General features: G+C 47.4%; 2 protein-coding genes and 2 non-coding genes across 5 annotated transcripts; all 4 read left to right on the top strand.

Annotated features, from left to right (window-relative positions):
* The first annotated feature begins 356 nt into the window (after positions 1–356).
* On the top strand, positions 357–57,017 carry LOC109557088 (selection and upkeep of intraepithelial T-cells protein 1-like). The gene is given in 8 exon segments (XM_070781870.1): positions 357–603; positions 30,363–30,443; positions 39,828–40,175; positions 43,948–44,226; positions 46,918–47,028; positions 49,320–49,427; positions 53,159–53,281; positions 56,935–57,017. Coding segments are annotated over 8 exon segments (1,380 nt in total).
* On the top strand, positions 39,531–39,602 carry TRNAR-ACG (transfer RNA arginine (anticodon ACG)). The gene has a single exon. It is a non-coding gene; the product is annotated as a tRNA-Arg (tRNA).
* A 169,764-nt stretch (positions 57,018–226,781) lies between the features above and the next one.
* Positions 226,782–226,888, top strand: LOC139182439 (U6 spliceosomal RNA). Its single transcript, XR_011566095.1, has one exon. It is a non-coding gene; the product is annotated as a U6 spliceosomal RNA (small nuclear RNA).
* A 13,951-nt stretch (positions 226,889–240,839) lies between these two features.
* Positions 240,840–462,328, top strand: TRABD2B (TraB domain containing 2B). Of its 2 annotated transcripts, XM_019957513.2 has the most exons (7): positions 240,844–241,457; positions 243,502–244,062; positions 424,042–424,188; positions 430,777–430,951; positions 444,080–444,170; positions 447,721–447,990; positions 456,999–462,328. In XM_019957513.2, the coding sequence occupies exons 1-7, from the start codon at positions 241,356–241,358 to the stop codon at positions 457,216–457,218; spliced, it is 1,566 nt and encodes a 521-aa protein (XP_019813072.2). In that variant the 5' UTR covers positions 240,844–241,355; the 3' UTR covers positions 457,219–462,328. The 2 variants fall into 2 exon arrangements, with proteins under 2 accessions (XP_070642683.1, XP_019813072.2); XM_070786582.1 differs by lacking the exon at positions 430,777–430,951 and having other exon boundaries at positions 240,840–241,457.
* Positions 462,329–576,716: the final 114,388 nt, after the last annotated feature.

The raw sequence follows: 576,716 nt of genomic DNA on the forward strand, positions 1-576,716 counted from the left end.
TTAAAATAATGAACTTCTTCTGGTATTTTTATTCTTGTATATTTCATAGCTTTTTGCCTCTCATTTCCTTCATTACATACTTCTTCTGTGTCTAGTTGATTTTTTTGTAGTGAGATGTTTAGAAAGGGATATAGTCATAGCTGGACATTTAGAATGGCCAGGTCAGATGATAAGAACTCAGTGTCTCCTACAATGTGTAGCAACGAAGAAGTTGTTGGCCTCACGTGTATCCTGGTTTTCTACCTTCTTCCACAGAAAACTGGACAGTAACCATTCCCGCGAGACACTTGGTGGCTACAGTAGGAGGACACGCTGAGCTCAGCTGCCAGTTGTCCCCACCACAAAGTGCAGAGCGCATGGAGGTGCGCTGGTTCAGAGGGGACAATTCCAAACTTGTTCACCTATACAGGGATGGCCATGAAGTGAATGGAGAAGCTGCCCCAGAATATGTGAACCGCACAGAGTTTGTGAATGAGGCCATTAGACAGGGCAAGGTGATGCTCAGACTTCATAATATCAGTGTTTCTGATGATGGATCATATCAGCGTTCATTTAAAGGTAGTGGCATTAATAATGTGGCCAGCATGAATCTGAGCATAGCAGGTAAGTTTCATGGTGGAATGTTGCATACCAATGCCCTTGTGACCCTGTAAGCTGAAATATATGAAAATGAATCAATGTTTCTTTTTATTTTTTCACACTTTCAAACATGTTTCAAATACTATAATAAGCAAAATCTATTTATCTAATGCAAGAATATACTATGTAGTGGACAGACAATGCAGAGTGATCAGAATTTGCCTAACTTTAATTTGGATGTGAATTTGAGTATTGCCTCTTCTTCTGTTGAAGATCACGATGTTAATGAGACTCTTTTCAGATTTCCAATCCAACCTCAAAGCAACAACTGTCTTGATCTTTCTGTCCCATTTCCCCCAGCATTAGGCTTGGAAACACAAATCCATGTTCAGGCTCCTGGCATTGAGGGACTCACGGTGGATTATAACTCAGGAGGGTGGTTCCCAAAGCCCCAGATGGAGTGCAGAGACAGCAGAGGAGAGATAGTTCCACATTCATCAAAATCCTATTCACAGGATGGAGCCAGATTGTTTCACATGAAGATGACTCTTGTCCTTAGGAACCAGTCATGGGGCAACATGACTTGCTACATTCACAATCCTCTAACAGGTGAAGAGAAACGAACAAATATTATCCTGGCTGGTGAGTGTTTGTCAGAGTTTCGTTGTCAATATATCAACATAAAGAAAAATTAATAGGATAATTTGAGTCATGAAAAAATGTTTTCATCTCCTGAGATGGGGAAGTTTGTGAAATGAGCCTATCTTAGAGATAAGACTTGCAAGGGAAATATCAACTGGGAGTTAGTTAGTGAGTTTAAAGTTCTATGGAGGAGACCAGGCTTGAAACATATGTGAATGTCTTTAAGAAGAATATTTAAAACAATGGAATTGGACAAGATACAAAGTGAATAAGGATAGGAAAAATAAAAAAAAAAACAGGTTCCTAGAACTGAATTTTGGAGCATTCACCTTTTAGATGTCCTTTAGAGGACTAAGAGAAATCTGCAAATTATCTGAGTAGGAATAGGGAGACAAATAGGAGGAAAACACATAAACACAGCAGGCAAAATTGAATATTTAGAAGCATTTGTTTTGATCTCTTTTATCAATGGTAAAGAAGAATTTTCTTCAGAACCTGTTTTAAATCTTTCAAATGTTTCTTATTGTTTCACTAAAGATAGTTGTTTCTTATTCAAATTAGAAGCATTATATAGATATATTTGGGCTTTCCAGGTGGCACAGTGGTAAGAATCCACCTGCCAATGCAGGAGATGCAGGAGATGTGTGTTTGATCCCTGGGTCAGGAACATTCCCTAGAGTAGGAAATGGCAACTCACTCAAGTATTCTTGCCTGGGAAATCCCAAGGACAGAGGAGCCTGGTGGGCTACAGTTCCTGGGGTAACAAAGAGTCAGACACGACTGAACATGCATGCACACATGCATGTATATTCAATTATTAGTTTCAGATAGGATTCAAATTGGAATAGGCTATAACATAAACATAATATGTGAGGAAAAACTGTATCATAAGCAATTAAATTAGTATTTAAAGTTGAATCATGTAATAATAATTTTGAAAAAAATGGCTTTCATAGGCTGTGTGAACAATATTGTTACAACTTTTCGCATCCCATATAAAAAGCTCTCAGACTTTTATCCAATTCACACATATTCATACAGATTAAAAATTAAATATAAAATAAATATGAAATCTACAAAAACACTGCCAGGTAAGCTTTATTTTCCCTGAAAAACTAGCCTCTCAAATGCAGTTGCTAATATTAAAAAATATCAAGTATGTGGTAAATATGCAACCCAAAGGTGTATATTTATGGATGATGAATTTCCTTAATTGGGAACTAGAACAAGGACTAATAATAAGAAACTCAATCCCAAGGAAAATCTGGAAAAAGTGACATGTGCTTAACATTAGCCGCAAAATTTCATCACAAGGTAAATACAGGACTATGAAATATAGCACATATTCTGCCTAAAAGACCTCAAAAAAAGATAAATATTTGTGGAGAAATAGTCAGTTTTTAACAAGAATATTCACCTCCTTGAAGACAAAAATAAACCAAAATTATTATAATTATTTATTTAAAGACATTCCAGATAGAAATCTCTTGGAAGTCTTTAAAAATATGTTGGATAAGGTAAGTTTGAAGTTAGTATGGAAAAATGAATATCTGTAAATTTAGCAATAATAATTTTAAAAATGAGGAAGAATTTCCTTTATCAGATTAAAAACTGACTGACTATAATAAAGTAATTGTGAATAAATGTTAAACAGTTTGTGGTTATTTCCAACCATAGAACATTATGTACCATCACAGGAGTAGGCCATTGTATCAATGCTAAAAACTAAGAAGGGCAGAAAGAGATTCAAATCATAAAAAAAACAGTATAACAAATTATGAAGTATAAAGTTTAGTGCATCGAAAAAAATGAAAAAGTTCCTATAAGATGTTGGAATAATTGTCTATATTTCTGGAAGAAAAAACATACATAGAATTATATACAGAAATAAATTACATATAGGTTAGAAGTCAAAGGTTAAAAGTGAAACAATAAACATTTTTAAGGGATATACCAGATAATCCTAATATTAAAGAGACCTTATCAAGAAGGGCTTCCCTGGTGGCTCAGATGATAAAGCGTCTGCCTGAAATGCGGGAGACCTGGGTTTGATCCCTGGGTTGGGAAGATCCCCTGGAGAAGGAAATGGCAACCCACTCCAGTATTCTTGCCTGGAAAATTCCATGGACTGAGGAGCCTGGTAGGCTATAGTCCATGGGGTCGCAAAGAGTCAGACACGACTGAGCAACCTCACTTTATCAAGAAGTGCAGATCATAAAAGTAAAGAAATATCTATTTGTCTCCATTATCTTTACACCCTAAGAACTCACTAGAGACAGTTTTGAGGCTGTCTTATAGCCACTGAGCTTCTCAACCACAAGCAGGGTGTACAGGATTCTGCTTGTTTCCTTTATAATTAGGAAGCATTTGCACTGGGATTGTTAATAAGAAACGAGAGCGAGAGTGAGGCTGGGGGAGAGAGAAAGAGACTTCCTTCTATCAACTATAGCCTCAAGTTAAATTCTACCCCCCGAACAAACTCAATTCCAGGCTCTGTATTGCCACTAAAACAGCTCCAGTGAACTTTAGCCCCAACCCACATACAAAAACAGTGAAGAAAAACAGGACCTGAAAGAGAATCTTGCTTTATCAGCAGTAAAATTCCCAATCCAATGGTGCTCCATGTTGTGGGTTTATTGATCTTCAAATGGCTCTGCCCTTTCTTTCAGATGACCTGTTTTACCCAGATCACATTTGGATGACATTCTCTGTATTGCTTCTGTTCGTGATGTTGTTTTTGGCTATTGTGCTCCTTTGTTGTCAGTGTTTCACAAATGGAGATAACTGCTGCAACCAGTGTGGAGTCACTAAGAGAATCTGTCTTAAAGTGATGTGTAAGTCACATGGGGTGTTTTAGGCAAAGCTGTACAACATTTGTCAATGAATGCCAATCATAGGAAGATTTAGGGCTTGTTTCTCACTTTAGAAATGAACTTCACATCTCTTAATTAGGAACTTCTCAGGACAATGCTGTTTTAGGAACGAGGTCAGTATAGATGTTTCCTGAGTGGTTCAGACCCACAGTTAGTTCTATGCCCTCAAGGTAAGTGCTTTCTGTCTTAAGTAAATATTCAGTCAACATGAAGTGAATCCAGTGTCTGCCTCACTCAAAATCACTTTGTGATGGGTGAATCCTATGAGTCTTGCTCTAGAATACACTTAATTTGATGATAGTCTTTTTGCTTATATAGATTCTCATTAACTTTCAAGATACCACCTCCCTCTTAGAACTTAAATAATGTCAACATGAAAAAGAAATAGGTCTCGAAACCAACAAGTCCTTTACAACCAGACTCTTCCATCTGGTTTTGTGGTTAAACTGAATGAATGTATCATCCTTCTGAGTGAACATATCACTGAATGATAGTGACCTATTAGGTAAAAAGACATAGAACAATTTTAAAGACAATTCTTTTCCCAACTTCTGTCCAGGCAAAATAGATTCTATATAGTTGTGTAAGCTGCTAGATGGTGGATGTGAATCTAGCAATTGACTCTAGACAATTTTAAAGGAGATGAGTCAAGGGAGAAGATATAATCTGTTGGACCCGTTTCCCTACCTAGTCCATAAAACCCTGTACCACATTTATTGGGTGCCTACCTTATGCTAGGCATTGTATCAATAATATTCATTTTACCAAAGTCACCTAAATTAATCCTAAAGACTTGCTTTTATTGTCACCATTTTATAGATGAAAATGTCACAAATCAGAGCTCATAAGTGATAGAGCCAAGCCTGGAAGGCAGATGTCTCTGGTTCCAATCCTCATGCTCCAGTCATTATGCTTATTTGCAGTAACTGGTTTCAGGTTTCTGTTTGCACACCTTAATGATTGAGGAGGTTATAAACTCAGGAAACATGCCTATTCCATAGTTACCAGGGGAATTTTCTTCTTTTTGGAAATAAAATCTATTGATCCATGATTTCTACCAATTACATCACAATGAGTGGCTCTTCTCTGTCTTCCCCAGGAAAGTCTTTTAAAGGCTTGAGGTCATAATTTTACTTCAACTGAGCTTCTTTGAGGAGTATCTCATTATTTCTGGTTATTTTCTTCTGAAAGTTGATAGAGATCAAAGAATAACTATTTTAGTAATATATGGTAAAACAGTTTAATTATTTCTGTTAAACTTGTAGAAATAAGCCCCTTGACAGGGAAATTAACGCTGAGGGGTTTAAAGTGTGTTTTCTTCTTTCAGTCACCTCAGTGTCACCACTGCTCCATCTGTCTAATCTCACAACCCTCAGAACTCCCAGAAATCTAATGAAGACCCCAGGGCATCTGTCCGGTTCCCCGAGACTAATTCAGTGTTAGATTAGGTGGTGAGAATTAGGGGAAAAAACTCCTCTTAGTTCTGCTGTGTCCATAAGTCCAGTTTTACTAGGGTCAGCCACCACCCACAAAGTAAACTCGCATCCTAGCCCTACCTAGGTTGAGTGGGCATGAACCAATGACTGTACTTTTTCTTATAATGGTTCTTGGGTCAGTGGTAACCCATATTCCTGCGTTCCTCTTTCATTAATACGAACTCTCTGTTCTAGTGTTCCCATATGACTTTCTCGGTTGGTTGAGCTCAAGCATCACTCAATTACCATGTCTTTTGGCCTTTTCTGGAATGCTCATTATATATCTGAAGTTCCGGAAACGAGGTAAATGGGGTTAATCGTGGTGACTACTACTAAGAGCTTAACAAATCTCCTTTCCCTAGATATCTGTTTTCTTGGTGTTGTTTAGCAAGAGCTGTATGACTTTTTCCTCATAACCAGGAAGATCAACAGTTTAGGTGACGTCTCAGAGGACCAAATTCTGACACTGATTATTGTGGGTGTCAAAGATTGAAGCTGCTTTGACTGCCACCAGTGTTTTCAACTGCGCTTAAGGACATAACTCCTTCTGCCATAAGGAATAAGAAACATTCTGGCTTCAGAAAACATGACTGGGTCCGGCCACTGATTTACTATGCTGTTGTTGGTGTACATTCATGACTCTAGGTCAATGTTTCTTATCTCTTTAAGGCTTAGAGTCTACTTTGAAAATATAATGTTAACATGAATCCAATTGCAGTGCTCACATATACCTCTTAAATCTACATGCAGTCTCAGGAAGCTTATGATTCTTTCCTTGGGCTTCTCTGGTAGCTCAGTTGGTAAAGAATCCACCTGCAATGCAGGAGACCCCGGTTCAATTTCTGGGTTGGGAAGATCCCCTGGATAAGGGAAAGGTTATCCACTCCAGTATTCTGGCCTGGAGAATTCCATGGACTGTGTAGTCTATGGGGTCTCAAAGAGCAGACACAACTGAGTGACTTTCACTTTCTTTCCTTGGACTATTACGAAATATGGTCATCATTTAGAGGCGAAATTGATTAATAAAATGGTACTCAAAAAATGATTTTAGCACTTGGCAGTTCATAATTTAGAGATTTCTAACGAATATGTATGTACGAGACAATTGCCATCTAATCAAGGCAAAGAAACCCTTTATTTTACTTGAGGCATTCATGTCAAACCACAGAAGAAAATTTTAGAGAATTAGGATGGTCACTAGTAGAACTTTCTCGGTTCCCTCTCCTCCCTTCCTCATGCTAGGCAGCCTTGAACCACAACATGCACAGTCCTATATTTCTAATCTGTCCACTGAAAATTGCAAACCTTGCCTCAGAAGTTACCAAATCAGTGGATGGAAAGACCCTACTTTCTATTACCAAGAGGAAAATTAATGTTTGTATAAACAAACCAAGCACTTGAATATGATGTTTGAGAAAAATAGTCGACCTAAGCCAAAATTCCTCTGGACTTCTTAATTTGAACTAAGTCAAAACACTCCTGAGGATTCTGTAGAAGTAGACGTGAGGAGCCAACAGACCAAGGTATAGACCAACTGAGTCTTTACAAGAGCTGCCCAAGGAAATATAAATTATTTCTGATTGTAAAGGTTTTTCCCCCCTCAGGTTTAATGATCACCTAGCTGTGGTCAGCAATTTCTTTTAAATAAATGCTTAGGAATTAAACCAGATCATATGCTGTTGTTTAGTTGCTCAGTCATGTCCTACTCTTTTGTGCTCCATGGACTCTAGCCCAGCAGGCCCCTCTCTCAATGGGATTTTCCAGGCAAAACTACTGGAGTGGGTTGCCATCTCTTCCCCACCCAGGGATTGAATCCATGTCTGCTGCTTTGGCAGGCAGATTGTTTACTACTGAGCAACCATGGAATCATGCGTTAGGTGAATTTTTTAACTTTATAAGAAACCACTAAACTGTGTGTATTGTTTCACACATCACCTGCAATGGATAAGAGAATATTTATTCCTCATGTTTTCCACTTTGGGTTTCCCTCCATCTTTCTAATTTTAGCTAGTGTGTTCAGTGGTATCTCATCTCAGTTTTAATTTGCTCTTCCTGAGCATTTCATATAAGTGGAATCAAATGATACTTACTCATTTTTGACTGACTTCTTTCATTTAGCATATGTTTTAAATGTCTATTCATATTTTAATATGTATCAAATCTTCATTCCTTTCTATTGCTGAATAATATTCCATCATATAAATATAGAACATTTTGTTCATTCACTCATCAGTCAATAATGTTTCTTGGTTTGTTTCCAATTTTGATTATTGTTAATAATTCCATTATGAATATTCAATTATAATATTTTGAGTGGATATATGTCTTCATTTCTCTTAGATATACACCTAGGAATGCAATTGCTGGATCACATTAATTCTATGTTTCACATTTTTTTATACCTGCTAAAATATTTTCCAAATTGGCCTTACTATTTGAAATTCTCACCAGCACTGTGTGAGGGTTACACTTCTACATATTCTCACCACTTATTATTGTATATCTTTCACTGTTAGCCATATGGTATGTCATTCTTTTGCTGAGCTCAAGCATTGCTCTATGTGATTTTTTATTTTCAATTCTCTAATAAGCAAAGACATTGAAGAGATTTTCTTGTACTTATCAGCTATTTGCATGTTTTCTTTGGATAAATGTCTAAATCATTTGCCAATTTTTAAATTGTGTTACTTGACTTTTAACTGTTGGGTTGTATTTCTTTATATATTCTGGATACATAGTCTTTATCAGATACATGACTTGCCTCTGCGCTCCACATTCTGTAGGTTATCCTTTTGCTTCCCAATAGTGTTCTTTCCCCTTTTTTTCTTTTTCTATTTTTTTTTTTTTTTTTTTTTTTGGTGTCTGGTTATACTGCACAGATTGTGGGATCTTAGTTCCCTGAAAAGGGATTGAACCTGGCCTCACAGCAGGGACAGCACCAAGTCCTAACCACTAAACCACCAGGGAATTCCCCCTGATGATGTTATTTGAAGCACAAAAGTTTTTCCGGTGGCCACTGTACCAACTTACCACAGATTTAGTATCTTAAAGCAACATACATTTATTATCTTACAGTTCTGGAGGTCAAAAGTCTACAGTGGATTTCACTGGGCTAAATCCAATATGTCACAAAACCTGCAATCTCTTCAGAACGTCTAGGGAGAATCCATTTTCTTGCCTTTTACAGTTTCTAGAGCTGCATTCCTTGCATTTCTTGGTTAATGGATTATTTCTTACATTTTCAAAGACAGTAGAAATACATTAAAAAAACTCTCTCAGCTGTATCTTCACATTGTCTTCTCCTCTGTGTATAAAGTAAATTTCTGCGCCCCTCTCAGAGTACTTGTGATTGAATTGGGCCCACCCAGATAATCCAGGATAATATGCTACCTTGAGATTCATAACTTAATGACATCTCTACTCTTTTATCACATAAGGTACCAGGCATGAGTTCCACGGGTTATTGTTGTTCAGTTGCTAAATTGTGTCCAACTCTGTGACCCCATGGACTGCAGCAAGCCAGACTTCCCTGCCCTTCACTAACTTCCAGAGTTTGCTGAAACACATATCCATTGAGTTGGTGATGCCATCAAACCATTTCATCCTCTGACATCCCTTTTTCCACTTGCCCTCAATATTTCTCACCATCAGGGTCTTTTCCAGTGAGTTGGCTCTTCCCATCAGGTGGCCAAAGGACTGGAGCTTCAACTTTAGCATCACTCCTTTAGTGGATATTTAGGACTGATTTCCTTTAGGATTGACTGGTTTGATCTCCTTGTCCACAGGACTCTCAAGACTCTTATCTAACACCACAGTTCAAAAGCATCAATTCTTTGCTGCTCAGCCTTCTTTATGGTCCAACTCTCACATCCATACATGACTACTGGAAAAACCATAAGCTTTGACTTATGACTTATGGACCTTTGTCTGCAAAGAGATGTCTCTGCTTTTTAATATGCTGTCTAGGTTTGTCATAGCTTTTATTCCAAGGAGCAAGCATCTTTTAATTTTGTGGCTGCAGATACCATCTGAGTGATTTTGAAATGCAAGAAAATAAAATCTCTCATTGTTTCCACTTTTTCCCCATCTATTTGCCATGAAGTGATGGGACTGGATGCCATAATCTTAGTTTTTGAATGTTGAGTTTTAAGCAGGCTTTTTCACTCATCAAGAGGTTCTTTAGCTCTTCTTTCCTTTCTGCCATTAGAGTGGTATCATCTGCATATCTGAGGTTGTTGATATTTCATCTGGCAACCTTTATTCCAGCCTGTAATTAGATATTGAATATCTTTGGGATCATTTTTCAGTGTAGGGAATCCCATGGACAGAGGAGCCAGGCAGGCTATAGTCCATGGGGTCACAATAGTCAGACATGACTTAGCAACTAAACCACCCCCACACGTGCCCTTCATGAAGGAAAAATGTCTCCAAAAACAAAGCTATAAGCCTAGAGGCTAGAGTCATGAGTCATACGTGTTTATCCTCAGGACTTGAAACCTAATGGGGTTTTCCCAGTTGACCTTTGAAATTACTTGGGAGCAGTGACTACTTTTTCCTTCTCATTTTCTTCACAATTCAATGAGAGTGACTACAATATTCTCCTATGCCTGTGGCACCATTATATGTTAGGAGTAAATAATTGGTTTTCTAGTTCCATGGTCCCAAGGATGAAAGGCTTCCCTTGTGGCTCAGCTGGTAAAGAATCCACCTGCAATGAGGGAGAGCTGGGTTTGATCCCTGGGTTGGAAAGATCCCCTGGAGAAAGGAAAGCTACCCACTCCAGTATTCTGGCCTGGAGAATTCCATGGACTGTATATCCGTGGGGTCTCAAAGAGTCGGACATGACTGAGAGACTTGCACTTTTACTTTTCAAAGATGAAGAGGAATTTTGCCACAGTGTGGGTTATACTTATAGAGAGCCTCACTCCCAAATTTATTTAGATTGTCGGCCAATTTTTGTTCCTTAAAGTTGTGGGACTGAGGTCCCTTTTCCTTATCAACTGTCAGCCCGAGGACTGCAGCCTGCCTGGATTTCTTCACATGCTTTCCATGTGGCTCTGCCAGCAATGGTGGGTCAAGTCCATTTCATCATTTGACTCTTTCTAACCTTGCATTCTGCTACATCTCTCTGACTTCAGTCTTAAAAAGTCTCTGATTTAAGGACTCATATAACTATATTGGATCTGCATGAATAAACTTGAATAATCTCCCTATGTTAAGGTTCATAACCTTAATTACCTCTGCAAAGTCTCTATTTCCATGGAATGTAACATATTCACAAGTTCCAGGTTTGGGGACACAGATACTTTTAGGGGCCTATTCTGTCTACAATAGTCTAGCTCCCAAAGATTCACATTCCTCCCAAATACAAAAGCCATTCTGTTCATCCAAAGGTTTCATCTTATAAATTCAACTCAAAGTTGATAAGAAAAAAGATTATCACAAAAGAGCATTAATGAATCTATTTTATATAGTTAATATAAGGATTAATGGAATTAATCCATTTTAAGTGGTAGAACAATGACTTCTAAAGAATAAATTCTCAGTATAAGTAATATTAAATGTTATTTCTTTAATATTCTCTCCCCCTAATTGACAACTCAACTAAATTTTTTTTCAGTCTCTATTTCAGATCCTTTGTTTCCCTTATATAATGACTGGATGTGGGATATGGCAATGGTTTTAGCTGGTTCGATGGCATTTTTCAGTCTATTAATCACTGTTTTAGGCATGACGCTAAGAGGTAAGTGGGTGGGGAGAGTCTTGACTCTGAGGCTATCATTTTGCCAGCATTTATTTATTTTCCATTCCCTGAAAAGGCCCACTTCCCACCTGGCTATCAGCCCAAGGTTCATCCTGTTTCCAGAGAAAAGACAAAGGCCCAAATCTATGTTTTGTCAAGTTATACATTAACATACTATGGTTACTTAATAACTAAGGTTAAGTTACAGCCCTTCAAGTGTGGAACCAAAGAGTGACTCAAGCTTCTTTTGCCCTTTCTTTTGGCTAGTAACACACGGAATCATAGCTGTGCTCCTCAGGCTTATTACCCTTCTCCTGTAATATGTGGGCAATTTTTTTGTTGACATCTCTATCTCCAGCACCCAAAAAAAACCACAATACATGTCTCTCCAAGCACATCTTGTGACATTGCTTTCCACATAGGTCAGTTTAACCTGCTCTTATACATTATTCCATTCACTGAAAGTTACTAAGACTTGATACTACTTGAACATTAACTCTATTCACCCTGTTTTCTTGAACAAATCTCACCATTTCTCCATCTTTGTTCACCCAAGAATCCCAAGTAATAGGTATTAAGTTAGAGATGTATCTGATTTTGTTGTGAAAATTTTGTTTCTGTTATAATTGAAGGCCAAGAAACCTCAGATAATGATCTTCCCTTCAAATTTTCCTGTAATCAGATTGCAATTCAAAAGCCATGAGTAATCATCATTGCTTTCTTAGTATAATTTCTTTCATAATATTAAATGAACATTGACACCCAACATGTATCACTAGATGTCAGAAGAAACAGTAACGTATATAGAATTCTGAGGGCAAAATGAGCTTTGAACCTACAATTTTGCCCATTTCAAATAATTTCTCATAAGCAAAAATGAAAACTAGTCAAGGACTTACAGAATGTACCATTACTGTAGACTCTATGAAAATTATCTAAGAAAAAAATTTTCCCAAATGGAAATGACAATGTCTAAAATATTAGATGAATGATAAATAAGAAATATGAAAAAAATAATAAAATACTAATTTAACAATAAATAGTTATATTATGGTTGCAAAATAATGACTACTTAAATAAAGTAATTTGAAAATATATTAATAACCTAGTTGCTGAACATCAGTGGTTGCTAATATCACAGAAAGAGAAACCACCAGAGATTATATTATTCTGCATGTTAAGAACAAAATACTACCTATGATGTGTGTTCTTGGCAGGAAAAAAAAAGGAAGCAAAAGAAACCTGAATCAGATTAAACCTCCCTTTTAACCTCCAATTTACAGGACATAAAGAACAAGAAGGATATACTATACAAAGTGACAGAGATACAATCCACCAACTGTAGAAATGAAAACCACAACAGAACAAATGAGAAAAATTCTTCAATAATTATGTTGCAAGCATATACAGCTTCAGTGTAATCCCTGCCAATGTCTCAATGAAAGTTTCTATAGAAATAAAAAATCTGTCAATGCTTCCACCTTTCCCCCTTGTATTTGCCATGAAATGATGGAGCCAGGTGCCATGAGCTTAGTTTTTTTTTTTTTTTTTTTTTTTTATATTTAGCTTTAAGTGAGCATTTTCACTCTCCTCCTTCACCCTCATCAAGAGGTTTTTTAGTTCCTCTTCATTTTCTGCCATTAGAGTGATATCATCCACATATCTGAGGTTGTTGATATTTCTCCTGGCAATCTTGATTCCAGCTTGTAACTCATCCAACCCGGCATTTCTCATGATGTGCTCTGCATATAAGTTAAATAAACATGGTGACTATAAACAGCCTTGTCAAACTCTTTTCTCAATCCTGAACCAGTCAGTTGTCCCATACATGGTTCTAACTGTTACTTCTTGATTGGCATACACATACGAGAAGATACTGAGCATCATAAATTATGAGGGAATTGTAAGTGAAAACAATGAGATAACACTATGCACTATTAAGAGGGGATAATGTCCAAAACTGGCTTTTCAAAACTGGCTCAGTGGTAAACAATCAGCCTGCAAACACAAGAGATTCAGGAGGCATGGGTTCAATCCCTGGGTTGGGAAGATCCCCTGGAGAAGGAAATGGTAACCCATTCCAGTTATCTTGCTTGAAAAATTCCATGGACAGAAGAGTCCAGTGGGCTATAGTCCATGGGATCATAAAGAGTTGGACATGACTGAGCGACTGAGCATGCAATATCCGAAACACTAACAACACCAAATGTGGTGAGCCTGGGAAACAAAAGGAATTCTCATTTACTGCTGGAGAGAAATGCAAAAAGGCACAGCCACTTTGGACAGTTGAGTGGTTTCTCACAAAAATAGAATACTCTTACCATACGATATAGACAAAGCTATGGTTTTTCCAGTAGTTATGTATGGATGTGAGAATTGAACCATAAAAAAAGCTGAGCACTGAAGAATTGATGCTTTTGAACTGTGGTGTTGGATAGGACTCTTGAGAATCCCTTGGACTGCAAGGAGATCAAGCCAGTAAATCCTAAGGGAAATCAATTCTGAATATTCACTGGAGGGATTGATGCTGAAGCTGAAGCTCCAATACTTTGGCCACCTGATGGGAAAAGCCAACTCATTGGAAAAAGACCTTGATGCTGGAAAAGTTGAAGGCAGGAGGCAAAGGGGATGACAGAGAACGAGATGGTTAGATGACATCACTGACTCAATGGACAGGAGCTCCACCCTCTAACTCCTAACAAATGATCAGTTCTCCATCATGATAACTTTGTGTTTTTGAGAAAGTCACAGAATGAAATCATGAAGTATGTAATCTTTTAAGACTAACTTCCTCCACTCAATATAAAGTTTTTGAGATTCATCAATATTGTGTATAACAATGGTACATTTCTTTAACCCTATAAACAGTATGAAAAGGCAAAAAGATATGACACTGAAAGATGAACTTCCCAAGTCAGAAGGTGCCCAATATGCTACTGGAGAAATAGCTCCAGAAAGAATGAAGAGACTGAGCCAAAGTGAAAACAGCATCCAGTTGTGGATGTGACTAGTGATGGAAGTAAAGTCCAATGCTATAAAGAACAGTATTGCATAGGAACGTGAAATGTTAGGTCCACGAATCAAGGTAAATTGGAAGTGGTCAAACAGGAGATGGCAAGAGTGAACATCTACATTTTAGGAATCAGTGAATTAAAATGGGCCAGAATGGGTGAATTTAATTCAGATGACCATTGTATCTACTACTGTGGACAAGAATCCCTTTAGAAGAAATAATGTCATAGTTAATAAAAGACTCTGAAATGCAGTACTTGGGTGCAATCTCAAACATGACAGAATGACCTCTCTGTGTTTCCAAAGCAGACCATTAAATATCACAGTAATCCAAGTCTATGCCCCAATCACTAATGCTGAAGAAGTTGAAACTGAACAGTTCTATGAAGACCTATGAAACCTTCCAGAACTAACACCAAAAAAAGAAAAAAAGGATGTCCTTTCATTATAGCAGACTGGAATGCAAAAGTAGGAAATCAAGAGATGCCTGGAGTAACAGGTAAGTTTGGCCTTGGAGCACAAAATGAAGCAGGGCAAAGGCTAAAAATGTTTTGCCAAGAGAGCGCACAGGTCATAGCAAACACCTTCTTCCAACCACACAAGAGACAACTCTACACATGGCCATCACCAGATGGTCAATATAATATATTCAAATTGATTATACTCTTGGCAGCCGAAAAAGGAGAAGCTCTACACAGTCAGCGAAAAAGACCAGGAGCTAACTGTGGCTCAGATCATGAATTCCATATTGTCAAATTCAGACTTAAATTGAAGAAAGTAGGGAAAACCACTAGACCATTCAGGTATGACCTAAATCAAATCCCTTGAAGTGACAAATAGATTCAAGAGATTAGATCTGATAGAGAGAGTGCCTGAAAACTATGGACAGAAGTTTATAACATTGTAAGGAGGCAGTGATCAAAACCATACCCAAGAAGAAGAAACACAAAAAGGCAAAATGGTTGTCTGAGGCAACCTTACAAATACCTGTGAAAAGAAAAGAAGCTAAAGGCAAAGGAGAAAGGGAAAGATATATCCATGTGAATATAAAGTTCCATAGAATAGCAAGGAGAGATAAGAAAGCCTTCCTCAGTGTTCAGTGCAAAGAAATAGAGGAAAACAATAGAAAGGGAAAGACTAGAGATCTCTTCAAGAAAATTAGAGATACCAAGGGAACATTTCATGCAAAGTTGGGCTCAATACAGAACAGAAATGGTATGAGCCTGACAGAAGCAGAAGATATTAAGAAGAGGTGACAAGAATACACAGAACTGTACAAAAAAGATCTTCAGTTCAGTTGCTCAGTCGTGTCCAACTCTTCACAACCCCATGAATCGCAGCATGCCAGGCCTCCCTGTCCATCACCAGCTCCTGGAGATTACCCAAACTCATGTCCATTGAGTCGGTGATGCCATCCAGCCATCTCATCCTCTGTCATCCCCTTCTCCTCCTGTCCCCAATCCCTCCCAGCATCAGAGTCTTTTCCAATGAGTCAACTCTTCGCATGAGGTGGCCAAAGTATTGGAGTGTCAGCTTTTAACTGTGTGGATCACCACAAACTGGAAAATTCTCCAAGAGATGGGAATACCAGATCACCTTCCTCCTGAGAAATCTGTATGCAGGTCAAGAAGCAACAGTTAGAACCGGACATGGAACAATGGACTGGTTTTAAATTGGGAAAGAAGTGCGTCAAGGCTGTATACTGTCACCCTGCTTGCTAAACATACATGCCGAATGAAAGTGAAAGTGAAGTCGCTCAGTCATGTCTGACTCTTTGCGACCCCATGGACTGTAGCCGACCAGGCTCCTCTGTCCATGGGATTTTCCAGGCAAGGATTCTGCAGTGGGTTGCCATTCCCTTCTCCAGGGAATCTTCCCAACCCAGGGATCGAACCTGGGTCTCCCACATTGTAGGCAGATGCTTTACCATCTGAGCCACCATCATGTTAAATGCCAGGCTGGATGAAGAACAGGCTGGAATCAAGATTGCCAGGAGAAGTATCAATAACCTCAGATATATGGATAACACCACCTTTGTGGCAGAAAGCAAAAAGGAATTAAGAGCCTTTTGATGAGGTGAAAGAGGAGAGTGAAAAAGCCTGCTTAAAACTCAACATTCAAAAAACAAAGATTATGGCATCAGGTCTCATCACTTTATGGCAAATAGATGGGGAAACAGTGGAAACTGTGACAGACTTAATTTTCTTGAACTCCAAAATCACTGCAGATGGTGACTGCAGCCATGAAATTAAAAGACACTTGCTCCTTGGAAGAAAAGCTATAACCAACCTAGACAGCATATTAAAAAGTAGAGACATTACTTTACTGACAATGGTCCACTTAGTCAAAGTTATGGTTTTTCAAGTAGTCATGTATGGATGTGAGTGTTGGACCATAAAGAAAGCTGAGTGCCAAAGAATTGATGCTTTTGAACTGTGGTGTTGGAGAAGACTTTTGAGAGTCCCTTAGACTGCAAGGAGATCAACCAGTCAATCCTAAAGGAAATCAGTCCTGAATATTCATCGGGAGGACAGATGCTGAAGCTGAAACTCCAATACTTTGGACACCCAATGAGAAGGACTGACTCATTTGAAAAGATCCTGATTCTGGGAAAGATTGGAGGCAGAAGGAGAAGGGTACAACAGAGGATGAAATGGTTGTATGGCATCACCAACTCGATGGACATGAGTTTGAGAAAGCTCCAGGAGTTGGTGATGGATAGGGAAGCCTGGCATGCTGCAGTCCATTGGGTCACAAAGAGTTGGACATGACTGAGAGTTTGAACTGACTGAAGGATTGTGAAATGATTACCACAATCAAGCTAATTAACATATCCATTACTTCATATATTTGCAATTGTGTTGACAACACTTAAGATTAACTCCCTTGGAAAATGTCAAATACACAATGCAATATCATTAAGTTCCCTCATGGCTCAGTGGTAAAGAATCTGCCAGCAATGCAGGAGTCAATGGGTTCGATCCCTGGGGCAAGAAGATCCCCTGGAGAAGGAAATAGCAACCCATTCCAGTATTCTTGCCTGGGAAATTCCATGGACAGAGGAGCCTGGTAGGCTTCAGTGCAGTCCACGGGGTTGAAAAGAGTCAGAGATGACTTAGCGACTGAACAGCAACAACAATCATTAACTATACTCAGCATTCTGTGCATTAGGGCTCCAGGATTTTTTTATCCTGCATTTTTGAACCCTTGTACCCTTTAACTGACATCATTCCACTTTCCCTGCACTGCTGGCCCCTAGCAACAACCATTCTACTCTCTACTTTTATGAGTTTGACTTTTTTTGATTCCACATAAATGTGAGATAATACAGTTTTTATCTTTTTGTATCTGATTTATTTCACTTAGCATAATGTCCCTCAGGTTATCCATGTTGTAAAATTTAGGATTTTGCTGGTAGTATTGTTTGTGTTAATTGCTAGAATTTGAAAAGCTATTTGGTAATAACTATTCAAAGTGAACATACGTATACCATATGAGGCAGTAATTTATTTCTAGGTCCTTGAACGGCAAAGAGATCAGTCAATCCTAAAGGCAATCGACCCTAAATATTTATTGGAAGGACTGATGCTGAAGCTGAAGCTCCAATACTTTTGCCTTCTGATGCGAAGGGCTGACTCATTGGAAAAGACCCTGATGCTGGGCAAGATTGAGTGCAAGAGGAGAAGGGGATAACAGAAGATGAGATGATTGATAGCATCACTGACTCACTGGACATGAGTTTGAGCAAACTCAGGGAGATGTTGAATGACAGGGAAGCCTGACATGCTGCAATCCATGGGGTCGCAAAGAGTCGGACATGACTTAGTGATTGAATAACAACAGGTATTAGTGATCTTTTCTGTCGAAAGACACATACAAGAATAAGAACATACAGATATATCAGATGTATCATATATTGGGATATATGATAATGTGTGCATGCATGTTCGGTTGTGTCTGGCTCTTTGTGACCCCACAGACTATAGTCTGCCAGGATCTTCTGTCCATGGAATTTTCCAGGCAAGAATACTGGATTGGGTTGCCATTTCCTATTCCAGGGGATCTTCCCAAGTCAGGGATAGAATCTATGTTTCCTGCATTGGCAGGCAGATTCTTTACCACAGCACCATCCAGGAAGCCCATGATAATGTATACATATATTTACATATGTATGATATGTATACATGTATGTAGGTGTATATGTATATATTCAATTTCATAGACAGAAAATCTTGGTGGGCTACAGTCCACAGGGGTGCAAAGAATCAGACACCACTGAGCAACTAAGCATAGTTAAATATATATATTAGATTATATCATCTTAACTTTTCTTTGTCATTCTTGATCTTGATGTACTTGTCCTTGGGAGTGGGGAACTGGTTTGTTAGAGGTGTTTTCTTAAGGTTATTGTCCTACCCCAAGTGTTAGTCACTCAGCTATGTCCAATTCTTTGTGATCCCATGGTCTGTCTATGGGATTCTCCAGGCAAGAATACTGGAGTGGGTTGCCATTTCCTTCTCCAGGGAAATCTTCCTGGCCCAGGCATTGAACCCAGGTCTCCTGGATTGCAGGCAGACTCTTTCCCATCTGAGCTACCATGGAAACCAGAGTAGGCTTTCCTTGCGAGCCTGTGTATCAGAAGTCTGTGCTCCCATCCTTCCCTTAATAGGAATCTGCTAATGTTTGTCACTCAGTGCTTGCTAGCCTTGTGTAGGGCTTTGGGGGTGTGTTCTCTGTTATCCTAGTTTAGCTCCAACTTAGGCAGGTCCCATGTGCCTGGGTCTTGGATAGGAGGATTTCTCAGTCATCCTGGTTTCTGACATTGGGAGTTGTCTCAATAGTCTAATCACAGTAGTTTCTTGCCCCTCCTTTAAGGCTAGAGAACTTTTTCTGTTTTATTTTGATATAACAACAGGTCTGCACCTATGCCCTGCAGGTGATAGAGTTTGCTGTCCTTCTGCCAAACTTTTTTTCTTTTTTTTAAGAATTTTTTTATGTGGATCATTCTTAAATTCTTTATTGAATTTGTTACAATATTACTTCTGCTTTACGTTTGATTTTTTGGCTGTGAGGCATGAGATCTTAGCTCCTCAACCAAGGATCGAACCCATATCCTCCTCACTAGAAGGAAAAGTCTTAACCACTGGACTGCCAGGGAAGTCCCTATGATTGCACTTAATGCTCTTGTTCCAGGGAAGGTGATCTGGGTGTAGCTTCTTCCTTTCCCAGAGTAGGCGGCTGCCCTCTCCTGGTTTGCATCATAAGATGGCTTTCTCTAGTCTCTAAACCTGCCTCCAGTCATTCTCAGGAACACCCACTGGGGGACACAGTGGTGATCCCGCAGGCAGGTGCAAACCTCTTTCTTGTTTGCCCCTCCTAGGGATCTCTACGCTCATAAAAGCCCTCACTTGGCGTTTATCTATTCACCACCATTTTAGTCAAGTTTTCACACCAGTTTCTACAGTAGTTCCTCTTTTTTCCATGCTCTGCTCAGCTAAGTCAGTGCTTGTGTCTCTTCCATTCATGGAAATTTCAGGTTCACTCTAAATTCCATTGAGGTTTTCCCTGCAAATTCAGCAGAAATCAAGAAAATTTTATGATTTTGCTGATTATCCAGCCTTTCTTTTTTGTTGGGATTCCAGCTTTGTGAATCCCAAGTAGAAGTCAGAAATCCTTCATGTTGTATTTGCCTGTGAGAAAATTTTAAATTTTGATGAGATTTTACTGTTTTCTTCTTTTATGATGATTACCTGTGTGATCAATGGAAGAAAATATTTAAGGTCATATAAACCATCCTCCTTGGTTTAGAGCAGAGTTTTCCCATCAACCACCTTGAAACTCTGACTCTATCAGATCAGATCAGATCAGTCGCTCAGTCGTGTCCGGCTCTTTGCGACCCCATGAATCGCAGCATGCCAGGCTTCCCTGTCCATCACCAACTCCCAGAGTTCACTGAGACTCACGTCCATCGAGTCAGCGATGCCATCCAGCCGTCTCATCCTCTGTCGTCCCCTTCTCCCCCTGCCCCCAATCCCTCCCAGCATCAGAGTCTTTTCCAATGAGTCAACTCTTCGCATGAGGTGGCCAAAGTACTGGAGTTTCAGCTTTAGCATCATTCCTTCCAAAGAAATCCCAGGGCTGATCTCCTGCAGAATGGACTGGTTGAATCTCCTTGAACAAGCGTTCTTGTTATGTTATACAATAGATGGAAATAAGAGTGAAATCTCTTGTCAGTTAGAAGATGAAGCTTGTTTTTCCATAACACAGTAATCCCACCCTCAGCAAAGAGAATAAAAATAGTCACTCAACATCAGAGCTAATAGGACTTGGGATTCACTTCCAATACCTTCGACTGAGAAAACTCCATTATCCTACCTCTCAGAAAGGTCTTTTTGTCACAGCCCCCCAAAATTTTAAAGCTAAGCCAGAAATCTCCTTTAGCTATAGAGGCATAGTTTTCAACCTAGGTGGCACCCCACTCCAGTACTCTTGCCTGGAAAATCCCATGGATGGAGGAGCCTGGTAGGCTGCAGTCCATGGGGTCGCTAAGAGTCGGACACGACTGAGCGACTTCACTTTCACTTTTCAGTTTCATGCATTGGAGGAGGAAATGGCAACCCACTCATGTTCTTGCCTGGAGAATCCCATGGACAGAGGAGCCTGGTGGGCTGCTGTCTATGGGGTCGCAGAGAGTCGGACACGACTGAAGCGACTTAGCAGCAGTAGCAGCAGCAGCATACTGTAATCATCTGGGGAACTTAAAAATGCCAATGACATCTAAAAAACCAAACATGTGGAAACAGAGAATGGTGGTTACTAGGGGCTGGGGGTTGGGGGAACTGGGGAGATGTTGTTTAATGGTAACAAACTTGCCATCAGTAGATAAGTTCTGAAGATCAAATGCATTTCATAGCAATTATAGGCAACATTACTGTGTCATAAACTTCAAAGCGTCTAAGAGATTATCTGAATTGTTCTCACCACAAAAAAAGAAATGATAAAATTATTGGACATGTTAAAGGTGTTAGCTAATGCTATGGTGATAATCACATTTCACCATATCAAATCAATACATCATATACCTTAAACTTAAATGTTAATTATATCTTGGTTTTTAGAAAAGTAGTTTACTATCATGAGGAAGGCAGAGTTCAAGAAAATAAAAATGATTAAAACTGAATAGTCTGTAAACTAGTTTTTCTTGGTTATGAAAAAAGTGTATATCCATAATTAAAGTACTATCGACCTATGAAAAGGAATATCTGCTACAATATGGATGGACTTTGAAAGTGTTTTGCTGAGTGAAAAAACAGCCAGTCACAAAAGGACCCATATCATATAATTCCACTTATATGAGTTGCCCAGAATAAGAAAATTCATAGAGACAGAGAGTAGATCAGTGATTGCCAAGGGATTAAGGGAGGGGAATTGGGAGGCACAGAGCTCCTTTTTGTTGTGATGAAAATATTCTGGAATTAGATGGTGATAATGGTTATACAACATTGTGAATATACTGAAAATCATTGAATTGTATACTTCTATATGGGATAAATTTTATGTTATGTGAATTAATTTTCAATTAAAATAGACAAAATTGTAGTTAATTGATTAATTAAGCCAATGGGATTCCTCACCCCAAAGTATAAATAGTCCCCAGATGATTCAAATGTGTAGGCTGGCTGGATGGGTGGAATCTGATACAGAGGGCTATTGATAGTGTGGGGTGGATGCTTGCGTGAGGCAGGGAAAGAGTTATAGGGCAGAAGAATTTCACAAGAGAAATAACCTTGTTAATGCTAACAAATGTTTTTATTGGGGTTAATTTCACTCCAGGAATTACATCACCTGAACAACAGAAAACTTTGGAATTCTGTCTCCAGATATTTCACTGCATATTTGTTACAATCACAGATGATGGAGTTTCACATTGTTTGTGCTTCACAATCTCTTCAGATTCTCTGCACATGTCTTAGCACCTGTTCTGCTCAGCTCTGTGCTGGAAGCTAGCTCAGATACAATCACAGGCCTTGAGCCCAACCAGGGCTTCACCAGAAGGATCTGGAGAAGAGAAGAACACCAGATCCGGGCACATGAGTGAGTGGTCAGGTTTAACAGTTTGCCTTGGCTAGAACCCCTCCTGGGGCCAAGGAGGTGGTCCTGGAGGAGTGTGTATAGCTTTCCTTGGGGTTTTTCTCAGCTTTCTCTTTCTTATTCAAGTATCTAGTCCTGTGAGGCTCTCAGACTGATTTCTGAGAGGTCCCAACATAGGTTATAATCACCTAGGTAGATATTTCTGCTTTGCATACAGAGGATAACCATAGAGGAAGGGACCAGGAAAAAGAAGGCTAATGGTCTTCTGCTCATCCCATGTGTAACAGATGAAATGGCAGAGTTCTGCCAGGGACCCCATACTCTTCTTGGAGTATATCGAGCTATATAGGCCAGGGATCTGTTTTTCAAGCATCTTTTAATATTTTAGAATTATTTGCATCTCCACCTACATTACTTCATTAACCTTCTAAGTTTTCTAAATGGATGATACCACTCTAATGGCAAGAAGCAAAGAGGAACTAAAGAACATCTTGATGAAGGTGAAAAAGGAGAGTGAAAATGCTGACTTTAAATATTAAAGAAACTAAAATCTGGCCCCATTACTTCATGGCAAATAGAATGGGAAAATGTGGAAGCAGTGACAGATTTCCTCTTCTTGGGCTTTAAAAACACTGCAGATGGTGACTGCAGCCATGAAATCAGATGATTACTTCTTGGCAAGAAAGCGATGGCAAATCTAAACAGAGTGTTGACAAGCAGAGACATCACCCTGCTGACAAAAGTCCATATAGTCGAGGCTATGGTTTTCCCAGTGGTCATGTATGGTTGTGAGAGCCAGACCATAAAGAAGGCAGAGCGCCAAAGAATTGATGCCTTTAAACTGTGGTGCTGAAGAAGACTTCAGAGAGTCCTTTGGACAGCAAAGAGATCAAACTAGTCAATCCTAAAGGAAATCAGTCCTGAATATTCATTGCAAGGACTGATGCTGAAGCAGAAGCTGCAGTAATTTGGTCACCTGATGCGAACAGCCATCTCACTGGAAAAGTCCCTGATGCTGGAAAGATTGAGGGCAGAAGGAGAAGAGGGCGTCAGAGGATGAGACGGCTGGATTGCATCATCGATGCAATGGACGTGGACCTGAGAAATTCCAGGAAATGGTAAGAGACAGGGAGGTCTGGCGTGCTGTAGTCCATGGGGTCACAAAGAGTCAGACACAACTGGGTGACTGAACAACAACAAAGTTGCTCTAAAAGAACCGACAGCAACATGCTTAAAAGAGAGGCCAGTTGCCTTATTTGGGGTGCATCAAGGAGGAAGAGTTCTGAGGGTCGGACAGCAATGCAGAGTGTGGCTGGGGACAGCTAAAGGGAACAGCGGGGCAGCTTTCGGCCTGGGGGCCTGCAGGAAAGGAGAAGGCCTTGAGGAGGCTTCCTGAGGACTTCACAGTGAAAAGGCCAGTAGCTCCCATCACTGCAGCTCTCAAAGAGGAGAACAAAGATAAAGCATGAGCTCTAGACCCAAAACAACCAAGTGCTTCTTGAACATAACCTTAAGACTCCAAAAGTGGAGTGAAAGTCTCTCAGTTCAGTTCAGTTCAGGGGCTCAGTTGTGTCCGACTCTTTGCGACCCCATGAATCGCAGCACGCCAGGCCTCCCTGTCCATCACCAACTCCCAGAGTTCATGCAGACTCACGTCCATGGAGTCAGTGATGCCATCCAGCCATCTCATCCTCTGTCGTCCCCTTCTCCTCCTGCCCCCAATCCCTCCCAGCATCAGAGTCTTTTCCAATGAGTCAACTCTTCGCATGAGGTGGCCAAAGTACTGGAGTTTCAGCTTTAACATCATTCCTTCCAAAGAACACCCAGGGCTGATCTCCTTCAGAATGGACTGGTTGGATCTCCTTGCAGTCCAAGGGACTCTCAAGAGTCTTCTCCAACACCACAGTTCAAAAGCATCAATTCTTCGGTGCTCAGCCTTCTTCACAGTCCAACTCTCACATCCATACATGACCACAGGAAAAACCATAGCTTTGACTAGACGGACCTTTGTTGGCAAAGTAATGTCTCTGCGTTTGAACATGCTATCTAGGTTGGTCATAACTTTCCTTCCAAGGACTAAGCGTCTTTTAATTTCATGGCTGCAATCACCATCTGCAGTGATTTTGGAGCCCAATCTAATCACACTAGGACCACAGCCTTGTCTAACTCAATGAAACTAAGCCATGCCTGTGGGGCAACCCAAGATGGGCGGGTCATGGTGGAGAGATCTGACAGAATGTGGTACACTGGAGAAGGGAATGGCAAACCACTTCAGTATTCTTGCCTTGAGAACCCCATGAACAGAACAGTATGAAAGTCTCTCAGTCGTGTCCAACTTTTTGCGACCCCATGGACTATACAGTCCATGGAATTCTCCAGGCCAGAACACTGGAGTGAGTAGCCTATCCTTTTTCCAGTGGATCTTCCTGACCCAGGAATCATGGGTGTCCTGAATTGCAGGCGGATTCCTTATCAACTAAGCTAAAAGGCACATTAAAATCCATCTATCCCAAATCAAACTCACTCATCCCAATCACCATATTTTGCCCTTTTGTTTAAAAATGTTCTTTCACTCAGCTACACCTCAAATAATATTCTCTCCATTCATCTGGTCAGTGGAATGCTGAAATCTGGGAGACATCCTGAAAGTTTTCAATTTCCCCAGTTTCGATCAATCCACCCTATCAATCCTGTATGCTAAATAGATCTCAAATGTTCCCAATTATGCATTGTCTCCTCAGATACTACTTTAAATTCTCATTACCCTCTTCCTGATCTCATGTACATATCATTTATATTTTTATATTAACATATATACATAAGTCTATGTGTTTGTGCATAAATATAGTCACATAGATTTAGTCATATGTGCATATATCATCACTCACACATACACATGTACAGATATGCATCATTAGGATATGCATGCATATGTAAGTGTATTTATATGTCTATAAGCATATATTCTCAAATATGTGTAATAAAGAATAAATATATCCATATATTTGTGCACAAATGTATGTGTTAAGTCATTTTTTGGTCATATCTAACTTTTTGTGACCCCATGGACTGTAGCCCACCAGGCTCCTCTGTCCATAGGATTCTCCAGGCAAGAATACTGGAGTGCGTAGCCATTTCCTTCTCCAGGGGATCTTTCCAACCCAAGGATTGAACCTATGTCTCCCACATTTCAGGCAGAGTCTTTACCATCTGAGTCACCAGGGCAGCACACATGTATATGTTTATGTATATAGCTATGTATTATAATACCTAAATATGTGTGTTTCCTATATTATATGAGATTTAAGTATATATATGTGTGTGTATATACACTTAAGTATGTATTATAGATATTTCTTAAAATGACAACCTTTATAATTTTACCTTTGTTTCTCTCTACAGTTCATTTCCCATCATTTTCACATCATATCTCCCATTATGGCCACAGCAAACCACTTCAAGTTTTCTGAATTTACCATTTCTGCTGCTCCCTCAGCCTGGAAAACCTGCTCTGCTCCTTTTTTTCACATGGCTAACTGTCCATCTTGTTTCAAGAATCTTCTCTGAACCTTTGTCAGCTCACTGAAGCTTCCCCAATGCCTAATCTGAATTTTGTGTCTCTTACTTGCACTTCCACAGCTCCCTTCCTTTCCCCTCTGGGTGCAGGTACAGCATTCAGAATAAATGTCTCTATCATGGCCATTTTACTCAGCACGAATTACTGCTGCTGCTGCTGCTGCTGCTGCTAAGTCGCTTCAGTCGTGTCCGACTCTGTGCGACCCCATAGATGGCAGTCCACCAGGCTCCCCCGTCCCTGGGATTCTCCAGGCAAGAACACTGGAGTGGGTTGCCATTTCCTTCTCCAATGCATGAAAGTGAAAAGCGAAAGTGAAGTCGCTCAGTCGTGTCCGACTCTTAGTGACCCCGTGGACTGCAGCCCACCAGGCTCCTCCATCCATGGGATTTTCCAGGCACGAATTACTGGGAATGTCTAAATCAGATCATGCGTTGCCTCCTTTCAGAGCGAGGCAGGTCATGTTAGTACTTGCAATGCTAGCACAGTGATGCCAGGTGCAGTCACGGAATGTGAACAAAGACTGCTACCCACAGAGGGAGGTAGCCAGGGTCCTCGGAATTTCCCTTGGAAAGGAACGTAAGGATCAGGCTGACAGCATCAGGTGCTGGGAGTGGGATGGGCACAGCGAGAAGGGACTTTGGTAGGTAGTTTGCCTGGTGCCCATCAGCCTCCACACTGGGGGAAGCCCAGGTGGTGACCCGGAACTTTCTCTAAGGACAACGAAGGGCTGACTCAGGATCTCCAGGCTCAAGTAAGTGGAAGATTCAGGGACAAGGTCCTCTCTTCACAGATGGTTATCACTTCTTCCATCTCTTCTTCTTCCTTGTGCTTTTTGGCAAGTCTCCGGTCCCTGCATTTCTAAAGTCTTGACAGACCTATATTTGAAGACTATGAGATTTTGGGCTTCTAAAGGATGAGGTGAACTGAGACGTCTCAGTCACCTCTAGGGAAAATCTTTTTTCAGTTTTTAAAAGTCACCATAAATATTCCACAGTGAGGTATTTTTGTTTGTCTCTATTTTCCCTTAATTGTGTGTGTGTGTGTGTGTGTGTGTGTGTGTGTGTGTGTGTGTGTGTGTGTGTTCGCGCACGCGCGCGCATGCGCCACAGCAAATGCTGGGCTCAATTGCTGTCTGTTTTGATCAGGAGCAAATAAAATATTATTCTTACGCATGTCATTTCTTAGTCATACAGTAGTAGTGTGAGCAGTCCCCATTGCATAGTATTCTTTGCAACTAGGATTCCTCTTCTCTAATGTTACTAGTTAGGATGAAGAAAAATAAAGATAAACAGAAATACCTCACTACGGAATATTTATGGTAACTTTAAAAAAATTATATCTGCAGAATTATTGGCTTACAAAATGTAACAGGAATGACCTTCATAAAAACATTTTCACTCAGTCACCCTAAACAGGTAAGGAACATATATCAGAAACACTTGATATAGCTTAAAAAAAAAAAACTAGCAGAACAGGGGTGAATTTTACTGCTTCTATTATATAGGAAATTTTCCTGTGATCCCTCTGGCTTAAAGATCTCTTTTTCTGTGATCTGATTCACTTTCCTGGCAGGTTAAACATGATTTGTGTTAGATTTTATAGTCTTCTGTTGGCCTATTTGCTTTTTGTTTGAACATTTAAAAATATTTTTATGTTAGTAAACTATTACATAACATAACCTTGACCATTTTAGTCATTTTTAAGTGCACATTCAGCGTGCACTTAAAGGATTGATTGTCTTGGCAAGGGTCTCCAGTCTGGCATATGGAGCAACAAGCTCTCCTGGTTGACCATTCAAAAGTGTTAAAACCTGAGACAGTACTTCAGTGCACCTGGCTGAGGTGGTTTTACCTGCTAGACATTTAATCTGTTGCTTTAATATTCCATTTTTTCCTTTTACTAACCCTACTGTTTGTGGGGTTTAGGGAAGGTGGAATCTCCATTCAGTGTTATGGACTTTTGCCTAGTCTTGTACATCATGACATCTGAAACATGATCCCTGATCACTGTTTGTTCAATAAGGGTATCCTGCATGGTACTGTTTTCATAATGCCCTAATGGTGACAGCCTGGCTTGCACAGGGACAGAGGAAAGCTTGGGTTAGGCCAAATACAGTAGCTGCACATACCAGGGCAAACTTAGAACCCTCATCTGGAGGGTGGGAGCCAATATAATCAATTTACCAAGCTCTTACCAGTTGGAAAGTCTGCTGGAATACCCCAGACTCCTTGGCAGTTGCGTTGGATATTATTTAGAATATACAGGATATAAAATCACTACATTAACAATGTCACTGTATTTCAAGGGAAATCCACCATTTTTGGCAATGTGCCATCCCACCTGACCACTCCTTCTGTGCACCCAATCTGCTATATTTACTGAAAGATCAGTTGCCAGGTCACATACCCAAGCTAGGGCATCAGCTGCTTGTTGCCAAGGGGTGTCAGCATGTTATAGGCAGGGACATGGAAGACAGTGAGGACTACCTCAGGCTCTGGAAAGTAAATCCAAATATCTTTCTACCAATCCTGACCCCACGAAGGCTTATTCATGACCGTCAGCTCCTTGGCTTCTCGTTGTCCAAGCCAAGGGGTTCATCCCTTCAGAGGAGTCCAACTGTCAGTGCAAAGGGTGAACAGCCCAGGGTCATCCTGAGTGATCACCAACCAAACTGCCCTGAATTCAGCCTACTGTCTTCTGTGGCTCCTTTCTATTTCCAGACATCTGTATATCAGGCGCAGAGCATGGCATTTTCATGTTATTATAGCCATTCACTGTCCATTTTACCATAATCTCCTAGCACTTAACAAACCTCTTTTTTTTTTTTTTTTTTTGAGGGCATAAAAGATGACTATCACATTTGTGTGCTGAGTCAAAAGCCAAATCATTATAGAACTGGCAAAAAGCTTTCATGATTGGCTAAGAAAGACCATTTCAGTCTTCCGTTGCTTTTACTGGCCATCAGATCAGATCAGATCAGTCGCTCAGTCGTGTCCGACTCTTTGCAACCCCATGAATCGCAGCACGCCACGCCTCCCTGTCCATCACGAACTCCCGGAGTTCATGCAGACTCACGTCCATCGAGTCAGCGATGCCATCCAGCAATCTCATCCTCTGTCGTCCCCTTCTCCTCCTGCCCCCAATCCCTCCCAGCATCAGAGTCTTTTCCAATGAGTCAACTCTTCGCATGAGGTGGCCGAAGTACTGGAGTTTCAGCTTTAGCATCATTCCTTCCAAAGAAATCCCAGGGTTGATCTCCTTCAGAATGGACTGGTTGGATCTCCTTGCAGTCCAAGGGACTCTCAAGAGTCTTCTCCAACACCACAGTTCAAAAGCATCAATTCTTCGGCGCTCAGCCTTCTTCACAGTCCAACTCTCACATCCATATATGACCACAGGAAAAACCATAGCTTTGACTAGACGGACCTTTGTTGGCAAAGTAATGTCTCTGCGTTTGAATATGCTATCTAGGTTGGTCATAACTTTCCTTCCTAGGAGTAAGCGTCTTTTAATTTCATGGCTGCAATCACCAGGTCCACAAATCTGTCTCTAATTGTGAGTCCTCCAGGAGCAGAAAATTCAGAGGGATTGTGCCAACTAAAGAGAAGAAAGTCAGATTCCCTTCTAAAATGGCTACTTGGTTCATCCCTCCAGATAGGTTAAATCTCTGTCTTTAGATTTTCCCTTATAACTAAATGTAACTGACTGTGTCTATGTTTAGAACACTGGGACCTTCAAGATTAGGACCTATTCCCTAAACAGGCAACCACTTTCCCTGCTTCCTTGGTGGCTCAGACAGTAAAGAATCCACTTGCATTTCAGGAGACCTGGAATCGATCCCTGGGTCAAGAAGATCTCCTGGAGAAGGGAATGGCTACCCACTCCAGTATTCTTTCCTGGAAAATCCCATAGACAGAGGAGGCTGGTGGGCTGTAGTCCTTAGGGTCACAAAGCGTCAGTCATGACTGAGGGACTAACACACTTTCCCTGCGGAAGTAGTTCACCAAATGGAGTTTACAAACCAGAAGACAAATGACATCTAACCTGAGTGAAAGAAACCTTTTAATGGGAAAGGAGCCAGTGGCTGGACTTGGTGATTACAATGGCCATTCTTAAGAGCAAGGTTACCAGATTTAGTAAATAAAAATTACAGGATGCCAAATGTTGTACCAAAAGTATGTATACTAAAAAGCTGTCACTGTTTTATTAAAATCACTGTTGATATTAAAATAAGACTGGAAGTCTTACATTTGTCTGGCAACACTATTTGGCAGTCCATTACTGCAGAAAAAAAGATGTGGAGATATGTGATTTCTGCAACTTCTTGCTTCTGTTAACACTGTCTCTAAACGGGCCTCATTTCTTATCAGGTGTAATGGAAATGACAGGACAATCTTTCTCTAGATACTTTGTTGCCACGCTCCTCCTGCAGATGATAACGCCAAGTTCAGGTATGAAGTTTTCTCCTACTCTTCTGAGCCACACCAGTATCAAGTAGGTTAGGGAAAACAAGAACCAAACAAAAGGGACCATTGTTTCTAGATTTAATATGTAGTTATGTTATGATGATGTGTACTATAAGATCCAGTTTATGGTTAGAAAAACAAAATATTTCTAATCAGCAAGTCTTCTTTATCATGTACCCAGGTTTTTGTTAGGTTCCATGGAGAAGAGGCAAATAAAGACCTAATACTTGCCCTTGAGAACCAATATTCATATTTAGGAGACAGATTTAAGTACTATTTATACCTTGAGGAAGTGGTCTAGGTCACAGATCCATACTGGAATCCATGTGAATTATTAGTAAAAAAAAGGATGGGATAGGCTGGTGGAAACTTGACAGGTGATGAAAATCCACATTTGTAAAGGGATCTATGCAAAGCAGAAATAATAGTACATTTAGAGATAGGTAATAAAAATTCTGTCAATTCTTTGGCACAATGCCAAAGAATTGATGCCTTTGAACTGTGGTGCTGAGAAGACTCCTGAAAGTCCCTTGGACATCAAGGAGATCAAACCAGCCAGTCATAAGGGAAATCAGCCCTGAATATTCACTGGAAGGACTGACTCTGAAGCTGAAGCTCCAGAATTTTGGTCATCTGATGCGAACAGATGACTCCCTGAAAAAGTCTCTGATGCTGGAAAAGATTGAGGGCAGAAGGAGAAGAGGGTGTCAGAGGATGAGATGGCTGGGCGGCATCACCAATGCAATGAGCATGAACTTGGGCAAACTCTGGGAGATGGTGAGGGACAGGGAGGCCTGCCCACTGCAGTCAGTGGAATCACAAAGAGCTGGACACAACTGCGTGACTGAACAACAAAAATAGAAAGCCCGAGACATCAAATGGAGCATAAGATTTAAACATTTCTAGCAAAAAGCTGCTTATTAAATGACAGAAATCTAAGTGATGCACATTCAGGTGGGATCCAGCCTTTGGCTAATAAAATAGCGCTGCTACCAATGCCTTTATACATATGTTTTTGAGCATACCTGTGAGTACAAAGGTAGAAAATATTCCAATGAATAGACCTGCTTGTCAAAGGTTATGTGTTTTTTTATTATGGTATTGAATATGTCATTCTGAAATCGTTACTAGTCTACATTTCCACCAACAGGTAATATCACTATTTCAGATATTACAGGTACCAGAGCTGTTTATCTTTTCCAAACTTACAGATGAAAAATAAATTCTCATAGTGATTGCATTTTACCTTTTTGTTAATAAGTGAGACTTAATATCTTTCAGACAAAAATTGTTTCATTTTCTCTGAACTGCCTGCATAGGTCTTTACTCCACATCTTCTTTGTACTGTTGGTTTTCCTTCATTGCTGTTTAAGAACTCTTAAATATTGGGAATTTTTTATCTGTTGTACCTATCCCACTTATTTCTTACCAGTTTATAATTGTCCATTGATTTATTAATTATATTTTGAATATGCAGAGAGCTTTTTTGCTTTGGATTTTTATTTTATTTTGTAAATTATGATGTTTCCAAAATCCCCCTTTATCTTGTCCTACTTTTTATCCTCATTGACTTTTTAAATTTTACTACTTTATTTTCTAAAGCAGTTTTATCTTTACAGAAAAATTGTGTAGGAACCACACAGAGGGATTTTCCTGGTGGTGCAGGGGCTAGAACTCCATGCTCCCAATGAAGGAGACCCAGCTTTGATCCCTGGTCAGGGAACTAGAACCCATATGCTGCAACTAAGACTTGGCACAGCCAAATAAATAAATATTTGTTGAAAAGAAATTACATAGCATTTCCATAAAACCCCATTCTCCCTTCTTCTCCCTGCCCTTCCAAAGTTTCCCGTACTACAAACATCTATAGTACAGTATCAATACATTTACTGAAATTGATGAACCAATATTGATAATTATTAATATTATTAAATCAGGTTCACATTAGGGTTTGTACTTGGTGTTATAAAATTCCCTGGGTGTTAACAAATTATTACATAAATGAATGCAAGTGGCCTCTGCATACTGGCCCTACACTGCTTACTTCTGTAAGGCTGAGACCCTCTCACTCAAAAGCTTGCCATTGTCAAGCTCAAATTTTTACATATCCAATTGTTTTAAATATATTAAAAAATGAGCATACTTTTAACTATGTAATGCCTTTATGCTTTCCATGTCCCTTGGAATTGCACCCAACATCTGCTAGCCATAGGTAAGATAAGCCCTGTACCTAGAGAGACCCCAAGCCACTATTGTCCTGCAGAGCCCTGCCTCTTCACTGTGCTGTGGGGTGACACTGCTAGACACATAAAACTTCTCCCTGACTTGTCTCTCCCCTGGGAGCTCCCTTGCCCTTCTCGCCCTTTGCATGGTGCTCCCTGTGCCTCTAAATGGTCTCTCATACTGTGGGGACTGTCACCAACGCCTCTGTCAAACTGCTTCTCAAATACAGGTGCTACTGCCACCTTGCGGTCATACCTTTTTCGTTGCTCAGCTCTTAAATCCTCAAATGTGCTATATTAATACATGCATAATGCCATGTGTCTACCATTACAGTATCAAACAGAACCATTTTACCCCGTATTAAAAATATCCTATGTTCCTTGTGTTCATCACTCCCTCCTGCTGAAGTCCTAGTAACCACTGCTGTTTTCACTCTTCCCCTAGTTTTGCCTTTTTCCAGAATGTCATGTACTTGGGATCATACAGTACATACATAGCCTTTCATAATGACCCCCTTACTTAGCAGTAAGCATTTACGTTTCCTCCATGCATCTTCAGGATTTGACGGCTCAGTTCTTTTACCACTGAATAATATTACACTGTCTGGATGTACCAGAGTTTGTTTATTCATTCACTTATTGAAGGTTATATTGTTTGCTTCTAATTTGAGGGCAATTATGAATAAAAATGCTAGGAGCATTGATGTGAGTTTTTGTGTGGATGTAGTTTTGTGTGGATGCAACCCCATTTGGGTTGCATATCTAGAAGGCGGAGAGCTAGAACATATAGTGATTACACATTGAGCTTTGTAAGGAATTGCCAAACTCTTCTGTTAAGTGGCTATAACATTTTGCATTCCTACCAACAATGAGAGTTTCTTTTGCTCCACATCTTTGTCAGCATTTGATGTTGTCAGTGTTTGAATTTCAGCCATTTTAATAGGTTTTTGGTAGTATCTGATTGCTTTAATTTATAGTTACTAATGACACATGATATTAAGCTTCTTTTCATATGTTTGTTTCAGTTCAGTTCAGTTCTCAGTTGTGTCCGACTCTTTGCAACTCCATGGACTGCAGCATGCCAGGGCTCACTGTCTATCACCAACTCCCAGAGTTTACTCTAGCTCATGTCCATTGAGTCAATGATGCCGTCCAACCATCTCATCCTCTGTTATCCCCTTCTCGTCCCGCCTTCAGTCTTTCCCAGTATCAGGGTCTTTTCAAATGAGTCAGTTCTTCACATCAGGTGGCCAAAGTGTTGGAGTTTCACCTTCAGCATCAGTCCTTCCAAGGAATATTCGGGACCGATTTCCTTTAGGATGGACTGGATGGAGCTCCTTGCAGTCCAAGGGACTCTCAGGAGTTTTCTCAAAAACCACAATTCAAAAACATCAATTCTTTGGCTCTCAGCTCTCTTTATAGTCCAATTCTCACATCCATACATGACTACTGGAAAAACCATAGCTTTGACTAGACAGACCTTTGGTGGCAAAGTAATGTCTCTGCTTTTTAATATACTCTCTAGGTTGGTCGTAACTTTCCTTCCAAGGAGTAAGCATCTTTTAATTACATGGCTGCAGTCACCATCTGCAGTGATTTTGGAGTCCAAAGAAATAAAGCCTGTCACTGTTTCTACTGTTTCCCCATCTATTTGGCATGAAGTGATGGGACCAGATGCCATGATCTTAGTTTTCTGAATGTTGAGCTTTAAGCCAACTTTTTCACTCTCCTCTTTGACCTTCATCTAGAGGCTCTTTAGTTTGTATTCACATTCAGTCATAAGGGTGGTGTCATCTGCATATCTCAGGTTACTGATTTCTCCTGGCAATCTTGATTCCAGCTTGTGCTTCATCTAGCCCAGCGTTTCTCATGATGTGCTCTGCATGCAAGTTAAATAAGCAGGGTGACAATATACAGCCTTGATGTACTCCTTTCCTTATTTGGAAACAGTCTGTTGTTCCATGTCTGGTTCTAACTGTTGGTTCCTGACCTGTATATAGAGTTCTCAAGAGGCAGGTCAGGTAGTCTGGTATTCCTATCTCTTTCAGAATTTTCCACAGTTTGTGGTGATCCACACAGTCAAGGGTTTGGCATAGTCAATAAAACAGAAATAGATATTTTTCTGGAATTCTCTTGCTTTTTCAATGATCTTATGGATGTTGGCAATTTGATCTCTGGTTTTTCTGCCTTTTCTAAATCCAGCTTGAACATCTGGAAGTTCACAGTTCATGTACTGTTGAAGCCTGGCTTGGAGAATTTGGAGCATTACTTTGGTAACGTGTGAGATGAGTGCAGTTGTGTGGTAGTTTGAGCATTCTTTGGCATTGTCTTTCTTTGGGATTGGAATGAAAATGGACCTTTTCCAGTCCTGTGGCCACTGCTGAGTTTTCCAAATTTGCTGGCATATTGAGTGCAGCACTTTCACAGCATCATCTTTAGGATTTGAAATAACTCCTTTGAAGGGAAGTTATGACCAACCTAGACAGCATATTAAAAAGCAGAGACATTACTTTGTCAACAAAGGTCCGTCTAGTCAGTTCAGTTCAGTTCAGTTCAGGGGCTCAGTCGTGTCCGACTCTTTGCGACCCCATGAATCGCAGCACGCCAGGCTTCCCTGTCCATCACCAACTCCTGGAGTTCATGCAGACTCACGTCCATCGAGTCAGTGATGCCATCCAGCCATCTCATCCTCTGTCATCCCCTTCTCCTCCTTCCCTCAATCCCTCCCAACATCAGAGTCTTTTCCAATAAGTCAACTCTTCGCATGAGGTGGCCGAAGTACTGGACTTTCAGCTTTAGCATCATTCCTTTCAAAGAAATCCCAGGGCTGATCTCCTTCAGAATGGACTGGTTGGATCTCCTTGCAGTCCAAGGGACTCTCAAGAGTCTTCTCCAACACCACAGTTCAAAAGCATCAATTCTTCGGCTCTCAGCCTTCTTCACAGTCCAACTCTCACATCCATACATGACCACTGGAAAAACCATAGCCTGACTAGACGGACCTTTGTTGGCAAAATAATGTCTCTGCTTTTCAATATGCTATCTAGGTTGGTCATAACTTTCCTTCCAAGGAGTAAGCGTCTTTTAATTTCCTGGCTGCAATCACCATCTGCAGTGATTTTGGAGCCCCAAAAAATAAAGTCTGACACTGTTTCCACTGCTTTCCCATCTATTTCCCATGAAGTGATGGGACCGGATGCCATGATCTTCATTTTCTGAATGTTGAGCTTTAAGCCAACTTTTTCACTCTCCTCTTTCACTTTCATCAAGAGGCTTTTGAGTTCCTCTTCACTTTCTGCCATAAGGGTGGTGTCATCTGCATATCTGAGGTTATTGATATTTCTCCTGGCAATCTTGATTCCAGCTTGTGCTTCTTCCAGCCCAGCAATTCTCATGATGTACTCTGCATATAAGTTAAATAAGCAGGGTGACAATATACAGCTTTGATGTACTCCTTTCCCATTTGGAACCAGTCTGTTGTTCCATGTCCAGTTCTAACTATTGCTTCCTGACCTGCATACAAATTTCTCAAGTGGCAGATCAGGTGGTCTGGTATTCCCATCTCTTTCAGAATTTTCCACAATTTATGTGATCCACACAGTCAAAGGCTTTGGCATAGTCAATAAAGCAGAAATAGATGTTTTTCTGGAACTCTCTTGCTTTTTCCATCTAGTCAAGGCTATGGTTTTTCCAGTAGTTATGTATAGATATGAGAATTGGACTATAAAGAAAGCTGAGCGCCAAAGAATTGATGCTTTTGAACTGTGGTGTTTGAGGAGACTCTTGAGAGTCTCTTGGACTGGATCCAAGCAGTCCATCCTAAAGGAGATCAGTCCTGGGTGTTCATTGGAAGGACTGATGTTGAAGCTGAAACTCCAGTACTTTGGCCACCTGATGTGACGAGCTGACTCATTTGAAAAGACCTTCATGCTGGGAAAGATTGAGGGCAGGAGGAGAAGAGGATGACAGAGGATGAGATGGTTGGATGGTATCACTGACTCAACAGACATGAGTTTGAGTAAACTCTGGGAGTTGGTGATGGACAGGGAGGCCTGGCGTACTGCAGTTCATGGGGTTACAAAGAGTCGGACATAACTGAGAGACTGAACTGAACTGAACTGAATTGGAATTCCATCACCTCCACTAGCTTTGTTCGTAGTGATTCTTCCTAAAGCCCACTTGACTTCACATTCCAGATGTCTAGCTCTAGGTGAGTGATCATACCATCGTGATTATCTGGGCTTTGGACATCTTTTTTGTACAGTTCTTCTGTGTATTCTTACCACTTCTTCTTAATATCTTCTTCTTCTGTTAGGGCCATACCATTTCTGTCCTTTATTGAGCCCATCTTTGCATGAAATGTTCCGTTGGTATCTCTAATTTTCTTGAAGAGATTTCTAGTCTTTCCCATTTTGTTGCTTTCCTCTATTTCTTTGCACTGATCACTGAGGAAGGCTTTCTTATCTCTCCTTGCTATTCTTTGGAACTCTGCATTCAGATGGGTATATCTTTCCTTTCCTCCCTTGCTTTTTGCTCCTCTTCTTTTCACAGCTATTTGTAAGGCCTCCTCAGACAGCCATTTTGCTTTTTTGCATTTCTTTTTGTTGGTATTGGGCTTGATCCCTGTCTCCTGTACAATGTCATGAACCTCCATCCATAGTTCATCAGGCACTCTGTCTTTCAGATCTAGTCCCTTGAATCTGTTTCTCACTTACACTGTGTAATCATAAGGTATTTGATTTAGGTCATACCTGAATTTTTTGGTGGTTTTCCCTACTTTCTTCAATTTAAGTCTGAATTTGGCATTGAGGAGTTCATGATCTGAGCCACAGTTAGCTCCTGGCCTTGTTTTTGCTGACTGTATAAAGCTTCTCCTTCTTTGCCTGCAAAGAATATGATCAATCTGATTTTGGTATTGACCGTCTGGTGATGTCCCTGTGTAGAGTCTTCTCTTGTGTTGTTGGAAAAGGGTATTTGCTATGCCTTGTGCGTTCTCTTGGCAAAACTCTGTTAGCCTTTGCCCTACTTCATTGTGTACTCCAAGGCTAAATTTGCCTATTACTCCAGGTGCTTCTTGACTTCCTGATTTTGCATTCCAGTCCTCTATAATGAAAAGGATATCTTTTTGCGTGTTAGTTCTAGAAGGTCTTGTAGGTTTTCATAGAACCGTTCAACTTCAGCTTCTTCAACATTACTGGGTGAGGCATAGACGGATTACTGTGATATTGAATGGTTTTCCTTGGAAATGAACAGAGATCATTCTGTCGTTTTTGAGATTGCATCCAAGTACTGTATTTCAGACTCTTTTGTTGACTATGATGGCTACTCCATTTCTTCTAAGGAATTCTTGCCCACAGTAGTAGGTATAATGGTCATCTGAGTTAAATTCACCCATTCCAGTCCATTTTAGTTCACTGATTCCTAAAATGTCGATGTTCACTCTTGCCATCTCCTGTTTGACCACGTTTAATTTGCCTTGATTCATGGACCTAACATTCCAGGTTCCTATACAATATTGCTCTTTATAGCATAGGACTTTGCTTCTATCACCAGTCACATCCACAACTGAGTTTTGTTTTTGCTTTGGCTCTGTCTCTTCATTCTTTCTGGAGTTATTTCTCCACTGACCTCCAGTAGCATATTGGGCACCTACTGACCTAAAGATAGGGAGTTCATCTTTCAGTGTCCTATCTTTTTGCCTTTTCATACTGTTCATAGGGTTCTCAAGGCAAGAATAATGAAGTGGTTTGCCATTCCCTTCTCCAATGGACCACATTTTGTCAGAACTCTCCACCATGACCTGTCTGTCTTGGGTGGCCCTACATGGCATGCATACTTTCATTGAGTTAGACAAGGCTGTGGTCCGTGTGATCATATTGGTTAGTTTTCTGTGACTGTGGTTTTCAGTCTGTTTGCCCTCTGACAGAGAAGGATAAGAGGCTTATGGAAGCTTCCTGATGGGATAGAACTAACATATGTTCTGGCAATCCCACACCTGGATATATATCCAGAGAAACCATAATTCAAAAAGATACATTCACCCAATATTCATTGCAGCACTATTTACAATAGTCAAGACATGGAAACAAACTAAGTAGCTATTGATGAATGGATAAAGAAGATATGGTACTTATATACAAGGGACTATTACTCAGCCATAAAAGTTGAAATGATGCCATTTGCAGCAACATAAATGGACCTGCAGAATGTGGCCCTGAGTGAAGTAAGTCAGACATAAAGACAAATATCAAATGATATTGCTTATATGTGGACTCTAAAAAATGGTAAAACTTATTTTTTAATCTAAAACTTATTTACAAAACAGTCACAGATATAGAAAACAAGCTTGTGGTTACCAGGGAGGAAAGGATGTGCAGGATAAACTGGAAGATTGGGATTGACGTATACACACTATTATATATGAAATAGGGGCTTCTCTGCTGGTTCGGGTGGTAAAGAATCCACCTGCAATTCAGGAGACTCAGGTTCGATTTCTGGGTCAGAAAGATCCCCTACAGAAGGAAATGGCAACCTATTCCAGTATTCTTGCTTCAGAAATCCCATGGACAGAGGCTACAGTTCATGGAGTCACAAGGGTCTGACATGACTAGTGACTAAACCACCACCACGTGTATGAAATAGATAAATAGTAAGGACCTGTTGTATAGCACAGGGAACTCTTCTCAATACTGTACCATTATTACGTACCTAGCCTGGTGGACTTTTAGCTGGTCTCTGCTTTTCTATTTCCTTGAAATGTATGTCTCGATCTTATTCAAAGGGAAAATTTGGGAGTATCTAGAAAGACACTAAAAAATTAAGGCAGTCGTATAGGTGGTATTTGTGGACTTCCCTGGTGGCTCAGATGGTAAAGCATCTGCCTACGATGCAGGAGACCCAGGTTCGATCCCTGGGTTGGGAAGATCCTCTGGAGAAGGAAATGGCAACCCACTCCAGTACTCCTGCCTGGATAATCCCACGGACGGAGGAGCGTTGTAAGCTACAGTCCATGGGGTTGCAAAGAGTGGGACACTAAAAGCCCATTGATACCTAGAAAGCTAGGAACTCAGGAGGTACATATATGAACCAAGTAAATGCTGTGCCCTGGCTCATACTCTCACCCTGTGGTTACTGTCTCCCTTCCCAGAGCAGTTCACAGTGAATGGTATAGAGGGGCCAATCTTGGCTCCACTGGGTGGAAAAGTTGAGCTCAGTTGCCAGCTGTCCCCACCACAGACTGCAGAACACATGGAGATACGCTGGTTCCGGAACCACTACAAAAGACCTGTTCACCTGTACAAGGATGGTAAAGACTTGTATGGAGAAACCATCTCTAATTATGTGGAGTGGACAGAGCTCCTCACAGACGCTATTGGAGAGGGTAAGGTGACCCTCAGAATCTTTAGTGTGAATGCTGATGATGACGGGACGTACCACTGTTTCTTCAAAGATGGTGATTTCTATGAGGAGGCCATCACAGAGGTAAAGGTCACAGGTAAGGATGGATCCCTCTGAGACTTCTATGCATCCATGATTCTCAGTCCATCTGAGGCTGAGTATTAAGAATATTCTCAATATTTCTGACCATTTCATAGTCAGGGTTTAGTTAGCAAGTTCAGATTCATATATTTAGTCTTTAAATGGGGAAAAGTGGAGAATTAAGAATGCAAATTTTATCTCTGCACACATTACCTTTATCAGCAAGAACTGTCTGTTTTCCCACATCCATATGCACTGTTAGATCTGTAAAGTGTCAACAGAATCCATTCAGGATTTATTACTATTTTTTTCAATTATTTCTTGGCAACACTTTAGTAAAACCTGACTCTAGAAGTGACCTAAATCTTTACAATTGTCTTTTTAATAATCATTCTTATTCCCATTTCTCCTTGACTCAATTTACTGACTACTTAGTTCTAAATCAAACTAAGGAAAAGGAAAGGCAAAAAGGAAAGATATACCCATCTGAATGCAGAGTTCCAAAGAATACCAAGGAGAGATAAGAAAGCCTTCCTCAGCGATCAATGCAAAGAAATAGAGGAAAACAACAGAATGGGAAAGACTAGAGATCTCTTCAAGGAAAATAGAGATACCAAGGGAACATTTCATGCAAAGATGGGCTCAATAAAGGACAGAAATGGTATGGACCTAACAAAAGCAGAAGATATTAAGAAGAAGTGACAAGAATACACAGAAGAACTGTACAAAAAAGATCTTCATGACCCAGATAATCACAATGGTGTGATCACTCACCTAGAGCCAGACATCCTGGAATGTGAAGTTAAGTGGGCCTTAGGAAGCATCAGTACGAACAAAGCTGGTGGAGGTGATGGAATTCCAGTTGAGCTATTTCAAATTCTAAAAGATGATGCTGTGAAAGTGCTGCACTCAATATGCCAGCAAATTTGGAAAACTCAGCAGTGGCCACAGGACTGGAAAAGGTCAGTTTTCATTCCAATCCCAAAGGAAGGCAATGCCAAAGAATGCTCAAACTACCACACAATTGCACTCATCTCACACGCTAGTAAAGTAATGCTCAAAATCCTCCAAGCCAGGCTTCGGCAATACGTGAACCATGAACTTCCAGATGTTCAAGCTGGTTTTAGAAAAGGCAGAAAAACCAGAGATCAAGTTGCCAATATCCGCTGGATCATCGATCCAAGAGAGTTCAGAAAAGCATCTATTTCTGCTTTATTGACTATGCGAAAGCCTTTGACTGTGTGAGTCAATATAAATTGTGGAAAATTCTGAAAGAGATGGGAATACCAGACCACCTGACCTGCCTCTTGAGAAATCTATATGCAGGTCAGGAAGCAACAGTTAGAACTGGACATGAAACAACAGACTGGTTCCAGATAGGAAAAGGAGTACATCAGGGCTATATATTGTCACCCTGCTTATTTAACTTATATGCAGAGTACATCATGAGAAACGCTGGGCTGGATGAAGCACAAGCTGGAATCAAGATTGCCAGGAGAAATATCAGTAACCTGAGATATGTAGATGACACCACCCTTATGGCAGAAAGTGAAGAGGAACTCAAAAGCCTCTTGATGAAAGTGAAAGAGGAGAGTGAAAAAGTTGGCTTAAAGCTCAACATTCAGAAAACGAAGATCATGGCATGTGGTCCCATAACTTCATGGCAAACAGATGGGGAAACAGTGGCTGACTTTATTTTGGGGGGCTCCAAAATCACTGCAGATGGTGACTGCAGCCATGAAATTAGAAGACACTTACTCCTTGGAAGGAAAGTTATGACCAACCAAAAGCAGAGACATTACTTTGCCAACAAAGGTCCATCTAGTCAAGGCTATGGTTTTTCCAGTGGTCGTGTATGGATGTGAGAGTTGGACCATAAAGAAAGCTGATCACAGAAGAATTGATGCTTTTGAACTATGGTGTTGGAGAAGACTCTTGAGAGTCCCTTGGACTGCAAGGAGATCCAGCCAGTCCATCCTAAAGGAAATCAGTCCTGAGTGTTCATTGGAAGGACTAATACTGAAGCTGAAACTCCAACACTTTGGCCACCTGATGTGAAGAACTGACTCATTTGAAAATAAGACCCTAATGCTGGGAAAGATTGAAGGCAGGAGAAGGGGACAACAGAGTATGAGATGGTTGGACGACATCACCAACTCAATGGAGATGAGTTTCAGTAGACTCCGGGAGTTGGTGATGGACAGGGGGGCCTGGTGTACCATGATCCATGGGGTCACCAAGAGTCAGACACGACTAAGCAACTGAACTGAACTGAACTCGTTCTAAATCTAGTTCAAAAAGCCTTATCCAGAATCTTCCATGTCCTCCAAAATTACCTCAGTCTTCAAGTTTTCTGAATAGCACAGAAATGGTGGGGAAATGGAAGACTCAAAGTTAATTGAAGGGGTTCCCAAATGTGAGGGCATAAGGGTAGGGTCCAAGGCCCATTCACACATAACATTTTCATTGGCTATTGTGACACTCATCTGTATTGCCTAGAACTAACCTATCCAATGTGATAGCCACTAGCCACATGTGGCTACTTCAATTTTTATTTAATAAAATTAAAAGTAAAAAATAAAATTGAAAATTTAGTTCTTTAATCTCATTGATTACATTTTAGGTGCTAAAGTCTCATGTAGCAAACACTACAGATTGGACCACAGATATATGGAATACTTCCATCACTGCAGAAATTTTAACAGACATTAATTTAAAGTAACTTTAATGTAAAGTAAAATGGAGTAATTTTTTAAACCTCTGCTCATTCTTTGTTCACAGTTTAGGCAAGTCTGACATCCCCAGCAACATACTGAAATTTTTTCAAAAACTTGTTTATTTTCTCTAAACAGATACGTAAGAATTTGTTTTGATAATATTGGGTTAGCCAAAGAGCACATAAATTAAAGTTTCAATTAAAGCTGCAAACTAGACTTTATACTATTTACTATTTAATAATACATTATAGTAACTTCATGGGAAGAGTTGACTCACTGGAAAAGACCCTAATGCTGGGAAGGATCGGGGGCAGGAGGAGAAGGGGACGACAGAGGATGAGATGGCTGGATGGCATCACCGACTTGATGGACATGGGTTTGGGTAGACTCCGGGAGTTGATGATGGACAGGGAGGCCTGGCGTGCTGTGATTCATGGGGTTGCAAAGAGTCGGACATGACTGAGCGGCTGAACTGAACTGATGAGATTAATGGTGAAAATATAAGAAAAATGTTACACTATAAATTCTATGAGGACTGAGATCTTGATTGTTTTTGTTCATCCATGACCTAACTCAGTCTCCTAGGTTTAGAAAATAATCAATAAATATTTTTGACTGTCTAAATGAATAGATCAAACAAATGCACTGTCCTGATTTTTTAGGACTGGGGTGTTAAGTTTGTATACCACAACACTTCAGTCTGGCTTAGCCTGTTTCCCTTTTGATTAGCTCGTAGGAACAATCAGAACCTTACAGTGCTTAGCTGTCAGTATACCTACAGGCATAAGATTTACAGTGGATGCACGATGCTGGATGCTTGGGGCTGGTGCACTAGGACAGCCCAGAGGGATGGTATGGGGAGGGAGGAGGGAGGAGGGTTCGGGATGGGGAACACATGTATACCTGTGGCGGATTCATTTTGATATTTGGCAAAACTAATACAATTATGTAAAGTTTAAAAATAAAATAAAAACAAAAAACAAAAAGATTTACAGTGGAAAGGGGCTTTTCCTACTCTCATATTTCCCCAACCCACCACCTGAATCTTGTTTTCCCTTTTCTTTCCAACAGCTACAAGCCTAGAAACACAGATTCTGGTGCATCCTCCTAATACCAAAGGTCTTTTAGTGGAGTGTAATTCAGGAGGTTGGTTTCCACAGCCTCAAATGGAATGGAGAGACAGCAGAGAAGAGATCATCCCACCTTCCTCAAAATCCCATTCACAAGATACAGACAAATTGTTCAACATGAAGATGACCCTTCTAATACAGAGCACCCATGGAAATGTCACCTGCTACCTTCGAAACCCTGTAACTGGTCAAGAGGAGAAGATAAGCATTGTACTATCAAGTGAGATCTGTGTGTTTGTTCTCCAAATGATGGCCATTGTCATCAAATTTATTAACTGAAGAGAAAAATAAATATACTCTCTTCACTTGGTTTTTAGGATACTATATGGACAGGGAGGCCTGGTGTGCTGCGATTCATGGGGTCGCAAAGAGTCGGACACGACTGAGCGACTGATCTGATCTGATCTGATCTGATTCTCTTGGCTTTGTTCACCTACCTGCTTGTTTTCTTCCTTATTCTCTTCTGCTACTTCATCTTTTTCACTCTGACTTCTTGATAATACAAGTTTCCCAAGGCATAGTCTTTGAGTCTTCTTTTTTCCCCCTCTTCTGTGGACTTCCCTGATAGCTCAGTTGGTAAAGAACCCGCCTGCAATACAGGAGCTGCTGCTGCTGCTAAGTCACTTCAGTTGTGTCTGACTCTGTGTGACCCCATAGATGGCAGCCCACCAGGCTCTGCCATCCCTGGGATTCTCCAGGCAAGAATACTGGAGTGGGTTGCCATGTCCTTCTCCAATGCATGAAAGTGAAAAGTGAAAGTGAAATCGCTCAGTCATGTCTGACTCTTAGCGACCCCATGGACTGCAGCCCCCCAGGCTCCTCCATCCATGGGATTGTCCAGGCAAGAGTACTGGAGTGGGGTGCCATTGCCTTCTCCCGAAATACAGGAGACACCAATTCAATTCCCGGGTCAGGAAGATCTGCTGGAGAAGGGATAGGCTACCCTCTCCAATATTCTTGGGCTTCCTTTGTGGCTCAGCTGGTAAATAATCCACCTGCAATGTGGGAGACCTGGGTCCAATCCCTGGGTTGGGAAGATCCCCTGGAGAAAGGAAAGGCTACCCACTCCAGTATTCTGCCCTGGAGAATTCCATGGACTGTATAGACCATGGGGTCGCTAAGAGTCAGACATGACTGAGCGACTTTCACTTTTCTCTAATGTGACTTAATTCCATCTCATAGTTTAACACAAAATCATAATAATTCCTCAAATGATATCGTTTATCCAGACCTCTCTCCCAAACCCTAATTTCATCTTTAAACACAAAATCTCAATACTGACATCTAGTATGTATTATGAATGAAACAGATCTATAATTAAACTCTTAATTACCTGTTAACTTGTGTGATTTATTGCCTTCCCAGTCACACTTCATATTTTTAGTTTCTTAGAAAAAAATCCTTGAAGTCATCCTTGACTCCCATTTTTCTCTTATATTCGATATCACATGTGTCAAGAGATAATACTAGTTTTACTTATAAAATATACCCAGAGTCTCACCACTTCTTACGACCTTTGCTGCTATCTAAGTCAAAGACACTATTGTCCATGGTCTGAATACTGGCAATAGCACCTATAAAGTTCTCCCTACTTCTTCTCCTGTTCACAATAGTGTAGTCTCCTCTTTTGGATATCAGGACACATTTAAAACGTGAAACATATGTGACCCTTTGTTTAAAACCCTGCAATGATTCCCCATTGTATTCTGAGTGGAATGACCCACGACACCCTGCACTACCTGTGCTCCTGTTCTACCTGACCTACCCCTTAATGTTCCCTCGTGCCTCCTCTAGTCCAATCACACGGGCCTCCTTGCTGTTCCCCAACTAAGACAGAACTGCCCCTGCTTTGGGGTCTTTGCTCCAGTTGTTCCCTCTTGCCAGAATGCTATAATTCCAATAAATTACCTGTCTCCTTCAAGTCTGTACTCATCTCACCTTTGAAATAAAGACCACTTTGACAAACCAATTTTTTAAAAAACGCAACTTGTACCACTCCCTCTTCCTGGGATTTCCTATCACCTTACCCTCTTTTAATTTTTCTCTTTTATATAGCATTATCACCTTTTAACCTACTATATAGATTATTTATTATTTTTTTTTTTGTCAGAGGTAGAGATCTTGGTTGTATTTGATATACCCCAGCCTCTTCAAATATTTCATGGCACACAGTTGATAAGCAAAAAAATAATAGATACTTGAAAGATTGAAATAAAACAAAATGAGTGCCTTGGAAACTGCTAAGTAACTGTACATGTATTAGTATTTGTATATGTCTGTGAAATTAATATTGGAGCCAAATACTGCGAGGGATAATCTCAATTCAAGAGAATTGAAGTTGAATAATCCCAATTCAAGATTATTATAATAGGAATAAGTCCCCAACAGGTTTAGCAACTTACTACTTTTAGAATACTTTGTGTTTATTTCTCTGGGGAGAAAAATATCAGATTCCCAGTGAAATGACAGGTATCTATGTACAGTATGTGCAAATCAGCAAACAAAAGCAGATGTTTGTTCATCTGAATAGGAGAGGAGGAAAGTTTACATAATCTTTAAATGTATTCAAGAAGAAAAATGCCAGACCCAGGAACACATTGGAGAACTCAGGACTACACATATACTGGTTGCTTAAACAAAAGGACTAAAGAACTGAGTTGGTCTGAGGCTTAGTGGGAAGAAACCAGCCCTACTTCAAGGGGAACATGAGATAGAATGGATGGGAAGAATTGGAATGAGCAGTCTTCACTCACCTTTGCTCCAGTCTCAAACTAAATCACTTTTGGCTTAGTCCTACTTCAGACTCTTGGTCGCTTTCTGCTCACCCAATTATAACCGCCTCCCCAGACTAGCTTAGGTCCAATATCTCAGCATTGTGGGATCCTCAATGGTTTGAATGAATCTATTTCAGATAAACCGTTTCTATGGAATACAGTTTGAAAGTTGATTCTGGGCTTAATTCTGGCTCTACCACTGACCTTTACCATGGCATCCAGTATTGCTCTACATCATAGATTGCAAAGTAAGTGGGTTTGAAGGATGGGAGATGTAAAGGGGAAGGGGGAGCTAAAGCTGCATGACCCCTGATTTCCAAGCCTGTGTGCCTCAGAAAGTTCCGAATTCTTAGGTTGTTACTAGATGCTCACCATTCCTTGACCTTCTGACAATGCTGTGTGTCTGAAAGCCTGGGCTTTCTTGTACCTCAATCAAATTCAAATTATTATTTTTTTCCTATGGTGATAGCTTTCCCAACAAACTGGGAGAGCTTTTAAACATTTAGCATTTAACACTTAACACAGTTTACACGTATCTCTCACTTGACTGCTTAAATAGTACAGTGACTCCATCAGGGCAGGAAATAAAGTCCTGAATGCACAGGGCAGAAACAGCTGCATAGTCACTTAAATAGTACCCAATATCAGGAAAATAGAGCATACAGGGAGAGGTACTCCAGGTAGCTTACCTTTCCCAAGGGGAAAGTTTCGTCCATCTCAACCAAGCTGCTTCAGGGGAAATGGACTTGGAGGATTTAGGGGGAAATTTTAAGACACACAAAAAATAGCTGTTCATGACTCGAAGGTGTACTGTTTTAAAACCTTCAAATTCAACATGTCCATTATCATATGTAAAATAGATGACCAGGGCAAGTTTGATGCATGAAGCTGGGCACCCAAAGCCAGTGCTCTGGGACAACCCAGAGGGATAGGGTGGGAAGGGAGGTGGGCGGGGGGTTCAGGATGGGGGGGACACATGTATACCTGTGGCCCATTCATGCTGATGTATGGCAAAAACCACCACAATATTGTAATTATCCTCCAATTAAAATAAATAATTTAATGAATTAAACCTTCAAATTCACAGATCCTTTCTGGTATAGCTCTATCTTTCAAGACTACATTCTTCTGAGGTCTCTTTCTAGCTGAAAACCTGGACTTCCACAAAGCCTCTCTCTTTAGTAGCTCAGTGTTCTGCATGTTCTCTAGGAGCACAGATAAGAGGAGCCAGAAGCAGTTTACAATCTCCACTATGTTTGAGAGCCTGTACTGGGTACTGTCTTCCTGTTACCCGACACACAGGTGAGCAGAACTCTTTCCAGGTCCCTTGGTGTATGGTTGTGTGTCTTGTAGAGGTACTTCTCTTTATGGACAGATGCCCCATTTTTGATGTTGATGGGGAGACAAAAATGAGAGCCATCTATGCCACCATGATGCTCATGAATCTTTGCATCCCAGATTTTAAACATTAAGTTAGACTGTGCATGTGTGTCTGCTAAGTTGCTTCAGTCATGTCCAACTCTTTGTGACCCTATGGACTGTAGCTCACCAGTCTTATCTGTCCATGGGATTCTCCAGGCAATAATACTGGAGTGGGTTGCCTTGCCCTCCTCCAGGGGATCTTCCCAATCCAGGGATCAAACCCACATCTCCTGCAATGGCAGACAGGTTCTTTACCCAGTGAGCCATCTGGGAAACCCTAGACTATGCATAATACTCCACAATGGAGGAATGGACACCACTTGTGTTGTTAAAAGAAAAAGTGAAGTCTCTCAGTCATGTCTGACTCTTTGCGACCCCATGGACTATAGCCTACCAGGCTCCTCTGTCCATGGAATTCACCAGGCAAGAGTACTGGAGTGGGTTGCCATTTCCTTCTCCAGGGGATCTTCCCAACCCAGGGATCGAACCTGGGTCTCCCTCACTGCAGGCAGACACTTTACCATCTGAGCCACCCCCCTCCCCCCATGTAATAGAATATTTTCATGGAAAGACTAGAGAGCCAAATGACACCACAGTGATGTGTGCTAAATAAGATTTTAAGCAGTATGTTGTCTAACAACCTTTCATGAGATTCTTACTTTCAGAGCTCTTATGATCTCTTAGGCAGTTCAGAGGTCTCCAGACCTATCCTACTCTGGCCTATTTTGAATCTAGATATAATAAGGACTAGTGCTTATATCTCTCCCTAATGCAGCACACTGATTGATGGGCTAGAGGAAGAAAAAGAAAAATGAGTTACTTTCTTCTGGGTCTGTTTAGCCTCAGCCCCAAACCACTCCCATCCTAGAAACAGCTCTGCTTTTGTCCCAGTGACCAACAGCTTTAGACCTAAGCCTTTAGATACTCGGGATCGGCTAGTCCTAAGCCTTAGCCCTATATTTCCTGCCCCTCCACCCTTAGTCCTGTTCTAAATATATACAAAGGGATGGCATTAAACTATAAATCTTGTTTTTCTGGTGCATTTCCCCCAATCTGAAGTATCTCCACACCAATAACTGATGGTGAGCTCCCTGTATTTTTTTTTTTTTTTTTTCAGGTTGCTCCTGCAATGCACTACCTCCTTGGTTAGTGGGCATACTAATATTCTTGACTTCATTCAGTATGATTGTCTCCCTCATTTTCTATTTGCATTACAGAAAAAGAGGTATGTGGGACCAAAAAGATGAAAACTTTGTGAAAATTATCTCCAAGTGCTCAGTATCTGGTAAAACACTTAGCCAAAGAAAAGTAACAATGCTGTTTATCTGAAAGCTTGATTTCTTCTTGTACCTCAAATATTTGTTTGAATTCCATGAACAATAAATTTTTGGACCTCATGTCACTGGGTTTGGATTCCAGCCTCCAGAATTTTGTGAGTTTAATGATACAAACTGCTGATATCTCTTCTCCTTAGCAAAAGAAAATATTTTCTTCAGTAAAATAACTATATTCTGCCAAAAATCCAGCCAATTCTTCCTGTACTTTTAGCTTAGCTTAGACGAGATAATAATTCAGTATATCTTAAACGTTGGGGGTTATAGATTATTCTAAGAGACTGATACAAAGTAAAAAGTCTTCTTCTCAAAATGATTTATATGTCCACAGATATTTTGCTTAAGTTTATGGTTTGTTCTCAGGTTTCCCTGGTGGCTCAGATGGTAAAGAATCTGCCTGCAATGCAGGAAACCTGGGTTTGATCCCTGGGTCAGGAAAATCCCCTGGAGAAAGGAATGGCTACCCACTCCAGTATTCTTCCCTGGTGAATTCCATGGACAGAGGAGCCTGGCAGGCTACAGTCCATGGGGTCACCAAGAGCCAGATTAACACTACTACTACTCATGGTCTGTATGGACAACTGAAACTGATCCTTCCCTTTGGCTCTCTTTGACTCTCTTTGAAGGTGAAGTGGAAAGGGCAATTGTAAAAGTTTGGGGATAGCTGAACCCAGCATATTTTAAAATGGGTCCTCAGCTCTATCTTTGAGGTCCCCATGCACAAAGTGGGGCTGAACTATTCAGAGGATTTTATTTATTAATTTTCTCCTATGCAATAAAGACCAAATAGTCTTAAATAATACTAGACTGGAAACTGCTTTTATATTTCACTTTAAGAAAAGCCATACCTGAATCTTGCTTTGCATGTTAGCAAACTAAATACTCTCTCCATTTGTGCTAGAGGAAAGGAGAAAGATACTATGGTAATAGCTAGTACATATTAAATATTTATTATGTGCTGTATGGATTTTATAATATTAATACATTTACTCTTCAGTGAACTAGATTTTATATGTGATAAAATCTGGAATATAAAGAAGTTGAATAGCTATTCACACAGCTAAGTAATGGCAATGCCCGGACCCCAACCATGAACTTAAACCTCTGTTTCAATAACTGTAGTGTACTGATCCTCTGTGGAAAGACTAAAAATAAAATTAAAAAGAAAGAGATATTTAGTCAGCAGTCTTGTGAAAAGGAATTGGTCATTACAGGGAAATATTGCCTGGGTACTTAGTGATTTATGAGGCTTCCATTGGATAAAACAGAAAACCCCAAGAATAGTTTGCAGGTCACTGTCATTGTCGAAGCAGATCTGGAATCCTTAATAGTGAATCTGGAAATTAAAATTTTATTTTTGCTTACTCTAACTTGAAGACCTAAAACTAAGTCATTGATCACAGAGGCCTTCACCCACAGTGCTCACAACTCCTGGTAATTAGGCAAGGAACACCCATCCACTAATCTCTTTTCTAATTGCTACTGAACTTTCTTCTCCTTACTTAAAATGGACTTTCCTCCATGGATATTGGTTCCTCTGTAACTATCTCATTTAGAGGCCTCATTCCTTATTTAGGCAACTTTCTGTTTGTCGTGACTTTCTGGACTGATTTCCTTCTTGATGTTTATCTATTCAGAAAGCACTTGTCAATTCATTTAACAGATATGAATTTCCAGGAAATTCCACAAACATTGTATATTTTAATTCTTAACATCTTTATGCAGTGTTTATTATTATCTGCACTTTGGAACTTCAGATACAGCAGAATGTAAAATTTGATCAACTTACATCAGTTGACCCAGGAAATAATAAAATTATTACTGGGGTTCAAATCATGTGTCCCTTGTTCTGAATATTTTACAATAAATCAGATTGCCTTTCTAAATGCAGGTAAATGTTTCTTCTCAAGAAATAGCCAGCATTTGAGTCTCCAACAGACATATTCTGCTCTTCCTGCTTTCTGTGGAGGTCATGCACAGAGAAACCTGCAAGAGATGTATACTATTTATTCCCAAGAATCAGTGCCAGAGTAGAGTCAGACTTTCTTGGCTATACCACTAACTGTGTGAACTTGAGGGACTTATTTAAAGTCTCTGAACTGTAGTTTCTTCATCCTTAAAATATTGATGATAATGCCTATTTCATAAGGTTATTTTAGGTTAAATTAGTCAATATATTGAAGTCATTTAGTCTGGGTTCACACATAGTGCAAACCACACTAATGTTTGATATTATTATTACTATCATTATTATTAGCATTATCTATGGATTCTGTCACAATTCCCTGTCTGGGGTCTCAGCTGGTGGGAAGATTGGGTTACATGTGTTTGCCATCATTCTTCTTCCCTTTTCTCCTAAGCTCATGGCATGTCTTTCTTCACTCACACCCCACCATGACCTTAACTTTCCTTCGAAGCATGGACATCCCTAGCCAAGTAGGAAGGAAAGAAAACCAAAAAGTCAGCATAGATTTAAACACACACACACACAATTTTCTGGTACTCTTAGCACCCTAGAGCTATTTTATCTCCAAGCTTTTCTTTCAATTTTATTTTAAATTTTGTTCTACCCCTTAGGAGAAGAGCTTTGAAGTTCTCCTTAATGTTAATCTGAGAAAAATAGAGATGTGTGACCAAGAGAGAGACTTGTTGACTACACTCTCTGATCATTTTGCACATGCCCCCAGAGCAATTTTTCTATTTAAAAAAAATTCAAGCTATCACCCTTATAAAGGGACCTCCGATTTAGTCAAGGGCTGAGAATTTATATCAAATTATAGGGTAAAGTAGATATTTATTAGGGAAACAGTTTACCCTCCATTTGTACAGTCTACGACCATATGGAATATATTGTGAGGGCAACAATTTTGGTGACTTTTGAGTTTTCTCTTCTCCAAGAAGAATATTGTCAGTTGTTTCAACCATTATTTCAAGGACATGGATTTAAGACTCCTGACTCCTGTTTCCCCATCCTTACTGTCTTGGTTGTCCTTCTCTACAAGATAGAATGAATCAGTGAACAATCATGTCAGTGAAACAAACTAGAGTTAACATAGGAAAGTAATTTTGTATAGGCATAGCTGACCAGCAATGAAACAGATACCCTAACTGTTGGTAATGGTGCTTCCATCACAAGACATATTAATCAGTATTATGAGGTGGGAATATTCTCCACTTTTATAATCACCCTGAAAACATACTTTCCAGAACCTGTCTGCTATAGGTAAGAGGATAACTTTTGAGAATTATAATATCTTTTTCATCTCATAGATTCTGCTCATTCCAGATTATTTTATTTCATCATATTTCTCAAGAGGTCTAGAGTTCTTGAGGGCCTGCAGCACCTCGTGAAGTAGACAAGGGTATAATGGCCAACCAGAGCAAGTGTCATGATGCTTGGGTGGAAGAAACGATATCTGCCTCTTCACAGCCTTCTTCCACACTTAGCCCAAATGTGCTCATCTCCAGGATCATCTACACAACCCAGCCTACTTTTCCTTCACCCTCATACAAGCCCAGAAGTATGGAGCAATAGGAATGTGAAAAGCGAAACTATTGTTAGTCTGTAATCCAGTCCTCCTTTCCCTGCTGTGACTCTTCTAACACTTGCATCTCTCTACAGTCCCCATTTCAGATCCACATTTCGAGTTGGATGTCATGTGGCTGGAGGATATGACTGTGATCCTGTGTGTTCTGATGGTCTTCATCACCATGATCATTTCCTCTGCTTACTTTAGACTCAGAGGTAAATGGAATGGGAAGGGTGGTAACTCAGAAGGCATCATTCTTCTAACTGATCTCCAGATATAGTCTCTGACTGTAGCTTCTTGAGTCTCCTGGGGTTTCTACAAAAGTGACCTTTCCAGTCCTTGAGCATTAATAGCTGGGGGGAAAACAAAGACCTGTGCATTTTCTTTTGATCTGTTAGTGTACGAAGCTCTCAGTGAATTTGATATAAGAATAATACTTTAGAGATTTTCTTGCCAGAATTTATACCTTTCTAACATGATGTGTTTGGTACATGTAGTGAAACTACACGTTCATTGAAGCTGCCCAAGCAAGATAGTAATAGGATAACTCAGGATAACTGTAATAGTAATAGGATAACTCAGGATAAGTCAGGATAACTCAGGATAACTCTAAACTCAACTAAATAGAATTTGGAATAAAGAAAAAAGACGTGAGGGGAGTACCCTGTTTAATAAACAAAAGTGGCGGGGACGGGGGCAGAAAGAAGGTAATTTTGAGACAAGGTTATACTCAGGCTAGAGAAGGATGGTTGCTTAATGAAAAGAACACAGTTTTTTTAATCCAATAACCTTGGGTTTTATCCTGGGTTAACCATGCTGACTGACCTTGGGTAAATGGCTTTTCTCTGCTGATCTAATTTATTTCCTCCACAAAATGGGGAAGATAAGTCATACCTTATGAGATTATTCAGCTGAGGAATTTTGATGTCAAGATCTAACATTGTGTACTCAAATAAATATCACATGCACACACGTGCATATACCTGCTCATACACGCACATCAGAGAGGCAACCAGAGGGGAGGAAGACCAGAAGCGGTCAGATTCTACCCCAGTGAAGTCTGTCTTCTCCTCTCTGCTTCTACATCTCTTGAAACATCTACCACTACTACCTCTCACTGTCTCTGCCTGTTCGCTCAAAATCTTACAGAGGTATCAGCTGATATCACTGAAAAGAAATGAACACAATATAGTCTCTTCACAAAAAAAGGGAAGAAAGAAAGAAAAGGAGGACAGAAGGAAGAGAGGAAAGAAAGAAGGAAGGAATGTCAGAGGGAAAGGAGGAAGACTGTGCCCTGTATAAGGGCTCTCTGATTGTAGCCATCTTGAGGCTCGCCGGGGTTTCTATAAGGGCAATGTTAGTGCCTCAGATTCCAATGACAGTCTCAGTTCTGACTTCACACTTGTGATAATTCTAGTAGAACCGGAAGGTCCAAGTGTTTCATCCAGAAACATTCAATGCTCTGCATTTTCTTCTATTTTGATCTCAAAGACAGAATTAAAAATGTAATATTATAGTTGATAATTGAACATTATAGAAACTTGTAGGCATCTACAAAGGCTGAACCAGGAACATTTCTGAAGCTATGTTCAGACTAGAGTGTGTATTTTTGAAATTCCGTAACATCCAACATTGAAAGTCCTGGCTTTATGTGCAAAATATAATCTGCTTATGAAATCAATGGAAGGAAATGTAAAACTAGTCATGTGAGAAGAAACATTTTAATACTTCATTCTTGTGTTCCACCAGTAACCTACAATCCTGAAATGTTCCATTAAAAATGAATGCAGGGTTATGAAAATGTATACTCTTAATTACTAGCAGGCTCTTTCCTCTAAATACAGTGCAAATCTATCATGAGTTATTATGGACAATACATACAAGCTTTTTACTTAAGCTTAAAAAGGCCTAGAGCCACAAAGAATGGGTACTTTGCTCTCTCATCTTTGCAGGCATTGACTCTTAGGTCTCTCTGGACTACCTGTCGAGAGCCACTAGATATTGAAGTGGCCAATTAGGATGACAAGAGAAACTAAAGGCAACAGTCATGCTTTTATCCCCTTATTGTGGGTGTGTAAGAGGCCACAAAGGAAAATAGTCTGGCTCCTCATAGTTCCAGTGCTGGACAAGGGTCAGGTGACCTGCAGCACAGGCTGGGGAAATGGTGTCTCACTATGAAGAACACTAGGGCTTCCCTTGTAGCTCTGGAGATAAAGAAACCGCCTGCAATGCAGGAGACCCCAGTTTAATTCCTGGGTCAGGAAGATGCCCTGGAGAAGGGATAGGCTACCCACTCCAGTATTCTTGGGTTTCCTGGTGGCTCAGTCAGTAAAGAATGCACCTGCAATGTGGGAGACCTGGGTTTGAAATAGTGTCTCACTATAAAGAACACTGCACAAAAGACTCCTGCCATTTTATTAACTTGGGGAGAATGGGAGGGAAGGAGAAACAGAAAATTAGAATGGAACAATCCTGAGTCAAAGTGGAGAAGAATAATTTAATCAAGATGCCTTCCCCAATAAAAGGTCTCAGCAGAGGGTACTAAAAATAAAAAAAGCATTTTAGCTGAGGACACTCAGCTAAAGTAAGGAAGCCTCCAAAAAGAGGTAGCTGGGCTAGGAATGCAGGTATGCATATGAACATGGCTGCTGGGAGTGAAGGGCCTAGTCCTGGACTGCACCTCCCTCCAGAAACTGCAAGGTGCTGGCTGTGCACCAAGTCTGGTGTGAGGAGCCTGCAGGGCAAATCCTTTGTCATGTCCTATGGTCTGACATAAGGAATCACGAATAGTAACCTGGACTGGAGTCAGACCCTTCCTTACCTCTCCAATGTTGAGAAACATTCCACCCTTTGAGATTAAACAATTGCAAGGACAAATGTGTGCTTCCCACAGTACAGATTTATGCTTCTCAGGCCTGGTTTCTACCACTGAGGAAAGCAACTCAATCACTATCCTTGCATCCTATGAGGCACAGATTAGTGATAGCGGAGAGCAGGAAGGAGCCCGTAGCCAGTATTCATCCACTCAAAAGCAAGGCTTACCAGCTGACCAAGTGGGATTAAAAGAAGAGTTAGAATCAAGGAGAGGTTTTATTGTCTTTCACACTGGAGACCAGCGTTATTGAAAAATGAATCCTGTTTTCAACCACGTGGTATCATAAGGCCATTTCTCAGCACTGCTCCTCTTTGTCCCATGGAGACCAATGAAGGAGTTGCTTCAGCCACTCAAAGATTTTGTCAGTTACCTTTTTTGCTTTCCCAGATGTTTATGAATAAATCAAGAAAATATATTAATTGATTTGAAAGAGAGATTGTGCAATGTAGTTGACTGAAAAGACCCAATTCATTCTACTTATCACCATTGACAGTCTATTAATACAACCAGTTCATTCTAAAGGAAATCAGCTCTGTGTGTTCTTTGGAAGGAATGATGCTAACGCTGAAACTCCAGTACTTTGGCCACCTCAGGCGAAGTGTTGACTCATTGGAAAAGACCCTGATGCTGGGAGGGATTCGGGGCAAGAGGAGAAGGGGACGACAGAGGATGAGATGGCTGGATGGCATCACCAACTCAATGGACATGAGTTTGAGTGAACTCCGGGAGATGGTGATGGACGGGGAGGCCTGGAGTGCTGCAATTCATGGGGTCGCAAAGAGTCGGAGACGACTGAACGACTGAACTGAACTGAATATTAATATATCTCACGTTGCTAATATTATAGAATCTATAGCAGCAACTTCACAATAGGCCAAAATTGGACAAGATCAAACTTGACCATAAATTGAAATGCTCTACATTAGCTACTAGATTTTTAAATTTTTAAAAATCGGTAATTCTAGTGGTGAGGACTCCACACTTCCACCGCAGGGTGGCTGAAGTTCGATCGCTGCTCTGAGGAGCCAAGATCCTGCATCCCGTGGGGTGTGGCCAAAAAAAGAAAAGAAAATTAGCCATTTCTCATAATCAAGTCAATTTTGTTTTACAAATAAAAAATAATTGCCCCAAATACTTTTTCAGCAATTTTTCTTAATGTTTTCTCCAGTTCTACCAAGTTTGTATTAGGGTTTAGGATGAATCTCATTGCTTTTTCAGTAACAACTTTCTCTGCTCCCTTTCACTGAATGAGTTAGCTCTTCTCTTATCTGAAAACTTAATTATTCCAATTCTGTCTCTTATGTTTCACAACTTTTCAAGTTCCAGAAGGTTAAAAGAATACATAAAGAATATTTAGAAAAATTTAAAAAGCAAATCCACAGATTCACTGTAGTTTCTGATGTGCCTTGTGATATTAAGCATCAGATGATATTGTGCAATGATAGCCTTTTCCAAGCAAATTCCCACAACATAGAGTGATTTACTGCTGTTTGAGTTATGAGAGTGAAGGAGAATAGAGAAAAAGAGAAAAAAGACAGGAAGAGATAATGTATGTGTGTGAATATATATTATTGATTATAGTTTCACCAGCGTATCCATTTACTTCAGTTGCTAAGAGATACTGTGCAAATTAAATCGGACTCCTTTCTAGAATACCTTTATTCCTTACACACATCCTCCCAGCAGAGATTTTCCTCTCATTGATTTAAGCCAGAGAAGTCAAGTTAATGACTTCTAAATAAAAGTTGTTTCCTCATGGCTTTTCCAAAGATGACTTTGGCATCTTGGAAGAGATCAATATGTTCTCAAATGTGTTTTTATTTCAACTAGTTGCCTTTAGTAAAATGTGAATTCACAATAGCTTGAATACATTTTATTTCCTCAACAGGTTTCCTACAAAATTAAGGGATTAAAAGAGCACCGAACGTTTCATCTGGAACAATGGATAGACTACGGAAGATCAGTAGGCTAAGATCTCCAAGAAAAGTAGCTATGCCCTCACAGTTTAATTTTTCCCTTGCAATTTTATATAAAGTCAAATAATTGCCAGGTGGAGAGCAAATAAAATATACACTCAAATTTGCATTTCATTTGTAGCTCTTGTACAAACTATGTTAAAGTTAAAATGGATAGAAAAGTAATCAGAAGACAGAAGATAACAAATTAGGGTAATGACTGAAGTAAAGTCAATAATATACATGGGAAAATGAGAGTAACTCTGAAAGTAGAAATAAATCTATACTTATCAGAATTAAATGTCATATCTATCAGCAATTAAACATATCTGGGACATCAATCAGGGAAATGCATCAGAAGGCTCTTAGCACGAGAGTCCATAATAAAAATTAAATAAACAGATAACACATCTTCTGTACATAGGGCTAAAAGAATGATTTTGTACATTAAATTAAATGTAAGAGGGATAAAGTTTTCAAGTGAAGCCAGAATGCTTACTCTGATAAGGGACACAAGGAAAATTTTAGTATATAAATTTATTTCAGGATTGGCTTTCATAATGACTGAAGTAACAAAGGCCATGGGGGTAGAAACAAGTTCAAGTTATAATCTAGAAGAAACTTGGAAAAAATTTCCATTCAGTGGGTAACCCACATGGTAGGTATCAGGAAGATGTGTGTGTGTGCTAAGACACTTCAGTCACGTCCAACACTTTGTGACCCTATGGACTGCAGCCCGCCAGGGTCCTCTGTCCATGGGATTCTCCAGGCAAAATACTGGAGTAGGAACCTGTGTCTAACCTCTCCTGCATTGGTAGGTGGGTTCTTTACCACCAGCACTACCTGGGAAGCTCATCAGGGTAATAACCTTTCTGAAAAACTAGAAACCTTCCAGTAAAGACACTGACTTACAGAAATACGGGCACTGACTGTGGTTTTCATGCCAGGATATAATGCTTTCCTGATGGCTCAGTGGTAAAGAATCCACCTGCCAAAGCAGGAGACTCAGATTTGATCCCTGGGTCAGGAAGATCCCCTGGAGAAGGAAATGGCAACCCACTTCAGTATTCTTACCTGGGAAATCCCATGGATAGAGGAGGCTGGAGGGCTATGGTCCATGTGGTTGCAAAGAGCTGGACGTGACTGAGCGACTAAACAACAAAAAAATAGACATATAACCTTGTTTAATTTGATTTAAGAACCAAGAGATTTGGTTGCTATAAACTTCTCTTTAAAAAAGTAGAATAATTCTCCAAGGCCTCTATGGAATCATCTTTATTTAACCTGCATTTTTAAAGGATAGTTTTATCTGGAACAAAATCCTGGTTGAAACTTATTTCCTTCCAACGTGTCAAGTAAATCATTCCATTATTTTCTGCCTTTTGTATTACCTGTTGAAAAGTCAACTATTTGTCTTATTGTTGCTTCTTTGAAGACAATGTGTCTCTTATTCTCTGATTGCTTTAAACAGATTTGCTTCAATTTGGTTTTCATAGCTTGACTACAATGTGTTTGATATGGTTTAATTTATATTGATACTGCTTGAGGTTAATGTACCTCCATTAATACATGGGTTTAAAAATAACATTCCAAAAAAATGATAATGTTTCAGTCATTGTTTCTTCAAATATGTCTTCTGCTTTTGGGTGTCTAGTTATATGTCTGTTAGATCCTTCACTGTGTCTCTCATGTCCCTATGCTTTTTTCTTTATTTTATATTCTTTTTCTTCTCTGTTTTTCAGTTTGGATATTTACCATTAAATAGTCTCCCAATTCACTAATCCCATGTTATTTCAGCTGAATAAGCTGCTAAACTCTTTTTAATGAGTTTTTATTTCAGAAGTTATATTTCTCCTTCTGGGAAGCCCAAGTATTTTCCTACTATAGACTCCACTTCTATGGTAATGCTATCTATTAAATATCTTTTCCTTGACATGCCAGGACAAATCAATTAAAGTTATTTTAAGCTTATCAGCTAATTTCACTATCTCAGGCAGCTTTGGTCTATTCGGTCTGTTTCTCCTGTCCATTTCTCCCATTGGTTTATGTTCAGATGATTCTGTCCTTTCTCATATGTAAAAATAAATATTGATTTAAGGACATTGTGATGGTATCATTAAATGTGTGTCAACTTGACTATATTTTTCAGAAAGTCCTTTCTTTTGTGTTTCCAGTTAGGGTAGGCCATAAGGAAAATTCTTGGGGGATGGAGAGTGAAAAGGAAGCAGCAGCCATTGCAGCTTTTATTATATATGTTGCTGCTGATCTGCTGATTCCTTTCATTGGCATGATGCAGAAGCTAGATCTGAAACTGCTCTACTTTCCCATGAATCCTTCTTTGACTTCTCTGAGCCCTAAGTCAAATGTATATGTCAACTCTGATGAAGGGCTCTAGCTTCTGCAATATATTTTCTTCAACAAGTTGTTGTTGTTCAGTTGTTAAGTCATGTCTGACTCTGTGACCACACGGAATGCAGCACCAAACTCCCTTGTCCTTCACTATCTCTTGGAGTTTGCTCAAATTCATGTCCATTGAGTCAATGATGCTATCTAACCATCTCAACCTCTGCGACCCCCTTTTCCTTTGGCCTTCAATCCTTCCTAGCATCAGTGTCATTTCAAAGAAGTCAGCTCTGTATCACCTGGCCAAAGTATTCTCCAGGCAAGAATACTGGAGTAGGTTGCCCTTTCCCCCTCCAGGGGATCTTCCTGACTCAGAGATCAACCCATGTCTCCTGCATCTCCTGCATCGGCAGACAGATTCTTTAACACTGAGCCACCTGGGGGGGTCCTCTTCAACAAGATCAGAAATAATAATACATAGTTCTGCTTCACTGACTATGCTAAAGCCTTTTACTATGTGTATCACAATGAACTGTAGAAAATTCTTAAGAGATGGAAATATCAGACCACCTTACCTGCCTCCTGAGAAACATGTATGCAGGTCAAGAAGCAACAGTTAGAACCAGACATGGAACAATGGACTGGTTTAAAATTGGGAAAGGAGTACATCAAGGCTGTATTTTGTCACCCTGCTTATCTAACTTCTATGCAGAGTACATCATGTGAAATGCCATGTTGGGTGAATCACAAGCTGGAATCAAGATGTCAGGAGAAATATCAATAATCTCAGATATGCAGATGACACCACCCTTATGGAAGAAAGTGAAAAAGAACTAAAGAGTCTCTTGATGAAGATGAAAGAGGAGAGTGAAAAAGCTGGCTTAAAATACAACATTTGAGGAGAACAAGATGGCAGAGGAGTAAGTGGATGTGGAGTACATCTCTCTCCATGGATACATCAGGAATACACCTTTAGACACAAAAGTTCATGAAGAACACCAGCTGAGAGCAGACAGGAGTACCTGACCAGCAGAAAAGAATATATATAACCACTCAAAACTTGATAGGACAAAGGAACTAGAGGGAAAAACAGGAGTGTTAGTCGGACTGGACCTGCCCACACTGGGGCAATTGTCTGAGTCAGAGGAGATATATTTAAGGCTAGGAGTGAAACAGCTGATCTGTGGCAGCCTAAATGGAATCAGAATCAAACAGTCCTTGCCACAGCCATACATACCCTGGACAGTGATGCAGGTCCCCTAGAAGGCCCAGAAGCTGGGAGCTGTTTAGTGATTGTGGAGCAATCCCAGGTCAAGGGCTGCTGTTGACTGCAAAGAGACGGATCTAGGGGATGTGAGGGAAGAGACTGTGGTGGGGAATGCTTGTGGAGGAAAGCCAGGCAGCCATAGAAGCAAGGCGATACTGCTGAGTCATGTGTAGGGGGTGGAGCCATCACCATAGCCCCTCTCTCCCCACATGCTAGCATCGGCACCTGAACAGTAAAGAGGCTGGCACATCAAACACCTGACACAGTGAACTAAAGAGTAAGACCCCACCCAGCATGCCCCTTTTAAGTGCCTGACATGCTGATCTACAGCGAAAGACCCCAGCCGGGGGGCCCCTCTATGTGCCTGATGCACCAAACAGCAGAGAAGGGCTCCAGTCAAGGGAGCCCTCTAAGTGCATGAATAGGTGGAGCTACAAAGACTGGCCAAAGAGGTCTTCTGATCACCAGCTATAAGAGGCTCAAAAAAAGACTCTGATAGGGCCATAATGCCTGTGGCAGAGGCAGTTGGTGTTCCTGCACACTTGGCACCTCCAGGGTCCCTGCAAACCAAGCAGCTGCACCACCTTCATGCTCAACCCTCACTGGGGCAGAGTTGCCACAGGCAAAAAAAAGTCTTCAGTTGTGTCCAGCTCTTTGCAGCCTTGTGGACTGTGGCCCGCCAAGCTTCTCTGTCCAGTGGGGTTCTCCAGGCAAGATACTGGAATGTACTGGCCAATACTAGTTGCCATACACTGCCCAGTTCAGTTCAGTTCAATCCCTCAGTCATGTCCGACTCTCTGTGACCCCATGATACCACAGCACACAAGGCCTCCCTGGAGTTTACCCAAACTCATGTCCATCAAGTCGGTGATACCATCTAACCATCTCATCCTCTGTCGTCCCCATCTCTTCCTGCCCTCAATCTTTCCCAGCATCAGGGTCCTTTCAAATGAGTCAGCTCTTCGCATCAGGTTGCAAAAGTATTGGAGTTTCAGCTTCAGTATCAGTCCTTCCAATGAACACCCAGGACTGATCTCCTTTAGGATGGACTGGTTGGATCTTCTTGCAGTACAAGGGACTCTCAAGAGTCTTCTCCAACACCACAGTTCAAAAGCATCAATTCTTATGCATTCAGCTTTCTTTATAGTCCAACTCTCACATAAGTACATGACTACTTGAAAAACCATAACCTTGACTACACAAACCTTTGTTGACAAAGGTCTTTGCTTTTTAAATGCTGTCTAGGTTGGTCATAAACTTCCTTCCAAGGAGCAGGCGTCTTTTAATTTCATGGCTGCAGTCACCATCCACAGTGATTTTGGAGCCCAGAAAAATAAGGTCAGTCATTGTTTCCACTGTTTCCCCATCTATTTGCCATGAAGTGATGGTATTAGAGAAATGCAAATCAAAACTACAATGAGATATCACCTCACACCTGTCAGAATTGGCATCATCAAAAAGTCTACAAACAAGTGCTGGAGAGGGTGTGGAGAAAAGTCCCACCCTTGCACTGTTGGTGGGAATGTAAATTGATACAATCACTATGGAAGATGGTATGGAGATTCCTTAAAAAACTAAGAATAAAACCACCGTGTGACCCAGCAATCCCACTCCTAGGCACATACCCTGAGGAAACCAAAATTGAAAAAGACACATGTATCCCATTGTTCATTGCGGCACTATTTACAATAGCTAGAACATGGAAGCAAGCTAGATGTCCATCAACAGATAAATGGATAAAGAAGTTGTGGTACGTATACACAATGGAATATTACTCAGCCATAGAAAGGAATGCATTTGAATCAGTTCTAATGAGGTGGATGAACCTAGAGCCTATTATACAGAGTGAAGTAAGTCAGAAAGAGAAAGATAAATATCGTATTCTAATGCATGTATACAAAATCTAGAAAAATGGTTCTGAAGAATTTATTTTCAGGGCAGCAATGGAGAAACAGACATAGAGAATAGACTTATGGACATGGGAAGAGGGGAGGAGAGGGTGAGATGTATGGAGAGAGTAACAAGGAAACTTACCATATGTAAAACAGCCAACAGGAATTGACTGTATGGCTCAGAAAATGCAAACGGGGGCTCTGAATCAACCCAGAGGGGTGGGATGGGGAGGGAGATAGAAGGGAGGTTCAAAAGGGAGGGTATATATGTATACCTATGGCTGATTCATGTTGAGGTTTGACAGAAAACAACAAAATTCTGTAATGCAATTATCCTTCAATTAAAACAATAAATAAATTTTTAAAAACTCAAGATTCAAAAAACTAAGATCATGGCATCTAGTCCCATCACTTCATGACAAATAGATGGGGAAAATATGGAAAGTGAGAGGCTTTATTTTCTTGGGTTCCAAAATCACTGTGGACAGTGACTGCAGCCATGAAATTAAAAGACAGTTGTTCCTAGGAAGAAAAGCTATGACCAACCTAGACAGCATATTAAAAGTCAGAGACATCACTTTGCCAACAAAGGTCCATATAGTCAAAGCTATGGTTTTTCCAGTAGTCATGTACTGATGTGGGAGTTGAACCATAAAGACGGCTGAGCACCAAAGAATTGATTCTTTAGAATTGTGGTGCAGGAGAAGACACTTGAGAATCCCTTGGACAGCAAGGAGATCAAACCAGTCAATTGTAAAGGAAATCAACCCTGAATATTCATTGGAAGGACTGATGCTGAAGCTGAAGTTCCAATATTTTGACCACATGATGCAAAGAGCTGTTATTGGAAAATACCTTGATGCTGGGAAAGATTAAGTGCAAGAGGAGAAGGGGGCAACACAAGATGAGATGGTTTGATGGTGTCATCCATTCAACGGGCATGAGTTTGAGCAAACTCAGGGAGATAGTGAAGGACAGGGAAGACTGGTGTGCTACAGTCTACAGGCTCTCAAAGAATCAGACAAGCCTGAGGGACTGAATAACAGCAACAAATGAGGGTCTAGTCCATGCATGTGGGTTCCATCCTGTTTGTATCTTTGCTATTGAAGTCCATTCTATTACCTCTTCCAACACTAGTAGGTGAATTAAGGCTATTCTTTTCAAGGTTACCACTGAGATGGGAAGCAGGGGATAAGAACAGGTTAAGTTAGAATGCCACGAAGCTCACGATTCTTAGTGAAATTCAGCTATCTTTTCTAATTGTTCCCCTGACTGCAAATTTGTGGTTACTTTCCAGAATTCTGAAAAAAGTTGATTTCTGGCATTTTTTTTTCCCTAGTGTACTTACTATCTCATAAAGGAAAATCATCAACCTGCTCAGGCATCCATAACAAAATACCATAAACTGGGCAGCTGAAACAACAGATGCGTATTTTCTCCTAGTCCTGGGGACTTGAAGTCCAGGATCAGGGTGCCAGTCTCGTGTCTGGTGAGACCTCTCTCCCTGACTTGTAGGTGACCACCACCTTGCTGTGTGCTCACATGACCTCTTTGTGTACAAGTGTAGAGAGAGAGAGTGCACTAGTTCTCATGTTCCTTCTTACACAGAAACTAATCCTATTGGATCATGGCCCTATCTTTATGACCTCATTTAACCTTAATTATTTCTGTAAAGGTCCTATCTCCAAGTAAATTAGGCTAGGGTGTGAACCCATGAATTTTGGGTGTGGAGGTGGACCACAAACAGTCTGTATCAGAGGAGGATTTTTGAAGTTTCTTACTTCACCATTCTCACTGACATATTCAAGCACTTTATAAACACATGTTTTACTCATCTTTTTAAACAGTTCACAAAGAAGAGTTTAGGAACATCTTGTTTCATCATGGCTTGAGGCAGAACTATCTACTTCTTCTTGTTATATTTTTACATATGACCTGTCCCTTATTTTCATAAAAAAAGTTTAACTATGGTATGTGTCTATTTTACTAGAGGAAAAATCAAGTTTATTTTTGTTGGTAATCTGAACATTTTTTATTTATGCTTTTATGTTATTTTATTCTATATTTTACTTTCTGAAATTCATTTTCTAGCTTTTTGGTTTATATCTAACTTCTTGATTTGGTAAAGGTTTACTTTCAGATGAAACATGGCCCCTGTCAGGGGTGTATAGAATCAGAGCTCTTCATCTCAGGCTGTACTAGAAGTGTAGCACCAGTCAAGCCACAGGATACTCAGACCTTCCAAAATTTTTACCAGTGGTATAAACAACACCTCAAAAATACAGGGACTTTTAACTCTAATCTTGAGCTCATTTTAAAACTCTGTATCTCAGCCCATCACCTAAATAAGCTAATGCAGGCTACAAGAAGCATTCTGTCCAGCTTTTGTTGTTTTCAGTTGCTAAGTTGTGTCTGACTCCTTGCGACCTCATGGACTGCAGCACACCAGGCCTCCTTGTCCCTCACCATCTCCTGGAGTTTGCCCAAGTTCAAATCCAGCTACTTAATAATAATAATACTTGATATTTCCAATACTCTGTTTTTGAAGGTTAATATATAGAACGTTAAAATAGACATTTTCTTTTGATTAGCTTGAGTTAGAAACTATTTCAAAATGTAATAACTCTAATGACATCAACTATATTATTATCATATTTCTCATTGGAATAATTGATGCATTATATTATGCTAATAAATTTCTTAATAGTAAAGGATTTTTGATCCTCTTCTTGGTTGAGTTAGAAGTTAGTTTTCATTTAATGTTTAATTTCACTTACAAGAATTATGTGAATGATTCTTGCATAAATTCAAAGGTTATATGAGGTTTTTTGTACTCTTTTACAGTGTGCGTATCAATATTCACTAACTTTGTCAAATAGGAAAAATTGCTCCTTTTTTCCCACTTTCCTTCAAAAATAAAAAGTACACCAATGAAAATATGTTATGAAAGGTTTGGGGAAAAGGTTATTTAAAAATAGCTCATCTCTAACCCACTCTGTTTTTAAATAAACTTGAGGTATCAAGAGATATATTTATTTTAGTCTGTGACTCAGAATATACTGTCACTAATATTTAATGCCTACGCTACCCCAAACTCCAGGAATAGGATTTTGGCAACAATCTGCATCCCTTACTTTTCTAAGAACTATCCATGATACAGTGTCATTGATATGATTTTCAGTAATTTTGTCCCTAAACAGTCTCTATCATCAGAATAAAGGTTTGTAATAATACATTATTAATCATTTTCTTCTATTTTGTCTTCTTCATGTAATTTACTCCATTTTTAAACACATGTAGGGCTATCATCGGGGAAGGCAATGGCACCCCACTCCAGTACTCTTGCCTGGAAAATCCTATGGGAGGAAAAGCCTGGTAGGCTGCAGTCCATGGGGTCGCAAAGAGTCGGACACGACTGAGAGACTTCACTTTCACTTTTCACTTTCATGCTTTGGAGCAGGAAATGGCAACCCACTCCAGTGTTCTTGCCTGGAGAATCCCAGGGACAGGGGAGCCTGGTGGGCTGCCGTCTATGGGGTCGCACAGAGTTGGACACGACTAAAGCGACTTAGCAGCAGCAGCAGCAGCAGGGCTATCTGCAGAGTTTTCATATGCTGCTGCCGTAGATGGTATCAATTCCTATCCTCTCCCTGTTCCAAAATTTCTAATACACTTGCCCTCCTCAGAGTTCCCGATGTGATTTTCCAATTTCTCATTAGTGAGAAGTACTTCTAAAAGGCATATATTAAAGGAGAAGTGAACAGTATTGATGAAACAAGAGGGTGTGTTGGGCAGGAAAAGAGTCTGAGAAGAATAGAGAAGTTAATAACCATGCCCAGATGTATTTTTTGAGAGATCATAAACATGGAGATACTGATAATCAACACAGAAATACAGGAGGTGGGAAAACAGAATTAAGAGCACTGAAGGGAAATGTATATCAATTCTGAGTACTGATTTTGACAACGTCTATGGTGAAGACAGCTAGCTGGCAAGTGTATCATGATCTGTTCTCAGGTCATGACTAGTGAGATAATGAAATTATCAACTTAACAGAAATATATGAAAGCATAAAATTAGATGATACAAGAAAATAAACATATGGGGGTAGTAAAGGTAAAACAGCTCTCTGTAATACAAATATTTTTTGAGAACCATCAAAACAGAGGGTTATGGGGATAAATACCTGATAGATACAAGGTTATTGAAGCCATTACTGCTTTTATCAGAAACTTTGCTAGCTAAATCTCATGTTGTGTCTTTGCTAACTGCCAAAGAGTGAAAAAATCCGCTCCTTATGACTAGTTGTGCTGGCTATAATACTTGAAAATTCAGATCACTGAATTTTATACTAGTGCTTTATCTAACCTGAGGCTACTACTAAAATGTAATGTGGCATTGTGGTAGAATCTCATATTTCAAGGATGACAAATAAAATGCTGACACTTCAATACAAATTAGCTTGTCAAAACCCAGTAATGACCAATGAGGAAATGTGATTTTAATGACTCGTTTACTTTCTTGTCACACATCTTAATTGTGAAAAACAACATTGCATTTCAATCAAGTGAAGTTCTTTTCTCCAAGAAGCAACAGTGATGTTTATTTAAAAGTTGGAAACATTTATAGATCTGACCAAGGAAGAGGCAGTAAAAAACATTTTCCTAGGTCATTTTAAGTATTGTCCTTAACTTACATATAGTGTTTGTGACTCTAAAATTTAAGTATAACAACTTAAAATAGTGTAATAATATGTATATTTTAAAATCAATATATGAATTGCAATACATACCATGATGGTTTCAGGCTTAGAGAAAAAGAAATGAATAATCTGTGTATCTGTACAACCCTAGGAAAAAAATGTCCTTTTCAATTTACTCTTCAGACCTAACTATATTGAACAAAATATTCCTATTATAAAAATTCAGTCCTGCAGGAAAGTGAAGGATTTCCAGATACAACATATTCTCAGAAAGATGCTGAACTCAGACTCTATGACTCATTTAATTCTGTCATCAGAGAACTGTATTAACATGTTCCTAATTCCCATCCACCATGCAGATCTCACAGAGAAACTTTTCAAATCACCGGGAACCTAAGAGAGAAGCAAGACTGCTTAAAAACAAGCCATCCTTACAACAGTCCTATTCCTCAGCATCACTAATTGTCTTCTCCTCTTGCTTTATTTCTCCTAATTTCTGAGCCCAAAACATTAATAATCTTAAAAGTCCAATTCAAACTCCACCTCCAGAAATCTTTCTTTGAGGTTTTAGGTCCCCATCAAATTTTCCTTCTGTAATCTAGCATTTTTGATTACAGTATAACAGTTCACTCTCTTAAAGTCTCATGTAGACACTTATGCATTGCCTTGGATTCATTTTTGTACTGTGAAAGACAAGTATAACATGTTTAAATGTGTTCCTTTTCCCAATACATTTCACTAAGTGACATTTGTAGTTATCACATAAATATAAATTAAGACCCAGTGAAATAGTACCACATGCCAACCAAAATGGCTAAAGTTTAAAATGCTATGTAGTAATCCTGGAGATCAAAACAGTCAATCCTAAAGGAAATCAACCCTGAATATTCATTGGAATGACTGATGCTGAAGCTGAAGCTCCAATACTTCAGCCACCTGATGTGAAGTCGACTCATTGGAAAAGACCTTGATTCTAGGAAAGATTGAAGGCAGGAGAAGAAGGGGACAACAGAGGATGAGAAGGTTGGATGGCATCACCAACTTAATGGACATGGGTTTGAGCAAGCTCCAAGGGTTGGAGAAGGACAGGGAAGCCTGGTGTGCTGCAGTCCATGGGGTCGCAAAGAGTCGGACACAGCTGAGCCACTAAACAACAGCAATAGTAATCCTCTTTATCTATATTAATTATATTTTCTTTATAATTACAAGTACTAATATCAGTATGCATGCATGTGCATGCTAAGTCACTACTGTCATGTCTGGATCTTTATGATCCTATGTCCTGTGGCCTGCCAGGCTCCTCCATCCATGGAATTTTCCAGGCAAGAAAGCTGGAGTGGGTTGCCCTGCTCTCCTCCAGGGGATCTTCCTGACCCAGCGATCAAACTCACATCTCTGAAGTCTCCTGCATCACCAGGGGATTCTCTACCACTTGTGCTACCTGGGAAGTCCTAATATCAGTATACAGCTATTATTTTCCAGGTTTTTTTAATCCCTTTACACTGAAACTGCTTTCATCATTACATTTTAAGCATATATACTAGTCATTATTCTCCAGAAAAACAGAACCAATAGGATATATGTAGAGATACATAATAGGACATACGTTATAGGAATTGGATCACATGGTTGCAGATACCAGTAGAAGTACCACAGTCTTCCAACTGCAAGCTGGAGAACCAGGAAAGCTGGTGGTATAATTCAGTCCAAATTCAAGACCTGAGAACCAGGGGAACTGAAGGTGTAACTCCCAATCTAAGGCCTAAGAATCAAGGGTCATTGGTGTTACGTTCTGGAGTCTGAAGGCCTGAGAACCAGGACCTCTGATGTCCGAGGTCAAGAGAATGTGGACCTCTCAGCTTAAGAAGAGACAGAATTTGCCCTTCCTCCACCTCTTTGATTTATTCAGACCTTCAACACATTGGCTGATGTCTTTCCATCTTGGAGAGAGCTAACTGCTTTATTCAGTCTACTGATTAAGATCTTAAACTCTTTGGGCAACACACTCACAGACATACCCAGAAGTGTTTTGTCACTTATCTGGGGGTCCCTTAGCCCAGTCAAGTTGACACATATAATTAACCATCAAAGCATATGTCCTGAAAACCAACCATCTTCTATTTTGTAACTTCATCTAATTTAAGTCTCAGTTTGTAAGTCAAAGACTTTAGTCCTTTTATATCTCTGACTATGGTATGTTTGGATTATTTAAGGGAAACATTTAGATTTTATGATACATTTAGTTGTTTCTTAACATACCACTTTTCCTATATATGATATAGTCTCCTAGCTTGAGATCTTAATTATGGTACAATTGCACTTGCCTTAGGTAATTTCTCACATAAATTTGCAAGGAAGATACATAGGTGATATATTTTAGGAGTTCTTAGACTATATATAGAAATTTTAATTTGCTCTCATACATTGGCAATTATTTGGGTTTACACAAAAGTATAGGCTCTTGGTCCAAAATGCTTTTTGCTCTAAGTTTTATACTGCTGGTTCTATGGTCTTCAAGTATCCTGTGTTTTGTATGAGAAGTTGAATGTCCATCATTATAGAAAACTTGTTACAGAAGCAGTGAGTAATATTGAAGGTGTATAAGTTTAAGTCTAATTAGTTAGATATGGGCGGAGTGTACACCAGAGGCTACGTTGGTACTCTATGACATCCACAAAACAGTGGAGATAAGATAAAGGTCTACATTTTCTAGATAAAACAAAATTGGAGAAAGAAGAACCCCTTTGATTGTAATGTTCTATACAGTTAAGTTCTAGTGCATAAACCAATATTAGCAATCATTTTTAAATTACAAGGGTCATTCAAGAAGGCTTGAAAGATAGAGAGATACATAGAGACAAATAAAGATAATGCTTTAAGTATCATGCAAGCCACAAAATCTGAGAACTGCCTACAATAAACTTGGAATATACAATTTTGAAAAGAGAATAGAGTCTCTCCTAAGACAGATACAGTTCTAATTCCATGTTGGAATATTTGAAATATATTTTTCAGGGAAAACATTAAGTGGTATTATTTGAAAGTAGAACATTGACTCAAATATCATAGCTATGACCCATTTCTTTGGCAATTGCAGTCCAGGTAAAGGAAGCCTGATACTTCTGAAACTGCCTGACTTAGGAACAAGTCAGGACAAGACACACTCTGACACCTCTCAGAAAAGGAAATTCCTGATTCACAAGCTTGGGGAACTGATGGGTATTTTGGACATCAGCAAATTAGGACCAATTTGGAATCTATCTGATCCTCTTTCAACAGAAGGGAAAACCCTTGAACAGTAGCAAGAAAGGGACAAAGGGAGCTTATGTTAGAGCGAGCACAGACCTTTTCTGGCTCTCACACTCTTACTTTGTTCTTTCTTTGGTTGGCATGCTATTCCTCCAGAGACATTGTTTAGTATATGGATGGTGTGCTACCTCCGCCTCCATGTGGACTTTCATTTTCATCTCTGGCAGGAAGCAGAGCCTTAATGTAAGTCTCCACTGGGACAAACATGCTTTTTTTTTTTTTTTTTTTGTCATTTCTAAAAGTTTTATTTTGTTCTTCTTTTAATATACCTGGTCAATTAGAGAGTCACTTTTTTAAATGTCATCAAATTTATAATCCCCTGCTTTATTTCTTTTAAAAATTAATTTATTTTTTATCAAAGGATAATTGCTTTATAGAATTTTGCTGTTTTCTGAGAAACCTCAACATGAATCAGCCATAGGTATACATATATCCCCTCTCTTTTGAAACTCCCTCTGTACTGAAGAATTTATTTACAGGGCAGCAATGGAGAAACAGACATAGAGAATACACTTATGGACATGGGGAGAGGGGAGGAGAAGGTGAGATGTATGGAGAGAATAACATGGAAACTTACATTTGCTGTATGGCTCAGGAAACTCAAACAAACACACTTTGTCCTGTCTTTTTTTCCCTTGTCCTGATTTTTTTTGCCTGACTGCTGTGCCCTGTTGGATTGGCCTTCCTCCACAATTGTAGTGGGAAAGTCAACAGGGTAGATCATTTTTGGGTTTATGGGTCTAAAACATTTGGTGCGACTTTACTTCATGGTATGAAGCTCAACTCAAATTTAAGTGGCAGTAGGCTCAGTCTCGGAGAAGGCAATGGCAACCCATTCCAGTCTCTTGCCTGGAAAATCCCATGGACGGAGGAGCCTGGTAGGCTGCAGTCCATGGGGTCGCTAAGAGTCGAACATGACTGAGAGACTTCACATACACTTTTCACTTTCATGCATTGGAGAAGGAAATGGCAACCCACTCCAGTGTTCTTGCCTGGACAATCCTCCAGGGATGGAGGAGCCTGGTAGGCTGCCATCTATGGGGTTGCGCAGAGTCGGACACAACTGAAGCGACTTAGCAGCAGCAGCAGCAGGCTCAGTCTCCTCTTATTGAAGTTTAACTCTTTTGTAGAAAGTTCTCAGTGCTATGGAGTGGCAACTTTCCTGGCCATGTCTCTGCTTATTACTTGCCTTGGGAATACTGTCTGTGTAATCAGTGGATAGTAAATAACAAGAATAGAGGATACAGACTCTGTAATCTTGCCTAAATATCTCTACTTCTTTTCTATTTCCTATATCTGTTATTGGAAGGAATTATTATAAAAGAGACTAATGTTTAGGTATCTATGGCCCACATGAATAGAAAAGCCTCTAGAATTAAAATGTCAAACTTTAAGCAAAATGAGAAAAAGTTTAAGTAAGTAGGATTTTTTGGACATTTTATTCATGAACTTGAAAGTGCAGAATAGGAAGATTAATGTGATCTCCATTCTTCTTCACTATGTAACCCCCAAATCCTTAAAGAAACTACACTTGTTTATTAGTCCCAGAGAAGTATAATGACTGAGTAATTAATTCAGGTTTGGAACTATGGCATTCAGAAGGGTATGAAATGAATCTGCTTTTGTTGCTCTGGCTCTTATGCTATTGAATCTGCTCTTTCTTTTTGCTAACATGTGACTCTTACACGGAGATTGCTCATTATTTGGATTATATGCTACTCCTCCCTGGATGAGTGCCTTCAACACCATGTCATAAGCTTCAGGTGAAGGAAGAGTTCCATGCAGATGTCAAAGAGGACCTTCCCTGTGAAAAGAAGATCTTCAGTAATTAATTGGTCAACAGTTAAGTGTGGTTGGGCTGAGGTCTTTCTCTGGTGACACTAACTCTTTATTTAATATAAATGGTAAAACCCCTATTCTCACACTTCTGTGTTCTTTTATCAGGGAAGGGGAATTTTAGAATTTAATGGAATGAACACTTAACAAGGCATGAGGTTAAACCCTAAAATGCCCTTGTTCTGCTTGCTAATGTATAAGAAAACATATGAATAACCCAAGCTACTTTTTTTTTTTTCCTTGTGCTTATTTAACCATGTAAGAGAATTTTCAAGAGTGCAGGTTTAACACTCAAGCGATTCAGCTAGGGGTATAGGAGATAACATTCTCAGAGATCCTCCCATTGCTGCCTCACTTACCTTCCAGGGTCTGCAGTAGACAAGAAATGAGTATGGGAAAAAATATCATCAGCACAGTCAGGATCACACATATATCACGTATCCAAGTACTATACAATGGGAATAGGTCATCTGAATCAGAGACTGGAAAAGAGGGAGGATTTTTTTTTTAAAAAGGTATTTTTTAAACAAAATGAAATAGAATTGGAAAAGATGCACAAATAAGGGAAACCTGTGTAGAGCCCATTTGATAAGAAGATGGAGCATTGATAAAGGAAAATCTGCCTTCTGGCCTTCATTTACATGTATTTTCTGAGCCCAGTTTGTGACAGCACCTCCAGGCTTTATGACAAGATACAACTTGCTGGTTTGGATGAACCAGGGTGCGCATGCAGTTTGAACTGAGTCTTGAATGCAAACTGTGAAGTTCCATCTCTATTCACTCATCCACAGATAACTGAAGACAGACTCTTATTTGTTTTTATATGCTTGGTTAGGAGATGCAGACGCAAAATGTTCCAGAAATGTCATAGATATAATACAGTGGGCCTCTGTGCAAGTGGCTAAAACAGAATTATTTGTAACTGCAGCTCAGTGGCGGAAGGCAAAATTTGAATATGCACTGGTATGATCACAATATCTAAGGAGCTCAATCTATTTAAATAACAAATGGACAAACAGTGATAAAAGGGAGTCATGATCACTTAATTCAAATCTTTAAAGTCTGCTACAGTGATAAAACCCTGGAAGAACCAACCAAAAAGTTAGAGATAGTAGTCTTCATTTCATTAATTCCAAATGTTGTCACTAAAATCTGCACTCCAGGAGATCAGGGTCTTCTAATTTTTTGTTAATTGCTGAATCTCCTGTTCTTAGAAATATGTCTGCTAAATCACTTCAGTCCTGTCCGACTCTGTGCGACCCCGTAGAGAGCAGCCCATCAGGCACCCCCGTCCCTGGGATTCTCCAGGCAAGAACACTGGAGCAGGTTGCCATTTACTTCTCCAATGCATGAAAGTGAAAAGTGAAAGTGAAGTCACTCAGTCGTATCCGGCTCTTCGCAACCCCATGGACTGCAGCCTACCAGGCTCCTCCATCCATGGGATTTTCCAGGCAAGAGTACTGGAGTGGGGTGGTGCCATTGCCTTCTCCGAGAAATATGTCTGGCCCTTATTAAATATTTGTTGAATGAATTAGAAGTACAAAGACAATATTAAGCATAAATCCAAAACAGATTCAAAATAATTTTAGATATTTCAATTATAAGACAGAATCTTATAAAACACTATGCATATTATATTTAAAAACTTGAAATAAACAAAAAATTTTAGAAATGTAAGAAATATATGCAGTACAGATAATGAGACATGGTACCTGTGGAAAGTAGTAAATAGATGGAATTGAAACATAATATCTAAAATAGAGAATTCGAAGGTGGGTTTCGAAACAGAGTAGTCATATTTCAGGAGGTAACTAATAAACTAAATAATAAATGGGAAGATATGAACATGAAGAGAAAACAGAAAACAAAAAAGAGAAGGAGGAGACACATACCATGGAGTAGAAAGTTCTGATTGATAGTTATCTACAGCTGTAAAAAAAGAAGAGTTAAAGAATGGAAAAAGGGAAGAATTTGAAACAATGGTAGTTGACAATTGTTGAGACCTCATAAAAAATACTAATCTAGAAAATCAGGGAGCCCAACAAATGTCTATTATGAAAAAAATTTTAAATCCCACAGTACACGTGTGCACACGCATGCACACACGCGTGCACACACACACACACAGAGCCAAGTAAAATTTCTTTAATCAGCCAGAGGATAAAGTTCACTTTCAAGAGTCACAGTCAAACTGACAGCAGATTTCTCAATAGAATAGAAGCCAAAATACTGACATAATATATTCAATGCACTGGAAGAAAATAACTTCCAACCTAAAATTCTGTAACTATTGAAATAAAGTTGAGGTAAATGTTGCCACTCAGAATGTTAGTATTTGTAAAGTCTGAGATGCAAGAAAGAATAAATGTTTTTAAAAAACTGTAAATATATAGATAAACTTAAATAAACAATGATATATAAAGCAATGGTTATAATAACCTCTTCTGAGGCTTAGCTATATACAGCATTAAAATTCCCAACAACCACAGTATGTAACTCAACAAGGCTAAATGCTATTGAATTACTCTAAAGTCATTTTATCTTCTAATGGTGTTTAAAGTATTAATTCACTTTGAACTTGGTAAGTTAAGTGTACATGTTAACAATTTCTAAGGGAATCACTTAGATAATAGAAATGCTGTATAAATTATATGCCAATTATAAGTGCAAACAGATGGAATTGTTTGAAATTATAAAAATAAGAATGTAATTACAAAAAATATACAACAAAAGTGAATGCAAGAATGGAAACATACATAAAAGAAGAAGGTCACAAAATGTTAATAACACAAAATGTTGTTAGAGATTTGAAACATCAATAAGCAAAAGGGATACATGATCCATTTAAATGGCAATTATCATCAATATCGATTTAAAAATTAAAATTTAATTATATGATTTTTTGCAAGAAGAATATAAAAGCATGAGCACACAGACAAATTTAAACAAAGATTTTTATTAGATTGAGGTTTAAAAAAAGATATACAAGGCAAACAAAAGTTTACCAGTGTAGCTATACTACATTTAACAAAGTAGATACTAAGGCAAGAAAGCATTATTACCTACACTGTAATGATTAATATTCTCTTTCATCAGTAACATTTATCAATTTTAAATGTGTATACTTAATATGGCTTCAAATTAAAGAAGTGTAAAGAAAAATTGACAAATTAAATCATTTATATTCAATGCAATTATTGATATTTTGGATTTAAGTTTTCATCATTTTTTAAATTTACTTTCTATATTTTCCCCATTTCTTATTTCTGTTTCCCCTTTACTGAATTTTTGAGATACTTTGAACTTTTTATTATTGTATTTTAATTTATCTTTTGTGTTTTGAAATTCTATCATTTTACACAGTTTTGGGTTTTTTTTGTTTGTTTTGATGATTGCACTAAAATATACATTAAAATATACGTATTCAACTTTCTACAACCTACTTGGAATCACAATTTTACCACTACAATTAGGTCCCTTTAATTGTCACTACTTTATGTTGTAGTTGTCTTATATATTACATCTATATCTAGATACATTAAAATCCAGTGGGACAATATTGATTTTTGTTTTCTACTATCAAACATTTTTGAAGGTTGTTTTTGTATGTTTGTTTTTTACTTACTTCCATTGCTATGGTCTGAATTTTTGTGTCCCTATCAAAATTTATATGTCAAAATCCTAACACCAAATGTGATGGTGTTAGGAAGTATAGCCTTTGGGAGGTCATGAGATTGGAACCCTCATGAATAGGATTAGTGTTATTATAAAGGAGACCACACTGAGTTCTTCGGGTCCCTTCTGCCATGTTAGGACATAGTGAGAAAGTGCCAGCTATGAAACAGGAAGAAGGCCCTCACTAGAATATGATCTTCCTGGCACTTTAATCTCGGACATTTCAGCTTCCAGAACTGTAAGAAATTAATTTCTATTGTTTATAAGCTACCAGATCTGTGGCATTTTGTTATAGTAGCCTCAGTGGACTAAGACCAAGCCATTTGTTATACACTTCCAGTGATGGTACTTTGTCCAGAGTCAATTCGTAGGACAACATGGAGAGAAATAGCCAATGGTTTTTCAAGAACTCAAGAGAAGAAGGACATTTTAATAGGTTTATCCAACTATTTACCATTTCTCTTGTGCTCTGCTTAGTCGCTCAGTCGTGGCCAACTCTTTGTGACCCCACGGACTGTAGCCCATCAGGCTCTGCTGTCCATGGGGATCCTCCAGGCAAGAATATTGGAGTGGGTTGCCATGCTCTCCTCCATGGGATTTTCCCAAGCCAGGGTCTCCTGCATTGCAGGTGGATTCTTTACCAGCTGAGCTACACAGGAAGCCCACCATTTCTCTTTTTCTTCCATAATTCCTAATGTTCATATTTCCTTCTGTTTGAAAATGTTCTTTTAGCAATGCTTCTCAATAGCTAATCTGAAACCAATGGTGTGTAGGTACATGTTAGATAGATGATAGATAAATATGTAGCTGTTAGAAAGTTAGATAATGGAGGCTGCAGTCCATGGGGTCACACGAGAGTTGGACGTGACTGACCGACTTCACTTTCGCTTTTCACTTTCATGCATTGGAGAAGGAAATGGCAACCCACTCCAGTGTTCTTGCCTGGAGAATCCCAGGGACGGGGGAGCCTGGTGGGCTGCCATCTCTGGGGTCGCTTAGAGTCGGACACAACTGAAGTGACCTAGCAGCAGCAGCAGCAGAAGGTTAGATAAATAGGTAGATACATAGACAGGTATTGCAGCATGTGTACTGTAGTCTGACGTTGGTTTAGGGTACTCAGACCTCCCATACTGTTAGAATTTTATCTTGTACAGTCTTACATACTTTTACTACTTTCTAATTGACTTCATAGGGTTGGCCTTTGTGTTCATCTTTGTAAGGATTTGAGACTTGGGTTTGTAAACGGAGGTGCAAATGGTTTATATATACCTGGACATGCAAATAGTTTATATATAACTGGAGATGCAAATGATTTATAACTGGAGATGCAAACTGGAGATGAAAATGTCCTTAATTTGTGGGCAATTAAGAAATATGTAATAGATTGGAAAATGCCCTAGCAAATAATAAAAGGATTCTTTTGTTTACTTCGACAGTCATTGTTCTATGTAAATATTTCCCAGTGATTGCAAACTAATGAAAAGTTTTGCTAAATTCTCAGATGTTAGCATCACACGGCATATGGCATAGTATAATTGCACTTCTAAATGACACCTAAATATATAGTAAAGAGGGTTAAGAGATAGCTTTCAACAGTCTTAAAACTGAATATATAATAAAAATAAGCAAAATTTTACATTTTAATTTTTTCATTAATTTTTCAAAGACAATCTCTAACCCAAAAGTTCTTATGAATCATGACTTGGAGTCAATCTATAGGTAACATCAATAATTGGGTTTTACAACAGAAAGATATATATAAACATGTAACTGAATCACTTTACAGCAAAAAGTAACAACACTGTAAATAACCTATAGTTCAATAAAAGAAATTAAAAAAAAATAATTGGGTTTTGTCCAAGTGCCCCTCCACAGATGATTGGTTTAAGATGTGAGATACACACACACACACACACACACACACACACAGGAAAATTACTCAGCCATAAAAAAGAATTAAATATTGTCACTTGCAGCAATATGGATAGACCTACAGAATATCATATAAAGTGAAATCAGACAAAGACAAATACTATGTGATATATGTAGAACCTAAAAAAATACAAATGAATCTATATATAAAATAGAAACAAAGACATAGAGAACAAATGTGGTTACCAAAGGGTAAAAAGGAGGCAGGAAAGGGATAACTTAGGTGTATGGGATTAACAGATACAAACTACTATACGTAAAATAAATAATCAACATGGATTTAGTCTACACCACAGGGAGTTATTAAAATACTCAATATCTTATAATAACCTACAATGAAAAATAATTTTGAAATGTATATATATATATATATATATATATATATAAGCTAATTACAACCCTGATGCTGGGAAAGATTGGGGGCAGGAGGAGAAGGGAACAACAGAAGATGAGATGGTTGGATGGCATCACCGACTCAATGGACATGGGTTTGGGTGGACTCCGGGAGTTGGTGATGGACAGGGAGGCCTGGAGTGCTGCAGTTCATGGGGTCACAAAGACACAACTTTGCATAGTGCTGCAGTTCATGGAGTTCATGGGGTCGGACATGACTGAGCGACTGAACTGAACTGAACTGAAGCTAATTACTTAGCTATATACCTGAAGCTAACACAATACTGTATATCAGTGACACTTCAAAGAAATAATAATTGGGTTTTTTAAATAAGTGCCTGGATTTGATAAATTTGGATGAAATGGCTATAAGGCCTGAAGGAATATATACTTTCCCTTGGAGCACAAGCAAATATGATCATAAGTGGAGGCAGAGATACAGCTATTTATACAGCCTAAAACTCTGGGCCTCAATCAGTTCAGGGAGCAGAATCTAAAGCCTCTGGCAAGTCACCTAAACCCCAACTCCTTATTCTGTTGATGCTACAAAGATCACCCAGCTTTATTTAAATACTACTAATCACAAGGGTACCAGGCAAGAGAGATCCATTTTCATAGTCCCATTTACCTCCAATCTTGAATTTCAAGTAGACAGGTGAGATGCCAGCATGTATCATGAAAGGGATACAGAATGAAAAGAGAACAAACCATCTATTCTGTGAAACTGAAAAAAAAAACAAGAAAGAGAGTTAGGAACATAGGTCTTTGGGGATACATTGGAATAACAACAAACATTCTGGTTACAGGAAGCTTTGGAAAGTTCTCATTGCTATTTCTATTCACGTGTGTTTAACCTATGTCAGAGCTCAGGCATAAAAATTAGGAGTTGGGCTGAAGTTTGGGATTACAGGCATTTACACTGAAGATAGAGAAGGGTTAGGAAGAATTACCTCCCTCTGCACAATGCAGCACATGATCAGCCTCGGAAAAAGAACTAGAAAGAGGAGGGGCCTGGTCACTATTACCTTGTAAATGCTTAAGGGTCTAAAGTTTATAGAACCAACAAAGTGGTAGTTTGCAGAAACTGTGAATTAGCTAACAGGACAAAAGTACCTTGGAAGCCAAGAATTTAACAGATGTAAGAGCCTTAAGGTAAAATGAAAGCCTCTCCCCCACAGCATCTCTGTCATTTAGCTATTTAATCTTTTCTTGAATATTTATATACTAAGAAGCTTATTACAATGTAAGAAAGATCATTTCAAGACTAGACAACTCTTCTTATTAAGCCATGAGTTCCTACAGCAAGCAAGATGAAAAAGATTCATTTATTGATTCTTAACATTTCTAGAGGAAAATGACAAGATTATTGGGTAATCCTGAAATATACTATGCAAGGAACAAATAACTATGAATGCTTGGCTTAGAATAGAGAAGGCCCAGAAAGTGTTTGCTTTTATTTTTGTCTTAGTTCTTTGTTTTGTTTTTTAAACCACAAATAGCAGAAATTACCAACAAGAAAGTTCCAAAGGAAGAGTTTTCTCATGTCATCCTAGAAGTAAATTCTACAAGGGCAAAGACTTTTTGGCTTTTTCTTGTACTTTATTGTCAATATCTAGAACAGTACCTAGTATCTAGGAGAGGTTTAATATAAATATGCTAAATAAATAAGTCAATTTTTTAATAAGCCAGTGACCTCCCCATCATTGTAAAATAAGCAAAGCATAGTCTTAATAAGACACAGCATCAACATGAAGAAGAGCATAGTGGCTGGAGCAAAGTGTTTGACGTTTGAAATATCTGGGTTCCAATTTTGCCTCTGTATTTATAGGTTGTTTGAGCCTGACCAAGTCGCTTAAAAACTCTGCTCCTTAATTTCTTCATCTAAAGAATGATGATAATAAATACAGCCTAACTTGTAGGAATGTTTGGGTAAGTTAGTAAGTGGTTTACTACTTATTGTTTGTCTCATCAGTTGACATATGATAAATACTCATTCAAGGTTATAGAGGGATTTATGAATTGGGTAGAAGGCTGGACAAGTTGAATCCTATGTTCTTTTTTAGCCTTATGTTTCCTGAATCATAGGTAAGTCTCATTTTCATGACAGCTCTCAAAAGGAACCTGTCTTGTGAATTGTGTTTCTGTCATTTTTTCACCGTATATCAGGTAATCTCCCAAAGTCTCCTGATCCATCTCTTCCTCCTTTCAGAAAAGCCTAGAATGTATGACGGCCTCTTTCTCTCAGAAAGTCTAAAGTATTTGATGTCATAAGCAGTCACTTCTGTTACTCATCTTGCATGGTCTGAAGTTCCTAAGGCCAAAGTCATTCTCCAACATATCTGATAACTTCAACTGCCCTCTGTTTTCAGTTCGCTTAAATTAAGCCTGTTTCCTACTTCTAATGGGGAAAAAGAGTGCATGTTCAGGTTAATTGATAGGAAGAGAAAAAGTGGCGTTGAGAGCAAACTGAGAAGGGCCAGAAATCTGGGCATTAGTCCATATGTTTTCCTTTTATTCTTGTTATCAGGTAAAGTATTCTGAACCATTCTAGTGATAAGTTTAAAGATCCATGGCTGTCTATGGGAAAGGACAGATTATTATCATTAAGATTTCAGAAAATGGCCCAAGTGATGGGCAACAGTATCCGAAAGGACCAGGAGGTCTTGGCAGTGATAGACCCTCTAGCAGCAGCAGTGCTGGAGAATCACGAGGAGAGAAGCTGGCAGCCTAACCTGATGTAACTCAAGACACTGAGACCTTCTTTGACAAAGAGGAGTGGGATACACTGAGGTGTGGGCTTACAGTTTTGTATGAGCCTTCCCTAGGCATTTGATACCAGGTAAATAATGGGGTGACTTCAGAGCTTTTTACCTGTCCCGAGTAAAATACATGAAACAACAAGTAAAATGATCAGGTATATCAGGAGGTATAAGTTCTCACATAACATCCCCGCACACTTTGATTTGAACAGGATATCTGAAAGACAGAGAAAGACGTGATAAGCAGGGCAGTGGTATCACAAGGCTCCCCTGGGCATAGACGACTGCTGCTAAGGAAGCAGGACCCACTCTCAAGGCCCCCATTACACTCTGCACTATGTACCGGGCTCAGATGAAGGCTACTGTCCAATGAAGCTGGACTGGGGGATAGACTAAAATCAGGGAATTTGGGGGCCAAGGATGGGACAGGCTTGGATTGGATGGGGGAATAACTTCCTACTTTTTTCCTTTTAATTCTAGGGGACAAATCCATGAAATGAACCAAATTACAGGACAGGGACCTGGGCACCACAATACGTGTAACATTTGGGGCTGCCAATGGCCATGGAACTGGATCAGGACGTGCCTCAATGAATTTTAGAAAGTTTTAAAAAATACAAAATCTCTGAAATTCTAGAAATAAAACTGAGTTACCTAACATTCAGAGTTTAAATTCTCTCTAGTTTAGGACTGACATGATAAAACTTCCCCTAGGAAAGAAAACCCAATATCCTTCTCAAAATATTTTGTAAAGCTACGAATTTCTCAGTGGAAATAAATCAAGGAAGTCCTCATACTCCCCAAAGTGCAGAAAAGTGTAATGCCAGCATTTGCCCATCATTACTATCAATTGCCAGTGACCTGTAGTTGTGGTTTAATTGCTAAGTTGTGTCTGACTCTTTTGCAACGCCGTGGACAGAAACCCCAATTCTAACTACTACAGTGGCATGTGGTCACCAAGTGAAAGATTATACGTCAGTCTCTTTGGCAGTTAGCTGTGGCAATTAATATTAAGTCAATGGGATAGAACTGGAGTGATTACGCAACTTCCAAATGTGAAAGAAAATTGCTTTTTTTCTGCTTCTTCCCTTTCTACATCCCCAAGACTTGGGATAAAGTTGTAATGATGAAAATCAGACCTAACCATGCAAGGAGGACTAGAACCCTTGAGGTTGCAGAGCAGTAAGGTAGGAAGAGCCCAGGTATCTGAGTATCTCAAGGAGTACCGAGAGCCTCGTAAATTATTTGGCTATTTCTGTTGTGTTTGAACTACTGCTGGGGATAGTAATCTTCCTGTGTAACAGTTGAACTGTTGTTCTAACTAAATGGGCCTTTTCTCGCCTCCTGTCATTTCCATCCACCTTGACTTCTTTGGGGACTATACCTGGTCACTGGCCGAAGAACAAAGGACACAGTTTATTGTGTTCACCTCTGACTTCCCTGGTCACACTTACCCTTTGTCAGAAAAAAAAAACAGCCTTGCTCAGATTGTAGGTACTCACCGTGTGAACTGGGCCCAAATCTTGGATTTGTCACTTCCTGGTTGCTGGATATTTACTAACTGTTCTGTATATCTATGCATAAGGTGGTAATAAAGACCACTTGTGGCATCCGTAATTGTTAAGTCACTCTTAGTTCTGCATTTTGCTTTATGTCTTGTAAAGCCATTTCATTTGCAATGTTTTATTTCAAATTCAAAATGCCATCTATCTATGCTATCATTTCCAAATGAGAAAAATGAATGGTCTTAAAGGTTAAGTGGATCTAGAAATCTAGAAAGAGTGAATATTGCACTCAAAGAACAAAGTTCACAAAGCTAGAGAATAGTGGATCTAGCATTTGAATGACATATAATTTTTGAAACCTTAACATGCTAAACAGAGTAAGGGCTCTTTATCTAATTAATGTAATTATTTCCATTTAAAGAAATATCCCCTTTCACATCCTATGTTTTCCCTGCTCCTGGGAACTTAATAAGGTTTAAATATTACATGTCTAGAGCAATTTGTAGTTTATAAAGCAATTTCACGTTTATTTATTTCAGTCAGCTTTATCTTTCATCTGTCACATAGATGAAAACAGTTTCTCCTTGATAGAGCCAAGCCACAAGCACTCACCTGGTAGGATAACACCTGCCCTTTTCTCTTGACTAGTGACTGGATTACAAACGCAGCAAGTGACAGGACTGTGGGTTCTGTTTTTGAGAAGAACACTCATCTTCAGGTGCAATAATCCAGCTCCATCCACTGAGGAGGACTTTGATGAGTGTGGAATTATGTTTCCCCTGCTGTCTCTCCACTCCATCTGGGGTGATAGGAACCACCCTCCCGAGTTACATTCCAGCATGAGCCCTTTTGCATCAGGAATTTGAACATTAATCTGTATATCCAAGCCTAGAGCTGAAGGAGAAGACAGAAATGCCATTATAATTATTGTTGTAGACTCAAAAGCTGAAACATAAATGTTTCCTCTGATTCTCTGTGGTCCGCTATATGCGTAAGTTTAATATAGATGGGCAGATTAGGGCAAGGTAGTACTCCAATCTGGGAGTATATCAATAACCTCAGATATGCAAATGACACCACCCTTATGGCAGAAAGTAAAGAAGAACTAAAGAGCCTCTTGATGGCTTAAAGCTCAACATTCAGAAAACGAAGATCATGGCATCCAGTCCCATCACTTCATGGCAAATAGATGGGGAAACAGTGGAAACATTGGCTGACTTTATTTTGGGGGGCTCCAAAATCATTGCAGATCATTGCAAAATCACTGAAGCCAGGAAATTAAAAGATGCTTACTCCTTGGAAGGAAAGTTATGACCAACCTAGACAGCATATTGAAAAGCAGAAACATTACTTTGCCAACAAAGGTCCATCTAGTCAAGGCGATGGTTTTTCCAGTGGTCATGTATGGATGTGAGAGTTGAACTATAAAGAGAGCTGAGTGCTGAAGAATTGATGCTTTTGAACTGTGGTGTTGGAGAAGATTATTGAGAGTCCCTTGGACTGCAAGGAGATTCAACCAGTCCATCCTAAAGGAGATCAGTCCTGGGTGTTCATTGGAAGGACTGATGTTGAAGCTGAAACTTCAATACTTTGGCCACCTGATGAGAAGAGCTGACTCATTTGAAAAGACCCTGATGCTGGGAAAGATTGAGGGCAGGAGGAGAAGGGGACAACAGAAGATGAGATGGTTGGATGGCATCACCGACTCAATGGACATGGGTTTGGGTAGACTCCGGGAGTTGGTGATGGACAGGGAGGCCTGGCGTGCTGCAATTCATGGGGTCACAAAGAGTCAGACACAACTGAGCAACTGAACTGAACTGAATACTCCAATCCAAATCCAGGATAGCAGGACATTAAAGGTATGAACCATAGAAGAAAAGATTATCATTACGTTTATAATTCATAAATTAGACTTTACAGTGGTTAATAATTTCTGTTTATCCAAAGACAACAGGTAGAAGGTGAAAAAGCAAGCTATAGACTAGGAGAAGATGTTCATGATACATTTGAGAAAGAATCTGAGTCTAAAATATATTTTTAAAATACTATAAATCAATAAGACAGCAAACCTGGTTGTTAAAATTAGCAAAGATTTGAAGCATTTGATTTTATATATATATATATATATACACACATACATATATATATATGTATGTATATATGTCGGGAACTGCATTAGGCATTACTGACAAAATGGAGGCATGGCCCCAGACCCCTCTCCTCATTCTGCAGGCATGGTCCTGGGATGAAGGAGTTAGGCCTTGTAATTCTGACTTGTCTTTTCCTCTCCTCGGCTGAGTTGACTGAAAAGGAATATTAAGGTGCTTATTGTTTTTGAGAGGAGCATGAGAAGGCACAAAGCCTTCTGCAGCTCTGCTCAGAGAATAATTCATAAAGTTAACACTGACATTTGTTCAAGGACTTTTACAAAAAAGTGTTCCAGGGTGAACACACAGGCCACAGCTTGAGACCATGGGAGGGATTGCTATCTGAAGCCTATTTGTGAGGAAAGTGTTTATGGCAAAGGAGTTTGCTGAATTTAGGGCTTAGGAATAATTAAAATAGTTAGAAGCTAAAAATTTAAGGGATGCTGTAATGTTAGCATATTCTACTATAGCTTATAAAAATTAGGGACTTTAGAGATATTATTAGCTAGAAGCCCTTTCTAAGAAATAGTGAGCTTAGGATTCTAGGGGCAAACAGGATTTAGAAAGATAAGAAATAAACTGAGGAATGTGGTATGCAGCCCAGACATTAGCATGAGTTACAGTGTATTCACAAGGATACATGAGAAAAAGTAGATAAGAGAATCGCTGAGGCAAAAACTCCTTTTGAGGGGCAACAATGATTTATGGAGACAACAAATCTGGGTCAGTGGGAACTAAAAATATCAAACCTCTGACCTAATGCTTTTGTAAAAGTATAAAAGAGAATCATAAGCTTGAAATAAACAGGCAGTCCAAGAAAACTGAGGGGCTGCCTCAGTTTCTCGCCAACACCACTCACCACTTCAGGTTGAATCCCTGGCTGCTGGAGCTGGACTCCGGCATATATATATATTCAGATGGTCAACACATACATGCAAAGATGCTCAACATCACCAGCTCTCAGAGAAAGGCGAAGTAAGATCTCAATGAGATACCACTTTACCCCCAACAGAATGTCTGGGGTAAACATGTTTACGATGCACAGGACTGGGACCAGCATTACCAAGGGACAGGGGGATGGCAGAGGTCTTCTACACGGTTGGCTCCAGGGAGGTAAATGGGTCCAATCTCTGTGGAAAATTATTAGTATCTACTAACATTAAGCATATACTTATGACCCAGAAATTTCACTCCTACTTAACAATGTAAGAGAAATGAGTACTAATGTCCATCTAAAAGGATTTTCAAGAATATTCATGGCAGTGTTATTCATTAATAGCCCCAAACTGAAAGTAACCCAAATGTTCAGTCATAACATAGAATATTACAAAGAAATACAGAAGAACAAACTTTTGCTAGTCACAACATAAATGAATAATGATGAGCAGGTAATGGTAATCATAAATATTAAACATATGTTTTCACTTATATCAAGTTCTAGAAGAGGCAAACTCATCTATGGTGATAGAAGTTAAAGGACTGTTTCCCTCAGTCGGAAGAGAATGGTATTGACTACAAAGGAGCAAGATGGAACCATCTGGGTAATATCTTCATCTGAAGGGCAAGTTCATGTGTATCCCAATATGTAAAAATTCACTGAGCTGTACTTTAAGATTTGTGCACTCTACTGTATATAAAGCATACCTCAATACAAAATGAAAAATTTTTTTTAATCCAAAGCTAAAACCAAATTCCACTAGGTATCCCCATCTCTATAGTGGTTATTTTGAAATTCGCATCACTCTTTGAGCACAGAAATGGAATCAATTTATTTGGGGGAGTAGACAAGTATACAAATAATAAATACAACTTAAAAAATATCAATGGTGTCTTTAGAGTAGTGATGATGATGTAGTATTTTGAACCAATCTTTCTGCTGAAGACAACCCAAAGGTGAATGAAATAACAAAAACTCATCCCCTAAGATTTTCTCGAATGTCTAACAAGACAGAGAAATTACAGGACTTGGAGAGGTATAGGGCTTCCCTGGTAGCTCAGCTGGTGAAGAATCCTCCTGCAATGCAGCAGACTCTGGTTTGATTCCTGGGTAGGAAAGATCTCCTGGAGAAAGGATAGGCTATCCATTCCAGTATTCTTGGGCTTTCCTCGTTGCTCAAATGGTAAAGAATCCACCTGCAATGCAGGAGACCAGGGTTCAATCTCTGGTTTGGGAAGATCCCCTGGAGGAAGGGATAGCAACCCACTCCAGTATTCTTGCCTGGAAAATCCCCATGGACAGAGAGCCTGGCAGACTACAGTCCATGGAGAGGTAATGGATTGGAATTCAGGGAGGGTGTAGCCATTTCTGCCTTTGGTCATAGCTTGTCAGGAAGGTAAATCATGACCGTGTTTGGTTTTTTTTTAAGAGAACTTCTGGGAGTAAAAGAGAAAGGATTGGAAACTAGAGGCCCAGGAGGGTGAAGATCCTGGTATATCAACCCCACTCCATACCCATATAGATACCAGACAGTTATTGGCCTTTCCCCTGGAGACCTTTTCTGATCACCTAGAGGCAATTTGAAAATAATGAGCCACTTGGAGTTCCCTAAAAGTAGAAGAGACCCTTCATTAAAGGAGTTTGGCACCTATCAACACAGAAATTTCAACATAGAAAGTGATGCTATTGATTAGGATCCTGAGTTCATACCGATGCAGGAGAATAAACTGTACCAGGTGCAGAAAGAAATATCAGTTCTCTCTAAATTTCTCTGTCAATTTAATGAAGTCTAAGTAAAAGCCCTTTTCATCATATAGGACTGGAATGCAAAAGTAGGAAGTCAAGAGATACCTGGAGTAACAGGCAAATTTGGCCTTGGAGTACAGAATGAAGCAAGGCAAAGGCTAACAGAGTTTTGGTGAGAGAATGCACTGGTCATAGCAAACGCCTTCTTCCAACAACACAAGAGACGACTCTATACATGGACTTCACCAGATAGTCAATACCAAAATCAGATTGATTTATTCTTTGCAGCCAAAGATGGAGAAGTTCTATACAGTCAGCAAAAACAAGACCAGGAACTGACTGTGGCTCAGATCATGAACGCCTCATTGCCAAATTCAGACTTAAATTGAAGAAAGTGGGGAAAACAACTAGACCATTCAGGTATGACCTAAATCAAATCCCTTACGATTATACAGTGGAAGTGAGAAATAGATTCAAGGGACTAGATCTGATAGAGAGAGTGACGAGAACTATGGATGGAGGTTTGTGACACTGTACAGGAGGCAGTGATCAAAACCACACCCCAGAAGAAGAAAGGCAAAAAGGCAAAATGATTTTCTGAGGAGACCTTACAAATAGCTGAGAAAAAAAAGAGAAGCTAAAGGCAAAGGAGAAAAGGAAAGATATATCCATGTGAATACAAAGTTCCAAAGGATAGGAAGGAGAGAAAGCCTTCTTAAATGATCAGTGCAAAGAAATAGAGGAAAACAATAGAAAGGGAAAGACTAGAGATCTCTTCAAGAAAATTAGAGATACCAAGGGAAGATTTGATCTAAAGATGGGCACAATAAAGTAAAGAAATGGTATGGACCTAGCATAAGCAGAAGATATTAAGAAGAAGTGGCAAGAATACACATAACTATACAAAAAATATCTTAATGACCCAGATAACCACAATGGTATGATCACTCACCTAGAGCCAGACATCCTGGAATGTAAAGTCAAGTGGGCCTTAGCATCACCATGAACAAAGTTAGTGGAGGTGATGGAATTCCAGTTGAGCTCTTTCAAATTCTAAAAGTTGATGCTGTGAAAGTGCTGCACTCAATATGCCAGCAAATTTGGAAAACTCAGCAGTGGCCACAGGACTGGAAAAGGTCAGTTTTCATTCCAATCCTAAAGAAGGGCAATGCCAAAGAACGCTCAAACTACTGCACGATTGCATTCATTTCACACGCTAGCAAAGTAATGCTCAAGATTCTCCAAGCCAGGCTTCAATAGTATGTGAACTGTGAACTTCCAGACATCCAAATTGGATTTAGAAAAGGCAGAGGAACCAGTGATGAAATTTCCAACATTCATTGGACCATAGAAAAAGCAAGAGAATTCCAGAAAAACATCTACTTCTGCTTTATTGATTGAGTAATACTACTGCTTTATTGAGTCAAGGCCAAAGCCTTTGACTGCGTAAATCACAACAAACTGTTGAAAATTCTTAGAGATGGGAATACCAGACCACCTTGCCTGACTCCTGAAAAACATGGATGCAAGTCAAGAAGCAACAATTAGAACCAGACATGGAACAACAGACTGGTTCCAAACCGGGAAAAGAGTATGTTGAGGCTATATATATTAAATAACCCTGCTTATTTAACTTATATACAGAGTACATCATGCGAAATACTGGGCTGGATGAAGCACAAGGTGGAATCAAGATTGCTGAGTGAAATATCAATAACCTCAGATATGCAGATGACATCACCCTTATGGCAGAAAGCAAAGAGGAACTGAAGAGCCTCTTGGTGGAAGTGAAAGAGAAGAGTGAAAAAGCTGGCTTAAAACTCAACATTCAGAAAACTAAGATCATGGCATCTGGTCCTATCACTTCATGGCAAATAAATGGGGAAATAATGGAAACAGTCACAGACTTTATTTTCTTGGGCTCCAAAATCACTGCAGATGGTGACTACAGCCATGAAATTAAAAGACACTTGCTCCTTGAAAGAAAAGCTATGACCAACCTAGACAGCATATTAAAAAGCAGAGGCATTACTTTGCTGACAAAAGTCTGTCTAGTCAAAGCTATGGTTTTTCCAGTAGTCATCTATGGCTGTGAGAATTGGACCATAAAGAAAGCTGAGTGCCAAAGAATTGATGCTTTTGAACTGTGGTGTTGGAGAAGACTCTTGAGAGTCCCTTGGATTGCAAGGGAACCAAACCAGTCAATCCTAAAGGAAATCAGTCCTGAATATTCATTGGAAGGACTAATGCTGAAGCTGAAACTCCAATACTTTGGCCACTTAATGGGAAGAACTGACGCCATGGAAAAGACCCTGATGCTGGGAAAGATTGAGGCAGGAGGAAAAGGGGATGACAGAGGATGAGATGGTTGGATGGCATCACAGACTCAATGGACATGAATTTGAGTAAGCTCTGGGATCTGGTTATGGACAGGGAAGCCTGGCATGCTGCAGTCCATGGGGTTGCAAAGAGTTGTACACAACTGAGTGACTGAACTGAACTGAACTGAATTAAAAGCCCAAACAATATGAGTGAGTGTGTGTCCACGTGTTTGTATGAGTATATGTGTGATTTGACAAACTGATGCTAAAGTTTTAAACACAGACATACACTTGGACATGTGTGAAATTACATATGTAGTAATTTATTTAAATAATTAAATAGAGTATTGCTTGCTTATCAAAAGGTTGAAAGCAACCTATATGTCCTTTAACAGGATATGGGTAAAATAATTCTGAATCGTCCACACAATGGAAAACTTTGCAACCATGAAAGGGCTAGGAAAAAAAATCAATACACTGATATGACTTCAGTTTACACTATTAGGTTAAAAAAACAAGTTGCAAGACAAGTATATACTGTATTAGCATTTGGAAAGAAGTTATGGATATATAAATATTTATATAAGGATAAATACTTGTATGTCTATATGTTTGCAAGGACATACACATATGTATGTATACGTACATTATGCACATATATAAATAAGCAAACTATCTCCGGAAGTGGTTCAGGGTAGTGTTACCAAGGAAACATGGAGATTACTTTTTTTGTCCTAACCTGCTACCCTCAGATCCATGATGGCCTCTTCAGAGGTGTCACCATCTTTAAAGAAAGAGTGGTACTGTCCCCCATCGAGAACACTGACATTATGGATCCTGAGGGTGACTCTGCCTTCTCCTAGGGTGTCCTTCAGGAGTACTGTGCGATTCACATAGTTGTAAGTGCTTTTTCCAGAGACTTCTTCCCTGTCCTTGTACAGGTAAACCAGCTGGGAATAGTACTCCTGAAACCAGCCCACCTGCATGTGCTCTGCACTCTGTGGTGGGGACAGCTGGCAGCTGAGCTCAGCATGGCCACCCCCCAGGCCACCTGGTGGCTCCTGGAGCTGCTCACAGTGAACTGCTCTGTGGAGGAAGTCGGAGGTCAAGGGTTTATTCTGAAGGCCACAGGAGAAAGCTTTACCTAGGTCTGCTCTGGACACATTGGCCTAATTCCTAGCTCTTGATGCCAAGTCCTTTCTGATTTTTCAACTTTGCTCTCAAAGACACCTTCCCCCTGACAGCAGTGCTCTTCTTTCACACTCTCCCATCCCTGCTCCCTTCTTCCTTCTCAGGTCCCAGCTTCAATGTCAACTTCTTAGGGAAAAATTTTATCACCACCCACTTAACATTTCCCCTAGTCATATCTTCATAGAACTTATTATTACTGATATTTTAAATTCCTATCTTTATTTTCTCTTATAACCAACTAATATGTAAGCTGTACAACAACAGAGTCTCTGTCTTTTAAAAAATGCTCTGTATTATCCCCAGGGCATAAAACATTGCCTGAAGATGGGAGGTACTCCATAAATATTTAATAAAGGAATGTGAATAGCTCACACCATTGGGAGGAGGGATGTGGACCACTATGGCTGAATAACAGCCTTTGCTTATCAAATACACCAGCTTCTTTTTTCAATATCAGTTTTTGGTGCATTAAAGATGGCCACAAATTTTCTGATGCTCCATCCATGAACAGAAAGTGCCCGTTTCCCCTCCTTTTAAAACTGTCCTCTGATACTGTTTTGCTCAATAGAATATGGCGGAAGACTACTTGTAATCATTCCTGGGTCTGTCTTAGAAATGAGCAAGTCTCATTCCTTTTTTTTTTTTTTTTTTTTTTTCATTCTTTCTGGAAGCCATCAGTAGCCATATACAAAGTCTGATGACCCTGAAACCATCATAACAGAAAGGCCATGTGTTAACATGCCAGTTGACAGTGCCAAGGGACCCCAGCCTTCCAGCCTACTCTGCCAAAATGCTAGACATATAAATGAAGCCGCCTTGAGCTCTTTGCACCACTCTGCCCACAAGCTGAATATACAAAGAGACCTCAGTCTATCACATGGAACAGAGGATTCACCCAGCTGAGCACTGACTTGAATTCCTGACCAACAAGATATGAGATATAATAAAATGGTTACTCCAAATCACTAATCTTGGAGATAATTTGCTATGAAGCTATCACACAGCTCTTCCTATAATCTTACTTTTCCCTCCTTTCAAGTATACCAGATTCGTTCATTTCTCTGCCACCAATGTTTATCCTTTTCACTATAAGGTATCTGATTTATCAGACTTAAGGCCTATTGTTCTAAGAAAATTTGTGAACAGCTCCAGTTCATACCAACTTCTTTATCTGAGGTCCTACTAAACTTACAATTCATATTACCACATAAATGACCATGGTTTGTTCTTAAACATAAGGGATCTATTTATTATGATTTGCCAGTGAGAATTTGAGGCTCCCAAAGGTGGATGTTGGACAGGTATCTGTCTCTTCTCCTTAGCACATCGCTATTTTTTTAAACATATGGCTAGTTTTATTTTGTTTTGTTTTTCTTTTGGCCACAGCACATGGCATGTGGGACCGTAGTTTCTTGACCAGCAATCAGACTTGCAGCCCCTGCAGTGGAAGTGTAGATTCTTAACCATTGGACAGCCAGCCAGGGAAGTGTCCCTTGTTGGTACATCATAGCAGCACTGTGGCATGGAGCTGGGGCTCAGGAAGACACAGAAATTAAAATAATGTCTTATAAGTTGTTTTAACACTTTTTTATTTTTTATTTTTATTTCATTTTTATTTCATTTTTTATCCTCAAGACTAGAACAGAAAAGGTAGAATCTGAGAACAGCAATGGAGAAGCTTCCTCATTTCCTTCTGTGTCCTTTATCTTCATTATTTTCCCTTATAGACCTAACTTACCATGAAAAAGAAGTAGATAACCCTACCTGAGGGGAGTACTACCATTTGTAAGAGAATGGCTACAGAGTATCCAGTTACATAGGAAAATGCAGGCTCCATCACACCTGGAAAATGAAATAGCAATTGTGGGTAACATAGGAAAATGATAAACAGAGACAATTTTGAAATCCTGCCTTTTGAGGGAATTTTCTCTGATGTGCCACTGAATAACTTAGCAAACCACAGGTGTCAGACCCACTGAGATTAGGTCTTTTCCTCCCTCTTCCCTGTGCCTTTACCGTGGCTCATGCCTTCATTAGATGACTACTATGGAGGGCAGCTGTGGTAGACAAGAGCGTGAACAGTGTACAGAACTCAGCTACGCACATCCCAGATTCACTTGGCCTCAACTGCCTCTTGGCTTAAGCCATTCACTCGGAGTCTGCTGCCTCTGATGTTGCCTCACTTCCTAATGGAAACACTCGTGTGCCTTCTACTATGGGCAACAGGCCAGTTTTGGCAAAACATTCATAATTCCTCTATTACAGGCAGGGTCTGCCTGGATCTACGACCTTCTGGCTCCATCCACTACTTCCACATTCAAAGGAAACGCCACATCAGAGAGGTGGGAGCTGGACTCCCCATTAGCTTCCCAGAGGGCCTGCAGAAAAAAGCTCAGCTATAAAAGTGTGCTAACTGCCTGGCAGAAAATCTTGGCTCAATCAGATACAAGAAATAAGAAGTAAGATTTTTTTTTCTTCTTCCAATATTATACTCAAACATGTGGAAACCTGATCCAGGATAACACTAGGACTGCAAACTGAAGAAAGAATTGCTGTTCTGTGAATGGTGCTGAGACAAGAGACAATGCACAGAGAAGCAGAGCCTTGGAATCTCCATTCACACCACACATAGATCAAAGACACGGACGTGAAAACCAAATCTATGCAAATATTAGACCACTTGGTAACAACAGACTCTTCATGTAATTGGGATATGAACAAATTCCTCAGACCGAATAAAATGATGGCAAATGTTAAATTCAACTTCATTAACTTTAAGTGTGTTTATATCAAAAGATATAAAGAAAGCAAAATGACAAGTCCTGATAAAACATTTACAACAACTAGAGCTCAAAAGGCTCAATATCTAAAATGTATTAATTAATCCTTGCCATTCAAATTGCCTGTTGTCTTTTTTTTTTAATTTTATTTTATTTTTAAACTTTACATAATTGTATTAGTTTTGCCAAATATCAAAATGAATCCATCACAGGTATACATGTGCCTGTTGTCTTTTAAAAAAGACAAACCTTTCCTTACTTAGAGAGACTATCCAATGTTCATTGAGTAACTTGGACAACTCAAAGACTACACTTTTCAGATTCCTTGCAGCCAGGTGAGCTATAGGACTGATTTCTGGTCAGTGTGATGTAAATAGAACTATAAAGAACTTACTTTAATCCCTAAATTCAGAAGAGAAACCTTCCCTTCCTCTTTACAGCCAGACTGAAGCCCATCCTTTGGCTATACCTAAGATAGAACCTGGACCTTGAGGTGAAAGCCACAGGCTGAAGATGGAGCAGAAAGTAAAATAGAAGCCTGGTCCTTAACTTTAGGAAGCTGTCTCTTGGAAACTAACTTGGGTCTTTTTTTACCTCATTTAATGATGAAACATGTCTTTTTACTTAAATGGATTGCAGTTACATGGTTGTTCAGTTTACTGTTATTCTGTATAATGCAAATATATTATAAATAATATTTATACAAATTAAATATTTATCTTTAAAGTTTTCTTAAAATGAAAGACCAAAGGCAAGCATTTCAAGACTGGTGAGCCAGCTTACCAAAATTGCTTAAAGACCTACTTTCCTTCCAGATACTTCGAATGTATCTCACCCACTCTTAAACACACATGCAGGCTAAGAATCACTGAAATTATATCTTATGTGTGTGGGAGATTTATATTTATGATTTATAAAAAGACATGAAGCATATTAATATATATGCAAATATGTACATATAAAGTGAATCACCTCATTACAACTTTTTTTTAATTTTCAGAGACTTAGTTACTTAAGGCACAATTTTGGCTTCTACTCTATCTAGAAATGGAACAATTAGTTTAGTCTATTTTAGAGATACCTTGAACAGATCTATGTTTTTTTATTATTATCATCAATCCAAAGGAATGAGTAGCACATACTTGTTGGTACTCAGTATACATAGAGTTATTTCTAAGCTCATTTCTAATGGAAGTTGAAATAAGTCTACTCTTTAAAATAATAGAGACCTACTGGACATACAACTTTTCTTAACCTCTAAAGCAAATTACTCTGAAGAAAAGAAGTGAAAAAGGAGCAAAAACAAAAACAAAGACAAATAAACATCAAAACAAAACCCAGACAGAATAAAAAGGACCTAAAATCAAAAATACTGGGTAGCTTCCTATGCAGCTTATATAGTCAGGCAAAGGAGTAATGAAGGAAATAAACCAAAGAGAAGCATCTCAAATTTTCTCATTTACTTGTTCCCCAAAATAAAAGACAGATCTAAGAAAGACTCCAGGCTCTTCAGAAAGGACCTCACCCAAATGCCTGCCGATCTCTACCTGGATCAGCTGGGCTCCTGCTGTCACAGAAACCGCAAGCAGATGTGCTGTGGTCACATGGCAACCCACAGGGCTTTCTGTAAGAACCCCAGTGGATGCCTGTGTGCAACAGCTTAGTTTTCCAGCCTAAAATGTATATTCCCCTCACAAAAGAAGTGCGAAAGTGGCGGTCTCACCCAATGTGTACGGCTGCTTGTTCAAACTCATTTTTACCATTAGGATGCAACAATTCTCAAGCAAGCACAGGTTTCAACTTGACTTGCCTCCCCTTGAAAGTAAAGCATGAAACAATGTTTATTATGTAACATGTCATCTGGATCAATTTAAACTATCTATGAAGGAGAAGGCACTGGCGACCCACTCCAGTACTCTTGCCTGGAAAATCCCATGGATGGAGGAGCCTGGTAGGCTGCAGTCCATGGGGTCGCGAAGAGTCGGACATGACTCAGTGACTTCACTTTCACTTTTCACTTTCATGCACTGGAGAAGGAAATGGCAACCCACTCCAGTGTTCTTGCCTGGAGAATCCCAGGGACAGGGGAGCCTGGTGGGCTGCCATCTATGGGGTCACACAGAGTCAGACACGACTGATGTGACTTAGCAGCAGTATGAAGGAGAAATAACACTATGAGGTCTAAAGAATATTATATAAGGGAATATTCTGACTATAATCTTTGAAAATGGAAATAGAAAGAATCTTCCTTGATAAAGGCTAGCTTTAAAAATCTCCAAAAACATTATTTTTAATGAGGAAAAAAAATCTTTGCAATATTTCTCTTTTACACTCTGGCACAGTCTTAGTAATTTTTTTGTTTTTTTATCTGTCTCCTCTGGCAAGGGAAAGAAAAACATAAATAAACAGCACTTAAAATCTTTTAAACAGTGAGAAAATTCATCAACAAAATAAAAAGGCACCCTACTGAATGAGAGAAGATATTTGCAAATTATATGTCTCATAAGGGGTTAATATCCAAAGTATAGAAAGAACTCATACAACTCAGTGTAAAAAATTAAAACAACTTGATTTTAAAAATGGGCAGAGGACCTGAATAGACATTTTCCCAAAGACATACAGATGGCCAGTAGGCACGTGAAAATGTTCAACATTACTGATCAGGAAAATGTAAAATAAAACCACAATGAGATATCACCTCATACCTGTCAGAATGATTCTTGTCAAAAAGACAACAAATAAGTGTTGGGGAGGACTTGGAGAAAAGGGAACCCTTGTACACTGTTGTTGGGAATGTAAATTGGTAGAGCCGCTTTGGAAAACAGTGTGGAGGTCCCTCAAAATATTAAAAATATAACTAGTATACAATTCAAAAAATAAATAAATAAATCTAAATAATTAAATGTTTTTATCTAACATGATCAGAAAGTGAAGCTGTCAGAGTAGCACAAGTATGAGAAAGGAAGGAGAAAAATGAACAAACGTGGATGAAATAATTTACATGGAAAGTAATAAGAAAATAGAGAAATACAAATTTTCAAGAATAGTACTTTTCTCTAGCTTAAGTTAAATAATGTGTGAGATTGCTTAGGAATTTTAAGAATATTTTTCTAAACCTAAAAACCTGGATAACAATATCATGTTCAGGGAGGAGGAAAATATTAACACTTTATAGAACAGTCTTAGGGACTCTGTGGGAGAGGGAGAGGGTGGGAAGATTTGGGAGAATGGCATTGAAACATGTAAAATATCATGTAAGAAACGAGTTGCCAGTCCAGGTTCGATGCACGATACTGGATGCTTGGGGCTAGTGCACTGGGACGACCCAGAGGGATGGTATGGGGAGGGAGGAGGGTTCAGGATGGGGAACACATGTATACCTGTGGCGGATTCATTTTGATATTTGGCAAAACTAATACAATTATGTAAAGTTTAAAAATAAAATAAAATTAAAGATAAAAGTTGCCATCATATTAGTCTACAGACCATAAAATTCTAATACAATGGTAGCAGAAGGGTAGGAGCAATAGGGTAGCTTAACCTCAAAATAATGTGGAAGAATTAACATTCACTAATAACAAAGATAATCATAAAACAGTAAAGAGAGATGTTTCTAAATTCACTGTACTAGACATTAGCATATATAATAAAGCCATTGTAAAAAGACACAGGGTGGTATTGGTGCAAAAAGACAAATCCACATGGAACAGACTAGAGAGATGAGAAAAGTAAATGCGGTATTTGATGCAAGTGGTGTATGTAGGTCTTTCTCCATTTGTCCCCTCAGATCCATTCTCTCCTTCTTTCCTTTATTCTCCAGCTTGCAGAGCTGCTCTCTACCAAGTCAGTCACCTGGGGTCCTTCCCCTTCTGGCCTATGAGAGTCATGGGAGACTGAAGGATGAGAAGAGAAAGAGGCCAAAGCATCTCTTTCCTTGCTCCCTTCCTGTTTTGTTGCCACGCATCAGGGGGCTCATCCCCCTACAACTACAGCTCCTGCCCATAGCCCATCATCCACAGCTCCAGATCATCCAGGCTCCGACAACACTCTTCGTCATTTGTCGTTAATGTATGAGGGGTGACAAGTTCCAACAGTAGCCAACAGTAGCCAGATCTTGAGGATCTTGTTGACTCACATAATTCCAATCACTCTTAAATAAACATGTTCTTCATTTGATGATATTCAGAATGTCATTTGAATCTGCCTTGTAGTTCCTTGCCAAAACCCTGACTAAAAACAGGTGGAATCACATATCAGTTGAAAAAAGGGGTTCCAGAGGAAAATTTGTTCCCTCTATGGGAAAAAAGCATGCAAGTAAAAACTCAGGATAATGTCTTTGAGGTACTGGGGTGCAAAGTATTTCTTAATAGAACCCCAAAGTACAAACTGTATGGGAAAAATTAATTTGACAACCTTAAATATCTACGCTAAATTAAGGACATTATAGATGAAGTTAGCAGATGTCTGACATGACAGTATGATATTTTCAAAGCCTAATTATATCAAGGGATCAATACCTAGATAGGAATGCCTGCAAATCACAGGGGAACAAGACAAAATCTGACAAATAATTTGTTAATAAGAAATCCACAAAGGGTAGAACTGACTATCTAAACTTGTATCGAGAAATTAATAATCTTGCTAGTAATCAGATAAAGGCATATAAATGCAAAAGGAGATACAACTTATTACCCATTAGATAAGCAAAATTTAAAAGTTGGATAACACTGAGTACTGATAAGGATTAGGACACTGGGCATGTGGGAGTGAAAATAAACCCATCTATTCTGGAATCACTTTAAGTGTTAGTTGCTTAGTCATGTCCAGCTTTTTGCTACCCCATGGATTGTAGCCTTCCCAGTTCCTCTGTCCACGGAATTCTCCAGGCAAGAATACTGGAGTGGGTAGCCATTCCCTTCTCCAAGGGAATACCCTTCCTGATCCAGGGATAGAACCCAGGTCTCCTGCATTACAGGTGGATTCTTTACAGTCTGAACCACCAGGAAAGCCACTGAAATCTCTTAACAGCATTAAATTAAGGATTTAAGTATTTATGACATATTGACTATGCCAAAGCCTTTGACTGTGTGGATCACAATACACTGCAGAAAATTCTGAAAGAGACGGGAATACCAGACCACCTGACCTGCCTCTTGAGAAACCTATATGCAGTTCAGGAAGCAACAGTTAGAACTGGACATGGAACAACGGACTGGTTCCAAATAGGAAAAGGAGTATATCAAGGCTGTATATTGTCACTCTGCTTATTTACTGCTATGCAGAGTACATCATGAGAAAAACTGGGCTGGAAGAAGCACAAGCTGGAATCAAGATTGCTGGGAGAAATATCCATAAACTCAGATATGTAGATGATACCACCCTTATGGCAGAAAGTGAAAAGGAACTAAAATGCCTCTTGATGAAAGTGAAAGAGGAGAGTGAAAAAGTTGGCTTAAAGCTCAGCATTCAGAAAATGAAGATCATGGCATCTAGTCCCATCACTTCATGGGAAATAGATGGGGAAATAGTGGAAACAGTGTCAGACTTTATTTTTTGGGCTCCAAAATCACTGCAGATGATGATTGCAGCCATGAAATTAAAAGACACTTATTCCTTGGAAGGAAAGTTATGACCAACCTAGATAGCGTATTCAAAACCAGAGACATTACTTTGCCAACTAAAGTCCCTCTAGTCAAGGCTATAGTTTTTCCAGTGGTCATGTATGGATGTGAGAGTTGGACTGTGAAGAAGGCTGAGCGCCAAAGAATTGATGCTTTTAAACTGTGGTGTTGAAGAAGACTCTTGAGAGTCCCTTGGACTGCAAGGAGATCCAACCAGTCCATTCTGAAGGAGATCAGCCCTGGGATTTCTTTGGAAGGAATGATGCTAAAGCTGAAACTCCAGTACTTTGGCCACCTCATGCAGAGAGGTGACTCATTGGAAAAGACTGTGATGCTGGGAGGGATTGAGGGCAGGAGGAGAAGGGGATGCCAGAGGATGAGATGGCTGGATGGCATCACTGACTCAATGGATATGAGTTTGGGTAAACTCCAGGAGTTGTCGATGGATGGGAAGACATGGCATGCTGCAGTCCATGGGGTCACAAAGAGTCGGACATGACTGAGTGACTGAACTGAACTGAAGGACATATTTGGATATATACCTCTAAGAAATTCTTTTGAAATTGTCAAGGTGACATGCAAGAGAATGTTTCTGACATAAGAAGAAGGCTAGAAGCAGTCTCTGTAATAATCATTTCAACAATGGGGAAGAAAAAGCTATTTGACAACTCTGAAAGCAGGAGAAATACAAAGGAAAACACTCCAAGGCATATAATGACTAAATTGCTTAAAAATAAAAGTAGCCAGAGAAATGAGACATGTTAATTACAGGGGCCAAAAGATGAGAATCACTACTGACTTCTTAATAGAAGTGAAACAAGACATAAGAATACAGAAATGAGTAACAGGCTGCAAGAGAAAAAAAAAGTCAGCCTTAACCTCTGTATCAAGTTAAAATGTAAGTCAGAAATCTTCAGAAAAATTAAAGCAGAAAGAATTCTTTGCCTGCATTTCTAGGCTACCAGAAGTATAAAATGAAGTTTTCAGGATGAAGGAATATTATTCCATATGTAAATTCCAATTTATCAGAGGAGAAAAGTTCTAGAAATAGTAAATGGGTGGGTAAATTTAAGACATCTTCTTCTCTCTTAATTGTCTTTCTTAAAATACTATTGGCTGATCACTGAAAAATAAAAATATGATTTCAAATAAATTTCTGTAAATAAAGTGACCTAACATAGCCTAGACAGCATATTCAAAAGCAGAGACATTACTTTGCCAACAAAGGTCCATCTAGTCAAGGCTATGGTTTTTCCTGTGGTCATGTATGGATGTGAGAGTTGGACTGTGAAGAAGGCTGAGAGCCGAAGAATTGATGCTTTTGAACTGTGGTGTTGGAGAAGACTCTTGAGAGTCCCTTGGACTGCAAGGAGATCCAACCAGTCCATCCTGAAGGAGATCAGCCCTGGGATTTCTTTGGAAGGAATGATGCTAAAGCTGAAACTCCAGTACTTTGGCCACCCCATGCGAAGAGTTGACTCAATGGAAAAGACTCTGATGCTGGGAGGGATTGGGGGCAGGAGGAGAAGGGGACAACAGAGGATGAGATGGCTGGATGGCATCACTGACTCGATGGACGTGAGTCTGGGTGAACTCCGAGAGTTGGTGATGGACAGGGAGGCCTGGCGTGCTGCGATTCATGGGGTCGCAAAGAGTCAGACACGACTGAGCGACTGAACTGAACTGAAACAGTTATAATAAGCTAAGAAAGATAAGATCAAATAGGGAATTTTTAAAATCCCTATGAAATAAAAAATCACGTTCTCTTCTCTGATGTAAAAATATATATATATATAATACAGTTGATAACATGCAGAAATAAAAAAGAATAACAGTAGCACAAAAATGGGGTGAGAAGAGAACAGAAGTCTACTCTTGGGTGTTTCTTATGTTATACATTAACTGACATGATATTTTAAAGTGTACTTTGACAAGTTAAAGATGTATATTTCAAAGCAAATGCAACCATTAAAAATCCATAATTAATAAGAAAGTAGTAGAATGCTAAAAGATGCTCATCTAGCATAAAACAAGGTATAAAAGGAAAATACAAGAGACTTCAAACTAGATAAAAGTGAGGTATCATATCATTATATTATTATAATTTTAAATTAAATATAAATACACAAAAAGTTTAAAAGTAAATGCTTGAAAAAATATATACTTTGTGAACAGCAAACATATTAATATCTTACTATATTAATATCAGGCAATATAGACTTCAGAACAAACAATATTAACAGAGATAAAGAGGAACAGTACAAAGTGATGAAATGCAATTTATCAAGAAAACATAGAAATCATAAACGTGTATACTTCTAGCTAAAGACATTCAAAAGACATGAAGCAAAACCTGACCAGACTAAAAAGAGAAATAATCAAATCCGCAACTATGTTGCACATTTTAACCCTTCTCTTTCAGTATTTGATAGAAAAAGTAAAGAGAAATAAGGGCTTTTAAATCCTATAAAAAATTAACACTATATTTACAAAAGATTATACACAAGTCAGTATAAAACACTAATTTTTCCTGCATGGAAATAGTATACCAAAAACTGGGGACAGAGCATAAGAAGTGAGAGAGCTCTTCCCTAAGGTACACAGGACCTTCCTCAAGTGCAAAATAGTAGCTGCTGATGATTGAAGGAAACATGAGAGAAATTCTTTCAAGAAACTCCTTCCAAAGTTTATACAGAAACCAAGCTTAATATCAAAAGCCAAGCAGGTTTTTGAGGAGTAAATTGACATAGTGCATACAAAATGATATGGGAAAGTTCAGGATATTGAATAGACAAACAATTTTTAAAAGAACAAAGTTAGAGGCATCATTTAAATTCAAGATGTATTATATTATTTAAATTCAAGATATATTATAAAACCATTATAGATATATAATGGTCAGAGGGATTGATACATATGTTAGTAACTGATTTTTGACAAAAAATTTTGTCAAAAAATTTGAACAAAAAATTTGGATGCATTTTTAGACTGTATTTTATTTCACTGATCCATCTGTGTGTCTTTACAGCAGTTGAACACTGTTTTAATTAGTGTAATTTCATATTGAGCTTTGAAATCCGATTGCCCAACTCAGTTCTTCTTTTTTGTAAATCATCATGTAAATATCTACAAATTTGGATAAAAGGCACCCCATTTTCTACAAATAACTATTCTCCTTTAGAGAACCACCTTCTGGGCTGTTCCTGGACTGTAATAGACACTAGTAGCCTGATAAGGAGACAGTGGATAATCATAAAGATCTACACTGGCTCATGGACACCACCTGGTCAGAATCGTGGAATAAACCAAGTTGTAAGATTAGTGACGACTGAGAAGTTACATGTGTGAATTCACCTCTTACAATGAGCACGAAGTATGAGCACATTTGCGAGTTATTTGCATGTCATCCAACGTTGCCTATTAGGGGAAGCCCTCAATTAGCCACGTGAGTAAGGTGCCCATCCTGTGAACATCCATCAGTCTCTTTTATGAGCAACACTGGTACTTGTTTAATAGGCTCAAGTATTTGCAGTGGGATGTGGGGTAATGCATGAGCTCAACAAGACGGATTTTCCCTCCCCATGGCTTCTGCCTATTGGAACCATTGATCTCCCAACTGTCAATACCCAGGATTAAACATTAAGCCCCATATCTTCAGCTAATGTCCTGCATGACAAATCATTCTCCACTAATTTATTGTATTGGACCTCTGCCACCCTAAAGAAAAGGAAAATTTGTTTTCACTGGATGGGATAATTATCCCTACGTGTGTTTGCCTTCCTTGGCTACAGTGGTTCTGCCAGCATCACCAAGAACAGACGCAACAATGCCTTATTGTCACTGTGGTGTTCCTTACAAAGTATTAATATAGTTTCTAATTGAGGAACTTATTTCACCATAAAAGAAGTGGAGTGATGAGCTGCTACCTATGGGATCTGTGGAACTTACCATATTCTCCTTCACACAGAAGCAGCTGATCTTACAGATCACTGGAATGGCCTATTGAAGACTCTTGTTACGGTGCTGGAAAGCACTATGCACACAGCTGCAACGCTACTTCATAAATTGCCGTTCTTTATCTGAATCAATGACTTGCAAGTGGTGCTTTTTTATTCCATTTCCAAAATATCTAGGTTTAAGACTAGAGAAATAAAGATAGAAGAGATTTCTTTTACTATCACACCCAATAATCCACATTCCTACTCTTGCTTTCTATTCCCACAATTCTGAACTATGTTAGGTTAAAGACCTTCTCAAGGAAGGAATAACATCATAAAAGCAAGCAGTGTTTGCCTGGTGACATGTAAGTGGAGATTGCCACCTAAATGACTTGGGCTCTCCATGCCACTGAAAGTGAAATTTCCTCAGCCATGTCCAACTCTTTGTGACCCCCATGGACTATACAGTCCATGGAATTCTCCAGGCCAGAATACTGGAGTGGTAGCCTTTCCCTTCTCCAGGGGATCTTCCCAACCCAGGGATCAAACCCGCCCACACTGCAGGTGGATTCTTCATCAGCTGAGCCACCAATCAACAGGGAAATAAAAAGATATTGAAATAAGGGTACAAGGGACTTCCTTGGTAGTCCAATGGCTAAGACTCCACACTCCCAATGCAGGGGTCTCGAGTTCAATTCCTGGTCAGGGAACTAGATCCCACGTGCCGCAACTAAGGGTTTACATGTCACAACTAAAGATCCTGCAAGGAAAATCAAAGATCCCTCATGCCACAACTAAGACCTGACAGAGACAAATAAATAAATAAGTAAGAATATTAAAGGGAAACAGATACCATCAAGGCAGAGAGAATCCAGGGGATTCTCTTGAATACATCTAATTACTTCAAGGTCAGTAGTACATGCTAATTAAAGACCACAGTAATAAAGGCAAGACTGCTAAAGACTCAGATGCTTTAGGAATAAAGATTAGTGTCTCCCCACATTGGAAAGACTGATGTTGAAGCTGAAATTCCAATACTTTGGCCACCTGATGCGAAGAACTGACTCATTTGAAAAGACCCTGATGCTAGGAAAGATTGAAGGTGGGAGGAGAAGGGGATGACAGAGGATGAGATGGTTGGATGGCATCACTGACTCAATGGGCATGAGTCTGAGTAAACTCTGGGAGTTGGTGATGGACAGGGAGGCCTGGCATGCTGCAGTCCATGGGGTCGCAAAGAGTCGGACACGACTGAGCAAATGAACTGAACTAAAGAGCCCCAATACTCAGAAGTGAGGGGAAATGGAATATGGATTAGATGGAGGAAAAGTTATAAATGTTATTTATAGCTTCATAACTAGTTTCTGACATGAGCAGTGTAGCAGCAATACCTTCTTTCTCTCTTATTGGGGAGGTATTATAAGCATACTCCATGTAACTTCTTCCTCAGGGACTAGGTAAAATTGTACTTGAAATACTGGAAATCAGAGTTGATTAGAAGGCTTGCTATTCTAAGAACTATGTCATATATGTCAGATATGAAATCATATATATATAAAATATGTATTATATATACATATATAAGCGTATATATATATATATATATATATATATATATGCTTGCTGGAGAATCCCATGGACAGAGGAGCCTGGCAGGCTACAGTCCATAGGGTCGCACAGAGTCAGACATGACTGAAGTAACTTAGCACTCATGCACATATATATATTATATCTGCATTTTCTCCATTAATAGAATATGAACATGTCCTATCTGTAGTGACCTGTGTCCATTACTCTGTGGCACACTGACTCCTGGCCTTCTACATTTTTGAAGATGCTTGCGCTTGTGCTAGGTCGCTTCAGTTCAGCCCTCCAGGCTTCTCTGTTCATGGGACTCTCCAGGCAAGAGTATTGCAGTGGGTTGCCATGCCCTCCTGCAGGGGATCTTCCCGACTCAGGGATCGAACCCGTGTATCTTGCATCTCCTGCATTGCAGGTGGATTCTTTACCACTGAGATACCAAGGAAGCCCATTTCTAAAGATGGCAGGCACTTAAATCTAAGAAAGACCACGTTAAATGAACCCGATCATAAGGAAAAATCAGAATGAATCATTGTCTTAAAGAAGAATAAGTAATCCTTTTTCTTACCCTGAACCTGGATATACTTCTCCTGCACTTCCTATTGCTGTTAGTGTCCATAACCAAATGGAAAAAAATAAGGCCAACATGATTTCTGCATCTGCTTTTCCCAGCATCTCTTTGTCTTGGAACTCATTGTTTTTCTTTGTGAATTTTCCCAAAATGAACCAGTAGCAAACTTTCCTTCATGGAGCAGAGCAGGAGAAAATAGAGTAAGGAAAAACAGACGAGAGCTCCAGGTATGTTTCTCATGAGCAGCCATGTTTAAAAACAACTGGACTATGAGGATCTTTTACTTTTATCTAGCTTGCTTCACTCTTTCTATTTCATATTCAGTACTCCATTTCATTTGTTTATGTTCTCCAGTTTCTTCATCTCTTCTTTTTTTTTAAAATATTCTTATTCAAGCCTTTCTCAAGGGCAGTAGAAAAGTTCTAGTATACATATATACAAATAATATATATAATATATATTTTAGAAAACTTATGAATTTTTGCCTAACTAAAAAATTTATAACATTTTGATTCTACTTGTTTGACTTAGTATGAATAGAATGCTAGATTTCTAATTTTAAAAAAATAGACATGTGACAAGCAACAAAGGTTTACTATATAGCATGGGGAATTATAGTCAATATCTTGTAATAAGCTATAATGGAAAATAATTTTAAAAATAATACATGTGTATATACATAACAGAATCACAAAAAAAATTCAACTTTTTGAAATTTAGTAATGTTTATCTTTTTACCAGTTTTTGTAAATGTCCTATGGACATCTAATAATAATGTTTGAGACTCAAAATTTTAAATATATTTGTGTAGGATATAAAATTAATATAAAGAGAAATCTACTATATTTAAATTATTAATGACAAAATTCAAGATGCTCCTATTATTTTTTCTGCACTTGATAAAATGTTCTCAGAGAAATTTTAATATGCCTCACTATGATTATATATTTTTTTGTTTTTCCCTTATATCTCTTCTTATTTTTGCTTTATGTATCTTTGTTTCTTTGTTGTTAGGTGTATCATCATTTATGATGTCTATCTTCTTTGTGAATTGTACCTTTTATTATTAAAAATATTCATCTTTGTTTCATTTTTTTAAAAAATTATAGAATGGAACCTAGATTGGAAGAGGATTAGACTACCCACCTGCTTATGACTTAATCCATCCAAAATTTTGACAAATCCTTCCTCTTTCTATGTTTCCAGAAACACCACCTTGGTAACTGCTGCTGCTGTGCAGTGAGAACAGAGTGAGGCAGGACTGCACTAGCAGCCAGCTTACTCTCGGTGAGTGATTCAAATGAGCATCCTCTAGTCAAGCCAAGGCAAGTCGACAGTGGCATAGGTATATCCAAGCATCAGCCGAACTCCTAAATGAAGGAAATCCCCTCTCTGGTATCACATTACAGAGCTTGACTTGGTCTTTTTTGTTTGTCTGGTATAACTCTCCTGCTTCTGGAACTGGAAATTTGTATCAACAATTATCACTGTCTTCTGAAATCCTAAAGAAAGTAAAATAACCCTCACATTTTGGGTAAAGAGAAGGAATTAATCAGAGAAGGGATTTGACTCTGACCTGTTGTCAGTTATGGTCAAGAGGTTAGAAGACATTAGGTATATCGAAAGTTAGAGTCCAGAGCCAGGATGTGACTTCTCATCACTTCTAATCACTATGCTTGCCCATCAGAGTTCCAGTGGTTCATGCTTAAAGAATCTCAGGGCATAACATGGTCACAACCAAACAGACATTTTTCCCCTTTTGGAGCTTTCCCTTTTGTGTCTTGCTTGTGTCTGTCAGGGATCTTTCAGTCTCTCAACGGTGACCTTTTAGAGATTTCTAACTCATAAAGCCCACTGGACTCTAGACAGCAGATCCAATAGCCCCTTCCAGGTTATTACGACAAAGCACAGAGGCAGTTCAGGGCTAGGTCTTAATGAGATAAAAGAACAGTTATAATAAGAAAATATGTGAGAAAACCTGTGGGTGTAAAGGTACTGTCAGAAATTATTATTTTATACTGTAAGATTTCAGACAGGTGGAGTAGTTTCTGATGATGACAACTGAGCTCTAAGAAGGCTAGTAATTTCAGCTCCTTATCACCAACAAAATTGCTGGCTTAATGTAAGAACCAAATGAGCTTGTTAGTGCTCCCTGCCCAACCATCCTCCCCAACCCATATCATCACAGGATCAACCACCTGAAAGGAGATTAATGTTTGAAGAACAAATGCACTGTCTAGAATTTTACTCTAGTATGAGTTTAAGAAAGAGATTTAATCCCTGTGGTAATTGACTTTTGAGAAATTATCTCCATGCAAATTGAGAAAAATGTGAGCTGATGTTGCCATCAACAGATCAGAACACCTTGTTCCCTTCTGATGGGTAAAGGAAAGTCATGGGGAAAGAGGCCAGTCGTGTTCGGGGAAATTTCCTTCTCGTGGAAATCACAGGAATGGTTTTCTTAAATAGACATTTTCTTGTGCTGAAATATATAAAAGGAGTTTGTGATAAGTGGATGGGGAGCTTTAAAGAACATGCTCCCCTCTTAAACTAACAAAATAGAAGATATTGCTGGGGAGTGAGTGGACAAAGAGGAATTCAAGTCAAAGATTTTGCAGTAAAGGTCAAAGAACTTTGAAACCAGGAGTATTGGAAGTCTTCTTCTTAGGGCTATTGAAGCCCCATAAGGCTGTACAAGAACCTGTACTGAACAGAAGCATAATAATTGCTAATAACACCTATCAAGTGCCTACTATGAGTCTTACAATGTTCAGCGTTTTAGACACACCTAACAACTATTCTGCAAGAGAGATGTGACTGTCTCAAAGCCTAGGCTGGAGCCAGGCATTGTTATCTTGAATGAATGAGTAGAAGTAGTGTGAAGGTTGGTCAATGTCAAAGGTAAGAAACTTAAAAGTAGTAGTACTACCTTGGTTGAATAATATCAATAAAAAAGAAAAATGGATTTTTACCTGAAAGGAAGAGTGTGACTTCTGAGAAAGCCTGCAGAATGCTGACTCTGCCTCTTGGCTCTGTGGCCCACTGTGGGAGAATTAAAGTGGTAGCAATTAGTGACACCCACATGGTGGAAAGTGATTTCCACAGGGCTGAGTCAAATTTTCTTCCAGGGAGTGGGTTAGTCAAGGTTTCCCAGAGAAACAAAACCGATCAGATGTGTATTCATATAGAGAGAGATTTATTTTACTTATGTAATTGTGTAGGCTGACAAGTCTGAGATCCAGGGCAGGCCAGGAGTATGGACTCTCAGGGAACTTAGTCTTTTAAGGCTTTCAGCTGGTTGGATGAGGCCCAGCCATATCACTGAGGAGAATCTGCTTTACTCAAAGTTTACTGATTTAAATGTTAATTGAATCAAAAAATATCTTTACAGCAACGTCTAGATTGGTGTTTCACCAAACACTGGAAACAGTGATCTACCCAAGGAGCCATATAAAGTCAGCCATGGAGGGAAGTAGTGCCCTCCTCGTGGTCAGGTCACTGACCCTTGCCTTGACCCAAGCCCAGCTTTGTTCCAGTGGGCCCTTCACGTAGCATCACAATGAAGCCTATTCTAGCCTATTGTTGACAATCAATTTAGATGTGGAGGTTCATCTAGCAAACAAAAGAGAACAGAACCCAGCAATGACAACCTCCCTGCCCAGTCTGTTCTTTGGGGCTATTTCAGCTGATTCTCTGAGCTGCTGGATCCTGAACCCTGCCAGCCTGCTGAAATATAATAACTATCTACTCAACATCCTCATCTGAACTAGATCCTACCCTTTTCTCTTACTGACTTCCAGGATCCCTACTGGGGGAACTTCAAATTCTGATGCCCTTGTGGTCCATGTTGTAAAACCCACACACACCTGGAGAAGGTGAGCAGCGTAACAGATTAAGTCACACTGGCCTACTGGCCTAGGTTATAATCTTGACATCAATTTTCTGTGTGCTGCGTGACCTGCAGCAAGGCTTTATTAAAAAGTAATATTGATTCTGTTCTCAAAGTGTTATTGTATTAAATGGAACTAAGTCTTCTGTTAATGTAACCAAACTACCACACTGCTGAACAAACGTCACTGCTGAGTTAGTTAAGTATGAATGTGAAGGAATACGTGTGTGACTTTGACATCCCACCTGCATTTATCTGAGACAAAGAAACTTAGGGACTACAGTCCTGCTCACCACTCAGCCAGAAAAGCTTGATTATCATAGCTTTTATACCAAACACAATAACTCTGAATAAACATGGAAGCATGGACCATTTATTAAATTAATTTTTATTGGAGTATAGTTGCTTTACAATGCTGTGTTAGTTTCTACTGTACAGTTTGTGAATCAGCTAAACATACACATGTATCTCCTCTTTTTTGGATTTCCTTCCCATTTAGGTCACCACAGAGCATTGAGTAGAGTTCCCTATGTTGTACAGTAGGTTCTCATTAGTTATTTATTTTATACATAGTATCAATGGTATATATTCATCAATCCCAATCTCCAAATTCATCCCACTCCCCTTTCCCCCTTGGTATCCATGAGTTTGTTCCCTATGTCTGTGTCTCTATTTACTTTTTAAAGATTTCTTAAAATGGTAAGTTCTTCCTTTTGCAATTACATCTTATATGATAATAATTATGCGTCTAAATAGTCGAATCTAGGGCATGTAAGAGAAATAGATTTTTTTATTCTTACTTCTTTTTGCCTGCACCATTACACTACTGAGTTCTGGTTCCCCTGAGAGCTAGAAAAGGAAACACTTCTGAATATTCAAGAAGAAAAAGGGAGGGAAGCATGAGAGACATGTTACTTCTAACCCACTGCTCCAACACATTTCCTTCCATAGTAGAATCCAATGATGAGGAAGACAATCGGTAAAGTTTAAGGGCAGGAATTACAGTTTCCACAAGGTCTCTGCAGACCTAACATATGTGGAACGGTGTGTTATCGTAAGTAAGCCTTGCTCTAGCTGAAATATCGTGTAAGATGGGATGGTGAGTGGGGAGTTTAAAGGAGCATAGCAGAAATTCCCTTGCCAGATAGAGGTTGGACTGAAAGGAGGATATAAACAGAGCCTAGAAGAGAATCCAGGTCATTCCTGGATGAGACTATAGTGACTGAAAGGTAAAAAGAAAGGAATGATTGGTAATAACATCTATTTCCCCTGGCACTGACATTCCCTCATTTTTATATGCTGCTCGATTATTTCAGTTCACATCCCTGCCCTAGATCTGCCTGGAATCCCATCTTCTCTGGGATGGACTACTAACTGGTCATGGTAGAAAAGCGACTGCCTCAACTGATCATAGACTAGGTTTGATTTGCTAATACGTATTTAGAATATGTTGATCTATGTTGATATACATAAAATTGTCATTTTTCTAGGTTAAAATGATTAAATATCAGCAATTGCATGTTGTTCATACAACTTAAGTCATTATTAGCCTGTCACTCTTCTGTTTTATACTGATTTTATCAAGTTTGATATAAATATTATATTGGAGTGTTCACAAGTCTTAATTTTTTTATGTATTAATATAATCTTTGCATTTGTTTTTATCGTTCAGTCTCTAAGTTGTGTCTAACTCTTTGTAACCCCATGGACTGCAGCACACCAGCCTTCCCAGTCCTTCACTATCTCTTGGAGTTTGGTCAAACTCACATCCATTGAATTGTTGATGTCATCCAACCATCTCATCCTCTGTCACCCCCTTCTCTTTCTGCCCACAGTCTTATCCAGCATCAGGGTCTTTTCCAATGAGTCAGCTCTTTGCATCAGGTGGCCAAAGGATTAGAGCTTCAGTTGCAGCATCAGTCCTTCCAATTAATATTCAGGATTGATTTCCTTTAGGATTGACTGGTTTGATTTCCTTGTTGTCCAAGGGACTCTCAAGAGTCTTCACCAGCACCACTTCCTCTTTAAATATTTTGTAGAATATAAAAAGTTCGATCCCTGGGTCAGGTAGAGCCCCTGGAGAAAGAAATGGCAACCCACTCCAGTATTCTTGCCTAGAGAATCCTTAGGACAGCGGAGCCTGGCAGGCTATAGTCCATGGGTTTGCAAAGAGTCAGACATGACTGAGCACACACACACATTAAAATCGCTTGCTTTTGAAATTTACTTTATGGGTTGGTCGAAAGGTTTATGATTTCTGGCATTCATCATTCACAGTTTTTACATCATTTTGTGCTGATTTGGTCAAATCTCTGTGTGTAGAAATTTTTCAATTTTATTTAAACTTTTAATTTTATTGATATTGTCCCTGGAATGTTGTGCATGGTGACATCCAAGCAGCCCATGGAATTCAAGGTGGTGCTGCTGAGCCTTGGCTCTCCACAGTGGTGAGCCCTTGCCCACTTCAGGCCTCCTGTCTCTGAATGCCAAGCCACTGCTGCTACTGTTGCTGCTTCAGACACAGACCCCATTCCAACTAGCTATGTATCTAGTTCCTCAACCAGGGATTGAACCTATTACCCCTGCCATGGAAGTGCAGTTTCTTAACTGTTGAACCTAGAGTTTGTCATACAGAGTGAAGTAAGTTAGAAAGAGAAAAACAAATATCGTGTATTAACACATATACATGGAATCTAGAAAAATGATACTGATGAACATATTTGCAGGGCAGAAGTAGAGATGCAGACCTAGAGAATGAACTTCATGGATATAGCAGGGGATGGATAGGGTGGGACAAATTGAGAGTAACACTGACATATATACTCTACATATATACACTACTATGTGTAAAATAGCTAGCTAGTGGGAAGCTGCTGTATAGCACAGGGAGCTTAACTTGGTGCTCTGTGATGACCTTAGAGGAATGGGATGGGGTGGGGTGGGAGAGACGCTCAAGAGGGAGGGGGTATATGTATACATGTGGCTGATTCATGTTGTTGTACAGCAATTATACTACAACTAAAAAATAAAGAATAAAAAAAAATAAAGAATATAGTTGTTATTGAAGATGGAGACATATAGAAGTTGTTGACAAAGAAGCTTGTACTTTGGAAAGTCAGCCTCACTCCTCAGCACTCACAGTACTCACAGTTCTCCAGCTTTCTCATGGATGAAGAAGGATGAGCCCACCTACTCTGACAAATTGGAATAATATGCTGCTATTATTATTATTATTATCGTCGCTTCAGTCGTGTCCGACTCTGTGCGACCCCATAGACGGCAGCCCACCAGGCTCCCCCATCCCTGGGATTCTCCAGGCAAGAACACTGGAGTGGGGTGCAATAATATGAGTGTCTCTTAAAAGATGATGAAGATGAAATTCAGGAGGAGTATGAGCAAATCCTCAACACCAATCTAGCAGAACAATTTGAATCTTTTGTGAAATTCACACAAGATCAGATTATGCAACATGTGAAACAAAGCCAACAAGCTACATGTCCTGAACATTTCTTGCATATCTGGGTACCAGTTTTGACCTCATGAGATAGTTGCTGCACACTTTTTACAACTGCTTCGATATCACATTTCAGCTCCAACTTTGCATCCTGAGAACGCTTATACATTTCTGCAGGTCCATTTTATACAGCTGGAAAGACCTTTAAACTTTCTGGTTGCCACAAGCATATTTTTCTTTTCTGCTCATCAAATTACAGCTGTGCCCTACTGTGAGAGATTTTGCAAACAAAAATACCTGGAGCAGCAGTTTAGCAAAAATATGCCCTCACTGGCACTCAACAAATGGGTTCCCCAAGCACAATTCTGGAAGTGTATGAAAGTGAGTGTATATATGTCTATGTATTTTAAGTTGTATGTGTGCTCAATCATGTGCAACTTTTTGTGATTCCCTGGACAGTAGCCCACCAAGTTCCTCTGTCCAAGAAATTTTCCCAGAAAGAATACTGAAGTGAGTTGCCATTTCCTACTCCAGGGGAATCCTCCCAACCCAGGGATCGAACCCACCTCTCTTGCATCTCCCCCATGGGCACACAGGTTCTTTACCACTGTGCCACCAGGGAAGCCCAGGTATTTTAAATTATTATTTTTATTGTGCAAATATTTTTGATTTGGGGGATTCTGGTTGTGAATTTTATGCACAACAGTTATGGTTAAAAATATTTGCTTGGTCTACAGAAGATTGTTAATGTTTTGTGATGATATAAGTTGTAACAGTAAATTGTTTTGTGTGTAGGTATTATTAATACTGGGACTATTTCCAGACACAGAATATGAATCATAAGTTAGGATGAACATTAGATGTGATTATGATGACACAGCAAAGATCCGTGGTCCTAGGTATACAAATCCATGGTGAGGAATTTGAACAAACCCGAGACAGGATATTTGACACCTTACTCTTCCTAGTCGTGTTAGAACATGATTTTTTGATTCCAAGCCTTGAAACACCCATGTGGAATCTGTGCTCACCTCATGTACACAGGAGCTCCCTGGACACTGAACCTCTCAGAAGAGTCTCCTCTGTGGCAGGAGCATCAGGGTTTGCTTGGGAGCACAACAAAGGTGGGCATAGGGCTGGGCCAGGCCCCGGACCCACTGCCCTCGGAAGGTTGACTCTTTGCAACCCCATGGACTGTAACCTGCCAGGCTCCTCTATCCACGGGATTTCCCAGGCAAGAATACTGGAGTAGGCTGCCATTTCCTTCTCCAGGGGATCTCCCTGACCCAGGGATTGGACCTTCGTCTCCTCACAGTTATATCCTCAGTGCCTCTACCAATTCTTGTAACAGGAGAGGTGCTCGGATATTCATTGAATAAGGGCATGACCATGAGACACTGAGCAGGGTGAGGAGAAGGAGAGATGCTTTGACTCCAGCACAAAATTCAACCAGCCCAGGCTACGCTTTGTTCCCACAACTTCTCATCTAACCTCAAATCCACTTGTTTCTCTCCATGGCTAGAGAATTAAAGATGACAGGGTGTCTTTAATGGCTCTTGCCTCACCTCCTATTCCTTTACTCCTGATTTGTTGTTTGTTACATCTTTTGGTATATTTCAGAGTCTCTGCTTTTCATGATCTTTCCAAACACGATATTTATGACTGTGATCTTGACTCAGCCTTACTTTCATCCTGTCTACTGATCTATGTTTCAAGAGTAGAATGAGTAACAGTAAAGGGGAATAAACATGGAATTGAAGAAGACAGTTTTTCTCTGCTTGTCACTGGAGACAAAACAGTTATTTTACTCCAGGGAAGGGCTGTGCTGGGATCTTATCCCCTCTCAGCCTCATAGTCCAAGGCTTGATGCTCTGCAAGGATCCAGAGAGATGGTGGAATCACCAGAAAGACTGTCTCAAAAGCATCTGTGTCATCTGATCAAATATGTATCATACAGGATGCCAGGCTGTTCAGTTTCAAATGACAGGGGAGCCTTGTGTATTTCAGTCCATGGTTTCACAAAGAGTGGGACACAACTTAGCAACTGAACAAAAACAAAACAGGCTGAGAGGAGGTGTACATGGATGAAGTAAGAATAAACAATATTAAAAAACATGTTTTTCCCCCCTCTGGCATTTTATTAACCATCAGTGGACATCCTGACCTAGAGAAACATAGTTGGATGCAAATTCGGACAGACATTGGCCAGAGCCGCTGGTTGAGTTCCTTTGAAAGCCAAGCTGCAAAGGCTAAAAAATACATGAGTGCCATCTAGAGGTAAAATTCACAGGGCAGGCTTTTAAAAGTCTGCTGTTAGAAAAGGAGTAACAGAGATATGCTCCCAGAGACCCCCTAATCCTGGCAGTCTGATGGATGTCATTAAGGAATTTTTTTCACATCTTGGGTCAACATCTGCCTCCATTTTCCCTGACCACTGCAGACCACAGCAACCTCCCTTTCTCTGACTTTTTCTAAGATAGTTTATTTATCATCAATTCAGTTCCAAGTCAGAGCACTTTCAATCTTCAACAAATATTTTTTAACATATTCTTTGATCCAGACTGATCAACAAAGAGACTGCCTGCTGACTCACAACCAGTCAGCCCTGGGGCTAGAGGGGCACTGTGCAACCTCCGGTCCCCTTGGTTGGAGCACACTGTATGTCTCTGAAAAGTGTTCCCTGCCCTTGTCAGGACAGGATCTTCTGAAAACCATGTCCCACCATCTCCAGAACAGGTGAACCTTTGCAGGCAGGTCATTATGCAGTGCAGATCATGGGCTTGAAACTCAGCAGGATGTAATACTGAATCCTAGCTCTGCTACTTACCCAAAGTGCAAACTACCTAATCTTGAGCAAATTACTAAGATTTGATTTTCTACTTTGTTAAATGGAATGATAGTAGTTACCTTGTGGTCTTATGGTAAGGATTAGAGACAGTATTTATTATTTATATAGGACCTAGCACAATTCTTGAAACAAAGAAAGTGGTAAGAACTTATTAGCTTTTTCTATCACTCTAATAATAATAAAAATTCAAGCTTTGAGGTTAACTCACCTACCTTGCAAAATTGTTGACAGGATTAAATTATGTACACATGTATGATAGACTGCCAAGTGACACGGAACTTAAGATTTTTTTCATCAAGAGAAATTGCCAGTGATTTCTGACACACACTGTTTTTATCACCTTGAAGTAGATCTTTGGTTTTCCTTTGAACACTTTAGACACACCTCTTAGTTATCACAAACGAAAGGCACCAAGTACACACTGAGATGTGGGATGGGATGTGATAGAACACTTTCAGGTTCACAAAGACTGTTCTTTGCAAGACCTCCCAAGATCTGACCACTTAAAAGAAGGAGATAAACTTGCCTGGAGTTGAGGAATCTCCAGGAAGATTACAGTCTCCTTGACGGACGGACTGCACTTGGAAGCATCACTCAACCCTCTGTGCTACGTGACGTTCTTGAAAGTTCTTGATACTCTTGGACCTCAAGGGAGGTAGATATTCTAGGAGGGTAGACTTGAACAATTAATTAAGAAGTGAAACGTCTTGTAAACCTTATTGATGCCTCAGACTGGCGAAGAGGATCATTTAAACATTGCATCTGGATGATGGTAGTGCTCAGTCAGTGGGGGTTCTATAAAACTGAAGCTAGAGCTCATTTCACTTACAAGCAGACTCATCCGGGTCCCTGTAGCATCCTCTCTGTGATACCCACTCTCTGGTTCGGCCAGAGCGCTCTCAGGATGGAGGGAGAGACTGCAGGGCAGAGAGGCAGGCCAGGCTGCCAGACGCAGACGCAGCTCAGAATTCTGAAATGTTCTTCACACGCTCCTCCCCTTCAGTGCACGAGGTTCTCTAGCAGGGAGGCATGTCTCAAAACAACACTTACCCTTTGGATATTTCTAATATGAACTAGCTGGAAGTGGTGCATCTGAAGAGCAGCTGCCCAAGCTGCAGACCGTTCTTCCTTTCTCTTTCCCTTTTCCCCACCACTGTTCCGTTTCTGGCACAGGATACAGGGAGAACAAACAGGGGAGGGAATGAAGTAATAGTTCTTATGGACGTGACAAAGTCCAGAGGCCTCCAATGTCTCTTGAGTGTGTTGTACTTTCTCTCCCGGTGGACTTCCTGTGTTTGCTACATGAATAATGCACTTTTAAGCACTTGAAACAACACAATGGCAACCTTAACAAAACGGCAATTTGAAGGTAAACTGCCATCACTAATTTGCATCTCAGCAGCGCAGCCTTCTTTTAATGCACACTTAATTACATTAGAGGCACGGGGGATAAATCATATTCTCATGGCCCGTTGATGGGATTACCCCACGGACACAAACATCCAGAACTATCTTGAGGTTTATTGGTGACAAATATCAGCCCATTGTCCTAATGGTGAAATAACATCATCTACTACTACAGGATACAAATTAAATTTAGTGAAATACCTTAAAAGCAATCTCAGAATTACAGGCAATGGGAGTTTGGGGGTTCGGAAAAATAACCCACGCCTTTTTCAGCCATGGCAACATACTGTAATCACCTGGGGAAATTTTAAAAAATAGCAATGCACAGGCCCCACCTCAGACCTATTAAGTCAGAATCTCTAGGGAGAGAGCCCAGTTATCAGGATATTTTCAAACTTCCCAGGTGATTAATAAGTACAGCCTAGAATGAACAGCACCAACATAAATCAACTCTGTGATTTTGCAGGCGGAGGCTCAAGGCCCTCCGGTGGAGGGTAACTGATTTGTGTAGGGCTCCCAGGGGTGGCTGGAGAGCAGAGTCTGGAGCCTCGAGTTCTGCCCAGCTGGCACTCTTCCCTCATTGGTTCTCCCTTTACCCCGTGTCTGCCTTATCAGTAAACAGAGGATGTGAAAGCCATCAAGCCACTAAAGCTGCCCTGAGGGGGAGCCCTGAGGGAAGTCCAGTGTGTGTGTGTGTGTGTGTGTGTGTGTGTGTGTGTTCAGTCATGGCCGACTCTTGGCAACCCTTAGTCTGCCAGGCCCCTCTGTCCACAGACCTTTTCAGGCAAGAATACTGGAGTGGGTTGCATTTCCTCATCCAAGGTATCTTCTTCCTCCAAGGGATCTTCCTGACCCAGGGATCAAACCCCGGTCCTCTGTGTCCCCTGCAGGTGAATTCTTTAACCCGCTGAACCATCGGGTAAGCCCTGGTGGAGACAAAGGGACTGCATGCAGCTAAGTCCTCAGCTACAGCAGCCCTGCCCTCCCCACCACTGGTGAACTCAGAGGGAACTCAGGGTGGAAAAGGATAGGATGCTGGCCCTGGGTAGCTAAGGTGTATATCCAAGGAATGATTTCAATAAGCCCAGAGTTTTGCACCTTCCCATGCGCAGAAAAGCACTAAACTCCTTAACTCAAGATATCTGGTTTTCTTTAATTAACAGTAATCGTTTGATGTTCAGACTATCTGGCCTTTGTTGCAAAAACTCCCATATATCCTGGCTCCTCCCTTAGCCTGCCAGGCTTGAAGTCCTCAGAATGTCTGCTGAATGAAACAGTTTTCAATATTTAGGTGTGCTTTCCCGCCCCCCCCCCGACCTCCCCAATGGCCCACCTTGGACTCCAAGTCTTATTTCATTCAGTGACTCTTCAGATTAGCACACCTACTGTGTGCCAGAGAACTCCACTGCTGGAATATGCTGTTAGCCAAACCTTTCTCAGGTGGCTCAGTGGTAAAGAACATGCCTGCCAATGCAGGGGACATGGGTTTTATCCCTAGGTCTAGAAGATCCACTGGAGAAGGAAATGGCAACCCATTCCACCATTCAACATTCTTGCCTGGGAAATCCCATGGTCAGAGGAGCCTGGCGGGCTACCATCCATGGGGTTGCAAGAGTCGGACACAACTGAGTGACTGAGCATGCACATACACATCTACTCAGAAACTGTTAATCTTCTACCCTTAGTGCCCAGCCCAGAAAGAGCACATCTGAATGAATGAATGAAGTTTACCCCTGGGCCACAGGCAGCCATACTACTGATCCCAAGTTAACTCTAGGGCAACTAAACAATTACAACAAACCTTTTTCACTGCCGTGATTTTTTCAGTGCTCCTGACAAGCATTGCTCCTCCAAGCCATCTTCTGACTAATCCAACCACAAGAGGGAGCCAAGTGCCCCATTCTTTTTTCAGAGACCCACAGTTTGGAGGAATCAAGGGGAGGGCAAGCAGATAACAAACTCAGTTGCTAAAGAATCCACCTGCAATGCAGGAGACCCTGGTTCGATTCCTGGGTTCGGAAGATCCCCTGGAGAAGGGAACGGCTACCCACTACAGTATTCTGGCCTAGAGAATTCCTTGGACTGTATAGTCCATGAGGTCACAAAGAGTTGGACACGACCGAGCGACTTTCACTTCACTTCACTTCAAGCGGATTACAGGAAGCCAGTTTGGGGGGAGGGGTCAAGAAATGACCTCTGGCAACATTTCAGGTGCTGTGCTACCCACCCCAAGGAAGGCAGGACGTACCCAGAACTGAGCAGGCTTTTCAGCCAGGCCTACCTGGAGCCTTCCTGGTTGACAGTCCACCTCAGACCATCATCTGTGAAACACAGAAGCTTGCACAAGGAGTCGATGTGGCCAAGGTGTGAATGTGCCTGAAATCTGGTAGGTGCCCACTAAACACTGGATGCTACCTTCTGCTGTCCCTCCCCCTGCCCTTTCTCCCACCACCCCCATTTTTATCCTGGTTTTTTTTTTTTTAATCTTTTGGCTGAGCAGCACAGCATGTAGGACCTTCGTTCCCCCATCAGGGCTCAAACCTGCACCTCCTGAATTAGCATTGCACAGTCTTAACCATCAGATCACAAGGAAGTCCCTCTCCCCTCTTTCTTTTCCTCATCTGATGTAGACAATGTTTTTCTCCCCCCCAAATTCATTTGTTCAGATCCTAACCTCCAGTGTGGCGAGTCTTTGGGAGGTGATAAGGTAATGAGGGAGGAGCTGTCTCTTATAAAAGAGACCCCAGAGAGCTCTCTTTCCACCATGTGAGGACACAGCAAGAAGACAGCTCATCTATGAACCAGGAAGCAAGCCCTCACCAGACACCAACCAGCTGGCACCTTGATCTTTAACTTCCAGCTTCCAGAACTGAGAAATTTCTGTCATCTATATTGCTACCCATGAGCTCGATAAAGGACAGAAATGGTATGGACCTAACAGAAGCAGAAGATATTAAGAAGAGATGGCAAGAATACACAGAAGAACTGTACAAAAAAGATCCTCACGACCCAGATAATCACGATGGTGTGATCACTGACCTAGAGCCAGACATCCTGGAATGTGAAGTCAAGTGGGCCTTAGAAATCATCACTACGAACAAAGCTAGTGGAGGTGATAGAATTCCAGTTGAGCTGTTCCAAGTCCTGAAAGATGATGCTGTGAAAGTGCTGCACTCAATATGCCAGCAAATTTGGAAAACTCAGCAGTGGCCACAGGACTGGAAAAGGTCAGTTTTCATTCCGATCCCAAAGGAAGGCAATGCCAAAGAATGCTCAAACTACCGCACAATTGCACTCATCTCACACGCTAGTAAAGTAATGCTCAAAATTCTCCAAGCCAGGCTTCAGCAGTATGTGAACCGTGAACTTCCTGATGTTCAAGCTGGTTTTAGAAAAGGCAGAGGAACCAGAGATCAAACTGCCAACATCCGCTGGATCATGGAAAAAGCAAGAGAGTTCCAGAAAAATATCTATTTCTGCTTTATTGACTATGCCAAAGCCTTTGACTGTGTGGATCACAGTAAAATTCTGAAAGAGATGGGAATACCAGACCACCTGATCTGCCTCTTGAGAAATTTGTATGCAGGTCAGGAAGCAACAGTTAGAACTGGACATGGAACAACAGACTGGTTCCAAATAGGAAAAGGAGTTCGTCAAGGCTGTATATTGTCACCCTGCTTATTTAACTTATATGCAGAGTACATCATGAGAAACGCTGGACTGGAAGAAACACAAGCTGGAATCAAGATTGCTGGGAGAAATATCAATCACCTCAGATATGCAGATGACACCACCCTTATGGCAGAAAGTGAAGAGGAACTCAAAAGCCTCTTGATGAAAGTGAAAGTGGAGATTGAAAAAGTTGGCTTAAAGCTCAACATTCAGAAAACGAAGATTATGGCATCCAGTCCCACCACTTCATGGGAAATAGATGGGGAACAATGGAAACAATGTCAGACTTTATTTTTCTGGGCTCCAAAATCACTACAGATGGTGACTGCAGCCATGAAATTAAAAGACGCTTACTCCTTGGAAGGAAAGTTATGACCAACCTAGATAGCATGTTCAAAAGCAGAGACATTACTTTGCCAACAAAGGTCCGTCTAGTCAAGGCTATGGTTTTCCCTGTGGTCATGTATGGATGTGAGAGTTGGACTGTGAAGAACTGAGCGCCGAAGAATTGATGCTTTTGAACTGTGGTGTTGGAGAAGACTCTTGAGAGTCCCTTGGACCGCAGGGAGATCCAACCAGTCCATTCTGAAGGAGATCAGCCCTGGGTGTTCTTTGGAAGGAATGATGCTCAAGCTGAAACTCCAGTACTTTGGCCACCTCATGCGAAGAGTTGACTCATTGGAAAAGACTGTGATGCTGGGAGGGATTGGGGGCAGGAGGAGAAGGGGACGACAGAGGATGAGATGGCTGGATGGCATCACTGACTAGATGGACGTGAGTCTCAGTGAACTCCGGGAATTGGTGATGGACAGGGAGGCTTGGCGTGCTGGGATTCATGGGGTCACAAAGAGTCAGACACAACTGAGCGACTGATCTGATCTGATCTCATCTGATGTGGTATTTTGTTACAGCAGCCCAAATGGACTAGGAAAGCATCATATTCTCTTGCCTTTCCCATAAGGCCAAATCATGCAGGGAAGTCCTGGGGCACAGAGTATCCACATCTCTAGGGAAGGTAGGAATTTGCCAGTTAGCTTCCTCTGTAGGCTTGTACTCTAAACTTTAAACTGTAAACTTTACATTCTCCAGTTATGAGATGAACAGTGTCTCAACTGGACCTGTTTATCACCAATCTTTCCACCAGATGATTCCTCCTCTGTCAGGGGATCCTCAGCGTCATGGCTCTCCCTTCCCACACTCCCTGCCTGCCCAGCCCCACTGATGAGCTTTCTTTTGCCTCCAGGATCCACTGAACATTGCCAGCTTTGGAACTCAGTGCCTCCCCAGGCAGCCCACGGTTAGGACAGCTGTCCTTCTACTCAGCTAAAGCTTGGCCCTCTACCACTGCTTCTGCCTCAGCCCTCAGATGTTTGGATCAGAGACACAGCCCCCAGAGTCTTTTCTCCTTGAGATTTTAACCAACCAATCCCTCCCATCCTGGTAAACTCTCCTCCCATGTGTGGTCTCCACATCTGAAGGAGACTGGTTCATTGCGCTTCAGTCAGCCTGTTAACTCCCGTTCACCTGGTGGTCGCATCCAGTTCTCAGATGGTTCTCACATGACTAGTGCAAAAGACTGAGCTCCCTAAGACTAGATGTTTATAGCTGGGAGCTTGGACATAAAGTCAGACCAAATCCACCAGCCACCCCTTCCCCTGCGGCTTCTCCCTCTCTTACTCCCCCGTGACCTCTCCCAACCCACAGGTGGGTGTCTTTCTGTTAACCAATACCCACAGAGCTCAGCTCTCTTGATCTCAAAAACCTCTTTCTTTAAAGATTTTTTTTTAAGTGCATTTATTTGGCTGTGCTGGGTCTTGCTGCATCATGCAGGGTCTTTTGTATTGGTGTGCAGGCTCAGTGGTTGCATGGACTCAGTTGCTCCATGGCATGTGGGATCTTAGTTCCCCGAGCAGGGATTGAACCTGTGTCCTCTGCATTGGAAGGCAGATTCTTAATCACTGGACAACCAGGGAAGTCCTCAAAAACCTCTTACGAAAAGAGTCCATCTCCAAGAGTTTTCTCCAGTAGATACTAACCAGTTTCCAAATGAAAAATCACCTGCCCACTCTCAGCAGGCATGACCTCAGTTAATCTTGACCAGCAGATGGAGTGACTAGTTCCTCCCAGGACTGTAGGAGGACACAGTTCTCATGTTGTGCAACAGCCCCTTCCCTCCCTTCCCCACCCTCCCAATATACATGCACACCCAATATACATGCACACACACACACACACACACACGCATTGCCATGCCGTGCAGCTCTCTGAAAGCACAGAGAGAAAACTCTCTGAAGCACAGGGTCTGTCCCAGTTTCATTTCTGTATCCCCAGGATAGTGCCTGGTGCCCAATACATTCTCCATAAATGTTTGCTGGACTGAAGAGGGTCACTGGAGAAACAGTTCAAACGGCTTCTTAGAGCATCAGTGAGAAAAATGTCTTGTCTGGATTTCTTGATGTTCAAATCCTGCGTATAAAGTTGTAAATGGAAGATTTTAAATGTAAAAACATTTCTGTAAGACCCACCTCCCATCCTTTCCTATGAAACTTAGACTCCATTTTTGGTTTCAGTGATGTAGCCCCTTATCTCTTGGCTGCAGCCTTTTGGGGAGAGTGTAAGTAATTCTGATGGAGATTTCAAGCTCTGTCTTGACCTACTTCTGTGTCCCCAAGAAATCTGGGATCCTGGGGTAGCCCGTCATCAGAGAGTGTCTGCCTCATGTAGAGTCCTTCAGTCCCAGAACTTCCTGAACAATATTATAATCAGTTTAGCCTGACTCCACACCCTGTGCTTGAAACTGCTGTGCCACACAGCCTCCAACACTGTCAGCAGTGAAAGGGCCCCTGTGAAGGAAGTGGCATCCGCCAGGGTTGTGTGCTGCCCGGGGTGAATCACAGGTGGGGCAATCACTGTTGTCAGAAAAACCTCCAAGGCTGGGTGACTGCTTGTGTGGGAACTCATCCATTCATTCCTAGTAAAGAGGCATCATGGAACTTGGCCAAAGCAAGGTTCTAGAGTCAGACACAGCTGGGTTTAAACCTTGGCTCTGCCACTTAAAACCTATATACCTTGGGAAAGTCATTTGAACCCTCTCACTCAACTAAATTTGATGATAATTGCATTCCTATTTCAGAAGCTGCTGCGAAGATTAAGTGAGATAATGTGTACAATATAGTCATCTAGTCCTCACAAGTCTGACAAGAGAGGTACTGTTATCTCATTTTACAGATGAGGAAACCAAGGCACTTAGGAGGGGAGGAAGTGGTCCAAGCGTGCACAGCCTGTTGCCGGCAAAAAGGGACCCAGCATATAATTCTTTCTAGCCGGTCAGCCTGTGTGACTTGTTGGGATGTGTGGGGTGCCCACCCTTGCAAGCCAGGCATCACCACAGCCCAGGAAAACATCCTCTGTGCCCTCAAAAATCTGTGGCTGCTCTCTTCCATGGGCTCCTTTGCAGCACCAAAAATGAACTGGTCCCCACTCTGATTCCTTGCCAAGTTTGGGGAGGCCAAAGCCCCACATCCTGCCAGCAACATGCACATCACTAAAGCTTGCCTTGTTCCCTGTCTGCAGTGGGCAGAACCTGAAGCTCTCCCGCTTTCCAAAACTACCTCTGCAGCTCTCTGCTGCTCTGGAAATAAGGAGGAGACCTAGTGCTCAGTGCAGGTGTGATCCATCTCCCCGCCTCTGGCAGCCCCTCGCCCCAGCGGGAGCTCACCAGGCCCCTCTCAAGGGGTCCCGCCCCACCCATCTTCTCTCTCTGACTCTCTCATCTCGGGACACTGGTCTCCTTGATTTCACAGTTCTCTTGTCCCCAAGTATAGAGGACAAGCACTTCTCTGAGATTTAGCCATGTCAACATTATGAAAAAAGTAGATTTTTATGATTCTGACAGATGACAAGAACATAAAAATCACCATAGATCGTTATTTAAAATGATCCCCCTGCAAGAGATTTTTATTTGGAAGAGGTTGATGCCAAAGAAGCTGCAGTTTTAATCGCGGAGACTTCTGACACCAGCCCTAGGGAGCACACTGTTTTAATCCCCTGACTCGGGGTCTTGAAGCAGGACACCAGCCATTAAAACTCAGCCAGGACCTCCGACCGAGGTGAAACTGACAAAGCCCAGGCTTCCACGTCAGAGAAGTCGGCTTCACATCCCAGCTGCACCACTTTCCAGCCATGCAGTTTGGGTACAATGACTTAACATCTGTGAGCCTGAATTATGCTGTCCCTAGGTCACCCTCCATTGTGTCTATTTTTAGAATTATCATGAGGGTTAATTGAGGTATTACATGTTAACTGGCTGTGAAATCAAATTCAGCTAGTCTCTTCTTCTCTTCCACCACGATGATATCACTCCACATCTCTGGATTAGCATTTGGTTAACAGATTGAGAATGTTTGGGTGTGTCTGTCTCTCCCCAGTGGGCTGTGAACTCCATAAGGTGGGTTGTGATTAGACCCTCTTTCTATTTTCAGGGCCTAACGCAAAGTCCAGCACACAGTAGGGTCTCCGTGAGTTGCAGGGACTTTTAAAATATAGAGAGAAGACTTTCCGTATGTTCTTCCACCCCTGAATCCTCAGTTCATACAAGAATAACAAACTTTACCAGTGTTTATTGAACAACTTCTTAGTACCAGGCAACGGGCTAGTGGCTTGGCATACCTCACTTCTAATCTTACCAAATCCCCAAGGGTATCAGTTACTAAACTTGATCTCTCCATAACCTTTTTTTTTTTTTTTAATTTTGGAGGTGACTATCTTCAAAAGATAAGGTATCTTGCCTCAAGTCACACAGCTAGAAGATGTGTTAGGAGTAGAACTCAAATTCTTCTAACCTCAAAGCTTATGCCCTTCTCACTGAAGCAAGAGCCTCACCCCCATCATCAAGAACCAAACCCTTTGCCCGCAGCTCCTTTCTCACCCTCAGGACTTGCAGAGGTCACTATGAAAGGCACAACAGAAGTCCAGTAAATCCTGGGGCCCCAGCAGGCCTTCATGCCCATCTGATGCATACTCATCTAAAATTCTCAGCAGACTGAAACCATAAAGATCATAGCCTTATTTAGTGTTTCTTCAAATCGAGCTCTGAGGCAGCTCCATAACTCTTGGCCAGGAATATTATTTCAAATAACTCATGCAGACAGCTGAGTAACCAAGAGGAGAGATAGATGGGTCCTGGAATGCCCCATTGCTGTAGATCATAACCCCCCACTCCCGCGCCCTCCCCCAAGCTGCCCGGACAGAAAGGGTCAATGATTAATTATGCTAAGATAAACAGAGTTAATTTTCTTCCTGGATAAAACTAATTACAACTGTGTTTGTTTTGGTAGGACACGGAATTACTGTCCCTCGTGACAAATCTTCCTAATTGAAAAGAGTGTTTATTTTAAAGGGGTGGGGGTTGGGGTCACTAAACAATAGTTAGCTAGTGTTTTCCCCATTTTTCATTTGAAGAGGGACAGTGATTAGGTGTTGACCTCAAAGGAACAAGCGAAATCTCTTGCTCTGGGTCCCCCTCCCTCAGGTCTGCTCGAGAGCCAGGCAACAGCATGGGGAGAATTTGGCAGTTTGGGGGGAGGTTTCCTGGAAGTCATGGCCTGCAGTTGATTCGCTCTTGGCGAGTATTGTATGAAATCAGGGTAGCATCCTCTTTGGCAACACAGTGAGGGTTGAGGAAGGAGTATTTTGAAACCCACTGCCCACCAACATTATAAACTGTGGGAGAACAATGACCCAACTCAGATTCTTGTCACATCACGCTGGTCAGATTCAGTGCTAAGGCACCACAGAGAAAGAAAAAAGAGAAACAGACTCTTTGCTCTCAAGGAGGCCATGACCCAGTACGGGGCCTGGGAATTCTTGTAAGGCCCTGAAGGAGCAGAGAGGTGAGGCCTGGAGGAGAGGTGGGAGTAGGAAGGGGAACGAGCCTTCATGCCAAGGGACCAGCGTGAGCAGAGATGTGTGTCTGGTGAGTTTAGAGAGCTCTAAGCAATTGGATGTGGCTGAGATAATGGGGACAAGACTGCGGATGAAGCTGAAAGAGATTTGGAGGTTAGTAGTTGATACATGGATTATGACAAGCAGTATTATGTTGCTAGGGCTGCAGTAACAAAGTGCCACCACCTGGGTGGGTAAGACAACAGAAATTTGTTGTCTCACAATCCTGGAGGCTGGAAGTCCAGAATCAAGATTTTGGCAGAGCCACACTCCCTCCACAGTACCTAGGAGTGTTTCTCTTCTTGACTTTTCCAGTTTCTGGTAGCAGCCCCAGGACCTCATAACGCCAATCTCCACCTTCATCTTCACATGGCCTTCCTCCATCTGTGTCTGTGTCCAAATTCCTCCTTATTAGAAAGACACCAGTCATATTGGATTAAGGGCTCATCTTCCTTCTATATGAGTTCATCTTAACACATTTGACTTAATCACATTTTAACCAGGCGTCTCTGGTGGCACAGATGGCAAAGAATCTGCCTGCAATGCAGGAGAGGCAGATTCAGTTCCTGGTTCAGGAAGATCCCCTGGAGAAGGAAATGGCTACCCACTCCAGTATTCTTGCTTGGGAAATCCCATGGACAGCGGAGCATGCACATATTTTAACTACCCCATTCCCCAAGAAGGTTGCATTCTGCAGTACCAGAGCTTAGGATCTCCACAGCTTTTGGTGGAGACACAACTCAACTTATAACATGGGTTATAGAGGCCACTTTTGAGAGCAGGATGTTCACCCTGCAGGCAGAGGGAAGACACTGAAGGGCTGTCAATGATGGAATGGTTTTGTTTTCTTGTTTGTTTTTGAGAAGAGTTCTCTGTATCCAGTGTGGAGGACTGATGAGTGAGCATGAGCCGTTAGGTAAGGGTTGTCATAATAGCCCAGGTGAGAAAAGAAGGGTTGGAGAAAAAAGAATCTGTGAGGATAGTTATAGCTCCAAGATTTTGTGATTCAAAGAACATCATGATCACCGGGATGCCAGAGGAGAGAGGGAGGCGTCAGAAATGACTTCCAGGTTTTCCGGAGCTCAAGGAGGAAAAGCCGGTTGGGAGGGAAACGTTGTTTGGGACAAGTGCAGGTATCAGGTCAGAGGTGTTCTGGAGGCAGGTGGATACAAGGGTCAGGAACTCACAGAGCCTCTTCTCTCTGCAGATACAGATTCAGAAGCAGAAAGAAGTAGATGATCATTGACTCAGGGAAACAGATGAAACCACATAGAACCACACAGACTAAGAAAAGATTAGAAGACAGAAACCTGAGGGACCTGGCAGACAAGGGGTTAAAAGAGAAGGGGAGTCAGAGAGTAGGTTGAGGGAGCACCATCACAGAGGTGGGGGGAGCACAGGACAGCAGCCTCCCAACCGCAAGCCAGATTGCCTACCCTCCCACCATCACCACCATTGAACACAGCAGTATTGACATGTAGCCCCTACACCTTTTGCCTGATGCTTAGTGTCCTTGAGGGGTGTGTGTATGTGTATCTGTCTGTGTCTGTGTTGCGTGTGCTTATGTATGTGTATGCTTATGTATGTGCTCCCTTCAAACTCTGCCAAATCCTTGAGGACAGAGGGCATGGATCATGTCCTTCTCTGCTTCTCTTGGATCCCTCACAGCTTCCCTGAAAAGAATTTAGCACAAAACAAGCGCTTATTGCTAAATATGTGATTGTGTGCGTGTGTGTGCTCAGTCATGTCCAACTCTTTGCGACCCCATGGACTGCAGCCCACCAAGTTCCTCTGTCTGTGGAATTTTCCAAGCAAGAATGCTGGAGTGGGTAGCCATTTCCTTCTCCAGGATATGTGATTAACTGGAAATAAATAAACCACCATCAAACACTTACTTAGCATATATTATAGATGAGATTCTCCAACACCACCTAATACACACTAACACGAGGTGCTCCGTAAAGGCTAACAGAAGGAAAGTGGGAAGAGGAGTGAGGGGAGACGACCAGCTAGCAGTCAGGAATCTGTGAAACAATAACAGTAAGAGGTTCCATGGAAGGGCTGCAGGGCCATGTGCCTGTGATATGGACGAAAGGACAGGGGTACAGAGTGAGTTCACCTAGATTCGAACTCCCCTCTCACAGTCATTCAGCTTTCTGGGTTCAGTTTCTATAAACTTAGGGGTTTAGGATGTAGATTTTCCCAAGGTCCTAGGCCTCTAGGAAACCAGTATTGAAAGTCAGAGAGGGTTTACAGGCAAGATAAGCTTTAACTCTTTTCTACAATTACACACAGCAGTGCCTACATTTTCTCATGCAATCATTATCCCCATCTCACAGAGGAGGAAGCTGACACCCAGAGAAGTCTTGATTTGCCCAAGGACTGTGAGAAGACAGGGCAGGAGCAGAGTCGGGTACAGAGTGGGAGGCAGGGAGAGTTGCCCGGGTCCTGGAGGAAGAGCAGAGATGCATTGCAATTAAGAACATGGTCTGTGGGACCAGAACACCGAGGGGTGAATCCCAGTTCAGGTCAAAACATGTTCTATAGAGTTTTGAATTATTGGGGAGTTGGGGTTGTTCCAATAGAAGCTAAAGACACTCATTCATGCAGGAGAGTCTTCCTGTAGCTTTCACAAGTATTCTTGGGTCCCTGGGCTAGCGGGGAAGTGTGCAGCATCGTCACCACAGAGCAGGGCTCTGACCGCAGGCAAGCCCTCCTGGCCTCAGTCTCCTGATCCTTACTTTGGGCTGCATCAGTGAGCCGTCAGGTCCCTGTCAACTCTGTCATGCTGTAAAAGCTCTCACCCGCTGAGGGGAGCCCAGGATGGTGATCTGTGCTGCCCTTCATGCTTGTGTGCGGCTGCCATTCCCTGGAACACTCTAAAGCAGGGGCTTCCAGATGCAGGTCTCTGCAACCAGCTGAACCATCATTCCCTGTGCAGCCTTTAAAAAATGCATATGCCTGGGCCCCACACCAAACCCACAGCACCAGTATCCTGGGCTGGGGCCTAGGCATCTGTGTTGTTACAGATCTCGCAGGGGATTCTGGTGCCGCCAGGAAAACTGGTTGTGTAGCAGCTCCACCCGCTTTTCAGATGCAGCACCTGCCGCCTAGCGCACATGGAAGGTGCTGTAGGGACCCACCTGGCTACTCAGGCCCTTGCAGAGGGAATGGAACAAGACTCCAGAGCTTCTCATCTGGGTAACCAGGCAGAGATGGGCTTAACTACTCACTCTGACAGCCTCCAGCAGAGCAACCAGAAGTATACTCAGGGAAGCTGGGCAGAAATCCACTGTCAGATGTGGGTTCTTTCCAGGAGGAGCAAAAATTCTCCCCCTTCTTGCTCTTGTGAGTGGGGAGAGTGGTTTTGCTAAGTAAAGATATGTTTCTTGGGGTGATGATGGACATGAGAGAGGAGACCTGAAAATACAGAGAAAAAAGTTAGATGCCTATGTTTGGGTGCATTCATACATTTTCCTTCAGCAGGGGAAAGGAAGTTACCTAGTAATAGAGGACAGATAACAATAATGGTTAACCCTTGGATAGAGGAGGCCATGGGCCAGATATTGATCAAGAGCTTTGTCTATACTGACTCCTCCAAAGGTATAGCTTTGTCTATACCTTATTCGGGAGAAGGCAATGGCACCTCACTCCAGTATTCTTGCCTAGAAAATCTCATGGACAGAGGAGCCTGGAAGGCTGCAGTCCATGAGGTCACTGAGGGTTGGACACGACTCAGCGACTTCACTTTCACTTTTCACTTTCATGCATTGGAGAAGGAAATGGCAACCCACTCCAGTACTCTTGCCTGGAGAATCCCAGGGACGGGGGAGCCTGGTAGGCTGCCGTCTATGGGGTCGCACAGAGTCAGACATGATTGAAGCGACTTAGCAGCAGCAGCAGCAGCATACCTTATTCTTCACAAGAGTGCTATGGGCTAGATACTATTACTGCTATGGTCCCCCCAAATTCATATGTTGAAACCCTAACCCCAAAAATTGATGATATGAGTATGTGGGACCTTTGGGAAGTGACTCAGTCTTGAGGACAGAGTCCTGGTAAATGGGGTTAGTGCTCTTATGAAAGAATCCAGAGAGGTCCCCAGTACCTTCTGCCAGGTGAGGCTACCAAAAGGAGTCTGGATCTGGAAGCGGGCCCTCACTCCACCACGCTGACACCCTGACTTGAGACTTCCAGCCTGCAAAATGGTGAGAAATAAATTTCTGTTGTTCACAAGCTTCCATTGTGTGGTGTTTTGTTACAGTAGCCCAAAAGGACTAAGACAATTACTGTCCTTGTGTGACATGTCAGGAAGACAAAGCACAAAGAAATGAAATGACTTGTCCAAGGCCACCCACCTATTTGATGTCTCTCACTCAGACGGGAGCCCTGATCCAACATTTCGTCTTCTTAAAATGAATGTTTTCCCATAATATCCCCTTTGCTCATCTGCCTCCATCTCTGTAGTTGAGCTGACCGGGCGGGTCTCGCTAGGAAATGGTCAACAGAACATAGCCTAGGGAAGTGGAACAAACTCTGAACACAGCTAAATGTTTAGGAGAGTATCGTGGGTAAGAGCAGTGCAGCTGAGTAGAATGGATTTTCCTTAGACCAGAGTGATGCACACGAAATTGTTCCCATCAGTATTTCAGATCTGAAATTTCTACACTCTGTATTTAGGCAAACCAGCGGTATCTCAGTTCACCTCACCTGCAAAATGGAGGAAATAAAATGATAACTATCTTGTAGGTTATGAAGCACAAATATGGTAAGTACATCACTCAGTACAGTGCCTGTCTCAATATTTGGGAGCTATTGCTAACAGATCAGATGTAGCCAGTTTACTGAGAAGCCTCAATTCACTGGAGGTATAAATAAAGATCAATTAATTTTCTCCTTTCCCTTCAGTTAACTAGCTCTGTCCAGCCTCTCGGTCTCACTGCCCAAGGAACCTCCAAGCAGACTCCAACCATCACTTTCCTATCAATGTCAGTTACTCAAGTCCAGTCCAGTTTACAACTTCAATATTATATCCAAGTCTGTTCCCCTCTTCAGAGCTTGCCAGACTTGTAACTCAAGTTCCGAGAGTGGGAAGGGGACTTGACCTTGTCTTCTTGTCTCCTTGTCTTTTACTCCTTCTCCTTTCTTTTCTCAGTCTAGTGCCTCCCATGAGAAGGGAAGAAGGGAGAATAAAAGGAATAGAGGAGGTCACTTTAAATAAGTGGCTTCTTATCTCTGGTGGAAAGAGGTCCCTGCTCTCACACTGCCTTGACCTGTTTCTCTCTGCTGTTGCTGGGTTCTGGCAATGTGTCAGTCTCCTATTAAATAGTATGGGGTGTGGAGTTGTGTTTTTAGAGGGAGACGTTCATTTTTATGCCACACCTTCCACCACTGAGAACCCCAAGTTGGGGGTAACCGTGTCTCCCTTTGTCCGAGAAACAATCTTTGCCCCCAGTGTTTCTCCATCTGGATGCCATCTTACTTGGTCCATGGCCACCAGAGCTGTCACCTTCTCCTCTGACTTCTATTCTCTCATTGTAGTGGAGTCAGCTAAATTATTGGAATTGGATTTACCCTCCTGCCTTAAACAAACAAAACATAAAATAGAAACAGATAAAATATTTTTGAAAACACACAATTTTCAAGACACTTAACAAAGGATAGTTATCCTTGAGAGACAAGAAACAAAGGAGTAAGTCAATGATTGTCCCAGCTTGATGCCATCAGAGTTTCCAGGCTGTGGTGCAGAGAACAAAACTCTGAATGAAAGAGATGATGCTGAGAGTTGGATCACCAAGTGGGAATTCATAGGATAGAGTAACAGAGGAAGAGCCAACAGAGGGAGCACCCCAAAGATCTGCAAAGGACCACCTCTCTGATATTCAGGAGGGTACTGATCAATAAATTCAGGTGAAGAAACATAGTGGCCAAGGAAAAAAATTATCTGAAAAGATTAGAAAATAAAGTCCAACATTCACCCAGGGCTGAGAATACTGCATCTTCCCCTAGCCGGACTGAAAGGAATCATAACTCCTGAGCATTGGGTTTGAGTATTCAAGAAGGTTTTGCTCAGTAGTGGGGAATAATTCACCCTAGATTGCTGCAGGTATACCAAATATATCATAAAAGTAAGACCCAAGAAAAGCAAATAATTCCCAAGTAGTATCCCAGAACAAATTCAAGAAGATTTATAAGAACAAAAATGATTCACCATCCAACAAGGTAAAAGTCACTGTTTCTGGCATCTAATTGAGGATTGCCAGGCATACAATGAAGCAGGGAAACACAGTCCCTAATAAGGAGAATAATCAATCTATCAATATAGTCCAAGAACTGAGACAGATGTTAAAACTAGCAATCAAAGATTTCAAAATAATTGTTTTAATGTATTCTATGTATTCAAAAAGTTGAGACATGAAAGCTATCAAAAAGACTCAAATAGAACTTCTAGATGTGAAAAATACATTTTTGATGAAAAATGCTGTGGAATTTAGGATATATTAAACATGGCAGAGACATTACTTTGCCAACAAAGGTCCATCTAGTCAAGGCTATAATTTTTCCAGTAATTATGTATGGATGTGAGAGTTGGACTACAAAGAAAGCTGAGCGCCAAAGAATTGATAATTTTGAACTGTGGTGTTTGCGGAGACTCTTAAGAGTCCCTTGGACTATGAGGAGATCCAACCAGTCCAGCCTAAAGGAGATCAGTCCTGTGTGTTCATTGGAAGGACTGATGTTGAAGCTGAAACTCCAATACTTTGGCCACCTGATGCGAAGAGCTGACTCATTTGAAAAGACCCTGATGCTGGGAAAGATTGAGGGCAGGAGGAGAAGGGGATGACAGAGGATGAGATGGTTGGATGGCATCACCGACTCAGTGGATGTGGGTTTGGGTGGATTCCGGGAGTTGCTGATGGACAGGGAGGCCTGGCGTGCTGCGGTTCATGGGGTCACAAAGAGTCGGACACAACTGAGAGATTGAACTGAACTGAACTGAAACATGGCAGAGGAGAAGATTAGTTAACTTGAAGGCATAGCAGTTTTAAAAAAGAACAAATTAGCATAAAGTAAGAAGAAATGAAATAATATAATAAAGTTCAGTGTGGAAATCAGTAAAATAAAAAACACTAGAACAATTTTAAAAATCAATGAAACCAAAAGCTGTTTCTTTAAGTTCAATAAGGTTGATTAATCTCTCAGCTAGCTTGATAAGGAAAAAAAAGAAAAACACAGATTATAAAATCAAGAATGAGAGATGTAATATCACCACAGATTCCACAGATATTTTTTTAAATAAGAGAACATTCTCAATAACTTTATACCTATAAATTTGACAATTCAGCTGAAATGGGCCAGTTCCCTAAAAGATGCAAACTACCAAAGCTTAGTCAAGAAAGAATAGATAACCTTAATAGCTCTGTATCTATTAAAGAAATAGAACTTGTAGTTTAAGAACTCTCCCACAAGGAAAACTCTAGGCCACATGGAACCACTAGTGAATTCTACCAAACATTAGGGAAGAAGCAATACCAATTCTACATAAACTCTTCCAGAAAATTGAAAAGGAAGGTATGCCTCCCAACTCATTATTTGATGCCAGCGTTGCTGTGACAATGAAACCAGAAAATGCTATCACCAGAAAAGAAAACTGTAAACCAATATTTTTCAAAAACACAGCCGAAAAAGCCTAAACAAAATTTTAGCAAATCAAACCCAACAACATATTAAAAAAGATAATATATTATAGTCAAGAGGAATTTTCCCAAGGAATGTAGGGTGGATTTAACATTCAAAAATCATTGCAAATACTGGGGATCTGTTGCACAGCAATGTGAATGTAATTAACACTTTAATATGGTTAAGACAGTAAATGTTATTCATGTGTTTTTTATTATAATTAAACATTTTTTAAATCAATGCAATTTATCATATTAACAGACCAAAACAGGAAAAATACATGATCATCTTAATAGATGCTGAAAAAGCATTTAACAAAAACCCAACATGCTTATAAAATCCAATCAATCTGGATACAGACTCAACAAACTAGGTACAAAAGGGAACTTCCTCAATTCAAAACAAATTATCTACACACACAAAAAAGATACTTAGCATTCTACTTAATGGTAAAAAGTTTAAAATATCAGAAAAAAAAGGATCACCACTTTTTTCAGCATTGTATAATAATTAAATAAAAAGAATAAAAGGAAGCCAAATTGAATGGAATAAGTAAAATTATTCTCATTCCTAGGCAAAATGACAGAGTAGGCAATGGCACCCCACTCCAGTACTCTTGCCTGGAAAATCCCATGGATGGAGGAGCCTGGTAGGTTACAGTCCATGGGATCGTGAAGCGACTTCGAGATCTGAGCGACTTCACTTTCACTTTTCACTTTCATGCATTGGAGAAGGAAATGGCAACCCACTTCAGTGTTCTTGCCTGGAGAATCCCAGGGACCGTAGGCTGCCATCTATGGGGTCGCACAGAGTCTGACACGACTGAAGCGACTTAGCAGCAGCAGCAGCAGCAGGCAAAATGAGTGTCTACATAGAAAATCTAGTGGAATGTGCAGAAAATCAACTATAACTAATAAGTATGTTTAACAAAATTGCAGGATGCAAGATCAATATAAAGAAATCAACTGTATTTCTATGTGCTACCAAAAAACTATCAGAAATAAAGATTTTAAAACATTTACAAAGTATTTAAAGTACTAAATAATTCAGGATAAATATGACAAACGTTATGAAAAAAAATACACTTAAAACTCCAAAACATTACTGAAAGTAAAGATGACCTAAATAAATGAAGATATATCTTGTTCATAAGACAGAAGACTAACCATAGCTAAAAATGTCAATTATTTCCAAATTGATCTATAGACTCATGAAATTCCAAATAAAATCCCAAAACCTTTTTGCAGATATTGACATGTTGATTCTAAAATATGCATCTAAATGCAGAGGACCTAGAAGAACTAATGCCTCTTGAGAAATCTGTATTCAGGTCAGGAAGCAACAGTTAGAACTGGACATGGAACAACAGACTGGTTCCAAATAGGAAAAGGACTACGTCAAGGCTGTATATTGTCACCCTGCTTATTTAACTTATATTCAGAGTACATCATGAGAAACACTGGACTGGAAGAAACAGAAGCTGGAATCAAGATTGCCAGGAGAAATATCAATGACCTCAGATATGCAGATGACACCACTCTTATGGCAGAAAGTGAAGAGGAACTCAAAAGCCTCTTGATGAAAGTGAAAGAGGAGAGTGAAAAATTTGGCTTAAAGCTCAACATTCAGAAAACGAAGATCATGGCATCCGGTCCCATCACTTCATGGGAAATAGATGGGGAAACAGTGGAAACAGTGTCAGACTTTATTTTTTGGGGCTCCAAAATCACTGCAAATGGTGATTGCAGCCAGGAAATTAAAAGACACTTACTCCTTGGAAGGAAAGTTATGACCAACCTAGATAGCATATTGAAAAGCAGAGACATTACTTTGCCAACAAAGGTCCATCTAGTCAAGGCTATGGTTTTTCCAGTGGTCATGTATGGATGTGAGAGTTGGACTGTGAAGAAGGCTGAGAACCAAAGAATTGATGCTTTTGAACTGTGGTGTTGGAGAAGACTCTTGAGAGTCCCTTGGACTGCAGGAAGATCCAACCAGTCCATTCTGAAGGAGATCAGCCCTGGGATTTCTTTGGAGGAATGATGCTAAAGCTGAAACTCCAGTACTTTGGCCACCTCATTGGAAAAGACTGTGATGCTGGGAGGGATTGGGGGCAGGAGGAAAAGGGAAAGACAGAGGATGAGATGGCTGGATGGCATCACTGAGTCGATAGACATGAGTCTGAATGAACTCCGGGAGTTGGTGACGGACAGGGAGGCCTGGCGTGCTGCGATTCATTGGGTCGCAAACAGCTGGACATGACGAGCAACTGAACTGAGAAGAACTAAAACAACTTTGAAAAAGAATAGTACCAGTGGGATAATTATACTTGACTTCAAGACTTACTAAAAAGTTACAGTAATCAAAAGTGTGGCATTGGAATCCAAATAGGTATACAGGTCAATGGACTAGAACTAGGAGTCCAGAAACAGATTTACACATATATAAATAACTGATTTTTGACAAAGATGTAAAGGTAATTTGGTGGAGAAAAAACACAGATGTTGTTAGGACAACTGGATAAGCATAAGCAAAAAAAAAAAAAGTGTGTTAAGTCCATCAGATCAGATCAGTCGCTCAGTCATGTCCGACTCCTTGTGACCCCATGAATCCCAGCACGCCAGGCCTCCCTGTCCATCACCAGCTCCTGGAGTTCACTGAGACTCACGTCCATCGAGTCAGTGATGCCATCCAGCCATCTCATCCTCTGTCGTCCCCTTCTCCTCCTGCCCCCAATCCCTCCCAGAATCACAGTCTTTTCCAATGAGTCAACTCTTCACATGAGGTGGCCAAAGTACTGGAGTTTCAGCTTTAGCATCATTCCTTCCAAAGAAATCCCAGGGCTGATCTCCTTCCGAATAGACAGGTTGGATCTCCCTGCAGTCCAAGGGACTCTCAAGAGTCTTCTCCAACACCACAGTTCAAAAGCATCAATTCTTTGGCTCTCAGCCTTCTTCACAGTCCAACTCTCACATCCATACATGACCACTGGAAAAACCATAGCCTTGACTAGATGGACCTTTGTTGGCAAAGAAATGTCTCTGCTTTTGAATATGCTATCTAGGTTGGTCATAACTTTCCTTCCAAGGAGTAAGTGTCTTTTAATTTCCTGGCTGCAGTCACCATCTGTAGTGATTTTGGAGCCCAGAAAAATAAAGTCTGACACTGTTTCCACTGTTTCCCCATCTATTTCCCATGATGTGGTGGGACCAGATGCCATGATCTTCATTTTCTGAATGTTGAGCTTTAAGCCAACTTTTTCACCCTCCACTTTCACTTTCATCAAGAGGCTTTTGAGTTCCTCTTCACTTTCTGCCATAAGGGTGGTGTCATCTGCATATCTGGGGTGATTGATATTTCTCCCTGCAATCTTGATTCCAGTTTGTGTTTCTTCCAGTCCAGTGTTTCTCATGATGTACTCTGCATAGAAGTTAAATAAGCAGGGTGACAATATACAGCCTTGACGTAGTCCTTTTCCTATTTGGAACCAGTCTGTTGTTCCATGTCCAGTTTTAACTGTTGCTTCCTGACCTGCATACAAATTTCTCAAGAGGCAGATCAGGTGGTCTGGTATTCCCATCTCTTTCAGAATTTTCCACAGTTTATTGTGATCCACACAGTCAAAGTCTTTGGCATAGTCAATAACGCAGAAATAGATGTTTTTCTGGAACTCTCTTGCTTTTTCCGTGATCCAGCAGATGTTGGCAATTTGGTCTCTGGTTCCTCTGCCTTTTCTAAAACCAGCTTGAACATCAGGAAGTTCACAGTTCACATACTGCTGAAGCCTGGCTTGGAGAATTTTGAGCATTACTTTACTAGCGTGTGAGATGAGTGCACTTGTGCGGTAGTTTGAGCATTCTTTGGCATTGCCTTTCTTTGGGATTGGAATGAAAACTGACCTTTTCCAGGCCTGTGGCCACTGCTGAGTTTTCCAAATTTGCTGACATATTGAGTGCAGCACTTTCACAGCATCATCTTTCAGGACTTGGAACAGCTCAACTGGAATTCCATCACCTCCACTAGCTTTGTTCGTAGTGATGATTTCTAAGGCCCACTTGACTTCACATTCCAGGATGTCTGGCTCTAGGTCAGTGATCACACCATCGTGATTATCTGGGTCGTGAAGATCTTTTTTGTGCAGTTTTTCTGTGTATTCTTGCCATCTCTTCTTAATATCTTCTGCTTCTGTTAGGTCCATACCATTTCTGTCCTTTATCGAGCTCATCTTTGCATGAAATGTTCCTTTGGTATCTCTGATTTTCTTGAAGAGATCTCTAGTCTTTCCCATTCTGTTGTTTTCCTCTATTTCTTTGCATTGATCGCCGAAGAAGGCTTTCTTATCCCTTCTTGCTATTCTTTGGAACTCTGAATTCAGATGTTTATATCTTTCCTTTTCTCCTTTGCTTTTCGCTTCTCTTCTTTTCACAGCTATTTGTAAGGCATCCCCAGACAGCCATTTTGCATTTTTTGCATTTCTTTTCTATGGGAATGGTCTTGATCCCTGTCTCCTATACAATGTCACGAACCTCAGTCCATAGTTCATCAGGCACTCTGTCTATCAGATCTAGTCCCTTAAATCTATTTCTCACTTCCACTGTATAATCATAAGGGATTTGATTTAGGTCATACCTGAATGGTCTAGTGGTTTTCCCTACTTTCTTCAATTTAAGTCGAATTTGGTAATAAGGAGTTCATGGTCTGAGCCACAGTCAGCTCCTGGTCTTGTTTTTGCTGACTGTATAGAGCTTCTCCATCTTTGGCTGCAAAGAATATAATCAATCTGATTTCGGTGTTGACCATCTGGTGATGTCCATGTATAGAGTCTTCTCTTGTGTTGTTGGAAGAGGGTGTTTGTTATGACCAGTGCATTTTCTTGGCAAAACTCTATTAGTCTTTGCCCTGCTTCATTCCGTATTCCAAGGCCAAATTTGCCTGTTACTCCAGGTGTTTCTTGACTTCCTACTTTTGCATTCCATAGCTCACACTATATACAAATATTTAACTCAAAATGCATCATATACTTAAATGAGGGTCATAAAGCTATAATATTTCTAGGAGAAAGTCTTTGTAACCTTAAGATAAACAAAGTTTTTTAGATTCAACATCAAAGTACAACCCATAAAAGAAACTTTTGATAAGTTGTTGTTCAGTCACTAAGTTGTGTCCGATGCTTGGTAGCCCCACGGACTGTAAAACACCAGCCTTCCCTGTCCTTCACTGTCTCCAAGAGTTTGATCAAACTCATGTCCACTGAATCCATTTGTTAAGTTAGACCTTTTCAAAATTTAAAACTTCTACACCTCAAAAGGTATGAAAAGACCAGATACAGGCTAAGTGAAAATATATGCAGAGTTTATATTTGATAAAAGATTTGTATCCAAAATCTATCAAGAACTCTCACAACTCAGTAAAAAGAAAATAACACAATTTTTTAAAATGGACAAAATATTTGATAAGACATTTTCCCAAAGATATGAAAATGATCACATGAAAAGGTGATTAGGAACTTTTAAACCTCAATATGATACCACTGCATATGTATGAAAATGGCTATAATTTATAACTGATCATGCTGGGTGTTGGCAAGGACACAGAAGGACTGGAATTCTTATACACTGCTGATGGGAATGAAAAATGGTAGGACCACTTCAGACGAGTGTTCGGCAGTTTCTTAGAATGTACAGCTATCATATGATCTAACCATTCCACTGAAGATATAGGAAAGCATGTCTATACAAAGACTGGTACATGAATGGACATAGAAGCTTTATTTGCAACAGCCCAAAACTGGAAACTACTCAAAGTTCCATAGACTGGGGAATGGATAAGTAAATTCTTGTATATACATACAATGGAATGCTGCTCAGCAACAAAAGAGAATGAGCCAGTGATACACACAGCAACATGGGTGAATCTCAAAATATTTACACTGAGTGAAAGAAGCCAGATAAAAAGAGTACATACTGTATGATTCCACTTATACAAAACTCTAGCAAATGCAAGTGAATTCTGTGGTAACAGAAAGCAGTCTGATGGTTCTTTGGTGGAGTCTTGGTATGGAATGGCATGAGGGGAGTAATTTATGGAGGGGCAAACTTTTACAAAGGAATACTGGGATGTGGACCTACTCACTGTCTTCTTTGTGGTGATGGTTTCATGAATACATACATGTCAACACTTACGAAATTGCACACTTTAAATATGTGCAGTTGGTCAATTGTACCTCAAAACTCTTTTTAAAAAGAAGCAAGTAAAAAAAAAAAAAAAAAAAAAAAACCCTAATTAATTACTTTTAAAAAGAAGCAAGTATCAATCTCTAGTTTATGTGCACCGTCAAATTCCAGTGGACAGAGGTCAAGCTCTTCCTAGAACCCTCTCTCTTGTTCTGCTGTGCTCTCATGACAGGTCTGGGAGGTGCCTGCAGATTCAGCACCTCAGCAAGTATCTCACCAAGGAGTGAACTCCCAGTTCCCTCTTCCTACAGACACTCCCAATCTCTAAGGGTCTTCCTCTTGGAAACTCCTCCATCACTTAGATTAAACTAGAAGAGAGAGGAGGAGGGAATGTCCTCTCCATGAAAGTTGTACTTCCCATGATGATTATGACAAATTTCCCTTTCTCTCCTGACCGATCTTCCTGTGCAGGCTTGGGGATGGAGTGCTGCAAAGCTGCAGGGAAGATTGGATTTGGCTGGGATGTTTACCTGGGAAGGGTGTATCTGATCCCAATTGTTAGCAGCTGCGGGGCAATCTCTTGCACAGATAAAAACAGGTCCAGAGGAGAAGCTGGATGGAGGGAGCCTTACTGTTTGTCCCAGGCTGCAGGAGAAGGAGGGGGCTTCTAAATGACGAGTGGGTAGGGGCAGCCGTGGGCCCAGAAAACTTCAGGCTGCACACTGAGCTAAGTCAACAAGTCTTTAATGACGGCTCTCTTGGGGGGATTAAGACTCAGGTCAGCCAGATCTTGAAGCCAGCAGTTTTGTGTCTTCCCCCACATTCTTCCTCCCCCGGTCCTTGCTCCTTTCAGCGCTTGGCATCGCTGAGCAAGTAGAAGAGACAACTCTTTTACGTCTAATGTTTTTCCACTATGTGCTCTTTTTGGCACACAGTTGTTTAGCCTTGACTTAAAACAATTTAAATATCAAATCATGTACAGGTATACCTTGGGGGTATTGAGGTTTTGGTTCCAGACCACAGCAATAAAGAGAGTCACACGAGTTTTTTGGTTTCCTAGCACATATAAAAGTTTTATCTACATTATATTGTGGTCCATTAAGTCAGCAATAGCATTATGCTTGAAAAAACAATGTATGTATTTTTTTAGTTAAAAATACTTTATTGTTTAAAAATATTAACCATAATCTGAGCCTTCAACTAGTCATAGTAGTAACATCAGATATCACTGATCACAGATCACTGTAACAAATATGACAATAATGAAAAAGCTTGAAATATTGCAAGAATTATCAATACGTGATGCAAAGACATGAAATAAGCAAATGTTATGGGGAAATGGTACTGATAAACTTGCTCGATGCAAGGTTGCCACAAACCTTCAAATTGTGATAAAGGTAACATCTGGGAAGCTCAATAAAGTGCAATAGTACAAGGTATGCCTATATATGTCATGTCAATCCAGGTAGATTTTAATGCTGTATGCTGAGACCTGTTCTGGATGAGAGAGGATGAGGAGAAAAATCCTGATAGGGATTCCATAGAAAACTCTAGGCAGTTTTCTCTCTAAGCTGTGTCTAGAGTCTATCTTTTACTCTCCATGCTCACAAGCTGACCTCTCACTTCTCACCTGAACAGAAATCCTCTGCCTCGTCTTTGAGGCTCTCGAAGAGACCATGCAAGGATGCCCGAGACATTGGCTCCCAGGCAGGCTGGGGTTAATGTAAGACTTAACATGCAGATTTGCCAGGAAGCATGTCTCTGGGCTCCCAACTTTGCTCAAATGGACCACATCAATCACTACTGAGACTTCCTTCTGAGGAAGTGAGGATAAGGGCCTGGTTATTTATGACAACCTCCTGAGGACTTTCCTCTGCCAACTGGGTTCCCCAGGAGGGGAGATGGCCATTAAACTCCCCACCTCTGCTATGCCCTTCTTTATAAACAAGATCCCGTTCTTCAAGAGGAGACCAATGCCAAGAAAAGGAGGCCAAGAGAGGCACATAAAAGGGGCAGACAAGCTTACATTGAATCTGAGTAATTAGGAAAGTCACCTTGCCAACTACCCAGCAAGGGCCCTAAGGTCCGGCTCAGGAGTGCCCAAGGCTGCACGGATAAAGAGGCAGGCCTGAAACTATGATCAAGTGTCTCCTCTACTCAGCCAAGGGTCTTTTTCTTTTTTGGCTGCACTGGGTCTTCATTGCTGTGCATGGGCTTTTCTCTAGTTGTGCCAAGCAGGGGCTACTCTTCGTTGCAGTGCGTGAGTTTCTTGCTTCAGTGGCTTCTCTTGTTGGAGAGCGGGGGCTCTATAGAGTGCGTGGGCTTCAGTAGTTGTGGCTCATGGGCTTAGCTGCTCCACAGCCTGTGGAATCTTCCCAGACCAGTGATTGAACCCATGTCCTCTGCATTGGCAAGTGGATTCTTCAGCACTGCGCCACGAGGGAAGTCCCAACTGAGGGTCATTTTTTGCAGTCATTTTCATTTTCAAAACAAATTTCTGAGTAACAGAGATTTCTTAGAATCCTGCTTTTAGAAACCTTGGATACTGAAATTTCTTCTTGCAAAGTTCTTCCTTCTCCTAGAGCTGTTTTGTAATGAGGATGGAATTTCATTTTCTGGAATAGGGTATCTCAGAATTTTCTTCCGATCAGACAAAAGAAGGATCACTTCTCAAAATGTAGGCAAAGATAGAACAGGAGAAACCCTCACAGCAACCCAAGGGAGGTAAATTTTATTACCTCCATTTTGTAGATCAGCAGAGCACCAAAGAGTTAAAGCAGTTTGCCTTAGCAAACTGAAATGGTGGTCGATCCATCTGAATGACTTAAGAATGAAAAGAACTGGACTTCAATGGCGGCCCAGTGGTTAAGAATCCTCCTGCCAATACAGGAGACATGGCTTTGATTCCTGGTCCAGGAAGATTCCACATGCTGTGGGGCAACTAAGTCCGTGCACCACAACTACTGAGCCCACACTCTAGAGCATACATGCTGCAGCTGCTGAAGTCCGTGCACCCTAGAACCAATGCTCTGCACCAAGAGAAGCCCACACACCACAACGCAAGAGTGGCTACTGCTTGCCGCAACTAGACATCGTCTGCACACAGCAACAAAGACCCCCCAAAAGTTTCTTTAATAAATAAAAATTTAAGCAGTAAAAGAACATATATTAATAGATAGAGACCAAAACAGTACCTTTATTGGCCAGAGCTGGAGACAGACATGTCTCAAGACAGATCTTAGAAGGATGTTCAGCAGATCTGCTCCCCTTCTTCCTGGCCATCAGCCTTCTACACATTTCAGTCTTGTTCCCTATTGGGCGTGGCCATGTGACCTAGTTCTAGCCCGTGGACTGTGGGCAGAACTGCTGAGCACCACTTGCAGGCAAGACTCATAAGCTCCCATGTGTAATTCTCTATTCCCCCGACTCTTCCTTATCTGCTGGTAGAATGTCCCAACAGGATTTTATTTTTAACCTCAGCACTATCGGCATTTGTAGCCAGACAATTCTTTGCCATGGAGCCTTCCCATACATTATAGGATATTCAGAAGCCTGTCTGATCTCTACCCATGAGACACCAATAGCATCCCCACTTGCCAAAGTGGCAACCAAAATGTCTCCAGACACTTTCAAAGGTCCTCTGAAGGGCAGAATCGGCCCCTGTTGAGCACTGCTGCTCTACAAGATGCCAAAGACACACAGCGGAAGAAACCTGGGTCCTGAATGACTGCATGGAGCAGAGCACCCATCTCACATTTGTCAGTAACATGAGCAAGAAACTTTTACTGCATTAAGCCACTTCAATGTAGGAGCTGTTGATTCAAAAGTAGCTTCCTCTGACTAATATATTACTGCTAAAGGCTCCCCATAAATAGACGTATCCACCCAGATGGAGTACTCAGACCAGGGACCACCCCTGCCTGCATGGCTTGGGCCCAAGAGGTACAGCAGTAAGTCACTTCCTGTGGGTAGACAGTGCACAAGATAAAGGAAATGACAGAGCTGAGCTCTACATGCTTAGAACTTCTGCCCAAATTCGCCATTAAGTCACTTCTCATCCATAAAAGCAGAAAAATCTGAAATGTGCTTGAAAGAAAAACTTTCTTCTCGAAAACTCCCTACTCATGAAACCAAGGGGCTCTGCACTGGGAAATGCCAGAGTCCACTTGTCTTTTTCCAACCCTAGAAGATCTGCTCAGGACAAAAGATAGCCTGTACTCTGCTCAGTACAAAGTACGGCCTGGGTTCTGATTTTCTCTCCAAATGCTTTATCTTACTTTGTTATTGAAGTCAAGGCTCAGGCTTTGGCCAAAGTCAGGGTTGGCCTCACTTAGTGATCGTGGTCCAGGTGTAGCCCAGCAAGCACAGGGCTTGTTCTGTGACAAAAACATAGAGTGGACCAGAAAAGAGTAAAGCCCACAGCCTTGATCTGAATTCACTGGTGAATGTTGTCAAGAGCTCCCATCACACAATTCATTTCCTTTCTCCATTGTCCTTTATATTTCCATTTACTAAACAGCCCAGTGATATACTGCCTGCTTCACATAAAGCTGTCAAAGGAATGCTGTGAGTGACCTTAGTCCAGGAGAGGCAGATCAGTGGAAGGGAAATAACTGGCTGGAAGTCAAAAAACACAGATTTGTGTCCAGATCTGATCTGTCACTAACTGATTGTTCCAAACTGGACCTCTTCTCAAGACCTCTGTTTCCTCAACATAAAGTAAGAACACTGGGTTGAGCATCTCATAATTTTACTGTTAACTGCACTGGGAAGCATTAAATTGAGATCTTGTTTATATCTCTATTGTTAATAGTAACTATGAGCCTCTTCCTCCCCCATCTCCTGCATGCCCAGCTCAAGCCTTGGATGCTGTTGTACTCAACAAAAGTTGCAATAGTCTTTCACAGGTCTTCATTCTTCCCTCCCCAAACCCCAATCTATTTTATGGTGAAAGAGACTGAATTAGATACAGTCCTAGGCCCCTTTGAGCTATGCTATCCTGAATTCTAGGATCCTAAGGTTCTAATACAGTAAGTCCCCCATGTACGAACAAGTTCCATTCTGAAAGTCCGTTTGTAAGTCCAATAAGGTTAGCCTAGGTATCAGCTAGCCTAACACAATCATCTATATAGTGCTGTACTGTAATAGGTTTATAATACTTTTTACACAAATAATACATAAAAAACAAACACAAAAAATAAAGAAAACATTTTTAGTATTATAGTGCAGTGCCTTGAAAAGTGCAGTAGAACACTACAACAGCTGGCTCACAGGACCTGGCGTCAAGTGGACAGGCAAGAAGAGTTACCAAGTGGAGGATGAAGAGAAGGTGGAAGACGCTAGAGATGAAAGATTGTCAGCAATAGGAGATGGAGGGCAAGCTGCAATTTCACTCATGCCTGACACAGATGGCACAGGTTCTGGTTCCTTGTTTCACTGAATTCTACTTATCCTCTTAACAAGTGAACCAGTGATGTCTGACTGCGTGCATGCTAAGTCGCTTCAGTCGTGACCAACTCTGAGACCATATGGACTGTAGCCCACCAGCCTCCTCTGTCCATGGGATTTCTCAGGCAAGAATACTGGAGTGGGTTGCCATGCCCTCCTCCAGGGTATCTTCCTGACCCAGGGATGGAACCCATGTCTCTTATGTCTGCTGCATTGGCAGGCGGGTTCTTTACCAACAGTGCCACCTGGGAAGCCCAGTGTTTGGGTGGTAGCTCTTGTTCTCTTGTCATAGATGACACGGTAGCACCGGACTGCCTTCTGAATGGCTGCTGTGACCTTCGGGTACCATTCTACGTTTGAGTCCTTTGCCTCAAAAAAGAATAGTGCCTCCTCAGATAAAGACAATCCCTTAGAAATCTCCAGAATCTTTTTGATTCTTCACTTACTTCTTCCTCTTGTCTCTCTTTGTCCTTTCTCTGGGCCTCCAGTTCCATCAGGTCTTCATTAGTAATCTCCTTGTGGTTCATAGCATGGAGTTCAGTGAGCCATCCTCTCACAGATCTAGCTTGAAATAAAGATACTGTACTACTGTACTCTGGACAGAACTGTAGGGTACCTTGCACAAAACCACTCGTGGAGGGCACACACACCTGACAACGTGCACAAGACGTGTGAAATAACTTGTGACTGGACACACATTCGCATCTTTGAAAGTTCACAACTTGAAGTTCTGTACGTAGGGGACTTGTTGTGATTTATATCTTTAATATTCCAGATCATAGTCTAAATATCTGGGAGCCTAGAATTCTAAAGGGCTAGCAGTCTTAAATTCTAAAGTATTAAGAGTCTAGAATTCTAAGTATAACTTGAATTTCTCCAGGAAATAAATTGCAAAAGTGGAATATGCTAGTATTTCAGACCCATTACGTGGCATCACCAACTCGATGGACGTGAGGTTGAGCAAGCTCCAGGAGTTGGTGATGGACAGGGAAACCTGGCATGCTGCAGTCCACGCGGTCACAAAGAGTTGGACATAACTGAGCGACTGAACTGAACTGAATAACTCAAATATTCATGGCTTCTGTCCCTATAGGCATATTTCTCATAGGTAGCTCATATGGCGTCCTCATGACACATTTGGCCAGCTAGAAAGCAGCACTTTCTGGGCCTTTCACTGGGTCATTTAGCAAATGGAAATACAAAGGACAATGAAGGAAGGAAATGGATTGCCCTTTTCCATCCTCCTGCCAAGTCAACATACACCAATTAGTGATACATGTTCAGTTCAGTTCAGTTCAGTTCAGTTGCTCAGTTGTGTCCGACTCTTTGCGACCCCATGAATTGCAGCATGCCAGGCCTCCCTGTCCATCACCAACTCCCGGAGTTCACTCAAACTCATGTCCATCGAGTGGGTGATGCCATCCAGCCATCTCATCCTCTGTCGTCCCCTTCTCCTCCTGCCCCCAATCCCTTCCAGCATAAGGGTCTTTTCAAATGAGTCAGCTCTTCGTGTCAGGTGCCCAAATTATTGGAGTCTCAGCTTCAAAATCAGTTCTTCCAATGAACACCCAGGACTGATCTCCTTTAGAATGGACTGGTTGGATCTCCTTGCAGTCCAAGGGACTCTCAAGAGTCTTCTGCAACACCACAGTTCAAAAGCATCAATTCTTCGGTGCTCAGCTTTCTTTACAGTCCAACTCTCACATCCATACCTGACTACTGGAAAAACCATAGCCTTGACTAGATGGACCTTTGTTGGCAAAGTAATGTCTCTGCTTTTGAATATGCTGACTAGGTTGGTCATAACTTTCCTTCCAAGGAGTAAGCATCTTTTAATTTCATGGCTGCAATCACCATCTGCAGTGATTTTGGAGCCCCCCAAAATAAAGTCTGACACTGTTTCCACTGTTTCCCCATCTATTTCCCAGTAAGTGATGGGACTGGATGCCATGATCTTCGTTTTCTGAATGTTGAGCTTTAAGCCAACTTTTTCACTCTCCTCTTTCACTTTCATCAAGAGGCTTTTGAGTTCCTCTTCACTTTCTGCCATAAGAGTGGTGTCATCTGCATATCTGAGGTCATTGATATTTCTCCTGGCAATCTTGATTCCAGCTTGTGCTTCTTCCAACCCAGCGTTTCTCATGAGATACTCTGCATAGAAGTTAAATAAGCAGGGTGACAGTATACAGCCTTGACGTACTCCTTTTCCTGTTTGGAACCAGTCTGTTGTTCCATGTCCAGTTCTAACTGTTGCTTCCTAACTGCATATAGGTTTCTCAAGTTCAGCCTTATCTAAACCTCAGAGGTAAGTGGAGGCCTGGATGCAATGTACTTATCATTAATATCCATATTTCATGTTTTAAAATTCCAAGTTTCTCACAATTTATAGTCTGAAGATTCTTAGATGTTAATAGTATAGGCAGAAAAAAAATTTTTTTTTAGATTCTGAAATACTATCATTCTAGGAGAGTGGAAGATGCTAGGGTATGTCCCACTCCCTCTGGGAGGCTCTGGGATGAAGGAGGCAAGGAGGCCTGAGCCAGTTTAGAGTAAGGTTTTAGGAGGCAGTAACAGGCCTCAGGGGTGAATACGATCGTCTGGATAGAGTGTTATAGACACAGGGCAGAAGGAAGGACAATCAAAAGTCCATGGTAGTCACACCCTAGTGGGCTTCCCAGAACCCTGGCAAGCAATGAAAACCAATTTAACAGCTTCCAAACAAGTGTGTTATTTATTTTATGAAAGTGAAAGTCGCTCAGTCATCTCCAGTTCTTTGTGATCCCATGGACTGTAGTCCATGGAATTCTCCAGGCCAGGATACTGGAGTGGGTGACCTTTCCCTTCTCCAAGGGATCTTCCCAAGTCAGGGATCAAACCCAGGTCTCCCACATTGCAGGTGGATTCTTTACCAGCTGAGCCACAAGGAAAGCTCTATTTATTTTATAAGTAACTGCAAATAGCAAAATAAAACCAAGAATTTGCATCCATGACCAGACCCCAGAGTTATTCAAGCTGCTTGCAGCTGTACATTGAGGGGTTCTCCTCCCATGGATGAGGGTAGACCCCCAGCCTCCTACAGATCTGGTCTACCAGGGTTTGGAGTTTTGGAGGTTTGACCCTTCCCAGCTTGGCTGCTGAAGCTGAAGTTCCAGTACTTTGGCTACCTGATGAGAGGAGCCAACTCATTCAAAAAGACCCTTTTTCAGGGCTGGACCTGAGAAAGATTGAGGGCAGGAGGAGAAGGGGGCAACACAGGATGAGATGGTTGGATGGCATCATTGACTCAATGGACATGAATTTGAGCAAACTCAGGAGATAGTGAAGGACAGGGGAGCCTGGTGTGCTGCAGTCCATGGGGTGGCAAGGAGTCCGACACAACTGAGTGACTGAGCAACTTGACCACACACTCCTCTGACTCTGGAAAGTGAAAGTGAAAGTCACTCAGTCATGTCGGACTCTTTGAGACCCCATGAACTATATAGCTGAGCCACAAGGAAATTTAAACTTGGAGTTTTAAACTCCACATTTCAGGTTTTGAAATTCCAAGTTTCTCACAATTTACAGTCTGAATATTCTTGGATGTTAATAGTGTGGACCTAACTGAAGCAGAAGATATTAAGAAGAGGTGGCAAGAATACACAGAAGAACTGTACAAAAAAGAGCTTCATGACCCAGATAATCATGATGGTGTGATCACTCACCTAGAGCCAGACATCCTGGAATGTGAAGTCAAGTGGGCCTTAAGAAGCATCACTACAAATAAAGCTGGTGGAGGTGATGGAATTCCAGTTGAGCTATTTCAAATCTTAAAAGATGATGCTGTGAAAGTGCTGCATTCAATATGTCAGCAAATTTGGAAAACTCAGCAGTGGCCACAGGACTGGCAGAGGTCAGTTTTCATTTCAATCCCCAAGAAAGGCAATGCCAAAGAATGCCCAACGTGAACGTGAACGTGAAGTCGCTCAGTCGTGTCCGACTCTTTGCGACCCTGTGGACTGTAGCCCACCAGACTCCTCCGTTCATGGGATTCTCCAGGCAAGAATACTGGAGTGGGTTGCCATTTCCTTCTCCAGGGGATCTTCCCTACCTAGGGATCGAATCCACGTCTCCCGCATTGCGGGCAGACACTTTAACCTCTGAGCCACCAGAGAATGCCCAAACTACCACACAATTGCACTCATCTCACACGCTAGTAAAGTAATGCTCAAAATTCTCCAAGCCAGGCTTCAGCAGTATGTGAACCGTGAACTTCCAGATGTTCAAGCTGGATTTAGAAAAGGCAGAGGAACCAGAGATCAAACTGCCAACATCCGCTGGATCATTGAAAAAGGAAGAGAGTTCCATAAAAACATCTATTTCTGCTTTATTGACTATGCCAAAGCCTTTGACTGTGTGGATCACAATAAACTGTGGAAAATTCTGAAAGAGATGGGAATACCAGACCACCTGACCTGCCTCTTGAGAAACCTGTATGCAGGTCAGAAAGCAACAGTTAGAACTGGACATGGAACAACAGACTGGTTCCAAATAGAAAAGGAGTATGTCAGGGCTGTATATTATCACCCTGCTTATTTAACTTCTATGCAGAGTACATCAAGAGAAATGCTGGGCTGGAAGAAGCACAAGCTGGAATCAAGATTGCCGGGAGAAATATCAATAACCTCAGATATGCAGATGACACCACCCATATGACAGAAAGGGAATAGGAACTAAAAAGCCTCTTGATGAAAGTGAAAGAGGAGAGTGAAAAAGTTGGCTTAAAGCTCAACATTCAGAAAATGAAGATCATGGCATCTGGTCCCATCACTTCCTGGGAAATAGGTGGGGAAACAATGGAAACAGTGTCAGACTTTATTTTGGGGGGCTCCAAAATCATTGCAGATGGTGATTGCAGCCATGAAATTAAAAGATGCTTACTCCTTGGAAGGAAAGTTATGACCAACCTAGTCAGCATATTCAAAAGCAGAGACATTACTTTGCCAACAAAGGTCCATCTAGTCAAGGCTATGGTTTTTCCAGTAGTCAGGTATGGATGTGAGAATTGGACTGTGAAGAAAACTGAGCACCGAAGAATTGATGCTTTTGAACTGTGGTGTTGCAGAAGACTCTTGAGAGTCCCTTGGACTGCAAGGAGATCCAACCAGTCCATTCTAAAGGAGATCAGTCCTGGGTGTTCATTGGAAGAACTGATTTTGAAGCTGAGACTCCAATAATTTGGGCACCTGACACAAAGAGCTGACTCATTTGAAAAGACCTTGATGCTGGAAGGGATTGGGGGCAGGAGGAGAAGGGGACGACAGAGGATGAGATGGCTGGATGGCATCACCCACTCGATGGACATGAGTTTGGGTACACTCCGGGAATTGGTGATAGACAGGGAGGCCTGGCGTGCTGGGGTCCATGGGGTCACAAAGAGTCGGACACGACTGAGCGACTGAACTGAACTGAATAGTGTAGGCAGAAAAATTTATTTTTAGATTCTGAAATACTGTGATTCTAGGAGAGTGGAAGATCTCCCAAATCTTCCCAAAGATCTGGGATCTTCCCAAATCAGAGATCGAACCCATGTCTCCCACATTGCAGGTGGATTCTTTACCAGCTGAGCCACGAGGGAAGCCCAAGAATACTGGAGTGGGTAGCCTACCCCTTCTCCAGTGGATCTTCCCGACCCAGGAATCGAACCAGGGTCTCCTGCATTGCAGGTGGATTCTGTACGAATTGAGCTATCAGGGAAGGGAAGGAAAGGCCTGGAAGTCTTCAGAGTAACAGAAGCGGTTTCGACTTGTGTCAGGAAACTGAAGCTTGACCTGAATCTCAGGTTTCCTAAGAAGCCCAGGGGGCTGGCAGAGATTCCTGGCCCAACACATCTCAGAGCCAGGAGCACCCCCTGCAGCCAGAAGCAGTGAAGTCCCAGCTTGGAAGAAATTAACAGCAGAAAGAGAATTTTCTCTGTTCAGCAAGGCTGGGCCTGCAACAGAAATAACCCCAATATACTGTCTGGCGCTATGGAGAAGTTTTGGCAAATGCCTTTATCAACCAATCAGTTGGATTTACTAAGTACCTTTTATGTGCCAGCCACCATGGGGACAGGAGGGTCTTTTATTCCTTTTTTTTTTCTTTCTTTTTTTTAACAATGGCTCATTTGAAAAACACTTTTTTTTTTTTTTTTTTGCCATGCCATGCATCATGTGGGATCTTAATTCCCCAACCAGGATCAAATCTGCACCCCCTGCAGAGGAAGTGTGGCGTCTTAACCACGAGACTGCCAGGGAAGTCCCAGGTCTTTCACTCTTGAAGGCCTCACACAGGCTAGTGCCTCAAGAGAAAGCCCCAGACCATAGACTGGTCTTCACATCTTTTACACACCAACCCCATGTTCCTTTCCAATCTCACATCTGGCGCTCTCCATTGTAAACCCCGCTGGTTCCCCCATATTGCACATCACACCAGCATACCTGTCTGCACTCCCCATTCCTCCAGCTGGAATATCCTCACCCTCTTCTGATGCTCACTTCCTCAAACTCAGGACTGGCTCAAATGTCTCCTCCTCCTCCTCTGTGAATCCAGCTCTAATGCCCCACATGCTCAGGACACCCTTCTTTGAGTTCACATCATGTTCATTTAAGTGTCATTCTCCCCAGTAGATCTCAGTTTTCCTCTTATCTGTAACCCCAGTTCCTAGCACAGGGCCTGGAACAATATTTTATTTAGGATATGTGCAGTCATGGGGGAGTAGAAAGTGTTCAAAGCATGTCTGAATAAAGTGGAAGAATCTGCAGATTTGATGAAAGCAGAGTGACATCTAACTGGATAGCAAGAGTGAGGTGAGTGAGACAAGAGAGATGGTACGGGCCTTTCGATTCCAGAGAGATATCCAGGCTTTGATGGCTGGTTCCACCCTTTACTAACCGGATGAACATAAACAGATGACATTATTAACCGCATTGTCTCCTCTGTAAAATGGGGGTGGTTGTGAGGATTAAATGAGTTAATACAGATATACGACCTAGAACAGTATCTGGCACTTCATAAGAACTCAGAAAATACTACCTTTGGTAGTAATAATAGTAACAGGAGAACGAGCAGTGCTGGGAGTTGTAGCATCATTGTCTGGGGTATGAGGAAAACAGAGGGTCTTTCTGTGTGTGTGTCCTCAGTCGGTCAGTTGTGTCTGACTCTTTGCAACCCTGTGGATTGTAGCCCACTAGACTTCTCTGTCCATGGGATCCTCCAGGCAAGAATCCTGGAGTAAGTTGACATTTCCTCCTCCAGGGGAACTTCCCAAGCCAGGGATCGAACCTGAGTCCCCTGCATTGCCAGGGGGATTTATCACTGAGCCGCCTGGGAAACTGAAGGTCTTGCTGGCCAGGGTGGAATAGGGTGGACTTTAGTGGAGAATGGAGCTTCCTCACCCCTTCCAAAGTGCCCTGAGCGGACAAACCTCAAGCGCCTTCCTGAGTCACAGAGTAGGGGTAGAGCTCGCACTTGCTGACAAGTGCTCAAGCTGTCATGTGACATGATCTGTTTGGGATGTAATTCCTTATCAATTCCAGTCCGGAGCCCCTGAGCCTCTCTCTCTCTCTTTCTCTTTTTCTCTCTGTCTCCCTCAATTAGTCCTTCAGTCACGTTCGATTCTTTGTGACCCCATGGACTGTAGTCTGCCAGGCTCCTCTGTGCATGGAGTTCTCCAGGCAAGAATACTCGCGTGGGTAGCCATTCCCTTCTACAGGCGATTTTCCCAATCCAGGGATCGAACCCAGGTGTTCTGCCTAGCAGGCAGATTATTTACCATCTGCGCCACCAGGGGAGCCTTTCTTTCCATTATCTCTCCTTTTCCTTACATTTTTCTTTCACTTGGTCCTCTACCTCTCTCTTCTATCTGAGAAAGACAACTAACAGCATAGTGAACTTCAAAGAACCCCAGATGTGAAAACAAAAGGCCTGTGTTCCAGTCCTAACCTTGCCTGCAATTGCTGATGGCTCCTGGGCAAGTCCCTTCTCTTCCCTGAACCTAAAGTCCGCTTCTCAACAGTGAATCACTGAGCTGTGTGTCTCCCTAAACTCCTTTCATTCTGAACGTCTGTACATCTCTGCTGCAGTATTCTCTGTAGGAAACTTCTCTGCACCCACAAGAATCACACAGAGAACTTGGTTTCATTCATCATTCAGCCAGTGTTTATTGAGCATAGATAATATGCCAGGCTTTATATCAGGTACTGGGGATCATGGGGTGACCAAACCAAAGTCCCTGCACTTATGGAGTTCACATTTGAGAGAGTTTAGAAGAAGATCAGATGATGAACTCATTACTTTGCAATTAATCATGAACCGCTTAAGAGGGGAGAAAATTGATGTGTGCTAAATGCCTCTTGTAGGCCAGGCCATGTGCCAGACACCTCAGTCTAGGTTACTGCAATTGATCCTCCCAATAACTTTATGAAGTAATTATGAATGTGTTAGTCACTCAGTCATGTCCAACTCTTTGCAATCCTACGGACTGTAGTCCGCCAGGATCCTCTGTCCATGGGATTCTCCAGGCAAGAATACCGAAGTGGGTTGCTGTTCCCTTCTCCAGGGGATCTTCCTGACCCAGGGATGGAACCCAGGTTGCTTGCATTGAGGCAAATTCTTTACCATATGAGCCACCAGAGAAGTCGTCATGGTCCTTCCTATTTTAAAGGAAAGGGACACAAGGCCAAGACCGCTCAGTCCCTTGGTCAACGTCACCCTGCTAGATTTGGTGGAGATGCGTCCGGTACACACCAGGGCCTCTCCACAGGAGAGGCTCCTGAACCCTGAGGCCAGAGCACACCTATCAGGAGAGAGGACCCCAGACCCCCTTCCTACGGAGGCACTCAGGGCAACCCCTGCAGGCTGGCTGAGGTTTCCCAGGGCATTATCCTTCAGACGGCTATAGCTCACTCCCTCCATCCCACCATCTCGGCGGGCAGAGCTGTGAGATTTGTAGCTGAATTCTGCCCTCCTGGCCCATAACCCCATAAAACAGCAAGCAGCCTCTAAGATAGGGGGGGATAAGGGGGGCAAGGCTAAAAAATAAACACTGATGAAGATTAAAAATGACTGGTGGGTCTCGGGGATTTACGTCTCATAAAGTGAGATGGTCGAGGAGGCCAGACAGGGAGCAGACAGCCCTGACGCCTCTGCCTGGTGGATAATTTATCCCAGAAAGTGGAAGCCTCTATTTTTGACTCACACAGGCCAGGGTGGTTCTAGCCATCTGCCCCACCCCACCCCCGCCCCCCGCCCCACCAACACACACACACACACACACACACACACACACACAAACCCACTGATGAGGAGAGCCAGGCTGAGTCAGAAGTTTTGTTTTCCCAGACCAAACCCACACGTTTGATACTTTTTCAACCCTTTTCACTTCTCTGATCTCGTCAGAGTATTGTCTTACACCCTCAGTGAGGCTGGCAGGATGGGGACCCTCACCCACACTAGTCAGATGAAAAAACCCAAGCTGGCAGAGGCTGATTCATCCAGGATCTCCCAGGGAGTCAGGACTGTGAGCCAAGCCATCATTGGTTGATGTGACAACCCCCATTAGGTACACAGTTTCCATCCTTCTCTTTCTCCTTCCTCCAATCCTCGCCCATTCGCAAATGAACTGTGTTCAGTCAGTGGAAATGGCTAACCCTCTACTGAGTAACAGTATTTATTAAGAACTATTGTAAACACAGAGATGAGTAAGATTAAAACAGATGTTAATGACAAATTATCACTTTTTAAATATGTGGTGTTGGTGATGATGTTAATGGAAGTCCTCTCTGATATAATAGAGGAACTGAAAGAGCAGGAAAAAAATTTAAAGAGGAGTTGGGAAGAGGGAATCAATGTTGGGGTCAAGCGCAGGAGAGCCTTCCAGAGCAATTCCCTGGACGTCAGAAAGGATTTTTGTCCTGGATGATTTCCCATCAAATGAGGTCACGGGTTGGAACATGTTTTAAGACGAATAAGTAGCTGACAGTCACAGAGGATTCTGATGCTGACGTTGGAGCTCCCAATCACTCTGTCCACAAGATGCACAGTCAAACGTCACTTCTGTCACCCCTAACTGCTGCAGAGGTAAAGCCGCAGTCTTCATAGCGGAGTAGGAAGAACTCAGGTCTTAGGTTTTATTTGTTTGTTTGTCTGTACCACACAGCTTGTGGGATCTTAGTTTCCAGACCAGAGATTGAACATGGGCCACCATAGTGAAAGCCCAGAATCCTAACCTCTGCACCACCAGGGAACACTTAAGGAAAGAATTTGGATTTTTTTTTTTTAATTATTTATTGATTCATTTATTGACTATGCTGAGTCTGCACTGCTGTTCACAGGCTTTCTCCAGTTGCAGCAAGTGGGGGCTACTCTGTAGTTGAAGCGTGCAGGCTTCTCATCGCAGTGGCTTCTCTTGTGGAACACAGCCTCTACGCGCTCGGGCTTCCGTAGTTGTGGCATGAAGGTTTAGTTGCCCCATGGCATGTGAAATCTTTATGGACCAAGGATCAGACCTGTGTTGGCAGGCGAATGCTGAACCATGGACCACCAGGGAAGTCCTAGAACTCAGGTTTTAGAATCCCAGTTTTCAATTCCAACCAGTTGTGTGCTTGAGAGTTCGTTTCTTGGCCTCTCTGAACCTGTTTTATCATCCATTAACTGGAGATAGCAACACTATCTCAAAGTTTTGCCTTGGAAAAAAATGGAAAGAGGATCTTCAAACTTAACTACATTAGTTGAGACTTCATGGGAGGCCCCCAGATAATGGATAACACATCCCCAAGTGAAGTGCAAGACCACCAAGCAAGAGTTGCAAAAGGTGGTGTTGAAAACTGTCTTTGTGGTCCCTTGTTGACCACCCAGCTCTGGCACATAAAAGAGGAGGGAGGGGCTAAGAGCAGGGCAGGCATTAGATAGGGGAATTCTGGAATGAGCTGTGAGTACATCGTGTATCTTCCTGTACTCCCTCCTGGAGCTCAAGCTTGACAAGAGTGGATTTTAATGGGATACTTGGAGAGCTTGATATTTTCCTTTCTTTGGGGGACACAGTGGACTGGAGTCTGACCCCCACAGCTAAATCTAAAGGGCAGAGGCTGACTGGCCAGGTCTTCTAACAACAGAGTAAAGACAGGTGACTGTACAAAGGGCAACCTGCATTCTCAGAATTTACCAGGCCGAAAACACCAAAGTGTTTCCTCTGAACAAGGTCTGGACCAAATGAGAGGGAGATGGCATAGATCAGCTGGACCCTGTCAGAGGATCATGTAGAGGAAGGAAAGATCTCATCAGAAAGAGGTTGGTGGTACAGCAGCTACCTAGAGCCTGTGAAGGAGTCTGAAGTAGCCAGCTGGAATAGAAATTCATTTACCCATACCAAAGAGGAAACTGTATGGGGAGGGGGTGGATTTTCTCCAGAGAACCGGCAAAAACACCCCATGAGAGAACAAGCAAGGTTAAACGTCTGCCAAGCCCAGAGAACATTGACCCTTGATCTTCAAGTTTACTAACTAGCCAGGTAAGTACTCTATTGTCCCCCTTTCCTTCTCTTTCCCTCTATCCCCGACAATGGAGAGATTAAAAAAATCCACGATGGTTAGCAAGATGAAGAAGGAGAAGTAATGCTTTAGGCAGAAAGAGAAAGAAGAAACGACTCTTGTTCTCACTGCAGGAGACTTACCAGCAGTAGCTCCAGGTCCGAGTGGAAAAGTGAAGTTTGAGGTTTATTACTGCTCATATTGCTAAATAGTAGTAATAGTAGCTCATTATTGAGCAGAAATAATATTTTGTGAGTTAAACAGGAAACTCTGTATTGTCAAAGAAAAAACAGAACGGTCATGTTTTCATCCAATGGGGTGGAACAGATCTTACCTGCAGAATGACTAGTAAAAGTTGTTTCTTGATTATTCCATGAGTGAGATTCCATGAGTCTCACTTGTTCAGTGTGACAGTTACATGACATGGCATTTGTCATCCCTTACACGTAGCTCGACTTGAGTACACCTGAGTTTGCTTCTGACATTTCTCCTGGCCTGGGTGATCAGCAGTGGGCAAGGCCTATCACCTAAGGTATCACTGAGTGGCCACTGTGTATCTGACCTATACTCCATTCCAGGGTAGAAACAGGAGGAAAAGATCCAGTCTTATCTCCTGGTGAACACAGTTCACAGGACTGGGGAGCCTTACAGTGTCCAGATAGAGAGACAATGACCTGGAGGGTCGACCTGCTGCTGCTGCTGCTAAGTTGCTTCAGTCATGTCCAACTCTGTGCAACCCCATAGACGGCAGCCCATTAGGCTCCTCTGTCCCTGGAGGGGAGCTAGAGCTTCTTAAATCTGTTGTAGAACTAGATATGGAACCTGGCCCTCTTGTGGCCGTCTTCTACACATGTCCATGGCTCCATACACCTTCCTCTTAGAATATCTAAGACAAAGTGGAATCAAGTGCCTGGTTGGCTAATCTGATCTATCATTTATTGAGCTCCTACTATGTGTCAGGCTCCTTATGTATGCTAGTTCTGCCAAAATAGAAATATCACTAGCATTTGCACAGATGAGAAAAACTGAGACCCATAAGGTTAAATGACTTGCCTAGAGTTATATGGCCATTCAAAGGTAGAGCTGGGATTTAAACAGGTCCATCTGGCTCCAAAGCTAGAGGTCCTGTCACCCAACCACGCTGCCTCTCCCAAGGACTGCTGAAGTCAGGAAAGAGAAATTTCAGCCAGGCTGCTGTCAAGTCTGCATCATCAGAGCCCCATATGGAGCCACCAGCTGTCCCACAGTGCCATCTTTGAGGGAAGGAACCAGTCCAGACTCACCCACACACGCACCAGCCATCCCAAAGCCAAGACAACTGGAGTAGACCAGCACTTTCCCAATTCCTTTCAAGGAATAAAAAGTGATGCAAATTTTTTAAATTCATAAAACTATGTGAATAACTTTTTAATTAGTTGGTAAATTATATGGCCAGGGGCCTTAGTCTGTTCTCTGAAGTAGGCATTAACTTTATTAATTTGTTTATTCCTTATGCAGGTTAAGTTGGGTTCTTTGTGAAGGGTGCATAGGTGTGTGGTAAGTTCTGATTACATTTGGCAAGAATCTTGGCTGGGGTAGACAAGGGAAGTTCCTTGTAGATTTTACTTCTGATGGTGAACTTGGCCTCCATCACTCCCTCCTGAAACCCAACTATTTGCAGGCAGAAACAAGGGATTTTAAAAAAGATAAGGAAAGAAATAAATTAGAGGGGGAAACAACTGGAGGATAAATAATCCTCTTAAAACAGTCACTGGGAGAGGCAATGGAGAGAGTCCTGGATAGGGGGTGGTGTGGTTTCTAGTTGGGCTCCTTACTCCGTGGCTTCTGAGCCTTAGGCAGATAGCCATCCTGTTTAGCTCTCTGTCTCCCTGTCTGTAATATGTGGGGATAATCCATATTCTGACATCCTACATCCCGTCTGCCAAGAGGATGGAGTGGGACATGATCTGATAAAGTGACTGGACTTTTACAAAGCACTGTCCACACAGAAAGCTATGGAATACCCTTGATGCCTGGACCAAGGTCCTTGGGTGTCACCAGAGCCAAACCCAGTGCCAGCAAGGCAGGCTTCAGGGTGATGTGTGAGAAAAGGATATCCCTTGGTGAGCTCCTGGAAGGGACTTGCAGCGGATCTACAGTGTGGGGGCATGGTGGGAGTGAGTATGCTGGGCCTGTCTAATGCACGTCAGCACATGTCTGGGCCCCTGGAGTGTGCACATGATGGCTTGTACGTGTGGGTGTGGTGTGTGTGAATACCTGTGTTTCAGTAGTGAGGAAGGGAAATTCATGATTTCATTCACTCTGCTGGCATGGCCTGAGGATTTATCAGTCCTCTGCTCTAAGCACTGGGGATTCAGTGGTGCACAAGATTGACTAGTTCCCGTGAGTGTGTGCATGCGCATAGGCGAGTGCATGAGAGGATTTACGTATGTTGGTGAGGATACGTCTGTGTGAGAACATACATCAGAGTCTGTGTACATGAGGGAATGTGTGCTTGTGGGAGTCTGCATGTGAGCATGTGAGAATTGGAGTGTTTGTGTTTTTATGCAAAAGAGAGGAACAGTTCCATGAGAAACAATTCCCCACCATCCTAAAGGGTATCAAATCTTGCTAAAATGCCTTCAAGTCTTGAAGGGCCCTGAGATATCATCTTGCCCAGTCCTGACTTCCAAGATAGAGGTAGAGGACCAGAGAAAAACAGCTGTGTGTAGAAGTCAGCCAGGAGCAAAGCAGAAGGTCCAGAATTTATACCTGCTGACTCTGAGCCCAAGAGGCTTTTTCTACTCAAGATGCGAAAATGCAAATTAACTGAGGCTCAGAGGTTTTAGGGAAAAGGCCAGAGTACACAGCAGTATTGTACCTGTACCTGAACACAAGCCACTGAATTCCAGTGCCCAGAGTCTTCCAACAATCCTGCATTTCCTTTCAAAATCAGGACAAGTGTTTGCAACATGGCTGAGGATGAAGTGAATTTAAGAACTCCCGTCCCTAATGAGTATACCACAGGCCAGCTGGAAAGATTTTTGTCAAACGCCTGGTGACAGGCTCACGTTGGGGACTAAAGGGCCCCCCTCCTCCTATGGACAGAGGAGCCTAAAGGGCTAGAGTCCATGGGATCACTAAGAGTTGGGCACAACTGAATGACTAGCACACACACTCCTCATCTTCAGGAGCCACATGGAGGAAGTCAGATCAGGCCTCCAGAGCCCCATTCCCTGCCTCCTCCTGAGACAGAGCAACTGTGATCTCCAGGGGCTCCAAGGACAGCCCTGTGGGGCTGGGGTCTGCGAGTCAGGACACACCGGACATGTGGCCCCAGTAATCTCACTGTGATGCTCAGGTGAGATTTTTTTCTGTATGGGTCCTTCCCGCCACTGGGGATTCTGTGCCCTCACACCCATCAGAGACGCAGCATATTTTCCCTTCACAAAGACATGGGCCTTTGTGTCAGTGCCAGCCTGGCTTCCCCTGCCCTGAACTAGTGCAGGTACCCAGAGCCTCCACACTGCCCACTCAGACCTGCCCCATCACTAAACCCAGAGGAGATAGTGACCCCTCCCATCAGAGGCTGAAATCTAGACTTTGTCTGGTTTTCCTAAATCTGCTGCCAGGTTTATCTGCCCAAGACTCTCTGGCCCTGCCACCCTTTCTAGATATTTCCTGCCCTCACTTCCATTCCTATTTCCTCAACTTGCTGACAGTTCCTACTATAACAATGGCAGAACATCCAGCACCTGACTTCAAGGACAACCAAACCCTTGCTGGACATTCCCACTGCTGGCCCTAGTCAGAGGCCCTAGAACAGAAGGTGCCTGGACACTCCACCCCTGGCTGAACTTTGAACTCCAAGACTGGTCACTCTGCTGACCTGAGGCCATGCCAGCCCTAACATTTCCCTTGCCTTAGCCACCATTCCACATGCCTTTGGTCAAGCTTACCCAATTTACCACACTGAGCTGATTTCATCTGACTTTTTCGCCCCAGAGCCTCTAACCTCACTCCACCCTAAACCCTGAAACCAACTCCTGGCCCCACTTGAAAGCCTTTCAGACTGAGTGAAAGTTAGCTTCTGCCCCAAGTGTGTTGTCATCGAGACCCCTTGGGTACTTCCTTCCTGACCAGAAATGCCATCAGAGAGTCCAGTAAGCGCTTGGCTCACCGCCCCCATCAAGGTCTCCCTAGCGTCTGCTCCCAAAACAAAGTTGTCAGAAAACACACCCAGGAAAATTGTCTGGAAGCCACTAGTCATCCAAATTATTTACTGTCCCCTGGCACATAGCCAGCTAGAGGCTGGCCATGCAGACTCTGGGAAAATATTTATGTGGGTTCTGATGGATGCTTGGCCAGGAAGACTGCCTGCTGTCATCTTTTCTTCCTGCTGATAAGGCCAAGCAACGCATGTCAGACAGCTCTTAGAAGGGCCTGGCGGCAGGGACCTGGCATCTGATCAGAGTGAGGTTAATGGCTGCAACCCTCTGTTCCAGTTCCATCTCTGCCACCACCAGCTCTACTCTTCCCAGGGCAGTAGTTCCTCCATCTGTAACATCATGGAGCGGACTGGATGACCTCGGTGTCTCAGATCCTATGAGATTGTGACTCAGACAGAATCTGATCTCATTTGCAGATCTGCCATTTTGATGGCATTGGCTCATCACAGAGCTATTTTTCTTGGCACCCTGGAAACGTTCCTGAAATTCCAGCATCCTAGAATTTCTTTCTCCACTGATCCAGTTTCCGTAACCAGATGGGAGAACTCCATCTGGAGGGGGAAGATCTGCGCCTAAAATAAGAGTAAACTGGAAGAGGGGAAATTGAGGTCAAGCAGTGCTGGTCATGCACCAGTGTTGGCAAAGCTCGATGCTGAGCTCACTGGGACAGCAGAGGGTCCCAGCAAAAGGCCTCCTGTCCTTTTAGCCACACTGAGCTCCAGTTCTGTCCTCCAAGAGCTCCCAGTAGGCAGTGTGGAATGGACCCCAAGGCTCATCTGATTCCCCAATTGATCCTCATGCATGTTTCTTCTTGCCCGTGAGCCCAGGGCCTCCACCCACTGCCCTCAGCTCTGCAGTTCTGTCCTTGTCTGAGATCATCTTAGATGCCTCACTGGGAGGAGTTTCAGCCTCCTACCTCTTGTAGATGACATGACTTACTGGTCCTTCTCCATTTCAGAGTCTACACCTGTTCCCTCTGAAGACGCCTGCAAAGTAACAAAGTCACAGATTCAGACACAGGACAGAGGTTCAGGTGCCCCCAGAGTTCCTCCATTGTCTCCTGATAGCTTCTCTGAGATGTCCCATGACCTCTCAGGACTTTCTGCCTACCTTAGTTTCCCTGAGCATGGAGCTCCCTCAGCCTTCCTCTCTTCTCAGACCCAAAGTTCTCCGGGAAGCTTCCATGTGCCAGTCTGAAGGGGCAATGCTGTAGCTGTGCTGGCCACTGATAAATTAGAATGTAGGAGCAAGAGTGAGTGCATTCAGTGGCTATTTCCCTGAGAGAGTACTCAGGACAGGCATCACTTCTGTTTACCTGGTCTGAAGAAGTGTTCCTCTAGACCCTCTTTTTCTCCATTCAAAGACTCACTTAACTCCCCTCCTGTGCTGGACATTGTAAGAGGTGTGATGGAGGGCAGGCACACAGGTAGACATAGAACTGTTCCCTTCACCTGCCCCAGGTGCCTGGCATCGTAGAACAAGACCAGACCAGCCTCTCAGCCTCTACCACCTCATGCCCTCATCACACCTCCTCTCCTCTTCACCTGCCTCACTCCTGGAATCATGGCATCATAGGAGGGCAGAGACCAATCTAAGGAACTTAGACAATCTGTGAAATGAGTAAGAATGGAGCTGTATGAACAAAGATGTGGATAAATAACACAGATAAGGACTAGCCTCTACCTGCAGAGAAGGCAATGGCACCCACTCCAGTACTCTTGCCTGGAAAATCCCATGGACGGAGGAGCCTGGTAGGCTGCTGTCCATGGGGTCGTGAAGAGTCGGACACGACTAAGCGACTTCACTTTCACTTTTCACTTTCATGCATTGGAGAAGGAAATGGCAACCCACTCCAGTGTTCTTGCCTGGAGAATCCCAGGAACGGCGGAGCCTGGTGGGCTGCCGTCTATGGGGTCACACAGAGTCGGACACAACTGAAGCTACTTAGCAGTGGCAGCAGCAGCCTCTACCTGGAGATGAATGGAGAGAGTAGCATAGAAGCATATACAGTACCGTATGTAAAATAGATAGTCAGTGGGAATTTGCTGTATGACTCGGGGAACTTAAACTGGGGCTCTGTAACAACCTAAAGGGGTAGGAAAGGCTGGGAGGTAGGAGGGAGGTTCAAGAGGGAAGGGACCTATGTATACCTATGGCTAATTCATGTTGATCTATGGCAGAAATGAAATCGATATTGTAAAGCAATTTTTCTTCAACTAAAAATAAACCTGTCAATCCTAAAGGAAATCAGTCCTGAATATTCATTGGAAGGGCTGATGCTGAAGCTGAAGTTCCAATACTTTGGCCACCTGATGGGAAGAGCTGACTCATTAGAAAAGACCATGATGCTGGGAAAGATTGAAGGCAGGAGAAGAAAGGGAAAACAGAGGTAGGATGGTTGGATGGCATTACACACTTGATGGACATGTTTTTGAGCAAGCTCCGGGAATTGGTAATGGACAAGAAAGTCTGGCATGCTGCAGCCCACAGGGTTGCAGAGTCAGACACGACTGAGCGACTGAACTGAACTGAACTGAAATGTAAAAAATGACTAGCCTCCACCTGCAAGACGAGGCCCTGTGTGGTACAGCCACTTGACCAAGTCTGAAAACCTCTGATAGTAGAATCCTTGTTACAGACAAGGAAACAGAGAGCCAGAGAGGCAGGGCTGGGACCCAGGTAATAAGACTGCTAGTCACAAGCCTCAGGGCAGGAAGCTCTACCCTCTGGTGAAGACATCCCTTACAATCCTCACAAGAAGCCTAAGAGGTAGGCCTTGCTAACAGCCTTACTGTTCAAACAAGGAAACAAACAGAAAGGCAAAATAACAGGTAAGGCGACGCACTTTGAAGTGGCTGAGGATAGATTCATACTCAATCTGTTTGATTCTAGAGCCGTCTTGTCTAGAACCCAAGTACACAGCTTTGAGAAAAAGCATGCCGAGGAACCAATGACCAGGACTGCTGTTGCTGTAATTAGTTAAAATAAGAAAGTTGGCCCTCCCAGGGAAGATGCATTTTAATATGCCTTACTCATTCAAGAAGAAAAGCAGCTAAAACCCAAACAATTCACTGACGGTCCTATAGCAGTGAGAGCTCCAATATGCTACAGAAACCAGGTGGAAGGAAGCCAAAGCTAAGTTCATCAGAGGTTTGTAACAGGGAATCAGGAAGGCGTCTCAGGAAAGGAAAACTGCTACACATGGCCTTGAAAGATGAGTGGAAATTCACCAAGAGAAAAGGGGTGAGGAGCTTGGAGGTGCCAAACTATATGGATAACAAGGGTCAGTTTTCTGCATCTGGGTGGAAATTGATGGGTGGGGAGAAGTAACAGATGCAGCTGAGGAGGAATCAGCTGACTGTAAGCTGAAGGGCCTTAGACAAAAGGCCAGACGGTCCTGACTTTATATTTAAGGTGCCAGTATATATAAGCTTTCAAGCAGAGAATCAACCCCTTGCCAGTTGAAAAAGACTGGGGAAAAAGAGGGAACACATCCCAGGGGCAGGGGCTCATATGTTAACAATGATAATGGCAGCTCACATGTGAGTATCACTCTAATAAATCTCAAAATAAAACTTTCACTTGAACTCATTTATTCTTCACATCAGTCCTGTGAGGTAGGTATCCTTCTCCCACTTGTACAGAAGGGAGAAAAAGGCCCAGGATCATGCAGATCCATCCCCTTAGTCCAGGCTGTTCATCAAGGAGTTCCCCTCTGAGTAGTCTGGGGCAAGTGTGCAGACTGAGGCTGGATTTCTGCCTACGGACTAGCTGTTCTCTGCATCTCATCTAACTTTGAGGTTGTAAAGTTTTGAGACTTGGTGGCAGGCTGGCTGCCTTGTGGGGCTGCTGGTCTGAACCGTGGGTGGTCAGGAATGTTTCAGGACTTCCTGGGCCCCGTGTTCCAGGCTGGAGTGCCTGGATTAATGATCCATCTGCAGGCAGAGTCAGCCGAGGCCCTGACGCCCGGTGCAGGGCATCGATTAGACTTTACACTCTGAGCTTGCTTTCATCTGAGGCTCTCCGGGTGGGCTGGGGCCTAATAATTAACATTCCCTGAGCCCCACAACATGAGTGAGCTGAAGAAGGAGAGAAAGAATCTTTTAGCAGGTCCCCTTCAGTGGTAGGAGTTGCCCCCCCCCCCCCCAGATCCAAGAAAACCTGAGTATGGCTGCCAGGCAGACGACCACATCACCCCAGTTGACACCTCAGTCCAGCCTGGAGTTGCACAGTGAGTGGTTTTGGTCTCATCTTTGAGATTCACAACATTTTTATGGGGAAGTAACACTAGGATTATTATCCTCACTGTACTCATTTGGAAACTGAGGCCCAGAGAAGGGCAAGGAATTGCCCAAGGGCAGAGGAAACAGGATTAGAGCTCAGGTCTCTGGCTCCCCTACCTGGCAGCCTTCCAATGTGGAAGGCTGTCTCCTGCAGGGATGTCTGGATCCCCTGGCACCTCGAGGTGAGAGAAGATAGGAGTGTGCTTTGATTTTCTATTTCACAAGAGAAATCATTACAGAGTGTCATGTTACTCATTCATGCGTTGGTTCACCAAATACCTACTGAATCCCTAGTCTGGTCCAACCTCTGTGCCAGGTGCCAAGGACAGTGGAAAATAGCCCTTGACACTAAGGAGCTTAAAGCTGGGGAAAGGAGGGCAGTGGAGAGTGTGGTAGGGGAGGGGTATATACACAAATACTAAGTTCATGAGGTAACACAGTGCTTTACTAGTAAATCTAGTTGATAGTACAGAGTGCTTGGAGTACAAGGTCCCATGCTGCGGCTGCTGCTGCTAAGTCGCTTCAGTCGTGTCTGACTCTGTATAAAAGGCAATAATAAGTTCTTCCAGAGGAGTGAACACAGGTAGTGATGGGGATGTGATCAGAAAAGGCTTCAGAGGAAAGATAACCCGAAAGTGGAACCTTAAAGGAGGGCTTGGTGTTTATCGGGCAAAATGGGAGCTGGGGAGAGGATATACAGGTCAGATCATCCCCAAGGGGAAGAAAAGAGTTGATTCAGGCAATGAGAGAGGCATGAAGTTGTTCAGTTAACTGAGAACAATGATGTTGGTTGAACAGGAGGATTTGAGTAAGAGATATTGGGAAATGAAGTTGAACAAATAAGCAAGGATCAGATCAAAAGCGCTTCCTAAGCCAAGGTAAGGGAACTGAAATTTATCCTGAAGGATTCAAGGAAGGAGGCAACATGGTCAGAACTGCATTTCAGGAGAATCCCTCCTGCTGCAGGGTTAAAGACGTAATGAAGGACGACAGATTGAAGTAGACACCTCTGGAAGGCAAAAGTGACGGTTTGTGGCCACAAAGGGCACCCAAAACTCTTGTCTGGTCTGGAGAGCCCTCTGTCCTGAGAATTTTCATATATCAAGAGTGCTCCCCATGGTTGTCGACTTATGCCAAGGCCCGTGATCTGGCCCCATTCCACACTCCCTGGTCTGCGACGAAACCACAGCATCCTTTTCTCTCTTTCTATAGGATTCCTTGTACCTGGACTTCCCATTTCTGCAAGGACACGTTTTGCCGCAGGCGGCTTCCCACTGCCAATCACTGCCACCAACATACAGCAGCAAAGCACACACCGTCACAGCCCTCTGCTTTAAACCACTCTTGCTATTTAGCTGCTCAGTCAGGTTTGACCCTTTGCAACCCCGTGGACTCTAGCCCACCAGGCTCCTCTGTCCATGGGATTCCCCAGGCAAGACTACTGGAGTGGGTTGCCATGTCCTTCTCCAGGATCTTCCCAACCCAGGGACCGAACCCACATCTCCTGATTGGCAGGTGGACTCTTTACCACTGAGTCACCTGGGAAGCCCTGCTTCAAACTGTAGATGACCCCATGTTATCTGGTTGCACTTGTTAATTCCACATCAGGTATGTGTTAACTGAGCATACTATGTGCCAGGCACTGCTAGGCTCAGCGAATGTGGCCTCTGCTGTCACCTCCATGGGCCCCTGTGGTTAAAATCTAAACTCCTTAACCAGCATTTCAGGACTTTCTTAGGCTGACCCCAGCCCACCTCCACAGACTCACGTTCTCCCTTCCTCTCTGAACTCGTCACATTGAGTCGTTTGATGTCCCTTAAATATCCTCTATTATGTTTTCTAAATAGAAATATCTTTTTCATTGGAATTTTAATATACACACACTCTAATTCTAATACCAATAGTGGAAAGTTGAAAGTAAAAATGTGTCCTCTATCCTCTCCTACCCACTACCCTCCAAATCCCATCCCTAGAGATAAAATCTGTTAACATTGGGTAAATATCCTTCCTGATTCTTTTAAAAACTTTTGTGTCCTAGGACATCACCTTTTGGAAACTCTTTCCTGTTCTTCAAGACTCATTGCAACGTCTATTCCTCTTCTGCTGAGAAGTTCCCCATGACCCCCAAGAGTGGAGTTACGCACCCATTTGTTGTTTTTGCTTGCAACAAACATAGCGTTTATTGCCCATTATTGAAATCATCATACGGTATGCCTCCAACAGGTTGAGTGTGGGACTGTAGCCTGTGATTCCAAGGACGGGGCTGTGACAGCCTTCGTCTCCACTGTATTCATGGTGCCTTGCACATGGTAGGTACTCAGTGAGTGTCTATTATAGGTACATGGTGGGTGAACAGATGGATGGACGAGCGGGTGGACGGATGGACTGATGGCAGCTGGAAACTCCTACGGCATGCCCCACAAGATACACAGGAGGGGATAAGAATGGCACTGAGGAGTGGAAAGAACCCCAGCTGGGGGTTAAGGACTGGATTCCCATGCTGGCCCTGCCTTCTCCCTGTTATGTAGCTTTATAGAAGTTCCTCACCTTAAGCTTCAGCTTTCCCACCTGAAACTAAATGGGGAGGGGTGGGTATTTCCCCGGAAACCGCCCAATGGATGCTGCAGAACGCTCAGCTGGCCCTGGCCCAGCACCGCTATTTCACACCTCTGTAATTACCCACCTGCATGCCTTTTATTACAGAGATTGAGGTGGGGGCGGGGCTCATTAAATAAAGGGAAAAAGGAAATTGCTGGCTTGCCGAAATGACATCGTTGGCATTAACTAGATTAACTTCTGAAATGAAAAGCCCACGAAAGCAAAACCAAAACAGAGAAAGAGCCACGGCTTCCGCTGGGGGCTTCATGGTTCCCTGCTTCAGCCTGCCTGACCCTCAACCCAGGGCTCCAGCCATCCTCCACGGACAGGCTGGAGAGGCGGCAGGAGCCCCTTCCCTGTCTTTACACAGGACTTCACCTCACGGATCTCAGGAAAATAGTACTGGGCACTGGGCCCCAGACTGGGACTGGGAACTCTTTCAGAAGGTTCTAGTCCATAGGGGAGATAGGCAGGCATGTCGACACCATGCAGAGTGGTGAGAGATGAGTCAAGAAAGCCAAGAACTGATGGACCCAGAGTCCAGGGATCAGAGAAGCAACACCCCAGCTGAATGACAAGCAGGTCTCCAGCCAGAGCTTCTTGGAAAGGCAAACCAGGAAGGGGTTAAGAGGAAGACACAGAGACGCGAGGAGGAGCCAAGGGCAGTCCTACGTGGCTGGAGCATAGAGGGAAGGGATGACATTGTTGCATTTAGTGGTCCCATCAGGTAAGTTTCTCAGGATGACACGATGACTTGATGACTCAGGGATCAAGCCTACAGCAGCCTGGGCTGGGGGCTGAAATACAGAATCCCTGCACCAAGTCAAGAATGCCGGACGCAAGAGCACCTGTTAGGCAGCGGTGGGAAGGAGCTGCTGCTGAACTCAGAGCTGGTGTCAGCTGACACTCATTCACAAAACCGAGGCAAGGGGCAGTAATGGTCTCAGACCAAGGCGCGGTCTCAGCTCGCCATGCTTACAACCATCAGAAGAGGTGGATGGATACTGAGCGAAATGGATCCAGCTCCGCTCTGTGGTTCCAGTTCCAACAAGGGCAGGGCAGGGTGGAGTCTTGATGCCTAGCTAACTGTCCACTCTCACAGAGAGAGAACCAGTCCTTTTAAGCATCCCAGAACACACGAGGAAAACCCTCCTCCCCCAATAAACCCGGATTCTTCTACCACAGAGGGTCAGCCAAGGTGAGCCAGAGAAGGGAGGAAACAGGAGAAGAAACATGATGCAGTTCCTGCTTCCTCTAGATAAGACACTTTACATGGACTTTCTCTTTCCTCCTGAAAAGAGTCTGGATGGAAGTATTCCTTTCTCCACATGAGAGGCCACAAAACTGAGGCTGAGCGAGGTTTACCCACTTCTCATAGCCAGTGACAATCAGAGCTAGACTCAGCCCTGAGGTCTTTGCAGTTACAAACTGGGAGATCTCTCCCCACACATCTTTCCTTCCAGACCCTGCCCTTGGCCATAAAAAGCTTCCAGTCTGCTAGTGCTGTGGATCCAGTAATGTCACACTAGCTTGCTAATGTTGGACTAAAACTCAGAAATCCTGTAATTCCTCTGAGCCTCTAGACACCAGGACCATCAAATCAAATCAACTGTCCAATGAGGTTTTTATTTTTCTCTTTTTTGGACATGTCACGCAGCATGTGGGATCTTAGTTCCCCAACCAGGGATCAAACTCATGCCCCCTGCCATCTAAAAACAGTGTCTTAACCACTGAACCACCAGAACTTTAAACATGACTTCTATTCCTAGCTCCCCTGCCCAGGGGCATTTGTGATGTCCTCATTCTGAGAAGTGACATCTAATGATAGAAGTCTCAGCACAGGACAGAAGAGATTCTTTTAGATAGAAGGCGGCTGTTGCAGCGCCCCTCAGCTTCATCCAGCTGCACCCGAACCCACACGGGGGCCTGCAGGCCACTGGCACCCCCATGGGTCAGTCCTGGTCAGGATCACCAGATGCCAGGCTAGGTCACTGGGTATTAATCATTGCCAAGGGGGAAGTTAAACTGAAAACCAGTTCATTAACGATTAAGCTTCCTCTCTGTAGCCCTCAGGGAAGGGGAGCTCAGGTGGAGGGCAGGGTCTTGTGTCAGGAGATCTCCTCCTGTGGAAGTCTTCCCAGAGAGTCTGTGGTGAGCAGCAGGGGTCCTGGGTTCGAGTTCTGGCTCTGCTGTCGACCTGCCAGGGGACCTTGGACAGGACACTTCCCCTTTCTGAGCTTCCAAGTCCTCCTCTGACACATGGAGAAAATTCCACTGGGTTCCTTGTGACACATTAGCATACACTGTCGTAAGAATAGTGTATATGTATTTGCTCTTCTCCATCTATAATAGTTCTGTACCCTCAGGGTTCCCAGTGCAAGTACACTTAACTGTTCACATCTTCATGGCCATGGAAATTCAGTTCACTTCAGTTGCTTAGTCGTGTCTGACTCTTTGCGACCCCATGGGCTGCAGCACGCCAGGCCTCCCTGTCCATCACCAACTCCCAGAGCTTACTCAAACTCATGTCCATCGAGTTGGTGATGCCATCCAACCATCTCATCCTCTGTCGTCTCCTTATCCTCCTGCCTTCAATCTTTCCCAGCATCAGGGTCTTAACTGTTCGCATCTACACAGCCAAGGAAAGTTGGTGGCAAATCACAACTCCACCATGAGACCTGGGGTGCATAGACTCACACTCTTTTCTTTGCTCCCCACACCAGCCAGGCAGATCTCTGACCCCAGAACATGTCCTCTTTGCTCTCCAGGCACTGGCCAAGTTATATCTGGAGGGAGTTCTTTGGAACCCAGTAATGCACAAGAACCAAAATTCCCCATTTGGCCAATTCCAGGTATCTCCTTTTGGATCATCCTATCCCATTGGGCTTCCCTGGTGGCTCAGAGGTTAAAGCGTCTGCCTGCAATGCGGGAGACCCGGGTTCTATCCCTGGGTTGGGAAGATCCCCTGGAGAAGGAAATGACAACCCACTCCAGTATTCTTGCCTGGAGAATCCCATGGAGGTAAGAGCCTGGTAGGCTACAGTCCACGGGGTCGCAAAGAGTCAGACACGACTGAGCTACTTCACTTCTCCATCCCATTGGGACCTGCTAAAACCAAAGCTTTGCACAGGACCTTCACAAATGTTGATCCAATACCAAAGCAATGACACAATATATAATTAAGCAGACTCCTAAACCCTTTGTATTCTACACAAGGCACCAGGATGGTGCCAGGGCTCCAGTGGCAGTCCCAAATGGAAGTGACACCACACGTACCCTGGTTTGCAAGCAGAAATGTCCATTAAGGTGAGACATCTGACGACAACAGTGGTAAACAATGACAGATTTTAAAACATAGAGGCAGTTGGGATTAGCAACCAATTTCTTTCCTCTTTTTTCAGTTGCTCTTCACCAGGCTTTCCAAGAAGTGAGTCTAATCACTCTTCTGTCTGTAGATGGCAGCACTGGCCCCTTTCACACCCCAAGGGGGACCATGATTTTCACTTGAGAACATGTGCTCCTGAGAACAGGGTAGAATGGGGTAGAACAAGGATACAGTAAGAGGAACTAGCTTCACAGTAATTAGCCTCGCCCACTTAAGATGTGAGCATATCTGAGAGTCACAAAATTCCCGAAGCCTCGCTCAGGATTCTAGCAGGATACCCCAGCTCACCAATAACTGTCTAAATTACCACTGCAAGGGGTCCATGAAACTCAAGGGTTTTCCCCGGAAGTGTGTCAGGATCCACAGAACCCAGCTGGAGCACCCTTGAGCAGAAGAGTACAGAGTACAGCAAGCTGCCCCTGTCTGTTCTGAGTCAGCCTGGAGTGTCTCGCCCCCAGGCATTGCCCCAAACTCCTGTTTACTGAGTGCTCTCTATGTACCTGGCAGGTTGCTGAGAGCATTGCCAGCACGGTGCCATCTACCCCTCAAGATGGGTACCCCTTCATCTACTTTACAAAGAGGAGACAGTGGATCCAAGAGGGTAACCATCACTTGCACAAATGTGGAAACCGAGTGAGTGGAAGACTTCTATTCAATGTCAAGTGTTAGGTCACCAACCAAGCAGGACAGGAACCTACGCACACCCTGGAGTGAAAGCTTACCAAAGCAGCCTGGCAGTATAGGAGACGATAGCCGTTGAAATGAGGAGGGAGGAAGAGAAACAGGGCTATGGTCCCAGGACACACCTGACACCTCCTCTGAATATTGTCGCCCCCAACTAAGAAGGGAGTCAGGAACACCCCTCAGATCCAGTACCAGTTCTGCCCTGAATGAGCTATGTGAGCTCAGGCAAGTCCCCTCACCCTTCTGAGCATCTAAAACCTTCCCCAAGCAGGTGGTGAATACCTAATGAGGTAATGGCAAGAAAAAAAAAAAAAAAGCTTTTAAAAGTATAAAAGCTCTCCTGGAGGTATTATTAATTATTATTATTATCATCATCATCATCATCATCTTTCTCAGTTATTAATGACCTGTTACCTGCAAGGGATCTGTCATCCAGGAATCTCTGTAAGCCCTTCTTGAATCTGTTTATATTTCTAGTCGGCAGCACCTTCCTTGCTTTTGATCCTCAGCCCCCAACCCGGGGAGCCACAGGCAAAGTCTTCTGCCTAGAGGCTCGGGTTTGAACAGCTTTTCTCAGGCTCTTGGAGATTCTGTCACCACCAACTGAATTTAGTGCAATACAGCCTCATTTCCTCCCCCAAACCCCATTTGTAAGCCCAGATCTGTGTTAGGATCTTAGGAAGACAGAGAGGAAGAAAGAGGCCTTGCCTTCTCAAATCATTCCCCATAAGACTACATATCCCCCATAGGGTGGAAACACGGGACTCCCTCTTAAGCGCCTATATTTGAGCTGAGAATAAGGTCCAGACGCCACAGGTCTAGAGCCCATCCAAGAACCAGGGCCCCACCTGCTCTCAAAGCCCCTTTTCCTCTTCACACCAGAGGCAAAGGACTTGAAAACCTTTCTCAAGGACTACACAGAAATATAAATCAAGCTCAGTTAATTTTGATACCTACCTGGGATGAGCTCCATAGATTTCAAGTCAAGTCAAACATGGAGTGGTCCTAGCCTCAAGAAGTTCATCGCCTGGTAGGTGAGATCAAGGCACAAAATAATGATCTTGCAAGTCAAGGTTAGCTGAAGGTTTGTCTAGAGGATTCAAGAAAAACAGTTTAGGGGAGGGCCTACCTAGCTGTGCCTGTGACAATCAGGAAAGTTTTGATGAAGGGACACTTGAATTCGGTGCTAAATAATAAACAGGATTTTGGCAAGTAGAGAAGGTGGTGAGCCAAAGGTAAGGGGGCCTGGAGCAGGGAGAACACGAACACTGTGTTCAGTGGTCAGAGCAGAGTGATCCACCTGGTGAGAACCACTGGATGTACAGTGCTGCCTGTCACTGAAATTGACAAATATCCTCCCTGATCTTCAGAAAAAAGCCCTATCAACAACTGATGTCTGGCCCCCTAAGAGAACTTCCTGACTTCCCTTAGGCAAGGTCTTTGCATGTCTTGGATTGTGCAGACTGCAGAAGCTGGGCATCGATGTATTCTCAACCCCAGGCCAGTGTTGTGTCTTTACTGACTGTCAGGCTCAGAACGTCCCTAGCGAAAAGGGCTTCTCAAATGTACCCCTTTCTACCCCTTAACTGCAGGTGAGGAAACTGGAGAAGAAGCCCCTTCCTCACAAGTCAGGGACAGGGATGGGAATGTAACCCAACCCTCCTTCCCCTCCTCTCCCCTCTTCTCCCGTGATGAGGTAAAGCTCACCCAACCTGACTGGAGGAAAGCTCCAGACACGTTCAAGGTGATTTTAACAGTAGCATTTGCAGGCAAATTATATTCCATGAGCTAATTAGGCAGGGATTGGGGCCCTTGGCCATAATTAATATCTTGTCCCTAACAACTTAATCCTGGGTGAGATCATAGCAAGGATCTCCTCTGAATGCCGAAATTCTTTCCTCCAACAAATCACCTATATAAATACATATATTTTAATAGCAGCAATTATAAAGTTCTCTGCCAACTTATGGGGCTGTTTAACATTCCTGGACTGAGGCCACAGTTTTTTCCCCATCTCCTCCCTCCCCACAACCAAAGCCTAATGAATAGTGACTCTTTTGTGGCTCTGCGTTCCATTTAACCAATATCTCCTACCCGATGGGTCTTCGCAGGGAGTTAATAAGCAGTCTGGGAGGACTGCCTGAGGAGGTCCACGAACCTGATCGTTAACTGCAAGGCCTAATCAGCATGTGCTTCCCACCCAGAGTCCCCTACAGCTACACAGGCCCGGTCCCCCAGTAATGGATGGAAAATCGGCGATTTCCTGACAGTTAGCAACCAATTTTCCACCAATTAGAAGAGAGACTGTGGTCCCTGGAGGAAGCTGGATGGGTCCACCGCACAGAGCTGGGACCGGAAGACAGATGATCCTAGGAGCATCAGGGAACCAAAGCCCTGGGGGCAGGGGACCCCTCCCTCCGCATCTCTTTCTGGATCAGCTTTGGCTTATATCAGGGGAAGGCCACTTCGGGGACAGGGGCTGCCTGCTTGGGCACTTCCCTCTGAGCTCGTCTCACTTAGCAACCCTGTTATGTGATAAACCACCCCCTTCTCTTCTCCTGGGCCAGCAGACATGGGTTTCTGCTGGGTGTCTCCTCAGTGCCCAGGACAACTGAGAAATTCCTCCAAGGCAGTTGATGTGGAGGCTTAAGAAAGCATAAGCTCTGGAGTTGAACAGTTATGCCTTGAAATTCTGAATTTGTTTTTTTTCCATTGTGTGTGACCTTGAGCCAAATACCTAAATTCCCTGGGCCTCAGTTTCCTCATCTGTAAAATGGGGCTAGCCATATCACTTACCAGATAGGACAGTTATGAGGATTAAATGAAATAATGTGGGTAAAGTCCTTTACATCACAGTAAATAGTGTTCAATATAGAGGGGCTATTATTATTCTTCCTATTACTACGTTGATAATATATGTACTATTACTAAATGATATCAGCGAGTGTGTGTTGAGCATTGTGCTAAGCACTATGAGATCACTACCCAAGACATCCTTAGACATTTCTCCAGTTTGTTGGCCCTGCCCCCATCATCTTCCATCTGCTCTTGCACCCCTCCAGCTCATCCCCCACAAAAGTACCAGTGATTTTTCTAAAATACAAGCTTGACTGTGTCCTCATCGCTAGCCAGATTAAGATCCCACAGTGGCTTTTGCAGCACAAGCGCCTTTCCTGGAGCTCACAAGCCTTGAGCCATCTCTTCCCTGCTTACTCCTCAACTTTAGCTCTCCCCCTTCCCTGCCCTGTTTCTTATCATTCTTTAATGCCCACAGTCCTGGAACATCAGACCCACCTTTGCAAGGAATGTGAGAATGCAATGACATCACAAAGAACGTGCACCGAATAGGTGCGTAGGAAGCTGGATTCTCCCCTGCTCCACGCCGCAGCATGGTCCCCAAAGGAGCTGAGTGATGGCATTGCCAACAGGCTTGCAAGTTGTGAGAGAGAGACAAGGTCACCCTCAGCATCACTTTGGCATTTATTGAACTTGATTGTGCTCTAAATTCTCAGGTAATTGGCCATTCTCACTTGGTAATGGTAACTGAATCAGACCTAGCCTTTGCCTCAAAGAGCTCAGTCTGTGGGGAACAAAATTCCAAAAGGGGTCTTAACAAATACTTACTCTATGCCAGGCACTCTGCTCAGAAACTGTACATGGATTACCTCATGGGATTATCTGATTTGGTGTTCATAAGAGCTTCAGGAGCAGGGTTAACATATAATTTATCACACAAACTAAGACAGTTCTGAGAGTGAGGGGGCCCCTATTAATAACTATATGGGACAATAGGCATAAATTTGGGGCCATCCTAGGCACATCTGGATAGATGGATGCCCTGTCTCCAAGGTATATGTCCTTTTTAAGAAAAATTCATTTTGGTCACTCTGCACAGCTTACAGGATCTCAGTTCCCCAACCAGGGATTGAACCCGGGCCACCGCAATGAAAGCCCAGAATCTAACCACTAGGCCACCAGCGAATTCCCAGTATATCTTTATTTTAAAGGCTTTAGGACAATAGGGACTTTGCCCACATTTACATCCTTCTCGGAGACAGGGGCTCAAACCAGTCCCTCTGACTGCAATCGCTGGGCACAAATAAGATGCAAAGTGAAACAGAATGTTTCCTAAGAGAAGGAGGGAGAGAGGTGGCTCCAGGCTTGATGGTGAAGTGGGAAGGTTGGGAAGCAAAGGGGAAGGGCTGGGGGGCACACGTGAACTGAGGGCCAGAGGGCAATTGGGTTTTCAGAAAGCAGGTGGGAAAGTTAAGACAGTTGTGCAGGAGGGAATGGTACAGAGAGTGGAGGGGTGAGCAAACAGGCAAGGAAGCAGGGAAGCAAGAAGGGCGGGAGCTGGAGTCTAAGTTAGAGACATGGCCACGGACCCAGGTGAGGGCTGATCAGAGAAGTCGGGAATGCTAGCTGTGAGGCCTCACAGCCCTCAGCGAGCTTCTGATTCTCTCCTTTTCCAAACGCACCTGCAGTCCCCCTACCTCTCCCAAAGCAGCTAGAAAGCCCTTGGCCTCATGTCCCCACCAGAGGAGTGAAGGGCCACAGAGCTCCCTGCCCCTTCCTGCGACCCACGCGCTATGAGTTCTCTAAATTTGGGCAGGGCAAGACAAGTTCACTTCGTAGAGCTGAGACTCCAACAGCATCCTCTTTTCTCAGACTTTGCTTGTTTCTCAGACCCCCACTGCCCATCCTTGCTTCCCACCACTGCCTGGCTTGCCCATTTGAGCCTGTTCTATATGCTAGTATCACCTCCGGCTCCTCGTCCATGGAATCCAACACCATGACATTGCTTTCCCAGAGGAAGTTCCTGAGGGTCCAGAACTGCTGGCTTGACAACTCAGGCAGTCACTGGATTCCAGGCTCTGGAACCGGGAGGGAGGCTGTCTTGTGTCTGTCCTGAGAGAGACTCCACGTGCAGCTTCCGACTGACCTGCAGGCTCAGGCAGGCGATGCTTGTGCTGGTGGAAAAGGAGCCCCACACCCACAAGGGCCAGGCTTGAGGAGCGCCCAGGGGTGCCTCCACCTCCCGCACTTCCTCCTGCTGCACAGGGAGCTCAGCTGCACACCTAGCTCTGCCTACCTCAGCCTTCAGAAGTCAGAACCTGCACCAGCCCTGCCCAGTCCCACTCACCCAGCTCCCAGCTCAGAGCAGAGTGACAACACATGGCTGATGGTGACCCTGCTCCAATCTCACCCCTCTGGGCCACCTCCACACCTTTGCCAGAAGGATTGTTCTAGCAAGTTGATTTGCTCACTCAGTGGCTTCCCATCACTGACAAGAGAAGCACTCGAGCATCTTCACATATAGCTGTGGGGGGCAGGTCCAGGCACTGCCCAGCTCTCCGATTTTACCTCCATCTAGCCTCCTCACTACCACCCATACACCTTCATTTAACCACTTCTTCATTCATCCAGTATGTGTTGAAGACCTTCTTCATGCTAAGGCCTATGCAGGTTGCTGAGAATCAATCCTGAAATGATTCTAACACTCAATTCCAACATGGCAGGGGTGGGGCAGGTGGCATCCCACAGCACCAAGCAATTCTCCAACACCATCAGCTGGGTGTCCTACAATCAAACTCCATTCTGACAACATCTGTCTGGAGGCAGTGGCAGATTCCACAGGGTAAGGGCTCAATCCCACAAGACTGCCCCCCACTTCAGAGGCCAGTCACAAGTCTAGGTTTCACTGTGCCTCCAACCGTCTGCCTGTAAATTAGAGGTTTCCATGACTCCTCCTTGGGTTCAATTACTTTGCTAGATGGCTCACATAACTCTGGGATCCTGTTTACTCAATGGATTACCAATTTATTACAAAGAATATTAAATAGGAACCAACAGCCAGATGAAGAGATCCATAGGGTAAGGTCTGGAACAAAGGAGCTTCTCTGCCTCCGCAGAGTTTGGTACCCAGCACAGTGAATCGTGGAAGTGTACTGGTTCACCAACCTGGGAGCTCTAGGAATCCAGCTCTTTGGGGTATTTATGGAGGCTTCTTTAGGCAGGATTGGTTCAGTCATTGGCCACCGGAGATAAATTCAACCTCCAGCCCTCCCCTCTCCCCAGAAATCAGGGGGTGGGACTGAAAATTCCAATCGTGCAATCCTGTAATTGCACGATTGGTTCCCCTGGCAACTAGCCCCTGTCCTGAGGTGCTTTCCAAAATCCATCACATTAACATAAACCCAGTTATCATGGAACAAGGCATCTTGAATAACAGGACACCCATTTCACCTTGATGGCTCTGAAATGTTTGGTTTCAGGACAAGAAACCATATATTATGATAAAAGATGCTCCCATTGCTCTTATCCTTCAGGAAATCCCAAGGGTTTGGGGAGCTGTGAGCAAAAGCTGTGGATGAAGACCTAAATTATGTGGGAATTATACTTTGGCCATCTGAATGTCCAAGTATCTATTTCTTATAAATCACAACAGCATGTTGCCCATTCTCCAACATCCCCATGCTGCCTAGGCTGCCCCTCCCGACCTCTCCTACCTGCATTCACTCGATTATTCTCTGGGACCTAGGGCAGGAGCCTCCATCCACACCCTCCTCCAGGCTCCCACAGGCTCTCATCATGGTCTGTTTGGATGCTTCCTGATTAGATTGGAGCTCAACAAGGAAGGGGCTTCCTTGGTGCTTAGACGGGAAAGAATCCTCCTGTAACGCAGGAGACACGGGTTCAATCCCTGGGTTGGGAAGATCCACTGGGGAAGCAACCCACTCCAGTACTCTTGCCTGGAGAATTCAATGGACAGAGGAACTTGGTGGGCTACAGCCCATGGGGTTGTAAAGAGTTTGACACAACTGAGAGTGACTAACACTTTCACTTTTTCATATTTTCAATAAGGAGTTGAGTTTGACTCAATCCCATGCCTCTCACAACAAAATACGTTTGTCATCCTTCTCAGTTCCTTTATCCCAGGGTTTACATTTTCATTATTTCATCACCCTCTCCACCACCCCTTTGCCTGCTGCTAGAACTTAGAACACTTGTGTGTGTGTTAGAAAAAGGTGCCCTTTCCTCTGGTTGGATGCAACTCCTTGCTAAAGTGTGTGTCTTGTGAGCAGAGCCCTGGCTGCATCTGGGCCCCAGTTGCTGCTGGTTCTGGCATCTTCATGCAGGACACACCCAGACAGTCAGAAGCATCATTCCCTACCCCACCAAGATGCTCATCCAGTTATATTTGGGGGACCACTCTCAATTCAAAGTTACATTGACATCAGAGGGCTAATGACCTCCCACCTGCAAACTACCTCGTCTAAAAAGAAATGGTTGTGGGGAAATTTTGAAGCAATCATGGGAATTGTAGATGTTCTGCCCACCGGTTGGAAGGTGTGTCAAACAGGCACCTGTCCAACCAACAGCACATGCCACGACTTGAGTGGATGCTGCTCCTGGGAAGGGCTGGACCAGTGTCCCATTGGAAGGACTTTCAGTCATGTCACTTCCTTTCTTTCCCCTCTTTAGTCTTCGTGTTCTCAGCTTCTGAGATCCAACGTCAAAGCTCCCTTTCCAGCTTCTATACATTTGCATCCACAAAGGCACGCATGTGCACACACCCACACACACATGCTCACTCCTGTAATTATTCACTGAAATGGGCTCTGAGAGTCATGCTCCAGAGAAGCCCACTTGCCAGAAAGAACATGATCTTAGACCAAGTCAAAAAAAGATGGAGGGTTATTTAGAAATATGTAGAAATATCAAATCACCATTTTGTACCAAAAACTAACATAATGTAGGTCAATTATACCTCAAAAACATACTAACTCATAGAAAAAGAGATCAGATTTGTGGCTACCAGAGTGGGAATTGGAGGGAAGGGAGGGGAGGGGGAATTGGAGGGGAGGGGGAAATTAGATGAAGGCAGTCAAAAAATACAAACTCCCGGTTATAAGCACTAGGGATATAATGTACAACATGATCAAGCTAATTTAGCACTGCTCTATGTCATATATAGACTTCCCTGGTGGCTCAGATGGTAAAGCATTTGCCTACAATGCGGGAGAGCCGGGTTCAATCCCTGAGTTGGGAAGAAACCCTGGAGAAGGAAATGGTGACCCACTCCAGTGTTCTTGCCTAGAAAATGCCATGGATGGAGGAGCCTGGTAGACTATATAGTCCATGGGGTGGCAAAGAGTCGGACACCACTAAGCGACTTCATTCATTTTCACTATCTTATATATAAAACATATATAGAGTTTTATATGTTAGAGTAAATCTAAGAGTACTCAACACAAGGAAAAAATATTTTTGTCAATTTCTTTAATGTTTTATCTCCATGAGATGATGGATATTAAGCCTATTGTGGTCATCATTTCATGATGTATGTAAGTCAAGTCATTATGCTGTATACCTGAAGCTAATACACTGCTATATGTCAGTTGTATCTCATGGAGTACCATCTATAAAAAATACTGAATCATTGTGCTATACACCTGAAACAAATATAATATTGTAAATCAACCATACTTCTATTTTTTTTAAAAGAGACATGAAAAAAAGAATGTTGAAAGCAGATTTTTAAAATAACTTGAAAGAGTATGTATCATTAAAAAACTTTAGATACATATACACAGTAAGCAGTCTTAATGGATGGACAGAGGGATAGATGGATGGCCAAATGCTTGATAGAGCAAATCTACCAAAATGTTAACATTTGTGCTTCTAGGAGGTAATGTATGGGTAATCACTATATGCTGCTGCTGCTACTAAGTCGCTTCAGTCATGTCCGACTCTTCGCGACCCCATGGACTGCAGCCTATCAGGCTCCTCCATCCATGGGATTTTCCAGGCAAGAGTACTGGAGTGGGTTGCCATTGCCTTCTCCGAATCACTGTATAGTCCTTTCATCTTTTAAGTTTGGAATTTTTAATGCAGTGTTGGAGGAAATATATAAATGTACTAAATGAAATAATGTTTAATATTTAAAACTTAGAAAAACTATGTCTCAATAAAACTAGAAAAAAAAATATATATATATGTCAAAAAAAAAGATAGTGGAGGATGACAGAAGTCCCTCTGAGCCCTGCCATGGTCAAGTTCACCTGGTGTTCACTCTGACACATTAGGTGGCAAGGCTTAGTCAGACCAAAGCAGCCCATCACTGACATGATGGAGGCCTTCGTTCTAAGAGAAAGCAGCTCCGGGAAGAGCAGGCATTGGGTAAACCTGATGTCTCCATCTCTCCCAACCTCTCAGGGCTCTCGTGGGAAGAGGAAGCAGAGACACTCTGGTGGCCCAGAGAGAAATAGGACCAATGCGGGCTGGCAATTTAGGCAGATCTTTACTCAGTATTAACTTCCTGGGAGGCGACTTTTGGAGGTAGAAAACTCATGGTTATGAGGATGTGGGAGCAGCCACTGGATGCCCAGTGTCGGGCTGACCTTGAAGACCTGAAGATGTGAATATCATTTTGTTTCATGGTCTAGGATTCTGTGAATCTAAGACTTCACATTGCTCATTATTATTAGATTCCATTACTATATGATCTTAAGAGTTTTAAAACTCAGTGCCTTAAAAATGCTGAAGTTTTATTATTCCCTAATTCCAGAACCTGAGAAACTTAGAATTATAAAGCTATCTATGAGATGCAGTCATTTGTGTGGCTCTCTTTGAAAGATATGTTGAGTACATGCTTTTCACCAGGTACTCTTTGGAGGCACTTTACATATATTATCTTATTTAATCCTCACAATGTACCTGTAAGTTACGTACATTTATTATCCCTATTTTTCAGATGAGGAAACTGAAGCACAGAGAGGTTAAGTGACTTACCCAGGACTACAGAAGTACTATACAGTGGTCCTATAATGAAAACCTGGGGTCCGTATTCACGGCCACTGCCTTAGGCTGCCTTCCTGTATTATAAGAGGAATACACCCCGAAGGATGGAGGGGCTCTGGCCCAGCCCAGGGCTGTTATGGGTCCTCTGCTCAGCTGGACTCCACTGGCCGCTCTGAGTCCCAGCCCCTGGGGCGTCCCTTCCTTTCCCACCTTTCCAGGGAGTGTTCCCTCCACAGTCTCAGGTCCTGAATTCCCCAGGCAAAGCCAGCCACATTCTTTGGGCTGGGGTCCAAGTTTATTTAAGAAGAGGAAAATGTTATTATGGAAATTACAACAGCTTTACGAAACAGCGTCGCTGTATCAATCCAGGACCACAAGAATGCTCATCAACTTAATAGCTTCCTGTTGGGAGCCTTTCAAGTTACGACTGAAACTGGCAGGCATCGGGGCATGGGAGTGGGGCCAAGCAACTGGGTGACACCGCACTCCGCCCCCTGCCCTCGGGATGAGTGGCAGAGTCCCAGCAGGAGACCACAGGGGACCCTCCCTGCCTGCTCCTGCCTGCATCCCTGAACAAGACTGCAGCTTGGGCTTCCCATTCTCAAAGGTGGAGCCACAGTGGTGATGGTGGTGGTGGTGATGTGTGTGTCTCCAGGTAGCAAGCAGGGAGGAGAAGCCTGGGGCTCCTCCTTCTACCCACCGCATTCCACACCCACAGCCTGACTCAAGTACAAACACAGTTGTGATCCTTAGACCTTCTTCCAAAGCCAGTGTGGAGGGTCTGTGGCTAGGTCCCTGATAAGGACAGGCTTTAGGAAAGGGACTGCTTTCTTTAACTCCTAAGCCCAAAAAGAGAGAAAGCCAGGACTTAACTCTTTTTATCTTTAAAAAAAAAAAAAAAGGAGAAGAAAAGAAAACCATTAAAGTGAAATTCCTGGGGCTGAGAGCAGCCAGGAGTCTGGCACGTGTCTCCTCCTCGGTAATTATCTGGCATTTAGCACCTCTCTTCCCAGCACTTGTAATTAGCAGGGAAATTAAGATGCTGTCATTCTACCTCCCAGCTTCTCTCTGTTATGCCCAGAGGCCCAGAGAGGGGAGGGTATCAGTACACCAAGAATTGAGACTAAAACTCAGGGGGGACTGAGAGGGGACATTTGACAGGAGAGCAGTGGTGGGTCCTGGAGGGAGCACTTCCTGCCGCCTGCAGCCACAGCCATGCCTTTTGTCTGAATTTCTGGAGTGTATGCAAGGGTACTACGCTCTCTCCCATGGGATGCTGTTATGGCGCTGATGAAAAGACTAGGCTCCAGTGGAGTCTCATTGCCTTCACCAAGATTTTCACAGAGGCTCTTTGGTGCCCACCTCGGTGCTAGACCCTGAGATCAGGGATGAATCAGATACACCCGGAGTTGTAGATGGTCCCCAGGGAAAGGATATGGCATTTGGTTGGGGAGGGGGTACAACCATAACACAAGGCTGAATGTGACAAGAGTTGAAGGAGGCAGGATCAGTTATAGAATTTGGAGGGACTTACTGAAGATGTGAATTACTGGAATTCTAAATAATTTCAGACAGCAACAGCAGAAGATTAAACCAAGCATATGGGCTCTTCTAAGGGACTCTGTGAGCTGCATACTCATGAGGCCAGCCCTGGATCGAGGGCAGTGTAGGTATTTCCAATTAAGAAAGATTTCTTTTTTTTTTTTCAAACTTTGAACTTTTTATTTTGTATTGGGGTATAGCTCATTAACAATGTTGTGATCGTTTCAGCTGAACAGTGAAGGGACTCAGCTGTACATATACGTATATCCATTCTCCCCCAGACCACCTTCCCATCCAGGCTGGCACATAACACTGAGTAGAGTTCCATATGCTATACAGTAGGTCCTTGTTGGTTATCTGTTTTGAATATAGCAGTATGTATATGACTTGCCCAACCCCCCTAACTATCCCTTTCCCTCTGGTAACCAGAAGTTTCTTTTCTAACTCTGTGAGTCTCTTCTGTTTTGTAAGGTCATTTGTGTAGTTTATTTTTAGATTCCACATATAAGGAATACATATGGAATATTACTCAGCCATTAAAAAGAATGGAAAATGCCATTTGCAGCAACATGGGTAGACCTACAGAGTGTCATACTGAGTGAAGTTAAGTCAGACAGAGAAGGGGAGATATCATATGACATCCCTTATACAAGGAAGAATTCTTAAAGGATGCAGTATTTGAACTGGTCTGGTTCAAGAAGTCAGCTTTGCTTAACAGGAAAATTACCTTTACTCTATGTGGCCAGTTTTCTCATCCTTCAAGACCTCAGTCAATGCCCTCTCCTCCAGGAAGTCTTCCCTACTAACTCCATGCTGAAATAGGACTCTCTAGGCTCTCATAGCTCCACTCCTTCACCCCCTCCAAACCTGTGCTTCCCTAGACACCTTACCTATTTCACTCCAGTACAGATGACCAGTTTATACACCTGCCTCTTTGGCTAGCTCATGTGCTCTCTAAAGACAGGTCTATGCCTTATTCCTGTCTTCATTCTTGGTGGCCCACAGAGGGCCTGGATAAGACAGGTGTTCAAAAGTGATTGAAGAATGAACGAACACCCCCAGAGTGAGCAACTTGAAAGAAGACTTGATTGTGCTTAGGGAACACAAGGATGAATATTTATCCATGGGCCAAAAAGTTAAATTGGGATTTGATCAGAAAGGCCCTAAATGACAAGCCAAGGGAAGGGTTTGAGCTTTTACAGATGGATCTGGCTGCTCTAAAGAAGATGGCTGGGAGTGGAAGATGGGGGTGGGAGGGAAGGAGCTGTAAGCCAGGCAGAAAGAGCAGTCAGAAAGCTGTAACCATGATCCAAGCCAAAGGTCAGAGTGGCCTGGACCAGATAACAGCCATGGGAATGGAGAGAGGGGAAGAGCTGGATGGGAGCTTTGAAGCCCCAGCCACCCTGGTGGCAGCAACACTGGGTCACCAGCCAGCTATTCCAATTATTCATAGAAAATCAATCCCATTCCGTGGAGACTCAGATAAAACTCATGCACAGTAATGGATGGAGAGCTTAGAGTGAGGAGATAAGAGGAGGCCCCGGGTGTGGGGTGATCAGGTGGGGCTTTGCAGGAGGGGGAGGAATGGTAAGAGGTTATCAAAACAGCCCTCAAATAGCAAAGGCTCAGAGCCGGTCTGCCCAGCTGTGGCTGCAGAGGGACACACAGGCTCACCCCCAGGCCTGGGAGAGCCAGGCCTAGTGGTCCTTGGGCATTAGTCCCAGCAGCAGGGGAGACTGATTGAATCTTGCTACCCTGAGATGACATTGGAGGTCTGATACCCTCTATTAGGAGACCAGGGGCAAGGGGCATGGATGTGGAACAGGCGGGGTACCCTCTGGGGCCCCTTTCAGCCCTGGCTTTCTGGGATCCCGAGTCCATGAATCACCACTGTGGCATTTTGTCTGTAGGATCAGGGAAAGCACGGTCTGTTCTCCAGCACAGGGCAGGCGCTGTGGGAGACGGAATAATGGAGCCCACTCACTCAAGCTGGGCCACAAAGCCTGTGTCCCATCAGCCTCAGTCCCTCCCCAAACCCTGGAAAGGGATCACCGAGCTTCCCATCCTCTGAGAAGGGAGAGAGAATATGGGTGTGAGAGAGCTTTGCCCCGGGAAGAAAGGGAGACTGAGAAACAGTGGTGCTTCCCAGAGCAGAGAGGGTCGAGGAGGATCAGTGCCTGAAGTAGAGAGAAACGCTAAAAATAAACAACCAGTGCTCACATAGTACCCACCACTGTGCCAGGCATTGTCCTGGATACTTGCCTGAATTAGCCAGGGTCAGTCTCACAATCCTCATTTTCTAGAAGAGGAAACCAAGGCTGAGTTGAAGAAAAATTTCCATAAGTTCCCACAGCTGAAGATGCAGAGCTGGGCACTTGAACCCAGGCAGTCAGGCTCCCTTCTATCTCTGCTCTGTAATGATCTTCTGTTTGCAAAGAGCTCGCTCTGTTCCAGGCACTGGTATCACTTGGCCCCTGGGAGAGGTCATCATCCCCATTTTACAGATGAAGAAGCTGAGGCTCAAAGAAGTCTGCTTATAAACCCGTCTCCCAGAAGTAGCAGAGCCGGGATGTGACCTCACAGCTCCCTCGAGTCTTGCACCCCCACTCCAGGCTCTGCAGGACTGGGGGTCTGTGCAGTGGACCCTAAAGAAGCAAGCGATGGGGCATCTCCAGGGGAGGGCAGGGCCCAAGGGGTCCCCTTCCCACCCTCTTCAGACAGCTTTTCCTCACAGCTGTGGATGGAGGCAGCCGGAGGTGCGCCCGAGAGTCCCCATCTGCCGACACTCAGGCCTAGGAGGAGATAGCACTTTTTATCTCTGGGGCGAGTTCAAGAGTTTATTCCCCCCCGGGCCAGTGGGGAGCCTGGTGCCCATTCTTGGAGGGTGTCCAGTGACAGGACAGAAGGGGGCACTTGGTCTCCTGCTCTGCCGACACTCACTCCCCTCCACACCCCAGCATCACCCAAGGCCGGAAACATCTGGGACAGAGCACTTGGGTGTAGGCGCTGGGTCTGGTGGAGCCCAAGGCTGGTTCGGAGCAGTCAGGGGTGGCTGGTGGGAGGGGCAGAGCTCTGGGGTCAGGCTGAGGGGATATAGGTGTGGTCCCGGCTTCACCCCCTTCTCACTGTGCCACATCACACCAGGGGCTTTAAGCTCTGAGCTTCCGTTTCCTCCCTTAAAAACTGAATTAGTATTTCTATCTAAGAGAGTTCTCCTCAGGGTTAAAATAGCGAAGATATGTATTTCAGCCACCTGGCTCACAGCCTGACCAATAGCTGGGTCCCTAAGATTACCCCTCCTTTCTCGTTTGCACAACAGGAACTGACTCCAGTCACTGAAGCAAAGTCTGCTCCAGGATCCCAAAGACACAGGGAAGAGCTCAACCCTCCTCTCAGTGTTCCTGGGCCTCCCCTTGCCCTGTAGAGGCCAGAGCACATTCTCGGGGCATTCAGGGCCCCCAGGGGCCTGCTAGCTACCTGTGTCCAGGCCTCATTCCTGCCTCCGGCCCCCAGGTGACTCATTCTCCCTGAACAAAGCAGGCCCTATCTTCGTTCCCCAGCGTAGCCTTCAAGGACCGGATCATCAGTGCCTCCTTTTTGAAGCCGCCCCCGGGCCCCTGAGGGAGAATGAATCACTGGCTCCACTCGGCTCCCACAGCTCTGAACTTACTCTGCTTTGTGCTGTGGGTCCAGCTCCAATGATCTGCCCCCCAGCACACTGTGAGCTCCTGCAGGACAGCACTGGGATCCCCGTCTCCTCATAAAATGCCTGCCAGCTGTCAGATCTGTGCTCGGAAAATGTTATGTAATCGATTAGCTAATTAATGAAAGAGAATGTCCCAGGACAGGAGCATCTCAGAGCTGGAGAAGACTTTCATCCCAGGGCCTCATTATCTAAATGAAGCAGCATGGATGTGGAGGAGGCTGAGATCTGGGGTGGGAAGGACAGGCCCTGGGACCCACAGTGAGATAAGAGCAGGATAGGCACTAAGAGGCTGCTCTCCACACTTGATCAAGGGCAGGGCGGTCAGTTCCGGTTCACAGTTAGATAGACATGGACCTGTAGGTGGCTCTCCACTGCCCCTTGAGGAAGTTCGTTTCTCATCGTGGCCTTCTAAGTCCCTTTGTGAGGTCGTCCCCATCGAGTGCTCACTTCTGCTTGTGAGCCTGACTTGCTGTTCTCAGTGCTGGGAACACCTGCCCCTCTGCCTGGCCAAAGCCTAGAATCCTTCAGGTGTCTGCGTAGATGTCACTTCTGCAGAAGATACTCCCTTGTCCCCTGTGTCCCTCTTTGGCCCCCTGTGATCCCATCTGTCATACGAGGCTCTGACTGTTTCCGTGCCTCTCGTCTAGTCAGAGATTGTTCATCTTGTACCCCTAGTGCCCAGCCTGGAAGGAATGTATCTGAGTAAATGGATGAATGAATGAAGTATAAGGACTGGATATTTGGGGGGCTCCACAGGTGGCTCAGTGGTAAAGAATCTGCCTATAATGCAGAAGATATGAGTTCGATCCCTGTGTGGGGAAGATCCCCTGGCGAAGGAAATGGCAACCAACTCCAGTATTCTTGCCTGGGAAATCCCATAGATAGAGGAGTCTAGCAGGCCACAGTTCATGGGGTCGCAAAAGAGTCAGACACAACTTAGCAACCAAACAACATAAAGATTGGAACTCTGGACCACAGGCAGCCATTTTACTGAAGGCAAGTTAACCCCAGGGCTTCGCGGGGGTTCAGGGGTGGGGAAAGCACTGACTTGGGAGGAGACAGAGAGCAGGGTATGCTCTAGGACACCCCGCAGGGGCAGAACTGAGAGTGCTGGCCATGGAGGGAGTCGTGTTCCCCAGAACCCAGAGAACCCATGATTTGCCTGAGCCCTCCCTTCTGTTCAGCTGGGTTATTTTGGCCCAGTGACCTTTGTTATTTCAGGCAAATCCTTCAATCACTGGGGAAGCATTTGGAAGGAAGAACACCCTTGGAAAAAAAATCAGTCTGACCCAAGGCATGAGTGAGCCTTTACTGCCCCAGAGGCCCGTCCTCTGGCAGGCTGAGCGGGGTCTGTTCTGGAAGGCTGGTGGGAAGGGCATCTGGACATTGCTGGATGGAGAAGGGGAGGCCAGGGAAGCATGGCTATTCAAATAACAGCGAAGACTCTGGGGAGAGGGAGAGCTGAGCCTTGGGGGTGAGTTGGGCATTTATGGTAAAAAAGACCTGGAAGGAATGCCAGGCAGAGAACCTTAGGCTTCCCAAGAGTCCAGCTCCTTCACCACACATTCATTGCACTCCTCTTGCCTAGGCCCCACCTCAGAGAGCTTACAGTCTGGTGAAGGAGAGGAAAAAGCAAGAGATACTCAGGATCCAGTATGAGAAGGGATGTGGCACGGAGGAACCCAGAGGGGCCCCTAACCCAGCCTCCTGGGGAAGTGGTAATTTAGCTGAAAATTGCACAACAAATAAGACCTGTTTTTATTTTCTTCTCTCTCTCCCTTCCTTCCATTCTCTCTCCCTCCTTCATCCTTTACTTTTTTCCTTCTTCCTTTCTTTTTTCCCTTTGTTTACTCATTCTTTGTTTCATTCAATTATTAAATGAGTCATCATGAAAGAACAACTATGGCACACCCACTCCTCGTAGGCAGGGCTACACGAGGTGAAGTGATCAGATGTGGCCTCTGCCCACAAGAAAGTCATGGTCTGCTGGGGAGACACGTGATAGAAACGGTCACAGCATATATACGTGCACATACAAAACATCCCACAAACCATTGTTGTTCAGTAGCTCAGTTGTGTCTGACTTTTTATTGGGTTTTCCAGTAGTCATGTACGGATGTGAGAGTTGGACCACAAGTAAGGCTGAGCGCTGAAGAATTGATGCTTTTGAACTGTGGTGTTGGAGAAGACTCTTGAGAGTCCCTTGGACAGCAAGGAGATCAATCCAGACGATCTTAAAGGAAATCAACCCTGCATACTCATTGGAAGGACTGATGCTGAAGCTGACACTCCAATACTTTGGCCACCTGATGCGAAGAAATGACTCATTGGAAAAGACCCTACAAACCATTAAGAGCTATGAAAAAAAGAAGTGTTTAGTGCCATGAGAAAACTTAACAGGCCTGAAACCTGTGGAAAGAACAGGAGTGTTAAGGCAGAGACTGAAGCAGAGCATCCAGGGGAGAGCGCACACATAAAGGCTAAGAAGTGGAGGCACGTCACATGTTCAAGAAAACAAAAAAGGTAGTGTAGACTGCCCAGTCACTGTCTGGGACCCTGCGTGTGGAGTGTAGAAGACTGCTGTTTCACTTCCTCCTTCTAAACCTCCAGCAAACCCTCTCCATGTACCTTGCACACCTGGGGTATGCAGCAGAGGGAATTCTGGGAAATGTAGTTCTGGCATAGCTGACGATACGCTACAAATGCAACACAGGTATGCAAGGGCCAGATCATACTGGGCCCTGTCAACTTTGGATGATATTTTACGAGAAGTGGGAAGTGATACTTGATTTTCAGCAGAGGGATGGAGAATGGCATGATCCATTTTATGTTTTAAAAAGTCCCTGTGGGAGCTTCTCTGGTGGTCCAGTGGTTGGGACTTCGCCCTCCAATGCAGGGGGTGTGGGTTTGAACACTGGTTAGAGAGCTAGAAGTCTTCCCAGGTGACTCAATGGTAAAAAAAAAAAAAAATCCTTCTGCCAGTGTGGGAGACACAGGAGACTCGGGGTCAGTCCCTGGGTTGGGAAGATCCCCTGGGGGAGGAAATGGCAACCCACTCCAGGAGCTTACCTGGAGAATCCCATGGACAGAAAGCCTGCGGGCCACAACCCATTGGGTTGCAAAGAGCTGGACATGACTGAGCGACTGAGCACAGCACAGCACACAGGGAGCTAGGATCTCACATAACTCTCAGCTAAAAAGTCAAAACATAAGGTAGAAGCAACGCTGTACCAAATTCAATAAAGACTTTAAAAATGATTCATATATATTTTTAAATCTTTTAAAAACAGGTTCCTTTTGGCTGCTGTGTGAAGATTGGCATAGAGAACAGCAAGACAGGAGCAGGGATTCCAGACAAGATTCCTGAAGGGATGCCAGCAAGAGAACATGGGGGTTTAGATTTGAGGGTGGGGGCCTTGAAAGCAGAGTTGGAGAGAAGCAGGTAAATCAGAGTGATTTTAGCATGGAGGTAAGAGAGAGGAAAAATGATGACCAGGGATGATTTCCCCCGGCTAGTAGCAGCATTTACAACACTGGGAAGCCTTAGGAGATGTGGGGTTTGGGTGACAGGGGTCTGATGGAAGATCAAGTTAAGGCTGTCAGGTAAAATCTGGAGGCTGAAAATCAGGATAGCATTCTGACCATGAGATGTATTTGAGAATAAATAGCACAGAGGTGGCATCCTTGGGTGTGGACAAAGCCCACTGAGGGACAGGGTGCTGAGAGAGGACAGAGGAACCCTGGCACTACCATGGAATTTTAAGGCAAGATCCAATTTTCATTTTAGAAAGAGCTTTCTGACTGTCATGCAGACAACCATGTGCAGGGTGATGCCAGAGATAAGAGAGACCAGATCTTGGTGACCAGCTGCAACTCAGATAACTAAAATATCAGGTTTCTCTGCTTTAGGCTATATTGACTAAGTGAGGCAAAGTTATACAGGTTCTGATGATCCAAAGTTCTGATTTCCTATAATGTCATGACAGGTGGTGGGGTGGTAAGACCAATTTCCAAAGCTGCACAAATAAAACCTAAATGATTCCATATTAGTTCCTTTACTGTTACTGTGTTGGTGGATGTAATGATTGAATGGCTTAAAAGATACAGTGAATTTGGAAAATTAAAGGATTCAGAATTCAGAGTTCATGGGAACGAAAGTCCTCTTGATTCCACCTCCACAGTCTCACTATTTATCTCCAGTTCTGTTTCTACTACTGCAGCCCATCCATCCTCCTCCTGCATCTGATTCACTGAACCAGTCTCCCAACTTGTCCCCAGACCCCTCTCCCTCTTGTCCATCTTCCACACAGCATGGCTGACATGTCTAATTACATATGCAACCATGTCACTCCAGCCAAAAGCTCTCACTGGCTCCGACTGCAGGATAATATTCAGCCTCCTCCACCTTCATGGTTCCGGACCCTGCCTGATTCTGGGCCCTTCCTTTCCAGCCTCAGTTCCTTCCCATGTCCTGAACACTCCTCCCCAACTCCTATTTCTTGCTCTACACCAGTCTTTCGCGTGAAAGAAACAGCCCCTGCAGGGCTCAGAATGAACCCTGCCCTCTCCCTATGATAGGCTTCTGCAGGCATTGCTCCTTCTCCCCAGAACAGGCCAGTTTCATCCCTACATTCCCTTAATCTAGCAAATTCTTGCTTAGACTTCAGAACTTTTGTTTGACTCTGCCACATCTGGGTACCAATTCCCTCTGTCCCGAAGCCTTCTGTGGGCTCCTGTCAGAGAATAGACTGCCTTGTATCATAATGCTTGTCTCTTCCTTCCTCCCTTCCTTCCTTCTTCCCTTCCCTCCTTCCTTGTCTCTTTCTTCCCTCCTTCCCTCCTTTCTTTCTTTCTCTTTCTTTCTATCTTTCTTTTCCCCAGTTTTCGAAGTCTTTTATTGGCAAGTATTTTAGGAAGGACAGATTAATCCCACTGTTTCCAAATCCATGGAACGTAGAGCCGTACCCAAGGACACATTAAGTGGCGTGAAAGAGACCGCTGCTTTGCTTCCCTGTTATTCATAGATCCAGTCAAAAGCAAAAAACTTGTAGTCACCAATTCTTCAGGTTTAAACCATAGGCTGATTTAATTTTCAGCACTTTTGACTGCATCACTGCTCTGAATGATGTTCCTTCTGACTTGTACGCAGAGTCCCCTTGCATTGTGCTTGACTTGGATTCCACTGGTTTGGTCTCCCCAGGCATCAGTCACTCTGCCTTTGCCACGTTCAGTCCCTCCAGATCATGGCCACAGCTGACCCTGCGTTCAAGCACTTCTCACCTCCAGGAAGAGTGGGTGGTCTTTTAGGTCAATGCTGTGCTGCTTTAGAGGCTCCTCGGGGGCCTGAGGGAACTTCCTGGCCACGAGGTAGAATCCCTCCGGCTCTAAACACTCTCAGGTCTCTCCCCGCCTGGCTGGATGGCAGGGAAGGTGTGCTGCACATTGGTGGGGTCCCAGAAACTAGCAGAAGTGGATGGTGGGGTGCACTACAGGGCTGGAGCTAAAGGCTATTTCTTTCTCTTTATTTTTGGCTGTGCTGCATGACATATGGAATCTTAGTTCCCTGACCAGGGATTGAACCCACATCCGCCGCACTGGAAGCATGCAGTCTTAACCACAGGTCCACCAGAGAAGTCCCACAGCCATTTCTTACTCACTGCTATACCTCAGTGCCCAACACAGAACCTGGCATGTGGGAGCTGTTTTGTTTTTTTGTTTTTGTTTTTAATGTTACTGATAATTAAAAAGAGACTTCCCAGGTGACACTAGGAGAACCTGTTTGGCAATGCAAATGATGTAAAAGACAGATGTGGGTTCAAGCCCTGCGTCGGGAAGATCCCCTGAAGGAGGACATGGCGACCCTTTCCAGCATTCTTGGGCTTTCCTGGTGGTGCAGATGGTAAAGACTCTGCCTGAAATGCAAGAGACCCAGGTTTGATCCCTGGGTCAGGAAGATCCTCTGGAGAAGGGTATGGCAACCCACTCCAGTGTTCTTGCCTGGAGAATTCCATGGACAGGGAAACGTGGCTGACTACAGTCTGTGGGGTTACAAAGAGTTGGATACCACTGAGCAGCTAACTGTTTCTATAATTGAAAAGATCTCTGGCGAACTTAGGAAAAGTTTTGGACTAATCTCAATGAGAGTCAGAGAGAGCCCTGTGTACCCATATCCTCCCATGGAGCCCTCATTGCAAGAATAAAACAGACAGGAACGACCTCCATATCCCAGTCCCACCCACAGAGCAGAGCTCACCTCCGTGACCTCAGCAGCATGGGGATGCAGAGAGATGCTCCCCACCCCGCCCCCTGGACAGAGGCTGCCGAGCTCTGCGCTGCTGCCATCCTCTCTCTGCACAGGCTGGAGAACCCATCAGCGTGGCTGGGCCCACTCCATGCTGGACACCGAGGGCCAGCTTCACTTTCTCCACAGACCAGAGGACAGTCCGGGGTCCTCCATCCCCCCTGCAGCAGCCAGACAGAGCCCCAGCTGGGCCCAGGGCCAGAGCACTAAGATGTAGTCTTTCTCAATTCCCCACAAACTTGACACTCAGTTTCTGCTGCAGGAAAAACAAATCACCTTCCACTCTTGAGATACCAGCAAACTGCAGTGATTCAGAGCTGTAGGGACCCTGAGAGAGCATGCAGTCTGCCCTCCTCATTCTCTGCTCCTCACTGCATTGTGCAAATGAAGGAACTGAAGCACAGGGATGGAGCGGGATTTTGAGCAGGTTCATGTCGCACAGAGTCGGACACGACTGAAGCGACTTAGCAGCAGCAGCAGCAGCAGCAGCATGTTGACAGTAATAGAGCTGGGGCCAAAAACATGGGTTCTGTGCCTCCCAGCTTCATGACCTTTTCAACCCCCAAGCTGAATAAAGAGCTGGGATTGACATCTTAACCCTGGAGGAGCCTCTACGGCCTCACTGAGCTGACTTACCTCCCTTGACAGGGAGCTCAGCACTCTAGAGAACTCTCCAACTTAGAACCTTAGAAAGGGCTTCTCTACCCTGAGTTCTAACCTGCCTCGGGTCCACAAGGCCTGGGAGATTCACATGGAAGAGAAAATAAATGAGAATAGTGTGTCCTTTGGAATTTGGGGGCCTGGGGAAGGCAGACTGAAAGCCCTCCTCCCTGCAAGAAAACCATGGGTTGGGGCAGGAAGAGGCAGGGAGACCCCCTGAATGACTTTCCCAGAAGCCTGGGGAGAGGGATCACAGGTCAAGAACTTGGAGTTTGGAAGGTGGGGAGTTCTACTTTCTCAATTGGTAAAACCAGTGGCCCCTCCCGTGTGACACCCTCAAATCTTCAGTAACATGGTGGCAAAATTCTCAGGGCAATTACATTTTTGTAGAAAAAGGAGAAGGACAAAATGTTGTGTGTGGGTCTAGTGATTTAACACAACATGGAGGAAGTTGCCCTCTCCTGAGCAGGGGATGAGAAGTGTGACAAATTGTGGGACAGATGAGCAGCCTGGGGTTCAGAGCAAGTTTTCACCAAATCTCCCAGGAGCATGGCAGTGCCACGTGGCTTAGGGTAACACACAAAGTCTGTGTCAGTCGTTCTGCATTCCTTCCCTTGACAGAAATTGACTGAAGGCTGTGATGAGCATTAGCACTGGGGATACTGCTATTAACAGATCAGACATGGCATTAATATATTATCTGCCCTGGGTTCTTAGCTAATAGCTCTTAATGAGTGTTGCCTCTCCCCCTAAAGTTTGCAAGTCACTCAATGGCTGGAACTTCTGCTTGCTTCCTCCTCCACGAAACACACTTCAAGATGAGCCTCTAGTGATCAGCTTAAGAATTCATGGGAAGGTACAAGTTCATCAGCACATTCACTCACCAGTCATGTAATCAGCTAAACAAACAAAGCACTTTCCCAGTTCTTACGTGCTCCCAACCCCTGGAACTGAATCAGGCAGACCCAGAGGGGCTCAACTCTCAAGGTCATCAAGTCTATTCTTCTGCCTCCAGACCAGGCTGAAGCCTAGGCTAGTACAGAGGAAGAACAAGTCTGGGAGGCAGAGAGGCAGATGGGAGCTGGATTCTGCCCCAAGCCCACTGTGTGCTCAGCGGTAATGGGAATGTCCACTGGTGATGGTGGTGTGTTTTAGTCACTAAGCTGTGTCCGACTCTTTTGTGGCCCCGTGGACTGTAGCCCTCCAGGTTCCTCTGTCCGTGGAATTTCCCAGGCAAGAACATTGGAGCGGCTTGCCATTTCTTTCTCCAGGGGATCTTCCGACCCAGGGATTGAACGCACGTCTCCTACATTGGCGGTGGATTCTTTACCAGTAAGCCACCAGGGAAGTTCACCAGTAGGCAATCTGGAAACCCTTTCGCTTGTTTGATCCTCTCAACAACCTGTGAGTTAGGTAAGGCAGGTTCCATGGATTCTTTACCAGTAAGCCACCAGGGAAGTTCACCAGCAGGCAATCTGGAAACCCTTTCGCTTGTTTGATCCTCTCAACAACCTGTGAGTTAGGTAAGGCAGATTCCATTATCCCTGTTTTACAAAGGAGGACCCTGAGGCTTGGAGAAGTCAAGTGATTTGCCCCAGGTCACAGGGCTGGTGAAGTGGTGGCGCCAGGGTTTGAGGCCAGGTCTGTCTGGCCCCAGCGGCCCCTTTCTCCCTTGCATGTATTATACCCTTGGGGTACATACTCCAGATGCTGCTGTGCTGGCTCCCACTGACAGGAGCCCCAGAGCTGAGCCGATTCATGAACTGATGACGCCAGCCTCCCTGCATCCCGTGCCTGATGGATCTGCTGGCTCTTCCAGCCCCAGCACCACTGGCCAGTGACCAAGGAGAGCACAAGAAGGAGGGATGGGAGCTGCGGGGGTGGGCAAGGAGGGCCGAGCAGAGATAGACAGGACTCAGCACATCCATCACCAGGGCCAGTCCCCTCCGGGATCTCAGCTGCTGTCTGATCTGCCCAAGTTCCCATCCAAAAGTCAGCCCCCTGACAACCTGTCAGTCACTACTCCCCACCCCCACCCCGGGGTGGAGGGGTGCTCCTTCCCAGGCTCCCTCAGCCTCAGGGCCTGCTAGGATCCAAACTAACAGGCCAAGCATAGCTGGGCTCTGACAGGGGAGGAGAAGCAGCCACTCGGACATCAACAACAGAGGGACGGACCCATGTCTGAGGAGCTGGCCAGACCTTCTTCCTGCTTTGGGGGCCTCATTCTCAGAGCACTTTGTCCCAGCCCTCAATTCCTTAAGCTCCTTAGCAAGGCCTTGCTGAGGTTTACTGGGTTGATGAGGTGTGACTTCTTGTCAGGCGTGTCTCCGGCCCCCGGCCTTCACCCCACCTCAGTATGTTCTTGGCCTCGCCTCCTGGGTCGGCCAGCTTGGCTGGACATGTGTGGCCTGCACACATCCAGTCCTGTTGCATCCTGCTGGCCCCAGAGCATCTAGGACAAAGAAAGGGGCTGAGGAAGGGACCTGGACCAACAGCATGGGGTCACGCTGCCGGGGGCATCCAGAGAGAAGAGTGTTCTAAGCACAGACTCTGCCCAGTGGAAGTGGGGACACAGTCGCGATGTGCTTCTGACCCAGTGTCAGCTCACCCAGCGTGCACTGATGGCTGCTCTGTGCCAGATGGACACCGGGCCCTGGATCATAGGTGGCATCAGATATGGCCCAGTTCCTGAAGGGCATCTAGACTGTGGGGACAACAGCTCAGACAACAAATCATTAAAAAGCCAGTGATAACTTCTCTGAGAGGGCCCCAGGTAGAAGGAAGGCCTGAGACAGAGGGCAATTAGCTTTGTGGAAAGAGCTGGGATCCTGAACAAGGGGCTGAATTCAAATGACATCCTGCTGCTGTACCTGACTTCTCCAAGTCCCAGCCATTTATCCATAAACAGGCAATGGTGTTACCCATCTCACGGCATCATTCCAAGCACTGGATGGTAAAGTATTTAGTACAGTGCCTTGCGAGAGATCAGGGGAAAGCCTGGATGGCTTCACGGAAGAGACAGTGCTGAAAGGATGAAGGGAAGCAGAGGGCATTTGACCACTCAGGAAGGTCTGAGGAGACCTTAAGATCCATTCAGGCAGCACTTCTTGAAGGCGGTCTTATTTCCACTTGCTGTGTGGCATTGCCCTTGTCTCTCTGTCTTGGCCTTGAGGCCGTAAGTTGTTCAAGGACTAGGGCCCACCTCATTCACCACAGCATCTGTAGTGCCTGCTGCAATGGCACTCAGTGAATATCTATCAGAATAAAAATGAATGACTCTAAAGTCTGTCATGGCCTTCCCAGGTGGTGCTAGTGGTAAAAACCTGCCTGCCAATGCAGGAGACATAAGAGACGCAGGTTCCATCCCTGGGTGGGGAAGATCCCCTGGAGGAGGGCCTGGCAACCTACTCCAGTATTCTTGCCTTGAGAATCCCATGGACAGAGGAGCCTGCCAGGCTATAGTCCATGGGGTCTCAAAGAGTTGAACACAACTGAAATGACTTATCATGTATGCACAGAGCCTGTTATACAGAGTGAAGTAAGTCAGGAAGAGAAAAACAAATATCGTGTGTTATTTGGATATATATATATATATCTGGAATATATATATCTGGACATATATCTGGAATCTAAAAAAAAAAAAAATAGTACTGATGAACCTATTTGCAGGGCAGGAATAGAGACACAGATGTAGAGAACAGACACTCGAACTCAGCTGGGGAAGGGAAGGGTGGGACAGATTGGGAGATTAGGATTGACATAAATATACTACCATGTGCAAAATAGATAGCTAGTAGGAAGCCACTGTATAGCTCAGGGAGCTCAGCTTGGTGCTCTGTGATGACCTAAATCGGTGGGATGGGGGGTAAGGGAGGGAGGTCAAAGAGGGAGGGGATATATATACACATATATGTAAATATATATAGCTGATTCACTTAACTGTACAGCAGAAATGAACACAACATTGTAAAGTAATTACACCTCCAATAAAATAAATGAATTAAAATTTTAAAAAATGATTAATGAGTCTGCCGAGTGAGAAATCAGGAGAAAAGGGACAGGGAAGAAACGGAAGGGAACTACCGTGTTTAGTCCCCACTATGTGTCAGGCGCTAGGCTGCTTACTCTCGGGTATCATCAGATTTTGTCCTCCCAAAAGACTGCGGTGTGTTTTATCCTCTCCATTTTACAGATAAGGGAATGCAGGTTCATGGAGGCCAGGAGACCCACTAGAGACCCGGCAGCTGGAATGCAGCAGCCCAGAACTCCTCGTCCTATTCTTGGGTCTGCAGGCCCCTTTCCATCATTCTGGGCTTCTTCCAAGTGGCCTAAGGATATTTGGCCAGAGCCTCAGGACCCAGAGGGCAGCCCCTCCCCACCCATCCTCTACCCCCACCCCAGCTGAGCAAACAGACTCCAGCTGGAAGGTTCCAAGGAGCCTGGGGGGAGGGCCTGGCAGGTCTGACAGGTCAGCGTGAGCTGGGCTTTCCTGAAAAAGCCAAGGTGGCCTAGAATGCATCCTTCAGCAGGCCCAAGGGAGGGGTGCACCCGGCTGGGTCTGGCTGACTCCAAGTGCTGTGATCTCAGCCCGAAGGCAGCCTCTAAAAATAACTCCACCCACCTCCCTGCTCCGAGCGCAGTGGGGATAGACCCTCCCTGGTCACTTCTGCACTGACCGGGCTCCGGGCAAATCCCCGTGGCTTGCAGCAAGCCCCAGGTGTAAGCGACGTCAGGGGTCACCCACTTCCCACTGCACCAGAGCTGCAGGATGGAGGGAGGCTGGGGACGCTATGCGTCTGCTCTCCCTGCGCAGCAGTCCTTTCTCTCCAGCCTGTCTGCCCCATAGTCTTACCTTTCGCTTCAGCTTCATTTCCCACTTTCCTCTCTCCAGGGCTCCTGCAAGACCGGCTGTTGTCCTAAGGGTCTTGTTACGAGTTCTTAGCAACCCTAGCATGGGTACTAAGTTGTTTCGGTCGTGTCTGACTCTTTGCAACCCCATGGACTGTAGCTCTCCAGGCTCTTCTGTCCATGGGATGCTCCAGGCAAGAATACTGGAGTGGGTTGCCACGCCCTCCTCCGGGGATCTTGCCGACCCAGGGATCCAACCCGAACCTCTATGTCTCCTCCATTTGCCGGCGGGTTCTTTACCACTAGCGCCACCTGGGAAGCCCCCGGCAGGCAGTGAGACCTCCCTGCAAAGAGCACAGGCAGGACACCCACTGTCTGACACCCACAGTCAGAACCTCCAGCCTGACATTGCGCACCACTCGTTTCCTTAGTTGAGTGATGTTCTTTCTGAAGAACCAGATAATCCACTTCTTGAAGGCAACGGGCATGAAGATTGATTGTTTCACACTAAGGCAAACACACGCTGCCACACATACACCCAGCAGGGGAGGCACACGCGCTCCCCATCCACCCTTGGCTCTCAGACAAGCCGACCCATCTTGCATGTACCACCCAGAGAGAGTGGGGATCCACCCTGCCCAAGGGCTGGTACCACCAGGAAGGAAAGCATAACCTCAGCGGGGGATCTCCGCCACCTCTGCCCTGAGGCTGCACACAGATTCTCCTCTTTGAGATGGGGCCCATGAGACAGAGAAGCAGTGTCTGGTGGGGGACTTCCCACCTCAAGAAAACACACCCCATCCCTTCTCTGGGTGGAATGCAGAGACGTAGTCAGACACAGGCAGACACTGGAATTCACAAAGATTTCATCAACCACTTTTTTTTTTTCTAATTTTATTTTTAAACTTTACATAATTGTATTAGTTTTGCCAAATATCAAAATGAATCCGCCACAGGTATACATGTGTTCCCCATCCTGAACCCTCCTCCCTCCTCCCTCCCCATACCATCCCTCTGGGTCGTCCCAGTGCACTAGCCCCAAGCATCCAGTATCATGCATCGAACCTGGACTGGCAACTCGTTTCTTACATGATATTTTACATGTTTCAATGCCATTCTCCCACTTTTGAATTGGTTCAACCACATATTGAATGCTCACCTACTACATGCGAGACCTCTGGGATGGGGGATGGAGCAGCAAAGGAATCAAAGAGTTTGGCATCACAAAACACTGGCCTTGTCACTTCATTACTCATGTCAGACTATGGTTCCACAAATGTTTCTCGCATACCGATTGGGTGTGGACCACGTTCACATGAGTTATCTCATTTAACTCAGTTCTCTACACCAGTGGTCCCCAACATGTTTTGCACCACAGAACTGTTTTTCAGAATTTTTCCATGGACAGGGTGGAGGGTGGTTCGGCAGTAATGCGAGTGACGAGGCGCACTGAGGAGCAGCAGAGGAAGCTTCACGCCCTAGTTCTGCCACTTACCTTTTGCTGTGCGGCTTGATTCCTAACCGGCCGTGGGCCAGGACCTGTCCACAGCTCAAGGGTTGGGGATGCCTGCTCTATGCTGTAAGTGTAAAATCTGGGACCTAGAGAATGTGTCACTTGTTCAAGGTACACAACCACTGCCTCTACTTGCTCATATGTAAAATGGGTCCATAGCTGTTATCCCCCTCACGGGGGTGTTGTGAGGATTAATGAGTTAATTTATGTAATTTTCTTAGAAACATGCCTGGCACAAAGCAAGTAGTTAATAAATGTTACTACTAGCTGAAGCCCTTGCCATAAATTCTCTTCAAAAAAGCAGCAGACACAGGATTCAAGTAACTCAAGCCTTATTTTTCTCCCTCCCATACCAAGGTTCTTTTGCATTTTGTTGGTTTGTAGTAATTTCCAACAAACAGCTACTGGGCATCACTTCTCTACAGGGGCAGCTCCAGGTCTGGTGTTTAAAGCCCTCTGTAAAGGAACTATTGAAGAAGGAAATGACAACCCACTCCAGTGTTCTTGCCTGGAGTATCCCATGGACGGAGGAGTCTGGTAGGCTGCAGTCCATGGGGTCGCTGAGGGTTGGACAAGACTGAGCAACTTCACTTTTGCTTTTCATTTTCATGCATTGGAGAAGGAAATGGCAACCCACTCCAGTGTTCTTGCCTGGAGAATCTCAGGGACGGGGGAGCCTGGTGGGCTGCCGTCTATGGGGTCGCACAGAGGTGGACACGACTGAAGCGACTCAGCAGCAGCAGTAAAGGAAATGGCTGTTCCTTCCTCACCCATCCTCCTCTCCTCCCTTAAGCAAAGGCTCTCCTCAGTCACGAGAGAACAATAACCACTTCTCCACTGAGGTGACCCCACTCTCCTGCTTCCAGGGCTTTGTGCAGGCCTAAGACTTTCCATCTCGTTTCTGCTGACTCTGATTCCAGGACTTGTACCAGTGGCACTTCTGTTGAAAGCTTGAGATCCAGCGACAAAAGAGAAATTAGCTGGCTTTCAACTTACCGCTATGGCACCACATCCCTGCTCTGCCACTTTGCCACTGTGCGATCTTGAATGAGTTACTTAACCTCCCTGAACCCAAGTGTTCTTATCTGAAGAGATTGTATGTGATCATCTTCATCTGTATTGTATTGAACAAAAGACTGTAGAGAGAGTAGTCCTCCCTTCAAGTTTTCAATTCACACAAACTACATGAGGAGGTACAGTTTTTCCAATTTTTAATTTTTTTCTATAAGATTTTCATGAAGGTCTATGCCCATAATATCTCAACCATACTGAAATCCACATTAAAAAGGCATTAATTTCAACCAATATATTTGCTCATTTTGAATTTCACCTCAAAGTGGCTCGTGACATGTTGCAAGGATTTCAAATCCCAGTGGAGTGACCCCTGAACCTCAGTGAGAATTCGGCTTAGTCTTGTCTTCAGCATGTAGCCACAACCCTCTCCATGTTTCAAGGCCCATCTCCAAGTTGAATTACAACAGTGGTGTCATCGTCTGTGTATTGTGAGCTCCTTCCTCGGGGACAGAGCCTGGGTCTGATTCATCGCATGGAGTCTAAAGAAGCATCCTATAAATCTCTGAACGGACCACCATCCATTTCAGCCACCCATCCTCCAGCCATCCAATCATATCCCCTCTTCAAATGTGGATTAAGGACTCTGTCTAAAGTAGGGAATTCACCCTTCAAACTGGGGGCTTTCATCCTCCAATTTCTTTATCCTCTAGCATTCTTCCCTCCTCTGGGATCCTTCCAGCCAAGCCCATCACCCTCACTGGGATCCTCTGCTTTCCTAGGGCAGCCTCTTTCATTCCTATCCAAACAGGTTCTCACACCTCCATGCAGGTGAAAGTTGAGGCTGGCACCTCAGAAGGAACAATGTCCCATGGGCCACAGCTGGAGGTCTTTAAGAACATCTGGATGTACCATCAGTTGCTCGGTCAGCCTTTCAAGCCCCAGGGTGCCAAATCTGAGCCTAGGCAGATAAGGAAGCTAGATTTTCATGTGCACATTTGGTGTGGGGTTGTGGGGGAGGGAAGACTAGGGGAGGGCCGGATCTCACTTAGCCCAGAAAGCCCTTCTTATCTACAAGTCCTTTGAAGTATGGGAGCTCTCGGAGACTGGCAGCCGGAGGGGAGCCTTTGCTCCACACTCCAGTCCCCACCATCCCTCAGCTGGAGAGGTTGGGCCCATTCTGGAGAAATTCTGAGATCTCAGCTCTCACAAATCATTCATTCACTCATTCATTCATTCAGTTCTGACCCTAGCAAGTGCTGGGCTCCATACTAAAAGCTAAGGAGGCTGAGATGAATCAGACCCATACGCTTCTTTGCCAACACACAGCTCTCAAATGCTCCCCGCCCATGAAGGGATACAGACATGGAACTCCAGTGCACTGGAGTGCTTATAATCCTAGGTCCTGGTCTGGAATGTGGCAATTGTATATGATGCTTAAACACCCTCTACAATGTCAGAGCAAGCAATGAGGCCCAAGTTCCAGCCCACACACCTCCCAAGGTGGCAGAAATCTTTTCCTCCTCTTCCCTCTTCCCCTCCTGCCAGCAGAGCAGCCCTTTAGAACATTGGGTTCTCTGGCTAACAGACTGAGCCACCTTCCTCAGAGCTGAAACCTGCCCTTGCATTTCTCCCACGGGTCCTGACTGACCTCTGTGGCTGCCAGAACCTGTCTGGCTGCACCTGTCCCAGGACAGCCCTGGAGAGAGCTGGAGGCTGTGTCAGCTTCCCACAAAGCTGTCACTGGAAAGGAGACTCCAGGGCAATTATGTTGGGCTTTGGGAGAGAAAAGGCTGGCGTAGCAGGCTGCCCAGAGGGAGCACCCCAGCTAATGAGGGAGCCTTAATCCCTCTCTCAGACTAACAGGGGAGATAAGACCAGTGAAAATGAGGAAACAGGAGCAGCTTTCCAGCTTCCAGCACCTTCCTCCCTCTAGCACCTCCTCCTAAAGCATCTGTACTCAGGTTGGATGCACACTCATCCTACTAAGGCTGAAGTCCCTGCCTTAGGAGCTGGAGGGCAAGGGTGGAGCCTGGCTCATCTCTTTCTCACCTCAGCTCCAACCCTCCCTGCGGCTTGCCCAGGACCTGCACATGGCAAAGTCGAAAAATGTACACTGAATAAAACATTGCACTGGTGTGTGCTCGTTATAGCTGATGCAGAGGCTGTGTATCTAAGAAGGAGTCAGCCAACCTCAGAGTCGGAAGACCCAATCTTAGCCTTGGCTCCGCCGTGCACTCTTTTGCTCAAGAGGGACCTTGAGGAGGTCTGTTTCTCTTCCATGGGACTTGGGGTCTCCATCTAGGAAGACCACACAACTCTGAGACCCACTGAGTCATAGTTAGGACTGAGACATAGTTCAGGACGCCCTCTCGACCTTTATTTGGCACAGCCTATGCCCCTGTTAGGGACACCTGAGAACACAGCATCTCCTTTCTCCCAAGGCACCTCCACGCCTCCACCAGACTATTTCTGAACCCTGGGAACCAAAGGAGGAATGTGTCCGACTGTGAGTTTGGCCAAATCAAGTCAAGTCACCTTTGCTATTTAAAACCTCTCCCTGGGCAGAGGCAGTCTGTTGAGGCTGGGAGAAGAGGCAAATCCCTACTCATTTAGGAGTCCACTTTACGGTGACTTTAAATTCCCTGGGATTAAGAGATCTCCAACACCAGCTTCCCACTGCCCTTTTCTCTAATGCTCCCCTGAGGCCACTTGGCTGATCGGAATGTTTAGCTCACCCCCTCCAGGGCTAGGCAGGATAAGCGCCCTCTCTGGGGACATTCGGCTGGCTGTCGCCTTTCCCAGAACTAATCCATGCTGACAACCCCTGGCCCTGGCATTTCCAAGGGGTCAAGTTCTATAGTTCAGAAAGCCAGGATCCTCTAGGGATCAGAGGGTAGCTGAGGATAAAGCAGGGCAAGACTAGAGACAGTTGAAGATGGATGGTGGGGTCCGATGTCACAAGTTTTTGGGTCCTGGCATGTTCAAACTGAAAGAGGCCATCGGAATAACATGTCATGCACCCCCATTGTACAAAAGGAAAAGTGAGGCTCAGAGAGGGCAGGGCACTTACCAAAGTCTGTGGTGAGGTGAGGACTCAGGTACTTAGGTACTTAGTACTCAGGATTCATCTACTCACTTACCCCACATCCCCAGATTTCAAAGCGGGACACTTGGAATGCTGAGATACATTCGTACTCATTTAACAAACACTTCCATGAAACCAGCTATGTGCCAGTCACTGTTCTGAGCATCTTATAAAATATGATCTCATTTAATCCTCCTAAGAACCTGAAGGTAGGTTTTACTATCCGCAATTTACAAATGAAAAGGCTGAAACGCCAATAGCGTAGATGAAAATAACTTTTCCAGGATCACAGAGCAATTAAAATGTGATCACTTTAAGTCTGAACTCAGGTCTGTCCTGTACCCTTTCCTCTACTCCCAGTTGCTTGGTTAGAGGTCAGAGAAGTGAAGCCCCAGTAATACACAGTGCTGGCAGCAGGGGGTCCAGCCCGCAGAAGGGTCCATGCAAATCAGCTCTGACAGGAGCAGATTCACACAGCTGGGTAAGTGGCCCAGTGACAAAGTGCCCCCACAGCCTCACCCCTGCCCAGTGTGGCCACTCTGCATGTTTCCAGGGAAGCCCATTTGCTTCATCTTCTGAGTGAAGTTTGCCCCCAAGGCTATGTGACGCAGCAGCAGCCCAGCCCTCACCTGCCCTGGCAGCCAGGGTGTGAGCCTCCACCGCCGTTGAGCTGGGGCTGCTGCTCTTGGGGTGAGCACTCCTGGGCCCAGGACGGAGGCCTTGCCAGCCCCAGGGTAATGTGCGCCAGCTGCCGCTGCGGCCCCCACCAGTTCTGCAAGAGCAGGCCGGGGGCAGCCTGCGGGTCATACGTCTAGACAGTCAGACTGAGAATGGGGCTCGGCATCTTGGGAGAAGTTTCCTGAATTCCTTCCACCTTCGGGAATGGAAACTGAGCTAACAGGGAATTTGTTCTAATTATAGGGAAATAAGGAGAATTGAACAAGAGCTCCTCAAGGTTGAACTCTTCTGTCGGGTTTCTCCAATGTTCTCCCCTGTTCATCTCTCCAGTGAGAAACCCCAGAGCACCGGCTCTGGGCCAGCATGAGGCTGGGCACCGGGTACAGAGAGGATGAGATGGGGCCCCGCCCACCAGGAGCACCCATCTGGTCGAGTGGTGAACAGTGGACCATCAACAAGAAAGCCTGAGGATAGAATGGGGGGAGGAGGGCAGCAGAGCACAGGCTGCTGGAACCCAGTCCCAAGGCCAGCAGAAGCTCCTGGACAAAGTGGATGCTGAGGTCCTCCTCCCTCGCTTCTGCCCACACCACAGGGCCCGGCGGAAATGCCACCTCTGATTCCCTCAGGACACACTGATGGACACTCATTCAACAGATACTGATTGAGGATAGAAGGGTGAGCCAGAGAGACCACTCACAACTCGAGGAGTTTAAGGTTGCTCCCTTCTGAAAGGAGTCTTTGCACATGTTCCACCCAGCAAAGCATCTCAGAGGCTGTGTGTATGTGTGTGTGTGTGTGTTTTCTGGCTCTTAAGTACTTCCCAAGTTTCTTTCAAGAAGTCCTCAAGTAGCATGACTAACCCCTGGAATCAGACAGTCGCATCGGAACCTTGGGTCCGGCCCCTATGTAATCTTGAACAAGCTATTTAGCCTCTTAGAATCTCAGTTCTATTTGTCAAATTTGTACAATAGTTATTTGGGAAGGCTATGTGGATTAAATAAAGTAGCTCATGGTAATTACTTAAGCTAGCACTTGGCTGTTAGTGTCTCCACTGCCAGTCTAATGGCCCACAGGCATCATTTGCTTTTCAAACGCTTGCTGCTTGATTGTTGTTTGGCAGAGAATGGAGAGTATAGTGGCCTTTTAAAATGTGGTAAAACATACGTAAAACCAAATTTGCCATGGTAACTATTTTAAGGTGTACAATTCAGCAGCATTAGGTACATTCACTACATTGTGCAACCATCACAAGTATCCATCTTGAGAACTTTTTCACCATCCCAGCGGAAACTGTACCATTAAACAATGACTTCCCCTTTCTTTCCTCCCCTCAACTCCATAGTTGACTTTATTCTACTTTCTGTTTCTATGAATCTCCTAGTTTAGGTACCTCATATAAGTGGAATCATATGGTATCTGTCCTTTTGTAACTAACTTATTTCACTTAGCATATTGTTTTCCAGGGGCTTCCCAGGTGGCTCAGTGGTAAAGAACCCCACCTGCCATTGCAGGACACGTAAGAGACAAAGGTTCAATCCATGGGTCGAGAAGATCCTCTGGAGGAGGGCCTGGCAACCCACTCCAGTATTCTTGCCTGGTGAATCCCGTAGACAGAGGAACCTGGCAGGCTACAGTCCTGGGGTCGCAAAGAGTCGGACATGACTGAAGTGACTTAGCACTCACGCACACATTACTTTCCAGGTTCATTATGTTGTAACATATGTCATAATTTTGTTCCTTTTTAAGGATGAATAATATTCTATTTTAGCATCACCAATTCAATGGACATGAACTTGGGCAAACTCTGGGAGATGGTGAGTGATAGGGAAGCTTGGCATGCTGCAGTCCATGGGGTTGTGAAGAATTGGAATGACTTGGCAACTTGTCAACAATAACAACAAAAAAATATATCCCATCTTACAGACATATCACATTTTGCTTATCCATTCATCTGTTGATGAACATTTGGTTTTGTTGTTGTTTAGTCGTTAAGTCGTGTCTGACTCTTGCAAACCCATGCCCTGTAGCCCACCAGGCTCCTCTGTTCATGGGATTTCTCAGATAAGAATACTGAAGTGGGTTGCCACTCCCTTCTCCAGGGGATCTTCCTGACCCGAGGATCGGACCTATGTCTCCTGAATTGACAGGCAGATTCTTGAAGCCCGGACATTTGGGTTGCTCCCGCCTTTTAGCTGTCGTGAATAGTGTTGCTATGAGCATTGGTATACAAGTGTTCCAGTTCCTGCTTTCAATTTTTGGGGGTCTATTCTGACAAGTGGACTTGCTGGATCATACAGTTACTTGTACTTTTAATATTTAAAGGAACTGCCATTCTGTTTTCCACAGCAGCTGCCCCGTTTTACATTTCCACCAGCGACGCCATATGGTCTTCAAGGAGCGGGTGAAAGGGGTGTGCAATGGTCTCCCAGGGTGCCTTTGTGGAGACTTTCCTCCAAGCAGTGGAACCAGTGCAGTAAAAACTGAGGCAAGCCCAGGGGAGGTGTTTCAGGCGTGGAGGGAACTGGAGCTCCACAGACAAGGGGTGGAAGGGCCCAGAGCATGGGGTCTGGTGAGAAGATCCTGGAGGTGTGATGGCTACTGTTGTGTGCCCACCATTCTGCCCGAGAGCAGAGGGGGCTGCCTCGGAGTCAGGGTGAAGTCCAATCAGAGTGTTCCAGGCAGACCAGATCCATCTTAATATGAGGAAGACTTTCTGAGTGTCAGAGCTTTCCAGCATGTGAGTGGGGAGCACTCCATCCTTGGAGGTGTGAAAGGAGCCACGGAGGCCCTTTGGAACAGGAGGCTGAAGGGCATTAGAGGTCAGCCGAGTGCCTCCGGAGCCTGTAGAGCAGTGTGTTCTGAACATTTGCGATTTCAGAAGTCTGTGGCTGGATTCCCTTTGCAGGCAAAGTCTCTGTAACTGGCTCTTCCTGCCCATCCCGAGAGTCCTGCCCCAGCCTCTCTGAGGCCCCCGAACTGGCACAGACATTGCTCAGTCCCAGCCAGGGTGAGCTTCATTTCCATTTGCTGATGAGGATACTATATGATACCCTAAGCTTCTAAGTTTCTGTGGCTCCTGTCTACCTTTTCAATTAGAAATAGTCCTGTGTGCATGCAAAGCAAGGTTGCAGGGAAACAGTGCAAAGAGGAGTAAGGGGCACGAACTTTCCTGTTCAGCCCACTCTCCTGCCGCCAGCCCCTTACCTAGGCGCAGAGCTGACCTTACTTCTCTACTCAGCATTCGCCTCCCTGCCCTGGCCTGGCTTTCCCCTGCGCTCTTCTCTCCTTCCAACCATTCCACTTGTGCTCCTGGCTAGACCTACTTCCTGGAACACCATCTCTGAATCTCTCTACCTACACAAATCCCACCATGTTTTTCTGGCTCATCCAGGTTTCCTTTCCTATAGGAAGCTCACAAAGGTCTCCTTCTTCCGTAAGGCTCTGTTTGCCAGGATACTGCTTAAGGCAGTCCTTCGATATAAGTTTATTATTAAGCACCCACTTGGCACCTGGAGTGTTTCATATGCTGGGGACACATCAATAAAGAGAAGAACAGCTCTGCTATCACTGAGCTTCTGCTGCAGCAGGGGACATAGAAAATAAACAGGGAAATACAAAAAGTCACTTATATAGGGATGATTGCTGCAAAGACAATAAACGGCTGACATAGGGAGGTTACTCTGGAGAGAATAGTCAGGGAAGATCTCTCTAGGAAGTGATTTGAGCCAAGACCTGAATTATGAAAACAGTCAACTGTGAGAGAGAGGCTGGGGTTGGGGAGCCTGGCAGGGACAGATGAAGGCATTCCTAAATAACCCCAGTTTGTTCAGGAACAAAAAGGCGGTCGCTGTGGCTGGAACATGGGGGAAAGGTGGGGAATGGATGATGTGACAGTAGAGAGATAGGCAGGGGAGGCGATGTCAACCACAGTACGGATCGCAGTGGACAGCCATCAAGGGTCTTGAGCATGAATCAGGTCTGATCTATGATGCATAAAAGATCACCCTGGCTGCTGCAGACAGAACAGCTTGTGGTAAGGAAAGATTAGAAGCAGGCAGACCAGTTAGGAGCCTATCGGAGTAGACCAGGCAGGAGATGATGGTGGCTTACAGATGGGAGTTGGCAGTGCAGACAATAAAGAGTCAGGTTTGAGATATGTTTTGAAGATACAACTTCCCAGGATTGGGAGATGGAAAATCTGACGGAGAAGTGTCACCTTCTTTGTTGGGTTGTGGGGTTAGAGAGAAGGATGAGGAGTTCTCCAGATAGAGAAAGAGAAAAGAACATTCCAGGCAGTATTTGTTAAAGATTCAGAAGCAAAAGAGTGGATGGTGCTTTTGGAATGATGGTTGTGAATGGTATGAACTAAGTTTTCAAAAATGACATGTAAGAAATAGGACAGATAAATCCATAAGGGTGTTGAGCATGGGAAGGGTTTAAGCTCCATTTCTTGTAGGTAATAGGGAGCTATTGAAGGTGCTAGCACATAAGAGTTGCTCAAAATACATTTACATAAGAACCACATGTAGGAGCCCCAGAATTGATGTACAGAAAATGCTTTCACAGGTATTTCACGGGACCCTGTAGAAACAGTATGGTGTTTGGCAACTGTAGATTCTTGTCTCTGCCTGCCAAAGGCAACCTGTGCCCAGACTGGGCTCTTTTCCAGGATGCAGTCTGCCTGTGAGTTCTCTGGGCATAAAGATACCTGTGAGACATAGCCAGGTGGCTAGAGGCAGGAAGACAAGCTATGCATCCCAACTAGCCTTCACTGTCCTTCTGGACCTCAGCAGCCCATGGCCAGCATTATCCAAATTAGGGCAAGCCCAATCCATGTACCTGTGGCATTTCTACCAGCCAGTACAAAGAGAAGCTTCTGGATACAATTCCTCAGGGACATTCATGTATCACTCCAGCTTGCCCAAGATTTTAGAGAGACATCAATGTATTCCGTGCAGCCACAGTTCAGTCTCCAAGAAGTTGTTTGATGCTAGGCCAACACCTCGCTCTGGGCCTCAGTTTCCCTGTCCTGAAAGTGAAAAGAATGGACTTAGTGACCCCACGTGCTCTCCATCCTTGGAACCCTGTTTACTTTTCTCCCTTCCTGTTCCCAACCCACTGGCATGTCTGCTCCTCACGCAGGGAACAAAGGCTCAGTGTTTGGACGGAGCCTGGTCCATGGTTGGTCTCAGTCCCGGGGGCCAAGAGGCCCAGTTGGATTTCATTGGAGGGAAATCAGAACCCTGTAAGGCCTGCCATGCCCATGCCTTCTGGAAAGTGTTTGCAAAGCCTGAATTCCCAACCCACACACTGGAGCAAGCCATCCTCCCTTTGAAACCTAAGCAAGTTTCAGGAAGAGCCATTTACCTGTCACGTGGTTTTCATAATTTCCCTGGCACCTTCGCTAATCATTGAAGTGGGTGTTGGCAGGTGGAGGGTGACCTCTAGGTCTGACGCGGACGTGCTGGACTGCAGCTCACTTGGAGGAGAAGAGCTGGAGCCGAGATCTTACAGGGCCCTCCTGAGGGTGTCCAGCTACAGGGATCTGCTCGTGAATATCGGGGGGTCCTGCAGAAGTCCAGGAAGCAAGCTGAACCGCAAGAGGTGAAGTGGATGATGCCTTGGAAAACTGAGTCAGGTAGCATCTGTGAGGCCAGCCCATGGGGTGGAGGGAAGGGTGGAGGGTTGTGGTGCCGTCAGAAGATGCTGGCAGCTCAGGACTTGACAGGGATGTAAAGCACTGGGTAGATCTGTGTACTCTCGAAAATTATACTTCTTCATCTCTTCTCTCAACAGAGATTACTACGTGTTCTGTACCAGGCACTAGGGGTACAGGGCAGGGCATCCATCCAGTCCTTCCCTGCCCGGAAAGATGGACCAACAGGAGACGTGCCTTGTGGTTTCAACTGTAGACACTCAGAAGGGCAGATAAGCATGGCCCTGGGTGAGGGCCTTCTGGAGGTGGTGACATCTAGTTTCCAGATAAACTAGGTAAGGCCCAAAGAGAAATAATGGCTCCGGAGCGCTAGTGGAAAAAACTTGGACTTTGAACCAAACGGATCTAGTTTCAAGCTGACTCTCTAAACCTTTGTTTTCTCATCAGTAAAATGGAAACTATTATGACAATTTAGGAGATTAAATGAGTTAGGGAGGAAATATGCCTGGTTCAAAGTGGTGTCTCCTGAAATGGTTGGTTGGTAGAGGTTAGGGTTCAGGGGTTAATACAGAGTCTGGGGAGAAAGCCTCCAGTACTGCTTCCTCCTCAGCTTAAATGGACTCCTCCCACCTACCCCTGTGACCAAGGTTGGGGAGGTAGGCTCCGGGCCAGTATCCAGGTCCTGGTGGCCTCTTGCCCTGAGCTCCCTGAGGGTGTCAGTATAACAGGCTTCTGCGGGCCCAGTGAATTTCCACAAGTCAGGAGGGCCTCACTCTGAGGCTCACACCTCTGGAACTTGAGCTGTTGGCCAAGTTCAGGCAGTGTGAGGGGAAGGTAAGTGCTGTGTCGGCTGGATTTGGTGGGGAAATGGGCCTCCAGGGTAGGAAAGAAAAATAAAGAAAAGGATTCCTGCTGGAGCTTGCTTGTACAAACAGGGAGTTCTAAAGGTTCCCCTCCTGCCTCCGCTGCCCTAGGTCTTTACTGGAGAACTAGCTTCAGAATCTGGCCCAGCAAAGATCACTTCCTCCAGGAAGCCTTCTTGGATGGCCCAGTCCCTTTTGGGCTCTCATTCTTCTGACCTTGTGGATTTGAGTGTGGTTTTGAGTACTCACCCTTACAGGCCGAGTACTTGGTACACAACCAGGCATATTTTGACTCAGATTGAAAGCTTCCACCAGAAAAGCAAAAGACAGAGAGGAGAAAATTCACATTCATTAAGCCCCTTACTGACTATCTCACCCTAGGCTGTGCATTTTTTATGTCACCTCACTTAAATGTTGCAACCACCTTTCAAGGTAGGGATCACTCTCCATTTTATGTATGAAGAGCTGCTAAGTCACTTCAGTCATGTCCGACTCTGTATGACCCCATAGATGGTGGCCCACTAGGCTCCCCCGTCCCTGGGATTCTCCAGGCAAGAACACTGGAGTGGGTTGCCATTTCCTTCTCCAATGCATGAAAGTGAAGTTGCTCAGTCATGTCTGACTCCTAGCGACCCCATGGACTGCAGCCTACCTGGCTCCTCCGTCCATGGGATTTTCCAGGCAAGAGTACTGGAATGGGTTGCCATTGCCTTCTCCAATAAATGAAGAGACTGAAGCTCAAAAAGTCTGAAGATGGGAAATGCAAGTCCACTGGACTCTGAAGTTTATTTAACTCTGGGTGGGATGGTGGGAGCAAGGGGGAGGGAAGTCCAAGTGAGAGGAGATATATGTATACATATAGCTGATTCATTTCATTGTACAGCAGAAATTAACACAACATTGTAAAGCAGCAGTACTAAAAGAAAAAAAAACACAGTATCAACCCACTCTTTAAAATAGTAATACAAATTTTAATATCCAAAAAAAAGCAAGGTCCTCTGGAAAAAGTATGCACTTTGTGGAGAAAGGAGTTTAGGAAATGTTTTGTGAAGTATCCCTCTTGGATCTTCCAACCCACCCCCAATAGTATGTTCAAGGCTGTGAGAAGTCCTGCAGAGAAGATATCGGATTGACTTTACTTAGTCCAACACCCACTGAGGGACACCTCAGTCCCATGACAGTTGTTAACACTCCTTGAGGCCCACGGGCACACACTTTGGGACATGCTGTCTAGAAAGCAAAGACCACCAAAGTGGGCAAACTCGGGAGCAAGTTCTCTGAGCTGAACTCGAAGCATGAATTAGAACTGGGGCAGGGAGGAGGGGTGAAGAAGAAGGGCAAAGCTTCTGGGAGTGAGTACCATGAGGGTCTGGATGGGGAGGCCACAGCTTCAGGCGAAACCCAGAACCTAAGTACCCAAACTGTTAACACCTTTGACCACAGAAGTCTGTCTTTAAAGCCAGAAGCATGGAGAGACACTAGTCACGCTCTCAGGCATTGCAGGCAGGGGGCAGCAGTTGAAATGAGTAAGAGTCTGTCTCTGCTGTGTAAGGTTACAGGTAAAATGCAGCCCAAGGGGCTTCAGTCAAACTTCAGTCAGGTCAGCAGTAGAAGATCTAACTTGTCTCCTAAAATCACATGCATGGTCCTGCCACAGCACCTTGCTCCTGTTCCACACCCTGAGATGCCCTCCTTCCTGTTCAGCTCCATCTTCCCAGCGTCCACCAGGCAGCGCATCTGTCGAGAAGACCTTGAAGACGCCGTGCTCTCTGCCTTCTCTGGCATCAGGAAGCCCTGATGCATTTCTGCTCCTAAAGGAGACGCTGGTGACGTCCGAGACTTCTGATCAACAGCAGGACCTGAAATCTTGGTTAGAAGATGAGGCAAAGAAGTGGTCTGCTGAATTCTGCCCCAGACTGATCACCCCTGGAGTACTCTCCACTGGCTGACCACTGCACAGCCAGAAACACGGGTGTGTCCATGTGTGGATAGCCCATGTGGGAGACCCCTGGAAACTATCAGGTGAGGCACAGGTGAAGGAAAGAGGTTGGAGTTCATTTATAGATGGGAGTGCAACCCAAATCTTCAAGCAACACCTCACACCTGTCTAGAGCAGAGCATCTCCAAATGTGTCCCCGAACCAGCAGCATTGGCATCACTTTGGAATAAGTTAGAAATACAAATTCTTGCACACCGCCCCTCCCAGACCAACTGAGTCAGGACCTCAGAAAGGAGCCCAGTCAAGAGTTCTGATAAGGCCTCCTGGTGATGCTGAAGCACTCTAAATTTTGAGAACTGATGACCTGCAATTATTCTTGTTGTAAGAATCACTCCTCTGGAAAACAGCGTTACTCTCCTTTGCTGTGCAAAGCAGCTCAGAGAGGACATTTGTTCCATCTGAGGATCCACAGCAGATAAACTGCAGACTGGGGCTCTCAGTCCAAGGCATTTTCAAGCCTCTTAGCAGCCAAGCAGAGCTGCGTATCTAAGGTAGTAAGAGTGCTGGTTGCCTTGGCCCCAGAGAAAGCCTTAATTGGCTCATTAATAGATGTGATTAGAAGGAATGGAGAAGCCTATATCTTTGAAGTCCCCAGGCTGTGATAGAAGCTCATGCAGGGAGCTTGCTGTAGCTAATTAAAGCTGAGCTGTGTTTCCTGTCAAGAGCCCAGAGTGTTAATGGCTTCAAGCGAGGAAGATCAAGCTTCCATTTCCATTCAGGGGTAATGGATAGAACCAGCAGAATGCAGAGGAGAAGAAGGGGCCTTGTAAAGGCACAGAGCCCCTGAGCCCTCTTCTGAAGTACATGCCCAAAGAGAAAATGCTGGCTTTAGGGGATCTGGGGGACCCCGGATTCCCCACAGAGACAACCCAGCCTGTCATTGTCTTCATTCTTTTATTTTATGATTTTTGAGCATTTCAGCCTCTGGTCTCTAATTGCACCTGCTCAGGTGTGTGTGAATTGGAAGTGGTGAGGGAGGGCTAGGTGACAGTCCCGGTGATAACAGAATCTCAGGGGCTGTGAAGGTTCTGGTCCCAAAAGTCGTATCTATGATCAGCTTCCACTGCTATAACCAGGACTATTTGATCAATCACCTTTTCTCAAGTCCTTACTAAATGCCAGATACAAGCTGACAATGTTTTACAGGATCTCATACGATGCCCTCAGTGATCCTACAAAAGATGCAGGAGGCACAGGTACATTAGGTAAGTGACTTGCCTGAAGACAGAGCTGATTCAAAATCCCTTGTTCCTAACCAGTAAGATAACCAAAACTTCTCTACCCTTACATTTGAATCAGTTCTAATGAGGTGGATGAAACTGAAGCCTATTATACAGAGTGAAGTAAGCCAGAAAGAAAAACACCAATACAGTATACTAATGCATATATATGGAATTTAGAAAGATGGTAACAATAACCCTGTACATGAGACAGCAAAAGAGAACTGATGTATAGAACAGTCTTATGGACTCTGTGGGAGAGGGAGAGGGTGGGAAGATCTGGGAGAATGACATTGAAACATGTATAATTTCATGTATGAAACGAGTCACCAGTCCAGGTTCAATGCACGATACTGGATGCTTGGGGCTGATGCACTGGGATGACCCAGAGGGATGGTATGGGGAGGGAGGAGGGAGGAGGGTTCAGGATGGGGAACACATGTATACCTGTGGCGGATTCATTTCAATATTTGGCAAAACCAATACAATATTGTAAAGTTTAAAAATAAAATTAAATTTAAAAAAAATTACAGAACAGAGAAAAAATAAATAAAAAAACTTCTCTACCCTTGAACTTTCTTTCTTGGGGCTCAGAGTCATTTCAAGCTGGGAATGCTAATGATGCTATCCCACCTTCTACCTGGTGAGGGGAACTGGGACCCCTCATCCTTTCATCTCCTTCTCCCCACCACCCCCTCCACTTCAGGGGAGATGACTGAGGACGGAACTTTTCCTGAGAACACCTTGTGGTTGGGTTAGGAAGTCAGACTAGACCCCAGCTGGTGGATGTAAGCACAGAGCCAATATTTCTGAACCAAGAATCAAGACAGGTGATGTTGAGAATGGCCTAGTCTTATCTGATTGATTTTATTTCTCTGAAAAGTTTGATGAAAGCAATCAAATCATAGAAAGTCTGTGAGCAGATATAGCCTTTAGTGAAACTATTATTACATAAATATGAGTACAAAAAACCAACCCCAAGTTGATATTTCCATTCAAATGAGACCCAAGTAGTTTAAACAAGAACTAACACTGGATACCCAGCAGGTGATCAGTGCAATTCCCCAGGAACCCATCTTTGTGCAGGGGTCCTGGTTCAATACCTGGTCAGGGAACTAGATCCCACATGCTGCAACTAAGACCCGGAGCAGCCAACAATTAAATAATTTTTTTTTTTAATGAATGATCAAGAGAACAAAGAACTTGCATCTAAACAAATCGCCTCAGAAACATTCCTTTCTTGGCAGAAAGAGGGTTAACCTGTTTGCATGACCCTACCCCTCCCTGGCTCAGCCCCCCTCCCCAGAAACCTCAATCAAATTAGCAGGAGGCCTAGGTCAGAGGGTAGAGCTAGGGCAGGGCCAAGCTGAGAGCCCTGGCAGGGTGGAGGGGGCGGGACAGGGCCACACGAGCACCGTCACTCAGGACCCCTCCACAGAGATGGCTTAGGGGGAGTGTCCCCAGCTCCCCCTGCTGCTCAGCAGCTCAGGCTTACCTTGGTGTACTCAGAGGTCTGTAGGTCCGTGGCCCAGCTATGGAGGTTAGCACGGCAGAGAGGAAAAAACACACAAAGAAGCCCTGGCTCCTTCCCTGATGTTGCTGCCCCCTCCACATGTCCCCCACCCCACAAAACAGGGAAACAATAAGGATGCCAGCTCCAGGGTGTGGTTGGGATATGGAGCACAATGACCACTGGACAGCCGGTGGGAATGGCTATGGGGACTGTTAGATGGCACATTGCTCGTAATGGCTTCCATAAAATCAGAAAGAGATGCTGAATGCGGAGAGGAAAACAGGCCAAATCGTGCTTCCTTGCCCTCCCCACCTGGCTCTCTTCCTCCTTCTGCAATTGAGGGGAGCAGCCTGGTGCAGCAAAGAGTGGGTGCTCACTACCAACAGGGACCACGCACGGCCCACTTGCCGAGACTCATTCCTCACCAAGCCCTGGGCGGTAGACACATGAGCACACATTACTTCACTAATTTTCACTGCCAATCTTCAGAGGTGGGATTAACTCCATGGAAATTGAGACTAGGGAGACACAAAGATGTAAAACCATGCACAGTCAGCTGGTCCCAAATTTCAAGGCTGAGGCAGACTAGAAACCCAGGACTTAATGCCCCCACACTCTACTGCCGTCTCCCCCAAAGACTTCTGGCTCCATCCCGGCCACTCACTTGTCCCGTTTCATTGGGAAAGTACTTCCTGCTGTGCCTGCTAAAGTCCTACCCCTCTTCAAGGTGCTGCTTGCTCAGTCACAGTGGCTTGGTCAGGTGCCCTGTCTCTCCACGACCACTGGCACTGTGATGCCATTTCCACTCTAGTCAGAGTTGGGATAGCAGCAAGGGTTGAAACATGCCTTCTTCTGGAAAGGGTTGTGTGAGCCTGGGCCTCTCCCCCAGACTGAGATCTTTGGGGAAACAGAGCCTGTATTCTCAGCAACATGTTCCCCCACACCAGCCAACCACACAGCCTGGTTCAGAGTCTTGTGCAAAAGAGGGAGGAAATAGATGTGTCTAGTCAAGTGTCCCTTCTCCAGGCCAGTTTCCTCACTAAATGCTATTGAGTTGGACTAAATAAATGGTTCAAAAAGGCCAGGATATATGCCTTATACAACCCACCCGACCCCATTGCCTCTCTGACCGTATCTCCTACATTCCAGCAACAATGACTTCCTAGTTCTCCCTTCAAGACAACAGTCAGCCCTGCTTCAGGGACTTTGCACTTGCGACTCCGCCTGAGGGGTCTTCCTCCAGATTCCCCCATGGCTTCCTCCTTCAGGTCTTTTAAAAACACAATTCAAATTTGTGCCGCCATCTGCATTCTGAGACTCTCTCATCTACTTTCTTTTTTCCATCGTGTTTATCAATGACTTACATTTTTAAGAAATGCTGGGCTGCTCAGCTGGCTACCTCAAAACTCCCAGGCCAGCTAAGTCTGGAGCTCAAGGGTGGGGACCATTTGTACTGTACAAAATCTCTTCTCTAGGTATTTCAGATGCACATGCAGGGTTGGGAACAGCTGTAAAAACAAAAACACAGAACACTGGAACAAACTAAAATCCCCCGTCCCCAGCTGGGACATGGCTTGAGTTGACCAAGACTCAGCCTCAACTCTGGTTTTCATTCCACCCCTACCCTCCACCAAGCATCCATGCCCCCTCACAAATACACGGAGCGCCACCGGTCTCTGATCATAGCAGCCCTTTGGTATTTCTGTTCAGCTTTTCTCATGCTCTCTCCCTTCCTTTAACTTTCCTCTCCAGCGCTTTGAACTCGTTCTCTAAGTAGCTGCTGATACCACCTACTCTTGGGCAATCTGTTATCCCCTCCACCAACCCTACCCCTGCCAAGAGTCCCTACGCCCTCCTCTGCACTCAGAGGAGCATGCACGTATCTTTGGTAAAGGACTCATCACACCATCTTGTCAATTTTTCCAACGTGCGTCCTTCCCTGTTGACCATGACTTTGAAGAAGGCCACAATGGAGTCTCATCTGTCGACATTCCCATTATCTGGCAGAGTACCTGGCACACACTGGGTGCTTCCTAAACATGGAGCATGGGAGTAGATGCCCTAGGGACTGGACAGCTGCTTAAGCACTTGCATGCTTGGCAAAGGGTGTAGAGTAGGTAAAATTTGTCTTCAAACAGTCCCATCGTTTTCCAGCTTCATCTCAGCACAGCTGACCATGGACTACTTTCAGTTCAAGCCTGCCCTTAGGACAGACCCTGACATCAATCTCATACCCCCTGTCAGTGTAAGCACCCCCTACCCCGCCCCTGCCTTCCTAGAGTGCCTGGCTCTGTTTCCAGGGGGAATCCAAGCCTTCTGCCACAAAGGTTCTAGACACGGAAACAGCACTCAGGTGATCTTGTGTTCATGGGAAGGACTTCCTCTTAGCTCCCCCAAGTCAGATGACAAGCACTCAGCCCTCTGCACTACGGGATATAACCAAATTTATCCCCGATAGTGCTCCAAACAGAAAGGAAAGACATCACAAGCTCTGAAGCAACAGGACAGCTCCACAGTTTGGCATGAACTATCAGAGATCACTGTGTACAGCCTCCTAACTCTTTAGACAGATGAAGACCCCAGATGGTTCAGGATACTTGCTAAGGTCACTGGGACTTGGTGGGACTCAACCCCTTTCTATGGGGGGTTCTCACCCTGCCATCCTTCCCATCTCTCGCCCCTCGCCTGCCAGAGAACGGCTGGACTTCCTCTTAACGAGAGCCCTGATTTATGTCGGCTGGGCCCAATTAGCACCAAGCTCTTTCGGGCCGCCAAGGGCCCCGCTGGCCAGCAGCTGAGGCCTGTCTGGCAGGACATACTTGGATGATGAAGCCATGCTGTGTGCTAAACTCGGCGCAGGAAAGAGCAGCTCGACTTGGACGCCCACCAAAAGCTGCCAGGCTTGGCTCCTGCCCACGAGTTGGGCAACCAGGCTGTCTGGCAGGGGATGAGGGCCATGCTTCCCAGGCGAGAGGGGCGAGGCTGGCCGGGGAGAGCACGCGCCCGGGCGGGATGCCCTTCCTGGGGCTTGGTGGGGCCCAGTCAGGGTGGGTGATGGGAGAGCCCTGAGCTGGGAAGCAGGAGAGCTGGACTCAAACGAAGGTCCTCCCCCAGCTGCTTCCTGGGTGACCAGGTACACTGTGCCTCAGCTCCTCCTCTGTAAAGTGCGAAAGACTTCTAGGTCTGCCTCAGGAAACACACGAGCAACATAGCAGATGCCAAAAAAGTGCCTGTTGTCGTTAAGCCTCAGTTTCCTCATCCATAAAATGGGAGAAGCGTGGTGCCTCCCTCCCAGAGCTGGAGTGAGGAGTGCTATGTAGTGCTTGACACGGATGAAGGCTAAAACTTGGCCAGGACTTAACCCCTTGTATGATTAGTATTACATCCGGGCCGCCGTTTCACCTCTCTGATGTTTCGTTTTCTAATAGGCCTTCTTGACATGGGTTGGTATGAAAATCAGATTCAGATACCGAGGCCCAGAAAGTATCGACAGCTTCTGTAAGTTGGTACAGCTGAGAATTGCTAGATCTGGGTTCTGAATTTCAATCTGTGAGTCTGTGTTTCATCTCTGGTGCCAATATCCACTCACGCCCCACCCACTGGCTTTCAGATTGACTTTTGGTGGTGGAACTGGCATGGACAGGCCTAAAGTCCCAACAGACACAGCCCTGGGTGCCCCCCATCCATCAGATTAGCCCTGTTATTGAGGGTAGCACTTCTAAAAAGCCCAACCTTCCAGGAAAAGAGACTAAACCAGAAAGCAAGGCAGGACTGGCCTGACCACTCGGTGAGTGACACACTAGCCCTGACACCATGACCATGGGCTCCAAGCCCTGTCCTGGACTGCCCACATGGATGCCTGGCCTAGGCCACTCCTGTTATAGCCTTCTTCTTCAACTGTCCTAGGTCCTCCCTGCAGTACACAATAGAAGCTCAGACGAAGGAAGAGACACCTAGATTTTAATCTCAATTCTTCCACTGACTTTTATTAGACTTTGGGTAGGCACTTTTAAGTCTGGGAGAGACTCGCAGGGGAGAAGGGGAGGGTGGGATGAATTAGGAGAGTAGCATTGGCATATATACACTGCTGCTGCTGCTGCTGAGTCACTTCAGTCGTGTCCGACTCTGTGCGACTCCATGGACGGCAGCCCACCAGGCTCCCCCGTCCCTGGGATTCTCCAGGCAAGAACACTGGAGTGGGTTGCCATTTCCTTCTCCAATATATACACTATTATGTGTCAAATAGACAGCTAGCAGGAAGCTGCCGTATAACACAGGGAGCTCAGCCCGGTGCTCTGTGATGACCTAGAGGGGTGGGCTGGGGGTGTGGGGGAGGGAGGCTCAAGAGGGAGGGGATATATGTGTAGGTGTATCTGATTCCCTTTGCTCTACCGCAGAATATGCCATGTTGTAAAGCAATTATTCTCCAATTTTAAAAATTAACTTCTACTAACCAAAAAATAAGAGATATTTGGGGGCCTGAGCACCTTTCTGAAAAACGGCCATACCAGGCAAACTGATGACTGTGGATGCCTTTCTCACAGTAGGATCTTTTTCGTCTTATAAACTCTCTGGTGGTGAACTGACTGACTCCTCTGTGCTTTGTGCTTCTTTCTGTTTCTCCGATATCTCTTCCTTAAATAAAAGCAAACAACCCCTACTTCATCGGTTAATGTCTCTGGGATATCCAGATGGGGGATAAAGAATGCAAGGAAGATGGCTGTGAAGTCCAGATAAATCTGCAGCTCTTCGTCTCCACTTGGAGGACAGACCAAGGCCCTCGCCAAGCCCTGTGAACACGAGAGCCTGCAACTCCCAGAGAAGTAAACACGCTTCAGGGCAAGAGGGGAGCCAACAGACATCAATAAGCTCAGAGGGAGAGGTTTTTGAATCTTTAGGCAGAGTGTTCATTCATTTGGGGGAAGTTATGTATTACTAGATCCCAACCTGGTCTAGATCAACTACAAGATGCCCGTGAAATGCCTTAAGTTTCCTGTCCCAAACCTGTCGCCATCCCCCCACCCTCTTGCCTTCTGAGGAGCTCCAGGTCTCTTGATTTATTCTAATTCCACCCCATACACAGCCTCCACCCCGGTGCTGAGCATGCACAAGGCACTCAATAGAAGCTCCATCCATGATCCTCAACTGATTGGGGCCCCAAGTGGAGTCTGTAAAGATGTGATCACCAGGGGTTAGTTCTGATTTGAGTAGGTGGCAGGTGCCCACTTTGGCTAAACTCATGTCCATTGCAGTCTGTGGATTCCAGGAAGGATGGTCAGCTCAGCTGTGATTCATTTCAGCCACACAGCCTCTGGGTGTGACCTCAGATAAGTGGTGGAATGCATGAATGTTCAGATCACGGACATCAAGACACCCTGATCCAATCAGCTTATAAACGAATACATGTCTGTTTATTAACCAGCAGATGGTGTCTTTCTGATCTCTCAACTGGGTGTGGGTAGTCCAGAGGAGCTGAGACAGAAGGAGAAGATATGTGAGAATGGAAAGCACAATAGTTTATGAAAATGTTAGTCACTGGATGTGGAAAGAAAAGGTCAAAGACAGAAAACAAATTTAACTCTTGGTGTTATCATACAAAATGATTATACTAATATTTCCTCATTCCATAGAAATTTCTTACTTTCCTAGACTCAAATTTCACATTCATCACAGCCTTGTCAAATAAGCCTTATCATGCCCACTTTTCAGATAAGGAACTTGAGTCAGTGAGGACTGAGATGGCTTTCTCCAGCATCTTGTTAACAAAATGATTAAAAATCAGTGCTATATTTTTGAATCATAGAAGGCCATCAATTTGACCAGTTTCCTTCCAGAGTGAGAATGATGTAAAAAAGAATTCTAAAAGATTATGAATCATAAAACTTCCTTCCAAAGTGTCTTTATTATTTAGTTGCTATGTCTTGTTTGACTCTTTTGTGACCCCATGGACTATAGCCTGCTAGGCTCCTCTGTCCAGGGGATTCTCCAGGCAAGAATAATGGGGTGGCTTGCCATTTCCTTCTCCAGGGGATCTTCCTGACCCAGGGATCGAACTCACATCTCCAGTATTGGCAAGAGGATTCTTTACGACTTAGCCTTATAAAAATAAACCTATGGCAATTTTCCTCTGAAAGACCTTTCCTCTCTCTAATTTTACTTTAAATGACTCAGTCTTTGGTTTCTACTCTTAATCCTTCGCTCTCTTTTCTTATTTTACACACTTTTTCTAAGTGGTCTTATTCACATAATGAGTTTCAGTGTATCTTCTCATCTGTCCATCTCCAGCATGAATTCTACTCCCGAGTCACACCTGCATGTTTTACTGTAGGCATTTGGTCTGAGCAATTCAACAACACTTAAAACTAGACAGTTTTAAGAAAATGAAGAAGTTTCTGTCCCCAAGGTAATACTATTCTTTCCTTCATACTCAATCATGAAAGAAAGTGGGGGAGGAAAGAGGGGGAAGAAGGGAAGGAGAGAGAGACAAAAAAAGAAGGAAGAAAAACAGAGAGAAGGAAGAAACAAAAGATGGTGGATGGAGCTGGAAGAGTCTGCAAAGGTTGTGTAGTCCAACTCTTCATTCTGAAGACGAAAAAGCTGGCTAGATAGAATCAGATCTGGAACTGGAAACCCTGCTTCCCTGACATCTGGCTGGGATCTTTGTAAGAGCAGCGACACGGAGCCCTGAGAAATGACACTGAGGAGGCAGAGGGCCAGGGTGGAAAGCTGGGCCTTCGCTTCAGCACACTCTTCACAGTGTGTGGCCGTCCATTTGTCTGTTTACATGGGCGATGTCTGTCTTTGCAGAGTCAGCTCCATGAGACCAGGGACAAGGTCATGTTCACTACTATGTTCCTAGCATCCAACGCAGGACCTGTGCTTCCTAAATATTCGCACCATTCGTTGTTGCAACAACATAGAAAGTATCCAGGAATTCATTTAACCCAGAATACAGCATACCACTGTGAAAAAGACTGTAACACTAGCGTAGGACACAGATTATCTGAATAAGCAGACACATTCCTGTTCTTGGACAGGGCGGACTTAGCATTAAAAAAAATCATGTCTCTTCTCTGAAATCAGTATAAACATTTAACACAAGGTCAATCTGAATTCCAATTGATTTTTTTGAGAACTCAATCTACTTATTTGAAAATATACAGGGAGGAATACAAATGGATTTAAGCTAAACGCTTTAAACATTGAAAAAAGAAAAATGAAGGGAGGAAAACTCACCTTCCCAGATACTGACATGATACAAAACCACAGTATAAACGCACTGTGGTACTGATACAAGAACACGTGGGCAAATACGCCGCTGGTACAGAACAGAGAGCTCAGACACAGCCATTCTCACACACATGTGTTGTGCTAGATTCTACTTTCCCCTCCAATCCCTTCTCCACTGTTCTCTACTCTACTCTTGCTCTGAGAGGCTGGCCTTTCTGCATGGTAGTAACCATACCCCTTTCCCAGAGAAGTTTGGCCATGGAGAGGGGATATCATCAGAGATCCACATGATCATTGCAATAGATTCAGAATATGCAATATTATGGGAGATAAGAAAAATAAACGAAATACAGTTGTATTTTATATACTTGGAAAGTACAATCATAAACTGAAGATTTTTAAAGGCTATTTTTAAGAGCATCAGAAATGATGAAATACTTACGGAATGGTTTTACAAAGGATGGCAGGTTGTATACACTAAAAACCTCAAAAGATCACTGAGGGGAAGTAAAAAAAAAAAAAAACTACAGAGAGATTAGCCATACTTATGTATCAGAAGACAGTGTTTTTAAGGTGTAAATCTGGAGAATCATTGCAATCATCATTGCAATTTAAATCAAAGTCTCAGCAAGCTTGTGTCCAAAAATAGACAAACTGATTCAAAAATCTGTATGAAAATTCAAATGATTCAAGGTAGCCATACAAATACATAAATGAAGAACAAGGTTGGAAAATTTATACTGCCCAGTTTTTTGACTAAGTATATTGCTGCTGCTGTGTCACTTTAGTCATGTCCGACTCTGTGCAACCCCATAGACGGCAGCCAACCAGGCTTCCCATCCCTGGGATTCTCCAGGCAAGAACACTGGAGTGGCTTGCCATTTCCTTCTCCAATGCATGAAAGTGAAAAGTGAAAGTGAAGTCGCTCAGTCATTTCCAACTCTAGCGACCCCATGGACTGCAGCCTACCAGGCTCCTCCATCCATGGGATTTTCTAGGCAAAAGTACTGGAGTGGGGTGCCATTGCCTTCTCCGACTAAGTATAAGGCTATAGCAATTTTTTAAAAGTGTGGAGTTCCTATAAATACAGATGTCTAAATTCAAAGAAGAGTCCAAATATGTGCCATGCATAAATAACCAATGATTTTTGATAAGGGTGCCAAGATGATTCAATATAGAAAGGACGATCTTTTCAACAAGTGATGCTAGAACAATGGATATCCATTTCCAAAAAGAAGGAAAAAAGAAGAAGAAAAAGAAGACCTCGATTCTCACCTCGCACTTCATACAAATTCAACTAAAAATGGATCACTGACCTAAGTACAAAACCTAAAACTATAAAGCTTCTAGAAGAAAACAGAGGAGAGAAAATCTTAATGACCATGGGTTAGGCCGAGATTTCTTAAATAAGATACCCAAAACACAAATTATAAAATGAAAAAATTGATAGCTTAGATTTCTTCAAAATTTGCTCTTCATAAGTCCCTATTAAGAAAATGAAAATACAAGCCATGCACTGGGAGAAAATATTTGCAAAACTATGTTTAACAAAAGACTTGCAAACAGAATACCTAAAGAACTAACGCATCGTGCTCGCTTCAGCAGCACATATACTAAAATTGGAACGATACAGAGAAGATTAGCATGGCCCCTGCGCAAGGATGACACGGAAATTCGTGAAGCGTTCCATATTTTTTTAGAAAGATGGTAACGACAACCCTGTATGAGAGACAGCAAAAGAGACCCAGATAGAACAGTCTTTTGGACTCTGTCGGGGCCGGGGTGGGGGGGGGGGTATGATTTAGGAGAATGGCATTAAAATGTGTATAATATCATATAAGAAACGAATCGCCAGTCCAGGTTCAATGCAGGATACAGGAAGCTTGGGGCTGGTGCACTGGGATGATCCAGAGGGATGGTATGGGGAGGGAGGTGGGAGCGGGGTTCAGGATGGGGAACACGTGTGTACACCCGTGGCGGATGCATGTTGATGTATGGCAAAACCAATACAATATTATAAAGTAAAAAAAATAATCATAATAATAAAAAATTAAAAAAAAAAAGAACTAACACACCTCAGTAAAAAGCCAAACAAACAGCCTGATACAAACGAGCAAAACATTTCAACAAGTGACTCACTAAAGAAGGTATAACAATGTCAAATAAACACAGGAAAATATGCTTAACATCATTAGTCATGCAGACTGAAACCACAGTGGGATACCACTTCACACCCACTAGCATGACTATAATTACAAATATGGACAAGACCAAGAATTGGTGAGGAGGTAGAATGACAGGGAAAAAATAAGACCAGGAGCTGACTGCAGCTCAGATCATGAACTCCTTATCACAAAATTCAGACTTAAATTGAAGAAAGTAGGGAAAACCACTAGACCATTCAGGTATGACCTAAATCAAATCCCTTATGATTATATAGTGGATGTGACAAATAGATTCAAGGGATTAGATTTGATAGACAGAGTGCCTGAAGAACTATGGATTAAGGTTTGTGACACTGTACAGGAGGCGGTGGTCAAAACCATCCCCAAGAAAATGAAATGCAAAAAGGCAAAACGGTTATCTGAGGAGGCCTTAAAAATAGCTGAGAAAAGAAGAAAGCTAAAGGCAAAGAAGAAAAGAAAGATACCCATTTGAATGTAGAGGTCCATAGAATAGCAAGGAGAGATAAGAAACTCTTCCTAAGTGATCAATGTAAAGAAATAGAGGAAAACAATAAATGAGAAAGACTAGAAATCACTTCAAGAAAATTAGAAATACCAAGGGAACATTTCATGCAAAGATGGGCACAATAAAGGACAGAAATGGTATGGACCTAACAGAAGTAAAAGATATTAAGAAGAGGTGGCAAGAATACACATAAGAACTATACAGAAAAGATCTTCATGACCCAGATAACCATGATGGCATGATAACTCACCTAGAGCCAGACATCTTGGAGTGTGAAGTCAGGTGGGCTTTAGGAATCCTCACTACGAACAAAGCTAGTGGAAGTGATGGAATTACAGCTGAGATATTTCAAATCCTAAAAGATGATGCTGTGAAAGTGCTGTACTCAATATGCCAACAAATTTGGAAAACTCAGCAGTGGCCACAGGACTGGAAGAGGTCAGTTTTCATTCCAATCCCAAAGAAAGACAATGCCAAAAAATGTTCAAACTACCGCACAATTGCACTCATCTCACACACTAGCAAAGTAATGCTCAGAATCCTCCAAGCTAGGCTTCAATAGTACATGAACCGAGGACTTCATGTTCAAGTTGGATTTCGAAAAGGCAGAGGAACCAGAGATCAAATTGCCAACATCCGTTGGATCAAAGAAAAAGTAAGAGAATTTCAGAAAAACATCTACTTCTGCTTCATTGACTATGCTAAAGCCTTTGACTGTGTGGGTCACAACAAGCTGTGGAAAATTCTTCAAGACATTGTAATACCAGGCCACCTTACCTGCCTCCTGCAAAACCTATATGCAGATCAAGAAACAACAGTTAGAACCAGACAGTTCTAACAGGCAGTTAGACAGTTCTAACAGTTAGAAAAACAGACCAGTTCCTAATTGGGAAAGGAGTACGTCAAGGCTGTATATTGTCACACTACTTATTTAACTCATATGCAGAATACATCATGCAAAATGCCAGGCTGGATGAAGCACAAGCTGCAATCAAGATTGCTGGGAGAAATATCAATAACCTCAGATATGCAGAGGACACCACCCTTATGGCAGAAAGCAAAGATGAACTAAAGGGCCTCTTGATGAAACTGAAAGAGGAGAGTGAAAAAGCTGGCTTAAAACTCAACATTCAGAAAACTAAGATCATGGCATCTGGTCTTATCACTTCATAGCAAATAGATGAGGAAACAATAGAAAGAGTGACAGACTTTATTTTCTTGGGCTCCAAAATCACTGTGGGTTTCCCGAGTAGCTCAGCTGCTAAAGAATCCACCTGTAATGCAGGAGACCCTGGTTCAATTCCTGGGTCGGGAAGATTCACTGGAGAAGGGATAAGCTACCCACTCCAGTATTCTTGGGTTTCCCTGGTGGCTCAGCTGGTAAAAAATCCACCTGAAATGCAGGAGACCTGGGTTCTACCCCTGAGTTGGCAAGATCCCCTGGAAAAGGGAACCGCTAGCCACTCCAGTAATCTGGCCTGGAGAATTCCGTGGACTGTATAGTCCATGGGGTTGCAAAAAGTCAGACACAACTGAGAGAGTTTCACTTTCACAAAATCACTACAGATGGTGACTGCAGCCATGAAATTAAAAGACACTTGCTCCTTGGAAGGAAAGCTATGACCAACCTAGACAGCATATTAAAAAACAGAGGCCTCACTTTGCTGACAAAGGTCCATATAGTCAAAGCTATGGTTTTTCCAGTAGTCATGTACATATGTGAGGGTTGGACCATAAAGAATGCTGAGAGCCAAAGAATTGATGCTTTTAAATCGTGGTGCTGGAGAAGACTCGTGAGAGTCTCCTTGGACTACAAGGAGATCAAACCAGTCAATCCTAAAGGAAATCAACCCTGAATATTCATTGGAAGGAATGATGCTGAAGCTAAAGCTCCAACACTTTAGCCACCTGATGCAAATCACCTGATGCTGATTCATTGGAAAAGACCCTGATGCTGGGAAAGACTAAGGGCATAAAGGGAAGGGGGCAGCACAGGATGAGACGGTTAAATAGCATAACCAACTCAGTGGACATTGATTTGAGCAAACTCTGGGAGACAGTGGAGGACGGGGAGCCTGGTGTGCTGAAGTCCATGGGCTTGCAAAGAGCTGGACACAACTTAGCGACTGAACAACAAAGGTCAAGCAAGCATTAAATATTTGAGGAAGTTTGCAGGCCGGTGTTATCAGAGCCACTGCCAGCCTGAATTGTGCCTTTTGGAATCAAACATAGATGCAGCCCCTTGCCCTGGATTTCACTGCCCACTAAGAGTGCCCTTGTGCAAGGCACCACCCACCCAAATGCTCGGTGCAGTGACTCTGGGTGCCACTCTTCTGTGGACACTCATGACCTCTTCCAAAAGGCATCTGTGTCTCAGATGACTCATGCTCTTTCGTAACTTCTTAGAAGACCATGAAAGTGTTTATCAAAGGAGAGGAGATATTTTAGAAGCCTCTTGCTATCAATATAATTAATAATCATCATAAAAGTAACATTCATGCCCTTGACAGTACACAAAGCACCTTCACATCCAACAGCTTGATCCCCACAACACACCTGTGTGCTGTGTTACTACTGTTCTTACTTCACAGATGAGGAAATTGAGGTCTCAGGGATTAGGCTAGGAGTTGTGAAGCCTCTTCTTATACAGCATATAATTAAGAGTTATAAACTCTTAATTACCACATAAATGTATAAGCCTAATTGCACAAGCAACATTAGTCCTACAAGGACCCACAAAAAAGGAAAAAGCTGCAAGTCACTCGTTCCTAGATTTACTTGACCATCAGTAACCCCACTTACCCCACTCTTCACTCTGCTTGAGTCCTTGTTAACAATCTCAGTAACATCTTATGTCAGTCTGGGCCTCTCATTCTAATGAAGTCCAACCTTTGACCCATTTTGAAAGGCCTCTTGGCTTGTTGTTTTTGTTGCTTAGTTGTTAAGTCATATCCAACTCTTTGCGACCTCATGGACTGTGGCTCCTCTGTCCATGGGATTTCCCAGGCAAGAACCCTGGAGTGAGTTGTCATTTCCTTCTCTAGGGGATCCTCCCCACCCAGGGATAGAACCTCCATCTCTTGCATTGCAGGCTGAACCACTTTACTGCTGAACCACCTACGAAGCCCCAGTCTCTTAGCTATCTTCCTATTAAGACACTCCTCAAAAATAGTTCTACTCTTAACCCTCTCAAGTCCTGGGGATGCCACTTCTGGACACTGTCTTAAGGCAGGCTTCATTTATTGATCCTTCCTGGTTGCGGAATATCAACTACTTTGCTTCAAGTGGTCTTTTTGGCTGTAGAGATGGGTTACATTGAGTCATCCGTGGTCATTCCCAGGGTCTCCCTCATGAATAAAGGATTAGATATCCAGTCTAGGGGCCAGAACTCAGTCTGGATCAGTGTTCAGGGCTAGGGGCTGACCAGTGGCCCACGACATGGCACTGATATTTCTGAGGAAGAAGTACTTCAGAACAGCTTTCTGAACTACTTACAACATTCACATGCTTGCTGCCTGCGCTCTGGTAATAACAGACGAAACATCTTAACAAGGATGGGATCCTCCATTATCTCTGGATCTCAAGCCTCTTACCTGCTCTAGTGCTTCTCAAGGACTCCTCCACGGAGGCCTTCTCGCTCTGGGATCACAAACTCTTTCCTGTCTGCTGGATTCTTCACACTGGCACACAAACACCATAGGGTTGTGATTTTAAGTCTCTCCACTGATCCGCGTTCTTTCTCCAGTCTCTTTCTTTCCCACAACAGTCTAAGCAAGAGCTGCCTGAATGGGCCATGTCCACCTCCTCACTTCCCTCTCTTTCCTCAACCCAAACCTGCTCACTTTCCTCCGGTTTCACTACACGCATCTTGGACCGAACCGCCACCAACCTCACCTCCTGCTTTTACTGGACTCCTGGAAATCTTCACTTGCCACTTCACCAACCTCCATGAAAGTGAAGTCGCTCAGTCGTGTCCCCAACTCTTTGCGATCCCATGGACTGTAGTCTACCAGGATCCTCCATCCATGGGATTTTCCAGGCAAGAGTACTTGAGTGGGTTGCCATTTCCTTCTCCAGGGGATCTTGCTGACCCAAGGATCGAACCCAGGTCTCCTGCACTGCAGGCAGACGCTTTACCCTCTGAGCCACCAAAGTCTAAACCAGCTTTTAAAAATGTGAATCAGATTGTGTTGCTTTCTTTAAAGGCCTCCTATGGTTTCTTGGGCTTCCCTGGTGGGAATGCCTGCAATGCAGAAGACCTGGGTTCAACCCCTGGGTCAGGAAGATCCCCTGGTGAAGAGAAGGGCAACCCACTTTTGTATTCTTACCTGGAAAAACCCATGGATGGAGGAGCCTCGTGGGCTACAGTCCACAGGGTTGCAACTGACACACTCAGACATGACTGATCAATTCACACACAATCACACACACACACACACACACAGTTTCTTAGTAAAGCTGGAATTCCAACTCCTTACTTTGACCTTCAAACCCTTACTTCATCTGGCCCCTCCCATCTCTCTAATGTGATCTCTTAGAATTTCCCCCCTCCTGCAGGCAAGCTTCGCTGGAATCTTATGTTTCCTGAACACACTGAAGTGGTCCCTCCCTCTGGGCTTTGTGCAGGCTGGTCCCTCTGCTGGGAATGCTCTTCCCTCAGCTCCTCTCACAGCAGACTCCTCAGCATCCACCAGTCACACTCTCTCCCACTGGTCTGGGTTACTCCTTTCTTGTTTTTCTTCATGACCTAGAAAGTAAGGCCATTGTGGGTAGATCTCTGCCTATCTTGTTCACCAATGCCTTAGCACTGATTCGACTCTCAACACATATGTGTCGCATTAATGAATGACCAAATCCTCTTTCCCTCTTTATAGAAGTCGTCATCCTTGCCAAGGTCCAGATGCTGGAGCCGGTACATGAATTTTGTTCAACTTGTGTCAGCCTCTGGGGTCACCCTGCCATGGTTCAAATCTGGCTCTGCCATGGACTGGCTGGGGGATTTTGATCAAGTTTGGGGCTCCAATTTCCCAATCTCTATTGCTGTGCTTAGTCGCTCAGTCGTGTGGGACTCTTTGCAACCCCATGGACACCTTGGTAGCCCACCAGGTACCTCTGTCCATGAGGGATTCTCCAGGCAAGAATACTTGAGTGGTTCCCATGCCCTCCTCCAGGGGATCTTCCCAACCCAGGGATCAAACCTAGATCTCTTGCATTGCAGGTGGATTCTTTACTGTCTGAGCCACGAGGAAAGCCCAAGAATACTGGAGTAGGTAGCCTATCCCTTCTCCAGGGGATCTTCCTGACCCAGGAATCAAACTGGAGTCTCTTGCATTGTAGGCGGATTCTTTACAAGCTGAGTAACCAGGGAAGCCCTAGGTATCTAGAATAATCAAATTCAGAGAGACAAATTAGAATGACAGCTGACAAAGGCTGGAGGGAGGGAAGATTGGAGTTGCTGTTTAATGGATACAGAGTTTCTGTTTTGCCAAGAGGAAAAGAGTTCTGGAGACTGGTTGCATAACACTATGAATATACAGTTGACCACCGAACAATGAGGATTTGAACTGCTCAGATCCACCTATATGCAGGACTTTTTCTGTAGCAAATACTGCAATACCACATGATCTGTGGCTGGCTGGATCCTTGAATGTGGAGCCATGGATAAAGGACCGATATTATACTCAGATTTTCAACTGCATAGAGGGGTGGCACCCCTAACCTCTACATTGTTTAAGGGTCATCTGTACTTACTGCTATAGAACCATGTACTTAAAGATGGTAAATTTTATGTTATATGTATTTAAGCACAATAAAAAAATGCAATCGTGGTCAAATCAGCAATACACACTCAGGAGCTAATGTCTGAGTTACACTGATCGAATCATCAGGGTTCAGACAATCAGCATTTCCTCAAACTGTTGTGATTCAGCCTTTGCCAGGAATTATTAATTGAAATATTTAGATATCATTTTTTGTTGTTGTTTAGTTGCTTAGTCGGAGAAGGCAATGGCACCCCACTCCAGTACTCTTGCCTGGAAAACCCCATGGACGGAGGAGCCTGGTAGGCTGCAGTCCATGGGGTCGCTAGGAGTTGGACACGACTGTGTAACTTTCAAGTAGACAACCTGAGCGACTTCACTTTCACTTTTCACTTTCATGCATTGGAGAAGGAAATGGCAAGCCACTCCAGTGTTCTTGCCTGGAGAATCCCAGGGATGGGAAGCCTGGTGGGCTGCCATCTCTGGGGTTGCACAGAGTCGGACACAACTGAAGCGACTTAGCAGCAGCAGCAGCAGTAGCAGCAGCAGTTGCTTAGTAGCGTCCAGCTCTTTGTAACCCCCTACGGACTATAGCCCATCCGGCTCCTCTATCCATGGGATTTCCCAGGCAAGAATATTGGTGTGGGTTGCCATTTCCTTCTACAGGGGATCTTCCCGACTCAGGGATTGACAGGTGGGTTCTTAACCACTGAGCCACCTGGGAAGACCATCCTGTGCGTTGTAGGATGTTTAACAGCACCCCAGGCTCTGCCTACTAGATGCCAGTGGCACCTTCCCAATTATGATAACCAAAAATATCTTCAGATATTGCCAAACGTTCCTCTAGGGGCAAGAAGGGTCAAACCATTTGCAATAAGGCATATACTTTTACACCTATTGACGGATATGAAACTGGAAGTTCGCAGAGTTTAAATAAATTGCCCAAGGTCTTAGTACTGCAACGTGGGCAGCAAGGATTCAAACCCCCATCTTCTTGGTCCAACAGCACATGCTCTTCCTTCCAGCTCACTTCACTAGAGGCTTGAGCCCCCCTTCCCTCACCCCGGTCAGCTCACACACTCACAGATCCGTGCTAATTACACAGCTATGTAAAACGTTATATGTGGTTTGTTATTTTATATCCAGGAACATGGTCCACAGCCTTCATTACATAAAGCAGCTGTGTGTATACTTGGGGTCTAAGTGCTATTTAGTGGTCAGCTCGATGGGGTATTTTGTTTCAAGCATCGCATTTCTTTTTTCCCTTTCCATACTTCTACTAATGCCTAAATAGAGGACTAGAGCCTCAGATGGCTCGGGCTAAAGAGAAAGGCAAAAGTTTCCTAAATGACAAATGTCCCACTGTCCTAATGAGATCAGGAGACAGCCCAGGATGTGCCGCATGTGGTGTGAATGTGTCCCCCAGTGACCGTGTGTGTGTGTTCACCAGATGCACCCAGTCTGGCTCAAACACCTTTCACTACCTTCCCACTGGTGTCTTAAAGGAAGTGAGTGGTTCAGCAGAAAGAACCAGGCAGTCTAGAACTTCAAATTACCAGCTGTGTTACTTGAATATGTCATATGTCCCCTCTGAGACTCAGTTTCATCGTCTTTAAAATGGGGGTAAAAATACCTGTCCCACAGTGTTGCTGAGATCCTTTAGATCAGTGGGCCCCAACTTTTTTGGCACCAGGGACCAGTTTCATGGAAGACAATTTTTCCATGGACCTGGGTCAGAGGGATGGCTTTGAGATGATTCAAGCACACTACATGCATTATGCACTTTACTTCTATTACTATTACTCAGCTCCACCTCAGATTATCAGATCCTGGAGGCTGGGGTCCCCTGCTTTAGATAAAGAATCCGGCACAGAACTGGTCTATGATAATCCCCAGCTCTTACTCCTCCTTCATTTGCAGAGACCTGGTCCATATCACCCCATCCCCACCACAACCCATTCTCAACATCACCCCTCTTCTTCAGGCAGAATGTCCTAGGCCCTGACCCTCCTCTGCCTCTTTGCTTTCATCATTCCCTTTAACTGGGTTGCAAACAAGGCTCTTTCCACCTCTTTAAATCCCATTTTCCTCTATAGCCAAATACAAATCCCATGCCTCCTGGTTTAATGCCCCTGACCTTCCAGTTCTCACTGGCTTTTCCTGAACTTTTACGATTACTACATGATTCACTTGGCACTGAGATGCATTGTAACTAGTCACCTGAATACTTTTTGTGTTGTTCAATAATTGCAGGTAGCCAGAGGTCAGGATTGTGTTCCTTCATGCCTGCAGACATGAGGGCCCATAACTATTTGTAAGTTAACAGAGTCAATGCAGATCATTTTTCTTCCATCACTGATGGCTGCACACACAGGGCTGTGAATGCATCTCTTCAGGAACCTGACATGTTCGCTACCCTCAGTTAGCACAATTTATGGAGAATAACCCAAGACGATCGCATCCTCTGAAGGGCAAGATGAACGGCTTTCCAAGGTCATACATGACCCTTCCCGGCGCAGTCTTATTTCTGATCCTCCTCAATGGTTCTCAAGTTCTAGCTTATGGCATTCCCAGTAAGCCAAACACTTATACCTCCCTGCCTTTGCACACACTGTTCCCACTGTCTGAAATGACCTTCCATTCCTCACACCCCCTGTCCAAATACTGCTCATCCTTAGAGATCAACTCAAACATCACCTTCTCAGCAAGACCTTTGCTGGCCTCCTTTCTCCTAAGCCTGACTTTCTTCTCTCCTAAGGTTGCTGCTCTCCCTCAGCCCCCATCTGTTTCCCAAAGTGCTATTTGTGGGTACCTCTGTCTCCCTCCCTGGGTGGCAAGCTCCCTGAGGACAGAACTCTGGGCTGATTCCTCTGTGTCCTGCTCCCCCACTGGGCCAGATCTAGTAGAACTTTCTGTTTTTAACGAACACCATCTAATCTGGCAAGTCTGCTCCTTGGTTGCACTTCTGTGGTGTGTATTTCCCCACTCCTGTGAGAGAATGGATACCCTTTGGGAATCATCTCAGCCTCTGCCTTTTTTCCTGGTTCTTTCTACCACTCTAGTGTATTAAGCACTACTGATCCCTGCACGGTCTCAGAATCCTCTTCCCGTCTTTCCCATCTCCCAAGGACATCATGACCTTCAACCTTCAAAGATTAACTTCCAACCCACTAAGACTAGGGTAAGGGCACTTCCCTGGTGGTCCAGTGGCTAAGACTCCGTGCTCCCTGTGTCTGAGGCCCGGGTTCTACCCCTGGTCGGGGAACTAGATCCCACATACTGCACATGCTGCAACTAAGACTTGGTTGACCCAAATAAATAAAAATATTTTTTAAAAGACTGGGGAAGACAGAGCTTGGGGGTGGGTAGAAGTAGGGCACATCTGAGATAGAGCTGGAGCTGGGAGTTAGGCCACACCAGGTCCACTGGAAAATACCAGTGTGGCCCACGACCAAGGCGATGGCTGGACGAGAGGGCAGCCCTCGGGCTCAGAGCAAAGCTTCTCCTTTGGTCCAGCCCAGCAGGGGAGCCCCTGACCTCCCTGCCTGAGAGACGCCCTTCGACAGGACGGGGGCTCCTGGATCTGCTCAAGAGGCAGACTTTGTTGGTTTAGTTCTGCTACAAGGCTTCTGTTTCTGCCTCGGCTGTTAAAGCCTTCAGATTCCTGGTACTCACCTGATTGAACAACTCAATTAAAATGCAATCAAAGGCAAGTGGGCCGGATATGACCGGGGAGAGAAGGCAGGCATCTGAGTCCACTGCCTGCCTCCTGAGCCCTGTGCCCCTTCCCATCCTGCCTACAGGTCCCTGGGCAGGCAGTGGTATGGACTTCTGGACTCGAGTGTTGGGCACAGAAGACCTTTAATGGTCTCTGTTCCCTGCGCTGTCCATCTTGATGACCAGGCAACTAAGGTCTAGCCAGGACAGCTCCACCACCTGAAGCCACTCAGGGAGAGGTTAGCAGAAGCCTGTGGAATTTCTAGGACTTTAAGATAGCTCATCTGGGGCTGCTCACCATATACCAGGTGGGGGAAAAAATTGTTTGAAAACACAGAAACCCCTATTCTTGGGGACCACCCTCTCCTGGGGCCTCAAAGTAGTTTGTTCTTCTTGGGGAGTAACAAGTTTATGGAAATAAAACTCACATACCATACAATTCACCCATTTAAACTATAAAATATACTGGGTTTTTTAGTATAGTCACAGAGTTGTGCAACCATCACAACAGTCAATTTTAGAATAGTTTCATTATTTTCCAAAGAAATACAGCTTCCTTTAACCACGGTCCTTCCTCCCCACCGACCCCCATCTCTGCATTCCTCCTTGGCTGAAGCAACCACCAGTAGACTCTCTGCCTCTATATATGCGCCTATTCTGGACATTTCATATAGTGGAATCATATTATATATGCCTTTTTGTGACTGGCTTCTTTTATTTAGCATAATCTTTTCAAGATTGAGCCATACTGTAGCATGCATCACCACTTCATTCTTTTTTATGGCCAAATAGTATTCCATTGAATGACCTGACCACATTTGGTATAGCCACTCATCAGTTAATGGACATTTGGGTTAGTTCTCCCTTTTAGCTATTTTGAACAGTGCTACTATCAACATTTGTGTACAAGTTTTTGTGAGAACGGATGCTTTCAGTTTTCTCGGCTATGTACCTAGGAGTGGAAAAGCTTGTTTGTTCTTGCATCTCAGTAATAGTATCAGTAACCATACATACCAGTGAGGATCCCAAAGTGTTATTGTACACGCTGACTCAGACAAATAGTGAGGGCAAGAAATGGGGTGAAGCAAGAGAGGCACAGAGAAGTTAATTGTTTTGACCTGGTCACCCAGCCATAGTAAAGGACCATGGAGGAGAAAGTCATAACTGGCTCTCATGATAATTACCCAATGAAACGTTTATAATTTTAGGGAAAAAGCCCTGGAACGTTTTAAAAACTCGTGCACATAGTCATGTGCACCATCACTCTAACTACTGGGTTCCGTTTAGTTTCATCATGTCCTTTGTTACTACGATTTGCCTTGTGCTCTAGGTCCCCGTGAAGACCATCACACGCACTCTCAGTGGAATTAAATCCTCCTCCCACTCCCCAGGCTTTTCACCTCATCCTCGCCACAGGGAGTGCTGACTTTGCAGGGAGTTTTGGAGCCTTGAGGAGTGGAGGCTCTTTAAAGGACTCTTTTGTCGCAGCTGCAGTTCTCAGAGCTCGGTGTGTGGGAAGCACGGAGCCAGGCTGTTCTCTCACACCATCCGGACCCTTTGGCCTGATCTGCATCTGTCACCAGATGTGTGCATAGCAAAGAGTCGATGCGGCTTTGACACCCAGCAGGTGGAACCAGATGAAACTGCCCACAGACATTATTTCTGACCTTCAGAAATGACGATCTCAGGTGAGTCAGCCTGGAAGTCTCTGGCAGCCCCTCCTTACCTTCTCGGTTTCCCACCAAAGATCTAGGTCCTGAGCTCCAGAAACTTTTCAGGCCCTGCAGCCCAGTGATCCTGCTCAGCGTCTAGAGTGGCCATGCTCCAGCTGCTCTCCCTGCTGCCTGAAGCAGTGGGAGGCATGGGAGAGCCAGGAGTCCGGGGCCCTCTCCACTCACTGCCCGTCTATTCGATGATCCGTCTACCTTCAGTCTGACCCCTCCACTCCAGGCCTCCTAAAAGCATATTGGTCCCAGCCACCTTCTACTTCAAGTCTTGCAATGATTCCCCATCGCCTAGTACGTACCAAGTACAATGCCTGGCCAAAGGACACAACTTAAATTCTTACCACTGGGTTTTTGCTCCAGCCATGCCTAACTGCTAGCAGTCCCCTGCAGGTACCCGTGCTCTCCCACCTGCTCCTTACTCAGCTTGGCCCCTGCTCCTTTACTCAGCTACCCCTGACTTCTCCTTCAAGACCACTCCCAGGAGTCTTCCCTGAGCCCTGGGGCTGAATGAGGACACTTTTCTCTCTGTTCCCATTTCCCCGTGCTTCTGTCTCTTCCGGTACTTACCGTCCATATTTTAATTACCTATTTGCATGTTTGTCCCTATCTACCCTCCTGCGTAGGCTGAGGGCTCTGACAACTTCACCTCATTCTTCCTCCAGTCTCTATCCTCAGGCTAGAAAGAGTCAGTGAACTCTTCTCAACATAAGTAAGCAGTAGTGCCCATGACTCAGTTTCCCTCTTGGCTGGAAACCATCCAGAGGCTTGGGTCTTGCCTCTTGGCCTTCTCTAAGTTTCATTTGCCTCTCCAGAACTGAAGGAGGCTGGTTTTAAGGGCTCTTTCAACTTTTAAAGTCTAAGGAACTGGGATATTGATACTCACCCTTGCAGGACCCCTCACCAGGATCCTGTGTGGTACAAAGATATAGATGGATAAAGCTGTTTAAATGGTTTAAGTATGAAGAAATTTTGAGGAAGATCATTTTGTTGTTCGGTTTTAACGCAGCTAGTGTCTGCAGAACACCTACTAATCACGTGCCAGCATTGGGAACAGGGGTTTGATACAAAGTTGTAGATACCAGCTTCCGGGGATTTCCTTTGAGTGCTGCCTTCCAGCCAGTCTGGGAGCGCCGACCCACTCCTGTCCCTCTCCTCTCTCGCTGTTCACGGCTCCAGGACTTGTCTGGTCCATGTCCCCACGTTTGCCTCTGCCCGGGCCAGTGGAGTCCAGAGCGGAGCGGATTGAAGTTGGCCTTTCGGATATCGGCCCAGGCGCCCTCTGGTGGCCGCGCGCGGAAGCTGCGGCCCGGAGGGGAGCTGGCGAAGGGAGGAGGGAGGGAGATCGAGGAGGAGGCGCGGGCAGGGGAGGAGAGGAAAAAGTTGCGCTGGGAAGTTTGGAAAGTTGGGAAGTGGCTGCTGCGGGCTTCGCCTCCCTCCGCGCGTGTGTATGAGGTAGCGAGCGAGGGAACAGGAGAGGAGCGAGCGAGCGCCTGCCATGCCCATCAGACCCCGCCTCGCCGCGCCCGGGCGCAGAGCTCGCCCGGACTCCCTGCGGCCCGGCCCGGCCCGGCGCGGCCCCGGCCCCCCGCCCCCCGCGCCGGGTCCTCCCCTCCCCCCGCCCCGGCGGCCCCAGCCCCCCGCCCGGCCCGGCTCCGCGCCGCTCTCCCGCCCTCCTCTCTCCTTCCCTCCCGGCCGCGGAGCAGCATGGCGGAGCCCGGGCAGCGGCCGCGCGGCCGCCCGCCGCCCCTCTGAGCCCCGCTCGGGGGCCACCGGGCGCCCCAGACCCGACCCCCGCCCCCGCCGCGCCCGCCTCCGCACTTGTCCCACCGCGCGCCCCCTGGAGCACCGCGCACCCCTGGGACCCTTGCGCGCCCCGGGTCCCCAGCATAACCCCGGGTCCTCGCGCGCCCGCCGTCCCGGTACTGCTCCGGGAACACCGCGCACCCCTGGACCGCGACGCAGCTCCGGGACCTCCGCGCGTCCCGGGACCCCGGCGCGCTCTCACAGCCCCGGGGCTCGTCCAAGCGGGCGGCGCGCCGCGGTGAGGGGGCCCCGCCCCAGAGGATCCCCCTCTTACCGCAGACGGAGCCCCGCCCCAAAGGGACCCCCGGGTCCGGCAGGGACATACGGCCACGCCCCAAAGGGCTCCCGGCATCCCGCGTCCGGAGCCCCGCGCTGCGGAGGAACCTCTGTGCCCAGCCGGGGGCTGCCTGCCCCGCTGAGGGGGCGCCTCCCAGGACGGTCCCCCGCGCCCCGCAGGCCCGGCAGGATGCACGCCGCCCTGGCAGGGCCGCTGCTCGCCGCCCTCCTGGCCACCGCCCGCGCCCGCCCGCAGCCCCCGGACGGAGGACAGTGCCGGCCGCCCGGATCGGTGAGCGAGCGCCCGCCCGGCCACTCTCCCGGCCGCCCGGCCACTCCAGCCCCTCGGGGACGATGGTTTGGGGGTCCTGCCTTCCGCACCCACTTCGGCCCACCCGTTCCACCTCTGCGCTCCGGGCAGTGCCTCGGGCGCCCTGCCCTGGCTTCTGCCTCCCGAGCTCCTGCCCCGTGCGGGGAACCGAGTTGGGGCGCTCCCTCTCCAGCTCCTTCCCCACCCGCTGACGCTCTCGGGCTCTCCTCGGACTTTCGGTCCTGCTTGGACCTTTCCTCTCTGTGCCCTTTTGGACTCCCGTCTTACTTTGATCCGTCTTTACCCTCTGGTTCCTCTCTTCCCACTTCTGACACTGTTTCTGCAGTTCCTTGCCTTTCTCTTCTCTGCGCCTTCCTCTCGTTCACACACGCCCAGACTCCTCGCAAGCTCCCCTCTTTCTCTTGATCCCCGCCGGTGACCTCAGGCAAACTTTCTGCATCTCTAGCCCAGACCCCAGCACCCACGCTCCCAAGTGCCCCTGGTTTCACAAAAAGGATGAAGATTCCAGAGGAGAGGAAAAGAAAGTGCCAGGACATGCTGGCCTAATATTTCTTTGGGGATTGAGTAATTACTAGGTTTCCTAATTTTCCTTCCAAACTAAGGAATCCCTTGATTTCCCTCAGTCTTTCTCCCTCAAAGTGTAAATTAGTGCCTTGAAAATAGCCCTGGATTGGAGACCAGGGAGCAGGAAACCGTCTGTAGGGTCCTCACTGGCAGCGCAGTTAGTTGACCTTGGGCAAGGTGCACCTCCAGCGACCTGACTTGTATGGAAACAGGGAGCTTGGCGACAGGCAGAGTCCTCAGTGCTAGCCTCTCACCAGGATGCTGAGATTTACATTTGTTGGCTGTTGGTAAAGTAAGGTACTATTCCCTTTTCCCACCCCAACAGATACTTTTCTTTTGTACTAGAATCAGGCAGAAAAATGTTATGAGTTGACGGAAAGCTTGCAGGTGGTGGCGGGCAGTGGACAGTCCAGGGGGTGTTCCAGGGTGGAAAATGACTGCCTGAGGGACACCAGAGACCCTTTCTCATGTCCCTTGACCCCTGGACTTAAACTGGATTGGAGAAATGACCCACGTCTTCACGACCCTCCTTCATCTCTACACACACACACACACACACACACACACACACACACACATTCCTCTTCAGAGCCTAGGTGATGGCAGACAATTGGACTTGGAGTCCAGGTACACCTTTTAAGGGGAGGAGCCTGGAAAGCCTGTACATTTCTTGGGACTAATTCTGTGGAATCTTTCCGTCCCAAACCAGGGCCTGAGACTTTACTTAGCCTGCAGGTTTTAAAGCACTTTCTCATCTGTGGTTTCAGTTGGTGAAGCAGAGTAGCTGACACCCCAGACCTGCCCTCCAAAAAGAAAACTGCATCCGCCCTGCTGAATGGGGAAGTAGCTGTTTAAATAGGCTATTTTTAATAGGTGTTCTGCTTTCAAAGTGCTCTTGGCGTGTATCTTCTAATGGTTGGATTTAAAAGTTATATGACTTCCTCCCTTCTTGCCAGAGCAGGACTCTTGGTCCCCCTCTCCCCACCCTCCACACGAAACACCGCCGGTGAAGGTTTGGCTTGGCCAAGATTAAATATTCTCAGGTGGTGTGGCAGGCCTTGGCACTCATAGCTAGAGCCAATCATAACGAGAGCTTCCTTCACTACCTTCACTCCCTCTGAGCCTGGCACTGCTCTCCGGGCTTATTTACATAGATTGTGTCTTTTCATTCTCCCAACAATCTTTGACGTGGCTGCTCTCAGCTCCCATTTTACAGATGGGGAAACTGAGTCTGTGGAAAGTGAAAAAGTGTGCTTAAGATCATACAGCCAAGACAGGCCAAAGCCAGGATTTGAATGTGGGTCTTAGTTTCCAAAGCCCTTGCTCCTTCCCATGGCCCTCGGTCGGTCTCTGTCTTCTATCCCCACCTCCACCTGCCCCCTCTGTTCTAACCTTCTGCTGGCTTCAGCCTGACTGCCTTCCTTCACCTCTCCTTCTGCAGCAGAGGGACCTGAACTCCTTCCTGTGGACTATTCGGCGTGACCCCCCAGCCTATCTGTTTGGCACCATCCATGTCCCCTACACCCGCGTCTGGGACTTCATCCCGGACAACTCCAAGGCAGCCTTCCAGGCCAGCGCCCGCGTCTACTTCGAGCTGGACCTGACCGACCCCTACACGATCTCTGCACTGGCCAGCTGCCAGCTGCTGCCGCACGGGGAGAACCTGCAGGATGTGCTGCCCCGAGAACTCTACTGGCGTCTGAAGCGCCACCTGGACTACGTGAAACTGATGATGCCGTCATGGATGACACCCGCGCAACGGGGCAAGGGGCTCTACGCTGACTACCTATTCAATGCCATCGCGGGCAACTGGGAGCGCAAGAGGCCGGTGTGGGTGATGCTTATGGTGAACTCGCTGACGGAGACCGACGTTCGCTCCCGTGGCGTGCCAGTGCTTGACCTTTACCTAGCCCAGCAGGCTGAGAAGATGAAGAAGAGCACCGGGGCCGTGGAGCGCGTGGAGGAGCAATGCCACCCGCTCAATGGGCTCAACTTCTCCCAGGTAAGCACGGGGCGCCTGGGTCCCAGAGCCCAGCCGTTCCCATGTGGCTTTCTCCTCTTCTCAGACTGTCTTCCTCCTGTGGCCAGATCCTGTCCTTGCCTTAAAGGGAGAGGATCTTTCGAGCTGTGGGGCAGCTCTTGGGCTGCCTTTGTGGTGGTATGAGGACAGACTAGTGTATGCTGGGCTTGGGGGTGAGAGTTCAGGTGTGCTTCTGTCTCAGTGTGCTCCCTGGCGGGGATATATACACTCCCCACCTGCTGTGCCTGCCCGAGAAGAAAGAATTTCCCTCGGAGCATCACAGTGATGAGAAACAGAGAGAGTTGCCACTTTGCGTCTGACTTTCCCTGAGGCCCCGGGGTCTCAAGAGCAGGAGGCTGTCCTGAGGCCATTGGGAGGATGCATCTGGGTAGCCGTTGTGTGTGTATGTGTGTGTGTGAGTGTGTGTGTGTACCTGTACAGAGGACGCACAGAGGGAGATATGCTTCCTGGGGTTGGGAGGCAGGAGAGGTGCAATAGACCTGGTGTCTGGTGGCCCTGGCTTGCAGGTTGAGGTTAAGAGCTGCCAAATTTCCCGGAGCCTCTACAGAACTCCATGTGCCCCTTGGACCGCCTCCCTAGGCTGAGAGAAAGTCAGCAAGTATAGTTTGGGGGTTCATAATTTCAGAGAGATGTGTTCGCTTCAAGGTTGACAGTTCTGATTTCTGAACCTCAGGCATGGGGGCAGGGAGGAGGGCGGAGCTTATCCAGCAAAGTGTTGTTAAAAGCCTTGTCTCCATGGGCAGAGGTCACTCACAACTCACTGGCCCCAAACTCAACTCTGAGGCCCTGGGAACAATGAGTTCACATCTGCGCCTTGAGACGGGCTGTCAATCCCAGAACAGGCGCTCCGAGTCAGGGGTTGGTGGCTCCTGCAAGGAGCATGGGCCCATGCCCCAAGTGAGGCGTGGTCCCCAAGACATGCTTTTCCAGAAAGGAGCCAGCCCGGTAAATTGGCTGGACTAGAAGCTCTACTGCTGGAACCAGACCTGCTTGTGCTCCTGAGATGCTGCAAGCTCTTCACCAGGGAAACAGGAGCAGAAACTGATCCCCCTTCAGAGATCTCTGGCTTTTGTTTTTCCAGGGGAAATGCAATATTGTCCCCAGGGAGGTAAGAAGCCAGATTGATTTGCCGGCCAAATGAAAGGCGGGTTTGTCGGTTCTCCTGCTGGCTCTCCCATAATTGTGGAGTCCTTACCCAGAGGGCCCGGTGGCAGGAATATTGGGGCAGTTAGTCACGCCCCGCAGGGTTCTGACTACGCCTGACTCCTTCTCCGCAGGGAAAAATCCTGTGCATTCTCTGGCCCAGCACTGATTCCTCTGAACGTACCGGCTCGCTCCCTCTGAAGTGACTTTTCCCTTGCCAGCCTCAGGAGCTGATATTATCTGTGTTAGGCTCCCTAGTGCTCACCGCCCATCTCATTTTGGAGACAGGTTTGTGGGAGGCCTCTCTGTTCAGAGGCCTCATGTCTGGCCTCGATGTCTTTTTTTAGGCTGTGAAGGTGGGCGACCCACCGTCCCTCTCAACACCCTCTTTGTACCAACCACAGAGGAATCCGACCAAAGCCCAAGGGAGCACACAGACTCTGGTTAAACAGCCCCTGGCTTTAATCTGTCTCTCTTAAAACAACAAAACTATCCTTCTTCGAGGTCTGGAAACACTGCTGTGCAACCAAAGGATGGCTCTGGTAGGTTGAAAACATTTGCTGGAAAGCATGCGAGGTTATGTTTTAGGAAAAGTTCCTGAGAGCCATTCATCGGCCAGCAAGAAGCCCGCTGACAGTCTCCAAAGCCCATGTTTGAAGATCAAACAGACTCAAATCTCTGGTTTCAAAAATGCACCCACCCCATCACCAGCCTGGGCCCTCTCTTAAAATTGTTCTTGGGTCCAGCTCCCTGAGAGGGCTGCAGGAAGCAAGTCCTGAACAAAAGAAAACAGGACTCCTCTCGGTTCCCTAATCTGCACACCCTTCACCACCTGCCAGAGTGCCTGACCCCGCCAATTTGTCCTGTTATCATTTTGGAGCAAGGTGATGAAATCTCTCCTCCATACTCGTGGGCAGACATGGGCTAACTGGGAAGGGAGCGATTCCAGAGCCTGGGCAGATGGAGTTGTTAGGGATCCCCAACCCCAAAGTCAGAAATGCAACAACAGCCTTCTCAGTAAAATTGTATGCACGCGTGCACAGTTTGATATGAACATCTGTGATGCATTATTGTACTGAAATATCTGTTAAGTGCATCAGATTTTTATTTTTTCTTTCCTCCCAGCATTACTGTTATTGCAAAATATTTGGGGAGGGGGGAGCAATGAGAGAAGATGGTGAGGGAAAAAAAAAGCTTGAAAAGAGAGTGCGTTTTGTTAAGATCTGGGATTTTAGTTTTGATTTTAGTATTTCTCAAAAGTCTTATATTTTCTTCTAGTCAGAATATACCACATTTTCCCTAGCTAAATGGAGAAAGAAAGCTATACCGGCTAAAGGTAGGACTTATGTAAAAGTTTCTTCCATCTTTGCACAGCATGAAAGATCAAGCTTCGTGGCCCTGGTCTCTAATTTTAATATGAACTGAGCGCACTGAACCCAATATCACCATGTGTTTGCTATGTGACCTTGAGCAAGTCACTTCCCCTCTCTGGCCCTTGTTTTTCCCATCTGTGAAATGAGACACCAGGATTAGGTCATCATTCAAGCCACTCAACCCCGACATTCCATGGGACGATTATAATCAACTCCATGTGCCAGGCACCCCGCAGGAGGCTCTGCATGCTTTTTCATCTGTCGGAGTCTCACAACCCTATGACTTTCTTAGGTGGGCACTCCAAAAGCCTGGATGACTTGGCCAAGGCCACATGGCTAATAAGGAACAGAGCCAGTCTGCCTGACTTAAAGGAAGGACGCAATCCCCGTGCTGCCCTAGGTGGAGTCCCTGGACATCCTGCGTCTAGGTTGTTCGTGTCTTGCAGTTCTTCCTTCAGTACTTTCTTTTGTACCCTTCTTTCCTTTAGGGTAAGGCAATGGTACCCCACTCCAGTACTCTTGCTTGGAAAATCCCATGGACGGAGGAGCCTGTTAGGCTGCAATCCATGGGGTTGCTAAGAGTCGGACCTGACTGAGCAACTTCACTTTCATTTTTCACTTTCATGCACTGGAGAAGGAAATGGCAACCCACTCCAGTGTTCTTGCCTGGAGAATCCCAGGGACGGGGGAGCCTGGTGGGCTGCCGTCTATGGGGTCGCACAGAGTCGGACTGAAGTGACTTAGCACATTAGCATAGCAAAGGGCTTAACAGTTTACTTCCTGGAGAATTTATCCTTGTAGAGAAATTATTTCCTTTGGCTCTGTGGCTGGAGCAGGGATGGTAAAGGCAGGTCCTCTAAGGATTTCTCTGATGTGTTTATAGGCAGCTCAGGATAGTGGGCTGAGGAATGGGAGTCTAGCTTCTAGGTTTTCCCAGCTCTGGCTCCAAAGCCAATGGCTCGTGTATAACTCTGGCGTTCTTGTTTATCTATTGAATGGAGCAGTAGTGACTAGACTTTTTTTTTTTTCTACAACTGAGCTGGTTTTGTGAGGATGTGAACCGATGTGACCTGTGAGGGGTGGTCAGGAGGGTAAAAGGACTACCTAGCCGTAGGGCCCGTGCTTGGAAAAGAGTCTGGGAGGCTTCAGGACAAGGAAAGAAGGCTGCGTGGGAAGCATCGCCTTCACCTGTTGGCACCTTCTTCCAGCAGCCATGTCCACTGCCTGTGCTTTGCTGAACAAAGTAAAGCTGGAGTAACAGGAGGTGGCAGCCCCTGTGCTCAGGGGCCTGGGGATGCCTGAGTCTCGAGTCTAGATCTTGTGACAATCTTGAGACCTGCCCATTTCAATCAGCTCTGCTGGCTGCCTCTGGGGATTGGTACCAGCTGCCCCGAACGCAGTGGACTGATTAGGGGACCTCCTTCTCCCTCTAGGGGGCCTCAGTGGCCCCCACTCAGTACGGTGGAGGCGCTGGATGAGGAGCCCTCTAAGTTATGTGGTTCTCCGAGGCAAGATGAAAATACGAGGACGCTGCCATTCTGAACTTGGCTGTGATTTAACTCAGACGCCGACGCTGTTCATCCAGTGTGTGTGGCTTGGGCGTGGCTGCCAAGGGTGACCAAGACGTTTGTAAACTTCTACAGCCTCCTCTCAAAGGAGTTAGAAAGCCCAAAGTCATCATTTATTGAGCTGTGTCTCCATACAGGGCACTCTATTAGACATCGTAATTACATCATCTGTAATCCTCCCAGAGATGTGACAAGGCCTGTCATTGTATCTCTTTTACAGACAATAAATTAAGGCTTAATAGGTTAAGTCATTCGGTTGTGATTATACAGCCAGGTCAGGTGGACTCAGGATTCAAGCATAAGTGTGTCTGATGCCAGAGTATGTTTTTCAAGATTCCGAGAGCTGACATAATTTTGTTTTGAACAGTCAGATGGCATGATCTGGTGATGTGTGTGTGTGTGTGTGTATTATAGTGCAGGGAGATCATCGTATCTTGCTAAAAAATAAAAAATATTTTAAAAATGTATTGAAAGAGATCATTGAAAAGTGCTGAAACTGGTTTTCTCCCTGGCTTAGAAATTGGATCTGATTCTAAAATAGGAGTTCTTGCCTGGAGCCTGGAAGGCTACAGTTCATGGGATCGCAAGAGTTGGACACGATTTAGCGCACTTTCTTTCTTCTGAAGGCTTGCCCAGCTTTCCAAGGGACCAAGGTGAAGACAGCGCCCTAACACAGGCTCGGCAGCACAACTGAATAAAGGGTCTCCTTGGTTATAGTCATAGGCCCTAGGTCTATTAATACATCTGAGGGAACAGCACATATTATAGGGTGCTTAATTAGGATTTAGAGAGAGAATGAATGGTCAGAAACAATGATATGACCATCCCTGCTTCCCTTCCTTCGTCCAGCACTATGGAATGAATGAATGAAGAAAGATGGCACAAGCCACAGTGAAGAGCTCCCTCCTTGAACTTTAATAGCTCCTCACCATCCTACAAGGACACAAAATGTGGAAATAATAAAGCGGGCAGTGGAGTACAAAACAGGCTCTGGGCCTAGCCTGTTTCTACCTTGGCCATGACTTTCGGCTTGTCCTATCCCTCTCCGGGCCTGGATTGCCTGCTCTGTCCCGCAGTTGCCAGGACCCACCCAGTTCTGACTTCCGTGTGCTCTTCTGCAGTCCTGGTACTTTGGAGGTACCCTGAGATTTCCAGGCTGAGTTCTCCGCGGTTGGGAGGGGCTGGCCAGCTTGTCTATGGCGGGCTGCTGCCTATACCTAAAGTACTCGTCCTGAAGCCTGCTAGTTCCAGTGGGTGACCTGCTGCTTCTTGCTTCCAGCCTGTCAAGAGGATGGAGCCCCAGCCCGTCGTGGCGCAGTCTGGTGTACAGCTGCCCAGCCTTGCAGCCTGCCCTTCCCCAGGACTCCCCCCTCACTGGCTTCCCCATTCATTCAGCCAGAGCATCTTAGTGTCAGCCAGGATAGTACGGGGAGCAGACACTGGGGAGCAGCCTGGATTTTTCCCCTGGGGAGTTTACTGCCAAGCCAGGGGCATTATCAGTGCTTTCTTCTTAACAGCCGTGGAAACCGAGGCATGAAAAGCCTGTGTGTTAGTCTCCCCTGCGTCCTGCCTACACATCACCTTTCTCTTGCTCTCATACATTCCCATCTCATGGAACCCACCCCTCACTTCCCATCCTCCAAGAATGGCTGTTCCTACCCCCCGCCCGGACCTGCTGGGCCTCCATGGCAGCTATTGCTATAGCACTGACCTTTGGCCTCTCACGTCCACAGCACTCATCCCTATTTGTGGCTTCCTATCAGATCTGTCTGCCCTCCCCAAAAAAAGACACCTCTCTTAAGACCAGCTGGGCACCCCTAAGGACCTGCAACCATGCTGAGCCATCTTCTCCCCAGTGTCACCTACAGAGTGAGAGCCTCGGGGTCAGTGTTGGCTCCAAGCACAGGCTGGCCTAGTCCACACCTGTAACTCCAGATCCTGGCCTGGGAGCCGGCTGCTTCTGCAGCCTGCAGCACCCGCTGTGGCTCCCATCCCAGCCCTGTGGTCAGGAGCTGTTCAGCAAATATCTGTCACATGGTGTGGAAGTCACCTGGAGGACCCCCAAGGCCCGACCCCTAGACATGTGTACTCTCAATTTCTTTGTGTGCCCAGAGAGCTGCTTGCAAAGAGCCCCTGCTAGCACAGCAGGCTCCATCCTTTTTTCTTTTTTCCCCTGACTTGGTTAATTTCAGACTTAAACATTTAATGTTATTAAGCTCAGAAGCAGACTCACAGGATGGCTCACGTCCTTCCATCAAAGGAGAGTGAGGCCATAAAGCCGGAGGTGTGACCAAGATGTCATGAAATATTCTTGTCTCTGAATCAGAAGTTCACAGCATGAAGTCTTCCTGATTTACAGAATCTCTGAGCTGGGACTTGGAGACTCAGGGAATCTAAGAATGGTGAAATCTTAGAACATTAGCCTCAGAGGCATTTTTGGACTCGAAGAATCTTCACATCGTGAAATCCTAGCCCCTTAGCTTTGAAGACTTTTCAGCTCATACACACAGACTTCTAACATCTTAGAGTTGGAAGGGACCAGTTCTCAAGAATTCCAAGACGTCCCATCCTCAAACACAGTGATCTCCTCCCCACAACTCAGCCTCCCGCCCTCCCCAGGCCAAAGAAAAGCCTGACTTTGTGACGGAGATAAAAATGGGAGCGTGCCTTTGTTAATAGTTCCCATTTGGACATCTCTCAAAGCCAGGAAGAGGTCGCCTGGTAATGCAGCTTTCCGAGGGAGGAAGCTGAAGAATAGGACGAGCCTGCAGCCAGCCAGCCAGGCGGCCGTGTTTCTTCCCCCTCGAGTTTGCTTCTAAATATTATCCACTTCACTCCCTTTTATCTCCCATCACTGGCTCTCTGTCCGCCCACTTAATCCACAGGCAGCCGGTGGCCCAGCCTTCAGCTCTGCTCAGCGGCTGCCAAGCTGTCTGGCCTAGCAGCTCCTCCAGGATCCACAGGCTTTTAAATCTGCGCAGAATATCCTCTGGAACACAGAACGTTGCCCCAAGCTTGGAAATGCTGTTGCATGTGCTGGGCCCCCTCCCTCTGCAGGAATTTCCTTCTTTTCTCTTCTACTCCTGAATCCTCTGAGATCTCTAAGGTTCAGCTCCATGCTGTACCTCCTCCAGGGAGTCTTCCCAGAATGCTTCTAAATCTCATCTGCTTGGGAGGACTTGGTGCAAGCCTTTCTTTGATGACGCAGCCACATCTATTCTTTCCCTCCGTGAAATGTGTGATGGCATTTTATGCTATTCTTTCACCGCTTAGATATTTTACATTCTATTGTAATTATTACTGCGGCTGTCTTTTCTTTCCTAATCAACCCAGCTTCAAAACCTAGCTCAAAATATGCTCAAAGTTGATTACAAAATGAGACTGGATGTTTTCCAGTTCTGAAGTTGGGGCCCTGTGTTGTATCCTGTGGTTGAGGTGTTGGCAGCTCTGGATGCTAACAGGATGCTGCATCTTGGCCTCTAGATTCATAGAAAGCCTCTGACTGCCCACCTGAGACACGGAAGCAGTTCAGTGCGATCGCTAGTCCATTGGTGAGGACTCCATGACACCACAGGTCACTGTTGAATTTCTCTATCTCTCCATCCTGGAATGCTTTGGTGTCTTCTCTTCCTTGTCTGTTCCTTGCAAACAAAGGCCTCTTTCTTTTCCTTTCTCTACTCAGAGTTCATGTGAGCTTCTCCAGGGTCACTTAAAAATGTTTAATTTCACCCATACTTGCTGCTTTGGTTGGTCTCCCGTGCTGCCGACCTGTTCTAGGCCTCTCTCCTTTCCTCTCTCTCACACAGTCCCTGATCAGGCCTCCATGCCTTTGCTTATGCTGTTCCTCTACCTGAGAGCCCTTGCTGGTTTTTATGGTCTGGCTTTAAAGGTCCCTGAGGGCAGTCATTTGAAAAGCCTGGACCCTTCAAGCAAATGATTCCTTCTAGCCAGACTTTTCATCCGAGAAGATGAAAGTCACCAGACTGGACTATCCCCTCTTGGCTGATACTGCCTGATCATAACTCAAGCAGTCTGAGTTTAGGTGCAATGATGTGATTGGCTTTCAGCGTTGTAAGTTTTTTTTTTTCCCCTTTTCGTTTCTGATTTTTTTTTTTTTTTTTTTTTTTTTTGAGGCTTATTTGATGACATGGCAACCCACTCCAGTATATCTTGCCTGGAAAATCCCATATCCAGATGGAAAAGCGTGGTAGGCTACAGTCCATGGGGTCGCAGAGTCGGACACAACTGAGCGACTTCAGTTTCAGTTTGACGACATTTATATTAGAGATCGAGAGTTACTGCTCTGGTGATGGGCACCTGTCCCATCATGAGGACCCCACCCTCATGACCTCTTCTAAACCTAATTCCCTTGTAAAGTCTCCATCTTCAAATACTATCATAGTGGAGGTTAGGGCTTTAGCATATGGATGGAGTAGCACAAATCTGCAGTCCCTAATAGCGAGTGAGTTGTACCAGGGCCACTCTGCATGCTTGACTACCCTTAAAAAAAGCCAGAAGGTCATCAGACTTGGCCCACACAAGTCACGGCCCTGGAGCTGTCTCTGGTGGTGGCCTAGGTCCTATCCAGTCTCTTCAGTGGCCCCTGCTGCTGGCCTGTGTTCCCCTCTTGACTAGGCAAGGGGCGGGGACTCTGGGCGGGGCGGGGACCTGCAGGTTTTTTTCAGATCAGTCCCTAACCACCATCCACCTCCCCTGTGCATGCCAAGTCACTTCAGTCATGTCTCTTTAGGACCCCATGGACTCTAGCCCACCAGGCTCCCCTGTCTGTGGGAATTCTCCAGGCAAGAATACTGGAGTGGGTTGCCATGCCCTTTATAGGGCATGTCCATGTGTGTCTGTGTGTGTATATATATATATTCCTTTTCTCCCGATCAGGTCAGGAAGAGCAGGGGAAAGCACTCAATTTTACTTCTCCATGGCTCTTACCTTGTGAGCCTGTTTCTTTGCATAAAGCTTCCTCTCTAGCTTCCTCATTCCGCAGAACATTCTGGCCTGACTCAACCTTCAGAACCAAGAATTAGTCGGTATTCACCCAGCACAGCACAGACTCAGCTCAGAAGCCCCCTAGGATGCCTCCAGGCAGGGCCCAGGACAGGCCAGTGCTCTTTCAGGCAGGGCCCAGAACCATTGCCCTCATCAGGAATATAGGTCACCTAAGGCTAGTTACCTAACCTTCTTGGGTCTTAGTTTCCTATCTCTCAGTTTCATCTGATTGCTATGAGGATTGACTGATTATGAAGTACCAGACACCCATGGTTATTGCATCTTTAAATTAGCATCATCATATAATTTTTCCAGAAATGTTTTTTAGTTCCCACTGTGTGCCAGATACTGGGATTTGTGCTGAGATACGAAAGTGAGCAAGCAGGACGAGGCTGTTCCCTGGTGATGCCTTCCAGGGTGGGGAGGGAAGGGAGCAGAAGCACCTTACGCTGTGGGGGATGGTGGAGGGGGGAGCAGTAGGCAAAGAGAGGGGGGTTGGTCTTGGCAGGTAACGTGATGTGCTCTGGGAGCCGGCTTCCCACTCCTGTCCACCTCCAGTCAAGGTCAGAGTGCAGTCGGCTTTGCCCAGACGAGAAGATGCACTTTTCCTAGAAGCTCTGCACAGGGCCCCGCCTGCCCCTCGGTCAGCCCTAGCGACTGTACAGGAGACACGGCAAGCTGCGCCCACGTCCTCTGGCCAGCCCTGCCCTCAGAAGCCAAAGTGCACAGATAAAAGGCCAGCCCTTTTCCAGTTCCTCTTCTGTTTAAAGGACTTACCTGCTTCCTCCCCGTTATGGTTCTGTAAAGTTTCCTAACCAGTTTTACCTCCTGGCGACTTAGTGCGCCTTCTAGGCAGTTTGTAATTTAAGCCTCCAGCCCCATTTGAAACCGCTTTTGAGAAAAGAAGATGTGGGCAGAGAAAGCCTTTCGGATACCTCCCTGTCTCATCTTTTTGCCCTAGTTCTCACGGTTTCCTTTCCTTGAACTGCTCTGCTTTGAGTTTGAGGAGAGACAAAAGCCTAATTGGCAATGATAATTCCAACCATTTGCATCGAGGTTTGCAGTTTCCACAGTCTTTCACATGCAATAACTCTAGCTGGCAATTCCTCCTGACCCCCCAGACAAACACCTTGAAGGGGGCTGGACCAATTTCCTGTCCCTAACCCCCCACCTCCCCTATTCTGACTCCCAGGGGCTCCCCAGGAGAACTAGTTGGGTGGCTATAAATTCTCCAGGATTATGGGATATTTTTGAGCTCCAGACCCTCTGCTGGGGATGAGATGCAGTCTGAATGTATGGGCCATGGATGGGTAAACTGAGTCACTTTGGGACCTCAGTGGCATGATTGGTATGGTCTCTGTGTTTGAGCTTGATTGTTTAGTTGACCCTGCACTATATAGCCCCCATGCCAAGGCCTTCTGCTGGTCTTGCGGGTGACTTTTCTATTATTCTGCTTCCATCAGTGTAGTTTTATGGAGAGGGTGATGAGAAAGGGATGCAGGATTTTTGATGGAGAACTTGCAGTTTCAACAGGACCAGGGCCCATGGAGATAGGAGTGAGAGAGGTCTTGCCTGGGGGAAAGAAACTGTTAGGCAGAAGTGCCAGAAGGAAATGCAGAAGGTTTGCAAGGAAGGTCTTTCTACCCCTCCTTCCAATGACTGTACTTTCTGCTTTTCCTCTCCAGCTCCCAAGACAGCCATTGTTATTTAGTGCCTATTATGTGCTAGACCTTGGGTTTATTACAGTAAATTTCTAAAATACTCCTGAAAGGTAAGTATCATTTCCCCCATTTTAGGAGCTGAGACTAAGTACTTTGTGCAGAATGATGGAGCCAGGATTTAGATCTTTTGATACTTTAAGAAAGGGACTGGACTGAGCTAGAGTTAGAATTCCAGCTCCACCAACTCAGACTGGATGACTGAGGTCCTGTTTCCATATCTGAAAAGTTGGGGCTCATAATAGCATCCACCTCCTGGTGTGTTTAGGAGTGAATGAGGTAATGCATATCCACCACAGAGCTGACCGCCTGGCACACACTCAGAGGTAATGGATGTTAATTGTGGTGGTTTAAGTCATGGTCAGTTTAATTATTGTTACTGGCCCATTTTCACACTGTGTCTGGAGGTGAAGCCCATCCCATAGAGAAGGTGGTTCTCAATCCTTCAGTCTCCTCTATACTGAGCGTCATCCAGAGCAGGGTGAGGGGTTGGTCTGATTGGGACCGTGCAACCTGATCACCCAGAGCATGGTTATTTTTTTCTGACCATCTAGCCATACTTGTTCTAGTTCAGCTTGCCTATGATTTCCCACCACTCCCTGGGGTGTGGACATGTCAAAAAGGAAAAAAAGTTTAGGCTGAAGACTGCTACGGGCCTAGCTCTGCCACTGGTTGCACGCCTCATGCATGACTTGAGGCCATTCCCTCTCTGAGGGTCCTTTTTGTCTTTTGCACAGGGGTTGGTATGTTAATAGCAGTGACTCAGAGTGATAGGGAGAACTGGGGTTAAAGCCTGGGCCGAACTTTATTAGCTCTTTAGTGGGCTGTGCGCTTTGTGCTGCTCAGTATGTATTTCTCCCCTTCTCTTTCTCCCAAAGAGAAGTACCCTGTATCTACTCAGTGGCTTGAATTAGTTACTGCGGAACTCTTCACCCATCTATTCCTTCCTTCAGTTGTTTACCAAACCCTGCTGGGAACCACACTGTGCCAGGCTTACTTCGAGATCACAAGTCTGGGGCTGGTGAGAAAGGGAGGGATTGAAGAGACCCCAGAGAGAAGTGCTTCACAGCTGAGTGCCAGGAATGCATCTGAGTCTTATATATGCACTGCCCTGCTGAATCCTCACCACAGTCTCTCAGGGACATAGTATTATTCAACCCCATTTTACAGGTGAGAAAACTGAGACACCAATAGGTGATTTCATTTACCTGAGGTCACACAGTCGGTGAGGGGAGGATCTAGAATTCAGACTGAGGAGATCTGGCTGCAGAGTCTGGGCACTCACACTCTCTGCATCTATGAAAAGGGACTGAAATCTGACAGTAGGAGGGGTCAGGAGTGGATGGGGGAGGCATAGCTCTTCTTCTGGGACTAGAAGTAAGAAAGATTAGGAGCAGTAGGGAGTTGGTAGACAACTGATGTTCCTTCCTAAGAAAGAGTGCCACATTGGGAAGGAAAGAGGGAGGTGGTCTGTTGGCCAAGACCTAAGGTGAGGAGGGAGGCAGGGGTTGAGAGCAGAAGCTGACCTTGGCAGGTGAAGGAATAGTAGGGCAGACTGAGGGCCCAACGGGAGTGGAGGCTGTGAATTTATAATGGCACAGGCTGGACAACTGAGATCCTTCTTTGTGTAGCTCTCTAGGGCGGGAGCAGGACGAGGAAGTGTGACAAAGGGCCACTCCCAAAACCCAGCCTCAGGAGCCCGAGCTGAGTAGGGTAACAGTTCCCATCTGCCTGTCGTGGTTGAATGCTGACCCTGAGCTCCCAGCCCCACCTGCAACTATGGCTTTGCAGGGCCGTGGGAGGCCTTACAGATGCTGTCAGGATGAATAAGACAGCATCCTTGCTATCCAGGAGTTTTCTTTGCGGTGAAGATGCTCATTGTATACGATAGAGACGACCTCCCCTCCTTATGAATACCTGGCTGGGCTAGGAACTCGTACCTATGTTGCAGGAGGGCGGACCCCTTCCAGGGCCCAAAACTGGGCTCTTGTCTAACACTCGGAAATGAATTGTCTGAGGAGACACTTGTGCTGACAAAGCAAGAGATTTTATTGGGAAAGGGCACCCGGCTGGAGAGCAGTAGGATAAGGGAACCCAGGAGAACTGCTCTGCCACGTGGCTCGCGGTCTCCGGTTTTATGGTGATGGGATTAGTTTCCGGGTCGTCTTTGACCAATCATTCTAATTCAGAGTCTTTCCTGGTGGCACACGCATCGCTCAGCCAAGATGGATGCTAGCGAGAGGGATTCTGGGAAGTGGATGGACACGCGGTGTCTCCTTTAGACCTTTCCCGAACTCTTCCGGTTGGTGGTGGCTTATTAGTTCCGTATTCCTTATCAGGATCTCCTGTCATAAAACAACTCGTGCAAATGGTTATTATGGTGCCTGGCCAGGGTAGGCGGTTTCAATCAGTGTGCTTCCCGTAACACCTATGCTCATACTATACTTGGCAGTACAGTGCCACCTTAGATCAGTATAGAAAAACAGGTGTTCCCAGGGTTCAGGAGGAGCACCAGTATGGGGTTGGGAGCTGATGGTGGTATTGATTCAGACTGAGGGACTGTCTTTACTCACTACCTGTCCTATTTACTCATGGAGAGTGCTTACTGGTGGAATAGGAGATTCAGGGGACCGCCCAGGGAGGCTCACGGGCCACATGTTGGGGTGCTCTTAAGCCATATTAAGAAACTTAGACTCCATCCCAGGTGCGCTGGGGGGCACTGTTCTGCACTCCTCTGTTCTGTAATTCACTCTTTCATCATACTGGAGCACCTCACTCAGGCTTGCTTGGAAATTCCCAAGCCCCTTGGCTTGAGGGAGGAGCTCCCGTGAGAAGGTCTTTTCCCTCAATAATTCCAAGTTGATCTCAGTGCTGAGCCAGAGGAGAAGGACTCTCAGCTTTCTAGGAACATGGGTGTGTTGTCTCTTAGAAACAGGACCGTAAAAGTGGTCTGGCTGCCGAGTGAGACTAGTGTGTAAAGATCAGCTCTTTGTGAGGAGCCTGAGACCCTGATCACCATTTCTAAAATAGTTACCATAGCATAACATGGCCTTGCATTTCGTATGGCCCATTTGATGGCAGAACTGGAGGGAGGGATTCCAGCTGTTCAGTGTGGAAGTGGGATGAGGCAGGTGGTTCTGGGAGGTTGGGGGATGGGAGGATCTGCAGTTCGTAAATTGCCTGTCCATCGTGGGAGCACTGGATCAGGAGTCCAGCAGCATGAGCCTGGGCAGGTTCCTCCCTGGCTGTGCCTGCTCCATGGATGTGAGCACTTGGTAGACACACAGGGCATCCCGCTGCTGCAAAGCTGCTATCTCTGCTGTCTCTGACCTCACTGGCAAAGGACATTTGTTAATTTTACTGTCTTTGATGTGTTTACATGTCTGTCTCCTCCGTAGACTGAAGTTCTCTGAGGGCAGGATCCTCATCTGATGACCTGAGTTTGCCTGGGGCCTGGCTCCCAGTACACACCCAGGGATCCTGGGGTCAGCTGTAAAATTACCAGCTGTACCCTCACATCACTGCCTGAGTATCTGGATGGAAACAGAAAGTCCCCAGCTACCCCCACTCTGTTCCCAGATTTCCAGATGTTCAGTTCTAGGAGGTCAAACATCTAGGGAGGCGCCCGTGTGTCCCATTGTGGCACCCAGGTGTTCAGCTTTGGCATCTCTGCCCACTGAGCCCCTTCTCACCCGCGATGCTTTCCCGCTGATGCTTCATTCCCACGGGGGCCCTCGGTGCTTCTCGTGGGATTGGAGGCGTCTTCCCAGCCCTCCCCCTGCCCCCCTTCCTCACGCTTCTGTGTTTTTTCCAGGACACGGATCAGAGCTTCTGTTTGCTGGTCATTCCATGATCCTCACACAATATAAATGAAAGCTGCTAAAACCGATAAATTCAAACCATGTGTGGGCACCGGGGAAGCACAGGGACGTCAGAGGGCCGCAGTGTGAGGTGGCGTCAGCTCTGACGGCACCCGAGCTGATTTGTATATGAGAAAAGTAAATATCCCCAGTGGTAAACAGCCCTGGGTCTCTCATCATCGCTGCGTTTCAAAGGCATTTAATAGGAACACACGCTCTCTGTCTCTTGTAAACAAAGCGAGCTTCTCTCTGCCTGCTGACCTAAATTCTGCATTTTCATCTTTGGGAAAATCAGCCAATCGTTCTAGTGGGGAGACCACAGGCAGTCTGGGCTGTCGGGTTGGGTCGCCTTCTTCCTGGCTTTGGCAGTTGGTCTGGCACTTTGGCTTTGCCAGAGGGCTACCTTTTCAACTCTCCTTGGACTTGGAGCAAATGGGTTGGGTGGCCATTCTCAGCCTGGTCTCGTTGAGGAACACAAAGTCTGGAGATGTAAATCCACTTGCCCAAGATTGCACACCGGGTCCGGCTGAGCCAGGACGCCCCTTCGCCCCTCACTGAGGACTCTCCAGCTCTCCATCCTTTCTCATGAATGGTACTTCTGTTCTCCCTCACGCAGAATCCCAGTGACATCCTCATCAACTCCTCCCTTCTTTCCTCTCCCTTCCTAGAGCCAGGCCTTCCTCTGGGTCCCTCCTGCTTCTCTCTCTCTCTTTTTTTTCTTTAAATTCAGGCCATTCTTATGTGCAGGAATGTGCCCCAGTGAAGGAACCAGACAGTCACAGGTTGGGGGTTCTGGTTTCTCCACCTGTCAGCTGTGTGGCTTTCAACAAGTTCCTTTCTCTGAGCCCTGCAGTTGTCAGTCTTCACGTCTGTAGAATGGGGATAAGAACACCTACTCTTTTGGAGAGCTGTGAGGATTAAACAGAACTCTCATGTGTGGAAGTGCCCAGCCTGTTCCATCCCACTTTCCTTCAACTCTTCAACTGGCCTCCTAATTATCAGAAAGAGATTGGGCCTTAAAATTGCATACCACTGAATATACCGTACACATATACACAAGCAAGGGAGCATAAATTGCACACCACTGAGTATACTGCGTATGTATACACAAGCAAGAACACATAAAACTCTGAAGTCTGAATCACATCAGAGGATTGTGTTAATGTTGCAGTCCTGGTTTTGATATTGAATTCCAGCTACATGAGATGTTACCATTGGGGGAAGCTGAGTGAAGGGTATTATTTCTAACAACTGCTTATCAATCTATAATTATCTGAAAATAAAAAGTTTAATGAAAAAAAAATGAATTAACTGTTTCAACACACTCATTCTTCTGTGCCTGCTGCCAGTCAGGTACTGCTGCAGGTACTAGGCATGTGTCAGTGGATGTGAAAGGAAAAAATCCTCTCTCCCACATCCTTCAGGTCTCTGTTCAAAGGTAGTCTGTCTCCCCGTGACACCTGTTTAAGATGGCAGATCACTCCCTTGAACTCTCTGTCCTTTCCTGCTGTTTTGCTCCATAGAAGGTGTCATCAATTGGCATTCTGTATAATTTACTTCCTTATTTTGTTTATTGCCCTTCAGTCTCTCACTAGAATGTCAGCTCTGTGAGAGTAGAGAATTGTCCGTGTTATCTGTATCCTTGGCACCTAGAACAGGCCATGCATGTAGTAGGCACTGAGCTAAAGTTTGTTGAATGACTGAGAGGTGACAGATAAGAAACAAGTCAGGATAGGCTAAGTATTAAAGGCAAAGAAAGCAGAGAAGGGGCTGGTGAGATGGGGAAGGAAATGTTGTTTTGATCTTGTTTTTTTCCTGCAAATTTTGTAGGCTTCCCTGTTGTGTGAGGGGTAAAGTCCTGGCTTCTTAGATTGTGATCTACACATTAATTCACTGTTCTTTTTATTCATTCACCAGATGTCTCTCTGAGCCATTACGACGTGCAGGGCTCTCTAGAGCAGGCTGAGAGGAGGCAGAGAAGGATCCTGCCCCTAGGAGGCCTACAGGTGGGCAGGAAAGAGTGCACGGGAATGCACACAGCATGTGACAAGGGAGGATGAAGCTGGTGTGAGCAGTGAAAGAATGCTAGGCAAGGGGGCTGAAGAGGGAAGGCTCACCTGGTGCTTGGGAAAGGTGCCCTGGAGGAGGTGCTGATTCCTGGCCTGAAAAGTCTGGGAGGATCTCCAGCCTCTACTCAGCAAACCAACTTCCTCTTCCATGGCTTCCCTAGGAGACCTGGCAAGTCTATTCAGACTACTCCTTGCAGCTGGTTTTGGATGCCCTGACTCTACTGGTGCTGTGATCCCTGGCTACCTCTCTCCTTCACTCTGCTCTCGAAATCCTATTTCCTTTTCCAGATCCACTCTGGCCCTTCCTGTAGGAAGGCTTCCTTGATTGCTGTAGTTCCCATGATCTGTTATTTCTGAACATCTGTGCCATTTATAGTCTGTATCGCACCATTTGACCCTTTGAAAGTGAGGGGAGCAGCTTCACTGGAGGTGGGACTTGGTCCTCTGGTGCAGGAGCTGGCTACTAAGCTGGTCTTGGGCTTGGGTGCACAACAGGCCCTCAGCAGTGCTTGTGGCTGGATGGAATTGAGAACACTGGAAAAATGTGATTCATCTTCAAAGAGAGCAGGATTTGTTATTTTTGTTGTTGACCTAAGTGCTTCTAATCTTGAACCACTGGAAGTCCACTTAGGAGAGGGCTGCAGTCTTCCTTGACAGTGTTCCTGAGTATGTTGTTAACAAACCAGTGCTGTAAGCAGAGCAGCCCCGGTGCTTCACAGACTCAAGAATTTGTCTCTTTCCTGGCATCATACGGGAGCCTGTGCTCAGTGTATTCTTACAAAAGACATGAAAATATATTTATTGCCGTGCATTCATTCACATAACAAATGTGTTTTTTAAATAAATATTTAAATTTAAAACAGTTTCTGATTTACAGAAGTATTGAGAAGATAGTACAGAGTTCTGTATCCACTTCCCCTCATTGTTGACATCTCACATTAGTATATGGTACTTTCTGACAATGAACACATCAATACTGACATCTTACTATTAACTGAAGTCCACTCTTCACTCAGATTTCCTCAGTTTTCCCCTAATGTCCTTCTTCTGTCCCAGGATCCCATATTACATTTACTTATCATCTCTCTTCCAATTCTTCCTGGCTGGGACAGTTTCTCAAACTTGCCTTGTTTTTGATGACCTTGACATTGAGTAATAACCAGATATTTGGCCCTCGATTGGGGTTTGTTTTGCTGTTTTTCTTATGATTAGTCTGGGATTATGCTCTGAGGAGTAAAAGACTAGAGATAAAGAGCCATGTTTATCACATTCTGTTGAGGGCACATACTGCCAACCTGACTTATCACTGCAGATACTAACCTTGATCACCCGGCTCAGGCACTCTTTGTCAGGTTCCTCGGCTGAAAGTTACTCGTCTTACCCCATCTGTCCATACTATCCACTTTGGCAAGGAGTCACTATGAGCAGGCTGTACCTAAGGCATCCAGTCAGTGTGTTTGGGCACTGCTCAGACACATGCTCTGTGTTTGTCAAATACTTGCTTTGGGCTGGGCACTGTCACAGATGCTAAAAATATAGCTGTGAATGAGACAGAAATTGTTTTCCTGCATGGAAGTGAGGGTTTAACAATGAATGAGATCATTTTAGAGCATGGTAAGTTGTATAAGGAAACGGCAATGGGCCAGAGAGGGACCTGGGTGCTAGGGGGATAAAGGAAGGGGGGAGCAGCTGCTGGTTTTCTGGGGTTTTCAGGAGAAGGTGCTTTTCAAGCTGAGTCTGGAGGGATGAGAAGGGGCCAGCCATGAGAACCTGGGAAGCACATTTTGGGCAGAAGGAGCAGCGGATGCCAAGCACTGAGGCCTGCTTAGGGAACGGAAAGGATGTCATGATCCCTTTGTGTACTGGACAGTGTCCGGAGATGGAGCAGAAAGGAGGTGGCGTGAGATCTCATGAGACCTACAGATCACAAGAAGGCATTTAGATTTTGAAGCCATTGGTTCAGAGCAGGGGAGATCGGATTTTCTTTTTTATACATAAGTGATGGCTTTGGGTGTGGTGTGCAGAATGGGCCCTCCTGGAGTTGAAAGAGAAGGAAACTGGGACACCAGTATGCATGATGGTGGTTTGGACCTGGGGAAAGCAGGTAGAGGTCAGTTTGGCTCCGTTTTGGAGGGAGAGTCAACAGTGCATCTGATGAGTTGCTTGTGGAGAGATCAGGAAACTGAAACATGCTTGTGTGCTTTGGCCCCTGGTGGTGCCATTAACTGAAAGTAGAGGAGGCAGAGGAGCGTGTTAAGGAGGTTAACATGCAAATACTCCGGGGCATTAAAGTGGCTCCCACAGAATCCCACTTGCTAACACTGCTGTTAGTGGCACCTCTGGGTTCCACCACACATTTGGAGGGACGGGGACAGCATTGTTTGCTGACTCAGTTGCCACCTTTCTCCTCGGCAGTCCACACAATTGAGGGGTGAGTGCAAAGGGCAGATGTCCTTGGCAGGCGATCCGGATGTGAAGGGTGGACCTGGCCTGGCCACCTGCCACGCCCTGCTGGGTATGTGCCAGGCACTGAGCAGGACGCCTTCCTGCCTCTCCCCATGCCTAGCCCATGGGAAGTTGTTTTTTCCTATCCCTGCTTCCATTAAGTAAGCACGTGTTAGTTTGTGCTGAATTATGTCCACAGTAAAGTCAGTCAACAAGTGTTAATTCAGCACTGATTACTGTGTGGTGTCATGGTCCCTGCCTCTGTGGAAATTAAGACATAAGCACGGTGAAGGGACTGAGTGTGAGTAGCATATTTAGCAAAGAGTGTACCGCCATCCATGTACGGGAGGGAAAGAAAGCACAAGTCTCCAGGGATGCCTGGAGGTATCAGGGAAGGCTTCCTGGAGGAGATGGAAATAGAGCTAGGAATTGGAAGGGCATTGAGGGGACTGGGCCATGTGGCCAGGGTCTTTGTTATTGAATTGGAAGTAGATAGTGTTGGAGGGGCACAATTATGGCCCATCTACCAGCATACGGGGGCTTTGCAGATGGCTCAGTGGGTAAAGAATCTGCCTGCAGTGCAGGAGACGCAGGTTTGATCCCTGGATCAGGAAGAGGGCCTGGCACCCCACTCCAGTATTCTTGCCTGGAGAATCTCATGAACAGAGGAGCCTGGCAGGCTACAGTCCATAGGGTTGCAAAGAGTTGGACACGACTGAAGGGACTAAGCACCCACGCACCAGCGTATGGATCAGAACAGGTGCTAAAAACTAAAAACTGTTGGATGGGTGAGTGACTGGACACTAGGTTGATACCACTGCCTGGAGGGCCTCTGATGCTGGAGTGAAGGAGTCCATTGTCTCCTAAGGGCCACAGGGGACCACTGCCTAAGAAAACTGGAGGGAACTAGATCCTGAAGAAAGACTTTTGAATTTCTAGCCAGTATTTAATTTTTTATAATAATAATAATGATATAGCTCATAATAACAATAATTTTTATAACTACTTAATTAGCATTATTTTTGCCGGAAAGGAACTGTTAGTTATATGCTTGGCCCTGTCTGTGTGTGATTAGAGTTTATTGGCTGAGACCAAGACGGACTTTTTATCTTGAGGTTTTGCTGTTTTCTTTCCTCATTGGTCTCTGCTGATCGTCCATCTCACTGTTGGCTCTTTAATCTGCCTGTGTTCCATGAGGCACCACAAAAGCACAATCTTTGACAAGGTAAATATGCCAAATCCTTCTTATAACATTTAATCACTTAGGGAGGTTTCGTCCTGGAGTAGGGGTGGAGGGGTGGTGGGAATGGAAAGAGAAGTCCAGATTGCTTTGATTAACTGCATTTTTCTTTCTGGGTGAATGGGAAGGCTTTGGTGCAGATCTCAGTCTTGGAGGCTATTTCCAGAAAGGAGTGAGAAAAGTAATTGAGAAGATTCTGGAGTCTTGGACAGCAAAAGGGATGGAACACCGAATTGGGCCTGGTGCTGGACGGGGCTGTCAGAATGCAGGAAGAAGGCCCCTGTCTTCCCATCAGGAGATGTGTCTGTGGGGAGGGCAGGGGGTTTTGACTGGGCAGGCCTAACTGGCTGGTGGACCTCAATAAATTCCCATTGATTGGATGAGCCTTCAACCACACAGTAGTTAATTGTTTTAAGGATTCAGACTGATGAGCAATCGCTTCCAACAGGACTCGCTAGCCTGGGTGTCACAGAAGAAAGTGGTGTTTGATATAGGACTTGGCCCACTTGTGACTTCATTCAAAGCCAGCCAGCTTCCCAGTTTTCTCACGTATTTCAAGGTTGTTTTTTTCCACTTTGTGGATGAGGGAGCAACACTCTGGGGGCTCAGAGCTTCGTTCATATCACCAGGAGATCGGGGCGGGCCTCTTTACTCACCAGCCTGGCTCAGGGTCCAGGTGGTATGCTTACACACAGTAGGGTTTGGGGGCATGTGCATTGAATTAGCGGAGAAGGCAATGGCACCCCACTCCAGTACTCTTGCCTGGAAAATCCCATGGACAGAGGAGCCTGGGAGGCTTCAGTCCATGGGGTCGCTAGGAGTCAGACACGACTGAGCGACTTCTTTTTTACTTTTCACTTTCACACATTGGAGAAGGAAATGGCAAGCCACTCCAGTGTTCTTGCCTGGAGAATCCCAGGGACGGGGGAGCCTGGTGGGCTGCCGTTTACGGGGTCGCACAGAGTCGGACACGACTGAAGTGACTTGGCGGCAGCGGCAGCATTGAATTAGTGAAGTCTTCTGGGAACACACTGTGTTGGAGGGCTTCAGAAAGTAATATGTGCATGATACAAACCCAGGCCTCCTGTTTCCAAAGCTTGCTTTCCTTCACCATACTGCCCAGTTTCATTAGGCAGAGTTAGTGTGTTAGATGGCTTCCCTGGTGGCTCACGTGGTAAAGAATTTGCCTGCAGGTTCGATCCCTGGGTTGGGAAGATCCCCCGGAGAAGGAAATGGCAACCCACTCCAGTATTCTTGCTTGAAAAATCCCATAAACAGAGGAGCCTAGTGGGCTTGACAGGCTACAGTCCATGGGATGTGTTAGACTATTGTTCAGAAATACTCAGAGCATCCCCCTTCTGCCGCTCTCCAGTGATGCCAGGTTTGGCCACGCGCCTTGCCTTGGCTTCCTGTTGGGCAGAGTGTACTTACTGGCTCCTTGATTTTAGGCTCTGTCATGGGACTTAGCTTTGACATTAGCAGACTTGAAGCAAGCAGAACCTTGAGGTGCTTGCTTAGTTGGGCTCATACTCTCACGTGTCTGCCACCGCCATGGAAAGAGATTCCCCGTGTGGCTGCTGGCTGCTCAGCCTCGATGAACACAGTAGACCTGAAACCCAGCCTGCAGTGAAGAACCAAGCCCAGATGGACACACGGCTTGGCTTTAACCCAGACCAGTCAACCACTTGCTGGCCCACAGTGAAAAGAAGGGATTGTTGCTTTCAACCACAGAGCCTTGGGGTGGTTTGTAACACAGTAGTAGCTGACATTCCAGGCAGGGCATCCCAGGCAAGGGCTGGCCCTCAGCATATGTAGTGGAGGGAAAGAGGGAGTGAGAGGCAGGAGATGAGACTGGGAGTAGAGGATCCAGCTAAATCTCAGGTCTTGAATGTCAGTGGAAGGAATTTGATCATTTTCCAATAGGCAGTAGGAGACGTGGAAAGTTGTTGAGCTTAGAAGGGTGAGACCCAAACCCACTGAAGAAAGTACACTTGAAAATAAGTGCAGAATAGTTAAAATGGAGAGGGGGGGAAGTAAAGGTCAGAGGACTTGGAAAGCTGCTATTACTTACTCGCCACTGTGTCCCAGAGCCCAGGACTGTACCCTGTATACAGAAGGTACTTAATAAATATTTGTTGAATGAATAAATGTATAACATATTGTCCTAAGGGGGACTGATAATGAAGACTTAAATAGAAGTCCCTGATTATTCACTTATTTACCCATTTATTTGTTCACATTTGTTTGCTGAGCCCTTGAAATGAATAAGTACTTGAATCCAGGGAAGAGCTGGGTGAAATTTGGGGAGGGACCCTTCCCATAGCTTTTGGAAAAGGGTTCAAGCCAACCAGGAGGCAGGGCTAGAACAGGAGAGTGAAGAGGTTAGGGGTTGCGGCATTCCGGTGTGGGAACGGGGCGGTGGTGCCCTCGAGGGAGGGGGTGTGCCTGGCTGCTAGTCACAAGGACACAGCAGGTTCAAGCGTCCTCTCTTCTGGCTTTACCTGGGACCAGGACAGGTCCCCTTGTCCACTCGCTGAAACCTCACAGGACTGGTTCTGCAGGGGTTACTAGGTTTGGGAATTTCCATGATGTTGGACTTCCTCTTTTTTTACACCAGGCTGCCTGTTCTTTTAAGGCTTCATGTCCACACTTCATTCACTCATCTGCTCTGGGCCAGCCCCTTGCTAGTGCTAAGTCACTTCACTCGTGTCCAGTTCTTTGGAACCCTGTGGACCCTATATCTATGGAATTCTCCAGGCAAGAATATTGGAATGGGTTGTCATTTCCACCTCCAGGGGATCTTCCCAACCCAGGGATCGAACCTGCGTCTCTTACATCTCCTGCATTGGCAGGCAAGTTCTTTACCACTAGCACCACCGGGGAAGCCCCTTGCTTAGAGGAACACAAAGTTCAGTGGTTCATAAATCTCTAACAGGTGACTTTTGGCACATCCTGGCCTTCTCCCGGTCTGTTTCCTCATCTGTAAAATGGCCACTGAGAGGCCTGGATTCAAATCCCAAGTCTGCACCTTTCTGGCTGTGTTGTCTTAACTGAGTCGATACTTGACCAAGGCTCTGAAAGGTGGTCTCATTCCTTTCCTGCAAGATGGGAGGGTCCCTCAGGGTGGCACATGGTAGAGAAGCTGAGGTGAACTCTCGGAGAACAGGGCTTTTTAAAAAGTGCCTGATGCTGGTTGAGATGAAGATCAGCCCCCATGCAGGGCTGCACCTTGCTTGTGTGAGCAGACTCACCTGCTCTGAGTCAGGAGACATCAGCTCCTACTGGTGGATTCACTAGAGAAAGAGAAGTAAGCACACAGAACCCCTAGGCTTCAGTGAGAGCAGCCTGGGCCAGGAAGGGTACCAGAACCTGTTTCTGGTGTTAAGAGGCGCTAATGGTAGTGGTCTCCTGAAATCTTGGGCTGAGAATGACTCTGAGGCTCCATTGGACTTGCTAGGACACTGGGCTCTGATGAATTAGGAGTTGTGGGGGGCACACATGCCAAGTGCTTATGAGGGCTGAGCTCTTTCCTCAGGCTGCAGGATCACCCATTCGCTTATCATTCATTCGACAGATTCTTACTGAGCCCCTGCTTGGTGTTGGGGGGTGTCCTGGGTGCTGTGGCTCCAAAACCAAGCAGCGTGAAAGATCCCTGTGCACATTACATTATAGAGGGGACAGGAAGGCAGCAAATGGCAAATATCCTAAGTAAATATACTGGTAAGCTGGAGAGTAATGTGTGCTGTGAAAATAGGACCATGTGTGCATGCGTGCTAAGGCGCTTCAGTTGTGTCTGACTCTTTGCGACCCCATGGACTGTAGTCCACCAGGCTTCTCTGTCCTTGGGATTCTCCAGGCAAGAATACTGGGGTGGGTTGTCATGCCCTCCTCCAGGAAAACAGGACCAGCTAATGCCAAAACAAGGGTTAATCCAAAGTCATACATCTTGAGGTCAGGTACACAGGATCACATCCTGGGGTCATACCCAGGTGTGCACACACCCACACACACACATTAAGACAACCAGACTCCATTGGAATTGCCTCAGTTGCTCAGCTGTACTTCCTCCAGCTGCCCAGACAACTAAGAGTTGCTGTCCATTCATGGCCATTCATGCCCAGAGTCTTGGCCTCTGGCAGTTGGTCTAGGAATTGGGGCCTGAGGACAAAGTAAGATCACAATTTTTGTCCTAGGAGCAGCTTGTAGTTTACCTTCTTTGGCTTGATTTACTGAACACATTAGAATTAAAAATAGATATTCATGAGGAAATATGCATAGGTGTCATGACATGCAGTTATCACAAGGCAGGAATGTTACTTGTTTTGAATCAAATATTAATAAGCTACATTTCAACAGTTCTTATCTCTGTGAAAGCAGGTAGTGTAAGCATCTCTATTAGGCAGTGCTTTCTTGCTTAGTTCAAGTTACCATGGGAATCAGTCAACCAGGGTGGGTCCCACCACGTGCCCATCACTGATGCTGGGTTATAATCATCAGTACTGTTGTCTCTGAAAACCACACTGTGTACTGTGAGATAACATACAATGACACTTCATTTAGGCAACGTCAGTTTTGTGAGCTCTTCCACCAGAATTGAATTATCTAGGTCCTTAAGTTCAGGTAGATAATTGTCTAGATAATAGAATCATAACCCTTGGATCTCACGATGTTAGCTGACATACCCACTTGGGATGGGAAGCTCTTTAAAAGCATGTTTGTCACACATGAGGGCAGGCGCTTCCATCGGTCTACCTTTTGCTTGGAGACTCAGGGTCATCCCCGGTGGCCTGGACGGTACATGCCAGTGGCTGCCTTTTCTCTGAATGACCCCCGGCGGCTGCTGTCTTTCTGTATTTTCTGGGAGTCCTGCTAACCGTTTCTCTCTCTCTCCCATTAGAGTCAGACTGAAGGTTTTGACTTGCTTCCTGGAGCCAATATCCTTTGCAACTTTTTGGCTGCTTTAAATATTTCATGGGCTAGGAAGCCAGAGGACCAGATTTATTAAAAATGAGTCCAAAGCTAAACTAATTTCAGATGAAGATGCTGAGTTATTCTTCAAGGAGTCAAGTGCATAAATGCGATGTGGTGCCAATTCTGTTGTTTGAACACGTGTTCTAGACGCGGGAAGTTACCAGATATGGAACTTATAAATTCATGAAGTATTACTCTGTGGTGTGTGCGTGCGTTTGTGTTCATTCACATATACTCAAGACCCATGGGGTGGGGTGGGGTGGTTAATTTAGTTTCTGAAGGGCTCTCTTTCGATACAGGGATCCAGTATGTTCTTTATGACCCTGATTATTGGATGAAAGCTTTTAGGGAGCTGATTTCAGCTCAGAAAAGGAAGAATTGGCTAGTAGAGAAGTTCAGTTGTGGGATGCCTGCCTTGGGGGCTGGTGGAACTGTTCTAATGAAGGCCAGGTAACTACACATCTAAGGACATGGTTGAGGGGATTTAAACATCCCTCAAGTGATTGACGTGATTCTTAAATTTAGAATTTCTTTTCAACTTTATTGAAGTATAATCGATGTATACTGAATGTATATATTTTAAGGGTTGACATAGTTGACTTTTAAAATCTGTTTTTAAGATTAGACAAAGCTATGTTATCCAAATGTAAGTATACACATCACTGGAATCTGCAGTTCAGCTTAGCGACTGTTGCAAACTAAATGTATCCTCCCAAAATGTATATGCATGCATGCTAAGTCACTTTAGTCATGTCCGACTCTGCAGCTTTATGGATTGCAGCCCACCAGGCTCCTCTGTCCATGGGATTCTCCAGGCAAGGATACTGGAGTTGGTTGCGTGCCCTCCTCCAGGGGGCCTTCCCCACCCAAGGATCGAACCCACGTGTCTTATGTCTCCTGCATTGGCAGGCGGGTTCTTTACCCGTAGTCCCATCTGGGAAGCCCCAAAATTGTATGTTGAATCCTAAACCCCAATGTGATGGTGTTTGGAGATGGGGCGTTTGGGGGGTAATTAGGTTTAGATGAGTTTGTGACGACAGAGCATTTGTGATGGGATGAGTGTCGTTTTAAGAAGAAACACTAGAGAGCTTGCTCTCTCTCCTCTCGGTGAGGACACAGCCAGAAGGTAGCCATCTGCAACCCAGGGAGAGAGGCCTCTCTGGAACTCGGCCATTCTGGCCCCTTGATCTTGGACTTCCAGTCTCTAAAACTGTGAGGAAACACATTTCTGTTGTCTGAACTACTCAGTCTATGGTGTTTTGTTGTGGGAGCCCAAACTGATTAGGAAAGCTGCTCTGGTCCCAGGTGGGTCTGAATTATTGAGGTTCTGCCAGGAAGTTTATCAACCAGTCTGGGGAGCACTGCCTTCTGTCATTCACACTGACAGCTGAGTGTCCTTGTGTCCCGCCCTCCTTGGCTCCCAAGGTGAGACCTTCGTCTTAAATAACTAGAGATGGGTGATGCTTCCTTTGATGTCGAATGACAGCGGGGCAGGTCAAGAGCCCAGCTGTAAGGCTGTAAATACTGATGAGTATAGCCCAGTGCCTTCGAGAAGGCATGTGCACGGCGCTGGGCTTCATGTGTCTGTGCTGGGAGCAGCCGCCTGGGTTCCCATGGCCTGGCTAGCGCTTGCAGATGTCACATGGACAGACCTGCCACCTCTCTACTGTTTACGGCCAAGTCACCGTGGAGGACTCAGACCCTAGGACCCTGTGCTGGTGTTCAAAAGGATTTAATAGGCCTATTTGTAAAGAGCACCAAACAGTCGTTCTAGCGACACGCAGAGCTCTGCGTGGCCATGGTGCCGAGTGCAGCTTGGCCCTTTTTATTTGTTTGGGCTCTTCCCCTCTTTATAAACAGAGAGGAGTGTCTGCCTGCAAAATTGTCTTCTTGGCAGGATGGGAAGGGTAGAGAGAGGAGAATTCTTCCTTCCCTGCTCTGTTTGTGGCTCGGGGTCCACGTCTCCAAAAGCCGTTTTGGAGAACCCGGCTCTTGGTAACCTCGAGTCCTGAGTGTTTAGAGGTGGGAGGGATTCAGGCTGACTCAAGCCAACCCCAGATCACATGGTGTCAAGAAAGAAGGTGGGATCCCATTTTCCTACGTACTGAAGTAGAAAGGATGTGTGATGCCACATTTAGGTCTCAGGCACCTTGTCAGAAGCCCTGCTGAAACAGACTCCCCCAGAGGTCTGTTGGGTCTGGGTTGGGGAAGGACCAGTGTCAGTCGAAGAGCCATCCTCGGGACATGGGAGGGAGGGTGACGTCAGATGTCAGATGCCACCAAGGCCGGCCTCCCTCTGCCCGAACATCCCGCACAGCCATTCATTAGACCTTCTGGTCAGGAAGGCGATCTTTTGCAAGAAGGGGGATGCTTAACTGCAAGTCTGGATCTGTAACCTGGTCGTGGGCCCTGCCAGATAGATATTTCCCATCACTTTGGAATGCAGAGGTGTAACCCCCAAGTCCTCAGGAAAGTCAGACTGTGTCCTCACTGGAACCCCTTTAACCATCCCCCAGCCTCATCTGATAGGGGCATCCTTCCCAGAGGGACTTTGGGTTGAAACCTCAACCTGGCCTTGATGCTTGAGTTGAACCCACTTGATCAAGTCCTGGAAGAAAAATCAAAGGCTATGAAGGGAGAATCATGTGAGGTGCTTATAGTCCTGAATACATCTCTACACAAAGAGACGTATTCTTTGAAGACTGAGTCAGTTGGCTCAGTGCCCTGCTTGCTCTAAAGGGAAAAGCTCCAAAGAGTTAGGTAGAGCCCTGAGATGAGGAGAGGTGGTGTCTGCCTGCAGTCAGGGGCAGCACCCTGCCCCAGCCTGGGCAGAGCTTCTGAGGGGTCCCTCCTGTGCCGTACCCAGTGGGTGTGTTGTCTTCTTCCCAGGACTTCCATCACTTCATCTGCAACATGAGAGATTCTTGATAAAGTGACCAAGCCCCGAATTCCCCAGCTGTGTAGAAGGTGCTGGTTGAAATTCCAAGGCTGTTCAATGTTAAACAAACAACTATAGGAATATGATAGTAATTGGAAGCCAACTGCAGAGATTACTCAAACAGCAAGTCTTTAACCCCCAAGTACATGGGTATCCTTGGCTTAAACTGTTATCTCTTTCCTGATCAGAAGATAGGACTTGCATTTTTGACAACATCATTAGGGACAGGGATGTCCTGTGTTCAATAGGGAAAATATTTCAAAACACGAAACTCAACAGGCTATGAGTGGAAAGGGGACGTCTTAGTAAAAAGTTTGGAAACCATGTTTCCAGCATTTCAGAATTCTTAATAAAGTTTGGTTCCTTCCCTCAGCAACAATGTGTGTGATCTTTGCGGACTCTTCCAAGCCTAAATTTTTAGAACCGTCGAGATTCAGGTCTGGAAAGTGCTAAGCCCTCTCACAGGAAGCTCCAAGGTACCTTTGCCTCCGCCCCCGCACTCACTCAGGTAGTAATTCCATGTGTAATGTAACCAGAACGCTCCCTTTCCATTTCTGTTAATTTCCAGATTGGCTCGTTAAATCTATACATTCCAGAGACTTGGTCCAACATTCCAGGGAACCCTTCCATGGACAATCAGAGCAGGAGTTCTTTTCAGCAGGGTTTGTTCAAGCAGAGGGAATGTGAGAAAAAGAGAGGAAAAAAAAAAAAAAACCCTCCAGAACCCATTACCTTCATCTTGCAAAGGGGAACTCAGATGGCAGCCTCACTAGCCTCACGGGTACCCCGGCAACATCTCTCGCTGAGTCTGCCTTGTACCCTTCACTTCACACAGTGTCTCGGTGAGCCCAGCTTTGGGCCTGGCCGCAGTTTGCTTCCATTTATTGAACTCCTACCGTAGACAAGACACGGTGAACTAGCAGCCCTGCCAGAGAACCAGTGCAGTAAACTCCAGGATGTGCTTTCCTGCGTTGTTGTGACACAAACATGTAAGTGTGTTTTAAACTTCAGAGTGCAGCTGCCAGGGGAGGTGTCTGTGTTGCTGCCAGATGGGTATATAATGTACCACACATGTGAGCAGAGCGCTGGGGAATTTTCGCTGGAATTAACAACTGCATAAGAACTGGAAGCAAATAAATAAATAACCCGAGTGTTCAAAGGCCGTTTATCAGCTCAGTTTATCTCCACTGCTAAATGCCAACTTTTTTTCTCGACTTACCTTTTGCATTCCTCTGACCTTCACAATTCTTCCGACATTCGGGATTAATTGAAGTTGCTCTCACGGCTCTTCGGGCCCCGGCTCTTCCGGCCCTTGTTTAAAGGACCAGCCTGCTCTTTTTCTCTGATTTGCTTTGGTGGGGCGATAACTTTTCTATTCCCCAAAGGGAAGCTCCAGGCAGTGAGGAGTCAGGAGGAGAGTTCTGGTCCCCAGGCTTCTGGTCTCTCTGTTTACCACCTGTCACGTGGGGGCAGAGGCAGTAGAGGCCACCCAAGCCTCATCCATGTGTTTGTTATTGGAAGGATCCTCAATAAACACATCTTGAACCCCAGTGAATGCATGTAGCCAGGCACCTGTCTGTGAGGTGGCTCCTGCTCTCAGGAACCTGTCAATCCCTGTTTGGAGAGAATCCAGCAGGTAAATGCAAGCGGATGTTTAAGTCAGTCTATGCTCACTGAGACCAGTGCAGCTAGTACCAAGCAGTGGCAGGCATATAATCAGTAGTTACTGAATGAACAAATGAATGGATTCTGGAATTACAGAAGTTCATTTCTAACTCAGAGGTAAAGCAGCAACCAGACTTACCTTGTTTCATGGCCAAGCAGCAGGCTCACCTGCACGATGTCTCTATGTGACATAGAAGCAGACAGCCTTTCCCTGCATGCACGGGGCCCCTTGTGGGATGCATGGCCCATTCTGGCTGGGAGATTTTGGGCAAAGGTCAGATTGTACCAGTATGTGCAGTGGTCCTGCTGGGTGAGATAGGAAACAGAGAGTTAAGAGCACACACTCTGAAGCTGGAGTGCTGAGGCTCCTGTGCTAATGTCCTCTTCGTCTGCTCATCTATAAGGTGGAGGAAGAACAGTACCTGCTTCAAAGGTTGCTATGAGGCCTCACTGAATCAATACATGTGAAGTGTTTAGAACCGGACCTGGCACAGAATAAGTACTGATTATTTAGCTCTTTCTAATGTTATTATTTGGAGGAGAGGCGGGGGTGTCAGGACCTCTAGGCAGCTCAGTTTTTAGAGGGGTGAAGGGTGGGAGGGAAGACTGCTGCAATGGGAAGTAGATTGTTCAGAGGCTGTGGTCAGTTTGAGTGAGTTTCTGAAGCGTGGCTCTCTAGCCCTCAGGCCCTGTCTGGTGGGCAGGTTTCTACAGTAGTGGAGGCAGGAGGTCATAGGTGAAAGCGGATAGCAGCAGCTTCCTCCTGGTTCTGGTTTTAAGCAACTAACATCTACCTCCCAACACACACACACACACACACACACACACACACACACACACACTTACTGAATGGATAAGAGTTTAGCAAATAACATCCAGGCAACAGGCAAGCTCAGGTAGAGTGGTTCAGAGCCAGCTAGGTAGGCCAGAGCTAAGGGATATATTTGAGTGCTTAGTGGGGAAACTGAGGCAGAAGCCTAGTAGATTTCGCAGAGTTCCTGACAGGCATACCTGAAATCAGGTCTCTGGCAGCCAGACCATAAGCCTCTGCTACTGGCATTGCTAAACAGCAGACTCCTGGCCTGGCAGGGCTTAGTCTGAGAACCACGGGAGCAGAGTCAGCAGTGACCCACATCCCAGAAAGGAGAGAAGTGAAGAGGGGCTTGATGAAGACCTGGAGTTAAGATGGGGCCCTGGAGGATGACTTGGATGACCAGAGTTGAGGCATTCCGGGCAGAGGGGGAGAATGGAATGAAGATGCAGGTGGGGTGATGCATAATGAGGTCCAGGAATCTGAGCACACTTGTGAGGATGGAACAGAGTGAAGGCTCTGTGTGGAGGGGAGACGCCCGGAACAAGACTCAGGAGCCAAGGCCAGGGGAGGGGAACCCTGGAACTGAGCTGGTAACGAAGAGCAACTGGCCATTTTGTGAGCACTGTCACAGTGCATCCGATGCAATTAGAGTTTCTGTATGTCTATACTGTGGAAACAGTGGCAGATTTTATTTTCTTGGGGTCCAAAAATCACTGACAACAGTGACTGTGCAGCCATGAAATTAAAACACGCTTGCTCCTTGGAAGAAAAGCTATGACAAACCTTTATTGTTCAGTGTCTCAGTTGTGTCCAATCTTTGTGGCCCCTTGGCCTGTAGCACGCCAGGCTTCCCTGTCCATCACCAACTCTCGGAGCTCGCTCAAACTCATGTCCATCAAGTCGGTGATGCCATCCAACCATCTCATCCTCTGTCATCCCCTTCTCCTGCCTTCAATCTTTCCCAGCATCAGGGTCTTTTCCAAGGAGTCAGTTCTTCACATCAGGTGGCTGAAGTATCGAAGCTTCAGCTTCAGCCTCAGTGCTTCCAATGAATATTCAGTGTTGATTTCTTTTAGGATTGACTGGTTTGATCTCCTTGTAGTCCAAGGGACTCTCAAGAGTCTTCTCCAGCACTACAGTTCGAAAGCATCATTGACAAACCTAGACAGCATATTAGAAAGCAGAGACATCACCTTGCTGACAATGATCCCTATAGTCAGAGCTATGGTTTTTCCAGTAGTCGTGTATGGATGTGAACGTTGGACTGTAAAGAAGGCTGAGTGCTGAAGAATTGATGCTTTTGTGTAGTTCATGGTGTTGCAAAGAGTCAGACATGACTTAGTGACTGATCATAAAGTGGTGGAAGGAGCAAGAGATTGACAGAGGAGCTTTCTTAACTGAGCCATTGTGGTGGAAAGCCTGGACAGTGCAGAGGCCTGGGTGGAGGCAGCAGGAACAGTGAGGGAAGGAGAGATGGGAGAAATGCCGTGAAGCAACAAGCTCTAGCTCCTGGTGGCTATGAGATACGGAAGGAGTAGAGGGGTGGGGGAGGCCGGCTGTGGACCAAAGTGAGTTGTGTTTCCATCTCGTAGGACTCAAGGTGAGTATCAAAGGCCCCAGTGGATAGGCCATCAGGAAGGGGCCCTAGGGAGTGGGGCCTGGGCTGGAGAGTAGAATTCCGGAGGCCTCAGCAGAGCTGGAGCTACAGATGGGGAAGAGATGGAGCACAGAGAGGAAGAGAGGAGACTAGCGACGGAAGTGTTGGACAGCAGCTGTCCTCAGGGCCAAGAGGGCAGAGAGGGGATGCAGGACCTCAAAGTGCGGGTTCCTGGTGTCCAGAGATGTCATCAGAGGCAAACAGGAGAGCCCAGCTCCCCCCATGCCCAGTCTCAGGCTGGACCCTCTGCCATAGTCCTTGTCCCCAACACATACACATACACACACACACACACATGTTCACACTCACACATGCTTGTTTGCACACACACACATGTTTGTTCATAGACACACAAGACACATAGACACACACCATAGCTCATCCCCAAGACTCATCAGGTGCCGGCTCAGGTAATTTCTCCTCTGGAAAACTCTGGGCAGCTTCCTGCCCCAAGCACCGGTTCCTCCTCCTCTACATCCCCACAGCCCCTCCCCGACCTCTCCAGGCACCTATCAGATGACGTGGCAATGACCTGCTTAATGGAGGATCTCCACACCAGATGTGAGCTTTGCAGGCTGCTTCCTCCATGGGGCCACAGCCTTGGACAGCACACGGGGCCCCTGAACTGGTGTCAGCTGGTTGAGGAGCGTTCCTGTGAGAAGGGAGCTAGGGCAAATGGAGGCCTAAACAGGTATCTGAGTGTTCGGCTGTGGCCTTGCAGGCTGCAGCCCGTGTGGGAAGTGGAAGGAGAGGAAGTGTGATGGAAGGATACCTCCCCATGACTCCAGCTGCTGAAACCACCCCCGCCTCTCCAGATTGCCCATCACCTACTGTCCACCTGTACCTGGGCTGTGCCCCTCACCTGACTTTCCTTCTAATTCAGTTTCTGCAGTCTTTTGAAGCTGTGACCTGAGTGCCTCCTGTAACTGCTAGGTCCTCAGAAAATGCTTGTTTAAATGGATTGTGACCATTTGCCAAACGAGGACTGTTGAAAGAGGAGAAACTGACTGCCGCTTAGAGCTCCTTCCAAGGGAACTCAGATTGCTCGAGCCTCTGAAATCATTTGAACGCCTAAAGGAGGCTGAACCATTTACTAGAAAGAGCGCTGGAGTCAGGGTTGTAGCACTACTCAGCCACCGACCCCAGTCGAAACTTTGTTTCCTGAGTATCTTCTGAAGCCAAGCATAAGACTTGGCACCTTCACAAACAGCATCTTGTTTCATCAATCCACAGAGCAACCTTGGGATACTGACTCATACACTGATTCATCAGCTTCATCTTATTTAATAATATCAGGGAACTCAGAGGGGTGAAGTAACTAGCTCAAGCTGGTAGGTCACAGGTTGCCTGATTGTGTATTTCTTAAATGTCACCGACACTGATTCTCCACTAAGCATGTTATATATCTAGCCATCCCACAGCCCGGGAGGCCTCTGAAAATAGAAGAGGTTTGCTTTTGTCTGAGAAGAGGCAGGAGTGAGCCTTCAGGAAAGTCTGGAGTGGGAAGGGATGTCGTGTTGAGCCCTAGGATTCCAACAGCAAAGGACCGTGTGACTTGAACACAGAGTATTAGGGCCAAACTCAGTCTTGGGTGTCTGGAAACATCTGACATGATGTCATGAAAAGCTATGAAAGTGTCTCTCCAAAACTCCAAGGGAGGAATTAGGCTTTTGCACGTACGTATGTGTTCAATTTCCAGCTGTCCTGATTTCTCTCAGAGAGCCGCTGGTTCTTCCTTGGGCTTGGTCCAGGCCCCTCTGTGCTTTGACTGCACTGGGACAAGTCCTGCGTGCCCAGCTCCTTTGTCCCATATTTTTCTGGGCTGCTTGGGCTGTCCTCAGGGGTGTTTTTGAATCACGCATGGTCAGGAGCTAAGAAGATGAGAGCAGAGTAAACCTTGCCCCCAACCCTCAGCAACAGCAGGGGATTGCCGGGTGGCCTGTGGATTGAGCAGGAACCTGGGGTAAGGAATGAGGACCCAGCGTCCCTTTGCTGTCACTGAGGAAGTAGAGGATGCCCAGGCCTCCCCTCTTGGAGCTGACAGTAGAAAAGGTCCAGAAAACAAAAAGTGGATCTGCAGTGGGGAGGTCACAGTGTCCTCTGGGGAGGAGACAGGTCGTATGGAAGAGCAATTACATAAATATAAGAGAAGGGTCCTTCTGGGCTTCCCCAGTGGCTCAGCAGTAAAGAATCTGCCTGCAGTGCAAAAGATGCTGATTCGATCCCTAGGTCAGGAAGATCCCCTGGAGAAGGGAATGGCAACCCACTCCAGTATTCTTGCCTGGGAAATCCCATGGATGAGGAACCTGGTGGGCAACAGTCCATGGGGTCGCAAAAGAGTTGGAGACAACTTGGCAACTAAACAACGAGTCATCAGGGTCTCAGCAAATCCTAGGTGAGCAGAGCCAGGTATGGGTTGTAGAAGCCCCGGATGGCTCTGTACTGGGCATCCTACCCTGGAGGGGCTCACAATGTAAGGGGAGAGACAGGCATGCTCAGGAGTCCCGGCACGGGTGATGGGTGTAAAGGTAGAGGGTGTGCCCAAAGGTCTTGGGTGTCAGGAAGGAGTTCCAGAGGAGGAGAAGGAATTTGACTTAAGGAAAAGAAGGGGGAAATGTCTTAAATACAAACAACAGTCAGTGGCAGGACCAAGACCTGGAGCTGCCTGAGGGGAGGGTATGGGTGTGGCTGCCCTCTACACCCAACCTGAGGGCCGACTCCTGTCTTTGCCCGGGGTCTCAGTGGAGCCCAGCTGTCAGGATAGGCAGCAGATGCTATAAGGACGGTGAGGTGTGTGGAGCTGGGAGTAACCTGGGAGGCTTCCTGGAGGAGGCGGCATACCTGAGGCTTCAGTGGAGGAGAGAGCTGGACAAGTAGGAAGGAAAGCGAGAGGACAGCTAATAGGAGCATAGAACCAGGACCGGACAGGAGCATGACGTGGCAGGGCCTCAGACAGGGAGGGGCCTCATGGCGTCACGTGACACAGTGTCTGGCACTTTCAGAAGGGGCTGGAGCCCACTCCTCCCGGGAGTGAGTACAGGGGAGGAATCCCAGGGTCAAGAGAAGCTCCTGCCGTGCTGAGTGCTTGGGTCAGGGTGACCACTCCACGCCGCAGTCTGACCACCTGGGAAACAAGGATGCTGGCATCCTGTGATTACCTTGTCTCATGACCTTGAGCAGGACACATCACTTCTGGGATTCAGGCTGGGGACGTTTGTCGACTGCGGAGGGTGGAGCACCGTGGCTCTGTCACCTCGCTGAGCATCTGGGAGGACAGCGCACACAGCGCCGGTGAAACCATGCCCGAGCAAACCTCCCACCAGGGCCCCGCAGCCCGTGATGTGCTTCCCGCCCTCTCCACCACTGGTCCCCTCGGGCTTGAGGACCACACAGACCGCCAGCCCCGCCGTACGTCCGGAGGGACTTCCTCAGGCCGCTGCCTGGAGCCTGCCCCTACAGACTGGTCCACGTGCCTGGCAGCGGGAGCACAGGCGGGCCACCTGGCACCAGAGATGTTCGCCCTGGGAGGACAGCGGCCAGCCTGCTCTGGGCCCAGGGTCCTGGCTCTGAGCTCACGGAGGTTTATTTATTTATCATTTGTTTGGGGCGAAATGGGAGAGAATCAAATCCAGCGGGCTGTTTTAGCTGCAGTTGGTAGAAAGAAAGGCATGTCTGTTTCTCCTGAAAGAATCCCTCGCATTGTGGCCCTGGCCCCTTAGTTGGGTTTCAGCAGACAATGCCCTCCTTTCTCCCTGTGCCCGACAGCTCGCCCCCGCCTGCCCGCCCGCCTGTCTGCCCTTGGTCCAGTGGGCCTGCTGCTGCCCGCTTGACTTGGCTGCTGGGAAGGAAGGGAAGGAGACGCCTGGGGCCCTAGCTGATCAGCCCAGCCCAGCCTAGCAGGCTCTCAGGGGCCACCATGCCCCTGTGGTCCTCCGGTCTCTCTGGAGCCCTAGTCCCTTGGTGTGTGTTGAGGGCATGCTCTGTGCCAGGCACTGTACCCACAGAAGTGAAGCCCTTCTCCCTGCTGGATTGAGATCCAAGGTTCAGGTCTCGGATGAGCCCTGGTGGCCCCGCACCTCTGCCAGTTCACAGATGGGAAAATGGAGGCTCTAAGAGGGTAGCCAACCTGCCAAGTGCACACGTCGAGGTCTTATTGACTGAGATTTGGAGGAGGGGGTGCCTTTCTGCTGCTCCGGGTGGGTCAGTAGAGGCTGAGGGTGACCAAGGCAGCCTCCGCCGGTGCCCTCAGGCCCCTGCCTGCTTGTCTACAGTCTTCTCTTCTCACTCTGCTTGTAACTGGGTGAAGCCTCTCATCACACACGAGAACAAAACCAGAGTCCAGCCTGGCCCCTGTGTAACTGGCTCCTGTCTGCCTCCCCAGCTTCACCGAATGCTGCTCCCCTCCTTCCCCTCTCCAGTCTCACTCTGTGTTTGTTGTGTCTTCAGCCCCCCAGACTCATTTCTGCCTCAGGGCCTTTGCACTCGCGGCTCCTCTGCCTGCAGCTCTCTCCTCTGGTGACTGGTGGTACTTGACATGCAAGGGGGCCTCTGGGTTTCTGCGGTCTCCCCTCACCCACACTCTTTAAAGCCTTACCTTACTCTCCTTTGTATCATTTGTCCCTTGCTGAAGTCAAATGTTGATGTGCTTGTTGGAGCTTTGTCTCCCCCACCAGGATGTAAGCTCCATGCCTGGTGCATTCCTGGAACTTAGTAAATACATGTCTTTTTTGAATGAATGAGTGAAATCCAAAATGCTGTGTCTTGATTTTCAGGGACTTCTCAGAATATTTTATTGTTTCCTCTAGCGTGTTTCTGGGTCCTTGGGAACACAGATCTGAACTGTGGTCTGGGAAGGTATAGAGAGATTGCTGGGAGAAGTGGCAGAGGCAGGCAGAGCAGTTAGGCAACCAGGCTTCAGAGTCAAATAGACTGTGGCACTGTAGGCTCTCTGCTTCCGTTTCCTCATCTGTAAAATAGGACTCCCGATGGCACTGCCCTCAAGGACTGTCTTGAGAAGTAAATGGGTCAATATATTAAAAACACTTGGAACGATGCTGGTGCCATAGCAAGCATTATGCAAGTATTATAAACTATTACTCTTATTATTATTTATTAGCTATTCTTACTATTACTTTTTAAAGACATTTAGTATTTTTTTATTTTCTTTTTTTGGCCACACGGTATGTAGGATCTTAGTTCCCCAACCAGGGATTGAACCCGCACCCGCAGCATTAACCACTGGATCACCAGAGATGTCCCTACTATTACTATGCTTAGTGGTAATACAGTTATTGGAGAAGGCAATGGCAACCCACTCCAGTACTCTTGCCTGGAAAATCCCATGGGCAGAGGAGCCTGGTAGGTTGCAGTCCATGGGGTCGCTAAGAGTCGGACACGACTGAGCGACTTCACTTTCACTTTTCACTTTCATGCATTGGAGAAGGAAATGGCAACCCACTCCAGTGTTCTTGCCTGGAGAATCCCAGGGACGGGGGAGCCTGGTGGGCTGCCGTCTATGTGGTCACACAGAGTCGGACACGACTGAAGTGACTTAGCAGAATACAGTTATTATTTGAATTCAGCTCTGACGTTTACAACCTTTGTATCCTTATATTAGTCACCTAATCTCCATAAGCCTCAATTTTCTTACTTACAAAATAAAGTTAATGATAAAATATTAACCTCATAGATTTGTCATGAGGATATAATGAAAAAACACACATCAAATGCTTAGTAAGGTCATGGGCGTTGGAGCCTTAATGGCCAGAAGAAGGGAGACTCAAGGGGTGAATGAGAGGGTGAGCAGGCTTGGCCAGAGGTGGGGTGGGGCCAACAAGAGGGGGTGATTCAGGGGCAGAGAAACGGGAGGAAGGGGAGCATCATGAAATTTCAGGAAAAGAATAGAGAGTAAGGTGCCAGAAAAGGGGGAAGGGAGAGAGCCTGTCTTCTTCTCTGTCTTTGTGGGGCTTTTGGAACCTTATAGAGAGATAGGAATTTTATATTCCTCTTCCCAACAAACTAAGTGCCAAGAAGTTGGGGTGAGGTCTTTGAGCTGGGCTTCCTCTCTGTTTCCCTCCTGAAAATCCAAATATGATTCCATTTGTTTTCAAATCCAGGGAGTAGAGAGAGGCAGGGAAGTCTCCACACTTGGCGTTCAAGTCTGAAGGCTGTCCCTTACGCCTTTGGTCCAGGACATCAAGAAGTGAAAGGGTGATGACCTGAAAGAAGTGAATTCACTGCTTGATGCTCCAGGGACTGCAAGTTGGCTGGGGTGACAGATTTGAAAGCTTAATGTTGAACTCAACCCCTTTTACTTTTCATGACTCCATTTGCTTATAGGTCTTTAGCCGGCCTCTCTGCTCCCCACTGAAAGACAGCTTACCATGGACAGGAAAGGCTTTTAGGATAACCTTTGCCCCACGTGTCTGCAGGTTTCCCAGGTGGCACTAATGGTATAGAACCCACCTGCCAGTGCAGGTTCAAGACACAGGTTCAACTCCCTGGGTTAGGAAGATCCCCTGGAGGAGGGCACAGCAACCCACTCCGGTATTCTTGCCTGGAATATCCCATGGACAGAGGAAGCTGGTGGGCTATAGTCCATAGGTTTAAAAAGAGGCAGACAGGACTGAGCGACTCAGCATGCACACAGGTGCCTGCGTCCTTGTCCCCACAATCTCAGAGCCCACTCCCGACATTCATCGTCTTTGACCTAGAGCCTGTTTCATTAGAATTTCAGAAGTTTTGACCTCAAGATTCCAAAGTCCACAGCCCTCAAATTCCATAACTTTGGGTGCTTTGGTTTTCAGGGCCCATATCACTAGTCTGGGAGCCTTTCAGGTGCCTCCTTGACTTCACATCCCTATTGTCTAGTCTGCCCCGTCCCTGTCATCCTGGCCCTGACAGAATCCTGGACCAAGATCAGGTCTGGTCCCGGGGCTTATGGTCAGCAGGGCTTCGTCACCAACAAGCAGTTCACCTGGATAAGGCTCGGTTTCCTCACCTTCAAAATCTGAGGAACAAACAGCCTCAGAGGACGCTGGCCAGGGCTTGGAAGATAACGTGTTGGAATGGAAAGTGCTTCGCAGATGTGAGCTATTCCGGTTTCAGTGCCTGTCAGCCCTGCTCAGCGTCAGCATCGTGACATTGGAAAATCCAGCTACGTGCCCTGCTTGTCTTGGCTTCCATTTACTCCGTGGGCCGTGTCTACCCTTGCTGTTTATTCAGAATTTTAACTCAATCCACTCTCCAATTCCTCCACCCCTCTCGCCTGGTTTCACTGTCTTCCTGCTTTCCAATGCGTTTTTCATGAGAGCCCAAATCAGGATCACCCCTCCCTGTTTCTCCCCCTCCATTCATGCCTCTACCCTAGTACTTGCCGCAGTGGCTCTGTACATCTGCATGTTAGCTGTGTTATGCTGATACCTCCTGTCCCCTGTCACTCATGAGTCTGTGGAGTCTAATAGCATTGACTGACCTCTGAACAGGGTACCGGCCTTTCTGAATCTTAACTCCTCACTGTGAACATGGGGAAAGGAACACATACCTCATAGAGTTGCTGTGATTAGCAATGAGCAAAATACTAGGCTTAAAGCATTTAAAGTAGCTGGTGCTTAGTTCTGTTCAGTTCAGTTCAGTTGCTCAGTCGTGTCTGACTCTTTGCGACCCCATGGACTGCAGCACGCCAGGCTTCCCTGTCCATCACCAACTCCCGAGCCTACTCAAACTCATGTCCATCACGTCAGTGATGACATCCAACTCTCTCATCCTCTGTCATCCCCTTCTCCTCCCACCTTCAATCTTTCCCAGCATCAGGGTCTTTTCCAGTGAGTCAGTTCTTTGTATCAGGTGGCCAAACAAAGTATTGGAGTTTCAACTTCAGCATCTGTCCTTCCAGTGAATATTCAGGACTGGTTTCCTTTAGGATGGACTGGTTGGATCTCCTTGCTGTGCAAGGGACTCTCAAGACTCTTCTCCAACATCACAGTTCAAAAGCATCAATTCTTCGATGCTCGGCTTTCTTTATAGTCCAACTCTCACATCCATACATGACTACTGGAAAAACCGTAGCTTTGAGTGATAAGTGCTCATAAATACTAGGAGAGTTAGTAAGTTAAGGTGAGAGGAACATAAACTTTGAATGTGGGTTCAAACCACAGCTGTACCCCTTGAGTGCTGTGTGATTTCAGGCAGGCTACTTAACTCTCCCGAGTCTCAACTTTTTCATCCTTAAAATCCTGCAAACTGGTATCATGGGATTACAGCAATTTTCTCATGCTAATATAGGAAAATGCACAGAAAAGAGCAGGCACATAGTAAATGGTATCTTTTATTATTACTTCCATTTACCTCCCTAGGGAAGAAACCTAGTCTTATTTGTTTCTGCACCCCTTCGGCCGCTGTGTATAGCACAGTGTAGTCCCTGAAGTGAATAAAATTAGCAAAACTGATAACTCAGATGGAAAAGATGACAAAGAGAAATGAAAGGAAAAAGATAAAGCTTTGAGAGGAAGAAGGATTCCTCTTCCTAACTCACTTCCTAACCTTATGAGACCAGCATTATGCTGATAACCAACTCCAGACAAAGATAGTATAAGAAAAGCATAGAGCAGTCCTCCTTGTGTTGTTAATGCGGAGAGATGCAAAAATTCTTATCATCTCAATGGATTCAGAAAAAGCCATTGTCAAAATTCAGCACTGTTCATGAAAAAAACTCTAAGTAAACTAGGATTAGAAGGGAGCTCTCTTGATCTGATAAAGGACATCTGCAGAACACATATAACTAACATTAAACATAATGGTGAAAACCGAATACTTTTCCCTAAGATCAGGAACTGGTCAAATCATGTATCTGAAAAAGGACTTGTATCCAGAATATAAAAGAACTTTTAAAACTCAATAATAGGAAAATAAATACAGTTTAGTAATGAGCAAAATATTTGAATACTAAGATACATGGGTGGCAAATAAGCACATGAAGAAAATGTTTAATGGCTGTATTTATTAGGAAAATGCTAATTAAAACTACAATGAGGTACTAGTACATGCTGATTAGAATGGCTAAAATGAAAACTGGCAATACCACATGTTGTCAAGTTTGTGGAGCAACTATAACCCTCATACATTGCTGCTGGGAATGCAGAATGGTACTCTGCAAAACAGTTCTTCAGTTTCTTATACCGTTAAATTTCGAGGGCATTTCCCTTGTAGCTCAGTTGGTAAAGAATCTGCCTGCAATGCAGGAGACCCAGGTTCGATCTCTGGGTCAGGAAGATCCCCTGGAGAAGGAAATGGCAACCCACTCCAGTATTCTTGCCTGGAGAGTCCCATTGACAGAGGAGCCTGGTGGGCTACAGACAATGGGGTCGCAAGAGTTGGACATGATTTAGCGACTAAACCACCATCCAGTTAAATGCTTGCCACACCGGAAAAATCCCACTGCTAAGCGTTTATCCAAATGAAATAAAAAATCTCTGTTCACACAGAATCTGTACACAGATGTTTATAGTGGCTTTATCTAGAATAACCCCAAGGTGGAAACAACCCAGATCTCCCTACACTGAGGACCTGATACTCAAACTGTGGTATGTCCGTAAATGGAATACTGCTCTGTAATGAAAGGAGAGGACTCCTGATGCAGGTGGCACAGGTGAGCTCGGATGTGTTAGGCTGAGTGAGGGAAGTCAGACTCGAAAGGCTGCAGACCGTGGGGTGCATTTCTCTGACATTCCAGGAAGCGAAAAACCAGGGGGACAGAAAACAGCAGCTGCTATGGGGTTGGGAGTGGGGTGGGTTTACTACATATGACGCAGAAGAATTCTTTAGAGTGTTGGAACTTCTTTGTATCTCCATTTAGGGGCTGATGAGGCTGTATGTGTTTGTTAAAACATATACACTGTACAATTATTTTCCTGTATGTAAACTGTCTTAATAATGAAAAAAATTAAAGCCCCAAGAGCCGATTAGTAAAGCTTTAAGATCTCCAGAGTAGGTGAATGGCATGCAAATATGTGCTGGACCTGGGAAATCCTGCCTTTCCCAGGTTTTTCTGTGACCTGTCTTTCTCTCAGACTGCATCCCTGTCCAATCCAGGATTTGCTGTGGAGTCGCATCACCTCCCTGGAGCAGGGTGGCAGCCTCCTTTTGTATCCTCCTCGCCTTCCACTGTTGCACGTGCTGCCCCAGGATCTAAGATGGAAATGCACACACACCCCCTCCTTTCAAGGGCGCCCCTTGGCCTTGCTGTGAGGTCTGAATCCATCCCATGGCCCAAAGGGCCCTCACGACTGGCTCCCCCAACCCCTCACTCCCCCGGCCCTTCCTAAGCTCCAGGGACACTGAACTACTTTGTATCTGCTGCCCAAGTCAGACCTGGTTCCACCTTGGTGCCTTTGGGGGTGGTCTGTTCTCTGTTCCAGGAATTCCAGCCCCCTTTTTTCTCTATCTTCTCAACCTCCGAGGTTCCCCTGAGACCTCCGTCCAGAGGAGCCCTCCTGAGATAGGGCTGCACGCTTCCTCCTCAGTGTGCTCCTTATCATTTCTCTGACAGTGTAGGGTCCCTGCTGCCAGTGAGCACAGAGCGCTGAAGGCCTCCAGAGGCAGCAGGGCCTTGGGGGTCTGTCCGCCTTGCAGAACCAAGTCCGCACTCTTCCCAGGAGGCCAGCCAGCAGAGCACAGTGTTTGTGCTCCAGCAGGACGTCTACCTCTGTCCCGGCTGCTCTTTCCTAGAGGACCTCTCCTTGGTTATTCCCTTTTCTCCTGTTAGCCTTTCCTTCTTTCTCCACTGGCTCTTAATTCATGCATTTATTCATTCATTCCACAGATATTTCTCAAGGCCCCCAGTCCACAGTGCCCCCCCGCATCCGCAGCTCAGTGCCTGGGCTGCTCTCCTTATGCTGCACCTAGCTGCGTCTTCCTTCACCATGCCCCCTGACAACCATGCATGGCCATTCCGTATCCCGTGACCCCTCCATTCCCAGTTCACTCAATGCCTGTATTTGCGTGTCTTGCAATGGGTCTTGCAATGCCACCTCTTATTCCTTAGGTAGCTCCTTCCATGTGGGACTTCTACAAGTCTCATGTTGATGGCACCTGGCTCTGGTGACAGCTCACGATAGCGCATAGCATATGCTGGGGTGCAGAAATTACTAGTTGAGTGTCTGAGTGACTTTCACATGACTTGTCAAGATTGATGAGAAGTGGTAATGTGTGTAAAGCAATAAGCATGCGGCCCGGCAGGCAGTAGGTGCATGGTAAATGTACATGGTTGATTTCCAGTAAATTCCATGTGATGGCACATCTTACAAATTACAGCTGATGTTTCCTTCTGTTGTATTCTGTGGCTTTTTGTTTCCCCTTGATGCATCACACATATAGCTGGGAAAGAGAGAGAGAGTGCAAACTGCATTGTGTTGTTTTTCCTAAGACACAGGACACAGATGTCCTGGCCTCATTGCCTCGTAACATGTGGGTCTGGAGTCAGGAGACCTTGGTGCCAGCTGGGGACTCTGCCGATAGCATGACGTGTGATCCTGGCCTTCTCTGGGCCTCAGTTTCACCATCTGTAGTAGAAACTCAGACTCTGGTTTCCACAACCCTTATAGAGCTATGCTTTTGCAATAAGGTCCAGAGCCAATAGAGATAAACTTGGGTTTGCTTTTTGTTTTGAGATTATCTTTGCTTTTTCTACTTCCTACATCCTTTCTCTAGGAAAGCTGAGGGTTCATCAGATTGACTTATAATAACAGAGAGCAGATGTTCAACAAATCCCTTAGAACTTGATATTAACTACATTTTACAATGTACCTGTGGTGGAACATAGGTATGTTTCACCCACTTTTGAAATTTCTTGCCAAAAGTGGGGGAAGAAAACAAACATGTATTAATTGCTGGCTGTGTGCCAGTGTCCCAGTGGAGACCTTGTGTGCCTGTCCACATCGAACCTCTAGAACCCCATTCTGGGGTGGCCAGCGTTATCGTCATGTTTTTGACTTGGAAAGCAAGACCAAGAAAGAGGAAGAAGCTTTTCCAAAAGTTGGAACAGCCAAGTGATTGAGTGTTTGAACCCACTGCTTCCTGGCTCCAACAATTGTGCTCTTCTTTTGAGGTTTTCAAAATAAAACAAAAACCCAATAAAAAGTCTAAAATACTTAGAAACAATCAGTCACTGAATACTTGGGCATAGAAAGTAAGAAGCATGAACTCTCGAATAGCCTGTCTAGTTTAAATGCTCCCTACTAGCCTTCCTGTCTTGGGCAAGTTCCTCAGCCTCCTTGGTTTCCATCTCTTCATCTGTAAAATGGGTAGAACAGTAGTCACTACCTCCTAGGCTGTTGTTAAGTATTAAATAAGTTAATTTGCATAGAGATCTTATGGGAGTGTCTCCTTGGCACCCTGGTTAAATATGCAGTAAGCATTGGGAATTATTATCATTGTTATTGTTGTTGTCAGAGTTATTTCAATCCAAGCCTGGGATCTGGCGGGTTTCTGTTGGCCTCTCTGCTCTGGAGGGCACTAGGTGGGTGGCAGGGGATGTCCTTCTGGAAACTGTCATCATAGCTGCTAGGCTGCGGTCCAACTCATGTGACTCATGAAGAGGAGCAACGAGGCGCCTGAGTCCTGCTTGGCCTGAGAGCTTTTCCTGGAGTAATGCTTGATGGTTGCTGGAGCGGGACCCTGAAAATGTATAAACACCTCAGCTGTGGAGACACTGCCTCCCCTGCTCTGGCCCCTTCACCCCAATCCATCCCCTCCCAACCCTGGTCCTGTTCTGTCTTAAGTGCTTAAGTGCTCTGTGCGGCTGAGCCCAGGAAGTGCCCTGCTTATTCTCCAGGAGAGGAAGGGCTTTGCTCAGCCAGAGGTGGAGAGGGTGACGTGTGAACGGCAGAGCAGGAGATCTTGGCGTCCCCAGTGAACCGGGAAGTCTGAGGACAAGAGGGGCCAGAAGAGATCATTTCAGACCAGTTCTCCGGCACTGTACTTTTTCCAATACTTTGGTCACCTGATGTGAAGAGCCAACTCATTGGAAAAGACCCTGTTTTGGGAAAATTGAGGGCAGGAGGAGAAGGGGGCACTGACTCAATGGACATGAGTTTGAGCAGACTCCAGGAAATGCTGAAGGACAGGGGAGCTGGCATTCTACAGTCCATGGGGTCCCAGGGAGTCGGGCATGACTTAGCAACTACACAGCAACAACAACAACAACTGCAGCACAGGTGGGACTGGTTGCATCACTCCCTCCCCTGATCGTGTTCCTTCATTCTTCGGACAAACATTTCCTGAACTCCTGGTTTGCACTGGGCCAAACAAAGTTAATACATAATATGACTTTGACAATTATATACCATTGACTAATGTTGAACACAAAACATTCCAGGCGCTGTTCTAAAAACTTCCTAATTGTTATTTCATTTAATCCTCACATTAAAACCCAGTGGGTAAATTCTAGGATTATCTCTATTTTGCAGATGAGGAAACAGAGGTGAAATAACTCACTCAGGGTCACATAGATGTTGGGTGGCAGAGAAGGGACTTAAGTCCAAGTATCTGGGCTTCAGAGCGGCTGTGCCATCGGCCTCACAGGACATGAAGGCAGATCAGTTCATCGTCCCTTCTCATGCCCCTTTTCAGCCTCCCAATAGCCCTGAGATACAGGCAAGGCTCACTGGCCTAGCTTATAAATGAGGGGGACCAGAGCTGTGAAATGACATACGTGGCCAGGTTTACACATCTAGTTCATAGTCAGATTAAATTGGAACTCAGATCTCCTGGCTCTTAAGGTGATTTATTTTTGCACTGGGCTGCCTGTACATGTGTTAATACCTGGGTGTTGTGTGTGATCACAGGGGACTGTGGGTGTGCACATGCACGTTTGTGTGTGCTCAGAGGCACACACGTTTCTCTGTGTGCATGTCTGTGCTTGCATGTGGATGCATGGGTGTATGTGCATGCAGGTGTGTGTGTGTGTGTTAGGAGGGGGTGGGTGGCTGCTGGTAGCCCTGAGGGTGGGTGGGGGTCTCACCTGAAGACCTCAGCATGCATCCTGGCTCCACCACCAGGGTCCTGGGACCGTACCCGTTTCCTTCCCCTCTCCCCAGCCTCAGTCAGGGTGAGTGATGGGCAAGGAGGGTCTCAAAGGTTCTGCCCTTCTGTGGCACTCTCCACTGCTGACAGGCTGTAGTAAACAGGGAGCGGGTGGGCCCAGGGAGGCTGCACCGAGGAGGTGCCCCAAGAACAAGATCCTGGGACCAAGACAGTTGGCCGGGATGGGGAAGTGTGGGCGGGGAGTGTCATTCATCCACCCGACTGCTCTCCTGGGCTGGAGTCCAGGAATAGCTGTGGTGAGAACTACATTTTTAAAGTGGGTCTTAATGGTTTTCACTGCTGGAAAATATGCCATTATGGGCATTTTTCTCCTCCAAATTCCTGGACCGCCATGCCCCCCGAAGCTCCCCTCCCACACTGCTCACTTTATTTCTCTCTGACGAAGCCTATTTTTATTCCTGCATGCCACCTCCATCCCTGGACTGCACACGGACGAGCCAGTTCAGGTCTTGCTGCTGTCTGTCTGTGTTGGGGACACGTGACCAGGGCAATGTGACTCCACTCACAGCTGGGCAGTGGCCCGGGGAGCCAGCCTGTGGCAGATGGGGGCAGGGTACACGAGTGGGCCCAGGAGGCTTCCGGGGCTGGCACTGCTCCTCCCCAGTTCTCTAGAGGAAACGTGTCGTGACGGTCAGCAGTGACACACTGGTGGCATGTGGCCTGGGCTTCAGAGAGACGCCATCAACTTCAGCTCACGTCTTCCTTTCCAAGTATACAAACATGGACAGGCTCCTCTACCTCTCTGTGCCTCCTTTCTTATGAACGAGAAGTGAGATGATAAGAGTAATGAAAGTAATACTGAGAACAGCAATGAGATACTAATGAGATAATAGTACCTGTGCACACTAACTCTAAGCATAGCCCAGCAGCCTGCTCATTGTTTTTGAGATGCCCATAGCCTGATGGTGCTGCAGGGAACCCCCTGCTAGGTGTGCGACAAGGCAAGTGGAATCCTGCTGTACAGAGTCCTGTAGGGAACCAGGGGCTGGCAAGCAACACTCATTCCTCCTGGGAGCCAAGGGAACTTTTCTGGGGCTGCTCTTTGAAGAGTCAGAATTGATGGAACAGAGGAGAGACCTGAGGACATTGTAAACAGAGGCGTGGAGAGCATGAGCCCAGTCACCTGGGGGAGTGCGGGGTGGGGGGAAGCGTGATGTTGCTAGGATGGAGGGAGTATCGGGGCTGGTGTGGGAGAACAGACTGGAAAACAAGGACCAGGTTGTGATGGGCCTTCAATGACAGAGTTTTTCCTGGGGCATAAACCCTGCAAGATTTTAAACTGTGCTTGGATCTTGGAAGGACCACTCTGGGTACAGTATAGAAGGATGGAGCAGAAAGGAGAGGCTCGAGGCAGGGAGGAGGCTGTGGAATAGTCCAGAAGAGGGGTCCCAGATGCCTGAGCTAGGCAGGCCTTGATAGATAAGCTCCTCTGAAGAGAGGTTTGGATGAATGACTTGGAAAAGAGGAGACAGACTGTGTGTGACCTTGAATAAGTCACTCATCATAAGTGACTTAATAGGTCACTTAAATAAGTCAATCATCCTCTGGGGGCTTCAGTTTTTCCATCTGAAGCAAAGCCACTGAGATAGTCTCGTGATTAATATCAGAGTTAGACTCCCAGCCTGGTTTCTTACAAGGTGAGTTACTTAACTTCTCAAAGCCACTGTGACTTTTATCCACAAAAGAGGTCAAGAGTAGAACCAGTCTCAATGCGTTGTTGAGCAAATTAAAAGAGAATCCAGACAAAACACAGCTTAGCGCCTGGCAGATAGCAAACCTACATAACTGGCCACTCTCATTATTGTTGCTTATGGCTAATTTATTGATTACTATGATTATAATTTAGAATCTTCTCCTTCCATTCCATGATAATCAAGCATTTAAATAGAACTTCTCTAAGTTAGATCACAATATCCATCCTCGTCCCCTGTGCTCTAAGCTGCTCCTAGAGTATCTCCTCTTCATTGTCATATTGGCTTTTGTTGGACTTGAAAAACTTTAAAAAAAAGTCTCTGCCTGCTCTTTCTGTCCCGTCTTCCCAATTATTTCAAAATAGAAATGCTTAACAGTTGTTAGAGAATCTTGGCAGGGCACTAGGAATTCAAGATGCTCGCTATTTAATCTCCTGGGTCTCAGTCCTGGTTCTCTTCCTCAGTGACACCGAGGACACTGGGGTTGGGAAGCTCTTCCCGCCTCCCAAGCTTTCCCTGCGTGGTTTTCCCCAACACCCTGTGTCTGTCTGCCTCGTTCCCTGTCTCTATCACACATGCGCACACACAGAGGCACACACTCTGACTTTTCTCTCTGTGCGATTCTGACTCCATCCGTGTCAGCCTCTTACCCTGTTTCTTCCAAGTAGCCTTCTCAGATCTCTGCTCCCAGGAGTGACTCTCACCCCGGGCACTCTCACAGAGCTCTGCTTGTCTATTACAGGGACTGCTGTGTGGCCTAGCTTCTCTGCAGCTGTGCACATCGTCTCCACCCAGTGCTGTGTGCTTCATGCTTGACTTGAGTTGAATCCGGCCCAACTCCATTGTTTTACAGATAAGGACCCAGGGTTCCACTGAAAGGAAGGTGGGAGACCCCGCCATTCCCTTTCCCCCGTCCCAGAGAGCAGTGGTGCCAGAAAGACAGACTGAACCGCGTGTCTTCATGCATACCACCCCCTGCTCCCCACCCACCTGCCGTTTATGTTTACCCAGGATTCAGGACAGAAGAGACCATCGTTTTCAGATAAACAATGGGAAGGGGGAAAAGTTTGCAGAAAGCCGTACTCCAAGGAGGGGTAGAGCTGTGGGTAGCCCAGAGGTTTTGTGACTGTGTAATTCTGAGTTCTTCCTCTCTTGTCCTCCCCTCTGCTTCCTCCCTCACCTGCCCTGCTCCTTCCACACCTGTAGCCAGAACCCCATCACATGTGTAACACCCCAAGGAGAGAAGGATTCTGGGAATGGACTGTTCATCCCTTTCTGTGGGCTTCTGGCCTCTTCCAGGCCCGAGTTCCCTTTGGCCTCCCCGAATTTCCCTCCAGCCTTGCTCTGCATGCCCGCACCCGAGGTTTGGTGGCTATGGTATGTAATTTAGGCCCCATTTGCGGCTGGCAAAATATATAATGAGCGGTAGAAGCGGAGAATGATGATATTGTTGGAGACCGCTGTGGGATTGGGGTAGGAGCCGGGGGTTTTTCCTGTTTCCTCTTGGAACAAGGAAGTCACGACAGATGTATGTGCCCCGCCCCCGCAACAGCCTTTCCCTGGGTCTGGGGCATGTGCTTCCTCTCCCTGGCATCTGGGTTTAGGATGTCGCCCTCTGCCATCAACTGGAGATGGCGAGAGCTTGGCTGAAGGACAGTTGGCACCAGCAGGACAGGAGGCAGAGAGATGGACCTCGAGAGAAGGTGCCTTTGCACGAGTGCTGGCCCAGTCTCCATGACGCCTGCTCCCTCGTCAGAGACCTCTGGGCTTCCACTGGTTACAGGAAGCTTGGTTTTTTTTTTTTTTAATTCCTGTTCTTGCTAGAAGAATTAAAGTGTTGGGGCCTGCTTCTAACCCTCTGAGTCACCCTGAACAAATTCTGGGCCTCAGTTTCTTCATCTGTAAGGAAAATGATGCTGATAGTAAGAATGGTGGTGATAATAATGAAGATGACGATCCTTGTTTATTGATCAGCATTCCAGTGTGGTGAATACCATTAATACCCCCTTTCTCCAGATGAGAAAGCTGAGGCATTGGGTGATTAACTTGGCAAGATCACGGAGCTCCTACATGAGAAAAGCAGAATACCTTTGACAACAAGGATAGTGCAATGGATTTTTTAAACTTCCTTCCAAGTCTGAAAATACAATGGCAATCTAATTTTTTAAATTTCTGATGCTTTTTCATGTTTTCTCTTCTGTCTATATGTTGTTCCTCTGTAACTGGAGACATCCTTTCATGTAAGTTCCACCCATTCTTTAAGACTCAGCTCTTCCATGAGCCTCCCCTGACTTCTCCAGCTCTGGTAGAGTCCATATCAGCATCTGGGTCCCCACACTGTCTGTCCTTTATCCTCACACCTGCCAGCTCCTCTGTTCTCCTTTCCACGCCAGGGCACGTGAGCTCGTAGCTGGGAGGGAGGCAGGATTTTGCCCATCTCTTTCTCCCTCTACCCTGGTTTGGGCTGGTGTTAAGGTGGACTATCATTTGACCCACATTCTTTGTGCATCTATAAATGATAAAGCGTCCAATTCACAATCTCAGCCCCAGGTAAGCCCGTCTTCTCCCTGTGCTGCTTGATCTACAAAAGCATTGCACCCTCTGTGCTCAGCCAAGTCTGTTGCTGAGAATGACTCTTCCCTGACCTCCTCTGAGAGAGAGGGAGAGACCTTGTAAATCTCAAGTCCCTGCTGAGTGCTTTGCCATATGCTCTCCTGTTTCTGTTCCCAACAGCCCTGCAAGGCAGCAGCTCTTAGCCCCATTTTTGCGTTTGAGCCTCGGAGAAGGGAAGTACTTTGTCCAAAGTAGCTAACAAGTGGCACGAGTGGAACTTGAGCGTGAGTCTGCCTGCCTTGAACATCAGTGTCTTTCTTCCTGTGGCTTTATGTCCCAAATCGAAAATTACAAGATGTGGTGGGCCCTTTGGGATGCCTCTTCTGGACATGAGAATGTGTTTAAAAAGTACAGTTTAGATTCCTAGATATTGGGATTTCTAGGCCATACCAGTGACATAAGCAGCTCATGGGATACGAAATTTGAAACAAGGACTAACCCAGAACACTCAGGCCCTTCAGTCCCCATTGAGATGGAGCATTTGTCCCTGCAGTCATGTCCTGCATCCTCATTAAGCACTGGTCCCTTTCTTTTGAAGCCTACTTAAATGTCCCTCCAAAATAGATGCCTACCCTAGTTTTATTACCTACTTTGTACAGCAGGACTCTAGTCACATGAAGTACACTCAGCGGTCAATTCCAGAGCCCCACCTTGTGTGGGGTTAGACCTTCCCCCCACCCCCAGAAGCTCTGTTCCAGCAAAGGGAGATGAAATAGCTCATTGCAGTGTAGTGATGACAAGTACAGAAGCAAACACTGTGAACTTAAAGTTTTGAGCTGGACTCTTCCGACTTCAAGTCCAACTCCATTAACTGACGGCTGTTTGAACCTTAGGCAAGTCCCTTAACCTCGCTGAGCTTTTGTTCCCTCATCTATCAAGTGTGGGTAAAGCGAATGCCTCGCACAGGAATGGGGTGAGGATTAGATGAGATAAGGTACATACTGCACTTAGCACAGCCTTGGGCAAAGAGAAGAGCTTCAGTAAATAGCAGGTGTGATGATGCCTGTGTGTGTGCCGTGCTTAGGGGCAGGGGGAGGGCTGTCCGAGGAGGCCTCTTACGGGAGGCGAAACCAAAGCTGCCTCCTGAAGGGTCAGTGGGGATTTGCCAGCTGGCTAAGGAGAAGGGTGTTGGCAGTGGCCCCCTTCTCTATGAGCTCTGTCATTTCTGCTTTTGACTCAGCTCTGCCTTCTATTTTGAGAGGAGAGCAGTGGGCTTATCTGAGAGCCACCTCGAAGGTTCTTTAGGATGCAGGTGATACCATGTTGGGACTCTTACTGGAATTCCAGGCCACCAGAGGCCCCGTTTTGCAGCTCCACTCTGAGCCCTGTGTCTGGCCCTGATCTCCCCCCACCCCCACCCACCTTGGAAATGCGGCCGATGACGAAACGGAGACTTGGGTCCCGTTTGTGGCTCCATCAACTCTGGAAGCAGATCATGGGAATTTTCTGAATCTGGGCCCCTGGCCAGAAGGCATTTATAATCAGACATGGAGCAATCATTAGAGCAGAAACAATAAATTACAACAGCACCGAGAGAACTCCCCAGCGCTGCTCCCGCGAGTGGGAGTCCAAGGAGCAGAATTCTGGCAGGCCCAGGGCCGCCTGCCCCACCGCACACAGGCTGCGTCCCCAGACGTCTGCTAGCGAGCGGGTGCCGTGGTTGTGCCTCACACGTGTCCGCTGCAGGGACCATGGCGGCGGGGGGTGCGGGGGTGGGTGGGGGCAGCAGGGTGGGAGGGGTCTCCCACTAAAGCACCTTCCGAGTCAGGCCCTGGAGAGGTGTGTGGTCTGCCTGGGGAAGTGAGGAGTCGGAAGAACTAGAGATTTGGGAATCAGAAGACCTGCTGAGGGATCATGGCAAGTACCTCCTTTTCTGTGAGGCTCGATTTCCTTGTCTGTAAAATGGGAATAATAGTATTCCCCATCTTCAACTGGATAACAGTGAAGATTAACATGTTAAACAGAGTCAAAAGCCTGACACATACTAAGTGCTTCATGATGTCAGCCCTCCTCCAGCTCCTTCCTTCCGCCCTCTTTCTGTGCAATCCATATAGCAGCCATTAGCCATCTGTGACTGTTTAAATTTAAACTCGGTTGAATTAAAACATTTCGTTTCTCCATTGTCCTAGCTCATTTCAAGTGCTCAGTAAGCCGACATGTGCCAAGTGGTCACTGCAGTGGCCACAGCGTGGGTACAGAGCATCCCCATCATTGCAGAAAGTTCTGTGGGCCAGGGCTGCCCCCGATCTACTACCTGCCCCCGATCTACTCCTGTCCAGGAGCCACTCATTGGACCCGGCTCTGGGGTTACAGAGATGACAGAAACTCTGCCCTGGCCCTCCAGAAGCACACCTTCCACCAGCAGAGATGCGCAGTGTGAGAAATGCCAAGAGACTGGGCCAGAGGAAGGGCGTCTAAACGGGCCTCAAGGGAGACGGTTCACCAGAGAAGGCCTGAGCTGACAGGTCAGGGCCGTACGGTGGAGAGTGACATTCTGGGTGGAGCGGCAGGGGCACAGCAGCACTTCCACACTGGGTCTAAAGGGAAGCCACAGACCCGCCAGGATCCACGGAGCAGGGATGCAGACCCGCCTGTTAGTGGGAGGGATGACGAAGGCTTTGGGGCCACCCTTGATTGGCTGCATGACATCCCAGCATGTCAACTGTTACTCTTATCTGTCCTGTGTCATCACCACACGGCAGGCCTCATGAGGGCTGAGACCTTTTCTCTTTTACTCACGGCTTTATCTCCAGCATTTAAAACAGTGCCTGGTACATAGAAGGGATCTGAACAGTGGATAAGGGAGTGAATGAATGAAGGATAGTTACGTGCAGAACAAGCAACTTAAGTTTTAATTCCTTATTTGAAAAAAATGGAGATGCCCTCTCTTGTGGAGTCCTGGAGTGTTCAAGAACAGGGCAAACTTTAGAGGGCCTCCAACTCAGCCCTACTCAAGGCCAGACCTTTCTCTTCCCCTCACCGGTGGCCACACTCCTTTCCTCCACCTGGACAGGTGTGCCAAGAAGACCTGTGGGGTGCGGTCTGTGGGAGCCCCGGAATCATCAGATGTAGGATCTGGTCCCACCTGTGCTCACAAGTTGCTGTGTGACCCTGGGTCAGTTTCTTTCCCTCTCTGGGCCTCAGTCCTCCTATTAGTCAAGTGAGAGACTTGGCCCTAGATCCCATTCTAAGTGTCTTGGGCCTTGGGGAGGAGGGCTGCCAGGAAGGAGAAAGACCTGGGACTGAAGCCTCAAGGTGTTTTTTCTTAGCATAAGGGATGCTGTGGGGAGTTGGGGGACCAGGGGACAAACATTAACCTCCATCCGTATGTCACCAGCTTTCGAACAAAGATTCGTGTGCATCTCCCTCCCGTCACACTGTGAGCTGGGAGTCTCCTTTGTCCACCAGCCACCTCTGAGGGCAGAGTGGTGAGTGGGGGATGGGGGGGTGAGGGGTGGAGAGTAGGCCTGGTTAACCATCACTGAGACAGCAGTTCCCTTCCCTCCAACCTCCCAAACGGCCAGGGTCCTTGTTCTGACTCAGGACGTGGAGCTGGGGCGGTGCTGGAGGCAGCGAAGAACATAGCGTTGATCCAGAGGGATCAAGGTGCAGATACCCAGAAAAATCCCACCCCCGCCCCCCAGGAAGGGACCGCGCACTTTGCTCCTGCTTGTCCTAATCTCAGGGGCTCAAACATTGTCAGAGCCAACACTTCCCTCATAAATCACTGGCCTCCTGGTCTTTTTCTTCTTTGGCGTCTTCTGTCAGAGACCAAAAGGCACTCAGGAAATTGGACCCTCAACCTCGGCTGACCGTGGCTCAGGATCCACCTTCCGGGAGGGAGGAGGGGAAGGTCGTGGTGTGATCTCCAGGAACTGGGAGGGTCTGTGGCTCAAACAGCCTGCACTCCACACCTGAGTGCCCACCTGGCTGGATCCTGGGGAATCAGAGATGGGGGAGGATTGGTCCCCCATCACCCCCGAGCACTGCCGTAGAGGCGGTGAGTATGTGAAAGGGAGGAGACCGAGGGAGTGGGAAGTGAGGTCTGCACAGTAATCTGCTATTTTCATACTGGAGTTCGTGCAGTAAGATGGGATTTTGGCTCAAGGAAGCTGAAGGACGAGAAGCATCTAGACAGATGAAAAACAGCAGGAAGAGTGTACCAGGGAATAACGTGCCAAACCCAGAGGCAAAAGCGGAGAGCCAGGGAAGGCTCCCTGGAAGAGAAGGTACCCCCTTGGAGTCTGAATGGGAGGCCTGGGGAGAGGGCATTCCAGATAGAAGGGTTGAAGTGGGCAAGGGCATAGGTGTGTGAAATGCTACAGGTGTGTGAGCATGTGTGTGTGGCAGGGTAGGAGCAGAAAAGGCCAGCAGTTTGGGATTGGCAAGCCAGTGGGGAAGGTAGTTCTCATGGAAAGTCTGGCATGCCGCTCTTGAGTTCTACTCAAAGACCTGGAAGTTTGTTGCAAAAATTTAAGCAATAGGGAGCTATAGACAGATGTGTATTTCCAATGGGCTCCTCTAATTGAAAAGGAGCTGGACAAGGAGAGGCTGGAGGTGAGGAAATAGATAAGCTGTTGTTAGTGTTGCTCAGCTCCAGCTGCTCACAACACCCAGAGTGCCAGCACTGAAGCATCCTTCGTGTGGCATAGCCCTGTCCAGCCCACTCATGAGCACCCCTGCTGAGGCAGGCCCTGTGCTGGGCCCCGGCAGGGGCAGGTGAGGGCTGGCCCCCAGGCATGCATCCAGGGAGACGAGGGCAGCTTTATGGAGCAGAAGGCAGGTGGTGGTCCCAGATGCTGTGATACTGGTGCTTCGGAGGGGTTCAAGAGGACAGGAGGGAGACTAGAGTTTTCTGTCCATTCAGCAAGCACAGGGTCAGTGCCTGCTCCATGTGCTGCACTTGGAATAAAAAGCTGAGCAAGTTGCAGGAGTCTTGGCTCTTGAGCTTACAGTTCAGTGGGGGATAGGGGTGTGCGGGGACGGATAAACACCCAGGCAATTGCAGTACTCTTTGGGAAAGGGTGTGATGAGGGGACAGCATAGAATGGGGTGTGGAAATAGCCAGGAATTCAGGGAAACAGTGAGGGGACTAGAGTGAGTAGGGTGTGGGGACACCTGGGACTCACAGGGTAAGGAGATTCACTCTCTCAGGATCATGCAAGAGCGGGCTGCGCCCCTGAGAGCTGGGGCCTCTGTAAATTTTGTGCTCTCGGTGCCTCATTTGCCTCACCTTAGTCCTGGCCCAGCAGGGGAAAATTTGTGTCAAAACTAACATGCAGGCTGAGACATCAGGTTGAGCAGGAATTCGATGAAGGGGAGGTTTTATGGAAAGGGCATAATTGGTAAGGGGAATAGTTCTATGCAAAGACCCGAGGCAAGAGATGCCTGCTCAGGGACCCGTCAGTCATCTGGTCTACTAGCCAAAGGGTCAGAAAGAGAGGCTGAGAGGTAGCCGGGTCCTTATACATTATAAGGGAGTCAGCATGAAGTTCCTGAGGCTGAAGGTGTTTGGGTGAGCAGAACCCAGGCAGATGAGAGTGGGAGAAGTGAGCCTTACTGAGCTCCGAGTGAGGGCCTGAGGGACCGCTCAGCCACAGAGTCATCAAACTGACCCAGCTGGGTGTTGGGTGCTCTTACCAAGCTGTGGGCACCTGTCTTCACATTGGCTTTTTGCTGGAGGATTTGATTGGGAACATCCCGGAATTTAAAGGATAAAGGAATCTAAATTTTAAGAGCCTTGCTTACCCTGTCTCCTGTCCTCCCCCCTCCTATTAGTTCAGCAGCTGTGTCTGTGTTGTTGGAGGTAGAGGCAGTCTTTTCACAGACTCATGGTCACAGGGTATGGGATTTGGAGATAGCAGAGGTAGGGAGGGCAAAACTGCGGATGCCAGGTGTAAGGTATCTGATACGTCATTTCATTTTAATCCTCAGTGTATTCATTAAAGGTAGCCATTGTCATACCCACTTTAAAGATGGGAAAACTAAAGCTCAGAGAAATTTGCTAGCTTTCTCCCAGGGCATAGATCATATTATGGCAGAGGCAGGATTTGAACTCAGGTTGTCCTGATTTCAGCTACAATAAGCCTTCCCTCGCACCACACTGCAGCCAGAGCCTATGTCTACACTTCAGTTGAGTTCAGTTCAGTTGCTCAGTTGTGTCTGACTCTTTGCAACCCCATGAACCACAGCACGCCAGGCTTCCCTGTCCATCACCAACTCCCGGAGTCTACCCAAACCCATGTCCATTGAGTCAGTGATGCTATCCAACCATCTCATCCTCTGTCATCCCCTTCTCCTCCTTCCCTCAATCTTTCTCAGCATCAGAATCTTTTCAAATGAGTCAGCTCTTCACATCAGGTGGCCAAAGTATTGGAGTTTCAGCTTCAACATCAGTCCTTCCAATGAACACTCAGGACTGATCTCCTTTAGAATGGACTGGTTGGATCTCCTTGCAGTCCAAGGGACTCTCAAGAGTCTTCTCCAACACCACAGTTCAAAAGCATCAATTCTTTGGTGATCCGTTTTCTTTATAGTCCAACTCTCACATCCATACATGACCACTGGAAAAACCATAGCCTTGACTAGATGGACCTTTGTTGACAAAGGAATGTCTCTGCTTTTTAATATGCTGTCTAGGTTGGTCATAACTTTCCTTCAAAGAAGTAAGCGTCTTTTAATTTCACTTAGTAACTGTATAACCTTCTTCAAGTGGCTTTTTCTGAGTAAGCCTCAGTTTCCTCACTGGTAGCATGAAGGGGCTAGACTCGATGGACAAGAACAAGACTTCTCAAACTTTGCTCTGCATGGGAATCCCTGGGGACTTCAGTAAAATCTGTATGCTCATCAGAAGAACTGAGGTGGGGTCCAAGAGGCAGCCTTTCTGACAGGCTCCCAGGCGTTGCCAATGCTTCTGGTCCATGGACCACCCCTGGAGTGCCAAGCTCTGGACCATCACCAGGGCCCACCTATCCACAAAGACTGACTCCTGCTGGGGAGAGGAGCAGAAGCGCTTCTCAAACCCAGATCATTCCTGCAAATCCTTTCCATTCCATTCAGCTTCTGGGCAGAGGTCAGGATAAGTAGAACATCTCCTGCTTTAGAAGAACCAGAGACTCAGAGAGGGCTCAGGGCTTGTCCACTCCTGGCAATGCCTGGCCAGTGCTTTTCCCCACACTTTCTAACTCTCGGGGGGCTTTCTCCCGTCTGCAGCCTTTTCTTCTAGGTACCTCCCAATGTGGACGGCCCCACGTTTCCCCTCGTGGGGAGGGCCCTCCTGACAAAGAAGCAGCACCCTAAATGCATGCTGGGTCTTCAGCCTACTCCTCCCCTGCTGCCTGTGGGGCCTGAAAAGGGTGTGGCTCTCTGGAGGGAGGTGCTCATGGAGAAGAGTAAGCCTCCCTGCTGGGAATCTTGTTCTCAGGCCAGCCAGGCACTGCCATGATCACACTCCCAGCCTTGGCTTTGAGTTTGTTGACTTGGAAGGTAGAAGGCACCGGAAGAGTGGATGTTTGAGAATGGATTTGCAGGCCTCGTATTTACCTGCATTGTCAGGGAGACGGGGTTGCAGGACTGAGTCACCCAGGGCAGGAAGGCTGCACCTGGCACCTCTGGTGGTCTGAGCCCACCCAGCCTCAGGGCCACCTTTCACCTGCGCCTGGCCTCCACTAAGGCCAACTCAGCCCCTGCCCCCTCCATAGCCCAAGCTAGTCTCCTTCCTGGATAGCTGTTCCTTCCAGAGCCTTTGTCCTTCCAGGCTCTCCAACATCCTTCCAGGGAGCTCCCACCTCCGCCTGCCTTCTCTGTGAACTCAGCCTCCGTCCAACAGTCCAGCGTCTGCCTGCCGTTGTACCTTGTGTGTATAGGAACTTCATGGACTTGCTGGTGGGTGGATCTTGGTTTCCTTCCACTTCCTGAACCTGGGGACTCATGTTCATACTGCCTCTGCCTCTCTCAGCCGAGCATACAATCATCACTTAGAAAAGGCTGTTAGGATGGGATCACTGAAGCACAAGGAGCTGGAGGAAGGTGGGAACAGGGCAGAGAGGTCTGCGCCTGCAGCCTGTGGTGCAGCATGCCCCGGGGAAGTCACCTTGGCCTCCTTCCTCTATAAATATGCTTGGAAGCTGTGGCCCACCCTCCACCTGCTTCACGCTCCCAGTCCCCCTGTACACGGGGCTGTGGGGTAGCAATGGCTGTACCTCTCCACTGGGAGGGACCTGCCATCCTGCTCTGGGAGCAGCTGGCAGCTTCTCAGTGCCCTGGCAGGCTCAGATGCGGCGTGGGTGTTGTGCAGGGGTGAGGTCACAGAAGGACAGGCTGGCCTCGGTCTGCTCTGGCCGCAGTGCTGCTGAGCAGGGGCGCCTTGTGCTCTTCTCCAGAGGTGGGCACACCTCTTCCTGGCTCCTGTAGCCAAGGAAGGGGCTGTGCCTTGGCTATGGGGCAAAATCACAGAGAAGGAGAGCTCAGGCCCTCTCGGTGCTAAGTGGCTGGGTATCATCCAGGTCCTGAGGACCCTGGGGAAGCAGCATCTGATGCCACCCAGATAGGCACCCAGGGCCCTTCCATTCTCTGTCCAGTTCCCATCATCTCCTCCTTGACCCCTAGCTGGGGTGGGTGGTCTTGGAACCCCAGATGAACTGCCAGACAAATGGTGCCTTCAGAGCAGTAATTTGCCTGCACTTTTCCCGAAAGAGGAAAAAAGTAACCAAGTACAGAATAGGTCAACTCAAAGCCTCCTCCCACTCTTCCACTTGCACAGCTGTTTCTTTCAATGAAAGAAGGTTCTTCTGGGTCTAAGCAGAGGGCTGGTGCTCCCCTGCCTGGAAGTGGGAAGGGTGCGGGGAGCCCCCCCACCGCTCCCCCCGTCCCCCGCTGTTAGTGCTGGTCCTTTGGTGACTAAGAACCTGTGGTGGTAAAAAGGGCAAGGCTCTCCCTGCGACAGAGGCAGGACTCGGGCTCAGCCTGGGGCCAGGGTCGAGTGTCAGGTTGTGACCCCAGATGGCCTTGATTCCAGAGAAGTCATCTAGCCCAAAAAGTAACGGAGTTATTCCTTTAATATTTCCAGCAATCCAACCTGGCCCTTTTGAAATGTCAGCCTCCCTACATCATAAAATAGGACAGAAACCTCTCTTGATTCCAGTTTTTATTGGCCCCCACCTCCAGTTTCTTCTTACTTTCCCTCAAAACATCCCTGTGCCGTCTTCTGGTTTTCTCACACATTCCATGACAACAGCATGAAAACAGACTTCAAAGCCATATCGGCACTTCACAGAGCCATCTTTCCTCTTTAAAAAGAATTGAAAAAGCATTAGGGAATTATTAATAAATTGAAAAAGGAATGAGAAAGAACAGGGGTTTGAAGGAGGACTTTTTGTACTTTATATTGAGTATAATCCTGGTCACTATTTCACTTTATGAGAGTCAAGCACTGATCTCAGAGTGAAAGGGGAAAATCCCTGCACGGTAGCAGCAGCAGCAGCAGCAGCGACTAACACTTACTGAGACCTAATAGCCTCCTAAGTTCTGTCTTCTGGGAATTCTTTCATTTAGTCGTCACTGAACACAGTCCAGAGACGTAGTTATCCCCGCTGTCCACACTGCAGATGAGGCTGGAGCCTCAGGGCCTGGTTGGGTTTAGGTTAGATCTCAGAGGGCACGGGGAGAGTCAGAGCCTCTCAACTTATTACCTTCGCAGTAATATCTAAAATAATGTTTGACCAAATAATCTGAGTATCCAGCCAAAAGTAACACAACAAATTAGCATCACATTGCTTCCCATCTGAAGAATCAATGACAATGAAAAACCCCTCTCTCAGCTGTCCTGTCAACATGATTCTCTGGCAGCCTTGAGGAATAGTCAGAATGGCCAGGATTCATTGTTTCATCCTCCAAACATGCTGCATTGAATTTTGACTTTGCACGAGGCCCTAGGTTAGTCTAACAAGTCACCTGTAATCCTTTGCCTCCTGAGAATTCAGTGGTGAATACAGACATTGAATGAATAGCTACCCAAATCTATCATTGTGTTTCCAGGTGGTGAATCACATAAGGAAGTAAGACAGAGCATATGGGGACAGTTGGCATAGGACCCAGCCCAGGGTCAGGATTGGAGGGGCCTTCTCTGAGGAGGGGACTTCAAGGTCCAAGCTGAGACCTGAAGGATGGGCGGGGACCATGGTGGAGGAGAAGGTATCAGGCCAAGGAGCCACGTGTATGAAGCCGGTGAGGTATGAAAGGGTTTGGAGCATTTGAGACTCAGAGAGAAGCTGTCAGTGAGCACAGGTTGTACAAGGGAGGGAGGTCCTGTTTGAGGCTGCAGAGGAAGGCAGAGACTGAACCTTGAGCTTTCTAGGCCCTTCCAGGATCTCTACCTTCAGCTGAAGGGCACGAGGGAGCCCCTGAAATGTTTGAAGCAAAGGAGTCACATGAGCAGATTGGTCCTTTTGAAAAAGTGACCGTCACTAGACTGCAGGGAACAGACTGGAGGGGGGTCAGAGTGGACACAGGGAGACCCTGGGAAATGCCTCTAGACTCCCAGCAGGGAGACCGTAGGGACTTGAGCCAAAGAAGCACTGTGCAGATGGACAGAAGAGGACAGATTTGAGGAACATTTAGGAGGTCAAATCCACAAAACGTCATGTTTTTGTAGATCTGGGAAGGGCAGGGAGTGATCAAAGATGCATGCCCGGATCCCCATTTTATGAAAGGGCAACTGAGGATCAGGGACCAGCGATCTGCCCGAGCTTGTGGACCAGCACCCTCGAAGCTCTGCAGCCCAGGCCTGTTGTGCTCCACCTCTGTCTCACTTCTAGCTGGCTCTCCTCCATGCAGCTGAGTTCTCCCTGGTGCTAATAAAGCCGAGGCTTAGGTTCCATTTGTGATCCGTCTTGTCCATTCCAAGTTCTTGACCACAGGCTTCAGCCCTAACCCTGGGATTAAGCTGTGGCCTCTGTCATAGACTAAGCAATCCCCATCTGGCTCCAGAGCAGGCCCTGACCCTGGCCACCCACTCAGTCCCGGTCTTGGCCTCTGGTGGAGTCCTGCTCAGGACCCCTTGATTCTGTCATCCTCCAGACAGACAGCGAGCAGCTGCTCTGTGCCCAGCATTGGGCTAGTGACCCTCCAGCCCCTGCCCTGTGGTCAGTTCACACTGCTGTCTATCCAGGGAGCTAGAAGAGAGTGGAGATGCCAACAACCCTACCGGCTAAATGGAGAGCTGGTGGCTGCACTACAGACAGCAGATAAGGCGTGATTTTGCCCTGGATCTGAACCCAGCCCTATTAGCTGTGTGGCCATTGGCAGCTTACCTTGCCTCTCTGAACATGTTTCCTCACTGTCAACTGGGAATCCCAGGCCATACTTTTCTAATTGAGGTGTGGATTAGAAATATTGTTTGTATAGGGTATGTTGCATTCTCAGTCATGTCTGACCCCCTACGACCCCATGGACTGTAGCCCATCAGACTCCTCTGTCCACGTGGATTCTCCAGGCAAGAATACTGGAGTGGGTTGCCAGGCCCATCTCCAGAGGGGGATCTACCCGACCCAGGGATCAAACTGGGGTCTCCTGCATTGCAGGCAGATTCTTTACCAGCTGAGCCACCAGGAAAGCCCACTATAGATATGATATCTTTACTATAATAGATTTGGGGGATATTTGAGGTGACAGCCAGCATCTCCTGGCATTGAGTCAGTATTTCCAGCACACTCCCTTGTACAAAGTTGGCGCTTTGCAGATGAAGGTCATGGAGCCAGGGAAGGTGTCAGAGATGGTCGGCTTCACTGACTGCCACACTGTCAGGTTGTCAGAAGCATCTTTGCGCCGTCCCGCTTACATCATCCAATCAGCTTTAACATCAAGGGGATATAGCCAACACGTAACATCCAATCAGCTTTAAAATGGAGTGGACACAGCACCGTGTGGGTGAGTGGGGAGAAAGCCCCCATCACACAGACTCCATCTGGGACACCAGGAGGAAGACAGTGACTCTGTGTTTTCTCTCTTGTGATGAACGCTGTGCTGTCAGGCTGGCGTGTGCTGAGAGGAATCCAGGAAGGAATTAGCAAGCTTCTTCTTGGCCTGCCAGCCCTCCCATGGGTTTGTCTTCCTGGACCGCCAGCCCTGGAGGCAGAGGAAGCTTGTGTTTTCGTATCTTTAGAGGTCATCGTCTGCAGCCTGGAAATGCCTCCACTTCTTGAAGTCCGTCATAGGTCAGACTGACCCAGCTATTGGTCCTGGCTGATCTTTCATGCTTGGGGAGTCCAGAGATGGGAGATACGGAGGGGTTTCACAAGCTCCGAGCACAGATGATATGCTGAGGTCCAGTTCAATAAGCACTCAGCAAGTATGTGGCCGGCCATGTGCGGTGCTGGGGATGCAGACCTCAGCGGCATCACTAGATTTCTGAAATAAAACCAGGAGTGTCCATGGTCAGCGCAGGTTGGACGGTGGGAGAAGCACTGCTCTTGGAGTCTGGGAGGGTGGATTGGGGTTCTGAATACAGCACTGACTCTGTAACCCTAAGGGAAGCCCCTTCTCCTTCCTGGGCCATCCGTATAAGAGAGGTAGACCTCGTGGTGTCTCTCAAGCCCCTTCAGACCTCCCCCTGTGTCATTTGTTCATTAATTCTTTCATTCCCGAAGCCCATTAGGCACAGCTCTGTGCTGAGCACTGTAGAATACAGGGTCCTGTTCCCCAGGGAATGACAGCCCAGGACAAGGGAGCTTCTGGGAACTCCGCACAGGTCACAGTGTGACTGAGTTCTATTTCTCTCTAAGCTTTTGACTGCAAGAGTCTCGGCTACTTCCAGACACCAGACTCAGGCCCAAACCCCTGTTCAGAGCCATCCTGAGGATGCTTTCCTGCTTCTAGAGTGGCTTCCGAAGAGGCCACAGCTCCCCCAGCAGGTGGGTGGCAGCCTCCTAAGAGAAGTACCTTGCTTCCCCCAGGGCCACCTTGAATGGGCAGATCTCTTTGGGGAGGAAAATGCTCAGACTCAGAGTCATAAGGTGTAGGTCATGCATCATTTTGACAGGGAAGGCTAGGGTCTTAAACCTATGGCACCTTGACCTTTGTGTTTTCTGGGGATTAGGTCTGAAGGCAGGAAATCCAGAGACCTAGGGTAGTTGTGTGATCCTGGGGATACTGCCTCCCCTCTGAATCTCACTGCCCTCACTGTGCAAGAGAGGTGGTGACACTGCCTTCCCTGCCTTCCAGGGAGGCTGAGCTCTTACTGTGCCTGCTACTAGGTCCACATAACCTCACCCAGTCCTCAGGAAAACCCTTACATTTGGCATCATGATTATTCCCATTTTGCTATAAAAATACCAAAGTCTCACACACAACTTAGGGCTTCCCTGGTGGCCTAGATGGTAAAGAACCCACCTGCAATTTAGGAGACCTGAGTTTGATCCCTGGGTTGGGAAGATCTCCTGGAGAAGGAAATGGCAATCCACTCCAGTATTCTTGCCTGGGGAATCCTATGGTACTGGTACTGGTGGGCTACAGTCCATAAGGTCTCCAAGAGTCAAACATGACTGAAGCGACTAACACACACACACAACTGGAAGTTGCAGACCAGGGTCTCAAAGGTACTTGAGTTTTCTGTGAAAGGGCTGTTCAGGAGGCTGAGTCTTGTCTGTTCTTAGCTCCCTTTCTATCTCCCTTGACCTCAGGCATTGCTTGTGCTCCATACCTAAGAGCCTTTGCAACACCTCTCCACCCATTTAACTCCTCCCAATCTTCCTGGCCCAGCACTGGCACCCCCTCCTCCAGGAGGCCCTCCTTGATATCCCACCTTCTGAGCTCCCCCAATTGTTGAGTCAGTTGTACGTGGTAACACAGGCTGTGCATTAAATATGCTATGTTGGAAGGACAGATTATACGAGCCGATTGGACCAGTGACATGGCTTGGGCACAGGGGCTGACATCAAGATGTGGGTGACATCCTCCCTAGGGTTTTTCCCATGTGCACAGGCCCTTAGGAACCATCTAGTCCAGTCTTCTCATCTTACAGGTGGGGAGTCTGAAACCCAGAGACAGGCACTGATTTCCCCCAGGTCACCTGACAGGGAAGACCAGACCCTGACAAGCATTCGAGCTCCTTTCCCCAGTTGCCCTGGAAGGGTCTTTAGAACGCACCTCTCCCTCTCACTGCCTCCCGTGGACAGGACTGCAGCCTCAGACAGCCTCAGGAAAGACGTTACTGTGTGGCTTGACATAGATTCCCTACAATGGAGAGATTTTCTCATCACCTTGGAGAGCTTACCATGGGTAAGGCTGCTGCTGCTGCTAAGTTGCTTCAGTCGTGTCCGACTCTGTGCGACCCCATAGACGGCAGCCCACCAGGCTCCCCCATCCCTGGGATTCTCCAGGCAAGAACACTGGAGTGGGTTGCCATTTCCTTCTCTAGTGCATGAAAGTGAAAAGTGAAAGTGAAGTCGCTCAGTAAGGCTAAGCACAGGCTATTCATTCACTACCCAGCCAGCCACTTACTCCTCATCCCCCTTTCATCTCTCATTCATCTCTTATTTACTTTATTTTTCACTTGTTCATGTAATCATTTATTCATCCACTTACTCACCGGCCCACTTATTCACTTACTGACCCATTCATTCCTTAACCAGCAAACACAGAGCATTTAAGCGTGTGCTCAAAGGAGAGACTGATAATCAAACTGATACTAAAACTGTAACCAAACACAAAATGATTGTTTTAGACAGTGGGCAGCCCAGAGGGAGCAACTGACTCAGGGAAAGTGGGCTTCAAGGAGACCCCCCAGTGGAGGGCCTCCAAGTGGCCCCTGAGGGTGAGCAGGAGAACTGTTGATGAGAGAGAAGGGAGGACTGTCCCTTAGCTCCTGCTGAGGAGCCACTTAGATCTTGAGCTGCCCAAATCCCTCCATCCCAGGCAGCCTGAATACATGGAACTTGAGCTCCCGGATCTGCTCGCCTTTGGCCCCGACTCTGTGGCCATGGTCACTGGTTCTCCCCGGGCTGTGGGGATGCAGGAGGTGGTGAGTCTGGTTGAGTGTAAAGAGCTGAATCCTCTCTCTCTCCAGCCCCATCTTGGATATTATGTCCTGTCATCCAGCTGATTACCTGGGGCATATACTTCCACATAGCCTCCTCTACTACTGGAAAGGAAGAAGGAGAGAGAGGGGGATTAGTAGAATCAATAGCAGTGTCCTCATGCAGGAGGATTGAAGAAGGAAATGGCAACCCACTCCAGTGTTCTTCCCTGGAGAATCCCAGGGGCCGGAGAGCCTGGTGGGCTGACGTCTATGAGGTCACACAGAGTCAGACACGACTGAAGCGACTTAGCAGCAGCAGTAGCATGCAGGAGGATGGCAGTCAAGGCCACTGGGCCACTGTGCTTGGCATCAGATAGACCTGGATTCAAATTCTTCTGGACTTACTTATCACGTGACCTCGGATGGGTTCCTCTGAGCCCATTTCCTTCTCTGTAAAATGTAATAGCATCTAACTTGCGGGATTGGTGAAGGTATTTGTATGTCCATTCTGACTCACTGTAGGTACTCAAAATACGGTGGCTAATGTCTTAAGATGCACTTGCTGCATAATTGTCGAGCCTTTCCTGTGTGTTACATTGCCTGAAAGGTGCTCAGGGTCCAGATAAAGAAAGCTTTCACAGCCCAGCCACTGGGAGACACCTGGCCCTGTGCTTTCTATACAGGGTGATTGAGCCTGGGTCTAAAGTCCCTAGAAGGCTCTAGAGAGAAGGTGACATTCTAACTTGAACTTGAAAGCTGAGTTAAGTAGGAGGTTTTCTTTTTTCTGCATCCAAACAGCACCTCAGACTGCTAAATTATCTTATTCTGACTCAACTGAATGGGGATAACTATCGTGAGAACAAGACAGGACAATGCATGTTAATAGGCGGTAGTGGGAAAGCTACTTATCACAAACAAATAAGCAAAACCAAACCTGCTCATCCTGACCCTAAAGTTCTTCCCCGTAGCACACGCTACATGCCAACACACGTGTCATAGATCATAACAGGAATTCAGGAGGATTTGCCCAGGAAAGGCCACAGGGAAGCGGTAACACTGGTTTTTCAGTCATTGGAGCTTGGAAAGAATATTTCATGAGCCCTGAGGCAATGGCTTCTCTCCTTGCTGTACAACTTCCCACTCTCCAACGGGAGGGAAAGGATCCTGATTGTGGCAGGAAAGATAGGCCCAGAGGGGCATCTTGGATGTAGGCATTCAGCATCTCCGGCTCACCGTGTGTGCCCTCTGGAGTCCAGCATCCATGTCCCTGCCTCCCGGAAGCCCTTCCTGACCTCCCCCAGGCCCTCCTTAGAGATCCTACATGAAGGCTCAGACCCCAGCCTGCTTCTCCCAGGCTGCCTCGCCCTAACCAGGCAGCATTTCAGGGCCGCTGCTCCTTACTAGGACCGCACTTAGGGAGCTTTGGCCCTGGATCACCTCCTGTGTGGCCCGTGTGCTCATCACGGGATCAGATCCAGGGCCTGTGGAACTGTTTCTTCTCAACATCTTGGTCCACAGTCGTCCAGGGGAGTCTTGGGGTTGGCCCTTTGGGGACTGGACTCAGTCTGTGACACCAAAGCTGGGGCTTCTGACTGTGATCCTGATTCTGCTCTGTAGAAGCTCTGGGGTGATCTTGATCGAGTGACTTAGCCTCTTACAGCCTGTGTCATCATCTGTAAAAGTTTTAATGCAAACATTAAACTGTGTCAAGAGCTGTAGCCAGCACCTGAGACACAGAGGGTGCTCTCAAGATGTGACTCGTTATCACCACTGGGCTGGGGAGAGGAGAGGATTGAAAAGAGAGAATGGAAAGGAGGGCAAAGAAGAAAGGGAAGTGGGTTTGACTGGGGGGAGAGAAGGGGACAAATGTGAGGGCATTAAAGGAGGGGATAAAAAGCCCCCCAACCTGCCCCTTTCTCCTTCCAGCCCTGAGTCCTGGCTCTTCTCCAGCCGTGTGGAATTTGTTGCCATGAATGCAGTTTTCTTCCACAGCCATTCCCTCAGCCGTTGCTTCTCACCCTGTTTGAGATGTCATTTTGCAGAGGCTGTACAATGCCCCCTCCTCCTGAAAGTCCTCCTTGACTGACCTTGTTCCTGAGCCCCTCCGCCCTGCATGCTTCTCCCAGCTCCCTGAGCTGCTGCCCTTTTCACAGCACTCATCACATGTCTAGTCTGCTTGCTCAGCTGTCCCCCCAGCCAGACAGACTGTGAGCCCCTTGAGGCCAGGGGCCTGTGACTGAGACCTCCGAACAGTAGTGGGTCCTTGTGGCAGCTCAGTGGATGTTCCCGTGTTGAATGAGTGGACAAGTAGATAACTCTGAGGGGAGACGGGGAGTCAGGAGAGGCTGCTGTACGGGCCTGGCCTCCACAGTCTCGTCTCCCTCCCACCCTGCCTGTGACTGCTCACGGCCGCTCCCCACTGTCTGCAGCCCCTCTGCTGGTGAGGGCAGGAGCGAGGCCAGGATCTGTGCTGCACCGGCCGCCCTCCCAACATTCATTTTCCTCAGGGCCGGCTGTGGCCTCCCCAGCAACCCCAGGGCCTTGCAGACCCGCAGAAACTCTCCGCTCCCACCCTGACCGCCCCCCCACCCCCAAAACAAACACAGTCGTTGCCAGAGAGCCAAAGGGGCTTGCAATGAAAAACAGGTGTCTCCCAGAGACCTGTCAGCTGTGGCTGTGCTGCAGCTCAGGGTCACCGATGTGGAGCAGGGGAGGGGCGGTGGCACTGCAGTGTTCCCCCGAGTGTTTGGCTCCCAGAGCCTGGCACGGGGCGCAGCGGCCACTTCATGCCCTTGTCCCAGGAGGCTGTGACTCCCAGGACCGCCCCCTCCCAAGCCAGCAGAGCCAGGGAGCTCTGGGTCCAGATAATCCGGCCCTGAGGAGACAGCTGAGCATGAATGCAGGCCTGGCCCTTGTTCCCTCTGCCCTGCCTTACCTGGAGTTCTGCTCCAGGGAGTGAAAGCGTGGATGTCCCAATCACCTGGCCTTCATCATTGCTTAATCCAAGCTGTGTGGGTCTAGGGACCTAATTTTTCCTTTAGAGTCTTATTTGACTCACCTGTAAAATGGGTCAGTAAAGAGTCTCTCAGTGGGTCGTGGAAGGAGACTGGGGGAAGCCGCTTGTGTGAGCGCTTGTGCAAGTGACCCAGCGCAGGGCCTGGAGTACAAAACACAGGGATTATTAAAAGGACGCCCCGTGCCTCTGGCTCTGAATCAATCCCTGAGGGACTGTCTGAACTCAGGCAGGCATTTTCAACTTTCTGGGGCCTTTAGGAAGAGTTTACAGCCTCTGACCCCTTGCCTGACCCCCTGAGGCCTGGTCTCCTGCACAGGTCAGTCGGTCTCTGGCACCTCCCAACCTCTGTGTGCGATACTCCTCAGCTTGGAAGCCTTTCCCTGTATCTCACTCCTTTCACTCCCAAGACGTGCTTTCTGAGCAGCTGCTATGCACCGGGGGATGTTCCGAGGACTCTGAGTACACAGCCACACAGACCCTGCCTGCCCCAGGCACCCCTGTTCTGGCCACCCCTGCCCTGTGGTTTATCTGACTGTATTGGGGGTGCTGCACGTGAGCCTGTTCTCCCCACGACCCTGGGGGGCAGGGACCACATCTAACCAGGTCTGTACTCTCAGCATGGTACAGAGAGGGCCACGTCTGTCTGTTCACCACCGACCCCCTAGCATCCAGCCGAGGGCTTGGTACACTCCCAGCTGACTCAGCTCCCCACTGGCCCCTATGGAAGGGGTAACTCCATCTCCATCCTCCCTGCAGGGCCACTTTGAGGTTCTGCTGACTCGGCCTCCGCATCAACGCCAACACTCCTTCTCTCCACAGTGGGGGCCGAGCCAGACACCCTGGAAGATTTGGCTGTGGAGGGAGAGAGGGTGGGTGGGTGCCGGAGTGGTCGTTGATATTTGTATTGGAAGCTGGTGCCTTGCATACCGGTGCTCACCCCTGATTTCAATTATCCAATTGCACACTGCTGCTAAGATTGCCGCCGGGCAAGCACGCTGGCTCCGAGTCCCTTCCTTCATTAATTCCAACCGTCCATCACACAGCGCCCAGCACCCTCGCCATCCGCGATGAGGCCTGCTCCTCTCCCACGGCTGGCCCAGCAGAGTCTGTCCGCGTCACCAGGACGGGAACCCGAGAGAGAAGAGCTGAGAGCAGGAAATGCCCTAAGAAACACCTCTCTGATTGTGAGCCGTCTCGGGTCAGATCCCTCCCCTTCCTGATTCTCTGGTGTGGGCCTTATGCCTGCATCCTTGGGGCTAGTTCTGGCTTTCAGAGGCCTGGGCCAGGAGTCACTTTGGTAAGGTGACCGTGAAGGAAGGCTTTTGTGGTCACTGGCTGGCTTCAGGGACACAGCCTGGGGTCGGGGCTCCCAGCTTCACCTGCCAGGTCCCAAAGTTTTTCCAAAAGTGAGTGACTTCCCCCCATTTTCAGTTATCCAGGTCCTGCCATAGGTAGGGTTTGTTGGGAACGTTGGAAATATACAGAGTCTAGAAGCCTGGAAACAGGAATTTTAGCACTTTGCTGAGGCAGGAGGCCATGTGGGGTGGTGGAGGTGACACAGGATAGACAGGGAGGGAGGGCTGGGTTCCAGCCTGGCCTTGCCATTCAGTCATTTGCTGAACTTGAGCAGATTGATAGACTATGCCTCAGTGTCCTCGTCTGTAAAATGGCAGCGAGGATGATATGATGATTAAAAGGTAACATTTGGCTGTGTAGGCACAGAGGAGGCTCTGTCTCCTTCTCCCCCTGAGTTTCTTTACTTCTGTTCTGCTATTCTCCAGATGTTTTCAACCAGAAAGGACATGTCCACTCTGCTCCTGAAGCCAGGTGGTGGGGCAGCGTGATGGGAGAGAAGAAAGGGAGAGGGAAGTGGTAACTCTGCGGTGTGTCTCTTGCTTTAATAGGAGCTCACATCCATGGGGTGCTGGCCACCCTGTGTGTTCCCACCTGGGTCTGCGCTGGGATCTCAAGGGACAAAAAAGCAGCCACTTAGAATTTCACCTGTCGAGACTTCCCTGGCAGTCCGGTGGTTAAGACTGCACATTCCCACTGCAGAGGGCACGGGTTCGATCTCTAGTTGAGAACAAATATCCCACATGCTGCAGGGTGTGGCAAAAAAGAAAAAAAATTCATCCGTTAAGGTCAGAGGGAAAGGGGGACACCTGGTCTGAATATGATGGGCATGGTAATGCCAGGTCAGCCACCAGCTGGATCTGCCAGACCAAAGGGATCCTATCAGGCGTCTCTCTACCTTTAACAGTGTCACTTCAGTTCAGTTCAGCTCAGTCGCTCAGTCGTGTCCGACTTTTTGCAACCCCATGAACCACAGCATGCCAGGCCTCCCTGTCCATCACCAACTGCCGGAGTCCACCCAAATCCATGTCCATCGAGTTGATGATGCCATCCAACCATCTTATCCTCTGTCGCCCCCTTCTCCTCCTGCCCTCAATCTTTCCCAGCATCAGGGTCTTTTCCAGTGAGTCAGCTCTTCGCATCAAGTGGCCAAAGTATTGGAGTTTCAGCTTCAACATCAGTCCTTCCAATGAACACCCAGGACTGATCTCCTTTAGGATGGACTGGTTGGATCTCCTTGCAGTCCAAGGGAGTCTCAAGAGTCTTCTCCAACACCACAGTTCAAAAGCATCAATTCTTTGGTGCTCAGCTTTCTTCACAGTCCAACTCTCAGATCCATACATGACCACTGGAAAAACCGTAGCCTTGACTAGACGGACTTTTGTTGACAAAGGAATGTCTCTGCTTTTTAATATGCTGCCTAGGTTGATCATAACTTTCCTTCCAAGGAGTAAGCGTCTTTTAATTTCATGACTGCAGTCACCATCTGCAGTGATTTTGGAGCCCAGAAAAATAAAGTCTGACACTGTTTCCACTGTTTCCCCATCTATTTCCCATGAAGTGATGGAACCGGATGCCATGATCTTCGTTTTCTGAATGTTGAGCTTTAAGCCAACTTTTTCACTCTCCTCTTTCACTTTCATCAAGAGGCTTTTGAGTTCCTCTTCACTTTCTGCCATAAGGGTGGTGTCCTCTGCATATCTGAGGTTATTGATATTTCTCCCGGCAATCTTGATTCCAGCTTGTGCTTCCTCCAACCCAGTGTTTCTCATGATGTACTCTGCATAGAAGTTAAATAAGCAGGGTGACAATATACAGCCTTGACGTACTCCTTTTCCTATTTGTCCCTTCAAAGTGTCCCTATTTCCATGGGATCACCATTGGATACCTTACTGGCTTAGCCTGACCAAACCCTGTTTCCAGCCCACAGGGCAGTTTGGAGAAAAGGCTGTGTGCTCCTCGGTGCTCATGGGTGGTGAGGAGAGAGGGGGTCTGTGTCTAGAGGAGGCAGTGGGCATGGAGCAGGGGAGCTACTGGAAGTGCAAGAACCTGGAGTCGGACCCGGGAAGAGAGGCTTGAGGAGGACGAGGTCACTTTCTCCAGATATCTGCAGGGCTGTCCTGCAGCGGAAGGGAAAGACCAGGTCACAGAAGCCAGAGCCAGGCCTGGTGGAAAAGCAGAGTAGAAGCAAGGAAGAACTTCTCAGGGTCAAGCTGCCCAGCCCCTAGGAGCATTGATCATCAACCTGCCACAGAGGGCGTGCCAGTGGGCATCAGTCGCCTGGCCCTGTAGAAAGGCAGGGGGTTCTGGGGTTAGCCATGCTGCCTGGTTGTCCTGAGCTCATTCCTGCTTTGTGGCCTCAGGCTGGTCATTTCCTGGCCATGACCATCCATCCTCTCCCTGACCTGTGGTGGGGCGGTAATGGTTAGGGAGCGGGTAATGTGCCCTGGCCATCCCCAGGACATGACAGGCCTGGGTAGAGGGAGTTCAGGGCCCAGCACACAGAGAGGCTGCCTTGGAGCCCCGCTACCTCCCCAAAGTGACCAGGACGAAGCCCAGTGTCCCTTCTCCCCAGCCCTGAGCTGCCCCTTCAGCCCTCCTAGCATTTGGTAAATACCCTCCCAATGAGTTGGAGCTGGACTGCTCCAGGAAATGTTGTTACAAATTGTTTTTCCACCAGAGCACATACTAGATTTTCCATGCCACCTCCAGCACATTTTCGGGAAATCCCAGGTGGTGGTGATGGGGGCTGAGACCCTCCAGAGAAGCCAAGGCCCCGGCAAACCAAAAGACGGCTGGGTTTTATTTAATCATAAATGCATATATGTCTCAACCTTTGAATACTGGCAAGGGGGAAAAAAAAAAAAGCCCGGGCAAACCAAAAAAACACACACATCGCTTTACTTTGCAGTGTAATTACTCTGAATTCAGTTAAACCAACTTGCTGTAGCTAACTAGATTAGTTTACATCTTGTGGTAGAAAAAGAAATACAAATTACTTAGATTGCAATAAACCATGTTTTTCTAACTAACTAGATTAGTTTATATCTTGTGGCAAGAAACAAGGAGAACGGCTCAGAAATGCCTCTTGCTCCCTGCTGTCCCCTCGCTCGTCCAGGCAAGTGTGTTTTCTATGTGATCTGTAGCCCCTGAACCCTGTGCCTCCGTCAGCCCCCTCCTCCAAGAGATGGAAAGGACTGCAACTGGGAAAAAGAAAATCCAAACCACCTCCAGCCCAGCTGCCTTGAGGAGGCCAGAATGCTCTGCATTGGCATGAGCCACACAGATTCCATTCATTTTTATGGTGGTTTGCTTGCTGTCTGCCTACTCTGTGCTGGGCACGGGGCTGGCACAGAGTGGGGCAGGCCCGCTTCACAGGCACGAGACCACCCCCACCCTGCATGCTTGTTTCAGGGCTTTGCTGTCACTGTTTTGAAATTCTTAAGAGTTTATTAATAAGGGGCCCTATATGTTCATTTTGCACTGGGTGCTGCGCATGGGGCAGCTGGTCCTGGAGGAGAGACAAGGGATGGAGGAGGTGAGGGCCTGCCCTCTGAGAGCGTGTGACCTTGCTGGGGACACATGGCACTCACAAGAACGCCTCATCTCTTTCTGAGGCAGGGTCCAGGTTGGACCCAAGACCAGGGCTTTGCCCACGTGTGGCTGGTGTTTGTCAAATGGATGTTTGTCATAGAGGAGTGATGGTGTATTATTGTCATGTGTGATTCCAGAGGATTCTTCGGCCTTTTTTCCCACCTGGAAATAAGACATTTGCCCCCTTCTATCCTAAAGTGACCCGGAGATGGAAACAGTGCATGTGTGCTCACTTGTGTCAACCTCGGTTTCCTCATCTGTAAAATGGGGCTGTTAAGAGTACCCACCTCACACATTAACGTGAGGATTATAGCAAGTATCTGTAAGTATTTAATAATGTTAATTATTATTTAGAGCATACCTAGCAGAAGAAGGAGAAGGCAATGGCACCCCACTCCAGTACTTTTGCCTAGAAAATCCCGTGGATGGAGGAGCCTGGTAGGCTGCAGTCCATGGGGTCACTAGAGTCCGACACGACTGAGCGACTTCACTTTCACTTTTCACTTTCATGCATTGGAGAAGGAAATGGCAACCCACTCCAGTGTTCTTGCCTGGAGAATCCCAGGGACGGGGAAGCCTGGTAGGCTGCCGTCTGTGGGGTCGCACAGAATTGGACATGACTGAAGTGACTTAGCTTAGCTTAGCTTAGCTTAGCTTAGCTTAGCAGAAGAAATGGCTAGAGCAAAGCCAGAGTAGTGATCCACCTACTGTCCCCTCAGGAGGCTGGACTGGAAGATGGGGCTGAGGAGGCAGAGAGGTCAGGAAGACTTCCCACATTTCCAGCCCCTCTCTGCCAGCTTCTGCTTGTGCCCTCAACCTTGTAGAGTGAGTCTGCTCCTCCTGTCTGGAAGCTGCAGTTTAGGGTGGAACTGGCCAGGGGATGGCCTCCTTGCAGAGCAGGCATGGAAAAGGGCAGCAAGGGGCAGAGTTCCAGAATATGGGGACTGTCGTCCCCAGGACTGTCTCAGAGGGAGGATGGCAGCAATTGGAGTGAAGGCCAGAGCAGCTCGGAGGAGAGGAGACTGCATGAAGCGGGAAACCAGGGCCGAGGCAGGAAGAGACCAGAAGCGGAAGAGAGACACGAGGTGGGGCCCGAGAACAGGAGCTGGACGGGACACTGTGAGCCCTCCTCAGACCATCAGGATGGAGCAGCCGTGGAGGTGGGGGTATGAGCCCCACTAAAGACGAGGGAGCTGAGGCCATGGGACTGTGACTTGCCTAAGTTCACACAATCAGTGATGTGATTCCAAAGGCTTTTGTTTTTCTGCTCTTAAAAAAATGATATTAGTATGTTTTACTAGAGAATATGTAATCTTTATAAAAGGCAAAACCAAAAAATTATAAAATTCTACCATCTAGTGAGATAACCGCTGTTTAGTTCAGTCGCTCAGTTGTGCCTGACTCTTTGCGACCCCATGTACTGCCTGCCGCCTGCCAGGATTCTTTGTCCATCACCATCTCCCGGAGCTTGCTCAAACTCATGTCCATCGAGTCTGTGATGCCATCCAACCATCTCATCCTCTGTCGTCCCCTTCTCCTCCTGCCTTCAATCTGTTATTAACATTTAATGAGTATCCTTCCAGACTTTTCCCCATGGCCATTTGCATCTCTATGTATGTGCATGTAGATGAATACTTAACTATAAAAGCAGAATTATTACTGTGCATACTGTTCAGAAACCTCCTTTATTCAGCTCATCATATATCAAAAACATCTTTCTACTCCAGTCAAAAAGTGGCCACAGGACATATTTAGATTGTTCCTAAGCTTCCACAGTCACCTAGGGGAGAACACTTATCAAGGTGACTTTTTAGTAAGAAAGGAAAAGAAATCAAGAAAATTTGAAGTGGAAGAAGAGGCTGAAGCTCTAACTAGTCCCTCTTCCCTTTTCTTGCACACACCCAGCTACCTTTCACCTGACCTCGCTTACCGGCTGAGTTCTAAGCCGGCAGTGTGTCTCCAGTGAATCCTGCAATTACTTAACTTTATTGCTGGAAGGACTCTCACCGCTCATTTCTTTCATTCGGTTATTGCACAGAAGGCAAACAAGTTCAAATGAAACATTGTGAGTTTTCTCCTACTATCTTGCTTTCTGTGATAAGGACTCCTTCCTCTGCTTTTCTCACGGCCTCTGGGGCCTGTGATCTTCCCCCTTCAGATGGATAAGGAGAACGAACATGAGTGCACTGGGGAACCAACCACTGTCCACCCTGACATAGTGCAATGGCCCCAGAGTCAGAGGAACCAGGTTCAAATTCCTTCCCTCCTCATTCATAGGGTCCTGATTCATGCCTGAGCCTCAGTTTCCTCATCTGTTAAGTGGGTGCGAAACAGGGACTCTGAAGGATGGTTGGTGAGCCTATGGCACCAAATGGAATGACACTCAACAGATAACTTTTGAAATTACATACATGTTTCTATCCTCAGAGAATTTTCTCTAAGAGAAGTGGGCCCACCTGTTCTTGGTTAAATGTCCCCTCTATTCAGTGGCTGAGGAGAGCTTGGAAGTCAGAACCCAGGGACCATAGACTCCCTCGTAGGAAGCTGTGTTCATGGCCCAGCCCATTGTTGTTTAGTTATTAAGTCATGTCTGACTCTTTGCAACCCCATGGACTCCAGGTCGCCAGGCTCCTCTGTTCATGGGATTTCCCAGCAAGAATACTGGGAAGGATTGCCCTTTCCCTCTCCAGGGGATCTTCCCAGACCAGGGATCAAACCGGAGGCTTCTGCTTTGGCAGGCAGGTTCTTTACCACGGAGCCACCTGGGAAGCCCAGCCAACTGATGAACAAATTCTGCATCATGAAAGAGTTTCCAATGAGCACGAAAGCGTGTTTACCACGGCAGCCTCAGCTGCTGGAGGTGATGGTATTCCTGCCTGAAGAGCCCCACTTTTGTGTCTGGAACCTGTGTGTTATTGGAGCCAGACTCTGCCATCTCCTCCCCACAGCAGCGCCGGCCAGTGCTCACATGGGCTACCTGTCCTGTGCATGCCCAAGATTCATAGGCCGGTTCCAGGGGACAGTTCCTAACTGTCCGTGGAAGGGGCTGAAACGAGGCAGGCACGAGGTGTTGTGTTTCTAGGGCGATCGTGCCTGTTGCCAGAGGGGGACCGACAGAGCAAGGGATTGGCACTGGCAGCTCCCCACCCCCCCCTACTAAGCTCCTGACTGCCCGCGAGAGCCAGGCTAAGAGACGTGTTTTCTTTGCTGCGTTATTAAGCTGTCTTTTGCTTTTAGGGTTCTGGGACCTGTCATAATACAGGCCATCCTCGCCAAGATTCTGGGCCCCTGTTCCTTTGAACTGCAAGAGCAGCTGTGGAGAAATGCCGCTTTCCCTGCAGGGTGGTTGACAGCTGGCTGACAGCCCCCAGCCAGGCTGCTACCAAGTGGGGTTGCAACAAAGCGAGTCCAGACTTGGGGAATCGGTCCTGTCCCCACAGGGAGGTTGGATGGAGCCCTGTCGCACTCAGACCCCATCACGGGGCAATAGAGCTGAGAACTGGAGGAGAAGGGCAGCACAAGGCCTTGATCAGAGAGGTACTAGCAAGAACTTCCCTGGTGGTCTGCTGCTGCTGCTGCTGCTAAGTCGCTTCAGCCGTGTCCAACTCCGTGCGACCCCACAGACGGCAGCCCACCAGGCTCCCCCATCCCTGGGATTCTCCAGGCAAGAACACTGGAGTGGGTTGCCATTGCCTTCTCCGCCCTGGTGGTCTAGTGGTTAAGAATTCACCTTGCAAAGCAGGAGACACAGGTTCGATCCCTGATTGGGGAGCTAAGATCCCATATGCTGTGGAGTAACTGAGCCCGCACATCCCAACTAGAGAGTGTATAGGCCACAACAAAAGATCTCACATGAAGCAACAAAGATCCCATATGCTGCAGTAAGACCTGATGCAGCCAAATAAATAAGTAAAAATATTGTTTTATAAAAAGAAAGGTGTTAGCACACCATGACCAAGGACATGGAGCTTGGGCTAGGTGGCCCATGCTAGGTCCAGCTCCACCACCCACCACGTACTTGCTGTTGACCTTACCAAGTTCCTTCACCTTGCTGAGCCTGAGGTTCATCCTCTGTGAGATGAGGGAGATACTGATACAGTATCCACCTCCTAGGGTCATTTTCAAGATGAACTGAGTCACAATCTTCTTTGATGCAAAGCAGTGAGTCCAGGGCCTGGTCCATGGCAACCGAACTCCACTCAGATGTTTCCTTCATGGGGGTCTTAGTGCCGTAGGTGGGGCCCTTGGGGGGAAGGAGTACTCAGAGCTGGGAGTCAGGACACCTGGTTTCTGATCCTGGCTCTGCCACCATCCCTGGTATGACCTCAGGCAAGTCCAAGCCACTTTCTGAGCCCTTGTTAACTTTCTCCTGGTGATAGAAAATTGAGAGATGGTGGTAGTGCTGTGATGACCTCTAGGCCCAGGAGTAACTGGGAGTGCCTGGGTCTAAGAATGGCAGGTGCAGGGGTTGGGGCTGGCAGAATTCCAGGTAGGATTGGACCTCCCAGTAGGGAAGCCATCCTCAGAATTAAAGCTTTTCCTTACACCTGCTCTTGACCCCTAAAAATGGCTCAGTGTTGAAGACATGTGAGGTATGCCTCCCAGTATGACTGTCTGATGCTTTCTCTCTCTCTCTCACACACACACACACGCACACACACACACACACACACACACACACACATAGCAGAGAGAGCCACGGGAGGCCCGGGGAACCATGTAGATGCAGGGCACTGATTCATTTCTGCCGGGAATGGGGAGGTGATGGCACTTACTCCCCAGGAAACTCTGACCAGGAACAGGCTCGAAGAGGGAGGCTGAGCTGGGGGGATCTTCAGACATCTTCCGGTTTGTGGGGCTAGTGCCGCTTTTCATGCCCAGCTGCTACTTGGCCAGGCCTGCTCCTCTGGGAAGCTGGTTCTCATTGCTCCTCCCACCATATTCCCCCAAGCCTTGGACTCTTTGAGAAATGAAAGAGTACAGTTTCAACACAGCAACCGGAAACTTCCCTGGCAGTTCAATGGTTAAGACTCCAAGCTTCCACTGCAGGGGACAGGGGTTCAATCTCTGGTCTGACAGCTAAGATCCTGCATGCTGTGTGGACAAAAAAGAAAGAAAATGTTAAACTTAGCAACCATTTACGTAGAGCCTCACACTCTCCAGGCATGAGCTGGGTACTTCAACATGGCTTGTCTCACTTAATTTGATCTTTTAAGCTGCCTTATCCCATGATCTTCATCTGGTTCTCGCGATTTCAGCCCCCATCCATGGTTCTTTGAGCCCCATGCCCTTCTTCCCCACTGACTGTGAGCTGCTCGAGGACAGGCTTAGCCCCTGGTCCCCCTTATGTCTTTGCAGCCCCAGGCTCCAGCCTCAGTGTGTTGACTGGTTTCTGTTGAATTAAATTGAGTCAAATCTGATTAATCTGGAGGGAGGCTTACTGAATTTAATTTATGTGATTTGCAGAGTTAAAGAGTTAGCTCTGTTGGGAGGGAGGAGGGAGGAAATTATATTTTGAAAGCAGAGTATATAATATATGGAGGGCAGTGCTTACTCAAGTGGAAGATTGGCACTAATGGTAGGGTTCTGGCAGGAGGCAGGTGTGATGGGGATATGGCCCGGGAGCATTTTGTTGGAGGGAAGGACAGGGATGCATGTTGGAAGAGAATCGTCCACAAGGGTGTGAGTGGACCAACATGGCTCTGGGACCCTCCACCCTGGGCCAGGCTGACCTGGAGAAGGAAGAAGTGATGACGCATCCTAGGCACTTGGTTGGGGAACTTTGTGCAGCTGGAGTTTCCTGCTCCACTGCTGTGACCACAGTAACAAGGCTTCCTGCGGGGGGTGGGGATTTGCCCCGTGAGTTTGCCCTGAATGGGAACGAACTCAACCTAATGATGTCTTCGCCTACAGAATGAAGCCTGTGTCCCCAGACCTGCACTCTGCCAAGCACTGCACTCTTGTTTCCTCCTGCCCCCATGTTCCACTGCCCCCATCCCAGCCTTGAGTCACTCTATTCCCATCTCTTTCAGTGGCCTCCCTGACTCTGACCCATTACCATATCCTTTCACCCCATCCTTCTAGGTTAGACTCAGATCCCTCCTCCTCCAGGAAGCCTTCTCTCATTTCTCCATGGCCAGTATCCTCCCCCCGACCCCCCACCCCCTTCAGTGCCCTATTGTAGCTTCTTCTGTGTGTCTCATGCTGTTTTATGCTTAAGTTAGGTTTGGGGGGATTGAACTCATCTCCTTCCTTTCCCAGAGTGAGCTCCTTGAGGGAGCTCTGAGTCGTGGGTTCGTTGTGGCGGGCCTGGCCCAGAGAGTGTGCGCAGTGAGTGTGGGGGAGGGAGAACAGCCCCAGGAAGTGGGCGACCTGCAGCCTGGCCTGCTGCAGCCTCTGGTGCAGCAGGGGTTAATCAGGGGTCCATGTGACTAATAAATATTTACTGGGTGTTAAGTTTTTAGCCTAATGCAGGATTTAGCAGCCATTCTCATTTATGGTAATGGGAGGCATGTGCTACCCTTGGGGAATTAGGGGAGGGAGCTCACTCCACCTGCCTCAGAGCCCCACCCCCCACCAGACTCAACTGCCCCAACCAGGAAGCCCCAGAAACCTCCTGCAGGTGGAGCTTGGCTTTCTATTGATTTTCCTGGGCTCTCCAGTATAGCCTGTACCCCAGGCAGCTCCCAGCACCCCCTCCACTCCCTCCTCACCAAATTCTCACTCCCTCACTGTGCCTGCTTCTGTGCTGGGCACTGGGGGTACACCTGAGCAGATGCAGCTTCTTCTTCCAAAGGAATCTCCTCATTTTTCATATCTTCCCTGAGAAATGATTCCCAGACCTTGTTCTTGCCCAGCACTTCACAACTAGTCATCAAAACCCTGGGGAATCAGCTGGGGAGGAGGAAAGGCACAGCCAGGTCTTTGCAGAAGGCAGGGCACAGGGGTGTGCAGAACCATCCAGGTGTAGGGGTATAGAACCCTGCAGGTGTAGGGGTGCAGAACCCTGCAGGTGTAGGGGTGCAGAACCCTCCAGGTGTAGGGGTGCAGAATCCTCCAGGTTCAGGGGTGCAGAACCCTCCAGGTGTAGGGGTGCAGAACCCTCCAGGTGTGAGGGTGCAGAACCCTCCAGGTGTAGAGGTACAGAACCCTGCAGGTGTGAGGGTGCAGAACCCTCCAGGTGTGAGGGTGCAGAACCCTCCAGGTGTAGAGGTGCAGAACCCTGCAGGTGTGAGGGTGCAGAACCCTCCAGGTGTGAGGGTGCAGAACCCTCCAGGTGTAGAGGTGCAGAACCCTGCAGGTGTGAGGGTGCAGAATCCTCCAGGTGTAGGGGTGCAGAATCCTCCAGGTGTAAGGGTGTGCAGAACCCTCCAGGTGTAGGGGTGCAGAACCCTGCAGGTATAGGGGTGCAGAACCCTCCAGGTGTAGGGGTGTGCAGAACCCTGCAGGTGTAGGGGTGCAAAAGTCCCCAAGTGTAGGGGTTTAGAATCCCCCAGGTGTAGGTGTGCAGAAGTCCCCAGGTATAGGGGTGTGCAGAACTCTGCAGGTGTAGGGGTGCAGAAGCCCCCAGGTTTAGGAGTGCAGAGCCTGCAAGAAATTTGTTGCACACTGTCAGAGGGCACCCTTTCACAGACATCACAAGGCTGGAAGCTGAAATGGACAAATGCTACACACAGAGGAGATGGGTATGTGTGTGCTATGACCAGAGGAAGCCCAGGGGCTGTGGGGAATGGAAGGGTCACCTCACTCAGCCTGGGGAGGCTTCTCCAAGAAAGCAGTCTTGAGCTGCAATGTGAAACCAGACAGAGAAGAGGGAATTGACATTTTAGGCAGAATGAATGATGTATGCCAAGACCCAGAGGCACAGAAAAAAATCTGAGAGACCATGATGTATTTGTGGCTGCTAAGTCGCTTCAGTCGTGTCCAATTCTGTGTGACCCCAGAGATGGCAGCCCACCAGGCTCCCCCGTCCCTGGGATTCTCCAGGCAAGAACACTGGAGTGGGTTGCCATTTCCTTCTCCAGTGCATGAAAGTGAAAAGTGAAAGTGAAGTCGCTCAGATCGTAAAGTCGATTCACGATCCCATGGACTGCAGCCCACCAGGCTCCTCCGTCCTTGGGATTTTCCAGGCAGGAGTACTGGAGTGGGGTGCCATTGCCTTCTCCGATTTGTGGCTAGGGTGGTGCTTTTCAGTAGAGTAGCCACTAGCAGCATGTGGCCATTTAAATTCATTAAAATTAAACAAAATTAAAATTCAATCTTCAAGTCACACCAGCTACCTTTCAAGTGCTCAGCAGCCAGGTGTGGCTAGTAGTGCTGATGGATTAAAGAATTTCTATCATTAGAGGAAGCTGGATTGTCCAGCACTGGCACTAGAGTGTAGAGTAGCGCAGATCCCCAGAGAAGAGCCCACAAGGTCACTGGGGTCAGACTGCAAGGAGCCTTGAGTGATCTGTGAAGGACTCTGGGCTCCTTCCTAGGGGAGGGAAAGAGTCAGTTCTTCCCTGGACCTCCATATGCTGGAGCACAGAGGTTGCTCCTACATTCCACAGCCTTGCATGAAGTTTTGCTCTGTGCCCTGTGTCTCTGGTTTACAAGAAAGGCATATGCCTAGGAGCCTGGCCTCTGGAGAAGGATCAGATGCTTCCTCAGAGATGTCAGGGCTCTGAGATCGCCAGGGTTTATGGGCAAGCAGCAAACACAGCACCTTTCCCTCACAGCACCCTGCCAGAAAGCTCTCGGCGGAGGCTGGGCAGGGCCAGCACCAGAAGATGCAGCTTGTGGGAAAGTTGGTCAAAGTTCATGACAATTCATGAGCCACAGGGAACAGAGCAGCCCTGGGGAGCCGGTCAAGTGCGCTGTGTGCTGGGGGAATGGGAGTGGGTGGAAGTGATCAGGAGGAGGACGTAGCATGGGAAAGTGTCTGTCTGTTCCTGGGCTGCCCTATGCCTCCTTGCCCCACAAAAAAGTTTCTCCCTCTATCTCACTCAGCTCCAACATCACCTCCTCTAAGTAGCCTTCCCTGATTCGTTGAAGAGCCCCAACTGCCCGTCTCCTGGATTTTGGCACTTGTCTGCTGCCATGTCATTCTCCTTAACTCACCCTTGGATGCTTTGAGGACCCAGACCTGCCTTAACTGTGGTCATTCCCTGGCCTGATTGTGCTTCTCCATGAATCAGCCCCCACTGCTCCCCCTCTGCATCAGAATTACCTGTTTGTGTCTCTGTATCCGGGCTTCCCTGCTGGCTCAGCGGTAAAGAATCTACCGGCCAAGCAGGAGTTGGGAAGATCCCCCGGAGAAGGAAATGGCAACCCACTCCAGTATTCTCGCCTGGGGAATTCCATGGACAGAGGAGCCAGGCAGGCTACATGTTCATGAGGTCGCAGAGTCAGTCAGACACAACTTAGTGACTAAACAGCAGCAATCATCTCTGGATCCACCATTAGACTATGAGCTCCTTTCAGCTCAGGGGCCGTCTTGTTCAGCTCCCTAATTGCCTGAACGGTTGAGTGAAGGCAGGAGGTGGGGGTGGTTCTGTGTCAACCCTGCCTGGAAGCAGAGGACCTGTGGGCAGATGGAGCCAGAAAGGGGCCCAGGCGGGCAGGGGGAGGTGAGAGGAGGCAGGCTAGCCGCACAGCACCCCCCTCCTGCTGCTGAGCCCCTCTGCTCCGACCTGAGTGGCCTCTGTTGGGAGGGGCATCCTGTCTGCTTCCCGGGCTCCAGGTTTCCTCCGTGAGATGGACCCACTCCTCCCCCGCTGCTTGACTGCTGCCCGAGAAGATCATGGTAGATTCCTTTATTTCTTGGGCCGGCCTTGAGGTAGAAATCCTTGTTCAAAGTGCCACTTGGTGACTCTCGCAAATTGTTCCTGACAGCCCCGCAGAAGGCCAGGCCATCTGCCTTGCCCTTTCGCAGGGCGGAAGGGGCTGCGAGGAGAGAGATTAGGTTTCCACTTCAGTCAATACTTTGATGTTCAAAGCTGTTTAATATTCATTAAGCCAACCCTTCAGTTGTAATTGCAGTCATTACCCTCCCTTTTATGATTGTCCGTAAATGTTATGGGACAGACGGGCACAGCTATTCTAATGATGGAGGGTTTTGATGATGGATAAAAGGTTGAATGGAACCCCTTCAAATCTGTCTCCTTACTCTTCGGTGTCCCCTCCCGCCCCTTTCTGCTTTTTTTTAACGCTTAAAAGATGGTGTTTGGGATGAGAAGGAAGGATGGCTCCAGTAAAGTCACGGTTTGTTAATTTTACAGACACAAACATTGTCCTGTGGTCTCAGACTGAACCTGAACTCCCCCACATACCTGGGCTCAGCCCTTAGTCAGGCACTGAGCCCTGACCAGCCACAGCCTCAGCCTTGACCCTGGCCATAGTCTGCACTCTTGGAACCAGCAGAAAAAAAGCTAGGTTTTCACTCCCTCCATTTAGAGAACACAAACTGTTAGATCAGGTTTGGACCTTAGAGACCACGGTTCTTTTTCTCTGCAGAGGGGTGGGGGCCACCTTTGGAGGAATACACAGATTTGGAATCAGACTTGCATTTAAATCCAGGCTCTGCCACTTTCTAGCTGTTTGATTTACTGAATATGTCTGGTGTTCAGGTTCTTTTATCTATTAAGAATAAGGAGTTATAAAACCTACTAGCCAAGCCATTGTGAAGATCCTGTTAAATAACAAGTGTGCAAAGAGCATGTGCTCAGCCAGTGCCAATACACAGGGTGAGACAGGCCCCTTGAATTCCTGTGAGAGCTGGTTGGCTCTGTGCTAAGAACCCCAAACTTGCTTGGAGATGTGGGCATTATGAGTGGGTCCTGTCATTGGAAGGGCAGGGTGCCTTTTGCCCACCTCTGCAGCCTTAGGTTCTGACAGTCCTCTCATGCACCCTCTTTTGAGCCCCTCAGTGTCACAGGTTGAGGTCACCAGGAAGCAGACTCTGAGACAGTTTTGTGTGCCCCATGTTTATGAAGGAAGCCCTTGGGATCAACCTTTGGGAAAGGAGTGGGGGAGGAAGCATCGGCAGAGGAGATGCAGGTTAAAGCCTTTCCATGGGGAAGCTTGGATCTGAAATAACTGCCTGGGGCTTTATACACCTGTCTTGATCCATCATTTAATGTGAGTGCTGCTAGAAGGGCAGGACCTTGAGTGAGGTGACTTTGCAGCTGAGGCGAGCCCTGAAAGGGCTGACAGTTCCAGCGGCAGTGCTAGCAGCTGGGAAGCAAGTCCTTCACCGAAGTGGGGTCCACATCACTCTCATCCTCCATGACCAGGATTCGTGGTTGTCCCCAAGTGCTTCCCTTAGAATGCTCTGTCTACTCAGCACATATCGGCACATGAGCACACACTCAGGACCACCATTACACAAACATGTTAGGCTTCTCAAAACCCTGTCTTGAAAATGCTCCATTATTACCTCCTCCTGAAAGCCTTCCTTGGTTTCTCTCCTTCACCCACCTATTGGAACAAATTGCTTCTCTCAGTACTCCTAAGATTCATGGGGAGAATGCCAGGAAGGTGGGTTTCCTTCTACTGAATAGCAGAGCATTTTGTAACTGGCCTCGTGTGGAGTGGAGTGAGCCTTAGCAATCAGTGTCCAAGTGACCGTGGCTGGTCCTCCCTGCCCTGCTAGTCTGTGATTCCTCTAGGCCTCATTCTGGGTCACCTGCTTTCCCAGCTGTGCATGAACCTCACAGTAGAGCAGAGCCTGGGCCTTCTCTGTTCCTATGCAAGGATCCTTGTGGGCACTTGATTTGCTGAAATCCAAGTACATGCCACGCTCTAGTGAGCAAAGCAGAAGATTCAGTGCTGGGGGCATAAGAACTCTGGCCTGGAGTGGAGGCCAGATGGAAAAAGAACCATAGCTCTGTGGGGCAAGTTCAACAACAGGGAGAAGTGAGAGATGAACCCCTCAGGGCCTGTCTCAGGGGCTTACCCCCAGCTGGTTCAGCGTGCACTTGAGTGAGTGGATGGCCAGGGCCTCTGTCTCCAGCAGCAAAGGGATAGACATACATGGTAAAGACAGTGAAGATGTGCTGAACGTAAGAATGAATAGGTTAAGTGAATGAATGACAAGCGATTAAAGAAGGAGAGCCACTGAGTAGATTCCCAACCTCTTATCCAAAACCCTAGAAGCTGCATTTGTTTCAGAAGTCCGTACTTTTTTTGGATTTTAGAGGGCAAACAAAGGTGAACATCCATGTATTAATTAATACCTCACTGGGGTCTGAAACAGCACCCATGATCAAACACAATAGTTGTGCAGTGAAACATGAATATCCATGAACAGTGGGTTCTATCAAGACTCTGTAAAGTGAAAGTTGCTCAGTTGTGTCCAACTCTTTAAGAGCCCATGGACCAGACTATACAGTCCGTGGATTTCTCTAGGCCAGAATATTGGAGTGGATAGCCTTTCCCTTCTCCAGGGGATCTTTCCAACCCAGGGATCGAACCCAGGTCTCCCACATTGCAGGCAGATTCTTTACCAGCTGAGCCACCAGAGAAGCCCAAACATATTGGAGTGGGTCGCCTATCCCTTCTCCAGAGGATCTTCCCAACCCAGGAATTGAACTGGGGTCTCCTGCATTGCAGGCAGATCCTTTACCAACTGAGCTATTAGGGAAGCCTCATGCAAATTCAGGCCAGGTTACCAAACACCTGTGGTTCTTCAGAGCTTCTTGGATTCTAAAATGCCAGTAAGAGAGTGAGGGCTGTAATATGACCAGCAGGTTCTTCCTAGCTTCAAAAAGTCCTCCTGAAGATGCAGAGCACCAACCTCACCCCTGACTGTACTGCCCTGTGCCTCCCTGGCTCCCCTCAGACCCTGAGCTGGGCCCCGGTTCCTTGTGTCTTTCTTTTTTCTGTGTCTTTCCTCTTCCTTCAGGGCAGATCTCTGCCATCCTGGAGTCAGTGAAATGGGAGTCTCAGACCATTTCTAATCACGTATTATTAGCATTCTAATGGCACCTGCTAAGTGGGAGGGCAGTGACTTTTATCATAGGGCAAGCCAGAGCAGCCTGGGTGCAGAGGTTGGGGACCACCGTGCCTGTCTTTGAGCCATCGTCAGGGCTCAAAGAAGACCATGTTCAGCATGATCATAGCCCCTGATGGGCAGATTGCCTCCTCCACATCTCTCACCAATACCTGCCCAGGGTAGGAGACTACGTGATTCTGTACAAGGATTCTTTCCTTCCTTCATCTACTCATTCATTTATTCAACAAAAATGTCTGAGCACTTACTATGTACCCACATGACTGAGTGTTGTGATTATTCAGTGAACTGGGGCAGTGTAGCTACTAAAGAAAAACCCTTTTAAGAGAAAAGTAAATTTCAGTTATATATTTATTGTATCAGGTCAATATAATACTTTTGTTTTGTACAGGATGCTGTGCTTTGCAAGTGTTACTTTAATCCTTACCAACAAGACCATGAAGGAGGTGATGGCAGGGGAGTTCTTGGGAAGCAAAGTGGTGAATGCAGCATCTTAAGAGTGGTGGGCCACTGCCTCTAAGCTGTTCTTCCTCACATGCAAAATTACATTTATTTAAAAAAAATGACATTTATTAAGTGGAGGCTTCCATCTTGCCAGCCTCCCTCCTGGGTCTTCTATCTATCTTCTATCTATTCTCAGGATACACTTCTGAGCTTTCCTACTTCCTGGCCCAGTGAACTCCTCCTCAGCCATCAAAGGCCATTCTGTGTCCTTCTTCGGGGATGTTAGAAGCTGTAGAGTCGTCTGTGCTGTGCTGCGCTTCGTCATTTCAGTTGTGTTGGACTTTGTGGACCTCAGCCTCCAGTATCCTCTGTCCGTGGAATTCTCTTGGCAAAAATACTGGAGAGGGTTGCCATGCCCTCCTCCCATGGACCTTCCAGACCCAGGGATTGAACCCGAGTCTCCTGCGTCTCCTGCATTGCAGCGGGTTCTTTACCACTGAGCCACTGAGGAAGCCCATAATACTCTAGGGTCTAGGAGGCCCAAAATACTCAGCTGCCCTCAACTTGTGCCGTGTCTTTTGTTCATTGTCTCAACCCCTGACACACAATAGACTGTAAGATCCAGGAGAGCAAGGATTGGAGTCTGTTGTACATTGAACATCCCAATACTAGAGTTGGGCTCGATAGGGACTCAGTATTTGTTGAATTCATATGTGATGCCCTTCCGATGTCCCATAAATTTCACTTAGTGCCTAACCTCTGCATTTTCAGTGCTTTGTGTGTATGTGTGTAGGTCTTCAAATTTCCTGCCAACTTTGCTAACTCACTCTAGGCTGGGAACTCTGGGAGCTGAACTAAATATCTCAGCTTATTTAAAAATCCTGATCCATGGGGGAGTGTAAGAAAAGAAAACCAGTATTGAGTGCCTACTGTGTGCAGTACTCTGACTGCACTCTCTTACTCAGCCTTCATGATGGATCTTTTCAATTAGTTGCCATGACCCCTAGTTTTCAGATGAGGAAACTGATGTCAAGGAAGATGGAATTTCTTGCCCCAGAAATGGCATTAGCAGGACCAAAACCCAGGTCAGTCTGAATCTGGGGCTGCATTCCCAAGCTGAGAGGTGGAGGCTCCTCAGAGAGGGCACAGTGCAGCCTGTGGGCAGGATGCAGGTAAACCCTCCTGAGTTCTGTGGACCCCCAGGCTGGCCTCTGTGCCCACTCTTGATACAGCATCTTTGGTAAGCAAGTCCTGGCCTCTGAGACCTTGTCCACCCCCATCTCTCTGCCAGGGTCCCTGCATGCATTCCTGGGGGCAGTGTAGGCAGTGTAGACCATAGCTTTATGGACAAGCGTGGAAAGGGCCAAACCCGAGGTCACACTCAGAGGGAGCCCTGGCATGCCCATCAGCCCAGAGTGGGCTGCACCGCCTGGCTGAACCCAGAGTTTCTTTGTTAGCCTTGAGTCTCCACAGTCCCCAGCCCTGCCTCTCCTCAACCCGCCCTCCTGTCTGTAACCCCAGAGCCCCGAGCTCCCCATCCTCTCTTCCCTCTGGGCCCCGAGCCAAGCCTCCCCTGGCTCCCCTCTGCCAGCCTGTGAATGTCCCTTTGTGCGCAGCCCTGACGTGAGGTCCTTCCTGGGGAGGTGTTATTTTAATATATGGAGGGCAGTCATTTCATTTCATAAAGATAGCTTGTTTGGAGGGGCCAGCGGCAGCCCGGGAGAGATCGCATTTGACAGATGCAGGGACGGCCTGCGGTTTGGGGCTGGAGATCACGGTGTGGCCTCTGCAGCCCTGTGCCAGGCACTGTGCCCCGAGAGCCGTGGCTGGAATAAGTCCTGCCGCCTGGGGCCCAGGCACCAGGTAACTATTCTCCCACCACTGGTGTGGCAAGGCCCGGCAATGGCAAATCTGGGCAGGCTCTGGAGAAAGTACGAGGGGTCAGGGCTGGCAGGTAGGGAGAGCATGGGTTCTTCTCCAGCTCCATCCTTGCCCCCTCCCCAGTCACAGGACCTGTGGGAATCTCTGAGAGATTCCCATCAGCAGAGAGGATTACCCAAGGGCTTTCAGGCACTGTCACCACAAGAGACTTTTACTCCAGTGCCCCCCACCCCCAGAGGGGAATTCTGAAAATAAATGAGGAGTGAATTTCATCTCCTGCCACCTTGAGCCCTGCAGCCAAGCCAAGGTGATGGACGGGGTGACAAAGTCTGGACAAGGTTGGTTCCAGGACAGGTCTGGTTTGCTGCCGAGCAAAACACCTGGTCCTTGGCGGGGAGTGAGACACGGAGGCAGCCTTACAGCTCCTCTCTGCAACAAGGATCCTTTCTCTGACTGTGGCGGGAGGGGCCAGTGGGGTCCAGGGCCGGGCAGTCCCAAGGCACCCACTGCCAGGCAGCCAGGTTGTTGAACTTGGAAGTGTATGCGCTTCCCTCAGCTCAACAGGGCAACCCACAGCTCCCGGCAGTGCTCACGTGGAGTGACCGGATGCAGGCGGGGCTTTATGGTAACTCCAGGAAGAAGCTGGTGTTGGGCTGGGCAGACCACATGAGTCTGTCTGCTCTCCTGGGCTCATCCTCTGTGTCCAAGCGGGGGTCCCAAGCTGTAATGAGGATTATCCACTGAAACTCAAGTCTCTCTTTTCTCCTAGGAATTCCCTGGAGAAGGTCAGATTGTCAGCTTTGGATGGGGCAGGAGTTACAAGAGCTGATTTTTGCCCGAGGGCTCTTTGAGTTTCTGCCAGCCTCTTTAAGGTGCACTTTTAGAGAACTCCTAAGACAAGTAGAACCTGGACTAGACCTGGCTGGTGGATAATCAGGCAGGAGATCAAGAGACTCATTCCTGTCCTTCCTTGGCCCAGCCTTTTGCCCTGAGATCTCCCTACCTGCTGTTCTGCTTCTTTGTGGTCATGTCTGGCCATCGCCCTGATCTCAAGAGTCTCATCTGAACCGCGTCTGTGCCACCTCTTTGCTGAATGAGTGATATTGGGTGCTCACTTCCACATCCACATACCTTGTTTCCATTTTGTTCTTTCTCCTACTGGTGGTGTCCTCCTTTACAACTGGAACTCTCACATACTGCAGCTGGGTGCAAAATTTATACAACCACTTTGGAAAGCTGGCAGGATTTATCAAAGGCAAGCTAAGGATGTCCACTCTTCAGAGCAAAAAAAAAAAAAGAAAAAAACTTTTATATTCACCAAAAGATGGTATAGCAATGTTATTAACACCCCTGTTCTTAATAGCTAAAGCTACCCAAGTACCCATCCACAATAGAGTGGATTCTCACAATGGATATGATGCAGCAGCAAGAGCAAGTGAACCAGAGTTACATGAAATAATGTGAATGAATCACAAACAGAATATTGAATTTTTTTTAAAAGAAGCTCAGTACAGAAGAATACGCACTCTCAGTTCTAACCGTATAAAGTTTAAAGACAGGAAAAATTAATCACTGGCTTTAGAAGTTAGGATAGTGGTTATGCTTTGGGAAACTTGCTTCTGGGGATCTAATGTTTTGCCTCTTGATCATGGTACTGGTTTGGTGTCATCATCCAGCTATAATTGATGATTTCTGCATATTTCTCATGTACGTTCTATGTCAATACAGGATTTTAAAAGTGATAGATTTAAGAAAGAAACCACAAATAATAAATGCATAGCATCTGAGTTTGCCCTTAGCCTGGAACTAGGCGGGATTACTGCGGTACCGTTGATTCTGTGGTCACTGCCTGCAGTCTTCTGTCAAGGCTTCCTGTCACATTGTATTCTGTAATTTTTGAAAGCTGTACGTGCCTTGAAGATAGTGGAGCCGCCCTGTCCTCACCTCATCCGTGCGTTCCGACCTGATGTCCAGCCGTTCCTCCTGCATTTCTTTCCTCAAGAACTTTTTCTGTCCCTGGAGTCTACTTTGCCACATACTGCTGCAGGCTGGGGATACCAGGGGCAGGGGGCCCGGGAATGCCCTCATGAAGTGACTACGGGGGATTGACCAGTGAGGACTCCCGCTCCCTGGGCCCAGGAGGAGCATAACTTGGAGGTTCACGTTCTCCATGGGCTCCCCAAGTTCCCAGTAGGACTAAAGTGCTTCATTACAGATCCTCTCTTGGCTCTTCCCTCCCCTGTCTCAGTTCTTTGCTTTTCCGCCAGCTTTCCTGGCTTCATGTCGCAAATTTTAGCTCCTTGAGTACTTATCTCAGGGTCAGTTTTGGGGAAACCCAGAGTCAGGGAGACTAGACATCCGGCTACACTATTCACAGGGTCTCCTCCAAGCAGGTACCATGAAATTTCTATTGACTGACTAGAAAGACACACTTCCTTTTCTAATTCTCTGCATCATACCTTCCCTTTCTGCAGAATCTCCTTCAGCATGCCCTCGGTGCTTCTTGTTCTGCAGGGGCAGAATTGGTCACGTGTTTTGTGCAAAACCAGCATGACACAGAACTTCGAATACTCCTCCTGCCGGGTGCCCTCCCACCCTGGAGCCGAATTCTTAAATGAAGGGAGTGCCTACACCCCCAGGCACTGTGCTGTGTTGGCGACTCCTTGGTGTGCCAGCATCCGTCCCCTGACAGAGGGAGCAGCCCTGTTACCTGCTCTTATCGATTGTGTCAAATGATCCACTACAGTAATAGTAGCTGCTAAGACTTGGAGACTCTTCACCACTCAGGAAGAAGCACTTCCTACTCAGTTCTCAGTCTTTCCAGCAGCCCCAAGACCCCGCATTACAGATGCTAAAATTCAGACTCAGAGATGAGATGTGACCAATCAAGAGCACACAGCTAGCAGACGGTTAGGACTGGATCCGGAACTGAGGTCTCTGTCCCCAGAGTCATTTTATGCAGTAATACACATCTGGTCTGATGGCATGGAAAGTTTACACAAGGCTGTCACATTTGCAGCGGATGTACACAGGCAGTGTCACTCTTATCATTACTGTTGGTCAGCCCTCCACGCCTCGCAGCAGGAATTATCATTGCTCCCATTTTCCAGATGGGAACACTGAGGCCCAAAGAAGGAAAATGTCACACACAGGGGCTCACACTGAGGAAGCGGTGGAGCTGGGATTCAAACTCAAGATTCTCGAGTCCTGCCTTCTCTGCTGGAGATGTAGCAGAGACCCCTGTTGTCCTGCTCCTCTGATGCCCCACCCGCCCTGGCATCTGTCAGATGCTCAGAAAATATCTGTCACTGGCCGCTCCCTCTGGCCAGATATGTGGAAGCACCCCTGTCCTGTGTAAAGCCAGTAACTGGCATGAGGAGGACAGTTCCTAGAAAACAAGTTTTCTTAGGTATTTGAAAATAGTATCAGTTCAGTTCAGTCGCTCAGTCATGTCCGACTCTTCATGACCCCATGGACCACAGCACTCCAGGCCTCCCTGTCCATAACCAACTCCCGCAGTCTGCTCAAAGTCATCTCCATTGAGTCAGTGATGCCAGCCAACCATCTCATCCTCTGTTGTCCCCTTCTCCTCCTGCCTTCAATCTTTCCCAGCATCAGGGTCTTTTCAAATGAGTCAGCTCTTCACATCCGGTGGCTACAGTATTAGTTTCAGCTTCAACATCAGTCCTTCCAATGAACACTCGGGACTGATCTCCTTTAGGATGGACTGGTCAGATCAGCAGTAATACTATCAACTGAATTAAATCATGAAACAGAAAATAATAAAGAAATCAGTAAATTTATCCCCTCCTCCTGGGAACCCTGGGGAGATGAGACCGTCCTCTGTCCAAGGAACCATCTGGCCAGAAACCATTCCTCATGGGCTCTACCAGACCTCCACCGCTGACCTCATGGTGGCTTGTGCAGGGTGCTCATGACCCCAGCACTTTTTATATTGTTCCGAAGTAAGCGTAAATCAGGCCCCACCTGCTGACCTCTTCCCCACTCCCTATGCCTCTGGAAGCCCTCATAAACTTTGAAGAGCTTTGCACGTCAGACTGTGCTTCCCAGGGCACACAGCTCATGCCTGCTGCTTCAGTGAACTTCCAGGAGCCCCGGAGATGGCCTGTATTCAGATCTCGGCTTCAGTTTCCTCCAGATTATGTGATTCCCCCTCCAGCTGTTATCACCTCCTGGCCATTCATCCACATTGATAGATTCGGTGGTCATTTTTCAGTCCTTATCTTACTCAACCTATCAGCACGCCTGCCTTCCGGAAACACTTCCTTCTCTTACTTTCCAGAACATCACCCTCTTTTGGCCCTCCTCCTTCTTCACTGGACACGCCATCTCTTCTCCTCTGCTACTTCCTCCTCCTCTCCTTGACCTCTGAATTTTGCAGGGTCCCAGACAGGCAATGGCACCCCACTCCAGTACTCTTGTCTGGAAAATCCATGGACAGAGGAGCCTGGTGCATTGCAGTCCATGGGGTCGCTAAGAGTTGGACACGACTGAGCGACTTCAATTTCACTTTTCACCTTCATGCATTGGAAAAGGAAATAGCAACCCACTCCAGTGTTCTTGCCTGGAGAATCTCAGGGACGGGGGAGCCTGGTGGGCTGCATAGTCCAGTCTATGGGGTCGCATAGAGTCAGACACAATTGAAGCAACTTAGCAGCAGCAGAGGCTGGGAAGACTCCTTGAAGGAAGAAATGGCAACCTAATCCAGTATCCTTGCCTGGAAATTTCCCTGGACAGAGGAGCCTGGAGGGCTGCAGTCCAGGGGGTTGCAAAGAGTCAGACACGATTGAGCATGCTCACACACACAAGTCTTAATCCTCAGCCCTTTTCTCTCTTATTTTTTTTCTTTATATGTTGCATTTTCATTTTTACTCAATTCAAGAAATTTTTTTTTTGTTGTTGTTCCTGCCACTTGGCATGTGAGATCTTCGTTCCCTGACCAGGAATCAAACCCAAGCTCCTAGCAGTGGAAGCATGGAGTCTTAGCCACTGGACCACTAGGGAAGTCCCAAATCTTCTTTTCTTTATCTGAATGTTACTGTTCTTATTTCTGTGTGGTGGAGGTTTGCCTTTATATCTTCAGCCTGAATTCTCCCTTCATGTGAACTCCCTGATCTCAGATATCTGGTTTAATCTCTATTTGGATGGTGAACGCATGTCTCAGACTTAACAACTTCAAAACCAGTGGGTTCTCCCTGACACTAGATCCCAGGCCTGATTCTCGTCCTGGCTTCTCAGCTCAGCAGAGGGCAGCTCCCTTCTGCCCGGTGTTCAGGCTGAAAGACTTAGGGTCATCCTTGAATGTTCCCTTTCTTTCATATCCTACATCAGTCAGCAGGTTCTGTAGTCTCCATGTTCTAAATATGTCCAGGATCCTACCGCTTCCCACAGCCTCTCCTGCCTAGCTGTTGTTCAGTTGATAAGTTGTGTCTGACTCTTTGCGACCCCATGGACTGCAGCACGCCAGGCTTCGCTGTCCTCCACTATCTCCCAGAGTCTGCTCAGATTCATGTCCATTGAGTCAGTGATGCCGCCTAAGTGTCTCATCCTCTGCTCTAGTAGACCCACAGCCAAATCACCAAGCCTGATTACAGTCCCCTAACTGGTCCCTGCATTGCCTTTCTCCCATCTGGGAGTTTGTAGTTCACACAGCAGCTAAAGCAATCATTCAAAAACTTGTCTGATCAATTCTCACTTCTTTGTTTCAAATCCTCCACTGGCTCCCAACTTCACTCCTAGTAAAATCCAAGTCCTTAGTGTGGCCTGAAAGCTTCTGCCTCACCTGGCCCCAGCTACCCCAGTGATCTCACCTCCTACCTCCCCGCTCACTCTAGCCACACTGGTTCCTGCTCTTCCTTGAACATACAAAGCACATTCCTACCTCAGGACCTTTGCACTTGCCATGGCCTCTGCCCTGAACCCTTTCTCCCCAGGTGGTCACATGGCTTGTACCTCATTTTACCGAAGCCTCTGCTCAAATGTCACACCCTCAGAGAAGCTGTCCCTACCTCCACAGTAGCCCCCACTCCTTTCCATCTCTATACCCTGCTGTGTTGTTCCTAGCACCTTTTACCACCTGAGTACACATATGTATATACGTGCACATATCATCTGTTCCCCGACTAAAATGTAAACTCCATGAGAGCTTGGACTGGGTTTTTGCTCATTGCTCTATGACCAGTGCCCAGCCTGATCCCTGGCACCTTTTTACAGCTTACACTCCCTACAATGTCGCTATGTGCATTGAGCACTATTCTGAATACTTTACTTGTAAGAATAACTTAGTCGTCACAGCAAACCTGTGGACTAGGTCCTCAATATCTGCAGTTGAAGAACTGAAGCAGAGATTGAAAAACTTACCTGAGGTCATACAGAGCCAAGATAGGGACCTGGCTCTTAACCACTGTACCCTGTGCCTTTTCGTGGTAGCTGCTCCAAAAGTATCTGTTGGGTGATATAAATCCAGCCACCGAGTGGCTGCTGTGTACCAGACTCTATGAATATCGAGGACAGCCCAGCAAGCATCCCAAACGCAGCAGCCCGCTGCCAGGACACCAGAGATCCTGCCTAGACTGTGGCCTGTTTAAAACTGCCTGCCACCGTTTTGTTCTTCTCCAGGGTCCACAGAGAATAATTATTGAATGAATCCGTGTGTGTCAAGGGACAGTGGAAAAGAAAACGTGTAAATTTGTTTTGGGGATTCTCAAAGCTTCCTGGAGGAGGTCCCTGTGGCTGAGCATTTGAGGAGGCATTTGGCAGACCAGAGGCCTGAGACATCAGGTCTGTGGACCTGTGGGCCCACCTGTCGGTGCTCCGTCGTCTGTGGTCACCTAGGCTTCCCCAGCACCCGGAGCCTGAAGGAATGCTCTCTCCCCACCTGGTCACCTTGTAGAGCAATGACTGGGGATGGGCTGCCGGGACACAGGCATCTCCCAGGAGAGCAGACAGCCAGGGCTTGCTAACAGGAAGCAGGACAGTGTGGTCTGAGCAGAGTGACCACCTCTGCCACCAGCCTGTCTGTCACTGCTGCCACTTCTACTGGAATTTCCACCTCCACCGCCCACAGCACACCCACCACTGCCACTGCCACTTCCTTCCAGGGTTTTCCTGCCCCCAGCATGTGCTGTGCCTTCCATCACAGCCACCGCTGCTGGGTCCACCCTGACCTCTGATGCTGTAACCCAACTCCAGTTCAATTCCTTCTGCCATTCTAGCCCCAGCCTCTGGTATTATTATCACTACCACTTGTAGTTATTGTTCTTAATGATCTTAACTTTTAATGCATGTAGAATACCGTGCAATTCATCACAGGGTGACACCATGCTTGCTCTGACAGTCACGGCAAGTTGGTGAGGTAGGCAAGGCATCTTGTAGTGAAGAGGGAAAGGAGATTCAGGCAGAGATGTTGAGCAACTCAGACAACGCCATCCGGGCCATAAAAAACTCAGAGATCAAAGTGAAGGAATAACTGAAATTTACGGAGTGCTTCCTCTAGATCAGATACTGTGCTGGGTGCATTCATGAATTTTAACTCATCTGATCTACATGATGACTTTAAGATGGTGATTTAATCTCCCTTATTTCTAACCCAGGGAAGCTGAGGCTCAGAGAGCATAGAGGTCATGCCTGAGATTGCCCAGATGGTCAGAGGTAGGGCACTGCCAGGCTCCAGAGCCTATGCCTCAGAGCTCAGGGAAGGTGTGCTAATGTGGTGGCTTTACCCTGGTCCAGCATTCCAGAGACCTCGATCGCAATTCTCCCACTGAACTTGGTCACTGAGTCTCAGCAGCTGTGGACCTTTGACCTAGTAGCTGACCGTCTCTTGATAACACCTGCCTTGCCTTCTGTACTATTAGTTATGAGAGAATGAACATTGCACCAGGCCACCCCAAGGTCCCATCTACCCTTGGCTTTCTAAGATTCAGGTACCTGCATTGATGTGACTTGAAGCACACGCTCCTCATTCTTTATTCTCCCCCAAACCCCAAACCTCGGGAGGTGGGAATATTGCCTGTTCCAGTGAACAGAAAAGGAAAACTGAGGCTTAGAGAAGTGACATGAAAAAGGAAACTCACTCCTGCCAGTCAAGGCTGGGGTCTAAACCAGGGCCCCTGGTTTCATCTTCCAGGCAGCTCCCACTAATACCTCTACTTCGACGCCGAGTATCGAGGGTCTTGGAAGGATTACCATCTCCCAGCCACTTGTCATCCTGCCGCAGCCTCGGGTTCTTGCTGTGTGCCTCGTGCTGCGATAGGCCCACCTCTGCAGCGGAGAGGGAGGGACAGTCTCCACCTGGGAGAGGACGATTTAGTGAGAAAGGCAGATATCACAGAGGCGCCTCCAGAGAATGAAATGGTCTCAAGGATGTCAGCACAACCAGGAAGGACAAGAGGCTGTGTGGAGGGGGTGGTGGGCGGGGTGCTGGTTCCTGCAGGGACCAAACTTGGGGCGACACTAACCACTGTGATGACAAGCCCCAAATTTCAGTGCCTTCACAGCCCCATTGTGGGTATCTGCAGTGGACTGAAGGAACAGTGAGGGGACCCCGGTGGGCAGAGGCTCTACCCTGGCTGGGTTCACCCCGGCAGTGTTTGTGGGAAGGAAGGATGGGATGACACAGGGATGTTTTAGGGTCTGGCCTGCAAGTGGCCTGCGTTCCATTGGCCAGTGCCAGGTGTGTGGCGCCACCTACCTGCAGGGGAGGCAGGAATGGCACCCGGCAGAGGGGGCATGATTTGGTGGGCAGGTGGCCAGTTGGAGGTGGTCAAGAGTAATTTCCCTAAAGAGGTGGGATTTCAGAGGTGTCCAGGGGACCAGGCTCAGCCTCTCTCCAGGCAGCACCCAACCTGGGTAGGAGAACAGTCTGAACCCTTCCACTCCTCCTGGGGCCCCAGGAGGCACGGCGCCTGCAGATGAAAGCTGCATCTTCGAGACCAAAGCGGGGGCGTCCCTCCTAGCAGAAAGGCCCCTCACTCTATTTTCAACCTGTCTGCGGGAATCCTGCAGGGGCTCTCTCCAGAGAGAACACAGACCATCCTCTCTGAGGGTTTTAAAGGCTCCTTTGCCGCTAGAAGCTGCCTTTCAGACCCGTCAAGCTAAAGATTTTAACCCGAGATTTAAAAGGACCAGAGATCAAAAGCAGATGCTCCTGGAAGACACTTCAGCCTGCCCAGCCGTCTGGGGACACGGCTATGGAGGAGAAGACGATTCATCACGGACCATGCAAGCCCCCGTTCAATAATAAACAGATGTATTATGGGGGGAAAAGAAAGGGATGGGTGTCAACCCCTTGATTCATTTGTCTCCCTCTCAAAATCACCTCCATCCTGGGCTCCAGAGGGCAGGCGCGGGTGCTTTGAAGCGGAGACATCATGTCAGGGAAATGGAAACATTTCACGTTGTAAATCCTGGGGGTTGTCAGAGAAATCCTAATGAGAGAGGAAGCTGCCGGGTGGGGTGGTGGGGAGCACCCTGGACTGGTTTGCTGGGGGGAATCTAAAGGCAGTTCTGGGAGAGGGGAACCTGGCCCCCTCCCCCTCCAGACTGACCCTTTCTGCGCTGCTCTCCAGCCTCCATCTGCAGCGATACCATTGGGCAGTTTGTGACCTTGGTAAGATCCACATGCTTTCTTCAGGTTAAAGCTGCCTTATTGGCTTTATCACATAATCACCCCCTGGGGCTTTCCTACCTTTCACTTAATGGTGAAGAATCTGAAAATATTTTGACAAGTCACAGATTTAAGTGTGATTACCTCCCCAAGATAGAATATTTCTAGTTCTCTATTTAGGGGAAACTGAGTCATGATTCCAAAATCCCACACTCTACTCAATATAAAGCCTTTAGCCATAGTAAGTACACCCACGCAGTCTGAAAGAGCTAGTAAAATGTCCAGGTTAAGATCTGGGGCTCTGGCTCAGTCCTGTGTGTGGAATCTCAGTTCTGTGTAACACGGGGTAAGCCACTTCACCTCTCTGAGCCTCAGTTTCCGTGTTGCAAAACGGTAATAGGCATTGCTGCCCACCCATGATTGTTGGGGGGATTGAGTGCTTGGCTTGTTCAGCACAGAGTTCCTCTGATTCCAGGTCTGTCTCCAAGGTAGATTCACACTAAAGTGGAGATTATTGGTTCACTTTACGCTTGAAAATACTGAAGCTTAGAGAATGACTTACCCAGGTTCACATAGAGAGCTAGAAGCCAGCCCTCTGAGCCCTCATTCAGTCCTCTCTTTCCCCTACCCTACTTCCCCCTCTCCATTCTGGAAACTCTGATCGGGTATGATAATGGAGAAGGCTGGAGGCAGGAGGCAGAGGACCAGATAGAAGCCCATTAGGGATGAAGAGAACAAGACCAAGGCAGTGGCCTTGGGGGTGTAGAGGAGAAAAACCAACGTGAATAGCTCTTCAGAGGGTAAAATCCCACTAGACCATTTCTGATTAATTCATCATTTCTGGTGCCCAGCCCCTACCACATGGCCTAACAGCCATGTAAGCAGATATTACATTTTTTCTTTTGTAATTACAGAAGGAACAGAAGACTGAGTGAACAGATGAATGGATGAATGAATGAATGAGTGAATGGTTAAAAGCAGCGGAAGGATGACTCCCAGATGACTTCCAGGTGTCTGGCTGGGCATAGTCACCAAAATAGGGAGCACAGGGAGAAGAGAAAAATGTAGAGAGTGATTTATAATATAATCAAAACTTTTAAACTTCCTTTATGTACAAGGTCCAGAGGCTGTAAATTCATTCATTCCAATCAAGTGGACTTTCACTAACACCAGTAGGTGTCTAGCGTGGGGAGAGGAGAAGTGAAACAAGAAGCAAACCTGCCTGCCCCAGGGGAGCCTGCAGTCCAGTGGGATGGCAGAACTCCCAGGGGTAAAGGTCATCCAGGGTGCAGAACAGTGAGTAGGCCTGTGTGCCCAGCAGAGAGCAAGCAGAGCTCAGAGAACAAGAGCTCTCTGGAGGGCAGGCCAGTCATGGAGGGCTCTCTGGAGGAGGGGGGACTTGAACTAATGGGTTAGATGAAGAATCGGGTTTGGCAGAGGATGGAAGCACCTAAGGGCTAAGGCTTGGATCTGAGGATGGGTCCTGGGTGTGAAGGAACCAGTTTGTCTCCATCCTGTCATCTCCAACATCCAGTAGAGGAGCTGGCATTCAACAGGCAACAATGACCTTTGGAAATTCTTTATCTCACTTCTTATATTCTTGACCAGTAGTTGCCACACAATGACTCTTTTTGGCCATATGCCTGAAGGTTGAAGGCATTCCAGACCCATAAATATTATTTCCAAAACCAACTGATGCATGAAACTAGACTTTGATTAAATATTACAACCAGCAATTGGCAATGGAGCCTGAGACTGTCATTTATCAGCAAGAAATGTGGACGCAATAATTCATTAAGCCCCTTTGAGCACTCTCTGAGATGAGCACTTGGGACAGAGGGGGTCTGCAGGGGTTATGTTTTGTTTTGGCTGTTTGTGGGACTCTTTGGTAAACTGCTCCTAAAACTATTACTCCACAGGCTGCTGCCCTCCCTGTGTCCCAGCCACTGAGCCACTTAGAAGGCCTCCATTTATCACAAGGACTCCTTGCCTTCCCCTTCAAGTTGGCAGGAGTGGTGGGGGAGTCAGGGTGCACATGGACGCTTCTCCTGCATCATTAGACGGCTGCCCCCTCCCACAGTCAGAGGACCTACGCATGGGGTGGGGGGAATTCATCATCCATACATTTAATATTGCTTGATAGTTACGAAGTGGCCAGTGCTGTGACAGGTGCTGGGGATAACATGGGGAAAAAACATATACAGTCCTTGCCTTCATTGAATCCACAGCCTGAGATAGGGAACTGCTAGTAAGTAGACAGTGTGCAATGACCGACACTATAAGAGTGGAGACACCGAGGAGGCCTTTAGTCTGGCTTGGAAGTCAGAGAGGGCTTCTTGGAGGAGGTGGGAGTTAAGTTGAGGCCCAAAGGATGTATAGAAATTGGTTAAGTGAAGGCAAGAGTACTCTGGGTGTTGGGAGTAGCACCTGCAGAGTTGTGGAAGGGAGAGAAAGCGCGGCACCTTTGGATGACGGGGATAACTCTGGGCTGGATGGGACTGAGGGTATGAAGCCAGCAGTGGCAGGAGCTGAGGCTGGAAAGGTGAACTGGAGCTACTGCCGTGAAGCTCTGGAACCTTATCCTGTTGAGGGGTTTTGAGTGGGCTGGAGAGTAAGGGTGACGCTGGCTGCCGTGTGGCTAACAGATAGTAGGACTGAGATGGACACCATCAGAGGGACTGGGGTGAGCAGGATGCCTTTCGCGCTGTACTTGGGGACCCCCAGCAGATGTGTGGGCTGTGGGAGGTCAGGGTCAGGATAATTAGGTTTTGCTACGGCAAGGAGCAGCCCTGAAACTCTGAGTGGCTTCAAACAGCAGATGCTTATCTCTCACCCATGTGACCACGTGACTGTCACAAACCCACCAGAGGCCTCAGAGCAGCCACTCTGCAGAATGCGGAGAGACAACGAGAGCAGGCAGGTTTCACTTGGTTTTGAAGCTGCCGCCCATGGGTGACACACACCATATCCACTCACATTTCATTGGCCAAAGCAATGGCCGCTTCTGTTTTCAAAGAAGGTAGGGAAGTGCTACCCACTCTGGGAAGACCGGAAAACCAGACAATTTACGGGTGTAGCCCTAACGACCAGCACCATGAGGCTGCTGGCTCTGCAGCTTGCCCTTTATATAACCATCACAAGCACTGGTCCACTGCTTCTAGAATTTATTTCCCTGTAGCTGGTCACATTGCCCCCATCAGGCCTGGGAGGCACACAGAGTCATCCCTTCCAAGCCACCAGGCTCAGCTCCCAGAAGTCCCCACAGAGAGAGAATGAATGGTTTGGGAACTTCAGAGCTCCTGGGACAGTTGGTGGGGTGGGTGTGGACCTCCCAAATGCTTCATGCATATTTTTTACTTTGCCTAAAATGAGCAGTAAAAGCAATGTGCTAAATAAAGAGTAAGCCCATGGCACTAAGCGAGACGCTGGGGAGATAGGATGGGTTTTGGTTTGCGTTCCTCTGTCAGAGCTGTTGGAACATTCGGCCTCCCTGTAGTTGGAACAAAATGACTGTTGAAGTGTTTTGCTTTGGTGTAGATACTATGCATGCCCCTGGGCATTTTATTTATTCTGGGTCTGGCTGATCAACCAGATGTCCTGCCTTTGTGACACAGTTCATGGGTTCAGGCTCCTGGTCCCTCCAGGATCTCAGAGGAGCAGCTCCAAGACACCCCCTTCTTGGGCCAGGCTTGCTCCCAGCTCTGTCCTCTTTTGGTCTTCCTTCTCTCCTCCCTACCCACTAGTCATGTCTCTGTCTTGTTGCCAATAGGTCTGCATTTCAGTGGAGTTAAAGCTCCCAAGGTGACTGAACACGAACATGAACCTCAAGCTAGAATACTCATGTTTTGAGCTAAGAAAACCGAGGCAGTGCGAGAGCAGGAGCTCTGGGAGAAGCCTAGCTTGGGATTAGCTCTGTTGCCTAACTGGGGTGTGGCCTTGGATAAGAGAGTTGACATCCCTGATCCTCTGTGTCCCCATCTGCAACCTGAGGGATGGAGGCAGAGACCAGGAAGGGGTGCTGTGAAGACTGAGTGACTTACTTCAATCTTTATGACAGACTCGAGAATCTAACACAATGTTTTAAAGCAATTATACTTCAAAAAAAAAAAAGTAAGAGTAAAGAGGGAAAAAGCACTCTGGTGACTGTTGAAGTATCTCAGTGCATTTTTTAATTTGCTGATTTCTTTTTTAACCCAATCACTAACACTGGCAAGTACTTACGTCAGAGCTTTTTTATTGGGTTGTTCTTTATTACTGATTTGTAGGAGTTCATGTATTTTAGAAATAAAACCTGTGTCAGATACATATTTTGTGATCATCAAAAAAGTGAGTGAGATAAGATGTTGAAAGTACTGGTTCTGTGTCTTAGGAAGTGAACGCTACTAGAGGTTTGTATGTGTCATCAAACATACGTCATCTATGTTTGTAAGGCACAGTCGCACTTGGGGAAAGATGCCGGTTACTAAGTGATTTGCCCAAAGTCGTACTGTTAGTGTTTGCAGTGGGGTAGGATCTGCCACGTGTTCTGAGAAGGAGCAGCTTCTTCCCTAGACTCCTCTCCATCCCTTGGTCCCCGATTCCCTCGAGAGACCTCTTACCTGCCTCCTTCTGATATCTATCCGTGCTTTGGCTCCCGGGTACCTCTTCACTCCCACCTTCCTCATTCCTCAGAAGAAAAATTTCCCCACAACCACTCACTGATCGCTATTTCCTTAAGGTTTAGAGACCCGTGCAACCCCTCTCTCCTACATTGCACGGTATTTCAGCGCTCACAGAGCTTATCCTAGTGAAGCCAGCACTGGGCCCTGGGGCTTTGAGACTGTGGCGGGGTCCTCTCTGCTTCTCCTGCTGTAGGTGCCCTGTGTTACATACACACAAGGTGACTATCACATGTGCAGACACCCCGCGTGCATGTTAAGGTCAATAACTGTTCCATCCGAACCAAACGTCCCATGAATGTGCATTTAAAAAGATTAACTGTGCATTAAAAAGATGCAAGGTCCTTTCTTGCATCCTTTGAGAAGGGTAGACCACTGGAAGGAGCTGGGAACAGAGATCACCAAACCTAGACTTTGTAGAGATCTGGGCCAGCACTGTGAGGCTGGAGCCAGGGTGGGAAGATGGGGTGAGGAGACAGACTTGGGGAGCAGATCCCGGGGAGCTGCTACAGCAGGACCTCCAAGCCCCTCTTGGCAGGCGCTCAGGCACACACGTGCAGGCCCCACAGCGATGTCCCTGAGCAGTGGCAGCCGCAGGGGGTGTGAGGCGGGACTTGCTCCTGCCTTTGGAACCCTGTGTTTGCTGATGTTTACATAGAGAGTGGAATTAATTAAATGCCGAGGGGCCTTCTCGGTTGCTGAAAATAAACCCAGCCAGGCCCCCAGCAGTGCGCCGCCTGCCTGCGTCTGTCGGGTTTCTCCCAGCTTTGCAGGCACACACGGCAGGATTAGAGCCGCTGCCACTCTCCCCACAGGCAGCGTGTCAGAGCCAGATGTGTGCAGAACAGGGGCACATCCCAGCAGCCGGAGGCACATAGAAACACGCTGATTCACAGGACGAAGCATCGGCCCACCGAGCCTCACCCAGTTAAATACACACAGAGCCGTAGCTGCTCGTGGGTGCACGGTGAGGCAAGCACAGCCTGGCAAAGACGTTCAGATAAACCTGGCACATGTGCCACTCGGAACTCATAGCTCGTGGTCCTACCCCCACAGTCATGGAGATGCGCGCGTGGCTTCCGAATCAGAAAGCCTTAATCTGCTCCTAGATCTACCTTTTGCTAGAAGCGTGACCTGAAGCTTGTTTTTTAACCGTTTGTGCCTCTGTTTCCTCCATTATCAAATGGGATAACAACAATACTAATCTCGTGGTGTCATTATGAGGATAAAAATGAGAAAATGAACAGTCGCTCTTAGCAGAGCCCTTGGTGCTCACTAAGCCCCACATGAACCTTAGATAAAAGCAGTCACTCTTAACCCTATCCCAGGCGTGGGCTCACATGGGAATGTGGGCATGTAGACATTCAGACACACAAAGACACAGATGGGCCAAGTAACACATGAGAACACAGAAAGACCACAGAGGCATCCCCTGGGGCTCACAAATAAGTCTGCCTGGACCTGACCTGTGCAGACCTGTGCTCACACCCGCTGTCTTCTCCCCCCACCACCAGCCCAGCCCAGGCTGATGGCAGCACATGGCCACGCCATGCAGAGCTGAGGCCAACCAAAGGCCTTCTTGGCTGAAGAGCCACATGCTGCGGGTGTGGTTTCCAGCCACTAAAACACAGACTCTTCTGTGGCTCCCCATGACCTTCTGGCCAAGAGCCAATCTCCCTTCCTGAGCCTGAAATTCACAGACTTCCATGCTCTGCCTCTGCCTCCCTCTCCTCGCATCACAACCCGGTACTGCCCCGTGGGGGCTCCCGATGAGCAGTGCCCCTCCACTTCTGAACAGCTGAGAAAGGATGGCAAATGGGGGCTGAATAGACTCTTGATTGCTGAGAAAGTTCTTGATTGCCGTGAGTTGAAGCGCACAGCTTATTGTGAAAGGCAAAGAAGCCTCCTACTGATTCCCAGAATGGGGTGGGCCATCCCACACAGTTCTAGACAAAAAATCACAATAAAGCGACTATTGCAATAAATGAATTTATAGTTCTGGAGGGGACAGGCACCCCATGTGGAGGGCATGGAGAGGCAGAGAACCTCTGTACACACTGTTTGCCCACACCCTTCCCCGTGCATCATTCCTGCTCTGTCCTTTCTTGGCCTCAATTCTGACCGTGCATCAGTGTCCTAGGCATGTACTACACTTAGCGACGGAATCCAAACTGATTCTCTCACAGTGTCTATATCAGTACAGACATAACTTGGAGATGTGCATTCAGTTCTAAAACACCCATCACAATAAAATAACTATTGCAATAAATGAATTTATAGTCACATAAAATTTTTTGGTTGCCCAGTACCTATAAAAGCTAAGTTTACACTACACTGTATTAAGTGTGAAATAGCATTTTGCCTGAAAAAATAATGTACATGCCTTAATAAAAACAAAAAAACAAAAAAAACAAAAAAAAACACTTTATTGTTCAAAAAAAAAAAATGCTAACCATCAGCTGGACCTTCAGCAAGCTGTAATCTTTTTGCTGACTTAGGGACTTATTTCCAGGTTGATGGCTGCTGAGAGATCAAGGTGATGGTTGCTGAAGGTTGGGGTGGCTATGGCAGTTTCTTAAGACACTTATAAAGTTTGCTGATTTGATTGATTCTTCCTTTCGTGAACTATTTCTCTGTAATATGCAATACTGTTTGATGGCATTTTACCTACATTAGAATTTCTTTCAAAATTGGAAAGAAGGTTGAGAGTCCTCTCATAATCTGCTGCTGCTTTATTAAGTTTATGTAATGTTCTAAATGATCCTTTGTTGACCTTTCAAGAATCTTCACTGCATCTTTGCCAGGAGTAGATTCCGTCTCCAGAAACCACTGTCTTTGTTCATCCCTAAGAAGCAGCTCTTCATCTGTTCAAGTTTTATCATGAGATTGCAGCAATTCAGTCACATCTTCAGGCTCTACTTCTAATTCTAGTTCTCTTGGTGTTTACACCACATGTGCAGTTACTTCCTCCACTGAAGTCTTGAACCCCTCAAAGTCATCCGTGAGGATTAGAATCAGCTTCTTCCAAACTCCTGTTAATGTTGGCATTTTGACCCGTTCCCATGAATCATGAATGCTCTTAATGGCATCTAGAACAGTGAATCCTTTACAGAAGTTTTTGAATTTACTTCGCTCAGATCCATCCAAGGAATCACTATCTGTGCAAGCTGTAGCCTTATGAAATATATTTCTTAAAAAACTCAGGCTTGAAAGTCGAAATGACTCCTTGATCCCTGGCTGCAGAATGGATGTTGTGTTAGCAGACGTGAAAACAACATTAATCTCATTGTACCTCTCCATTAGAGCTCTTGAATGACCAGGTGCATTGTCAGTGAGTAGTAATATTTTGAAAAGAATTTTTGTTCTGAACAGTAGGTCTCAACAGTGGGCTTAAAATATTCGGCAAACCATGTTGTAAACAGATGTGCTGTCAACCAGGCTTTGTTGTTCCATTTATAGAGCACAGACAGAGTTGGTTTAATTCTGAATTCTTGAGGACCCTAGGATTTTCAGAATGGTAAATGAGCACTGGCTTCAACTTAAAATCGCTGACTGCTTTAGCCCCTAAGAAGAGAGTCGGCTTATCTTTCAAAGCTTAGAAGCCAGGCATTGACCTCTGCTCTCTAACTATGGAAGTCCTAGATGGCATCTTCTTCCAGTATAAAGCTGTTTCATCTACGTGAGACCCTGTTGTTTAGTGTAGCTGCTTTCATTAATTATCTCAGCTTGATCTTCTGGATTACTTGTTGCAGCTTCTGCATCAGCACTTGCTTCCTCTTGCATCTTGGTGTTATGGAGACAACTTCATTGCCTAAATCTCACAAACCGATCTGATGATTTCAAACTTTTCTTCTGCAGCTTTCTTACCTCTCTCAGCCTTCGCGGAAGAGTTAGGGCCTTGCTCTGGATCGGGCTTTGGCTTAAGGGAATGTTGTAGGAGATTTGATCTTCTATCCAGGCCACTACCACTGTCTCCATATCTGCAATAAGCAGTTTTGCTTTCTTGTCATTCATGTGTTCACTGGAGCAGCACTTTTAATTTCCTTCAGGAACTTTTCCTTTGCGTTCACAATTTGGCTAATTGTTAGGTGCAAGAGACCTTGATTTCGGCCTGTCTTGGCTATCTCCATGGTTTCCTTGCTAAGTTTAATCATTTCTAGCTTTGGTTTTAAAGTGAGAGACATGCAGCTATTCCTGTCACTTGAACACCTGGAGGCCGTTATTGGATTATTAATTGGCCTAACTTTCAGTATTATGGTGTCTCAGGGAATAAGGAGGCCCAAGAAGAAAGAGAGCGATGGGGGAACAGTTGTCAGTGGAGCAGTCAAAATACTCACGACATTTATTGTTTAGTTCGTTGTCTTATATGGGTACAGCTGGTGGTGCCCCAAAACAATTACGGTAGTAACACCAAAGACCACTGATCACAGATCACCATAACAAATGTATTTGTAAGAATTATCAGAATGTGACATACAGACATCCAATGAGCAAAGGTGTTGGAGAAGTCGTGCTGGTAGATTTGTTCAACACCAGCTTGCTGCAAACCTTCAGTTTGTAAAAGAGAATTAAAAAGCAATATCTGTGAAAAACAGTAAAATGAAATTCAGTAAAACGAGGCATGCCTGTATTATTTCCCAATTTAAAAATAAAAGCTTTCTCCCCAAAGGAGTATTGTGATTGACAGATGGGTTGGTGAATCTATTCATTTCTTTATTCACACCTTGAAGGAGCTTCCCTTTCTGTAGAGGCTAAAGGGAGTGAAAGGTGTGAGACAGTCGGACAAGGAACAGAAGCTAGTACCTGAAATAGAAGATAAGAAGTTCAAGAGCAGAGTTCAGCCTGGAGGAGGGGTGCCTCCCTGTGGCTCTCCATCCGCAGTTATCAACCTCCGTCCCCAGGTCTCCAAGGGACAGGAAATGCTTGTGGCTCCAAGGTCGCCTGGCTGGTGTCCCCCTCGCTGGCTCTCTGCTTTGTGTGCTCACGCTATGGCAATAATAACATTACATTGTTGTAAGTCAGGGTTCCAACGGCTCCCTGTGGGTCATTTTATTTGAGTTTTTCCAGCAGTCCCAAGATCTCAGGGCTCCTCTTGAACCCTGAGCCTCAGAGAGGGTGGCTGACTCGTTCAGGGTTACACAGCTATGACGAAACATGGCTTGTCCGATGGCTCTTCTCTTCATGACTGTTACTGTTACTGCTCAGTCATGTCCTACTCCTTGTAACCCCATGGACTGTAGCCCGCCAGGCTCCTCTGTCCGTGGGATTTTCCAGGCAAGAATACTGGAGTGGGTTGCCATTTCCTTCTCCGGGGGATCTTCCCAATCCAGGGATCGAACCCACATCTCCTGCATTGACAGGCGGATTCTTTACCACTCAGCCTCCCAGGTATCCAGGCTGTTACTGTTACTGTAGGGGCAGTGAATGGATGAACTCAGTTCCTGCAGTCCTCCTGGGCTGGAGGGAACACCACTTCCTTTGGGTGTTCCATACATCTGTGGAAGAGCATGTCCAACTGTCTTGGATTTGATTTGCAACATTATTCTTTCAACATGTAATTTTGTAAATATATATATATTGAGTGCCCACATAATGCATAGCATGGTAGAAGGTTCCGTGGGAAACAAAAACAGGAATAGATGTGAATGTATGTAAAGGCCAAGATGGTGGCCAGCATTGCTGCTGGTCTCTGACTGGGTGCATGTCTTGGCTGGGGGGCCAGGATCAGAACTTTCAAGGGGCTTGGGACCTTGAGGAGGTGTGGGTTCCTCCCCAGGGACAGACTCATCAGTCACACTGTGCTCCTGGCTGAAAAGAAAGCTTGGTGGCATCTAAGCTGAAAGCTTTAGGCTCTATGGGTAATGTATTCAGGGGTTGTGTGTGTGTGTGTGTGTGTGTGTGTGTGTGTGCATGCGCACATGTGTAGAGAGAGAGAGAAGTAAAGAGCACTCGCCTTTTCGTAGTAGGAAAATGTCAGGCGTCCCTGGATGCAGGAAGAGGTCTCGGTGGAGTGCTAACAGGCTTTTCGCAGCTTGGAGCAGAGACTGTTTCCTATCTGGGAGGTACTGATCTCCTTTTAACACCTAAGGCTCAGCCCACCCTAGAGCCACATTCCAAACCTCTCCATCTGAGCCCTGAGCCCTCAGCACTGACCTCCCCTCGGTACAGTCACTGTGAGCAGCTGTGTGAACAGGTACAGAGCTGAGGAGCTCCTGGATTCAGAAGCAGCGATGAGACAAGAGGAACCACTTACCTCTCTGGACCTCAGTTCTCAGTCTTCTCATCTCTGAAGTGGAAGGGCAAGGAGGATTGAACACTTTTATCTCTGAGACTCCTCTCAACTCTGGCTTTCAACTATTCCATGTCTCCCTAGACTCTGAATAGCAAATGTGTTACAAAGACCTCCCATTGTGGTGTTTATATCTATCCTTTTATTTTTTTCTGCAGAAGACCCTAATGAGCTGTGTTTATGCTATAGGGGTGATGAGGTTTGAAGCACAGAACTTGTGTTCCCGTTGTGTGGTTGGGAAAACTGAGGTTCTGCTCTGGATCCCACAGCTCCTTGAACAGCAGCTAGGCTTGGCACCAGGCCTCCTGACTGTCTCCACCCTCCGTACTCTGCCAGACTACGTGGGTACCCATCTGAAGCATCCAGAAGGCAAAAGCCCAGCTGAGAGAATCTGTGGTTTTGTCTCAGTCCAGCCAAGCATCAAACCTGTAAGGGTTCTCGTTCAAGTGCACTCTGATTTATAAATGGCCTAGTCCTCCATCCACCTCATTATCTGCTGAGACACTGCTTTGTCTTGTAAAGTCCATTTCACAGGTCCACTTCCTCTGACCTCTTCTGCCCAGTAACTTGCTGAGTTGCTCACTCATTATCCACTTTGCCTGTTGCAAATTCTCTCCCCTCCCCGCACCCCCTGCCCCGTGCTAGACAAGGCTCCGTCCTGGCAAGTTTCCAGTTTCACAAGTTGTGACCTCCGTCTTGACCTCTGCTAGGCAGGCAGCCTTCTTTTTCTAAGACAAGGTCACAGCCTGGCCATGGCCTGCTCTGAGACATGTGACAACACGTTCTCCCGTCACCCTTTCCCCGGCGTCAGCATCCTCTCATAGCCCGCGTTCTCAGGTAGAAATCCAGGCTTTTATCTTAAAAAGGGAAGAAAAGCAAAGACAAACCTTAGTTAGTGTCAGAATGGCTCCCAAACACAGCGCCAGGCTTCTGGCCTTTGCCTTCCTTCCTGCAGGGTCTGACCTAGTGATATCGTGTGCGCGGCAACCTTCGAGTTCCAGGGCCCTGGCACACGGTCGGGGTTTGTGTGGGACGTTCTCAGGAGCCACTGGAGGCCCTGTGCTGTTCAGAATGTGTTCAGACCTTCTCGTAGTTTTCCGTGGGGAGAGGGAAAGCAGTCGCATGGTCTAGACAGGAAAACCTGGCGGTGTAGACACATCTGGAAGACGATGCTGTGTTTTGAATCACAATTGACGTCCCACTTCCCTGTGTGTATGCTCCTGCAACACGGTCCCCTCTCCCCGGCCACGTGCCCGCTGCTGCCCCTGCGCCTGTGGGTTGTAAAGGCTGTGTGTTTCGAGCTCTTTAGACAGGGAGCCAGAAGTGGATGAATTCCACTCAGTGGATCAGGGAAGAGTGGCACATGAACTGTGTGTCTGGCATCAGCATCTGGAAAGCTTCCTTCATGAGTTTGGACAAGCCGCCTGCTGCCCCCTTCCCTGTCCTGGAAGTGAAGTGAAACGTTAGTCAGTTAGTCGTGTCCAACTCTTTGCGACCCCATGGACTGTGGCCCACCAGGCTCCTCTGTCTGTGGGATTCTGCAGGCAGGAACACTGGAATAGGTAGCCATTCCCTTCTCCATGGGATCTTCCTGACCCAGGGATCAAACCCGGGTCTCCTGCATTGCAGGCAGGTTCTTTACCGTCTGAACCACCATGGAAGCCCCTCCTTGTCTTGGGCCTGGACTCAAACATGAGTAGCACTGTGGTCTGGCAGGCACAGGAGACCTAAGCACCCCTCAGCCTTACACACACTGCCCTTGACCTTCCTTCCTCCTGTCTTCAGGCTGGTCAAGAATTTCTGTCCCATGAGGGAGCCAGATTCTCTCCAAGCCTCTTTTTCCCTTTGAGGTCAGGAAGATAACTTCTAGGACTCGGTTCATATGAGAGTTCTTCTATGGTGCCTTCCTGGTACTTCAAAACAGCACTGAAACTCCTCCACTCTCCACGGGACTTTTACAGCTCTGCTGCCCTTGAACCAGTTGTCTGACCTTCTGGAGCCTCACTTTCTTCTTGTGTAAATACCACTGTGGCCTGCCTGCCTCACGAGGCCATTGGGAAGCCAGCGGAGGCAAAAGTGTGAACACCTGCAGGTACCAGTGATGTCAGGGGACAGACGGAGTGGGCGGCCTGGCATCCATGCAGCCTGTCCCAGTCTCGAGGAAGCATGCTGGGGATGGTCCCAGAGCCAGTGTGGCCCTCCAAGAGTGGTCCTCGCGTGTCAGTGGGACCTGCTCAGCACGTGGGGATCACAGGTGTGGGCCGAGAGCTCCATACTCACCCTCTGGTGCCTCTCGGAGATTCAGCACTGATGCTCTGTGCTTCCTCGCTGATCATGAGAGTGCGTGCTCATCGGACGCAGGTGCCAGGCTCTGTCTCAGTTCTTTAAAATTTCATCAGCATATTGAACTTCATATAAAAAACCTGTAAGATAGGCAGATAAGTAGTACCTGTAAGTAGTGCCCAAGACACTGGTATCTGTTGCCTGCCCCCCACCACCTGCCAGCCTCCCCCTCCTAAGAGAAGCCCTGACCACTACAGATGCCATTTTGCCTTTGTTTGTTCCAAGAGCCAGGATTAGCAGTGCTGAGCGCTGACTTCCAGCGGGCAGGAGGGATTGGACAAATGAGGTAAAGACAGAGCCTGGAATGCAGCTCCGAGGACCAGGCACCTGGAGCAGACTCTACGAGGAACCCTCTCGGGCACATGGGGACCGCCGCCTTCTCTAGACCTCACTTCCCCATCTCTGTGAAGCCCAGCAACAAGGGTGCACACTCAGCCCCGCCTGACGCATCTTCCCTGCTGCCCTGCCCACCTCCCCGCCCCAGTGTGGGAGCAGCTTGTATGAGGCTTGCAGGAAGCAGCCCACCTCGGGTGAAAGGGCCAGCAAGTTTGTTCCAGGATCCAGGTCATTCTCTTCAGCCCCTCTGATTGGCAGGTGCAGAGGGAGCTTCCTGGGTCCTTCGAGTTTCACCCCCACCCCACCTGCCCCTGTCCCTGCCCACCTCTCTAGCTCCCACCCTGGTAACTTTGGCCCCTTACTACTGGTGTACCCTTAGAGGAGTAGCTCTGCCTCAGTCTCCTCAACTGGAAAATGGAAACAATAGTGCCTACCTCCTAGGCTTGTTTGTGAGGATTAAGAGTTATCAAATGTAAGGCACTTAGAATCCTGGCTGGTGTATAGAAAACAGTATACAAAATATCTGAGGGTAGCTATCATTACTACTGTGATTATGCTTATCATATGCAGTATGCTCTAATCCCAGAGAACATCCCCCTGCTATTCTGATATTTCGTGAAATTCCGTCACTCCGTGTCTGCCTTTCATATGCTATTTTCTCTGCCTAAATGCCCTTCCTTGTCTGATCTGTCTGGAAAACCCCTACTCATCCTTGAAGATTCAGCTCAGTCTGGTCCATCCTCTCCTACGTCCTTAGTGGACGAGTTGACTACATCCTGACTGTAACACTTGCTGTGCCTGGATGGCACTGGGGGTCTATCGAGCAGACTGGTACTTTACCCCCTCGCCTGTCTGTCTCCATAGTGATTAATCTACCTCTGTGTCTCTAACACAGCACAAGCACTGGAGCAGGGGATGTGAGCAATGTTTATTTCTTTTCTTAAGTGTTCACTGGAGGACAGGAGGGTGTATGTGCAGTGGTGATTGTAACACATGGTGACGATGAGCTGAGTGAGGGACAGAGCTGGGGACTCACGAGAGGGACGGATCCTGATTGAGGTTGGGGAGGATGGAGGTAGAAAATTGGGAAGATGAGGTAAAGTTGTGGGCTGTCAGCTATTTACGAAAGTGCTTTAAAGGTGTGAGTTTTTTACAGATACTAGTACAGACTTTTCATCCATGTGCTCATTACACCTGATCATATTTCTTTGTGGTTTCTCTTGTTCAGTTCAGGCTGCTACAAGAAACTGCCATAGACTAGGGGGCTTTCAAATAAGAAAAATGCATTTCTCACAGTTCTGGAAGTCCAAGAGTAAGGCGCCGGCAAATTCAGCATCTAGTGAGGGCCTGCTCCCTGGTTCGGAGACAGCTGCCATCTCATTGTGCCCTCACATGAGTAAAGGGCTAAGGGGGCTCTCTGGGGACCAGTCCCATTCCTGAAGGCTCTGCCTAATGACTTAACCACCCAAAGCCCCACCTCCAAACACCACCACACTGGGGATTAGGTTTTCAAGTATGAACTTGAGTGAGGGTCATAATCATTCAGTCTCTACGGTATCTGTCTCTGGGTTGGATCCTAACTTATATACTGGGACCCCACTTCTCGTTGGTCCGATGGGTCAGGTCTAAAGAGAACATCCACCTCCCCAGCCTACCCTGCTTCCCTAGAACAGCCGCTGGGACTGGCTCCAGTTGCCTCCGTGGCCTCAAAGTGCTCTTTGCTTGCCTTGATTTCTCAAGCTGTGTGTGACTTGGAGGGAACGTGTGGCATGTGTTTCTGATTCAGCTCCCCTGTGCTCAAAGGCAGTGTGATCTGGAGTGATATCTGATGGCTTTTGAGCCTCAGAAATATGTTCTCCCAGCCTTCTTTTCCTGCCCCTCTCCCTGCCTTGACAGAAGCAGTCCTCTTGGCCGAGAATTGGTCTCCACAGTCCCAACCCTTGGCAAAACTGCCCCCAGCTGAATCTTTGAGCCTAGGAGACTGTGGACATCCAGGATGGAGGCCAGAGTGACACCAGGGCAACACCACTTTCTCTTGGAGACACGCCTGCCTACCTTGGCTGACTATCCTGGCGGTTCAGTTCACTTTCCAGAGCTCGGTGGTTCTATAGCTCAAAATCAGAAAATAGTTTGATGTGTTTCATGTTTGACAAGTCTTAAGAGTTTTCTTTTTCTTTCTCTTGCTGAACATAGCAGTATCTATCTATTTAGTAAACTTTTATTGAGAACCAACTAAATTCTGGGCAGTGGAGATATGAGTCTATATAAAACAGCTCCTGTCCTCAAGGCAGGAGAAACAAATGCTTCAGGAGGCCATTCTATGCATAGAATTCTTTGGGGGAGGCACAGATAGAGGTTTCTTCGGGGGAAGGAGAGAATGAAGGAAGAGGAAGAGAGACCAATAAGGAGTCTTCCCAGAGGCATGGAACCTGTCCATGACTACTGTGAGATGCACACAGGCAGAGTCAGAGTAAGACCCCAGGGGACAGGGAACGATTGGGACCAAGAATCACCTGGTTGCTAATGAATGAGACCAAGCATTAGGATTTTTATAAAAGTAACCGAGGATATCAGCCAAGCTGGGGAAGGTGAGGCCCCACAGTTCTAAATCCCCGTCTGTTTCCAGGCTGATTGCAGCTGAGCACAGTAATATCCCCCAATTAGGATCATGCTTTCTGGCTTAGTGGTGAAGAATCCACTTGCCAATGCAGGAGACTTGAGTTCGATCTCTGGGGCGGGAAGATCCCCTGAGGAGAAAATGGCAACCCACTCCAGTATTCTTGCCTGAAAAATGCCATGGACAGAGGAGCCTGGCCGGCTACAGTCCATATGGTCACAGTGAGTCAGACACAACTGAACACGCACGCACTGTTCTTCTCTTCGAGTTTACAAAGCAGCGTCCCACTCGTGATCTCAGTGAGTTCTTCTTCCCTCTGTCCCTCCTCTCTTCATTCAAAAGTGTTTCCTTAGCACGAGCCCTGTGTCTGGTGCTGTTAGACTCTGGGAACAGTGATGGGCCAGGTCAAAGGATCTCAGCTTCATAAAGTGTCTAATTCAGGATTCACATCACTTTAAAACCAAAGAATGATACTGTGCCTCCAGGTACCAAATGTCAATGGTGCTTGGGGACAGCTGAGTTTCTCCATGTTGGTGTTTTCTGTGAAAAAGTTTCCTTTCCCCATTTCACATGAGGAAAGAATTCAAGAAAAAGAAGCAAGGAGGTGGTGTTTTCGTGTTGAGCTAGTTCACCTCCGATCTACTTCTGATAAAAGCATTTCCTTTCTCTGCCCTTGAGGTACTAAGGGAAGTCAAACTCTATTTAAGGCCTCCAGAATTGGAACCTCCCAAGCATTTTGCCCCTAATAAAGCATCACTCTCAGTGGTTCATCTCCAAAAGTTTTGTTATTGATTCCAGCCATGTTTTGCAACACTCTTGTTTGCTCATATTTAAAAACAGAACATTTCATGTTGGCTTTTTTTTTTTAGCCTGATTTCTTGTTATTTCCCACATATTTCCAGTGAATGAAGAGATTAGAGAGTGCATCGGGTTTTTTTCCTGAAGGACGAAAGTTAAACATCCTGTTCTGACTGTGAAGAAAATTTCAAGTTTCTGGAATCCATTAAAACCCAAAATGTCACAGGAAAGTTATTCTGGAGCCTGCAAAAACACAATTTTACACTTCTGATGTCCACTGGGCATGTTTGCCTGTCCTTGGAAGGAATCACCATTTTCTTTCTTCACTCCCTCCATCCTTCCCTCTTCCTTTCAGAAAGATGGAAGGAAGCCAATATATGTAATGCTAAGTGCTTTGCAAACGTTATCTTATTTAATCCTCCCAACAGCAACCCCAAAGCTAAGAAAAGCTCATGAACTTGACCCAGGTTGTCCACAAGGAAACACCAGATGCAGCCTTCATCTTGCTGCATCTTTAGTTACATGGTCCCTTACTCCACCAGTGACTTATAGTTTACACTCTGATGCCCCGCCATTTTTTTTTTTTTTTCTATTTTGTAGAAAAGGATGTTGGTGTAAGCCAGAAAAGGACCAATGTTTTCTCCTTCTCTCTCAGCTAAAGACCATGTTTTCTCATTTGTAAGCGGATGTGCCACTGCAAACATTATAGCCAAGAATGATTTCAGAGCATCTGGGTCCATGATCCAGGGCAGCTCTGTAAATGCAGTTGTCATTACACATTCTACTTCCTTGCAGGAGACAGGCAGGTGGCTCTGAAGTCTGACAGTAGAACTGAGTGTAGGGAAATCTCTTACCAGCTGGTGAGGGGCCGATTGGCTGTGACAGGGCCTGAGAGTGAAGGTCTAGCTGGCTGCAGCCTAGCAGTCAGATCTGGGCCTTTGAAATCCACTAATAGCCCATTCCTGGACGTTGAGGCCCCCAGGGCCTTTCAGCCTGCCTTCATTTGGGCGCTTGTTAGAAAGTCAGGGGATAACAGGCTTGGACGGGAAGGGTGGGTGGAGAGGGGTCCACTGAATTGCATCACAGGCCTAGCCAAGTTCTCAAGCACAGGAGGAACACAGCCAAGGGGCCTCCTCTGGCGTATCCTTCACCCTCATCCCAGCACGTGCCTTGGGAATTTTCCAGGATTCTCCTGGACTAGGCAGGGTTGGGAGGTCTGTGCTGGTGATAGTGGGATCACCTGGGCCACTTGCTGGCTCAGAAGCCTCACGGGACCAGCATCCCTCTCCCAGGGCAAGAGCCTCATCTCTGGGAAGTAGGCATGATGGGCCCCCTTGCCTCACAGTATCCTTGGAGGAAGGAAGGTGTAGAAAAACAGCCAAGACTTCCAGAGTCAATTTATGTCTCTTGAGCCTTCTCTGATCTCCCGGAAGTAATGCTCCCTTTTGAGGCTTACATAGTAATTCATTCTCTTTGCTCTTGACAGTCTTAGCTAGCCCTGAGCTGAGCTAACTAGCCTGTGTCTGCCTCCCTCAGAGCATGAGTTCAGATGCTGAATTTAGAACTTGGGTTTGCACAGTTCTGCCTGATGTCTGATGTTTTCTATGTCAAGGCTGATCGCCTGCCAGATGAGAATCTTGCAAGCATGCAAGCAGGGTTCACCTTCCCACTCACAGGGGTTAAGTGAATGAGTTCCTCGAGCTGTGATGAGGCTTAACAATTGTCATAGCTTCCCAGGGAGCTCAAACGGTAAAGAAATCTGCCTGTAATATAGGAGACCTGAGTTCCATCCCTGAGTTGGGAAGATCCCTTGGAGAAGAGAGGCAACCCACTCTGGTGTTCTTGCCTAGAGAACTCCATGGACAAGGGAGCCTGGGGGGCTACAGTCCAGGGAGTCGCAAAGAGCCAGAGAAGACGGAACAACTAAGCATTCACTTTAGTGATCATAAGTCATGCAGTGTGCCAGGCTGTTTAGGTCCAGACCTCATTTCACTTTTAGTTCTTACACAGTCCTTAGCATCTCCCATCAAATTTGAGGAGACTGAAGGAGTGAAAGTAACCATCAGTATGTGGAAAGTTGAGATGTGAGCCCCAGACCTGACAGCTTCCTAACCCACAGCGCACAGTAGCAGCCTTCCACCTCCCAAGAGCATCTGCCTTCCTCACTAGTCTGCATGTTTATTCTGGCCGTGGTCTGGCCGGAATTATCAGCGCCGTGGGCAGGAAGTGACAGGGGCCCAGGATGCTGAAAGGCCATTAGACACCGACTGGTGCAAACTTGTTCGTTGACCAGTGAGAAAATAAGTCTCAGAGAGGGGGTGGGGACCAGAGCAGGAACCAGCGTCCTGACTTCTCTTCTGAATTCCCACAAGCCTGTTTCCTGGACTCTGGGACACTGCCCAGGCCATAAAATTTTATTCTTTCCCATAAAGGTGAACCGTCAAATGTCTAACGAAATTCCATTTAATCATTAAACCTTGGGTGAAGTTTGTTGGGAACGTGAGTGAATAAAGAGTCCGCCAGCAGGTCTGAGTACCGGTGATGGGGTGGACTTCAGTCTCCATAAACCTGAACTTTGGAGAGGGAGGCCCTGAGGTTGGTTTGCAGAAAGAGAGAGAGTGAAGAAAGGAGGCCTGGCGGTGGTGGGAAGCCCACCAGAGAGGAGAGGTCAGGCCTCCTTTCCCAAACACCTCCTGGTTTCCTGATTCCTGCTGCAAGCCAAGGGGATGGCCTGTCAGAAGGGAGGGCTGGGACAGAGTGTGATGCTGAAGGAGGCTGGCATGTCACAGGGGTGTTGTTTAAAGAGAGGCGCTTCCCAGGAAAGGGGCAGATTGCTAGGCATTGTGCCCAGGAACCCCTGTAGCCTCCTCTCCCACAACAGTCAGGCCTTCCTGCAGATCTGGCCTGCCCCACCATGATCTGTGAGCAATAAGGCCAAGGCCAGGCATCTGGCCCCAGGTGGTGTGCATGGGGCATGGGGGTGAAATTCAGGAATGACTGTTGAACAGGAAAGGGGAGGACCAGAGGCCGCTGGGGTACCTGTGCCCAATCCATGAAGAGGGAAGATAAGGGCAGGCTTTCATTCTGGGCAGATGGCATGGACAGGTTCCTCCACAGCAGCACACTTGACTCTGGCAAAGGTCACTCGGGACAGGTCTGTGCCAGCCTCTGCCTGGAGTTGGCGGACTTGCCCCTCCGGGAACAAGGTACCAAGCGGGAAGGGCAGCTCCCCTTGACCCTCAGTTCCACTTGCTGTGTTACCCCAGGCACGCCTCTTTCCCTCTCTGAGTCTCAGGTTCTTTATTTGTGAAATGGAGACAGTGCTACCCACCTGCTACGGCCATCGTGCCAGTCAATGCCATGATGTGGGATGCCTGGTTCAGGAAGCAGGATTCTGCCAGCTGCTATTATTGTGATTGGCCAGATGGCGCCAAGCTTTAGTGCCACCTCGGCCTCCTGGACGGCTTTGTTAGAGAGCTATTTTTGATACAAAAAAGAAGTGCCACTTCCAATCACTGGGAAGTTTCTGATTCTTCCCCTTGGTACGTCGTTTCTGTAGTAAACACGCAGCTCTGGACTCTCGTGAGGGTCAAAGAGAGTGGACGGAAGGTGGTTTTGCTACATGGTGGAGTGTGTAACTCACGGTTCATGTCCTCAGCTCTCACCACTTGCAGGCATTTGTCCAGCCTGCACAGTGCCATGTTCTCCATGGTTCCTGGACACATCCAAAGGTACAGCCTGTACCCTGGGAAAGCTCACGTTCTGGGCCCATCAGAACATACAGTGGTCATTGTGACAGTGGTGTCCCTGGTGGGCCTGGGGGACTGGGGGCTGATGGCGTCCTTGGCATTGAAGTGGATGCTGCAGGGTGAACCGGAGTCTGACCATGGGCAGTAGGGGTGGGCACGCCAGGCAGGGTGCTGCCCGCTTAAAGTCCTGGGAGATAGGAAAGGCGTTGGGTGGTTGCTAGCACACACAGGGAGGCCACGTTCACGTAAGTCTTGGGACTGGACTGATGAGACCTGAAGGGGAAGGGCAGAGCCTCCGGTCTGAGTGGAACTCTTGGACTTTCTCCCGCACCTCGGGGCTGGCCAGCAGAGGCTCCTGAACAAGATGGGAGCTCTTCTCAGGGAAGACAAATGGGCCTTCAGAGGGCAGCCTGACAGCGGAAGTGAGGAGGGAGGCCTTCGAGTTAATTGGGAGGGAGAGTCAGGGAATCACAGCCGGAAGCAGAGCGACACGAGCCTGCACAGGATGGTGGTGATGGGACAGGAGAGGAGAGACCAGTCCCGTAAAGCCTTTCTGAAAAAAACAAACCCTCAGAACTTGCCAGTGAGCTGGTCAGAGATGGAGAAGGGAGAGAAGGGGGGAAGGTGATGCCTTGGTTCCTACCTTTTTGCAAATTCTTTACTTGGTAGGAAATGTGGAAACCCAGGCAGGACTAAGCTGGGAGTGTTGAGCAGGGTGAGGACGGGAGATGGAGTGACCACACGAACAGCTGCTGAGTGCCAGCTTGGTGCTTAGCACAGGCCTCCCCACCCCCAGCACACACAGCGGTATCACACTTGACCTTTACAATAACCCCAAGTGGAAGATTTCATGCCCAACGTGCAGATGAGGAAACTGAGGCCCAGAGAGGTTGATGATTTGCTCAAGAACACACAGCTGCAAGTGGGAAAGCTAAGATTTCAACACGGGTCTGGCTGCTCACTGCCTTCGTGAGGTACCCCCATCAGTACCTCCAGCCTGGCCCCCTCTCAGCTGAAAGCGGGGCCTCTCCCCACCGCCAGGTCTCTGTCTGAGCCACCTCACCATGTCTCCAGGAGATGCTGCCATGTGAATTTTGAATGCAGCTCCTAGGAGGAAAAAAATCCAGTGTGGCACCATCTGTTCCTAACAAATAAACAGAGATTGCTTCAAACCACTCTGGGGAAAAAAACACAGATACAGGAGGAAGGAAATTTTGAGAAAATAATATCATTTTCCGTAGCCTAGACCAGCTTCTTCAGCACTATCGGTGTTTTAGGTGGACTCATTCTTCACTGTGGACACTGTCCCGTGCCCTATAGGATATTGTACAGCATCCCTGGCCTCTGCCAGGAATAGAAGCTGCCCAATTCTTCTACCAGGTATAGGAGATACTCTTAGTGGAGTATTTCCCCCGCACTTATGACAGCTAAAAATGCCCTCAGACAATGTTTCCTACGGAGCTGGAGGGAGAAAATTGCCCCCAGATTGAGAATCATAGTTGTAGATAATCAAAGAATTTCAACCTGAAAGGGAATATTGGGGTCACCTGGGTCAGACCAGCTGTTGCATGGAAGGGTTGAAAGGTACTCCCCAAAGCTAGCATTCCGTCGGTCTATGAGACCCTCGGTTTACTAGGAAGATGCTGGGACCAGAGGAGAGGAGGGTGCCTGCTGTCACTCAGGAGTCTGGAACTCATCACTTCTTCACATCACCTGTAACAAGGCCTCAGAGGCTGGAACTGTTTCCTTCCAAGCTCAAGTCCCTGGCTAGCCTATCAGGGGTGCCTAGCCCCATGCCAGGTGCCAGGAGGTGCAGGTTAAGAGACAGAGGGAGGAAGAGACAGGACTGCTCCAGACAGTTCCGCCCAGTGCGGGTCACAGGCTGGCTGCACATGACCAGAAGAGCTTGTGCAGCTGTCTGTGCAGGGCTGGAGGGGCTGCAGGTCGTGTTGGGAAAGAATTCTTAAAGAAAGGAACCTTTGCAAAGAGGAAGGAGAGTTGAAGGAGGAGGGCAGTGATGTGAGTCAGCTCAAATCTCCAGGAGAGTGGGAGCCACGGGACTCCCCAGGGCCTGCTTTCTGCAGCATCACGTCCCCAACACCTGAGCCAGGATGCTGCAAGGGCTCCTGGAAAGGCCATCTGACCAGGCGATTCATGTCTTCATCCCACTGCATCCCCAGCTGGGCCGTGCCTCCCTGAGCTGCGTTTCCACCTGTCAGCAGGGCACCCCCAGGGTTGTGTGAGGGCTGAATGAGATCAGGAGTCCTGAGAGTTTGGTTAACCTCAAAAAGTTGCCCAGCATGAGGAATGATGGTTATCATACCAAGTGGGGTGAGATCAGCACTGAAACAGAAGCGTCAGGACTGGAAGGGGCTGAGAACTTGACTCCCCAGGGAGCAGCCGGGCAAAGCCTCTTGCCATCTGGGCGGGTTGGGGTGGGGGGGAACCAGCCACCCTGGGCCAGGCAGCGTGATCCCCCCTTCTCCACCTATGTGGACCACTCTCCCACCCTGCCTGGCTCTGCCCGAGTGCCTGCTGGTGCATGCAGAAGCCTCCGTGACCCCAGGGCCAGGCCAGAAAGGGGCTGCTACAGGAAGACCGCTGAATTCCACGGCCAGAGCTTTACAAGTCAAAACCAAGGCCAGCAATGCCCGGGGGCCCATGAATCTATTCTCAGGCACAGTTGTTGAGAGGAGGTATTATAAATGGGGTTGGGAGGCTGATTCTGGATGCAGGGCCTGGGGCCCAACTCAAGCTCGCCTAGACCAGCTAGGCTGGGCGGGCCCTTGGTCACTGTATTCACTTCCCAGTCAGGTGTGGCTGGCTCTGGGTAACCACCAGGCCCACAGCGCTGGCAGTGGGAGGGCATCTTAAGGTGGAGTGGGGGGCAGACCAAATGGCAGGAAGAGAAGAAAGAAAGGAAGGATCAGGCCCGCAAAGCTGGGTCTGCTGGAATGAAGGGATGGACAGCCTTGTGTCTGAGAAAATGATGAACTCCCATCAGGAGCCCCACGGCGCCTCACTGAGCTTGCCTGGCTGCAGAGACCACCTCCTAGCAGGCTCGAGGAGCCTGTGTGTTGGGGGTTGAGGGGACAGTGTATGTGTGTGGATTGGGGGCGGGAGGTAGTTGTGGCTGCTTTTGGTTTAGGGAGCAGACAAGGCCACTGCCCTGACCAAGTCACCTCGGTCCCCATCCCAGTCTGGGGCTCCCCGCTGTGCCCTCCAGTCCCTACCTCTCCAGTCCCTTCCTGGCCACCAGTCTGAGGCCCTTCCCCAGGCTACCTGCAAGCTCAGCCCTTCCTGGAAGGCAAAGGCGAGTCTTTGGTTTCTGGCAGGTTCCTGGAAGGTCTGTGGCCGCTCACTGCCCACCAGTGCAGGATAAGGCAGAGTGAAGACCCCGGGGGTTCGGGGCTGGGAGGTCATGTTAGAATCTGACCCTGCATTTCAGAGCTGGGTGAATTTTGGAAGTTGTTTCCCCATTTCGGGCTCACCTACGTTGACTGACACAGGGGAGGAGAGTTCTTAATTTGCAGGCTGTTAGAGTGTTCAATGAGAAAGTTCTTGCCGCAGTGTCACACATAGACACTGGTAGCAGCAGTTACCATTGGCTGAGCAGCAATATGTGACATAAATGATGCTGAAAGAAGCACAGGACGGTCCCCACGTCCGGGGAGCCAACCCCCTAGAGGAAGGCACAGGGACCCAGGGAGAGTTCGCCTGCGTCCTCAGCTCTTTTGTGCATTGTCGGGGGCCTTCTCTGTGCCTTGCCTCTCCTGGACATGGGATCAGCCCAGATGCCCTAGGGGGTCACCTGGAGAGACAGATGTACCTTCAGGCCTCAGGCACAGGGGTCACGAGGGAGCTGGAGGGATACCCAGGAAGGTACTGAGGAGGGGTCTGTGGCCCTATGCCCGCAAGCGTGAGTAGGAGGATGCCAGGCGGGTATGCACAGTGGGCAAGGCCGAATCTCCAACTGTGGTCCGGCCTCCAGCTCCAGTATCTGAGTCAGGTACCAGCAAAGTCTGAATACAAAAGCAACAGCCTTGGGGCTTCAAGAAGGGGTCAGGCCCGGGACTCAAATAGGTCCCTGATAAGGGAGTGCCTCCTTAGGCCCAGGTGTGAGAGGAGAGAGCACTTGAAGAAAATCCTTGCCTTCCACCAAGACTGACCACTTAGATGCAGAGGGTGCCTTTATGACATTCAAATCCAAAGCCCAGAAAACTGGAACTTTGCCAAAGTGGTCCAAAAGTCTATTCAGACACCATCTCTGAGCCCTGCAGGAGCTCTGAGTGCCAGCCCCTCCTGCATGGCAACAGCAGAGAGCCTCTGGTACTTTTTACTTTTCCTTCTCCTTTCCAGGCTCACCGGTCCCCGCCCACCTCTGTCCCCGCCCACTGGGTGCAGGCCTCCTCATTTATCAAGATGAAATCCATCAAAGTCGCTGGGAGGGAGGAACATAAAAAGAGTTTGCGGGGCAATAAATCTCCTTTACCATCGGCGGAATTCATCCCAGACTGTGCTCTTTGAAAGCAGAGACTGCCGACAGGACAGTGCAACCGGGCATGGGGTTGGGTATGTGGGAGCAGGGACACAGCTCAGAGTCCTGGGCTTCATAGCTGGGCACCTGGCTGTGTGGGGGAGCACAGGCCATCAGTGGCAGGACTGGGTCTAGAACCGAGGATGGAATTTCAGCCCCGCTCCCGTCTGTGTTCCCAAGGTCAATGGAGACAGCTCCCTGAGCCCAGAATTATATATGAGAACTAATGACACTCATCCACTTAGCCCCTTCATCATTCACATGTGCTCGCTCATTTTTGTGTCACTCTCTTCTGCATCTGTCACTAATGTTTACTGTGCACCTACTATGTGCCCAGCACAGAGCCTGCAGCAGGGCGGCAGAAGGTGCACCTGGGCCCATCGGAGCAGGGGAGGACCTCAGAGCAGGGGCAGGGAGCACGCGCACTGTGTGAGGGGGGCATGAGCAGAAGGGGACAGAGGTCCTTTCCATTCTTCCCTCTCCCCCCAGCAGAGAACACCAAGCCTGTGTTAACAGGGGAAGGAGATACTGGGCTGCCTTGGTAAACCTCACCCAGGCTGATCAGCATTTAAGGGGACTTTCTTTGGTCCAGCCACACACTTGGAAAGTGGCTTGTCTGTTCTCCAGGGAAAGTGGCTTCCCTTCTCCTGTCTCTCTTCCTCGTGATAGTCTCGTGAAAACAGCATGGACCAGGGCCTGGGAGCTGTCCATCAAGTAAATAAATAAAGCATACTCTGTCCCTGTGATAGAGCACGACGTGGCGGTTAGAATGAATGACCTACATGTGTCAACATGGGTAAATCTCACTTACATAATATTGGGTTAAAAAGGCAAATCAGAGAACAATACGTGCAGTCTTCTACCACTTATGCAAATCTAAAGAAGGAACAATGTTGCATATTGTTTATGCACACATATGCATGTAATAAAAGAATAAGAATACAGACAAAAAAGATACAGCCCAAACTCAGAAGTGGTTACCTCTGGGGTGGGGGGTGGGGGGAGAGGTGAATGGGATCAAGGAGGGGGCAAGGGGACTTCTGATGCGATAATTGTATTTATTTTAAAACATATGTGAAGCAAAGATGATAGAAGATCAATGTGTGTTAAATCTCAGTGGTAAATACAAGCATTTGCTAGGTTCTCTGTACTTTTCTGTTGGTTTGAAATATTTCATTAAAAAAAATAAGATGTTTAAACAAAACCCAGACAGTCTGACTCAAAAACCCACATGAACCGCAGTCTAAGGGCCTCTGAAGTACCAGACTTGTGGAAGGTGCTCTCTTAAACCCTTTCACATTTAATCTGCCGCATTCCAAGAAGGGGGCTTATTATCTTCATTTCACAAATGAGGAAATAGGCTCAGAGCGGGCAAGTAACTTGCCCAGGGTCACACAGCTTTAGATGGAAAATCTGAGCTTCGAACTCTGATGATATAACCCCCAAAGCTGTGGTCTCTCCTCCACATCTCACCACCTATATACAAGCTGCATTTCTTTGATGAAATATAACCAATGGAAACAAACAAACACCAAACAAAATGAAAACCAACTCAGAGTCTGACACGAACCTTGCCTCTGTTCCATACTGATTCTGACCTTCGAGAACTACTATCCCCTGGAGCTTCACGTGCCCTCAGGGCAAAATGCAGATGGCACCATGGTGGCTTCCCTAACAGGATAACTGCCCTTGTCCATGTTGTTAATATGTATAAAAGTACTTGCCTGTGGTTCCTGCCACTCACAGCTGAGACCCTCACCATCAGTTTGTAGAGGACTGTGGCGTATTCTAAACAATTGGCAAAGTGATTCCATTTTGCTGGCCAGATAAAACATTTCTGCTCTGGTTGCATATTGATTATACAACCTCAAAGGAAGGAAATCTTAGTTCAGACGCCCAAGCATCATTCCTATAATTTCCTTCCTGATCAAAACCGAACCAGAATCTCTGAGTGGAGAAGGTGAGGTGCTCAAACATCATCGTGTGGCCCCTTTCCCCGTTCTCTGGCTGGCGGCCAGCTCTGTAGGTGGTAGGCGTTGTGCTAAGAATTTGAAATACCAAGAGCCCATCCCATTTTACAGGGGTCAGGAATTTAAGTGACCTGGGACATGGCTAGGTGGTAGAGTTGAAAGCCACGTCTTTGTGATTCTAAAGTCCTGCTCATAACCGTTACATTATATTATTGTGGAGAGGAGACCAGAATGAGGCCAGAGGGAGAAAGATGCAGTAATGAAAGCATGAAGGCCACTGTAAGCCACCTGAGGAGCTGGGCTGGGTCCTGCAGGCGTGGGGGCTGTTGCAAGGTTTAGGCAGGGAGAGACATGATCATTCTGGTGATTCAGAAGTCCTCTCTGGGTGCACCTGGAGACTAAATTGCAGGGAGGGAGGCGAGAAGCAGGGAGTCTAGGTAAGAGATGGTTACAGTTATCCAGGCAAGAAGGGCTTGGACTTGGGCAGAACCAGTGATGGTTGAGAAGAAATAAACTTTCAAAGGTATTTAGAGCATTATAAATATTGGAAGGATAGATAAATGGATAAATGGATGGATGGATTTATGGATGGATGAATGGATGGACAGATTGTAGGATTTGAAAGAGAAGAAGTCATATTAAATAACGTGGTCTTCAAGCAGGCCCTGAGGCAGGCTTCCCAAGATCTTTTTAGACTCTTGCTTGCATGACTTTCCTTGTTCTGAAATACGTGAAATTTTAGAAGTCAGATACTATAGGAAATCCCACCAGAGTTTTCCCAACCCACAACCAACAAGTCTAACGCCTACCCTCCACCCTCCTGTGGGAACCTTCTGGGCCCAGAGTATATACAGAAAGAGATGCTGGGCAGTGGGAGGCAGGGCTGTCCAAACACAGATGCTGCTGAAAGTATGGCCCAATACATACCAGCAAATATTGATCCTGCCTCTCTTCCCAAACCGGACCACTGCCAGACAATGCCAGGGTGCATTGTTGGGTCTGGGCCCTAGGCTGCAGGCCGAGGAATGTGGACTCTGCAGGAATCTGTTTGCTCATTTCCCAGAGCTTGACATCCCTGGCGTGACAGCACCCAGGGAGTGGCCCTCGGCCCTATCACCAAGCAGTTCCCTGTTCAGGATATTTGCACAGGGGCCACTCTGCTTAGTCTGTATTCATTAGAAAAGGTTTTTCTCTGTCTGGCGGGTTTCCAGGATGTGCGGGGGGCTTTCCCACCCGACCCCTCCCTTTACCTATCCCACCCGGTTCCGGCTGCCTCTGCGAAGTCATGGAAGTAAAGCCCTAAAACATCAAAGAGAATATGGCAAGTCAGGCGGGCCCGCTGAGAGGCACCATCATCCCATCACCCCCACTTTAAAGATGACCAGCCAGTACACTTTGAGTCACTCGGCTTGGGGGCAACTATTATGGCTGTTAAGAGCCTTTGAGTCAAAGACACTTTGGAAAGTGAAATTGGATAAATTACTCAACTTTAACACCATCGCCTCCCACCTCATCTCCTCATCTGCAAAGTGGAGACAGCAGTAGTAGCCCCTCCTCTGAGATTAAGTGAAATAACATTTAATAAGTGTCCAGAATACAGCTGGCGCTTTTAAGCAGAAATGGATTGCACCAGGGAGCCACAGGCAGCCACAGCACACTTGGAGGGTTTGCTGCTTCCACCAAGAGACCAGGTTCCCAGGGAGTCTGGCCAGTCTTGTCCGGCAGTGGCCCACGGGGGCTGCAGGGACAGTTACGATTCCTTGTGCTACATGCCCCAAGGGGCCCCTTTCTAGCTCTCTCCAGCTCACACCATTCCAAGGGGATCATGAAAATGGGTCCCATGGTGGGTTGGGAGCTGGTGCGGGGAGACCCAAACTCATTTCTAGTCATAGTCTGTTAGACTGCTTTGGCCTGGAATTCCTGGTCTTCGACAGCAGCAAAGGTGGCCTTCCAGCCCTAATGAGATGGGCTCCTTGGGTCAAAGAGCCCCTCAGGCTTCCTTGGGCAGCTGTGCCCTGAGCCCCACCCTCCTTCCTCGGGCCACAGTCTGGGCCCAGCTCTGCTTCCAGAGCCCATGAGGTTCCCTGGGAGCCCAGCCGTGCCAGGGACCACCATTGTGGCTTGTGGGTGTTTGGATTCAGGGTTATTTTTTGGACAGTTTCTGTTTTTCTGTTTAGCTTTTTTAGTTTAGCCCTTAGCACAGAGCTCTGAAATAGCTCTTGACAGCTTCCCCTGTGTTGGCTCAGGTGGGCTTCTGGTTGCTCCACTGTTATTTCAAGGACCTGCTGTGTTCATCACGTTGATTAAGAGCACAGATTCTAGAGCCACCAGCTCCAGCACATATTAGCTGAGTTATCTTGGGATGTTCACTTATTTCTCTGAGCCTCGGTTTCCTCATCAATAAAATGATGATAGTAATAGTCCCCACCTCTTAGGGTTGATGGGAAGAGTCAAGAGAGTGATACTTGTGGAGTAATTTGCTCACATCTAGTATTGATACATGGCTTCCCTAGTAGCTCAGATGGTAAAGGATCTGCCTACAATGCAGGAGACCTGGGTTCAATCCCTGAGTCAGGAAGATCTTCTGGAGGAGGTCATGGCAACCCACTCCAGTATTCTTGCCTGGAGAATTCCATGGACAGAGGAGCCTGGCAGGCCATAGTCCATAGGGTTGCAAACAGTCAGACACAACCAAGAGACTAACACCGGCAGTAGCAGTATTGATACTTAGTAAGTCAGCGTCTGTGAGATCCACACACACATGTTCTTCTCGTTTAATTCTCTCCATGTCCCTATGGAGTTGGAAGTATCACTCTGCTTATGGTTGAGCATGATCACCTAAGGTCACGCACCTGGCAAGTCACAGAGAAGGGCTCCACCAGAAGTCTCTGACTCTAGAAAACTATCTGGCATTTCTTCTGCTTACATGTCACTCAAAAGAAGACTTACATTTCTTACTGAGTGTAATGTCAAAAAGCAACTTCTCCCCTTCTCTCTCTTTACTTCCCTTCCTGTCCCTTCCCTCCAGTCTGTGACTCTCAAGTCTGAGCAGACCCTGAGTGAAGGATTTGAGTACAAGTCATGTTTTTGAGATTGGACCCAGGGCGTTGGGGAAGTGAGCTTGGCAGAGGAAGCCCAATCTGCTGGGATACCCTGAGAATCACATTAACACTTCACAATGGCAATGCACCTCACAATTATACACCCACAAGGCAGGGGAGTTGAGGTATTAATACCCTGGCTCTTGTCCATCATTGGTCCAGAGGATAGCATTCTTTCCCCTGCACTGGCTGGCTCAGGGTGGGGTAGACCTGAGTGGTCAGAGAAAGCCTCAGGCAAAAACACGCAGGGGCTGGAAGTTGGAAGTTGGCCAGGAGTGGAGATATGGTGGGACGTGGGCAGGGAACCCAACCCACGGAAGTGTCTTGGACGTGTGCCACTGCACACATGATTCTGGACTATAATCGTCCACTTCCCTCTCTCCCACCAGCTCCTTAGGGCAGAGTCTCATATGTCACAGTGCATGGCTTCAGCACTGGATGAATGTTCATCGAACGGATGAATCTAGATTCCTGGACTCCTACTCTCTCCAGGCCGGAAGAGGTCTTTGGGGTCATTTGCCAACATACTGTGTGATGTTTGGCAAACTCAGCACGGCCAGGGGCAGCCTGCTCTGTGATAAGATAGCTCAGACTGCAAGACAGTCCTTCATCACTGTCTTCTGTGTCCACTGACTCTGTGTCCAGGCCTTTGCTCCGTGCCCCAGCAAAAGGCCTGGACTAGCTCTGGAGCAAAGCTTGCAGCATCCTCTGAGGACTTGCAATGGCAGAAGTTTCCCTAAGAAGCCGTCCCTCCTCTGCCATGGCCCAATGACACATTTGTGTGTGTGTCCAGCCGCCTCCCTGCTGAGGGTGGGAAGTAGGTTTTCTTCTGTATAAACAAGTAGCTCAGAGACCCAAGGCCAGGGAATTTGATCTGGGGTGAACGCCTGGGTTTTGCAATTCTCCTGTGAGTCTGTGGGCCAGCGTTGGCCGGGTCTGCATCTCCTTCTGGAAGGAACAAGCCTATGAACCCTACATTGTGCCAAATGTCCCATCAGGGGATTCCACTTTCAGCTGCAAGCGGATGGGGACTGAGTGAGAAGGCAGTTGTGTAACTCCGGGTGTCAACCGCAACTGTAACAAAGGCAAAACACCAGGCAGGGACCAAGTTAGCCTTGAGGGGCCAAGTGTGCCCTGTCCTTCCTCCCCTCCTCCAGTTCCAAGGGCAGCCCCATCCATCTCCTCATCCAGCAAACAAACCTTACAGGCTCACGGTTCAACAAAGCAGCAGAGACTCACGAAGCCCCCACTTCGTGATGGTCTGCCAGATGATGGATATAGCGAAGCAAAGATGCATCTTCTCTTGTCTAAGAACTCACGTTCTAGCTGCATGGGGCATCAAGAGGTGCCTGCTTGGTCAGTAGGGAAGAATCAGAACTAAGAGTCAGAAGACTTGGGTTCGGGTCTAGGCAAATCTCAGGTAAACCTCTCTCAGTCAGTGTGGGCTGCCGTAACAGATATCGCAGACTGAGGACTTCAGCAGATGGCTGCTTTCCCATGGAGTCAGGGATCACAGGGTGCTGGCGGGGTTGGCGTCCTCTGAAGCCCCTCTCCTGCACTTGCAGGCAGCCACCCTCTTCCTGCCTCTGCACAGGGCTATCCCTCGATACACACGTGTTTGCCATGTTGCACGCACGTGTGCAGCCTCTCATGTGTCCTCATCTCTTCTTACTAGGGCACTAGTCAGTCTGAACTAGGACCCACCTTGAAGACCCCATTTTAACTAGCTACTGTTGTTGTTCAGTTACTCAGTCATGTCCGACTCTTTGCGATCCCATGGACTGCAGCACACCAGGCTTCCCTGTCCATCAACAACTCCCGGAGCTTGCTCAAACTCGTGTCCATCCAGTTGGTGATGCCATCCAACCATCTCATCCTCTATTGTTCCCTTCTCCTCCTTCCTTCACTCTTTCCCATCATCAGGGCCTTTTCCAATGAGTCAGTTCTTCGCATCAGGTAGCCAAAGTTTTGAAGCTTCAACTTCAGTACCAGTTCTTCCAATAACTATTCAGGGTTGATTTCCTATAGAACTGACTGGTTTGATCTCCAGCACCATAATTTGAAAGCATCAGTTCTTCGGTACTCAGCCTTCTTCATGGTCCAACTCTCACAACGGTACACGACTACTGGAAAAACCGTATTTTTGTCTATATGGATCTCTGTTGGCGAACTTATATCTTTACTTTTCAATACTCCATCTCCGAGTACAGTCTCTTTCTGAGGTCCTGGGGTCAGCGTCAACATGAAGTTGGGAACAGGGATACAGTTCAGCCCATAGCAGCCACCCAACTACTCTGCTTCTCAGACTTCCTGCCTCTAACCCAGGTCAAAGACTAGGCAACCTGTGAGCACCACATCTGTGTGTGAAGGTTGCTGATTGTGGACCCAAAGGGACAGAGGCAGCCGGGGCGTTTCAGAAAGCCATGGCCCTAGGGGAGACATTTGGGGACGTGTGATGGATTATCCGGGAAGACAGACAAGCTCTCCCTTTCCTTCTGTCCCAGGGACACAGGGTCAAGAAGAGCCGGAGCCAGGACCATGGGCCAGGCTGTGACTGCACATTTACCCTCATCCTCTGTTGCAAAGGGAGTGTGGGTGGTGGAGAAACCACAATGGGTGGGGGCAGGTGGCTTGGGCTCACTCTCCCTGCATCCAGGGATATTGGTGAGCCCTTCATTTCCTCATTTGTATCATGAGCAAGGAGATAACTTAACCTCGAAGATTACTCAGTTGTGTAACCCTGGGTGCTGACCACAGCTGTAACAAAGGCAAAAACACAGACTAGGGGCCAAGTGTGCTTCCAGGGACCAGGTTTGGCTGACTGTTCTCTGATATTATGACTAGGACTCTGTATTCTTGGATCCTCTATGAGCCTGTGACCAGAGTCTCATTCTGCCCACTTGGAACAGCCTGAGCCCTGAGACTGGTCACAGCCTGAGACTTACCCTGGTCATAGACCAGGCTTGAGGAATGCAGATGGCATTGTTCATGACACTTCTGTTACAGGAATCACACCAAGAATTGGGAGTAATGTGTGGATCCCCTTCTTAGGACTCCATCTCCCATTAAGGGGCTAATTTATGTAACATTTCAGGTCAGGCCCTCATCAGAGAAAAGAGAGCCCCCAACCTCCGCCTTCTCCATTGTATTTTGTGGTTCTCGGACTGGGGACCTGGGGCAGAGGGAGGCTGCCTTGCTTCCTGGGGGTGCAACAGAGTCCAGGGGTGTGGTGGGACCAGTATAGCCTTAAGAGACTCATCGCTCAAAAGAGTTTGTCCCAAGCTCCAAGGCCCTCAGGTAGCTGGAATTTATGGTGTCAGCCCCGCCCCATGTCATTAATAAAGGAAAATTAGCCTCTCTGGGTCAGGACATATTTCACTGGAGTCTGAGGGCTGTAATGAGGCTCTAGCAAAGCCCCAATGTGCCATATGAATTTTATATGCCCTGTTTCCTACAAGTTCTGAACAGCTCAGCCGATTTATAAGGTAATGATTTTTCCATCCATAATTTCTTTCGTATGATTTTTGTAATGTGGACATTTCCCTCTCCTGGCTGGGCTATGCACAGCCTAGTCAAATGGATGCAGGCAGGGTAAGGTGGGAGAACTCGCTTCTTAAGCCCAGATCCTGCCAGAGCTGCCCACCAGCTCTATGGCCGGCGTGAAGGAGTCCTAAGCTCCGTCATGCATCCGTGGCTGACTGCCGGCAGCCACACTGGGCAGTGATTCCCACCCACCAACCCCCACCCCGGGGCCTTAATTTCCGCACCTTTCCGGCGAAGAGCGTGCTATTTAGATCAGTCTCCATAACTCCGTCAAGGACATTTGCAATCATCATACCCACATTTACTTGGTACATAATTGCCCAAGTCAGGCACTGTGCTGGGTGTTGCAGGCACAAGGGTGAATTAAATATAGGCCTCCCTCCAAGAGGAGCTCTATGAAAGGAGTTACATGCGCTGAGGACACAGAGGTGATTGATCCTTCCTTCCTGTGGGAACCACGGAGGGCTTCATGGGGGAGGCACTTGCGAAGACCAGCATGAAGGGGAAGCGTTTTGTCTGGCCAGAAAGGACCCATTTCAGGCTTTGTCAGTTAGGGTTATGTCCCCTTGGCTGTGGACCCAGCTTCCATGATTGCAAGACCCCCTTCAGGATCCCCTGCAACACCCCAGAGGAGTAGCTGGCTCCAGGGAAAGCCCTTTTTGGCCTCCCGTTCCAAGGCCAATACCTCCCCTCCAGATGCCCCAGTGGGGAGGGATTTGGAGCAGAAACACCTGCGAGAAGCCCCTGCACACCCATAAATCTTCCCATCTCCCTCCTTTGATGTGGACTCTCTTGTCTCTCGAGCATCACTGCCCGGGAGGTAGCTATTGAACTGAGGGTCAGAGGGCACCCAGCCTTCATTTTTGAGTGAGTGTGTGTGCTTTAACCTAACCTAGCCTGTGTTATGTTAAGCTGGAATGTCTTATGGGATGGGAATCACTCCCAGTCTAGGTGGGTGTTACAGCTCCGTTTGGTCACCCATTGTCCGTGTACCAGCTCAACAGTGGACTGAAGTGGAAAAACCCAGAGAGTCCCCCAGATGCTTAGTCTGTAGTCCTAGCGAGCTCCTGCAAGGAACTTTTTCCTTCTGCTCCCCGAAATAACCGGATGTACTGACCTCCCAGAGATCCAGACCCCATATTTCATGCACCTCACTGACTGTCTTACCCAACCACCCAGGCTCCTCAAAGGTAGGGGCAGCTGCCAGTCCTTTCAACAGGCGAGGAAACCAAGCCCAGAACAGTTGCATCACCTGCCGGGGCCATGCAGCAAATTGAAGAAACAGGATTCTGACTCCTGGATGGGCACACACCATTTCTATCAGGTTGCTCCATCTCACGGTCCAGGTGTGAGCTGCGACCGTTTTGCAGATGAGCCAGACTGGCTGGGTGGCTGGGTGAGTGTCAGCAGTCCCAGAGGAGTATGGGATGGAAATGATGATGGAGCAGCCCTTGGCATCCCTCTTTCCCACTTCTCAGAAGTTGGTACATTTCCCTTGGGAAAAAGAAAAAAGCCACTTCAACTTTCCTGTAATAAAGTTTTCTAATTAACTGGAGGGGGAGGCATGCTGAGTGTTATTAACCACATCTTAGCTATATACTATATTGGGTCTTTTTTTTTTAAGCCTTGCATTGAGAGGCATAGAAGTCTTTGCACAGAAGCTGTTAAAGTATTGCCATAAAGCCAGACTTGGGAGGTTCATATGCCTGGTCACACACCAGACCCGCAGTGCAAATATGTAAGAACAGATGCACTCCCTCCAGCCCTTGACATGCCAAACATGCGTGTCAACCCCAGAGAAAAGAAACCCACTGTGTGAGTCTGGGAGGAAGCCCAGTTCATTTGGCAAGCATCTTCTAGACACCTGAGCTTCCTAGGGGGCTCAATGGTAAAGAATCTGTCTGCCAATGCAGGAGACACAGGTTCGATCCCTGGGTTGGGAATATCCCCAGAGAAGAACCTACTCTAGTATTCTTGCCTGGGAAATCCCAAGGACAGAGGAGCCTAGTGGGCTATAGTCCCTAGGGTCACAAAGAGACTTCATGACTTAGTGACTGGGCATGCACACATACACATACTAAGCACCTACTGTGTGCTGGGCTTTGTTCTGGAGATTTCAAGTTGACTACAGCATGTTTGTTTCCCGAAAGAAGTGCACAGTTTAATGGGGACTAAACACATTAGAAGGAAATTACTCAGATTATAAAAAATGTATTTCTCACTACAAAAAAATAACAATTTCTCAGCAGTCACACTGCCTTGGGCCATATACTCATATTCTTTATACCCAAAGGTCCTAAAGACAGATTTCAACACCATCTGTTCAATGAATTTGCTGCATGTACTCCTGGAAAAGGATGTGTTGTTATTATTATTATTGCCATTACTAGCATATTTAGAGTCAGACTTCCATGTCCATATCCCACGTCCACCATTTACTAGCTGGGTGACCATGGGCAAGTTACATTACCTCTCTGTCTCAGTCTCTCAGTATAAAAGAAGAGAGTAATAGTGCCCATCTCACAGATTGTCTAGAAGATATCATGCCTTTAAATCTCTTAACCCAATACCAAACACTTAGTAACAGCAAAATAATTGCCTGGTATTGTTTTCATTCAGTCTCTTGGTCATGTCTGACTCTTTGCAACCCCATGGACTGCAGCACCCCAGGATTCCCTGTCCTCCCTTCTCTCCTGGAGTTGGCTCAAATTCATGTCCATTGAATCAATGATACCATCCAACTGTTTCATCTTCTGTCGCCCCCTTCTCCTCCTGCCCTCAATCTTTCCCAGCATCAGGGCCTTTTCCAATGAGTTGACTCTTTGCATCAAGTGGCCAAGGTATTGGAGCTTCAACTTCAGCATCAGTCCTTCCAATGAATATTCAGGGTTGATTTCCTTTAGGATTGACTCATGTGATCTCCTTGCAGTCCATGGGACTCTCAAGAATCTACTCCAGCACAATTCGAAAGCATCCATTATTTGGCCCTTGGCCGTCTTTATGGCCCAGCTCTTATATCCATACATGACTACTGGAAAAACCATAGTTTTGACCCTATGGACCTTTGTCAGCAAAAAGATGCCTCTGCTTTTTAATATATGCAGTCTAGGTTTGTCATAGCTTTTCCTTGAAGGAGCAAGTGTCTTTTAATTTCATGGATACAGTCAGTGTCTGCAGTGATTTTGGAGTCCAAGAAAATAAAGTCTGTCACTATTTCCATTTTTTCCTCATCTATTTGCCATGAAGTGATGGGACCAGTTGCATGATCTTACTTTTTTGAATGTTGAGTTTCAAGTCAGCTTTTTCACTCTCCTCTTTCACCTTCATCAAGAGGCTCTTTAGTTCCTCTTTGCTTTCTGCTATTAGAGTGGTATCATCTTCATATCTGAGGTTATTGGTATTTCTCCCAGCAGTCCTAATTCCAGCTTGTGATTCACCCAGTCCAGTATTTCGCATGATGTGCTCTACATACAAGTTAAATAAGCAGGGTGGCAATATACAGCCTTGACAAACACCTTTCCCAATTTTGAACCAGTCCATTGTTCCATGTCTGGTTCTAACTGTTGCTTCTTGACCTGCATACAGGTTTCTCAGGAGGCAGGTCAGGTGGTCTGGTATTCCCATCTCTTTACGAATTTTCCACAGCTTGTTGTGACTCACACAGTCAAAGGCTTTAGCGTAGTCAATGAAGCAGAAGTAGACGTTTTCTGGAGTTCTCTTGCTTTTTCTATAATCCAATGGATCTTGGCAATTTGATCTCTGGTTCCTCTGCCTTTTCTAAATCCAACTTGTGTATCTGGAAGTTCTCAGTTCATGAACTGTTGAAGACTAACTTGAAGGATGTTGAGCATTGCCTTGCTAGCATGTGAAATAATTGCAATTGTATAGCAGTTTGAACATCCTTTGGCATTGCCTTTCTTTGGGATTGGAATGAAAGCTGACCTTTGCCAGTCGTATGGCCCCTGCTGAGTTTTCCAAATTTGCAGGCATACTGAGTGCATCACTTTAACAGCATCATCTTTTAGGATTTGAAATAGCTCAGCTGGAATTCCATCACCTCTACTAGCTTTGTTCATAGTAATGCTTCTTAAGGCCCACTTCACATTCCAGGATGTCTGACTCTAGGTAAGTGACATGCCATCGTGGTGCCCAGTGTTATCCTAATATTAAGGAAGGAGAGATCAAATATGTCCAGGTACGGTTAGACCAGAGACCAAGCTCCTAACTGAGGTCCTAGACTCTTGTCAGTTATTAACATGCTAATAGATTCAGCCCCTTTCCTGACCCGCAACAGAAACACCAGCCCTGGTCGCAAGGGGAACTTCACATTTGGAAGGAAGGGTCACTGCAGAGATGTTGGAACACCATGGGACAAAGCTGGTGACACGAACACACCTGGTCAGTGTCTAGAGATTGATGGATGGTGACAAAGATGCTGATTGAATGCCTATGCAGGATGGAACCCTGACCCACGTGTCCACCCGTCTTGGAAGGTGTCACCTGTTGGTGACTGGTGGAAGGATCTCCTGCTCTGGGGGGAGGGAAGAGATCTGACCAGGGAAACCTCTGTCTTCCTTAAAGAGCTGAAATCCTTGCATTTCTATGGACCCATTAGTCTGTGACTCATGGAGCAGCCTGAGACTCTTGGATTCCGAGTGTCTGAGTCAAGAGTTCTAAGCTTGTCCCTGGGCCTGTGTTCATGCTGCTTCCCTGTCTGCAAGCCCTTTATCCCCAAATCCCATGTTGCAATCTTATCCCAGTTGTCCTTGTAGGAACAGCCATCCCAGAATCCGTTGCTCACTCTGGGCTTTCACATCGCATTACACTGTTGCCTCTTATGAAGCACTGACTTCATTCTGCCATCCCCTAGGAACAGAGTCTCTGCCCATCTCTTGCATTTGCCTGGAGGGAAGGACATACATCAGCCCCTGGGTTCTAAGTGCAACACACAGGGCCAGGCCCCATGGATGTTTGTTGACTTGAACTGAATTTGAGTTGAAGAGTCGGGTGGTGTCTGAGCAATGTCATGATGATGATGACGTGTACAAGGTTACACAAGATGGACTTCTCCACCTCCCAACTGGGCTACCAGCAAGCCCTGGACTGGCCCCAGGTCATACGGACCTTGTCTAAGAAGGTGGCCCTCAAGAGGCACCCTCCAGCCCCACTGCTGAGCAGGCGTAGACACATATGACTCCTGTGGGCTCGGGGAGAAAGAGGCCCATTCAAGGGTGGCCTATAAAACCTCTTAGCTCGCACTCAGAGGCTTCTATCACCCTTAAAAGTGTGGTCAGCTTGGTGTTATTGCACAGCGGCTGCAGGGACGTGACATGATTTACTTGTGTAATTAACTGGTTGCTGCACCCGAACTCTAAGCAAACACTGTGCACTTGGCTAAAATTACCTGCTTCCCAAGCTCCCACTTTTCCTTGTGGGGTTCAAAGACATTCCAAGAGTTAGGGCTCCGCTCAGCCTCTGCTGGGGCTCTCTTCCACGGCTGTGGGCCTGGGGCCAGGAGCCCATCTAGAGAGATACCACGGCCCTGCCATTCCATTTCCCAAAAGACCCATTCTGAGTGTGCATCCCGGGAGGGAGGTGAATGACCTGGTGTATGGGTCCCTCTGCTCCTCAGGCTCCACACCTGCCTCAGCCATCTTCTCCTACAAGGGCATCTGATTGTCAGCAGCCTTGACTCTGGAGAACTTCTTTCTGAAGCTATTTCTACAATACTTGAATTTTGAGCTGCCCCTGTCTTTGCCTCCTGCCTGCCTGGCGCTCCTTCGCAGTGGCCTGGCTCCTCACAGCTCTGACATCCACGCATCCAGGGCTCCAGGCCCATCCTCAAAGCTCCTTTCCACCTCCACTCGCTTTTGAAGTCATCTCCCGAACGTCTCTCTCTGTCCTAGACTTCCCTCCTCAACCCCAGAGCTTGGTGTGCACTGTGCTCTGTGATCCCTGCATCTGGCTGGCTGGCAGCTGCCCCAGAATTAGCCACTGGACACCAAACTCTCAGTCTTCCCCTCCCTTGCACACCTTCTCCCACATTCTCTTCTATCCTGGGAAATGGAGTCACACTTCCAATGGGCTTCCCTGGTGGCTCAGATGGTAAAGAATCTTCCTGCAATGCAGGAGACCTGAGTTCAATCCCTGGGTTGGGAAGATCCCCTGGAAAAGAGAATGGCTACCAACTCCATGGCTACCCTTCCCGGTATTCTTGCCTGGAGAATTCCATGGTCAGAGAATTCTGGCGGGCGACAGTCCATGGGGGTCACCAAGAATCGGAGACAACTGAGTGACTAACACTTTCACTTTTTCCAATGGGTGCCCAGGCCCACACAGCTGGCCTCATTCTCCACCCCCCTTCCCCTCACATCCTATGTCCATTTGGTCAGCACATCCCATTGCCTTTACCTCCATGGTGAGTCCAGACCCCCCACTGCTCACCATCTCTCCTCCACCTCCCTGGCCCCGAACCCACCCCACCCCTACCCCCCGAAGTAGCCACTTTCCTGGGCTCTCTGCTTCTGCCTTGCCCCCTTGAATTTTGTTCAAGGGGTCGGTCAGCAGCCAGTCACACACAGTGGTCCGTCAGCTTCTAAAATGCAAGTCTCACCACCCCTGACTTAAAGCCATCCAGTGCCTCCTGCCTCACCCTGAGGAAGAGCCAAGGCCCTCATGATGGCCCAAGGTCCTGCTTATGATCACCCCACGTTTGCACGCTTACCACCTAATGCCTGTCCTCACCCCACCCCTGTCACTGCACTTCAGTGACACCTCCTTACTGCTCCTCAGACGGGCCTGCGGTGCTCCAGCCTCACGTTTGGGAGACTTCCTCTGTCTAGAATGTTCTTCAGGTGTCCTCCACTCTCGCACCCTCTTCAGACCTCTGCTCCAGACATGGCTGTGCTCAGCACATACAGCTCCCCTCCACCCCTGCGTCACACCCCTCAGACAACCTGACAGGTGGAAGGCACTCAGGGACGCTGGGTGAGAGAGGGAATGAATGAGGGCGCGAAACCCATATAGCCCCTTCTTGGCGAAGCCTCCCCTGACCACACTGATTAAACTAGCCCCACACACACCCTCTGGTCTCCCATCCCCTGCCTCGTGTTCCCCCAGTGGTTTTCTGTACTTGTTTTGTTAATTCCTGCCTTTCCACTAGAAAGTAATTTCAACATGTTAGAGGGTTTGTTTTGTTCCCTGCCATAACCCCGGGATCTAAAACAATTTTTGAATGGAGTAGACACATTCCTATGAATGAATCACCCAGTCAACCAATTAGGAAGCATTGTGAGGAGAAAAGGAGGCTCAGAGAAGTAAACCACTTTCCCAGTTGGGAACAGCCAGCACACAGCCATGGTGGGAGCTAAATTCAGCCCTGGCTGCTCCCATGCCCTGTCATGGAACACGGCTTCTCTTTCCTGGTGTTTGGGCTTCCACACCATGGAAGCTTCTGCAGCATCTGGTGCTGGGGGAGAAGAAGAGACAGTGGGACCAGACCGCTCCCTCTGAGAGATCCCAGCCCCGATGGGGGACCAGGTAGAGTGAAAAAGCAAGGGAAGAGGTTGGGCAATGCTTTGGGTGGTAAACTCTTAGAGGCAGACTGGGGGGTGTGAGTCCCCCAGTGAGGCAGAGCTTCCCAAAAGATGAGCCTTCTGGGTGTTCCTTCAAGGATTAGGGTAACTAGAGTCCCCGGCTTTTATCCCAGTGTGCCCAATATTGTCATTTTCCATGTGACATGGAAAAAAAGTTTAGAACCTAGAAAGAAAGTGAAAGTGAAGTTGCTCAGTTGTGTCCAATTCTTTGTGACCCCGTGGACTGTAGCCTACCATACTCCTCCGACCATGGGATTCTCCAGGCAAGAATACTGGAGTGGGTTGCCATTTCCTTCTCCAATTAGAACCTAGTGTCAATACAACTGTATCATACCAAGCACTTTGCACAAGCTTTTTGTGTAAATTTTCACAGCAACTTTTTTTTTTTTTTTTTTTTGTCAAGATAGCGAGGCAGGGATTTCCCTGGTGGTCCAGTGGTTAAGGCTTCACCATCCAGTGCAGAGAGTGTGGGGCTGGATCCCTGGTCAGGGAGCAAAGATCCCACATGCCTCACGGTCAAAAAAACTAAAACATAAAACATTCAATGAAGATTTTAAAAAATACGGTCCACATGCAAAAAAAAAAAAGTTAAAAAAAGAAAAAGGATAGCAAGGCAGAAGAGACAGTGGGGTAGGGCCCTGCAGGATCTGTCCAGAAAGACCAGCTCAGTTCTAGGCAACCTCTCTTCCCTCCTCCCAGCCCTCCCCCAGTTGAGGTGTGACCCCAGCCCTGCATCACCCCACCCCTCTGTCCATACTGTGCCCGTATTCTGCCCTCTAGGCTGTGGGCTCCTTCAGACAGGACTGTGCTCAGCATGTACAGCTCCCCTCCACCCCTGCATCACACCCCTCAGACAGCCTGGCGGGTGGAAGGCACTCAGGGACACTGAATGAAGGAGGCAGTGAATGAGGGCACGAAACCCACGGGTGAGTTGTGTCACTTGTGCAAAGTTACCCCCCTGGTGGGCGACAGTTCTGGGATCAGACAAGCCCAGGCACCCCTGCAGTGTCCAGGCAAGTTGAGCATCTTACCTTATGCCTGCAGGATCTACTTGTTAGGCTGGGGAGGTGCTGGGCTTACCTTGGGAGATGAGAGGGGTAAGGCAGACCACTGTGGGATTCCAGCAAGAAAGCCCCAAATCCCCACATGTCAAACCCAATATGGTTGTTCTGCTGTCACATGGTCCCAGCAGCTCAGGATGCAGAAGGCCACAGGAGGCTTTCTGCATGTGGAGAGATGGGATTGGAGGTGACCCACAGCCACAGAGCTTGAGGAAGATCCCCTTCCTTACACTAGAGAAATTACTTTTTTTCCCTCTGCTTCCTAATCCTGGAGAAATGTCATCAAGCCCCTAACTGATTCCTCCTCCCTGGGCCCTGGTTCAGGCAGAAGCTCAAGGCTGCCAGCAGGGAGTTTGGAGCTCGTAACTCAACTGTGGGCAGGGCCTGGGGGGCCTGATTCCAATTAAAGATGTCAAATGTATTTATGGATTATGTAATCAACAGGTATGCAGCAGCCTCGATAGCCGACAGGGCCACCCGGGAGATAGGCCTGTAATTAATTAATCCCAGTGGGCCTGCCAAATTCTGTTTCAAACATGAGTGCTCTGGGGGATGCTGAGGACCAAGTCTGGGGCTGGCTTTATACCCTGTCTTGTTTCGATGAGGGCCAAGGAGCTGGGCTGTAGGGTCTGTGAGCAAAGAAAAGAATGCTAGGCTCAGGGGGATCTGGGTTTGAATCATGGCTCTTATCATTTCCAGCCTAATGGATGTGATCTTGAACACGTTCCTGAAACCCTCAGAGTTTCTGAGTCTCTGCTTCTGAAAATGGAAAGGATGTGTTTAGGGCTAATCGAGACAATGTTCATGAAAGGGCTCAACATGCAGTGGATGTCCATGGGGAATGACAGGACAGCCCTGGAACAGGCCCGCCTAACCTCCTTATTCCCAGCATGAGAGCACCCATATGTAAAAGGATAAGCCTACCCCGCCATTAAGCATAACCTGCTAGGGGAAGCACACGCCCATCCTGAAATATCTCTGAGCCTCACTTTGCTCATCTGTGAAATGAACTTGCCAGCTTTGCATTCTGGTCTCTTCCTGCCCCTTTGAGCTCTGATGAGCTGACAAAGATTCACTCATTCAGCAAACTTGATCTGTGGCCAGGCTCGATCTGCAGCCCAGGGCCCAGAACTGAATCTAAGGAGGTAAACCCCCCCTGCCTGGGACTTGCAGTCCACATGGGGAAACCCACAGCAACCGAGATTTACAGGAAGAGCGATGGTAGTGACAGCAATAGGCTTGGCCATGGAGAGAGGGCCAGATACCTCACTCCACGCCGTCCACCTGTTGGCTCATCTTCCTCCCCTTTATCCCACCAGGTGGACAGGGTCTCCTCTCCACAGCTGTGTAGAGTCTGGGAGAGGTTCAGCAGTGCCACAGATGCTAAGCACATGGCCCTTTGACTGTGCTCAGTAAGTAGTTGAGTTGCTAGCAGTCGGGATCATGGGGGTGGAGGAACGCTGCCAGCCTCGTCAAGTCACCCAGCACTTCACACAGGAGCTGGGCTTGCTCCAGAGTTTGAATGTCCTTAGTTCTTTCTTTCTGTTCCCCTCCCCTCAGAGGTGTGATTTGCATTTCCTAAAGTTCTCTCTGGCTGCAGGCTGGATGGAGCACGGACTGCCCAGACCTGGTGAGGAGGTCGATCAGCTTTTCTGGTGGAGAATGAGGCGGTCTGGAGGCAGTGGCGTCCAGACATTTAAGACGTTTAGCATCCAGACAGTTAAGAGGCCAGCTCAGCCTGACTAGGAGACTGCTTAGATGAGTGAGTGTGTGTACACATGTGTATTCATGTGTGAGTGAGTGCCTGAGCATGTGCATGTCAGTGCTCTGTAGTGTGTGTGTGTGTGTGTGTGTGTGTGTGTGTGTGTGTGTGTGTGTTTGGAGGGGGGTAGGATTAAAGGAGAGACCTGGTGGCTCCGATGGTAAAGAATCTGCCTGCGATGCAGGAGACCTGAGTTTGATCCCTGGGTTGGGAAGATCCCCTGGAGAATGGCAGCCCATTCCAGTATTCCTGCCTGGAGAACTCTATGAACAAAGTCTACAGTCCATGGGGTCTCGAAGAGTTGGACACAACTGAGCAACTAACACCTTCAACTTCAAGGCTCCTTGCACGTGAAGTGGGGGATGGTCTGAGTATGGGGGTGCCCCATGTCCCCTGGTGCCCCTGCAATTGGCACGGTGTGCCTGTCAGAGCCCAGCCCTTTACTCAGTGGGCTCTGGTGCCCCTACAGTTGGCACAGTGTGCCTGTCAGAGCCCGGCCCTTTGCTCAGTGGGCTCTGGTGCCCCTGCAGTTGGCACGGTGTGCCTGTCAGAGCCCGGCCCTTTGCTCAGTGGGCTCTGGTGCCCCTGCAGTTGGCACGGTGTGCCTGTCAGAGCCCGGCCCTTTGCTCAGTGGGCTCTGGTGCCCCTGCAGTTGGCACGGTGTGCCTGTCAGAGCCCGGCCCTTTGCTCAGTGGGCTCTTCTTTGAGGACAGACTCTGGTGGAGTTGAGACCTCTTGAGTAACACCTACCACGCGTTGTGACACGTCCTGTCACGAGAGCATTTCATATCTGTGATCCCGCAGCTGTGAGTGGACGTCCAGCCTGTTCCCAGAGCCTGAAGCCCGGCATGGCCCACGCAAGGCAGAGGATGAAGCAGGACTGATAGATGGTCACCACACCTAGCCAGTGCCCTCATGCCACAGGTTCTCTGAGGGTATCCAGGGCCGGCAGAGATCCACCCTGGGCAACAGGCCATGTGCCCTTCCCATTGGAGCCCCTGTTTGCTCTCCTTCATGATCCCTTTTGGAAGCACTTGGGGGTCAGCCTTGACTCTCTGATTAAGCAGCTCATTCCTCCATCTACTTCCTCCACACTTGATCAACGTCCCAGTGTGCTGAGTGTGCCAGGTAGCCCTCTGTTAGTCCCTGTTCCTCCGGGCCTTTGTTGCCATCTGTTGGTGGTGGGGTTGCCCCAGGGGATAGTCAAGTCCCTTCTGCTGCTGCTGGCTTGTGTGTTACACTGCTGCTGCTGCTGCTGCTAAGTTGCTTCAGTCGTGTCCGACTCTGTGCAACCCCATAGATGGCAGCCCACCAGGCTCCCCCGTCCCTGGGATTCTCCAGGCAAGAACACTGGAGTGGGTTGCCATTTCCTTCTCCAATGCAGAAAAGTGAAAGTGAAGTCGCTCAGTCGTGTCCAACTCTTCGCAACCCCATGAACTGCAGCCTACCAGGCTCCTCTGTCCATGGGATTTTCCAGGCAAGAGTACTGGAGTGGGGTGCCATTGCCTTCTCCTCTCTTTAAAAGTGCTACCAAGGGATCTAGTCTTCTCCAAGGAATGACTTGGGTGTGAATATCTAACCCTGTGAGCAGTCACTGACTACAGAAAGCATCTTTCAACACCTATTTCTAAGCAGGAAACAGGAGATACAGAGAGGTGAATGAAGTGTCCGAGGACACCCAGTAAGCTGCAGGCACTGGGAGCCTCAGAGATGATCTGTGGTCTCACTGCTTGTGGGTGCAGATGCTGCTGATCCCCCTTCAGAGATGCAGGGTGATTCCCTCCCAGGCCTTAGCCTTCCCTGCTCATGCCCCATCGTCTGAGCAGGACAGTTTACATTCTTTCTTGCTAAGACATCTCCAGATCCCTGGGCGAGTGCCTCCCAGAAAAGTGAGCCTGGTCCAGGGCCCAGCTGTGGGTGTCTCAGGAGGGAAGCCAGTGTCCCTAGTAGGGAAGGAAAGAACAAGGCCAGTTCTGATTGCAAACAAATTGCACCCTCTCCTCCTCTCTCATTCTGCTTCTCTTGCTGCTGCTTTCTTTGAAGCTGTTTTCCTGAAACTCAACCCCTCAAGTTGTGAATTAACCCTAAATTAAGCCACTGCGGGGGCCCTGCTGCCCTCCCTTGCCTCCCAGGCAGATGTCCTACCTTGAGATGCTACCTGGGTTCTGGTTGAGAGTGTGACCTCTGCCCTAAGACAGTGTGGATGCCAGTCCTGGATCCACTCCCTCCCTCTATGACTTGAGCATGGTATTGAACCTCTCTGGGCTTCAGTTTCCTCAAGGGATGCTGAGCCTTCTAGTGCTGCTGAGTATTAAGTGAGGACACCCATGGGAAGGGCCTGGAAGAGGCTCATAACAAGCAGTGTGATTCCTGCTTTCCTGCTCCTTGGCCCACTGCGTGAGACTTGGGCACTGTTGCCCTGTGGGATGCTTTTCAACTCATCACTCTTGGAGCTCCCAAGAGGACTTTCCACTCATGGAAGTCGAGTTACCCCAGAAGCCCGATTAGCCCCTCTCCAAGCCCTACAGAGGCCTGATGGTACAGGTGACACAGTAGGGCAGGAGGTGGGCCGAAGGTGCTCAGCTTGGAATCAATCATGAGGAGGCTCTTGGAGACCATGGAAGGGAGATGAAGGACATGGGAAGGACAGGGAGAGGTGGCAGGTGGAGACTGTCAGAAAGAGTGGCTGTGATGGAGGGAGTACGTGGTCCCTTTAAGAAATGTTAAATGAGGCCTAGTTACCCTTGAAACCCAAATATCTTTCAGAGCCAGGAACCCATTCTTAGCAAGATGTCCTAATGTGGGAAAAACGCGAATCCACCCCTTCTTGATGCCAAGGTTATGACATTTCCTGCTAAGGTCCTGCCGGGCCTGGCCCTGGACTCTCAGAGCCCAGCAGGGAACAGAAATGGATCCCACCAATGACTTTTCTCTCCTAATTCCAACCCTGGCCTTGTGAGCCCCAAGCCCCTTCCCTGTGGTGTGAACTTTCACAGGATCTTAGGCTTCTGTTTGAATGACAAAAGGGACAGTGAATTTCAGTTCAGTTGAGTGAACACTCCATCTACTGGACAGCTACTCTGTGCTAGGCTTTGGGGACCCAGAGATGATTAAAGAACATCTCTGCCCTTTGGTCGCTCACAGTTCAGAGTAATCACCAACATTTATTCGATATCTACTACATAAGGATGAGATAGTTAGATAGCATCACCAATTCAATGGACATGAATTTGAATAACCTCCGGGAAGTAGCAACAGGGGAGCCTGGCATGCTGCAGTCCACGGGGTCACAAAGCGTCGGACACGACTTAGCGACTGAACCAGCAACAACAACTACGTGCCAGGCACTCTGCCAGACAAGGGTAGTACACGTGGCCACAGTTAACTCCATATAGACTGTTGTGTCCCCACGGTACACAGAAGAAACTGAGACTCTGAGAAGTTGAATAACTTGTCCAAAGTCATACAACTAAGAAGGATGATGAACAAGTTCACCAGGTTACCAGTGTGGCCCCCACAGTCCAGTGGAAGGGATCTTCTCTTCTATATTCATAGCATATCCATTGCCTTGTTGGGGGAATGGATAAACATGTGGATTAACGACAGCCAATGAGGAAACTAAGACTCTAAAATGGGAAGTAGCTTGCCAAAGGTCATCTAGCAGTGAAATGACAGCCCTATAGAGTGAGCCCACGTGGGACTGTACCCCACAGGCCTGTAAGCCTCAAAGAGCTGGGCAAATACAGCTTTGGTCTTTCTCTGACCAAAGAAAGAGCCTGGAGGCAATGACATAGACATTGGTGTTTAATAGATGAGGGATCTCACACATCAGAAGCGAGGTCCTGGAATGATACTTCAGCCTGTGCAGCAAAGAGCAGGCAGAACACAATAGCAGTCTTCACTTCCAGGGAAGCAGGTTTGGGGAAAGAGAGGGAGGTTACCAGTTACAGAGGGAATTGATGTTAGTTTGGCTCACTGGTTACCACGGAACCCATGGCAGAGGGGCCCATCACTCAATGACCCCTTTGATAAAGTATTATAGTGGAGATAGTTCTGATCTCATAATTGGAACAGTCACTAGCTGGGGCCTGGGGCAAGTGTATAGGCATTTACTGATTAGGCTCTATCATTAAGAGGGAAGGTCAGGCATGTGAGTAGGGTGCAGCTGAAGCAGGGCTGGTTGAGCAGGGATGTACAGAGAGCAAGAGAACAGCCATCTTGGGTGGCCTGGTATACACCCTAGGTCTAAGACTACTCACATGTTAGTTTCTTAGTGTTTTCCCTGGGGATTATAATTAGCGTCTTAATTTATAACAACCCAGTTCAGATTAATATAATCTTATATTGCAATAGTATACTAAGCTTTTTTCTTACACAGCTTCTTTCCCTCCTTCCCCTCTTTTGTTTTTGTCTCACCAATTATATCCTTAGGTATAATAAAGCTCATCAACATAGGTTTATAATTATTGTTTTATGCATTTGCCTTTTAAATGAGATGGTAGGGGGAAAGTTACAAAAAACTAATGCATACCATCTTTTAAAGCTACCTGCTGCTACTGCTAAGTCGCTTCAGTCATATCCGACTCATTGCGACCCCATGGACTGTAGCCCACTAGGCTTCTCTGTCCATGGAATTCTCCAGGCAAGAATACTGGAGTGGGTTGCCATTACCGGCTCCAGGGGATCTTCCCAACCCAGGGATCGAACCTGAGTCTCCTTCATCTCCTGAACTGACAGGCACGTTCTTGACCACTAGCACCATCTGGGAAGCCCTACCATTGCTCTATTTCTTCATGTAGATTCAACTTACTGCCTAGTGTCTTTTCATTTCGGCCTGAAAGACTCCTTTTAGGATTTCTTATAGGGCCATTCTGGCAACAAATTCTTTGTTTTTATCTTGTTACAAATATCTTAATTTCTCCTTCATTTTTGAAGTATAGTTTTGCTGGATACAGAATTCTTCGTTGACATTCTTTACCTTTCAGGACTTTGAATACATCATCCAGCTGCCTTCTGGCCTTCACGATTTCTGATGATAAACCAACAATTAATTTTATTTAGATATGTAATGACATTTCTCTCTTGCTGCCTTCAAGGTTCTCTATTTTTGGCTTTAAACAATTTGATTATGATATGTGTAGTGTCAATCTTTTTGAATTTATACTACTTGAAGTTCTTTGAGCTTCTTCAATGTGTAGATTAATGTTTTCCATAAGATATAGGAAGTTGTCAGCTATTACTTCTCTGATATTCTTTCTGCCTCTGTTTTCTGTCCCCTCTTCTTCGGACACTCCCCCATTATGCCTGTCTTGGTCCTGTGATGGTGTCCATGGATCTCTGTTCATTGTTAATTCTTATTTCTTTCTGTTCCTCAGGCTGAATAATCTCAATTGACATATCTTCAAGGTAGCACATTTTTTTCTGCTTGCTCACATTTACTGTTGAGTCTCTCTAGTGAACTTTTCGTTTCACTTATTGTGATTTTCAGCTATACAATATGTGAATATCTATTTGCTTCTTTTATAAAAATGATTTCTGTCTCTTTATTGATAGTTTCTGTTTGGTGAGACATCATTTTCATACTTTCCTTTAGTTCTTTATACATTTTAAATTCTTTAGACATATTTAAAATAGATAATTTAAAGTCTTTTTTTTTTTTTTTTAGTAAGTACAACTACTGCACTTCCTCAGAGATACTTTCTGTTGATCACTTTTTCCCCCTATTTATAGGAAAAATTGTTTCTATGAATTTCTTATATATTTTGTTGAAAATGAGGCATTTAAAATAATGCAAGATGACAAGTCTGGAAATCAGACTGTCCCTCTCCTCAGGCTGTTTGTTGTTATCACCATTTCCCTCCTGGTTTTTCTGAGACGGTTGTATTAAGTGTGTATTCTTTGTCATGTGTGGTCACCTGAAATCTTTGCTCAAATTAGCTTATTGGTGGTGGTGGTGGTGGTGGTGGTTTAGTAGTGTCCAACTCTTTGCGACCCCATGGACTATATATTTGCTCACCAGGCTCCTCTGTCCATGGGATTTCCCAGCAATACTGGAGTGGGTTGCCCTTTCCTTCTCCAGGGGATCTTCCTGATCCAGGGATCAAACCCGAGTCTCCTGCATTGCAGGCAGATTCTTTACCGACTGAGCCACCAGGGAAGTCCTGTCTGCCTCAACTGTTAGCCACTACCTCAGACTGCATTGATATTAAACAGTTGCTCTGATTTTTTTTTTTTTCAGTAAACATCCCTGGGGAAAAGGCTGTAAGCATGAGGGGCACTCAAAGTCAGATCACATACAGACAACCTTGAGAGTTGGGACTTCTAAGTCATTACCAGCAGGTTGTACAATGGCAGTTCTCTAGAAATGAGGCTTATAAAAGAGCTCCCTCAATACTATTTTGTACTCTCCAGTGACGGCCAAACTGCTAATTTTCACTGTATTTGCAGTTGTTTCAAGGGAGTGTAGGGGTTGAGAACAGGGAAAGTTAAAATACCAAAAAATTTGCTATACTTACCAAAATTAACCTCCTTTTTCTTGAATACATGCTCCCTGGATTCCTACAATCCTTTGGCTAATTTCCATACTTCTCTAAAAATTGATTCTGATCTTTTTTCCCCAATATTCTTGTTGCTTTCATTGAGGAGAGAATTTTGAGATATCCGTACTCGACTGTACAGTTTGGTGACGTCTAATTCCTTGCATGTTTGCTGGAGGAAGTATCCATGGGCATGAAGGGGTGTCCTCAAGGTCTACCAGGTGCCAAAATGCATGGTTATAATGAATGTCATAGGAGTCCTCAGAAAGGTATGATCAAGGTAGAATGAATTACAAGTAAATGTTACAAGAGGAGCTGGGATGCTAAGTTGTTACAACTACCAAGAGGGAAGGTATCTTAACCCATCCCAGCATCTTCTGTCACCTGACAACCTCTTTTGCCATGCTCGTTGACTGGCTGGACCTTTGGCTGGGGTCTTGGCTATTTGAACTCAACCAAATGCCACTACTCCATCTGGGGAAGCTGTTTTTAGCTTTAAATTTTCAGTCTCTCTTTTAGGCTGTATCTCTTGACTTGCTCAGCCAGGTAGTACCTGAGACTTTATCTTAAGACTGACACCATCTTCTCATTTGTGATATATCCTTTTTCCTGCTAACCTAGGATCATGGTGATGTAAATCTGACTGGACCAGAGCCCCAGGGCTCCCAGTCTCTGTTCTGACCTCCAGCCCCCTCTTTAAAAGTCTGATTCTGTCAGCCCAGAACAGGGGGATACCAGTGAGCATAAAATGTGAGCTCCAGAGGACAGGAGGTTTTAACCATATCCCAGGGCCTCAGACAGCACCAAGAGCATAGTAGGTGTCCAGTAAATATTGGTCTAATCAAATGAATGAACCTTCTAAAATGCAGAGAGAGGAGAGGAGATGATGGACTGAAAGAAGAGGCCTGGCATGAGGAGAAAGAACCACAGAACCACGTGTCTTGAACGTTCTGCTTGCTTCATCCCTTCAGTAACCCTGTGGGTGGGAAGGACACAGAGAGGCTGAAAGCAAAAAAACTAACTTGCCCAGAGTCCCCTCACCAGTTGAGTGATGGCTGAGGACATGAACCCAGGTCCGTGCAGTGCCAGGGCCAGGTCTTCCCATCCTCCAGCGCTTCAACTATCCACGTGGGGAATGTTCTTAGGCCCAGCTAATCCACTCTCCCCGCTTTATAGAGAGAGAGAGATGAGTGGTCCCCCCAGCGCACAGCAGCTGAGGCCCTGAGCTGCCATTCTTGGCACTCAAAAGTTGCCCAGAGCACACACCCTGTGAGGCTGAAGTCTCCAGCCGGCGCCCTGGGAGCTGACAAACGTCTCCAGAACCCAGAGGTGTGTACGCACGCCCGCAAACACACAAAGCCGGTCCTGCTGCGCCCGCCATGGCAAAGGAGCCCCAGGCCCCTCTGAGTGTATTTTAAACCCATTCTGACTCCCCAGAAAGTCTGTTTTTGTTATTCACGCTGACCTTTTAAACTCCACGTAGTCCTGCATTTTTCCCGAGGCCTCGGTAGGATCTATTAATAATTCCGCTCTCCCACCGAGGCCCTGGGCTGCAGCCGGCTCTCTTACGTGCCGTAAAAGCCAGTCTCCCCGCTGCTGGCGAGCTCACCCTCCTCTCCAGACCATTAGATGGGAAAGCAGCAACCCCCCCACACACACCAACCCCGGCCCTGGAGAGAAGAGGCCATGGACTCGGCCACCACCTATGCTCTTCAAAGGTGAGGACAGGTGGTCTGGCAGTGACCAGAGCCAGGATCAGGGCTCTCGGTGGCAGGGGAATGTGGCCGAGTCAGAACCCCTGCTTCTGACTGCTTTCTCCTCTCTCTGAGCAAACATCTCTGCAAATAAATCTCCTCTTTCTTCCTTTCTCTCTCTCTGCTGGGTTACTGCTTCAGTTTCATTAAAGACTCTGGAAACATTCTTCAGGCTCGGCCGAGATATATAATACGGAGAACAGAGATTTGCTTCATAACCCACAAACTATTAAAAATATTAGTGTCCCCGAGAGAGTCTCTCTTAAAGATTCCTTCTCTGCCTCCCTCTCCCCCTGGTGCACAGTGCCAACAATAATGCAGGCGGGCTGGTCTGATTTCCTTGAAAGAAAATAAAGACGAGATAACAGGCTTTAGAGAAACCTCTCTTTGTGCCTGAATAATATCCGTCACCCTATACGTCTAACTAGAGCTTTGTACTTGTCAAAGCGCCTTTCACCACCATTATCTTGTCTGATCCTTTAAAAAGTGCAAAGTGGGGTCATGTCCTTTTTGTTAGGAGGGGAAACTGAGGCCCTGGAGAAGGGAGGCAATTTGGCTTTGAGGCAGATCTGGGGCTTGAACCCAGTTCCTTCTGATCACCAGCCTGGAGGGTTTTCCCATCCGAAAGAGTGTATTAAGTCACTTCATTTCTCAGTAGCAAAGCAAATGCCTGGTTTGTGTGAACCCCTGCACTCCCTTGCCCGACTGCCCATCAGGATTGTTGTATTTGATGTCATTGCAAGAGATCGGTCTTTCGTTTGTTCCTCTAAGATGCACTGAGGGCACCCTGTGGGCCAGGTCTGTCCCTGGGTCTGGGAACTAGACCAGGGGTGAATAAGGGAGGCATGAGTCCTGCCCCCCCGGGTGGGGGTAGATATTTAAAATTAGCTTGTAAGAATTTGGAAAGTCAAAGCCAGAGGCCAGTCCTGATGTCCGAGGATAAGGGAACAGGCCAGCACAGGGACTCTCTGGGTCATGTTGGGTTGTTCTCAAGAGGTCCAGTCCAAGAAGAGGTCCTGCCTGGGGCAGGGCAGTGAGACCCTGAAAAGATCAGCTGAAGTGCTGAGCATGTAGGAGGACTTCCAACCTGGTGAGAAAGGGCCTTGAGAAAGGGCCTCAGCTGGGCTTTCTAAGGATGGTCAGATGTTTGGCAGAAGGCATAGAAGAGAAAAGCAGGTTCATGAGCCAGAGGCTGGAGCAGGCCTGAGGTTTTAAAAAAGCAGTGAAGCGTAACGTGGGGTATGCAGTAGTGAGCGAGGAGGAGGGAGAGGCCGGGTCCCTGATGGTAGATGATGACTTGACCTTGTGCTAAGAAGGACGGTGGTGGTTCAGTCACTAAGTCGTGTCTGACTCTTGCGATCCATGGACTGTGGCCCACCAGGCTCCCCTTCCATGGGTTTTTCAGGCAAGAATACTGAAGTGGGTTGTCATTTCCTTCTCCAGTCCTAAGAAGAATGGGGTACAGCAAAAAAATTGTCAGTGTGTTTTAGGAGGATCTTAAGTGTCCTGTAGGGATTCATTCATGCAAGGTTCATTGACTGTATGCTTGTGTTTGTGTTCTGATTCGGATCTTAGAACTGATGGAGAAAGAGGTGGAGGGGACAGGGATGAGGGAGGGAGGGCCCAAGAGGTGGCCTGAACGTGGGAGCAGGGGTGAACAGGAGTGGTGGGGTGAAGAGTTGGAAGGTGGACTTGAGGATCCAGTGGGGAATGGTGACCCGGGTGACCCCCAGGCCAGGCATCTACCCCTGCAGGTGGATTTGGGCTGTGAGCCCCATATGCCCACTGAAGACACTGGGGCACAGGGGAGCTGCACATCAGCATGCCCCTGTGAGCCAGGGCAGGAGCTGAGCTGCAGCCCCCAGTCCCTGGAGCTGCAACCCAGGTTCCTCCCACTCTTCTCCCACCCTGCCCAAGCTGAGCACCTCTGCTGGGGAGGGCGTGAGTGACGCCTAGGGCTCCCCCAGGAACTGGACACTTCTTGTTGAGGCCAAAGAGGGCTGTAAGCAGCCTTGAGATCTGAGAAGCCAGCACATTCCTTGTGTCCTGTCACCCGGCGGGGGGTATATTTAAAATTAGCTTCTTGTAAGAATTTGGAAAATCGAGGCCAGGCCAGTCCTGATGTCTGAGCAAAAGGGAACAGGCCGGCACAGGGACTCTCTGGGTCACGTTGGGCTGGTCATTCTCTCTCCAGGCCCCAGCTTCCTTGGCAGTAATGACCCTCCCTGCCCTGCCCATGTCGCAGACTCAGGGTGGCGTTGGATCAGATGAAAGCGTGGTATTCCCATCACAGTCCCCGCCAGGACTGCTGTCTTGCCTAATGCCTATCACCTGACAAGACCTCGGCAGGCAGGTGTGGGACAGGAGCAGCCTCTTGTCACTGAGGGCCCAGGGAGGAAAGGGGCTGGGTTCTGACCCCACCTCTGCTGCCCCACCTCACTTGTTGACATGCCCCTATAGGGGGCACCTGTGCCCTGAGCGGCTGCAGCCCCCTGACCTTCAAAGACCCTCCTTTCTCAATGTAGGTTCTTGGCATTGGGGCTTACTTTGTCATTGGGTTATATTCAATTCATCTACAGACCACAGGCGGCTTTGGCGAGCAGCCTGAGCACAGGGAGCTCCTCTGGAAGCCCACACCCTGGCAAGGAGCGGCTCAGACAGAGGCCCTGGTGAAGCAGGCTCACGCCTCCAGCCTCTGTGAGCTCAGCCACTAAAGGGCACCATTCGCCAACTATTCTTTCTTCTTTGTTGCTCCTCTGAATTGAGCCCGGGTGTCCCCTCAAAGGCTGCAGCTGCTGCTGGCCAAGTGGCCTGAGTGCACCTTCCACTCACAACCACCCTCTTCCGAACAGAAGCTGGGTGAAAGAGGCGTGACAAACTCCTCCTGTATGCCCGGCCCCTCCCTCCCTCGCTGTGGGGGCCAAATCAGAGAATAAGAGACCCCCATCTGGCCTGGGGGAGGGATTTTCAACTCAGGGGCCTGTTTGGCAGATGAAGTTTGGAAGCCTTCAGAGTTCCAGGGGACCAGCCAGCAAGAGGGAAAGTGCCACCCCATTGGGGTAGGAACACAGCGGATGGGAGCTGAGCCTCGGAGGGAGCATCTGCCCTTTGGGGCACCTGCTGTGAGACACAAGCCTGTGAGGAAGGGCTCACCCTCCCTGAGTTAACACGCAAAAACCGAGGCTCCTGGCCGAGTCCCTGGCCTGAGGTCCCAGCCTATCTGAGCTCCTGGGACTCCACCTCCTGAAGCCCAAGTGCCCCAGCTCTCCTGACCAAGCCCCGAAGTGGCACCTTTGAGGTGGCTGACCCAAGGTAGCGATGGCCCCAGCTTGAGTAAATTGTTTATTTAAATTCCTCCTATTAAAAAAGGAGGGACAACTCTATGGGCCAAAGTGCTGATGGCTGCCCACCTACTGGGGCCTCAGCTCCCGTTCTGCGCTGTTGGGATGATTCCTCCCTCAAAGGCCCCTTCTCCATCCACCCTGTGTCTCCTCTGGGCCCTGAGAGGCCTTGACCTCCCCATCACAGGCAGGTCTGCTGCCTCAGGAATCTGCGGAGAGGGAAATGCTTCTTCCGGGCTCCAAACCCTCCAGGAGTACCCTCAGCCATTTCCACCTCACTGTGTTTCTTGTTGCGACAATTTAAGGGCGGTGTGTGCAGAGCAGGGAGGCCAAGGGACTCACCACAGGCCACAGAGGAGGTGACATGGGCATTTGAAGCCAAGGCTTTCGCTGCAGAGCATGTGTGGATGGTCTAACTACGCCTGCTGATTTGAGAAATCAGGCAACCCGCTTGCAGACTTCCCTGATCCGTTCATATTTCCAGAGTCCCTAGCTAGTAGGTTGAGGAATTCACTGGCTACCTCCCTGCATCACATGCCTTCGAGTTCTCAGACGTCAGCAGCTGACTTTGGGGAGCCTGCTGCGATACATGGTGTTAAAGGGGAATAAGAAGCCTGGATGGCACCCTGGACAGCCCCACCCCCTTCCTCCCCACCCAACAGTCACCCACCCATCCTGCCTGGTTTTGCATGGAGCTTGGACCCATGAAGCATCCCTTTAACCAAGACAGTGTCCCCCCACTCTTTGTGTTTTAACAACATGGTCCCTTCTCACTCAACATGAACATCTCAGACCCTCTTTTACTTATTCAAGATAAGTATATCTTTTGAAATAAATGTCAGATGTAAAATACATTCTATATCATAAGTTAAATAGATTTTAAATTATATATCATGAGTTCAACCACAAACCAAAAGCAGTGGTAAAATTAAGAATGGCTTTTCATCTGGGAAGACAGACATTTCTCCATCAACCATAGTTATGTCTGTGGACTCAGCGCCAGCCACCCTTCTACCCTGACCCAGGTGTGAGAGACGGAGCCCACTGGAGGCCACCTGTAGCCAGGTGGGCTGCGTGACTCTCTAAGTATGTGCGAGCTTTCACCCAACCCCCAGCAAGAGTCCGACACTGCAGTCAGCCCACTGAGAATCCCAGCTGGTGGGTTATGAGGTTGTTCGCCGCGTTCTGCCACCTGCAGGGCACTGAGCGTAGTCTAAGGGGCACACAGATATCCTCTCTGTTCTCTTGGAGCCTCAGACCTCTCCCCATGGAGCAGACAAGAAAACAAGGCCCATTGCCACACAGCAAGTCAGCGCTGGAGGCAGAACGTGAACTAGGTTCCTGACTCCCAGCCCAAGGGCCCACTTCAGAGAGTGGGCTTCCCTTGAAGGGGTGGCACTACATGCCGGGAACTCAGCAGCTTCTTCCCATTCCATTCCCCTAGAGGGTTCCCTGAGCCCGTAGGGAGTCCTTTAGTAGTGGCTGAGGGGCTAGGTGCTTCCTGGGAGGAGAGACAGCGCTCCCAGAAATGAGAGCCTTCCTAGGCACCTACTCCATACCAGGCTGTGTGTTCCCGCCCTTGTACAGCTCAGCATCCAGCCCCAGAGAGCCTGGGATTCTTCAGTGGAAACCCATAAGGAATAGATGCTCAGTCCAGGTGGGGTCAGCCAGGTAGAGGCGTGGCAGGAAAACTGTCCCTGCAAAGGTCAGAACTTAAGCAAAAGAGTGGAGGACTGAAAGAGACTGGTGTCTGGGCGACTCATGAGTAGTTAGTCACCTCTTCAGAACCGTAATTCGGGTGAGTGAGAGGTGTGTCTAAGGAAGGCGATGTCGGGTATGTGCATCAGGGGCCGTGGGGAGCCACAGGGGCTTGGGAGTGAGGCGGTGTGGTTGGACTCGTGCTGTGGGAAGGTCACTCCAGGGCCTGGGCTAGGAATGGACTATGGCTTTCCTTCTCTGAGACTCACTTTCTACATTTCCAAGACAGCTATTGTGGGAACTTGTGAGAACCCAGGTTTGGAAGTACTTTGGAAATTACCAGTGGCGTCAACCTTTATTCTTGCTCATGTGTTTTTGAAACCAAGACGCCTAGTCCTGCTCTGCCCATAGCCCACTCTGTGACCTTGGAAAAGGTGCCCTTTTCTCTGAGCCCTAGACCCGCTGCTGGAAAAATTGGGCTGGCTCTCTGTCTCCGTCATGGCACCTTGTTCTGAGGTGAGTACCCAGCAGGTCCGGGGCCTGAGCTGGCCAGGCTGGCCCCCTCCCATGGGCAACCATGTGTATGCGTGTGGGGGTGGGGTGCTCTCTGGATTTGTGTGGTGTGAGCTGAGCTACCGGGCCTTTTACAGACTGTTTATGACGTGCTGTTGCGGTAACTGCCCACGATTAGCCACTCTGCAGGCAACGCCGGGGCCTGGGGACAATGGAACAGAGTAGAAGGGGAGAAATTATTAAAGGTTCGGGAGCCTCAAATGTTGTTCCAGCCCTCTTAGCGTCAAGGACCCCTCTGCCACACAGCCCTTTGTTGTCATCCTTGTTTCTAGCAAGTTTGAGGGTGGAGCAGATAGGACATGGACTTTGGACTTGAGTTTTGGATATGAGTTTAAGTGCCACTTCCCCCACCTACTAGGTGAGCTGTATGCCTGGGTGAGTGGCTGCATTTCTTTGGGCCTCAGTTTCCTCACCTGTGAAATGGGGAGACAACCCTGTCCACACATAGGATCCTGTAATGACTGAGATCATGGACTAGAGAGCACATCGCCCCCCAGCCCCCACCAATGGGGATGGTCAGTAGGTTCAGTCTAGGACTGAATTTGCAGAATGTTGAGGGGGAGCTAATAACCCTTATCACTAGAGGCCCCCCACCAGCCCTGCCTCTGTGGTGTTGGCAGGATTTAGACCTAACAGATCTGTGTTGCCTAAGGAGGCTGCCTGCCTGGGCAGATGGACAGAAGGAGCGAGGGAAGAGGACCAAGACCAGTCCCGGAACCCTGTTTCTCCCAGTTACAGCAGACCCTGTGGGCAAGCCTCTTCCTCACGGTCCTTGACCAGGGTCCTCTCCTAAGCCCTGTGCCGGCTGATTTCCTGTGTGTCACTGACCCTCATAGTGACTCTGGGAGTCAGTTTAACAGCCTCCACTTTACAGATGAGGAAATGCAGGCACAGGAAGGACGAGAGAGTTGCCAGTAACCTTCCCGGGGCCAGCAGCAGGAACCAGGCCCCAGGACAGGACTTACCCACCCGGGGGCCACCCAGGGAGCTGCCCACATGACACTAGCCACTGTCCCAAGAGGGAGCAGCGTGCTGTTTCATTCAGCTCTGGGGAGACTCTGTTTCATTCACCTCCTGCAAGTGGGGTGACTCCTGGAGCCCCTCCGATCTCACCCTTTACATGGCTTCCCAGAAGAAATTCTGAACAGGAACTCAGCGGCTTTGGTTCTAGGCCTCCATTCAACCCAGTGAAAACCCAGAGGATTCAGCTAGAGGGAAGACCTTCACTGGTCTCTGCAGCTTTGATGCTGCTTCAGCTGGGCTGGAGGCCTCACCTGTCACACTGTTCTCTCCTCCCAGACCAGCAGCACCCCTGCTCCCCTGTACCAGCAAACACACACCCGAGAACCAAGCATGCCCACCAGAGACCCGTCCTCCCTGAAGCCCTAGGCTTTAGTGAGCCCCCTGTCACAAGGGGAATGCAAGCAGAGGCCCACGCTCCGGGTCAGGGCGGTCAGGCAGGGCATCTGAGGCCTCTCCCTATAGTCCAAAATCTCCTGCCCCAGGCAGTGACCCTGACCTTACCCTACGGAGGCAGCAAACATTCCCACTTGGAATTGAAGTCAGAGATGAGATTTTCAGTGCCTTTAGTCCAAGAGAGAGTCGTGTCCGATTCTTTTGCAACTCCATGGACTGTAACCCGCCAAGCTCCTCTGTCCATGGGATTTCCTGGGCAAGAATACTGGAGTGGGTTGCCATTTCCTTCTTCAAGGGATCTTCCTAAACCAGGGATGGAACTCACATCTCCTGCATTGCAGGTGGATTCTTTACCACTGAGCCACCTGGGAAGCCCAATGATCACAAGTATGCCTGCTATTTAAATTCCATGTGCCTCAATTTCCTTATCTTAAAATGGGGGTAATAATAGCACCCATCTCATAAGGTTGTTAAGGAAATTAAAAGAATTAAACAAAAAGTGTGGTATGTACATTATCTCTAACTTTCACAGCAACCCTGCAAGAAAGATGTCCCCATTTTACAGATGAGGAAATGCCCTGGAGAGATCCAGGCACCTGCCCAAGGTCACTGAGTGAGTAGGAGTTTGTCCTACTTCTACAGTAGGGTGAATGTTCCCTCCCTGCATCCTTGACTGCGATGAGGATGTCAGTGGGGGGGTGTACCGGAAGGGGTCTATTAGAGCTGAAGATAGCTGAGCTGAGGTCCACATGTTTCACTTTGCCTGAGCAGTGGTCTTATTCTGGGATCATACATCCCCAGAGCAGAGAGATTTTATCCCAGGGCAAGCCCACAGGTGTGTGGGGGGCAGGAAGAGTATAGCAGGTGAGTCGGGCCTAGGGTCAAGCAGGATCTCCCCTGAGGAGTGTGTGTGCCTGACCGTGTGTGTGTGTGTGTGACTGTGTCTGTGAGAGACAGTATGAATATGTGTCTGACTGTGTGTATGTGTGAGACAGTGAGTATGAATGTGTGTATGATTGTGTTTAAGTGTGTAGGTGTGTGTTGTGACCATGTGTGTGAGACTGTGACAGTGAGTGTGTGTATAATTAAGTGTGACTGTGTGTGTGTCTGTATCTATGTCTGGGGAGCTGTGTACATGTAGGTGTGTGTCTACGGGAGAATTTGTGCAGGATTTCCTGGTGTGTTGTGGAGTATGTATGTGAGTGGGAATGTACACACGCACATGTGTGTGTATGTGCTCGCCTGAGCACGTCTCTGTGTGATGGTCTGAGAGAGACCAGATTGCCCCGCACTGGGGTTGGGCAGTGAGGTTAATGACATTTTCTGGTAGGCTGAGAGTTAATCGAGGCACCTCACTGTTCCAACCTATGTAGAATGTCTTCTTCCTCAAATGTCTGCTTCTGGATGAGATGCTGACAGCCTGGAGGGTGTACAGAGCAAGTGCCTGGGTTGGGGGGTCTGGAGTTCATGCTGGCCCAGAGGAGACGGGCTCTCGAGCTGGGCGTCTCCATGGAGAATGCGGGTTGCATGCATGTGGGGTGTTTGCTGCCTCAAACCTCTGCGGCCTTCCCCAGGTCACAGAGCACAGACTGGTTCTGGGGGCCGGCAGGCTGGACTGAGATGGTGGGCAGGGTCTGGTTCAGTGGGAAAAGCACTTTCTAGAAGTTGTAGTGGCCTGGGATGGGGTACAGCTGCTCAAGAACCCCCAGTCTTACGCAGAGGCATGGTACCCACCCCACCCACCCCACCTTGTGCCTGCCAGACAGTGACACTGCAAGGATCCCCAAGCCGGGGAGACAGGCGGGGTCCTTCCAGTTCTGAGAGTCAGGGCCATGGTTCCTGCTCCCAGAGCTGAGTCCTCTGCACAATCAGGTTCCCACGGGTCCCCCACGACTCCTCCAACAGCCCTGGGCTTTCTTCTTTCGCCTTTCCAGAGGAGGACAGGGATGATGACTCAGAGAGGTGACCTGATTTGCCGTAACTCAAACCCAGAGCCTCCTCCCCTGCCAGCCTCTGGAGGCTCCGCAGCACAGCCTTACACAGAACGGCACTTGCCGGGAGCCTCCCGACTCCCTTACTGCCTGCGATTAGCAATTAGCACCGTCGTGTGAAAGGGTTGTCCTGGATCTTCTCACACACTGACGCCTGTCAGCGGAGGGGGAGAACCTGGGCTCATCTGGGGACCTCCTGCAGGAGAAGAGGAGAGATGGGGAAGAGAGGCCAGACGAGGCACCATAAGCACCCAGAGCAAGGAAAGAGCATACCCTGTGTGACCTTGACAAGGTGTTCGCCCTCCCTGAGCCTTAGTTTTGTTGTTTTTTCAAAGTGAAATATTCATTATTCTAGGATTGACAAGAGACTTGAGATTTTATAAAGTGTGTACATGTACAAATTTCTCAGTACCTGATAAATGGTATCCATTGACTGCTGTTATTCTCATGCCAGGAGGGAGGGCAGGATGGCTGGAAGCAAGGTGGGGTCCACTGCTGCTGGCCTTGCCAAGGGCTTCTGGTCCTTTCTTACACAGGCTCTTTCCTGGTGAGCTTGTAGTGGGCCAGGCCCTCCCTGGTCGACCAGGGAGCAGAAGGATCCACCAGCACATCCTGAGGTCTCCTGCACTGTGTGACCCTGGACAGACCCCTGCTCCTCTCTGAGCAGTTGGGTGTGATGGTATGTGAGCCCCACTTTCCCTTCTCCCCGGCACTGGCACCCTGCTGCTGAAGGGATGGAGGCTTGGGGCACTGGACTTGCAATGGAGGCCCCGGGAATGGTCACTGGTATTAAAAAGCCACCAGGTTTACTCATTCATTCACATGCCGAACATTTACTGAGAGTTTTACCTTCTAGTGGGAGGACATATGATAAGTGAGTGACTAGCATCATGTGTTAGAAAGTGGCGAATGAAGAAAATGATAGTGCTTACGAAGCAGGGGTGGGGAGAGGGGTGGGGACCACACAGAGGTTGGGGTCAGCGTGGACCTCACAGAGAAAGGGAGGCCTAATGGAGAAACAGCCCCTGGTGTTCCTTCCTGGGAATTCCCAGGGCCCTTTGCTCTCTTCTGTAAGATTTTGCCCCAGTGTCTCCTGGCTGCTTTACGGAGAATAGCAACTGTGTCCGGTTCCATCTGTGCTTCTTCAGAGCCCAGCCAGGGCTCAGCCCACATGGGTGTTCAGAATCCTGTACCTACAGGACTGATCCACACAGGTTTGGAGCAGCAACCTTGAACCTGGGGTCTGAAGGGCTTCTTGCCCTTGTTTCCCCAAGTAGGAGATCCTTCCTGGCACCACCCACCCTCAGAGGGAATATCAGCCCAACTGGCCCCAGACCCTACTCAGACACAGCCAGGGGCGACAGACCCTGCTGTGTTCATCGCCCTGCGCCGCGTCCACGCCAGGCCTAGAATTCCGTCTGCTGCCAAATTCCAGGGCTGGAAATAATGAGGCAAATTGTCCCTCACCGCTGATTGACTTTCAAGTTGCTCTGCTAAACTGGGTGCAGTTGAAGTTTTAGCAAGTCTCCCAGGGACCTCAGGCGGCTTCGGTTTCAACCTTGTAAAGAACTGTTAAGATCCAATCAAAATAAATAAAATCAGGTCCAGGAAAGCGATGTGTTTGTGACTGCAAACGAAACACTCAGGATATTCATGCCGAAGCCCAGCACCCTGCTTTCCGCGGGAATTCCTTACCCCAGACTGGCATGGACCCATGATCTCACTAGCTTGTACTCTCAGAGGCTTGGGGCTGTCGTGGGCCTCCTGCCCCTGTGCGACGAGAGGAAAGTGCATGCCAGTGTGAGCACAGACACCGTGACTCCATGAATCCATGACCCGGCTGCCGCAGGGGAGACCCCAACCCTGAGTGACTGCAGGACATTTACTGGCCTGCCACGTGCTAGCCCTGCAGCAGCGTGAAGGGCATGGGCAAACAGAAGCCCCAGGAACACACGGTCACTGCAGAATCAGTAATACCAAGCCATGAGTTGCCAGCACCATAGAACACAAGTGAACTGCTGAGGTCGCAGGGCTTCGGGACCACAGAGGGACAAGTAGACCGTGTGAAATCTTGAGCTCTGAGAATCACCAAGCAGGATAGCCCCAAGGAGCCCCTTCCAAATGCTCTCAGCCCACCCCTTGCTCCTCTGGACATGCTGGTAAAGCAAATAATGGCCAGGACAAGGTTGAAGAAAGACGTGCTCTCTTAAGATTTCTGTGGTGCTCCAGTGGCTAAGACTCCATGCTCCCAATGCAGGGAATCCAAGTTCAATCCCTGGTCAGGAAACTTAGATCCCACACACCATAACTGTGAGTTCTTGTGCCACAGTTGAAATATCCCACGTGCCGCAACTAAAACCCAGAGCAGACAAATAAAATAAATAAATACTCAAAAAGAAGAAGAAACGCTCTCCCCATCTTCCCTCTGAGGGGGCAGCTTCCTGCTCAGCCAACCATCCCCTCACTGGTTCCTCTTGACCTTAGTGATATCCTCTGTCGGTGTTTCAGCTGGAATTTTTGATCATACCCTAAAAGAAAAATCAAAAATAGTTGAGAGAAAAATCCTACGTAATGCCAAGAGCCACCTCCCCAGTTCTGAGGTTCAGAGGAACCAGCAGGGAAGCCATCACCAGGCTTTTCTGTAGGTAGACATGAGCCGCGAGAGCATAGCCCAGGCTCCCCTGTTAGGGATGGAGAAGCAAGTCCCCAGCACGGAGGAGGTCATCAGGGTCAGTCTGGGGAGCCAGTCAGAGGTGGGTGAGGAAGCCAGGCTTCCTGAGGTCCCCACTTCCTCTCACCACTGCCCAGTCCTTCCTAGGGCCCCATTCTTCATTGCCTGGTTGGCGCCCTGTGTCCACTCGCCAGGCTTCACCCAGTCCGAGCTAGGGGTCAGGTGGGGCCTCCATCTGCCCCTCCAGTGCCAGACCCAGTGAGCCGTCCTTCCTGGTTTGGCTGCCCCCCGCGCTCGGCGTGCTGAAAGGCCCCCTTGTGTGGCGGCCGCACCTCCTGGCCGCAGCGCATGGCCCCGTTCTCTTGCCTCATAAACGGCTAATTTGTTACATATTTTCTGACGCTGTAAATGGGAGAACAAAGACCTTTTCTCTCTCATATTTTTGTTCAATTATGTTTGTGGGGGAACCTGATCCCCTTCAAAGGGGGGCCGGGGAGCTGAAGGGAAGCCTCCCAGGCTTACTGACCGCCCAGGCCTGTTTCTGATGTTGGAGCCTGGGTGCGGCTGAGGGAGAGGGCGGTGAGGGGCCCTCTTCGTGTCCAGTAAAGGGATTGGAACCTCATCTCCAGAACAGATGCCAGTCTCAGAAGCAGGTTGGCTCCTCCAACAGGAGGCAAAGCTTTCAGGAGGCAGACACCAGGACTGCAGAAGGAGTGCCCTTTCCACGGTCCACATCTCAGCCCTGCAATAGCCTTGCCTGCAGGCAGAGACAAGCCTCTGCCACTACACAGACAAGCCTGGACCTGCAGTGTGTCCCTGGGAAGATGTGGCAGGCGCCTGGGCTGAACCGACTTTGAAAAGAAACCCTGCAGCTGAGAAGCCCTGGACTGCACAATTTCTGAGGCCCCTCAGAAAACCCTGAGGCTCTGGTCCACATTTGGGCTTTTGCCCAGCTCTGGCTCCCTGTCTGCATTCTCTGCATGCTCCATCTTTTTTACAAAAGTATACTTACTATGTTTTTTTTTTTTTTTCTAGATCAACTTTTATTATTTATTCCTAATTTTATTGGATTGTGACTAGACATAGAAACCTGTAAAATATCAACTTTTGAACAATCAATAGGATTTTCTTTTTTTTTTTTTTAAGTAGTTTTTATTGGCGTATAGTTGCTTTACAATGTTGGGTTTAGTTTCTGCTGTACAGCAAAGTGAATCAGCTATATGTTTACATATATCCCCTCTCTCTTGGGTCTTGTTCCCATTTAAGTCACCACAGAGCATTCACACTTACTGGTTTTGAACACTGCTCTCCCCAGTCAGGAGCCAGGAGGCAGGGCAGATGTGGCCTCTGAAGGTTGTTCCTGGAGATCTTTCCAACGGTGGGCATTCCAGTCTGTCCTTCCATCCTTCCGTTTAATGGTGTGGCTGCCAGCGGTAGGCCCAAGACTAGGTATGAGGATGTGAGGATGAGCGTAGCAGACACGGTCCCCACCCCCGTTGTGTCTCCACAGCAATAGGCAGAGGATTGGCCCGTGGCTAAAATGGCCAGATTGTCTTGATTCATCCACTGCTTTCTGGTTGTATGACCTCAGGCAAATCGCTTAGCAACTCTGTGCCTCCTTTGTATCATCCGTAAAATGCGATAAAAATGGTAACTACTTCAGAGGGTTGTTGGGAGCTTAAATGAAAGAACTTTGTACAGTGTCAGGCATTGAACAAATGGTTAATCAAAGGAAGTCAAAATTATGCTTCCCTGGTGGCTCAGATGGTAAAGAATCTGCTTGTAATGCAGGAGACCTGGGTTTGATCCCTGGGTTGGGAAGATCACTTGGAGAACAGACTGGCCACCCATTCAAATACTCTTGCCTGGAGAATCTCATGGACAGAGGTTACAGTCCATGGGGTAACAGAGTAGGATGTGACTGAGTGACTAACACGTTCACTTCCAAGCAGACATTAAATGATTATATATGTCAGTATATGAAGGCAGACTATTATGAGCATACTGAAGAAAGATGCCGGGTATAGCAAAGACTTGAATGGGGACCCTGAACTGATCTGGGCATCAGGGAAGATGTTTTCAGGAGGTGATGCTTAAACCACTAACAAATATAAATAGGAGTTAATGGGGCAAAAAGGAGAGCAGAGATGGGAATGGCACGCATGACAGAAGGACCAGCGTGTGCAAAGGGGCTGAGGTGGGAACAGAAGAACACATTCAAATAAAACCTGTCAAGGCAGCATGCTGAAAACACAGAGCAAGGAGGGCCGGAAGCGTGGTAAATCTGAGGAGGCAGGCAGGGCCTGCCAAGCAGAGCTGAGAGGCATGTTGAATAAGTCCATGGTTATTCCTCGAGCAGAAGAGAGCCATGAGGATTTAAGCCCAGGAGTGCCCTGGCCTCATTTAGGTTTTTTAAAGATCATGACCATACATAGCATCCCCTTTCCTGTTAGACCCAGTGGGCATGCATCAGGTTAGGGATACTCAGGGTACCAGGAACAGTCCAGACCCTGAGGCTCGAGCCCAAGGTCTTCCTGTGCAGTGCCCTCTGACAGCAAATGGAGGTAAAACTAAAAGAAGAGAGTGAAGGGGGATGAGGGCGCAGACCCAAACATGGTAGGGGCCAGACCACAGAGAACCTCGGCGCACCAGCCTAAGGCTGGCCACGGAGAATGGTTGATGGGGCCCCTTGGTGTCAGCAAGGAGCAAAACTAAATCACATTTATTTGAGTCTTTCTGGGTCTCCTGCACAGCACCTGGCCTAGATGGGATGTTTGTTGTTTGATACATGGGTGAACGTAAGTCTGTGGTTAGGCTTTTAATGGTGTGGATAGTACACAGGACAGTCCATGCTCCTGTCCGGAATCTCTCAGCTGTCTATCTATCTCTGTCTCCATCTCTTTCACACACACGTGCACACGCATATCCTTATAGAACCCACAGACTCTTAGAGCCCCAGACCCTGCAAGGCAGAAAGAAACTCTGGTCCTTTGCTGCCCTTCTCAATTGCAGAAGCACCCAAAACAGAAGACAAACAAAGACTGGAGTTGAAGGGATTCCTTCTTAAAGGTGGTAAGCTTCCAGATGGGGCAGGAAGGGTGTGAGTGTGGACAGGTGGGAGCCAGCAAGAACCGCTGCCCCTGATCTGGCAGGGCCCTGGCAACAGATCCAGGCTAGACAGTGGACTATGCCAGCCTGGGCCTGAGGCCCCAAGAGAAGGTTACAGCTAAGGTGTACTAGCTTAACTAGTACTAACTAGTTAAGTTAGTAACTTAACTGCCCATGGTGGACTAGCCCTTTACCCAGCACTTTCCTGTTCCCATCAGCTCACACTCAGCCGGCCCTCCCAAGTCTGACCTGCACAGAAGGAGGCCTTGGACAGCCCTGAGTATTTCCTGTCTGCAGGGTAAGCAGATCTCTGCTCCTTTAGAATATGTCTGACTTCTCTGTATTCTTTTCCCAAAACCCAAGGCTCGGATTTCAGCTTCACATTCTTTTGCCTGGGTCTAAAAAACATTTTCCTTTTCTGTGGTGGGGAGACGAAAAGGATAAGGGGGCCTAGGAGACCCGAGCTGCCCAAGTAAAGCCTCATTCCTGTCTTAGTTTTCATCCTTCTGATTGCTGTGTGGCCTTGGGCACCTTCCTGCCATCTCTGGGCCACAACTTCCTCTTTCAACAATGAGATCCCATGGAGGAACTAAGGATCCTCCCTCACCTGCCATTCTCTTGGTAGAGCCAGAGTCCCCCACTGTCTTGCTGCCAAGAAGTGTCCCCTGTGACTAAACCAGCGAAAAGCGGGAGAATTGGGGACAGTATTTCAGTTTTGTCTGTGAGGCCAAGTCCTATGTAGCTGTCACCTTTGATGTATCCTAGCAAGATTGTTAATCCCCTGGGCCGTCAAGGCTGCAGGTCCCATGCCAGTCCCACGCTGTCTTCTTTCCTTCTTGCCATTCTGAGCCTGCTCCTCTTCATCCAACTGCTTCCCCAAGTGTGACTAAGGCTTCCTGAAATGGAAGAGAAGGTAAGGACCCGGCCCCAAATTTGGGGCAGGGAAGAGGTACCAGTGGTAAGCAAGGGGAGAGACTCCAGGCCCTAAGTTGTAGGCTTCTAGATCATCCAAGCCAGGAAAGCATTGGAATTCTAGCCTGCCTTCATTTCTTCAGTTCATCCCCAAAGCCCCCTAGTCCAGGTGGGGCCTTCTCACCTCTCCCAGCCTGAAGAGGTCTAAGACTGTCTCCTGCCTGTGGCCTGGGCTCCTCGGATCCTTTCTCAGTGAAGCAGCCAGAGGGCAGCTTCTAAATTAAAAATCTGAGTGGTCGTTCCCTGCTTTATAACTTCCAGGGCTTCCTGTGGTCCTTCAGATAAAGTCTGAGTTTCAGATCTCATCCCGTCTCCCTGCTCTGGTCACAGCTCATGCCCTTCACCAGCCACACATGCTATACTCAGCCCAGGAGATCATCGGCACTCCCCTGCACTTGCCAGCCTCACCCAGCCTTTGCATGGACATTGACACTGCCTGGAATTCCTCTTCTTTCTCCTCTGTGTGGCAGATGTGTGCTCCTACCACGAAGCACCTCTTTTATGAGTCCCGTTTGCGGTCCTCCCCTGGCTGGATGAGCACCCCCACCCCACCTTCCAGCTGGGCTCCCACAGCACTGTGTCCATCCCTGTGCCCAGCTTCACGAGTGACATTAGGGTTGCAAGCCTTCCTTGGGTACCTCCAGCCTTACTCTACCCCATCCTTGACCCTGAGCTCCTTGAGGATAGAAATGGTGCTGATATGGTTCCATGGCCCCAACACCAGGCCTGGTACAAATCCATAGTGATCATTGAGGGTTGAATAGGAATCAATCCATGTACATTGGCTCCTCCCTTCCCCCTGCACCCAGAGCCACCCCACTGCTCCTAAGGGAGCAGAAGCTTCTTAAAATGCCCTAAAGAACAGTAATGTTTTCCAAGGTTTTTAGGGTGCTAGCTCCCTAGGCAGGGAGAACAAATATTATTCTCCCCACTTGGCAGATGGGTCAGCTGAGACCTGGAGAGGAAAAGGGTCTGGCCCATGTTCTTACGGCAGTACACCACCCAAAGAATGGCAACTTCACACAGCCTGAATGCACCAGGACCCAGATTTGAGTCAGTGTCAGAGCCCTGCCCCTTCTGCTGCTCTGTGTGGTTGGTCTCTGAACACTTGTAGCCTGTGACTTAGCAGAGAAACGATTTCACTCATCAGCACCGAGTGCTCACGGAGCCAGCCCCCCACCTCCCACCCCAGGCCACCTGGAACTGCCCACCCCTAACCCGTCCTCCCTGGCCGCTGCCCAGGCCCAAGGCAGAACAGAGGTCCCCTCCCTGCTGGCGGGCCCCGGAGGCTCCCCCCCTCCTCCTTGCAAATTGGTAATTGCTGTGTGGTCAGACCAGAAGGAATTAGACAAGCCCTCTAGGAATTTCATACTGATTTTGCAAATGAAAATGGAGACTTGCCTTTTGAAGTCTAGGCAGCTGTGTCAGCAGGCAGGTCTGAGACAGCAGGAAAAATAAAAATGACATGCTGCCAACCAATGGATGCAGCTGCTTCACAATAATAATGATGATGGTGGTAACCATGGCCACCGCAAACTGATTGCCTGCCGCATAGGCCGTTGTCCCTCTAAGGGTCTCAGTCTTCCCGTCTGTGGTTCCCCACCCATTTTTTCCTCCACAGGTGACCAGCCCACTGTCTGAACATCCAGCAGGGAAGGGCTGGGTGGAGCGCAGAGCCCTTGGCCTGAGACTAAAGGCTTTTCACCACTGTGTCCCCTCCTGGCCTAACTCTTGACACGTCTTAAAACATGTCATGCATTTCCCAGCCCCTCTACCTTGAATACACTTTTCTCCAAACCCTACTTATCCTGGACAGTCCAGCGTAAAGCCTGATTCCTTCACCAACTCCCAGGGTGTATCACAAACCCTCTCTGAGACCCAAAGGTCCCTGTTTTCTTTTTATCACTAACTTATCCCTGTGTTTTATAATTACCTGTTTCTCTGTCCACCTCCTCCACCACCTTGAAGTTCCTCAAAAGTTTATAACTGAAAATAGGCAGGCCTAGAGGATCCTGATACATTTTTATTTTTTCCCTCCAGTCATGGTGTGTATTCAACTTAGGAGATCTGAAGTAGTTACTGGGGAGCAAAAATAGTTCATGACAGACAGTCAATGCTGGGGTCAGGGAGTGCTGAGCCTAGGCACAGCTGAGGCTGGGGTCACTGGGGTCATGTAACCCTAACAGTGGGGTTGCCTGTGATGTTACTTATTTCTCTGCGCCTTGGTTTCCCCGTCTGTAAAATGGAGTCAATAATGTTGGCCTCACAGGACTGTTACAAAGAATAAATGAACTTTCTTATGCCAAGTGCCTAGAACCATAGACAGTTTAAGTCATAAGATAGTGGAGTGTCACTGTCCTAAAATGTTGGCTTCATAGAACATGGCAGGCAGAGCTGGATACTCCCACACCCTCGTGTTTCAGAGGGAAACCCTGTGACCAGAAAGTGGGCCAACGCCTACTCTGGGTTCAGAGCCTGCAGCAACAGAATCTAGGTCTTCAGCCTCCCTTGGGCTTACTTGTGCCTAAAACCAGAAACCAAGGGACCCCTCTGCCGTCCATCAGAGCAGACTCCCATGCAAACTCCCTTCCTGAAGACCCCAAGCCTCCAGGCCTGTCCCCACCGCCCACCTCAGCCTGATCCACAGCCTAGCTATCAGCCTCCCTACCAGCAGAATGCTAATCTCCTCCTGTGGGTGGCTCCGGATTTATGAGCATTTCCTGGCATGACTTGAAGGACAGAAGAGGAATGCTGGGATCTTGAAGGGTGGTCTTTGGGTGGAGAAATGAGGCATTCAGAGAAAAGAAGGAAAGAACGCGAGGGTGAGTCAGCCTCCGCGGCCGGCCCAGGAAAGCGCAGAGAGCCCGCCAGCCCACACTGCAGGGCAGACAGAGGATGTGGCCGCTCCACCGAGGTCTAACCGGTGGGCGTCCACAGAGCGGAGAACGCCTGCACTAGAAGACAAGTCCAAGTTCTTGGGCTGTGGCTGGGGTTGGGGACAGGGTATGTGTGGGGAGGGGAGGAAGGAGCGTGCTCAGCACTTCCGCCTTCATCTTCAGCCTCATCTCCTTGCTTCACGCCGTCTCCCCAGATTCCATGCAGCTACCTCTGCTCGGCCTCTCCGGGACTTTCCATTCCCCTTGGGGAAAGCCAGAGGCCTTCAGGGCCCACAGACCCCACAGGATGTGCTCCCCACCTTTCTGCCCATGTGCTGGGAATCCCCTTGCCTCTCCAGATCAACCCTCTGCTCTGCATGCTCTGAGCCCGGAGCTGACACTGGGCCTGTCTTATCCTGGTTTCAATAAGAAGCATAGGCAGAGGATGAACTGGCAGGAGGGGAAGAAAGTTGGGATATTTCTTGCCGCCACCCACTTCCTCCTTCCTACCAGCCACCACGGTCCAGACTATGGAACAACAGCTGTCGTCCCCTTTGACAGCTGTGGCTCTGGCTGGTTTCAGGTCTCTGACCCCCCCCCTTTCCCATTAGGGCTCAAGGGCAGGAAAACTTCCCATTGCTGCTGCTCCTCAGTGCTCCACCATCCCCATTCATACCTCTGTGGATATTCCCATCATGCAATGCTCTTCAGTTACCCAATCAGTTGAACTTACTTCATTGGAGCTCACTTCACTGGCAGTGCACCATCTGTTTTCTGTGGGGTCTCTGCCTGAGACAGATCTCATCGACTAGCTCCCCCTTGCCCTCTCCTGTCCAGCCATGCTGGCCTCTTCCTGTTCCTCACACCCATCAGTCTCATTTCTGCCTCAGGGCCTTTGTCCTTGTTCTTCCCTCTGCCCAGAAAACCCTTCCATCTCTCAGATACTCCCATGACCTGATAGTCCCCTCCTCTCCTTCAGACCTCTTCTCAAATGTCACTTCTCATTGTGCCTTTCCTGGGCATCTCATGTAAAATGTCATCCCCCAACACACAAACACATACACACACACTATCTTCCTTGCCTTATTTTCTTGTTAGCTACATTCACTCCCTAACATAGATATTTACTAGTTGTTTTTGTATATTGTCAGCTTCCTGCTACTGGAATGAAAGTTCCATTAGGACAAGGATCTCTATTTGCTGTTTACTGTTTTCCCTCCAGGGTGTGGAACAGCATCTGGTACTTAAGTGCGCAATAAATATTTATTCAGTGAATGTGTGAATGGGTCCTTTTTGCAGGTGGGTAAACCAAGGCCCAGGGAAGGAAAATGACTTACTCAGGGCTTTATAGTGGAGATTCAGATGACGATGGGAGCTCTGGTCCTACCTGGCAGCCCAGAGCCAGTCCCCGGCTCCAGAAAGCCCTGTGTTTATTTGGAGGCCTGCTGCTCAGTGGCACAGTGTCAGGAGACAGGATTCTGTGCCGGGGGCCAGGGGACTCAGTGTACTGAGAAGGAAGCAGGGAAGTTGTCAGCGCTGCTTTGGTCCTGCCGATGGAGCAAGGAGAATAAATAAATAAATCTCAGTCAGAGTCGGGCAAGCTCTAACCTTTGAGGAAATCTCCCCCAGGCTGGAGAAACCTTCCTGCAAGGCAGAGCTGCCCTTCACCCCAACCCACATCGGTGCTGACAGACACGTGGCCCAGGGTCCAGGGGCTCGGTGCCACCTCTGTGCCCTGAGGGTGTGGGGTCCCAGCAGGGAGCTGCTCAGGGTGGGGTCCTGGGATGAGTGGTCCAGCTTTTCATGCACGCATCCATTCACTCTTTCTACAAGTATTTCTCAAGCATCTACTATGTAAGCGTCAGGCTCTGTGCGCTTTGCTGGGGAAATAGCCAAGACCAAGAAAGGCGATTTGCCTGCCCTTGGAGCATTCACCACCGAGCAGGAAGAACGAGCATTAAATAGCAATGACAGGACTTCCGTGGTAGCACAAAGAATCCGCCTGCCAATGCAGGGGACACAGGTTCAATCCCTGGTCTGGAAAGATTCCACAGGCCGCAGAGCACACTGCACAAGGCCTGTGCACACCGAGCCTGTGTGCACAACTGCTGAGCCTGTGCTCTAGAGCCCAAGAGCCACAACTACTGAAGCCTGCACGCTCTAAGGCCTGCGAACCACAGCTAATGATCCCCTGCGCTGCAACTACTAAAACCCGTGCCCCCTAGAGTGAGCAGGCCACAACTACTGAGCCCATGCTGCATACTGAAGCCCATGTACCTAGAGCCTGCTCTCTACACAGAGACCCCGCACTGAGAAGTCCATGCGCTGCAACTAGTGAGTAGCCCCCACTCTCTGCATCTAGAGAAAGCCCGCACACAGCAATGAAGACCCAGTGCAGCCAAAAATTAATAAACAAACTAAAAAAACAAAGCAATGAAGCAGGGGGAGTGCAATGGTTCAGAAAGTGCCAGTGCTTCGGGGGCACTAAGCAGGGAACTCACCTGGCCCTGCCCAGGACAGTCCTCCTGAGACAGGAGCCTCTGCAACCAAGTGAAAGGGGACTGGGAGCTGCTGGGTGAAAGAGGGTTCCAGGCAGAAGCGGGAGCAAGGGGCAGGCCCTGAGGCTGAGAAGAAGAGTTCAGTATGAGAGAGGAGTCGAGTAAGTTTCCATCAGGCGGGGCAAAGAGCAGAAACTGAAAAGGAGGCCACGTTCCAGGTGGGGTTCCTGGGCCAGGTGACCTCTTTCCTCTCCTCATGTGCCAGCTCTGAGCGGGCCCCATGGCTGAGGTCCTAGCAGACCTCTTCCTTCCCAGCTGACTGCTCAGAATTTGGGCTTCACAGGCTGGTCCCTACTCGTCTGTCTGGTTAGCTGGAAGCAGCCTGGGAGTCAGGCCCAGGACTTGTCAGCCGGAGCTGAGTTTGAAAAGCAGCTCCAGTTCTTCAGTGCAAGACCTCAGGCTAGTGCTTTCACCAGCCTCAAGGCCTTGGCTTCTTCAAGTGTCATATGGGAATAACAATCCATTCTCTGGAAGGATTATGGTGTAGGATAGTTTCTCAACATCCTTATCACGGCCCGTGGAACCCGTCATGCCAATCAATTTAAATCAAGTTGGCAAAATTAACCATCACAAGTTCCCCCCTTGTCAAGTTGGCATTCATACAGTATCTCCTTAAAAGGGTACCTAATCTCCAAATAAATAATAACGAAGCCTCATTTATCCTAATATGATACAACAATTCTACATACAACCAAAGCACACTCATGCCTTCCCCCAAAGAGGATGCAAAATCTTTGCGTGGAAGTTATTTACTCTTCTTGATGTACCATAACTTGAATCGATACTTAAAGTATTTGAGTTAACAATATTTAACCACAAAGTCAACGTCTTCTGTTAACATGATGGGAGAGAAGAAAAGAAAAAGAAGAGAGAGAAGAAAACAAAGATTTTATACACACACACCCATTCTTAACAAATTAATGAAATACTCCAGGACAGTCCTTGTTTCTGTAACTGGTCATGTGGTCGAAGCTGGCATTCATAACTGCCTTCATCTGTTAGCACCACCACTACCCATTCCCTTTGCCTTCTACAAGCTTCTCAGCTGGTCGTGGTTCTTTACCTGGTGGGATAACCCAAACCTTCATTCGTGGAGGGTCTGGGCCATTAGACATCCTGCGTGCATTGGGTCATTGTCGTTTCCCATCAACGTTAGTTACCCACAGGGCCTGGATGCCCTAAGGGATCTCCTGCCCGGGGGACATGCTCATCCTCACCTCTGTTGTGGAAAAGCAGTCCGATTCCCCCGGTCGTCAGGACCAGTCCCCCAGCCCACACAGTAACTCCCTTCTTTGCCTGTTGATTAAGACACACGAGGAGCCCAAAATGACAGGGGGCAGTGGGTCTGAACTTTCAGTTAAATGGAACCATTGTTGTGTCTTTAACTCACTAAATATTAACATTTTGCCAGTTATTTTATTTTTCTCCTTTTCCTCCCCAGCAGAGAGAGCAGGATTTAGGTCTGTTTTGTCCCTGACTAAATCCCCCGACCTAGAACAGTGTGTGGCCCATGCTGGCTGCTCCGTCAGCACCACTGAGCGGGTTGGGGCCTTGGCTGTGATTTCCCTGTGCTTCGGGGTGGGTGAGAAGTGGCAGCCGCAGCCTGAGAGCCAGGCCTGTCTCAAACACCTTCCTAACAAAGCGGGTCCTTCCTTCTCTTCACCATGACGCTGCAGGGCCAACAAGCGAACACAGGTGGTGGTGTTCACCCTTCCAGCCCCTCTAGGACTGTTTACTAGACTAATCTGCAACAATAAACCTGTCCCCACCCTCCTGGCGCCTGCCTCCCTCCCTCCATCTGAAGCCCGTGTTTGAAGATGTGTTTAAATTCCAGGCCTACACTCAGCAGACGCTGTGGACCAGCTCGTGGCCTGCAGGCACCACTGAGGGGGGTGCTGGGACCCTCGGGGCTCTTGGTGGCCAGGCCTCCACACCCGGCAATCCAAGGGAGTGAGGTGGCTCTTGCCTTCACCCCATGTTTGTTATTTCATGTCAAAGGCTTATCATAAACATTATCCTAGAGTTGGCCACCAGGGCTACAGGCGAGGAGGGTTTGTTATTCTAAAGTGGCCAGGAGCAGAAGGCATCGAAGCCTGGGAGTCTGAGCTGGGCCAGGCTTGGGGATTTGGGATGAATGACAAGGAAGCAGGAAGCAGGGCAGGGCACTGATTCATGCCGGTGCGCTGGGCCTTGTAGGCCCCACTTACCAGCTATGCTCCATGGTAATGGCCAGTGGGTGTTATCTGCCTCTAAAAGGAGCTCCCTGTGGGTGGTAACCAAGTCCAATTAATCCAACCATCCCAGATGCCTGCAGAAAATCAGAAAGTAAATGCTTGTTGAATGACCGAATGAGTGTAGCTTCCCTATGTCTGTTGGAAGTGCCAGGATTGTTCATGAAGAAGCACGTATTACTTTGAAGCCCTGGTTGTGGGAACCTGTGGGAGCCAGACAAAAGTAAATTTCATAGCCCACATCTGTCCTTTACAAGACAAGTGGCCTTGTGTCCCCTTCCCCTCTGCTTCTTTGGTTTCCCATCTGTGATTAAGGACTGCCCCTGCTAGCTCTTTCCCAGGGAGAGCAGGGGGAAGCCCCAAGGGCAGTGGTGCATTGAGGTGACGGGCTCCAGGGCTGGGCCCCAGTGCATCTGCCATGCCTTCTCCAGCTTTGTCACCTTCATTGAGTTACTCGCTATCTCTTTGCTTCATTTTTTTTTTCCAATCTATTAAATGGAGTTAATACTAGACCTGTCTCAGAGTTGTTGTAAAGGTTAGATAAGTTAATATGGGCTTAGAGGGTTCCTGACACATGATAAGTGCTCAATACATGTACTTATCCCGTGATAAATAGATGAGGACCGAGTTTCAAACTGCAGAGGATGGGTACAAGACAGGGAATGGTGGGGAAGGTCATGCGTGGGATTCGGGTCAGCATCCTACTCTCTGAAGTAGTTCTTGACTGTCTGCTCTTCAGCTGTGACCAAAGAGGCAGGGTCCCCACCCACCCCAAGCTCTCAGTCTAGACAGGGAACAGGGAATTACCTGAAATGGACACTTCAGTGGGATAAGTGCCAAGACCAAGGGGAGCTCGGGGGTCTGTGGTGGGGGTTGAGGGGAGTCTGGGATGACAGGCTTGGGTTTCAGCCCCAGTCTCATCACTCCTCAACTGTGCCACCCTAGGGGTGCTTCTTGAATGGTCTGATTGCAGTGATTTATCTCTAATATGTTAATAACAAACACTCCCTGCCTGTTTCTGGTAATTTTTCAAGGCTCTGAAAGAAAATGGATCTGGCAAGGTGCATGGGATGAATGTGGACTGTGCCAGTAGCCAGCTGGAAATCCAGCCCCGGACATGGTCTGGGGCACAGCAAAGGGTCCTCCGTTGGGGGTTGAGGAATAGCGAGCCCACTGTACCCCCAGCTCACCGTGTGGCCTTGGGCAAGCTTCACCCTGCTTGCTCTGCACCCCTGTCCTTTCTCCTCTTCCATATGAAGAGGGCATAGGAAGAGATCAGTGGTTCTCAAACGAGGCTCCAGGGTACCTGCGGGTTCCACAGAGAAGTACTAGGTGCTTGTCACAGGGGTCACTGAGCCAGTGAGACTTCAAGCAGCCACTAGTCTGCTTCCTTTACATCAATCAGGGAAGTTTTCATTCCTATCCACTGCACATTTTGAGTTCCAGGCAAGGTTTCTTTGGAAAACAAGAACTATAGGAAAGGATTCCATGGCTACAAAAGGTTTGAGAAACCACTGGACCCTAAGGGACCTTCCGGCTCCAATCCAAGAATATTTAGGCCTAACTGTTTTATTCCAAGTTGTATTTGACAAGCATTTATTCCACACTTACTGCATGCCAGGACTGTTCTCAGTACCCTACAGACTGTGATGTGCTTCATTCACTAGAACGCCTCCCAGCTCCACGAAGGCCACATGTCTGCAGAAGTGACTCTGTGTGTCGAAGAGGGTCCAGGGAGACCATTTGCCCCCCAGCCAGGTCTTCTGAGCGCCTGAGCCGATGACCTCAGCACAGGCCAGGAGGTGCCGGCACTGAGAATCAGGGGCAGGTGTGCGCAGCACAGGGTGTGGCCACAGGAAGTCTGTGTGTCCCAGCCCCACAGAGGAGCAGCGCGCTCCAGCACGACATGGACGCTTTCGTCCCAGGCATGTGCTGGGCGGGAGGAAGTGCCTGTTGCTTTAGCGATGTCCGGGCCAACAGGGCCACTGCCTCCTGTGATCCATCCCCAGCCACCCAGCCGCCATCGACACCCCACACCAGGTGGCTGCAGATCAGATTTCAAGGGGAACAGCCAGAACCTGGCGGCCCGGAGAAGGCCCAGAGGTAGGCTGGTGGGACCTGACCTCATCTCCAGCTGGCTTATTAGAGGGAGTAGCCTGTGCTGTCAAGCTCCATGCACTCCAGCTCCCCTGCCCCGCTGGAAACAAAAGCCGGAGGGGATGGGCGGAGGTGATCTCACAAGCACAAGCTTGGTCCCGTTGCCCAAGACAGTATTTTCCCCAGACTTTGTGTACTTATGGCCTGAGTTTTCTGTTCAGATTAGGTGTTCTGGAACCACGTGGTGGCAGCGTGCCCCGTGCTGATGGAATGCCAGAGTTCTAGGGGCTAGTGTGAAGGATTTACGGAGCAACCTTGAATGATGAATTGACCACAGCAGGTGTCAAAGTGCTAAAGAAAGGATGGGTGACACCCTCCCTTTACCAGACACAGTGCTGAGTGCTGCCGATGCAAAAATACATAAGATGTAATTCCTATCTTCAAGCGGCTCATAACCTCAGTGGGGAGAGAGGTAGTGAAATAGTAGTTACAATCCGATGTTCACACCCTGCTGGAGGAAGCAGGGTGGGTCGCTCATCTCTCAGCACAGCTGTGCTATGAAGCCTTCGCTCAGATGTCTGGGCCCAGCTGCAGGCATGTGGGCTCAGCTGGGCTCACTTGCTTGCCTGGGAGCTGGCTGGCCAGACCAAGACGACCTTGATGGGACAATGATGGAAGCAGTTGGGCTCTGCCCTGCACGCCTCTCACCCTCCAGCAGGCCAGTGTGGACTGTTCTCAAAACAATGTGGGCATGTGTGAGGCAGCGGCAGCAGGGCGTGCGTAATGTTTTCTCCATTCGTCTCTGGAGGCTTGTGATGCTGGCCTCCACCTGTCACGTAGCAAGTCCAGAGTCAGAATGTGAGCGAGCTACCGAGGTCGCTGGCCAGGTGTATGTATATTGTTGTTATTCAGTCACCTGGTCGTGTCTGACTCTGCGACCCCATGGACGGCAGCACGCCAGGCTTCCCTGTCCCTCACCATCTCCTGGAGTTTGCCCAACTTCATGTTCATTGCATCAGTGATGCCATCCAGCCATCTCATCCTCTGACACCCTCTTCTCCTTCTTGACACCCTCAATCTTTCCCAGCATCATGTACTTTAACAATGAGTCATCTGTTCACATCAGATGACCAAATACTAGAGCTTCAGCTTCAGCATCAGTCCTTCCAGTGAATACTCAGGGTTGACTTCCCTTAAGATTGACTGGTTTGATCTCCTTGCTGTCCAGGGGACTTTCAGGAGTCTTCTCCAGCCCCACAGTTGGAAGGCATCAATTCTTTGGCATTCTGCCTTCTTTACAGTCCAGCTCTCACAACCAAACGTGCCCACTATATGTATATAGGGAGAGGTTAAGATTTGAGGCCATGACTGTGTCATTCTACCACGCAGGGAGACTATGAGAGCTTTAGGGGGAGGCCTTCACCCAGCCCCCAGGTGGTCAGAGAATCTTCATGGAGGAGACATCTAAGCAGAGCCTGAAAGATCAAGTCTGGATCTGTCAGTAGTAGAGAGTAGAGGTGGGAGGTTTCTCATACTCAGGGAACAGCATGTACGAAGCACAGAGTCAGAAGATTGCTAAGTAGCTGAGCATTGGGAGACACAAGGGCTGGAAATAAGGTCATTGACCACAGCGGGGCCAAGTCACTGCCGTGCATGCTCCAGTGAAGAGCTAGGCTTTTATCTTCAGGGCAGGAGGCATCCATGAAAACTTTGAGCAAAAAAAGAGAAAACTAAAGTCAATCAGATTTGTTTTTAAAAGATAGCTGTGGCAGAAGAATATGGTATCAATGGGAAGGGAGGGGGTTCTGCAAAAAAGCATGGGTTGCAGTGAGAGATGCCTGGGCCTGAATCAACGTGGACCAAGAGGCTGGGGTGGACCCTGTTTCCAGACAGGATGAGCTGGGCCTGAGCCCTGCCAGGTAGACTGGAGCTGGAAAAACAACAAAGACAGGAAGCCTGAGATTACCTCCTGATGCTTTACACAGGATTTGCCATTTGTTTTTCCCTCTCATTGTATTAAATAACCCGCTTTATGGTCAAGCTCCTCCCTTTTTTGACCAAAGGAGTCTGGGTGCACAGATATGTGGAGCTGGCTCTAGTCCCAGACATACAGAACTGGGCATGCCCCTTCCCCTCCTGAGCCTCAATTTCCCCACCTAAAATGAGACATTTTAGATCATGTCTCAGGGCCTTACGCCTTGGGCAGACCATGTTCTTTTAGAGCCATGGGGCTCAAATGCCAGAAGCCATAAGACTGCTAAAGAAGTTCCCAGGAAGCCTGTTAGAAATCCACAGCCTAGCTATACCTCCAAGTGATCCTGATGCCATCCGGTCTGGCTGGGCACAGCTGTGCCCCAGGGCCTGGCATGGTGGCCCAGAGCACAGAGCGGCTGGAGGAAACACGTGCTGAGTGGCAACATGGATCTGACTCAGGTCCCGGCTCCTAAGCCCTCTGCCCGGTTTAAGGATGGCTCCTGAAGGAGGTAGCATTTGGGTTGGGCCTTGATATCTAATGGGCTTTCTGGTTTCTGGTTCATTTGTTTGTTTTGCTGTGTTTGGGGTGCTTTTTGATTCCAAAATGAGTTTGTGCTTCTTCTAGAACTTTTCTAAGCACAGAAGAAAAGAGTCAGGAAAAAATTCACCCATCACTCCAAAACCCTGATGCAACTAGGATTCCCTTTGCCACCTTCTTCGCTAAGTTGATGCCCAGAGCAGGAGTGGGGACCAGTGAGGGCAAAGGGCTGGGGACGGGAGCAGGCCGAGTGTGGTGAGAGGCCAGGGAGTGAAAAGCGAAGGCCGTGGAGCATTCGAGCAGCACCAGCTCACGTCAGGCTCCCCTCATTCTCACACACCCTGTTGCAGGCCTGTGGCCCCAAAGTCCAGCGGGTGGAGGGCCCTCCCTTGAGGGGTTGGGGACTCAGCCAGGGGCCGTGAGTGCAGCCCTGACTCCTGTCCTCCTCTGCTCAGGTGCTGTTCGCCCTGAACCAGACTCTGCTGCAGCACGAGAGCGTGCGGGCTGGGAGCCTGCAGGCGCCCTACACCACCGAAGACCTCATCAAGCACTACAACTGCGGGGACCTCAACGCCGTCATCTTCAACCACGACACCTCCCAGGTGAGGCTCCTCTCCCCGGGCCCAGGCAGCTTCCAGGGCGCCAGTATAACCAAGGCTTCTAGGAAGGCGTTTATTAGACACCTACTGTGTGCCAGATGCAGCTGGTAAGCAGGAGCTGTTGGCATCCCTGCTACAGATGGGGAAACTGAGGCTCAGGGAGGGGAAGAGACTTGCTCAAGGCCACACCGCTTAGTTGTCATGTTGTCAAGAGCCCCACTTGAGCCTGGTGTGTGTGGCTCTGGGACCTAGACCCTGGAAGCTTACCTAAGGATAGGGAACCCTCATCCAGGCTCCATGCAGCACATGGGGAGATTAAAGTCCAGGGAAGGGAAAGCTCACAGGTGCTCAGAGCTTGGGCTTGAGTCCAGTCCAGGGTGCTCTGCCTCGATTCGAGTCCTAGAGCAAAGATTAACCCCAGGCTGGCCAGACGGTAGGAGGGAGTCAAGGAGCGGAGCATGGCTCCACCAGGTCTGTTCCCTTGGGATAATTCTGAGATACTTCGTAGGCAGTCAGGGCCCCCGTCCGTACCCTACCCGCCATGGACCTCATCACAGCCCAGGACCCTGCCACACAGGCCTCATTCTGAGGGTCTCTGCCACTTGTAGCCCTCCCCGCACCTTGCCCTTGGCCACTGCTCTGCCTTTGTTCAGCCTCCTCCCTCTGGGTTTCCTCCCGCGTGGCCGTGGTCTAGGGTCATCTCTTCCAAACCACTCTGATGCCCCAGAAGGATTTAGATATTCTCCTGGGCAACTCGAGGTCCCCTGTGCTTTCTGCATCTGGTGCTCAGTAATCTATTCATTCAAGAGGCAGCTGTAGTAGTCAGAACAGGCCATCTCTCTGCTCAGGACACTGCAATTGCTCCCCATTTTTCTCAGGGTAAAGCTAGAATCTCTGTGAGGACCTGCACGGCTCCGTGACCTTTCACGTGATGGACCAGGTGTCTCTCACCCCATGTCCTCCGCCTCCCCCATCTACACGGGCCTCCCCGCTGACCCATGAGCCCACTTGCACACTTCGTCTTTGTACTGGCTATTTGCTGTGCTGGAAAGGCCTTTCCCCAGCTATCACCATGGCTCACCACCTCTCTACCTTCAAGATAGAAACTCACATGTTGTCGTCTCAGTGAGGAAGCCCAACTTCCTGGTCTAGAATTGCAGCCTACCTCCCACCTCCCCACCTGTCGCCTTTCTCCTGCTCCACTTTTCCTTCATGGCTTTTTATCATCTTCTCGCACACTTACATATCTCGATTCATTGATCAGTGATTATTTGTTGTCTGTCCATTCCCACTACAGCATAAACTCCCTGAGAGCAAGAATTGGGGTCTGTTTTATTCACTGATAATAAGCCTGGCACAGAACAGTACTCAGTAAATATTGGATGAATGAAAGAAATAATTTATAAATGCCAGTCACAGGGATATGGAAAGGGATGTGGCAGGGAGCCAGAGACAGCTGCCTTCAGAGGGCTGGGAGTCTCTTAAGAGAAAAGGGGAGATTCAACAAGCAATGGCACAAAGCATGACCCTTGCTACAGGGGAGAGTGGAGGATGACCTTGGAGCCCATAGCAGGAGCAGGAATTTAGGTGGGCTTGGAGGTAGGGGTGGAGCAGGGCTGGGCAGAGATGGAAACATTGTTGCAAGATGAAAGGTCAGAGAAGAAACCTGCCTTGGCCACAGACAGGAGGCAGAAGAATGTGCCAGTGGAGGAAACCATCCTGGTGAGCTGGAGGCAAGAGAGAGTGGGAGGAGAGGTGAGAGTTTAGGCTAGAGGCATAACCAGGGACCCCACTAGAGCAAGCGCGTCTGGCCCACTCTCGTCAGGCTGCCCTGCACAGGGTGTGGCACAGAGCAAATATTAGTGAGCAATGCCACAAGGGCAAACGCAGGTGTGTGCTGTGCTTGGTGCAGAGTGCAGGAGGGAGGATCCGGAGGCCCTGCACAGGAGGCTGGGATTCCGGGTGCTCTGACTCTCACTCCTGGAGGAGAGAAGGAGGAGAACCTTGGCAGCACAAGGCTCACAGTTGCATCACCAGCCACTCACCCCATGATAGAGCCTGACCCTGCATTCTCTGCTGGGCAGAGGCTGATGAGCCCTGGGCAGCCAGGGAGCTGTATGCTTGAGGGGAACCTGGGGCAAGGGATGTGCAAGACAGATCTGTGGCCACAGACAGCATAACACTCAACTGAGACAGGGAAGAGTGGGGTGACCCCCAGGCCTGACAAGCTCAGATTTTCTTTGCGCCTGTGCCCAGAACCACTGACACATCTCTGGCAGGTGAACTGCCTTGGAGGGTCTCTTTGCAGTGCCTATACTTGAAGTGGGTGAGAGGGCACAGGTAGATTCGCCCACCCAGATTAGAACAGCAACCCAGGGTGCACAGACAGAGTCTAGCCCTCACGGAAGGGACTAGGCAGCCCTGCCCCCAGACACAGACAAGCCTGACGTCAGGGTATCCACACTAAATCCAGGGCCCATGTGCTAACAGAGAAGGGCTCTGCAGATGGAGGCCTTGCAGGACCCAGGGGCTGGAGGGGAGCGGTCATCACCTGCAGTTGGGCAGGCCTTCAGGGAGAAGGTGATGTGAGAGTAGAGTCTTGAGTACCAGGCTTGAGAGTAGAGTCTGCCAGATGCAGATGAAGGCAGGGACTGGCAAGCAGAGCCAGCTGCGTGGCCAGTGCTCAGGATGGTGGGAGGTCCTGAGGAATGACCAGAAAGCAGAGGGCAGACCATGTAGGGGTGAGAATGCTCACTGAGGGGCCAACTTCCTGGGGTGTTTAAGCCAGACAGAAATGTGGTCAGAAAGTTGCCTCTGGCTGCAGTGCTGAGGTTGCTGGAGCAGCCTCTGGAGGCTGGGGCTGGACTGATGCAGGGCCCAGGATGGTAACTCTGGCAGACAGGGACCAGGCACACCTCACGCTTGGTCTGCTTCTTGATCTGCTTCACCTCATCCCCCTAACCCCACATCCCACCTTCAGAAATGGCTGAGGCCCTGGCCTCCCGCCGCTCTCCTATCATTAGCATTGTCAGTGTCCCAGATCAGCAGGGCAATCCACTGGGAAGCCTTCTCTGAGCCCCCTAGCTTGCGTTAGGTATAGAATATATATATATATATATATATATATATAATTCATATTCAAATACTTTTGAGAGTGAAAGGTCAAATATAATTGAGTCAGAATAATTAATTAGCATGCAGCAATCTACCCTCGCCATTAACCAGGACTGTCCTGGGCAAACCAAGACACATGGCCACCCTATTAGGGGCCTCGTCCATGCTCCCACATCACTCACTGTCCTCTGAAAGCACACATTCCCCAATCTTCTGATCCCCCCACTGGCCATGAGACTCATCCAGGGCAGCAGACCCAGTCTGAGGTTTCTCTGGACCGAGGTTTCTCTGGCCTCCTAAGTGGACCAAGAACTGGACCCATGGAAGTTCTTAGAAGGTGTCTATGGATGGACAAGATAAAGAGAAGGGATGAGGTTGTGACATTAGCAGACCTGAGCACTTACCTCTAAACCACCCAGTCCTAGCTGAGAGTCAGGGGAGTCTCACAACCCTGTTCCAGTTCTGCCAGGCCCATCTACTCATCACTCCACCTTGGATCCATCATTCTAGGGCCCTGGGGACCTGGCACATCCTCTTTAAAATTTTTTCGTACGTCCTGCACTTGAACTTGTTGCAAGAGATTTAAGGCTCCCAACAAACCTAATGACATCATTAATTTGCTTCCATCCAGCCAGGCCTCATCCTTGGCATGGAGCCAGGGCCCATCAGCATGAAACACGCAGAGAATATCAGCCAGCTGCTGGGCAGCTCAGGGAACCAAATGGCTAACCCAGCCTTTTCACAACTTTGACATTGGACTTTCTGGTTCTTGTTCTTTTTTAAAAAGTAAATCTCCATAAGGAATGGATGGAGATTCAGCTTTCACAGATGCACACTCATGTTTAGGGAGCCAAGGAGAGAGGGCTGGACACATCGCAGGTCCCAGGAAGAAGGCATATGCCTGGACCCTTGGAAGAAGGGAAGGGAAGCAGAACGCTGCCTTCATGCTCTCCGATGATTCTGAAGGCCATCTTTCTGTCATCTCCATCTCTGTGCAAGGCCGCCCTTTGCTGTAGCCTCTGCCATCAGAGGGGAAAGATGAGGGAGCCAGCTCCATCCTGAGTTAGTTGTACTGATGTTTAGTCAGATTTCCTTTCTACCATGACAATGTAAATAGCGCTCATGTGACCAGTTTGGAAACTGAGTCTCAGAGAGGCCAAGTAACTTATAAGTTACGGTAGCCACCCAACTGGTAAATGGCAAAAGAGGGGTTCCAGCCCGAGCTGACCGGGCTGTCTGACCTCAGGACTTGCATTCACTATCTCCAGAGCCGTTGCCTGCAAGCCTAGTCATTCATCCACACATTCACCCATTGAAAAATAGTTATCGTTTGGTACAACATTGTCCCACATTCTCTTCCATACACAGGGAATGGAGAGGAGCCTGTGAGAGCCATGTTTCCAGGAATAACCCCTCTGAGTCAGTCTCTCTTGTGCTCCAGCCCCACTCAGAAGTCTGTTTCCTATAGTGGCATGAAGTCCAGGCGTGGCCCAGTTTGTCAGGGCTGCCAAGCATCTCTTCCATGATTAGGGGAGGGAGTAAGAACTCTGTTCCTTCATGTATCCATTTACCAAACAGTCTGCAAGCACCGACTCTTTGCTGGCCCTGATGGGCGCTCGGAGAGCTGCTGCATACAGCTCACCAGGTTGCACACTGCTCACCAGGTTGTGCACTGCTCAAGTGTAGGGAACACCCGTCACATCATTGTCTTGTTCCTCCTAGATCAGCATACCAGGCCTTTCTGGCAGAGAAGACCCTCCCCTCTCTCTTGGGGAATGTACTCATCCTTGGCCAGCAGACAGCAGAGGCAGAGGTCCCAGCCTCCCCTGAGTCCTTCTGGGTTCAGCCTCCATGGATACCACCATTTTCCTCAGAAAAAGGGTTGAAAACTCATCAGCGACTCTAGAAGCCATGTGACTGGGCTGAAACCTGCAGGAAATTAGTCTTCTCATGCCACACGCTCCATCTGCTGGTCCACCAGTCATCTAGGCCTTGGGTCTGTGCTTTGGGCCTGGGTTGGTGGAGACAGAGTGATGAAAGGGGGGACTCCAGGTACACAGAAGACATTCTGTGAGCAAGGGCTTGAAGGTTAGAGTGGCACAGTGGGTTGCGGGGAAAGAGGGTTCATTCTGATTCATGGCCTCAGGTTCCTCGGTCCATGGCTTCCTCTCCTACCACCCACACGCTGAAGGACACAGTCCTGGAGCACTGGATCCACCATCCAGGTTAGAGAGGCAACACAGTGGGAGTGGGGAAGGACGGCACATCTTTATATTCAAGGCTCCAGAAACCTGTGCTGGTCACCGACTTTGTGCTGGGCATTGAGGGCCTAGGAATGACACACGTGCTGTCCCTGAACTCAAGGAGCTCTGTGCCTCGTTCAAGAACATGTCAGAGATGCTGGCCTTGGACCACGTGGCTGGGTGTGGACATGGGACTGAGAGCCAGGAAATATGGATAGTTCCAAGCCAGAGTGTTGAACAAGCCATCATTATGGGAGGAGGCCTTAGTCCTGGAGCTGAAGTTTTCAAGGAGGGATGGAGGGTTTGGGTTACACCCTGGGAAGTGGCAGAGCTGGGGATGGGAAGATAGTGGTGGCAACGGAAAGTAGTCAGCTAGTGCTCATACACTGGGAAAACCAAAGGCTATGACCCCTCCTCTAACCTCTTTGGAGGGGGATGGGCTAAAAGGTGTCCATGACAGCACCCATCATGTCATGCAATCTGCTGCAGTATCGTCAGTCCCACCTTGTAAATGAGGAAACTGGGACTCAGAAAAGTTTAGTAACTTGGCCAAAGTCCCACAGCATCAGAACAGGGCCAAAGCCCAGGTCAGCCTTTCTGTTATACCAGGCAGGCAGCTCAGCTGACCCGCTACACCTGAAAATCTGCTGAACCAGATTCGCTGTTCATGCCAGTGACAGGCTCAGTGCCACAGGGAGAGCCTCATGACCTCAGTGTCTAGAGGCTGAAGTTCAACAAGGCAGGAGTGATACGCTGAGTGAGGGCGGCATCCGGGGCTCCCAGCCTGGCTCTGCTATTCCGTTAGCTGTGTGACTCTCCACCTGTCTCTGGACTTTGTGCTCTTCTTCCTTTATTCATAAAACTGGGATAACAACAGTCATCTCAAAGCAACTTGGAATTGATGAAAAACATCAGTTACCTTAATAAAGGTAAGTAGCCCAGACAGTCAAGAATCTGCCTGCAAAGCAGGAGACCCAGGTTCGATCCCTGGGTCAGGAAGATCTCCTGGAGAAGGGCTTGGCAACCCACTCCAGTATTCTTGCCTGGAGAATTCCATGGACAGAGGAGCCTGGCGGGCTACAGTCCATGGGGTCTCAAAGAGTCGGACACGAGTTAAAGAGACTAATACTTTGCTTTTCACTTCAACCTGGCCCCACACTGGGCTGTGTGTGCTTATTAGAAGCCCTCCTTGCTCCAGAAAGAACTGAAGGCAGCCTCTGTCTTGCCTTTACAGCTGCCCAACTTTATCAACACCACCCTCCCGCCGCACGAGCAGGTCACAGCCCAGGAGATTGACAGCTACTTCCGCCAGGAGCTCATCTACAAGAGGAATGAGCGCATGGGGAAGAGGGTCATGACGCTCCTGCAGGAGAATGAAGACAAGATCTGCTTCTTTGCCTTCGGAGCAGGTTTGGGCCGGAGTGGGGAAGGGATTGTCTGCAAAATCCTTCAGGGCTGAGAAATTTGCTGGGCTGTCTACTTTATAAAGGGAAAAGTTGAGGCCTAGAAAGAGCAGGAAAAGCCACCTAGTGTTCAGCAGAGCTGGGATCCAAAGCAAGTCCTCTAACTCTGGTCTAGGGTTCTGTTCTAACAGTCCCCATGGGCAAGGGCAGTGACTGCTGCCAAGAGCAGGGCAACTTCTGTGGCAGCTTTATGCCCCGGAGGCCATGTTGAGAGGCCAGAACTGATGCCAGCTCCCAGTGTCCAGCCCAGCCTTGGGCCCACCCTGCGGAGCAAAGGCCAAGATGGTGAGGGCCACGTGGCCCAGTCGGGGAGAGGGCAGCTCTGGCATCCCACAGCCCTGGCTTCAGATCCCAGCCCCCTCTGGGTGGCATGGCCTCAGCAGGCTCTAGGACTTCTCAGAGGCTCAAGTCTCTCTTCTATGAGTGGGCAGTGATGGCAATAATTATGTGATGAGTTGAAAAGACCTACCTTCCCAGATGACTCTAGTGGTAAAGAACCTGCCTGCCAATGCAGGAGACACAGGGAGACAGAGGTTCAATCCCTGGGTCAGGAAGACCCCCTGGAGAAGGGAATGGCAACCCACTGCAGTATTCTTGCCTGGAAAATCCCATGAACAGAGTAGCCTGATGGGCTACAGTCCCTAGAATCACAAAGACTCAGACGTGACTGAAGCAACATAGCACCCACACACACCTTGTAGAAGAGTCATAAAGATCAGTACCATGGCGGAGTAACTCAGGGGCAGCCACAGTTGTCGGCATCATTATGATGATGACGATAAATACAAGTTTTATCATCACCGGATTCTCAGCTGCGGGACCTGCTCAGCCTCGCTCTCCCTGTTCCTCTCTTCTCTGTCTCCTGCTTCTTTTCTCTCACTCTTTCTTTCCTTCTTCTCCATGGCTGTCTGCTGAGGACAGCGCTGTCCACATTGGGACCAGGATACCGCATTTACCTCCTTGTCAGCTTTTGCTCCAGAGCTGCAAGACAAACGTTATTTCTTCTTATTCATGTTACTGGCAGTTTGGGCTGAATGAATTCACCTCCTGTTTTGTGAGAATTAAACAAGGTGGTTGGCTGCCCTCTCTCTCCTCCCTACCCTGGCTGAATACCCACACGCTGCCTGCCTACATCAGGCTGAGTTGGATCAAGCCAAGCAGTCTATCTAACACAGAAGGGCTTTTATGGACATCCTGATTCATTACTGGAAGTCTTCCCCATCCTCACTCATTCAACTCCGAATAGCTAAAGGGCAAGAGCCAGGGTTCGTGCATCTCCACTGGTGTCCCCTCCCTGCAGCCCCCAGCACAGGAGAGGCACACGGGAGGGCCTCAGAAACACAGGACTTCTGTGATGGCCTCTTTAGGGCCACACCTGCAACTGGACAGAGACTTCTGGGCTCGCATTGAGGCTGTTCCATGGCCTGATGTGGCCTCTGCCCCCCACTTGGGCAACCACAGTTTACTCATCTAAGTACAGAGAGCCAGGATTCACTTGGGCCATCTGTGATTCCAGGAGCTATAAAACAGACTTCTGAGGATCGGGAGGGATTCCTGTAGCAGTGGGAGAGGCTTCCTGAAGGAAGCAGGAGAAGCAGGACTTTGACTGCAGGACACCTGCTGGGGACCTGGCCCAGCTCCCTAGCTCACCCCTCCCTCACTCACCATCCCAGCCCTCCCCCCATGGGCATATAGGCAGAGTCCCTGGGCTGGAAAGGCCCACAGCTGACCATGAAAGAGGAACCACTCGGAACTCAGCTAGCCCCCAGGCTCCTCCCCTGGCCTAAGAGAAGCCCCTAGAGATCCCAGTCATTGAGGGAAGCCAGTTAGGGACCAGCATTCTGCACGAATGCTGCCCCACCTTCTCCCAGGCTCAGGACCAGGCACCCATGGGCTGGAGGTGGCTAACAGCAGCTCCTTTCTGTGAGTGTAGAAATAGGAGAGCCTAGAGCTGAAAAATCACAATGGCCTGGGCAGCCCCTGACACTGAAACCCCGAGCCCAAAGGGCACAAGTGTCCACTCAGGCACAGGCCAGCATGCACGCCTCCTGCCGGCCTTCAGGTTCTTCCCTGTCTCTGAAATCTCGCTGATTCATGATCAGTTCTTTTGACAGACCACCCAAAAGACCTCACACCTGTCTACTGTGTCCATCCTCCCGACCACTGTCCTGGCCCAGTCAGTTCCATCAGCTCCAGACTCCTGGTCCTCTCCCTGCTTCCAGTCTGCTTCCCACAGTGGAGTGGGTGAGCGGTGCTGGGTCTGTCTCCCACCCGTGCCCTGAACTCCGGGAAGGCAGACTCCACTTAATCATCCCTGTGTTTTTAGTAGCACCTAACAGTTTTAAGCTCGATGAACATATGGAGGAATGTATGAGTGAAGGGAGGAATAGATGGACGAATGTTGACCAGATCCTCCAGTCCTGGTCTCCTGGGCTAGGCCAGCAGTAAAGCCAGGGCAGTGGGAGCCCCACCCTGGCTCTCAGAGACCCTCTGCCTTGTAGCAGCAGGCCCAGGTTGTGGGCCAATCTTGCCAGTTCTGGCTCAGCCATACCTGGAGCAGAAGGCCTGTTCAGTGCTGCACTTTTACCCTTATCCTAAGAATTTCAAAGCTGGACTCAGCCTCCAGCTCAAGCTTGCCCACCTCATCGCAGCCATGGGCAGGCTGAGTTCCACAGAGGCCAGGACATGGGTGAAGCTCATGGCGAGTTGGGGGTAGAGCCAGGACGAGTGTCTGGTTCTGGAGCTGTGGTCAGGGGCTCTGCTCTCACAGGCAGGCAGGGAGCAAGCTGAGTGGACCTGTGACAGTCAGTGTGATGGCATGGGACCCATCCTATGTAACTCGTGGTGACAAAAATCCATGCCTGCCTCGCTGTGTCCTTATGTCCATGTAGCTCCTGAGTCCCATGTCCTTTGGCAGGCTGAGAATGTATATGCAGGGACAGGCTAAGCGCTTGTCGATGGTCTGCAAACTACAGGTTCCCCCGCTCCACGGCACCCCCCGGGTGCCTGTTCCATTTCAGGCCTTCCCCAACCCCCAGGCACTGGGGACCTGAGTCAGCCTCACTCAGGGCCCATGCCCTGTCCAGCCCTCAAAGGAGGTACAGGGCCCCTGTGGCTGTGGGAGAGAGGGTCTGTACCCCTGGAAATATGATTCTCTATCCCCCAACAGGCGTCTGCTCATGCAAAGTTTTCTCAATCCAGTTTCATGGATGTCCCTAGGAACTAGCTTAGGATACAGAAACATAATTATAAGCCATTTCACCTCCAAGACCTCAGTCTCTCATCTGTAAAATGGGGATAACACACCTGCCTCATTGGACTGTGCCAGACGTGCTTTAGGTAGCGGCATTAAACTCTCTACTGTGGTGGATGGACCCTTATCCGAAAGGCTCTACTGAGGGCCAGCCCCACCATTACAGGCTCTTAGATGGCATCACCCCTGCTCTGTGCAATAATCCTAGGAGATGGGAGCTATTATACTCATTTTGTAGGTAGAAATAAGGCCCAGGGAGGATGAATGGCTTCCTCAAGGCCACAGGCAGGCAGACCTTCAACCTGAATCCTGGCATCTTGGGTCTTCTTCCAGGCCATTCCCCACCTTCCAGACATGGTGCCCTTGCTGTGTACTTCCAGAAAGGTTGACAATATTGTGGGAAAGTGTCTTCCTATCTGGCACATCCCATAGAAGAGTACTGTCCTTGGTGTCTGTGATGTTTCTGTATCCAGGCGCTGTTTGACCTCTTCTGGAGGTTATTCAGCAGGTTCAGGGGCAGTAAGGGTGTGCACATGTGTGACAACTCTAAACAGGCCCAGATGGAAGTCCCGCCTCCCTGTGAGGTGGCTGTGGCCAGGGTGCAACCTCAGATGTTCTGAAAGGATCCAGGCCCCTGCCTTGGAAGGGTATATTGGCCTGGGGTTGGGAGAAAGAAGGGCTGATTCCCAAATGCCGGGCCCATGCAGTTTGGCAAGTGAGCCTGAGGGTCCTCAAAGAGCCAAGTGTGTCCCTGGATTTCCTCTGGTCTCCACATAACTGAGAAAAATAAGTACAAGGTGGTGAATTTTTTATTAATGAAACATTCAGTTTATAAGCTTATCTTATATTCTGAAATCATCTTCTTTCTACTGTGTTTGAAGATAAACATCTTTTGCTTTAAAAAAAAAAAAAATGATGGTGATATGAGACAAATGGGGCTTTCAAAGGCCCTCGGGAAAGTGGAAAGTTGGTAACTGTATTGTTTCCCCCTCACCCACCATTTCTTAAGATAGAATCTGGAACAGAGTGCATAATGTAGGGGCTGGCTGGCAGAGCTGGGCTGGAGACAGGAGCCAAAGTCAAGGGTAGACCAGTTAACCTGCAGGGCCTGTTCATTTTGAATTCTGACAGCCGGTGGTTATCATATATCCTGTAACCCTAGCATGCAACAATCTGAATATAATTCTAACTTCTGACTTTCCAAATTCCTTGGACCCTAACAGCCTGTTGTTCCAAGATTATGTGGTTCTGATATCCCAGCCTTCCATCATCGTAGCATTCTAACCCTCTCACAGAGTTTTCGTCAATCACTCTTGAATTCTTTGGAAGGAGGATGGAGCTAAGAGCCCTCCAGGGCCTGGAAATCCCTCCACGTGGGACTGTTGCCACCTGCCCCCTACCAAGGAAGCGGAAGTCCAAGCTTCTGTTCTTCAAACCTAATCTGCTTCTTCAAATCTAAAGCAGGGTTTGAAGAGTCTAAAGCCAGGTTGTGGGAGCACCAGAGACAGAGGTGCTGTACCTGTTACCCCGAGCACCAGGCCAGCCTCTCTCACACCCCAGCTGAAGCAGACCCATAACCAGAAACACACCGATGGGGCCAAGACACAGAAGTTGATTCATGATGAAGACTTGGGCTTGAGGAAGGGAGAGACAGAAACCAAACACACTGAACACCAGTAACATTTAAAAATTAATAACAGCAGCCATTGCTCCTTGGAGAGTGGGCACCATCCTGCTTGAAGAACACCCATATCCATCAGTTCATGTGGCTCTCATGTCCTCAGTGCCTCTTGGAGGGAGACAAAATGATATTGATTATTCCCTTTGGTGGGTGGATAAATCGAGGTACAGATAAGTAGAGCAAGAATCTTAGAACTGAGTGAAACAGTGGTCAACAATGACTAGGCCGTTCTTCCTGACAGGCAGTCTCCACCAAAAAGTCATTTAGCTGCTACTCTGTTCACCTGAGAATGCCCTTCCCTTCTCCTGCCTGGACCTCCTCTTTGGGATTCCCCCAGTCCCACAGGATTTCCTAATACAACTCTGTTCATGCTTAGCACATTTGTCATCTACTCTTCTAGGAGGGAAGGTAAGTCAGAGAAGGCTTCCTGGAGGAGGTGAGAACTGGCTGGTTGAAATTTCCCTGATGCAGGTTCAGCTGCCTTCCAGTTCCTCTTCCAGTTCATCCCCACAGTCCTCAGGACAAGGCCCATACCCACCTCCTTCCCCCACTGGTTGTCCACTTGGGTGCCTCCAGAACAAAACCCCTCAGCGCTCATAGCCAAGCACAGAAGAGCACACACAGCTCACGCAGGGCCCTGGAGACCTTGGAAACAAGGGGCCCAGCAAACAGCACACACCCAGCCACTTTTCTCCTCTCCCGGGCAAACGCCGATCACCTGCCATACTCCACCTTGGAACGTGAGGCCACACAGCATCCAGAAGTGTTTCAGAATTTCCAACGGTGTTTCAAAGGGCCCTGCCGCCCCACCATATACACATCTGGCAGCTGGCACGCTTGCTTTGGGCTGCAGTCCTTGGCCAGAGTCACCCTTCCTGTTTCAGCCCAGAGCATCCAGCCAGTTCGAACATCCCATCTGCTAGCTCGTCCCTAACTGGAGCCAACCCTGTACTCTGGACTAGGCTGGAGCTCTGTCTGTGAGCCAGGGGGCCCAAATGTCAGCTTCGGGCTCAGCACTCCTGCTGGACATGTGGGGAAGGCAGGAAGAGAAGAGAGTGTCTGGGCTTCAGACTCAGACTGCCTGCATGAGGAGCCCAGTGCCTCTCCTTACAGGAAGGAGCCTGGATAGACCAGGTACTTGGCTTCTCTTGACCCTCAGAGTCCATCTAAGAGGAGCCTGGCATCACTGGGCAGCACGTGTGTGTCTCAAAACATGGTGCAGTGCCATCACTCAGCACACATGAGCTCTTGCCTCATCAGTATTATTTCAAAGCCCAGAGCCCCCAGGAACAGGACTCCCTCCAGGGGAGTGCAGGGCTATCCAAGGGCAGAAGTGCTTGGTGGCACCTGAGGACCCAGCAGGGACCCTGGAGAGAGACCCCCATGGCCAGTCTCAGCTCCAAGAGACAGTGAAGCTCAGGAAGTGTCCCTGCCCACGTGTTGGCCAACAGGGTGCTCTCCTGGGGTGCATTCTAGGAGAACAGGGTTTCCTTGAGGTACCCCTGAGGCTTCAGGCCCTTAGGGTACAGGTTCGTCAGAAAACCCCAGGCTTGCATCCTCACCATGGGACAAGAGGGGGGCCCAAGGAGGAGGCCGGCCCCTCCCCCAGGCTGCATCCTGTCCCTTCCTCTTCAGCCCCGTAGCCCCTGGCACCCCTCCGCCGCCGCCTGGCTCACTCTGTCCTGCAATTGTTTGTGCGCCCGTCTCCCCTCTGCACTGTGATGCCCTCCAGGGTGGGGACCGTGTGCCTCAGCTCCTGGCACAAAACTGGGTGCAGGGAGACATCATCTCCTTCCTCACAGAACTGACAAGGCCCCAGTCCAGCCCTTCCTGGCCAGTAGAGCTGGAGAAGGAAAGCTCAGCGCTGCCAGTTTCTCAGGTGGACCCTCCTTCGGAGATTCGAAGCCCCAGGGTATCCCTCATCGTCCGTCCACCCCCAGGTTCATCCGTCTAGCCCTCCTGCCACACTTCCTCAGGAAAACAAACACTGCCATTGCTTGATACCCAGCAACTGATCCTGGCAGCGAGATTAGCACTTAAAAGTTCCCCTTGCATTAATTTCAGACAGAACATAAATATGGGCTTGGACTCCCTCTTCTAGGAAGAGAAAATTGGAAACCCGTTGGACTCACTGGAGAGAAAACGTGTGCTGGCCGAGGGGAGCCCATGTTACTCTGGAGCCTTTGTGGGAACATCTGGTTCCCCCTCCTCCCCTCCGCCGGGCCCCCCAACAGTGTCTTAAAATTACCCTGTTAATTGGAATATTCTTTGCACTGAACACTCACACACTTTCCTCTCCGATCTGGTGATCCCAGCAAGGGACACATGTTTCTGATGAGGCCCTGCCCCCAAAACATGAGCTCGGGATCCCTTGTAGCCACCGGCACTTCAGAGTGGGTGTACAGCCCATGCAGCGAGCTAGGACATCTCTGGATGGAAGTCCAAGCTTTGCCTTTGCTGGCTGTGTGATCTTGAGCAGGCCTTGTCTACTCGCTGAGGTCCAGTTCCCTCATCTGTAAACTGGGGGTACCTGGAAAGGCTGCTGCAAAGGTGAAATGAATTAATGTTTGAAAATTATTGTGGCCCAAGAGACTCACTGAGGAGGAGGTTATGTTCAAGTAATCACAAGATAGAATCATGAAGATTCTATCATGGGAGATTCCTTTGCAGGAAAACAGACTTAGAGAAGGGAAGGCAACTGTCTGAGATCACAGAGCTGGTTGACTGTTGAGCCAGGTGGTCTGTCCTAACCTCCGGACAGGATTATTAGCTCTGTCCTACCCTTTCTTTCGTCTCAGAGGACTAATGGGAGCTGTCAGACTGCCCAGCTGATGGGTAGGGACTTGTTGTTTAGTCACTAAGTCTTGTCCCACTCTTTGCAACCCCATGGACTGTAGCCTACCAGGCTCCTCTGTCCCTGGGACTCTTCCAGGCAAGAATGCTAGAGTGAGTTGCCAGTTCCTTCTCCAGGGGATCTTCTTGACCCAGGGATCAAACCCGAGTCTCCCCCTCATTGGCAGGAGGGTTCTTTGCCACTGAGCCACCAGGGAAACCCGGGATAGGGACTCAGCCCAGCCTATGCTCCGTTCACTGAGCTTTGTGCCCTGGCGTAGGCCTGCTTATGCCTGGAAGAAGGGGAAACTGTCTCTGCACTAAAATGTTGTGGAGCTCTGCCTATTCAGAGCCAAACTCCTTCCCTGACTGTATATGATGTCTTTTAAGTGATGCTCTGGCTTGTGGGGTCAGGGGACATACGCACCAAGCCAGCCCACCGTTTGTCAAACCTATAATCCTCCTCTAGGCCCTTGTTCCTTCTCTTGCCTGTCCCTCCTGCCCAAGCCCGTATATCTGTTTGAATCCTCCCCTTCCAGGGCTCTTCCTCCAGGAAGCCTTCCCTGATGCCCTCAGTGTCAGTCTCTCCTTCATGCCCTTTGTTTTCATTGCTGGATTCTCCTTTGCTTCTCATCTCTTTCTCCCTTCTCTCCCTCTTTGTATATCTTTCTTGCTGTCATGGCATCTCTGCTTTTCCTTCTCTCCCTACTGTTGTCTCTGGGTCTCAGGTGTAGCCTGCATCCCAGCCCCTGTCACCTCATCTCTTCTCCTCTCTGTCTCCTTGTGTTCTGGAGCTCTCCCCCTCCCCTGTCTGTCTTGAGTGTTTCTCCTTTCTCTGCCTCTCTCCGTGTGTCCCTCTCCCTCACTCTGCCTCAGTGACTCTGTGTGTCCCACTCCCTCTCCGCCCTCCTCTTCTGGTTCACGCAGCCTCAGTAAATGAAATGGGATGTGCCTTCCTGCAGAGAGCTGGCCAGAGAGCAGCTGTCAGTGCTGGAAGGAGCTGCTGAGCGGTGGCCAGGAGACCCCGGGAGCCTGGGCAAGCTGAGCAGGCTAAGTTCCGACACCGAGGGGCCCCTTTGGAAACTTTCCACACCTTCCCTGCAGGTTCCAGAATGGGTGTGGTGCCTTTTTCAGGATTTGTGACCTTGGAGGCAAGCCCAAACCCTGTCTGCCAACCCCTGGGACATCATGCCCCAGGACCTGGCTGGGGCTGTTCTGAGCCAAGCTCCCAGGCTCTGTGGGGAGCATCACCAAGGGGTCGGGGCAGGGTTACAAGGGGAGGGGATCCTCGAGCTCAGGTCTCCTGGAGATAAGATGAGATCATGGAAAGGATATGGACTAACAGATCCTGTTATTCGTTCATTCAGCAGACATTCATGAAGCCACCACCATGTGCCAGATTTGATCTTAGCCTTGGGGACAGAGATAGATCAGGCACGGTCCCTCGCCTTCTCAAAGCTCTTGGTCTCCACTCCAGGGGCTTGTTGGGAACTCGTTCTGACAGAGGCAGCTCTGAGGTGTGGGGAGCTCATTCCAGCCGCGGTGAAGAGAGTGAACTGGAGAGAGTGGGGAGGATGCTACATGCAGTGATTCTGGCAGAATTTGGTGGTGACCTGGGCCAGGGTTGAGCATGGTTCAGAGGGATTTGGGGAACTCTGGTGACTGATGGTATGAGGATGAGGAGAGAGAAGGAAGAGCAAAGATGCATCCATCTGACAAGGGTAGCAGAGCTCAGCTGAGACACACCCAGGAGGGGAGGGTGAGGCTCTGGGGAAGTTGGGTGGGAGATGCTCAGGAGGCCACTGGACAAATGGGTCCGGGCTAGGACAGCGGGTCCTGAATAGCAGCTGTGGTCAGGGACATCTCAGTGACAGCACTGTGGTCACTGAAACCATATGAATGGATGGATTCACGTTCCCTGGATTGTGAATAGAGTGAGAAGAAAAGAAGGCCGTGGACGGCGTTCACAGGGGCACCCACGTTTATCAGGCAAGGGAAAGAGGAACCCACTAAGGGGACAGAGAGGAAGCAGTGAGAGCTATGAAGAAAACAGGACAGAACAGTGCTGTGGTGTCCTGCGACACCAAGCCTCAAAGAGGGCGAGGAAGGGAGTGGCGATGGGAACCCGGGGTCAGAAGTGAGGGCTTCCGCTGGACAGTCCTGGGGCAGGAACCCCATAGGAGGGGGCCTCCTGCAGGAGCTGCCCCTTGCAGGGGGCAGACACCCCCCGCCCTGGAGGGAAGGAGATGAAGGCCCGTAAGGCTTATAGGAATTCGAAAAAAAAATTGCTGATCGCTTCCTACTTCTCAAAGTATCTGAAGTCTTCTGTTTGGGGTCTTACCATGCACAGTAAGGGTCTGGAGCTACTGAGGCTGAGGGAGCAGACAGGACACAGACCAGACACTGAAATGTTGCCAGGCAGTGCTCAGGACCCAGCCAGTGTCCCACAAGGCTTGGGCCCCTCTGAATGCCCCCTCCATCAGCTCCAGGAATGCTCCTTTCAGAGCGGCCACACGGCCACCTGCTCCGATGCAGCCTGGGGTGCCCTGTTTTCCCTGTGGCTCTTGGCGTCTTCTGTGTGGACCACTGCGGGGCCCAAAGGCCCCTGTCTTTAATGGGTCTCCATGGACGCAGGGAAGGAATGGCCTTTGCTGCCAAGAGTGGATTCTGAGAGCTGCGGGTAGGGAGTTCCTACAGCCTATGCGCTGGAGGCTGCCGCACCGGGTGCCCCTCCAGCCCAATCACGCGTGGGGGCAGGCAAGGGTGGTGTCAACTCAGTGGTCCCAGCCCAGGACTGGCTCAGTCCCTTGCTCAAAGGTGCACGCTGGGCTTTTCCAAAGGATGTTCACTCCTCCTGCCTCTTAGGACTTTATTATAGCCTCCCTTAGAAGGCAGCCACAGGGACCCAGGCCCATCTGACATACAGGGAAACTGAGGCAGGTGGCAGCCGATTGCCTGGGATCACATAGGGGAGACTCACAGCCTTGGCAGAATCCTCTGTGTTCCACCCTAACACTGGGTCAGGGCTCACTGGGTCAGATGAGCCTCACTGACCTCCTAGCCTTTGCACATGCCCTTACCCCTGCCTGCCGCTGCCCCACTCTCATCCTCACCTAACTAACTCTGATCCCATCCCTCAGCTAGCGATGCCTCCTCCAGGAAGTCTGCCCTGCCCCCAGGTTGAATTAGAGGCCTCCTGAGTGCCCGCACCACCTCCTGTGCTTCCCTTAGCATCATGCATACCCTGGATCAAAAGACCTTGATTCTCAAGACCATGAGTGCCTCGAACAGGTCCCTACCTGTTCACCACCATCCAGCTCTGGATATGCACTCACTCGGTGTTTGTCAGATAAATGCAATGAATAAGTAGAGAAGAGGAGGGAGAGGAGGAGGGAGGGAAAGCACAATTTCATAAGGGTCTCTGGAGTCCCCGTGAGCGTGGCAGCCAGGGGAGCATGTGGTGCAGCCCAGTCCCTCCCTGTCCACAGAGACCCTGAGAGTGTCCAGGTGTAAGGGGCTTGCCCAGGGCCCCAGAGTGAGTGTGGGGGGTTCCATCAAAGACACAGGTCATTTCCAGACCTGTGGTTCACAGTGACCCAGAGGTGGGATGTCAGGGACTGTGGCAGGTCACAGAGAGGGAGACTGTCAGGTGGGGGGCTTGCTGGGGCATCTTGAAGCCAGCCCAGAGGTATATAGGCCTGGCTGGTGGGGGTGCTTCTGGGTTCACCGCCCCACTTCCCCATCCAGCTACTATGCAGTCCCAACCTCCCTCCCTCCGTTTCCCAGCAGCCTGTCCACCTCCTGTGCTTGCTCCCTGGATCTCCCTGGGGCTGTCAACATGCTGACCTCCCAGCTTCCCACCTGTCACCATCCATCACAGGCAATTAGAGTGAGAGTGCAAGAATTTCCCCTCAGGTTCTGGGGTGAATGATGAGCAGGAGAGGAGCGAAGTGCCCACGGGTGAGGGGCTGCAGGCAGGACTCGGGCTGGGAGGCTGCAGGGCCACCACCTCTCTGCCTACATTGAACAGTGGGGAGACTGAGGACCAGCTCGGAGGAGGGGCCAACTCCCAGCAGGGACTGGCCTCTCGAGGGGCCTCCCTAACTGGAACCTGGGAGAGCCTCCACCGTATTCCCGGATCTCAAACCTGCATCCCGCCCGAGGGCCAAACCTGGTCTCATCTGGGGCGGTGGGTCAAATGATTCACTTCTGTGTTCTCAGGGTCTGCTCCGGGGCTGGTCATAGCAAGGGTGTCATAAAAGTCTGTCGGATGAATGGTTAGGGGGTGCAGGTGAGATGGAGACCAGCCCCCTCCCCTTCCAACACACGAGTGAGTGCTAAGTCGCCTCAGTCATGTCCAACTCTTTGAGACCTTATGGACCGTAGCCCACCAGGCTCCTCTGTCCATGGAATTCTCCAGGCAAGAATACTGGAGTGGGTTGCCATGCCCTCCTTAAGGGAGTCTTCCTGACCCAGGGATTGAACCCGTCTCTCTGCCGTCTCCTGCACCGGGAGGTGGGTTCCTTTCCACTATTGCCACCTGGGAAGCCTGTCTCCCAACACACAGAATCCTACTACTTTCTCCTTCCCCAGAATCTTACACCTCAGTGAGTCTTCAGGGACCACCCCAGGGCCTGGGTCACAGTGTGTGATCCATAAATATTGGATAGATGGTGAACAAACGAATCTTCAAAGTCTTAGATCCAGACAACGCATGCTGAGCATGTGTGGGGCAGTGGCCACGTGGTCCTTGCCTCTTGGAGTCTAGTGAGGAGACAGACATGCACACACAGAACCCCGCCTCCATCTCCCTGCTAGGGAGGGAGACTTGAGTTGCTGGTGGAACTGACAAAGATGAGCCGTAAACCTGTTGGCCCTTGAGGCCTATTGGAGGATGTTTTCTCAGAGCTGGTCCCTGTGTGACTCCTGGAAGCTGTCCCTGCCTGGACAGTCCACAGCTGGGGTCAGCTCGATGGTGTGGGGGACAGTGATGAAACAGGAAACACAGTGAGCCTTTACTGCATGCCAACCAGTGTTCCTGGAGTCCTTACAACAACACTCGAGGCTGCTAGTACAATCGTTACCACTTTACAGATGGGAAAACTGAGGCACAGGGCGGTACAACGGATGAGCAACAGAGCCGGGGTTTGGATCCAGGCAGGGTGGCACTGGCCCATCTTCCAGCTACACCACACTGCCTTTCAGGGAGTCTGGCCCTTGGCTTTGGCCTAGGCCGTCGGCCTGGGGCTCTCTCCAATCACCAGTGACCTGGTATGTGGCTGAGCCCACTTTGTCTCTTGTGTTCCAGGTCACTTTCTGGGGAACAACACAGTCATCGATGTCCTTCGGCAGGCAGGGCTGGAGGTGGAGCACACGCCCGCAGGGCAGACCATCCATAGGTAAGCAGCCAGGGCCTCTGGGGGCGGGGGACTGGCTGGCCCACTGCTGCTGGTCCAGAAGGCCATGCCTGACCACGTGCTGCACGGAGGGCCATACCCTGCCTTCCTGCTCAGGCCTGGAGGGCAGAGTCTCCCTCTGGGGCCTCCTAGGGACCAGCCTTCACCAGGCACCCAAGAGTAGGGGCTAGGCTGGAGGTGGGGAGACCGGGAGGAGGCTGGTGTGTAATCCTGGCAGGAGGTCAGGATGGCGGGGAAGAGTGGAGGTGGGAATGGGCAGAGCACTAAGTCTTGAGAGATGTTCAAGACTTAGAGACTGGTGATCGGTGGGGTGCAGGGACCCTGTAGGACTTCTGGGTTGCTGCCTAGAAGACCTGGTGCATGCCCAGGCCTTGAATCGAGATGGGGCCATAGTGACAACAGGCAGTGGCCAGGCCTCTTCCCTGAGTCTCAGCCCCACCCAAACCTTGTCTTCATCACCTCCTCTGACATACCTGCTTGTTGCTGTCTCTTGGCCAGGTCTCTCACCCCTGACTTTCCTGCCAGGGCACACTCACTCAGCCCAAAGAGCCAGATAGAGGCCATCCTCTCCTCCTGTGGGGTTTCCTTTCTCCCTCTAAGCTGGAAGCCAACGAAGGGAAGAGGCCAGCTGGGTTTACCTGTGGTCCCCAGTGCCAGCAACAGGCTGGGCATGGAGAGGCGTCAGCACATGCTGGGCGGCCCTGGAAGACAATGACAGAATCCCAAACCAGGCCAACCTGAGCAGGAGCCTTCCTCACCTCACCAAGCAATTTAGGCCCTTGTCCCTGATGAACCCAGAGTCCAAAAGAAGCTTGAATAATCATGTGTGCGTGTGTGCCAAGTCGCTTCAGTTGTGTCCGATTCTCTGAGACCCAATGGACTGTAACCAGGCTCCTCTGTCCATGGGATTCTCCAGGCAAGAATACTGGAGTGGGTTGCCATGCCCTCCTCCAGGGGAGCTTCCCGACCCAGGGATAGAACCCGCATCTCTTATGTCTCCTGCATTGGCAGGTCAGCTCTTTACCACTAGTGCCATCTGGGAAGCCCTGAATAATCATTGCTAATGTTTATTGACTACCCACTGTGTACTGGGTTCTAAGTGCTTTTAGCTTATCAAATCCTAACGACAACCCCGTGAGGCAGGAATGATGAGCATCCCCACCTTAAAATTGAGGCACCTGAGGCCCAGAGAGGTGAAGCCGCTTACAGAAGGACACAGAGCTCCTTTCAATGGGAGTCTGGCTCTAGGGACTTCCTGAGGTCTTCACCACAACCTGTATTCCCTCAAGGGCTGGGGGTGAGGCTCAGGGGTGGGAGGTGCTCGGAAATGACTGTAGCCTTGCTCTTCACTCTGCAAAGATGGGCCTGGAGCCTGGAACATCTGGTCTCCCAGCTCCAGGCCAATGCCCTCCTGTCTCCATGACACTTCTGGAGGAACTTACAAACCTTGGACTCCTCCCCTTTCTATCTTCTGAGTCAGCCTGACCAGATTGCTCTTCCTGATTATTTGAGCCCAGTACAAATCAGTCTGTACTGGGTCAAGGGTAGGCGTGTGCTTGAAGGGTAAGGGACCCAAGGTAGCCTCAGGGACAAGGCCCTCCTCAAGCTCCCCCTCCCCACAGGCCCCAAGGACCTTCACCTCAAAGCTCATTGTGTCTGTCCCAACAGGGCAGGGGTGAGGGCAGCTGAGCAATGCTGCCTCGGCTCTTATTCATCTCAGAGCCCAGGCAGTAGTGGGGGGATGCCCCCATGGACCCTGGCCCGCTCTCAGCCTGAATCTCTGCTGAAATCCTGCGGGTGGGGTGAGGGGGCAGGGATGCCGAGGAGGCCCCAACAATAAAAGCCATCATCGACCACAGGTGCTTCCTGGATCCATCTTTTTGTCTGCCTGTTTTGAATTATCTCCCCAGCAGCTGCGGCATCTCCTGGACCCTGGGAATCTGGGGTTGCTGTGGGGGCTGGGGTAGGACAGGCTGAGCTGATGGCCTTCTGTCCTTCAAGGAGAGAGAAATCCCTCACCCCTTTCATGCATGCGGGAATGGAGTTGGGGGACAGACTCCCTTGGGCACCACCTCGCCTTTACAATTCTTGGGACCATGCCCAACATCCCCCACGGTCAGATGTCCCCAGCAGGAATTCCATGTAGACCACAGGGAGAAAAGAGTAAAAGGGAGCGGAGTGGAGGGTGTTTCCAGGCTAAAGGGTGTCTGTGCTCCACTGTATGGAATATAGATTCCACACCACACGCTTAATTGCACGTCAGTGCCTGCGGCAGCCAGCTCCATTCACTTGTGGGTGACATTAAAGAGAGGCCAGATCTGTGCCGGGCACTGTGTTAAGACCTCATCTCTCTCATCCTCATGACAACCCTATGAAGTGAGTAGTACTAACTTCTGCTTATAGCCAGCAGCTGCTTGGACTCTTGTGTCCCTGCCCTTAGCCACAGAGTCTGGACAGTGCAGAGCCGGGGAGTGAACCCACGTTAGAGCCCAGGACAGCTTGAGCTCTAACCTGCTCCAAGCTGTCCTGCCTACCCTGAAAAGGTGCTCAGGAGACGCGTGTTAGACAAATGACACAGCAGCAATGTGAATATTTCATATTTAAGGATGTTAATTACTAGAATGTTTCAGCCGCTATTTGCCAGGCACCATTTCTGAGTGCTTTGCCTTTATTAACTCACAAAATCATCGTGATGCAGCTATGAGGCACTGGCTGTAATATCCCCATTTTTCAGAGCAGGAGACTGAGGTGCAGCACATTACATTTAGGCAGCTCGCCTCAGGCCCCTCAGCCAGAGCTGCTGAATGAACAAGACCTTGACCAAGATCAGATACGGAACCAGATACCCACTCAGGGCTCACTCCTACTAGTCTGGGCTCAAATGTCACCAACGGGGACCAAACTGTCCTCCCTGCCAGCCCCCTCCCCATGGCCCACTCGGTCCCTCGTGACTGCTTTATTTGTCTCCTCAGCAATTGTCACTGTCTGACATCATGCACGTTTTCCTCTCTGTCTCCTGCTTTGGAATATTAGCGCGAAGAAGGCAAAGCCTTTGCCTATTTTGGTAAATAGACTGACACTGCCTAGAAAGCTCCTGGTGCAGGGTAGATGCTTAATAAACATTCATTGAATCAATATTGGGCTTCCCTTGTGGCTCAGCTGGTAAAGAATCTGCCTGCAATGCAGGAGACCTGGCTTCGATCCCTAGGTTGGGAAGATCCCCTGGAGAAGGAAAAAGCTACCCCGCTCCAGGATTCTGGCCTGGAGAATTCCATGGACTGTATAGTCCATGGGGTCACAAAGAGTTGGACACGACTGAGCAATTTTCACTTTCACACATTGAGTCAATAAATGAAAGAAGGAATCAAAGCTCTCTGTCTTCACACCAGGCAATGGTTTTCTGGGTGCCTCTCAGCGGGGCACCCTGGCACCTTCTCCTGCCATGACAACCCGCCCACTGAGTTGTGTGCCCTGTCACACGTGAGTGACAGGCTCCAACGCGCATGCCTCACCTGCCATTGCCCCTTTCCAGCCCTGTCGCCGGGAGCCCTGCACCTCCACCCGCGGGGACCTCGGCGAGCCCCGCCCCAGCGACCCCAGTTGCTGCAGTGCCCGCGGCCCCCTCGGCGCCCCCCACCGCCCCACCGGAGGAGGAGGACCCAGCGCTGTCCCCACACCTGCTGCTCCCCGACAGCCTCAGCCAGCTGGAGGAGTTTGGGCGGCAGAAAAAGTGGCTCAAGCGGCAGAACAAACACCAGCGGCCGCGGCAGTTTAGTGACCTCTGGGTGCGCATCGAGGACAGGTGAGCTGCGAGGGCGGGGCTGCCGGGAGCTGGGCCTCTCTCTGGCCAGCCTACCTCAGAGCCACCCAGGGTCGGACGCGCTCTGTCATCCACAAGGCAGGCTCTGAGGAAGCGTGGCGGGTGGGTGCTCGATCGGAATAGGGTCGTCCCCTGTTCATCCTGCAGGGTTTGTGGAGCATGCTCACACCTGACTTGTCAGTTTCCCACAGTTAAAGGTGAGTGAATAGAAGCTCCCTTCAGGTGCAGTGGACAAAACTCTGCTTTGCCCTTAGCTTTCCTGGAGGCACCTGGGGTGCACAGCAGACTCCATTTGTCCCAGGGGCCAGAAGGTGAAAGTAGGAGAAAATGGAACAGGCTGGGTACATCAGAAGGCTGTGAGCCTTCTGAATGGTCTGAGCAGCCAACACCTCTGCAGCAGGTCAGAGAGATGGCAGGTGATGGCCGTAGGCTCCTTCTGAGGAGGGGCTGAGGGATTTGTGATATCCTTGTTCAGGGCTGGCGGGTGCTGCAATCGTCCTTCTCTGTCCTCTGCCCGTGTCTCCCTGCAGCACTCCCTTGGCCTGTCTGTGCTCACAGCTCCTGCTGTAACCAAGGCACTGCCTTCCAACCTCCACCAGCAGGCCCAGCACTGAGTGATCTCCCTAGATTCCACTTGGGGGCAGAAATCTCCACATCTGGTGAACAGTGTCACCAGAGCAGCCAGGACGTCCCAGGGAGTGACCGCCAGGGAGGGCAGAGTCCTGCCCACCGTGGTAGCCCAGCGCTGGACGTTGTGCCCAGCACCAGGCCCTTGGAGACTCAGAGTCTCCACCCAGACCCTAAAGATCATTACCTGGGGTTTTCCTCAGTATCCCTAGATAGAATCTCCTTGGGTACTTGTTAAATGATATCCCAGGCCCCACTGTGGACCTGATTGATCTATGGGGACATGCTGCACAGGGACCGGGAAAGCTGCTTGTTGAACACGTACCAGAGTCTTCTGAGCAGCTTTGGGAAACATGGATCCAACTCTGAGTTTACCGATGGTGAACCAAGGCCTGGGGCGGGGGCTTGTCCAGGGTTGCACAGGAATTCCCTTCAAGGTCCTCCCTCAGCCAGGTCTCTGAGTCATAGACAAAAAGCTGACATAGTCCAGTCTACAGCCTTAATGTGCAGCGTGTGCAATGTCTTAAAGAGCCTTCCAGCCAGTAAGAGTCGAGTCCATTGCTCATTTGGGCCTACATTGGTTTCCGAGCGCCTGCCTTGGGTTACTGGGAAACATGCTTCTTCAGGGGTCCCACAGGCCCGCCCTGCCCAAGGCGGGGTCACTGCTGTAGCTATATTGGCCTCGACAGATTTGGCTCCTGTGCTGCCATGGCCTGCCTCCTTCAAACCAGGAACAAGAGCACAGCGTTACCAAGAGCTGCTCCTCAGCCCTGGAGAGGGCTCGCGAGCCACCAGGGAGCTGCTGGCAGCCCATGAAACCCCCCAGTCAGGCCATTCACCCTGGGCCCCGATCAACCTGCCAGGTGACCAGACATGGCCAGCAGTGGGTCTGGCCCTTGGGGTGACAGCAGGGAGGCTGGGCTGTCAACTCCAGCCACAGACCCCCAGCTCCTAAACACGTCTGAAAGGTAAAATTCAGCAAATGACTCCAAACGGTTTCCTTTTCACAAAATGTCTCTCTGGAATACAGAGCCTGGTTTCAGGAGAAGAAAACAGCTTTTCTTTGACTAGAGGGATCCCTTCTCAGTCCCAATAGATAAACTGTGGTTGGATAACTTTCTTCCATCTGGTTGGATTAGAGAAGGAGGGTTCCACCAACCGGCAGCCTGTGTGTTGCAAGTTTCTCTGCATCACAGGGAAGCCAGCGCTGAGGTCCCCGAGGACCTAGATGCAAGGGCCCAGCTCCCGCCACGCCCAGGTCTCACCCTACCCATCCTCGTAGAGCTTCCAAGTTTCCCGCTCTCCAGGAGGAAGCAGAGGAGACCTTTCTGGAGGGGATCTGGAGTCCATTGCAGCCCTTCTGACAGTACTGTCTTCCTTGGAGCGTTCATTCCATTCAGGGTTTTCTCAGTTTGCTTCCCCCTCTGCCTGCAATGCAGGAGGCCCAGGTTCAATTCCTGGGTCGGGAAGATCCCCTGGAGGAGGGCATGGCAACCCACTCCAGTCTTGCCTGGAGAATTCCACGGATAGAGGAGCCTGGTGGGCTACAGTCCATGGGGTCTCACAGTCAGACACGACTGAGCACAAAACAGTTGTCACCCCCACTGGCTCCATCCTCTGCTCTCCGTTCCCTCTCCCTGACCTCATCTTCCACCCATGATCCTGAAGTGAGGTCCTCCCGAGTCTCTGGCCCCCAGTCACGCCCCAGCACAGCGCCCTCCTCAGTCTGAGATTCTCAGAGCTTTCCCTTGCCGCCCCACCCCTCACCGGGTACACTTGGATGCAGAGCTTTTGCCCTCGTCCTGTGGGACCCCAGAGGCCCGGTCCTGGCTGAGCTGTGTGCTGCCCCCCAGCAGACTGTGCATGGCCCACCCCCACCTTTGTCCCTGCTTTGCTCTCTGAGGGGGGATGGGTGTGAGTGGACCTCTGAGGTGGAGCTGAGCTCCTGCTGTGCCAGCTGCTTACATCCATCATGACCCCCAGTCCTGTCAAGAGTCCCAGAAGTCAGCTTCACTTGACTAAGGAGGAAACTGAGACTCAGTGAGCTCAGGTAACTTGCCCAAGACCGTGTGTCAAATCAGGTTTTCGTTGCTGTTGTTGTTGTTAAGTCGGTCAATCATGTCCGACTCTTTGTGATCCCGTGGACTGCAGAACACCAGGCTTCCCTGTGCTTCACCATCTCCCGGAGCTTGCTCAAACTCATGTCCACTGGGTCAGTGATGCCATCCAACCATCTCGTCCTCTGTCGTCCCCTTCTCCTCCTGCCCTCAATCTTTCCCAGCATCAGGGTCTTTTCTAATGAAGTCGGCTCTTCACATCAAGTGGCCAAAGTATTGGAGTTTTAGCTTCAGTCCTTCCAATGAATATTCAAGATTCAAGTCAGGTAGGGAGTCAGAAGCTGCAGCCAGGTCTGTCAGATGCTGAGAGTCACAGTCGTCCAGCACCATGCAGACGCCCCTGTGTCCTTGCCTGGCAAGCGTCTCCCTCTTCCTCCCCTTCCTCCCCACATCGTGTTCCCTGTGCTTCCCCCTGCCCTGGCTCCCACAGCCCCCTTCCTCACCCCACCCGCACCGACCGTGGGTGCCTCGGGTGCCCCTGTCCTGGCATGCTCTCACACAGACAGCAGTTCCTCACTTGCGTCTAGGCTGGGAGGCCCTGGGGATCAGAGCTGGGTTGGACTTATCCGGGTCACCAGAGGCCTCGTGGAGTGTTTGTTGACCGCATGCATGAGTCAGAGAAGCAGGGAAAGAGTGAGGAGGGGGCTGAAGAGCCCGACCAGGACGCCACCTGGAGCAGGCTGGCCTCCCCTCGCCCCTCATTACCCCAGATGTAAACACGATGAAGGAAGTTTAGAGAAGCAGCGGCTCGTGGCAGGATGATTTATGGGGACCCGAGGAAGGGGTGGGGCATATGTCCGCAGATGGTTGAGCAGCCATGGTGGAGCGCTGTCAAGGGAACCCCCCCGCGTCTGTCAGCCGGATCGGGGGGCAGCAGGGCAGTGGCATGACCAGCAGGGGGCAGGTCAGGGCGGAGTCGATTCCCACGCAGGCTCTGTGCAGGCCACTGCCCCAGTCGGTCAGATCTGGGACAGTGCTAGGTCTGTCCTTTTGCACAGTTAGTGCCTTGGCTGTCCTCTGTAGGCCACACCAGCTCTGCTGTTCCCCAGTCCACCGCTGGGCCGCAGGTGTGTGTGTGTGTGCTTGGGCGTTGGGGGAGGCAGGGAGTTGGATAAATGAGGGAGCAGGGTGCTGGGACAGTCATGAGGGAGCAGGTGCAGGGGAGAGAGCGTTTCCCGAGCTCTGCGCATGGCCGGAAGCCAAGCACAGAGGTGGGCGTCTGTATGTGGTGGATGCAGAGCCCTGCAGGTGCCTCCACACAGGAGTGGGGGTGCAGGACACGCATAAGCAGGGGGTCATTGGCCTCGTCGGCCTCGGTTTCCCCCCGAGGTTTGAGCAGATGGCCCAAGGCCCCGCAGAGGAGGAGAGAACTATGTCCTCTTGCCCTGGGCCCCTGGGAGGGCTCTGCACACTTCCCACTGGCCTGCCGGCCTGCCCTGAGGTTCTCCAGCTCAGCTTTCTCACAGTATAGCCAGGCTGTCTCCCGGGACTAGACGGGGTGCTCAGCGTCTCTTCATGATGCCAGGACCCCATCTGATCAGAGAACAAGATCACTCAGTGGATGGGAGCACAGATAAATTTGGGCAGCATCCCCAGACCCTCCTCGTCCTTGCTCTGAGGCTTAGAGTAAAAAGATGGTGCTTATACAGTGGTGAGCTGGCATCAGGCCACTGGTGACACTCAGGAACATCTGTCCCCCGGTTGGTGGCTGACTCTCAGAGTCAGGTCTAGGGCACCACCCGCCCTGTCCCCCAGTGGGAAATGGCTCCTGGGCCGTCAGCGCACCTCAGGCTTAAATGAGCCCCTGGGTGAGCAGCACACAATTAAACAAGAATGTGATGGCCACATGCAGGGTGCCCAGCCCACGTCCAGTGCTGGTGGGGACTAGAGCAGGAAGAGCCTTGGATCATGGCCAGGCAGGGGCTGCTCCCAGCTATGGTGCAGCTGAAAGAGCCCTGCAGCCACAGCCAGCCTGCCTGTGCCTGGCAGGGAATCCAGTCAGTGAGGGGAGGAAGGTCGGGGACCCTGAGGGGTGAAGTGACCCAGGGAAGCTGAGAGGAAGGTGAGGCAGTCCTGACAGAGAAGGCCCTGTGGCCAAGGGCCTGGAGGCTGGCAGGGGCCTTAGATATCAGGACAGGGAGCTGTGGTCATACCGGTCACTTTAGATCTCTGCCTGCATTTGCCCGGTCTGCCCAGATGGTTCCAGCCTGACCACATCGAGAGGGCCACACCAGCCAGCAGGGCCACCCATCAGCCAGGCCCTCATGCCTCCAGTTCCATCTCCATTTTGTCTCCTTGGAGCCCTCTGAGGAGCCCATCTGCTTGTACTACAAGAAAGCCACAGCCCCAGGACTCCCCAGACCCAGTCCTGGGTGGTTCTTAGGGACCGTCTAGTGCCAGGATGGGGGCCCTACTCCAGGAAACCCCGCAGTGGGGCCTCAGGGAAGCCAGCTGCCGCATCTCAGCCACCAGCCCTGCGTTCCTGTGCATTATACCTTCAGCTTCTGCCTGTGATCCCACTTCTGGCTTCTGCAGCTCGAAAACACTTTAAAGCCAAGGGTCTGTTTCTGCTCCTTCATTGTACACAGGGAAACTGAGGCCTCGAGGGCAGGACTTGCCCAAAGTCATGCAGGGGACAGGGACCTCGGGCTCTTCACCCAGACAGAGGGTCCTTGCCCACACTGGGGTCCCTGTCAGCTCTGAGCACACCCAGGCCTTGGAGCCAGCCGTCTGTAGAGCCTGGGAACACTCGGGGTGTTTGGTTTGGCTTTGAGGCCGCTTTGCCATGAGACGATTTTCCCCAGCATGAGCCTGGGGCAGGGCTGGGATCTGGACTGGGGCCTGGGCTTTCTAGAGGGGGCCCAAGATGTGGGGGCATCTGGAGAGGATTTCTGTCTACCGCGACCCCCGCAGCAACCTCACTCCATTTCCCTGGGACTCCTTCCAAACATATAAAACCCCTACTCAGGCTCAAAGCGGGAGCTTGCATCTTTGGTTTTCAAAGTGTGAAAGCAAATGCCTTTGGGCACCTTGTGAGACATAGTTTTCAAGATCTCTATTTGTCTCCCTTCTTACATTGGGGCTGGCTGCAGCCAGCCTTGGTTCCCATTCTGGGCATCCCAGGTAGCAGCTCAGCCTCCCTTCTGAGGCCAGCCTTCCTGGCTGCTTGAGCTGAAAAGATAGGGCAGCAGCTGGGAGGGACTTTTCCCTAGAAAAGAAAGGGAGGGAAGGGGCTGTGGTAGTGGCCCTCCTGGGTATGGGCAAGATCCCCTCCCAGGGCTGAGACCACAGGGGCGTCCTCTCTGACCCTGGCAAGCCTCCATCCGCAGGTATGTGAGGTCTCGACAGGAAGCACCATGCTTACTCCCAGGCTCTCCATCTCCACATTTAGGGATGGCACCTCAGCCCACCTGAGGCTGGGGAGGCAGACAGTCCATTGCACATCTTCAGGCTCAGTTTCCCCATCTTGGAAATGGGGATAATGAGATGATTCATGTACAGCATTGAGCACAGGGTCAGCCAGCATACAGGAAGTGCTCCATATGTGGAGGACGCTATCAGTGAGAGAGATGAAGACACAAACGTCATAATCATGCTAAAAACGGCCAATGCCATATGGCAGTCCCAGTGTACCAGGCATTGCTTTGTACATAATGCCTCATGTACAAAACCCACTCAAGCCTCATGTGCAGAAATAGGTGCCAATGGCAGTGAATAGTGAGAAATATGAAAGGCTTCGTAGGAGCTTCAACTCTTCCAGGGGTCTTGGGGCTTGGAGGACAGATCAAAGAGGTCTCCAGGTGAGGGGACATTGACTCAGGCCTTCAAAGGTGAGTCAGAAAATGGCAGTGACGTTAGATGTGACTGGGGAGGGTAGTACTCCTGAGAGAGCCCGGGAAGGTGAGGTCAGCCCACACCAAATCATGTGAAAGGTCTCAGGTGCTCTGAAGGCTGGCACGGGGTGGGAGGCAGGACAGGCCAGATTTGGGGGGTGGTCATAAAGGGCATTCGAAGCCATCTGCCCCCCCTTTCTTGTGCCACCCACAGAGTCTCTGTCTAGAAACACCTTCCTGCCATCCATGGTGCATAACAAGCATTTGCACCCTCCTCTCCTGATTAGGTCTCTGGGAATTTCTAAAGACAGGAGCACACAGGTAACAACTGTAGAGTCCAGGGTGAGAAGATGCGGTGGGTTCCTGCAGCCACAGCATGACTGGGAGTAGAGCTGAGACGGAGGGTTAGGGCAGAGAGTGACAAGCCCCTTCACTGCCGAGTACACACACTGATCAGAAGTCCCGATCCATGTACAGACAAGGATGTGCTTATAACCCCTGGGCTCCTCTGCCCATCCCCCACTCCCCAATGAGGCTAAGCCAGCGTGGGTGAGAGGGTCAGGCTGGGACAGAGATGAGGCTGGGCTGCAGCAGTAATGGTTACAGGGCTCACCACAGTGATGTGGCCAGTGGCTGGGGTCTCATGCCCAGCATGTGAGAACACAGCCAAGATGGCACAGGGACTCCTGGCTTATCTGGGGCATGAGCAGCCCATCAGGGAGAGCAGGTAAGCACTGGAGAGTGGGCAGTGTTCTACAGGGAGGAGGCTTCCTGTTCTGCAGACAGCCAGAGAGGGGCAGGCTCCCTGCCGAGCTGTCAGCTGCTAGTGAGCACCCACTGGGTGCCCAGTTCAGATCCCATCCCTGCTGTGTGTCCTGGAATGAGTTATTAATGCTTACCCTCTTTGTGACTCTGTTTCTTCACAAGTAAAACGGGATAATGGTCTTGCCTGCTTCGTAGTGCTGTCTTGAGGATTAGCAGTGTCCTAATGATGCTGGGAAAGATTGAGGGCAGAAGGAAAAGAGGGCATCAGAGGATGAGATGGCTGGATGGCATCACTGATGCAATGGACATGAACTTGGGCAAACTTTGGGAGATAGTGAGGGACAGGGAGGCCTGGTGTGCTACAGTCCATGGGGTGGCAAAGAGCTGGATGCGACTCGGTGACTGAATAACAACAGCATGCTGGCACAACTGTAGCAGGGCCCTTAGTTTGTAAGTACTCTTCTCACCACTGGAGATGCCCTCAGCCATAAGCAAGCTGGTCTCGCTGCCTTCACAGAGTCACCTCTTCTGCGAGGCCATCCTGGCTCCACACTAGGCTGGGGCCTCTCTGCATGTCCCTGGCCTTTCCCTCCCAGCCTTGACCTTCTGGGGTGATGGAGCTTGTCAGATCCTCCCCCTGCATCTCCATCTGCCTTCCGCTGCCTGGGGCTGCACAGGGCAGGGGTAGGTCCCTCACCTGTGGGGTCCAGTCCTTTCCTTTATCCGGAGCCCTCTCCCTCTTGGTCTCTCTTTGTTATGCCTCCATCTTTGTCCTGTGTCCTCCCAAGTCCCTGCCTTGCTCTCTGCCCCTCTCTTTCTTCATAATTTCCTATCTCCCCAGGACCTGAGCCAGTAACCTGGTCCTGGCCCCCCGCCCTCCGCTCCACTTCCCAATTCCACCAAGTGCTGGCCTTGGCCCGCCAATTCCTTCTGTACTTCACCTCTTTTTATTTCTCTGTCTCACTCTCTTGTCTCTGTCCTTCCATGTCTCTTTCACATGGGCTCTCTTGAGCCTGGAACCTCACCTGTGACCTCCCAAACTGGCTTCTATTTTGATCAGTTTATGAGGGATCACCTATGCAGAGTGAGGTCACCAGGGCTCCTGCCCCCAGAGGCGCCGCCCCACTCCCTCTGAGCTGGCCTTGTGGAGCCTCAGTTTTCTCATCTGGTGAAAGGGGGCTGGTGAGACCTGATGAACATTTGTTTTGAGGACCAGAGATACTGCTGGTAGTAAAGTGCAGACTCCCGGTAGATGCTCAGTTAGCAGTGGCTGTGGTACGTGGCGGCTGTTTGTGTATTTCTTTTCTGTTTACTTCAGACTGGGGAGGGGAGGGCAGCAGGAAGCTGGGGCCCCCTGCGTACGTAGGTGTGAGGACTGGCTGCCACAGTGTGACTCCAGATGGATCTCCCCCAAAACACTTCACTGCTTTCTGCCCGGGACTCAGTTCTCTTGAGTGGTCATACTGGAGGCTAGCTGTGTGGCTCTGGGCTGCTCACTTTCCGCGTCTGAGCCCTCTGTTTCCTTCTCCATTTTACGAGGGAAGAAAACCCAGATTCAACAAAATGTTGGATCTGCACTCTAAGATCACAGCCCAGGACAAGACTACTGAGTGGCCGTGCCACATTCCATGTATCTCTCTCCCTCCAGCACCACGGCCTCGCCACCCCCACAGCCCTTCCAGACCATGCACAGCTCCGGGACCGCCAAGCCCCTCTTCCAGCTCTCCGACCCACTCCAGCAGCAGGAAGAGCCAGCACCCGCCAGTAGCTCAGCGCCCAGCTGCTCCCCCGCTGCCCTGGGCCTACTCCTCACCATTGCTGCCAGCATAGTAGCCTCCTTCCTGCTGCACACCCTCGGACCCTCCTGACCTCGGCCGCATGCCTGCCCGGAGCAGAAAAAGAAGCCAGAGAAACCGACGGGAAGGTCTGCAGCCGCACCCACTGCCCCTGCCACCCTCCAGGGGTGCTCAACACCTCTCGGGCAGTCCAGATGGGATCCGTTAAAACACTAGAGCTTTATTGTACCTGACTTACATCTTCTTTTTTGTAGAAGGATCTTAATTTCCCATAGTGCTATGGGGCTCTTTTGTAAAATATGTGTCCATATTAAAAAAGAAAAATGTATTTATTCTACTGATAAAACTATTTTTATGTGGCCGATGTTAATAACTAGCCCCATCGCCAACCCAGGAGGTGAACCCAGGTTGCCAGGACAACTGCGACCTTGCAGGGACCGTGGCTTTGAACTGGCTAGCTTCTGGATCAGTGGAGTCCTCCAGCATGCTGGTTTGGCTTCTCCCGCCGTGGGGTCCTCAGAGGGAGAGGCAGGCAGACAGGCTTAGCTTTTGTGAAACTGGACTTGGGAGCCAGAGATGTGAATGCTGACGGTCCTTCCTTCCCCTGGATGCATCCTGGGGCTGGGAAGGTACTTTAGGAAAGAGAATGCTGCTATTTTGAAAACCCTGAGTGTCTGTGAACTGGCCCTCCAGAACTCTTGTTAAGTGTTCCGACCAAAGCACTGGGGTGGGGGAAGGGCTGTTGGTGCTGAGGGAGGTGGTCCCCCCAGCTCCAAGTGACAGATGGTTAAACTGAGATGGTTAAACTCACCAAAGAGAAGAAGGTGGTTGCCCAAGGTCACAAAGCAAGTGGGAGATCCGGGGTGTCAGTCTAGACCCCCCTGTTCTGGCTGGTATCATTAATCCATCTCGGCTTACAGGAGAGGCTGCTGAAGTCATGACCAAATGGAGTGAGCTGAGCCAAAGGACAGGAGCACAGAAGGGCAGTTTTAGAGACGGGGCCTCTAGGAATTCCATGGTAATGATACTCGTAATGAGAGCTGCCATTAGTTCAAAGTCTGGCAGGCATTTTGCACACTCACTTTATCACGGATCCTCACGCCAGTTCTGTGAGATGTGATTGTCGCCATTTCACAGATGAGGAAACTGAGCCCCTGTTCGAGATAAAGAGACTTGTTCAGTGTGCCCCAGCCAGCACCTGGCCCTAGATCAGGGTGACTCAAAAGCAACGCTTGTCTCTCAGACCATGTCTGTCAGGTTCTCTGTGCAGAGGAAAGTTCCAAGGGAGGCAGATCTCACCCAAATGGGCCAGCACACGCTTCTTACTGCAGCCAAAGAGACCACTTGGCTACAGTCATCATTGGTCCCCTCCAGCCAAAGGGCTCTGGCAGCAGGCTCTGCCACATGTCCCATGCCCCAGCTTGTCTTATCCTGGAGCCAATGAGAGGCTTTCCTGCCAAATCAGAGAGGCTGGAGGATAGTTGTGATAGGCCTGAAGAGACAGAGCAGCCAAACGGGGGAAGGCAGGTCGCCGAGACTCAGAGAAACTGACCAGCTCCTCTGTCCCCAGGGTGACAGCCAAGAAGACAGAGGGCCCAGGTTGGCTGCATCCCAGCCCTGAACCCTCACTGGGCTGGCAGCTCATTAGTTACAGAGTCCTGGAATGCAAGAGCGGAAAGGGCCCTCATTTGACAGAAAAGAACAGTGAGAAGATAGGCCCAGAGAGGTGAGGTACTTTCCCAAGGCTGCACAACTGGGCAGGTCTGCTGACCCCCAGCTGGCTCAGTGCTCCTCAGCAACGCCACACCATGGGCTTCCCTAGCAGGCCTGATTAGCATCAGTGCCATTGTGCCCAGCTTGGCAGCTGCCTCCTGTCTGAAACAGTAGAATTCTGGGCAACTCATTGGATGGTCAGAAGTCCCAGGGGCGTCTTGGCAGACAGCTGAATTCTTTTCAGTTCTGACCCAAATGAATATGTTTGAACTTGAGATCTGGCAGGAGCCCTGAGCTCTGCTTCACAGGGTCCAGCCAGCCCCGTGGGTACCACACTGTAAACTGAACTTGACCCCGGCCAAGGCTGGAGTCCATTTATCCTTGGCAGAAATGTGACTTCCTATTTCTGAGCCGGAAGGGGCTTAGCTGACTTTTAAGCAGGCTCAGAAGGCCTGTAGGACATCAAATAGATGGCGCGGAGTGCTATTTGGATGAGATAAGTGTAAAGGAATTAGAAACACAGAGGCCAGATTTCCCTCTGTTCAGGGCAGAGTGTGGCATGAGATGTATTGAGATGGAGCCCGAGGTTAATTAAAGATGAAGCATTTGGTAAATAGTCCAAGCACCTGACCGCATGCCCAGATCTGTGCCAGGCGTGGGGCCAAAGAGGTAAATTAACGCAGTGTGTGATTATCAAACACGCACAGTGCCAGGCTCTGCGCCGGGGCCAAATCTAGCTGCCTTTCTTGGCCTAGAGTAGTTCATCGTCAAGAGGCAACAAGCAGCCCAATCCCAGGTTCTTAGAAGGAACTTTACAGGTCATTCTGTCCAGGCCCCTGACCACAGGCAGGTTCCCCAGATCCCTCCTCTGAGCAGGTTGGGAGATCCCAAGCTCTCCCTCCACCAAGTACTCAAGTGTTTAAAGAAAGCCACATGGGCAGCAGACGGATGGGCCGCCTGATCAGGTAGACACATGCTGACAGGACAGCCGGAGCCAGTGTGAGTTAGACATCTGCAGCCCACATCCACTGGTCCCTGAGGAACCACCCACTGGCCAGGATTTGAAACTTACATCCCTCAAGTCCCCGCAAGCAGTAGAGAACTTGCTGACTTATACCCCCAAAGACCAGAGCCATATGGACAGAAATCTGCACAGCTGGGGCGTTTGAATTCTCTCTTCCCAGGCCAGGGAACCATCATTCCGTCCGCAGTCACTCACATGATTTAGAATAATCCACCCACCACTGCTGACATTTTTTTCCGGCATATGATATGTGCCTCTCCTCACAAAATGCCCCTGTTTCTCTGAGAGCATTGTTAAGATCCTAAATCCTTGGCTTAGGACTCTCACTTTGACTTTTAGGCAGGTGGAGGAGATCAAGGACTGAGAGCCAGCATGTTCCTGGTGGCCCTGGGTCCTGTCCGCCAGAACAGCTGACTGAATGACCAAGGGGCTTTCTAAGTCAGGTCAGCATGGCCCTGTCTCCTGATCTCCCTCCAGGCTGTTCTGAGCACCAGCAATCCTGTGAAGGCAGGGACCATGAAGGTATACAAGTGAAGCTGCAGGAAGCTGCAAAGGGCCACCAAGGGCCCCACCAGCTCTGAGAGTCAAAGATCTGGAGTCCATGAAGCGTAGCCAGACTGAAGCATATTTGTCCTTCCCAGGACAGGCTGTTTCACACATGCTGTTTCCCAGGCCTGGAAATGCCTTTCTTTTACCCCTAACTGCTCATCCTTTGAGGAGCAACTCAGATAGCACGTCCTCCAGGAAGCCCTCTGCACTGACTGTGTCTCTGCTCCCCTATCATACTGTGAGCTCCTCAATGGCAAGGTCTTGTGAATTCATCCCTGTGTCCTCACTGGACACAAAAATGCCACCCAAGAGATGTGTAGAGAAGGACGGAGGAAGAAAGGAGTGAATGAAGGAAGGGAAGGAGAGAGGCAGACCTGAGTTCTGCTGGTGGAAGGGTCTCCGCAAAGCCAAAGCTGTTGTGAGATGGCAGGTGTCCCTAGAAGCGGTGAGTGTCCCGTCAGGAGCGGTGTGTGCGCAGGGGCAGTGGGCCCACTGGCTGGAGATGTGGTAGGAGAGTGGAAGTCTTGGCAAGGCAGTGGGGTAGGGTGCCTCCTGGCTCTTTAATACTCAGGTTCTTTGAACATTGTTATTTTTCCAAAAATTCATCTAAGCAGCCAAAACAATCACCCGGGCTGGCTCTCTAAACCAGTAAGTTTCAGAAATCAATCCAGCCTCACTCCCCCCAACCCTCCACCCCCATTCTTCAACAGCCCAGCCAGGCCTGACGCGAATTGGCACGCTCGCCTGCTGCCCTGGGGCACGGGGACTTCTGGGCAGTAGGGCAAGGCTGAACCGGAACCCAGGCCCCTGCTCCCAGCCCAGAACTCCTTCCCTCCCTGCCCCCCACCCCCAACACTGGGGGAGAGAAAAGGGGAGTCCTGAGAACCTCCTGAGCCTTGCCTGGCCCTTTCCCAGGAGCATCAGCACACCCCAAGCTCTCCCTCGTGTGTGTGTTCAGTCGTGTCTGGCTCTCTGCAACCCTTTGGACTGTGGCCCGCCAGGTTCGTCTGTCCCTGAGATTTTCCAGGCAGGAATACTGGAGTGGGTTGCCATTTCCTCCTCCAGGGGCTCTTCCTGACCCAGAGATCGAACCCATGTCCCCTGCGTCTCCTGCATTACTGGCAGACTCTTTACTGATGAGCCACTGAGGAAGCCTCTCAACTCTCCCTGCTCTTTCTCCAAGTGTAGGCTTTTCCTTGCCAGAGATAGCCTAGATACTCCTTCACTTTGCTGAGTGACCTTGGGCAAGTCCCCGCCCCTCTCTGAGCCTCCATCTCCTTATCTGTCAAATGGAGACTTTGTTTCCTGCTTGGGAGATGCCATGTGCAATCTTGGGGCTCCACAAAGGTGAGGCATTCCCCGCTCCCCAGCCCTGTACTCAGCTTTCCTCCCAGCACCTGAGGGCTGCCATGGGATCAGGAGCACGTGGCAGGCAAGGAAGGTGACAGAGTAGCGCGCCTTGAAGGGCCGCTCCATCCCAAGTCCCACTGCGGGAAAGTGGACTTTTGAATAAGACTCTCAGTCTAAGAAGTTTCTGGCGGGGCTGTCAGCCATCTTGGGCCCCCAGTGGCTGGGGCGGCAGGGGCTGACTCTTGGTCAAGGGATGTTCTAGCCCAGAGCAAGGGAAGCCAGAGCCCCTGTCCCATTCCTGGGCCTCAGAGAGATTGCAGGACATCCCGGCCCGACTCTCACTGTGTGACACAGCTTCAGATCTTAATGTATTGGAAAGGTATTCCTGATGTTGTGCTTTTAATCACCTCTTCCTCTCACCTCTGTGAATTATCCTGAAGAGTTCTTTAAGAATATAATAGAAGACAAAGAAAGATGCTATTAATGTTATTTTGCCAAGAATATTTTTGTAGCATAATATATTAATAAAAGATATCATGACTTCCACGTGACGGTGTCTCTGCATGCCGACGGCTCCCCCTCCTCCTGCGGGGGGCTGTGTGGGGAGTCACCTTTCCTCAGAGGGCCAGGACCTGAGGCGGTGGTGCAGAGGGCCTGGCATGGGCCCATTTTCCATGTAAAAGTGCAGGCAGGTTCTGGGAGGGTGTTTGGGCAGGGGCCCAGCGGCTTGAGAGACTTCACACCAAGTGGGGTCCTCGGAGCCCTCTCCAGCTTTGTTCATCTGAACAATCAACCTGGAACCTGGCTTCACCCGTGGGGCCCCCTCGCTCACTTCTCACTCATCAGCACCTACTGACTCAACTTTATTCACGCTCTCACCTCTCTCCCTTCCCCGGCACCAGCCTAGCCCAGGTGTCCTCACTCTCCCCTGCCAACTAGGGTTGTGTGCTCTCTGGCCCATTCTCCACCCACCACCCCCTACAACCCCGGCAGCCCAACTGAGCTCTATAAACCACAACAACGACCACAAACCTCCCTGGCTTTTTCAAATTCATCCATGGCTTTACTGTTCCCAGTACACAAGTCAAGGTCACACAAGGCCTCTGATAACCTCAACCTGCCCGTGTCCCCAGCATGAACTTCACATCTTACCCATTCCCCTCCTGGTTTCTAGCACTGCAGGGTTGCTGGTTGTCTCTGTGTTTTTTCAACTCACCCTAATTGTCTCCATCCTCTGCCTTTGCACACACTTTCCCCTGGTGCTCCTTGTCTTTCTGCATCTCTCCCCCTCATTCATTGCTCTTATACATCCTGCACAGCCCACCTCCAGCAAGATCTGCTCCACAAGGCTTCCCTTAATCCTCAAGCCACATCAGCCCTTCTGTCCCTCTGGCCCCACAGCACCCCATTTGCCGTGCACCTGGGTTGTGCAGAAACGACCTGCATGTGGCTGTCCTTCCCCTTGACTTCCTGAGGCCGGCACTGTGGTTGGTCATCTCTATATTGTCAAGGCCCAGGATTTGACATCTAGTGAGTGCTCATGGAAGAAAGACACAGTCAGTGAAGGAGGGGAGGAAGAAGAACGGGAGGCAAGACTTCAGGTAAATGATAGAGCTTTTATATCAGATATCACAGTGTTAGCTGGCTAGGATCTGCACACGGTGACCATGCTGTAAGGGTCCACCAGGAAAGAAGCGTGGCCCCTGGGACTCGGTGGCAGAAGGGGGCAGGTCACCAAGAGGTTTGGAGTGGGCAAAGTTTCTAGTTTTGAAATCCCAGAGCCTTCACCAGAGCCAATTCATTGACCATGTTAATGAGTACTTGCTGGCTCCTATGAAGAATAATGTGGACTGCACTTGGGCGGCCCGTCTGCGAGACAAAGCTGACAATGCAACGGTGAGCAAATGCTTATTGAACATCTATTATGCATCAGACAGTGTTCCAAGCATTTCTGTCTTATTTTATTCTCACAACTCTTATCTCTATTTTATAGATGAAATAACTGAGAGAGAGATTAAGTAACTTGTTCACAATCACACAGCTTATAAATGCTACAGCCAGGATTGCAACCCAAGTAGTTAAGCTCCCGGACTGCTTTCTTAACCTTTACTCAAGCTCTGGTGTGTTGGCTACAGCCTGTGAGGTGAGCAAGGAGGCCTCTGCCTCCCCCATTTCACAGGGCAGTGGGTGAGGTTAGGTCCCATCCAAGGCCCAATGCCTCTTCTGTGTCCTGGAGCCAGCCCAGACCTCTCTCCCACCCACTGACTCTGGACAGAGTTCCGGATAGGAAGCCTCCTGCTCCCCACCCACCCCCTGCCCCACTGTGATGGTCTTTAGAGTTGGTATCAATAGTGTAAATATCACAGCTGTAGCCTGTGACCCCGTGTTCTCTACCCCTCAAGCTCTGGTTGTACTCAGGAAAGGAAGCCATCATCTACCTGCCTAGACACTCAGTGGGAAAGTGAGCCCTTGTCCCTCCTTGGGGGATGTAGTCCTCAGTTCAAGAAGCTATGGCCTAGGAATGGGGTCTCAGACACTATGGACTGAGTGACCAAGGGGACCAGGGACTCATCAGAGCCCCTGACACCTTGCTCTCCATATGGCAGCAGGTGGCAAGAGGGGAGACCCAGTGTTTATACCTGGTACACTCACGTGTTTGCACCTCCTTTCCTGGGAGCCTTGCCCACCTCTCCTGCCCTGAGCTCTGGGCAGGCTCCTGTTGACATGCTTTTCCTGGGAGAAACCAGATTCTCCTGATAACAGATCATTAGATTCGGGAGAACCCCATCTCAGCCCCACCTCTCTGTAGAGTGGCCCCAGATATGAGGCTTTCTCCATTCAGCTACAAAGATCAGAGCTGGGTCCAGGGAGGAAACTACAGAGGGTGGGGAAGAGCTTCAGAACCAGGACACAACGCTGAGGAGGTAGAGGAGGGCTCTCTGACTCTGGGAGGTGTGTGCGAGGGGCCGGGAAGTCTCCATGGAGAAGTGATCCCTACCCCAGGATAAAGGCGGGCTAGTTGGCCATCTCTAGCTCCCTCTGACTCTGACTCTTCTTTTTGATCTCTTCCCCTCTGGGCCCTTGCTCCGCCTCCATCTTTCTGTGTCCCCCGAGGCCCTTCCTTCCTGGCCCTGAGCATCTGGGACCCTGTAGCCAACCCTGCAGCGGCACGGCGTCCACTGCAATGGAACCTGTACTGGGGACCGCAGGCCCTGCGCTGCTGCAATCTCTGCTGCGGCCAGCACTGTGGCCGCGGGCAAGCTCCGCCCCTCTCTGGACCTGTCTCCTTATTTACACGAAAGGAGGTGGAGCCGACTGTAGTCAATAAAATTCCTTTGAGAAACAGCAACCTCCATTTTCATGTGGAGATATTCCTCTGTGGGTGCCTGAGGTAGGAAGGAAAACTACCACCATCCCCCACCTCAAAGGAGGCAAAGGGGAAAATGATCTTTATGACCAGGGGAGCAATCCTGTCATGGTGCTTCTGAAAGGGAGGCAAGAGGAGGGAAGAGGAATGAGGAGCTGGGAAGACAGAGAAACTGAGGGAAGTAGGCACAGCATCTCCTAGGCAGAGAGAAAACGTGCAGGTAACAGTCATTTCCTGGATGCAGCAAGAACCCCAACTCCATCTGCTCTGCCGATCCTAAGTATAGTCTCCATGGCTTGAGATTTGGGATGAGGGGACCATGGGAGGGGCTTTTCGCTGCCAGTTGGCATGGAGTGAAGCAGAGGTGGTGCGGTCAAACAACAGGGAACTGGAAGCCAGGAGGGCCACTTCCCTGAGTATAAGCCCCAGGGAATCCACTGACTCTGGGAGGGTCTCAATGTCAGCCATGGAGCTGGTGTCCAGGATGATCTTAATCAGGGAGGTTGGAGCCAGAATGTTCTGGCCATGTCTGGGTTATGAGTGGACACAAATCACAAGCTTAGATCTGCCCACCTTGGGCTCCCATGAGTTGAGGGTTTGGGGACCTCCAGGGCTCACTGAATGGTCCGGGAATTAGTCTCCCCTCTCCCTACCTCATCATCACCCACCGGACTGCTGCAGCAGAGGCAGCACCCTGGCCTGGCCGATTCCTGGCAGGGTGGGGCTGGGAAGTGTGAGAAGAGTTGGGGGCCTCCATCTGCAACTCACTGCAGCCAGGAAGCCAGGCAAGGCAGGCCAGCCACTGTTAAATGGCACCATAAAAAGAAATTATTTTTCAGAAAATATTCATAAAACCCTGTTTTATGTCAGTTCTGGGCTTGCAAACCAGTTCCTATGCTTTCTCTCTTTGTAGTTTCCATTTCTTCCTCCCTGATCAGTCACAAAAAAAGAATGATAAAATTTCCAGCCTGGAGACACAAGTCCCCAGACAAGGATTGGAGAGTCACAGGCTTCCCAGATGATCCCTCCCTAGTTTTCACCTGCCTCCTATTCCCCGAGACTCAGGAAGCATGGAAAGAGGACGGAGCAGGATGGTAATAGGGAGAGAGGAGAGGAACACAGGAGACAGGCGGACAAGAGAGAAAACTGACAGAAGATGGAGTGAGGATCCAGGAGTGAGGGGTCAGCAGAAGAGAGACAGAGACAGAAGAGGGGGAGACAGACAGACCATGCTGCAGAGAGAGGAAGAGGAGAAGGAAAACACAGTCAGAAGAGGCTCGGGTGGAGAGAAAGAAAAACGCGGATGAGGGAGAATCCAGGGGGAGGGACCAGACCATCTAGAGTTGGAACACAGCAGGGTCTCGGTGAAAGCAAGGTAGCCACAGCACGGGTTGCCAGCACAGACTGCGGCCTAGGATGAGGGGCCAAGACACACAGGCCTCTAGAGACACTCCTGGGAGCAAGCAGCCTCCTCCCTACAGGGAAACTGGAAAAACACAAGTTCCCTGCTTGAGTCCCCCAGTTCAGTAGAGCAGCCCCCTCACCCTTCATCCTCCAACAAAGAATCTTCAGGCTCAGCACCAGTCACGGGTAGGTCTTCAGGGGTCCTGGGGCCTGGCCCTGACCTTGCCCCCACTCCCAAGGAGTCCCTCTCTCAGCCTCATTTCCCTCATCTCTATAGTGGGCATAATAAACATAGTTCTGGTACAGGTTACAATAAGGTTGCAATGAGATAGTGGATGGAAACCAAGCCCCAATACATGGTTAGTTGTTATTGCTGTCCCTGCAGGCTGCAGAGACCAGCAGCCAGGTGCAGGGTCGGGAAGCGGCCGCTGCCCCTGGAGGCCCGCAAGTGTTTCAGCCCTGGAGGGTGAGGTCCAGGCACAGCCAAGGGCAGTGGCCTGAGTGGTGAGCAGGTGCAGACCTGGACTACTTCACTGCACACATTTAGAAGCTGGTGCTTTATCAGGTAGGTAACTGGAGCCAACGGGTCAGTTGTGTGGCCAGAGCACGTCATCCAAGTTTTCTATTCCCCTGGCATTATGGTATTTGATTCTGTAATCACCCTGGCTCCAAAATCACTGCAGATGGTGATTGCAGCCATGAAATTAAAAGGCTTCTTGGAAGAAAAGCTATAACAAACCTAGACAGCATATTATAAAGCAGAGACATTATTTTGCCAACAAAGGTCCGTCTAGTCAAAGCTATGGTTTTTCCAGTAGTCATGTATGGATATGAGAGTTGGACCATAAAGAAGGCTGCATGCTGAAGAATTGATGCTTTTGAACTGTGATGTTGGAGAAGACTCTTGAGAGTCCCTTGGACTGCAAGGAGATCAAACCAGTCAATCTTAAAGGAAGTCAACCCTGAATAATCTTTGGAAGGACTGATGCTAAAGCTGAAACTCCAATACTTTGGCCACCTGATGCGAAGAACTGACTCAGTGGAGAAGACCATGATGCTGGGAAAGATTGAAGGCAGGATGAGAAGGGGACGACAGAGGATGAGATGGTTGGATGGCATCAGTGATTCGGTGGACATGAGTCTGAGCAAACTCCAGGAGATAGTGAAGGACAGGGAGGGCTAGGGTGCTATAGTCTATGGGGTCACAAAGAGTCAGACATGACTTAGCGACTAAAAACGACTAAGCTTCTGTCCTGTGGAGGAGCCTTAGGGTGGGTGGACCCTGGCTTAGGGCAGGAAGGGGGAGTTTGGAGGAGGGATAAGCCTGGCCCTTATTTTCACCCCCGAGGAATCTGTGCCTGAGCCTGGTTCTGACCCCACCCTCTCGGATGTGGGGTGAGTGAGATGTGCCCACTGTCACAGGGACCTGTGCCCTTGTGGGGCTGAGGACACCTGACTGCTTTGGACCTGGAGGATGCAGGAAAGCTTGCAGCAGGAGGCTGGGCTTGGGTGGGGCCTGGGGTCTGGTGTGAGCAGCTGCAACCTGCAAGGCTCTGGGACTTTGCCCTGTGGGCAGCAGAAGCCACGGGCAGCTTTAGAACAAGGCAGTGCAATGTCGTGTAAAAGCCTGATGGCCTGGGCCCTATCTCTCCTCCCTCTGAGTCTCTGTTCCCATCAGCAAACTAGAAGAGCTCCCATGAGGACTCAGGGTCAAGCGGATGTGCCTGTGCTTATAGAACCCAAGTGCTCTGAGTGCTTTGTGGTGGTGATGAAAGAAGGTAGTGAAGATGACAAAGGAGGAGGGCATTTACTGAGCCCCGCCTCCCCCCAGGCCATGACAGCTCGCAGGGACACAATGACATAGGAAGTCTCATGGTCCCAGGGACTCTCCTCCACGACGGCGGAGCAGGGTGGGAGGGCATGGGCCGCTCTATATTGGAAGAACCCTGACAACGACTGACTGTGAAGCTCTCTGTCCCCACTCTCTGAGGAGCAAGCCCCCTGGGCCAGACCCAAAAGTGCAGAACCAGAAGCCTCCCAGGGCAACCTCAGCTGGGATTTGAACTTGGATCGTGCTGGTTGGTGAAGGCTCGCCTGCCGTCTGGTGACTGCCACCAGGAGGCAGTGTTGCCTGGGCTGTGACCTCGGGCTCCAAACAGGTGACCTGGAAGAGCAAGGCTTCAGCTTGGGAACTGGAAAGGATCAGGCTTGCCTTTGGTTTGGGGAACAGATAAGAAGACCACCAAGAGCAGACTCGCCCAAGACCACCAGACTTGCCCAAGTCCTGTTGGCACATTCAAGGTGGAAGCTGAGTCTAGATTTCCAGACTCCCAGGTGCCCTCCCGGCCTCAGCACACTGTGCCTCACCTCGATGTAGGGCAGTGGGCCAGCATCCGGTTCACCTCAGCTTCCAACACCTTCCCCCCAGTGAGCTTGAATCTGCAGGGAGGGCAGGCCCTATGTTTGGAACTTGTTCAGAAATATTCATGCACGCAATGGGCTTCCATGGTGGCTCAGACAGTAAAGAATCTGCCTAAAACACAGGAGACCTGGGTTCAAACCTTGGGTCGGGAAGATCCCCTGAAGGAGGAAATGGCAACCCACCCCAGCATTCTTGCCTGGAGAATTCCACGGACAGAGGAGGCTGACAGGCTACAGCCCATGGGGTCCTAAAGAGTTGGACACGACTGGGCAACTAACACTCTCAGTGAAGCATTATTGAGCGACTGCACTATGCTGTGCATTGAGCTCCCAGCTAGAGAACTGGTCCTCCCTGTCTCCCAGAGTCCACGGCTTCGGGTTGTGCAGGCGCCAGGAGTAACACTACAACAGGTGATGGTTACCCGGAGGGCAGGGCCAGCCTCAGGACTTAGAGTTGATCTGGAAGCACACTGACCTCCTCCTCAAGCCTCCTTCCCCTCTCCATCCCCATTAATCCTGCTTCCCAGTTCTCCCACCCAATCTCTCCAGCCACATGTCCCCTTCCCTCCCCCAACAAATCCACACTCCCGCAACAAATCCACACTCCCGCCACATAGAACTCCTCAAGGTTCCCTGAACAGAGCTCCAGTTACCAGCCCCCACTGTCCCTTGCATAGATAATTTCCCAGTCTCCCTATGTTTACCTAAAATTTCCCTCTTGTTCTCCAAGACCTCATTTCATTCTGCCTCCTCATAGACATTTCCCTGGCCTACCAGCCTCACAATTTACACCTCTTCTGAAGCATGGGCTTCATATGAGCAAGCTTAGATTATGGTTTTCTTATGTCTTATTGCTCTTAAAAAAAAAAAAAAAAAAAAGGCAAAGCCCATGGTACAGAGACCTTACTCATCCTTGTATTCCCTGAGTGAAGTCTTTAAAATAGAGGATATGTGACTGATAACTAGTTCATTAACTTTATAGCTGAAGATTAAGTACCATTCAAGATTAGTACTGAATTTATTTTATAAGAAGCAAAATAGAAAGCAATGCAAACCTCTGGGTACCACACAGGTGTGTCTTCCCTCTTGTATGCATGATTTCTAAGAGAAATCCTTCAAGTCAAGTCAGTGTTTAGCAATAGGGATGATATCACCACCCACAGGGTGTTTTGAAACTCTGCAGAGGGATTTGGGCTTTCATGTATTTGTTGGGAGGGGCTTTGTGATCATGGGTCAGGGATGCCTGGTGTCCTGTAAGGAGTTCCACAAAGTGAATTATTCCCTATCCTGCACAATGTTTGCACATCTTGCCAGACATTCGTCAGGAGAGAAAAAGCCATTTGTATTATCTGAGCCTAAAACCATTCTACGTAAACACAAAATTGTGGGGGTTTTCGCAAAGTTTTCATATATATATATATATACTGCATCTTACAGGAATGCAATTGCCCTGCACACTGAAAGACAAATGTACATTGTTTTGTTCCAAACCTAACCAAGAGCTACTCACCACTTCTGAAGGCCACCTTAAGGACAGCCCTGCTTGTGCATTTGAAGCATCAGAACAACACACCTGAATCCCGCTGTATTTTAGCAGTCACATTCATTACTGATACGGCATATCAGTAATGAATGTGCCATATCAGTAAACAGGATATTTCAGCCCTCAAGCCATCAGTCACTGTAGCCATCCGACAGTGCACCCTGTGGGGATTCAGGTTGGAGAAAAACAGGATACCAGCCCTAGATGGTTCAGTTCAGTTCAGTCGCTCAGTCGTGTCCAACTCTTTGAGACCCCACGGACTGCAGCATGCCAAGCTGTCCATCACTAACTCCCAGAGCTTGCTCAAAATCATGTTAAGGTGCCCATCAAAGGAATGTGTCCAGACTCTTGTATCTTCCCATACAGAGAGAAGTGCTAAATTCATTAACTTGTGATGTCTAGTTTTTCTTTAATTAACAGTAATCTCTTGATGTTCCAACTACCTTTTTTTAATTGAAAGACTCCTATATATCCTGGCTCTCCACTTCCCTCTTCAGAACAGTCCCTCAGACCTCCTGAAGGTCACCTTAGGACATCACTGCTAGCGCATTTGAGGCATCAGAGCAACACTGTTGGATGCCTGTCTCTGGGTTTAAGTCCTTAGTTTACCAAATAAAGTGTAATTCTCAGTTTTTAGGTTGTGCAGCTTTTTTTTTCCCAGTCGACAGGTGCAAGACTTTGACCACTGCATTATGTCTGCTAGCATTCTTATGCCCAACATTAACAGACCAAATTACATATTGTTTTATTATCAACTACTTTCCTTTTATTTCTCTTTTTCCCTATAGTTAGGGCATCATATTAAATTTTAAAATTGTATGTGTAGGTGTTTTGTATTATCCAGATATTTGATTTTAGCATAGAAAGGAGCATTATAAAGTACTTGTAATAAAAGAGGACATTGGTTGAAAACCCCTGTTCTACATGTGTCTTTCAAGTCTAAGAAGTGAAAAGAACTGTGATGTTGGACTAGTCCCTAGAATCTGAAGCTACTGATCTTTTATCCTAAATTACACTAGACTTTTCTGAATGATTTGCCAAGACATTAGTGCCTTTCAAAGGATAGGGAGCTGGTATGATCTATGGCAAAGAGCAACAGGCCTGGGCTGAAGACTCTTCTGCTAGTTACTGGTTATCTTGCCTTGAGAGTGTGACTTAATCCTCGACTTATTTGCCTCATCTGGGAAATGGGGACAAAGATAACTTACTTTATAGCTTGGAATTGTGACTGAGACAACAGATGAGAACTGCTTCATATGTAAAGCCCACATCAATGCGGTTTATTACAGTTGTCAGAAGAGAAAAGAAATAGGTGTGCTGAATTTTCACCATCCCTCCAACCTCCAATCAGGAACCACAAGCTGTGTAAGTGGGAGATGATGGTTAACTCAAGCCCCAGACTGGGTTCCGGGCCTGCCTTGCCACTGATTTCATAAACAACACCAGGCCAGCGGCATCCCCTTTCTGAAGTTCAGTTTTCCTACTTGAAGACGGCAGGAATTAGAGCAGATGAGCCTTAGAAAGCCTTCTAGCTATGGCAGGAGCTTTCTCAGCTCAGCTCCAACCTCTCAGCTCAGCTCCCAGGCTTTGGAAGCACCCCCTCTAAAACATTGGTTTGCATCAAATGCTAAAGTTCACCAACTTGCTGCCACCTTTAGCATTTCCAAGTCCAGCAGCTTGACTGGCTTTTAAAGGGATGTTGCACTTCTTTAGAGCTTGGTGAAAAGCTCGAGCTCCATGTTAGAAGCGCTCCAACCACATGCCAGCAGAGCCCATCTTTAAACAGGCCCAAAGGCACATCCAGCAACCATGGTTGGTTGTGGTGTGGAGAGGAGGCTCAGGGAGCCTTTGGAACGGGAGACAGGCAGAGCAGCCATGGGAGTGTGGGATGTGGACTGGACTGGTAAGAGAAGCCACTCAGAAGGATTTTTCCCCAAGAGCTGAGCATGAACTCCCAGTGGTTGGCTGTGTAAATAACAGGGAATGAGGGCACAGAGAGACATGGTTTGGGGGTGTGGGGTCCCAGGCAAAGGATTTGAGCTAGGAGGTGGTCTTAGGGGATGTGGGGCTCAGGGAAGTAAGGGGTCTGGAGCATGACTTGGAAGTCCCTGCTGTGGATTTTGGATTTGATCACTGACTGCAATTAAAAGTCTTTTATTTGAGAAGATGGGAAAATAAGTCGTGTCTCTCTGGGATACTGAGGCTCCTGAGGAATGCAGAGGGTGCAGTGGGCCAGGGAATTCAGGAGGCACAGAGAGCTGAGCCAACTCTCACAGTGGGCCCGGGCCCATCTGCCTGTGCTGGCCAGAGGAACAAACACAGGCTGGCAGATCCCCGTCAGACGCAAAGTCCTGACCAGTGTCCACACTTGGCCTCAGTACCCTCATGGGTGGGCACACGGGCTGCCAGCTCGGGCCCATGTTAGAAGTCCCTCCAGGGGACGAATTTTCCAGCGTTCCTCCAAGCACTTGGTCCCAAGCTTCCCGGGGACTCAGGCCAACCAGAAGAGGTGCTTTGCCTGCTGTGGTTTATGCTCCATGAGGCCGCTCCCTTCTCAGAGGACAGCTGCCCGGCCCACTGCTCTGGCTTCGACACAGCTCTTCGCTTTCAGCTTTTGAATTTCAAAGTAAACCTGAGGCTGACTGCAAACAGATGGATGGGGTCATAAAAATCCCCCAAGCAGGGAGCAAAGAGGCTCGTGGTTATAAAAGAAGGCTCCTTTGGAAGTATGATACCAGCGCCCATGCTGGGTTCCTGCCTCTGTGAGCCCCTGCTCATTCTTTGCTGCAAACAGACCAACCATGCCTCCTTCTCACCCATCCAAATCCTACTTGTTTTCAAGGCTCAGACCAGCCCCAGAGTTCCCAGGCAGCCTTCTGTGACTTCCTTTCCCAGACCTTATACCTCCCCACCCACGTGGCTACCAGACTACTCTACCTTTGAGCTCCTGGGGTTATGACTTCCCACACCCCTTCACAGAGATCTACCACATACATGGCTGGCAGCTTTTTTACATTAAATAATCTTTCAAAATATATTCTAGGCATAATATCCAAAAACACCTTCCCCTTTGTGATTAATCCAGTGTTGGACAAGAGATTGATGCTGAATCAGTGCTGCTGCTGCTGCTGCTAAGTCGCTTCAGTCGTGTCCGACTCTGTGCGACCCCATAGACAGCAGCCTACCAGGCTCCCCTGTCCTTGGGATTCTCCAGGCAAGAACACTGGAGTGGGTTGCCATTTCCTTCTCCAATGCGTGAAAGTGAAGTCGCTCAGTCGTGTCCGACTCTAGCAACCCCATGGACTGCAGCCCACCAGGCTCCTCCGTCCATGGGATTTTCCAGCCAAAAGTACTGGAGTGGGGTGCCATTGCCTTCTCACAATCAATGCTACATAGATGCTTTTCATGAAAAAGCAACTTTATAAAACTTCAGTAATAGTGGACAGGAAGTGGATGATGTCAATATCACCTCTAAGCAGCTGCCACAGGGATTTGTTATGATGCAACACAGGAAGTGTCATTGTACTGAGCAGTGAGGGACCCATTTCCAGGGTACACTCCAGGCAGGAAGTGTCCTCACTGAGAAAGATGACTTGTTACATTGTTGTTGTTGTTTTTCAGTTGCTCAGTTGTGTCTGACTCTTTGCAACCCCATGGACTGCAGCATGCCAAGCTTCCGTGTTCACCATCTCCCAGAGTTTGCTCAAACTTATGTCCATTGAGTCAATGATGCCATCCAACCATCTCATCCTCTGTCGTCCCCTTCTCCTCCTGCCCTCAATCTTTCTCAGCATCAGGGTCTTTTCCAATGAGTCAACTCTTTTCCTCAGGTGGCCAAAGTATTAGAGCTTCAGCATCAGTCCTTACAATAATATTCAGGACTGATTTCCTTTAGGATGGACTGGATTGGTCTCCTTGCAGTCCAAGGGACTCTCAAGAGTCTTCTCCAACACCACAGTTCAAAAGCATCAAATTTTCAGCATTCAGCCTTATTTATGATCCAACTCTCATATCCATACACGACTACTGGAACAACCATAGCTTTGACTAGATGGAACTTTGTCGGCAAAGTAATGTTTCTGTTTTTTAATATGCTGTCTAGGTTTGTCATAGCTTTTCTTCCAAGTGCCTTTTAATTTCATAACTGCAGTCACCGTCCACAGTGATTTTGGAGCCCAAGAAAATCAGGTCTGTCACTGTTTCCATTTTTCCCCATCTATTTGCCATACAGCAAAAGAGAGCTCTTGGCAGAGGGAATGAGAAGACAAGATGAAGAACGAGGAGGTTAGGAAAGTTAAATAAATAGCAGACCACATGAAGGGTTTAGAATCAGAATCCCAGTTCTGCTATTTGCAAGCTATTTGACTTTGTGCAAGGGATTCGATCTCTCTGAGCCTGAGTTTTGTTACTTGTCAATGGGAATGATAGTAATATCTATCCTGCAGTTTTACTATGAGATGTAAAGGAGATAATGATGCTCAAGATATGCTAAGTGTTTTTATCAAAGAGAGATCTGCAGACCAAGCAGATGGCAGGAGGGAGCCACCTCTGCATTAGCAAGAAGAACTGACATCCAGTCTGGGTTGGATGAAGTGAGAACACCTCAGAAATGCAAAGATACTTGCTTCTATTTATTGAGGGCTTATGGGGCTTCCCCAGTGGCTCAGTGGTAAAGAATCTACCTGCAATGTAGGAGATGCAGGTTTGATCCCCAGGTCAGAAAGACTCCCCTAGAGGAGGGCGTGGAACCCACTCCAGTATTCTTGCCAGGAGAATCCCATGGACAGAGGAGCCTGAAGGGCTGCGATCCATGGGGTCAAAAAGAGTTGGACACGACTGGAGTGACTAAGCACAGCACACATTGAGGGCTTGCTATGGTCCATCCAACAGGCAAAGTACACTTCAATCTTCACACTGTCCCGGAGAGTAAAGGCCATTGTCCCTGCTTTATAGATAAGGAAACTGAGGTTCCAAGAAGTTAGATGATTTACTCATGGTCACCTAGCCAATGTCAGACTCCAAAACCCACACAGTTAACCACTCTTCTACACTTAAAAGTTGAGCATCTGAGACAAAGAAACTAAAATATAATACACTGTTACTTGTAACTTATCCTGGTGCCTAGGAAAAGTTTGAGGCCTCAAAGCTGAGGCCTCAAAGCTAAAGACTGATGTGTTCCAATTCAGAAAAAGGAAGCCAGACCGCTCCTGCAGGACTTGCTGAGGGAAAACAAAACTAGCCCAGCACTCATAGACCACCCCTGCCCCACCAACCTATTCATGGGTAGCGTTGAGGCCAGAGGACCCTCGGAGCAGGGATGGGAGATATGGAGGCAGTGAGCTGCACTTTCAGAGCAGAAACCTGAGAGGAACTGGAAGATGCTAGCCAGGGAGGGCTTGGCCCACATCAGGGAGGAGCTCCGTGGTTCTGAAGAAATGCACTCATATGCCCCCAACCAGAGAAAGAGCCAGCACTTGGCCATCTGCCGCACAGAGAGCACGAGTGTCTCTCCTCCCTTCATCTCGCCTCTGTGTCCAGCCTCGCAGGAGCCATTGCAGCCTCCACTGAAGGGAAGACGTTATGGGGCTTACTCTGTGCTGACAGGGGAGTGGGGAAAAATGAACACTATGAATTTGATGGGAAATTTAGATTGATTTTCATCAGGTTGGAGTCTTCAATATGTGAAAAGAAGACTCTTCTAATAGCTGATAGTGACAGGAAAGTTATTGAACGGGTCTGCACAAAAGGTCATCCAGGGGTGGGACTTCCTTGGCTGTCCAGCAGTTAAGATTTCACCTTCCAATGCAGGGAGTGGGGGTTCAACCCCTGGTCAGGGAGCTTAGATCCCCTATGCCTCATAGCCAAAAAGCAAAACATAAAACAGAAACAATATTGGAACAAATTCAATAAAAACTTAAAAAAAAAATGGCCCCCATCAAAAAAAACATTACATAAAAACTCATTCAAGGATGAAGAGGGAGCACAGAGCCAGTTGCAGGGAATGGTTGGGGAAAAATAATAAATTTGTTTCCTCTTTGCACCCCACTGGGTCCAACCAGATAAATCAGAAGTTTACATTAGGAAATCAGGCCAGTGGAGTCAGCCACACAAGCAGCGTCAGGCAGGACAAGGTGAAAAAGAAACCAAACCAGACCATGGCGGGGGTTCTGCCTTTGGCTGCTCTGATAATTATTCTTACCAGTTCATTAGTAAGGACACACAGAAGTCCCATCTCAAAAGTCACTGATGTAGCACTTCAGAACCATTAAATCCAATTAGCATTGTGCTATGTAGTAAGCTGTGTATGATTTTCATTCCCAAAATGAAAGTCCAAGTTTAAAAAAAAAAACCCCAAAACAAAAAACACCTGCAGTTTTGTTGTGTGGATACATCTGAACTGGGGTAACCATTAGAAGTCCAGATTCTGGAGTCCAGAGAGAACAGAGTCATCGTCTAGCCGGCATGGTAAAACATTTAATCAAAGGACTCTACATATGAAACCCTTGAAAATGGCTTTCTTGGTCTTAAAGTAAGACCTTGAATCACAAACTTAGCACCCAAGTTCAAGTCTTGCATTAAAGAGACCCATATCAACTGCCAGTCGACACCCACTCCCAGTGCCCTTGCTCTCCTGGAGTTCTCAGGCAGGGCATTGGGTGTCATCCTCTCACCCACATTGCCAACAGCCCTGAGGAATCAGCACCACCTGCCCTGTTGTATAACCACAGACACCGAGGTTTGGAAAGATGAGGGACTTTGAGGGGGGCCTCAACCCAGGAATCAAACCCAGGTCTCTCGCATTGCAGGAGGATTCTTTACCAGCTGAGCCACAAGGGAAGCCCAAGAATACTGGGTAGCCTATCCCTTCTCCAGGGGATCTTCCTGACCCAGGAATCGAACCGGGGTCTCCTGCATTGCAGGCAGATTGTTTACCAACTGAGATATCTGGGAAGCCCTCACAGATAGGAAGTGGCTGCAAAAACCAGAATTAAGGTCCCTAAGATGCTAATCCATGCCTTTTCAACTACCCTAAGTCAGAGCCTGGCCCAACTCCAGTCCCTGCCTTTTGGAGCCCAGAATTCTGCCCTGCCCAGAGCCACTCTCTTGGCCTCCCAGCCCAACTCCATGTGTGTTTCTTCATATCACATTCATTCCCTGACCTTACATGACAGACTTCTTCCTGAGCCCAATGCCCCCACGCACCAGCCCCATGAGAACTAGAATGTCAGCCCCCGGGTTTCACACCTTCCCTGCACATTCTCTGCTCTATGTCCACTGTCTGGCTCAAAGCCCACTCTCAAAAAGTGTTTATGGTATGAGTTTTGAAAGTTCTGTTTATAGTAAAACTAGGGCTACGTTTTTAAAGAGATGTGTGTCATTATAGGCTATTCAAAGGCCTGGCTCCCAGGCCCTAATTCAGGAACTGACCCATTGGGCAGCTCTCAGATGCATGCCCTGTATCAGTCCTTGGCCAGACCCTGAGGACCCACAGGTAAACCATACACGTGCCACAGGATGACTGGACTCTGAAGTAAAGAACTTTCCTTCTGGCCCATGTGAGGAGATCACCAGTTAACAGCAGGGTTTCTTCTGCCCTCAAGGGGTTCCCAGTCTACTGAAGCATAAATAAATATGTTGGACTTCCCTCGTGGTCCAGTGGTTGAGAATCCACCTGCCAATGCAGGTTCGATCCCTGGTCTAGGAAGATGCCACCTTCTGAAAGGTAACTAAGCTCTTGTGCAACAGCTACTGAACCAGCGTGTCTAGAGCCCGTGCTCCACAGCAAGAGAAGCCACCGCAATGGGAAGCCTGTGCATCGCAACCGGAGAGTAGCCCCCACTCACCACAACTGGAGAAAAGCCCGTGTGCAGCGATGAAGACCCAGGACAGCCAAAAATAATTTTTAAAATAATTTGAAATTCAAAAAAAATTTCCTTCTAAAAAAAAAATAAATATATCGAGAGTGGTGATTTACAGATTACAGATCATCATCACAGTAAAATCTGAGGCCCAGAAAGGGAAAGGTCATGCAAGTTAGTGACGGTACCAGAGAGAAGGGGTAGGGGGGTGAGGGGCAGCTGAGGGGAGTGGGACCCCCTTTCACTGGGCCAGGCTCTGTGCTTCATTTGAAGTCTCATTTTCATCTCCCCACAACCCCAAACAGGATGCATTTATTACCCCCCCATTTTATAGATGGGAAAACTAAGTCCCTGAGGACAAGCATGTGGGCTCCTCACAGGAATGATGGGACTCACCTCATACGAGGGCTAAGGGGAGAGTCAAAGTAAGAAGAGAAAGCAGGAGGCCCAGGTGAGGTGGGAAAGGTGGTGGGGAAGGATAGGAAAAGCAGGCTCGCCCTGCATCAGCCATTCAGCCTGGGTCTGACTGAGGGAAGGCAGGATTGTGCTGCATTGGCCTCCCCTTCCAGCCTAGCAGGAGAAGGCAATGGCACCCCACTCCAGTACTCTTGCCGGAAAATCCCATGGATGGAGGAGCCTGATGCGCTGCAGTCCATGGGGTCACTGAGTGTCCGACACGACTGAGCAACTTCACTTTCACTTTTCACTCTCATGCACTGGAGAAGGAAATGGCAACCCACTTCAGTGTTCTTGCCTGGAGAATCCCAGGGACAGTGGAGCCTGGTAGGCTGCCGTCCATGGGGTCCCACAGAGTCGGACACGACTGAAGCGACTTAGCAGCATCCAGCACTGGCTCACATCTGTGTCCTCCACAGGCTGGAACAAAAAGCTGAAGGGAGCCTGCAAACTTTGGGAAGGATACTAATAGAAAGAAATCCTTGGGGCTTCCAGGGCATCCCAGAGGGAGCCTACCCAGTGTGTGTGTGCGTTTGTGTGTGTGTGTGTGTGTGTGTGTGTGTGTATACACAGGAATGACATTATGGAAGGCTTCCTGGAGGAGGCACTGCAGGACCTGAATCATGAAGAATAAGCACTTCTGAAAAAAAACAAATTTACACAGCTGAGCAGACAAGAAGGTAGAAACTCAGGCAGCCTCATCAGGATACCCACCACCCCCGCTGCACCTCTGTCAGCCCCTGGTCCCTAGACAATCCTCTCATTCTGCTACCACTTCCTTTACTTTTTCCCCTTCTCCCACGGCCTTCACTCACAAGGGGAGATCTTTGCCTCCTAATTCTCTGAGGCCTTTGGTTTGGAATTCTTCAACTTTCTGCCCTGCTCCAACCCAACCCAGATATGTCAAACTAACTACTTCCATGTCGTTAGCCTCAGTCTCAACTAATGGGGGAATCAATCTTCCTTTTCAAGGCTGGTCCCTTCTCTTGAACACTCTCACCTCATCTCCTTCAGGGCCTTGACCTGTCAATCTCTCCCTCTCCTCCATCCTCAGCCTCTCCCTCTTCTTCAACTCCTCTCTTTTGTGTAAAATTGGTCTCAAGTGCCTTCCATCTTAGCACATCACTTCTTCAAACCATCAAGGGAATGACAAATAGAACAACTTGACCTTAAGATGAAAGACATCAACAAGCATCTTCTTATGAGGTTTTCCAAAGAGCATCTGTGCTTTCAGAATCAATTCTAATCTTATTAAAATTTACTCTAAGAGATAAACATTAAAATCACTACTCGCATATTTTAATAAAACCCATCCTTTGGGCTCCTTTGCAAGATACCATTAACACTGGGAGGCAGACCCACAGAGGTAAGGTATCCTCAGCAAATGAGCACATGCAGTGGCCTAAATGCAAGCCCTCCCTCCCCACCTATCCCTGCTCACATATAGCCATGTATTCACCCAGTGGACTCAACTTCACCCAAAAACTCATGTTTTGTTGGAAATTGCTACAAGCATTTTGCAAACTAACATGATTTCACATACATCATCATTAAACATTGAGTAAAAATAAAACAACAAAAACAAATAAAAATGGCCAAACAATTAGCATCTATGTTTTCATACAACTCAAGGGTGAAAGTCAAGTTAACCATAATCATTAAATCAGGTGTTTGCCTTCAGGCTCATTAAACGTGCTATTCAATGTGCTATTCAAGAAAGGTACTTGCCAGCTTGGATGCCTCTTGTGATCACAAACCAGATTCTGCCATTTGTGCACGGGATAGTATTTTTACAATTTGTTGACTGTATCTTCCAAGTATATTCAAAGGCTGTCCATAAAAGAAGTATTAAGAAAATTTGTATAGGCTTCTTTGATTTAAAGATGAATTTTAGAAATTAGAATTATATTAAAAATTATTTTGAGTTATCCCATCCTCATCTTCACTAAATTGTGAGCTCCAGAGAACTGATAGCTGATTCATTTCTGGAACCCAAGTCTGCACTTAGCAAAGGATCTGGTCTTGTATCAATTAGTAATTACCACAATAATAATATAAACAAACTGCCCAAAATTTTGTGGTTTAAAATAGCAGGCATTTATTCCCCTGCTAATGAGACTGCAGGTGAACTCCAGATTGACTGTTTAGTCTGGGTAGATCTGCTCAAGATGAAGGTCATCTGGGTGAGTTTCAGGCTGCAGCTTGGGTTCAGGTCTGATCTATGTGTGGTAGGCTGAAGGTACAGGGCTTTCTACAGCTGCTCTTCTCATGGCAATCACCAGAAGCCAAGCTCCTTTAAGTCTTTGGCCTATGTCAATTCACCAGCTTTCCATTGGCCAAATCAAGTCACACAGCCACACCCAGTGTCAATGAAAAGAAGTATGTGCTCCTCACTGCAAAAGTACATGGCATAAATAAAAATTAACACCAATCCCCCTAAAGTTCTTCCCAAAAATTGAAGAGGAGGAAATCCTTCAAAACTCATTCTACTCCAATACCAAAACCAGACAAAGACACTGAAAAAAATTACAGACCAATATCTTTGAGGAATGTTGATGCAAAAATCCTCAAAAAAAAAATACTAGCAAACAGAATCAACAGCATATCAAACAGATTACATGCCATGACCAAATGGGATGTTCCTGGAATGCAAGGATGGCTCAACATAAGAAAATTAATCAAGGTAATATGCCACATTAACAGAATAAAAGGAGAAAAACACATCATGTTCATTGATGCAGAAAAACATTTTACAAAAATCAACACCATTTGTGATAAAGCACTCAACACATAGAAAATCCTGAAGACTCAACCAAAATGAAAAACAAAAAACAACAACTGTTAGAACTAATAAACTAAATGAAGTTGTAGAATATAAAACAATACGCAAAAATTAGTTGTATTTCTATACACTAATAACTACCATGTGATCCAGCAATTCTACTTCTGGGTATGGGCCCAAAAGAATTGTAAACAGGAATTCAAACGGATATTTGCACACCTATGTTCATAGTAACATATTCACAATAGTCCAAGGCTGGTAGCATCCCAAATGTTCATCATGGGCATCAACAGATGAAGGGATAAGCAAACGCAGTACATACATACAGTGGGATATTACTCGGCATTAACAAGGAAGAAAATCCCGACACAGAAGACATCGTGGATAACGCTTGAGGCCAATATGTTAAGTGAAATACATCAGTCATAAAGGGACAAAGATTATATGGTTTCATTTTTATGTTACCTAGAGTAGTCACGTTCTTAGAAAACAGAATGATAGTTACCAGGAGCCAGGGAAGCGTCGGGGTGGGGGGGGGGGCGGGTGCAGATAGGGAGTCATTATTTAATGATTACAGAGTTTTTATTTTGCAAGATGAAAAGAGTTCTCGGGGTGGAGGGGGGTCACAATACCTACATAACGATGTGAATGCACACTGTGCCACTGAATTGGACACTTAACAGTGGTTAAGATGGTTAATTTTATGTTATGTATATTTCACCACAATTAGAAAAATAAATAAAATTTAAAAGTACATGGCAAAGAGAATGGCTATTTAATCCTATTGTTAGTGTCTTATAAAAGTCACACAGCGAGCCAGTGCCAGAGACATGAACTGAAAGCAGACCTTTGTCCATTCAATCAAAGTGACTAAAGACTAGTGGAAAGAACACTGGACTTGAGATCAGACAGACCCGAGGGAAAACTCCTATCTCTGCCACAGGCTTGCTGTTTGACCTTGGTCAAGTCCCTTCCTTTCTCTGTACTTCAGGTTTTTCCTCTATACAGTGAGGAAGTTGGGCCAGACCGGTGCTAAGCTCTAATTTCTCCTGCCCTCTAAACTCGTCCATCCATTCAACAAAAATTTAACTTGCCACATGCAGGGTGCCATGTTAGATCCTGGGCGTAGGGTCAGGATGTTCAACACAGCCTCCTAACTTCTTGAAAAGTCTTCCTTGCACTCAGCCCCTTCCCTATAGGCTTGCCTCTGGGCTCCTGTGTAGAGGTGGCTGGGGGAGTCATCAGTGGGACTGGTTGGTGTTGCTCTGAGGTCATCATCACTAGTCTTAACCAGGCTCTCAGTGCTGTCCAGTACGTCCCTTCATTTCTCTGATCACCACCCTCTTATTCTCCTTACAATGATCATTTCATATCGCCCCCATCCTCTAACCTCTGACAGCCTAACTCTTCCCTTATTCTTGGTATGTAACCTTGACTCCTAGTTTATGGTAAAAGTTGAAGCTCTCAGATGAAACTTCCCTGAATTCCCAACTACCTTACCTACAAACCCACCTACCCCATTTTCTGGGTATACCCCTTGCTCCATTTGAGGCTCTATTCCCCCCTATCCAAGCCATTCCAGCTACTGGACTTCAGAGCTGCTCCCTTCCCACCTTCATAGATTCATGTGACCAATTTCTTTTGTCTCAATAGTTTCCTCTCAAGCAGATCATGAGGGTTAATGTTTAAGTATGTTTAAGTCTTTTGCATCTTGAAAATAAAAGCCTCTCCTTGACTCAACATCCCCTTCTAGCTACCAGCTCATTTCTCATCTCTCCTTCTGTTGCAGTCATATTTCTTGGCTACAAGTAACAGAAGCCAACTGTTGCTGATTTAAACAAACAAAAAAAAATGGAACTGACTAAATGGATATTGAAACACATGTCCACAAAAAGACTAGTACACAAATGTTCACAGCAGCCTTATTGATAGTAGTCAAAAACTGGGTACAACTTCAATAGTCACCAACAGGTGAGTGCACAAATATGTGAGTGTGGTGTGTTAATGAGTAGCATACTACGTAGCAACAAAAAGAAATGAACTACTGGCAAACATACAGCAACACAGAAAAATATTTAAAAACATTAAGGTTAAGAAAATAATCCAGACACAAAACACTGATTGAATTTGTGTACAATTCTAACACAGGTAAAGCTATATAGATATAGAAACATCTCTGGGACCAGAGGTGGGGGAAGCAGTTGACCATAAAGGGCCACAGAAAACTTTCGGGGGCTAATGGAAGCATTCTAAATCTTGATTAGTGTAGTGGTTACACAGGCATATACATTTTTAAAAACTCATTGAACTATGCCTCAAGTTGATTTTGAGTACATAAACTGCCATAACTAAAGTTGATTTTAAAAGTTATAGATACACATTGAGGTACGTGTATACTCAGTCATGTCTACTCTTGGACTGTAGCGAACCCATGGACTGTAGCCTGCCAGGTTCCTCTGTCCATGGTGATTCTCCAGGAAAGAATACTGGAGTGGGTTGCCATTTCCTTCTCCAGGGGATCTTCCCCACCCAGGGGTCGCACCTGTGGCAGTGGCAGGCGGATTCTTTACCACGGATACATAGCTGGATGATAATAGATAGATAATAGGCAGGTAGATATTTGGTTGAAGCTTACAGAATTGCAGGGAAGATAGACTTGCTCGGGTCTGCTTCTATAACCACCATCACCACCATAGCCCTTTCTTTTGGTGCCACGGCTAGCCGCACTCACTCCTTTGTCACCAACCAGCCCTGCTGGTCCACTAGCTCAGGAGCTCTTCCTTTCATAACCACCACTGCTCTCAGAAAACACTCCTCTGTGTCTTTGCCCTTGTGTTTCACTAACTCCTGATTCCAAGTTATGCTTCTGGTTGGCAAGGCCTTTGGAAGTCCAGTCCTTGGCTCAACCCAGCTCAAAGCCAGCTGGAAAGACAAGTATATGGCACCTTCCTAATCTCCAATGGGAGGAAGGCCCTGTTTCTCAGCAAGATTCATAAGTAGGGAATTCTCCAAATAATGGGAGGTGAGACGGCTACTGGGCAACCAAGAGGATTGACAGGTGTCGACATTTACAGCTCATACAATCTTCTCCAAAGAGTGGACTACACCAGCCTCCCACCCCCTTTTGGTCCCCATCATTCTCCAAACATGGATTACAAAGGTCACTGGTGGCCACCCTGTCACAATCTAACAGACACATCCCTTGTTGGCCACTCCCTCCTTTTGGGAGGGACAAGGCTCCCTCCTCAGTGCCACCTGACTCTCCTTCTACTGCTCCTGTATTGTCTGCTTTGTAAGATCACCCGCCTCTATCCAAACTTGAAATGCTGGAGCTCCTCAAGACTCAGCCTAAAGGCCTCTTCCCTCCTCCATTCTGACCTTGTCGCTGATGATTCACATTTATCTCTCTGGCCCAGACCTCTTCTCCGAGCTTCAGACCTGTTTGACATCTGCACTTGGATGTCTCACAGGCAATAAGGCACACCGTCTCTTCCATTCTGAATCAACTGAGAAAAAGACACCAGAATCATGGAGGTGATGATAAACATGGCAGCTCTAGTGCTGGTGAATCTGGATGGGACGTGATGCTCGAATACGTAGCCACAACCCTGCTCCCTAAAACTTACCTCAACTCCAGTCCTTAGGGTGACCCACCTGGGGGGAATTTGGACCAGCTGAGCAAACACAATTCTGCAGAATCACATCTTTACACTGAGCCAGGAAAATGGAGCCAAAGTGGGTCTGGCCTCCAGATAACCTCTAGAAGCATGTGGGCCTCTGTCCCACGTGCTGTACACATGAAAGAGGGAGCAGAGCAGAGCTCAACCATCCTGCAGGCGGAGCCTGACGAGAAAGAGAGGTGGCAGGGTCACGCCTGACTGTTGTCATCTCACCAACAGGTAAGTCCCTAACTACTGCCTTCTGAAGGGCTTCCCTGATAGCTCAGTAGGTAAAGAATCTGCCTGCAATGCAGGAGACCCTGGTTCAATTCCTGGATTGGGAAGATCCGCTAGAGAAGGGATAGGCTACCCATTCCAGTATTCTTGGGCTTTCCTGGTGGCTCAGCTGGTAAAGAATCTCCCTGCAATGCAGGATCCCTAGAAGGGATAGGCTACCCACTCCAGTATTCTTGGGCTTTCCTGGTGGCTCAGCTGGTAAAGAATCTGCCTGCAATGCGGGAGACCTGGCAGTGCCGGAGACCTGGGTTCAATCCCTGGGTTGGGAAGATCCCCTGGAGAAGGGAAAGGCTACCCACTCTTGTATTCTGGCCTGGAGAATTCCATGAAGTGTATAGTTGGTCCATGGGGTCACAAAGAGTCAGACATGACTGAGCGACTTTCACTTTTACTTCCTTCTGAAGGAGGAGGCAGAAAAGGAGGAAGATTTTCTTCCTGGTTCTTCCAAAAGCATGGAGGCACCCACTCCATGATGTAGGAACACTGGGAAGAGAGGTTGGTTGTCCCTACAAATGTGTCCATAGTCCAACTCATGATCTTTTCCCCAAATATGGCCATCTTTCCAAGATCCACTATCAGTCATGGCGTAGGTAACCCTCCAGGTGCCCATGCCAGGAGTCAGCAGTGGGATCGTCTTATTTGCTGACTGTGTTTTTCCAACTTTACCCCTCAGTATTTCAGGCGCATCAAGTCTCCTTTATTTCCACAGTCACTGTTTAGCTGAAGCAACTCATTTGGTTACTGCATTGCCTCCCAACCAGTCTCCCTGTGCCTAGTCAAGTCCTGCACTCTGTCTCCATACTTTAACCAGAGTGACCTCTAAAAGCAACTCTGAACATGTCACCCTCCACCCCTTTCCATGCTCTTAGGACAGAGATCAAAGCCTCTGGTGTGAATGAGGTGCTTGCCGTAAGGACTGGACTCACCCTTCCTGCAGCCTTCTCTCCTCCTTCCCTGTCTCTGGTTCGGCCAAGATCTCCTTTCACTTCCTCAGATACACCCCGTCTCCTCTCACTGCTGTCACCTCTCACCACCAGCTCTGCACACGTTGTTGTCCTGTCTGGATGGCCCTCTTCCCCTCCCCACTCCTTCACTCTTGACTGCCTTCAGATCTCACCTCGAGAACTTTCCACTGGGCTATCACCTCTGACAATCCTTCCCTTCCTCCCATACCAGCTCATCTCCTTAGTCATGGCCTTCATAGGTCCTCATTCGTTCCTTCACAGCCCATCTCAACGGTGTCCACTACTCGCTTTAGTGTGGGCTGATTAATGTTGGTCACTCTCACTTTTCCTATGCAACGTGACCCCGGAGATGAGCCTCTCAGCCCAGCATTTTATCCCAGTTGGCTACCACAGTGACAGGCAGAGGGCGAGCCTTGGTGAATGCTTGTTGAGTGAATGAATGGAATGTACCCTCAGCTTATTTCATTTCTTCTAGACCAAGCACATGCTGGAACATCTTTGTCCGGTTTCTCTGTCTCTTTGGTTCTCTACTGATTCTCTTCTCTCTGTCTCTGTTCATCTGTGTCTCTCTCTATTATTCTCTCTCTCTATCCCTCCCTCACCCTCCTTCTCTCTAGTCCACTGTTCCTCTTCCTTTGCTTCTCTCCTTTGCCTTCCTCTCAGAGTCCTAACAGCTTTGCCAAAAATTCCTCCACCCCAAACTTTTGCAGCCACAGCACCACCTAGAGTCCATCTGTGAGACGGGCCAATTCTAGGGGAGCTGACCGCTGTCCAGCCCAGCCCAGTACTGCCACCGCCAGCTCCCCAAGTATTCTGGGACATTTTGAGTTCTCACACATCATTTTCCTTGCTTTGAGACAATGTCATCTGTCCAACCCCCTAAGTGCCAAGTGGGGACTTTAAGATAGAAAATCACAGCAAATAGGAGGGCAGGGGATGTGGTTCAAAGCGATATCTTCCTTTAAACTTCGGTCTATCTTTTCTTTCCCCTCTCTAGCTCTAGTCCTCTCTACTTAACATTATAATTTCAGTTTAAAATACAGTAAATAGTTCATGAGCAACAATATTTAGGAACCAATGCAGGGTTCCTCCTCCAGGGGAACTTGTAGAGCTACTGGGGAAATGATGTGAATGGAAGCAAGTCTTTCACTTGACTCAGTTGCCATTTCTCTGTCTCTAAAAATACTAGCTTTGTTTTGGAAGTTTGGACCAAGTCCTTTAAAAAGCATTCCAACATCTCATCATGTGTACAGAACTTTAGGCACAAAGATTCTTTGCGCATCATTATGTGTAATGACAAATAGGTAAAAACACCCTACCTCCCCAACAATAGGAAACTGGATACGTAAGCCATGGCACATTCCTTTGTCTGAATAGCATGCAGCAGGAAAAATAATGCAGATCAATGCTTTAGGATAATGTGAGGACATACTTATAAGCCATTTTGTGGTAGAAAAAACAGATGAGATGTATAGGAAGTATTACTGAATTATATAAAATAAAGATATATATGGGGAAAGATTATGAGAGAAGACTGAAATATTCCTAGTGGGTTGTTCTGGGAGATTCCTTTCCCCCTTTTCTTTCCTAAAACTTTTGTAAAGAGTTTGGTTTATTATTTATTTACTTACTATTTGGAACAACCCCCCCCCACCCCCAATCTACCAGAATAATCTTAAAGAAAAGTGGGAAAAAAGAATAAATGTGGGTTAAAATAGTCTCTGAATAGTTTACAAAAGCTCTCTTCAGAGATTGGGAGTCTCTGAACTATTTCTTCTCAATAGACAGGGCTCCGAACTTTCTAAGATCTACCAGATTTAAGATCAAGAAACCTGGGTCAATCTGCCTCCTGCCATGGACTCAGCCAGCATCTCCTGGGTGCTTAGCAATATGGTTGGCTCTTAGCAACAGACATCATATCTCAGCCATGGTGCCTGAGAGGAGCAAGGCAGACCCAGGAGACAATAGTGTGGAAGCTGTTACCCCAGGAAAAATTCCAGAAGGATCAAAAGCTTGAATGTAAAACCTAAAAGTACTATAAGAAGCACAGAAGGAGAATGATTTTATTATAGTCTCAGAACAGGGATGACTTTTCTAAATACGATAAAACTGAGAAGCCACAATGAAGATGGTTGATAAATTTGACTTCACAAAAATATAAATTTTATTCATGGCCAAAAGACTCCCTAGAAATATCAATAGGATATTTTTTAACTCCACAAATTCTAAAGTTCATGTGGAAAAGTAAGTATGCAAAAATATTCATAATATAATATTGAAGGGCAAATAATGAGCTAGGGGACACACTTTCAACTCAGATCTTAGGCAAAAGGAAATTTCCTTTAAAATATAAGCACAGAAAATCAATGATAGAGATCAACACCTCACCCCACCCCCAAAATGAGCAAAGGATAAACCAAATAATTCCTAGAAAAGGAAATACTACATAGATTTCTTTTAAACATGTAAAAAGATATTCATGATAATAATTAAATTAATACTAACTGAGACTTCTCTAAGATTTTTTTCACCTATCAGACCGGTCATGATTAAACAGTTTGATAGATACACTGTTGGCAAAGATATAGGTAACCCAACAGCCCACATTGCTGGGGGCTGGGGCCGGGGTGGCAAGGAATGCTAACTCATTCAGTTCCCTTAGATGGCTGTTTGGCAACATCAAGGTACATCTGCATATATCCTATGTCCCAGCAACTCCACCTCTAGGGTTTATTCTGCAGAAAGATCATATACAAGTGTGTGTGCACAGAAATTATTCATTGTAGCTTTGACTGGAATAGTATTGTGTGTCCTGGACTCCGTCACTAAGTCATGTCCAACTCTTTGCAACCCCATGGACTGTAGCCCCCCAGGCTCCTCTGTCCATGGGACTTCCCAGGCAAGAATACTGGAGTGGGTTGCCATTTCCTTCTCCAGGGGATCTTCCTAACCCAGGGATTGAACCCACATCTCTAGTCTCCTGTATTGCAGGTGGATTCTTTACCACTGAGCCACCAGGGAAGCCCTAAATGTTAATCAATAGGACATGACTGAAGTAACTTAGCAGCTTAGCAGCAGCAGGAGATAATTAAATACACTGAGGTATATTCATCAATGCTACACTTTGACGTGGAAAAGAATAAAGAATGTTCGTTAGGAGATACCGTGGAATCATCTGCAAGATACATTGTTAGGTGAAAAGGGTGAGATGCAGAAGATAGTGTAGAACTTTTGTGTGTTGCAAAATTATACGTTCGAAAATGCATAAAATATCTCTGGGAAAAGGGACAAGAAACTGGTGACATTCTCTGGGTGGAGGTGGCTGAGTGGCTGGAGACACAGATGGGATGGAAATGTTTCACTGTGTATCCTTTGTAACTTCTGAAGTTGGCATCATGGGCATGCATTACATTTTTAAATTCTCTATATCATTCTGGGGCAAAATATTCAATTATTTGGGGAAAACACAAGAACTGGCCATTTAGTAGCATCTTATAAAGCAAATAATCCCAATGCCTTCTGTGGGCTTCCCTGGTGACTCAGACGGTAAAGAATCTGCCTGAAATCCTTTCATAGGGAATGTCTAATTAATTAGCTTGAAGTAGGTAGTCATGTCAGTTGTCACAAGCGGTATGGTAAGTGCTGTGTTTCTGTAGATTTTATTGTTCTTTTATCAAAACAAAAAGATCGAAAAAATAAATATTTATTTGCTTTCTATGAATTAGACTTCATTGTGCCTGTATGTGTGTGTGTGTGTGTGTAATCTTATTTAATAATTCACCAGACAGTCTAAGCTGAAAACAGAGATGTCCAGATGTGGTATTTGCAGGACCAGTGGTAACAATTAGCCAGGCTGACTTAGAGCTCAAACTGAACTAATTACAGATTTCTCCACAGACTGCATACATGCTAAGTCGCTTCAGTAGTGTCTGACTCTTTGCAACACTATGAATCATAACCTGCCAGGTTCCTCTGTTCGTGGGATTCTCCAGGCAAGAATACTAGAGCAGGTTCCCCTGCCCCCTTCAGGGGATCTTCTCGACCCAGGGATCAAGCCGTGGGTCAAGCCCTGTCTCTTCTGTCTCCTTCATTGGCTGGTGGGTTCTTTACCTCTAGCGCCACCTAGTTTTCCAGGCAAGAATACTGGAGTGGGTAGCCATTCTCCTCCAGGGCATCTTCCCAACCCAGGGATCGAACCTGGGTCTCCTGCACTGCAGGCAGATTCTTTACCATCTGAGCCACCGGGGAAACTTCCTCCACAGGCTACTTAAGCTAAATGATCCAGAATCTGAGAAAAGTACTGATTGCTGTTCAGTTGTTGCTTTCTCCTGTGATTGTCTTTGCAGCACTTAGGACCAGAACTCACCCTTGTGAATAAGGCTAGGAAGTGGACATTCCTATTGCCAATCATCTAGGCAGCCATCGAATCTGATACTGGCATCCTATACTCATCAGGCCTTTTGATGCTTGGTCCAAAATTCTAACGAAGACATGTCAGTGGATTCCTGCTTAGAAGCAGGGACTGGCAGGGTATGAGCGAGCCTCTCCTCTGCAGAGACAGACTGGGACAAGGCAGGGACGCTTTGAAAATGATCTTAGAATGGATACAGGTCTTAGGGCGCTAAGAGAAGCCACAAGTAGTAGAGATTATATAATTCTCCAGTGACTGCCCCTCCTGAGCCTTCAATCAAAAGTTATAGACAATCTTGGATTTCCATAAGAGATTGGGAAGGTTAAGACAACATGGTAAAGGGAAGAGCGTGTCCATCACTTCCCAGAGCCAACAGGACATCCTAACAGAGAACTGTGGGTCTGAGGCATGATTGCCTCTGGTCTCCATGTGGTAGCATCCCATGAGTCCCAAACAGAAGAGCTGGGGTCACAGCAGCACCAAGACTACATCTGTCCATGTGGTGCCCACATCCTGGTCTCTAACACTACTGCCCACTAGAAAGAATCAGTGTGTTTTAGAGGACAGATAGTTCTATATCCTGGAGAAAAAGAGGAACAGTACGGATGGATATGCAGCATCCTGCTGTTGCCAGAAAGCAGGATTGCCTTAAAGGATATCCGTGGAGTATTAAAAAGATAAGGGGTCAGCTTCAAGATCCTTCCACTGGCAAAACTGATCATCTGAACATCAAAGACAAGGGAGACCAGGAAGAGGAGAGGAAGAAAAAGAGTTTATTAGAGCAAGGTAAGGGACTTCTCTGTTGGCTCAGATGGTAAAGAATCTGCCTGCAATGTGGGAGACCTGGGTTCAGTCCCTGAGTTGAGAAGATCCCCTGGAGAAGGAAATGGCAACCCACTCCAGTATTCTTGACTGGAGAATTCCATGGACAGAGAAGCCTGGCAGGCTACAGACCATGGGGTAGCAAAGAGTTGGACACAACTAAGCGACTAACATATATATATATATATATATATATATATATATAGATAGATAGATAGATAGAGAGAGAGAGAGAGAGAGAGAGAGCAAGGTAAGTTAATGAAAGCCTGTGAATTCATGACACTTTTTAAAAAGTCAATATAAAAGCAATATAAAAAGGTGGCTGTAATTCAAATGTGATAAGATTTTTATTATTTCAATAAGTTGGAGAATATTTACCTATTTTATTTTTCTAGTAAACATATGTCTTTTTAAAGCTTTCTCATGTATCCATTTCTAGCTCTACACAAACAAGATAGAAAAATCACAGGGAGTCATGAGTAAGTTAAGAAGCCATGGAAAAGGTATGAACTGTGTTGAGAACCCAGACAGTGGCCTCACTAACAACCAGATAGAAGACACTGCAAGCTGAGCTGGCCCCCCAGCGTGCGAACCCCATAACAGAGCAGTGGGAGCATTCTGCCAGGTGTCCACGGCGATGGATTAGTTAAACCTTTTATAGAGGAGAAAAAAACATGCAGACCCAATCCCTCACCGCCTGTGAAATCTCTGTATGACCCCACTAACTATAAGATAATAAAGAATTCCTAAATAACGTTCATGGATCAGAGCCACAGGTCACAATTAACAGGACAATGAGTTATGTGATGCTGACCAAGTAAGTTTTGCAATGTACACATTAGAGGAGAGACACCGAATCACAAGAAAACTGAAGGCTATGTGAAAGGCCTGATTGTACAAATCCTCCTGATATGACAAGTGAAGATTAAATCAAAAGGAAAGAAACAGCCCAATCTGCTGACTGGCGACTCTTGTTCAAAGCCTTTGGGAGAAGTACTCATACTCCATGCCCAGTCAGGAACCAAAATGTTTGGAAACCCAGATTCTGGTCTGAGTCAGTATTACTTTTCAATTTATAAAGTTATTGTAACCCTCACTACCTGTCAAAATAAATTATCTTAGAAACTAGGAAGGTATAAAATTGAGTATAGAAATCATGAAGAAATATATTAACCCATGGAACAGAAGCTTTAGGATAAGGATAAATATCAACATAGTCATTAAGTTTTAATAATTCTGTTTTGTGTATATTTTATCTGTTTCATGAGTTTGGAGGATTCAAAAATATATTACAAAATTTGTAATTACAGTTTAAGAAAAGATATATAGTTAGTTAACTAAAAGCACGTTCTTAACTAAGAAATATGCTTAGTTTATCACATATTTAAATGTTCAATAAAATTTTAACATCTTATTATTAGGTATTTAATGATATATTTTTTTAAAACATTAATACCAATAGTGGTGGGACTTCCTTTGAAAGCCCCTTGGTTATGGATTTGGTTACCTACTACAGTGTACAGATTATCCCAAAGCTTAGTGGTTTAAACCAACATTTTATTATATCTTTTGATTTCAGATGTCAGAAACAGGGCAATTCCTTTGCTCCACAGTGGGTCAACTGGGGTCATGCAGTTTTCCCCTACTGACTAGGCTGTGATGGAGGATTCAAGACACATCCACTCAGATGCTTGGTGTCTTAAGTGGGGGTGGCTGGAGAGCTGGACTTAACTGGACCCTGTCTATGAAGTCTCAGAGTCTCTCTCTACATGATTTCTCCTATAGGGTAAGTCAGACTTATTACATGGCAGGTCGAGGTTCCTAGAGACCAAAGCAGTACTTGTCTGTCCTTTGAAAGTCAGGCTCAGCACTGGAATAGTGTTACTTGTGCCATATTCTATCGGCCAAGCAGTCACATGCCAGACCACATTTAAGAAGAGAGGATACAGACTCCATCTCTTTAAGGAAACAGGATCAAGGAGCCCATTCTGAATCTGCCTCGACCATAAAATAGCCAGGAGAGTGTGAAATAGCTGAGTGGGCTAAGAGAATAGCAGGTAGTTTGATATAGAAGGACGACAGTGTAAGTTGATCAGGATGATGTCCATGATGATGGATAACCCTGAGTATTATTGAGTGCTTGCTAGGTGCCAGGCAACATTATACGCACTTTACATTTTCTTGTATTATTGAATCTTTGCAGCAACCCTATGAAGAAGGTTCTATTATTATCCCCAGTTTATAAACTTACAGGTTGGGTAACTTGATCCACATCATTCTGCCCTTATTAGTGAGGCTAAGATTCGAATCCAGGGCTACACCCTGTACACAAAAGAGCCAAAAGAGAGGAAAGCATACAGAGATCAACAGATGTAGATGGTGACAAGACTCTGAACCCCAGAGGAGCTGGAGGACATCCTGAGGGCAGTGGGAGGGCTCTCCATGGGGGAGGCACATTTGTGTGCAGACAATAAAACAGGTGACAGTGAAGATGCCTGCGCTATTCTAGGTGTGAAATGATGGGGCCTGAATCAAGGCTGAGACTTAGGGGAATAGGTAAGGGGGAAGAGGACTGGCATGCAACTCAGGAGGAAGGTGGGCAGGATCTGGTGCCCTTTGGGTGTGAGGGAGAGAGTGGAGACAGGGGCGGCCTCAGGGGCCAGAGTCCCCCCAGTCACAAGCCTTAGGGAGAGAGCTGGGGGTTGAGGGGAGTGACAGGAGGCAGCCGAGGAGGCCCCTCTACTGAGGGGGTTTGGAACAGGGACTGGAGTACTCCCTGAGCGATGGCCCATGGGAGCCTGGCTGCCCACGCCCTGCCAAGACAGCCTCAGGATAGAATGGATTCTGAGTTCCCAGGCCTAGGAGAAGACTTATTTTCTTGATCAACTCAGAGGCAATGAAGCAAGGAATGAGACTGGAGTGAGCAGGGCCAGCTGGTGTGGAGGAGGTGTTTTCTAGAAAAGCCAGCCTTCATCCCACTGACCAGCCTCACTCATCCACAGATCCCATGTGACCTCCATTCTTCAAATGACCACTGTGGTCATTCAAGGCTCAACTCCAAAGCAGTGTGACAATGTGACAAAAAGCAAAGGCTTTGAAATCAGATAGACCCAGGTCCAAATCTTAAATCCAGAAGTCATTATTGTTGTTGCTGTTTAGTCGCTAAGTTGTATCTGACTCTTTGTGACCCTGTAGACTGCAGCCCACCAGTCTCCTCTGTCCATAGGATTTCCCAGGCAAGAATACTGGAGTGGGCTGCCATTTCCTTCTCCAGGGGATCTTCCTGACCCAGGGATGGAACCCACACCTTCTGCTTAACAGATGGATTCTTTACCACTGAGCCACCAGGGAAGCCCAGTGAATTCGGGTGAACCACTTAACCTCTCTGAGCCTTGATTTGCCCATATATCCACCTCATACAATTATTGTGAGGACTCTGTGATAATGTATATCACATACTTGGCACCATGTCTAGTGCACAGTAATTACTTACCATTTAGTAGCAAGGAAAATAAACAAACAAAAATTCCCACGTCTGCTTTTACTCTTTCCCAGCACACACTGGCCTCTCCCGTCTTTGTATGTAACCATGGAGTGACATGCCCTGTCATTTATGCTCCTTGGAATGACTCAGCATCTCTGTGGTCCTTCCCAAAGCGGGGTTAAGCAGCTCATAGTCCTCGGGGTGTACACTCCCCCGTCCTCTCCACGGGTACAGGCTTCTACTGGTTGGGTGCCTGTAGGAGCGCAATAAAGACTGATTGGGCTAAATGGCCAATTTATGACTTCGCTTTGAACAGGCCTTAGATGATTACCTTTTATGAGGCTTACACTTTAGACTTAAGATGTAAAACAGAAGCTCAGGTTAAGAGGCAAATAATGGGATATTTTATGTGCTGCTCTGGAGCAAAAGTCCACAGCTTTATTGCAGTGGCTATAAAAGAACATGATTGGAAAAGCCTTGATTGAGAAACCCACAGCGGAAAGAACTCTGGGTCAGGAGACAGGAAGCCCAGACTTCCCACCCTGTCCCACACCATCTAGGCAGGTGCTTGTCCTGTCTGACCTCATGTGCAAAACCAGGGACCCCCAAGGAGCCTCCCAGCCCTAACCATGTGGGGTTCTTGAGGCTGCAGGTCTAAGATACTCTCTTTCTGGTATTTCATGATTCTAAAAATCTTTAGATTCTCTGATTCTAAGATTCTAATACTCTACGATTCTATAATACCAACATTTTGAAGTCTTAGATTGTACTCTCCTAAGATTCTATAGCAAGGTATTGTGGCTCATAGCACAAGTCTGGAGTCCTGAGATTTGGGGTTAACATTTCAATCTCCCTGCTTATCAGAGTGCAATTCTGGACGAATTGCTTAACAAGAATCTCAGCTTTCTCACCTATACAATAGAGCTAAAACTGATGATGTGAAGAGGATGAAAAGAAACTGCCTTTACAAAATACTTACTATAGTTCCTGGCACTGAGAAACCTCTCTGGTAGTTATTATTGTTGTTGTTCAGTCACTAAGTCATGTCCAACTCTTTGCAACCCCATGAACTGCAGCACTCCAGGCTTCCCAGTCCTTCACCATCTCCCAGAGTTTGCTCAAACTTATGTCCATGGAGTCGGTGAGCCATCCAGCCATCTCATCCTCTGGTAATTTTTACTCTTCTAGAGTTCCATACCCACAGTGTCTCAAGCATCTAAAATTCCCCGATTTTAAGAGCAAACTTCCTTGTGATTCTAAGAATCTGTGACTCTTCCGATGTCACCCATGAGTCTGGTGGCTCAGTCGGTAAAGAATCTGCCTGCAATGCAGGAGACCTGGGTTCAATCCCTGCCTTGGGAAGATCCCCTGGAGTGGGGCATGGCAATGCACTCCAGTATTCTTGCCTGGAGAATCCCCATGCACAGAGATGCCTGACGGGCTACAGTCCATGGGGCCGCAAAGCGTCGGAGACCACTGAGCAACTGAACAGCGCAGCACAGGACGCCTCGATCCCATGCTAGCTGCAGGAATGTCAGCATAGCTGTGGCCACCAGATGGCGGGCTCGGGTTACAGGTCCTTCCCTAACTCAGTTATGGAGCCAGCCCCCAAGTCTTCTCTGGGTCTCTCATTGAAAAGTTCCTTTCTCTGATGGGAACAGAGTAAAGGAGGCGGGAGGGAAACTGCAATTACTATGTTTTTCTTATCAATCCAAAGATCAACAATGCAGGAATTAAAGGGGACCCGAGCTGGGAGGTGGTTTTATTGTCAAATGAGCTTAACATGATGCCACGTAAACACTTCATGGCTCGGCCTGGAAAGGTAACTGGAGCGGGGAGCCATACCCCAGGGCTTCAGCAGGCTCAGAGATTCTCACGAAGGTTATCTGCTGCTTGCCCCGTTGTCTGGGAGCCGCGTGGTCCTCTGTGCCCCACCCCCACCCCCAGCTCAGACACCCATTCCTCTGGGAGGGCTGGAATCATCACCATGTTTACAGATTAGAAAGCAGAGGGTCTAAGGGGTCAAGGTTTTGCCTCAGATTCTTCCGTGGTGAGGCCAGGAGTCAGACAGAGAACCTTCTAGAGTGTGCTCTGTCCACGAGCTGAGGCCGGCACTGGTGTGTGACACGGGGTGTGGCTTAGGGTGTGGGGTAGGGCGTGGGGCGTAGGTGGGGAGTGGGGGGTGTGTGGTGGGGGAGTGGAGACAAGGACACAAATGAATGCGGACATCTCCTTACTTCAGAAGTTACAGCCGCCACTCGCCAAAACACACCCCATCCCCCGCACTCCACCCCAACCCCAACCCCCCCCCCCCCACCCCCGCCCCGCCCCCACCCCGCCTGTCGGATTCTGTCTGGGCACCTGCCCTGCACTATCTCTAATGTGATCCTTTCACTAACCCTTTGGGGGAGGCGTTTAAAAATGCCAGCCCTGAGTGCTCGAGGTGAAGGGACCTGCCCAAATTATACAGACATACCAGCCAGGAGTCAACCCGAAGTCTCCCAGGGCCAAACCACCTGCTCCCTCTTTCCACAGTGGGCGCTGCCTGGAGGGTCCAGAGACTCGGGGCCCTGGGCGACCTTGGGTGAGGCCCAAGGGTCAGGCTCGCAGGCATCTCCTCGGGGCGGGGTCCGTTGCGACAGCAAGGACGAGGCCTGGGCAGCCCGGATGCGGCCCGGGCTCGGGGAGGCCAGCGGGGGCTGCCTGCCGGGGGCCCTGGGTGGTGCGGGCGGCCAATATTGACTTTGGTAAACACCATTTTGCACAGAGCGCGAGGCGAGGGCGGGGGCGCGCTGACCCGGGGGGCGGAGGCAGCGGCTCCGCATTTAGACGAGGCCATTAGCGGCGATCGATGGCCGCGCCGCGCGCTCCGGCCGCTGGGCGCTCCCAAATGAAGGTTAAGTTTGCTCTGCGCCCCGGCGCGGCCGGCCATGCGCTCGCATAATGGCCCCGGCCCAGCCTGCCGGGTGTGCCCAGGTTAAGCGGAGGCCGACGCACTGGCGCGCGGGGGAGAAGTAGGGCGGCCCTGGAGGTGTGTGTGGGGGGGGGGCGGGGGAGGTGTCTTTGGGCCCCTGAGTGCCCTGGTCTGGGTCCGTGTCCCCTGCCAGGCTTCTAGGTGCTCCGAGCCCGGTGGTGTGGTGTGTGTGTGATGTCGGGGTCCCCGCTTGAATGCTTGATCTGCTGGCGAGGGCGCCAGAGTGCCTGGATACTGCCTCACTCACTCCTGTAAGCCAGGAGCCGGCCAGTGTGGGGAGCAGGAGCCTGGTGCAGTTCCGAGTCTGCCATCACCTTGTTTCCTGGGCCAGGCCTTTTCCCTTCTCAGCCTCAGACTCAACCCAGAAACAGCTGGGACGGGGGAGCCTGTTCCCGAAGCCCCAGGGAAGTGTTCACGTTGCGTTTGAGGGGAGCTGGGCAGTGTATGGACACAGGTGGGCTGTGTGCATGAACATGGGTGGGGCTGTGCCCCTGCTGTGACTACAATGCTGGACCAGGGGCGGCAGCAGATCTGAGCAGGTCAGGGTTGTCCTACTTTGCTGGGAATCCACTGGGGCCTGTTGCTCTGCATCAGGGCGGCAGCCTCGCACCTCCCCCCTCCCCCAGCAGACCCGCACCTCCTGGCTATTTCATCTGTCAGCTCCACCTGTGAGCATGAGGACACTTGTCCGAGCTCATGTCTACTGATGCCCAGAAGGGCCCAGCACGGCAGTGCCTTCAATTCTCACACCTATTCTTTTCTCCACTTTTCACAAATAAGGAAACTGAGGCACAGAGTGGGGAAAGAACAACTTTCCCAGAACCACCAAAGCCAGGAACTGGAGGAGCAGGGATGCAAACTGTGTTCTCCCTCCACACCCTGCTGCTTCTGCTGGCAACCCCAGGGACAGGTGTCCTCAGCAGGAAGGATGTAAGCAAAACGCTGTGTGCACCCACTTGGGTGCTTAGGTAGTGTTCTCTGGTCTCTTTCGAGATCGGTTTATCTCCCACGTTTAGCTGAGCAAACAGGCTCAGAGGGGGAAAGGCCGTTGCCTAAGCTTGTTCAGCATCGGAGCAGGGACGAGACCCCTGGTGGCTGGGCCCCGCTAGTGTGCTGCTTGCCTAGGTCCTGGCTGCCTGCTGTGACTCTGCTGAGGGAGGGGCTCTGGTTGTGGATGGCAACCATCAGAACGTGAATGTGACCCACGTGAGGGTTTGGAGGGGAAACCCAGGCAGTCTCCCCACTGGGATATGTGTGCCTTGTTCTCTCCTGGGACAAGACTCTGGCCCTCTCATGGCCCCACCCCCAGTCAGCACACCAAAGCAGTTGGACTCGTGGGCTCCCAGCAGAAGAGGTAATGGAGTGGGCCAGAGGGATTGGCATCTACCCCCAGGGCCATTAGGGAATGTGTGGGGACATTTTGTCACAGTGGGTGGCCCTTAGGTGCTGTTACCGAAATGCCAGCTGAGCCCAGGAGGACCTGAGCAGAGGTTTTGAGGAGCCAGGGAAATGGGTGGCCTTTGGGGGTGGGATGCCTTCCTTCCACTCTCCCCAGCCCCCAGCTCCCCGGCGAGGGTGGTTATTCTGAGGGCCCAGGAAGCTTCCTAAGGAGGTAACTAGCATCAACAGAGGAATTAACTAGACTGGGGCTGGCCTGAGGGTGAGAGTGGCATTCCTAGGGGTGGAATCTGCATTGGGAGGCCCTTGGGTGGGAGGCAGCCTGGAACATTCAGAGAACTAGGAAGCTTCCACTATGGGTGGTGTGGTGGTACTACCTGTGTGTGTGCTAAGTCACTTCAGTCGGGTCCAACTCTTTCGACCCTATGTCCTTGGGATCCTCCAGGCAAGAATACTGGAGTGGGTGGGTTGCTATGCCCTCCTGGGGAGGGGGGATCTTCCCAACCCAGAGCTTACCACTAGTGCCACCAGGGAAGCCTGATGGTACTACAGCAAAAGGCAAACCTGGACAAGTCAGCAGCCCCTGGGAGCCACGGAGGAGTTGCAGTCTTATCCAAAAATCATTAGCAAGCCGTGGACATAAGCAGCAAGAAGGTCTGTATTTTCAAAGGATCCCGTTGGCAACACAGTTAGGCGAGAGTAACAAGGGGTGCCCAGTGAGGGGGGTTGATGGTACAATCCAAGCGCAGATGACAGCTCAGATGTGGCAGAGGTATGCATGGGTGGCATGGATGGAGGGTGAGCGGACAGACCCTGGTGATGGTCCCACTGGGGAGGTGAGGGAGCAGGAAGTATCAGGCTGACTGAGCTGAGGATGGACTGCTGGCTGTGGTGCCAGGCACAGAGACCAACAGGACCCTGGCATGGGTGTTCTGTTTGGGGTCTGTTTGTGTTTCAAGTCCCTTTAAGAAGGGAAGAGCTCGAGTAGGCAGTAGCCTGTGTGGTTCTTAGCTGAGAGGAGAGAGACATGTCATTCACAAAGAGAGCTGAAGTCAAGGGCGTGATGAGGTCGTGTAGGGAAGGAGGATGGGGTGAGATGAGAAGCAGGACAAAGGTAAAGGCCCAGGACAAGAGGACAAGCCAGCAAAAGACCCAAGATAAATCAGCTGAGAGCAACAGAGCCTGACTCCAAGAGGCGATGAGCGCTAACTCTCCAGGCCTTTGCACAAACTCCTCTTTCTGTCTGAAATCCATCCTTTTCCAACCAGCCCACTCCTGATCTTTCAAAGCACAGCACAGGTCCAATGTCCTCCAGGAGACATTCCTCAGCACTGCTACCTCCCCGGAGCCAGATGAGGTTCTTGGGCTTCCCACACCCCCTGGGCAGAAGCAGGTGGTGGAGACAGCAGAGCTTTGGAGCTGGACAAGCTGCTCTCCAGACGTCTCGGTCTCCTCAACTGTCAAATGGAATTACTGCTCTGCGGGGATTCTATTTATCCTGAAGATCAAATGATAGAAAGTATAGAAAACCTATACTTCCTAACAAGACTCAGTAAGTAGAAGCTGCAGTTTTCTTAGTTCTTATCACGTGTAGTACAGACATCTGCTTTTGTCTCTTCTCCAGCTCAGCCCACAAGCTCTCTTTACCTGATAGAGTTGTATCCATCTCAGCATCCCCAGTGTCTGGCCCAGAGCCTGGCATGTACCATGTGCTCATTGTAATCAGAGTGAAGGGCGTTTGGTGGGAACAGAAGTGTTCAGGGTAGACTTCCTACAGGAGGAGGGGCTGAAGCCAGCCCCCCCCGCCCCCCCCCCACTATAAAGCAATGCAGTGGGAAGACCAGGGGATGGGAGAGGGGGAGAGCCCCAGGGAGGAGGCAACAGCTTGAACACGTTTCTCCCAGCCGAGGGGCCTGGGGATAACTTCTCAGCTGAATTTCGACCTCTGAGTCACATATTCTCTCTGAATTTCAGGCAGCCCCAACCCTGGGACTGAGTTGGCGAAAAGTGAAACTCAAGACTTGCCTCAAAGCAGTTCCCAGTGAACCCCAGGCCCGACCCCGCCCCCAGGCCTGGCCTCCCTGCCCCTTGCCTGCCTGGGCCAAGCAGAGCTGGTGGCTTCCTCCAGCCCCGGGTCCCTGGAGGCTTCTCTTCCAGCCTGGGCAGGGGCCCCCGCACTGTGGGCAGAACTTGGACTCCAGAGCTGGGTAGGAATGTTGCTCCCCACTACACACAGTGGGGAAGTGTGGGAAACTTGGGAAGTTTCTCCACTCTCTGGGTCTCGCTTTATCTACAAAATGGGGGGCGTATCAGGTAGGTCATTGTAAGAATTAAATTCTCATGTAATTAAAGTGAAAGTGAAAGTCGCTTAGTGGTGTCCGACTCTTTGCGACCCCATGGACTATACAGTCCATGGAATTCTCCAGGCCAGCATACTGGAGTGGGTAGCCTTTGCCCTCTCCAGGGGATCTTCCCAACCCAGGGATCAAACCCAGGTCTCCCACATTGCAGTTGGATTCTTTACCAGCTGAGCCACAAGGGAAGCCTGAGAACACTGGACTGGTTAGCCTATCCCTTCTCCAGGGGATCTTCCCGACCCAGGAATCGAACCAGGGTCTCCTGCATTGCAGGCAGATTCTTTACCAACTGAGCTATCAGGGAAGCCTGTAATTAAAATACATAGCTCATAGAAGGTGCTTAACAACTTAACAAGTGTCAGCTTCCTTCCCTGTCCTCATACTAGGGGCAGGAAAAGTGGGCACTGGCTGCACCCGCCTGCAGAAGCCTGCAGCACCCTTGCTTCCTCCCACAGAGAGACTCAGACTTTAAGCACAGCATGGCAGATTTTTACTCCCATTTTACCTGTGAGGAAACCATGGCTTCAAAGGTAGCAGAGCCAGGGTTCAAACCAAGGGCCACCTGACCTTGGGTTCACAGTGGCAGGTTCCAGTGGGAACATAGCCCTATTCCAGAAGTTGGGCACCCTGGCACTAGTCCTTCTACCAGCAAAGCTCCTGGCCTCTGGCAGGCCTGGCAGCTCACTGAGCCCCTCACTGAAAGTCCAGAGGGCTCAGTGACTCACAAGAAGAACCCAGAACTCATTCCCAAGCTCCTAGCCAGAGCCTGGCACCAGAAGGTTTGCAGAGTGACTAAATGAATGAATTCCCAACTCTTTCTAAAACATCCATCTCTAAGGGTGCAAGATAGCAAGATAAATAAGTAAAAATAAACAGGAAGACTGAGGAAAGTAAATGTGAAGGATTCATTTAGTTATTAGTATAAGCAATTAATGTAATTAATCATAGATAATTAATATGCTCTTGATCATCTTTTATCTACAGTCCTTCCTTCTTTTCCTATACAAACATCTATTGGGTGCCTACCACGGACAGGTGCAAGGATGGTGATATTGAATGAGCGCTACTATGTGACTAGCACTATCCTAAGCATTTGACATGATTTTCTCACTTAACATAGCTCCAAGAAGTAGAAGCTGTTATTATCATTCCCATTTTAAAGGTCAGGAAACAGAGATAGACATTAAATTCCTTAGTCAAAGTAACTTAGAAACAGGTAACGCCCAGATTTATAACCAAATGCACAAATTTCAGAGCCAAGAGGGAACATGTGTTTTGCACCAAGGAACTCACTGAATGATTGAATAAGGGGTGTGCATGGTCAGAATCCAGTACTCTTGCCTGGAAAATCCCATGGATGGAGGAGCCTGGTGGGCTGCAGTCCATGGGGTCCCTAAGAGTCGGACACGACTGAGCGACTTCATTTTCACTTTTCACTTTCAGGCATTGGAGAAGGAAATGGCAACCCACTCCAGTGTTCTTGCCTGGAGAATCCCAGGGATGGGGGAGCCTGGTGGGCTGCCGTCTATGGGGTCGCACAGAGTCGGACACAACTGAAGCGGCTTAGCAGCAGCATGGTCAGAATAAGACAGAAGACTGAGATGAAGCACATAGCATGGGGCTAGGCAAAGAGAAAATTCAAAGAGGAGTATTATGAGCACTAATTTTATTGTTTAAGTATGACCAGGAAGATAGTCATTTTGTTATTAGTACCCCCTCTCTTTTCCTTGGTATCTAATGAACTAAAAAAAGAGAAACAAAACCATGGAGGCGGGATGAGAGAAAAAATCCTTTAGAAGTAGCCAAAGAGCCCACACACTTTGACTAAGGAGGAAAGTGAGGCCCAGAAAAGAGCAGGAAGCTCCTCCCCGCAGTCCACCCAAGTAGGAAGCTTCGGTGTTGTTGATTGTCTAACACCAGCTGCCAGAGGGGATAAAGCCTGGACTGTAGCCTTTGCCACCTTTTGTGGAGTAAAGACCCCTCATGGCCAACTTCAAGCTACTACAGGCAGGTCACGGAAGAGCAGAGCTAGACAGAGATGTGATGGACAGCTCTAGGACATGGCCGACTACAGCACAGCCATGACAGCCTGGAGACCTCCAGCTGGTCCCTGCCCCAGAGGCACAGGAAGGAACAAGGGCCAGACATTGTGGAACCCGGGAGACCTCTGAGGTTAAAAAGGCCTTTCTGCTCCACATGCTCAGGTCATCACAGTTTTTTCCAGCACAGCATGGCTTGGGCATTGGCCTACCTATCCTCTGGGAGCCCAAGTTGCTCATTCTGTGTACTGTCCCATGACTTGTAAAGGTCAGACTTTGGGGGGCGGGAGGCGGGATGGGAACCTCCTGGGTGATCAGTAAGATACTACAATATCTGCTTCCTTTGCATTTCTGAGGGACTGAAGGACAAATGGCCTTGGCTGGGCTCACCTACTCCCTTGATCCAGACAAGACCACCAGGTGGGTTCATTTCGTAAGCACTGCATTTATTCATTTATATATCTAACACTGGTTCCTTTTCATGGCTTGTTTCCTTCCCCCTGTAGCCTAGTCCCCTAGTGCTCTCAGCTCACCAGTCCAAGACCTGGACTCAAACACAGGCGGAGCCGGCGATCCTGCAGAGCCGGCGATCCCTGCAGAGCCCCTCCTCATCAGGGCCCTACCTTCCACAGTTAGCTCTTCCTCTGGCTTAAACCTGGGGCCTTCTATTAAAATTACCCTACCACTAGCAATGGTAGTCAAAAACAAGAGTTTCATTTACTCTAATATCTATGAACAGATTACTTAGTATTAGCTCAGTGCTATCCCAGACAAAAGAAATAGTTAAGACCCTGCTGTGTGTCAGGAATGTAATAATGTGTATTATATATAATCTTCCAAGCAAAGTGACCAGAAAAGTTATTGTCTGCATATTTACTGATGAATGGAGTTCTGCTTAGAAAGGCGGCATAAGCTGGGTGAAGCGACATGGCTAGTGGGTGACTGAGCCAGGATTGGAACCCAGGTGTATCTGTGTTCAATATTCTATAATATTTAATTGCTCCTCTTGATTACGATAAAAATCAAGATAATTCTGAGAGAGTGGACCTAGGGTGGGCATACTACTTTCCTATTCCTTTGTAACAAATCATCACAAATTTAGCAACCGAAAGCAACATCCGGGACTTCCCTGGTGATCCAGTGGCTAAGACTCCGTATTCCCAATGCAGGGGGCCCAGGTTTGTTGTCTGGTCAGGAACTAGATTCCGCATGCTGCAACTAGGAGTTCACATGCCACAGTGAAAATGCTGCATGTGGTAATGCCACAGGTAAGACCCAATGCAGCCAAATAAATTAAAAAAAAAAAAAAAAAAAGGCAACTCTCATTCAGTATCTCACAGTCTGTAAACCAGGAATCCAGGTGGGCTCACCTGAGTCCTCTGCTCAGTGTCTCATAAGGCTGAAATCAAGGTGTCAGCCAGTGAAGGTCTTGCAGGGGAGGCTCTGGAATAATTCAGCTTCTCAAGGTCACACACATTCTTTTTCACGTGGTCACCCCCATCTCCTAAGCCAGCAACAGCGAGGCAAGTCCTTCTTGTGCTTCCAGTACCTCTAACTCCCCCTTTTCCCCCTGCTGGAGAAAGTCCACTGCTTTTAAGTGCTCATGTGATTACAGTGGGGCTACCCAGCTAATCTGGGTAGTGATTGGGTAGGCTAATGATAGGTATGCCCCTATCTTAAAGTCACCTGGACCATAAAATATAGTGTAATCACAGGAGTGATGCCTTACATTCACAAGTTCCAGGATTAAGACAGGACATCTCTGGGAAGCTGTTTTAGAGGTTCTGCCCACTGCAATGGGTAGGCTTTGTAGAATGGAGGTTCTAAGGGGAACTTCTAGGAAGGTCAGACTGTGATGGAGATGGGCTTCCCCCGGGGGCCTTGAACACCAAGAAATTACTGTGGGGGCTAACAGGAATGGTCCTGGGCAAGGAGGCAGGGTTTCTAGGGTGAGGGTAGGGATGACAAGAAAGAGAGAGGTAGAAAGAAATGTTAACAAATGAATAGGCTTTACATCTATAGAGAAGTTCAAGTTGGCTCTGCTTCCTTGTGAGGGTTCCTAAAAGATGCCCAATAAACAAAATGCTTCTCCTGCTGCTGCTAAATTGTTCTGGTCGTGTCCAACTCTGTGCAACCCCATAGACGGCAGCCCACCAGGCTCCCCTGTCCAAGAATCTCTTCCCTGGGATTCTCCAGGCAAGAACACTGGAGTGGGTTGCCAAGTGAAGTCGCTCAGTCATGTCCGACTCTTAGCAACCCCATGGACTGCAGCCTACCAGGCTCTTCTGTCCATGGGATCTTCCAGGCCAGAGTATTGGAGTGGGGTGCCATTACCTTCTCCGGATAAATAAAATATGTGGTAGTGAACAGACTGTGCTGCTCAGTTCACATGGAATGGGCTGGGTTGAGAGTCATTGGGTAGATTGGGATTAGAGCTGAGTTGGAATGAGTTGGATGGGATCATACAGGTCGAATTGGAAATAAGCAGCTTATTTAGACAGTGTTGGTGTGGGCTAGATTGGGATGAGTTGCATGGAGTTTAGATCGACTGAGATAGAAAAACGTGAGCAGGGGGTAGCTTGGTTGGGGCTGGGTTTTGCTGGGCTACATTGATTAGGGTCAGGCTGGACTAAACAGGCTTGGATGGATTGGAAAGGTTTGGAGCAGGTTAGATCCACTTGGGAGAAGGCAATGGCAACCCACTCCAGTACTCTTGCCTGGAAAATCCCATGGATGGAGGAGCCTGGTAGGCTGCAGTCCATGGGGTTGCTAAGAGTCAGACATGACTGAGCGACTTCACTCACTTTTCACTTTCATGCACTGGAGAAGGAAATGGCAACCCACTCCAGTGTTCTTGCCTGGAGAATCCCAGGGACGGGGGAGCCTGGTGGGCTGCTGTCTATGGGGTCGCACAGAGTTGGACACGACTGAAGCGACTTAGCAGCAGCAGCAGACCTACTTATGGGTTGGGTTAGCTGGGGATTGGTATTTAGTTGCAGAGACAGAATCCACTCTGGATAGCTTGTGTGGTATGCTTAGTCACTCAGTCATGTCCAACTCATTGTGACCCCATGGACTGTAGCCTGCCAGGCTCCTCTGTCCACGAGGATTCGCCAGGCAAGAATACTGGAGTAGGTTGCCATGCCCTCCTCCAGGGGATCTTTGTAACCCAGGGATCAAACCCAGGTCTCCCACATTGCAGGCGGATCCTTTGCTATCTGAGCCACCAGGGAAGCCCTGGATTGCTTAAGCCAAAATAAATGTGTGAATGGGTTTTTAATGGCTTACAGTAATGGTTGAAGAGCTGAAGACACAGATTCTAGGCTGTATCTTCAAGACCAACTCCCAAAACTGCCCTGCAGGCTTGGACCACCAAGGCAGTTGCTTCTTTTGCAACCATCAGGAAGACATCTGCCAAATCAGGAAGCCACTAGTCAAGCTTCTGGCTCCAGAAACATGCTCCTCTGTATGTCTACACCAGCAGAAATGTACAGCTCAGTATGAAAGCAGGACAAGGTCTATCCTCAGAGGAAAAAGAAGTATGATAAGGAAATTCTTTGGCTAGAAAACACAAAAGTAGAAGAAATGTTCATAATTGTACACCATACTGCTTTTTCTAATTTTGTATGTTTTTGAAAATTGCTAGTATTATTGCAAATATGGATGGGTATCTCATGCCCTGCCTGTCTGTCCATTTGATACACTTCTGAATGAACTGCCTTGCAGGAGTTCATGACACCTGGTGAAAACTACATCACATCTTAAACTCTAATTTTAGGGCAGTCTGGAAAATGTCGTTTCTAGCTTTTCAGCTTCTGCAGGATAAAAAGGCACAGTCTAAGGAGAGAGGAATAGAGACTGAATGAGTTACTACATACTATCTACCACCACCGAGCTAAGTGGGGAGTGGTTGGAATAAGTGGGGACGGACCAGGTTGCCTGATTGGGGCAAGTTGGACTGAGTTGAATTGGAAGGTGTGCAATGTGTGTGGCTGAGCTGAATGGAACTGGGCTGGGAGGTATTGGAGCGGTTGGATTGTGATGGGTGGTTTGGTCTGGGAGCAGCTCTGGGGTTGACACTTGAACACTGGTGTCGAGCTCTTTGCATCCAGTGGAGTGAGAGTTATGCTCACTGGGAGGTAGGAAAGAAGGACTTGGAGGATGGCTGTGTTGCTGAGAATGACACCTCTATCAGTGCATCCTCACTGGGCATCTGCTCCACTACCTGGGACCAGGCTTATCCCCACTTCATGCAAATTAAGACATGTCCAGTGTTCAGTTCAACCTCCTTTGCCCTCCTTAAAATGAAGCCAGTTAGAGCAAGAGGCTTGAGGAATGAGTTTCAAACAGAGAAACCTGCAGGATGTGTTGTCTTGGGGCAAAACCAAACCCCAAATCAGGATATCAGAGCCATATGGTTTCCTCCCTACGTTTCTGGGGGGAGGGGTTGTGGATTTTATGGAATCTGGGACTATTTCCGGAGTCCCACAGGTGCTCTGTTCACGGAGCCAAGGAAAACGGGTGCTGGCAAGCACACACAGTTACACACACCCAGAGTCATGCGTGTGAGCACAGGGCTTTCTGGTTTGCAACACACTTTCAGTATCTGTACCTTCTCTCAGAATTGCTCTGTGAGGCAGGAGTCTTATGTCATATCCCAGATGGAGACATTCATGCTCAGAGAGCCTAAGCGGACTGCTCAAAGACACACAGCAAAGTGAGGATTCATGCGTTTGTGTTTATGTGAACATTGTCTATCTCCTGGACTAGACTTCAGCCTCCAAGAGGTTTGAAGTTTTGCCCATCTTGCTCATGGTTGTAATCCCAGCATCTAGAACAGTCCTAGCACATAGTAGGTGTTCAATATATACTTACTCAGCATACACATACATTACTAAATAAATGAGAAACTCAAGGCTCAGAAACCCATGTTGTTTTCATAGTGACAAACACACACACGCCTGGGTATGCACACATATGGTCTTTGTGACATGGGCCCTTTGTCCCATGTTTTTAAAGTCTTATCCCATCTTTGCTCACTGATGTTGCCTGGATCAGGTCACAAATTCATGCACTTCCTGACCCACTGGATCAGGAAGAGAAACATCTGGACTCAGAACTCCAAAATGCCCCACGTGATCTGGCATGACCAGTGCATGGACACATGTCACCCCCTCCTTTATCACCAGCCTTCACTGAGACTCTCTTTGGTACAGAGCAGAGGAGACACTGGGCAGTTCCATTTGGCAGTTCGCCTTGCCCTTCCAAGAGAGGACAGGATAGAGGTCTCAGACTTTGTCTCAGCTCAGTTGGACCAGCCTGCAAGTCTGCCCGCTCACCCAGTGCTCAGAACTGGGTCCCCATCCAGTTTGCACAGACCATCTTGGGATGGATGTGTCCTCGTCCCCATTTTGCACACAAAGAAACTGAGGCTCCTAGAAAGAAAGTAACTGAACTTTCCAAGGTCACTGACGAGAGAGTGCAGGGTCTAGATCAGAATCGAAGTCTGTGTCACTCTGAAATCCATAGGCATTAGTGACAGTAACCCCAGGCCCCCCCTGAGGGGGTACATCTCTCCTTCATCCCAGGGCCTGTGAAGGGCAGAGGGGCCATGTCCCCTCTTCCCTGCATCCTGCCTCTGCACTCAGCCTGGGTCAGCACAGAGTAGGGGGGTGGGGGGACATTTCTTGCTGCCTCCGACTGGTATTGACGGACCAAGTGACTATTGTAAATGCTACGGTGTTGTGTAATCAGTAGGAAAATGTGACTGTGTCCCCAGAGATGCCACTGGCATTTTGGAGAAAATCCCATCCTTGATTTTCTGGGCCAGTTTAGTTGAAATGTCTGGGTGACAGGGACAGGCTGGAGGCTCTGCTATGTGGGGCTGGACAGATCGCTTGCTGCCCCAGCCCCTGCCTAGGAGAATAGGGACTGGGTATGTGGGTGTGTGTGGTTCCGGGTGTGAGTGTGTGTGAGCAGGAGCACAGGAGCAGGGCACAGGGGCCCAAGCTCTCGAGTCACACTGTGGGCTCAGATCCCAACTCTGCTCCTTGCTCAGTCTCTCTGTACTCATTTCCTCTACCGTAAACCCAGGACGGCAAAAGTGCCCAGCTGAGTAGTCTGTTGTGGGATTAAGTGAGAAGATGTAGGAAAGCAGATAGCATGCAGTACAGAGTCTGGTGCATGACTGATGATAAATATTTGTGGAGTGAATGAGTGAATCCATGAGCAAACAAAGGGAAAGTGCATGAAAGCATGGAGCAAGGAGCATGGCGCAGCGGAAAGAGGAGAGCGTTTAGAGTCAGCAGACCCAAGTTGGAGCCTATCATTTACTAGCTGAGCAACCTTGGGCAAGTCACTTAACCTCTCTGAGCCTCAGTTAATAATAGCAATAATCCCTGCCTCTCCGGTTGTTGTGAGGATTAAACAAAAGTACAGGGTGGAACTGCTCTGTCAACGGCAGGGCACTGTGCAAATGTTAGTTCTAATTATTCTCCACAATTATGACTGCTCCGAGGGAGGCCTGTGTGTGAGTGAGCATGGGGGAAGGATGTGGTGAGGGTGGGCCTGTGACCAGGCTATGTGTGCACGTTGATTGCGTGTGGATGTGCTTGGAGAACTGGGGCCATTAGAAAAACCATCAGCCCTCTAAGTTGTTCTTTCTTTTGCTAAACTCAACCTGCCAGGCTGACATCGGAAGCAGGAATTAGTGGGAAGTCTGGGGGGACAGGATTAGTGGCTGAACTTTCTATTCCTGGAGACCCTCTTTTCTCAGGAGGTCAAAGCAATTTCCATATATTATCCTGCTGGCAGCTTGGGAAGGTCAGGGAAACAGCAAACACATGACTCTTATTCCTCAGATGGAGAAACCAAGGCAGGAAGGGCAGCTGCTGAAGCCAGTCCTGCCTGGACTCTGTTGGAAGTACCATCAGAAGGACCCTACAGCCAGCCTGGCCTGTCCCAGTCAGACCAGCTGGCAATGGCTCATTCATTTTAGTGTTTATTGTAGTCCCCCTGGTCCCCATTTCCAGTCCTGGGTTGTGTGTGTTTCAGGGGCAGACTGGAGCAGGACCCCCAAGTCCCTGCCATACCACCCATAATCACTGGAGGGTCTTCCTCTGTCTCAGTCTCCACCTTTCAGCCTCTAGCCAGCTGTTGCCCTAATTCCCCTCTATTAGTCCTGCAAGTTCAATCCACTTCTTCCAGGAAGCCTGCCAGACTGCCCTATCTGGCAGATGAAGAAGTTATTCTTTGTTGAGCCATTGCAGCGTTGGAACTGGGAGAAGGAAGGGGCTTGGAGGCCCAGCCACATTGTACCTCTGCTGCTGCTGCTGCTGCTGCTAAGTCGCTTCAGTCGTGTCCGACTCTGTGAGACCCCATACCAGGATGTGCTCTCTGAAACCAATCAGAGTAAGAGTTACTCATGTGCTGTGACTGCGGAGCTGGTGAGCCTTGGAGCCTCAGGGTAAGTTCTCTGAGTCTCAGAATTGGTCCCCAGACCAGCAGCATCACCCAGGAACTTGTTAGAAATGTCAACTCTAACACCAGACCTGCATGAGACACTCTGGAGGAGCGGGAGCAATCCTCTTGTGATCCTGATGCTTCAGAAGATCATGAACCACTGGGCTCAACGATGCTAGTTCCTCGCATCCACACTCAGACACCTGTCCCCCAGCAAGCTCAGGAAGCCCCACATTCCCCACACTGGCTTTGGTTCACCCTGAGGAGGGTTCCTGCCCCCAAGACTCAGTATCTCCCCAGAGAAGGCGGGGCTAACAGCTCTACCGCCCTTTCAGGTCCTATCACCTGCCTCAAATATGTCTCCTGCCTTTCTACCGTGTCACCCCTTGATGCCCTTGAGACTGCCCCCCTGGAAGCCTCTTGGGTCTTCTATAGAGCAGGGACCCTACCTGCCACCTCTTCCTTTGCTCACTTCCCCACCAAGACCCAGCCCTCATTCACCTGGCCTCCTCACCCTCCATGTGTCTGGGGCAAGCCCTAAATCTTTCCTTGTGTGGCTCTAGGGAAGTGGCTTCTTCCTTCTCAGGGCTTGTGTGTGCCCTCTCATAAGGAGGAGAAGCCCTCCCAGAACCTGCCTAAGGTCCTGGACAAGGTCAGTGGATTGCAAGGCAGTGGGCAGTAGGCCACGAACACTGCTCCTCAAGTCCCAGCAAGTGGTCAGACCCCTGAGGTGCCAGGCTTACCGTCCACCCCAGGAGGGGCACAGTCCTCCACCCCTCCTCCTTCCCAGTGGGGTAGTCACAGCAGCTGCCATCTTCCCTGATGAAAGCACCTACTGTTCCAGAACCAGCTGCCTGACTCCATGCTCTGCAAGCTTTGACCCCTGTCTCATTAATTCACCCCTCCCCCAACAGTCTGAGGCGCACCCTCATCCCAGTGTACAGGTTCAGAACTGATGCCCAGAGAAGTTCTGTGGTTTGACTGCAATCTCACAGCCAGTACAAGAATGAAATTCCAACCCAGATCTAACTCTTCCTTAACCTCCAAGAGAACAAGAAGGCCACCACTGGAGCAAGGAGCAATGAGAGGCGGGAAAGCAGAGGCAGCCTGGCTGCTGGCCCCACTCCTTACCAGTGAATGGCTGTGGGTCTATCTCAGCTGCCCCATTTGTATACTGGGAATAATCCCTGCCCTGCCAACCTCACTGGATTCAAGAACAGAGGTGGAAGCGCATGGAAAACTGTGGCGGTGTCCAAACGCTGGAACCGAGTGCGTACCATGCTTTACAGTTTACGAAGTACACGGTATACGAAGCGCATCCCTGTGTGACCTCCAGTCACCCTGTCTGAAGCTCATCAACCCTCTCCAGCATCATCGCAAACTGAGGCGGAGGAGTCAGATGCTAGACGGCAGGGGCCAGGCCAGGAGCCGGGTGCGCCTCCGGCCACGAGCGCAAGGGGGCGCCATGGGCTCACAGCGAGCTGGGGCGGCGGAACCCACCGCGAGAGATCGCGTTCCGTACTCTTACAGCAACCAGGCTCCGCAGAGCGCCGGGGGGTGCCCGGGTTCCAGGGGCGACCAGGACGGGTGGAGGAGAGTTGCGCCGAGTCTGAATTTGAAATGTGAAGTCTGGAAAGTCAGCTGCCTCTTCCCGCTGTATGACCTGCCCTGAGACGTTCGACCTCTCTGAGCGTCAGTTATAAAATACAAAAATATAACTCCCTCCACCGATGCTGCTCTAACCCAGTCCGCCAAAGGCTCCTGAAACCACAAAATGAGAACGCTGATTCAGACTAGCAGTGCAAACTCTAAACCCTCATCCACACGTAGAAATTCGCTCCTTTCTCACTCTTTTTGGACTCTGCATCCGAAGCCCCTCGGAGTCAGCACGCAGGGATCTCCGCATTCCCATTTTACAGAAGCGCAAACGAAGGCTCAGAGAGGTCGCCCTTTCGGGGGTCTTGTGGCTCATTCGGGCATACACGGAATGGTCTCCTGACACCAGCACCGGACTGTCCCTTCCTGGTCCAGCGGCCTCAAGTCCCTGGCAGCACTGACCTCTGCCGACTGGGTACGCATGAGCCTTCTGCAGAGACCGGAGTGCTCAGGAGTCTGAAACTATCGAAGCCCATAAGCTCCGGACCTCCCGCTTGGGCCCGCTCAGCATAAGGCCAAGGGTACTCGGACCCCAATTCTGGTCCTAGCTTCTAGCTCGGCCACACTGCCATCCCTGGGCGTCCCTGGCTGCACCCGGGTGTGATGAGGGCCTCTCTTTGGAGGCAGAGGGCTCACCCCGACTCCGGACGCCGGGGCCTCTCCGCCCGCGGGATCCCACCCTGCCTCTTCCGACCCGCACCCAGATGCGTCACTCCACCCCCTCCCCATGCTGGGCAGGATCGCGGGGGTCAGGCCGCGGGAGGGGTGGCCCGTACGGCCCCCTCGCCTGCGCCCGAGGCTGCAGCTGTGTGCACACGTGTAATTAGCTCTAATTATCCCGGGCTTTTTCAGTTCTTAGGCTCCAGGCCTGAGAGCCGCGCCGGTTGAACGCACCCTCTCCGCCCAGGGAACCGGCTCTATCCCAGTCCCCAGGACCTCGCGTCGCCTGTGTGCCCACGCCACCACCCAGCGTCTACACCTCCGCCACGTGCTGGGCTGTGAGCGTCTTTGTGTGTCCGCGGGTGTGTGTTCACACTCACGCGTCTGAGCACGAACCTGGCGCGGAAAGGGAGAGGGGCGGTGGCGCGGTGGGAGGAGAACCAAATGGTTCTCAGCTGCGAAGGAAGGAAGCGCCCGGGCCCCGCTGTCTCCCGTCCCCGCCAGTCCTGCATAAACATGAGCCCCCACCACCACCCCGGGGCAGCGGCCCAGACCGAAAATCCCAGGATTTCTGCCCTAACCGCGGAGCCGCGGTGTTGACGCAGCTCTGCTCCCCACGCCCTCGAGCCGTTTAGCCCCTCGGCCAGCAGCAGGCCTCTCTGTCCACAGGTGGCAGAGCCAGGGCTCAGAGAGGTCGGGGCGCTTGTTCCAGGCGGCGCAGCAGGCCAGGGGAACCGCAGCGCAGGATTGGGGTCGGCTCTAAAACGGAACTGCGGAGGCAGGAGCGGAACGCTTCCGACTCCCGGGTCCTCTTTGTCGGATCGCGGATCCCTAGCCCTCGAAGACCCTGGTCCTGCGTACTCGGTCCGTGGCGACTTCCAGTCCACTCCCGGCGCCCAACTCGCCTAGTCTACGCGGAAGGGAACCAGAGAGCCGGAGAAAGCCCCAGGAGCTGGAGGTGGCAGGGTCCGCCCTGGATCCCCCGGAGCAGGATTTCTCAGCACACTTGCTCTTCCCTCCCTTCCCCTTTCTTGGGGTCTCTGTGTGTCCCCCTGTCCCGGCTCCCGTTTCCAGTCTCTTTTCTTTCTCGCTCTCTGACCCTATTGACTGCTTGCCCGGTGTCTCGCACCGCCTTTGTCTCTGTCTCTGCCTCTCCTCGGATCTCTGTTGGTGAAGCACCCCCCACCCCGCCCCCGCAAAGGAACACACACCGGCAGAATCCGCCTTTTCAATAAAAAACGACAACTGGGAAACAGAGTGAATTAAAAAGCATTAACTTAAAAACAATCCATGTGTCTGCAAATGCGTTCCAAATGGCAGCCCTTCGGCGGGGGTGGGGGGAGAAGGGGGGACGGGTCGGCCATATGTTCTGGAGCCTCAGACACAAAATACAGGGGGCTCAGCGCCACGCGGTGGACCCTTCCCGCTAGCCACCTGGGACAGCAGAATCTAGGGAGGGGGACTTCGTCTGTGCGCTCACCCTGGCAGACCCCCCCCCCCACCTAAATTCCTGGTTCCCTCCCATGATTCTGTCATCTGCTGGCCCCTCCCACTCTCGATGCCTCCAAACCTTCCTATGCGGACCTCCGCTCTCCCTTTGCACCAGCCCTCACAAGCCCCCACACACAGATCCCACCCCCTTCCTCCCCCACCCCAGCCCACCCCAGCCCTAGTCTTGGACCCCATACTTCCGCACCCAGGGCCTGCCCTGCCCACCCCCATTCTGCCCTTCTGCCCCTAGACCACCCAGCAGCGCTGGCTCGGGGAGAAGTGGTTAGAACAAAGCTTTCCTTGGCCTGAAGAAACTCTCCAGGGAGCCGCGCAGAGAAAGGGAGCTCCCAGTCCTGATACCTGCAGCCTCTCTGTTCTCCCAGAGCACAGCAAAAGTTGTGTATCTGAAGGCAGCGTAGTTCTCCCAACACAGCAGAAGTCAGCGCTGTCCTTTGAAGCCCTGACTGACAGCGGGAGCTGTCAGAAGGGAAAGTTCATCCTGCCACCCTTACCACTCCTGGCAACCATCCTCTGCCCCTCTGCCTGGGAGTTGGAAGGATTGGAGAACCTCAAACAGGAGCGTAACTAGAGAAGAGGGGCCTGGGCAGGGTGCCCAGATTCTGCCGCCCCCTCAGTGTCTTCTCAGCTGGCAAGGACATCCTAAGACCATAAACCGGATGGGAGGAAGATCTGGATTCTTAGTCTTGCTCTGCTGGTGACGATGACTTATGATTAGAATAGCGATAATATTAACAACAATCATCATAATATAGCAGCTAACACTTGCTGAGCTCCTACTGTGTGCGTGCCATACATTAGCGCACAGAAACCACTAATAGCTGGATGAGTTTGAGCAGTAGCTTGCCCTGCCTGGGCCTCAGTTTCCTTCTCTGTAGAAGGCAGGGGTGGGACCTCCAGGCTAGACAGTGAATCTGAAACGTCTGTAGTTGAATCAAAATCTAGACAAGGTGTATCTGTCGTCACCATTCCTATCTGTTCAATAAAGATATAAGGAAGCCAACTAGGAAAAAGTTCAGAATTGTTCTGCGTTCTTGAAAAAACAAAATGAAAAAGCCATCCCTTAAAAAGTCCTAACAGTTCTCAATCAAACTGGTCTTTCTCCTAAGAGTCAGCAAGGCACCATTTAATTTTATTTTTAATGATAAAACTGTTCTTTGTTCATTATACAAGGGAACATTTTAAAATTCACCACATTACCCCTATATCACAAGCCTAAGCCAGTGGCTTATCAGATTCTGGGGGAGCCCGGTATGAGGATTTATATAAAACTCCCTGGTGATTGTGATAGAATTCTGATTTGCTTGATTTCTGAATCTGATACCAGCTATCTCCTCTGGTGTATCATTCACATATAATCCCATACCTGATTCTCATACCTGATGCTGATGAGAATCACTGAGGTTAGGTTCTAAGAATTTTTGTTTCTACAGATTTAAGCAGCTTCTCCGTCTCCACGTGTGTCCTGTTCCAGGGAGCCTGTGAAGGTGTATGTACCACGTACCTGTAAGTCTAGGCATGTGTCTGCATGCACAGGTGCAGGCGTGTTTCCTTGTGTGTCTCTGGGTGTCTGTGAACAGATGTGCTGGGAGCATATGCGTGTCTCCGAGGGCGGGTACCTATGCCTCTGGGTGAATTCGTTGTGGCGGTGCCTCAGCATCATGTTTACATACACGAGGAGACTTTATGCTCGTGTGTGGATATGTCCTGTGTGCCTGCATTGGTGAGCCTGCCATTTTCTGAGGCCTCCAACAGAGCAGGAGTTTCTATGGAGGAGGAGCTCCATCCAGGCCCCTGAAATGCCACTTGAGCAGTCTCCAGGACCCAGAACTCACAGTCAGAGCTCCTCTCCTGGTTGGGGAAGAGGGACAATGATTTTGAGCATAAACATGGATCTCTGTGCTGAGCATTCTAATTCTGCAAGTCAAGTACAGAGCCCGGGCAGCCACCAGCTAATTAGCCACCCTGGGGGAGGGGGGGTGGGGATTGCCTGTATTGGAGTGGATAATGTGTTTGCCTGTTTCCGTAGGATCCTTGACCGACTGAACACCCCCACCTCCCTCCTGCTGTATCCCACGGGCCTGTCTCCCCATGCCCCCAGCTCAGAAAGATGGTGCAGTGTTTGGCTCTAATACAGCGGCTTTTCAAACAGGCCAATTGCTAAGCAAATGTCATTTGGGCTGAAGCTTGGAAGGCTCTAAATGAGATAAATGATTCATTTGAATAGGTGAAGATGGGTCTCCTGCTGGATGAAGATGAGCAGATAAAGTTCCCCACGTCAAAGAGAGGCTCCATGTCCCCTCTCCAGGCACACTGTGCCCTCAGGCTGGGGTTCCTCTGCAGCGTAGACCAGGCAGACCTGCAGCTGAGGATCTCAGGCTTGACAGATCCCTGGTCCCAGAGAGCCTCCAAGCCCCTCTGTCCACTTCCTTTCAGCAGCTGCTAAGGGCTGGAAGGAGCAGGAGCCCTGCCAGGCTGGGCTAAAGGGCAGCTGCCTACAGCAGTCTGAGTCATGCCCTTCCCAGGCTTATATACACATGTGTACACATATCACACATGGATCACTTGCACAGGCGGCCTAAGCCCATGACTTCAACCTGTGCCAGGCTCTCATGTACACATAGGTCTACACATGTGTACATAAGTATATAAGCCCCTGTTCCACCATTGTTCTATGTTTTAGCTTACAAGACATAAGTGGACATTAAGACAATACACCAGTTCATAAGCAGATACAGATATGAATTAACATGTCACATACAGATATTGTTATGGACTGAATATTTGTGTCCTCCCCCCAAATTTATATGTTGAAATCCCAACCCCCAATGTGATGGTATTAGGAGGTAGGGCCTCTGGGAGGCAATTAAGTTAGATGAAATCATGAGGGTGGGGCCCCTATGAGGGGATTGGTGTTCTTATAAGAAGAGGAAGAGAGATGAGAGCTGCTCTCTGTACCATGTGAGGGCACAGTGAGAAGGTGGCCAAGTGCAAGTCAGAAACAAATCTGCCAGCAACTTGCTCTTAGACTTTTCAGCCTCCAGAACCATGAGAAAATAAATGTCTTTTGTTTAAACCTCTCAATCTGTGGTTTTTTGTTATAGCAGCCCAAGTAGACTAATACAGGTATGAACTAGGAATTACAGTTGCACACATTTGCAAATATTAATTCACGTATCAGCAAAAATTACTGACACACTTCTAGATGGGGAGTAATGGGTGTTACTCCCACTACTGCTTCTGGAATCACTTACTGAGCTCTCACTGTGCTGAGTGTTTTACAGAGGTAGTTGGCACACATTATTCTCAAGATAGCCCCCTTCCCCCTGAGGGAGACATTTATTAGCTCCATCGTATCAGGGAGATTAAATCTTAAATAAGGTGCTCAGAGTTAGTTGCACAACTCTACAAGGTAGAGTTGGGATTTGGACCCAGGTCTCCTGACTCCCTGGTGGCTCAGACAGTAAAGAATCTGCCTACAATGCAGGAGACCAGAGTTCAGTCCCTGGGTAGGGAAGATCCCGTGGAGAAGGGAATGGTAACCCACTCCAGTATTCTTGCCTGGAAAATCCCATGGACAAAGGAGCCTAAAGGGCTACAGCCCATGGGGTCGCAAAGAGTCAGACATGACTGAGCAAGTAACATACTTCTAACTCCAATATGCATGTTCTGTTGGGAATAAGCCATCTAGCACTGGGCGTTAGGGGAGGTGAGCCTCTCCATCCTGCTATGCCCATGAGGCCAAAGCCTCCATTCCCCAGGGCCACGTGGCTTGTGCAGCTCTGAGCCTTATTACTCAATCACCATCATTGGTATGTGTAGTTGTCTCCAGGAGTACGGTTTCCCAGGCTCAGATCCACATGTATCCCTGAAATCGTTAAAGAATTGGTTGTGACTTTTGTATAAAATAATGACCATGATCAAAACAATAACACAAAGTGGTTTTAATATGTGCCCAGCTTAAGTGACGAGTTCAGCTGCTGTGTTGACAGTTTCTAAGGAGGCAAGATTATTTTATTCTCCATACAAAGTCACTCCTTAGATTAATGTAACTCCATGGTTTTAGTCAATACTGGAATCATTTCAAGGTGCATTTGGACAGGATCTCTAATTGCAGCCTCCACATCCACACCCAGATATCTCATTCACAGTTTAACAGGGTCCAGGGTGTGTTCTGTTTGCCCTGGCCCTGCCTCGCTTGGGCTCCCACATCCAGTCCTCCTGAAGCCCCTCGTACTTGTCTAGAGCTCTCCTGTGGATATTCTGGAGTTTCCATCAACCCCAGGCCAGAGAAGAGCTTGGAGCAGCCCCACAGACATGTCACATTCCTTCATCCCTGGGCCAGCACCTTGGCTGGCTCCCTTGGAAGAAAAATGAAGGTCCTCCTGACAGGCAAGCATAAATATTTTCTTTCCCAGCCTGGTTCAGATGGGGATACTTTCTGTTAATAAAGTGGCAGCTGGCTATCCGGGAGTGTCTAAATGTGGCCGTCCCTGGCAGGGAGCATGTCATCTACCTCTGTTCACACCCCCGACAGATGACAAGACTTTGCTGGCCTTGCTCCTTTCAGGAATGTGCCTCAGATGGCAGAGAGCGGGCAGGGAGCATTCATGTCACACATGTTGTCTTCTGTCTCTTGAGGGCCTGGGAGGAGCAGCCTGAGTTTGCGGCTCTTGGCAAGCATGCCTATCGGGAGCAGGGCCATTGGGCGCCCTACATCACACGATGCAGCTCTATTTATGGGGCAGGAGGGAATGTTGGAACACGCTGGGTTGTCCCCCTTTGAAAGGTGCTCAGACCAGAAAGGGCAAAACACGACGTCATGGGAAACTGTGCTTTTCTTTGAGGCATGTGGCCTGGAAATGGAGCTGCAAGGCCCGGAAAGATTTTGAAATAACATTTTGGGCCGGAGCCTTCCCTGCCCCCACCTGAAAATAGGTGTGAGGATGGAAAACAGGGCACCTTTCCTCACCACTCGTCACCAGCCAGGGCTGTTTGAAATGAAAACAAAAAATTCTTCCTTAAAAGAAAATGTGTTTTCCAAAGTACTGTGAATTCTCCCCTTGACTCCCAAAGCCACAGAAGGTGGTGTGAAGGCGCAGTTCGCAGCTTGAAGCTTTGGAGGCTGCTTTGGGAAGAAGGAAGGCGCCGCTGTTAGGGTGAAGCATCATCACCCTCCTGGGTGTTGGGGATAGCTCTGTGGCAAAACTGGAATTCAGTCAACAAGCATTTGATGAGCACTAGGCCTCTGGGGATGGAGAAGGAAATGGCAACCCACTCCAGGATTCTTGCCTGGAGCATCCCATGGACAGAGGAGCCTGGAGGGCTGCTGTCCATAGGGTCGCACAGAGTCGGACAGGACTGAAGTGACTTAGCATGCGTGCATGCAGGCCTCTGGGGGAGCGTTTCCCCGGTGGCTCAGTGGTAAAGAATCCACCTGCAAAGCAGTAGACTCACAGGAGACGTGGGTTCAATCCCTGGATCAGGAAGATCCCCTGGAGAAGTTAATGGCAACTCACGCCAGCATTCTTGCCTGGGAAACCCCATGGACAGAGGAGGCTGGCAGGCTGCAGTCCATGGGGTCATAAAGAGTCAGACATGACTGAGTGACTAAATAACAAAAAATAACAAACGCTCCTAGGGGACAAAAAGACACAAAGATCTCAGGTCACGTGGTTTCAAATTTCTGCTGTATCTGGTTGTCTGGGGAAAGTTACTCGACCTTTCTGGAGTGTTGGTTTCCACATACATAAAAGGGAGCCAGTAACACAGATCTCAAAGGACTGTTATAAGGGTTCTCCTGAACCCTCTGTATGAAAGTCACAACCACAGCACTTGGCTCCTCAGCAGGTTTGCAAACTGTTCGAAGTCGGTGAAGGAGCACTTAGAGGTTTCCTGTGCCTAGAGAACGGGGCAGAGCTCCTTGCTTTTGTAGTCAATACCTTCTGGGATCCGATCCAACTGCTTCTCTCACCCAGTGGTCAGGATTCTCCTACTGAAGTCAGCCCACCGGCAAGCCCAGTCTACCACAGTCGCTCTGCTCGTGCCACCCAGCTGCCATCCCCACGTGCTTGCCATGCTGTTTGCACACCCCCCACACCCTGAAACAGTCCCCTCCCTCCTCACCACAACTTTAAACCGATGCCTTCGCGTCAGGGATAACAGTACCTACCACTTTCTGTGTGTGGTATGTCATTTTGTGGTATGTCAATCTTGTGTGTCATTTTACAGGATCAGGAAAGACAGAATCCAGAGAAAAGAAAATGAGGAGAGGAAAGAGTTTCCAGAAGAGGAATGATGTGGTCATAGTTATCATAGAAGAAAGCACCCTGGATCAAAGAGGCATCTGGGGGTCAAGACAAGCCTGAGAGCTCAGGGAGAAGGCTAGGGTGAGGAAGAGGCTAAGGGTCAAGGAGGTTGTTGCAATGTCCAAGCAAGACAAAATAGCGATAGCAGCTTTTAGAAGAGGCTGGATTGGAGACTTCACTCCATTTATCCATTCAGTACATACATATGCAGTGGGCACCTATCTATTCATTACGTATTTAGTGGGCAGGCTATATGCCAGCTGCGGGGATATAGCAGGGAACAAAGCAATACAAAACCCCTGCCCTCCTTGAGTCGGCATCCTAGAAGAAAAAACAGGATCAACAAAATAAGAAAAATCTACAGAGCATTAGACAGAGGAGCCTGGCATGCTGCAGTCCATGGGGTGACAAAGAGTCAGATGCATGAACTGAGTTGCTCAGTTGCATCTGACTCTTTGTGACCCCATGGACTGCAGCACACCTGGCTTCCCTGTCCATTACCAGCTCCTGGAGCTTGCTCAAACTCATGTCCATAGAGTCAGAGATGCCATCCAACCATCTCATCCTCTGTTGGCCCCTTCTCCTCCTGCCTTCAATCTTTCCCAGCATGAAGGTCTTTTCCAATGAGTCAGTTCTTTGCATCAGCTGGCCAAAGTATTGGAGTTTCAGCTTTAGCATCAGTTGCTCCAATGAACATTCAGGACTGATCTCCTTTAGAATGGACTGGTTGGATCTCCTTGCAGTCCAAGGGACTCTCAAGAGTCTTCTCCAACACCACAGTTTAAAATCATCAATTCTTTAGCACTCAGCTTTCTTTATAGTCCAACTCTCACATCCATACATGACTACTGGAAAAACCATAGCTTTGACTAGATGGACATTTGTCAGCAAAGTAATATCTCTGCTTTTTAATATGCTGTCTAGGTTAGTCATAGCTTTTCTTCCAAGGAGCAAGCATCTTTTAATTTCATGGCTGCAGTCACTATCTGCAGTGATTTTGGAGCCCAAGAAAATAAAGTCTCTCACTGTTTCCATTGTTTCCCCATCTATTTGCCATGAAGTGATGGGACCAGATGCCATGATTTTTGTTTTTTGAATGTTGAGTTTTAAGCCAGTTTTTTCACTCTGCTCTTTCACTTTCATCAAGAGGCTCTTTAGTTCCTCTTTGCTTTCTGCCATAAGGGTGGTATCATCTGCATATTAGAGGTTATTGTTATCTCTCCCAGCAATCTTGATTCCAGCTTGTGCTTCATCCAGCCTGATATTTCGCATGATGTACTCTGCATATAAGTAAAATAAGCAGGGTGACAGTATACAGCCTTAACATACTCCTTTCCCAATTTGGAACCAGTCTGTTGTTTCAAGTCCAGTTCTAACTGTCGCTTCTTGACCTGCATACAAATTTCTCAGGAGTCAGGTAAGGTGGTCTGGTATTCCCGTCTCTTGAAGAATCACAGTTTGTTGGGATCCACACAATCAAAGGCTTTGGCATAGTCAATAAAGCAGAAGTAGATGTTTTTCTGGAACTCCCTTGCTTTTTCGATGATCCAATGAATGTTGGCAATTTGATTTCTGGTTCCTCTGCCTTTTCTAAATCCAGCTTGAACATCTGGAAGTTCACGGTTCACGTACTGTTGAAGCCTGGCTTGGAGAATTTTGAGCATTCCTTTGCTAGCATGTGAGATGAGTGCAATTGTGCAGTAGTTTGAACATTCTTTGGCATTGCCTTTCTTTGGGATTGGAATGAAAACTGACATTTTCCAGGATAAGTGCTATGGAGAAAAATCAAAGCAGGTTAAGGAGATATAGAAGGAAGAGGTCAGTGACAAAATTATAGATGCAGAGCCACAGAAAGCCTTAGGGTAGCTTTTGAGCAAAGCCCTGAGAGGGCCAGCTCTGCAGATATCTGGGATACCCTCCACGCAGAGGGAAACAGGAGTGCAAAGGCTCGGGGCAAGCATGTGCCTGGGGAGAGGATTAGGAGAAGAGGTCAGAGATGAAAAGAGGGCTGGATTATAAGAGACCTTGTGCATCCCAGCAAAGACTCCTTAAGGCACCTTGAAGTCAGGGGTTTGGTGATATGCCTTGGGCAGGCCCCTTTCCTATTCTCACTCTGATTCGTCACTATAGAGGCTATGAGTAATGCTGCACGTGATTGTAAAAGCTTTGAGGTTTACTCCATGTGCTAAGCAAACAATCAGACCTTGCAATGCCCAGAGATTCTCCATGTTCAAGTCTTCAGACCTTTCTAAGTCCAACTTGCAGTTTTGGAGGTGCTGAGGTAGTGATGCTGACCTCAGGTTGCAGAGGACCCAGCTCACTGGCCTGGGAGCCCCTCCCACCTAGCCTGCTGCCTCTGCCCCCAGGGGAGTCAAAGGGGTTGACTTCTGGCAACTCTGGCTTCTTGGTCTTGTCCTCGTGACCATAACCCTGGATCATGTGATATGGATACTTTCCCTTGTCGCTGATGAGTCTTTACTCATCATTCCTTCATTCCTTCATTTGTCCTCCTTGATATTCATTTATATATTCATTCCCTCCCTCAGTCTGTTTGCTTAGTCCTGTCTTCACTCATCCCTCCCTCACTCAGTTATTTACTCACTAGTTTTCCTCCCTTGTGGCATTTATCACAAAAGAAACTAAATAAGAAATGAATTATGCAACTCTCTGTGTCAGCCTGACTTCTCAGCTGAAATGTAAGGGCATGAGGGCTGAATGCATGACTTATTCCCAGCTGTCACACCAGCATCTGGCCCATAGAACATGCCCTAGGGACTTCCCTGACAGTCCGGTGGTTAAGACTCACATTTCCAATGCAGGAGGTGCAGGTTCAATCCCAGATCAGGAACTTAAGATCTTCCATGCTGTGCAGTTTTAAAAAAAAAAAAAAATCATACTCTATAAATAAACTCCTGTATCCATTCATTTACTAATGCTTATTCATTCCTTCAGGTATTTGGCAAACCTCTGCACGTGCCAAACTCTGGCCCTGGCACATTTTAAAAGAAAAACAGGAAAGAAGAAAATATAGAGAAACATCATCTGAGGCCCTGTCATCTATCCATTCCATCTGTCTGTTCACTCTCTGATTCTTCAATAAACACTTACTGCTGTCACTTAGTACCAAATCTGAGCTGCATATTGCTTTACTCAAAATGATCAAGGGAAAGTTGAGGCTGGGTTGGAGTTGGGCCTCAAAGAACGGATAAAATTTTAGGAATAGCAGGAAAGAAATGTAGTCACAGTGAAGGAACAGCATGACAGAGGCTGCAATGAACATCACAGGATTCCGACTGCAAATAGTCCCTTCCTGGTAGGTTGCTAAGAGCTGTCTGCTATACAGATCGCTTAGGTCAAATCATGGAGGGTTCTGCTTGCTGGGCATAAGAGCTTGCTGGGGACTTACCTGGAGGCCCAGTGGTTAAGACTCCACGCTTCAGTGGAGGGCCTGAATTTGATCTCTGGTCAGGGAACTAAGATCCCGCATGCCACAGAGTACAGCCAAAACAATTAAAGAATTAGGGTTTGTTGTGCTCCAAGGGAGAATGACTTGAGTCTTTCATTTCCAGTTGTGCAGAGCCCAGTGGGGCAACAAGTACTGAATGTTTTCCGCTGGGTGTCCCTGGAGCAGTATGACTTCCTTTTTTCCCTGAGAGAAGGAAAGGGCCTTCAAAAATGGCTTAGGTTTCCTATGCTAAGTCGCTTCAGTCATATCTGACTCTTTGCAACTCTGTGGACTGTAGCCCACCAGGTTCCTCTGTCCATACGATTTGCCAGGCAAGAATACTGGAGTGGGTTGTCATGCCCTCCTCCAGGGGATCTTCCCAACCCAGGGAGTGAACCCACATCTCTTACATCTCCTGCATCAGCAGGCAGGTTCTTTACCACTAGCGCCATCTAGGAAGCCCCAAGGTTCTCCAACAGGATCCAAATGGCTTTTACAAAGCTTTGTGATGGCTCTAATGCAAATGAATCAGAAGCTTGTGAATTACATTTCCTCCCCAAAACACATAAGCTAGTGGAAATCAGGAGAGTGTTTAGGTGTAGGAGGAACCTGTGTGTCCAGGACCCAGTAGAGCCTCTCCGGTCTCTCAGGCAGAGACTGGGGGTTTCTGTGGGATTGTGGGGAGGCAGAGCCCAAGCCTAGGCACCCAAATCCTTTGAGATCACCTGTGGGCCCATATTAGCACCAACCGACGAACTAAGTGGGTGCCAGCTATGTGGTGCCACTGTTCCAACCCATAGACTTGGTTCTTAACAAGGACAAAGGATGCTCAGCCATCTGACTCTGCAGGTCCTCGAGTTTTCTGGGCCCTGTAGGGCCCTGGCAGAACTCTTGGCCTCATCTTGGCTTGGACTGAACTTTCTCCTGGGTCTAGGTCTCTAGAGGGGATCAAATCCTCTGGCTAGCCAGGAAGGAGATGAGACATCCAATAATGACAAAAACAATGGGATCATTTCAAAACATTCTCTCATCTGTAATAACATTCAGCTAATAAAGCACCTTCATAATCAGTATCTCATTTGATCCTCATAAGAAATCAAGAGAATGGGAGGTGGTGGGGAGCAAATTATAATTCCCATTTACTTACAGGTGAGGAAACTGAAGTACAGAGACTTTTCCCAAAGTCACTCCTCTGAAGGGCCCATTGCATCAAACCTCCAAAGCAGTAAGAGCATGGCATCCTTGTTCAGTGAAGACGGTGTCCTGGGTAGAAAGAGCAGTAAGTGGTTCCTGTGGTTGAGATGGGCCACTGGAGGCTGTGATCTTTCCTCCTACCTCCTAGTGATCTGTGGTTGGAAGGCAAGGCAGCAACCTGCAGTTAGGGCTCAACAGTGAGGGGGATCAGGGCTCTGTGTGTGGCCTGGTCTGGGTTCAGCCAAAGCAACAACCAGAGTCCAGGCCTCCTGACCCCAACCCAGTGTTATTGCCACTACACCTGCCCTGACACTGACCTTGCCAAGCCCACCCTATATTTGCAGCCTCCCTGTCTGTAGTGAGAGGTCGTGAGAGAGAGGCCTCTCAGGGTGCTCTCAGGGTTTGGGCTGTTGTTGTGACCAGGTCCGAGCTCAGCATGTGAAAGTGGACAGTGAGAGCAGGAAATCCCAGGGCTCCAAGGGTGGGGCAGGCTCGTCAGGAAAGACAGAGGGCACTAAAGCCATCCTTAACTGACCCACCCTCACCCCTCAACTTCCTTCTCTCCAGCCTGGAGGTCCTCACTGCTTTCACATCTTGTTGACTTTCGAATTTACAAGGTGTGCTGATTGCCAAGGCCCAGGGATGATTGCACACCTGGACCCACCTTAGGAAATCATCCTTCTTGGCCTGGTCCCCACCAGCAGCCTGGAGGTGGGGCAGGAGCACAGGGTGGGATCTCTCAGGTGCTGTGGAAAGTTCAAAGAGGAAAACAATGAAAAAGACAACAGCAGAGAGAAACCAAAGGCAAGTTCCATTTTTCTGGAATGAAAAGAGGGAGGTTTCAGGTTCAACTTGATTGATGGTCGTGCTCTGAAACTCGGCCTTCCTGATGCCACCTCTGATTCCATCAGGGCTCAGGCTGGGGGAGGAGCTTTATGATATTTGCTTGGTTTATTGGCTCCTCAGAAGAGGATATGAGGGCCCAAGCAGGTCTCTGGAGACAGAACCCCTCGAAAAAAAGCCAAGATTTATGGTTTCCGGAAACTCTCAAGGTTACTGAGCTGTGCAGAGAGTGGGCTTTCCTCAGCCCTTGGGTTTAAGGGGTTTAAGGGGGGGCGGGGGGGGGGGGCGGAGGCAAAGGAAACCCCAGAATTTTGGGGAACCATTCCCCTAAATATTTTCTCTTCCATTGCCTGCCTTGAGGCTCAGTGAAGACTCCATGATGCTGGTGATCCCATGATTTCCTTCATCATTGTGACGATGGGGCAACTGAGGCTAGATTGCTGATGAGCCTGCCCACGTTGTACAGGATCAAGTGTCAGGGGAAAAGCACACCCAGCTCCCAGCCAGGGGCTCTCCCTCCCCGAGCTGTTGCCACTAGAGTGACCTTTGAGGCCAATCGTAAATCCTGGAGTCGAAAACAAAAAGCATTTTGGGGGCTCTGGCCTGGGGCCACCTATGTCACCCACAAAGACTGGGGACAGTAGGCACGCAGCAGGGCTCAGCAAGGTGGCTGAGGTATCCCTCTACCCCTGCATGTGACCATAGCAAGGGTGCCTGACCTGCCAGAGAGCGCCCAATTGTGCCAGGCCTGTGGACACTGGCCCTGGCCACCACACGCCTCTGGACATAAATGTTTCGTTAGCAACCTTACTTCACAAGTGCAAGAGGCTGGTTCCTGACATGGCCTTATAGTCCTCTGTGGCCCCCGTGAACAGGGTAAATTTGATTTCTGGGCTTAATTAAGGGACATGCCATAAATATTCATGCAGCAAAATGAGCCCCGGCTCACAAGTGCAGCTGCTTCCCGCTTGGGGGAAATTAACATCGCTTTCCAGCCCATGAGTAATGAGGCTCCGCTGCTGGAAAGAGGAGCCTTTTAACAGCCTCTCCAGGACAGAGAGAGCGAGCCACACTCATAGGCACCCACACACGGGGAGCCACCCCTCTGCCTCTCCAAAGACTCAGCTCTGCTGGGAGTCCCCATCGGAGTGCTCAGTGAGCAGAAGGCCCCTGAGCTCTGTCTCGAAAACAGCGGCCAGCAAATTGTGGCACAAAGGCCAGAGCCTCCTGCCACCTGTTTTTTTTGTGTGTATGTGTGTGAAGGAAGTTTTATTAGAACACAGGTACACCTACTCACTTAGCTATTGTCTACGACAGCAGAGCTGGGGAATTGTAACAGTGAGCTTATGGTTTGCATGGTATACTAAGTTGCTTCAGTCGTGTCCAACTCTTTGCAACCCCATGGACTGTAGCCCACCAGGCTCCTCTGTCCACAGGATTCTCCAGGCAAGAATACTGGAGTGGGTTGCCATGCCCTCCTCCTGGGGATCTTCCCAACCCAAGGATCAAACCCGTGTCTCATGTCTCCTGCATTGGCAGGCAGGTTCTTTACCACTTGCGCCACCTGGGAAGCCCCTGTCTGGCCATTCACAGAAAAAGTGTGCCCACTCCTGCTCTCAAAACTTCTCATCCATTTTTTATTAATAAAAGTCCCATACTATTGAGCTCTCTGGAATCCCAGGAACATGGAGCAGTTTTAGAATCAGGTGGTCTGAGACTTCTCTGCGCACAGACTCTGGAACCAGTGTCCAGCCTCAGCTCTGCCTCTTCCTCAGCTGCAGGACTGTGTGCAGGTAACTTGTCTTTCTCTGCCTCAGCTTCTTTATCTATAAATTAGAGGTACCTACATGGGGAAAGAATCTACAAGAGAGTGGAGATATGTATATGTATGGTTGATTCACTTTGCTGTATAGCAGAAACGAATACAACATTGTAAATCAACAACCCCAATAAATTTCTTTAAAAAAAAAAAATTGGGGGTAATAGCAGTCCTGATCTCATGGAGTTGTTGTGAAGATTAAGTGAGCAAATATTTGTAAAACCCCTAGAAAACCGTTTGGCACAAGCATTATGTAAGTGTGCTGTTAAATAAATGGAAACAGTCTCCGATTTCAGAATCCTCAAGAGTAGAGAATTCTAACCCCCTAATCCGCCTGCTAGACCTTCCTCTCCGTGGCAACAGGGAAAGCCTGCATTTTTCTGACACTCCGCTAAATGCTTTACATGCATTATCTCATTTAATCTCCAAAACAACTCTTTGAAGTAGGAATTACTGCCAATTTACCTATGAGGAAATTGAGACTTTACAAAGGTTAGGAGGCTAACCAAAGGTCACCCAGGGTGAATTGCAATGTGGGAACGTGAGTCCAGGTGTGCCTGATTTCAAAGCCAGCTCCCAGATATTCCCACCTCTCACCCAGGGCCATGGTCCCTCTTCCGTACCTGTCACGGGGTCCCCCAGCCCCTGCTGACACACGCTGACAGGGCACTCACTATCTCTGGAGAGATCCCGCTGGAATCTGCTCTTGTTCTGTCCACCTCTTGGTCTTAGTTGTGACTGTCCGCTCCAGGCTCTGAAAAGCCCTGGTGGGAGAATGAGGCCACTTCCGGGGCATCTCCCAACTTGCTAGGAGCAAGCAGTAGTCTGTGCTGCAAAGTTAAAGTGTCCCACTCTTTGCGACCCCATGGACTGTAGCCTGCCAGGCTCCTCTGTCCTTGGGATTCTCCAGGCAAGAATACTGGAGAGGGTTGCTATTCCCTTTGCCAAGGGATCTTCCCAACCCAGGGATAGAACCTGGGCCTCCTGCATTGTAGGCAGACTCTTTGCTGTCTGAGGCATCAAGGAAGCCAAGCATCTACAGCAAACTAGACCTGAGTGGAAAGACTAAGCTCCTTTGGATAGAACACTCTTCCAGGAAGTCCTCCTTGGTGCCGACAAGCAGCAAGGACCTCCCTTTCCCCTCAAGGCTCCCAACACCCCTGCCTGAGCCATCGCCGGACGAGACCAGAACCATGCCCTAGTATGAGACTTACTGTGTTAACCCTGGGGCCCTGTGACCCTTGTATTCTTTCTGCTTGCTTTCCAACTTTCCTACAGCTCTGTGGCACTGCAATGCTCATCAGATGCTTGTGGCATCACCTTTATCCTCATAGCATTCTCGACCTGTAGGTCATTATCATTCCCATTTGTAAGATGAGGCACCTGAGACGCAGAGCGAGGCTAAACGGGAAGGAGGATGAGAGGAAGAACCTTCTGCGTGCCAGGCATCGTGTTCACGCCTTGCCTCACTGAACCCTGACCATAGAGGTGGCCATCCCACTCTACAAAGCCGGAGCTTAAGGCTCTAAGAGGAAACTGGACTTGCTTCATCATGAAGCACACACAGAGTCAAACTCTAAGGGAGGCTTTTTTTTTTTTTTTCCTGTTTTCCAGATGTGTAAACCAAGGCTCGAAGAGCCGGGTGGCTTATCCCACAGGAGTCAGGCTGGAACCAGGCCTGCTGGCCGTGGACAGAGAGCTCTCGCCCAGCCCAGCCGTCCTCGCGAGGCCCAACACGCATCCTTTTGGGGAGTGGAAAAGGAAACACTGGGCCCTTTTACAGGGTTTCCGTGTGCACGATGGGGAGCCCCCAAGGATGGCCGGCTGGCCACGGATGGGAGGAACAGTTTATTTTTCCTGCAGGCCGCTCCAGAGCCTTTCAAAGGTGTGAAGTTCCATGGCCTGCAGAGGCTGACTCTGCTGGCTATCCAGAGCCGGCCCTCCCCAGGCTCCAGCCCCGCAGACCCGGCCTCTTCATGCGCCCCCAGTGGGAACTCCCTCTGGCCCACCTGGCCTCTCACTCGCTGAAAGGCTGCGGAGTGACAGGCCAGAAACTCGACTCCGATGTTTACTCACCAAACATAGAGCCGGCCCTCTGGGCTCTCTTCCACCATCCAGACCCTCTGCTACCTCAGGGGAAGAAAGGGTTTTCAGCCCACTCCCAGGCTCAGCGTACCTGGCACGCACACCTCCAGAGACTGGCCACGAGAAGGAGCTTCCAGGCTGGCCCTGCAGCAAGAGAGAGTCTGGTTAGACACGAGGAAGAACTTTCTGCCACTGAGGGACATTCAGCTCAGAGACAGGAAATGTCCTGAGTACTGTGCTCTCTTGGTAAGGACTCTGGGTTCCTCTGCTTGAGCTTCCTTTCCTCACCCCTACAATGAGGGGTGAGACTGCTTGATTCCAAGTTCTAACACCATTGTAATTCTGAGAGTCACAGCATGAGACAAGGGGCTGGAAACCCAGCTCTACCATCAACTGACTGTGGGAACATGGGCAAAGTTACTGTGCTGCTCTAGACTTCAGTCTCCCCATCTTTAAAACGGGCATAATTATCATAGAGTAGGTCCAAGTTAATGGATACAAAGTACGCTGTCCAGTATGTTCTGTGAAGTGCTCTATGCGAGAAACTAGATAGATTATTTCCACTATTTCCACTATTCATTCCCTGTTGCTTCCTCCTTTTTTCTCCCATTCACGCCTCTTTTGATTCTTCCTCTCTCTCTTACTTCTCACAAGCAGGAAAGTTACTATGTCCTTTTCTCTCCCTAACCTGCTAACTGAGAAATGTTTATAGATGGAGAGTCTCTCCTTGTTTTGTTTGAATTCAGTTTTGGTTTTTGTTTAGTGCAATTAATACAAGTGGGCCCAGGAAGGTAGTGGGGCCATGGGGAAATACCCAGGGGGCTCCAAGTCCCCTCAGGTGACACTTAGAAGACTCTGGAATATTCCCCCTGCTGGAGAATGTCTGGCTGGGTCATTTCTTAATGTTTCCAAACAAACAACCAAAGGGTCATTTCTTAATGTTTCCACCTCTAGAGGGGCCAAGTTGTTGACTGTTTGAATAAGACAGAGCAATTGTGTCCATGAACTGACTGGATGTTTCCTTATGTAATAGTCAAGGAAGCTGCATGGTTGCTTTTAAAAAACTGAACTGATGTTGTCGTTTTTCTGTAGCCTCTATTCCCCCATCATTTTTATAACTAGATTGACTGTTTTGGTTGTACTGACCTGTTGTTTGTCTAAACTGACCCTTTGTTGGAGGAGCTGAGCTGTTGTCTGTCATGAGCATTGGGGGGCTAAAGCAGCTGGCTGGGGGCTGTCCAGACAGGATATTTTGGCTAAATGGACAGGTCCGGGATCTGTTGTCAAACCAGCTGATACCAAACCCACCCCTCAACCTTCCTGCCGACACTGGCCTTTCCAAAGAGATCCAGTCTTAAATGTTCCAGCCATAAACCCCACAGTGACTGCCCCGAGAGCACACACAATATTGTTGAAAATTGGCCTTCACATCAAGAAAGTGGAAAACCTGATTAAGGAGCTGGCAAATCAGCCCGCGGTCTGTCCTGCAGCCTTACAGGGCAGCCCTGCCTGCCTGGCTGTCCATGTGGCCCGAGCCTTCCAGTCTTATTCCTCATCCGTGTTAGGGGGATCACTGGGCCCCCAGCACAGCCCCCTCATTTGCCTCTTTAACTCACTTCCTTTCATTGCTGACAGGTCCAGGGACTTTCAATGGGGCCCTGACAAGAGAGTCCTTACCCTCTTTGCCCCATTCACCCTGCCCACCCCTCCTCGGCCTTTCAGACTCCCGGTGAAAGGGACTTGTCCACAAATTGGGGATTTGCCATTGTCCCTTTTGTAAAGGCCCTCCATTTCTCTGCGCCCCACCCCGCCCATCCCCAGGATCAGCAGGGGTGGCCCCAGAGGAGCTGTGGATGTAACAGGACACAATACACCCACACTCTGGCTTAGAAGCAGGGCTGAAGCCTCAGAAACTCAGACTTGGCTTTGGGGCAGGAAGATGATATTTTGCTATCCTCCTGCCTGCTTCCCCTCCCCATTTTATAGGTGGGGAAACTGAGAGTCACATAGCAAGACCTCTTGGCACCCAGCTGGCCCTCCCATTAGCTCATTTCCACTCTGTTTCTTTCTTATTGAGAAGGCTACAGTGTTCGCCATTTGTGCTAACCCAATATGCCGCACCATTGAAAATGTGTACAAAAGCTGCCGTCAGTAGTTGAGGAAGTTTGGGGTCGTGGTTTCGTTGTTTAGCATCAGAAATCAAAAGCTAGAGCCATGAAAACAGTAATTCTTGGATGAACTGCCTCAAAAATAAATAGAAACAGTGGCCTGACTAATTTGAAATTCAACTCACTAGAAGGAAACAAAGCCAAATTGTTCTTTTCCTGTTTCTAATATTTTTGCTCCCACATTTAGATTATTTAATCCAACTTCCTATCTCTAGGTGGGCCTAAGAAGGCCCAGAGAGGAGGTCTACTTGCCTAAAGGCACACAGCAAGCCTGGGCTAGTGCTCCTGCAATGTCCCTGGAGTCTCTCAGGCAAGTGTTTCAGTTTGCAAAAATTTTTGGCTACTTTGAAACAGTATTTCTAGAACCAGCTGGACACTGCAGTTTGTTTTTGGGGCTTTGGAGTTTCTAAACTAAATTGATTTTAAGAAAAATTTTTACATTGGTAAAAGGGGTTGTTTACAAAGTTTCAGCTATGGGGAAAATCACAAGATCTCTCAGCATTTCTACCCCAAGCTGTTCTTCCCTAAGGAGCCTTGGGGCGCTGCAGACGAACCTAAAACGGGGATTCTGTGCGTGAGCTGAGCCAGAGAAAAGGTTTTTCGAGGAAGGCAGCCTCCACTTAAGCAGCCACTAGGCAGAGTCTCTCTTTACGGGGCTTGAATAAAAAGCATGAGGTTCCATATTTAAATGGTCTCTGCCTAGTCCTTTTACAGAGTTTTGGGATAAATTCTCTAGGAAGTGAATGTTTTCTAAGTACCAGGGTGACTCAGGCTGGCAGCTCTGCTTTGAGAGTATTCCTGACAATGTAATGAAATCCTGAGTATTACCATTCACCCCCTGCCATACATATACTGTCCCCCTCTGGGGATTTATGGCGGTGACAAGATCCCATATCTCTCCAAACCCCAGTGAGGACATGATAATATCATCATATCATCAGCTCATCACTGAACCATCCTCATCCACTCAGCTTCCGTCACCCCCCAAGACTGATAACCATCAGAGGCTGTTAATTCCCAGCAAATTATCTAATCCACATGTTGTCTGATTTGTGTAAACCTCAGCCCATGAGGATCATAAAACAAATAAGCATGAAATGGTTTATAGTTTCCAATCTCCTCTCACCTAGATAGGCCACACTCCCAGTCTCAGCCTCGGCTGTGGCTCTCATGTCAGAAGGAATGGGCAGCCGAGCTTCAAATCTGGACCTATCCGCTGCTGTTTCTGGGACAGAGGCCACAGAAATACAGACACACAAGTCTGCCCCTCCCTCTTGCTCCCCACCCCAAAGGGGCCAAAGCTTCATTTCACCAATACGTTAATCATTGAAACAGCAAGGCACCAGCATGATGAGTTAAGACACTGGATGATTTGCAGAGACCAAAGCAAACTGTCCCAGAAAAAAACAGAGGGTAAAAGGAATTTGTAATGATGAGAGAAAGCAGAGAAGGGAGGAAGGAAAGGGGGTCGGCAGCTCAGGGAGATGCAAGGAACGAAAAAATTAGACTGCATTGTCTAGAGATAAGTACAGGAGTGTGTGTGTATGTGTTGTAGACTTAGGTGAAGATTTGGGTAGGGCCATGAGTAGGGCTAAATGACCTTTAAATCCCTTTTTGCCTCTAAAATTCATCAAGGCTATGTCTAAAAGGCTATGTCTAATTCCAAAATTCTGTAATTCACAGATCCTATACTTCTCTAACAAAACAGACACTCTGAGTCTAATTCTCTGTGATTCTAAGAGTCTTTAATCCAATAAGTCTGTAATTATAAACTGCTATGACTGTAAAAGTCTATGGCTTTCTAATTTCACCATTCTATGATGTCAATATTCTGTGATTCTAAGATCTTATCATTCAGTGTTTCCTTAATTTAATATTCTAACATTCCACCATTCCTGCCCTCTGTGATTCTAAAAGACCATGATTCTAGCTTTCCATAAATTTATCGTCCATATTTCCAATCTCTACAGTGCTCTAGTATTGTAGAATGCTGCGTCCATAATCCTAAAATTGCATAATTCTAAAGCTTTATGCTACTAAGGATCTAAATCATTTCTGCAATTCTATAAATTACTTTAAGAATTCTAAAAAAAAGAACTCTAACAGTCTATATTTCTGAATATACTCTAATAGTCTAGGTTTCTAAGATCCTACAATGCAAAGATATTTTTAATTCCAAATTCTATAGTTTAAGAATCTATAATTCCACGATTCTTAGTTCCATGATTTTAATATTGTATACTCATAATTCCAATATTTTTCATGGGGTAGCAAAGAGTCGGACATTACTGAGCAACTGAACTGAACTGATGATTTCATTATTATAAAGTCGCTTCATCTACAAAGTACATGAATTAAGTTGAAACTGAATCAAGTGACCAGCACAGACGTCCCGTTTCGGCTTGTAGTGTGCCAGGGCCGCTGGTCTTTCCTCCTCAGCAAAAGAGCCTGGGCTCCTGGAGCTGCTGCAAGACAAAGGCGCGTGGAGGTGGGGCCAGGCCCAGTGTCAGGCCCGGCAGTGGCCCCCATGCCTCCAGGTGGCCCCTCTTCAACAGCCCCGTTTTCAAACATCTGCCAGCGTTTGGGTCCCGATTGCTGTCCTTTAAAAGTACCCCTCTCCCTTTCTTGTTCTCCATCAAGGGCTCCCATGACAATCATTTCAAGCAGCTAATGAGTTTCAGATGGCCTTCAGGAGCCCGGGACGGATGGAAGCTGGGGGATAAGGGTTCTTAGGCCGAGTTTCATGGGCAGGGGGAGGGGAGGGGTGGGAGCGGGGGGTCAGAAAGAAAAATCTTTTGTAGCTGAAGTGTTACTGGGCCTGCCCACCCCTCTGGAAGGGAGCCCCGTGGTCACTCTGCCTATTCCTCTCTGCTCGCCCATACTACCCCCTTCCCTGACTCCTCACTCACTGTTTTGAACTTAGGTGAAATAAAACATCACTACCAAGATGGCATCACTCACATGCTGATAGAAGCAACTTTGCAAAAGACAGACATGATCCTCGTAAGCAACATCTACTGGGACTCTGTCACTGTCCAGATGTCACCTCCGGGTAAAGCTCTAAGCTGCATCACACTGCCTGGCCCAGAGTGGGGCTGGCTGGAAGTCCTGGGAGACGCAAGCCTGCAGCTTCCTCCTGTAAACTGCTGACCCCTTTTGGATCACCCTTGCCCACCCCCTCCATGGCTGGCCTGGGATCAGCACCGGGGGCTGATTGTGACCCCAAAGGGCTTTTCCCCTTCAACACCAGGAGACATGGGGAAACCAGAGGCATGGGAGGGGGCATCCCAGCTTTCGTTTCCATGACACAGGGAGACCCAGGAGGCAGCCCGTGCCCAGAACCTGGCTGGGATTACACAGTGGGTTCTTTGGGGATTCTCCCTCCGGCTGCCTGGGAACTTCCGCTGTTTTCAAAGTCTAATTCAGGAATCAAGGGAGCAGAACATTGAGAAAGGCTCACTAGGGCAGTTCAGAGGGACTCACACACTCCCCGGGCCTACCGGGGCCATTCCCGTCCAGGAATGTCGGGGGGACATTTCTGAAACAGGATGTGTACAGTTTGGGGTTTGGAGAGGGGGTCCCTCCTGGCAAGGGAGACCGAACCGTATAATTAAGTAACTTGCCACTTCCTTTAAGATATCAACAATAACAACCACGTTCTCCCCGATGCCTAAACAGGACAAATCCCAGGTTAAGCAGTTCCTGGTGGTCTGCTCTCACACATGTGCTGAAGGAGGGAAAAAACCCCGCCTGGAAGCTGGCCTCCCCGCTTCCCAGAATCCCCTGCTGCTGCCGCCGCCTCCCTCACCCGACCGCTCCCCCACCCCCTCCCCCGGTGCAATTAGGGGTAATCTTTTGTTGCCTGGAAAGTGTAAAAATCGCCGGCTTCTCTTTTTGCATGCATAATATCCATTTCCCCTTCAAGTGCGTTATTTGGTTTGGGAATTACATCTATTTACAAGAGTAGATGTTGCACAAAGGTTGTGTTTATGTGGAAAATTATATCGGTGACACGGGCTGATTGGCACGTGGAGGCTGGGAGAGCAGGCCGAAGAGGCCTTCTCATCAGCTTGGAATAACAAAATGATTGTATTTTCAGCAAAGCTAATTGATCACATACCTCGCTGGGCTATCTGTTTACTCAAAGGCCATCCAGGCCCTGGGAAGGTGGACAGGAGAGAGCCCCGGGCGGTGGTCACCACCGGACCAAGCCTGCCTGCTGAGGCGTTGGGGGTGTGGGGGCCGAGCCAGGGGTCGGGAGGGGTCGTGAGGTCATGCGGTGGGCTGAGAGGTGGGCTGACCCTCCTCAGACCCAGCTCTGCGCTTTGTGGCCTTTTGCCAGGACCCCGGAAGTCCTCGTGGGACACGGAAGGTGTGGGAAGAGCAAGTCAGAGTGGAATCAGAGGTCACCCAAGGAAAAATGAGTTTATTCCCTTTCTCTCTTCTGTTTGAAAAATAGACCCATGAAGAGTTTTTAAGCTGACGCTGTGCTGGCTGCCCGGGGTCCTAGATGGTGAGAGCCCTGGATGTGGGTGTCTGTCTTGACCAAGTGACCCTGTGCGTTTCAAGACTGTCTTTGCTCTTCTCCAGGGAGCTCTAGATCAGGGCCCTGGGGCCGAGGTTGAATGGGAGAGATGACGGCAGGGGGCTAAGGGACTGGAATGAGGATTCAGCGCCAATTCTGCAAACAGCCGGAAAGCTGAGCCCAGCCCTCTCTGACACCCTACCAGAACAAAGAACTGATTTCTTACTTTAGGCGGAAAAGGCGCTTATTTTTAGGTTTATGACCAACATTCCTGCAGCCCCACCCCCACCCCAGGGATGAATCAGTGCGTGAGAGGTCCGCTAAGGAGATATCAACTCCCCAAACTGACTCAGGTAGGCCAGGCCTGGGGCGGGAAGGGGCGGGGCGCAGGGCGGGGAGGGGGCGGGGGACGGCGGGGAGGGGGCGGGGGACGGCGGGGAGGGGGCGGGGGACGGCGGGGAGCGGGGTGCAAACAGCTCAGCACCTAAAAAGCACCAAGTTAGATTTGCATTTCCTCATCAGCATTAAAACTGCACTTGTATGGGGGCAGAAAACAAAAGTTAAATATGTTAAATAGTTAAATATGTGCTTGAATGGAAAATGACCAGTTATTCTGAAAACAATTAGTAGGGAATTAGTCAAGGAACTGATTAATTTACCATTCACTTTGCAAACAGGAAGTCCCTTTGAAAACCACCCCCTTAAAATAACCTGACATTCCACCCCTACACCCCCATGCCCACCCCCACCTTATTATTCAGTTCAGTTTAGTTCCTCAGTGGTGTCTGACTCTTTGCAACCCCATGGACTGCAGCACGCCAGGCTTCTCTGTCCATCACCAACTCCCAGAGCTTACTCAAACTTGTCCATCGAGTTGGTGATGCCATCCAACCATCTCATCCTCTGTCATCCCCTTCTCCTCTCACCTTCAATCTTTGCCAGCATCAGGGTCTTTTCCAGTGAGTCATTTCTTCATATCAGGTGGCCAAAGTATTGGAGTTTCAGCATCAGTCTTTCCAATGAATATTCAGGACTGGTTTCCTTTAAGATGGACTGGTTGGATCTCCTTGCAGTCCCAAGGACTCTCAAGAATCTTCAACACCACAGTTCAAAAGCATCAATTCTTTAGCAGTCAGCTTTCTTTATAGTACAACTCTCACATCCATACATGACTACTGGAAAAACCATAGCTTTGACTAGATGGACCTTTGTTGGCAAAGTAATGTCTCTGCTTTTTAATATGCTGTCTAGGTTGGTCATAGCTTTTCTTCCAAGGAGCAAGCATCTTTTAATTTCATGGCTGCAGACACCATCTGCAGTAATTTTGGAGCCCAAGGAAATTAAGTCTCTTGCTGTTTCTATTCTTTCCCCATCTATTTGTCATGAAGTGATGGAACCAGATACCGTATTATTCAGATGACTGGTTATTCTGCACGCTTCCAGTTGGCATCATTCAAACTCCTCGTTACTCTTCACTAACAACTAGGTACAAGCACCGCCCCCTGGTTTGACAGGTTTCCGTCATGGTTTGGTGTCCTTATTGCTAATCAATTTCAGATTTAGTCAACTTTTTCTAGATCGAGGATTAAAAATGTTTGGGGACAATCAATAAGGATCCCCCTGGAGGACTCCTAAAACCCTCACAGACCGCTGAACCCAACAGCCTCGTTTTACAAGTGGGGGAACTGAGGCTGAGAATGTTCCAGTCTTTGCTAATCCCTGCTGATGACATGTGGGCCAGGGTTGTGTTTGGTTTGGGGGTCCTCAGATCAGGGGGATGTTGAATAAATTTCAGGTGCTTTTTCTCCAAGCTCAGCCATGAGGTTTTTCACCTCTCTCCAGGTCTGAGTTGAACAAACTCCAGTTTGGAACGTATTAGGTGTTGTTGTAATAACCTCCTGGTAGCACTGTATGTGTATGTGTGTATATTTGTCCACCCTGCGTTTCAAAATCTCTGGCCCTTCCGAAAGACAAGCAGTTTATTAATGTGGTGCTCTCGGAATTGTTTTTTAATTGGAAACATTTTGCAATGAAAGCACATTAATAAAACCTGAATCCAAATCAAACTTCTCTGTGTATGTTATTTTTACTCTGCAGTCAAATGCTTTTATTAGATTTAAAACTTTTACCGTGCTTTTTATCTCCGGCTGTATAATGTTCTACAATTATAAAAAAAAAAAGCCCAATGACTCCAAAGTCTGGCAAAATAATATACTTTCTTGGATGTCTCTGTGTGTTGCCAATTAGCTTTGCCGTGAACGCAGGCCCCCATCCATCACCCGCCTCTGGGTGGCTGTAATGGAGACCTAATTTGTTTCATATGCCCGGTGATCTCTGAGCCATTCACCGGTGTCTCCAACCTGCTGAGGAGCTGCCAGGCCAAAGGAGAAATGAATGACAAGAAAAACCCAAGACAAGCCAGAGGGACCCCTTATCAGGACGGGGCCCAGTTCTGCTCATCCAGTGGGAATACTCAGCCTCTGTGCCTCCAGTTTCTTCCTCCCAACTCCCCCCACCCACCCTCTCCTCTCTCCTCCACTTTTTCTCCCCTTTTATGACCCAACTCAGAGCTCACAGGTGGGGAGGCCTAGAGTGGAGAATGGAAGACTTCTCCTTTTCCTTCGCCTTCCCAGGGCTGACTGTTGCCCGCTCCCCCTCTCTGCCCGGTTCCCACCCCCTCCCACCTACTCCTTTTACAAGCCCGACTTTTTAAACCCCCAGTTCCCTAGGAATTTTATGAATGCTCGGCACAAGCCAAAATAAACTCATAAAGAAAAAGTTTCTAAAGAAGGTCATAGACCCGTACAGCAAGTGCTAAGCGGTAAATACAAAAGTTCTCCGGGTCGCTGGGAGCTGAGGTCTGGGTGGCAGAAGGTTGGGGCAATGGAGGGAAAAGGGGGAGGGGAGGGGTGGTCAGGAGTGAAGGCTTTCTTTCCTTTCCTGAGAGGAGAGGAGAGGACTCCCCAAACCTCAGCCTCACTAAGTCTTTATTTGAAAAAATAAAAATTTAAAAGCCCTGTTAGAGTTTGACCCCTCATTTTATTGAATAAAACTGTAGCCCAGAGAGGTAAGGCATTTATCCAAACTCACACAGCAAGCCGGCCTATCCAATGCCGAAGCAGGTGCTCAGTCTCCCAGTCTAGAGCCTCCCCTCTCTGTGTTACTGATACGATGAGGGAAGGAAAGGAAGGGTCTTCAGGGCAGAACATTTTCTGGGCCTCGGAGTCATGGAGCTGTCTGTTGAAATTCTCTGGAGCAGCACTGTCCAGAACTTTCTGCAGTGACGGAGATGTTCTATATCTTTGTTGCCCAATACAGCAGGCAACTGGGCTTCCCTGGTGGCTAAGAGGATAAAGAATCCACTGGAAATGCAGGAGATGCAGGAGAAGAAAATTTGATCCCCAGGTCGGGAAGTTCCCCTGGAGGAGGGCATGGCAACCCACTTCAGTATTCTTGCCTCCAGAATCCCGTGGACAGAAGAGCCCGGCAGGCTATAGTCCCTAGCATCACAAAGAGTCAGACACAGCTGAAGCAACCGAGCATGCACGCAGAGTATGCAATCACCACAGACGGCTATTTAAATTAGATTAAATAAAAAATTCAGCCTTCTAGCCTCGTTTCAAGGGCTATCATACTGGACCACATGGTTATAAAACATTTCTGTCATGGTAGAAAGTTCAATTGCATAGCAGTGTTCTCAGATGTCAGCATGGTTGGCCTTCAAAGCCATCATCATGGTCATGATGCAAAACGGTTCCTCTCTCTGGACTTCCGTAAGCCTGAGATCTTCCATTACTCTCATTCCCTAAAATGACTCATGCACCTTGGGAGCTATAGCTCCAACTCTTTTCTTTTCACCTCCATGATATCCAGTACTTTACGAGATGGATTCCTGATGAAGGGTTCGTCTCACAAGCTGAGGGTTGGAAAGGCCTTACAGGAAGTTTAACTGAACCACTCCCAGGGCAGGAATCTTCCCTGAAGCCTTTCAGAGGGTGGCCCATCCACCCAGTTTGCACGCCTCTAGGCCCAGAGACCTCACTATTTACCCAGGCAGCCTAGTCCAGTTCTGAAAAGTTGGGATTATAAGAATATACTTTCTAAAATCTAGCTGAAACCTCCCCACTTGCATCCTCTACCCTGGCTCTGTCCTTTGGCTCTCACTGTATTTTGTTTTTCTTTCTACGCAAAGACCCTTCTAATAGCTGCTTCTGCTGCTTGGTTGCTTCAGTCATGTCCAGCTCTGTGCAACCCCATGGACTGTAGCCTGCTAGGCTCCTCTGTCCATGGGGATTCTCCAGGAATACTGGAATGGCTTGCCATGCCCTCCTCCAGGGGATCTTCCCGACCCACGGATCGAACCCAGGTCTTCCACATCACAGGCAGAGTCTTTACCATCTGAGCCACCAGGAAAGCCCAATAGCTAATTCTAATAGCTAAACAATCTAATTCCTTCCTGTTCCTCTTCAAACAGTGAATTCATCACTGAACACTAAGGTTTAAATGCAGGCTGGTCCGCAGAAAATAGCAGGTACATCCCTCCCTTGATCTAGAGAATATGTTTCTGTTAATGCCACCCACACTTTAAGCAACTCCATGACTCCATAGTCTCACACCAGGTTTGGCCATATGCATGGTCCCATGGCTAAGTTGGTGATGGACAGGGAAGCCTGGAGAGCTGCAGTCTACGGGGTCACAAAGAGTCGGACATGACTGAGTGACTGAACTGAACTGAACTGAGGGCTAAGTTGTCCCACCAGCAAATAGGATGGATGTGGTCCCTACCAGAACTGCTTTTTGATGTGAGCAAAACTCCTGCTCCTGCCCTACTCTTCAGGCAGCCCCACACTTTGGAGTGTCTTCCTCAAAATTGTCCAAGTCCCTTTCCAATGCCTGAGACTGTCCAGGGCTAGCAATGCTATGTAGATGGGGCCCTGGGCCTGGACTGAAACTTGCATGGGCTCTGGTCCATTTCTCCCACTCAGGGTTTTTTCCACCTTTTGCTTCATATATGAGGTCAACCAGATGACCTGAGGAGCTCCAGGATTCATTTCTATGGTTTGCACCTGGGATTCCACAGCCAGGCCCTCTGCTAGCAGAGCAGCCTGGAAGATGGATCACTTACACTTGCCAATGTGATATTTTTCTTGTAGGTGCCCACAAACTTACATCTCCAGAATGGTGCTAACATGCTGATTTTGAATGACTGGTTCTATAGACAGGGACTCTGAACACCTTAGAGGGAGCCCTGGATCCTGTGTTCACAATCTGCATGGAAGAAACAGTTTACTCTACAATATTGTGAGAAAAGAAGTGCTAGGTGAGCCCAGAAGAAAGAGACTGGAGAGCTTCTTATAGGCAGTGATATCTAAGCTGGGTCTAAAGAATGACGGAAAAGAGAGGGAAAGGAGAGAAATCCAGGCAGAGAAAACTGTAAGAACAGGATGTGCACATGGTTTTGCCTGGTTACCTAAGCTTGGGCAGGTAGCTTAGCGTTTTTGAACTTCAGTTTACTTGTCTGTAAATCTAAGACAACCATCTCCATCTCGCGGGATCAGGCCTTCATTCAGTGATTCAAAGAATGTCCTGAGAGCCTACTAAGCCAGGCACAGTGCAGGTGCCAGGGACATCTGAGGGAGCGGAGCCAATTCCTGCTCTTAATGAACTTGAGACAGCAACAGTGCAGCAGAGCAGTCCGACTCCCAGGAGCTCCACAGGGGGCTAGTTGACTCTGGCCAGGGCAGGACTTCCTGACCCTTGAGCTCAATCGTGAAGGGAGATTAGTTAAGACCTGTCAGGGTAGAGGAGATGGGAAGTGTCTGCCAAATTGAGGGAACCGTATGTGCAAAGGCCCAAAAGTCTGAGCAAACCCGAATTCTTTGGAATCTGGGAAGTATGCCAGTGGGTATGGCGTATGTTGACCATGGCTGGAATTTAAGGCCAGAGCTGGAAAGGCCTTGAATGCCCTTTATCATGTGGGTGGTATTGAGCTCTGGAGGATTTTTAAGCCTGCAAGTCATATGACCAGATTTGCAGTTTAGAGAGTTTCTCCGGAGGCCAATGTGGAGGCTAGACTGGAGAGTGAGAGGCTAGAGGTTGGGAATCAAGGGGGAGGCTGGTGGGATGTCTGGATGAGAGCTGATGGGGCTGTCTCCAAAAAGATGGAGAAGGTATGTCAGACTGGAGGCTTGTATAGGAGGCAGAATTAGCAAGCACTGGGTGGTTGGTGGCTGTGTGTGGTAAGAGAGAGGTGGAGCCAAGAATGACTCGGGTATGTGGTGTGTTTGCTTTCCAGAAAAAGTACCAATAATCATGGCAATACTAGCTAGCATTTATTACCTACTAATTATGTGCTAGCCAATGTGCTAAGCATTTTACACACATGACCTCATTTAATCCTCACAGCAATTCTGTGAGGTAGCTACTCTTTTATCCCCCATTTTAAGGATGAGGAAACTGGTTCAGAAAGGTTAGGTAACTCGCCCAAAGTCACACAGCAGATCCAGAACTGGCCTTCCAGCCAGCCTTCAACATCTCTGTCCATCCTTCCCTCCTGCTTTCTTCTCAGGCTCAGGCTCCCTGCCAGGCCGTGCACACCCTGTCTGACCACCCAGGCACTCAGGCACTGGGTGTCTTCTCGCCTGCCCTTCCTTCAGGGTTTTCCTGCGCAACAGTGGGGTCTCTTCAGGGAACACCCCATTTGGGGTCTGCACACCTATCTGTCCACCTCCAGCACACTTATTGAGCCACAGTCCAGACCAGGCCTGCAAGGCAGAGGTGAAAAGACTTGGCCCTTGCTGAGTGCCCTCAGCCCAGGACAAGACAGGTGGCCCCTCCTCTGTAGACTCCCACCCAACTGCCATGTCTAAGGCACCCCCCAGCCCTCTCCTCCGTGGTCTCTCCCTCAGCCCCTGTGTGCTTGTTCATGGCTTTTATCAGAGTTGCGTCATTTTCTGTTTCTTGGGTCTATCTTCCCTCTAAGAGGTCAGCTCCAAGGTATGGGTTGAGTTTTGTCCCCTCAAACTCACATGTTGAAGCCCTGACTCCATCGTATCTCAGAATGTAACTGTATTTGTAGATGGAACTCCCTTTAAGGAGATAACTATGTGAAAATGAGGTCACTGGGGTGGACCCTAATATGACTGGTGTCCTTATGAAGAAGAAGAGGCTGGGACACAGACATGCATGGAGGAAAGAGCATGTGACGTGACAGGAGAAGACGGCCAGGGTGAGCGGTCTCGAGGAAACCAGCACGACCACCACCTTGACTTTGGATTAGCCACCTCTGGGATGCTGAGGCAATGAACATCTGTTGTTTAAGCCCCTTATCTGTAGTACTTTGTTAGAGTTGCCCAAGCCGACTAATTATATTACCTAAAGCATACTCTGCCTCATTCCCTAAAGCTTAGCATCATCATATGTCACCCATGACCAGGCTCTCAGTAAATATGTTATCGATTAAGTATGTGTTCTTACTTCCCAGGTGGCGCTAATGGCAAAGAAACTGCCTGCTAATGTAGGAGACGAGTTTGATCCCTGGGTTGGGAAGACCCCCTGGAGGAGGGCATGGCAACCCGCTCCAGCATTCTTGCCTGGAGAATCCCATGGACAAAGGAGCCTGGTGGACTACAGTCCATAGGGTCACAAAGAGTCGGACTTGACTAAAGCGACTTAGCAAGTATGTATATGAGTATGCGTGTGATGTGATACATATGTCAGTACACACAAGGATCTGTGGGTACACATGTCTGTGTAGGGATGAGCTCAAGCCTGTGTGTCCACGTGAGCGCACATTGACTTTTGCCTCTGTAGTTCTGTGTGAAGGTGTGTTTATGAATGTATTTGTAGGCAGACTGTCAGTGACTTGTGTTCAAATGTTTGTGAACAGGGGCATGGTTCTTATGAGGGCATGGAGTGTCTCCACACACACACGAACACCAGCTGTGCCTGTCTGTGGACCCAAGTCTGGAGCAGTGAGTCTCTGAGTGGTCCCGCATGCACACGTGTCTTCTCAGGAAGGGTCCCAGGGCTGGAGCAGTGACAGGTCTGTGCCTGGGCAGAGGACTGGGGAGAAGTCTTAGCTACTGGTTCCCTATGAGGTGGATTCTTTCAGGGGAAGAGCTTCTTGAAGGGGTGGGAGCAGGGTGGGCACTGCCAACCCAGCCAGCACAGGCCAAGCCAGGGTAGAGAGAGGAAAAGCAGAGCCGGCAGAAGCTCTCCTTTGGACCTGTCCCTGTTGCCTTCCCCCAAAATGGCTTGCTTCCCCATCCTACTACTCTGTTCTTGTTCTTTTTTTTTTTTTTTTTTATGGCTGCACTGGGTCTTGGTTGTCGAGTGCAGACTCTCTCTAGTTGCAGCGAGCAGGGACCACTCTTTGTGGCAGTGCAGGACTTCTCATTGCAGTGGCTTCTCTTGTTATACAGCACAGGTTTTAGGCACATGGGCTTCAGCAGTTGCAGCACGTGGGCTCAGTAGTTGCCCGTCTAGAGCTCGCGGGCTCTAGAGCACAGGCTCAATAGTTGTGGTGCATGGGCTTAGTTGCTCCGAGGCATGTGGGATCTTCCTGGATCAGGGATAGAACTGGAGTCCCCTGCATGAGCAGGCAGATTTTCATCCACTTTGCCACCAGGGAAGTCACACTGCTGTGTTCCATACAGACTGTTAGTTGGACAGTTACACCTTTGTTTGTGTGATTCAGGCTAAGCTAACTCCCTAGGTGTCTCCTCTGACAATAAATTGGGGAGAGGAGGAAAGGAAAGGAGGGACTGGATTTCAAGTCAAATATTCTCAGTTCTGCCCCTAATTCACTATGGCCCTTTCACAGTTATCACCCCTCTAAATCTTAATGCCTCTTTCCCTAAAAGGGTTGAGAAGATCCCCTGGAGAAGGAAATGGCAACCCACTCCAGTATCCTTGCCTGGAAAATTCCATGGACAGAGGAGCCTGGCAGTCTACAGTCCACGGGGTCGCAAAGAATTGGACACGACTAAACACACACTCACACAAGAAGTATCCCCTGACTTGAGAACATAGAGGTGCTGGCAATGAAAATGTTTTGTAACTACAAGCCCCAGGAAGCTCTTAGGTGGGCTCCAATTCCCTGACTCCCATCCTCCTAGTTTGGCCAAGAGGAGAAACTCAACCTGGGGGCTCCGCCTCCCCCTGCTGCAGGAGCTGTGTGGAGGAGGTCAGGCTGGCAATTTACAGTGTGAGGAGCCAGTTCCCTCCCAACACACGATCTATCAAGGCCGTGTTTTCCTTGGAAGGCTCCTCCCGTGTGGAACCCTCTTCCCGCAAGCGGCTCTCCCTCAGGTGCTCCCAGAGTTCATGGGCAGGTAAGGGGGAGCCGGGGCAGGGCAGAGGCCTCCTGGGAGGGGCCCTTTCCATCAGAGATGACAGATGCATTTCCTCAGCTCCAGGCCTCAGCCTCAGCACATTGGGGCCAGCGGAAGCCCTGCCGGTTCCCAGGGGGCGATGAAAGGGAAGTCTCTCCTGGCTCCCCTCCTCCTGGCCCTCTCAGTTCAGGGGCTGAGGAGGTGCAGAGACAGGGAATGGGCCACGGAGACAGAGACACAGAGACACATGGAGAGAGGCAGAGATACGTGGACACAGAGGCAGGAGAAACCAAGAGTCAGGCAGGAAAGCTGAGAAAGACCACAGACAGAGACTGAGGCATAAAGGGGCTCAAGAAAACCCTCAGGGAGAAAACACAGGGTCAAGGAAGGCAAGGCAGAGAGAGCAAGGCCGAGAGAGGAGAAAAGAAAGCCAGCCAGCAGCGAAGGCAGAAAGTCAGGGAGAAAACAAGAGAGAGCTGGAAACACACAGGGAGTGGGAAGGTGATGAGAGAGGCTGGAGAGAAGAACGGCCTGAGAAGTGAAGGACAGAGACCCAGGCGCCAGAGAGTTCAAGATAGGCGGAAGCCCATGACATCCAGGCAGGAATACTGTGGAGAGAAAACCAAATGGCCGTGACTCAGAATGAAAGACATGGTTGTTGTTGTTCAGTCACTAAGTCGTATCCGACTCTGTATGACTCCACGGACTGTATAGCACGTCAGGCCTCCCTGTGGCTTACTATCTCCTGGAGTTTGCCAAAGTTCACATCTAAAGATGTGGTTGGCTCCATGCTCATTTACAGCAAATGTACAGACTGTTCAAATCCCAGAGCCTGTCATGTAAACTAACCTCTTCTCTTGCTTCCTAGACCGCAGAGGATCCCAGAACCTCTGCTGGGTGTGGGGGTGCAGGTTAATGGGGTCCCCCTAGGACCAGGCGTTACGGAAAGCCTGGGGGTGGGGTGGGCCTGACCTGGGTCCTCGGCTGGAGGAGACAAGAGCCCTTGGGGAGGGGGCTGCAGTGGGTGTGGCGATGGGGGGACCACAAGGAGAGGGGGGCGTCAGGAGCTCTAGGAGGAAGAGAAGGAGAAATGCGCCCCCACTTTCTCTGAGGCCACTGCATTTTTCATAGAATCAGACTTGATTTTGCCAGCCAGGCAGTGCAGCCTCCATGTAGGAAAAGAACTCACTCGCTCAGTAACTGCTTAGCTAGTTGATACCAGACTCTCTTCTGGCTGCTGGGGGACCACAGAAACAAGGCAACAGAATGCATTCCCTTGTGGAGCTTACTTTCTAGTGGGAGGAGAAAGGATAAGCAAAGTACTGGTGCTCATAGTGACATGAACTGCTGCTTCTCAGATAGAGGTTTGTGCTGTGAATAAATCAGAGCAGGAAAGAAGAGGCATGAGAGGAGGCTTGTGATTGAAATGAAGTGGTCGGAGAAGACCCCATGAAGAAGTCCTGATGAGGTGAAGGAGTGAGCTGTGAGAAAGCCCAGAGGAAATGCCTGCAGTGAGACCTGAGGGAAGGGATTCAGGGGAGGGGCGGGGTGAAGCAGGGTAGGAAGGAGCCAGGCTGTGCCAGCCCCACAGACCTGAGGGTGGCTGGTTCTGCTTCTAGTGGAATGGCAGTCAGTGGAGGGTTTGAGCAGAGGAGTGATGGGAAATGACTGACCTTATTTAGGTGGTGACCATCTGCCGTGGTCTCAGCAAGAGATAGGAGACACTTGGACCAAGGCAGTAGCAGTGGAAATAGTGATAAACAGTCAGGTTGTAGACCCCTGGAGGAAGAACTAATAGAATTTGCAAGTGATTCTGATATGTGTATGGGACAAGGAGAAGGACGGGGCACATTTCACCTCCCTGCAAGGGCTCCTTGCCTCTGCTCTCACCTTCCAGGGCAGAGCATTTAACTATCTTGGGTGTCACTCCTCTTTGGACTGCCCTGTCTGAGGGACCATGCTTCCTCTGAGTGGTGCTTAGACCTGCCAACCAGACGGGCCCACTGGGCAGGCAGATGGGATGATAATGACAAAGACAGCCTCAGAAATTCCCTGAACACCATACTGAGAGGACTAACGAGCCACGACTATGCAAGGGAGAATGACCCTGTCCTGCCATCTGACTGTCACTGGCTCCTGGTCCCCCTCCCATTCTCTGGGTACTGCCTCTTGCAGGAGAATTTCCTATTTCCCTAAAATATTGGTTGTATTAACTGCAGAGAAGAACACAGGAGATGGTTAAAAAACAATAGAGTTACAAGAATTAACCTAGATTGAGCTCCAACACAAAGTTGTTTTTCAGTTATTCAGTCATGCCCAACTCTTTGTGACCCCATGGACAGCAGCATGCCAGGCTTCCCTGTCCTTCACCATCTCCTGGAACTTGCTCAAACTCATGTTCATTGAGTCAATGATGCCATTCAACCATCTCTTTCTCTGTTGCCCCCTTCTCCTCCTGCCCTCAATCTTCCCCAGTATCAGGGTCTTTTCCAAGGTGTCAGCTCTTCGCATCAGGTGGCCAAAGTATTGGAGCTTCTGCCAGGCTTCCCTGTCCTTCACCATCTCTTGGAACTTGATCAAACTCATGTGCAGTGAGTCAATGATGCCATTCAACCATCTCTTCCTCTTTTGCCCCCCTTCTCCCCCTGCCCTCAATCTTGCCCAGCATCAGGGTCTCTTCCAATGAGTCAGCTCTTCACATCAGATGGCCAAAGTATTGGAGCTTCAGCTTCAGCATCAGTTCTTCTAATGACTATTCAAGGTTGATTTCTGCTAGGATTGACTGGTTTGATCTCCTTGCTATCCAAAGGGATTTAATTTAGGTCATACCTGAATGGTCTCGTGGTTTTCCCTACTTTCTTCAATTTAAGTTTTCATTCCAATCCCAAAGAAAGGCAATGCTAAAGAATGCTCAAACTACCACACAACTGCACTCATTTCACACACTAACAAAGTAATGCTCAAAATTCCCCAAGCCAGGCTTCAACAGTATGTGAACCATGAATTTCCAGATGTTCAAGCTAGATTTGGAAAAGGCAGAGAAACCAGAGAAAAAATTGCCAGCATCCGTTGGATCGTCAAAAAAGCCAGAAAAACATCCATTACTGCTCTATTGACTATGCCAAAGCCTTTGACTATTTCACAACTGGACCACAACAAACTGTGGAAAATTATTAAAGAGATGGAAATACCAGACCATCTGACCTGCCTCCTAAGAAATCTGTTTGCAGGTCAAGAAGCAACAGTTAGAACTGGACATGCAAAAACTCACTGGTTCCAAATAGGAAAAGGAGTATATCAAGGCTGTATATTGTCACCCTGCTTATTTAACTTATATGCAGAGTACATCATGAGAAATGCTGGGGTGGATGAAGCACAAGCTGGATTCAAGATTGCAGGGAGAAATATCAATAACCTCAGATATGCAGATGATACTACCCTTATGGCAGAAAGGGAAGAAGAACTAAAGAGCCTCTTGATGAAATTGGAAGAGGAAGGTTAAAAAGTTGGCTTAAAACTCAACATTCAGAAAACTAAGATCATGGCATCTGGTCCAATCACTTCATGGCAAATAGATGCGGAAACAATGGAAACCGTAAGAGACTTTATTTTGGGGGGACTCCAAAATCACTGCAGATGGTGACTACAGCCATTAAATTAAAAGACATTTGCTCCTTGGAAGAAAAGTTATGACCAACCTAGAAAGCATATTAAAAAGCAGAGACATTACTTTGCCAACAAAGGTCCATCTAGTGAAAGCTATGGTTTTTCCAGTAGTCATGTATGGAGGTGAGAGTTGGACTGTAAAGAAAACTGAGTGCTGAAGAATTGATACTTTTGAACTGTGGTGTTGGAGAACTCTTGAGAGTCCCTTGGACTGCAAGGAGATCCAACCAGTCAATCCTAAAGGAAATCAGTCCAGAATATTCATTGGAAGGACTGATGCTGAAGCTGAAGCTCCGATACTTTGGCCACCTGATGCGAAGAACTGACTTGTTTGAAAAGACCCTGATGTTGGGAAAGATTGAAGGGAGGAGGAGAAGGGGATGACAGAGGATGAGATGTTTGAAAGGCATCACCAACTCATTGGACATGAGTTTGAGTAAACTCCAGGAGTTGGTGATGGACAGGGAGGCCTAGTGTGCTGTAGGCCTAGCGTCCATGGGGTCACAAAGAGTCAGACACGACTGAGCAACTGAACTGAACTGTCCAAAGGACTCTCAAGACTCTTTTCCAGCCCCACAATTCAAAAGCATCAATTCTTTGGCAATCAGCCTTCCTTATAGTCCACAAAGCTAGTGCTCAGTACATGTTGTCTGTCTATCTATCTACCTATCATCATTATCATTCTTCTAATCAATCAAGAATCAGATGGACTTGGATTCAAGTTGTGTATCTTTGGAAAAAGTATTCAATTTCTCTGAGTCTCAGAAACGTCACCTTCAAAAAGAGGGCATATCTGAACTTTATATAGTTATGATTAAATGAGATAAAATGTGTAGAATTTGGCAGGGTGCCTGACACAGAGGTAGTACAACAACTGATAGTCAAGTGGTATGTTGGAGTCAGCCTATACCATCTTGTGAGCTAAATGTTAAATTTTCAGGGATTGTATGAGCCAATTTTTAAAAAGAACTGCTATTAAAAATTAAAGTATACAAATTTCAATTAAAGAAATTATATTTAAAATAACTGTAATACTCAAAACCCACCATTTCCTAATTACTTACATTTTACTATTATCCATGCTCTGAGGTTATTTACATCTATTGTTTCTGCATGAGGGAAATACTATCTAATGACGTGCTACTGTACATCCCTTCACACATAATTCTTGTGTGATGATCTCATGTTCGTAGTTCAGAATCAACCATGGTTGATTTGCATGCATGCTAAGTCACTTCAGCTTGTCCAACTCTTTGTGACCCTATGGACTGTAGCCTGCCAGGCACCTCTTTCCCTGGAATTCTCCAGGCAAGAATACCAGAGTGGGTCACATGCCCTCCTCCAGGGTATCTTCCCAACCCAGAGATCGAACCTACATCTCTTGCAACTCCTGCCTTGCAAGTGGATTCTTTACTGCTAAGCCACCAGGGAAGCCCGATTTACACATTAGAAATTGGCAAAAGCTTCCAATAAGGGCTGGATTTATTGTTCCCTTGATCATCTAGATTTAAGAAAGTGTTAGAGAAAATGTTAATAATGCAAATTAAACTTAAAAGTATTTCATGGTTGTGATACAAAAAGTTGAAGAAACACTACTCCAATATTCAAAAACTATGACATGGTTTATCAAAATATTTGTTCACATTGATAATGAATGACTGAAGTTACAACATGCATCTTTGTTGTTTTTCTTGTATCTCACTTGTTGATAGAAACAAAATTATCAATAATATCTATGTCAGAACTGTGCTCATTCATCCACTGCAACCCTAGTTTGAATAAACATCAACAATAGCATTCTAGGCAGATGAATAGGCTATGTGGAATCAACAATAAAAAGATTGTGTGTTTTATTTGTAAATTGTGTGCTGCAGATTCTTTAGATCAGTAAAATTTGTAATAAGCACATTGGTATATACATACATTTTTTTAGAAATAATTTTAAACATTTACCAGCACACCACGGTGGTCAAGTCATCCTAATTGTATTATCACTGTTACTATAGATAATTCAACATGGCTTCTGGTATTGGCAGACTTGTTAATTCAGACCAAACCCTCCTGATAAGAATAACTAGAAAAGTTGAACAGGAACAGCAAAGCACATATGTTTGAAGGCCCTGGGGAGTTAACAAGACAATGAAGAATTATGGGAACAAAGCTGACTTAAGAAGGGATCTCAGACAGCTTAGTTTAGTATTTGATGTTGCTTTCTCCATAGGCGGATCTGCCAATTCTACAAGAGGCACTTGAGAGCTTGGGAAACTGACCTGAGCTTTCAACAGGCTCACAAGATTATAGGGACAGAACTAGGAGTCCTGGGCCTGCCAAGAAGGCTTTTGGTTGAGCTCCTAATAGGCTATACCCTAGGAGAAAGAGTGAACAGGAAATTCATTGCCCCAACAGGGATTGAAGCCCAGTTTTAAATCAACTTAATTGCTGACTAGATGAATGTGATCCAGGATAGATAGTGCTATAGCCTCAGCCACAGCCATGACTACCTGTATTAAGCAAATGTGAATCCTCTGTGTTCCAAAATGATATCAGCCCAAGCCACAGCTTTTCTCTACAACTTTTCACATAAAATGTTCAGAACACAATATAAAATAACTACGCATACAAGAATATGTGAATTAAAAGAAATGAGGCAATAGAAATATATTGACAGGGGAGCCAGAAATTTCAGTTAATTGGACATGCACTTCAAAATAGTTAAGATTAATGTGTCTAAGGAACTAAAAATCAGGATGGAGAATTTCAAAAGGGAGGATAAAGCAATGGAAAAGAATTAATTGGAAATTGAAGAACTGAAAATTAAAATATCTGAAATTAAGAAACTTCAGATGTGGCTCAGCTTCATGGCACATTAGATGTAGCTGAAGATAGCATTAATGATCTAGAAGACAAGTTAGAAGGAAATACACAGAATGACATACAGAGAGATGAAAGGGTATAAAAAACAAAAAGAATGCAAGACAAGCCTTATACAGCTCAATCACAGTCCCAGATAGAGAGAAGAGAGATAATAGGACAGGAACAAGCCACAGAATCAATAAACTTTGCAAAACCATAGCAGGACTAGCTGAAAGTGAACAACACCATCTTAGAGTTAAGCTGCTGAAAAAATAAAAACAGAAAGAAAACCCTAAAGCAACCAGATAAAAAAGACATATTAGCTTCTAAGGAGCAACAATTAGACTAAAAGTTTACTTCTCAATAGAAACAGTGGAAACATAAAACAGTGAAATGATAACATCAAATAGCTGAGAAAAAAAAGGTCTAATCTAGAATTCAATTCCAATTAACACGGTCTTCAAAAACAGAGATAAAATAAAGACATTTTTAGACAAATTTTTTAAAGTAAAAGAGTTTATCACCAGGAAACTTGAACTACAAAAAATATTCAGGGAGTTCTTGAAGGGAAATGATTCCAGAGAGAAGTTTGCAAAGTCAGGAAGAAATGAAGAGCAACAAAAAGCATGACTATATGAGTAAGTATAAAGGAAAACTGATAGAATAAAATGATGACAGTAATGTCTTATATGGTTAAAAAATACAGATTATTAAAATATAATAAAACCAATAGCATTAAATTTGAAAAAGGGATAAATTCAATAAAAGTGTTCTAAGATCCTTGTATCAGTCCTGAATGTTCACTGGAAGGACTGATGCTGAAGCTGAAACTCCAATACTTTGGCCACCTGATGTGAAGAGCTGACTCATTTGAAAAGACCCTGATGCTGGGAAAGATTGAGGGCAGGAGGAGAAGGGGATGTCAGAGGATGAGAAGGTTAGATGGCATCACCGACTCAATGGACATGGGTTTGGGTGGACTCCAGGAGTTGGTGATGGACAGGGCGTCCTGGCGTGCTGCGGTTCATGGGGTCACAAAGAGTCAGACACAACTGAGCGACTTAACTGAACTGAACTGAAGATCCTTGTATTTTCAGAAAGAAGTAAAAGTATAAATGTATCTATTATACAATGTTTGGTAAGTCAGGAATATATTTTTATACCTCTAGATAAATCATTAAAAGAAAGTACAACAATTAAGCTAATTGAGGGGATAAATGATATGATAAAAATGCTCAATAAATCCAACAGAAAGTCCTCACACCACAGAAGTGGACTGGGGGAGTTCCCATCATAGAGAGACTCATTTATCATATTTACTGATGCTATTTATTGATGCGCCGAGCAAATCAATACTAAACACTGATATTTCAGCAAATCAGGAATATTGAGCTCTCTGCTCAATGGCAATTGCCTTCTACACACACTAAACAACAAATAGTGCAAAGTGAATTTTATGATATATTAGAGTATTACAAGGACAATACAAAAACATAAGTCTACCTGGGTAAGTGGTGAAGGGGAGTGAACTACAGTGTTAAATAGGATGGTCAGTGTTGGAGAAGGCAATGGCACCCCACTCCAGTGTTCTTGCCTGGAGAATCCCAGGGACGGGGGAGCCTGGTGGGCTGCTGTCTATGGGGTCGCACAGAGTTGGACACGACTGAAGTGACTTAGCAACAGCAGCAGCAGGAGGGTCAGTGTAGGTCTCACTAAGAAGGTGAAATATGAGCAGAGACTCAGAGGAGGTGGGTAACTGTAGCCAGGGGAGCAGATGAGAAAGCTGGAAGGGGTGGGGATTTTGATTGGGGTCTGTGAGTGTTCTGGAAGGAAACATGCAAATGTGCATGTGAACAAGCTCTTCAACTCTCAGTGCTGGAAAGAGCTTAGGGAGCATTGCAGCCATCCCCGCTCCTGCTTTACCGCCAAAGTCTGGTCAGAGGGGGAACAAGGTGGTGGCTGGCCTGAAATGAGAATTCGCTGGACCAGGGCTCACAGCTGGCTCTCTCACCAGGGCGGGGCTACTTAATCATCACTCATGCCTCTGTCTACAGTTTAGACTGGGTGGGTGGTAAGTGGCAGTGGCCTGAGCTGTGGGAAATGGGCCATGCTGGGGGCAAGTGCTAGACTGAATGGCAGGTTCAATCCCATTAGCAAGAGGATTCTCTCACGTCCCCACCCAGAACTAAGACCATTGATAAATGTTCTCACCACGACTTCAAAATCACAGGGGGCAAGTCTAATAAGCTAGAACCTCTGCTGTGGCTTCATTCGCATTTGCTTAGAGTGGCCGCCAATCCAACTGCTTCTTGCTCCAGACAACTCAGCTAGGGTGGGCCTTAACCCAAAGCAAGCACTAACAAGGGCCTTTGACTCTGGGGTCCTGAGAGGTCTCACTTGCCCTCCTCCTTAGCACAAAGGGTCTCTGAAGACACAAGCAAAGTTAATGAAGGCATAGAAGAAGAGTCTGTTGAGAAGCGATTTCAATGCCAGAGGTAAATAGGTTCATCTGCATTCATTTCCATTTAATTAAACAAACATTTACTGATTATCCTCCCACAGGTCAGGCCCTGCATTTTGCCATGAGTGATGGATAAATAAGCAAAGGTCCTTGCCTGTGGTGGATTGCATAAATGACACATTCTTCTCACAACTGGATGCCAGCATGTTTGCAATGTCACTTTGCTGCTCTTTCAATCAAAGAATGGAGTCCATTCCTCTATCCCTTGATTCTGGATTGCCCCCAGGTACTTCCTTGGGCCAATACACATGACTTGAAAGCACCTGGTCTGAAAAGCAAGAGGGCAATGAGATCTGCCCCTTTTCTCCTCTTAGGAGCCCTGCTACCACCACCATATAAAGAAGCCCAGGCTAGCCTCCTGGATGATGAGAATCATGTTGCCTAATGACTCCATCCTCGATACACAGAAGAACTATACAAAAAAGATCTTCGTGACCCTGATAACTACGATGGTGTGACCACCCACCTAGAGCCAGACATCCTGGAATGCGAAGTCACATGGGCCTTAGGAAACATCACCACGAACAAAGTTAGTGGAGGTAATGGAATCCCAGTTGAGCTATTTCAAATCCTAAAAGATGATGCTGTGAAAGTACAGTATGCCAGCAAATTTGGAAAACTCAGCAGTGCTGAGAGAAATATCAATAACTTCAGATATACAGATGACACGACCCTTATGGCAGAAAGTGAGGAAGACTTGAAGAGCCTCTTGATGAAAGTGAAAGAAGAGAGTGCAAAAGTTGGCTTAAGCTCAATATTCAGAAAACTAAAATCATGGCATCTGGTCCCATCACTTCATGGCAAATAGATGGGGAAACAGTGAGAGACTTTATTTTTTTGGGCTCCAAAATCACTGCAGATAGTGACTGCAGCCATGAAATTAAAAGACATTTGCTCCTTGGAAGAAAAGTTATGACCAACCTAGACAGCATATTAAAAAGCAGAGACATTATTTTGTCAACAAAGGTCCGTTTAGTCAAAGCTATGGTTTTTCCAGTAGTCATGTATGAATGTGAGAGTTGGACTATAAAGAAAGCTGAGCGCCGAAGAATTGATGCTTTTGAACTGTGGTGTTGGAGAAGACTCTTGAGAGTCCCTTGGACAGCAAGGAGATCCAACCAGTCCATCCTAAAGGAGATAAGTCCTGAATATTCATCGGAAGGACTGATGCTGAAGCTGAAACTCCAATACTTTGGCTAGCTGATGCCAAGAACTGACTCTCTAGAAAAAAGAGACCCTGATGCTTGGAATGATTGAAGGCAGGAAGAGAAGGGGATGACAGAGGATGAAATGGTTGGATGGCATCACTGACTCAATGGGTATGAGTTTGAATAAGCTCTGGGAGTTGGTGATGGACAGAGAAGCCTGGTGTGCTACAGTCCATGGGGTCACAGAGAGTCAGACACAACTAAGCTACTGAACTGAATGACTCCATCCAACAGCCAGCCAACCATAGATGGCTGATACCTGCAGAGGAATCTCTCAGATGAGCCCAGACCAAATTTCTGACTGACAGACTCATGAGCTAGATAAGTGGTTGTTGTTTAAAACTCTAAGGTTTGGGTTGTTGCTGTTGTTTAGTCGGTAAGTCCTGTCTGACTCTTTGTGACCCCATGCACTGCACCATGCTGAGTTTCTCTGTCCTTCACTATCTCCTGGAGTTTGCTCAAATTCATGTCTATTGAGTCAGTGATATTATCCAACCATCTCATCCTCTTCTGCCCTCTTCTCCTTTTGCCTTCAATCTTTCCCAGCATCAAAGTCTTTTCCAACGAGTTGGCTCTTTGAATCAGGTGGTGAAAGTATTGGAACTTCAGCTTCAGCATCAGTCCTTCCAACCAACATTCAAGGTTCATTTTCTTTAGGATTGATTAGTTTGATCTCCTTACAGTCCAAGGGAGTCTCAAGAGTCTTCTCCAGCACCACAATTCAAAAGCATCAATTCTGAGGCACTCTGCCTTATTTATGGTTTAACTCTCACATCTGTCCATGACTGCTAGAAAAACCATAGCTTTGACCGTATGTCTTTTTTTGGTGTTAGTTCTAGAAGCTCTTATAGGTCTTCATAGAACTGGCCAACTTCAGCTTCTTCAGAATCAGTAGTTGGGGCATAGACTTGGATTATCGTGATGTTGAAGGGTTTGCCTTGAAAATTAACCAAGATCATTCTGTTGCTTTTGAGATTCACCCAAGTACTACATTTCAGACTCTTGTTGACTATGAGGGCTACTCCATCTCTTATAAGGGATTCTTGCCCACAGTAGGAAATATAATGATCATCTAAGCAGAAGATATTAAGAAGAGGTGGCAAGAATACACAGAAGAACTATGCAAAAAAGATCTTCACAACCCAGATAATCACAATGATGTGATCACTGACCTAGAGCCAGACATCCTGGAATGTGAAGTCAAGTGGGCCTTAGGAAGCATCACTACGAACGAAGCTAGTGGAGGTGATGGAATTCCAGTTGAGCTATTTCAAATTCTAAAAGATGATGCTGTGAAAGTGCTGCACTCAATATGTCAGCAAATTCAGAAAACTCACAGCAGTGGCCACAGGACTGAAAAAGGTCAGTTTTCATTCCAATCCCAAAGAAAGGCAATGCCAAAGAATGCTCAAACTACTGCACAATTGCACTCATCTCACACGCTAGTAAAGTAATGCTCAAAATTCTCCAAGCCAGGCTTCAGCAATGTATGAACTGTGAACTTCCAGATGTTCAAGCTGGTTTTAGAAAAGGCAGAGGAACCAGAGATCAAATTGCCAACATCTGCTGGATCATGGAAAAAGCAAGAGAGTTCCGGAAAAACATCTTTTTTTGCTTTATTGACTATGCCAAAGCCTTTGACTGCGTGGATCACAATAAACTGGAAAATTCTGAAAGAGATGGGAAGACCAGACCACCTGACCTGCCTCTTGAGAAACCTGTATGCAGGTCAGGAAGCATCAGTTAGAACTGGACATGGAACAACAGACTGGTTCCAAATAGGAAAAGGAGTATGTCAAGGCTGTATATTGTCACCCTGTTTATTTAACTTATATGCAGAGTACATCATGAGAAACTCTGGGCTGGAGGAAACACAAGCTGGAATCAAGATTGCCGAGAGAAATATCAATAACCTCAGATATGCAGATGACACCACCCTTATGATAGCGAATAAGAACTAAAGAGCCTCTTGATGAAAGTGAAAGAGGAGAGTGAAAAAGTTGGCTTAAAGCTCAATGTTCAGAAAACTAAAATCATGGCATCCAGTCCCAACACTTCATGGCAAATAGATGGGGAAACAGTGGAAACAGTGTCAGATTTTATTTTTCTGGGCTCCAAAATCACTTCATATGGTGATTGTAGCCATGAAATTAAAAGACACTTACTCCTTGGGAGAAAAGTTATGACCAACCTAGATAGCATATTGAAAAGCAAAGACATTACTTTGTCAACAAAGGTCTGTCTAGTCAAGGCTATGGTTTTTCCAGTAGTCACGTATGGATGTGAAAGTTGGACTGTGAAGAAGGCTGAGCGCCGAAGAATTGATGCTTTTGAACTGTGGTGTTGGAGAAGACTCTTGAGAGTCCCTTGGACTGCAAGGAGATCCAACCAGTCCATCCTAAAGGAGATCAGTCCTGGGTGTTCCTTTAAAGGACTGATGCTGAGGCTGAAACTCCAATACTTTGGCCACCTGATGCAAAGAGTTGACTTGTTTGAAAAGACCCTGATGTTGGGAAAGATTGAGGGCAGGAGGAGAAAGGGACGACAGAGGATGAGATGGTTGGATGGCATCACCCACTCAATGGACATGAGTTTGGGTAAACTCTGGGAGTTGGTGATGGACAGGGAAGCGTGGCATGCTGCGGTTCATGGGGTTGCAAAGTCGGAAACGACTGAGGGACTGAACTGGACTGAACTGAAATTAAATTTGCCCGTTCCCATAGATTTTAGTTCTCTGATTTCTAAAATGTTGATGTTCACTCTTGCCATCTCTTGCTTTACCACATCCAATTTACCTTGATGCATGGACCTAACATTGCAGGTTCCTATGCAATATTGTTTTTTACAGCATCATTCCTTTCACCACCAGACACTTCCACAACTGAGCATTGTTTCTGCTTTGGCTCAGTCACTTCATTCTTTCTGGGGCTATTTGTAATTGCCCTCTGGTCTTCCCCAGTAGCATATTGGACACCTTCCAACCTAGGGGGCTCATCTTTGGATGTCACATCTTTTTGCCTTTTCATAATGTTTATGGCATTCTTGCAGCAAGAACACTGAAGTGGTGTACCATTCCCTCCTCCAGTTGACCATGTTTTGTCAGAACACTACTATGACTCATCCATCTTGGGTGGCCCTGCATGGCATGGCTCATAGCTTCATTGAGTTATGTGAGCCCCTACACCACAACAAGGCTATGATTCATGAAGGGGGAGGTTTGGGTGGTATTTTCAGCAAAGTTGAATAATAGTCAAAGCTATGGTTTTTGTTTTTGTTTTTTTGTTTTCTTTATGGTTGGGCCATAAAGAAGGCTTCGGAGAAGGCAATGGCACCCACTCCAGTACTCTTGCCTGGAAAATCCCATGGATGGAGGAGCCTGGTGGGCTGCAGTCCATGGGGTCTCTGAGGGTCGGACACGACTGAGCGACTTCACTTTCACTCTTCGCTTTCATGCATTAGAGAAGGAAATGGCAACCACTCTAGTGTTTTTGCCTGGAGAATCCCAGGGACGGGGGAGCCTGGTGGGCTGCCGTCTATGGGGTTGCATAGAATCAGACACGACTGAAGTGACTTAGCTTAGCTTACCATAAAGAAGGCTTAGTGCTGAAGAACTGATGCTTTCAAATTGTGGTGCTGGAGAAGACTCTTGAGAGTCCCTTGGACAGCAAGGACATCAAACCAGTCAATCCTAAAGGAAATCAACCCTGAATATTCATTGGAAAGACTGACACTGAGGCTCCAATCCTTGGCCACTTTATGCAAAGAGCCAACTCATTGGAAAACACTCTGTTGCTGGGAAAGATTGAGGCAGAAGAAGAGGGCAGCAGAGGAAAAAATGATTAGATATCATCACTGACTCAATTGGACATGAATTTGAGCAAACTCTGGGAGACAGTGGAGGACAGGGAAGCCTGGTGTGCTGCAGTCCATGGGGTCGCAGAGTCAGACATAACTTAGCAACTGAACAACAACAAATTCAGCAGAAAACACACACACACACACACAAAACTAAGGCACTGCTCAATACAGAGTCCTCTATCTTAGAAGACAGGTCAGTAAGTAAAGAAGTGAAACTGGCTTGGTGGAAGACAATAGGGAGTCATGAAGATGATGGCAAACTGTCCTTGCCTGAAAGGAAGTAGCCTCTATCAGCTCCTTTTAACTGCTGCCTTTGAAGGCTGTGTTCCCAGCCTTTCCCAGATTTAAAGGGAAGCCAAAAATCAGGATATTTATGGAAGATCTCCCAATGTTTAAATGTTGACAGTTTAGTTCCCTTTCATACTATGTAGCTTAAGCATCTGCATAGGCTTTTAACTTGTAACTTCTAGTTTGATGGAAGAAAAGGAATACTTCAAGGAAAACAACAAAAAACCCCAGCAATCATCATCACCATGAGTTTTTAAAAGGGAAGTAAGGGCAGGGAAGGTTAAGCACAGGGGATCTAGGAGCTTAGGAGAGACACCTAACTCAGGGAAGCACCCCTCACAGCAGGTGACACTCGGCTGGGGTCTTGAAGAATGAAGCCAGGTAAGCCAGGTACTGGCCTTCCCTGGTGGCTCAGTTGGTAAAGAATCTGCCTGCAATGCAGAAGACATGTGTTCGATCCCTGGGTTGGGAAGATCCCCTGGAGAAGGGGCATGGCAACCCACTACAGTATTCTTGCCTGGGGAATCCCATGGACAGAGGAAACTGGAGGGCTACAGTCCATAGGATAACAAAGAGCTGGACACAACCGAATCGACTGAGCATACAGGCATGCAAGTCTGATAATAAGGTAATAAAAGTGGTCCTGAGAGAGAACAGCCTTCCTGAGGGCTAGTGGGACCACGCTGGCATCCTGGGGATGGCAAAAGGGGAAGAGGCAGAGTAGCCAGAAGTGAGGCTCAAATGGTGAAGGGCTTCAGGCAATGTTTGGGCTTTAGCCACTAAGGAGGCAGGACTGTGGCAAGTTCGTGCAGGATGCAGCCTCAGGAACCCCTCTCCTCAGTCAAATCCCAGCTCCAATATTTCTTACCTGGGGTAAACTTTGCAAGCCATTTACCTGTTTGTGCCTCAGTTGCCTCACATTCAAATAGGGTGAGTAACAATAGAACCTAATACAAGCTGGTTGTGAGAGTTACAACATGAATATTTTTTATCTATGATGAGCCACTGAAGGTGTCAGCTATCTCGTGAATTCTTTTTTAAATGTTCCTTTTTCTTTGTAATAGCAAATATGACCCTTGCGGAAAATGCATGCTCCTTGTGGAAAAGTATGAAGAAGACCATTTAAAACCTCACCTCTCAGAAACAAAAGACACTTTCAGATGTTTTCCCAGTCTCTTTATCCTGTGCAAGTATAGTCTGCTTGCCCTGTGGTTTGTTCTGACAAATTTAAGATCATTCTCAATATACAATTTTATATTTTTTTCTCTTAATCTCATACCATAGGAATTCTCTTGTGTCATTAAAAATTCTTCAAAACATAATTTTTTTAACTGTTATGGAACACTCTGAGACACTGTGAGATGTCTTCCTTTGGCTTTGATACCCAGTACTTGTGGTTATTAACATCCACTGAACAATTACTATGTTCCAGGAGTTTATAGGTGTTAACTCATTTCATTCTCACATCCTCTGTGGGGAGAGGTCATTTGTATAACCCCAGGTGCTGGGATGGCCTTCCAGGTGGCTCTAGTGGTAAAGAACCTGCCTGCCAATGCAGGAGACACAGGAGATGTGGTTCCATCCCTGGGTTGGGAAGATTCCCCGGAGTAAGAAATGGCAAACAGCTTCAATATTCTTGCCTGGAGAATCCCTTGGGCAGAGGAGCCTAGCGGGCTACAGTCCACGGGGTCACACAGGGTTGGACACGACTTAGCACTAGGTACTGGGATGGCTCCGGATCTGCTCCTCTTCCCTCTTCCTCCTGCCCCAGGCTCACCGGGCTGGTGGGTAGATACTGTTTCCTCTCTCTTATTTGCCCTCTGGCATATGTCTGGGTCCCTCCAATGGGAGACATGGCAGGAGATGGGTTTTTGTCCCCTGGGCTCCCTCCTTGCTGGGGCTGCTGTTGGTCGGCTACCCTCCACTCCCCACAGCCACAGCCCCCATCAGAAACCCTCTGCACACAGCAACCTCTCCCACTTTGGCTAACCAGGCCCTCCCCCAGCCCTCAGGCCGCTGGGTGCTACAGCTACCTGCGGTTGCTAGACTCGGAGTGCTGCCCTTCCTCTCTGCTTACACTCCCATAAGACATCTTCCTGTTAACCTCTTGTTGAGTTACCCAGGCTAATCATGGCAACTGTTTCCTGCTGGGACCCTGACTGATGCAACACTTGAATGGATAAAATAGAGCTGGACACGACTGAAGGAACTTAGCAGCAGCAGCAGTAGCAGTAATAATGAGAAGTTCCAAAAGTTATACAACAAAAATTAAGATTCCAGGTCCACCGCCCAAGGTGACCACCCTCGAAAGTTTATTGCTTTGTTTAAAATAATAATAACTCACACATATAGTATTTTGTAGGTGAGAAAACTGAAGTACAGAGAGGTTAAGTAACTCATCCATGGTCACACAGCTCATAAGTGGTGAGTCAAATTCGCTCCGTCGTGTCCGACTTTTTGCAACCTCATAGATTATACAGTCCATGGAATTCTCCAGGCCAGAATACTGAAGTGGGTAGCCTTTCCCTTCTCCAAGGAATTTTTCCAACCCAGAGTTTGGACCCAGGTCTCCTGCATTACTGGCAGATTCTTTACCAGTTAAGCCACAAGGGAAGCCAAAGAATACTGGAGTGGGTAGCCTATCCCTTCTCCAGTGGATCTTCCCGACCCAGGAATTGAACCAGGGTCTCCTGCATTACAGGTGGATTCTTTACCAACCAAGCTATCAGAGAAGCCCTCTCATAAGTGATATAGATGGGCATTAAATCCAAGTAGTCTGCTTCAGAATCTCTGCTCTTCAGTTCAGTTCAGTTCAGTCTCTCAGTTATGTCTGACTCTTTGCAACCCCATGAACCACAGCACTCCAGGCCTGCCTGTCCATCAAAAACTCCCAGAGTCCGCCCAAACCCATGTCCATTGAGTCGGTGATGCTATCCAACCATCTCATCCTCTGTCGTCCCCTTCTCCTCCTGCCCTCAATCTTTCTCAGCATCAGGGTCTTTTCAAATGAGTCAGCTCTTTGCTTAGACTCTACTATAGTGCCTCTCCAAAATCTCTCCATTAATATTTATATTTATATCTTTGTCTAGATACTCTCTGTTGGTTTTACACAAATTAAGGCATGTTATATATATCAATAATGACTGTTCACTTAACAATATAGCTTACAGATCTCCCCCTATACTGTTTTCCCACTTAATGTACCTTGACATGCTTTACTTATGCACAACTGAGTTCTGCCTCATTCTTCAGCCTTCTACTGATTTGCATTTCAGTTTAAAATTTTTTTCCTATTACAAAGAGAGTCAAAATAAATGATCTTGTGCTGTATCTGTGCATATATATGTGGGTATATCTATAAATTAGATTCCTGGAGGTATAACTTCTAAATGTATGTTCACTTTTAAAATTTGCACAACATTTGTTAAATTTTACTTTTGCAAAACTGTCATTGATAATGACTATTCCAACAGTAGGTTAAAATGTCTATCTTCCTGCATGATGTTTTACTGGAACTTTTTATTCTTTCTATCTTTGTAGTTTAAATAATGCCTTGTTTTAATTTTCATTTTTCTTATTATGACAGAGAAGTTGACATCTTCAAATTTTTAAAAACACTTATCTTAGTGTGCCTTACTGCAACCCCCTGCCATAGTTTATTTAGCACATCTTTTAAAACTCCCAAGTAAAAATAACAGTGTGATCACAGTCTTTGCATGTAAGTCTTTATCTGTATCTCTTTCTGTTTCCTGGGAAAGATTGCTAGAAGTGGAATTACTGAGTCAGAGGGTAGGGATTGTTTTAGACTCTTGCTGCATACTGAAAATTGTCATAGAATTACATTACTGTCCCACCAGCAACATTTGAGAGATCTCGCCTCACTCACTGCCATCCCCAGCAGTTTTATAATTTTTAAGTGAGATGCCTATGAATAAGGAAAATGCGACCTCGACTTCATTTATTTGCTTTGATTTTTAATAAGCCAGATTAAACATTTTTTCATATTCCTAGGCCATTTACATCTCTGTTTCTATAATTCGACTCTTAGTGTTTCTCCTATGACAAGTAAAGCACCCATCAGCATATCACTTATTAAATTCCTACTAGGCACCTAGAAACCACAGAGCTTTGTGTTTTGAGAGACATAAATGAGATGCAATCATTATTCTTACAGATCTTGTGATTTCGCTGGGCAGACAGGCCCATAAACAGAGAAAGCAATTAGAGAGCAAACCAGACAGTCTGTAATCAAGTGCTAAATGGGCAGCTCAATGCTACGTGCCAAGAGAGCACAAACAGGAGAGAATAGCCAAGCAGGTATGATCAGGGAAAGCTTCTTGGAGGAGGAGCCCACTCAGGGGCTGTGCGTTTAAAATATGACAATTACAGAGAGACATGCATTTCTCTTTCCTCCAGCAAGGAGCATGATGCCTCAATGGCTCTATCAGCATGTCTGGGGGAAATCAGTCTTAAAGAGATAAACGAGTTGACTGCTGCCACGCCCAACCCAGCTGGCATTGGTGGCCATTGTCACCATTGCCTTGGTAATGGCAATGACAACAACTAACATTTGTTTGGCTCTGACCATGTGCCAAGTACCGTGTGCTAAGTGCTTTATATTTATGATCTCATTTATGTTTCTGACTAGCCTGAGAAGTAACTATTGTTACCCCTTTTACAGATGCGGAAACTAACATTAAACAAGTCATCAAGGACATCAGTGGAAGTGTGATGAGCTTGGTCTCTGATCTATGTTTGTCCCCTCCAAGGAGCATGCTCCAGGTCCTGGTCAAAAAGCCTTTTCCCCTGACCAGTCACACAATTCTCTGGTTCCTTTGGCGTGATCGGGAAAAAAGGCAAACAGACTTTTGAGGGGGGAAATTTAGAGTCATAGAAATTCATCCAAGTATCTAAAGAAGAGTGGAGATATATATAGTTGATTCACTTTGCTGTACACACGAAACTAACACAACGCTGTAAATCAGCTATACGCCAGTGTGTGTGTTCATGCGTGCTCAGTCGTGTCCAGCTCCTTCCGACCCATGGGCTGTAGCCCGCCAGGCTCTTCGGTCCATGGAATTTTCCAGGCAAGAATACTGGAGTGGGTTGCCATTTCCTCCTGCAGGGGATCTTCCTGACTCAAGAACCAAACCCGTGTCTCCTGCATCTCCTGCACTGGCAGGCGGATTCTTTACCATTGTGCCTCCTGGGAAACCCCCTATATTTCAGCAAAAATTATTTAAAAAATAAAGACTCCCTGAGCACATGCTAGGTAAGATGTCAGGCATTTAAGTCCCTACCTGGGCATGACCCAGGAGGAGATGAAGACAAGGCTGTGACAGATATTCTAACTGGCAGGGATGGGCACAAGGAGGAGAGAACAGAAGGGGGTCCCCAACCCTGAAAAGGGGAGGTGAGTGTCAGGAAAGTTTCTCAGAGGAAATGGTAGCTGAGTCCATCCTGCGAGAAGGAGGGATTCGCTGAGCACAGAGAAGCAGAGAGGCATTGTAGGAAGAGGAAACACCCAGGCCAGAGCCAACAGCATGAGGTTGGGGCAGACATGGTCAGAGCATGTCCCTGCATCATGGCACCAAGCACCCTGAGTTGTCATCACCAGCTGACCCTTCTGTTTTCCACAGTGAGCCATGTACTTCCCCAGGGCAGTGACTACATCCAAGCCCCTCCTGTGAGCCCCTAGTGACAGAAGCTCTGGCCCACACTGGGCAGACAGCACATATCTGTGAATGAAGAGCTAAGGACCAAACATCTCCATCACAGAGGCCTTGGCACTCAGGACCTCATCATGGTGAGGGCAGCTCCAGGAGGCGGGGTGGGGTGAGGGTCGGGTGGGTATGGGGGGCTTGTTCCTGCAATCACACAGTGCACCCCTTGAGGCCAGGGGCCAACCTCCTTCCACTTCCCATCCCTCTACACCAAGTTGCCAAGCACAAGCCTGTGAACAATGTAAAAATACTCATTGCCAGGAGTGTGAACACTTATGTACTTCCTGTGCACAAGGCTCTGCTCCAAGTGCACTACGTTTGTCCTCTCACTGAAGCCTCAAAAAACTCCATTATACCCATTTTACAGATCTGAAAACTGAGGCACAGAAAGGTTCAGTCTCTTACTCAGGTCACTTAAGAGACACTGCATGACATAGAACTTCAGAGCAAAGGCATGCGAATAAGAGTAGGCCTAGGTTCAAAATCCCATTGTACTACTTAGCTGCTGCGAGATCATTACTTAGCCTCCGTCTTCCTGTTATGAAATGGGGATAATCGTGACACCATCTCAGTTTAGAGATGAAGAGCAAATGGAAAGCACCTAGCTCAGGGCACTCGGCAGCTGGCACCTAGCAGGCACTCGGCAGCTGGCAGGCATTCTTTCTGCCCACAAGTCCAGAAAGCTGTCTCTCTGGTGAAGACGGGCCCCCTGGTCTTCCTTGTCCCCTTTCTACTCAGTCACGACCTCCTGTTGCCACACATAAGCCACTCGCCGGAAGAGGTGAGTCAGACCCCCATTCCACTTGGGCCTGCTCTTTCCCAATCAGCGAACTTCTTCCATATAGAGCAATCTTTTCCACTGCTCCCAGCTGCCAGCAGAGGCCGGCATTAGAGAGCGTCTTGGCTCCCATTGGAAGAAAAACAAACTTTGCAGAAAAATAAACACTTTTTTTTAAAGTCCTGTGGTTTTACATTCAGACCTAATAGTTTTTCCTTTCTTTTTTTCCCAGATACCACAAATCTTCTGCTGGAGGGAGAAAAAAGGAAAAGAGCCCAAGAAGAGACTTCTAGATTGTTCTTCCATGCAAACATGCTCTAAGATGGCCACATCCAAGGACCAGGGTCCCGTGTCTGTGCTGTGGCCCTTTAGAGACTTGAGTCCCACCCTCCAAGCTGACCCTTGTCCTTTCTTCCACGGCTCCGGAAGAGTGAGTCCGAGCGACTTCTCTCACCCACTCCTGTTGCTCCAGGGCTGGAATGAGCAGACACAGGCGTAAATGTCAGGGAGGCCCAGACACAGGCTCCCCTGCGATGGATGGGCCTATGACATTTTAACTCCCAAATACAGTCACCTCCCCACAGCAAGGCTGGCTGGCCAGAGGCCATCCTGTTCCAGTGACAAGTCCTAAAATAGGAAGCTGTTTCTCAGAGAAACACAAAGCCTTTTGCCTTTGAGCACGGCCTCCGCTCCACCCCTTCATGGAGGGAAGAGAAGGCCTGAGTGACCCAAGCAGCGGCCAAGGGCTCTGGCTGAGCCATGCCCCTCAGACAGTACATGCTTGTTCAACCCAAGCTTCCTCCAGCAGTGCCAGCCTGTGCTGGGGAGACCAGTGGGCATGTTGATTAAGAGATGACACAGGTAAAGCATCTTCTACAGGAACTGGTACCTGGTGGGTGCTCTGTTCATCTCTGTTCCCTTAGATCCAGTGCTCCTGAGCCTGTCCCATGACTTCAATAGGTCCGGAAGCACCATGAGTGCTAGACAATATTCTGCATGTACACTCTTGCTGGTGAGCGAAAGCATTCATTAAATATCTTAGGGATCAAAGACTTCAAAAAGCTGAGAACCACAGGCTTTTTAATTTAATTTTTTAATGAGCATTGAACTCTTCTGAGGCAAAGACCTATCTTCTTTGTCTTGGTATCATCACAACCTAGGAAAAGATGTGGCATGTTGAACATTCAATGGAATGAATGAATGAATGAGGTAAGGGATGAGAATTAACTTTTTCCTTCAAGGAATTCAGAGCAAAAATATAGATAAATAAAAGAGTCGAATACAAGGCAGAAAATGATAAGAGTCAAAATAAATGGAAAAATTAGGAGCTGCAGAGGCTCTGAGTAGATGTAAATGTCTCTGGCCCGCCTGGCAAGGTGGAACGGCCAGCTAAGTCAAGTTGAGATGACTGGTGGGGGTGGAGGAAAGAGGTTAGGTAGGTAGAATGAGGAGAGAGCTGGGAAGTCATTTCAGGAAACCGTGGTGAGAAAAAAAAAAAAAGAATCACCAACTTTATAGAGACATGAATTTTTTTTAATGTGGTTTTGCACTCGAGGCCTAATGGTTTTTCCTTTCTTTTCTCATATGAGCTGTCCAGTGTGGCGAGAGGGAAGGGGATGTTTGAGGCCGAGTGGGAAAAAGGTTTGGAAAGAAAGTTTGGGGCCAGTTCCTGGGGGGCCTTGAATGCCAGTCTCCACGCACCCAGCTCTGAAGCAGCAGAGCTGCTCCCCGTGGGAAGGAGATGGGGAGGGGAAAGGGACCCAACACCCGCCCTCTCCAGCACCCGGCCACCATGAGGGGAGGATGCTGGTGAGGGGGGCTGAGGCAGACAAGGCTGGAGCAAGGCGGATGGAGAGAGGGGACAGATGTGAGGCTGGGAAGGAGAATCAGGCATCTGGCAAGTGATTTCCCATGGAGGATGGTGAAGATGAAGCCGACCTCAAAGAATCCTCTTGATTTTCCCCAGCTTGAGTTATTGGCCATTTTTCATATTCAAATAACAGCAGATTTTAAAAGATTAAGTTAAACTCAGTTACAGGAAGATATAAAGAGCAATTTTAAAAAGATGAGCAAAACTGGAATAAAAACACAGGATAGGCACACACTGGTGATTTTTCCTTAGTCTCGTTGGTGTTCAGCGATTACTTTCTAAATCTCTGGTTTTCTCCCAGACCTTAAGCGCCATCACCCTGCTGCCTCACGGCCTTTGTTCAGGAAGACTCTGCTTTGAAACTCTGTCTCCTCACTCTTTCTCAGCAGCCCCTTTCATCGTGAGGCAGCCTTTCCCAGCAAGGTCAGTGATGCTGACACGAGGCCGGAATTTTTTGAAGGTCTACAGCCAAAAGGTATCAGTCTCATAAACAACAAATTACAGACCCGAACCTCCCAACTTCAGTCTCTCCTCATTCTGTGTGTGAAACTCGCCTCAGTTCAGTAATATTAATACCAGTGGCCACTTCTGTCAGTGCCTGCCCTGCGACTGCTCTGAACACTTTACTTCTATGAGCCCGTCCGATGTGCACAGAAGTCCCTCCCTGTAGGATGGATATGACCACAGTTCTCACAGATAGTGAAACTGAGGCCCAGGCCTTGGCTGGGAAATGGAGAAGCCAAGATACAAGCCCCAGATGTTCAGCTTTGGAGTCTATGCTCCTAACCCTCCTCCTGACTGCCTGTCACAGACCCAGCTCTGTTCTTCGCACACTCTCGCTGATGTGAGTCAGTGAAGTTGATTACTGGCGGGGCTTGCCCAAGAAAGAGGTTAATGGGTATTATTTCCATCCTGCCATGCATGGTCCTAGGAATACACATTTTCATTAGGATGCTGGAGGAGTTGTTGAATGTGGGGCACTTTGGGGAGTAGATTAAGTAACAACCTGTTCTGTCCCCCTATACTCCGTAGTGACCTGAAGGGACCAGACACTAAAGCACTCTCTGCCTCCACATGCCAATCTGGAAAGTGGGCTTTCAAAATGAAGACTCACATGGACCCATAGACCCACAGTAAGAACATAAATCTCAAAGAGAAACATCAGTGATTCGCTTATTTGAGCAAACCAGAACTTTGATTTGAGACAAGTCAGAACTTCTCAACAAAGGAGCCACAGGTCTCTCAGGGGCTACAAGTGAGGTGAAGTGAAGTCGCTCAGTTGTGTCCGACTCTTTTGCGACCCCATGGACTGTAGCCCACCAGGCTTGGAGTGGGTTGCCATTTCCTTCTCCCTTTTCTCCAGGGGCCACAAAAGGAGCTCAATTTTTAATGCAAGAGAGAAAGACAATACTGGAGGAAATCTTACTAGAAATGGAACGATGTGGGTTTCAGTGCTGTTTTTGCCAATTCCTAGCATGTAACCACAATACACAGTCTACCTTCCAGGCAAGAGTCTTTATAGTGTGTCCATGTCTTTGCAACTTTATTGTCTTGCCCCAAGTTTTCCATTCATTGAACTTCTACTTATTCCTCAAAGCCCCATGGAAATGCCCTTCCAGAAGCCCTCAGGTGGAATTAATCTCTCTTCCACTTAGTGCATGGAACACTCATTTATCCCCCTCACTGAGGCTTACATACTTTGCTACAGCTGTATTTTGTATATTTGTTTAGTCATTTAAGAAAGTATTAATTTGTTTAACATAATATCCCGAGCACCTGCCACATGCCAAGGATGTGCTGGATGCTGGGATTACAACAAATAAGAGGTGGCTATGGGCTGAATTAGTTCCCCAAAAGATTAGTTGAAGTTGTAACCCCCGGTACCTCAAAACATGCCCTCATGTGAATATAGAGTCATTGTAGATGTAAACAGTTCAGATGAGGTCATAGAGGAATTGGATGGGCCCTTAATTCAATGTCTGTTGTCCTTACAAGAAGAGAAGAGATACAGACACACCCGGAGAACCTCATCTGATAACAGAGGCAGAGATTGGAGTTATGCTGCCACAAGTCAAGGAGTGCCTGGGGATATTAAAAGCTGAAAGAGACAAGGAAAGAATTTTTCCTAGAAGCCTCAGGGAGAACATAGCACTGCCAAAACCTTCATTTTGGATATCTCGGCCTCCAGAACTGTTGACAGATAAATCTCTGTTGTTTCAAGTCACCTAATTTGTGGTACTTCATTATTGTTGTCGTTGTTTAGTCACTGAGTCGTGTCTGACTCTTTGCAACCTCATGGACTGCGGCACGCCAGGCTCCTCTATCCTCCACATCTCCCAGAGTTTGCTCAGACTCATGTCCATTGATTTGGTGATGCTATCTAACCATTTCATCCTCTGCTGCCCCCTTCTCCTTTTGCCTTCAATCTTTCCCAGCATCAGGGTCTTTTCCAATAAGTTGGCCCTTTGCATCAGGCAGCCAGAGTATTGAAGAGTACTCAAGCTTCAGCATCGGTCCTTCCAATGAATATTCAGGACTGATTTCCTTCAGGATGGACTGGTTTGATCTCCTTGCAGTCCAAGGGACTCTCAAAGAGTCTTCTCCAGCACCACAATTTCAAAGCATCAGTTCTTCAGCGTTCAGCCTTCTTTATGGTCCAACTCTCACATCCATACATGACTACTGGAAAAACCATAGCTTTGACTATATGGACATTTGTCTGCCAGGTGGTGTCTCTGTGTTTGAATATGCTATCTAGGTTTGTCAGCTTTCCTTTCAAGGAGCAAGTGTCTCTTAATTTCATGGCTGCAGTCACCATCCACAGTGATTTTGGAGCCCAAGAAAATAAAATCTGTCACTGTTTCTACTTTTTCTCCTTCTATTTGCCATGAAGTGATGGGACCAGGTGCCGTGATCTCAGTTTTTTGAATGCTGAGTTTTTTTTAAGCCAGCTTTTTCACTCTCCTCTTTCACCATCATCAAGAGGCTCTTTAGTTCTCCTTCACTTTCTGCCATTAGAGTAATATAATCTGCATATCTGAGGTTGTTGATATTTTCCCCAGCAATCCTGATTCCAGTTCGTGACTCATCCAACCTGGCATTTCTCATGATGTACTCTACATATAAGTTAAATAAGCAGAGCGTTTGGCAACTCTAAAAACTAACGCCAAAATGTTCTCCACTTTCAAGGAACAATACATAAACAATTACAGAACAGCATGAGAATACTTCAGTAAAAGGAAATCCTCTGTGCAAACAAAGAGGACATGGCAAGTAATTCAACCTTGGAGAGCATTCAGGACAGGCTTTCCAGAGCAGGCATATTTGGAGTTGGGTTTTGAAGGATGAGTAGGAGTTCTCCAGGAGAAAGAGTACTCCAGGCAGAAGGAATGGCAGCAGCACGTGTGTACTTTCTCAGTCTTTCCTGCTGGATTATGCTCCCTAGGGCCCTCAGCACAAAGCTCTGCCCATGGCAGATGCTCAGCCCACATCTCTTGAACTTGCAGGAAAAACTGTACTCTCAAGAAGAGAGAAACAGAAAACAGTGTGGGTGGCTGCCACCTAGAGACGGGAAAGACTGAAATCATTTGACTCCCCAGATAGAGAGCAGATGGAGGGCAGCAGCAGAGGCCAGAGAAGTGAGGCAACCCAAGCAGAGCTGACTTAAAAAAAAAAAACTGGGTTGGTCTCTAGGGCTCCAGCTCAGCTGGGAAGGAAGGCAATTTATGGCCAAAGGAAGTAGGCTGACAGTAAACAAAAATACAGTGACCCTCGAGTTCCCAATGGACAGAAGATAGATGAAGCCGTCGTAAAAATGAGATTAATTTTAATAAGAGCTTTCACCAACCGGCAGACCCTGGCGGCCAGAGGCCTGTCAGAGAGCCGATGACAAGCAGAGTTGCTGATGGATGGAGCTGACCCTGGCAAGCTGAAGGCACGGGAACAATTGGAAGCCCGGGACTGGCCCCTGGCTATGGATTGGGCAGCTGCAGTTTGTGCACATTCTTGGTTATCTGGTTGGTGTCCCAGAGTAGGAGGTCCATGATCCACGTCTTGAACTGTAGCTCATCCCGTCCTGGAACAAAAACACCTTGTTCTCTCAGCTTCCTGTGGGATGATTGTACTTGCACACCTCCAGTGACAAGAAGCTCACTACCTTTAAGGGCTATGGGGCAGCACTCTACAGATGGTCACTCAGAAAATACCCTTTGTTTCCTTTACCACAAAACAATCTTGCAAAAGCTTCAGTCATTCTTGATTCCAATCAGCAGACTTCAGTGTAATAAATACAGTCTAAGAACTCAGCGTGTGACAAGATTGTGAGACAAGAGATGGTTACGGACTGGTTTCTGCCTCCAAGAACTTTCAGAAGGAAAAAACAGGCTGTACCCTGATCCTGAACGTAAGCCTTGACTCCGGCTATTGACTGAGCCCAGATCCAGTCAGAGTCCCCATCCTCTTAGAGACTCACCTCTGATCTTGGAAGGCCAACTGAGTCCTGAACCTAGCGATAGACTAAGCTCTAGGTCCAACTAGATGAGACCTAGATGCAGTCTGAATCCTAATTCTTTGATAGACTGAGCCTTGATCCTGGACACCACTGGCCTTGACCCTGACCCATGGCCTCACAAGCAGATGTCTATCATTGTGGGATAAGGGAGATGCCAAATGGGCATGTGTCATTGTCTCAGGGTGCCTGGAGCGATGTACAGATCCTCGACATGAGAGAGCCAGACGTATTTTAGGCACAGCTTCTGCCTCTGGAAGCGTAGGTAGACACCGCCTCCACAAGCCCTTAACAGCCCAGGCTTGTCCCATCATTGGCACTCTGTCACTTTATTTCTGCGCGTGTGCACACTTCCCTCAATGGCCTCCTCTCTCCTTGAGGACAGAAGACTGTTTGCTTGCAGGCCAGGCTGCTGTCACCAAGCCTTCCTTTTCTGCCCCACTCCTGAACACCTACTGTGTGCTGGGTCCTGGTCTGGTCGCAGGAATGCAGAGACAAACAGGCGATGGCCTGTCACAGATGCCACAAGAGCTCAATCAGATCTTTAATCATTTATTTAATCAACAAACCAACAAGAGGGATCACCTTGCAGAGAAATGGTGCCCCGTGGGGTTTATGAGCTGAACACCTGCCAACCAAATAAAACCAGCCCTCATGCTTTTCCAGCACTCAACCCCCGTGGCATCAGACAGCCCGATTTCTTGTCAGCCATTCCCTGATTATGTATCAATAGATGTCACACAATCAAGTCCTGGCTCCCAAGAGAGTGTTTGAAAAGTCAAAGATGTTTGTCTAATGCAAACCGATGTCATGTCGGGAATTAGTTTGACTAATAGGCCTTTAATTAGATCCTTGTGAGGTCTGGGTCCCAAGCAGAGGCTTCCCAAAGTTTTCATTTAGAAGATAAACTATCCCTTCCCCCAGATTGCCACCATAAATCTCCTTTCCAGTGTGCACTCAGAATGGCAGAGCAAGGCATAGATTCATTTCTCCTGCCAGCACAAAGAGTCCTGTGCCCAGCCTCCCAGGGGCTGAGTGCCTGGGAGCCCCCTTGTGGGTCAGGTCTGCCACTCGAGCTGGGGGAGGTCCCTGGGCCCTGCCATCTGCTCCGGTTGGAGACCAGGGCTTCTCACCAGGGCCAGGGAGACATGTTCCCCAACAGCAACAGGAAATGTTCATTTTGTCAACCTGAATAACCCCAGCAGGGCCAATTCCAGAGCACTGCAGAGAATACAGAAGACTACGATGTGATCATCTTCCAGGGTGTTCCTCTCAGAGGAAGGGACAAGAAACCAAAAGAAGCTACAGCATCAGGTCATCATGCCACCCAGGCTGGCAAGAGGGACTTAGCACAGAATAATGTGTGTAGACACCAGGCCCTGAGCAGGTCCTTAATATATGGGAATTCTGTGATTTACACCGATTCGTCCCTCTGCCTTGAACTTACTCAAGAAACACCAGCATACACAGAGTCTGAATCAGCCCTACTCCAAGTGCTTTTCAGGGCCTGGCACCAGCCAGTCCCTGACTGCTTGCTTACCACTTTGCAACTGATTTGCAGAAATCAAAAGAAAGCAGTCAGAAAAGTTTATAGATCATTGGCGTTGTCATACAAAATGTATTGTATTTCACAAAAGCATTACTGGTCAGCAAAAGACTGAGAATAAAAAGTAGCATTTCACCACAAACAGTTTGAGATATGGGGCATGGAAGCTTCTGAATTTGCTCTTATAATTATCATTTTGTATATGAGAAATTGAGGCCTGGAGGATTAATTTTCCCAAGTCCATCCATCTAAAGGGTCTAGCTGGTCCTCAAACACAGATCCTCTTTGCTGTAAAGTTTTGTTACTTACAGTTATTCTGTTCCAGGGACCATGAGAGTCACATATCTGGACCTCACTGTGTTGCTGATAATGAAAAGCTCACAGTAACTAGGGACAAACTCATGGGTATTTAGTCTCAGCTCCGCAATCAACTCACACAGTGAGTCGTCTCCTCTCTGGGGCCTATATTTCCTGTACACAATCAGGAAGGTGGCCCGAAATTATCTTGAAGGCCCCTCTTGCTCTAACATCCTGAATTCCATCATAGACTCATTCAACAAGGAGGGACCTTTGAAGTCCTGTGGCCAAGCTCCCTTTCCCAGCAACGGGACTGGGGCTCCAGCAGCCCCCTGCATACTCCCTGTGTGTGGCACAATTGGAGAGCTCTGATTTTCAGGCTGGCCTCCTCCCAAGGACTTCCATGACTATTGGGCAGGGTCCTTCTATGATTCTCAGAATACTGACTCCATCGCACTTGCCCTAAGGGATTACACCCCAGAGATGGGCCTTACTATCACTCACAAATGCTCAGCTTTGAATCAAAATCAAAAGCACCTTGAAACTTAAGAGGGAATTTCATCTGTCAGGGGC

Source organism: Bos indicus, chromosome 3 (genome assembly GCF_029378745.1).
Source record: "Bos indicus isolate NIAB-ARS_2022 breed Sahiwal x Tharparkar chromosome 3, NIAB-ARS_B.indTharparkar_mat_pri_1.0, whole genome shotgun sequence".
Classification (NCBI taxonomy): domain Eukaryota; kingdom Metazoa; phylum Chordata; class Mammalia; order Artiodactyla; family Bovidae; genus Bos; species Bos indicus.

Excerpts from the sequence above, each read along its gene's own strand:
- TRABD2B (XM_019957513.2), top strand. The coding sequence starts at position 241,356 with ATGCACGCCGCCCTGGCAGGGCCGCTGCTCGCCGCCCTCCTGGCCACC. Across the intron at positions 444,171-447,720 it reads GCAGGGCAGACCATCCATAG|CCCTGTCGCCGGGAGCCCTG; the intron begins GTAAGCAGCCAG and ends GCCCCTTTCCAG. Across the intron at positions 447,991-456,998 it reads TGGGTGCGCATCGAGGACAG|CACCACGGCCTCGCCACCCC; the intron begins GTGAGCTGCGAG and ends CTCTCCCTCCAG.